This window comes from Lontra canadensis, unplaced genomic scaffold (genome assembly GCF_010015895.1).
Source record: "Lontra canadensis isolate GAN:19392208 unplaced genomic scaffold, GSC_riverotter_1.0 scaffold193, whole genome shotgun sequence".
Taxonomy (NCBI): Eukaryota; Metazoa; Chordata; class Mammalia; order Carnivora; family Mustelidae; genus Lontra; species Lontra canadensis.
Window position 1 is genome coordinate 91,681 of NW_022631187.1, and position 452,041 is coordinate 543,721.

The 452,041-nt window shown below is 40.0% G+C and overlaps 3 protein-coding genes and 1 pseudogene across 9 annotated transcripts; 3 read left to right on the forward strand and 1 right to left on the reverse strand.

The window, feature by feature from the left end:
• Window positions 1–4,347: 4,347 nt before the first annotated feature.
• Window positions 4,348–4,501, forward strand: LOC116861234 (annotated as a pseudogene).
• Window positions 4,502–67,104: 62,603 nt separating this feature from the next.
• SLC7A3 (solute carrier family 7 member 3) lies at window positions 67,105–72,717 on the forward strand. The gene is made up of 12 exons (XM_032847763.1): window positions 67,105–67,250; window positions 68,241–68,640; window positions 69,066–69,224; window positions 69,406–69,583; window positions 69,793–69,905; window positions 70,052–70,274; window positions 70,639–70,778; window positions 70,883–70,985; window positions 71,224–71,384; window positions 71,586–71,752; window positions 72,090–72,198; window positions 72,336–72,717. Exons 2-12 carry the CDS (start codon window positions 68,271–68,273, stop codon window positions 72,464–72,466), a joined length of 1,854 nt encoding a protein of 617 aa, XP_032703654.1. The 5' UTR covers window positions 67,105–67,250; window positions 68,241–68,270; the 3' UTR covers window positions 72,467–72,717.
• Window positions 72,718–82,459: 9,742 nt separating this feature from the next.
• Window positions 82,460–374,671, forward strand: TEX11 (testis expressed 11). Of its 2 annotated transcripts, XM_032847753.1 has the most exons (30): window positions 82,460–82,478; window positions 83,163–83,220; window positions 104,366–104,487; window positions 105,395–105,479; window positions 110,624–110,703; window positions 117,699–117,779; window positions 117,872–117,991; window positions 136,887–136,967; window positions 144,572–144,657; window positions 166,399–166,453; window positions 169,460–169,555; window positions 190,958–191,039; window positions 194,536–194,614; window positions 227,110–227,261; window positions 230,677–230,762; window positions 234,766–234,903; window positions 261,348–261,450; window positions 265,550–265,674; window positions 268,376–268,461; window positions 271,928–271,984; window positions 275,103–275,143; window positions 277,173–277,259; window positions 284,768–284,838; window positions 286,273–286,389; window positions 302,231–302,303; window positions 345,291–345,440; window positions 346,953–347,061; window positions 347,988–348,108; window positions 373,919–374,083; window positions 374,532–374,671. In XM_032847753.1, exons 2-30 carry the CDS (start codon window positions 83,184–83,186, stop codon window positions 374,601–374,603), a joined length of 2,757 nt encoding a protein of 918 aa, XP_032703644.1. In that variant the 5' UTR covers window positions 82,460–82,478; window positions 83,163–83,183; the 3' UTR covers window positions 374,604–374,671. The 2 variants fall into 2 exon arrangements, with proteins under 2 accessions (XP_032703644.1, XP_032703645.1); XM_032847754.1 differs by lacking the exon at window positions 286,273–286,389.
• A 16,185-nt stretch (window positions 374,672–390,856) lies between these two features.
• DLG3 (discs large MAGUK scaffold protein 3) lies at window positions 390,857–445,940 on the reverse strand. Of its 6 annotated transcripts, none has more exons than XM_032847770.1 (20): window positions 445,249–445,940; window positions 441,808–441,858; window positions 441,246–441,370; window positions 440,875–441,044; window positions 440,448–440,584; window positions 439,732–439,876; window positions 438,959–439,118; window positions 437,159–437,315; window positions 436,647–436,749; window positions 416,989–417,103; window positions 402,425–402,601; window positions 402,138–402,213; window positions 401,220–401,319; window positions 397,560–397,601; window positions 396,196–396,246; window positions 395,478–395,579; window positions 394,723–394,895; window positions 394,195–394,304; window positions 393,465–393,556; window positions 390,857–392,019 (listed from the first exon to the last, which is right to left on the reverse strand). In XM_032847770.1, the coding sequence occupies exons 1-20, from the start codon at window positions 445,603–445,605 to the stop codon at window positions 391,913–391,915; spliced, it is 2,550 nt and encodes an 849-aa protein (XP_032703661.1). In that variant the 5' UTR covers window positions 445,606–445,940; the 3' UTR covers window positions 390,857–391,912. The 6 variants fall into 6 exon arrangements, with proteins under 6 accessions (XP_032703661.1, XP_032703660.1, XP_032703662.1 ...); XM_032847769.1 differs by lacking the exon at window positions 401,220–401,319 and adding an exon at window positions 399,304–399,349 and having other exon boundaries at window positions 445,249–445,702; XM_032847771.1 differs by lacking the exons at window positions 397,560–397,601; window positions 401,220–401,319 and adding an exon at window positions 399,304–399,349.
• Between the last annotated feature and the right edge of the window lie 6,101 nt (window positions 445,941–452,041).

Below are 452,041 nucleotides of genomic sequence, written 5' to 3' on the forward strand. Positions count from 1 at the left end.
TCTTATTTTTTTAATTGCCATGAGATGTACATAGCTGAATTTACCATTTTAACTATTTCTCAGTGTACAGTTCAGTGGCATTAATTACATCCACACTGTGGTACAACTATTACCACTATCCATCTCCAGAACTTTTTGTCATCCCAAACTAATACTCTGTACTCATTAAACAGTAATTCCCCTTTCCTCCTTCAGCCCCTGGAAACCTTTTCTACTTTTTATCTCTATGAATTTGATAACTCTAGGTATCTCATATAAGTGGAATCATACAATATCTGTCCTCATGTCTTCACATCTCATCCACATTGTAGCGTATATCAGAATTCACTTACTTCTAAGGCTAGCTGATATTCCATTGTATGTATATGCTGCATTTTGTTTATCCATTCATCTGTTGATGGGCATTGGAATGGTTTCCACATTTTGACTGTTGAGAAGAGGACTGCTGTGAACATAAATGTACAAATATGTGTTCAAGTTCCTGTTTTCAGTTCTTTTGGGTATATACGTGGAAGTGGAATTGCTGGATCAATGTTTAATTTTTTAAAGATTTTATTTATTTATTTGCAGACAGAGATCACAAGTAGGCAGAGAGGCAGACAGAGAGAGGTGGTGGGGAAGCAGGCTCCCTGCTGAGCAGAGAGCCTGATAAAGGGCTCGATCCCAGGACCCTGGGATCATGACCTGAGCCAAAGGCAGAGGCTTTAACCCACTGAGCCACCCATATGCCCCCAATGTTTAATTTTTTATCGTACTGCCATACTGTACCATTTTGTATTCCTACCAGCAATGCTTAAGTGTTCCAATGTCTCCACATCCTCAGTAACACCAGTTATTATCTTTTGCTTTTTTTCAAACAGTAGCCATCCTAATATCCTAATGGGTGTGAAGTAGTATCTCATTGTGGTTCTGATTTGCATTTCCCTAATGATTAGCGATATTCAGCTTGTTTTCACATGCTGGTTGGCCATTTGTGTATCTCTCCTTGGAGAAATGGCTGTTCAATGCCTTTTTAAAAAATAGGTTATTTTTATTGTTGATCTTCTTCACTTTTGAAGGATAAATTTGCTAGATACAGAATTCTAAGTTGGTGATTTTTTTGTTCTTTCAACACTTAAAATGTTTCAGTGCACTCTCTTCTTGCTTGTGTGGGATCTGAAAAGTCTGATGGAATTCCAATTCTTATTCCTCTATCCATAAGGTGTTTTTAACCCTGACTTCTTTAAATCTTTTGTCTTTGTTTTTGATTTTCTGTAATTTGAATATGATTTTCCTGGGTGTAGGTTTTTTTGGTATTTATCCTGATTGGTGTTTTCTGAGCTTCCTAGATCTGTGGTTTGTTATCTGTCATTAATTTTGGAAAATTCTTGGCCATTACTAGTTCAACTATTTCCTCTGTTTCCTTGTCATCTCTTTCCTGTATTCCTATTATGAATATAGTACAACAACAACAAAGAATATATTACAACTTTTGTAATTGTCCCACAATTATTAGATATTATATCTCTTTTTCATTCTTTTTTCTCTTTGTATTCCAGTTTTAGGGATTTCTATTTACATATCTTTGCACTTACCTATTCTTTCTTCTTATGTGTCCAGCCTACTGATGAGCCCATAAAAGGCATTCTTTCTTTCTTTCTTTTTTTTTAATAAATATGTTTATTTATTTGGGACAGGAGGGGCAGAAGGAGAGAGAGAGAGAGAGAGAGAACCTCAAGTAGACTCCCCGCTGGGCGTGGAGCCCATTGTGGGCCTCAGATATCACAACCCTGAGATCATGACCTAAGCTGAAATCAAAAGTCAGACACTTAACCAACTGAGCCACCTAGGTGCCCCATGAACATTCTTCATTTCTGTTGCAGTGTTTTGATTTCTAGCATTTCCTTTTGATTTTGTCTTACAGTTTCCATGTCCCTGCTTACATTACCGCTATGGTACTGTATGTTGTCCAATTTTTCTAATAGAGGCCTTAGCATATAGTTATTTTAAATTACTCTTCCAGTAATTCCACAATCTCAGCTGTATCTTCATCTGGTTCTGATGTTTTTCTGTCTGTTGTTACTTTTGTTTTTGCCATTTAGTATGCCTCCTAATCTCTGGTTGGAAGCTGGATATGATGTCCTGGGTAAAAGGAACTCAGGCAAATTAGCATTTAGTGTGAGAATTTATTTTTATCTGGCTAGGGATTAGGCTGGGTTTACTGTTTACTTTAGCTGTGTCAGAGGTGAAACTGCCACTGGTGCTCTTGTTTTGGCCACCCCTGTTGTCTTTGGATTTCCCTAGAAAATTATTTTTAAATAAGGTCTGAGATATATAGTTCTTTCCATTGTCATCTTGTTATTATACGGGAATCTTATTAATGTGGTGTCTTGGTGTTGGAGAAGGATTCTCTATTCCTGTGGTTAGTTCTCAGTCTTTTAGTGAACCTGTATTCCTGAGCTGTGACCTTTAACAAGTGCTTTCCATTCTACCACATTTCCCAACTTAGGTGAGATAGGAAAACTAGAAGGGGCTGGAGATGGGTATTTCCATTCCTCCAGATTGGCTAGGCTCTGGTCAAATAGATTATCTTTAGTGTAGGGTTTTTTTGTTTTTTTGTTTGTTTGTTTGTTTGTTTGTTTGTTTAAGGAGAACAGAATATTCTGGGCATATTTCAAAATGGTTCCCCTCCACCACCATCATAATTTTGAGGTACTTTTTCTCTAGTCTTCACACTGAGAACTTAGTAGGGCTCATGTAGGTAAAACTCATGAAAGTGTTGGGGCCTCCCTAAGATTGGGCCCTCCCTCTGGATTTTTTTTAACTCTTATGCTTCTCCACACTTGCCAGACTTGCCAGCAGTTGGTCAATTACAGACCAAATTTCCTATTCTAATACTAGCTCCAGGGGTGGGCTTCTATTCTCAAAAGCCATGATTCTCTTGTATTCACCTGTCTCTCTACTTTGGGAGGCAGTCATTTGCCCTGTGACCTCAATTCTCTGATGAACCTAAGAATAGTTGTTGATTTTCAGTTTCTTCAGCATATTTTTGCATGTATGAAGATAAGACTGATGACCTGAGCTCTTTATATTTTGGACCTGATGTTTTTCAAAAATAAGTTTGTTCATGTTTTTTCCTTGTGTTCATTTTTTTTACTGTAGAGAAGATTAGGATGGCATCTAAGATTCTTTCCAATACTAAGATTTTTTTACGTGATAAAAGATTTCAATCAGTAGTTAGTCCTACAGGGTTACACTTTTGCTAAATGCATTCCTGTATCTCAACTGGTTAGATCTACTACACTTTTATTTTCCAAGGTGTGTTGTAATGAAGCTTATATCTCATTTATAGTTAGTTTATTCCTAATGCTTTCCTGCAACCTCTTACAGGTCTGATTTCTTCTTTTCTTTTTATGGTTGCAAAATACACATACCATGAAATTTACCCATTTTAACTGTTTTAAAATGTGCAACTCAGTGGTATTAAGTATATTCATGACATTGTGCAACCATCACCTCTATCTTTGTCATCACTCCGAATGGAAAATCTGTACCCATCAGGCAATTATCCCCCCACCATTTCCCCCTCCCCTCAGCCCTTCGTAACCCCTAATCTGCTTTCTATCTCTGGATTGACCTATTCTAGATAATTCATATAAATGGAATCATACAATACGTGATCTTTTGTCTCTGACTTCTTTCACTTAGATGTTTTCTCTTTTTCCCTCCAGCTTTATAGAGGTGTGATTGGCAAACGTATATACTTAATGTGTACAATGTGATGTTTTGATATATGTATACATGATATTATATACATTGTGAAATGATTACCTTGATGTTTTTAAGGCTCATCCACACTGTGTGGCATGTATTGGTACTTCATTACTTTTTATGACTGGATGATGCTCCTTCATATGGTTACTCCACAATTTGTTTACCCATTCACTCATTGATGGGCATTTGGGTTGTTTCCACCCTTTGGCTATTGTAAATAGTACTGCTATAAACATATATGTTTAAGGATTTGTTTGAACAAATGTTTGTAATTCTTTTGAGTATATATCTAGGAATGGAATTGCTTGGTCATGTAGTAATTCTGTTTAATTTGTTGAGGAATTGCCAAACTATCTTCCACTGATCCCCACAGAAGCTGTACCATTTTGCATTTCTACCAGCAATATGTGAGGATTTGAATTTCTCCATTATCCTCACTAACACTTGTCATTATCTGTTATTTTAGTCATAACCATACTTGTGGTTGTGATTGGCATTTCCCTAATGATTGGTGATGGTTAACATCTTTTCACGTGGTTGTTGGCCATTTGGACATCTTCTTTGGAGAAATGTCTTTTGAAATCTTTGCCCTTTAGCTTTGCACAGTGGCAGTATCGTAGCCAATGAGGTTTATCCGAGGCGCGATTATTGCTAATTGAAATCTTTGCCCTTTTATTTATTTTTTAAAGATTTTATTTATTTTTTTAAAGATTTTATTTATTTGACCGAGAGAGATCACAAGTAGGCAGAGAGGCAAGCAGAGAGAGAGAGAGAGGGAGGAGGAAGCAGGCTCCCTGCCTAGCAGAGAGTCCGATGCGGTACTCGATCCCAGGACCCTGAGATCATGACCTGAGCTGAAGGGGCAGAGGCTTAACCCACTGAGCCACCCAGGCAGCCCAAGATTTTATTTATTTATTTGACAGAGAGAGAGATCACAAGTAGGCAAAGAGGTAGGCAGAGAGAGAGAGGAGGAGGAAGAAGCAGGCTCCCTGCCGAGCAGAGAGCCTGATGTGGGACTCGATCCCAAGACTCCAGGATCATGACCTGAGCCGAAGGCAGAGGCTTAACCCACTGAGCCACCCAGGTGCCCCGAAATCTTTGCCCTTTTAAAAATTGGTTTATATTTTATTATGAAGTTGTAGGAGTTCTTTATATGTTGTATATATGCCCACAACCATATATCAGATATATGATTTGCAAATTTTTTCTTCTATTCAGAGGGTTGTGTTTTTTTTGTTTTGGGTTTTTTTTTAAGATTTTATTTATTTATTTGACAGACAGAGATCACAAGTAGGCAGAGAGGCAGGCAGAGAGAGAGAGAGGAGGAAGCAGGCTCCCTGCAGAGCAGAGAACCCAATGTGGGGCTCAATCCCAGGACCCTGGGATCATGACCTGAGCCAAAGGCAGAGGCTTTAACCCAGTGAGCCACCCAGGCGCCCCCAGAGGGTTGTGTTTTCAATATCTTGATATCTTTTTTAAAATAACAACTTTGGGCGCCTGGGTGGCTCAGTGGGTTAAAACCCCTGTCTTTAGCTCCGGTCATGATCCCAGGGTCCTGGGATTGAGCCCCGCATCAGGCTCTCTGCTCAGCAGGGAGCCTGCTTCCCCTTTCTCTCTCTGCCTGCCTGTCTGCCTATTTGTGATCTCTCTATCTTTCTGTCAAATAAATAAATAAAATCTTTTAAAATAACAACTTTATTGTTACATAAATCACATACTATACAACTTACCCATTTAAGGTATACAATTGACTTTTTAAAAGATTTTATTTATTTATTTGAGAGAGAGAGTGAGCAAGAGAGAGAGAGCTCATGAGAAGGGGCAGAGGGAGAGGGAGAAGCACACTCCCCCACTGAGCAGGGAGCCAGACACAGGGCTTGATTCCAAGCCCTTGGAATCATGACCTGACTTGAAGGCAGATGCTTAACCGACTGAGCCACCCAGGCGCCCTGTACAATTAATTGGTTTCACAGTTCCACAACTATCATCACAATTATTTTTTGAATATTTTTATTATTCCAAAAGAAACCCCTATACCCATTTGCAATGACTCCTCACTGTTCTTTTCTTCTGAAGATTTTACTTGATGTGTTTGTCGTTGACCTTGAGAGCTGCTGAGCTATGTAGTCAGCCTTGAGAGCTTATGGTAAAGTTTCCTGCTCTGTAATATAGAGAATATAGCTTTCCTGGTATAAATGGCTTTAGAGTGTTTAGAAATTATCCCCCTGAAATATTACTTTATAAAAACAATAACCACCTTGAAATTATATTTCTTAAGAGATCCATACCCTCATGAATGCCATCAGAGACCAAATACCTACACCCTAGAGTCATTTTCAGAGAGCCCATTCATTTCAAGTGGATTGTTTTATAGAAGGATTATACTAATTGATTTCTCGTGCTTCTTCCAACCCTGAAATCCCTTCGAGAAAGTAGCAAAAGGAAATGAGGTAGGAAACTCCTTATTTCTAAATTTAGTATTCACTGTTCCTAAGTTGGAGTTACCCACATCTCAGCTTAAAGGGAGATCAGAAAGGAGTCAGTAGGCTGCTTTAGACTGAGCCTTAAAGATGCCATTAACCTTGTGGCATTTCTAAGACCAGGGTTTGATCTCTTATTTTGTAGGTCCAGAAACCTAGTTTTGTCAGTTCATCCAAAGATGATCAGGTTAAGAACTAACTTGAATTCTGTGACCAACAGATCAGAGATACCACTGTATTGCGCGCCTGGGTGGCTCAGTGGGTTAAAAGCCTCTGCCTTCAGCTTGGGTCATGATCTCAGGGTTCTGGCATCGAGGCCCGCATTGGGCTCTCTGCTCGGCAGGGAGCCTGCTTCCCTCTCTCTCTCTCTCTCTGCCTGCCTCTCTGCCTACTTGTGATCTCTGCCTGTCAAACAAATTTAAAAAAAAAGAAATACCACTGTATTAATTTTTTTCTTAAATGTATATAGCATTTTTTAAAAGATTACTTATTTTTATTTTTTTTTATTTTTTATTTTATTTTTTTTTATAATTTTATTTTTTATAAACATATATATATATTTTTTCCCCAGGGGTACAGGTCTGTGAATCTCCACCTTTACACACTTCACAGCACTCACCATAGCACATACCCTACCCAATGTCCATAACCCCCCCCAACCCCCCTCTGCCCAGCAACCCTCAGTTTGTTTTGTGAGATTAAGAGTCACTTATGGTTTGTCTCCCTCCCAATCCCAACTTGTTTCATTTACTCTTCTCCTACCACATTAACCCCCCATGTTGCATCTCCTCTCCCTCATATCAGGGAGATCATATGATAGTTGTCTTTCTCTGATTGACTTATTTCGCTAAGCATGATACCCTCTAGTTCCATCCACGTTGTCGCAAATGGCAAGCTTTCATTTCTTTTGATGGCTGCATAGTATTCCATTGTATATATATACCACAAAAAGATTACTTATTTTTAGAGGAGAGCCTGAGCAAGCATGGGAGGAGGGACATAAGGAGAGAGTCTTAAGCCGACACCGCACAGAGCAGAGTCCAACGTGGGGTTTGATCTCATGACCTGAGCCAAAACCGAGAGTTGGATGCTTTTTTTTTTTTTTCAATTTTTTTATTTTTTAAGATTGTTTATTTGAGAAATAAATTGTTTATTTGAGAGAGAGAGCACCAGCGGGGGTAGGGGTACCTGAGTGTCAGTTAAACGTCCAACTCTTGACCCACCCAGGTGTCCCTGCACTACATTTTCTTTATCCATTCATTCACTGACGAGATACTTGACTTGCTTCCACCTTCTGGCTATGGTGGATAATGCTGCTTTGAAGATGAGTGTACAAATGTCTGTTCAAGTCCCTGCTTTCAGTTTGTTTGGGTACCTACCCAGGAGTAGAATTGCTATTTTGTATTTTTAATTTTATTTTACATTTTGTTTTTCAACTCCTTTTTTTTCTTTAAATGTGTTACTTTTAATTAGAAAAAAAAGTTACTTAAAAAGGAAAGATTAAAATGCTGTATACATTTAGAGCATGTGACTCTTGATCTTGGGGTCCTGAGTTTGAACCCCATGTTAGAGGGTAGAGATTACTTTTAAAAAATGTTAGGAATGGGATGCCTGGAAGGCTCAGACCATTAAGCGTCTGCCTTCAGCTCAGGTCATGATCCCAGGGTCCTGAGATCAAGCCTCACATCAGGCTCCCTGCTCACCCTGCTTCTCCCTCTCCCTCTGTCCCTCCCACCCCCACTCATGCTCTCTCTCTCAAATAAATAGATAACATCTTTTTGAAGAATAAATAAAAAATAAGAAGAGTTAAAATGGTAAACTATATTATATTTTATATTATGTATATTTTACTACAGTAAAAAACCATTCACCTGTACAAACATGATTAAGTTCTAGTGTCATACCACCAAAATAAACAAAACAAACAAACAAAAAAAAGTGATGGGCATAGATAGTACAAGGAGTAGAGTAATAAAAAATATTCTGTGAAAAAAAAAAGTGATGTGCCTAGCTCCACTAATGGGATATGTATGATGTCACATGGTCCACCATACATGTGTTTAGTAATAGTACCTACATCTTAGAGTTGTGTGAATTACATTAAATCATCTGTATCGGGGCGCCTGGGTGGCTTAGTCGTTATGCGTCTGCCTTCGGCTCAGGTCATGATCCCAGGGTCCTGGGATCGAGCCCCACATCGGGCTGCCTGCTCTGCAGGAAGCCTGCTTTTCCCTCTTAACCCACTTAACCCACTGAGCCACCCAGGCACCCCTAATTCATTTTTCTATCCCTGATCTTTAGCATGGTTTCAGGTACAGAGTAAGAAGTCACTGTTCAGGGCGCCTGGGTGGCTCAGTGGGTTAAAGCCTCTGCCTTCGGCTCAGGTCATGATCTCAGGGTCCTGGGATGGAGCAGGGACCCTGCTTCCTTCTCTCTCTCTGCCTGCCTCTCTGCCTACTTGTGATCTCTGTCTGTCAAATAAATAAATAAATAAAACCTTTAAAAAAATAAAAAGAAGTCACTGTTCACTGATGACTAATGACCTCAGTTTTGAACATGTCGAGTTGGAGGTGCTGGCAAGGCACATGGATTCTTGCAGGCAGTTATAAACTTGGTTCTGAAACTCAGAGAGATTGAGGGTAGAAACAAATAGTTGTTCATATAAGTGAGACTGACTACGTCAATGGGTAGGTTTGCTAAAGGAAAGAAAGACAGAATAAGAAGAAATTCAGAATCATCAATCTATGTACTAAGAATGAGGCTCCACCCTAGGCCCACATTCTTAAAATGTGGCCCCTCTCCATTACCTGGTATGCTTATTTAAAATACACAGTCCCAGGGTGCCTGGGTGGCTCAGTCGTTAAGTATCTGCCTTTGGCTCAGGTCATGATCCCAGGACAGTGGGATAGAGCCCCACATCAGGCTACCCACTCAGTGGGAAGCGTGCTTCTCCCTCTCCTTCTCCTCCTGCTTGTGTTCCCTCTCTCTCACTGTTTCTCTCTCTGTCAAATAAACTAGTAAAATCTTTAAAAAATAAATAAAGCTCCCCATGATTTTATGCACATTAATGTTTGAGAGAGCCTGCTTTAGAGAGTGAGTATAGACAGAATACTTTGAGGACTCCATTTTCCTTATTTTCTATGATAAACATGTATCATTTTTATTTTTTTTTTTTGAAGATTTTATTTTTAAGCAATCTCTACACCCAACATGGGGCTCAGACTTACAACCTTGAGATCAAGAGTCTCATGCTCAAGATGCCTGGAGGGCTTAGTTAAGTGTCTGCCTTTGCCTCAGGTCCTTATCCCAGGGTCTGGGATGGAGTCCTGTATTGGGCTTCCTACTCAGTGGGGAGCCTGATTCTCCCTCTGCCTGCCACTCCCCCTGCTTGTGCCCCATCTCTCACTCTCTCTCATTCTGATAAATAAATAAATAAATAAATAAAGTCTTTTATAAAAAAAAATGAAAGAAGAGTCTCATACTCTACTGACTAAGCCAGCCAGGCACCCCCAAAACATGTATCATTTTAAGTGGAAAACATCTTTTTAAAATTTTGGATACTGATGTTTGGTGAACTCTCAGGATCATAGTTCTTATTCCACCATATACCTTCACATTTGCCTTTTTTGTAGTTAGGCATATTTCCCTTCTCCCTTCCCCCATGTCTGCCTAATCTTGTCTCGCCTTCAGAATCAAGTGGCTAAAGGAAGAAAAGCTTAGTGAAGAGACTTAGGGTTTTGTTTTGTTTTATTTTTTTGTTTTATTTTTTATTGTTTTAGTTGTTTTGTTTTATTTATTTATTTTTTTTAATCTACTACTTCTTTGTTGGCACCATTTCCCATCCCTCAAACAATAACTTAAAAAGCAATCACTAACTTTCAATGTAAACCCTTTTATATTAAGTTTCTTGGAAGGTCAGGTCCATACTCCCTACTCATGGGTTGTGGGGGCTGTAGCCATGGGTTTCTCAAGACAAGGAGCCCCTAGAGAGCTGGAAACATTCAACCTTTAGGCACTTATTCCTTTGTCAAGGTGCTCTAACCAAAGATCACAAATAAACCATAAAGGTTGTATTTAGTATGAAGAGAAAAATTGGCATATAAGAGGGCTAGTTCCAGGGACGCCTGGGTGGCTCAGTGGGTTAAAGCCTCTGCCTTCGGCTCAGGGCATGATCTCAGGGTCCTGGGATCGAGCCCTGCATTGGGCTCTCTGCTCAGCGGGGGGAGCCTGCTTCTCTCTCTCTCTCTCTCTCTGCCTGCCTCTCTGCTTGCTTGTGATCTCTGTCAAATAACTAAATAAAATATTAAAAAAAAAAAAGAAGGCTAGCTCCAAGTCTGGCACTTTAAGGAACTGCAGCCTCTTCCCAGTTATCTCTGCCTGTCCAGTCAGTGTTCCTACAGAAGTGGGGCTATCATCAGGGCCAGAGAGTTTAAATGTTTTCTGTGTAAGATTTGTATGGTAAAAGGGTGCCTGGGTGACTCAGTCGGTTGAGCGTCGGCCTTCAGCTCAGGTCAAGATCTCAGGGTCCTGGGATCGAGTCCCACATCAGGCTCCCCACTCAGTGGGATGTCTGCCCCTCCCCCCTGCTTGTGTGCACTCTCTCACTCTTTCTCTCAATTAAATAAATAAAATCTGTTTAAAAAAAGATTTGTATGGTGATGGTCAATCTAGCTCTCTCCTCTCACCTGCATCTTTGTTCCTTACCACCACTAACAATCTTTTACAACTACTGTGCCTTATCTGGAAGTGAAATACCAATTAGAGAGTTCCAAACTTCATCATAGAAATGAAACTACAGCAGAGCAATGTCCACTCTGTTTTCTCAAGTCCAGGGCACTACTTGCTGATCCCAGAGGTAGGCAGAGGCCATAATTCTTGGGTTTATTCCCCAACAGATAGTCAGAAACCAGACAGGGAAGGTGGGCAAGAAGGCTGGATCCACAGAGACTGAAGTGTGGGTGGGCAGAACAATTAACTTAGTGCCAGTTGAAGGCAGCTGGGCCTCACCTTAAACCCTTCCAATCTGTTCTGTTCCTAGCCCTGAAACCTTCATGACTCTGGCCTTTGCATTCTTTTCCAGGTGACCCGAGTGATGTCTAAAAGGAGAGAGGAAGGCTGTAGTAACATGCAAAGCAGATCTGCCTTTAGGGAATGCTTGCTCTCCTTGACTCTAGATTCCAGACTTCAATCTTTTCCATTCAACTTACCTTATGAGTACCTATGTATGCCAGGTATTTTGTGAGACTTTAAGATAAGAAGTTGAGTAAGATTTGGACCCTGTCCGGGAAGGGGTCATAATTTGGTGGGGAACACAGAAATATGAACAAATAATTACCACATTAGAAAGTACAAGTACTAGAATAGAGCTGTTAGAGGGGTGCTATGAGAAAATAATCCTCAAGCCAGAGTCTGATTTTTAGGTCAGATCTGATCTAACTCTGGTCGGGTTCCTGACCCAGTCTGGAGAAGAATGCGCGGAGTCCAAAAGCTCTTAAAACAAAGGCTGTGGATCTGGGATGTGGGGTAGGCTTGCCCACCACCTCCAGAGGTGGTGAAGGGGTGGTGAGCTCAAGGGGTTCAGCAGATGCCTTCCCCTGCTTGCCACAATGTTGCTTCTGGGGGCCCTCGGGAATCTCCTTCAGTTCCCTCTTCTGGCACTAGTGCAGTTGGAAAATCAAATTCAGGCACATCAACAATTTTGGAAGTTTGAGCAAAAACCCATTCGAATTGGGCAGCAACAAACTGGAGGTTTTGGGGGCCTGTGGCTTAAAGCCTAGTTGGCTGTTTGTAATTGATTGTCCTTAGAGTTTGGATTTGGTAACCTTGAGGCCTTTATAGGCTTAGATTTTGGTTTGCTTATATAGGCCACCATTGGCCTTAGAGCTGCATCAGTCTAATGGCCTCCTTATTTAATTAATTTAGCAACATACATATTTAAAGACTTATAAATATATCTGTATTATGCTAAACATGAGTATGTATTGTGGCCTCCAATTCTTATCCCTTACCATATGGCTCATTTTAGCCTCTTGCCTTTGCTTCTCTGTACCCTCCCACTCCTAACAGTGAGAAACCTGGCTCCCACAATCCATCATCTGGTTACTTAATTGCTCAATTCCAGTATGTATGTATAATGGTTTCAGAATTGCTAGCATGTAGCTTCACGGGAAACAACTGGTTTTTGTTTTTTGTTTTTATGATTTCATTTATTTATTTGAGAGAGAGAGAGTGCGAGAGAGCACAAGCAGGGAGATCTGGAGAGGCAGAGGGAGAGGCAGGCTCCCCACCAAGCAGGCAGCCCGATGTGGGGCTCGATCCCAGAACCCTGGGATCATAACCTGAGCGGAAAGCAGAGCCTTAACCCACTGAGCCACCCAGGTGCCCTAGGAAACAACTGTATTGACCAGAATGGAGTGCTTTATATGTAGCTGCTTTTGCCTATAATTTTCCAGACAACCTTCATTTATAAAAGTTACTTAGGTTTGTACCTCTGCCCTTACCTAATTCTGTAAGGTTATTTCATGACATTTGTAATATAGTTAGATTCTTTTTTCACATTCTACATTCTGACCTTGTATCCCTTGATCCTCTAAATGACTTTTTATTTTAATTGCATGAAACTTAATAAGTTTCACTCTTTGTGCTTTAAAGTTCTGGAAGTTTTGAAAACTGTGTAAAGTAGCCACCATTACAGTATCATGGAAAATAGTTTCACTGGACTAAAATATTCCTGGCTTCACCTAGTCAATCCTCTTCCCCAAATTCCTGGAAACCATCGATATTTTTACTGTCAGTTTTGCCTCTTCTAGAATGTCACATAAGTGGAATTTGACAGTATGCAGTCTTTTCAGACTAGCTTCTCACACATAGAAATATATGTTTAAGATTCATGCATACTTTTGCATGGTTTGAAAGCTCATTTCCTCTTATCACCCAATAGCATTCCATTGTTTGGCTATACCACAGTTGGTTTATCCATTCACTTAACTGAAAAAGATCTTGGGGCACCTGGCAGGCTCAGTTGGGAGACTGTGTGACTCTTGATCTCGGAGTTGTGGGTTCAAGCCCCACATTGGGTGTAGAGATTACTAAAAACTAAATAAATAAACTTAAAAAAAATCTTGGTTGCTTCTAGGTTTCAGTGATTATAAATAAAGCTGCTATAAACATTCACATGCAAAAAAAAATTCCTCACAGAAGAAATATTTGAGCTGAATATTTAAGGAAAAGGAGGAGTTTACTATGTAGAACAAGAGAGAACTGCGCGAGGAAGGGCAGAGAGGAAAGAAAGAACATGGCATGTTTGGGGGGCCATCAGAAAGTTCTTTCTCCTTTTTTTTTTTTTTAAGCGATCTCTACACCCAACATGGGATCAAACTCATGACCCTGAGATCAAGAGTTGCATGCTCTACCAACTGAGCCAACCAGGTGCCCCAGAAAGTTCTTTCTAATTGGAATGGTACTTTTATGATTATAGATTAGGAAAGGCTGAATGGGACCAGAGCATAAAAACTCATGGAGTTGGGCTTTATTCTTATAGGACCAATGTTTCCAACTTCACTGAATCATAGTCTACCTTCACCATTTTTCATTTCTTAAATTTAGACAGTAATATCGTAGAAACCTTGAGTTTAATGTTTTCTTATAAAAATTAAAGCAAAAGTATACCCATTAAAATAAAAATATATTTATGTGTGCCAACAGTGGCACACTGTAACTGTTTAGAAAGATAATTCTGAGTACCCTCTGTAAGAGAGATTGAGGAGAGGAGTAAAACAGGGGATTATTTTAAAAGCTATTCAAGTACTGAGAGATGATATTGTCCTGAACTAAAAAAAGCCTTATTGGCAGAGGTGGTAAAGAGGGGAAGGGATTTAGAAAGAGATTTAGGAACTGGAGTAGATAGGATTTATGATTAATTAGAGGAAGATAGGGATATTTATGAACTAAAATCTGGATCTGGTGACTAATTAAGTGGAAGGGTGGAAGATTACAGAAAGGATGGATCTAGAATTACTTTTAGGTCTCTTGTCTTAGGAGTGAATGATGACACCAATTCACTAAAGTAGAGAACAATAGCAAAAGCAAGTTTGAGGGAAAACATTTCCCTCAAAAGTTTTTTTTTAAGATTTTATTATTTATTCAACAGAGAGAGATCACAAGTAGGCAGAGAGGCAGGCAGAGAGAGAGAGAGGAGGAAGCAGGCTCCCCACCAAGGAGAGAGCCCGATGCGGGGCTCGATCCCAGGACCCAGGGATCATGACCTGAGCCGAAGGCAGAGGCTTTAACCCTCTGAGCCACCCAGGTGCCCCCAAAAGTTTTTTTAATTGCAGTTTTCTTTTAAATTACAAATATAGGGACCCCTGGGTGGCTCAGTGGGTTAAGCCTCTGCCTTTGGCTCAGGTCATAATCTCGGGGTCCTGGGATTGAGCCCCACATCAGGCTCCCTGCTCAGTGGGGAGCCTGCTCCCCACCCTCTGCCTACCTCTCTGCCTACTTGTGATCTCTGTTGAATAAATAAATAAAATCTTTAAAAATAAATAAATAAATTACAAATATAGTATGTTCTCACTGTAACAAGTGAAATAATCTGTAAATACAAGAAGGTGGGGCTCCTGGGTTGCTCAGTGTGTTAAGCATCTGCCTTTAGCTCAGGTCGTGATCCCAGGGTCCTGGGATCAAGCCCTGCATCCCTTCCTGCTCAGCAGGGAGTCTGCTTGTCCCTCTCCCTCAGCCCCTCCCCACTCTGCTCATGCTCTCTTGCTCTCTCTCTCTCTCAAATAAATAAAGAATATCTTTTTGAAAATACAAGAAGGTAAATAAAGTTAATAATCTCTTCCTTTTTATATCTCCGTCTCTCCCCCCACCTTGTAACACTGTTTCTTGTTCTCTTTCTCTTTTTGTGTTTTTTGTGGTTACTTGAACATTTTTTAGAGTTCAATCTTGATTTTTTAATATTATTTTTGAACACACTGCTTTGTGTAGTTTTCTTAGTTGTTGATCTATGTATTACAAAGTAAATATGTAATTTATTATAATTACTGGTATCGGTGCTTTACCACTTCAAGTGAAATATAGAGGCCTTATTTACATTCAGATTCCTTTACTTTGCCCGCTTTTAAAATATATACTAAGTATTTCTTCTATATATTGAGCAACCACATCAGATGGTGTTATAATTTTTGCTGTATCAAATATGATTTAAGGAACTCATGAAAAGAATGGTGTACCCCTATTTTTGTGCATTCTGAGCATTGTTCTTTCCTTTCTAAATTTCCAAGCCTTCTTCTTTTATCATTTTCCTGCTCAGAGAACTTCCTTTAGCCATTCTTTAAGGGCAGATTTGCTAGCAACAAATTCTCTCAATTTTCCTTTATTGGAAGGATAGTTTTCCTCAACATACAAGTTGTTGACAAGTTCTTTTTCTTTTTTATTACCCTTTATTTTTTATTTTTAGGTTTACAGAAACAATGAGAAGATAGTACAGAGAGTTCCCATATCCCCAGCTTCCCCTATTGTTAACATATCACATGAGTATAGTATTGTTGTTATGGTTAGTAAAACAATATTGATACCTTATTCAAGTCCATACCTTATTAAGATTTCCTTAGTTTTTACCTACTGCCTTTTATCTGTTCCAGGACTATCTAGGAGGCCACATCATATTTAGTTATTGCATGTCCTTAGGCTCCTCTTGGCTATGACAGTTTCTCAGACTTTTCTTACTTTTGATGACCTTGATAGTTCTGTGGAGAACTGGTCTGCTATTTTGTAGGCTATCTCTCTGTCGGAATTTGATGTATGATTAAACTGGGGTTATAGGTTTTGAGGAAGAAGACCACAGAGGTAAAATACCATTTTCACCACAACATATCAAGGGTACATACTGTCACAATGACTTAACACTTTTTTTTTTAAAGTAAGCTCTACACCCAACAAGGGGCGTGAACTCACAATCCCGAGATCAAGAGTCACATGCTGTACCAACTCAGCCAGCCAGGCGCCCCTGTGACTTAACCACTTTTGATGCTCACCTTGAACACTTGTCTGAGGTGATATTTGTCAGGTTGCTTCACAGTAAAGTTACTCTTTTATTCCCCTTTCCATATTGTACTCTTAGACGTTACTGTGTACACCTAAGCTTAAGGAATAGAGAGTTGCGCTCCATCTCCTTGAGAACAAAGTAGCTACACAAGTTATTTAGAATTTTGCATGGGCGATTTATCTCTTTACCCTGATGCATGTATGTTTGTTTACATGTACTTATCTATCCATCTAATCAGCCAATCAATTATTTGTATCAGCCTAGATTCATGAATATTTATTTGTTAAGATTTTATTTATTTGGGGTGCCTGGGTGGCTCAGTGGGTTAAGGCCTCTGCCTTCTGCTCGGGTCATGATCCCGGAGTCCTGGGATTGAGCTGCGCGTTGGGCTCTCTGTTCGGCGGGGAGCCTGCTTCCTCCTCTCTCTCTCTGCCTGCCTCTCTGCCTACTTGTGATCTCTGTCTGTAAAATGAATAAATAAAATCTTTTTTTAAAAAAAGATTTTATTTATTTGACAGAGAGAGACATAGCCAGAGAGGGAACACAAGCAGGGGGCGGGTGGGAGAGGGAGAGGCATGGAGCCCAATGTGGGACTTGAACCCAGGACCCTGGGATCATGTCCTGAACCGAATGCAGACACCCAACGACTAAGCCACCCAGGCACCCCATCATGAATATTTATTTTATACTGTAGTTTGTAACCCAATACCACGTTACTGTGTTGCTCAAATTGTTCTAGCTTTGGCAACTGGGAGTTCTTTTATTTGGCTCCTCGTCCCCCCTTTTTTTTTAAGGTTTTATTTATTTATTTGACAAAGAGGGAGAGATCACAAGTAGGCAGAGAGGCAGGCAGAGAGAGAGGAGGAAGCAGGCTCCACGCTTAGCAGAGATCCCGATGTAGGGCTCGATCCCAGGACCCTGAGATCATGACCTGAGCTGAAGGCAGAGGCTTAACCCACTGAGCCGCCCAGGTGCCCCTCCTCGTCCCTTTGACATGCGCCTTCCATTGTGTTTTTTTCTTTTTCTTTTGAGCATTTCCTTACTTTCTGGCACTACAAGATGTTCCAAGCTCAAATTGCAGATTTCCTGCCCCAATATACTACTTTTCTGCACTTGAAAATTGTTGTGCAACTTCCTTCTGGTCTGTATGGTTTCGGATGAGAAATCTGCTGTCATTCAAATTGATGTCTTCCTATAAGTAATGCATCTTTTCTCTTTGGCTTACTTCAGGATTTTTTTTCTTTGTCTTTTGTTTTGTTTTCAGAAGTTTAATTATGAGGGGCACCTGGGTGACTCATTCAGTTAAGCGTCTTCCTTCAGCTCGGGTCATGATCTCAGGGTCTTGGGATCGAGCCCCCACATCAGGCTCCCTGCTCAGCGGGAGGCCTGCTTCTCCCTCTCCCACTCCCCCTGCTTGTACTCCCTCTCTCACTGTCTCGCTATCAAATAAATACATAAATAATCTTTTAAAAAAACTGTATATACATATGTGTGTGTATATATATATGAAGAGTATTTGTTGCAGCATTATTGTTAGTGGCAAAAACATTGGGAATAGTCTGTAGGGTCAAAGAGAATGCATTATTAATTTGGGGGAGCTCCTCAGTACTGTGGGTGGAGCTAATCACATTCCTCATTTTATATGACATTACCGTCATTGGTCCATGCAAGCTTCCTCCCTTGCTTGCTTGTATTTTCTTTTTTAGCCCTGAGCCCTCTCTCCCCAACAAGAAACCATTCTTTAATGTGTGTTCTTTTGTTTGTAGTCTTATAAAATGAAATTTGGTTTTATGTGTATGTTATTTTCATTTACATAAATGATATTTTGTCAGGCATCCCAATTTTATTGTTTTTGCTGTTCAGCTTTCTGTCATAAAAGCCACTCCTGTTGCCATATGTATACATCTAAGGCATTACTTCTAACCACTGCATAGTACTCCAAGGTATCTAGCTACTGCATTTTCCCTATCTACTTCTCCAGTGACAGGCAAGCAGACTACCATCAACTTCCCATTAACACAAACAACAATGTGATGAGCATCCTTGTATATGTGCTCTACGGACCTGGGTGGCAATTTCTTTGACATATAATATAAAATATATAAATAAAAAATACATACTTTGTATTTTTAAATTTTTATTATTTATTTTCTATTTGATTTGATTTTTAAAAAGATTTTATTTATTTATTTGGCAGTGAGAGGGAACACAGCAGGGGGAGTGGGAGAGGGAGAAGCAGGCTTCCTGCAGAGCAGGGAGCCCAATACCCGGGGCTCCATCCCAGGACGCTGAGATCGTGACCTGAGCCAACGGCAGATGCTTAATGATTGAGCTGCCCAGGTACCCTGTTGATTTGATTTTGTAAGCAAGCTCTATTTATGCCCAGTGTGGGTCGTGAACTCATGACCCTGAGATCAAAAGTCGCATGCTCTACCAGCTGAGCCAGCCAGGCACCCCTGTATCTTATTTTTTAATAGTTAACGCCAGGGGCGCCTGCGTGGCTCAGTGGGTTAAAGCCTCTGCCTTCGACTCAGGTCATGATCCCAGGGTCCTGGGATGGAGCCCCGTATTGGGCTCTCTGCTCAGCAGGGAGCCTGCTTCCTCCTCTCTCTCTGCCTGCCTCCCTGCCTGCTTGTGATCTCTGTCTGTCAAATAAATAAATAAAATACTTAAAAAATTTTTTAAAAAAAGTTAACGCCAGATTACTTTCCTAAAAGGTTATATAGCAAGTCATACTTGTACCAGTTGTGTGCCTGTTTGCCTTAATCTTCACCTGTCTGTCAAATAAATAAAATCTTAAAAAAAAAAAAAAGAAAAGAGCTGAATAGAACCTCTGCAAATCCAACACTGGAGCAGCAGACAGAAGAGGAGTCAGAAAGAATGTGACAAGGAAAAGTCACAGAGGAAGAGAAACAGCAGAGAGCTATGTCCGAAGCCCAAAGCCCGGGAAGCCAAGGGAGAAGCAATTTTTCAAAGAGGAGAATGGGAGCCCTGGGATCAAAGGCCATAGGGAGATCCTGTGAAGTTAGGACTGAAAAGTATCCATTAGATTTGGCAATTAGGGTGTTCTTTGTCACCTTCGTCAGTACTGTTTATATGGTAAGGGCAGAAACCAGATTGCAGGGGCCAAGTAGAGACTGGGAGGTGAGAAAGCATAGGTATAGTGAAATGTAGATGATCCTTTAAAGGAGTTTGGACCTAAAGGGAAGAAGAAAGGGCAACAGAGGGATTTTAAGGTTTGAGGAGGGCTACATTTGTTTTAAGAAAGAAGAGGCTTGTTCATTTATACAGGCTTAAGAGACTAGGAAGAGAGGTTAAAAAAGAAGTTGAAAGTGGAACTCCTGATTTCCCTGCCAAACTTGCTTCTCCCCAAGGCTTTCCAATCTTAGTAAATGGCCTTACCGCCGCTTAGTTGCTCAACCCCCAAACCTGGATATGACCCTCGAGTCCCCCCTTTCTGTCATTCCATTTTAGGAGCTAGTGGAGACTGTTGGGAGAGTACCTACATTTTTTTTCTTTTTTTAAGGATTTTTTGGTAAGTAATGTCCATACCCAATATGGGGCTCAAACTCCCAACCACAAGATCAAGAGCCATGTGCTCTACTAACTGAGCCAGCCAGGCGCCCTCAGAGAGGGTGTAAATCTACTACTCTAACAACCTCACCTTGCTTGCCGAAGCCTGGCTGGGGCAGGATGTGGGAGCCGTGGAAGTCAGGGTCAGAAAGAGAGTGCGCTTGCTTTTCATTTCCTGACCATGTGCGACAATAATAGTCAATGTTGAGAGCAGAGTAGATGGCAGCTTTAACCAGCTAACAGAACTTCTTTTGACTGTTAAGAACAATACATTGGCTTCAGCGCTGTATTTAGAATTAATGCGGGGTGCCTGGGTGGCTTAGTGGTTAAAGCCTCTGTCTTCGCTTGGGTCATGATCTCAGGGTCCTGGGATCAAGCCCCGCACCGCATTGGGCTCCCTGCTCGGCGGAGAGCCTGCTTCTCTCTCTTCCTTTGCCTGCCACTCTGCTTACTTGTGCTCTCTGTCTGTCAATTAAATAAATAAAATCTTTTTTAAAAAAAGAATTAATGATGAGGAGAATTACCAAGACGGTGCAAATTAGTCTTGTAGCTCCTCTTCGTAATAGGTATTAATTCTGCTCTTCCTTCCAGTTCTCTGGTGAGGAAGAGGATTAGGACCCTGTCTGATCACAATGAAAGGGAAGGACATGGGGTGGTGGCTGAGTGTGAGGAAAATTGGCCTTTGTTTGAAACATCTACTCTGTGTGTTTAAACTCACCACCCTTAAATCTCTACCAGCAAGGATGGTGTCTGAACCCTCAACATCTGGCACCTCGCGGGGGTGCCCAATGAGTGTTTGAATCTAAGCCATTAAACGATCTCATTTAATCCCTGAGATAATTTCAGAGGTCAAGAGCTTTCCTTAGGGACCAGAATACAAAACTTCCAGAACTGGGTAGCTTGCCCAAGTTCAGGCTTAGGGGAATGAACTTGCACCAAAGTCCCCGCAGAGCAGTGCCAATGCTTCGTTCTAGAGGAGGGTCAGTGCTTTGGGGTAAGGAGTAAGGCTATGGCAAAGAGACTGGTTCTTTCTCCTCCCCGATATGCTTTGGAACAGGGATTTTTTAGCCTCGGAACAGATTGGCCGCTGCATAATTCTTTGTTGTGGGGCGGGGGCGCGTTCTGTGCTTCCTGAGGCGTTTGCCAGCATCTCTGGCCTCTACCCACTAGGTGTCAGTAGCATTCCCCTCCCACCCGACTTCCTTGTAACAACCAAAACTGCAATGCCAGGGATTAAAACCACCCCTGCCTGAGAACTTCCAGTGTCTTGGAGGCTCACAGATCCGGGCAGCTGCTGCCCAGGATCCCCTTTATACTCAAAGAGTGACTCTTCCCTCAGTCTTTTCTCCCTACGAAGTCAGCAGTGGGGAACTTGATGTGAGCACTAATGGACAATTCTAAATCCTAGCACTTTTCCCGGGCCCTTCATCCCTCTTCCTTTTGGTTAAAATGTCTTCAGTTTTTCCCTTCCCTGCATCCCCCACCTCCTTCCCTGCACCCCCCCCATCCCCCTACCCCAGCCCTTTCTCCCTTAAAAGGCCAAAGTTGTGTTTTGTATGAGAACAGCACCCCATAGGCACTGTAGCAGCAGTCCCTGGGAGCGTGTTTGAATATTCTGGTGTAATCCAGGCCCTTTCTGCTACCAAACTTTTCTCTAAGCCCTGAGGCTGTTTGGCTCTCTACCCCCCATGGTCTCCTTTGTCATACGGAGATGCCAGTCATATTTGTGGGATTCCATCCATTGTTAAAAAAAATAGTGGTGGAGTCAGATCTATCTGAATCCGAGGCCCATCGTCTCTCCTTTACCCCAGTGTTTTTCAAACTTTAGCATGGATCAGAATCACTTGGAGGTCTGGTTGCCAGATTTAGGAGAAAATAAAGCAAGCAAACAAACAAACAAAAAAAAACCCGAACGACAAAATGCCCAGTTAAATTTGAAGTTGAATACCAGTGTCCCAAATCTTGCAAATATTTACACTAAAAAATTATTCATTGTTTATCAGAAATTCAAATTTAACTGGACCATCTAGTATTTTATCTGGACCTTGCCTACAGGGCTTATTAAGACACAGATTGTTGGGCCCTGCCCTCCAAGAGGTTCTGATTCAGGAGCTCGGGATGGGGCCTGAGAATTTGCACATGCTGGTCTGGGGGACTGGAGGGGTGGGCAACACGTTGACTATCCCAGGCAAATAGGTTGCAAGGTACAAGGTTAAGAGTGTCACCTGTGTGAAGCCTTCTCCCACAGCACCAGAGCAGGAGAGAAGAAAACAAGTAAAACTTAAAGCAGGGTTCAACTTTTTTTTTTCTAAGTCCTGAACCACCTGATCAGAAATCTATGTGTGAGGCTCTATGAATTTGTATTGCTTAATGGTAGCCTGCTACCTATTCAAAGCCATGGATTTGAAGCAATAATACAACGGCAGTCGAAAACTCAGTTTAGGAAGCTGTGCTTACCGTTTATCAAAGCCTAGTGTTAGGCATTGCTCAATTTTGATTAAGTCAAGGAGAATGACTCATTTTCTAAACTGATTCTTGACAAAACGATGCTGTTACCACAGTTCTTTTCTTTTTTACCACAGTTCTTTTAAACGCTTTTCTCTAATCATTGTTTTTGCTAATTCCAAAAGTAATATATGCTCGTTAAATTTTAAACGACCTAAAAAGTTGCAACTTTGAAAGAAAAATTCTCTATAATCCTGGTCCCAAGAGACAAGTGCAGTTTTATTATTTGTTAAGAAAAACTGAATCATTATGAACGCATGGGTTTGAACATTTAATATTTCAGACTCATCTTGTACACCTCCTGACCTAAAACTAGATTCAGCCAATTTACAAAAAAAAAAAAAAGAAAGAAAGAAAGAAATCCCCGATTTCTTTTTAGTGAGAAATGGTATTTCAAGGCCACAATCTGGATGCTAGCCGTGCTCAAAGCTACAGGGCTGGTCATTGTAAACCTTTTAAGAAAAATGCCTCCTGAGTTCGCCCAAATTCCTATAGGGTTTTCCTTAACCTTCATTTTATATCTGAATCTCCTTTCTTTCGTGAAAGAAAAGAAAATCTTGGTTCCCAAAGACATAGGGGATAATAGAATTAGAATATCACAGAATTACTCATTTGCTTTACCCCACTAACATTCACAGCTGTCTCAGAACCACCCTATGAATACCACTACCTCCAGTATGGTTACAAAAACAATTTAAACGTGTTTTTTTGCATATCCTCTCTCCATTTTCCCTCTTTTGCAGAAATTACATACAATACTATTAATTAGAATTTTCATCAAATCTTAATTCTACGTGTGTATGTTATATTTATTTAGAGCTCCCTACCAGTACTTAGGTCAATGTTTTTCTAGTTATTTTGTTTTTTCTGAAGTTTTTTCTCTAGCACATTCCAAGGGAAGTGTTCATGAGCGCAGTCTTTCCTGAATGATTGCATGTTGATAATACTATGTAGCCTCGATTTTAGAAAGTCACTGTATTAGTTTGCTAAGGCTGTCATGACAAAATAGCATAGACTGTGTGAATTAAACCTCAGAAATTCATTTTCTCAGTTCTGGGGGCTAGAAGTCCAAAATCAAAGTGTTGGCAGGTTGGATGTGTTCTGAGGCCTCTCTCCTTGACTTGTAGCTGGGCACTTTCACAGTCTTTTCTGGGTGTCTCCACATCCCTGGTATCTCTCTGTGTGTCCAAGTTTCCTCTTATGGGGACACCAGTCAGATTGGATTATAACTTACCTTAACAGTCTCATTTTAACTTCATCACCTTTTAAAGGTCCTGTCTCCAGTTATGGTCACATTCTGAGTTACCAGGAGTTAGGGCTTCAACATATGCATTTTTAGGGCACACAGTTCAACCCACATCAGTCCGTTTGGCTGGATATAAAAATCTTCGGTTCACATATTTTTTGCGTGTGTATGTTGAATATGTGACTTTATTTTCTTCTGGCATATACCATTGCTGTCAATATATATGATGACTGGCTGTTTTTCTTTCCCTTGTTTTCTTTGCCTGCATAGGTAAGAATTTTTTCTTTCAAGTCCACTAATTCGACTATGGTTTGGTCATTTGGGGTCGATTTTCTCAGTTACACAAATCTCCCCCTTAAATGTTGTGTCAAGTCTTTATTTTTTAAAAAGATTTTATTTTTTTAATTGACAGAGAGAGAGACAACGAGAGAGGGAACACAAGCAGGGGGAGTGGGAAAGGGAGAAGAAGGCTTCCCGCTGAGCAGAGAGTCCGATGTGGGGCTCCATCCCAGGACCCAGGCACCCTTGAAATAACTTTTAATAAAGACTTGACAGGGGTGCCTGGGTGGCTCAGTCAGTTAAGTGTCTGCTTTTGGCTCGGGTCATGGTCCTGGGGTCCTGGGATAGAGCCCCACGTTGGGCTCCCTGCTCAGTGGGAAGTCTGTTTCTCCCTTTCCCACTCCCCCTGCTTGTGTTCCCTCTCTCTGTGTCTCCCAGTCTCTGTCAATTAAATAAATAAAATCTTTAAAAAAATTATTTCAAGAAAATTTTTTTTTGAAAACGATTGTGTTGTTTTTAAGTAATCTCAACACCCAATACAGGGCTCACATTTACAACTCCCAAGATCAAGAGTCACACACTCTACTGACTGAGCCAGCCAGGAACCCCAAGAAAACTTTCTTACAGTCTTTATTATTCGTTCTGTTCTCTTGCTTTGATTTTCTTCTATGTATGTTGGATTTTCTTTAACTGTCTTCTAAATTTATAACTTTTCCTCAAATCTTTGTTATATCTTTTCTTTTTTAAAAATTTCTGGTTTAAAAAATTTCTTCCTTTCATTTTCTGAGTCTCTTAGGGCATCATGTGTTGAGTTTATTTGCTCTCATGTGCCTTCTAGTTTAGAATTCAATTCTGATGTATTCTTTTATTTCCAATTCTTTCCTCAGCTCTAATACCTAACTTTTGAGTTTTTCTAATTCTGATTTTGGTTGTTCTTTTATATCTTGCATCTTTTCCTTAATGTCTTTTTTGTTGTTTTAAAATAGTAGCTTTCACGTTTTGTAGTATAATATTTCTGCCACATTTTCATTGTCAAAGGGTGTTATTATCTTTAATCCCTTCTTTATTATAAAGGTAACCTTTATCTTTTTCTCTTGCTAATTTTTATGTAAAAAGTTTTTAATTTTAGGAGGCTGAATTTAAAGTTAGACTCTTTACCTTCATGGCTTTCGAGCTCCCTCTTCTGTTGCTTTTGTGTAATATTTTTTAAAAAATGATTACCTGGAGCTCTTTGCCTCCCCTACTTCCACCTGGGCCTTTTCTTGCTGCGCTGTCTAGTTTGGATTCTTTTTTTTTTTTTAAGATTTTATTTATTTGTTTGACAGAGAGAGAGAGATCACAAGTAGGCAGAGAGGCAGGCAGAAAGAGAGGGGGAAGCAGGCTCCCTGCTGAGCAGAGAGCCTGATGTGGGGCTCCATCCCAGGACCCTGGGATCATGACCTGAGCCTAAGGCAGACGCTTAATGACTGAGCCACCCAGGTGCCCCTAAATGAAGTTTTTTGAACCACCAGATGGTGTGTATTTGAGCTGTAAACTTGAGCAAGGTCCATCTCATTGTTCAGTTTCTCAAGCACATGGTTCTCTCCTTTGCTCTGTTCAGAGCCTTCCTTTAGTCCTTTAGAGCTGGGGAAGTGTTCTTTAGTGAGGTTACTTTTTAGTTTGCCCTTACTTAAGGTTTAGTCCTTTCAGGATCCAGCTAAAACCCAGGAGTACAGAAGGAGGGTGTTTTTAAAGGCTCTCTACCTTGGTTGGACCTAAGAGTCCATGGATATTTTAGCTGAAATTTACCAGGTTTGTTCAAGGCAAAAGTAGCTTCAATGTACCATGTCTTTATGGGTTCCCTTTTATTTTATGATCAGGGAGCCTGATGTTCGATGCTCGATCCCAGGACCCCAGGATCATGACCGGAGCAGAAGGCAAATGCTCAAGGGGACTGAGCCACCCAGGCGCCCCCCTTTGATTTTATCTTAATAATTCCTTACTATCTTACCAGTTCTTTGATGCTTTTCATAAGGTGCCCTATGTTCTCTGGTCTCTTAAGTGGTTGTCTGTTGAGTGCAGTGGTTCAGATACTTTGTCTACCATATAACCAAGAATGGAAATCTTGCTTCATATTTCTGTAACTGTTTTCTTACATAGTTTTTGTATGTTTTTGCTGGAGTTTCTAATTGCCTTTTTAATTTTCTTTTTAGAAATAGAGATGATCATCTCTCTTTTTAGAAAGATGATTTCTTCAAATCATTAATATTTTCGAGTTTTTTAATCTGTCACTTGGAATAGATATCATTCTCCTTGAAGACATTGTTTCTGTAGAACCCTAAATTTTTTTAAAGGCTTCATTTTTATTTATTTGTATTTATTTGGGAGAGTGAGCAAAAGAGAGAGAGAGAGAGCATGAGTGTGGGGAGGGGCAGAGTGAGAAGCAGTGTCCTCACTGAGCAGGGAGCCTGATACGGGGCTTGATCCCAGAACCCTAGTATCACAACCTGAACTGAAGGCAGACACTTAACCGACTGAGCTACCCGGACACCCCAGAACTCTAAATTCTTATAAATTGAAACGATTGCTTTACAGGCCTACTTCACAGTTGTTATCTTGGAGTACTTTTATCACTGGATTTATGAGTTAAATCTACTATTTCTTGTTGTTGTTTTTTTTTTTCCCCCTTGGGGATTTACCCTAGTTTTATTGGAGTACCTCTTCAGGTAATGTACAAAGAAAAGATGTATGGAGGTATTCTTTTTGAGTCCTTACATGTCTGAAAATATTTTTTTGTACTCCTACTTGATTGGTGATTTGGTTAGGTTTTTTAATTTTTAATTTTTTAAAGATTTTATTTATTGGACAGAGATAGATCACAAGCAGGCAGAGAGGCAGGCAGAGAGAGAGGGGGAAGCAGGCTCCCCACTGAGCAAAGAGTCTGATGTGGGGCTCAATGCAGGGCTCGATCCCAGGACCCTAAGATCATGACCTGAGCCGAAGGCAAAGGCTTAACCCTCTGAGCCACCCAAGTGCCCCTTTGGGTAGGTTTTAAATTGTAGGTTCAGAGTAATTTTCTCTCAGGATTTCAAAGTATTAATCTACCATTTAGTGTTGTTAATGAGAAATCTGAATTGGGGTGCTTGGCTGGCTCAGTGAGTGGTATATGTGACTCTTGATCTTAGGACTATGAGTTCAAGCCCTATGTTGGGGATAGGGTTTACTTAAAAAAAAAGAACTCTGATTTTTTTTTTTTTAATGAGTAACTTATTTTTTTTCTGAAAGCATTTACAATTGTCTATTTTTCTTTTTCTTTTTTTTAAGTAAGATTATTTATTTATTTGACAGAGAGAGATCACAAGTAGGCAGAGAGGCAGGCAGAGAGAGAGAGAGAGGAGGAAGCTGCCCACCCTGCTGAGCACAGAGCCCGATTCGGGACTTGATCCCAGGATCCTGAGATCATGACCTGAGCCAAAGGCAGAGGCTTAACCCACGAGCCACCCAGGCGCCCTGTTTTTCTTTTTTCAAAAGATTTTATTTATTTTGAGAGCGAGAGAAAAAGAGAGAGGAGGGACAGAGGGTGAGGGAGAGGGACAAGCAGACAGAGCTGAGTGCACGTAGAGCCCAATGCAGGGCTCAATCCCAGGATCCCACGATCATGACCCAGGCCAAAATCAAGAGTCTGACACCCAACCAACTGAGCCACCCTGCTGCCCCAATTATCTCTTTTTCTGATAGAGTAAAATGATACACTGTTGACATATGGGTCGTTTTTCCCCTTTGGTCTTAGTAGACCCTTAAAATCTTCTCTTCTTTGAATTATCTCTTTCTTCTGGAGTTAATTCTGCTTGTTTACCTTAGTCTTTCTTTTCATAATGCTGTTTTTCTTTTTTTAAGTTTTATTTTGGTTTTCTTAATCTCTACACCCAATGTGGAGCTTGAACTCGTGACCCCAAGATCAAGAGTTGCATGCTCTTCCAACTGAGCCAGCCAGATGCCCCTTTAATGCTGTTTTTCTTCACATTTTTCTAAAAGATTGTATTTATTTGGGGCGCCTGGGTGGCTCAGTAGGTTGAGCATCTGCCTTCAGCTTCGGTCATGATCTAGGAGTCCTCAGATAGAGTCCCACATTGGGCTCTCTTCTCAGTGGGAAACCTTCTTCTCCCTCTCCTACTCCCCCTGCTTGTGCTCTCTCTCTCTGTCAAAATAAAATAAAATAAAATCTAAAAAAGAAAAAAAATAAAGATTGAATTTATTTGACAGAGAGAGAGAAAAAGCACAAGCAGGGGAAGCAGCAGGCAGAGGGAGAAGCAGGCTCTCTGCTGAGCAGAGAGCCCAACGTGGGGCCTGATTCCAGGACCCTGTCATGACCTGAGTCACCCAGGTGCCCCATTTCTTATAGTCTTTTTATAAATGAAAGAATAGGTCACTGATAAAAGTTCCTCCACTTTATGAATGTAGATCCACCTTCTCACTAGATCACTCTCCGAATGAGGGATTGGACTATATATGTCAGTGTAACCAGCCAGGACTTACGACTAACACCTTCTCTTTTAGACTTGGGTTTGGAAGCTGCCTTTAGACTGAGGTCCCCAAATGCCAGATTAATAAGAGTTTTCACTTGTGGTGCCCAGCTGGCTCAGTTGGTAGAGCATACAACTCATGATCTCCTGAGTTTGAGCCCCATGTTAGGTATAGAGTTTACTTAAAACATAAGTAAGTTTTAAAATTTTTATTTATTTTTTTTTTTAAGTAGGCTCCATGCCTGTGGAGCCCAACACAGGGCTTGAACTCAAGACCCTGAGATCAGGACCTGGGCTGAGATCAAGTGTCAGATGTTTAACTGACTGAGCCACCCAGGCACCCCAAGTTTCATTTTTTTTCTTAAAAAAAGGTTTTATTTATTTATTTGAGAGAGAGAGAGAGAGCATGAGAAGGGGGATTGACAGAGAGAGAGAGGAAGCAGACTCCCTGCTGAGCAGGGAACACAACTTGGGGTTCCATCCCACAACCCTGTGATCATGACCTGAGCTAAGGCAGATGGCTTAACAATTGAGCCACCCAGGCGTGCCCCTCCCCCTTTTCTTAAAGAAGAGTTTTCACTTGCGCTGGGGCACCAATACTTATACTACCCTTCAGTTTTCTCCAGGTGTTTATTCCGTTTCTGTTGAGTTCCTTCTTTTTCTTTTCTTTTTTCTCTTTTCTTTTCCCATTCTTTCTTTCTTTCTTTCTTTCTTTCTTTCTTTCTTTCTTTCTTTCTTTCTTTCTTTCTTTCTTTCTTTCTTCCCTCCTTCCTACCTTTCTTCCTTTCTTTTTTTTTTTCTTTCTTTCTTGTTAGGTGGTAAAGATTAGATTAACTATACTGAGTATGGGTATGATGGGTGGAGGGATCATGGGGAGAAAATGGTGGCATTTGTTTCATAGATAGGCTTTCAGTTCACTCCCAAGCTTTCAGACTCCCTTCTTATTTCAACCTTGAATACTTGCCAGCACTGAAATGGGAGCCTCTCTGGGATTCTGCCAGGCACATTGGCTTATTCCATTCTGTTTCATCAGTTGACACATTTCCAATCTTCCAGAAATTTGCTAAGCCCATTTTTTTCACTGTTAAGGGCTTATTCCTTTATTACCATTTTAATGGGATGTCAAAATGGAGAGAGATAAGCACATATCTTTAGTTAGACATCTTCAATTAGAACTCTCTTATCTATAATGGCTTCATGGTAGACCTTTGTGTGAATGTAATATAGTTTATTAAATGCCCAGTGGGTAGACATTTGGGTTCTTTCCAGTTTTTCACTCTTCAGACAATGCCACAGTGAACATCCTTTGTATATACATCTTTGGGCACTATTTGGGCAACTATTTCTGTAGGATAAATTCATAGAAATAAAATTAATAGATATTGCCAAATTGCACTCTTAAAACATTGACCCACTCCACACTCCAGTTAGCAGTGAATAGGAGTATCTCCTTCCCCACAGCTTCACAACACTGTCATTTTCCATCTTTGCCAACCAGATGGGCAGAAGTCTGCTCTCTCATTGTTTTAATCTGTATTTCTAAAATGTGAGTGAGGTTAAGCATTTTTTCAGATGTGATTTCCTCTGTGAATTGCCTGTTGGTGTCCTTTGCCCATATTGTTTATCTTTTTCCAGTTGATTTGTTGGAGTTCTTTTTATACTATGCATCACAATTTTGACTCTCAGTTTCTATCATTTATAAGCTTGGAATATGCAGAGTCAACAAAATTAAGCAAACTTCATTACCACAGGATTTTTAAAAGCCTTTAATAGGATAATGTCCATTGTGAAGAAGTGAATTTAGAATGCAACATTTCTGAAACCAATCTGGCCACAGAACTATTTTCCGGGAGTATCTTTAGAATTAGTTTTGAGGGACCAGTTTGGGAACTGAACTGCTGTCTTATTTAGTAGTTAAGCTCAATGAAAATGAAGACTATGTCTGTCTTATCCACCTTTGTATATACAACTTCTAGTACCTGGCATGTAGTAAATTTTAAGTAAATATTTATTGAATAAATAAATGAATACATCTGTTAATGCCCAATAAATGAGCAATTTTTTTTTGCTTCTACTCTTTGATATTCTGATAGATACTGCCTAAGATGTACCCTTGTTTCATGCAGCACTAAGAAAGAACAAAATACTGCCAATTAAATTATGATATAATACTATTTTATCTTTTGGAATTTATAATTATTCAGAGTGTTCTTTAACACTTATTTGGAAATGGATTTTTATCATATATTACTCTTGTGCCTACATTATAAAGAACGCTGAAATGAAATAAACTGGATAAGATATTTCTAAAACATCTTCATGTTTGCTTTTATTTATTTTTTTAAAGATATTATTGAGGGGCACCTGGGTGGCTCAGATGGTTGAGCGTCTGCCTTTGACTCAGGTCATGATCTCCAGTTCCTGGATCAAGCCCCAAGTCAGGCTCCCAGCTCAGCAGGGAGTGTGTGTGCTTCTCCCTCTCCGTCTCCCCTTATTTGTACTCTCTTTCTCTCCCTCTCTCAAAGAAACGAATAAATCTTTTTTAAAAATACATAAATAAAGATTTTATTGATTTATTTGAGAGAGAGAAAACATGCCCACAAGCGTGAGCAGGTGGGATGGGGGAGAGAAAGAGAGAGAGAATGAGAATGAGGCAGACTCCCCGGTGAGCATGGAGCCTGCCCCTGGGGCTCAATCTCACACCTTGCGATCATGACCTGAGCTAAAATCGACAGTTGGACACTTAACCCACTAAGCCAGCCAGGCGCCCCTAAAACATCTTCACATTTGGAATTTGGATCTTCTGAATTACTTTTGGCTCAGTCAACATGTTCTGGATTTTCCACATAATATTATTCTCTTTGTCATTAAGAACATTGGTGATGTACAGTGTATGGGGGGGGGGAAGGAAAGCGTTATTGTCCAAGGTTTCTTCCAAGTTGCTCACAACCATTCTGCAATTTTTTAAAAGATTTTTTTTAAGATTATTTATTTATTTGAGAGAGGGAGAGAGAGGGAGAGCAGTGAGGGAGAGGGAGCGGGAGAAGCAGACTCACCACTGAGCAGCGAGCGCAACGTGGGCCTTGATCCCAGGACCCTGGGATCATGACCTGAGCTGAAGGCAGCCGCTTAACCAATGGAGCCCCCCAGGTGCCCCATATGCAATTTTTTATTAGTAACCTTTACACACAATGTGGGGCTCGAACTCAAGACCCTGAGATTAAGAGTGGTGTGCTCTACTAACTGAGCCAGGCCCGTGCCCCGATTCTGCAAATTTTGATGCTGGTGCTTTCTTGATCTTACCAGAAGGTGTCAGACAATGACAGCTGCATCACCAGTGCTGCCTGGGCAACGGCAATTGTGAGATTCCATTAACTGTAAGATGCATCCCAATCTCAGAAAATTTTAAAACCTGAAGACATGTGCATCCTTGCCTCGATGAAATGTGCTATTAGATATTATCATTGTGCCCTTCCTGAATTCTAAATTTCTCTTTAGCTAAATGTATTTTTCTCTTTTCCTTTATAGCCCTGCTTTTCAAAAATGTAGTCATGTTTACTGTCTCCCTTTCTTCCCCTTTCATTCACTCCTTAATGCACTGCATTCTAACCCCCACCGTGGGCCATTTGCAGTCCATATACAGATTCACTAACCAACACGTGAATGTGTATAGTCTATTTGGGATGATAATAATAGTAAGGAACAAATCAGAGCATCTTAGAGCTAGAAGGTTTCCTAATTTTGCCTTCTTTTTACGACAAACCATCACATGTTCGACTATTGTCTGTGGCTCCATTTTCATCAGCCCCTTTCTTAGATTCATTTTATTTACATTCAGTAGTTCTGGCTTCTTCAGCAAGTCCTCCAGCAAGTGGCAGTGTTTCCAGAAAACTTACCATCTTTCTTAAAAAGATTTTAATTATTTATTTATGAGAGAGAGTTGGGGGAGGGGCAGAGGAGAAGAGAGAATCTCAAGGTGACTCCTTGCTGAGCACAGAGCCTCATGTGGGGCTGCATCCCTCAACCGTTGTTACAGGATTTCTTTTCCTTTAGAGCCTGTGGTTTTTGGTCACTCCACTTCAAAGAATGAAGAGGTAGACTAGACGAAGAGTGGTGGGCAGCAAAGCCAAGTTTATTGAGTGATACTAAAGTCTATTGAGGGATAGTACAAAGCTCCCAGAGGGAGGGGACCAGAGAGGGTTGCCGATTTGGCATTTAGATCTAGGGGTTTTTATGGGCCTGGTGTCTGGCTATTTTAATCTGATTAACCCTCCATGCACCTGTTATCCCATCAGGTGTTTGCCATCTACCTATGACATGGGGAAGGGTGGAGGGCTCCTTCCAGGGTGATTTAAAATCCTTTTAAGGGTAGTTTCTTCTTCGGGGGGGTTGTTCCTGCCTACCTTTCTTCCAATTACCCTCCATTACTGAGAGATCATGGTCTGAGCTGAAATCAAGAGTCTGATGCTTGAGCCACCTGGGTGGCTCAGTGAGTTAAGCAGCTGCCTTCGCCTCAGGTCAGGATCAGGTCCTGGGATCCCGCCCTGGGACAGGCTCCCTGCTCAGCAGGGAATCTGCTTCTCCCTCTCCCTCTGCTGCTCCCCCTGCTTGTGCTCTCTCTGTGTCTGTCTCTGTCTAAAAAATAAAATCCATTTAAAAAAAAATTTTATAAAAGGAGAGTCTGATGCTCCAGCAACTGAGCCATCCGGCACCCCTGGAAAGCTTACCATCTTAAGTGTGTTGACCCAAGCCTACACTGTGACTGGCAGTGGCAGTCCTGAGGTGCTGAGACCCGGGTGAAATGCATGATGGCCCCAGGAAAATAGATCAGTAGAACCACAGTGACCTAGTAGGGCTCAGCTTCTGCTCCCACTCCCCATAGATGCTATTTAAAAAACCTTCTCAGGTGGCCTGCTCCATCTTTGTTCTTTCCCTTTCTGAAGATGTTCATGCCTCCCCTTTAGAAAGAAAACTGAAGCTAAATACCAGCTCCTCTACTTCAAAATTGAGTTCTGTTTGTGCTCAGCCTTTCCTGTCTCTCTCCTTCTGTGAAAAGCTAATTCTGCTTCCTGTGCTGGAGCCTCCTAATCTCTACAGGCTCCTGTCGAGGCCAAAATTATTCCTTCTTTGTTCCTATCTCCTCAACCTCTCTATCTCCTTCACAGATTTTTGCTCTCAGCTAGTAAACAAGTTTTAGTACCTCCTTTAAAAAAAAAAATTTGTGTGTGTGAGTTTCCCTTGTTTTTTTGGAGGCCTGTATTTCCCTCCATCCTTCACCCATTTTGCCCAGCTCCCCGTCCCCAGCCATCATGGTCTCTACTGTCTTTCTTCTGAGAAAAAAGTATATACTTCATTAATTCTACATCCAGCCTTAGTTAAATTTGTTTTCTTCCTTTTTTCACAGATAAACTTCATTTAAAATTTTCTATTACTTCCTTTTTGGTTCAAAATTCAAAAGTTATCAAAGGGCATGTCAGGAAAAGTTTCCGTCCCGTTCCTATCCCAGAAGCAACCAGGGTTGTGAGTTTCGTGTTTACCCTTTGGTAGCCCAGCCCTAATCCCTAAGGTGTCCGCTGTATGTAATGAATAAACTTGTCAGCCAGGCATCTGGAATGGCATTAGTTTTTTGCAGTTCTTGGGGGAATTGAGAGTCACATAAACAATTTTCTATAGGGCTTTATTCTGGGAACTCTGGTTGAGAAAAGCTATAGAGATAAACTGCGTATGTAAGCAATTGTGGATATATACGTGTAATTTTTCCTCTTTTTGAGAGAACTGATGCAAAAAAAAAAAAAAGAACTGATGCAATCTCACCACATCTTCATTCACTTAATATGTATTGGAGATCTATCTATTTATCTATCTGTCTTTTTCCCTATCATCTATTAGATATATATATATAGAGAGAGAGAGAACTGTATTTATATACCCCTAAAGAGGTCCCTGGTTAAAAAATTTCACCTCGGGGCGCCTGGGTGGCTCAGTGGGTTAAAGCCTCTGCCTTCGGCTCAGGACATGATCTCAGGGTCCTGGGATCAAGCCCCGCATCGGGCTCTCTGCTCAGCAGGGAGCCTGTTTCCTTCTCTCTCTGCCTGCTTCTCTGCCTACTTGTGATCTCTGTCTTTTAAATAAATAAATAAAATCTTAAAAAAATTTTTTTCACCTCTTTTTTTTCTTTGAGAGAGAGAAAACATGAGCTCTTACTTATGTGCACGAGCTGGGGGAGGGTTAGGGGGAGAGGGAATCTTAAGCAGATTCTGCCGAGTGCAGAGCCCCTACTTGGGGCTCAATCTGATAACCCTGAGAGTAGGGCTCAAGCTCAAATCAGGAGTTGGTAGCCCAATGGACTGAGCCACCTCACCCCTATTTCTTAAATAAAGGCACCCCTCATTCCTATTTTTTAAAAAAGCTTTATTGAGATGTAATTCCCATGCCATACAACTCAGCTACAAATAAATGGTTTTTAGTACAAATAAATGATTTAGTTTAGCTGTAAGCCATCACACCGACCAATTTTAAAATTTTATTTATTTATTTATTTATTTATTTATTTATTTATTTATCAGAGGGAGAGAGAGAGAGCGCAAGCAGGGGGAGCATCAGGCAGAGGAAGAAGCAGGCTCCCAGCCGAGCAAGGAGCCCAATGCAGGACTCGATCCCAGTACCCTGAGATCATGACCTGAGCCCATGGCAGATGCTTAATAGACTGACCCACCAGGTATCTGCACAACGATCAACTTTAGAACATTTTTATTACCTCAGAAAGAAACCCTATACCCATTAGCAGTCCTTCTCCACTTCTTTTCCATCTTCCCAGCCCCTGACAGCCACTGATCTACTTTCCATCTCTACAGATGTACCTATTCAGGATGTTTCATATAAATGGAATCATATGCTATGTGGTCTTTTGTGACTGCCTTCTTTTACTCAGCACACAGTTTTCAAGGTTCGTGTTATGTTATGGCATGTATTAGTACTTCATTTCTTTGTATGGATGAATAATATTTGATTGCCTGAACATACTGCATTTTATCTATCCATTCGTCAGTTGATGGTCATTAGGGTTGGTTCTGGTTTTTGGCTGTTGTTAATAATCCTGCTATCAATATTTTTGTATGTTTGCATTTCTCTTGGGCATGTATCTACCTATAGGTTTGCTTCGTCCTTTAGTGATTCTGAGTTTAACCTTTGGAGGAACTGCCATACAACTTTCTACAAGGGCTACACCATTTTACATTCCCACCAGTAGTATATGAGGATCCCAATGACTCCTCATCTTCACCAATGCCTGTTACTATCTGTGTTTTCTTTCTTTAAAGATCTTATTCTTAGGGTTGCCTGGGTGGCTCAGTTGACTAAGTACCTGACTTTGGCTCCAGTCATGATCTCAGGTCCTAGGATTGAGCCAGTGTCAGGTTCCACACTTAGTGAGGAGTCTGCTTCTCCCTCTCTCCCTGCGCCTCCCCCTGCTCGTGCTCTCTCTCAAATAAATAAATAAAATTGGGTTTTTTTAGGCATGCCTGGGTGGCTCAGTCGTTAGGTGTCGTGGGGTCATGATCCCTGGGGTCCTGAGATCGAGCCCTGTATCAGGCTCCCTGCTTGGCCAGAAGTCTGCTTCTCCCTCTCCTGCTCCCCGTGCTTCTTGCTCTCGCTGTCTCTCTCTCTCTCTCTGTCAAATGAATAAATAAAAATCTTTTATAAAAAATCTTTTTTTAAAGATTTTATTTTTAAGTAATCTCTGTAGCATGGGGCTCAAACTCATAACCCTGAAATCAAGAGTTGCATGCTCTACTGACTGAGCCAGCCAGGCAACCATATTATCTGTCTTTTTGATCATTGCCATCCTAGTATGAAGTGGTAACTTATTATGGTTTTGATTTACATTTTCCTGATGGCTAGTGATATTGAACATCTTTTCATGTTCTTTTTGGCCCTTTGCATATCTTCACTATAGAAATGTTTATTCAGATTCTTTGTGCATTTTTAGACTGGGGTGTCTTACTTTTTTATTGTGGTAAAATATATAAAACCTGAAGTTTACCATTTTAACCATTTTTACATGCTCATTTCTGTGCATTAAGTTTATTCATATTGTTGTGCAACCATCACCACTGTCCATTTTCAGAACTTTTTCATCTTCCCAACCAAAACTCTATACCCATTAAATACTAATTCTCTTTTCTCCTCTCTTCCCAGTCTCTGGCAACTACCAACTATGTTGTCTCAATGCATTTGACTACTCTAGAAACCTCATGTAAGTGAAATCTTGTGATATTTGTCCTTTTGTGACTAACTTATTTCCTTTAGCATAATGACCCAGGATTCATTGATGATGTAGCACATGTCAACATGACCTTCCTTTTTAAGGCTGAATGATATTCCATTGTGTGTATATACCACATTTTGCTTACTCATTTGTTTTTTTGTTGGTGGACACTTGCGTTATTCTAACTTTTGCTTATTGTGAATAATGCTGCTATGAATATCAGTGTACAAATGACTGTTCAAGTCCTTGCTTTCACTTCTTTTGGGTATATACTCAGAAGTACAATTGCTGGATCATTTAGTAATCATATGCTTAATTTTTTAGGAATCACCATACTGTTTTCCACAGTGCCTGAATCATTTTATTTTTTAAAAATTTTTACATTTTTAAAAGATTTTATTTATTTATTTGACAGAGAGAGAGCACAAGCAGGGGGAGCAGCAGAGGGAGATGGAGAAGCAGACTCCCCGTTGAGCAGGGAGCCCAATGTGGGGCTCGATCGCAGGACCCTGGGATCATGACCTGAGCTGAAGGCAGGCACTTAACCGACTGACCCACTCAGGAGCCGCATGGCTGAATCCTTTTACATTCCCACCAGCAACTCACAAGGGTTCTAGTTTCTCCATGTTCTTGTCAACACTTGTTATTTTCTGTTTGTTTTTTTAATAATAGTCATCCTAGTGGATGTGAAGTTGTTATCTTGTTATTACAAGATTGTAAGAGTTCTTTATATATTCTAGATAGAAAGCTTTTCTTAAAAAAAGATTTTATTTATTTATTTGACAGAGAGAGAAATCACAAGTAGGCAGCGAGGCAGGCAGAGAGAGAGGGAGAAGCAGGCTCCCCGCTGAGCAGAGAGCCCGATGCAGGGCTCGATCCCAGGACCTTGAGATCATGACCCGAGCCAAAGGCAGAGGCTTAACCCACTGAGCCACCCAGGAGCCCCAGAAACCTTTTTTTTTTTTAAGATTTTATTTATCTATTTGACAGACAGAGAGAGATATATATCACAAGTAGGCAGAGAGGCAAAGCAGAGAGAGAGCAGAGAGCCTGATGGGGGGCTTGATCCCAGGACCCTGAGATCATGACCTGAGCCACAGGCAGAGGCTTAACCCACTGAGCCACCCAGGCGCCCCTAGATAGAAACCTTTTATCAGATAAATGATTTACAAATATTTTCTCCTAGTCTTGTAACTTTCTTGATGGTGTCGTTTGAAAAACAAAAGTTAATTTTGATGGAGTTTGATTCATCTGTTTTTAATTCTGTTGCTCATGCTTTTGTTGTCACATCTAAGGATACATTGCCAAATCCAAGGTCATGAAAATTTACACCTCTTTTATAATGAGAATTTTATATTTTGTATTTTTATACTTTTTAAAAGTAAATTCGGGGCACTGGGGTAGCTCAGTTTTTAAGCATCTGCCTTAGGCTCAGGTCATGATCCCAGGATCCTGGGATGGAGCCCTGAGTCAGGCTCCCGACTCCGTGGGAAGCCTGCTTCTCCCTCTCCCATTCCCCCTGCTTGTGTTCTCTCTCTCTCAGTATGTCTGTCTGTCTGTCTGTCTGTCTCTCTCTCTGTTAAATAAATAAATAAATAAATAAATCTTTAAAAAATAAAATAAAAGTAAAGTAACTGTCAATATGGGACTTGAACTCACTAGTCTGAGATTAAGAGTCACACGCTGTACTGACTGAGCCAACCACACACCGCAAGAACTTTACATTTTAAGCTCTTACATTTAGGTGTTTGATGGATTTTGAGTTAATTTTTTAAAAATTAAGATAAAAATTTTTAAAAGGAATCTCTACATCCAACCCACAACTTTGAGATCAAGAGTCATGTGCTTGGGAGATGCCTGGGTGGCTCAGATGGTTAAGTGTCTGCCTTCAGTTCAGGTCTTGGGATCGTCCTGCATCAGGCTCCTTGCTCAGCTGCTTCTCCCTCTACCTGCCGCTCCCCCTGCTTGTGCTCTCTCTCTCTGTCAAATAAATAAACAAAATCTTAAAAAAGGAAAGGGAGCAAAACAGCCTTCTTGCTGATATGGGGAAAGTTTTAGTGGTCTGGGTAGAAGATTAAACCAGCCACAATATTCCCTAAGTCAAAGCCTAATCCAGAGCAAGGCACTAACTCTCTTCAGTTCTATGAAGGCTGACAGAGGTGAGGAAGCTGTAGAGGAAAACTCAGGAAGCTAGCAGAGGTGGGTTCATGAGATTTAAGGAAAGAAGCTGTCTCCTAAAATAAAAGCACAAGGAGAGGCAGCAAATGCTGATGTGGAAGCTGCTGCAAGTTCTCCAGAAGATCCTGCTCAGATAATTGATGCAGGTGGCCACACTAAACAACAGATTTTCAGTGGAGGAGAGACAGCCTTCTGTTGGAGGAAGATGCCATCTAGGACTTTCATAGGAAAAGATGAGAAGTCAATGCCTGACTTCAAACTTCAAAGGACAGGCTGACTCTCTTGCTAGAGTTTAAGGCAGATGGTGACTTTAAGTTGAATGGCGATGTTTCTTTGGATCATTCTGGAAATCTTAGGGCCCTTAGGAATTATGCCAAGTTGGGGCACCTGGCTAGTTCAGTCAGTAGAGCACGCAACTCTTGATCTTTGGGGTCATGAATTCCCGCCCCATGTTGGAAGTAGAGTTTACTTTAAAAAAATAAAATAAAATAAAGAATTATGCTAAATTTACTCTGTCTGTGCTCTGTAAATGGAACAACAAAGCCTGGAGGATGGAACATCTGTTTGCAACATGGTTCACTGAATATTTTAAGCCCATTGTTGAGGGCTATTGCTCAGAAGAGACTCTCTTCAAATATTACTGCTCATTAACAACACACCTTATCACCCAAGGGCTCTGATGGAGATGTACAACGAGATTCATGTTTTCATGCCTAGTAACACAACATCCATTCTGCTGCCCAGGGATCAAGGAGTAAGTTTTATTTTTAAGTCTTATTATTTAAGAAATAAATTTTGGAAGGCGCTAACTGCCATAGATAGTGATTCCTCTGATGGATCTGGGCAAAGTAAATAGAAAACTTTCTGAAACGACTCACCATTCTAGATGCCTTTAAGAACATTTGTGATTCATGGGAAGAGGTCAAAATTTTAACACTGAGGGGTGCCTGGCTGGCTCAATCGGTAGAGTATGTGACTCTCCATCTCAGGGTTGTTAGTTCAAGCCCCACATTGGGCGTGGAGCCTAGTTAAAAAAAAAAAATCAGCAGTGATGGGAGTTTGGAAGCAGTTGATTCTAACCCTCCTGGATGACTTGGAGGGATTCCAGACTTAGTGGAGAAGGTAACTGCGAATGTGATGGAAATAGCAAGAGAACTAGATTTAGAAGTAGAGCCTGAAGATGGGACTGAATTGCTGCGATCTCATGATACAACTTTAACGGACGAGGAGTTGCTTCTCACAGATGAGCAAAGGAAGTGGTTTCTGGAGGAGGAATCTTCTCCTGGTGAAGATGCTGTGGTGATTGTGGCAATAACAAAAAGGACTTATAATTTTATGTAAACTTAGTTGATCAAACAGCAGCAGGGTTTGAGAAGATAGATCACAGTTTTGAAATAAGTTCTACTGTTGGTAAAATGTTATCAAACTGCATCATATGCTACAGAAAAATTGTTAGTTAAAGGAAGAGTCCATCAACAGGACAAACTTCATTGTCTTATTTTAAGAAATTGCCAGAGCCACCCCAAATTTCAGCAGCCAGCACCCTAATCAGTCAGTAGCCCTTAATATCGAGGCAAGACCTTCCTCCATGGGATGCCTGGGTGGCTCAGTCGGTTAAGTGTCTACCTTCAGCTCAGGTCATGATCCCGGGGTCCTGGGATTGAGCCCCACATCGGGCTCCCTGCTCAGCAAGGAGCCTGCTTCTCTTGCTACCTGGTGCTCCCCTGCTTGTATTCACTGACTCTCACTCTCTATCTGACAAATAAATAAATAAAAGATTTTTAAAAAGACCTTCCTCCGGTAAAAAAGATTATGATTCACTGCCAACCCAGATGATGTTTAGCATGTTTTAGCAATAAAATGTTCTTTAAGTGGGCCCCACACCAAACATGGGGCTCAGGCTCATGACCCTGCCATCAAGAGTTGCATGCTCTATCCACTGAGCCAGCCATGCACCCCAGCGATAAAATATTTTATTTTTATTTTTTGTAAATATTAGACATAATGCTATTGCACACTCAATAGACTACAGTATAATATAACTTTTATATGAACTCAGAAAATTAACTCATTTGACTCACTTAATGGTGACATTTGCTTTATTGCAGTGGTCTGGAACCCAACCCACATTACCTCCAAGGTATGCCTGTACGAAGTTTTGAAATTGGAAAGGGTAAGTCTTCTAACTTTGTTCTATTTCAAGATTATTTTGACTGTTCTGGGTCCTTTGAATGTCCATATGAACTTTATTTTTTTAAGATTTTAGTTATTTACTTGACAGAGAGTGAGCGAGCACAGGTTGGGGGAGCCAAAGGAGAGGGAGAAGCAGGCTCCCTATGGAGCAGGGAGCCCAATATGGGACTTGATCCCAACCTGAGCTGAAGGCAGATGTTTAGTGACTGAGAGACCCAGACACCACTCCATATGAATTTTAGAATCAGCTTATCAATTTCTGCAAAGAAGACAGCTGGAATTTTGATGGGTATTGCCTTATATCCATAGGTCAGTTTGGAGCTAATTGTCAACCTAATAATGCCACGTCTTCTAATTCATAAACAGGATATCTTTCCATTTTTTAAGGTCTTTAATTTCTTTCAATGATGTTTTATAGTTTCCAGAGTATAAGTTTTGTACTACTTTTGATAAACCTACTCCTAAATATTTTTTGATGCTGTTATAAATAGAATTTTTAAACTTCATTTTTGGCATATTCTGTATAGAAATACAATTGATTTTTATATATTGATTTTGTACCTGCAACCTGGCTTACTAGTTATTGGAACTCACTTATTGGTTCTGTTGGCTTGTAGCGAGATTCTTGGGATTCTGTATGCAAAATCATGTCATCTGTAAATAGAGATCATTTCCTTCTTCCTTTCCAAAAGGGATGCATCTCATTTGTTTCCCTTGCCTAATCATTCTTTCTTTTTTTTTTAAGATTTTATTTATTTATTTGACAGACAGAGATCACAAGTAGGCAGAGGCAGGCAGAGAAACAGGGGGAAGCAGGCTCCCCGCTGAGCAGAGAGCCCCATGCGGGGCTCAATCCCAGGACCCTGGGATCATGACTCGAGCCGAAGGCAGAGGCCTTGACCCACTGAGCCACCCAGGTGCCCCTTGCCTAATCATTCTAACTAGAACTTCCAGTGTTGAATAGAAATGGTGCAAGTAGACATCTTTGTCTTGTTTCTAATTATAGGGTGAAAGCATTCAGTTTTTCACCATTAAATATGATATTAATTGTGGATTTTTTTAATAGTTCTTGAGGACTGCCCCTCCTCCTGTGCTAAATCTCCAAGCTTCTCCTCTGGAGATCTGAATAGGGACAGTAGCCTCTTGGAGTGACATCCCAGCACTGGGAAGGGCCAGTAGCCTCTGGTCTTCTTGGCTTGCCAAGGTGAAACCTCTGCCCTACAAACTAGCTGGGCAAGGGCCTTCAGGTCTCCAGTATTTTGTCCTACGGCACCTGGGTAGAACCTCTGCTTTGTGACTGGGGACTGGGCGGAGGAAGGGAGCCCTCTGGCTCTCCACCTCAATCGCTTGGATTTTAGGCTCTGCTACTGGAGCTAGGAATGGTTGAGAAATGCTGGAGTCCTGTCCCTCTTGGGGAAATACCATAATCCTTGACTGGGACCTGAGAGGAGAGGACGTCCTGTTTTTATGGCCACATCTGTCCAGAATGGAGCTCCGGTGATGCTGAATGAACTAGGGTCAAGCAGGACGTTGGAGGTCTTGGTCATGTGTCAGGCTCTTACTCTTCTAACCGAGATTTAGATTTCCTTGAATAAATTTGTTTTGCATTTTCTCTATGCCCTTAGGACAATTTCCAGAGAGTTTAAATGGTTGTGTGTGTTTTTAAAAAATAATTTTTACCAGTTATGGGTGTTTCATTTGGGAGTGGATGTGCAGAATTCCTCACATTGCCATTTGGAAGTGGAATCTCCTTCATTTTAAAAATAACTACAGCTAAAAAATAATAATAATAATAATAAAACTACAGCTAATTCTTGAATGACATGGGTTTGAACTGCATGGGTCCACTTACCACGCAGATTTGGGGGGATAAATACAGTACAGTACTGTAAATTTATTTTCTCTTTCTTATGATTTTCTCTGTTATTTACATTTTTTGTTTATTTAAGTAATCTCTTCACCCAAAGTGGGACTTGAACTCATGACCCCAAGATCAAGAGTCACACACTCCTCTGACTGAGCCAGCCACGTGTCCCCTTATGTTTCTCAACATTTTCTTTTCTCTAGCTTACTTTATTGTAAGAATACAGTATACAATACATATAGCATGTGTTAATTGACTGTTTATGTTATGCATAAGGCTTCCAGTCAACAGTAGACTATTAGTAGTCTATTAGTAGACTATTAGTAACTATTAGTAGGTAAGTTTTGGGGGAGTCCAAAGTTATATGCAGATTTTTTAAAGTAACCTTTACACCCAACATGGAGCTTGAACTCATGACCTGGAGATCAAGAGTCACATGCTCTACCGACTGAGCCAGCCAGGTACACCGACATGCAGATTTTTGCCTGTGCAAGGGTTGGTATCCCTTCTTCCCACATTGTTCAAGGGTCAACTGTACATTGTACTCCTTTGAAAGGACCAAACTTTATTTAACTCATTCCATACCAATTGGGTTATTTAAAATACTTTACCATTAATATTTAGGTTATTTAAAATACTTAAATAAATAAATAAATAAACTTCAATATAAGTTGCTGTTAAAAATGATACTATAATTAATAACCTCTTGTGTATGTTAGTATATCTATAATACAGATTTCAATTTTTCAGTCAAATAGTATTTATATAAATAGCTTTAATAAAGGTTGCCACATTGCCCTCTCTGAGGGCTTGTGCCAGGAATAGCCAGGGAGTATCTATTTTATACTCTGGCCATAATCAGGTGTTATCAAAATTTTGGGTCTCTTCCAGCCTTATTATGTGACAAATTATTTCATTTATTTTTTTTTATTTTTTTTTAGGGAGAGGGACAGGAGAGAGAGGATCTCAAGCAGACTCCCCACTGAGCACAGGGTCTGACTTGGGGCTCAATGTGGAGCTTGATGCAGGGGCTCAATGCCACAACCATGAGATCATGATGAAAATCAACAGTCAGGCGCTTAACTGATTAAGCCACCCAGGTGCCCCTAAAGATTTTATCTTTTTTTTTAAAAGATTTTATTTATTCATTTGACAGACAGAGATCACAAGTAGGCAGAGAGGCAGGTAGAGAGGTGGTGGGGGAAAGCAGGCTCCCTGCTGAGTAGAGAGCCCAATGTGGGGCTCGATCCCAGAACCCCTAAATCATGACCTGAGCCTAAGGCAGAGGCTTAACCCACTGAGCCATCCAGGTGCCCCTTATTTTATTTTTTTAAGTGATCTCCACTCCAAATGCGGGGTTTGAACTTACAACCTCAAGATCAAGAGTTGTATGCTTTATGAACTGAGCTGGCCAGGTGCCCCAACAAATGTTTTTTAATCTAGTTGTTTGTTTGTTTGTTTTTTTTAGGGAACAAAATGAGGTCAATTTATTTTCTTTTTGAAGCATTAATGACTTTTTTACTCAAGTGATAGAAGAATACAATTATCTTTTTTCCAGTTTTATTGAGATATAACTTGACAGAAATTGCATTTGAAGTGTGTAATGTGACGTTCTGATATGCATAGACATTGTGAAATGATTACTAAAATCAAGCTAATTAACATATTCACCACCTCATTGTTACAATTTTGAAGAATGCACATCAGGGAAAGGATAGTTTCTTCGATAAATGGTGTTGGCAAAACCAGACAGCCACGTGAAGAATAATGGAATCATTATATACAAAATATTCTTTGAACACTTAAATGAAATGATGTATTCCCTGTGGCTTATTGGATCCCATCCAACCTGTTGAGAGCAAGTCTTTCTTGCCCCTCTAGAGTCTTACCTAACATGATAACTCCCAGTTCTATGGCCTTGCCCTCGCCCAAGTCTTGGTGCCCACAACTTCAAGAAGACAGAACCAAACACCCCGCCCCACCAGACCAGGAGCCGCTTGATTTTCTGACGAGGTTGCTGTCCTTGTCAATTAGTGTCCTTCCTTTTTTTTTTTTAAGATTATTTATATATTTATTTGACAGACAGAGATCACAAGTAGGCAGAGAAGCAGGCAGAGAGAGAGAGAGGAGGAAGCAGGCTTCCCACCAAGGAGAGAGCCCAATGTGGGGCTCGATTCCAGGACCCTGGGATCATGACCTGAGCTGAAGGCAGAGGCTTTATTTAACCCACTGAGCCACCCAGGCGCCCCAATTAGTGTCCTTCTTGAAGCAGGTAATCCAACCACTCCCATGTCCCTCTTGTCCTCTTACGAACAGTTGAAGTCAGCAGTTCTCAGTGTGTGGTCCCCTGACTAGCAGCATCACCACCTCCCGGAAGTTTTTGCTCAGAATGCAAATTCCTGGGTCCCCTTTTTGAATATAGTTTTAATATTTTTTTTCTGCCACAAGTGAAGTTCAGAATCTTTTCATATAATTCTGAGGCATATATTTTCTTTTCTGTGCTCTATATCTTTTCCTTTTCTTTTTTTTTTAATTTAATTTTTTTTTATGTGACAGAGAGCAAGATCACAAGTAGGCAGAGAGGCAGGCAGACAGAGAGCGAGAGAGCGAGGGAAGCAGGCTCCGTGCTGAGCAGAGAGACTGATGCGGGGCTTGATCCCAGAACCCTGAGATCATGACCCAAGCCGAAGGCAATGGTTTAACCCATTGTGCCACCCAGGCGCCCATATATCTTTTATTTTAAAATTGGGATGATGCGGGGCACCTGGGTGGCTCAGTGGGTTAAAGCCGCTGCCTTCAGCTCAGGTCATGATCCCAGGGTCCTGGGATCGAGCCCCACATCGGGCTCCCTGCTCAGCAGGGAGCCTACTTCCTCCTCTCTCTCCCTCTCTCTCTCTGCCTACTTGTGATCTCTGTCAAATAAATGAATAAAATCTTTAAAAAAAAAAAATTGGGATGATGGGGGCGCCTGGGTGGCTCAGTCGTTAAGCATCTGCCTTCAGCTCAGGTCACGATCCCAGGGTCCTGGGATCAAGCCCCGCATCAGGCCCTCTGCTCAGTGTGGAGCCTGGTCTGATCTATGATATTTTTGACTTTATGATGATGCAAAAGCGATATACATTACGTAGAAACCATACTTTGAACTTTGATCTTTTCCCACTGATAATATTGCCACTGATAATGCAGTACAATATTCTCTTACGATGCTGGGCAGTGGCAGTGAGCCACGGCTCCTAGTCAGCTGTGCCATCACAAGAGTAAACAACCAATATACTTACAACCATTCTGTACCCATATGACCACCCTGTTTTTCCTTTTAGTATACTGTTCGGTAAGTTACACGAGACAGTCGACACCTTGTTAGGCTTTGTGTTAGATGATTTTGCCCAACTACTAGCTAAGGTAAATGTTCTGAGCATGTTTAAGGTAGGCTAGGCGAAGCTATGATGTCTAGTAGGTTAGGTATGTTAAATGCATTCTTGACTTACAATATGCTTGTTGTGACATAACCCCATCAGAAGTCAAGGAAGAGCTGTATCTTGATTTCAGCTTAGTGGGATTCTAAGCAGAGGACCTAGCTTATCTGTGCTGGTACTCCTGACCCACAGAAACTATGAGATAGGGGTGTCTGGGTGGCTCAGTTCTTAAAGCATCTGCCTTCAGTTCAGGTCATGATCCCAGGGTCCTGGAATCGAGCCCCACATCGGGCTCCCTGCTCAATGGGAAGCCTGCTTTTTCCTCTCCCACTTCCCCTGCTTGGGTTCCCTTTCTTGCTGTCTCTCTCTCTGACAAATAAAATAAATAAAATCTTTAAAAAATGAAAGAAAGAAAGAAAGAAAGAAAGAAAGAAAGAAAGAAAGAAAGAAAGAAAGAGAAAGAAAGAAAGAAAGAAAGAAAGAAACTATGTGATAATAGGAGCACCTGGGTGGCTCAGTTGGATAAGCAACCGACTTCTGATTTCTGCTTAGGTCCTGATCTTAGGGTAGAAGGATCCAGCCTCAAGTCAGACTCTGTGCTGGGTGTGGAGGCTGCTTGGGATTCTCTCTCTCCTTCTCCCCTTGCCCTTCCCCCCAATCTCGTGTGCACACAAGCTCTCTCTCTCTCTCTCTCTCTCTCTCTATATATATATATATATATAAAATAAATAAATGAATAAGTAAGAAACTATAAGATAATAAATGTGATTATTTTGAGCTGATAAATTTGTGGTAATTTGTTACACAGCAATAGAAAACTAATACACTTAAATTGCTGACCCATTTGGAGCTTGTTATCAATGAATGCTTAGAGGTTGGGGCACTGGGATGGCTCAGTCAGTTAAGCATCCAACTGTTGATTTTGGCTCAGGTCACGATCTCAGGGTGGTGAGATCCAGCCCCTAATTGGGTTCCACACTGGATGTGGAGCCTGCTTAAGATTTTCTCCCTCTCTTTCCAAAAAAAAAAGAGTCTCTCTTTCCCTTTTCCTCTGCCCCTTCCCCCCTTAAAAAATGAATACTTATGGATTTTCTTCATGTCATTTTTTTATTTTTTAATTAATCTTTTTAAAAGATTTTCTTTATTTGACAGAGAGAGAGAAAGAGAGGCACAAGTAGGGGGAGCAGCAGGCAGAGGGAGAGGGAGAAGCAGGCTCCCTGCTAAGCAGGGAGCCTGATGAGGGGCTCCATCCCAGGACCCTGGGATCATATCATTTTTTAAAGATTTTACTCATTTATTTGAGAGTGAGAGTGTGCATGAGAGGGGGTAGGGTCAGAGGGAGAAGCAGACTCCTCACTGAGCAAGAAGCCTGATTTGGGACTCGATCCCACATATTTATTACTGTTAAATCCCACCTTTGTGGTTTAGAATCTGTGTTGTAGCATGTAGATCATTTGGTAGATTTCATCTCCTCTTCTGTGGGTTCTTCCTGGATGGTTTTTCCCTGCCCATTTCCCCTAATACGCTGTGGATTGTTCTTTCTTTTGAAATCTAGTAGCCCTTATCATAGTACATTGGAAATATCTGCTCACATGCTCATCTTTTCCACTGGTCTGTGAAGCCTTTGAAGACAGGGACCTTGACTTTTCACATCTTAGTGCAGTGCCTGACATGTAATAGAAGCTTAATAATTCTTTTTGTTGAATGCATAAAATGAAAGAAGAGGCAATCAACAACAAGAAATGCTTTGGAGGACTTAAGTATAAGATGTCTAAGTAACATATTGTAAGGGCCTACTTAGCCAGAGCGAGCCATTTTGTTGTTTATGCAGTAAACTTAGATTGAATCTGCCCCTTCCCCCAAGAGGAAAGCGCTTAGAAACAGAACGGGTGAAATACGGCCAAATAGCCCCTGATAACGGAGTCCAGATACAAGGACGTGTCCAGCCAGGTGGAAACGTCCAATCAAGGGAAAGCGCACGTATTACCTCCCTACCCGCCAAGGACGTGTTCGGCCAGGTGGAGACATCCAATCAGGAAAGCACCTCCCTAACCACCCAAAAATGTGGGCCCTGCCTTTTGGGTGCCAATTCTGACCAGAGTGATAGGCTATTTCAAATAACTGCTATAGGGTGAATTGTAATTCAATTGGCCACCTGTGTGTGATCAGGCTCAACCACCTGGCCTTTGCTCTATAAAAGTTAGTCTGTGAGGCTGGGAGGGGTCGCCTCTTTGCAAGAGATGGCCCTGGCCGGTCAGTTTGATTCTCGATGCTTGGTGTGAAATAAAGTCCTGCTTAACTTTCGCTTTGTGTCAGTCTCGTCCTTTTGTCTATGGATCCTTTCAATATGATTTGAGGTCTCTGAAAAATTCAAGCCCCTTCTAAGATAAGTTCTTTTTTTTTTTAAGATTTTACTTATTTATTTGACAGAGATTACAGTAGGTGGAGAGTCAGGCGGGGGGGGGGAGCAGGCTCCCTGCTGAGCAGAGAGCCCAATGTGGGACTCCATCTCAGGACCCTGAGATCATGACCTGAGCCGAAGGCAGAGGCTTAACCCACTGAGCCACCCAGATGCCCCCTAAGGTAAGTTCTGCTCTAATTTCCTTTTTTAAAAAATATTTATTTTGGGACACCTGGGTGGCTCAGTGGGTTAAAGCCTCTGCCTTCGGCTCAGGTCATGATCTCAGGGTCCTGGGATTGAGCCCCACATCGGGCTCTCTGCTCAGCGGGGAGCCTACTTCCTCCTCTCTCTCTGCCTGCCTCCCTGCCTGCTTGTGATCTCTCTCTCTCTCTCTGTCAAATAAATAAAATCTTTAAAAAATAATAATAAAAATAAAAAATAAAGAATCTTTATTTTTATTCATTTGTTTATGTTATTGCAGAATAATTGACATCCAAAGTTTCAGGTGTACAACATAGTGATTCAATATTTATATATGTTATGAAATGGTCATCACGGTAAGTCTAGTTATCATCTCTCACTATACAAAGTTGCTACAATATTATTGAGTATATTCCCTATGCTGTACATTACATGCCCATGTCTTATTTATTTTATACCTGGAAGATTGTACCTCTTAATCCTCTTTACCTACATTGTCTATCCCCATCCCCCATTCCCTGCCCCTCTGGCAACGATTTAGTTCTTCTATATTTTCAGGGTAGAGTCATGGTCATAGGCCTTCCTATGGCCATTACAGCTTATGGTGGCCCTTTCCCTGACCTTGCTGTACTTGACAGGCACACACAGTTCAAGGCTATGGTTCTGTACCCAGTTACAATGTGTGTGGGCCCTCCCCTGCCAGCACCACCAAGCAATTCTCAGACACCAGCTGGGTGTCCTATAATTCAATGCAATTCTGACACTACCTGGAGAGAGCCTTCGATCCCACAGTTCAGTCCTACAAGGTTGCCCTCCCTGTAATTTGACACATGAATTCCAAGTCTAAGTTGTCACCTGTGCATCTGAACTACCAGCTCTAGACTGGAGGTTCCAATCACCCCCCTCTTTGGGCTTGACTCATTTGCTAGAGTGGCTCACAGAACTCAAAGAAACATTTTGCATTCTAGATTACCAGTTTATCATAAAAGGATATAATTTAGGAATAGCCAGATGGGAAAGACACATAAGGCAAAGTACAGGGAAAGGGCTTGGAGCTTCCAGGGGTACGGAAGGTATTACTCTCCCCAAATCTCCATGTGTTCACTAGTCTTGAAGCACTCTGAACCCTGTCCTTTTGGGTTTTTTATGGGGGCTTCATTACTTAGAATGACTGATAAATCGCTGGCCATTGGTAATTGATTCATCTTCCTCCCCTTCCCTCTCCCAAGAGGTCAGGGGATGGAACTTAAGCTTCCAACCCTTTAATCATGTGGTTAGTTTTCATGGCAACCTGCCCCCATCCTGAGGTGTGGTCGAAAAGTCACTGATTAACATAACGAAAGACACCTTGATCATTCTAATCACTTAGGAAATTCCAAGGGTTTTAAGAGCTCAAAGTCCGAGGTGTGAAGCCCCAACATGTATTTCTTATTATAAATTACAGTATCTCAAAGACCTTTGCAGGAACTAATGGATCCTGGCTGCTGGAGTCTCAAGTGGGATAGGTTAAATATACTACCCAGGGGAGGGAATTGTTGCCGTCTTCTCTTCCTCAGATTTAGACCCGTGTTTATTTCCTACTTTGTGGTAGTGGATCCCCAAGAGTTGGGAACAGAATCAAGAAATGCCATCCTCTGAACACAGCGTATTACTTATGAGACAAGGACATTCTCCAAGTTTTTATCAAGGAAACCTGAATATCTAATCTAAGGAAGAACCCAGATTCATTCTCAGATGGAAAGAAGGGGGGAGGGCTAATCCTCACATCAGGACAGTAACTGATACAAAGAAAACGAATTCACTTAGTTGTATCATAAGCAGTTTGAAGTTACCTGAAAGCTGTGTTCTTTGAGAATAATAGAAATAATAGAATCAAAAGCGAGTCTATGTGAGTGTATCACTAGGCTTGACCTTGAGAGCAGACATAAATTTCTTCAGAGGGCAGTAGAAGAATTAATCCAACTATAATTTTTTTTCCAACTATAATTTTTTTAAAGTAGGCTCCATGACCATCGTGGGGCGTAAACTAAACGACCTTGAGACTAAGAGTCATGTGCTTTACCGAAGGAGCCAACCAGGTGCCCCTCACCTGTTTTTACTTGATGAAAAATATATCTAAGAGAGGGTACCTGGCTGGCTCAGTCGGTAGAGCACGTGACTCTTGGTCTCAGGGTCCTGAGTTTGAGCTCCACGTGGAGTGTAGAGATAACTTAAAAAAAAATCCAAGAATATCCAATTTCCTATTCATTGAAACATTGTTTATAATAGTTAATACGTGAAAACAACATAAATTTACCATAATAGTTATTTTAGAATACTTTAAAAGGATATTACAGGAGATCTTGAAGAATGTTCAATGGCAAATGTAATAGTTTACTAGAACTGCCACAATAAAATAACACAGGCTGGGCGACATAAACAATAGAAATTCAGTTTTTCGTAGTTCTGGAGCCTAGAAGTCCAAAATCAAGATGTTGGCAAGTTTGGTTTCTTCTGAGGCCTCCCTCCTTGGTTTGCAGATGGCTGCCTTCTCACTGTATCCTCACAGTATCTTTTTTCAGTGTTTGCCCATCCCTGATGTACCCGTGTGTCTAAATTTCCTCTTATAAGGACACCAGTCAGATTAGATTTTGGCCCATGCTAATGGCCTCATTTTAACTTCACTTCTTTAAATACTCTGTCTCCAAATACAGTACATTCTGAGGCACTGGGAGTTAGGCTTAAACATACAAATTTTGGAGAAACACAGTTCAGCCCATAAAATAGGAAAATGTTTACAATATGAGTAAAAAAAGCAAGATATAATATTTGATGTGATGCTAATTGTATAAACATATACAGGCAAATCTTGGAAAGAAATACTCAAAAATATTAGGAATGGTTTTCTTAGGGCTTGGGAGTTTTGAATAATTAAAAGTTTTTTCTTCTTTATGCATTTCTATATTTTCCATTTTCTATAATGAACATGTACAGGTATTCTACAATGAGAAAAATGCAGTAAGAATTACATTTAAAATTCACTTCTTCTCCCTTTAATTCTCTGACTAAACCAACATACCTTTAAGAAGACAAGGAGAGATAATTGTGGCAGAATAGTTGGTATCAACTGTTAAATCATAAGTGGCATTCTGTTACAAGTCAGGCGCTAGTGAGGTTGATTATGTTGACTGGATCTTCTTTGAGTGAAATTATTTAAATGACTTGTTTTTATGTGTGAAGTGGGTCAAAAGATAAGAATTTCCAGTTATAAAATGATAAGTCACGAAGATATAATGTATAGCATGGTGCATTAAAAATACCTATTGAAGGACGTCTGGGTGGCTCCATCGTTAGGCATATGCCTTAGGTTCAGGTCGTGATCCCCCGGTCTTTGGATTGAGCCATGTGTCCGGCTCTCTGCTCAACAGGAAGCCCACTTCTCCCTCTCCCACTCCCCCTGCTTGTGTTCCCTCTCTCGCTGTGTGTCTCTCTCTGTGAAATAAATAAAATCTTAAAAAAAAAAAAAAACCTATGGAGGGGCGCCTGAGTGGCTCAGTTGGTTTAACATCTGCCTTCCACTCCGATTTAACTTAAGTGAGCCACCCATGCACCCCTTTGAGAAGCTTTCATGTCAAAACGTGATTAAAAAGTAAATATCTGGGGACGCCTGGGTGGCTCAGTCAGTTAAGCGGCTGCCTTCGGCTCAGGTCATGATCCCAGTGTCCTGGGATCGAGTCCCACCCACATCGGGCTCCCTGCTTGGCAGAAGCCCGCTTCTCCCTCTGCCTCTGCCTGCTACTCTGCCTGCCTGTGCATGCACTCTCTCTCTCTCTGACAAATAAATAAAAGTAAAATCTTAAAAAAAAAAAAGTAAATATCTGGGACACCTGGGTGGCTAGGTCAGTCAAGTGGCTGCCTTTGGCTCAGGCCATGATCCCAGAGCCCTGGGACCCAGTCCTGCATCGGGTTCCTTGCTTGGCGGGGAGCCTGCTTCTCTCTCTCCCTCAGCCTGCCCCTCTGCTTGTTTGTGCTCTCTCTTTCTCTCTCTGTAATAAAATCTTTAAGAAAAGGAAATACCAGTTTTCCGCATAAAGGCTAGGAATTTAGATACTAGGTTCTACGGTTAGATGAGGAACAAAATGATCTCTACATTTGAGAAGGCCTGCCTAGTGGGGGATACAAAAAATCTGAACATGATTATCCTTTAATATAAGAAGTGCTATGTTAGATGTATAGACAGAAGAGCAAGAGATTTGTTCTTTGTACTACCTGAGGAGTAAAAGGAATAGCTTCATTTAAGTGATAGTTATGATGGGACTTTGCAGTAGATGCTAAGGTTTTAAGGAATCAGTATACAATGCCCCCATTTTCCCCTTCATGGTTTCTAGCCAATTGAGAAATAAGCTACAGGAAACAAATGGAGATCAGAATGTTAACATTCTTACTGATAAAGCTGTTGAGTGAACACAGCTTTAGACTGTGGCCAAGTAGGCCTATTAAACACTCTGTCTTATTTTAAAAAAATATATTTTATTTATTTATTTGAGAGAGGAAGAAAGAGAGAGTGAGGGAGAACATAGAGGGAGAAGCAGGCTTCCCTGCTGAGCAGAGAGCCCCACACGGGGCTCCATCCCAGGACCCGAGATCATGACCTGAGCAGAAGGCAGACCTCCAACCAACTGAGCCACCCAGGTGCCCCAAACACTTTCTACCTTGAATTAGAGAGACTCTACCTGGTCAGGCAACCAAGGCTACCCTCAGAGCAAATCAGAACGTACTCTCTCTGCTGGCAGGATGACCTCTAAAGTGGGAAGGCAGCATACCCTGTTCCCTCTCTTAAAGTCATTAGTCATGCTAATCAGTTTTCTTCCTAGAGGAGTAGCTAGGAGGCAGAAAGAGCAAAGAGGCTCACTTTCCTTACCCTTCCCAGTTATGTGAGCCAGTATATTCCCTTTTTTGCTTATAGTGCTTTGGCTTGGATTTCTGTCTTTTTTTAAAATTTCAATTCCAGTATATTTAACATACAGTGTTACATTAATTTCAGGTGTACAACACAGTGAAGGATTTGTGTCTGTTATAACAGAAAAAAAGACCTGCATAATACAGTCTTGAAACATGAGTAGACATTTTTAAGCTAAGAAAGGAGGAGCATTTCAAATAGGAGACAGCATGGGCAAAAGTCTAAAGGTTTGAAATGTTCGCCTGTGGTTAACATAATGCCAGACAAAAGAAAGAACTGAAAATGAAACAAACATCTTATGTGAAACAAAGTTGTAAACATCTATTCGTTATAAAATAATTTAAAAAAATAGAAATAGAAGGACGTCTTCTTTCTTTCTTTTTTCTTTGAAAGATGTTTTCTTAATGTGGTAGAAAGAATCGCAAACTAACAGTTACCATACTTACTCCCTTTTAAATTGCAAATAAAATAAGGATGCCTGTTATTGCCGTTATTATTTAATATTGTCTTGGGTGTTCTGGCCAGTGCCTTAACATTTGAAACAGAAATAAAAGGAATCAATATTTGAAAAGAAGAGACAAAAATATTACTTGTGGATGATGTGGTTGTATGCCTGACTATTCCCCAGGTAAGAAAAATATACAAAAATCAGTAGCAATCTTACATACCATAAATAACCAGTTAGGGAAAAAATGCATGATAGTATTAAATACATGCGTATACAGTATTTTTAAATAAATTCAATGAGAGATATATATGGCCTAAGAAAAACTACAAAGCTTAACTGAGAAATATAATATAGCTTTAATAAAGACATCTTTCATTTCTGGATAGAAAACAAAATATAGGAATATTAGTTCTGGGCACCTGGGTGGCTCAGTCGTTAAGTGTCTGCCTTTGGTCATGGTCTGGAGCCCAACATCTGGCTTGGCGGGGGGCCTGCTTCTCCCTCTCCCACTCCCCTACTTGTGTTCTCTCTCTTGCTGTGTGTCTGTCAAATGAATAAATAAAATCTTTTTTAAAAGAAAAGAATATTAGTTCTATAAGAGCACCTGGCTGGCTCAGGACATAAAGCATATGACTCTTGATCTTGGGGTCGTGAGTTCAAACCCCATGTTGGGCATAGAGTTTACTTTTTTAAAAAAAGGAATATTAGTTCTCTTAAAATGAATTTATGAACTTACTGTGATTCCACTCAGAACCTCAACAAAATTTTTCTGAAACTCAGTATAGTCAGTTCTGCTATGAGCAACATATTTATTTCTAAAAATCACCCGGCTATTGGGGCGCCTGGGTGGCTCAGTGGGGTAAGCCTCTGCCTTCGGCTCAGGTCATGATCTCAGGGTCCTGGGATTGAGCCCCGCATCCCCGCATCGGGCTCTCTGCTCAGCGGTGAGCCTGCTTCCCCCTCTCTCTGCCTGCCTCTCTGCCTACTTGTGATCTCTCTCTCTCTCTCTGTCAAATTAATAAAAATAAAATCTTTAAAAAAATAAAAATAAAAAAAATAAAAATCACCCGGTTATGCAAAATTGTTCAATAAAAGCCACATGACCTATAGGTAAAATGGGATTAGAGGCACAATGCTAAAAATCCGTGTCAGTGACACCAAAATGATAGAAGCCTATAAAAAATGGTATCACAGTTTTACACATGTTAAATGATAAGAAACATATGAATACTATAATAAATATGGCACTTCACCTTGAAAAAGACCTAAAGTGTGCTGGGGGAAGTGAGCATTGAGTGGCTTTAGCTTGTGAATTACTGCGAAATGGCGGAAAAAGAGTTATCTGAAATACACCAGATGTGGATGGGTAACACATGTGGGTAACTGATGGAGATGTCTGCCCATGAATGCGTGTGTTCATTACGTTTATTCCAGCATGGCTTGGTTAATCTGGGTGCAGTTTGCTGCATTCATTTACTGTTTCCAATAGACGAAGTGGCACATAAGCCAAGGCGAAATTCGCATTTTGCTCAAATCGTTGCCTAATATATCAATTGCTTTGGAACAAATTCTCATTTTCAAAAATAAGCATTATGGCAGAAATCACTTAAAATGACTGCTTCACTTTGAGAAATAAACGGCTAAGTACTTTGTGAAAGGAGCATGTCTTTCCTTAACAAATGTTAAAATATGGTAAAGGCCCCATTATTTAAAATGGTGGGCTGGGAAGAGAAACTTAGAAACTACATAAATGTGCATAAATAGGGGAGTGGTTAAATAAATTAAATTCCAAACACTGGAACAGTGGATAGCCATTTAAAAAAGTGAGTGGGACGCACCTGGGTGGCTCCGTGGGTTAACGCCTCCTCCTTTGGCTCTGGTCTTGATCCCAGCATCCTGGGATCGAGCCCCCCATCAGGCTCTCTGCTCCGTGGGGAGCCTGCTTCCTCCTCTCTCTCTGCCTGCCTCTCTGCCTACTTGTGGTCTCTGTCAAATAAATTAAAAAGTGAGTGGGTTGGGGGGAGGTCTATGAGTACGGATCTGGAAATGAGTCCAAAGTATACTTAAAAAAAAAAAAAAGTAAAGAGGGCGCCTGGGTGGTTCAGTTGTTGGGCGTCTGGCTTTGGCTCAGGTCCTGGTGTCAGGGTCCAGGGATGGAGCCCCGCATTGGGCTCTCTGCTCAGCGGGAGGCCTGCTTCTCCCTCTCCCACTCCCCCTCCTTATATTCCCTCTCTCGTTCTCTCTCTCTCTCTGTCAAGTAAATAAACAAAATTTTTAAAAAAGGAAAAAAAGTAAAGAGTGGAATATGTATATTATAATCATATTTGTATTTTTCAAGGATATATATGTTTATATTATGCATATATTTTCTTGTATAAGCACAGAATCTGGAAGAAAGCAAAAGAAACTGTTAACAGTGGGGATATCACACTGGGTGTCAATGGAATTTTACTTTCTTTCTTTTTTTTACATATTCTTTTTTTGTTTAAAGATTTTATTTATTGGGGCACCTGGGTGGCTCAGAGGGTTGAGCCTCTGCCTTCGGTCCAGGTCATGATCTCGGGGTCCTGGGATCAAGCCCCGCATCGGGCTCTCTGCTCAGAGGGGACCCTGCTTCTCCCTCCCGCCTCTGTCTGCCTCTCTACCTACTTGTGATCTCTCTCTGTGTCAAATAAATAAAATCTTAAAAAAAAGATTTTATTTATTTATTTGACAGAGAGATAGAGAGCATAAGTAAGCAGAGCAGCAGGCAGAGGGAGAGGGAGAAGCAGACTCTCTGCTGATCAGGGAGCCAGATGTGCGGTTCGATCCCAGGACCCTGGGATCATGACCTGAGCCGAAGGCAACGGCGTAACCAACTGAGCCACCCAGGTGTCCCTATTTATTCTTTTTTCTAAGGTTTTTATTTATTTATTTGGCACAGAGAAAGAGACAGTGAGAGAGAGAGAGCATAAGCAAGGGGAGAGTCAGGCAGGTAGAGGGAGGGAGAAGCAGGCTCCCCAACAAGTAAGGAGCCTGATGCGGGGCTCGCTCCCAGGACACTGGGATCATCACCTGAGCTGAAGGCAGCCACTTAACCTACTGAGCCACCCACTTTCTCTCTTTCTTATGAACATGTTTTGCTTTTGGCAATATTTATTTTTTATTTCATTTTAAAAAAATGTAATCTCTACACCAAACATGGGGCTCAAACTCATGACCCCTAGAACAAGAGTCCCGTGTTCTACCAAGTGACACAGCCAGACGCCTCTGCTTTTGCAATTTTTTTTTTGATTTTTGAAATATTTTATTTATTTTTTTATTTGTTAGAGAAAGTGAGCGAGCACAAGCAGGGGGAGCGGCAGGCGGAGGGAGGAGCAGGCTCCCTGCTGAGCAAGGAGCCTTATGTGGGATTTGATTCCAGGACCCTGAGATCATGACCTGAACAGATGGTGGACACTTAACCGACTGAGCCACCCAGCGCCCTGTAACTTAAAAAATATTTAATTTAGGGGGACCTGACACACAATCCATATCCGGATTTCCCCAATAGTCCTAATATTGTCCTTTATAGCTGTTTTTTAAAAATTTCAATCCGAGGTGCCTGGGTAGCTGAATACACCCAGGCCTCTTGGCACTATTTTTTAAAAATATTTTATTTATTTTTAAAAGTAATTTCTACATCCAGTGTGGGACTAGAAATTACACCCCTGAGATCAAGAGTCACGTGCTCCAAGAGCGCCTGGGTGGCTCAGTCATTAGGTATCTGCCTTCAGTTCATGTCATGATCCCAGCCAGCATCCTGGGATCGACCCCCACATTGGGCTCCCTACTCTCCCTTCTCCCTCTCCCTCTTCCCCTTCTTGTATTCCCTCTCTCGTTGTCTCTCTCTCTGTGTCAAATAAATAAATAAAATCTTTAAAAAAAAGAGTCATGTGCTCTAGCAACTGAGCCAGCCAAGTGCCCCAGGAAAATGCACTTTATAATGTCATATCTCTCTAGTTTCCTTTTTTTAAAAATATATTTTTAAAAGATTTTATTTATTTATTTGACAGACAGAAATCACAAGTAGGCAGAGAGAGAGAGGGAGGCAGGCTCCCTGCGGAGCAGAGAGCCCAATGTGGGGCTCGATCCCAGGACCCTGGGATCAAGACCTGAGCTGAAAGCAGAGGCTTTAACCCACTGAGCCACCCAGGCGCCCCTAAAGATTTTATTTATTTATTTGATATAGAGCCCTGATGCAGGGCTCTATCCCAAGACCCTGAGACCAGGACCTGAGCTGAAGGCAGAGGCTTAACCCTCTGAGCCACCTAGGTGCCCTTCCTTTTTTTTTTTTTAAGATTTTATTTTTAAGTAATCTCTATACCCAACATGGACCTTGAACTCTCCACCCCAAGATCTAGAGTCACATACGCTTCTAATGGAGCCAGCCAGGTACCCCTCTTTAGTCTCCTTTAATCTAAAAAGCCTCCTTACTTTTTTTTTCTTTTGTCTTCAAGACATTTGCAGAGTTCTGGCTAGTTGTCTTTTGCCTTGTAGAATGTCTCACAATCTGAATTTGCCTGATTATGGCCTCATCACTAGATTCAGATTAAAAAGTTTTGGCAAAAATATGCCATGGATGATATGTACTTCCCATTACATCACACCTAGAGGCCCATAATGCCAGTTTGTTTCACTATTTGTGATGCTAAATTTGATAATTTGGTTAAGGTGGTTCCCCCCAGATCCTTCCGCTGTACAGGTTCTATTATAGGCAGAATTTTGGCCCCCACAACCTCCTGTCCCAGTGAATGTGTTAAATTACATTGCAAAAAGGACTTTGCAATCATAATTAAGTTTACTAATTATTAAAATAGGGAGGTTGTCTTGGATTATCTCAGTGGACCCTTCGTAATCACATGAGCCCTTAAAAGTAGATTTATTTATTCAGATCAGGAGGATTTGATGCATTGTGGCATAGAGATGGAGAAGACCACATGTTAAGGAAATGTGGACTTCAGTCTTACAACTGTATGGAACTAAATTCTGCCAACAACTTGAATGAGCTTGGAAGTGGAGGCTTCCCCAAAGTATCTAAAAAGGAATGCAGAAACTTTGATTTTATCCTTGTGGGACCCTGAGCAAAGAAATGCAATGCCGTGCTGGACTTCTGACTTATATAGTATGGAATAATAAATCTGTGTTGTTTCAAGCCAGTAAATTTGTAGTAATTTGTTACAGCAGAAATAAAAAACTAATACAGGACCTTTCCCTGTGAAATTAGTATGTAATCTGTGGGGTGGTACTTTGAGATCATGTGAATACCCTGTTTCCCAACATTTAATGATCATCGATTAATGATCCTGTCTAAATCAGTTATTAGTTTGATCAGTGAAAAATGGTGATTTTCTAATGCTAGCATTTCTTGTAGATTAAAAAAAAAAAGATTTTCTTTGTATGTTTGACAGAGAGAGAGACAGCGAGAGAGGGAACACAAGCAGGGGGAATGGGAGAGAGAGAAGCTGGCTTCCCACTGAACAGGGAGCCTGATGCGGGGCTCCATCCCAGAACCTTGGGATCATGACCTGAGCTGAAGGCAGACACTTAACTACTGAGCCATCCACCCTCCTTGTAGATTTACTAGCTGGTATTCTTCTACAGAGAAGAGCTCCCCACCCCTGCCTTTTTAAAGTATCTCTATGAACCTATGAAATCTCTTAAAATTCAGTGTATTAGTCAATACTGTTAATATCCTTATAAAATTAGGGTTGACAACTCTGACCATAAAATTTAAAAAATTGAATATATTCACATTCTGTGACTCCACAAGTCCACTACTAGATCTATACCCAACAGGACTGTGTACATGTGTTCAGCAAATAATATATACTAGAACATTCATAGAAGCACTCTCTGTAGTAGCTAAAAACCGTAAGCTAACAAAAGTGAATAAACAAGGTAGAAGGAATGAATTGTGGTATATTCCCATAAAGGAATACTACACAGCTAAGAATTAATGATAGGCAATGATGCACAACAATATGGAGGAACCTCAGGAAGTTAATGTTGAATGAACTTCCTCACTCTGGTAAAGGGTATCTACGGAAAACACATAGCTACCATCATACTTAATGGTGACAAACTGAATACTTTCCCCTTAGGAACAAGACAAGGATGTTTACTCTCACCATTTCTTTTGAACACTGTACTGGACTAGAAGTTTGAGCTAGAGCAATTAGGCAAGGAAAAGAAATAAAAGGCATCCAGATTGGAACAGAAGCAGTAAAATTATCTCTATTTGCCAATGACATGATATTTTATCTTTTTAAAGATTTTATTTATTTATTTGACAGAGAGTCAGTGAGAGAGGGAACACAAGCAAGGGGAGTGGGAGAGGGAGAAGCAGACTCCCCGGGGAGCAGGGAGCCCGACATAGGGCTTGAACCCAGGACCCTGGGATCCTGACCTGAGCTGAAGGCAAACGCTTAATGACTGAGCTACCCAGGCCCCCCGTGATCTTTTATTTTCTAAATTTTTAAATTAATTCATTAATTTGACAGAAAAAGACAGTGAGAGAGGGAATAAAAGCAGAGGGAATGGGAGAGGGAGAAGCAGGGTTCCTTCTGAGCAGGGAGCCCAATGTGGGGCTTGAACCCTGGGATCATGACCTGAGCTGAAGGCAGACACTTAACAACTGAGCCACTGGGGCTCCCTGACATGATCTTTTATATAGAAAGTCCTAAGGAAGGGCGCCTGGTTGGCTCAGTCACTGGAGACCGTGACTCTTGATATCTGGGTTGTGAGTTTGAGCCCCACATCTGAGGTAGAGATTACTTAAAGTTGTGGGTAGATATTACTTAAAATAAATAAATGGTTAAAGTGGCAAAGGTATGTGTACTTTACCCGAATAAAAAAAATAAAAAAAAAAAGAAAGTCCTGAGGCACCTGGGTGGCTCAGTAGTTAAGCCTCTTCCTTCCGCTCAGGTCATGGTCTCAGGGTCATGGGATTGATTCCCACATCCGGCTCTCTGCTCAGTGGGGAGCCTGCTTCCCCCTCTCCTTCTGCCTGCCTCTGCCTACTTGTGATCTCTCTCTCTCTGTCAAATAAATAAATAAATAAATAAATAATCTAAAAAAAAAAAAAGAAGTCCTAAGGAATCCATTTAAAACACTATTAGAAACTAATGAGTGAGTTCAACAAGGTTGCAGGGTACAAAATCAGTATACAAAGATCAATTACATTTATTTCTTTTTTAAAAAGTAATCTCTATGCCCAATCTGTATTCTCTAAGTAATCTCTGTGCTTGAACTCACTACCCTGAGATCAAGAATCACAGGCTTTACTGACTGAGCCAGCCGGGCACCCCTCAATTATATTTCTCTATAAGGTCTATGAACAAACTGAAATTAAGAAAATAATTATACTTGCAGTAACAGCAAAAAGAATAATATGCTTAGGAATAAATTTATCAAAAGTAGTACAAAACTTACAGTCTAAAAACTACAAAGTACTGTAGACAGAAATTAAAGGAGACCTTAAAAAATGGAAACACGGGGCACCTGGGTGGCTCAGTGGGTTAAAGCCTCTGTCTTCGGCTTAGGTCATTCGGCTTAGGTCATGGTCTCAGGGTTCTGGGATCGAGCCCCGCATTGGGCTCTCTGCTCAGCAGGGTCCCTGCTTCCTCCTCTCTCTCTCTGCCTGCCTCTCTGCCTACTTGTGATCTGTCTGTCAAATAAATAAATAAATGAAAATCTTTTTTAAAAAATGGAAACACATGTTCACAGATCAGAAGATTTGATATTGTTAAGATAACAGTATTCCTCAAATTGGTTTATGGATTTAAGGCAATACCTGTCAAAATTCCAGATGTCTTCTTTGCAGAATCAAGCTGATCCTAAATTTCATGTGGAAATTCAAGGGACATAGAAAAGCTAAAACAATGTTGAAAAAGAAGAACAAAGTTAAAGGACTCACATTTCCCACTTTCAGAACTTACTACAAAGCTACTAGTAACCAAGACAGTGTAGTACTGGCATAAATACAGTCATATATGTCATTGGAACAGAATTTAATGTCCATAAGTAAATCCTCACATTTGTGGTCAATTGATTTTTGACAAGGGTGCAAGACAATTCAGTTGGGGGAAAGAAAAGTCTTTCCAATAAATTGTATTGGTACACTTGATATCCACATACAAAAGAATGGATTTGGAACCCGACCTCACACCTTGTACAAACATTAACTCAAAATTGATCAAAGACCTAAATATAAGAAATAAAACCATAAAACTCTGAGCAGGATACAGGTGTAAGTCTTTGTAACCATGGATCAGGCAGTGTTTTGTATTGTTATGTTTTTACATGTGACAGTTAAAGCAGAAGCAATCAAACGAAAAATAAATTGAACTTCATCAAAATGAAAAACGTTTGTGCATTAAAAAACACTATAAAGAAAGTGAAAATATAGCCCATAGAATGGGAAAAAATATTAGCAAGGAGTGCCCGGCTGCTCAGTTGGTGGAGCACTTGACTCTTTTTTTTTTTTTTTAAGATTTTATTTAATTATTTGAGAGAGAGACAGTGAGAGAAAGCATGAGCAAGGAGAAGGTCAGAGAGAGAAGCAGAATCCCCGTGGAGTTGGGAGCCCGATGCGGGACTCGATCCCGGGACTCCAGGATCATGACCTGAGCTGAAGGCAGTCGTCCAACCAACTGAGCTACCCAGGCGTCCCAGCACTTGACTCTTGATCTCAGGGTATGAGTTGAGCCCCACGATGGACATAGAGCTTAATTTAAAAAAAAAAATCATATCTTTTTAAAAGATTTTATCTATGCCCAACATGGGGTTTGAAGTCACAACCCCAAGGCCAAGAGTCACATGCTGCACCCACTGAGCCAGCAAGGTGCCCTACAAATCTTATATCTGATGATAAGGGTCGGGTGTCTAGTGTCTAGACTACATAAAAAATCTTGTGGTGCCTGGGTGGCTCAGTTGTTAAGTATCTGCCTTCAGCTCAGGTCATGATCTCGGGGTCTGTCGCCGCCCCATCGTCACATCAAGCCCCGCATCATTGGGCTTCCTGCTCAGCAGGGAGTCTGCTTCTCTCTCTCCCACTCCCCCTGCTTGTGTTCCCTCTCTCTCTGTCAAATAAATAAATAAAATCTTTTTAAAAAATCTTTAAAACTTAACAATAAAATGACAACCCAATTAAAATTGGCAAAGTATTTGAGTAGATTTTTCTCCAGATAAGATATCCAAATAGCCAATAAGCACATGCAAAGATGCTGAACATCATTAGTCATTAAGGATATGCAAATCAAAACTACAATAAGATATCACTTCACACTTACTAGGTTGGCTCTGATTAAAAAGATGGCTGGGGAGACAAACCATAAGATACAATCTCACAAAACAAACTGAGGGTTGCTGGGGGGAGGGGGGTTGGGAGAGGGTGGTGGGATTATGGACATTGGGGAGGGTATGTGCTATGGTGAGTGCTGTAAAGTGTGTAAACCTGGCGATTCACAGACCTGTACCCCTGGGGCTAATAATACATTATATGTTTATAAAAAAATTTAAAAAATTTAATTAAAAAAAGATGGCTGGGGTGCATGGGCGGCTCAGATGGTTAAGTGTCTGCCTTTGGCTCAGGTCATGATCTCCAGGTCCTGGGATCGAGCCCCATGTTGGGCTCCCCACTCGGCAGGAAGTCTTCTTGTCCCCTCTGCCCCTCGTGCACTCGCGCTCTCTCTCTCCCTCCCTCTGTGTCTCTCCTAAATAAATAAATAAAATCTTAAATAAGTTTTTTAAAAGATGGCTTATAACAAGTGTTGGTGAGAACGTGGAGTAATGAGAACACTCATGTACTGCTTGTGGGAATGTAAAGTGGAAATGTAAATAAAGCCCTTGTAGAAAACAGTCCCTCAGTTCCTCAAAATGTTATATACAGTGTTACCATATGATCCAGCAGTTCCACTCCTAGGTATTTACTCTAAAGAATTTAAAATATGGGAGACTATGGACTCTGAAAAACAACCTGAGGGTTTTGAAGGGGCGGGGTGGGAGGCTGGAGGAGCCAGGGGGTGGGTATTAAGGAGGGCACGTATTGCATGGAGCACTGGATGTGGTGCAAAAACAATGAATACTGTTAACGCTGAAAAGAAATTAAAAAAAAAAAAGAATTTAAAATAGGTCCACAGAAAAACTTGTACACTGGGGCTCCTGGGTGGCTCGTTCAGTTAAGCCTCTGCCTTTGGCTCAGGTCATGATCCCAGAGGTCCTAGGATCGAATCCCACATTGGGCTCCCTGCTCAGTGGTGAGTCTGCTTCTCTCTCTGCTTGCTGCTTCCCTTGCTTGTGTGCTCATGCTCTCGCTCTCGCTCTCTCTCTGACAAATAAATAAAATCTTTTAAAAAGGGGGTGAATTTTATGGTATATGAATTTTATCTCAACAAAAAAGTACATGCTGTACGATTACCTTTATATAGGGCGCAGAAACAGGTTTAAAAAAGTCAATGCTGGGGAGCCTGGGTGGCTCAGTCATTAAAGCCTCTGCCTTCAGCTCAGGTCATGATTCCAAAGTCCTGGGATGGAACCCCACGTTGGCTCTGTGCTCCACAGGAAGCCCGCTTTCCCTCTCCCACTCCCCTTGCTTGTGTTCCTGCCCTGGCTGTCTCTCTTTCTCTGTCAAATAAATAAATAAAATCTTTTTAAAAAGTCTATGCTATTAGAAGTCAGGACAGAGGTTAATTTTGTTAGGGGTCGGGGAGTAGTAACTGGAAGGAAGCAGGAAGGGGATTTCTCTGGGACTGATGTTTTGTTTCTTGATGAGGAGCTGTTATGTGTGTGTTCATTTTGTGAACATTTATTGAACTGTTTATTAATTATAAACAATGAATTTCTATTTTATTTCATTTCATTTGTTAAATGTATTTCATTTATTAAAAATAAAATTTTTATTGTATTAGCAAATAACTTTAAACAATAATAGCTATGCTGTGGAAATTGTGGTAAAGCTGGTTTACTCTAACATGACAGATAGCACTGTAAATTGATTTAAAAAACTTCCTTTGGTGAAGCACTGTAACGAGTATCAAAGTTTATAAATATCTTCATTATCTTTGACTCAATAATCATACTCCTGGGAATGAAGACTAAGAAAGTAATTCTAGTAAACAGAAACGTTGTTGGGTTTTTTTTTTTTTTGAGTCATTGTGTTAATAAAGTTGTTTTGTAGAATAAAAGAAAACTGGAAACAACCTGAATAAATTTGTATTTATTTATTTATTTATTTATGTATTTTTAAAGAGATTTTATTTATTTATGACAGAGAGAGATAGCGAGAGAGGGAACACAAGCAGGGGGAGCTGAGCGGGGAGCCTGATGTAGGACTCTGTCCTGGGATCATGACCTGAGCAGAAGGCAGATGCTTAATGACTGAGCCACCCAGGCATCCCCTGAATAAATGTTTAAATGGTTAAATAATGTTGCCATCAGTGCTATGGAATATTTTTTAAAGATTGATTTATTTGAGGGGTGCCTGGGTGGTCGGTGGTTAGGTGTCTGCCTTGGGCTCAGGCCATGATCCCAGGGTCCTGGGATCAAGCCCTGAGTCCGGCTTCCTGCTCAGCAGGGAGACTGCTTCTCTCTGCTTCTGCCCTGTCTCTCTCAAATAAATAAATAAAATCTTTAAAGAAAAAAAGATTTATTTGAGAGAGAGTGGTTGCGCACGCAAGTGGGGGGAGGGGCAGAGAAAGAAGAGGGGAGAGACTTCTCAAAAAATTTATTTGGGGCGCCTGGGTGGCTCAGTGGGTTAAACCTCTGCCTTCGGCTCCGGTCAGGGTCCTGGGATCAAGCCCTGCATTGGGCTCTCTGCTCAGCGGGGAGCCTGCTTCCCCCATCTCTCTGCCTGTCTCTCTGCTTACTTGTGATCTCTCTGTCTCTCTCTGTTAAATAAATCAATAAAATATTTTAAAAATATTTTATTTATTTATTTGAGAGAGAGAGAGAGAGAGATTGAGCAGGGAGGAGGGGCAGAGGGAGAGGGAGACTGAGTCATCCAGGCGCTCCACTTCTTGTGCATTTCAGTGAGGTACGGTACCTATAGGAGGAGGTGGGCATTGAAGTCCAATAGGTTTATCAGGAAGATGGTCAACAAAATTATTCCGGTGTGAGGTCAGGCACATCGTGCCTCAGCTTACTCATCAGGAAAATGGAATTAAATACACCCCCTCCTCCAAGAATTCAGTATCGTTACAGTTTCGCATTTAACAGTTTAACTAGAAATACACTATGGAGAGACTGAGGCCTAAAAAATCTATTAAGTATCTCGGGTAGCCGAAAATCATGTTTCAATCTCTTGCTGACTGCCGCTGAAATACCCACAGTTGAGGGTGGAACCTCGTGTCGAAAAGCAAGCTAAGGATGACTGAGGGAGAGTGAGTTGGAGACTTCCTGTGCCGTTTCCTCCTCCACTTCTTCCTCCCTCCCCCACTGCCGCCAATCACAAATTCTGACCCTTAAGGCACAAAGGTAGAAAATCCCATGGGGTCTCAGGCTAGGAAGCCTCTCATTGTCCCGCTCTGACTAGAAACTCGGAGAATGGGAAAAGGCCACCCTCTCCTCGCCTGTCCCCTGCTTTCTTGTTCCTTGCCACTCTGGGCTTGCTGTGGCAAGTGGGAAGCCGTCTCCGGCTGCAAGCAATCCTTTTTGCAAAGCCGAGGAATGAGTGAATGAGAGAGAGTGACAGAAAGAGAGACAGAGAGTGTATGTGTGTCTGTTGTGTCTCTGTGGTGGAGGGAGGATTGGGGGTGGGATTCCATGACGTTACCGGCTCCGCCTCCCGGTGTATATAAGGGGGGCGCTTGGCGCGCAACGACCCCAAGCCGCAGCTTTGAAGCCTGAACAACGAAGTCGGTAGCCCCAACCCAACTCGGCTTAACTCAGCCTCACCCAACCCAATCTGAGACTCGCCTCTCCCTGGGCTTGCAACAGCTCTCTGGTAAGCCTCGGGGGCCGACAGGTGTGTCGGAAGGGGACTGCGAGGGTCTGGGCATACCTAGGATTCCCCGGCAACCATAGCGTGCAGTTGCATCAACGCGGCCGTGACCTGTTGCTGGGCGAGACCCCGGCCCCGGGATGGCTCCCGTCTCCACCTCAGCCCCAGACCGTTTCTAGATGAAGCCGGGAGCTGAGTTGGGGGGCGTAGGGTGGAACCCCTCTCTGTTGCAAGCAATTTCGGGCTGCCCTGGGCCCCCTCTCAGGGTGCATCTCCAAATCTTCAGATGTCGAAGCCCCGCCCCACTGTTGATTCTTGCTGGTCAGCCTTGCAGGGGCGGGAGGAAGTGGGGGAACATTTGCTTACTCCCCTGGGCGACAGTAGCACGATTTACCCGGTGTGGGCTTGGTGAGTAGGTGTGAAATTGAGTCGGTGCTCACTTTTTGATCTGCCGGGGAGGTCGGTCTCCCCCCGCCCCGCCCTCCCGGCAGTGTAGGAACCTTGCCTATTAAGTAACCCTTGGGGTAAGCACCGAAAAGGAACGTGGATAGTGGATGTGAGAAGGGGGTTCTGCCTAGATTTATTTGCTGGTTGCTCCTGGGGTGAGTTCTGTTTAATTCTACAGGCCAGGGAATGGACCCAGATTAGGTTCCATGGTTCCTGGGTTAGGGTCAAGAATAAACCCTAATTACCCCGTCAGAGAGAGAAAGAGAGAGACTGATACTGAGCACTCATGAGGTCCCTGGCTTCTGTACCCCAGGGGCCTTTCACAGGTCTTTTGTGCATTTAGTCCTACAAACCTGTGAGTTACTGTTTATTCCTACTTGTTAAGGAAGAGACTGAGGTTAGAGGAAGACACTTGCTTTTGCCCCTTAAATGTCCGCCCCATCCCCCTATCGCTCGTTTGCCGGATGGAGTGGGTATTGTCATGCACTCTCAGAGCTTAGGGATAATGAGCCCCATTGAAGGGCTTTTTGTCTTGTTTTTCACCAGATCTTAGGCTCCTCTGAAATTTCAGCTAGGATGCTGTGGCGGGCCCTTCGCAGAGTGGGTCAAAAGCTGGTACGCAGACGGGCGCTGGAGCCAGGCATGGCTGAGACTCGCCTTGCCCGATGCCTGAGCACCCTGGATTTAGTGGCCCTGGGTGTGGGCAGCACCTTGGGTGCAGGTGTGTATGTCCTGGCTGGTGAGGTGGCCAAAGATAAAGCAGGACCGTCCATTGTGATCTGCTTTTTGGTGGCCGCCCTGTCTTCTGTGTTGGCTGGACTGTGCTATGCGGAGTTTGGTGCCCGAGTCCCCCGTTCTGGTTCTGCATATCTCTACAGTTATGTCACAGTGGGTGAGCTCTGGGCCTTCACCACGGGCTGGAACCTCATCCTGTCCTATGTTATAGGTGAGATGCTGGGGCCGGGAGGGATCCTGTGCACAGCCAATGAAGGGGCGCGATGGTGAAGTGATAAATTAACATTTACAGGACTTCAGTACCCCTAAATGTGTGTGTGTTGGGGGGCCGGCTGGGAAGGTTGAAGGTGTGGAGAGATTGTTCGTTCTCCTTAACCTCTTGTCCTGGGGTCATAAATTGACTGGTTTTGGTTTTTTAAAAAGCAAGGCTAGGGGCGCCTGGCTGGCTCAGTCGGTGAAACATGCTGACTCCTGATCTTCAGGTTGTGAGTTCAAGCCCCACTCTGGGTGTAGAGCCCGCTTAAAAAAAAAAAAAAAAAAAGAATAGATGAAAACAGCAGGGATTATTTGTGTGACTGGTTTCCGGGGAGTGGGGGAGGAAAATTGACCCCATTGTTTTTCCCTCTGCTCCCCCAGGTACAGCCAGTGTGGCCCGGGCCTGGAGCTCGGCGTTTGACAACCTGATTGGGAACCACATCTCTCAGACCCTGCAGGGGAGTATCTCACTGCATGTTCCCCATGTCCTCGCAGAATATCCAGACTTCTTTGCTCTGGGCCTTGTGTTGTTGCTCACTGGTGAGGGAAGACACAGGGAACCGGTGGGGGCAGGGCTAGGAGGGACCAAGCTAGAGACGGGGCTGGTGGAGGGGATAATGGTGAGAAAGAAGATAAGCTGAGTGGGAAAGCTGTGCACGGAAGCGGGAAGCAAAGCTCCGATGGAGGACTTTTCTGAGTCCTGACTGCTTCTTTCCCACAGGATTGCTGGCTCTGGGGGCTAGTGAGTCAGCCCTGGTCACCAAAGTGTTCACAGTGGTGAACCTTTTGGTTCTCGGTTTTGTCATCATCTCGGGCTTCATTAAGGGGGACCTGCACAATTGGAAACTCACAGAAGAGGACTACAGACTGACCATAGCTGGCCTCAATGACACCAATAGGTTAAGTCATTAACTCTCAGGAGCTGCAGGGCTGGGAGCATGAGAGGGAGCCAAGGGGGAAGCCATGCTAAGGGCTTCGGGATTGGGTCGGGGAGGAGGAATGGGAGCTGAGGCCTCCAAGACCTGGCAGAGTAGTTTGGCATCAGAGAAAAGGCACAGAGGAGGCTGAACACACCTTTTACCTTTTCTATCTGTTTCTTGCACTTTAGCTTGGGCCCCCTGGGCTCTGGAGGATTTGTGCCTTTCGGCTTCGAGGGGATTCTCCGAGGAGCAGCTACCTGTTTCTATGCATTTGTTGGTTTCGACTGTATTGCTACCACTGGTAACACAGTCACTCTGGTTCTGTCAGGGGTCAGGGTACAATGTATGCTCCGGTGGCATGCACATTGGCGGCGGGGGGGGGGGGTTGGGGGGTGTAGGGGAGGGGACCTGCTTCCCTGATTCCGAAACTTGTACCCCTTCCTGCAGGCGAGGAAGCCCAGAATCCCCAGCGTTCCATCCCTGTGGGCATCGTGATTTCACTGTTCGTCTGCTTTTTGGCGTATTTTGGGGTCTCTTCGGCACTTACCCTTATGATGCCTTACTACCAGCTTCAACCCGAGAGTCCCCTGCCTGAGGCATTTCTTTATACTGGTTGGGCCCCTGCCCGCTATGTTGTGGCTATTGGATCCCTCTGTGCTCTTTCTACCAGGTCAGTGGAGAACGTTTGTTTTCCTCTGTTGTAGGAGTATTAGGCTTTAGCATTCAGTGCTCGTGAATACCCCTTCAAAGGGCTTTGAGGAGGGGCACCTGGGTAGCTCAGTGGGTTGAGTGTCTGCCTTCGTGTCAGGTCCTGATTCCGGGGTCCTGGGATCGAGCCCCGTGTTGGGCTCCCAGCTCTGCGGGGAGCCTGCTTCTCCCTCTCCCACTTCCCCTGCTTGCGTTCCCTCTCTCTCTGTGTCTCTCTCTGTCAAATAAATAAATTCTTTAAGGAGAAAAAGGGGGCTGTGAGGAGAAGGCTGGGTGGGTACAGAGACCGCGGTGAACTCATGCCACTCTGGCCATTCCTCTCTCAGCCTCTTAGGCTCTATGTTCCCCATGCCTCGGGTGATCTATGCGATGGCAGAGGATGGCCTCCTGTTCCGTGTCCTTGCCAGGGTCCACACGGGCACACACACCCCCATCGTGGCCACTGTGGTCTCTGGTATTATTGCAGGTAAAAAAAAAAAAAGTCTTTGCCCTTCCCCTAGTTGTTTCACCAATTCCCTTAACTCTGCTCTTCCCTTCTCTCATTTCTTGGTTTCTGCCCATCAATTTCAGCATTCATGGCATTCCTCTTTGAACTCACTGATCTTGTGGACCTCATGTCAATTGGGACCCTGCTGGCTTACTCTCTGGTGGCTGTTTGTGTTCTCATCCTCAGGTGAGAGTCTCTGTAAATCGGGATTGGGTTTTTTTGTTCTCGGATTGAGGAACGCTAGCGTTCTATTCCTCCTCCCTCCTCCACCTGCCTTATCCTGACTCTCCTGGAGGGATGTGGACAGCCCAGCCCGCCAAAAAGAGCTTGGACCCTTGATCATGAGGGAGGTTAAGCTGCGTGGGAGAAGATGCTAAAGCAGTTAGGGGTCGTCCTTAATCCTGCCTTCTTACTCCTGCCTCAGGTATCAGCCTGAGCTGAGGAATGATGAAGATGAGGTGGAGTTACAGGAGGAGAAGCTCCCCAAAGCAGAGAAGCTGACCCTGCAGGGACTCTTCTGTCCCCTCAACCCCATCCCCACTCCGCTCTCTGGCCAAGTTGTCTATGTGTGTTCCTCATTGCTTGGTGAGCAATGACATTTTTCTCTAGGGTGGTGGTTTTGAGGTCGCTGCGATGGGGTGGCGGGGGGGGTGTGGTGGAATGTGTGGCATTTGGTGGCTGAGGATGAACTAGAGAGAGCGTGGCCTTCCTTGGAATGGGGTGTCTGATATCTTCACATGCTGGTCTCAAGAGCTGGTTTTGATATTCTTCACCTTTACCCTGAAGCCCTGCTCCTGACGCTTCTTTGCCTGGTATTGGCCCAGTGGCCCATCCCACTGCTTTCTGGAGACCCGGTGTGGACCGCAGTGGTTGTGCTGCTTCTGATGCTCATTACTGGGATCACTGGGGTCATCTGGAGACAGCCGCAGAGTCCCACTCCCCTGCACTTCAAGGTAAATGACTTCTTCCCACCTCCCCACCCATCCCAGAAGAACAGGCTCCAGATGCTTTGGGCTCTAATAAGGTTCGTAAATATTCTTTAATTGGATGAGGAAGGAGAGATACCAGAGAAACCTAGGCGGAGTACTTCTCTCACCCTCCGTAGTTCCTTTCCAGCTCTGTTTCCCCAAACTGTTTATCCTTGGAGTCCTGTAGGAGGTGCAGTGTAGTGGGCGTTGAAATACACAAGATGAGTAGGAACTGGACCCTCCCTTTCTGGGCGAGTAGGTTAGGGATCTCTTTCTAGGTCACCTCATGGGATATACAAAGAAGGTTTTGCTTTGTTCCCAGGTACCTGCTTTGCCTCTCCTCCCACTAGTGAGCATCTTTGTGAATGTTTACCTTATGATGCAGATGACAGCGGGCACCTGGGCCCGATTTGGGGTCTGGATGCTGATTGGTAGGTATCCACTGGGGAAGAGTAGTCCTTTTGGGTGTCCTACCCTGATCCTTTTCCCTCTTGGTCTCATGTAGGGAGACCTGTGAAGCCTTTACGGGTCACTATTTCCCTACCTCACAGCTCCCTTTCCCCACTAGGCTTTGCTATCTACTTCGGCTATGGGATCCAGCACAGCCTGGAGGAGGTTAAGAGTAACCAAGCCCCACTCAAGTCTAGGGCCAAAACTGTAGACCTTGATCTCAGCAGTGCCTGTACACATTCGATCTGATGTCATCACCCCTGAATGCTGTCTGGTCCCCCTGCACAATAATGGTGAGCACCCTTGAGCACACGGGAAGCTAGGGCTCCCGTGGGATGTGGGTGGGGGACCACTAACAGAGCTCTGTATTTATTGTGGAGTGAAGGATGTGTCTTTGCTGTTTCTCCTCTTGGTTTTTAAATTTTTATTTTTAGTGGTCTCCTTTCTGATTGTGTCTGTAGCTGCTTCCTGGCTTTTACAAAATTATTAAAAAGAAACCAGAAAAAGAAACCATGTCTTGTTCTTTGCTTGCTAGAGATGATGTGGGGCCTAACTTTTTGGTGTGGAGAGAGCTTCAGATAAGTGTGCTGCATTTGCTCCAGTCACCGCTAAAGGATCTGTTGTGCCTGTGTGTTTCTTGTTGGCTCAGGGTTGGAGGAGGGTGGCGTGAGCACTTGTCAAGCCTAGTCCCACTTAAAGGAATGATCTTGAGATAGGTTTCCCTCTTGCTATACTAAAGGTTAGCTTCTGAGTAAGTAGAACGGCAATACTTGCCTTTGAGATTTGGGGGTGGACTCTGATCTCCACACTGGCATTGGTCAGGACCTACACTGAGACCATTGTCTTCTGTTCCACCCCTTCTAGTTGGACCGGACCCAGACTCTTGTGACTGCCTGGGTAACAGCAGTTTTGGCTAGGGTATTTGGCCCTGCTGGGAGGAGGGGTGGACAAGAGTGGGGTTTGGTAGAGGACTGTATATACGTGTAGATCCCAATGGCTGTAGAAGTGGTAAGGCAGCAGAGGTCAGAGCTTTGCTCAGACCGAGAATGATTCATTCATCCACCTATTCAACAATGGAGCTCCTGTTAAAATGGTAGGCCCTATGCCGGGCGCTTGGGATACAAATATGAATAAAACCTCTAGTCCCTGCCCTCAAGGAACTCACCATCTAGAGTGGGTGAAGCAGGTACACATGAAATAAATGATGTGACTTGACACCGGGGGAGGTGTGAGTGCTGATTGCTACAGAAACATAAAAGAAGGACATGCTTGACCTGAGTCTTGAATGGGTGTTCCTGAAGTGGACTGAGAGGAGGGCTTGTTTGTTGGTGAGTGGTGTGCACAAAGCCACGAAGTGTGAAGAAGCACATTGTATTTGGAGGCATGGCCTGTAGGTTAGTGCGGTTGGAGGGTAGCCTGTGTGGGGTTGTGAAATAAAGCAGACCGTAGGAACAGTGTGGGTGGCTTTGTATATCCTACCAAGGAATTCAGATGTTCTCTTTGTAAATGGTGCTAGTGTGGAGGGGAGGGGGGGCAGGTAGTGAAGGAGTCTAAGGAAGATGGTTGGGTTTGTTAGTCCCCACAGCAGCAAGGGGGGTGTGCTTCCAAAGAGGCTGGGGGAAGTTAGAGCAGCAGGATAACAGTCACCATTTCACCCTTGTGTGACATCGCTAGTGGTAATTAGGAGGATGTTGCGATCGTTTGGGTAACATATTTTAGGGTTCTTGGTCAGTTGGATGTAGGAGGTAAGAAAGAAGTGGATGGCTTCGATTTCTGCATGAAATTCCTGATTGGGTGATCAGATTATTAGCCAAGATGGCAAAAGAGGAGTAGCATATTGGGGGAAAGATGAAATCAGATCAAGATATGCTAGTTTATAAACATATAAGAATTTAGCTTCATATAGGTCAAGATACATAATCAACAACTGGAACTTGAAGCTAGGCTAGAAGTCCAGGCTAGAGTTTAAGATTTGGGGGCCATCAACTCAGAGCACACATGTATATTTGGGGGAGATTGGCTGGCTCAGTTGGTAGAACATGTGAGTCTTGATCTTGGGGTTGTGATTTCAAGCCCCCCATTGGGCTTAGGGATTATTTAAAAAAAAAAGAAACCTCTAGTATAAGTTATATAATTATCTTTATATACAAAGAGCTCTTTCAAATCAGTAAGATGAGGGGCGCCTGGGTGGCTCAGTGGTTAAGCATCTGCCTTCAGCTCAAGTCATGATCCCAGGGTCCTGGGATTGAGTCCTGCTTTAGGCTCCCTGCTCAGCTTCTTCCTCTCCCACTTCCCCTGCCTGTGTTCCCTCTCTCAGTATCTCTTTCCCTGTCACATAAATAAATAAAATCTTTTAAAAAATCAGTAAGATGAATAAACTGATAGTTGAATCAAGGATATAAATAGTTTGCAGAAAAAAATATGTAACACCAACAAATACTGATACTCAGCCTCACTCATTAAATTCAAGACAAAACAGTTGAAAACTCAGTTCTTAACCTTATAGATCAGCAAAACAAATTTTTGTAAGACTTTATTTTGAAGTAATCTCTGCACCCAGTGTGGGCCTTGAATCCACATCCCTGAGCTGTGTGCTCTACAGAGTGAGCCAGCCAGGTGCCCCCCTCCATAAACCAAAGTTCAGTGATTTGGTATTGGCAAAAGTGAGGGGAAACAGCCTTATGCTTGATGGGGATTACATTGTTGTAACTTTTGTGAGAGTAATTTCATAATACAAGAATTAAAAACATTCCTCTTGATCTGACAATTCCACTTACAAGAATTTTTAAAATTTCACTTCTATAAGGATATTTACTGTGACATTTTAAGACAATAAAACTTGGAAGCTACCGAGTGTACATCAGCAAAGAACTAGTTAAGTTACAATACATTAATTCGGTGGAATATTTACAGAGCCAGTAAAAAAATGACATAGAATTCTATGTGCCAAGGGGTGATTCAGAAAGCTCTTCAAGATAGACTATTAAGTAGGAACAAAACAAAATGGAACAAAAACCCCAAGGTGCAGAACATCTGTGTGACGTCTGTTTATCATAATTTTTTTTTTCTGGAAAAATATATAGGAAACTTAACTTCTGGTTTTTCTTCTGTACTTTTTCAGTTTTCCTAACCAGATAGAAGCATTACTTTTCTCATTCATTTTATAATCATCATAACAGTAAAAAATAACAGTAAAAAATTGGGGGACCTCTAACATTTAAGGGATGAAAGAAGATTCAGCACCAGAGATGAAGAAAGAATGACTGAAGAGACAGGACAGTTATGTGGGAAGTCTAGGGAGGAAAGGACTTTCCAAGAACAGTCAGCGATGCCAAATGCTGCCTAAAGAGCCACGTTAAGTAAGATGAGGACAGAAGAGGGTTTATTGGCTTTGTCAGTAGGTAATTTGATCATTTCATGAGTAGTTTTGGTCAGATGGTAGGAATGGGGGTCCTAAGGCAGTGGGTAGAGTAAATGGAGGGTGAGGAAGCAGGTACAGCGTTTCAAGCCACCAGCCAAAGGGAGTCAAGAGGATTTTGTTTTATAAGATGGGCTGTTCTGGCATTTTCATGCTTAACGAAGATTGTCAGTGGAGAAAGTGAATACATTTTGGTTCTACTGTTGAAATAAATCATTTATGAAGGATGGACTAGTTCTCTGCTTTGGTTTCCTAGTCTTTTTTTTATTCAGTGCGATGTTTCCCATACTTGAATTTTTCTCTATTTGTGTAATTCCTGTAATGTTAAAAAAAACCCAAAACCCTCACTTTTTAAAGCTTAAATACACTTATTTATTTATTTATATTTATATTTTAAAAAATTTTTAAAAAGATTTTATTTATTTATTTGACAGAGATCACAAGTAGGCAGAGAGGCAGGCAGAGAGAGAGGAGGGGAAGCAGGCTCTCCACTGAGCAGAGAGCCCGACAATGATGTGGGGCTGGATCCCAGGATCCTGGGATCATGACCTGAGAGGAAGGCAGAGGCCTTAACCCACTGAGCCACCCAGGTGCCCCCTAATTATTTATTTTTAAAAATTTTATTTATTTATTTGACAGAGATCACAAGTGGGCAGAGAGGCAGGCAGAGAGAGGAGGAAGCAGGTTCCCTGCTGAGCAGAGACTACGCCCCTCCCCCATGCTGGGCTCGATCCCAGTACCCTGGGATTATGACCTGAGCCAAAGGCAGAGGCTTTAAGCCACTGAGCTACCCAGGCGCCCCTACACTTATTTATTTTTAAAGATTTTATTTATTGATTTGAGAGGGGGGAGGGAGGACTTGCAGAAGCCTGAGGGGGGGAAGGGCAGAGAGAGAGAGAGAGAGAGAGAGAGAGAGAAGCAGGCTCCTCGATGAGCAAAGAGCCCGGCCTGGGGCTTGATCCCAGGACCCCAGGATCATGACCTGAGCTGAAGGCAGATGCTTAACCGACTGAGCCACCCAGGCGCCCCTATTTATAAAGTTTTATTGAAGTAATTTGTATATCCAACCTGGGGCTCATGACTCCAAGGTCAAGAGTAGCACAGCACACTGTTCTGACTTGGTCAGTCAGGTGCCCTAATACACTTACTTAAAAGGAAAACATTTGGGGGCGCCTGGGTGGCTCAGTGGGTTAAAGCCTCTGCCTTCGGCTCAGGTCATGATCCTGGGGTCCTGGGATCGAGCCCCCACGACCGGCTCTCTGCTTGGCGGGGGGCTTGCTTCTCTTCCTCTCTCTCTGCATGCCTCTCTGCCTACTTGTGACCTCTGTCTATCAAATAAATTTTTAAAAAATCTTAAAAAAAAGGAAAACATTTTACCACTATCATACATAAAAAGCAAAGTATTTCCCTGAGACACATTAAAATAAATATCCAACTATTCAAAAATGTTTGGCTGTGTACCAAATAATCCTTAAATGCATTTAGCTTTCCATGATTTCTCTGCCACCCCCCACTTCCATCAACCATGGTCTGGAAGCCAACGGTCCTCATGTATAGTCCGAAGGTCAATGGTAGCTTGATGCTACATCAGTGCCTATGTCATTCACCTCGCTTCATCTTATCATGTAGGCATTTTATCATCTCACATCCTCTCCGGAAGAAGGGTGAGTACAGTACAAGATCTTTTGAGAGAGACCACATTCACATTACTCAGGATATTGTTATACTTGTTCATTTCATTACCATTGTTAATCCTTTATTGTGCCGAATTTATAAATAAACTTTATCATAGGTATGTCTGCACAGGAAGAAATAGTATATATCGTGTTCAGTGCTCTCTGTGGTTTCGGGCATTTCCTGGGAGTCTTGGAACATACCCCCTGTGGATAAGAAGGAACTGTTAAATACTGCACTTTGGAAACCCTTAGGCAGTTAGTCAGTAATCTCTTTAGGATGCTGAGCTTATAGAGGGCTTTAGGCATGGTCTAATCTCAAGGAGTCCGGGATAAACTTGGCCCAAATACGTACAAAGACACCAAGCAGGAAATAAGCAAGTGTCCTAAGAGATCTATGCATGAAATCCCATGAAGAACTCAAATCAGGGAGTTCTGGGAAGTCTTCTTGGAGGTGGAGGCTCTTAAACTGAGGCACAAAGGATAGGTAAAATGTGTAATTTCAGCAATGGGTAGAGCATTTCAGGAGGAGGGAACCTTGGGCATAAAGACAAGAAATTGAGAATGGTGTGTCTACAGCCTCAGATGTTGAAGGGATGAAGTGGAAAAATAGGGCAGGAAACATACCTTCCAGTCAGACTCTTTGAAGGTCATTACTTTCAGAGCTTAGTCTAAGGGCAGGGAAGTGTGGATGAGAACGTTCGAACGAGTGAAGGAAAGCGGTTCTGTGATTCGGTTCAATGAATGTACCTCAGCTGCCCAGTCACACCGTTATAATCTAGATCTTGCCAGAATGTACACCTGTGAAACCACGAATTCAAACATCAAGTTCTCTGTCCACAGCTTCCCCAAATTACTTGCTCAAGTAACCCCACAACAATAATTCTTTGACCTCATGAATCCCCTAATTCATTCTCCCCTCCCACATACATTTTTCTCTTATTTTATCGGGTTCTGCCAGTCTTTGCTTGCTCCCTTTCCCACTTAAATTCCTGAATTTATTATCATTATGACTCTTGCAAATACCTTCACCTCCCTAGGCAGTATTCCAGAGTCCTACGTCCTGCCCCCAGAGGAATCCGAACATCGCACCTGTGGGGTTCAGGAGTTTTGGAGGCAATCCTAAACCTGGGCAGCTTAACAACCGTCAGCCTTCACTAGGTCCTCACCACTACCTGGGAACCTTTTTTTTTTTTCCTCTCTCCAATTCCCCTCTCTAAAACAACTGTTTCTTACCTTATTCACATTCTTCAAATCTCTCCCTCCTACTCTCTGCTCTTGACTGCCTCATACTTTAATGAGAAAATACATGCCCATCAGATAAAACTCCCTCATCTTCCTGTGGGTTTTTTCCTTTAATGAAAATAGCTTCTTGGGGTGCCTGGCTGGCTCAGTTGGTAGAACATGCGATTTTTGGGGTGCCTGGGTGGCTCAGTCATTAAGCTCCTGCCTTCAGCTCAGGTTATGATCCCAGGGTCCTGGGATCTAGCATCGGGCTCTCTGCTAGGTGGGGAGCCTGCTTCCCTCTTCCCTGCCTGCCTCTCTGCCCACTTGTGATCTTTGTTTGTCAAATAAATAAATAAAATCTTTTAAAAAAATAGCTATGTAGTTGCTTCAGAACTTTTTCTTGAATGACTCTACCTCACTGAGTTGAATCATTTCCATATTGGTCTGCACTATTACCATAAATTTTATTTACAGGAATTTTAATATCTGGTAGAGCAAGTCCCTCTCCTTTACTCCATTACCCCTTTCGTTTTTAGAATTTTCCTGGCTATAATTGCATATGTTTTCTGAAGGTCTTTTTCTCTCTCTCTCTTTTTTTTTTAACAAGGTGTAATGTATGCTTATTAACCAATTTGCATTCTTGGTTGCTGACTGTCTTTTAACCTACTCAATAAATGAGAGTCTTTTTTTAAAGGATTTATTTATTTATTTGAGAGAGGGGGAGGGCAGAGAGAGAGGAAGAGGATCTCAAGCAGACTCTGCACTGAGAGCAGAGCCTGGTGCGGGGCTGGATCTCATGACCCGGAGATCATGATCTGAGCTGAAACCAAAAGTCAGATGTTCAACAGAATGAGCCCCCCAGGTGCCCCATATTAATGAGAGTTTTCATAAGCTCTCATTAGAGTCCACGCTGTTCATCTGCTGCCTTATATGCTTATCTATTTCACCATCTCTGCATTAATTTGTTAAGGAACAGGAGAATAAAATTTGTAGTTTATGCCGGGGTAAGGGAAGATAATCTACAGCCTGTTGAGTGCCATTTAATGGCGTTTTCTTACTCATTCTTGCATATCCTCCTCAACATGCACCTGCTTCCTTTATTATCTCCTTTCTTCTTCTTTTACTTTTTTCCCTGTCTCTTAATTCTTTCTTACTGGTAACATCTAGGGAGGCTATCTAGACCGAAAACAGAAACATTGGAGAAACCCATACAATGACATAAGGGCTTTCACCCTTTCTGCATATTTTTTATTCACTTTTGTTTGTTTTTTATTTCACCTTTTCTGCGTATTTTTATTTTTTATTCAATGCAGTGGTACCAGTTCCATAGCCCTGAATTTAGAGGCATATTTACAGTCAGTATAATCAAGAGTCATTTGATTCTTGTTTGCCTTATATAATCTTGGATGATATCATATCCATCCTACTACAGACGCTATTTTAAAGTAATCTGTACATTGGGGTGCCTGGGTGGCTCAGTGAGTTATAGCCTCTGCCTTCGGCTCAGGTCATGGTCCCAGGATCCTGGGATCAAGACCCGCCTTGGGCTCTCTCCCTGCCTGCCTCTCTGCCTGCTTGTGATCTCTGTCCGTCAAATAAATAAATAAAATCTAAAGTAATCTGTACACCTAGCGCGGGGCTTGAGCTCATGACCCAAAGACGGGTCTTGCGTGCTCTAGCGACTGAGCTAACCAGGCATTCCAGCTACAGACATTATTAATCGCTAAGATTTCTTTTTTAATTTTTAAAGATTTTATTTATTTATTTGACACAGAGAGAGATCACAAGTAGGCAGAGAGGCAGGCAGAGAGAGAGGGGGAAGCAGGCTCCCTTCTGAGCAGAGAGCCTTATGCGGGGCTCCATCCCAGGACCCTGAGATCATGACCTGAGCTGAAGGCAGAGGCTTAACCCACTGAGCCACCCAGGCGCCCCAATCACTAAGATTTCTAAGATGTATGGGAAAGGACCACCATGGGCTAGAGAGCCAAGGTCTAAGTTTCCTCCTGTTTCCTGTTCATTTATTATTTTTACGAACATACAATGTATTATTTGCCCCAGGGGTACAGGTCTGTGAATCATTAGGCTTACACATTTCACAGCACTCACCATAGCACATACCCTTCCCTGTGTCCATAACCCAACCATCCCTGTTCATTTATGAACAAAAAAGTTCTGGTAGAGCCAGGGGCCTGGGCGGGATGATGGAAGTTGGGAGTGCTTGGTTTGCCAACCAGGAAATTGAGAACAACAATGGAAACTCACGCTTGTTACCAATTACACGCCCGCCAGTGTTCTAGATGCTTTACATATGTTATTCCATTGAATGAGAAGCTTGGAACTACTTTTATTTCCATTTTATAGATGAAAAAATGGAGGCAATGAGATTCTGAGTAGCTAGCACTAGTATATGGTGCATGAGGATTCAGTCAACTATGAGATACTCGACCGCCCTTTTCCACCAGACTTCCTTGTGTATTTTAGCAATCTGGGATTGTAAAATGAATACCAAATTGCAGGATGCAAAAGAAGAGGCGTTAATAGCAGTACTTCCCCTGTTTTGCCTTTCTTCTTCACTGTACTAAGTGCTTTAGATGCAGAAAATTTCAAAGAGGGAAAAGAAATTATTTTTAGAAGCCCCGTCTTTTCCATGACAGGTAATGACCCACTCAGAGACTGTCAGGGCCAGGAGGAAACTCTCTTAATGTTTCCAGAATTGAAACCACAATCTCTTTTCTTCATCTTGCTAGCCAGCTTCATGTCTGGCTTGACTGAGGTGCACAAGCCTCAAAAGAGGGCTATGAGGGGGAGGCTTGTTAATGTTTTGCTTTGGGGTTTTTCCCCAAATCTGGAGGCATCATGCTTTAACACTGTTGTCTCTGAATAGAGATTTCAGTAAAAGGCCAACTCCTTTGTTGAAAGCATCATCCATATATTTAGCTGGTACCAAACATGTTTACTTGTATATTCCATCCCCATCCCTAAAACCATTTGTCTGGAGATGGGTGGGACTGCCGCCCTTACTGGGAACCTGCAGGGGAGTCATTAGACAGTCTCCTTCAGATTCGACAAGGGCTGGGCAGCAGAAACCTTTCTTGGAACTACGGGGTTTTTCATTCCTCTCAACTTCTGATATATATATATTTAAGACTTTATTTATTGGACAGAGAGGAATACACCGAGACAGGGAACACAAACAGGGGGAGTGGGAGAGGGAGAAGCAGGCTCCCCGCCCAGCAGGAAGCCCCATGTGGGGCTCCACCCCAAGACCCCAGGATCATGAGCTCAGCAGAAGGCAGACGCTTAAGGACTGAGCCACCCAGGCGCCCCTCAACTTCTGATATTTCTGACATTTGCCTCTCTTGAATAACCAGTTGGTAGTATTGTTTACTTCCTTCGCTCTACTTCCCCCTCCCCCCTCCTCTCTTCCCCCTTCACCTCTCCCCCCTACTCCCCCCTCCTGTTCTCCCCTCTCCCTCACTCCCCCCTCTCTATTTCCGCTCCCTCCTTCTCTCTTTCCGCTCTCTCCCTCTCTCTTTCCGCTCTCTCCCTCTCACCCTTTTCGATCTCCCCCAAGGCCTCCTCTCTGCTTGCCTGTAACCCTGGCCATCTGCACCCCTCTCAATAACGGTAGTGTACTTTCAGTATTGCCCCATATTTCCTTACTCTCTGTGATTTTAACCCCGACCTTCTAAGCCGCAACCCTAGGATTTAAGGCCTAGACGGCGCCCCGTGCCCTGACGACGACGACGCTTACGCTTACGCCTACGCCGGCATAGAGGGTAAATGCCAATTGGGCGTGGCTTTTGCTGACGTCACTATGGGGGGAGGTGCCTTCTGAGCGTCGAAGGACCCGTAGACAGAGTTTGTGGAGCGGGAACTGTGGCGGTCGTGTTCCCCGCGGAGGTTCGGAATCCTACCTCGGCGGAGGTAGGAAGGGCTAAAGGTGGGTCAGCTACAGGTTCTGAGTGCTTTACAACTAGCAAGAAGATGTGGCCATTTGTTTAATACTTTTTAGAGGGTCTCTGAGGCAGTGGTTTTGAACTGCTGAGTTGCTCTAGCCGACTCAGGTGAAGGAAAATGGGTAAAAGCAGAGGGGGTTTTTTGTTTGTTTTTTGACTTGGATTAAGTATGGGGAGCGGTGTGCGGCCACTGAAAGCGGGAGATAGAAGTTTAGAGGCGAACGACCAAAATGCCGCTGTAACCGGGCCGTTGATGATTGTTGGGGGTGGGGAGCTGAAGGCGCTAGCAGGTCTGCAAGAGTGGGAAAAACAACAGCGAGTGATTGGATACTTTGAACGTATGGGTGCTGACGCGGGGAGATTTTTGAACCAATTAGGAGGAGGCATTGCGTACCAGCCAGACCAATCACAGGGTACCTCGAGCCCTTGTTTCCCTGTTGCGGGGCAGACTATGGTTAAGAAAAGACCGCGTGAAAATTTAGTTCAGGCCCGGTTCTTGGCGTGCGACAGCCAGGCCCTGCCCCTCATTAACTGCTTTTTCTGAGTTTTAAAATTTCTAAAACACTTTTTCCCCTTTGGATAACAAGTAACTGGAAACTTTGTAAAGAGATTTATTGAGAGATCGAAGGATAAAGTACAGAATATTAAAATATTTTCTTATTTCATAGGCCTGAACCAGAGATTTAAAAATGGACCATATTGATTTTCGTTTCATGGATTTTAAAGGTATATAGCTTTACATGGTAGTAAAGAAAATGTTAAGTTGTTTGTTGCCTTATCTGAGATCTAAATGTATTTTGTTTCTGAATTTTATCTCTTTGGACTGTCCATAGGTCCGAATTTTCTCATTTATGTACCAGAAAAACAACACCGATGTTTAAGACTCTGGAACCCTCTTATAAGCTAGTATAAGGAAATAGAATTCACAATTCATCGCTTGTTTTCTGAGAATTTTTATGGCATGCAAAATAACACTGGTTTAATCAATTAGAGATCCACTGCTTTAAAAGTACATTAAAAAAATTACTGCAAGATCCCAAAGTGCCTTGCCATAATTACCAGTGAAAAATAAATTATATCCTGTGTAGTTTTAGACTTAAGTGCATTTTATCGTATCTTAGTTATTTTAAAAACTGGTAATCCATGTATGGTATTTATGGGAAATCTTAATAAACAAAAGCAATTTAATTGACCAGAGCACCAGATTCCTCAACCATGCCAGACGTGGGAGAGTTTATGGTATTTCTTTTTTTCTGGGGACATGATTAGACCTGTAATGCATTCACATTCAAATTCACATAATAATGAAATATGTTATAAGTAGGGTGGCTACAAATATATTAGGTCAGTGTTTTGTTAATGCTTGTCATTTAAAAACTACAACAATGAAGCCTTAAGTTTTTTTGTAATCCTTAAGCTTTTTAAAAAAAACTTTTTATTTTTTTAATTTTGTCTTTGATTTTTACATGGGGCTCCAACTCACAACCCCAAGATCAAAACACATGATCTACTGACTGAGCCAGCTAGGCTCTCCCAAAGCCTTAAGTTTTAATTTAGGACATAGTATCTTTATTTATGTATTTTATTTTATTTTTAGTTTTTAAGTTATCTCTGTACCCATCATGGGACTCAAGCCGTCAACCCTGAGTTCAAGAATTGCATGCTCTGGGGATGCCTGGGTGGCTCAGTAGGTTGAGCTTCTGCCTTCAGCTCGGGTCATGTTCCCAGGGCTGTGGAATCAAGTCTGGCATCGGGCTCCTTGCTCAGCAGGGAGCCTGCTTCTCCCTCTGTCTGAGGCTCCCCGCCCCGCCCCACCCACCCCCTGCTTGTGTGCACTCTCTCTCTGATGAATAAATGGATAAAGTCTTAAAAAAAATTGTATGCTCCACTGACTGAGCCAGCTAGGCACCCAAAGGATATGGTATCTTAAAGATATAAAAATGGAATAGGGATTATGACTTTTGAGTACAGTTGACCCTCAAACAACTAGGGTTTGAACTGCTCAGATCGACTTCTATGCAGATTATTTACAATCTGTTATTGTAAATATTTCTCCTTATGATTTTAACATTTTCTTTTCATTAGCTTACTTTATAATAAGAATACGGTATATAATAAACATAACATGCAGAATATATGTCAATTGACTGTTATTGGTAAGTCTTCTGGTCAGCTGTAGGCTATTAGTAGTTAAGTTTATGGAGAGTTAAATTCGTAGGCTGATTTTTTTTTTAAAGATTTTATTTATTTTTCAGAGAGAGAGAGCAAGAGTGAGCACAGGCAGATAGAATGGCAGGCAGAGGCAGAGGGAGAAGCAGGCTCCCTGCTGAGCAAGGAGCCCGATGTGGGACTCAATCCCAGGACGCTGGGATCATGACCTGAGCCGAAGGCAGCCGCTTAACCAACTGAGCCACCCAGGCGTCCCTCGTAGGCTGATTTTTAAATGTGCAGGAGTCAGTGTCCCTAACTGCTGCCCCCCCTCCATGTTGTTCAAGGTTCAATTGTGTATGGTATTTGAGACCTTGTATTTACATAAATATTTGAAGCACACAGAAAAGTACTGAGAACAAGATAATATATTATCCGTATACCTACTATTAAGTTTTGTTGAATCTTAACAGTTTGCCATATGCTTCAGATAGTTCATTGTTCAGAGAACTACAAGATTACATGTACCAGTTTTTCATCTTTAAAATTTTACCTAAATTTTGTCCTTTTGTGTGATTTTTTTTTCTGCAGCTTATCTTTTTTTTATAAAAAATGATTTTATTTATTTATTTGACAGACAGAGATCACAAGTAGGCAGAGAGGCAGGTAGAGAGAGAGAGGGGGAAGCAGGCTCTCTGTTGAGCAGAGAGCCCAGTATGGGGCTCGATCCCATGACCCTGGGATCATGACCCAAGCCAAAGTTAAAGGCCTTAAATCACTGAGCCACCCAGGCACCCCTGCAGCTTTGCTTTTTTTTTGCTCAGTATTGTGTTTTCCATATTTACCCATATGGATATTTGAGTTCTAAATCATTTGTTTCCACGGCTGATTAGTATTATTACTTCGAATATAAGTCTCTCTCTCTCTCAAATAAATAAAATCTTAAAAAAAATCTCTTTCTCTCTGAAAATAAATAAACCAAATTCTTTTAAAAAGGGGGGATATGTGGGTAGCTCAGTTGGTTAAGCATCTGCCTTCAGCTCAGGTCACAATCCCTGGTGTCCTGGGATAGAGCCCCAGGTCTGGCTCCCTGCTCAGCGGAAAGCCTGTTCTCCCTCTCACTCTGCAGATCCCCCTGCTTGTGCAATCTCTCTCTCCCTTTCTCTCTTAAATAAATAAAATCTTCACTTTGAATATAAATATACCACAATTTATCTAATCTTCTTTGTTGGCTATATGAGTTGTTTCAAATATTTGCTATTACAAACAACACTGTAGTGAACATTTTGTTTCAGAGAATTTAACAGTTTTTCTTTTTCTTGTTTTTTTTTTTTTTTTTTGAGTAATCTCTATGCCCAATGTGGGGCTCAAACTTACAGCCCTAGATCAAGAATCACATGCTCTACAGACCTAGTCAGCCAGGGGCCCCTAACAGGAGTTTCCAAACATTATGGCCACCACCCATGGAAAGGAAATATATTTTACATCACATCTACACAATGTGTCAAAAGTTTAATGAAATAACCCTTATTACATGTAATAAACTAGACATTTTAAAAAAATTTAAATTCAGTTAATTAACATGTACTGTATTATTTGTTTCAGGGGTACAAGTCAGTGATTCATCAGTCTTATATAATACCCAGTGCTCATTACAATACATAACCGCCCCAATGTCCATTACCCAGTTACCCCATTCCCCACCCCCCTCCTCTCCCAACACTATGACATTTTCTATTCTATGCTTTTTCATTAATGGGGCACCTTCTCCCTCTCTCTGCCTACTTGTGATCTCTCTGTCAAATAAATAAAATCTTTAAAAAAAAATGTTGGTTATGACCCACTAAATTTATTTATTTCTTGAGCAGTTGTGGGTGAGGCTCTAGGGCAGTACTGTCTGAAACAGTGCAAACACAAATAATTTTATATTTCTTAGTAGCCACATTAAAAACCTAAATAAATTACATTAAAAAAAATTTGTTTATTTGCCAGAGACAGAGAGATCACAAGTAGGCAGAGAGGCAGGCAGAGAGAGAGGGGGGAAGCAGGCTCCCCGCTGAGCAGAGAGCCCGATGCAGGGCTTGATCCCAGGACCCCAAGATCATGACCTGAGCCGAAGGCAGAGGCTTAACCCACTGAGCCACCCAGGTGCCCCAATTGAATTTTAACAATACAGGTTATAGGGGCACCTGTCTTGCTCAGTCAGAAGAGCATGCGACTCTTGATCTCAGGGTTGTGAGTTTGAGCCCCATGTAGGGTGTAATGATTACTTCAATAAATTAATTAAAAAACCATACAAATTACATAGCTCATTATATCTAGAGTGTTATCATTTCATCATATAATCAATATAAACTTAACGAGATATTTTATGTTCTTTTTTTGTACAAAGTCTTTGAAGTCAGGTATGTACTTTTCTTAAGTTTTTTTTTTTTAAGATTTTATTTATTTATTTAACAGACAGAGATCACAAGTAGGCAGAGAGGCAGGCAGAGAGAGAGAGGAGGAAGCAGGCTCCCCCTGGAGCAGAGAGCCCGATGTGGGGCTCGATCCCAGGACACTGGTATCATGACCTGAGCCGAAGGCAGAGGCTTTAACACACTGAGCCACTCTGGTGTCCCCCCCCTTTTTTTTTAAGATTTTATTTATTTATTTGACAGAGAGAGAGAGAGATCATAAGTAGGCAGAGAGGCAGGCAGAGAGAGGGGGAAGCAGGCTCCTTGCTGAGCAGAGAGCCTGATGTGGGGCTTGATCCCAGGAGTCTGAGATCATGACCTGAGCTGAAGGCAGAGCCTTAATCCTCTGAGCCATCCTGGTGCCCCCAGGTATGTATTTTGTACTTAAAAACATAACTCATTTTGGACTTGCCTCATTTCAAGTTCTCAGTAGTCACATGTGGTTAGTAGCTACCTTGTATAGTGGCAGTGCTGTTCAGGGTATACATTTAGGAGTGGAGCTGGTAGGTCAAAGGCTATGGGCATCTTAACTTTATAAATATTGTCAAATTGCTGTTGAGTAGTTTTAATAATTTGTACTCCCTCTTCCTTTCACTTGTCCCTATATCCTTGCTAAGAAATGGTATTGTCAGACTTAAAAGAATTTGAAAGTATGAAAAGTGTTGTTGTTTTTAATTATCATTTTATTTTGGAATACTTCTAGATTTACAGAAAAAGTACAGAAATAGTGCAGAGTTCCCATATTATCCTCAGCCAGTTTCATTTTCATTTATGTTATCATTTTCCATGAGCATTGTTTGAATTTCCATTTCCCTGATAACTAGTGAAATTGGATGTATTTTCATAGATTTATTAGCCATTTGTGTTTTCTCTTCTGTACGTGTAACCTTTTCAGTCAAGTTTTGTATAAATAAACTACCAGAAAACCATGTGGCAGCTCTAGGTCATTTTCTTCTTAGGGAGAATTGACGTAACATCCATCTTTGTGTTTCAAGACCAAGAAGAAATTCTTCTAAGTTATACCCATTGGGGCTAAATAAGTGTAACTCCTTTTCTGCATGCCAGATTGTCAACTATTTGAAGATATTTATGTCCCCTGGGAAGTCTCTTCTTCAGATTACACATATTTAGTTCGTTCAGTCATTCCTTGTATTTCATGGTTTCTAGTCACATTATCTTGTGTGCTGTCCTCTGAAAATGTTCTATTTTTTCATGTTATTCCTTGAAGCGTGGTATCCATAACAACACAATATTTTAGGTTTTATATGATCAGCACAAAATAATCCTCTTTACATTTAGGAGTGATCATCATTCTCTTAGATACTGATGTAGTTAAGATTGAATTTATTTTTTTCTTTTTTTTGGGGTGAGGCCAATTTGACAGAGACACACAGTGAGAGAGGGAACACAAGCAGGGGGAGTGGGAGAGGGAGAAGCAGGCTTCCCAGCAGAGCAGGGAGCCTGATGTGGGGCTTGATCTCAGGACCCTGGGATCATGACCTGAGCCGAAGTCAGCTGCTTAACAACTGAGCCACCCACATGCCCCTATTTTTATTTTTAAATTTTTATTATTTTTATTTTTTTATAAGATTTTATTTATTTGACAGAGAGAAAGCACAAGCAGGGGGAGCAGCAGACAGAGGGAGAGGGAGAAGCAGGCTCCCTGCTGAGCAGGGAGCCTGATGTGGGGCTCAATTCCAGACCCTGGGATCATGACCTGAGCCAAAGGCAGATGCTTAACTGACTGAAGCACCCAGGTGCCCCAACCCTCAGTCTTTTTAAGTACGTGCGGCTGTTAAGTTATATCTTGCCTGTCATATATTAGTTCAGTTAGTTTTGAAGACTTAAATGCAGGACTATAACTTTTTTTTTAAGTAGGCTCCATGCCCAGTGTGGCGCTTGAACTCATAACCCTGAGATCAAGAGTCACATGTTCTACCGACCGAGCCAGCCAGGTGCCCCTATAATTTTTTTTCTTACATTAATCCCATTATTACAACTAGAGCTTTGATTTTTAGTCCTAATTATTTATCTGTCTTGTTACCTCTCAGGTTCTTCATCCAACTCATTTTTGAAAGATTTTATTTGGGGTGCCTGGGTGGCTCAGCAGGTTGAGCTGCTGCCTTCGGCTCAGGTCATGATCTCAGGGTCCTGGGATCGAGCCCCGCATCGGGCTCTCTGCTCAGTGGGGAGCCTGCTTCTTCCTCTCTCTCTGCCTGCCTCTCTGCCTACTTGTGATCTCTCTCTGTCAAATAAATAAATAAAATCTTTAAAAAAAAAGATTTTATTTGAGAGAGAGAAGGAGAGAACAAGTGAGGGTGGGTGGGGGTTATAGGGGCAGAGAGAGAAAGAGGAACAGACTCCCCACAGAGCAGGGAGCCTGACACAGGGCTTGATCCCAGGACCCTGAGATCATGACCTGAGTCTAAGGCAGACGCTTAACCGACTGAGCCACCCAGGTGCGCCTTCATCCAGTTTATCGACAGAATTGTTAAATGGGACAAGGCCAATAACAGAATGCTATGCCATGAAAAAACCTCATTTCAGATTGATACCAGTCCATCAAGCAACATTTTTTTTTTAAGATTTTATTTATTTACTTGACAGAGAGATCACAAGCAGGCAGAGAGGCAGGCAGAGAGAGAGGAGGAAGCAGGCTCCCCGCTGAGCAGAGAGCCCGACGCGGGGCTCGATCCCAGGACTCCGAGATCATGACCTGAGCCGAAGGCAGCGGCTTAACCCACTGAGCCACCCAGGCGCCCCCAAGCAACATGTTTGTTCAGCCTTACTGATTTGCTCTTGTCTTCAAAGTCTGGCAACTGTCTTATTCTGTACTTAACTTTGTCCCTAGATTTAGAATTTCTGGTTCAACTTTTTGAAGGACTCTTGGGGCTCTTTGTATGTGTACTTCTGTTATGAACTCTCTTGTTCACTTCCCCCTCAGTTTTATCGAGATGTAATTGACATATAACATTGTGTGATTTTTAAGGTATACAGTGTGGTCATTTTATATATGTATGTATATCTAAATGATTACCACAGTAAAGTTAGTTAGCATATTCATCATCTCACATAGGTTAAAGTTTTTCTTGGGGTGGGGAAATGGGTGAAGATTGTCAAAAGGGACCAACCTCCTATTTACCTTTGAGGCTGCCTTTTATTTTTTAAATTTTATTTATTTATTTATTTAAAGAAGATTTTATTCATGTATTTGACAGAGAGAGATCACAAGTAGGCAGAGAGACAGGCAGAGAGAGAGGAAGCAGGTTCCCTGCTGAGCAGAGAGCCTGATGCTGGGCTCGACCCCAGGACCCTGGGATCATGACCCGAGCCGAAGGCAGAGGCTTTAACCCACTGAGCCACCCAGGCACCCCTGAGGCTGCCTTTTAAAAAATTATTTTATTTTATTATTATTTTTAACTTTTTAAAAAAATTTTAAAGATTTTATTCATTTATTTGTCAGAGAACACAAGCAGGGGGAGGGGCTGGCAGAGGGAGAAGTAGGCTCCTGGCCGAAAAGGGAGCTGGATGCGGGACTGGGATCATGACCTGAGCAGAAGGTAGACGCATAACCATCTGAGCCACCCAGGCACCCCCATCTATCTTTCCCTTCCCCAACCCTCCCCTCCCTTCTCTTCTCTTTTCCTCTCTCCTGCCTCCCTCCCTTTCTCCTTTCCTCCCTTAGTAATCGCTACACCCAGTGTGAGTCTTTGAACCCAGGACTCCAAGATTGAGAATCAGATGCTCTTCTGACTGAGCCAGCCAGGCATTCCAAGACTGCTTTCCTGATGTTGAACAAAATCTGATGCCACACTGTGCTTTCCTCCCGACCTACAGCCTCCAGGGATTTCAGCTTTGCAGTACTTTTTCTTTCTTTCCCCTGCCTTCCCTTCCTCCCATCTTCCTTTTCCTTCCTTTTCTTTTCTTTTTTCTCTTTTATTGTTTTTTCTCAGAAATCAGTTAGACTTAGGCATAATTTATGTAGAGTAGAATTTGCACATTTTAAGTGTACAGGTTGATACCATTTTTTGAGCAAATGTGAAACCACATAAATAACATTTCAAAGAATAGAACATTCTTAGAGAATTCTGTCATACCCCTTTGTAGTCAGTCTACCCCCCACTGTCCACTCTAGGCAACCAATGTTCTGATTTCTGTCGCTATAGATTAGTTTATAAATGAAACCATATAGTATGTATTCTTTTTTTTCTGTGCTGTGTTTCACTAAGCATAATTGAGTTTCACCCATATTGTTGTATAGGAGTAGTTAATTTTTTTATTGCTTAATAATATTCCATGGAATAAATATACCATAGTTTATCCATTCATATCTTGATGGACATTTTTGACTATCATGAATAAAGTTGTTATGAATATTCATGTATAAGGTTTTTTAAAGATTTTATTTATTTATTTGACAGACAGATCACAAGTAGGCAGAGAGGCAGGCGGGGGGGCAGGGGTAGCAGGCTCCTTGCTGAGCAGAGAGCCCGATGAGGGGCTGGATCCCAGGACCCTGAGATCATGACCTGAGCTGAATGCAGTGGCTTAACCCACTGAGTCACCAAGGTGCCCCCATGTATAAGGTTTTTAAAATGACTTGGGTTTTCATTTCTCTTGGGGGAAATACCTAGGAGTGGATTTGCAGAGATGTAATGTGTCTTTGTAACCAGGTCAACAGATTGTCTAGAGTATGTCCTTTCTGGAGGACAGATTTTGAAAGATTCAGTTCTTAATTTGAAGGGAATTAAGAGGTATAAACTTCTAGTTATAAAATAAAAAGTCATCGGGATGAAAAGTACAGCATAAAGAATATAGTCAATAATATTGGAATAATGTATGGTGATGGATGGTAACTACACTTATCTTGTTGACTATAGCATAATGCATAGAATTATTGAATAATATGTTGTGCACCTGAAACTAATATAACATATGTCATTTATACCTCAATTAAAAAAAAAAAGTGCCTGGGCTGGGGGCGTTTCCTAAAACCGTCCTGTCTGATTCAGAGAAAGTTCCTCATCTTGGCAAGCACCAGGACCATCCAAAATAGAAAGCAACTTAATATGGAAATAGAAAAAAAATGAGTGTTTAAAGAATAGTGTTTAAAGTATAGTTGTACCAAGATAATTTAGCTCAGGGGCGCCTGGGTGGCTCAGTGGGTTAAAGCCTCTGCCTTCGGCTCAGGTCATGATCCTAGGGTCCTGGGGTCAAGCCCCGCATCAGGCTCTCTGCTCAGCAGGGAGCCTGCTTCCTCCTCTCTCTCTCCCTGCCTCTCTGCCTACTTGTGATCTCTGTCTGTCAAAAAAAAAAAATTTAGCTCAGTTGTCCTTCTCAGCATCAGGATTCTTAAAGAATGCCAACTGTTTATCAAGTTTTAGGACTCCCTTTCTTATGGTTAATTTTTTTTTAAAGGTTTTATGTATTTATTTGAGGGAGGAAGAGAAAGAGCACAAATGGGGGGAGGGGGAGAGGGGAGGAGAGAAGCAGACTTCTTGCTGAGCAGGGAGCCTGCTATAGGGCTTGATCCTAGAACTCTGGGATCATGACCTGAGCCAAAGGCAGATGCTTAACTGCTTGCACCACCCAGGCACCACTCCTATGGTTAATTTGGAGACAGTTCTCCTTTTTCTAGATTTCTAACATCTTTGTGTTTGCTTTTATATATATATATACCCTTATGGTCCATTAAAATATCTAAGTTTATACTTTCTTTTCCTATTAAATTTATGATGACTATTATGTAGATACTAATTTTCTTCAACAGATTTTCAGAAGTCAGTCACAGTATTGTACTCTAGTTCAGCCCTATCTGTTAGACCTATAATGTGAGCTACAAGTGTAATTTATAGGGATGCCCGGGTGGCTTAGCTGGGTAAGTATCCGACTCTTGATCTCAACTCATGTCTTGATCTCAGGGTCGTGAGTTCAAGTCCTGCATTAAACTCCACGCTCAGTTTGGAGCATACTTAAAAAAAAATTTTTTTTTGAGTAGTCACATTTAAAAAGTAAGGAAAAAAAAAGTAAAGAGAGACAGGTGCAATTATTTTCAGTAAAAGTTATAACTTTAATACTATATTTTAGCCCCACATATCTCAAAATATTTCAACATGTAATTAGCATACAAAATTACTGAGTTATTTTACATTCTTTTTTTATACTAAATATTTGAAATCTGATGTGTATTTTACAATTATAGCATATTTCACTTTGGACTAACCACATTTAAAGTGCTCAGTAGCCACATGTGGCTGCCATGTTAGACTGCAGATCTAGACTTAAAAACTTTAGTACTAAACTTAGTCAAGATCATTGACATTCTTTGGATCTCAATGGATTTAATTCATTTGGAAGCTTCCCTGAACTATTTTTTCCCTATTCCTTTAAATACCATAATGGGAATCCTCAGATTAGGAATGGCAGTTATTAGGAAATGTTCCAAGACAGGGCCACATAGTTCAGAGTCATGAGCATAGCTTCTATATGGCCTGTGCAGAAATCTTGTTGGGGTCACCTGGTATGCACATGTTAGGTAGCAATAATAATACAGTTTATGAAGAGGTAGAATAACTAACACAATACAACCTTCTTAGTCTGCCATGTAATGTGTTTCAGGCTCTGTCCCCTACATGCCTGCCTTTCTTAATTAAAATTTTTTTAAAGTAAGGTCTATGTCCAATGTGGGGGCTTGAATTTATGACCCTGAGAACAGGAGTCTCAACTGATTGAGCCAACCTAGCTCTCCTTCCACATGCCTTTCTAATGGTGTTTTCTGTAACCTTCTTTTACCAATTTTTCTAACCATATATAATTATTATTATTATTATTATTTTTTTAAAAGATTTTATTTATTTATTTGACAGACAGAGATCACAAGTAGGCAGAGAGGCAGGCAGAGAGAGAGGGGAAAGCAGGATCCCCGCTGAGCAGAGAGCCCGACGTGGGGCTCGATCCCAGGACCCTGAGACCATGACCTGAGCTGAAGGCAGAGGCTTAAACCACTGAGCCACCCAGGCGCCCCTAACCATATATAATTATTTATGGTTATTTGAACCCATTGTGCTTTTCGGCACCTGTGTATGCATCTCCCTCTGTTTGGTATGTTGTCTCATGATCTCCAACTCATCCTTCAAGAGCCATCTCAAATAGAATGGCACCTTAAGCCTATTCTGCTATTCTTACAACCCAACTCTCAAATGGGCAGCTTCTCAATTCTTTCTTTATATTCATTTGGTATTCATAGCACTTAATACATAATATTGTAAATGTTCCTATTTTAATTTCCTGTAGTAGTGTGATCTACCTACTTGATGGCTTAGATGGCCTCCTTCATCTTTGTATTCCTACCAAGATGCATGGTATCTTCAGGCATTCTCAGTGTTTGTTGACTTAAGTTTTACAAGGAGAAATGTGGACACCAGCCAAAGTAGAAAGAGTGAAGTTGTCTTGTATTTTGTTCATGCTATGCTACTAATAGCTTCTATCTTGGGCAAGTTAATTAACTTCTCTATGCTTTATTTTAATCAGTTGTAAAATTAGAGTGTTTTACTAAATTATTTATTTATTTATTTGAGAGAGAGAGAGAGAGAGAGAGAGAGAGAGCACAGGCAGGGAGAGTGGAAGAAGGAGAAGCAGGCTCCCCCCTCAGCTGGGAGTCCAATGCATGACTCTATCCCAGGACCCCGAGATCATAACCTGAGCCAAAGGCAGTAGCTTAACTGACTGAGCCACCCGGGCGCCCCTGTTTTACTGAAATTTTGAGGTGATTTTTAGCTCTAAGAAATTGGTTGATTGGTAAATGTGTATTCATATATATCTTGTGTGGAAATGACTGTAAAAGCTGCTCAAGGGAGTGAACTATGTCTTGTTTACATTATATCTGTGCCTAGCAAAATAACGTGATCATCATTAAATGTTTGCTTATTTATTTTTAAAGATTTATTTTATAGAGAGACAGCGAGCATGAATGGGGGGTGGGGCCGAAGGAATGAGGGAGAGAATCTTTTTTTTTTTTTTTAAAGATTTTATCTATTTGACAGAGAGAGATCACAAGTAGTCAGAGAGGCAGGCAGAGGGAGAGGAGGAAGCAGGCTCCCTGCTGAGCAGAGAGCCCGATGCGGGGCTCGATCCTAGGACCCTGAGATCACGACCCGAGCCAAAGGCAGAGGCTTAACCCACTGAGCCACCCCGGTGCCCCTGGGGGAGAGAATCTTAAGCAGACTCCCCGCTGAGTGTGGCCTCATCCCAGGACCTGAAATCACAAGTTGGTATCTTAACTGTATGACCCACCGAGACACCCCTCATTAAATATTTATGAATGAATAGATGAAAGAACTTCTGTTCATGTTGCTATCACCAGGGATGACCTTGTATATTTCTTTTCTTTTTTTAAAAGATTTTATTTAGGGGCGCCTGGGTGGCTCAGTGGGTTGAGCCGCTGCCTTCGGCTCAGGTCATGATCTCGGAGTCCTGGGATCGAGCCCCGCATCGGGCTCTCTGCTTGGCAGGGAGCCTGCTTCCTCCTCTCTCTCTGCCTGCCTCTGCCTGCTTGTGATCTCTCTGTCAAATAAATTAAAAAAAAAAATAAAATCTTAAAAAAAAAAAGATTTTATTTATTTGACAGAGAACGGGAGAGTGAGAGAAAGCATAAGCAGGGGGAGCAGCTGAGGGAGAAGGAGAAGCAGGCTCCCTACTGTGCAGGGAGCTCCACACTGGGCTCAATCCTAGGACCCTGGGACCATGACCTAAGCTGAAGGCAGATTGTTAACCTAATGAGCCACCCAGGTGCCCTGACCTTGTATATTTCTGATGGAGATTTAGAAATGTGCATTGATACATTAGCTAAAGCTTTCCTGTGTTATTCCTTCACCATAAAAACAATTCATAGGGAAAAGAGTGGGGTGCCTGGCTGGCTCAGTTGGTTAGGCCTGTGACTCAGGATTTTGGGTTAGGTTGTGATCTCAGGATTGTGGGATCAAACCCTGCATTGCGCTTCATGCCCAGTGTGGGATTCTCTCTCTCCCTCTGCCCCTCCTGACTCTATCTCCCTCTGTAAAAACAAACAAAACCCAAAACCAATTCATGGAATGCCTAATTGTTTATGATGTTTTGTTTATTGATCTTCTAAATAACTAGTATACTCTGTTAGGTTGGAAAGGCTAAAGATATTGTGTGTGGAGGGGCGCCTGGGTGGCTCAGTGGGTTAAGGCCTCTGCCTTTGGCTCAGGTCGTGATCTCAGGGTCCTGGGATCGAGCCCCACATTGGGCTCTCTGCTCAGCGGGGAGTCTGCTTCCCCCTCTCTCCCTGCCTGCCTCTCTGCCTACTTGTGATCTCTGTCTGTCAAATAAATAAATAAAATCTTTAAAAAAAAAGATATGTGTGGAAAATTAGCCATCTTTTGATTTTATTACACTTTTGATCTCTTCTGTGCAAGTTTTATTTTATATATATTGTGTGTAGTTTATAATAGTTTAGAGATAAGAAACCACAAAGATAGTTTAATCAACTTAGACTTCTTTCTTCCTTCAAATATCTCTTTTGGTGAGAGTTGCTTAAATGTACTCAGCCTAGCTAATCCACTTCAGCCTTCCAAATGTGTTGTTACAGTTTGTCAGCTGCATTCCCAGCCTTTCCAAGTGTTGTTTCTGGTCTAATTCAGATGTGAATCTGCTAGGCTAGTGTCTTGGATTAAGTCTTTCTCCAGTGCCTATCACATTGTTAACACTCAGTAAACAGAAATAAATTAATTAAATTGAAGTTAGTTAAACAGAAATAGCCTTTGGTAACTGCGGTAATTAAAACAAACCAGATCTCAGCTGAATAGAACCTTTTCAGTCAAAAACAGTGGGGTCCATATCTTGGCCATTGTAAATAATACTACAGTAAACATAAGGGTGTATATATCCTTTTGAATTGGTGTTTTCATTTTTCTTTGGGTAAATACCCAGTAATAGAATTATTGAATCATATTTTTAGTTTTTTAAGATTTTATTTGTCAGAAAGAGAGAGAGAGCAAGCACACAAGCAGGCAGAGAGGCAAGTAGAGGCTGAGAGAGAAACAAGTTCCCTGCCGAGCAAGGAGCCCATGCGGGACTCAATGCCAGGACCCTGGGATCATGACCTGAGCCGAAGGCAGAGGCTTAACCCACTGAGCCACCCAGGCATCCCTCATATTTTTAGTTTTTTGAGGAACCCCCAGGCTGTTTTCTGCAGTACTTGTGCTGATTTGCATCCCACCAATAGTATATGAGGTTCCTTTTTCTTTCTTTACTTTTTTTAATTAAAAAATTTTAAATTTATTTAATTTTAATTTTAAAATTAATTTTTTAAAAAGATTTTATTTATTTATTTGACAGGCAGAGATTACAAGTAGGCAGAGAGGCAGGCAGAGAGAGAGAGAGAGAGGAGGAAGCAGGCTCCCTGCTGAACAGAGAGCCTGATGCGGGGCTTGATCCCAGGACCCGGGATCATGACCTGAGCCGAAGGCAGAGGCTTTAACCCACTGAGCCACCCAGGCGCCCCTAATTTTAAAATTAATTTATATTTTTAAAATATATGTACCTCTGGCAGAGCACTCCTTTAATATTTATTTATTTATTTGGGGTTGGGGCACATGCAGAGGTAGGGAGAAGAGTGGCAGGCAGAAGCAGGCTCCCTGCAGAGCAAGGAGCCCAATGTGGAACTTGATCCCAGGACCCTAGGATCCTGACTTGAGGTGAAGGCAGACACTTAACAGACTGAGCCATCCAGGCACTCTGAAGGGTTCCTTTGTCTCCAGATCATTGCCAACACTTGTTATTTCTTGCCTTCTTTGATTTTAGCCATTTTGACAGGTGTAATGAATCCACTTCTAGATTAATAGATAAGATGTATACACACACACACATACAGTGTAATAACACAGTCACAGAAAGGATGAGATCGTACCATTTGTGACAACATGCATAGACCTTGATGGTATTATGCTAAGTGAAATAAGTCAGACTGAGAAAGACAAATACTGTATGGTCTCACTCATATGTGGAATCTTAAAAAAAAATAATCACAAATGAATCGACAAGCAAAAAGGAGAATCAGAATCTATAAACACAGGACAATCTGATGGTTGCCAGAGGGGAGGGGTGGAGGGTAATAGGGGAGGGCAAAATAGGTGAAGGGGAATGGAAGATAACTGGCTTTCCGTTATAGCATAAATAAGTCATGGGAATAAAAGGCACAAAATAAGGAATATATATAGTCAATGATACTGTAATATGTTGAGAGGTGGTAGCTATACTTGTGCGTATAGAATGTTTAAAATTGTTGAATTACTGTTGTATGCCTGAAACTAATGTAACATTGTGTGTAAATTACACTGAAATAAAAAAACTTAGAAAAAAATCTTTCACTGAAAAAAACAACAGGGCTCAGCTACGAAGGGGAACAGGGTACAGTGAGAGTGAGAGAGTAATATATACAGATACTTGGTAAAGAAGATGCTTACGGATAGGATTGGATGAGTTGGCAACTTGAGTTTGGTTGTGGGCCTTGTATTTAGAAGAGTGTGAAAGATAAAAAATATCTAATTGCATCCCTAGACAGTGTGCCTTTGGTTGAGAGGACTGAGCTGTGGCTCTTTGGGATATTCTTCCTGCTCATGTAGTTTGACCAGCATCAAGCCAAATTCCTTTTTGGTTAGCGTGATATTGTCCGCTCTTGCTTGCCCATACTCCCAGCCGGTTGCTCTCCAGAACTTTATATAGCTTTATCTCCTGTTGAGCCCAGGCTTCGGTTCGCTCCAGTCACCAAGCCAGTTCTGTCCAGGGCCAAAAAGAGTAGCAGTATTGTGCAGGAGGGAAGAAGTTGGTTTGACGTGAAGTCCTGCTGGCCATCAGATTTGAGATTTAACATGCTAGGGGCAAACTCTAGGTACCTGTTGAGCTTTGGAGCTAGTTGTATCATTTCTGTTTGTCAGGATTTTCACGGAGTTAGCCTATCATGTGTCCTTTTCTAGTTGTCCTCCAGGACCAAGATGCTCAGAAGTACAATACACCACTGTGAATAGTTCTCTCTGAACTGCGTTGCAGGCAGTCCCTCTGACTTCCGCATTACAGCTAGCTGCTTGGATTCTCTCGTACCGTACCCAGTTTGTCATTTGGACCTCCTGGAATATTGTATAAAAATGATGATCTCTCTGACCATAGAAAATATTATTTACAGTGTGATTTTAATCTGTGACTACATCTGTTTGTCTGAGTTTGCCATGCCGTTTGACACTGAATATTTGGCTATGGTCATTCAAACTAGCTTCAGCTGGGATATTTTCTCTTAGCCTGCAATCAGAGTTACAGTGTGTTATGCTGAGCGGTGTTGGCTCTTTTTTTTCTACCTGCTGTTTTTTAGTTGTATCTGTCTTGGCATATCACTTGCTTCAGGCCCTTCCTGACAGAACTAGAATAAGGGAAAGTACAGGATTTCAAATTAGAAAGACTGAGTTCAGATCCTAGTTTGCTATTTTCTCTTCATATCACTAGAAAAGTCACTGCACTTTGTTAAATCTGTTTCTGCATCTTTTAAAATAAAAATGTCTCCCTTGCAGAGTAGATTGATGATTAAATGAGAATACATGTGAAAAAGCTTTGGGACTGTAAAGCACTATGCAAATGTTAATTTTATTGTCATTTTTGTTTTTTTCTCACTAAAGAAGTTGCAGGTAGTCATTGTGACTTGGAGTAGAATCTTGAATTGACCCTGACAGGTCTTTGAGCTACTTTGGCTTTCAGATGACTGGTTGAGCTGATGGAGGCCACAGGGAGAGACTTGGCGGCACTTTCGATAGATTATTTTTCCTTGTAATGGAAGTTCCCTTTCTCAAGGATAGGGAAAATGCTTATTTTCTATTATTCTGTACCTAGAATGTGGTCTACTAAATCAGAATTAATTGGTACTGATTAACATGGCTGTCTGAATAGAGTAACCCCTTCAGGATGAATCTCATTTAAATTAAATTGACTGAAATCATGCTGTAAATCATAGTTTATTTCAGTAGTTAGGAAGATAATTGAATAACTTTCTTTCAAAATGTACAATCTTGCTGGATGTAATCTTAATACAGCATGTCGTCTTCAGATCTCAGGAATAAGCTGTATTTATAGAAGCTCTTTTCTGAGCTTCTCCCAGAAGCAGATCTCTCTTGTTCATAGTATAAGTCCAACCATTTAGCTATGTGATGTCTACTACTTACTCAGTTTTGCTGACTGCATTTTATCCTAAAGCACTGCAGTGCTTTCATTGCCTCAGCTGGTGTCAGTCAAGTTGCTCAACTGATTGACATTGAAAATATGTTTTGAAAGGACCAGAATTATGTTGACAGAGAATGAATTATATAAAACATTAAGAGGACATTCACAAATCAAAATTCATGTCTTTGCCATCTCGTGTATTATGTAACCACAAGTCGTGAGTAGTATTCTAGTAAAGTATATGTATTTTTTTTAAAAGGAACTCAAATTGAAAATTTATATTGGGTTTTTGTTTTCTTTTCAAAAACATTTCAAGAATCTGTTTTTAGGGACACGTGGATGGCCCCGTCTGTTGGGTATCTGCCTTCAGCTTGGGTTATGATCCCAGGGTTCTGGGATCCAGTCCTGAGTCGGGATCCTTGCTTGGTGGGGAGCCTGCTTCTCCCTCTCCCTCTGCCTGCTGCTCCCACTGCTTGTGCTCTCTTTCTCTATCAAATAAATAAATAAAATCTTAAAAAAAAAAAGAATCTTTTTTTAAATACATAAATCTTTTTTTTAAGATTTTATTTATTTATTTGACAGACAGAGATCACACGTAGGCAGAGAGGCAGGCAGAGAGAGAGGAGGAAGCAGGCTCCCCACTGAGTAGAGAGCCCAATGCGGGGCTTGATCCCAGGAACCTGGGATCATGACCTGAGCCGAAGGCAGAGGCTTTAACCCACTGAGCCACCCAGGTGCCCCGTAAAAAAAAAAAAAAAGAATCTTTTTAAATAATACTTGAATTCTTAAAAACAATTTTTGAACTTTCCTAATTCTTTTTTTATTGAGGTATAATTGACGTACACCATTATATTAGTTTAGGTGTGTATCATAATAATTTGGTCACTGTATGTATTGTGAAATGATCACCACAAGAAGTCTAGTTAATATCTGTCACCATGCATAGTTATGTTTTTTCTCGTGATGAGAACTTTTATTTTTTATTATTTTTTATTTTAAAGACTTTTATTTATTTATTTGACAGAGATCACAAGTAGGCAGAGAGGCAGGCAGAGAGAGGAGGAAGCAGGTTCCCCACCAAGCAGAGAGCCCGATGCGGGACTCAATCCCAGAACCCTGGGATCATGACCTGAGAGGAAGGCAGAGGCTTTAACCCACTGAGCCATGCAGGCACCTGTGTGATGAGAACTTTTAAGATTTACTCTTTTAACAACTTTCAAATGTGCAATACAGTATTATTAGTTATTGTTACCATGCTGTACATTACATCTCCATGACTTAATTTACTTTATAACTAGAATTTTTTACCTTTGACTCTGGTCACCCATTTTGCACCCCCCCACACACCTGAAACCACCAGTTTGTTCTCTATATCTATGAGCTTGTTTTTTTTTTTTTTTTTAAGATTTTATTTATTTATTTGAGAGAGCACGAGCAGCGGGAAGAGGCAGAGGGAGAAGCAGGGAGCCCCATGTGGGACTCAGTCTTAGGACCCTGGGATCACGACCTGAGCCAAAGGCAGAAGCTTGACTGAGCCTCCCAGGTGCCCATGAGCTTGGTGCCTTTTTTTTTTTTTTTTAAGATTCCACATATAAGAGAGATTGTATAATATTTGTCTTTCTCTGACTTATTTCACTTAGCAGAATGTCCTTAAGTTCCATCTATCTTGTTACAAATTCCTTCACCTTTATGGCTGAATAATATTCCATTGTGTGTGTGTGTGTGTGTGTGTGTGTGTGTGTGTGTATACCATAATTTATTCATTTGTCTGTAGTTGCCATATTTTGGCTGTTGTAAATAATGCTTCAGTGAATGTGGGGGAGTATATAATTTTTTCAAGTTAGTACTTTCATTTTCTTCAAATAAATACCCAGAAGTGGAATTGCTGGATTATATGGTAGGTCTGTTTTTAATTTTTGAGGAATTCCATACTGTTTTCTGTAGTGGCTGCACTAATTTATGTTCTCACCAACAGTGCACAGGGGTTCCTTTTTGTTCACATCCTTGCCAACACTTGTTATTTCTTGTCTTTTTTTTTTTTTTTAAGTAGGCTCCATGCCCATTGTGGGGCTTGAACTCATGACCCTGAATGAGATCAAGAGTCCCACGCTCTACTGACTGAGCCAGCCAGGTGCCCCTCTTTCTTAGTTTTTTTATTACCCATTCTAACAGATGTGAGGTGCTAATTCATTGTGATTTTGATTTTCATTTCCCTGATTATTTGTGATGTTGAGCATCTTTTCAGGCACTTGTTAACTTTCTGTATGTCTTCTTTGGAAAAATGTCTATTCAGATCCTCTGCCCATTTTTAAATTAGATTGTTTTATTGCTTTTATTTTTTAAAAAAATTTTATTGTATTTTTTGCTTTTGAATTGTATAAGTTTACATATTTTGGATATTACTCCCTTATCAGATATATGATTTGCAGGTATTTGCTCCCATTCTAAACTTCCCTAATTCTGTTACTAGTATTTTGAGAAAGGGCTGTAATATATATGCTCCTCAGCCTAATACTTACCTAATCTTAGAAGAATCAAGATATTTAATATTAGCCTTTCCACAATCTATTTTATTGGGAGTAGGGAAGCTAGAGGTTTTTCTTTCTGTATATATTTCATCACCTGAGATGTACAAAGTATGTATGGTATATTTTCCTTAATACCTCTGCTCATGCAGTGTGTTCTAAAGATTCCATGAGTTGTAAAAAAAAATGTTTGGGTATGTTTGAGCATAATTTGCTTTGTGAAGTCTTTTTTTTTTTTAATTAAGTAATCTCTTTGCCCCACATGGGGTTTGAACTCACAACCCTGAGATGAAGAGTTGCTGCTCCAACTGAGCCATATGGGTATCCCTTGCTTTATGAAGTCTTAATGTGAATCTATTTTCTGATGCTTAACTGACATTTTTTCATTTAGCAGATTATTGCAGCATGTTGAAAGTTATTTCAGGGAGAGGGTGGGTGGGAGGGATGGGGTGGCTGGGTGATGGATATTGGGGACGGTATGTGCTATGGCAAGGAAAAAAATAATTAAAAAATTTCAAAAACATTTTTTCAGAAGGTGCTCTGTACTGCTTAGTATTGTGAATATTAACATTTTTGCTAGTTGATGCTCAACAATATTGTAAGAAATTAGAGACATGTAGAGGTTATGTAGACCTCTGTTACATGAGAGTGGAAAAAATCTCAATTTGATAGTATGAAAGGCATCAATTGTGATTTTATATCATGCTTCATTTTTAAGGAATTCTGTGGCCTTTTAAGATTCAGTTATATGGAGTCTGGAGCTCAGATTGTTTAGAAAATGGTGACATCATTTGTACAGATTCAATAAATGTTAATGTTGTTGCTAATTGGGCATGTCATTTTTTTCTCAGAGTAAGGTCAGACTTCAGAGCCAGCATTGTTAGTTATGTCTGTCTAATGCTTAAAATTATTAATAATAAGTATTTCAGTTTTACAGGGCACATATATGTCTCCTTTCAGAATTTCTACTTTTTTTTAAAGATTTTATTTATTTATTTGTCAGAGAGAGTGAGCAAGCACATAAGCAGGCAGAGTGGCAGGCACAGAGAGAGGGAGAGAGACAAGCAGACTCCCTGCTGAGAAAGGAACCCCATGTGGGCTGCATCCCAGGACCCTGGGATCATGACCTGAGCTGAAGGCAGTGACTTAACCGACTGAGCCACCCAGGTGTCCCCAGAATTTCTACATTTTCTAGTTTTGAAGACGTTGTTAATTTCTATCTTGTAGTTTTAAGGTGACCTGTTTGTGAAGTCAGTACATTTTGCTTTCTGGGAATGAGTGATGATTAAGTTATAAACAAGTGACTCTCATGGAATACAAATTTTATTTGAAAATTGTACTCTACTCTTAGTTACGTGAAGCTTTGTATCTAGTTTGGTTTTACTCTAAGGATAATACAAGTTTCTTCATGCTGTATTCATTTTATCAAAGATCTAGGAACAGATTTCAAAATGATTTGCTACTTTTAGCTAATGGTGATATGGTTCACAGCACTTTTATCATCCATCATTATTTCAGAAATCGTTGAAAACCTGATTTTAAGAGATAATTCACCCAGCATACCTGAGGCAATTGACAGACTATTTTCTGACATAGCAAATATCAACAGGGAGTCTATGGCTGAAATACAGGATGCTCAGGTTGGTACAAAAATAATTTTGTTTATGATAATTTTTTAGAAGATTTTATTTTATTTTTAAAGATTTTATTTATTTGAGAGAGTGAGTGAGAGAGAGAGAGAGCAGTGTGGGGGGCAGAGGGAAAGGAGAAGTAGACTCCCCACTGACCCACTGTACAGGGAGCCTGATGTGGGGCTTGATTGTGGGACTCCAGGATCATGACCTGAGCCGAAGACAGATGATTAAGTGACTGAGCCATCTAGGTGCCCCTGAAAGATTTTATTTTTAAGGAATCTCTACACCCAACATGAGGCTCAAACTCAAAACCCCAGAGAGTAAGAGTTGGATGCTCCACTGATTAAGCCAGCAAGGTGCCCCTGATAAATTTTGATGATTCACTATTAATGTCCTGTATAAGAAAAAAATAGTCTTCATGATTAACCATTATAAATACATAGAAATTTATTTTTGGATTTTCAAGCCTAATGCCTTAATAACAGCTAAAACAATAAATGATACAAAGCAACATAACTAATTGCTCAATTATGTGAAACTTAATGAATATAGAAATTCAAAGAGGAAAAAGATCAACGTAGACTGTAATAGTTGCTGAAGGTTTGTATATGTTCCTGGGGAGACTGAAGTGAATTTGAGTTATGTAAAGGCAAGGGGAGGAGGTTTATTAGGTAAAGCCAGTAGTATGAATAAAACTGTATAGATAGGAATTAACAAGTTGTGTTCATGGGACAGTCAAATAATTACTCTACAGTGGTTATGTTTTGGGGGAAGCAAGGTAGAATGGGACTAGATTACAGAGGGCCTGTAAATGATCCACAGTAGTCACAGGACCATAAAACGTGCAAGAAAAGTATTATCATTGGAGGTGGACAGTATTTTAACTTGCTGAGAAAATGTTTCTCTTACCCAGGTGGAAGAAATGGCAGTAAACCTGTGGAACTGGGCAGTCACCAAGAGAGTAGGTTTGATTATAAGTGAAGAGCAGAAAGCTAAATGTACGTATATATTTTGTGACTCGTGGTATGAGTAGTATTTCTATTATACATTAGTAGTATTTTTAATACACATTAAATTGTTCCTGCACTTTAAATAATATCTTGACTAGTTTGTGGATGGATATTTGTTAAAATAAAACTAAACAAAAAAATGACCCATACGTAGAAGTTTCTTAAGCAAATGTCCTGAATTTTATGATTTTTTTCCCAGAGGTTAGGTCTTGATTAATAAAAGCATTGTTGCAAGAAATAGTCTGGTGGTGAACAACAAAGATGATTAAAGGGTGGGAAAATGAGAACTTGAGGAAATATTAAAGGACATGGATTATCTTCCCTGGAGAAGAGATGATCAGAATCTTCAGGCTTCTGAAGGACTATCAAAGAGTAGTTTCTTTCTCCATTGATAATAGAATGGGAAATGTTGCCATGTGAGGGATTTAGATTTAAAAATCATAAAAGAATAATTTCCTCATGAGATGGGTTGATGAACTTTGGGCTCAGTTACTGAGAAAATTCTAGAAGTTTTTTTCTGCCTGTGAGAGCAAACAAAAAGAATAACAACAATACAAAACCCCTAAAACCAAACTCATCTGCTTGGATGCATTATATGTGGTCCACCGTCTGGCAGAGTTCTAGTGCTTTAGCTAAATGGCCTGTGTAGTGTGCTGACAGTTACCAATTTCCAGCAAAGACAGTGACAGTTAATGCATTTATGGAAAGCATGTTGCCCCATTATAAAGGGTACATCGAGCCAAAATGTGAATCTCTGGACTGCTTGGCTTTGCAAGGACAAATGAATTTTGTCTGTATGCAGCAAGTAGAATTCATTGCTAAGGGTTTATCTTTATGAATATAAACCAAACTGTGTAAAATTTCAGTGTAGGTCTAGGGTAATTAGTGGTTAATATAGTCAATAATATACTTATTTATTAGCCCTTTCCTCTATTAGGATGTTTAGAGATTAGTTCTGCCTCTTTTACTCTCAGATGAATGTTGATACTGCTCCTCAGAGCTTTTGATCCTCTAAGTTATGGGGAGGGAAGAGTTAGAAATTTATCTGTGGGAGAAACTTAGTACACAGTCAAACTGTGTGATACTAAAATCTAAACTCCTATTGCTCTGTATATCAAGGAGTATTGTTCTTAGCTGTTTTTCATTATTTGTCTTATAGTAGAGATTTGGTAGATGGACCTCTCCCAATGTACTGACTCTTTGTATGTAGCAGTTCTTAATTAGACATTTGGATGCTTATTCTGTGTGTAGTAATTTTAAGAAACCGTGGAAAATAGGATGTAGTGTAGGAAGCCTCTGATTTAAGAGTTTTATTCCAAAAATATGTTGATTAGAAGATATTTTGTCTCCTTAACAGAAATTCATTGTCTGTGCCCAGATAATGGTATGTGATGAAAAAGTTATCAGGATTTATAACGTATAGGTTTTTGTTATTGGGAAGAATTAACGGAACACTGACCAGAAACAGGAAAGCCAGAAGTAGAGGAATGACTTGTAAGTTTTAGTTTTAGACCTGTTGGCATTTGAGGTGACAGTAAGTTGGAGATATGAGACTAGAGCTTATGAGAAAGGTAGAGATTTGGTTGGTAATTATTTACATGGAGGTGATTGTCGAAGCCACATGAGTAGCTGAATTCTCTGAGGGAGAAAAAGAGCAGCTATTCTTTTTTTTTTTAAATTTATTTATTTAACAGAGATCACAAGTAGGCAGAGAAGCAGGCAGAGAGAGAGAGGGGGAAGCAGGCTCTGCCGAGCAGAGAGCCCGATGCGGGGCTCCATCTCAGAACGCTGGGATCATGACGTGAGCCGAAGGCAGAGGCTTAACTCACTGAGCCACCCAGGTGCCCCAAGAGCAGCTATTCTTAAATATTGATATAAATAAGAATCACCTGTGGAGTCTTTTATGCTGCAGGTGCTCAGGCCCGCCCATTGGAGGCTTTGATTTATTAGGTTTAAGATAGAACCTGGGCGTGTATATAATTTGAAAACTGTTCTCATGCACACAAAATTTTTAAAGATTTTTTTAAATTTATTTACTTGACAGAGATCACAAGTAGGCGGGGAAGCAGGCTCCCTGCTGAGCAGAGAGCCTGATATGGGGCTGGATCCCAGGACCCTGAGATGATGACCTGAGCTGAAGGCAGAGGCTTAACCCACTGAGCCACCCAGGCGCCCCTGCACACCAAATTTTAAGAACCAAATTTTAAGAGAACACAGTAGTGAGATTTTTACTTTGACTCTGGTTGTTAAGGACTGGGAAGGAAAAAAACAAGGATAGGAGACCAAAAGTAACAGTCAAAATATCCTAGAGGAGACTCACTATCCATTTATTCAGTGTCTACTCCTTATAGGATCGTCATACCATATTATGGCAGGCAGTAAGTGAAAGGGACAAGATAAGACTCCAGAAGAAAAATACCAGGCATACATTATGCTGGAGGATCTGGGAAGGAGTGGATTAACAATAAAAATAAGGAATTCACAGATGCCAGAGGATACAACATTGTGTTGTCTGAAGTCAATTGAGATATCAAGCTTTGGGCACTGATGGAGCAGAGTAAGGCAGATGTAAGGAGTCAGACAGCAAGCACCTAACCAATATGCTTATAATATAGAGGGGCCAAGAACAGACTGGTGAGGAGACTAAGACAAAGCAATAGCAACAAAGAAAGCATCTTTATACCGAAGTAGCATTCTGTCTTGGCCCTAGCTGTCTTTGGCCTGAAGCCTTATTTATGGTAACTGTAAACAGCCAGATCAAGAATATGGGGATGGGAGCAAAGTTCTTAGACTAAGGCATTTCCCATAGTGGGATGCTGGTCAATGCTGAACCAAGATAGTGTGAGGCGAAGGAAGTAGCATTTTTTAGAAAAGATTTTATTTATTTATTTATTTGAGAGAGAGAGCGAGAGCAATAGAGAGTGCACACACATGTGATCAGGGCAGGGGCAGAGGGAGAGGAAAGAGAGAATCCCAAGCAGACTCTATGCTTAGTGCCCCACCTGAGGTGGGGCTCAATCCCACAACCCTGAGATCATGACCTGAGCTGAAACCAAGAATCAGAAGCTTAATGAGCTGAGCCTCCCAGGCACCCTGGAAGTAGTATTTTTTTTAAAAAAGGTTATGGTCATTGTGAAATGTTGCTGTGAAGTCAGGGAAGGTGGTCTTTGGTTGTGTGATTTTAGTGAAGTGGTAAGGATGCAAAACAATGCAGGGGCTTAAGGAGATGAGTGAGTAGCAAGAAAATAGAGGTAGTAGACCATTCAATTTAAGAAGTTTGTCTTTGAAAGAAAGAGAAGTGGGATAAAAGCTTGAAGTACAGTAGGATTAGTTGATGTTTTTGAAGGAAGAGAAACATATGTTTGAAGGTAGAAGGGAAAGAGTAAATTGAGAGGGAGGTACTGAAGCTATCTTTGGAGAAGGAAAATGATTGAGAGATCAGGTTCCTTGAGAATACCAAAGAATAAGTAAAGTTTGGAAAAAAATAAAGGGAACATTTTCAAAACTGGAAGAGCAAGACTGTGCAAATATATGATTAGGAGGTATTTTATTGGGAGTTTTTTCAGAAACAACTTTATTAAAGGATGAATAGGATTTATATTTCATGATGGGTAATGAGAATCTGACTTCAGTTACCCTGTAATTTCATCTGGGCAAATCTCTTTGAATGGAATATTTTTTTAAAAGATTTTATTGATTTATTTGACAGACACAGATTACAAGTAGGCAGAGAGGCAGGCAGAGAGAGAGGGAGAAGCAGGCTCCCTGCTGAGCAGAGAGCCCGATGCGGGGCTCGATCCCAGGACCCTGGGATCATGACCTGAGCCGAAGGCAGAGGCTTTAACCCACTGAGCCACCCAGGCGCCCCTTTGAATGGAATATTAATTGAAAATGGTATTAGTATAGGTTGAATGGCTTCTGAGATCTAATATCAAAGCAACTAGTTCAGTTATTTATGAAGTCATCTTTAAAAATTAGAAATGTTTTATGATAGAAACTCTGAAAATAAAGAGCTCATAGTTATTCAAACTTTCTTATTTTTAGGGGAAATGACCTGTATAATGAAGATAATCTATATTTTCTAAGTTATACTTCAAGAACTTTTACATTATCAACAGAAAATATATTTAAAAAGAGTCACAATTTAGGGGACTAATCAAACTATTCTTTTTTTAAAGATTTTATTGATTTATTTGACAGAGATCACAAGTAGGCAGAGAGAGAGGGGGAAGCAGGCTCCCCGCTGAGCAGAGAGCCTGATGCAGGGCTCAATCCCAGGACCCTGAGATCATGATCTGAGCTGAAGGCAGATGAAGGGTTAACCACTGAGCCATCCAGGTGCCCCTCAAACTATTCTTATGTTCAGAAATTTTGTCAGATGTTGAATAGCTTTTTTTTTTTAAGATTTTATTTATTTATTTGACAGACAGAGATCACAAGTAGTCAGAGAGGCAGGCAGAGAGAGAGAGAAGGAAGCAGGCTCCCTGCTGAGCAGAGATCCTGATGTGGGGCTCTATCCCAGGATCCTGGGATCATGACCTGAGCCGTAGGCAGAGGCTTTAACCCACTGAGCCACCCAGGTGCCCCGAATAGCTTTCTTTTTTTAAAAAGATTTTATTTATTTATTTGTCAGAGAGGAAGAGAGAGTGAGCCCAAGCAGGGGGAGCAGCGGGCAGGAGAAGCAGGCTCCCCGCTGAGTGAGGAGCCTGATGCGGTGCTTGATCCCAGAACCCTGGGATCATGACCTGAGCTGAAGGTAGAGGCTCAACTGACTGAGCTGCCCAGGTTCCCTTGTTGAATAGCTTTCGATTCTAGTGTTACTTAGAATTATTTTGCTGTTAGCATAAAACATACAGAAACATCACATGGAACTAGGTATCTTCAGTGAGTCTTCAGAATTTAAAACCTGCAGAGCTTAAAGTTTGAAAATTAAGTATCTGTCTGACTGAAGCATCAAGCAAATAATTTATTTGATAATTTTCAGCTCATTTACTTTTGATAATTGATTTTTTGAAAAGGACTTCATAGTTATTTTAACAAGACTGGTTTCACTTTACTCCTCCTTTCTTTTTATAAGTGTATAAAACAATGAATGTTTTTGTGTTTATGGGTGTCTGATTACTGTTTTGCAGTACGGCATGTTGCTTGCAAGCTGGTGTGTATGTGTGGAGGCTCAGCTGCTTCAGAAGAAGCTATTCGAAGACAGATTTTGGTAAGTCTTAATTAAATGAGAAAGTGCAGATGCAGTGAAGTAGCCGTTACTTCTATGAGTATGGTTGAAGTTAGTGTGAACTGGAAAGGGGGTTATATCCTTTAGTGTTATCCATGTTCCTTTTATGATAATTGTACCTATTACAATTAAAGGTCTCAGCAGTACTGTCATTATTACGGTGATTCAGTGTACAAAATATTGAACTTAAATTCAGGATTTATGATAAGTAATAAAAAGTAATAGTTCTCTCCTTCATCATTCCCTACTCCTGTCTTGCTCCCTAGAAGCAAGTGTTATTTTTTAGTGGAAAATATTTTTCCCAGTATTCTAAAATAGCATTTATTGAAAAGCTCAAATGTGCACACAGAATAGCTAAGATAGTACAAAAATGGTTTCCCCGTTTACCTATCACTCAGCTAGAGTAATCACCAATTCCTGACCACTCATTTTTTTTCTATATCTCCTCCAACAGCAAACCCCTGATCCCATGGATTATTTTGAAACGAATACAAAACATCATTTTTTTCATAAATATTTCAATATGTTTCTCTAAAAGACAACGTGTCTTTTTAAAAAGATTTTATTTATTTGAGAGAGAAAGAACATGAGCAGGGCAGAGGGAGAGGGAGAAGCAGACTCCCCACTGAGGAGGGAGCCTGATTCTAGGCTTGATCCCAGGATCTCAAGATCATGACCTGAGCCAAAGGCAGACACTTAACCTACTGAGCCATCCAGGTGCATTGACAAGGTGTCTCTTTTTAGTCAAACAAACCCAGTGCCTAGGTTCACACTTGATAAAATTTAACAAAGATTTCCTAAAATCATCAAATATCCAGTCTTCCCCTCCTGCCTTCATGACCCCACACTCTCAGACTCTCACTTTTTCACTTGCTCTTGCCCACTTGTGTGCTTTCTCTTCGCTTCTCCTTCCCTTCCTCCAGTTGGTTCCTTAGAACCAGGATTAAAGAAAGTCCACATCTCCTCTATTTTTTTTTTAGATTTTATTTATTTATTTGACAGACCGAGATCACAAGTAGGCAGAGAGGCAGGCAGAGAGAGAGGAAGGGAAGTAGGCTTCCTGCTGAGATCATGACCTGAGCCGAAGGCAGAGGTTTAACCCACTGAGCCACCCAGGTGCCCCTCCTATTTTGTTAATACAGCTCTTTCAGTCTACATGTTTTCCCCTCCTTTCTTAATCTGTTGAATAGTATTTGTTGATGAAGCAAGGTTGTTTGTTCTACAGAGTTCCCTAAATTCTGGATTCTGATGACTGCATCCTTACAGTATCATTTAATAAAGTCTTTTGTCTCCTGTTTTTCCTGTAAACTGGTAGATAGATGTAGAAACATCTGATTCAGGTTAGTTTTGTGAAGAATAATTCATAGGCAGTATGGCATACTTCCATCTGGCATCTATTTGTCTCTTTTGTTGTGTTAGTGCCCTTTGATGATAGTCCCTAGGTCCATTATTTCTGTAGATATTTGCACATTCTGCTTCTTTATTCCTTCCTTCTTTATTAACTGGGATAAAGGGAAACTTTCCCTCATCAACTATTTGTATACTTTGAAGTATACCTTTGTAAGAAAGGACAGTCTTGACTCTTTCTCCTGCCTTTTTTTTTTTAAAGCAGTCTTCAGAATGAGTTGGTTCTATAACATCCTTAAATGATGATCAGGTAGATTTTTAAAAAAGAGTGTCATTGTGAACTCACATTTGTAATGCATTTCAATCCATTTTAGTTATTATTCTTACTGAAGCACCTATCTTTGGCCAGAAGAAGCCTCTTGAAGTGATTCTGAAGCCTTTTGACACTACTCCAGTAATCTTTAACAGCAAAATTGAAATAATAGTCAAAATTTGATTTCTGATATGACAAGATACCCATTCTCATTTTGTGTAGTTCCTGCCCTAGTCATACCTTGAAAGAGCTCTGTTTCCTTTTAGGATGCTATTCAGAAACCATAATGTGGAAATTATAAGTACTCATTGCTACTGCATTGGTCTTTGTTTCTAGATCTTTTTACTAGACAGAGCTATGAAATACATATGTTTTTGAAAGATAAAATATACAGTGGTTCATAGTTATATATTTTTTAAAGATTTTATTTATTTGACAGAGAGACAGGGAGAGAGGGAACACAGCCAGAGGGAGTGGGAGAGGGAGAAGGAGGTGTCCCACTGAGCAGGGGGCCCAATGTGGGTAGGGCTCGATCCCAGGACCCTAGCATCACGACCTGAGCCAAGGATAGCTGCTTTAAGGACTGAGCTACCCAGTCACCCCCATAGTGATATTTTAAAAGAAATATTTATTTATTTATTTATTTAAGAGAATGAGAGAGTGCCTGTGTGAACTGGGGGCAGGGCAAAGGGGGAGGGAGAGGGGCAAGCAGATTCTGTGCTGTGTGTGGAGCCTAACATGGGGCTGGATTCCATGACCCTGGATCATGACCTGAGCCAAAACCGAGAGTCAGATGCTTAGTTGACTAAGCCATGAAGGTGACCCTCATTGTATTTATTTGACAGAGAGAGACACAGTGAGAGAGGGAACACAAGCAGGGAAAGTGGAGGAGGGAGAAGCAGGCTTTCTGTAGAGCAGAGAATCTGATGCGGGGCTTGATCCCAGGACCCTGGGTTCATGACCTGAGCTGAAGGCAGAGGTTTAAGGACTGACCACCCAGGCGACCCCCTCCTTTTCTTTTAAGACATAGTGTTATTTCTAATTGATAGGATGATAGGATTTTACTTAGCTTCTTGATGTTATATTTGTGTCTCTTTTCCTGGCCCTGACAATCTTGGTGCCTAACAATATTAACATAATGAATAACTGGTTATATCTGAAAAATGTATTTTTATAATTGTTTCATAATACATCAGTATCAATATATTAACTCAGAATGATTTCTAAAAATAGTTCAAGAAATTTTTTTGCACTTCTTTATTCTTTGCATATATCTCACTAGGGTTGTATAGTTAAAGTATCCTTTTATTATTAAAATATATTTTTAAAGATTTTATTTATTTATTTGAGAGAGCATGAGAGAGAGGGGAAGAGAGGATGAGCAGGCAGTGGAGAGGAGTGGACCCTGAGTTCATGACCTGAGCCAAAGGCAGAAGCTTAACCGACTGAGCCACCCACGTGCCCCTTAAAATATTGTTTTATTTTTATTTATTTATTTATTTATTAAAAATATTTTATTTATTTATTTGACAGAGATCACAAGTAGGCAGAGAGGCAGACCGAGGGAGAGGAGGCAGGCTCCCTGCAGGGAGCCTGATGCGGGGCTTGATCCCAGAACCCTGGGATCATGACCTGAGCTGAGGGCAGAGGCTTTAACCCACTGAGCCACCCAGGCGCCCCTTATTTATTTATTTTTAAAAGATTTTATTTTTATTTTTTTGATAGAGATCACAAGTAGGCAGAGAGGTAGGCAGAGAGAGAGAGGGGGAAGCAGGCTCCCCACTGAGCAGAGAAACCCGATGTGGGGCTCAGTCGCAGGACCCTGAGATCATGACCTGAGCCGAAGGCAGAGGCTTTAACCCACTGAGCCACCCAGGTGCCCCTAAAATATTATTTTAAAAATACTTGAAATAATTCCTTTTTCTTTGACGAAGTCATTCACTCGATACATTGTTAGATTTATTTATTTATTTATTTTAAAGATTGTATTTATTTGAGAGAGAAAGCATGACTTGGGGGGAGGGGCAGAGGGAGAGGGAGAAGCAGACTTCTTGCTGAGCAGGGAGCTGGACGTGGGTCTTGATCCCAGGACCCTGAGATCACAACCTGAGCTGAAGGTAGATGCCTAACTGAGTCATCTGTCACCCATGCATCCCAGATTCATTTATTTTTGTTTGCTTTTGATTTTAGGCAATTGCTTTTTTTCCTGCCATTATGATTGAATTTTGTTTTATAATTATATCAAATATTTATTTTATTTATTTTTATTTTTAAGAATATTTTATTTATTTAATCGGCATACAGAGATCACAAGTAGGCAGAGAGGCAGACAGAGAGGGGGAAGCACGCTCCCTGCCACGCAGAGAGCCTGACATGGGGCTCGATCCCAGGACCCTGAGATCATGACCTGAGCTGAAGGCAGAGGCCTTAACCCACTGAGCCCCCCAAGCACCCCTAATTATGTCAAATATTTATATGGTTCCAAAGTAAATTCTACTGAAGGAAGTATATTCGGATAAGTCTACCTTCTATCTGTGTACTCTCCACCCTATTTCTTCACTTCCCCTGTGGATAGCTATTTTGTTTATTGTTTATCCTTTTTTAAAAAAAATAAAGCAAACAGGTATATATACATGTCTTTCACTACCCCAAAAGATCTTAGATAAATGGTAGCATTCCATATATATACTTTTTTCCACCTTTATTTTACCTCATTTAAGGTTATATCCTAGCAATCAATCCGTACCAGTATATAGAGATACTCCTCATTTTTGTTAATATTTTTTTTATTTGTTTGATAGATATCACAAGTAGGCAGAGAGGCACGCAGAGATAGAGGGGGGGACAGACTCCCCGCAGAGCAGAGAGCCCAACGCGGGGCTCGAATCCAGGAACCTGGGACCATGACCTGAGCCGAAGGCAAAGGCTTAACCCACTGAGCAACCCAGTCGCCCCTATTCCTTTTTTTATAGCTACACAGTATTCTTCCAGCTTCCTTCCATGGACATTTGGATGCTGCAGTGAATTGCCTTGTTTATATGTTTTTTTTTTTAATTTTAAAGCTACTAATTATAATTATTTCTGTTTTCACTTCTCATGGTTTCCTCCATATATTTTAATCATACATTCGTTTCACTGTGTTAGTTTGCTAGGGTTGCCATAACAAAATAACACAGACTAGTTGGTTTAAACAGTAGAAATGTATTTTCTCAAAATTATGGAAGCTGAACGTCCAAGGTAGAGGTGTTGGCAGATTTGGTTTCTTCTGAAGCCTCTCTCCTTGACTTGCAGATGGCTGCCTTCTCACTGTGTTTTCATATGGCCTTTTCTCTCTATCCCTGCATCTCTGGTGTCCCTTTGTGTATCCAGATTTCCCTTTATTAGGACACCAGGCAGATTAGGGCCCACTACAGTAGTCTCATTTTAACTTCCATCACCTTGTGAAAGGCCCTCTCTCCAAATACAGTCCCATTATGAGGTACTTGGAGTTAGGGCTTCAACATATGAATTTTGGGGAGACGTAGTTCAGCCAATAATAATAATAATAATAAAAAGAAGATCTTGACATATCAGTTTTATATATGATCTATTTTTTTCCTGCTCTGATAGTTGAAGATTTATCTTTCTATTATCTATTATTCCCCCATTCCCCCTTCAGTTTTTGTTAATTATTTTCTACTATTTTTAATTTATCTGATGGTAACCTTTTTAAACTTTAAATGTAATATATAATATATTAAGATTTTTCTACATCAAAAACTCATGGTTTACTATATGTTGGCTAACTGAACATAATTAGAAAAAACAAAAAACAAAAAACAAAAAAACTAGAAATCCCCTCCAGATTTTTTTCTTTCTCTGTCAATTTTGGAGAGTATATTTTTACTTTCTACCCTATGAGGATATTTGTACTTTCGTGTTCTCTCTACCTTTCCCTCACCTTTAACCTTCCAATTTCTTTTAATTTCTAATATTTGCATTTTTGGCTTTGTTGTTTTCAAAGATAGAAAACTAAAAGGAGCATTTTACTGATTGTGGCAGGTATACAATTCTGTGGATGATGCTAATACTCTTTGTTTCCATCTGTTAATTCTCTCAATTCTGTTTCCTTAGATATTCTTCTGTTTGTTGAGTGTGATGCCCTTTCATCGGGTTGGTTTCCCTCAATTGTTTGGTGATTCTTGCTCATATTTGATTTGAGATTCCTTGATAGTCTGTGAATGCCGTTTCACACTATTTACCATAACCCAAATCAAGTGACTGATCAAGAGGTAGGGCTGAATATTTTGCATTGGCCTGTGTTGTCAGCCACCTGGCACTCTATTTTTCTCTCGCTTAAGTGATTGTACTCACTGTTCCTTCCTGGGGAGGAGGGAAGATACCTCTTGGTGGGGAAAACCTGCTGCCTGATAATACTGTTCACATCCAGGATGTTTTCTACATTTTGCATTTTTGTGCATTTTGTTACATGGGTTTTTGTTTCATCCCATTTGCTGTCTATTTTTCAGAAGTTCCTCATAATTTCAGGTCAAATGAAAATGTCCCTTATTTTCCAGGATGCTTATTGAATAAAAAAAAATACGTATGTATGTTCTCTTATTTCTAGGGAATGAAAAAAAAAAAGATACATCTTCTTAGAGATTGTGTGTATCATTATATATATATGATATAACATACATAATTTCTAGGGATTTAGAGTATATAAAATTTATACCAAAGTTTGTAGTATACTTATATCCTATATGTAAATTTATAGTAAAATGTACAGTGTATTATATATATTTTATACATGCACACATACACACACACACATCATTTCTAGGGCTTTGTAGAAGGGGTTGAGCTGTAGTTCGTGCTCAGTCCTCCCATCTTGATTCAGTTCTTGTTTGCTTCTGTAGCATTTGTGCATATTACATAGCAACTATATATTTAGATGTCTGTCAGTTATAATGCTGTGAGCTTCTTTACCAAGGTGTGTTGAGTTATAGTCTAATGCTTATATAACTTCAAGTATGTGAAGAACTAATTTTTCAGAACTTTCTATTCCTATCTAAATTATCCTAATATTTTCTTTTAATAATTCTTAGAAAATGTGTTTTCAAGTCTATTAATTTTTTATTGCCTTTTTTGAGGCCATTTCTATTAAGTTGTGGAGTTCCGGAACAGAACATAGAACTATAATAAATGCTATTTTTTTCCTGCAGATTACATTATGGAATATGAACAGAGGATTAAATATTTTATCTAATACCCTCTTCAACCAGTTGGGAGGAGTTGTGAATTAAAAAAAAATTATTTTCTAACTTCTTTCTTCCAGATGAATATGAAAACAGGAAAAGGGTGGGTGGATGTTGGAAATGCAGTGTTTGCTGATCAGTTTTTTGAAGCTGCCATGGCTGTAAGTTTACCAGTGATTTTTAGCTGTAGCAATTATTAATAATAGTTGTGGTTACTCTCATCATGACATTGTATTGTGGTTTTATTTTCCAGGGTCTGGAGCAGTTATATGTTAAATTAATGCAGAGAAGCTCCACTGAGGTCCACATGACTTTGCAGAAGATTGCTGTGGAGAGGGACCTTTTCAAAGTGCTTTCTTACCAAGCAGAGGCAGTAGGTATCATGGTCACTACAGCCTTACAGTGGGGCATTTTGTTTATGTAAATGCAAAGTGATATAACTTTTTAGAAGAAAAGGTGTTATTGGCCTTTCATGTAGGATATTATATTTGACATTTTATCTCCATTTTATATCTGAAGGTAACATTACTAATGGTCATTCATATCTGTGTGGGGGTGGTTGAAGTTAGAAAGGCTGATATGTAACTAAACATCATTGTCAATCACTGCATGTAATGTCTGTCATTTCTTTATGGCAGTACCTTCGACTTGAAAGACCTCTCTGTGACTCTCTCCTACATTAACAGTCTGCCTAAAATAATTGCCTGAAAAGAGTCTTCTCATTTGCAGTTGTTCTGAGTTGTTTACTGAGGTTTTCTAAAAGTCTGCTGCTATCACTGTTTAAAATTGTACTTTACCTGTGTCTGGCTTTTGGGTTTTCTCCTTTGTCACCGTGCAGTTAGGTATTCATTTTTAGTTGACAAAATGTAAGCCATGATGAGCTTGCTCTCTGTAAAATTTATGTAACTCTAGAAATGAAAAAGAGACTTTAAAAATCATGTAGTATAATCCTCTTATTTTTTATTTTTTAATATTTTTATTGAGAATCAACTCATATACTACAAAATTCACACATTTAAAATGTACAGTTCAGTGATTTAGTATATTCACAGAATTGTGCAATGTTCAACACATTTAAGCCAGCAGAAGGAAGGAAATAATAAAGATTAGAGAGGAAATAAATGATATAGAAACTAAAAAAAAACCAAAACAGTAGAACTGATAATGAAACCAGGAACTAGTTCTTTGGAAAGATTAATAAAATTGATAACCTGTATCCATACTTTTACCAAAAAGAAACGAGAAAGGACCCAAATAAATGAAATCACAAATGAGACAGGAGAAATAACCAACACAACAGAAATATAAGAAATCATAAGAGAATATTATGAAAAACTATATGCCAACAAATTGGACAACCTAGAAGAAATGAATAAATGCCTAGAAACATAATAAACTACCAAAACTGAAACAGAAAGAAATAGAAAAATGTAACACACTGATAAACCAGTGAAGAAACTGAATCAGTAATTGAAAAACTCCCAAAAAACAAAAAGTCCAGGACCAGATGCCTTCATAGGTGAATTCTACCAAACATTTAGAAGAGTTAATAAGGGTGCCTGGCTGGCTCAGTCCGTGGAACTTGCAGCTCTTGGTCTCACGGTTTTAAGTTTGAACCCCCTATTAGGTGTGGAGTTTACTAATAAATAAAATCTTAAAAAAAAAAAGGTTAAGACTTAACACCTATTCTTCTCAAACTATTCCAAAAAACAGAAGAAGAAGGAAAACTTCCAAATTCATTCTGTGAGGCCGGCATTACCCTGATACCAAAGCCAGATAAAGACTACTAAAAAAAAGAACTTCAGGCCAATATCTCTGATGAACATGGTTGCAAAAATTCTCAACAAAATACTGGCAAACCAAATCCAACAATACATTAAAAAAATAAGTTCTTTATAGATTTTGGATACTAACCCTTTATCAGATAGGTTTTTGCTAATATTTTTTCCCATTCTGTAAGCTACCTTTTTGTTTTGTTGATTGTTTCCTTTGCTGTGTGGAAGCTTTTTATCTTGATAAAGTCTCAGTAGTTCACTTTGGCTTTTGTTTCCTTTGTCTCCAGAGACGTTTCTAGTAAGAATTTGCTACCATCAGTGTCAAGAAGGTTCCTGCCTATGTTCTCTAGGATTTTGATGGTTTCCTGTCTCATGTTTAGGTCGAAAGATCCATTTTGAATTTATTTTGTGTATGGTGTAAGAAAGTGCTCCAGTTTCATTCTCTTGTATGTTGTTGTTCAGTTTTCACAATATTGTTTGTTGATGAGACTGTTTTCCATTGGATGTTCTTTCCTGTTTTGTCAAAGATTAGTTGACCATATAGTTGTGGCTCCATTTGTGGGTTTTCTATTTTTTTATTAACATATAATGTATTATTTGTTTAAGGGGTTTCTATTCTTTTTTTTTAAAGATTTTATTTATTTATTTGATAGACAGAGATCACAAGTAGGCAGAGAGGCAGGCAGAGAGAGGAAGGGAAGCACGCTCCCCTCTGAGCAGAGAGCCCAATGCGGGGCTCGATCCCAGGACCCTGAGATCATGACCTGAGCCGAAGGCAGAGGCTTTAACCTACTGAGCCACCCAGGCGCCCCTCTATTCTTTTTTTTTTAAGATTTTATTTATTTGAGGGGTGCCTGCGTGGCTCATTTGTTAAGCGTCTGCCTTTGGCTCAGGTCATGAACCCAGGGTCCTGGGATCAAGCCCTGCATCAGGCTTCCTGCTCAGTGGGAAACCTGCTTTTCCCTTTCCCACTCCCCCTGCATGTCTTCCCCCCTCCATGTCAAATACATAATAAAATCTTTAAAAATCTTTTAAAAAGATTTTATTTATTTGAGAGAGAGTGAGAGAAGGAGATGGGTGAGGGTCAGAGGGAGTAGTAGACTCCGTGCTGAGTGGGGAGCCTGTCACAGAACTCTAGCCTGTGATCATGACCCAGGCCAAAGGCAGATGCTTAACCAACTGAGCCACTCAGGTATCCTGGGTTTTCCATTCTGTTCCAGTGATCTCTGTGTCTGTTTTTGTGCCAGTACCATACTGTCTTGTTGACTACAGCTTTGTAGGCCAGAATTGTGATGCTTCCAACATTGCTTTTCTTCTTCAGGATTGCTGTGGCTATTTGGGCCTTTTGTGGTTCTGTACAAATTTTAGGATTGTTTGTTCTAGCTCTGGGAAAAATGCTGGTGTTATTTTGGTAGGGATTGCGTTAAATGTGTAGCTTGCTTTGGGTAGTATAGACATTTCAACAATATTTGTTCTTCCAATCCATGAGCGTGGAATGTCTTTCCATTTCTTTGTGTCATCTTCAATTTCTTTCATAAGTGTTCTATAGTTTTCAGAGTACAGATTTTTACATTTATGGTTAGGCTTATTCCTAAGTATCTTATGGTTTTTGGTATAATTGTAAATTGTATCAATTCCTTGATTTCTTTTCCCGTTTCATTCTTGTTATATAGAAATGCAACAGATTTCTGTATGTTGATTTTTATATCCTGTGACTTTGCTGAATTTATGTATTCTAGCAATTTTTTGGTGGATTCTTTTGGGTTTTCTGCAGAGAGTATCATGCCTTCGGCAGATATTTACAATTTGACTTCTTCCTTGCCAATTTGGGTGACTTTTACTTCTTTTTGTTTTCTGATTGCTGAGGCTAAGAGTTCCAGTAGTATGTTAAATAATAATGGTGAGAGTGGACTTCCCTGCCTTGTTCCTGAATGTAGAGGAAAAGCTCTCAGTTTTTCCCCATTGAGGATGATACTAGCTGTGGGTATTTCTTATATGGCCTTTACGGTGTTGAGGTATGTTCCATCTATGCCTACTTTGTTGAGGGTTTTTTATCAAGAATGGATGCTGTATTTTGTCACATGCTTTTTCTGGGTGTATTGAGAGGATCATACGGTTCTTATCCTTTCTTTTATTAATGTGATGTATCATGTTGAGTGATTTGCAAATACTGAACAACCTTTGCAGTCCAGGAATAAATCCCACTTGATTGTGAGTGGCACCCTTTGTCAAAAATCAATTAATCATAAATGTGAGGGTTTATTTCTGGACTTTTAATTGTTTTCTATTGATCTTCATGTCGGTTTTTATGCCATACATACTGTCTTGATTGCAGTAGCTATGTAGCAGATTTTGAAATGAGAAAGTGTGAGTCTTCCAGTTTTGTTATTTTTAATATTATTTTGACTATTATAGGTCTCTTGTGTTTTCGTATGAATTTTAGGATAAGCTTCTCAATTTATGCAGGGAGGCCACCTCTGGGATCTTCATAGGGATAGTGTTGAGTCTGTAGATGATCTTGAGTAGTAGTGCTATCTTAAACTACTATCTTTTCTGATTCATGGGATGCCTTCCCATTTATTTAGGTTTGATTAATTTTTTTTGTTTTTTTAATGGTGAAGAGGAAGTTCAAAGAGTAAGTTAGTTGAAGATCTGAGACCAGAACCAAGATTTTCTGACTTTCTGCCCAGTGCTTCATTCCCTGCAAATTAGATTGACTGTATAAAGGAACCCCCCCCTTTTGGCAATTTTGTCTTCCTTTTAATGTTAATATTTTTGTGGGTTATATTAATGCAACTACTAAAAAACTGATATGAAGTCCAGTAGGTCTTGGTGTTATTGTGTACACTCTTCTACCAATTTGCTCCATGTCCTTGGGCTGTTACTTTACCTCTCTGAGCCTTTAAAATCCAATATTTAAGAGATCAACTGTCTGTGCGCTACATTTTGACAGAGGTACATTTGGTTTGCTAGTAGTTCAAATGAAAAAGATCTGTGTGTATTAATTGTCTACAAGCTCAAGTTTCAATCAATGATGTGATGTAGCTGCAAAAAAGCTAGCACAATCTTAGGCTATATTAATAGATATGTAGTGCAAAGCTATAGGTAGGTGTTTTCAACTAGTTAACATCTTAAATATTGTGATCAGCCTAGGCATCACGCTTTAAAATCATTGTAATAGTCTGGAAGATATATCATGTGAAAAATATTTGAGGGATATAGAGCTATCTGCCTGGGAAAAAAAGAAGACAGTAAGAATTATAGCTCTGTTTGACTGTTCTAAAGACTATCCTATCAAAGAAGAATTAAAGTCCACAGAATAGAACTAAGACCTTTGAGAAAGATAGTTTCAAAGTTTTGGGCTCAATGTAAAGTGTCACCTTTTAACAGTGATAATGATCAAATAATACTATAGCTTTGTTGCAAGATATCTGTTGTCATTGAAATACTGCAAGCAAAGGTGTAAACATCCTAAGAATTATATATATTATAGAAAATATTCCTTCATTAGATAGGAAATTAGATTAGGTACCCTTTTGTCCCTTCCTTTTTTAAAAAAGATTTTATTTATTTATTTGACAGAGAGTTCACAAGTAGGCAGAGAGGCAGGCAGAGGGGGAAGGGGAAGCAGGCTCCCTGCTTGCGGGGCTCAATCCCAGGACCCTGAGATAATGATCTGAGCCGAAGGCAGAGGCTTAACCAGAACCACCCAGGTGCCCCCCCCTTTTGTTCCTTCTTAATACAAAGATTCTATGATTTTAGAAAGTGTTGTAGTATTCTTTGGTGTTATGGGTGTTGATATCTAAAAATCTTCTTTAGCTTACAGAAATTTTTAGTAGTTAAGATCAATAATGAGAATTATATAATTCTTGATTTTGGTGATAATGTCTTCAAAATATGAAATGAAGACTAATTGTTTTTGCTATAAGTAGACTTTCCATTTTGAGGATATTCTCACCTTTGGGGCCTGTGGGTTTTGTTGATGTCTGCTTGGCAAAAGACCATCTTTATGAACTACTGTCAATATTGGTATTTACTAATGAGTTTTGTCTGTACCAGTAGAGTGCTTGAGATATTCTTAGAGATGTATATAGACCTTATCTTTCTCTAGGCATTTCCCATTAAGCGATTAGAGAATTGCTTTATTAATTTATTATTTATTATTCAACAGACAATGAGTATCTTCTACAGATAGAGTAGTATGTTAGGCTTTGTCAGGGAGGAGAATAATCCTATATCATATCCTCAAGGAGATTATGGTTTAGTTGGTGAGATAAATAATGCATATACAAAATAGAATGAAGTATCATAAAGGTTGTACTGATAAATTATCTACACGGAGTGTTCGGTGCTATATAGGAATAGAGTTGAAAAGTCTGATTATTTTTCCCTCCATAAAATGATGAGGTAGTTTGGAAGTTAGGCTATAAATACAATTTTTAAAAATGAGAAAAGGAAAATATAAGTGCCAAATGAATGGCATAGATTGGGCAGGACACAGACTTTCTTTAAGGTAGTCACATGGTGTTGATAACAGTTGTTAAGAATTTACTTTTCCTCAATCTCTCCATCCACCTACAAGGTGATAGATAATCTTCTGTTTACCCTTGTACCACAGATTATCTGCAGTCTTTTAGCATTGTAGAAGTAACTATAGATCTTGTTGTTTTTCCTAATTTCTTATTTTCCTTGTGTATTGGCCATGCCTCTTTTCGCTGTCTGTACCATCTGTAAGTGCAAGGGTCATCTATTGTGCTTCTGCTCTATTCCCTCTTTACTATGGTGAGACCCCTTTGTAGAAGCTGACAGGGCCACATGGATACAGGAAACTTGAGTTTATCCATAAAGACTATGATGGAGGGTATCTTGGAAATGCAAGGCATGTGGAAATATCAATTTCTCTAGTATACTGAGGGCCATGGTTCACTATCTCTCCCTACTAGTTAAAAAAGCAGTAATAAAAAGTTAGTTTTTATATTGTCAGCATCTAGCATGGTACCTGGCACATTAGAGATAATATGTAAACGTATGTTATAGTAATCTCCGCTCCTATTATCCCTCTCTATCTTACTCATTTCCCCCAAAAGAGTAATAGTAGTATATGAGATATGAAAGGTTGAGAGATAACTGGTATATGGAAGTGCTATAAGTGTGTAGGAAAGGGGGCAGAGATTATTGTGGACTGGGTTGGTTAGTAGAGGAAGACACACAAAGGATTTAGGACATGATTTGGATTTTGGAGGAAGGAATAGATTTCGAAAGCTAGTAAAGAGAGCACAACATATTCCAGGCAGAGCAGAGGTTTGAGCATGAGCAAAATCATATAGGCAGAAATTGATAGGTCTTGTTAAAAGAATGTTGAGTGATCAGTTTATTTGAAAGAAACTATTTGTTCAAGGACACAGGAAGGACTGAGTGTAGAGGAGTAATTTGGGCCAAGTTGAGAGGCCCAAATATACCTCTCTGAGAAAATAATTTTGATATTTTCCTAAAGGCAGTGGGGTGGTTGAAAATTTTTGGAAGAGGTAAGATGGCACCAATCAAAGAGTAGCCTTGAAGTAGTGCTTGGGATAAAAGGCATAGCACTGGAATATAGTCTATGACCGTATAATAGCATTATATGGTGACAGATGGCAGCTGCACTTATGAGCATAGCACAGTGTATAGAGAAATCGAATCATTATGTTGTACACCTTGAAACATTGTGTGTCAACTATACTAAAAAAATTTTTTTTAAAGATTTTCTTTATTTATTTGACAGAGATCACGAGTAGACAGAGAGGTAGGCAGAGAGAGAGAGAGAGGGAAGCAGGCTCCCTGCTGAGCAGAGAGCCCGATGTGGGACTTGATCCCAGGACCCTGAGATCATGACCTGAGCCGAAGGCAGTGGCTTAACCCACTGAGCCACCCAGGTGCCCCACTAAAAATTTTTTTAAAATGATAAATAGAATGGAGGCAGAGTGTGAGCATGAGATAATGAGAGTCTTAATTGTAGTTGTAACAATGGGAATGGGAAGGAAGGGGGCAAATATAGGAGATCTAAAGGAAGCAAGCATTTATGCTCAGGACTGAACCACTCAGTCCTTAGAGGCAGGAAAGTGAGGATGGTAAGAAAGCCAAGTCATATCGCAAACATTTACATGTGGGGGAGGGTGTAGTAAAATGTAAAGCAAATGGAAAGGACAGATGACACACCAGAGATGAAGGAGGACTAGAACAGAGTCATGAATGGGAAGAACATTTCATTGAAAAAGGGATGATCAGTAGTGCAGTGCTTCAGAGAATTAAAGGAAGATGAGGTTGGAGAAAAGGCTCTTGGACTTGACATTTAGGATAACAATAGTGGCCACAGAAAGTAATTTTAGTAGAAAGGTAAGAGTGGAGGACAGACTGTAGGAATTTAAGGGTTGAGTGGATAGTGAGGTAATGGAAGAATTTAGTATAGTGATCTGTGAGGGCAAAACTACTTTCATAATAATTCTAAGATGTTATTTGCCTTCTTGTTATGTTGACATTTGTACTGGTGCTGTAAAAGCAATGGTGGGTAAAACTGGGCATTTTAACGTGAATCAAGACAGTGGCACACCTTTTACTAGTCATTTTATTATATTTTTAAAAGATTTTATTTATTTATTTGATAGACACAGTGAGAGAGGGAACACCAGCAGGGGGTGTGGGAGAGGGAGAAGCAGGCTTTCCACTGAGCAGAGAGCCCGATGCGGGGCTCGAGCCCAGGACCCTGGGATCATGACCCAAGCAGAAGGCAGACGCTTAATGACTGAGCCACCCAGGCACCCCTAGTCATTGTATTCTTCATCATTACCCACTTGCAGTGAAAAGAATGCCATTTTTACTTAACATGCCCCTGGTGAAACAATACAAATTATTTATTTTATTTCATTTTGACCCTTGAGTTTTCATATTTTTGTAATGCAAAAGGAAATACCCATAGAACACTTCTACTGCATATTGAAGTGTGGTGGTTGTCTTGAGGAAAGGCCCTTATGTGATTGACTTGTGAGCTGAATTAGCTCCTTCTGTTTTCACATATCACTGTCTTTACTGGAAAAGAGGGACTGGTAGATAAACTTTGTTCATTCAGACTTGGGTATTTATAGACATTTTCAAAATGAATGAAGTTTGAATGTGACTTCAAGGAAAGCAACTGACAGTATTTGTTGCTAGTGATAAAATCTGAGCTGTTAAGCAAATGAGAGTTTTGGAAAACTTGGACCTCCGTCACAATTTTGACGCAGCTTCCACATAAACTTTTCTGATGAAATTGATGATGGTATTAACTAATGTGATTTTAATTTTTTTCAAATTTTATTATTTTATTTTTAAAATATTTTATTTATTTATTTAAGAGACAGAGAGTAAGAGAGCAAGCACGAGCAGGGTGAGGGGCAGAGGGAGAAGCAGACTCCCTGAGGAGCAGGGAGCCTGATGTGGGCCCAGTCCTGGAACTCCAGGATCATGACCTGAACTGAAGGCAGACACTTAACCAACTGAGCCACCTGGGCACCCATAACTAATGTGATTTTTTAAAAAGTTTATTTTAGAGAGAGAGAGGGAGTGTATGGGGGTTGAGGGGGAGAGGGAGAGGGAAAGAGAATCTCAGGTAGGCTCCACACTGAGCACAGAGCCCTGAGCTGAAACTGAGTGAGATGCTTAACCAACTGTGCCACCCAGGCGCCTCTTAACTAATGTGAGGCGTTAATTTTCTGAGTTAATTTTCTTTTTAAAAAGTAGACTCTAGGGGCGCCTGGGTGGCTCAGTGGGTTAAAGCCTCTGCCTTCGGCTCAGGTCATGGTCTCGGGGTCCTCGGATTGAGTCCCACATCGGGCTCTCTGCTCAGCAGGGACCCTGCTTCCTCCTCTCTCTCTCTCTCTGCCTGCCTCTCTGCTTACTTGTGATCTCTCTGTGTCAAATAAATAAAATCTTAAAAAAAAAAGTAGACTCTACACCAAGCGGGTAGCCTGACCTCACACCCCCGAGATCATGACCTGAGCTGAAATCAAGAGTTGGTTGCTTGGGGCACCTGGGTGGCTCAGTGGGTTAAGCCTCTGCCTTTGGCTCAGGTCATGATCTCAGGGTTCTGGGATCCAGCCCCACATGGGGCTCTCTGCTCAGCAAGGGGGCCTGCTTCCCCCTCTCCCTCTGCCTGCCTCTCTGCCTACTTGTGATCTCTGTCAAATAAATAAATAAAATCTTAAAAAAAAAAAAAACTTGGTTGCTTAATTGACAGAGCTACTCAGGTACCCCAGCATCATTTTTTTTAAAAAGTCTCTTCTTTGTTCATTGAATTGTTTTTGCACTTCTATAAAGTCATTTGACCCTAAATGTAAGGATTCATTTCTGGACTTTGTTTTGTTGCATTGATTTTTATGTCCTATGTCACTATGTAAACTCAATTATTATAGTTTTGTAGTAAATTTTGAAATAGGTAAGTGTGAGCCTTGCAACTTTGCTCTTCTTTTTAAAAAATGTTTTTGCCTATTCTGGGTCCCTTAAATTTTCATATGATTTATTTTTATTTTATTTTATTTTTTTTAAAAGATTTTATTTATTTGACAGAGATCACGAGTAGGCGGAGAGGCAGGCAGAGAGAGAGGGGGAAGCATGCTCCCTGTGGAGCAGAGAGTCCAATGTGGGGTCGATCCCAGGACCCCGGGACCATGACCTGAGCCGAAGGCAGAGGCTTAACCCACTGAGCCACCCAGGTGCCCCCATTTTCATATGATTTAAAATCAGGATGTTACTTTTTGTAAAAGCCTGCTAGAATTTTGATAGGAAATGCATTTGAATCTGTAATTCAGTTTAAGGGGCATTGCCATCTTAAGAATATTAAGTCTTCTGATCTGTGAACATGGGATGTCTTTTCATTTTATTTAGGTCTTTAATTTCTTTCAACTGTATTTTATAGTTTTTAGTGTACAAGTATTGCAGTTCTTTTGTTGAACTTACTCCTAAATGTTTTATTTTTTGATGTTAATGTAAATGGAATTAATTTTTTTATTTTTAATTTTTTTAAAGGTTTTTTTTAAAGATTTTATTTATTTATTTAACAGACAGAGATTACAAGTAGGCAGAGAGTCAGGCAGAGAGAGAGAGGAGAAAGCAGGCTCCCTGCAGAGCAGAGAGCCCAACTCGGGGCTCTATCCCAGGACCCTGGGATCATGACCTGAGCCGAAGGCAGAAGCTTTAACCCACTGAGCCACCCAGGTACCCCATTATTTTTAATTCTTAAAGATTTTATTTATTTATTTGAGAGAGAGCACAGAGGGAGAGTGAGAAAGAGAAGCAGACTCCCCACTGAGCAGGGTGCCCGATGTGGGGCTCGATCCAGGACCCTAATTAGATTATGACTTGAGCTGAAGGCAGATACTTAATTGACTGAGCCACCCAGGTGCCCCTAAATGGAATTAATTTTTTAAAAGATTTATTTATTCGAGAGAGAGAGCAATGTGTGCACACGTGCACGAGTGGCGGAGAGGGGCAGAGGTCAAGAATCTTTTTTTTTTAAATATTTTATTTATTTATTTGACAGAAATCACAAGTAGGCAGAGAGAGAGAGGAGGAAGCAGGCTCCCCACCTAGCAGAGATCGTGAAGCGGGGCTCAAACCCAGGACCCTGGGATCATGACCCGAGCTGAAGGCAGAGGCTTTAACCCACTGAGCCACCCAGGCACCCCGAGGTCAAGAATCCTAAACTTGAGAATCTTAAACTGAGCGCACAGCCTAATGTGGGGCTCCATCTCACGACCCTGGTATCGTGGCCTGAGCCGAAACCAAGAGTCAGATGCTCAACCGACTGAGCCATCCACGTGCTCTTTAAATGGAATTAATTTAATTTCTTGATTGCAGTTTTGGTTTACTCATGGTTAGTGGGTAAAAATACAGTAGATTTTTGTATTTTGTACCCTGTAACCTGCCTAAACTTGTTTATTCATTCTAGTAGTTTGTGTTGGTGTGTGTGTGTGTGTGTGTGTGTGTGTGTGTGTATTTCTGCGGATATTCTATATACAAGATCATGTCATCTGAGAATAGGGATAATTTTATTTAGGAATTATATTTAGGAATAAATTAAAGAAGTATAAGACCGTATACTGAAAAATATAAAATACTGTTGAAAGAAATTAAGAAGATCAAAATAAGTGGAAAGTTAGCTTATATTCATGGATTGGAAGACTTAATATTGTTAAGATGACAGTATTGCTTGAAACAGATCTATGAATTTAATTCAGTCCCTATCAAAATTCCAACTGCCTTGTCTTTTGTAGAAATTGATAAATTGATCCTAAAATTAATATATTTATGATACCTGAAATAACTTGAAAAAGAACAAAAAGATCTTATAAAAAATAAAGCTGGGAGACTCATACTTCTTAATTTCAAATCTTTTTTTTTTTTAAGATATTTTTTATTTATTTGACAGAGAGAGAAAGAGAGGTCACAAGTAGGCAGAGAGGCAGGCAGAGAGAGAGGAGGAAGCAGGCTCCCCGCCAAGCAGAGAGCCCGACGCAGGGCTCGATCCAAGGACCCTGGGATCATGACCCGAGCCGAAGGCAGAGGCCTTAACCCACTGAACCACCCAGGTGCCCCCTTAATTTCAAACCTTAAGTATGAAGACAGTGTGGTGTTCGCATAAGGACAAACATACAAATCAAGTGAATAGAATTGAGAGTCCAGAAATAAACCCCTACATTTATGGTCAGATACCTAAAAGAGATGAAAATATAAAGCTCTTAGAAGAAAACATAGGTATAAATCTTTGTAATGATTAGGCAATCATTTCTTAGATATGCTATTTCAAGCCCAAGCAAAGAAAGAAATTGCTAAATTAAACTTCATCAAAATTTAAAACTTTTGTTCATCCAAAGGTACTATGATTAAGTAAAAATCAGCCCACAGAATGGGAGAAAATATTTACCTGTCATGTATCTGAAAATTGTCTAGCATCTAGAATATATAAAGAGCACTTAGAATTTGAATTTAACAATGAAGACAAATAACCTAAATTTAAAATTGGCAGAAGACTTGCATAGACATTTCTCTAGTGAAGATAAACACATGGCCAATAAGCACATGAAAAGATGCTCAACATTATTAGTCACTAGGGAAATGGAAATGAAAACCATAGTGAGATGCTACTTCACACCCATTCAGGTATGTAAAATAACAAAAATGGAAAATAAGAAATTGGTGAGGATATGGAGAAGTTGGAACTCTCATAACTGCTGGTGTGAATGTAAAGTGGTACAACTGCTGGGGAGAGCTGTTTGGAAGGTTTTAAAAAAAATTAAACCCACTTAGTTGTGGTGAATAATCCTTTTCATGTACTTTTGGGTCCTTTGGCTAGTATCTTGGTGAGAATTTTTGCATCCATGTTCATCAGGGATATTGGTCTGTAATTCTCCTTTTTGGTGGGGTCTTTGTCTGGTTTTGGGATCAAGGTGTAATGCTGGCTTATAGCTGCTATATCACTTTCCAGTAGCCAGCTCTGGTAGGCTCCTTCACCCTGCGGTTTATCTTCCGATATTGCCTCAGATTCACTTTTCTGCATCTCCTACCTTGCAGAAAGTGGTCGATTTTCTCTTTGTAGAATTACAGCAAATCTTTTCTTAGATCTCCAGTTGAGTTCACAGGGTATTCAGAATGATTTGATAACTATGTAGCTGAATTCCAGGGACCAGACAAAACTAAGGTCTCCTATTCCTCCCTTATTGAAATTCTAGTTAGTTACCATATGGTAAAATTGATTTTGGGTTTAGAATTTAGTGATTCATCACTAAATAATACCCAGTGCCCATCACACCAAGTGCCTTCCTTAGTACCCATCACCCATTTAGCCCATCCCCAACCCATCTCCCTCTTTTTTTCCCCATTCCCCTATGTTCATCTGTTTTCTTTTTTTCTTTAAAGATTTTATTTATTTGACAGCATAAGCAGGGGGAGCAGTAGGCAGAGGGAGAGGGAGAAGCAGTCTCCCTGCTCTGCATTGATGTGGGGCCTGATCCCATGACCTGAGCTGAAGGCAGACACTTAACTGACTGAACCACCCAGGTGTCCCTGCTTTATTAAGTTCCACTTATGAGTGATATATGGTATTTGTCATTTTCAGACTGACTTATTTTGTTTAACATAATAAATATTTTTTACATTTCAGTTTTAAGTTTAATTAAAAGCAATGAGAACACTGGCAAAAGTTGTCAAAATGAACTTTATAGCTTTTTATTGAACTTAGTAGAAATTGCAACTAGCTATAACCTAGATAAAATCTCTTTGAGTCCTCAATAATTTTTAAGAGTTCTAGGGCTCCTGAGATATACACAAAAGAATCAGAACTATTGGTTTAGGATTGATCCAGAGGTGTGACTGGCAGCATCAGTATCACCTGTGTGTGTTGGGGGGTGATGCCTAGATGGCTCAGTTGGTTAAGTGTCTGACTCTCGGTTTCAGCTCAGGTCGTGATCTCATGGGTTGTGGGATCAAGCCCTGAGTTGGGCTCCACACTTAGCTGGGAGTCTGCTTGAAGATTATCTCCCTCTGCCCCTTTCCGAGTCATGCATATGTGCATGCACTGTCTCTCAAATAAATACATCTTAAAAAAATAAAGGGTCATTTAAAAAATATCACTAGGAACCTTTTAGAAATACAAATTATTGGGTGCCACTCTAGACCCAATGAATCAAATTTTCGAGTAGAGCCCAACAATCTGTTTCAGCAAGCCTTTCATGTAATTCTACTTTATGCTAAAATTTGAGAAGCATTCATATTGCATATTCTGTGAGGATGTTTGACAGTGAGAGGAAAAATTGAGTAGTAGCTACTCAGAGAAGGATGGTCAAAGGAAGGTTATTTTCAAAATAGAATGTATGTAAACATAGGTTGAATATAACAAGCCAGGGAGAAAATGATTGGAGGAGTTGGATAAAGAGGTGTCATATACCAGGAGATGGAAATGAATCTAATCAGTACATATATAGGAGAATAAAGAAGCATTTATCTAGTGCCTGCTGTGTGTATGTGTATGTATACATATATATGTCAATATTATATAAGTCAGTGCTTTGTGCAATAGAGGTAAAAAGATCTGTAACGTTAGTATATAGTACCTCACTTAAAGGAGCTTAAGGTAAATTTTGTGGTAGATATAGATGTGTAAACAGGTGCATTACAACAGGGTAATTGCTTTTTTTTCCCCTCAGGAATTTTCTTTCTTTTTTTTTTAAAATTTTTTCTTTTCAGCGTAACAGTATTCATTGTTTTTGCGCCACACCCAGTGCTCCATGCAATCCGTGCCCTCTTTAATACCCGCCACCTGGTTCCCCCAACCTCCCACTCCTCGACCCTTCAAAACCCTCAGATTGTTTTTCAGAGTCCATAGTCTCTCATGGTTCACCTCCCCTTCCAATTTCCCTCAACTCCCTTCTCCTCTCCATCTCCCCTTGTCCTCCATGCTATTTCTTATGCTCCAGAAATAAGTGAAACCATATGATAATTGACTCTCTCTGCTTGACTTAGTTCACTCAGCATAATCTCTTCCAGTCCCATCCATGTTGCTACAAAAGTTGGGTATTCATCCTTTCTGATGGAGGCATAATACTCCATAGTGTATATGGACCACATCTTCCTTATCCATTCGTCCGTTGAAGGGCATCTTGGTTCTTTCCACAGTTGGTAATTGCTTTAAAGAAATATGAGTGAAGTTCCACAATAAAACAAAATATGAACAAGTAACTCTGCTGTGAAAAGACTGTGAACTTTACTGGTAGGGAAAGGGGCATAAGATAGATATTTTAAATTGCAGAGGAGAATTAGATGTTGGATAAGGGAGCACATGAGTTTTGGTTAAGGTGGAAGGTGAAGTAGTTTGGGTGAGGGGTGCAGTAGGAAGATATGCATATTATAGGAGTACTTGAAGAATGTGAAAAAATGGCTTGAATTTCTGAGTGGGAAATGTCCTTAGGAAATCAACAAAGAAACTCATTTTTACTAAGCATCCGCTACATACTTGACATGGTACTAGGAGCTGTAACATTTTTTTTTAAGATTTATTTATTTATTTATTTGACAGATCACAAGTAGGCAGAGAGGCAGGCAGAGAGAGAGGAGGAAGCAGGCTCCCCGCTGAGCAGGGAGCCCGATGTGGGGCTCGATCCCAGGACCCTGGGATCATGACCCGAGCAGAAGGCAGAGGCTTAACCCACTGAGCCACCCAGGTGCCCCGAGCTGTAACATTTTTGACTGCGGAGCTTAAGTGAGGGTTTACTTGAAGTTAGCATAAGTTTTTAGTGGGTCCATTCAGCACAGTTTATTATTTGATTGATTCTATTGTCATTATCACTTAGTAGCATCACCATATGTGATGGTCAGTCTAGCATTTCATTTCTTGCATAAAAGTAATAACCCAGTGCTGTTAAGCAGGAGTTCAGATCCAGCCTTGGAGCTTTTCTTCTAATGAAGGGGAAAGCTAAGTTCTTGGTTCATGTAATACTTTATAGATCTGCTAGGATATGATTTCAAAGAGGTTTCCTCTCTTTAACAATGAGTACCATATCACAGCAGATAACCTCTTTTATTACAATTCTTGGCACTGGTTGTAGCTTTGACTGCTAAAATTATTCACATTTTTGCATACTGTCTTTTTTTAAAGAGAGGGAGAGAGGAAGAGGGGCAGAGGGAAAGGGAGAGAGAGAATCTTTTTTTATTTATTTTTTAAGATTTTTAAAAAAATTTATTTGACAGATCACAAGTAGGCAGAGAGGCAGAGAGGGAAGCAGGCTCCCTGCTGAGCAGAAAGCCCCATGCGGGACTCGATCCCAGGACCCTGAGTTCATGACCTGAGCTGAAGGCAGCGTCTTAACCCACTGAGCCACCCAGGTGCCCAGGAGAGAGAGAATCTTAAGCAGCCTCCACTCCCAGCATGGAGTCTGACACAGGGCTCCATCTCAGACCCAGAGATCATGACCTGAGCCAAAATCAAAAGTCAGATGCTTAACCAACTGAGCTACCAGGCACCCCTTTTGAATACTGTCTTAAGGTTTACAAAATGCTTTCGTTTCTGTGATCTCATTTGATTCTCACAAGTTCAATCCTATGTGGTAGATAATACTTGTCCTTACTTTACAGTTAAGGAAATTGAGGCTCATAGAGTCTGTGACTTGCCTGACTTTACTGAGCAAAGAAGTGGAATTATCGAATAACTGTATGGTACTCCTGAAACTAATAGAACATTGTATATCAACTGTATTTTGATTGGAAAAAAAAAAAAACAGAAAAACTGGGAATCCAAAGCCCATATTCTTTTTACTACATTAGTATAGGCTGGGCATTATCCCAGATGTAGTGAATCAGAATTTACAAGTGATGGGACCGGGCCATGTGATTTTTGAAGAGCTCCTTTGGTGAGTCTGATGCTCACTTCACCAAAGGTTGCTAGAGCATTACATCATGCTGCCTCTTTAAGACTTCTTGTACCTAAATTCTCTTTTGGGTTTGAAATACTGATTTGTGGTCCAATAAAATGAATAATATTCACAACTAGCTTGAATTATTAGAGATTTTATTTCCACTAAGGTAAAATCTGATTAGTGATGGATAGGTTATGGATTTTTTATAGCATTGTATTGCTTTATATGTTCTAAGAACAGAAAGCGTTCTCTGATATGGGGTTTGTCACTCAGTATTTCTCTCTCTCTCTCTCTCTCTCTCTTTTTTAAGATTTTATTTACTTATTTGACAGACAAAGATCACAAGTAGGCAGAGAGGCAGGCAAGTGGGTGGGGGGAGCAGGCTTCCCGCTGAGCAGGGAGCTTGATGTGGGGCTCCATCCCAGGACCCTGGGATCATGACCGGAGCTGAAGGCAGAGGCTTTAACCAGCCAGGCGGCCCAGCATTTCTCTTTTACGATGATTTCCTCCACCTTGAATAATGAGTCAGTTAGCAAGTATATTCATCAAACATCTCTTTGTATAAATGTGAATATTATTTTGTAAACTCTGTAGATAACTGAAATTTGGCTTATTGAGGCTCTTGTGTTCACAATTTATTTTTCCCTTTAACACAATCTAGCATTCATTTAAGCCTTAGATGAGGGTTTCTACTCAGCAAGATGTCAAGCTTAATATTCAGCAGGTGGGTAGAGGAGAAAAGTAAAGAGAAGCTGGATATCTTACATTCTTCATCTTTTCTTCTCTCTGCTCAATTGTTTTGGTACCCAAAGCACAAGAATATATTTTTAAAAAATTTTAAAAAGATTTTATTTATTTACTTGACACATAGAGTGAGATCCCAGGTAAGCAGAGAGAGAGGGGAAAGCAGGCTCCCCACTGAGCAGAGAGCCCGATGATGTGGGGCTCCATCCCAGAACCCTGAGACCATGATCTGAGCCAAAGGCAGAGGTTTAACCCACTGAGCCACCCAGTCGCACCAAAGCACAAGAATATTTGATGCCCCATAAGGAAGAGAAAAGAACACAGCAAATACAGGAATTTCTTTCTCCTACAAAGTACTTCATCAAATTATTTTCTTGTATATGTCCGTGTTTTTTCTAAAATATGCCTTGTCAGCTAAATTTTTAAATGACTGAAACAAGCCTCTTCTACAAGTGCCTATATGTATTGTGTGAATGATGTTTTCATTCATTTGAAGTTGTTCAATCAGAATGATAGAGCTGACAGGAATCTTAAGAGATAATACAGCACATTGTCCTGATTTTATGGATGAGGAAACTGAAACCGTGAGAGTGTAAGGTTCAAGGTTATATATAATAATTGTTAGAGTAGCTCTTCTGGCTCCAAGATAGGATTGCTCTTAGCTGCCTTTCGTAGCAGATATTCACAGCAGTTCAGACTATGAAGTTATTGTGAACCTGTTTTAGGACAAAAGACTCCTGTTCAACATTTAAAAATCCCTCTGATGCGGAGATAAATACAAGAGTTACCAAGCTGGGGAAGCATCTGTTAGATATGGCATTATATCATAATATAATAACACAAGATTGTACACCAGTTTTGCAATTTCCAGAAAAAAGTTAATGACTCCCATCACTATCAACTCTTGTGTTACCCAAGATTATTATTATTCTTCCTTTTTTTTTTTTGCCTATTTTGTATTTTGAGCTGGCTATTATGTTTAGCTAGACCAACCAGTGTTGCTAAAAAGATTAGAAAACAAATTAAGACTTCTAATTTTTTTTGAAGATTTTATTTATTTATTTGACAGAGAGAGACACAGCGAGTGAGGGAATCCAAGCAGGGGAAGTGGGAGAGGGAGAAGCAGACTTCTCTTGGAGCAGGGAGCCGGATATGGGGCTCAATTCTAGGATGACCTGAGCTGAGGGCAGACACATAACAACTGAGCCGCCCAGGCACCCCAAATTAAGATTTTTTAATGAGAGTTAAAAATATGTTAAAGTTGACTTATAGACAAATAGCTTGTTATTTCATTTTAACCAATTATTGATACATATTTTTTTCACTTTCTCAGGCATGTGCTCAAGGGGATTTTCAAAGAGCATCTACATGTGCACTGCGCTGTAAGGATATGTTGATGAGGTTCCCTAAAATGGTGAGTGAAATATCTGCACTTATTCTCCAAGAGTTTGAAAATATGTTATGTCAAGTTCTAGGTAGAATCATGACTACTTCATGCAATTCTTCAGAGATTATATTTAAGGTCAGGTCCACTCATTTAGCTGATCTTTGAAATAATTTCTTTGTCTTGTACTAGAAAGGGTGTTTAAAAAAGCAAAGGGGTATTTCTTAAAATTAATTTGCTTTCTCTTTTATTGTCAAATCATTTTTCTAACATTTCCTCCATATTTCAAGCTATGTGATGAAAGAATGGAAAAAATGAGTTTATATCTCTGCTGGCAAGGTCAACAGCAGTCAGTCATATCACTGTCATCATGTTTTTCTATATTGGGGGTGTGAGAGAATTGATAGGATAAATAAATCCTACTTCCCAGTCTGGTTCTCATCACAATTCCAGGGTTGATAATATTTGATTTTTCTTAACTACCTTTTATTTCTTTCTTGCTTCACTGCCTGTGTCTACTTTACGCTTTGTTATCACAGAGGGAATTGATAACAAAGATATATTTAGATGTTAGGGTGCATGTTCCTTAGGTCTTCATGCATTATACCTACTTGTGAGATTGGTCTTATTTTTCCCCTAAATTCTGTGTTATAATGTAGAACTTAATTTAGTAAATAGTTATATATTTCTAATTATATGCTAGGTACTCTTCTAGGCTTTATTTATTTATTTTATTACAAAATTTTTTTTTTTTTTTTAATTACAAAATTTTAAAAAATATTTTATTTGAGAGGGAGAAAGAGAGTGAGAGAGAGAGAGAGAGCAGGGGGCAGGGGTAGAGGGAGAATGAGAGAGAGAAGCAGACTCACTGCTGAGCAGGGAATCTTTGATGTGGGACTGGATCCCAGGACCCTGGGATCATGACCTGAGCTGAAGGCAGATGTTAACTGCCTTCAGTTAAAGGCACTTAACTTTGTGCCTTTAACTGAAAGCACACCCAGTCGTCCTCTCTTCTAGGCTTACAAAAATTTTTTTTAAACTTTTTTTTTTATTTTTTAAAGATTTTATTTATTTATTTGAGAGAGAGAGCATGAGTGGAGGGGAGAGGGAGAAGCAGACTCCCCACTTAGCAGGGAGCCCAAAGTGGGGCTTGATCCCAGGACCCTGAGATCATGACAGGTAGACACCCAACCATATGAGCCAGTCAGGTGCCCCTAGGCTTTAAAAATTTTTAAAGCAGGGGCACTTGGCTGGCTCATTCTATGGAGTGTGTGACTCTTGATCTTGAGGTTCTGAGTTCAAACCCCATGTTTGGTGTAGAGATCACTAAAAAAATAAAAAACTCCATAAAATTTTTTAAAAAGTTAAAAAATTTTAAGGATTTTAAGGCAATTTCATATTTAAAAAAATATTAAAAGAGAGATGGCTGGGTGGCTCAGTTGGTTAAGTGTCTGCCTTTGGCTCAGGTCATGATCCCAGGGTTCTGGGATCAAGTCCCATTTCGGGCTCCTTTCTCAGCAGGGAGCTTGCTTCTCCCTCTGCCTGCGCTGCCTGTTCTGCCTGCAGCTCTCCGTGCTTTTGCTCTCTCTCTCTGACAAATAAATAAAATCTTAAAAAAATGTTACAAGAATAGTATGAAGAACTCCCTTTATCCTTTGTACAGAGACCTCATTCAAGTTTCCCAAAACTGTCCTCTATACAAAATGGAATCAGTTTCCATTGTACCTAGTCTCTTTCAGTCTGGAATACTTCTTCACTCTTCTTTGACTTTCATGACTTTGGCAGTTTTGAAGATTACTGACCAGTCATTTTGTAGAGTGCATCTTAGTTTTTTTAATTAAAAAAATTTTTTTGAGATATGATTGACATATTGTGTAAGTTTGAAGTATACAGCGTGTTGGTTTTATACATTTATATATTGCAATATGATTACTATAGTAGTGTTACCTAACACCTTTATTATGTCACATAATCATTGCTTTTGTGTGTGTGTGTGTGTTGAGAACAGTTAAGATCTACTCTCTTAGCAATTTTGAAATTTATAATTGTGTTGTTTACTGTAATTACTGTATTGTGCATTAGATCTCCAAAACTTACTTACATTACATTTACAGGTTTCTACCCTTAAGCAACATCTTTCTAATTCCCCTACCCTTAATTCAAGTTTTTTCAGAGCTTCTTCATGTTTAGAATAAATTATGACTCTGAGACCAGGAAATCACAGAAGTGATTCTGTATTCTCCTCGTGGCTTCCTATTGGGTGGCAGACAGGATTGATTTAGTCTGTTATTGGTGCTCATTTTGATCTCTTGAATAAAATGGTATTTTCCAGGTTTCTTTGCTATAAACACATGTATTTTTTCCCTTGTGTTATTCTTAAGTATTTTGTGGGGTGATACCTTGAAACTAAATGAAGTCCAATTTCACATCCTACTTTCACCATCCATTGATATTTCTTGCCTAAATTCGTACTGTGATGGTTGACAATTGAATGTTTTTCTATCTTTCTACATTTATTAGTTGACATTCTACTATAAAAATTTTTTTATTGTGGGAAAATATATATAATATAAAATTTGTTGTTTTAACCATTTTTAAGCATATAATTCATTGACCTTAACTATATTTGCAGTTTGGTATAACCATCACCACTATCAGTTTCCAAAATTTTTCATCAGTCCAAATAGAAACTCTGTACACATTACACAGTAACTCCTATTACCTCTTCTCCACAGTTCCTAGTGTCCTCTAATCTACTTTCTATCTATGGACTTTCCTGTTCTAGATATTACATATAAGTGGAATCATACAATATTGATCCTTTTTTAAAAAAAAATTTTATTTATTTATTTGACAGACAGGGATCACAAGTAGGCAGAGAGGCAGGCATAGAGAGAGAGGAGAAAGCAGGCTCCCTGCAGAGCAGAGAGCCCAATGCAGGGCTCGATCCCAGGACCCTGGGATCATGACCTGAGCCGAAGTCAGAGGCTTTAACCCACTGAGCCACCCAGGTGCCCTGAACCTTTTTTTTTTTTTTAAAGATTTATTTATTTTAGAGACAGCAAGCAAGCATGGCGAGGGCAGAGGGAAAGGGAGAGAAGCAGACTCCTGCTGAGCACCGAGCCTTACGTGGAGCTCGATCTCATGACCCTAAGATCATGACCTGAACCAAAATCGAAAGTCAGATGCTTAACTGACTGAGCCACCCAGGTGCCCCTTGAACCCTTGTTTTTAATTCTCTTAGATAAATATCTAGGATTGGAATTGGTGGGTCATATGGTAATTCTGTGTTTAACTCTTTGAAGAACCACCAGACTGTTTTCCGTAGCATTTGAACCATTTTACATTTCTGCCAGCAGTGTATGAGGGTTCCAATTTCTCCGTATCCTCACCAACTCTTATTTTACAGATTTTAAAATTATTATAGCCATCCTAGTAGGTGTGCAGTGGTTTCTCATTATGCTTTTGATTTGCATTTCATTAGTTATTAAAACTAATGATATGGAACATCTTTTCATGTGCTTATTGGGCATTTGTATATCTTCTTTAGGGAAGTGTCTATTAATATCCTTTGCCTATTTTTTTCTTTGCATATTTTTAAGTTGGGTTGTCTTTTGGTTGTTCAGTTTTAAGAATTCTTTATACGGTCTAGATATTAAAGCCTTACATGATTTGCAAATATTTTTGCTCATTCTAAGGGTTGTATTTTCACTCTCTTTATAGTGTCCTTTGATGCACTTTAATTTTGATTAAGTCCAGTTTATCTATTTTTTCTTTTGTTGGCCTATGCTTTTGGTGTCATTTAAGAAACTTGCCAAATCCAAGGTTGTGAAGATTTTGGCATTCCTTTGAGAGTTTTACAGCTTTAGCTCTTAACTTCAGGATTTTGATCCATTTAAATTTTTGTGTTTGACTATATTGTTAGGACACGCATGTTTTTATTTTATTTTATTTTTTATGGTTTTTATTTTAAAGGTCAGTGAAATTATTTAGTGTGTTTTTGATGGGCTTAAGTTTTATTTTTTATTTTATTTTTAATTTTTAAAGATTTTTATTTATATATTTAGCAGAGAGATACAGAGCACAAGCAGGCAGAGCAGCTGGCAGAGGGAGAGGGAGAAGCAGGATCTCCACTGAGCAGGGACCCCGATGCAGGGCTCGATCCCAGGACCCTGGGATCATGACCCCAGCCAAAGGCAGCCGCTTAACTGACCTAGCCACCCAGGCACCCCTTGATGGGCTTAAGTTTTAGATAGGGAACCTGAAAATCTAGGGCAGGAAATCTTATAATGAGAGGAAATGGTCGGATAAAGGCTAGAGAAGAGCTAACATAATATTATTTACTTAAAAGGAATTAATGAATTAAATAAACCAAGTGTTTTTTCTGAGACATCCGTTCTGTATGCCAAAACTGGATTAGGAATTACTGTAAGGTGTTAACATGAAGGCAGAAGGGAATGCTGTTCAGAGACAGAGAAATAAAGTGTATGGAAAATTGTGTCTTAGGGCACCAAGAGAAATAACTAATGACCTGTAGTTGATTATTATTGAGTTATCCGAGGATTAAAGAAAGCTGAGTCAGGGAGGGACTGGAAGGTAAATGTCTTAAAGCCATTAAGGAAGAAAGCCAGGCAATTACCATTCACTGTTAAAATACAACAAAATGTAAAAATACATGATCTATAAATGTGTAGAAGAGAACAAAAGCAGAAAGAAAAATAGTTCAGGACTTGGGACTGGAGAAATAATAGCTTTGTTTTTTCTGAGTTTTAAAATCCTGATATACAAAGTAATTTGCAGAAAAGATGACCTTATCTAGCTAATTAAAAATACAAGGCCTCCAGCGAGCCTGGGTGGCTCAGTGGGTTAAGCCTCTGCCTTCGGCTCAGGTCATGATCTCAGGGTCCTGGGATCAAGCCCCACATTGGGCTCTCTGCTGAGTGGGGAGTCTGCTTCCCCCCACCCCAGCCTGCCTCTCTGCCTACTTGTGATCTCTCTCTCTCTCTGTCAAATAAATAAATAAAATCTTAAAAAAAAATACAAGGTCTCCGATTGAACTTGAAACTTAGTGATGAAACTTACTATTAGCAGCAGTATTTGAGTTTTAAAAATCATCCATATACTCTCATGTTGGCGTTATTCAGTTGGAGCTGTCTTTCTGGGCTGGTAGATGTAGCAGTTAGATGGAGGTTCTAGATATCCTGTGGGTTTTGGAGCTTCCATAAGTCCATTTCTGTGTGACCAGTATAACAGCAGACTTACAGGCCTACCTTCTTTGTATTGGTTTTTGCCATTGTGTATTACCTGCAAAATGAGAGTTAGCACTCCATGGAAGGCTGGGAAGATATTTTTATTTTTTATTTTTTGTTTTTGTTAAGATTTTTCTTCTTTCAGATCAAGTGAGAGAGAATGAGGGAGAGAGAGATTGAGAGAGAGTGCAAAGGTTGTGGGGAGGGACAGAGGAAGAGGGAGAAACAGGCTCCCCACTGAGCAGGGAGCCCAACTCTGGGCCTGAGTTGAAGGCAGACACTTAACTGACTGTATAACCCAGATGCCCTGCAAAGATATTTTTAGGGATATTTTTATGAATCTTAGTTCTTCATACCCCGTTAGAAATATGTCATGAGGGCAGGGATTTTTCTCTGTTTTGTTCACTGATTTATCTGTAATGACTGAAATGTGCCTGATAGATAGGAGATGCATAATAAATATTTATTATTGAATGTATAATGATTGCGTGCATAAAGCAGTATTGGTAGTTAAAATATTTTATTTTTGTCATTACATTGAAATACACTGTGGTTCTCTTAAAAGATATTTTAGTATTTTGGGGTCACCTGGGTGGCTCAGTGGGTTAAAGCCTCTGCCTTCAGCTCAGGTCGTGATCCCAGGGTCCTGGGATCGAGCCCCACATCGGGCTCTCTGCTCAGTGACGAGCCTGCTTCCCCTTCTCTCTCTGCGTGCCTCTCTGCCTACTTGTGATTTCTCTCTCTGTCAAATAAATAAAGAAATTAAAAAAAAGTTCCACCTCCTAATACCATCACATTTAGGGGTAGGGTTTAAAAAAAAAGATATTTTAGTATTTTATAGCTTTGTTGTTTTAAGTTTGTTATTATTTTGCATTCTTTTTTTCTCCTAGGAAGTAGCATTTAATGTAAGTACACTTGAACATTTTTTGAGGGCAAAGACAAATCCTGGGGAAACTGAATAAAGACTAATATACATTAGATGTTGGTCGAAAGTTTTATTTCCATTTTCTTCTGTGCAAGTTAGTTACAGGCCTCTCTGCAGCAAGTGGATGTGAGCTGCATTATTCCAGTATAGCTGTATAATTGGTGTGGTCCTGTGTGAACCTATGGGATCTGGGGCATGTAATGAGTTAAGCTTTTTCTGCTAAAATGTCAAGAATGTATTCAAATACTTCTGGATTCTTGCCAGACCCACATTACCAAGGCTATTCTTTATTTTAGATTGAAATATACAGTAGCTCTGAAGTGCTCAGGCATGCATATTGAATTTCTTCTGAATATACTGTAATTCAAAAGGAAACTTTTTTGAAGGAAGACAGGTCTTTACACATTACTTATAAATAACTTGCCTCAGATCTTGGATTCTTAATTGAAGATCTGCTTCTGTAGTCTTACTCAGGTAAAACTTATAAAGGATTCCATTATATGTGTGTAATCAGATTCTGGAAGGATATTTGGATAAGTTATTAGAAATTAAAATTTTTTCTCTTAAGCCATTTCCCAGGATTTGGGCAGATGAAAATTATATAAGATATGGCAATGATGCAGGGACTGAGATGCCGATAATCCATAAAAAGTATTTTCCTGTGGCACCATTCACATATTTGTTCCTACTTTTATTTTAGGGATAATTTATGTAAAGAAAATTTTTCTTGTTAAAGAGTGTTTATTAAACAATTTCTAAATAAGTCCTATGACTAGACTATGAAATGTTGGACACATTTCAGATCTTTGGAATTTTTTAAAGTAGTCTTGATTTTGAAAAAACATCCTCTTTTTTTTTTTTTAAATAATGAATGTTACGGTGCTAGACCATAGTTAATCTTTCTTTTTTAAGATTTTATTTATTTATCTGACAGAGAGAGAGAGATCACAAGTAGGCAGAGAGGCAGGCAGAGAGAGAGAGGAAGGAAGCAGGCTCCCCACGGAGCAGGGAGCCCGATGCGGGGCTGGATCCCAGGACCCTGAGACCATGACCTGAACCGAAGGCAGAGGCTTAATCCACTGAGCCACCCAGGCGCCCCAAAAACATCCTCTTTTATGCTTTTTTCTTTGACTGTACTCACTGATCTAATGCCTCTTATTGGATCTGGAAACCTATAAAGGAGGTTGTCCTTTTGCTGTTCAATGGTTAGGTTTCCCATTTCCTATTACAAAGTACCTTTCAAGTTCTAATAGTAATGTATTACTTTTCCAAATATAACTCTTACCCAAACTGAATATTTTATAGCTCCTTTTTAGATAATTTGGGAGGTTTAAATAAAGAATAGTGGGTTATTTTGATGTAGAAAATAAAGCATGTCTTAAAGACTCTTGAACTGTTTTAGATTTTTTAACGTTAAAAAATCATGAATCTGACTTTTCTTTTTCTTTTTAATATTGCAGACTGGATATCTTCACATTCTCTGTTACAACTTTGGAGTAGAAACCCACAAGCAGAGTAAATATGAAGAAAGTTCTTTCTGGCTTAGGTAATATAAACAAAATTAATGAATGTGAATTTAGGGATATCATCATACGGTTCAGTAAATACTGTGTGATACTTTGTCAGTTTAAACAGTCTCTGACTTCACTGGGCGCCTGGGTGGCTCAGTGGGTTGAAGCCTCTGCCTTCGGCTCGGGTCATGATCCCGGGGTCCTGGAATCGATCCCCACATCGGGCTCTCTGTTCAGCGGGGAGCCTGCTTCCTCCTCTCTCTCCCTGCCTGCCTCTCTGACTACTTGCAATATCTGTCTGTCAAATAAATAAATAAAATCTTTAAAAAACAAAAAACAAAAAAAGTCTCGGACTTCAAAAGCCAATATGCTAAATTTATTTATTCCTTTAACGTGTGTTGTTTATTCTTACATGTTGCCAGTTGATAAGAAAATGTATTCTATCCTTAATGTAACATGAGATGTTCTTTCATTCCTCCTTCATATCTCCATCGCGAATATGAATTTTTCTTTTGCTTTGTTATATATTGCTGTCTGCCAGCCCCAGAGTATATATATGGGTGGGTGGGTGAAGAGTAGGATCAGGATCAGCTAAAATTGTTACTATGAAATGAATTCTGCTATTTTAATATCAGTGAGTATATATTTAGTACTTACTGTATGAACAGTATTAGACTGATATTTGTACTATTATACTGAATGTGGAAATATCAAGGGAATAATGTAAAAATGGAGCAACTAGATGCAAGAACCCTGTCTTTCACTGAGCACTTAGGCACAGTACAGGTTCTGACGCATAGACCATTCGATAATTGCTAGTTAAATGAATTTATGTGAAAAATGTATTTTTCTGGAGATGTCACATAAGGTACTTGGAACATCAGGGGATTATGGAGTAAAATATATCAAATCAACTCACTGAATGTTTTTCCATTCTGTGTATAGGGTTAATTCTGGTTATTTGAAGACACTGTCAGGGTTAGTTTAACTGTTGTGAAAATTACATTTGCCATTAATGAAATAAAAACAAATATGGTCTTTGAGATTATAGTAATCACAGGTATATATATCTCTAATAAAATACTTATGCAAATGACTTTTATGTAAAAGACTTTAAAAAAAGATTTTATATATTTATTTGTCAGAGAGAGAACACAAGCAGAGGGAGCGGCAGAGGGAGAACTAGGCTCCCTGATGAACAAAGGGGCCTAATGTGGGACTCAATCCCAGGACCCTGGGATCATAACCTGAGCTGAAGGGAGACACTTAATAGACTGAGCCACTCAGGCATCCCTGTAAAAGACTTTTTAGAGCCTAAAGATTGATCAAACTCTATATATAAGAACTATGTCTAGCAGAACAGGCTTATACAGTTATGAGTTATACTTAATTTAGAATGTTTCACAGAAGTGGAATATACCTGAAGTTATTATAAAATTGCATTTTAATAAATTGAATTATTTCAAATATAATCAGAGGAGCTGAGTAGTTTAGCTCAGGTTTTATAACAGGTTTCATTTAAATGAACCTTTTTATAAAGTGAATGATAAGTGAGTTTTGTTACAGGATTTGGCAGTATTGGCGGGTACAAAGTTTATGGCATCGGGGCACCTGGGTGGCTCAGTGGGTTAAGCCTCTGCCTTCAGCTCAGGTCATGATCTCAGGGTCCTGGGATCAAGCCCCGCGTTGGACAGTCTGCTCTGCAAGGACCCTGCTTCCTCCTCTCTCTCTCTCTGCCTGCTTGTCTGCCTACTTGTGATCTCTGTCAAATAAATAAATAAAATCTTTAAAACAACAACAACAAAACAATGTTTATGGCATCAGCCTATCAAATAGTATGCCAAGAAGACAGGGATGAGGAAGACAAAACAAAAACGAAAACCCCAAAACATACTGGTGCTATGGATGGCTTCTGGAAGCTTAAAACTGTGGAGGTGAGCTTGAAGTTTATGCCAAGAATGAGTGGGGAGGAAATGCTCTCTAGGAAATGGTCATAAGGATAGGCTGAGACTTAAAGTGGCATATGTATAGGTCATTTTCACATATGCCATGGGTTGTTGACCTCTTATCTGGCATTATCAGTTTTAGAAAACCTTCCAGAAGGAAAATTTGATCGTGACAGGGTGATTGACTTCCATATCATCAGTTAGGTATATTAGACTTTTCCTATATATTTAGTGACTCTATTTTTAGGAATGTCATTTGACCCACAGTCAGACTTTCGTCAAAATCTGTATTATAGGGGCACCTGGGTGGCTCAGTCAGTTGGGCATCTGTCTTCGGTTCTGGTCATGATCCCAGGGTCCTGGGATCGAGCCCTGCATCGGCGGGGAGCCTGCTTCTCCCTCTTCCACTCCCCTTGCTTATGTTCCCTCCCTTGCTGTGTCTGTCTCTGTCAAATAAGTGCATAAAATCTTTTTTTTTAAATTACATTTTATTGTTTTAAAAGAGGCAAAGTAATTATCAGTATTATTAACAGTAGGAATTTTAGCACAATGAATAGTTTTTCTAGTATTAGATCAATTAGTCAAAATTTGAGTCATCTATGATATCAGTGTCATATTGCTAATATTGTGATACCTACTTTTTAGAATTATTGTATAGCTTAAATATGTGATGCATGTGTTGTAGAGTGTTCAATAACTTACATAGGAAACAGAAACTGCTCAGTAAATGGTAGCTGTAGCTGCTATCTCTAGGTGATATGTTTGTTCTTTACTCTAAGTGAACACTAATGTGGCAAGTCCACTAGTTTACTCTAAAATTTATCACAGTGAAATCAAATGTGGATTATTTGTTGACTTAACAGGTATCTATATTATAAAGACAAATGCCCATGTTTTCTGTCTCATACTGCTTATCTTTGGAACAATTTTTTTTTGTTCTTTAATTATCCATGTGTTATAAAGACTATTGGGAGCAGTTGGTGATACAGTAGGAATAAATAGCTGCTAATGAAACACCCTTCTCTGTAACTTTTATACCAGAAGGAGGCAGTGGAGAGAGTACTTTCTACAGGCTGAAGTCTTTTTTGTAAACAGTGACTATCTTAAGGCAGAGGTGATAGGCATTTTGGAAGGTACCCATTCAGTTAGGGAAAAAAACTCCAGTTTTTTATTTTTTACTTTTTTATAAACATATAATGTATTTTTATCCCCAGGGGTACAGGTCTGTGAATCACCAGGTTTACACACTTCACAGCACTCACCATAGCACATACCCTCCCCAGTGTCCATAACTGCACCCCCCCTCTCCTGGCCCCCCTCCCCCCAGCAACCCTCTGTTTGTTTTATGAGATTAAGAGTCACTTATGGTTTGTCTCCCTTCCGATCCTATCTTGTTTCATTTATTCTTCTCCTACCCCCTAACCCCCCACGTTGCATCTCCACTTCCTCATATCAGGGAGATCATATGATAGTTGTCTTTCTCCGATTGACTTACTTCACTAAGCATGATACCCTCTAGTTCCATCCACGTCGTCGCAAATGGCAAGATTTTATTTCTTTTGATGGCTGCATAGTATTCCATTGTATATATATACCAAATCTTCTTTATCCATTCATCTGTTGATAGACATCTAGGTTCTTTCCATAGTTTGGCTATTGTGGACATTGCTGCTATAAACATTCGGGTGCACGTGCCCCTTCGGATCACTAAAAACTCCAGTTTTACACAAATGATAACATATAAAAATTGCTATAGTATATTAGAATTTTGTTGAAATAAGCCTAGAATATAAAAGGGTGGTGTGGGTGTTGTTTATGAAGCTCTTTTCTGTCCCTCAGTTCTTGTTAGCAGATCTCTCTCAGTTCAGGACCTCTCTTAGATTTGTCTCCCCTTGCCTTTTCTTTTGCTAGAAAAGTTCATGAACAGCTGCTGTTCTCCTTGCTTTTTTCTACCACACTCTTTTGATCACATCCCCTTGTTAGAGATGCCATGGATTAAGAGAAGGCTGCTGTAATAATGAATGAAATTGGGACTGCTTTAGCTTACTTTACTGTAGGCATCAAGGTACCTGCCTCAGTGTATTCAATGACAAATTTCGTTAGGACTCTGTTAAATACAAAATTTCAGCCCTTTGGTATCAGAATGCTTGTTTTGGAAATATATTTAAGAAGTTTTTGGTTTAATAAAATGCATTTTGGGGGGCACCTGGCTGGCTCATTTGGAAGAGCGTGTGGCTCTTGATCTCGGGGTCATGGGTTCAACCCCTATGTTGGGTGTAGAGATTAATAGAAAATAAACTAAAAAACCCCACAATTTTGTTCTCTGCTGCTCCTCCCCTTTTTAAATTCTTGCTATGTCGAGCTCCTCTGTCTGCTCTTAGCAGAAGACAAGCATAAATAGATGGGAAGAGATTACTGATATAAACTTTCTTTCTTCCACAGTCTAGGGGCTTTCAGTTACTCTAGTAGCATTTAAATTTACTCTTTATCTTTTAAAGTCCTAATAATTTGGACATACATTATGCCGAATTTGGCTTTTTATAAAAGGTATACAGAAATCACACTGTGACTAATTAGTATTCTAAAAGAAGCACTGTAAGCCAAACAAATAAGCACTGTAAGCCAAACAAATATAAATAATTCTAACTCAAAAGGTTTTGGGGTTACATTGATTTACTGCAGAGATTTTGCAGATTTTTTTCTCCCTGGGAGGAAAATGCCTTAAATGCAAAACCTTAGTCATATTCTTAATCATGGATGATTTTTCTTTCATTTCTAGTAGTTCTGATTCATTCAGTTGTGTTACTTGGAGCTACTGACTGGTACACACTTGAGAGGCTAACTTTTTTTCCCTTTGGTGTAAGAAGACCTATTTTGTAATTGTGGCAAATTAAATTTAGGGGAGAACAGTTAAAATGAAAGGAATATAGCAAAAGTGGATATAGTAAAAAATGTTTTAAAATTTCTCTGCTGCTAAAAGAAGATGTATGTGTTAATTATAAAAATTTTAATGTTACAAAAAGAAATAATGTGGTAAGTAAAAGTCATTTGTAATCCCACATTCATAAATGCTCATTATTAACATTTTACTTTATGTTCTTCTTTATTTTTTTCACAAACAGTTTTTAAAAGGTCTTTTAATATGTTAAATGACAAGGAAGACATGAAAATCATTGTAATGCATTTGGAGGATTTAAGGAATTGAGGCGTTTTTCCAAAATGGACCATAAATAAGGAAAATTAATGGAACGAAAACAAGACAAACACTGTATACACAGGACAATTCCTAACTGGTGATCTCTTGTTAGAGACAGTGAGATAAATGGGAAAACGACAGAAGACATTTGAATTGGACAAAATCATGGAGAATTGAGTAAAACCCTGAAGTTTTACACCTGAAGGTGTTCTGTCAAAAATAATCTAACTGATCTTAATAAATGAAATATAAATGACCTACTTCTTTGACCTACAGGTCGGAGACTGCTTATAGATTCCTGAAGAGTTCTTTGTAGGTTAAATTGAGAATATTTCTCAACTCCTTGTGTGAGAGCTCTGTACTGCCTTTTCCCCTTCGGAATCCAAAGAAAGCATGATTTCTTCAGCATCCTTCTGAGACCATAATTACAGTTTATATTTTCTTTAAAAAAACTTTACAACCTAAACTTAGTGTTGCTAGATTTTTTGGATGTGAATAAATAATTGGGTAGACTGTATGTTAGAGCAGGAGTAATTTTTGAGCTCCTTTTCTAATACTACTTTTAATTTCTCTGAAGTTAATCTAAAACCCGTCTCCGTTGCTAGCTAATGTGAGTTAGGAATAGTTTTTACCCTGCACGTAGTATCCTCAAGTGAAATGTGTCTCTTTCCTGTTTCTATAAAACTTCTTGTATTTCTCATTGAATCAAAAAAGGAGAATTCAGCAAAAATTATACTCCTCTGTTTTCTAAATTCATAGCACTTAGAGTTAGTGAACCAGATTATGAACCAGATTAAACCCAACCATGTGGGGTTTAAAAATAGCTATTATGTTTACGATAGGGACAGTATTTATGAGGTATTTTTATTTATCAATGCTTAGCCTTTACTATGGTTATATAGGAGTATATGTCACCAGAGGTCTTTTTTTTAAGAAGATCTACTTTTTTAAGTAATCCTTACACACAGGTGGGGCTGGAACCTATAACCGTGAGATCAGGAGTTGCATGCTCTACTGATTGAGCCAGCTATGTGCCCCCACCAGAGGTCTTCTAATAAGGAAATAACAAAGGAAATATAAATGTGTATTATGCACAAATAGTAATGATTCACTATATGAGCTCAGCGGAAATTTTTATCAGTTTGAATGGTATGTAATGCTCACCTTTTATTTTCCCCTTGTTCTCAGCCTAAGACCTTGAGAATCTGACAATATTATTTATAGACAGGCAATGTGATCTAAGGAATGATCACAGAGCTAGCAATAGAAAATCTGTTAACTAATCAATTGTGTGACCTTGGGTCACTCACCTAATAACGTGCTACAATGTCTGTCTGAAAAGTGGGTACAATATTATCTGTGTCACAGGCTTGTAATAAAGATGCCATAGGGAACATAATAGGACTTCGAAAATTAAGAGTATTATATAATCATAGACTCTGATAAATTAACTATAAAAATAATAAGACCTTTTAAAAAAATTATTTTATTAACATATAATGTATTATTTGCCCTAGGGGTACAGGTCTGTGAATTGTCAGGCTTACACACTTCACAGCTCTCACCATATCACATACCCTCTGCAGTGTCCATAACCCAACCACCCTCTCCCTACCCCCCTACCCCCTCAGCAACCCTCAGTTTGTTTTATGAGACTAAGAGTCTCTTATGGTTTGTCTCCCTTCCAATCCATCTCATTTCATTTTTTTCCTTCCTTACCCCCCAAGCCCCCCACTCTGCCTCTCAAATTCCTCATATTAGGGAGATCATATGATATTTGTCTTTCTCTGATTGACTTACTTTGCTCAGCATAATACCTTCTAGTTCCATCCCTGTCATGCAAGATCTATTTTAATGGTGAATGGAATGTATTAGCACCATCTTGTGGAAGTAGAATGAATTGTGTGACTGCAGTTTTAACAAGAAGATAATTTACTAAAGCTGACACTTAGAGCTTTAAGATTCTTTAAGATCAAGTTCAGTAATTTAGGAACTGAGTTCTCTGGTGCTCTCTGGTTCTGCTGGAATAGCTTTTCAGAATCCCCATTAAGAGGAGGAGGATATGTAGCCACAATTCTCTAACATACCCATCTTGATTTGGAGAAGTTAGGTATTAATTTTAAGTAGTATGTCTGTGGAAGATTTTGTTTGAAAAAAGTGATTTGCTTGCTTACAGTTTGAAAGTGACTTGCATAGATCAGTTTCATCTTGTATAGTTAGGGAAATGAACATTTAGAGAGATTTATACAATGGCACCTAGTTGGGATCCTGTATCTCCAGTCTTTTAGGAATAGTCTTTCTCCAAAGGTCAGTAATGATGTTCCCTCCTTGATTCCTGATTTTGACTAATATGAGTCTTCTTTCTTCTTTTCTTGGCCAGTCTAGCCAAAGGTTTGTCAGTCTGTTGGGTCTTTTCACAGCATTAAGTTTTGGTTTTATTGGTTTTTCTCTATTGTTTTTCAGTTACTTCATTTAATTCCCCCTGTAATCTTTGTGACTTTTCCCATTCATGCTGGCTTTAGACTTAGTTTGCTCTTTCTTTTCCATTTTCCTAACATGGAAGGTTGAGATCTTACTTCTCTTTTAATATTGTTATAGGTATAAAATTTTCCTTAACTATTGTTTTCTATCCCATAAATTTTGGTATGTTGTATTTTCGTGTTCACTCAGCTCAGGGTATTTTCTAATTTTCTAATTTCGCTTGTGATTTATTTTTTGACCCATGGGTTATTTGGGAGTGTGTTGTTTAATTTACCCATAACTTCTTGATTTCTTTTTTTTTAAAGATTTTATTTATTTATTTGACAGATCTCAAGTAGGCAGAGAGGCAGGTAGAGAGAGAGGACGGGAAGCAGGCTCCCTGCTGAGCAGAGAGATTTATTCTTTGACCCATGGGTTATTTGGGAGTGTGTTTAATTTACCCATAACTTCTTTTAAAGATTTTATTTATTTATTTGATAGAGATCTCAAGTAGGCAGAGAGGCAGGTAGAGAGAGAGGACGGGAAGCAGGCTCCCTGCTGAGCAGAGAGCCGGATGCGGGGCTCGATCCCAGGACCCTGGGACCATGACCTGAGCTGAAGGCAGAGGCTTTAACCCACTGAGCCACCCAGGCGCCCCAACTTCTTGATTTCTAATTTAATTTCATGTCGGTGGAGAGCATACTTTCTATGACTTCACTTCTGTTAAATGTACTGAGGCTTTTTAATATGTTCTGTGCTGAAAAATGATCTATGTGTACTTGAGAAGAGGGTGTAGTCTACTATTATTGGGTAGAATAGGATATAGATGTCTGTTAGGTTAGTGGATATATAGTGCTGTTTAAGTCTTTTGCATCCTCTTTGATGCTCTGCCTCCTTGTCCTGCCTGTTATTGAAAGTGGGGTATTAAAATTCTCAGCTGTCATTATTATGTATCTTTTCATTCAGTTTTGTTCACTTTTGTTGATATATTTCGGGGGCTCTGTTGTTAGCTTTATATATGTTTTTATTATATCTTAGTAATGGGTTCTCTATTTTATCATTTTAAAATATCCCTCTTTAGTAACGTTTTTCATCTTTAAGTCTATTTTGGGGGCATCTGGGTGGCTCAGGCAGTTAAGCATCTGCCTTCGGCTCAGGTCATGATTCCAGGATTCTGGGATCGAGCCCCGCATTGGGCTCCTTGCTCAGCGGAAAGCCTGCTTCTCCCCTGCCTCCTACAACCCCTGCTTGTGCTTACTCTCTCCCTCTCTGTGCCACATAAATTTTAAAAAAATCTTTAAAAAAGTCTATTTTGTCTGATATTAGTGTAGCTACTCTAGTGTTATTATGGTTGCTGTTTACATGGTATGTCTTTTTCCATCCTTTCAGCCTCTTTGGTATGTTTGAATTTAAGTGTGTTTTTTGTCAGGGCGCCTGGGTGGTGCAGTTGGTTAAGCATCCAACTTTTGGTGTCAGCTCATGTCATGATTTCAGGGTTGTGAGGTTGAGCCCTGCCTCGGGCTCCATGCTCCGTGCACAGTCTGCATAATTTCTCTCTCCCTCCTGCTCTGCCCTCCACCCCCGCATGTGAGCTCTCTCTCTCGAATAAGTAAATATTAAAAAAAAATAAAGTGTGTTTCATGTCAACAGCATCTAGCTGGATCTTTTTAAATAATCCAGTTTGAAAATCTCTGATGTTTGATTTTATTGTTAAATCCATTCAGCCTTTTAATGTTGATACTGTTGGATTTATATCTGACATTTTGCTTTTTGTCATGTCATGTCTCATGACTACCTATTCTCTCTTTTCCTCCTTTACTTCTTTCTTTTATCTAAGTGAATATCTTTTGAAAATTAATAAATGTATTTTTTCTTGTGGTGATGAATATATACAACATAAAATTTGCTTTTTTAATTATTTTAAATGTTTGATTCAGGGAGATTAATTACATTCCCAGTGTTCAACCATCATTATGATCAATTTCAAAAATGTTTTTCATCATCTCAAATAGAAATTCTGTAACTTTCTCTTTTTACTTTTTAAAGATTTTATTTATTTATTTGACACAGAGAGATCACAAGTAGGCAGAGAGGAAGGCAGAGAGAGGGGGAAGCAGGCTCCCTGCTGAGCAGAGAGCCCAGTGCAGGGCTTGATCCCAGGACCCTGAGGTGGTGACCTGAGCTGAAGGCAGGCGCTTAACCGACTGAGATACCCAGGCGCCCCTCTGTAACTTTTTCATAAAATTAATTAATTTTTAATTTTTTTCTCACCATAACACATACACTCCCCATTGTCCATCACCCAGCCTCCTCATCCTTCCTTCCTTCCTCCCAAAATTCTGTAACTTTTGAATGCTAACTCCCTATTTCTCCTTCCCCCTTCCCCAGTCCCTGATAATCTCTAATCTCTTTAATACCTGTATGAACAGGTATTAGATTAGATAATTCATGTAAGTGGAATCATATAATATTTGTCCTTTTGTGTCTGGCTTATTTCATTCAGGAGAGTATTTTCAAGGATCATCCATGTTGCAACATGTATGAGAACTTCATTTTTTTTTTTTACCAATAATTTATTTTATTGTGGTAAAATATACAGAACATAAAGTTTACTACCATTTTAACTATTTTTTAAAATATTTTATTTATTTGGTAGAGAGAGGGACATTGAGAGAGGGAATACAAGCAGGGGGAGGGAGAGAGGGAGAATCAGGCCTCCTGCTGAGCAGGGAGCACGATGTGGGGCTCCATCCCAGGACCCTGGCATCATGACCTGAGCCGAAGGCAGACGCTTAACCCACTGAGCCACCCAGGCGCCCCTGCTTAACAGTTTTTAAAATTACATATTCTTTGTGTTATTTTCCTTATGGTTTTTCTAGATCTTAACAATATACATCTTTGGGGCTCTGCTCAGCAGGGAGCCTGCTTCCTCTTCTCTCTCTGCCTGCCTCTATGCCTACTTGTGATCTCTGTCAAATAAATAAATAAAAATCTTTAAAAAAATACATCTTCATTTATTAGAAATTGCTTCATATTTATATTAACTTTCTACTGAGAGAAGTTTTACTTCTATATAACTATTCCCTTTTCTCTTTTTTTGCTATTATAATTATATGTTATGTCTACATGTTTAAAAACTCAATAATACATGGTTATAATTACTGCTTTATATAATCTTATATATTTTAAAGAAGGCTAGGGAAAAAAGGAGAGCATAGTTCATTTATTCTGTAGATTTAAGTTACCATTTGATGTTATTTCCTTACTCTATAACTTTATTTCCACCTACTTCTTTGTGTTATCATGGTAAAAATATATTACATATACAATGTCCCAACAATTAAATTTTATAGATATTTATATAGTTGCTTTTTAAATAAGGAAGGAAATGAGAAGAAATATATAATCATATTGTCTTTTATAATTATCTAAATAATTACTAACACTTTTTCCATATGAATTCACATTAATGTCTAGTGTCATTTGCTTTCAGCCTGAAGAATGTTCTTTTGTATTTCTTGTAAGGCAGATCAGCAAGAAATCTTCTCAGTTTTTGTTTATCTGGGAATGTATTTAGTTAGTCTTCTTTTGAAAAATAAGTTTCTCTAGATACAGGAATCTTAGTTGACAAATTTTTTTCTCTTTAAGCACTTTAAATACGTCATCCCTGCTTTCTGGCACCCATTATCATGTGATGAAGAGTTAGCTGTTAATCTTGTTTCCTTTGAAATGATGAATCTTTTTTCTTTAACTGCTTTCAAGATTTTCTGTTTATCTTTGACTTGCAGTAATTGGAGCATATGTGTCTGGGTATGGATTTGTGTGTGCATGTGATCCTACTTGGAGCCCATTAAGCTTCTTGGATGTGTAGATTATTGTTTTCCCTCAAATTTGGGAAGTTTTCAACCATTATTTCTTTGAATATATTTTCTATTTCTTTCTCTTCTCTCCTTCTGGTACTCTCATGCATATGTTGTTGTGCTGAATGATGTCCGACACGTCTTTGAAGCTCTGTTCTTTTTTCCACTCTTTTTTTCCCCCTGTTTCTCAGATTTGTAAATCGCTATCAATCTCCAAGTTTATATATTCTTATTTTGCCTGTTCAGATCTACTATTGAGCCTCTCTAGTGAATTTGTCACCTCAGTGATTGTACTTTTCAACTTCAGAATTTTCACTTGGTTCTTTTTTATAACTTCTGTGATTTAATTCTTATACTCTTATGCTCTATTTGCATCGTTATTATCAGACCTTCCTTTAATTCTTTAAATATCGTTTCCTTTAGTTATTTAAACATATTTGATAGCTGCTTTTGAAGTATTTTTCTACCAACTGCAACAACTGGGACCTCTCAGAGGCAGTTTCTGTTGCCTTCCTTTTATTCTTTGTAAGTCACACTTTACTTTCTTATTGCATGTGTTACAATATTTTGTTGACAACTAGACATTTTGGATAATATCTTGCAGCAGGTCTAGATACCAGTTTCCCACCTTTATGGAACTTAACTGTTTTTTTAGTTTGGTCATGTATTTATTTGGTTATTTGACTGGACTAATTCTGTGAAGTTTATTTTTCTCACAGTATGTGACCTCCAATGTTTCTGCTCAGGGTTTTTCCCCTTGTTTTTGTCTTTTTATGGCTTTCTAGGCTTCACCTCGCATCCACATAAGCCACTTGTTGGTCAAGGGTTGTGTTTAAGGTCACTTAGCTAGTTAGATATTCACCCTTTCCTGTTGGATGGGTATTTGTCTTAGAGGCTGTTTTCACAGTTTGGTGAATTTATTATTTTAACCCTGTGTTCAGCCAGGGGCCAGTAGCTAATAGGTTCTCTCTCTGATCAGTGCCTGAGAGGGCAGCCTTGGGCATATGCATAGTCTCTCAGACCACCCAAATAAGAGTGCATTTGGTTTTTTAAAACAGACATGTTTTTTAGAGCAGTTTTCGGTTTACAACACAATTGAGAGGAAGGTACAGAAATTTTCCACTCTGCACTTTCATAGCTTCCCCACTAATTAACATTACTCACTAGAATGGTACATTTTTTACTAAGGATGAACTTACACATCGTAATCCCCCAACTCTGTAGTTTACCTCAGGATTCGTTCTTGCTGTTGTGTATTCTACACATTTAGACAAATGTATAATGACATATATCTACCATTATATAGCACTTTAATGTCAGATAGAATAGTTTCACTGGCCTAAAAATACTCTGTGTTCTGCTTCCTCATCTCTCTTTTCCCAAACTCTATCAACCACTGATCTTTTCGGTCTCCGTAGTTTTGCCTTTTCTGGAATGTCATATAGTTGGAATCATACAGTATGTAACCTTTCAGATTGGCTTTTTTCCTTTAGTAATAATGATTTAAGTGTCCTCCTTGTGTTTTCTTTTCTCTATAGCTCATTTATTTATTTATTTTAAAAAGATTTTATTTATTTTTGCAAGAGAGAGAGACCATGAGCCGGTGGGAGTGGGGGAGGAGCAGAGGGAGAAGCAGGCTCCTGTTGAGCAGGGAGCCCAATGTGGGACTCGATCCCAGGACCCTGAGATCATGACCTGAACCAAAGGTAGACGCTCAACTGACTGAGCCACCCAGGAACCCGATAGCTCATTTACTTTTAGTGCTGAATAATATTCTGGATGTACCATAGTTTATTTGTCCGTTTCTATACTGAAGGACATCTTGGTTGCTTCCAAGTTTTGTCAATTATGAATAAAGCTGCTATAAACATCCATGTGCAGATTTTTGTGTAGATGTAAGTTTTCCATTCCTTTTGATAAATACCAAGGAGCGTGATTGCTGGATCATATGGTAAGCGTATATTTAGTTTTATAAGGAACAACCAAACTGTCTTGCAAGGTAGCTGTACAATTTTGTATTCTCACCAGCAATGTATAAGAGCTCTATTACTCCATATTCTCACCACTGTTTTAGACTTAGTGTATTAGACTTGGGCCATTCTGATGGGTATGTATTGGTATTTAATTTTTGTTTTAATTTACATTTCTCTCATGACATATGTGAACATTTTTTCATAGGCCTTTTTGCCATCTGTACATCTTCCTTTGGTGAGGTATTTGTTAAAAACTTTGGACCATGTTTTAATTGGGTTGTTTGTTTTTTTACTGTTGAGTTTTAAGAGATTTTGTTTGTGTATTTTGGATATCAGTCCTTTATCAGATGTGTCTTTTGCAAATGTTTTCTCTGAATCTGTGATTTGTCTTCTAAGTCTCTTAATATTGTCTTTCACAAAGCAGAAGTTCTTATTTTTATTTTTATTTATTAAAGATTCTATTTTTAAGTTATTTCTGCACCCAACATGGGGCTTGAACTTACAACTCTGAGATCAAGAGTTGCATGCTCTACCAACTGAGCCAGCCAGGTATCCTAGAAGTTTTAACTTTTAATGAAATCTAGCTTATCAGTTATTTATTTCATGGATTGTTTCCATGGTGTTGTATCTAAAAAGGCATCACAGGGGCACCTGGGTGGATCACTTGGTAGAGCATGTGACTCTTGATTTTAGGGTGATGAGTTCAAGCCCACATTAGGCATGGAGCCTACTTAAATAAATAAAAAATAAAATAAATGAATAAAAAGGCATCACAATACCCAAGATCATCTAGGTTGTTTTTTTTTAAGATTTTATTTATTTATTTGACAGACAGAGATCACAAGTGGGCAGAGAGGCAGGCAGAGAGAGAGGGAGGAAGCAGGCTCTCCGCTGAGCAGAGAGCCTGATGCAGGGCTCGATCCAGGACCCTGAGATCATGACCTGAGCCGAAGGTAGAGGCTTTAACCCACTTAGCCACCCAGGTGCCCCGATCATCTAGGTTTTATCCTGTGTTATCTTCTAGAAGTTTTATGGTTTTGCACTGTGTTCCATTTTTTTAAAGATTTTATTTATTTATTTGACAGAGAGAGACACAGTGAGAGAGGGAACACAAGCAGGGGGAGTGGGAGTGGAAGAGGGAGAAGCAGGCTTCCTGCTGAGCAAGGAGCCTGATGTGGGGTTCAATCCCAGGACCCTGGGGTCATGACCTGAGCTGAAGGCAGATGCTTAAAGACTGAGCCACCCAGGTGCCCTAGACTAGTTTTTTGTGTGTGTGAGTTTGGGCTGTTTGTATTTTTCAAGTAATTGGTCCATTTAATCTATGTTATCAAATTTGTGGGCATAGAGTTATTTATAGTATTTCTTTATTACCCTTTAAATTTTCATGGTATCTGTTGTGATGTCCCTTCTTTTATTTCTGAAATTAATAGTTTGTGTCCTTTTTTTCTTAGCCTGGCTAGAGGCTTATCAGTTTTATTGATTATTTCAAATACTAGTGGTTGGTTTAATTGATTTTCTCTTTTTTTTTTTAAGATTTACTTCTTTGAGAGAGCATGCATTCATGATCATGGGAGTAGAGGAAAGGGCACAGGGAGGGGGAGAGAAGCAGACTCCCTGCTGAGCATAGAGCCCAACTCAGGCCCATTCTAGGATGCTGAGCACAGAGCCCAACTCAGGCCGATCCCAGGATCCTGAGATAATGACCTGAGCTGAAATAAAGAGTCCACAGCTTAACAAACTGAGCCTCCCAGGCGTCCCTTGATTTTTTTCTGTTGATCTCTTTTGACTTCTTGTTTTAATTTTTTGATTTCTGCTCTAATTTTTCTCATTTTTTTCATTCTGCTTTCTTGGATTTAATTTGCTTGTCTCTTTCTAGTTATTTAAGGTGGAAACTTAGATTATTGATTTTAGATTTTTTTCTTTTCTGATATATTTCAATGACACAAATTTTTGTCTAAGCACTACTTTTGCTGCATCTCACACATTTTGATAAGTTGTGTGTTCATTTTCATTTAGTTCAAGATATTTTTGAACTTATTTTGAGATTTCTCCTTTGATCTATGTGTTATTTATAGAGGAGTATTGTTTGATCTCCACATATTTTGGGATTTTTCAGTTATCTTTCCATTATTTACTTCTATTTAATTCTACTGTGGTCTGAGGGCAGACATTCTGTGATTTCTATACTTCTAAATTTGTTAAAGTGTGTTTTATGGCCTGGAATGTGGTTTGGCTTGGTGAATATTCCATATGAGTTTGAGAAGAATGTGTATTCTGCTGTTGTTGGATGTAGTAGTCTATAGATGTCTTTTATATCCAGTTGTTGAGTTCAGCTATGTTCTTACTGATTTTTTTTTTGCCTTCTCTGTTTCTGAGAGGGAGGGAGTGTTGAAATATCCAACAATGATAGTAGAGTCATCTATTTTTCCTTGCTGTTCTATCAGTTTTTGCCTCATAGGAATTGTTATGTCTTCCTGGAGATTTGACCCTTTTATCATTATGTTATGTTTTTCTTTATCCCTAATATTTTTCTTTACTCTGAATGCTGCTGTCTGAAATTAATATACCTATTCCTGCTTTCTTTGGATAGCATTAGCATGGTATATTTTTCTTCATCTATTTACTTTTAATCTCTGTGTATCTTTATATTTAAAGTGGATTTCTTACGGAATACATACAGTTGGGGTGTATGTGTATAAAGAGGTTTTATTTATTTATTTGACAGAGAGATAGAGCCAGAGAGCACTAGCAGGGGGAGTGGCAGAGGGAGAGGAAGAAGCAGGCTCCCCACTGAGCAAGGAGTCCACCGTGTGGGTCCATCTCGGGTCACTGGGATCATGACCTGAGATGAAGGCAGATGACTTAACTGACTGAGCTACCCAGGCACCCATATTTAAATTCAATTCGTTAACATACAGCATATTATTAGTTTCAGAGGTAGAGTTCAGTGATCCATCAGTCTTATGTAATACCCAGTGCTCATTACATCACGTGCCGTCCTTAATGTCCATCACCCAGTTACCCCATCCCCCTACTCCTCCCTCCAGCAACCCTCAGTATGTTTCTTATGATTAAGAGTCTTACAGTTTGTCTCCCTCTCTGATTTCCTCTTTTTATTTTCCCCTCCCTTCCCTTTTGATCCTGTTTTGTTTCTTAAATTCCACATATGAGTGAGATCATATAATTGTCCTTCTTGATTGACTTATTTTGTTTAGCATAATATCCTCTCTTTCTATCCATATTGTTGCAAGACAGTCTCTGTCTTTTAATTGGTGTATTTAGACCAATTGAAATTCAAGGTGATGATGATATAGTTGGATTAATATCTACTATATTCATTACTGTTTTCTGTTTGTTGCCCTTGTTTTTTTTTTTTCCTGCTGTCTTCCATTCCTTTTCTGACTTTTATGGCTTTATTTACTTTTTTTAAAAGATTTTATTTGTCAGAGAGGGAGAGGACTTTTTGTGGTTTTAGTTGAGTATTTTATGATTCCATTTTCCTTTCCTTTCTTAGCATAGAGGTTATACCTCTCTTTAAAATAGATTTTATTTATTTATTTTTAGAGAGGAGTGGGGAGAGGTGGGGCAGAGGGAGAAGGAGAAAGAAGATCTCCGGTAGACTCCATGCATAGCATGGAGCCCAAGGCTGGGCTTGCTCTCAAGACCTTGAGATCATGATCAAGAGTTGCCAAGATCAAGAGTTGGACGCTTAATGGACTGAGCCACCCTAGGCACCCCTATAATACTTCTAAAAAAGATTTTATTTTAAAGTAATCTCTACACCCAATATGGGGCTGAAACTCAGAGCCCTTAGATTAAGAGTTGCATGGGGGTACTTGGGTGTGTTAGTTAAGCATTGGACTCTTGATTTCAGCTCTCGTCTTGATCTCAGGATTGTGACATCGAGCCCTGAGTTGGTTCCTTGCTCAGTGGGGAGTCTGCTTGAGGTTCTGTCTCTTCCTCTCCCTCTGCCCCTCCCCCTGCTAGCATGCTCTCTCTCAAAATAAATAAATCTTTTTTCCTGAAGATTTTATTTATTTATCTGACAGAGGGAACACAAGCAGAGGGAGTGGGAGAAGGAGAAGCAGACTCCTCGCGGAGCAGGGACTCCCCCCCCCACCCCGCCCCATGTGGGGGCTCGATCCCAGGACCCTGGGATCATGACTTGAGCAGAAGGCACACGCTTAACGACTGAGCCACCCAGGTGCCCCAAAATAAATAAATCTTAAAAACAAAAACTGAGCGAGCTAGGCATCCCACTTTTTTTTTTTTTTTTTTTTACTGTTTTAGTGACTGCCCTGGAGTTTACAGTGTACATTTACAGTTATTCCAAGTCCACTTTCAGATAACACTGTACCACTTTATGGGTAGTGTGAATACTTTGTCAGAATTCTTCAGAATTCCTCCCATGCATTTGTATCATTGCTGTCATTTATTTGTTTTACTTTATTCTATATTTTATATACATAAAATATATAAATAAGCCTGTACAATTGAATGCATTGTTGCTATTATTTCAGATAAATTATTTTCTGTTAGATCAATTAAGAGTAAGAAAAATAAAAGTCATTATTTTACTTTCACTTATTCCTTCTTTGATGCTTCTCCTTAATGTATGTAGAGCCAAATTTCTGACCTATATTCTTTCCCTTCTGTATAAAGAACTTCCGTTAACATTTCTTGCAAGGCCAGTCTTCCAGCAACAAATTCCCTCAGTTTTTGTTTATCTGAGAAAATCTTTATTTTTCCTTTACTTTTGAATGATATTTTCTTAGGGTTCAGAATTCTAGGTTGGTGGTATTTTTCTCTCAACACTTTAAATATTCATGGCTTCTGAGAAGTTGGGTGTAACTCTTATTTTTGTACTTTTATAGATAAGGTGTTTTTTTCCTCTAGCTTGTTTCAGGACTTTATCTTTGTTTTTCTGTAATTTGGTATGTGTAGTTGTAATTTTTTTTTTTGGTATTCATACTGCTTGGTATTCTCTGAAATTCCTGGATTTGTGGTTTGGTATCAGACATTAATTTGTGGGGATTCTGTCATTATTGTTTCAAATATTTCTTGTGTTTCTTTGTTTTTTCTCCTTCTTGTATTCCCATTATACCCACGTTATACCTTTGGTAGGTGTCCCATAATCCTTGGATATTCTGTTCTGTTTTTCTTTTTCAGTCTTTCTTCTCTTTGCTTTCCTGTTTTTCAGGATTCTGCTGCTATATCCTCTACTCATAGATTGTTTCCTCGACCATGTCCAGTTTATTAAAAAGCCCATCAAAGACATTCTTCATGTTATTTACAGTCTTTTTTATTACAAGCATTTCTTTTAGGTTATTTCTTAGGATTTCCATCTCTCTGCTTACATTGCCTGTGTGTCTTATTTTCAATTCCTGAACTGATAATTTTAATATCCTTGCCATGACTGATTCCAGTCCTTGCTCTGTCTCTTCAAATTGTGGTTTTTTTTTGCCTTTTTGTATTCCTTGTAATTTTTTCTTGATAGCCTGACCTGTTGTACTGGGTAAAAGGAACTGCTGTAAATAGGCCTTTAATAATACAGTGGTTAGGTGTTGGGTGGGTACAAGTTCTTTAGTCCTACATTTAGTTCTTAGTTTTTTGGTGAGTGTATGCCTTTGAACTGTGAACTTCACAAGTGTTTCTCAGGTTTTTTCTCCACACTTAGGTGCTATACCATGGGTACAGTAGTCTAGGGTTGAGTATTTCTCTTCCCCAGGTAAATTGGGCTCTGATAATACCCCAGGAGGTAGGCCGTCTTTAACTAGTTTCCCTTGAAGGCAGGCCTTGTTAAGAACAGATTTGTTCCTTATCATTAATTCCTGACAAAGCCCAAGAGGTTTTTCTCTGATATTTACTGTGGGAATCTTGAGCTTTTGGAGATAAATCTGACAATATGGTGGGTATGCCTCGAAGACTATGTTTTCGTAGAGTTTTAAATTTTCAGACTTATTCACAATGAGCCTCCGGCAACCTGTCAACTACACTTCGTAATTCCCTGCCTCCGCACTGGTTCCCTTGGCAGTTTCCGCTGGTGAGTCCCCCCTGTGGTAAGCCACAATTCCTTGTATTTTGCCTGTTCATCTCTCCAAGGAGGGTGGGCAGTGGTTTGCCCTTTGTCCTCTCCTCTCTTATGGATCCAAGGACAGTTGTTGATTTTTTAGTCTTTTCAGCTTTTTACTTGTTAGAATGAAGCATTGACTTCCCAAATTCCTTACGTGTAGAACTGAAAACTGGAAGTCTGATTTGATTTTTAAGCTTGGCTTTCTTACCATTACCTTGGATCAGAGTAGCTACATTTTCAGTGTTTGGTAAGAGGTTCTGCTTAAGCCCTTTGAGTCACTTTGTCTACAGATTCTTAGCTGATGTATCTGTGTGTGCTTTGAGGAATGCTTTCTAGTCTGCTCTGCATCTCTTTCTGATTCCTCCTGGGTGGGTGCAGCCTAGCAAACATGCATAGCCTTCTGTATCTCCAGGGGTGAGTGTGACCTCCCGGATTATTCTTCTTGGCTGCCTCTCCCTGGTTCTATTAAAATTCTTGCTGGTCTGCTATTTTACTTGTTGATACTGTTATCACAGAGTTACCAACCCCCTCTTAATTGCTCACCACCAAGATCTCCCTTGTTTTTCACAATGCCCTTAAGAACTTCTTGCTCCATTCCAAATAAGTCAGTCCTTTCAGGCAGAGACGCCGAGCTCTGTTTTCTTTCCTGCCTATTTCTCCCCTCTGGGGAGACCCATTGTGCCATACTACTGGAGTTGTAGCAAGAGCATGGCTTGCTTCTCTTGGTGTAAGAGTGGTTGTTGGGGGAGATTGGTAGCCTCTGGTCTTCTTAGCATGCCCTCCTAGCATGGAACCTCTGCATAATGAGACAATCTGGGTGAAGATCATCAGGGTCGCAGTATTCTTGACCTGTCACATCCGAGGTAGAGCTTTTACCGTAAGAGTGAGAACTGGGTGGGGAAAGGAAGACCCCAGAATAGCACTTCCACAGCACAGGCCTGGGGAGGATAAGAGAGGCCGGCAGCCTGCCTGCTAGGTGAAACCATAGCCTAAGAGTCTAGGAGCTGGATCAAAAGGAAATTACTGGCTTCTTGACAGCACCCATCTGGAGTAGTTTTCATCACAGGGAGCTGGTGTGGATAGGAGCAGATTGGGACTCAAATGCTACAGAGTCTCACTGTTCTCACTGAGATTTGGTTGTTGTTGTTGTTGTTGTTGTTTTAATAAATGTTTTTCCATTTGCCATATGCCCTTGGGAAAATTTCCAAAGACTTTAACTGGTTGTTTGTTTTAATGATTTTTCCAGGCAAATGGTTGTTTCACTGGGGAGAGTGTCCAAGAGCTCCTTACACCATCATTGCAGAAGTTTCATCCTTATTGGTTATTTTAAAAACTGGAAGTAGGTTTGATATACCAAAGGAGACCTCTGTGAGATAGGGCTTAGAATCACTAGGCCAGTGTTATATCCTTGTTAGTGATCTGGAAACTCATTTGGTAATTCTGAGTCTTTTAGAGTTTTTTAAAAGTAATATTTCAAAGTAATGTCATCAATTTAGTTCTGTTCGCCAAAATTTTATTGACATCTTTTCTTGGAATACCAATTTTATGGTGAATAATCATTGTTTTGCTTTTTAGGTTTTAGGTTTTGAAACCCTAAGGCTCATGTTAATATACTATTTATGGTTATCAGAATGTCCCATGGATAATATGGCTTGCTAATTAAAGCACAGACTGAAAATTAAATTTATCTACTCCCCAACCCCTCACTCTCATTTTCAGTACTAATCTAGGAAATATTAGAAATCACTTAACTGCTAAATTGGTTCATTCAGCTGCAAAATGAAACTAATAGTGCCTCACAAGGGTGTTGTGAAGCTTAATAAATATTGCTAAAGTGTTTGTTTCTGTGAAAACTCCTGTATTTGTTTTATTTTAAAAATACATTTGTATTTCTTAGACTTTAAAATGTGCTCATCGAGTAAGAGCTCATATATACATGTAAACTAGCTTTAAATGCAGAATAAATATATATAGTATATAGTATATTTGTATGCATAAAGCACTATATACTGTATATATCCAAATGGAAAAGAATAATAACATACTGTTGATTTGTTGGCTCTACATCTGGAAGAATTTAGTTTTCTACCATTTGAAAAAATTGCTTTATATAATTGATATTCATGTATTAATTGGCTAATAATCTGTTATAGTGCAAATCAGAAAAGTTGGAATAAAGTATAATTATACCATGTCTTCTTAGTGATACGTAATCTTAAAAACATAATTTGAAATGAATATGTATTCTTTTTCCTTTTTTAATGATAGCCAAAGCTATGATATTGGGAAGATGGATAAGAATTCTGTTGGGCCAGAAATGCTGGTAAGGATCATGTTAAATATTGTAGAAGTAGGTTGAAGAAATGTATTTTATGTTATTGTTATTAAACTATAATAGTCTGTCCCCACTTTGTGAGTAAAATTATTCTTTGGACACATCATTAATAGCTCAGTACATTAGTTTCTATAAAATTGATATACTAGTATAATCTACCATGCAGGTAGATTCTTGTACCCAAGAGTTAATGTATGGAATTTTTGGAACAGTGTTTAGCTATGTAAATTTTAGATTTTATTATTGCATGTTAAAATTTTTAGTTTTTTCCCTAACAACCATATACAGTGTGTGCTTGGTATGGAAGTTCATTTTAATATTTAATCAAGTATGATTAGATGAGGTAAATAAATCTGATGTAAAAGTAATTTAGTATATGTCATAGCAAAATGGAATTTTGTTTGAATAGCCTTTTTTTCTTCTTACCTTTACTGTATCTCTATCAAAATATAACTGAATACCTATATATATATAGCAATGTGTTAGATGGGGAATAACAGAGAAGTGTAAAGCAGGACTTCTACCCTTAAAAAGCTTATGTTTGAAGGATAAAACTAATACAAGTGAATATAATGGAATATTATTGAGCCTTGAAACAGAAGGAAATTCTGGCATATTCTACAGTATAGATGAACCTTGAGGATATTATTCTAAGTGAAATAAACCATTCACAAAAAGACAAATACTGTATGATTCCACTTAAATGAGGTACCTTGAGTAGTCAAATTTATAGAGACATAAGATAAACTGGTGGTTGCAGGAGTTTGGAGGAAGGAGAACATTGGGAGAGCTATTGTTTAATGGGTACAGAGTTTCAAATTTGGAAGATTAGTAAGAGTTCTGGAGATATGTGATGGTAATGGTTGCATAACAGTGTGAATATACTTAATACTACTGAACCATGTACTTAAAATGACTAAGAGAGTCAATTTTATGTGTATTTTAACACAATTAAAAATGATAAAAACATCATTATAGTGTCACATCATGGCATGTTATATGGGAATGAGAATAATAAAAGAGCTACAGTAATTGTAACAATATGGATGTTCTCACATATAATGTTGAGTAAACAAAATGACTTATAAATTAGTGCATACTGTATGACTTTAATAAATATAAATGCCAAAAGCAGGTAGAGCTAATATACATGGTGTTGGAAGACCAGTAATTGGTTACACTTGTTTGGAATAGTGTCTGAAGAGAGTCTTGAGATGAACCTTTTGCTGTTAATGCTCTATTTCTGATACCTGTGTTGTTAACCTGTATGTGTTCACTTTTTGAAAATTCAAAGCTGTGCTCTTGATATTTTTGAGCTTTTTTGTATGTATTGTATACTTCATTTAAAGTTTCGAAAATAGATTTTAAAAATTGGTATAAGTGAAACAATTTGGGAAGAAGAACTGATAAACTGCGTGGTACAGTAAAGGGGAATGTCAAGGTTGGCTAGAGAAGTTGGTAGGTTGGGTAGGTAGGTAGGTAGGTAGAAATAAGTTCCTCCTGGTAGGAAGGCCTTGAAAAGTAGATGGGATCTCTACAGTGAAAACAAAGGGAAAAGGGGATACCAGGCAAGGAATCTAGTTGAGGGGATTTCTAGAGGGAAAGTAAGGATGGAAGACTACAGGAGTTAACTGTGTGATTAAAATGTAATATTCATATTGTGAACTATGGAGAGGTAAGATTATGAAGTTTATAAAGTAGTTTCTCTTTCATGCTAGCAGTACTTTATTGAGGTATAATTTATATACACTAAATTACACAAATCTTAAGTGTACAGCCTGATGAATTTTAATATATCTAGGTAGTCTTGTAACAACCATGTAGATCAAGCTACAGAAATTTCCATGATCCCCAAAAGTTCCCTTGGCCCTTTCTGGTTGATTGCCATTATACCCGCAAGATAAAACCACTATTCTGACTTCTGTGGCTCTAGATTATTTTTAGTTTTTCTTGAACTTTTTATAAATGGAATCATATAGTATCTACTGTTTTGTGTGTGGCTTCTTTTGCTTAACATAATGGTTTTGAGATTCATTCATTTTGTGACATCTTTCTGATTATTTGACCCTTTTACTATTACAAAATAGTTTTTCTCAGAGATGCCATATTTACTGCATTAAAGTCCCCTGAGGAAGTTTCTAAGTTGAGAGTTGTTGCATAATAATAGTAATGATATTAAGTATATTGTATACATCTTATTTGATCATCTTAGTTTTTGAATTAAAAAAAAAAACTCTGATATAGGACACCCTAAGTATCATTTCTCTAGATTTACAGAGCTCTAATATGTTGAGGTTATCTTTGCCTGGTCCTACTGTCATTATATTTAGAGGCATATTTTTCTTTGAAATACAGCTCTTTCTTTCAAAATCCAAATCTGTAGTTAAATGTATCAGTGCTGCCTAGAGTTACTCTCCTTACCAATTTAAACTTGGCTGGAGAAACAGACTTAATTCAGCAATACATATTAATTTTAAAACTTAGCTGACTTGGGAGAAACCTCTATAGGAAAGCATACCTGTTCTTACTAAAATGATGGTATATATATTCTTAGTATAATTGGTTAATCTCAACTAGGCTGTAAAGTCTTTGAGAAAAGAATTATGTCTTTCTATTTATTTTTCTTGTTGGAGGCCTAATGTAATGCTGCCTATACAGTAGGTGGTAAGATGATTAAATTAAATAGTTCTGTTTGTTTTCCTTTATTTGTAGAGTGAGGATAATAAAGAAGTTTAATGCTAAAACACTGTTAGGAAAAAATAATTATATTAACACAGTTGTATTAAATTTAAACTATTATAAAATTCTTAGACAGTATTTGGTATAGGCAGCATAATGATGAGACATATCCCAAGACTGTGTGGTTACCTAAGGAAATGCTATTTCATAAAAATGACAAGTTCGAGAAGATGCCTGTCACTGTGTAAGTGCTAGTCAACTGTTTCACTGCAATTTAACTCTCACCTGAGTGCTTTTTTCTATTTTTAATTATAGGCTAAAGTTCTGCGGTTATTAGCCACTGCTTATTTGGATTGGGATAACAGAGAATATTATGATAAGGCTCTCAGTGCTATAAACCTAGCAAATAAGGTATGAGCGGTTTCTACTTTTGCATATTAATGAATTTTTTTAGAGCTTTGATTCACATTTTGAAATCTAGTTTAGACATTTGCTTTAGTATTCCTGCTTCTTGTACTTAATTATTTGCTCTTCATTTTTTTATGATTTGCAGATCACATTATAATGGAAAATTAGAAGTAAAAAGGAAAATGGTGATATTATTTATACGTAGTAAAAAATAAAGTATAATTAAGTTGCTTTGATTTAGTGGTAATTCATGGAAGATACCAGATAAAACAAAAATGCTTTTCTCACATTAAGAGCCCTACATATTTCTTTTTTTTTTTTTTAGGTGGTTGCCAGAGGGGTGGTAGGTAAGGGGATAGATGAAATAAAGGGGTTCAAGAAGTACAAACTTCCAGTAATAAGTCATGGAGATGAAAAATATAGCATAGAGAATATAGATTGATTTATAATCAGTAAGATTGTAAAAATGTCCTCTGGTGATAGATGATGACTATACTTATTGTGGTGACTCCTGAGTAATGTATAGAATTGTGGAATCACTATGTTGTACATCTAAAACTAATATAACACTGTGTTAATTATACTTCAATAAAACAAACAAACAGAAACATCCTTGGGGTTTCTTTTAAGCCTCAGATTGTTTTGATCTGTTCTACTGCACAGAAAGGAAAAAATGAAACGTACCTCAACAACAGAATTTTTTTTAATTGTCTTTTGCATGAAATGGAAAGGGTTCTCTCAGCTGTTAGATTTTAGGATAAAGAAGTAAATAGTGATAAAATAGACATATAATGGGATTTTGTTTAAAAAGCATTAGCAGGGGGACTTGGGTGGTTCAGTTGGTTAAGTGTCCAACAGTTGATCTCAGCTTAGGTCTTCATCTCAGGGCCCTGAGTTCAAGCTCCACATTGAACTTCACCCTCCGCATTGAACTTCACCCTATGGAGCCTACTTAAAAAAAATCAATCAGTAAACAAATAAATAAATAAACAAACAAAAAACATTAGTGGTTCACTTTCAGCTCATGTTCATACATACATTCACACATATATGCCTCCGCCCTCCTAGACAAAGAATATTGATAGTCAGGGTGATAACCATTTAAAAAGAGATTTAGGAGTGTCTGGCTGGCTCCGTGGGTAGAGCTGTGACTATTGGACTTGAGGTTGTGAGTTTGAGCCCCCCATGTTGGGTATTTATTGGACACACAAGAGACACAGCAAGGGAGGGAACACAAGCAGGACGAGTGGGAGAGGGAGAAGCAGGCCTCCCGCCGAGTAGGGAGACTGATGCAGGGCTCGGTTCCAGGATCCTGAGATTTTGGCCTGAGCCGAAGGCAGACGCTTAATGACTGAGCCACCTAGGTGCCCCCAAAATAATAAATCTTTAAATAAAAAATAAAAAGATTCATTTAGGATCAATGTATTTTACTTATTAATAAGGCAAATAATTATACTGATACTTTTTTTTCAGTTTTAATTTAAATTCCAGTCAGCATACAGTGTAATATTAGTTTCAAGCATATAATACAGTGATTCAGCACTTCTATACAACAGCTGGTGCTCATCACAATTAATACTCCTTAGTCCCTATCACCTATTTAACCCATCTCCCCAGCCACCTCCCCCTTGGTAACCATCAGTTTGTTCTCTATATTTAAGAGTCTCTTTCTTGGTTTCCCCCTCTTTTTACCCTTCTGCTCATTTGTATTCTTTCTTAAATTCCACGTATTAGTGAAATCATATGGTATTTCTCTTTCTGTAACTTAGCATAATACTCTGTAGCTCTATCCACGTCATTATAAATGGCAAGTTTTCATTCTTTTGTATGGCTGAGTAGTACTCCAGTGTGTGTGTGTGTGTGTGTGTGTCTGTGCGTATACCACACTTCTTTATCCATACATCAGTCGATGGACACTTGGTCTATTTCAATATCTGGGGTATGATAAGTAATGCTGTTAAACATAAGGGTGCATATATCCCTTCAAATTAGTATTTTCTATTCTTTGGGTGAATACCCAGTAGTGCAGTTCCTGGATCCTAAGGTAGTTCTAGTTTTAACATTTTGAGAAACTTCCATACTGCTTTCCAGAGTGGCTACACAAGTTTGCATTCCCACCAACAGTGCATGAGGGTTCCCCTTTCTCCACATCCTTGCCAGCACTGGTTGTTTCTTGTGTTGTTGATTTTAGCTTTTCTGATTGGTGTGAGGTGGTATCTCACTGTAGTTTTGATTTACATTTCTGTGATAATGAGTGATGTTGATCATCTTTTCGTGTGTCTGTTGCCGGTCTATATGTCGTCTTTGGAGAAATGTCTGTCCATGTCCTCTGCCCATTTTTTAATTGTATTATTTATTTTATTTTTGGGGTGTTGACTTTTATAAGATACGTCATTTGCAAATATTTTCTCCCATTCTGTAAATTGCTTTTTAGTTCAGTTGATGGTTTCCTTTACTCTATCGAAGCTTTTTATTTTGATGAAGTCCCAATAGTTTATTTTTGCTTTCATTTCCCTTGCCTCAGGAGACATAACTAAAAAGAAGTTGCTGTCGCTAATTCAGAGAGGTTGCTGCCTGTGTCCGTCCTCCTCTAGGATTGTTACGGTTTCTTGTCTCACATTTAGGTCTTTCATCCACTTGAATTTATTTTCGTGTATGGTGTAAAAAAATGGTCCAGTTTCATTCTTTTGCATGTGGATGTCCAGGTTTCCCAACCATTTGTTGAAGAGACGGTCTTTTTTCCATTTGATATTCTTTCCTGCTTTGTTGAAGTTTAATTGACCGTAGAGGTGTAGGTTCATTTCTGTTTTTTTTTTCTTTTTTGTTCTCTTGATCTGTGTATTTATTTTTGTGCCAGTACTGTACAATTTTGATCACTACAGCTTTGTAATATAACTTGAAGTCAAGAATTGTGATGCCTCCTGCTTTTCCTTTCTTTTTCAAGGTTGCTTTGACTATTCTGGGTGTTTTGTGCTCCATACAGTTTTAGGATTGTTTGGTCTAGCTCTGTGAAAAATGCTGTTGGTATTTTGATACGGATGGCATTAAGTGTGTAGGTCGATTTGGGTAGTACAGACATTTGAATAATATTCATCCTTCCAGTTCATGAGGATGGAATGTCTTTCCATTTCTTTTTATTATCATCAATTTCTTCCATCAGTATTTTATAGTTTTCAGCATACAGGTCTTTTACCTCTTTGGTTAGGTTGTTTCCTAGATATTGTTTGGTGTAATTGTAAGGGAGATTGTTTTCATACTTTCTCTTTCTGCGTCCTCATTTTTGGTACATAGTAATGCAACAGATTTCTGTACATTAGTTTTATATCCTGTGACTTTACAGAAATTGTTTATCAGTTCTAGCAATTTTCTGGTGGAGCCATTTGGGTTTTCTCTATGGAGTATCATGTCATCTGCAAATAGTGAAAGTTTGACGTCTTCCTTGCTAATTTGGATGCCTTTTATTTCCTTTTATGGTCTGATTGCTGAGGCTAGGACTTCCAGTACTATGTTAAATAGCGGTGGTGAGACTGGACATTCCTGTCTTGTTCTTGACTATCGAGGGAAAACTCTCAGTTTTTCCCCATTGAGGATGATTTAGCTATGGATTTTTCATACATGGCCTTTATTGTGTTGAGGTATGTTTGCTCTAAACCTACTTTGTTGAGGGTTTTTATTATGAATGGATGTTGTACTTTGTCAGGTGCTTTTTCTGGATTTGTTAAAAAGATCATATGGTTCCTATCCTTTCTTTTATTAATGTGGTGTATCACCTTGATTGATTTGTGAATACTGAATGCCCTTGCAGCCCAGGAATAAATCCCACTTGATCATGGTGGATGACTTTTTTAATGTATTGTTGGATTCAGCATGCTAGTATTTTATTGAGAGTTTTTCATTCATGTTCATCAGATATCTTGGCCTGTAGTCCTCTTTTTTAGTGCAGTCCTTATCTGGTTTTGGAATGGGGATAATGCTGGCCTCATAGAATGAATTTGGAAGTTTTCCTTGTTTTTTTTTTTTTGTTTTTTGGAATAGTTTGAGAAGAATAGGTATTAACTCTTCTTTAAATGTCTGGTAAAATTACCCTGTGAAGCCATCTGGCCCTGGACTTTTGTTTGTTGGATGTTTTTGGATTACTGATTCAGTTGTTTTGCTGGTTATCTATCTGTTCAAGTTTTTGGTTTCTTCTGTTTCAGTTGTGGTTGTTTATATGTTTCTAGGAATTTATCCATTTCTTCCAGGTTGTCGAATTTGTTGGCATATAGCTTTTCATAATGTTCTATTATAATTATTTGTATTTCTGTGGTGTTGGTTATTTCTCCTATGTCATTTGTGATTTCCTTTGTTTGAGTCTTTTCTCTTTTCCTTTTGATAAGTCTGGATAGAGGTTATAAATTTTATTAATTTTTAAAATACTTATTTATTTACGAAAGAGACACAGAGGGTGTGAACATGAGTGAGGGGGGAAGAGCATAGGGAGAGGGAGAAGCTCACTTCCCACTGAGCAGGGAGCCTGACATGGAGCTTGATCCCAGGACTCCAGGATCATGACCTTGGCCAAAGGCAAACACTTAATTGCCTGAGCCACCCAGGCGCCCCAAATTTTATTAATTTTTTTCAGAGAACCAGGTCCTGGTTTCATTGATCTGCTCTGTTGTTTTTTTTTTTTTTTTGGTTTTTTTTTTTTTTTTTAGTTTCTGTATCATTTATTTTTGCTCTAATCTTTATTATTTCCTACCTTTTGCTGGCTTTAGGCTTTGTTATTCTTTCTGTAGTTCTTTAGGTGTAAGGTTAGGTTGTTTTTTGAGAATTTTTTTGATTCTTGAGATCTGTATTGCTATATACTTCCCTCTTTTTTTAATAATTTTTTTTCTTATGTGGATGGTTTAGTCTGGTTTCCATTTTTGATTTGCCTTTTTTTTAAAAAAATGGCTTGTTTGTTTGAGAAAGGCACCATGAGAGAGGGAACACAAATGGGGAGTGTGAGAGGGAGAAGCAGGCCTCGTGCTGAGCACAGAGCCTGACGCAGGGCTCAACCCCAGGACCCTGGGATTATGACTCGAATTGAAGGCAAACACTTAACCAACTGAGCCACCTAGGCGCCCCATACTTCCCTGTTAGAACCACTTTTGCTGCATCCCAAAGCTTTTGTACTGTCCTATTTTCAATCTCCTTTGTTTGTTCTTTGATTTCCTGGTTGACCCATTCATTGTTTAGTGGCGTGTTTTTTAACTTCCATTCATTAGTGGTTTTTCCAAACTTTTTCTTGTGGTTGACTTGTAGTCTCATAGTTTTGCCATCAGTAAAGGTGCATAGCATGATTTTAGTCTTTTTGTATTTGATGAGGCCTATTTCATGACCTAATATGTGATCTATTCTGAGAATGTTGCATGTGCACTTGAAAAGAATGTGTAATCTGCTATTTCAGAATGGAATGTTCTGAATATATCTGTTAAGTCCGTCTGGTCTAGTGCATCATTCAAAGCCCTTCTTGTTGATCTGCTTAGATGATCTGTCCATTGCTGTGAGTGGTGGATTAAAGTCCCTTAAATTTCTGTGTTATTGCCAATGAGTTCCTTTGTGTTTGTGATTAATTGTTTTATATATTTGGGTGCTCCCAAGTTGGGTGCATGAATATTTATAATTGTTAGATCTTCTTGATGGATTGTCCCCTTTATTATTATGTAGTCCCCTTCTTTGTTGTTATAATCTTTGCTTTAAAGTACAGTTTGTCTTACATAAATATTGCTACTCTTTTTTTAAAATATCCATTTGTGTGATAGATGTGTCTTCATCTCCTCACTTTTAATCTGCAGGTGTCTTTAGGTCTAAAATGAGTCTCATATAGGCAGCATGTAGATGGGACTTGTTTTCTTATCCATTGTGACACTTTATATTTTGATTCAAGCATTTAGTCCATTTACATTCACAGTAATTATTGATAGAAATGTATTCAGTACCATTTTATTGCTTTGTTTTATCATTGTTACTGAAGATTTTCCTTGTTCCTTTCTAGCCTTTGTCATTTTTTTAAATCTTTCTTTCCCACTCAAAGAGTCCCCTTTAATATTACTTGCAGGGCTGGTTTAGTGGTCACGAACTCCTTTGGTTTTTGTTTTCTGGAAAACTCTTTTTCCTATTCTGAATGATAGCCTTGCTGGATACAGTGTTCTTTTTTTTTTTTTTTTAAAGATTTATTTATTTATTTGACAGACAGAGATCACAAGTAGGCAGAGAGGCAGGCAGAGGAGGAAGCAGGCTCCCTGCTGAGCAGAGAGCCCCATGTGGGGCTCTCCATCCCAGAACCCTGGGATCATGACCTGAGCCGAAGACCGAGGCTTTAACCCACTGAGCCACCCAGGCGCCTCTGGATACAGTGTTCTTAGCTACACATTTTTCCCATTCAGCATGTTGAATATATCATGCCACTCCCTTCTGGCTTTCCACATTTTTGTTAAGAAATCTCCAGCTAGCCTTATGTTTTTTTTTTTTTCTTGTAAATTAAGGACTTTTTTTGTCTTGCCATTTTTAAGATTTTTTCCTTATCACTGTATTTTTCCAATTTAATTATAATATGTCTTGGTGTTGGCCTGTTTTGTTGATTTGGATGGGAGTCCTCTGTGCCTCCTGGATCTGGGTGTCTCTTTCCCCAGATTCAGGAACGTTTTAACTATTGTTTCTTGAAATAAATTTTCAGCTCCCTTTTCTCTTTCTTCTTCTTCTGGAACTCTTATAATACAAATGATTCATGGAGTCACTGAGTTCCCTTTGTCTATTCTCATGTTGCAGAATTCTTCTTTCTCTCTTTTGTTAAGCTTTATTATTTTCCATTATTTTGTCTTCTAGGTCACTAATTTGTTCCTCTGTTTCTTTTCGCCTGCTGGTCATGAAGCCTGTTTTCAACTCTTCATTTCTGTTTCTTTTTTATTTTTTTATTTCATTTATTTACTTTTTTTTTTTTAATTTAAATCTTAGTTTACCATGCAGTGCAATACTGGTTTCTGGAGTAGATTTCAGTGATTCATCGCTTACATACAACTTTCAGTGCTCATAACAACAAGTGCCCTCTTTATTTTTTATTTTTTTGAAGATTTTATTTATTTATTTATTTGAGAGAGAGAGAGAGAGAGAGACGGAACAAGTAGGGGTGGGCAGCAGAGGGAGAGGGAGAAGCAGGCTCCCTTCTGAGCAGCGAGCCTGACGTTGGGCCCGATCCCAAGACCCCAGGATCATGACCTGAGCTGAAGGCAGATGCTTAACTGACTGAGCCACCCAGACACCCCAGCAAGTGCTCTCTTTAATATACATCATCCTTATTGATTCCCCCCACCTCCCTCCCATCAACCCTCAGTTTGTTCTCTATTGTTAAGAGTCTCTTATGGTTTGTTTCCCTCTCTCCTTCCCCCTCCTTCCCATTCATCTGTTTTGTGTCTTCAATTCAACAAAGGAGTGAGATCATACGGTATTTGTCGTTCTCTGACTGATATGTCACTTAGCATAATATACTCTAACTCCACTGATGTCATTGCAAATGGCAAGATTTCATCCCTTTTGATTGCTGAGTAATATTCTGTTATAGAAATACACACACACATACACACACACACACACACCCGCATCTTTATCCATTCATCAGTCAATGGACATTTGGACTCACTCCGTAATTTGGCTATTGTTGATAATGCTTCTGTAAACATGGGGGTGCATGAACCCCTTTGAATCTGTAGTTCTTTGTCCTTTGGATAAATACCTAGTAGTGCAGTTACTGATTGTAGGGTAGTTCTATTTTTAACTTTTTGAGGAAACTCCATATTATTTTCCAGAGTGGCTGGACCAGTTTGCATTCCCACCAACAGTGTAAGAGGGTTCCCCTGCCTCTGCATGACTGAATCTTTTTTCAAAAAATTATTTATTTATATATTTGTCAGAGAGAGAGAGAGAGAGAGAAAACACAAGGTGGGGAGCGGCAGGCAGAGGTTGAAGCAGGCTCCCTGCCAAATAAGGAGCCCGATGCAGGACTCGATCCCAGGACCCAAGGATCATGACCCAAGTCAAAGGCAGACACCCAGCTGACTGAGCCACCCAGGCATCCTGATTGTTTTTTAACTCTTTCATCACTGTGGTAAGGGTCTTACTGATGTCTTCTTTTCTCAAATCCAGTGAGTATTCTTGTGACTATTGCTTTAAATTCTTCATCAGGCATGTTACTTATAACTTTTCACTTAGTTCTCTGGCCATGGGCTTAAATTGTTCTTTAATTTTGGATAAATTCTTCCATCTTTTTGCATTTTGTCAAAATCTCTGCCTTCTCTGTGTTAGGAAAGCCAGTTATTTCTCCTGCTCCATTTTCATTATGGCCTCTTCTTGCCCTTTAGTTGTAGAGTTTGTTCTGCGAGTTTTAAGGTTGATTTCTCTGGTATTTAGGATAATTTTTTAGTTATCTAATTGTGTTTGTGGGAGGAAATGAGCCTAGGGACCTCCTACTCCACTGCTATCCTCCTCTCTTTAAAACTGACACATTGTAGAATTTTTTCCTAAGAGATTAGAAGCATAAAAATGGATAGTTGATTAAACAGTACTAAATTTCCCAAACAGACCATTTACTTGAATTATAATCATGTGGATGAATTACTTAATGCTGAAAAACTTTTTTAACATTAAATTTTTAAATTTAAAAATATTAATAGAAATAAACACTTTCAAAAATTGCATGCTTTTTATATTTGGTAAGATACTATTTCTCTCCCCCTCTCCCGCCTCCCCAAAAAAACAGGGCAGGAAAACTGAGGAGATTGCATACCAGCTATATGCCTTCTTGCCAGCATGTCTCTTTGTTCACTGACTGCAAAAGTTGTAGTTTTCATAGCAATTATTGCTATTATTCCTGAATTACCATATTTAATAGCCTGGACATACCTAAATTGGGTACATTAGTATTTCAGTGGCACTGTACACTTAAAAAGGTTTTATTTGGGAATAATTTCAAAGTTACAGAAAAGTTACAAGAATAAGAATAGTTCAGAGAATACCTAGATATATGGGATGCTTGGGTAGCGCAATTGGTTACCCTTCTGATCTTGGTTTAGGCTCACATTGTGATCTCAGAATTGAACCCTGCATTGGGCTCAGTGCTTAGCTCAGAGTCTGCTTCAGATTCTTTCCCTCTCCAGCTTCTCCTCACCTGGCAGTTGCTGTCTCTCTCTCTCTCTCAAATAAATCAAATCTTAAAAAAAAAAAAGCCCGTATATACTTTACCCAGATTCACCTGTTATTAATATTTCTGCACTCTTCCCATATTACTGAGGGAATATAACCCATAATATATCCATATTATTGAGGGATTTAATGTATATTATATACCCACAATAATGAGCTTTATAGCGTTTTTTTCTTTTCAGTATAGGATTACTCTAGGATCAGGTATTCTGTTTATTTGTCATGTCTCCTTAGTCTTCTGTACTCAACATTTCCACAACCTTTTTTTTATTTTTGTGTCATTGACATGTTGGAAGAATACGCTAGCTTCCAATCTTGTTTAAACTGAAAGTTCTTCATTTGAGGTTTTTTTTTTTCTTCATTTGAGGTTTATGTTGTGATTAGATTCAGTTTATAATTTTGTGACTGGAGTACGACATATGATGATACTGTGTCCCTTCTCAGGGCATCTCATGTGGAAGCCCATGATGTCCATCTGCTCTTGATTGGTGATGTTAATATTGATCACCTGGGCAAAAGTGTTGCCCAGTTGCTTCATTGTGTATTTTTGTATATATTGTATATTTTTCTCATGGAACTAATAGAGGGTGGGGAGGCTTAAAATTGTTCATATACCCTGTTTCTCATTAAAATTTCCCTTTAGAGCTAGTGCTCTTGCTTAAACTAGTCTTACGATTATTACCAAATGATCATTTAAAAAAAAGATTTTATTTATTTATTTATTTGTCAGAGAGAGAGAGAGAGAGAGAGAGAGAGCGAGCATGAGCGCACAAGCAGGCAGAATGGCAGGTAGAGGCAAAGAGAGAAGCAGGCTCCCTGCCGAGCAAGGAGCCTGATGCGGAACTCAGTCCCAGAATCTTGGGATCATGACCTGAGCTGAAGGCAGCGGCTCAACTGACTGAGCCACCCAGGTGTCCCCCAAATGATCGTTTTTAAGAAATTTTTGTTTTTAAGTAATCTCTACACCCAATGTGAGGCTCGAACTCACAACCCTGGCATCAGGAGTCACATGCTGTACTGACTGAGCCAGCCAGGCACCCTGCCAAATGATCATTTTTCAACTTTTAGCATACCCTCCACGTTTACCAGTTGGCAGTCAGCATTCTACTATAAACATTTATTCAATATTTATTTATTATTTATTTATTTATATTTATTATTTTATTACTTATTGGCTTATTTCACTTATTATCAGTATGGATTTGTATATTCCTATTTTTTCAACTGATTCATAATTATTCTCATTAATTACCAGTTTTGTTGTGATATAATGAACATAAAATAAACTGCCCATATTTAAAGTATAAAATTTGATGACTTTTAACATATGTATATACCTGTGAAACAGTCACCACAAGCAGGATAGTGCATATATATATACCTCACTCCTCAAAGTCTCTTCCTATCCTTTTGTCAACTCTCTCTCCCACTTTTCCTTGAATAACAGCTGATCTGCTTTCTGTCATCATAGATTAGTTTGTATTTTCTAGAGACTTATACAAATGAAATCACAGAGAATATATTCTTGTTTTATATGGCTCTGCTCCCTCAGCATAATTCTGAGATTCATTCATGTTGTGTGTGTGCATGGTTTATTCCCGGATTGTTGAGTAATACCTCATTTCATGGCTATGTGCCGCAGTTGCTCTTTAATCTACTTTGTCTTTATTATTATAGTTGCTTCAGCTTCCATTGAAATGTTAGCATTGTATATCTTGTGTCCTTTTCATGACTCAGGTCTTTGTGTTTAAAGAGCATGTCTTGTATGTCTTGCTTCTTTTGTTGAATCTGACAGTCTCTGTCTTTCAACTGTGGTGTTTAAAATGTTTACATATGATGTGATTATTGATCTGGTTAAGTTTGAGTTTATCATCTTGTTGATTTTCTAATTGTCCAGTTTAGTGGTTTATTCCCTTCTTTCTTCTTTTTCTACCTTCTTTTGGATTATTAGAATATTTTTTCAAAATAGTGAATGAAAGCTGTGTAATTTTTATACCAACCTCCTGAAGAATTTATTTTGGAATATTATGAAAAGATTCTAAGGATTATCTAGAAGAATAAGCAGTGAGACTAGCCAAGGAAATTTTGAAGAGAGTAATTAGAAAGGCCTTGTCATATCACATAATTTGAGTAATTTTTAAGATTCACTTTTATTTCTTTTGTTGGGTTTTTAGTTATAACTCTTTGTTTTGGTATTGTAGTGGCTTCTTTAGTGTTTATACTATATAGCTTATCTTGGTCTACCTTCATATGTCATCATAATATACTTCTTTATCTCCCAGCCTGACCTGTATGCTATTGTTGTGCATTTTACTTTTACATATGATATAACATTTATAATATGTCTTATGATTTTTGTTTTGTCAATTTTCCTTTTAAAGTGATAATAAACAATAAAATCTTACATATTTACACATGTAGTTACCATTTCAAATGATTTTTATTCCTTTGTATATATTGAAATTTCCATCTTATGTTATTTTTCTTCTGTTTGAAGAACATTGTGTTAGGATTCTCCAGAGAAACCATAGGAGATATCTATATTTATGTCTATGTCTGTGTGTGTATCTACATCTATACCTATATAGTTGTATATAGGTATGGATAGAGAGGGTTGGGGGGAGATGATAAGGAATTGTCTCACACCCTTGTGGAGGCTGGTGAGTGTCAAGATCTGCAGGGTGAGTTGGTAAGCTGGAGACTCAAGAGAGCTGATAATGTAGTTCCAGTCTGAGTCCAGAGGCCTGAGAACCAGGAGAGCCAATGATGTAGTTTCAGATCGAAGGCTGGCAAACTTGAAACTCAAGAAGAGCCAGTGTTTTAGTTCTAGTCCAAAGGCAGAATAAAGCCAGTGTCCCGGTTCAAAATCTGTAAGTCAGGAAGAGTTCTCTCTTACTCAGGGAAGGGTCAGCATTTTTTTTCTGTTCAAGCTTTCACCTGATTGGATAAGTCCTACTCACATCATGGAGGTCAATCTTCTTTACTCAGTGTACTGATTTGAATGTTAATATCATCCAGAAACAGAAAGACCCAGGATAATGTTTGACAAAATATTAGGTACCCTGTGACCCAGTCAAGTTGGCACATAAAATTAACCATTTCAGACATCTTTTAACATTTCTTGGAGTGTTGCTATACCGATGAGGACTAATTTCAACATTTATATGCTTAGAAATATCTTCACATTCTTTCTTTTAAAAAAGCTCTATTTTGCAATAGTTACAGATTCATAGGAAGTTACAAAAGTAGTACAAATAATAATAAAATAATAAATAATAAAATAATAAAAGCAATCATGGTTAGGATTCAGAAGAAAATTTTACCATCTCTCCCGCAGATCGCACAAGGTCCTGTGTGTCCTTCCCCAAGTTTCCTCTAATGATTACCTGCTGCATTACTGTAATATAGCAAAACCAGTAAATTGTCATTGGTATAGTGTATGTGTATAGGTCTGTGCCATCTTATCCCATGTGCAGATTCATGTAACTACCATGGCAGTAAGATACAGAACTATTTCATCATTCCAGACATTTCTCTCATGTTACCTTTTAATACACACTCACACATGGCCTCACGTCTAAGCCCTTGCAATCTCTATTTTTCATCTCTGTAATATTATCATTCCAAGAGTATTAAGCAGTTTGTGACCTTTTGCGATTGGCTTTTTTCACTTAGCATAATACCCCTGAAATCCATCCAACTTCCTGTGTATCAATAGTTGGTTTCTTTCATTGCCGAGTAGTGCATGGTATAGATGGAATCAGTTTGTTTAACCATTCACCTGTGAAAGGAGATCTTGGTTGTTTTCAGATTCTGCTATTATAAATAAACTTGTTATGAAAATTTGTGTATAGGTTTTTGTGTGGATATAAGTTTTCATTTTCCTGGGATAAATGCCTGGTGTGTGATTCTGGGATTATTTGGTTTTTAAGAAATTGCCCAACTGTTTTTCAAGAGTGGTTGTATTGGGGCACCTCCTGCTCTTGGTTTTGTCTCAGGTAGTGATCTCAAGGTCATGATATTGAGTCCCACGTTGGGCTCCATGCTCAGTGTCTTCTTGAGATTCTCTCTGCCCTTCACCCCCATGCTCACTCTCTCTTTCTATAGTAAATAAATATGTCTTGAGAAAAAGAGCAGCTGTACCATTTTGCATTTCAACCAATGATCTATGAGAGTTCTAATTTCTCTGCATTTTTCCTAGCATTTGGTATTGTCACTGTTTTTTATATTTTAGCCCTATTAATAGGAATGTGGTGGTTTTAATTCATACTTTCCTAATGACTAATGTTATTGAACACCTTTGTATGTGCTCCTTTTTCGTGAAATGTCTCTTCATATCTCTTGTCCATTTAATAATTGGATTGTTCAATTTTTTACTGTTAAGTTTGAGAGTTCTTTATATATTCATGTTAAGAGTTCTTTGTCACATATCTGGTTTACAAATATCTCCCAGTGTGTAGACTGTCTTTCCAGCTTCTTCATGGTTTGTTTTAAGGCCCAGGATATAGTATATATTGGTAAATATTCTGCGAATACTTTAAATATGTGGGTTCAGCTCTTTTTGGGTGGAGTGTTCTATAAATGTCAGTTAGATTCTCTTGATTGATGATATTGTTGAGTTCTTCTGTATCTTTACTGAGTTTTTATCTAGTTCTATGAATTTTTGAGGCAGAAGTATTGAAGTCTCCAACAATAGTTGTATTTCTATAAGTTGTTACTTCAAATATTTTGCAGCTCTTTTGTTTGGTGCATACATATTTAAAGTTACTATTTCTTCTTGGTGGATTGACCCTTTCCTCATCATATCATGTTCTTCTCAGTTCCTGATAATTTTTTTTTGTGCTACAGTCTACTTTATCTGATGTTAATATAACCATTCCTGCTTTCATATTTTTTAATATTCATATTTTTTATTTGTTTATTTGATAGAGAGAGATCACAAGTAGGCAGAGCGAGAGAGAGGGAAGCAGGCTCCCTGCTGAGCAGAGAGCCTGATGTGGGACTCGATCCCAAGACCCTGAGATCATGACCTGAGCCAAAGGCAGCGGCTTAACCCACTGAGCCACTCAGGCGCCCCTGCTTTCATATTTAAAAATTTTTCATAACATAGAATTTACCAGCTTACCAATTTTAAGTGTATAGTTGAGTGGCATTTAGTATATTTATATTTTGCAACCATCACTACCATCCATCTCTAGAAGTTTTCCTCTTACAAAATGTAAACGTGTATCCATTAAATAATAATTCCCCATTTTCTTTTCCCTCTAGTTCCTGGCAGTCACCATTCTTTCTGTCCCTGAATTTGGCTCTTCTAGATATCTCATATAAATGAAATCAAACACTGTCTTTTTGTGACTGACATATTTCATGTATCAAAATGTCCACAAGTTTCACCTATGTTATAATATGTATCATAATTTATTTCCTTATTAAGGCTGAAATAGTATTCCTTTGTATGTATGTCCCACATTTTGTTTATCCATTTATTCATTGATGAACATGTTGGTTATTTTTACCTTTGGCTATGTGAATAATGCTGCTGTGAATGTGGCTATACACATAGGTGATTGCTTCCCTGCTTTCAGTTGTTTTGGTTGTAAGTGTAGAAGTCTCTAATGAACTTTTGAACATGTGAAATATAGTTATGAAATGCAGGCAAGTTACTTGGAAAGAAGTTGATCCTGCTGTTCCTAGTACTCCTGCTTTCGAAGTATGAATTGTTAGTTTATCTTTAATGAAAGTTAATCTTATTTTTAAAGATTTTATTTATTTGACAGAGATCACAAGTAGGCAGAGAGGCAGGCAGATGGTGGGGGGGAGGCAGGTTCCCTGCTGAGCAGAGAGCCCGAAGTGGGGCTCGATCCCAGGACTCTGGGATCATGACCTGAGCCGAAGACAGAGGCTTTAACCCTCTGAGTCGCCCAGGCACCCCGAAAGTTAATCTTTTAGAATCCTATACAACCTTGACTGATGTCATGGCCCTACAAAGAAACTGTTTGCTTTCGCCGTATGTCCATGAGGTATCACTCTTTTGGCTATTTTTATTTTGATTTTTTGGATTATCAGTTCTTGGACCATATGAGTAGTGTAAATTTGAACTCCATATCTACATGAGGTCAGAGCCTGTTAAAAAATTCTCCAGGCCAAAAGAAAATTTATCTGGGTGAATAAATTTTTTGGCCTCATTTAGAGATTAGGCAGAAGAGAAACAAATTTCATTTACCATTAGATTTTTAAAAATATATATGTATTTTTAAAGATTTTACTTATTTATTTGACAGAGAGAGATTACAAGTAGGCAGAGAGACAAGCAGAAGGGAAGGAGGAAGCAGGCTCCCCGCTGAGCAGAGAGCCCAGTGCAGGCCTCGATTCCAGGACCCTGAGATCATGACCTGAGCTGAAGGCAGAGGCTTAACCCACTGAGCCGCCCAGGCGCCCTACCATTAGATTTTAAAAAAAGATTTTATTTACTTATTTGAGAGAATACGAGTGGGGCGGAGTAGAGGGAAAAGGAGAAGCAGACTCCTTGCTGAGCAGGGAGCCCAATGCAGGGCTTGAACCCAGGACCATGGGATCATGACCTGAGCTGAAGGTGGATGTGTAACTGACTGAGCCACCTAGGTCCCCCATATACCATTAGATTTTTAAAAGAAAAGAAGAATCTTAGGAAACTCACCATTCCCACTCAGTTCACTTCTCCATGTTTTTATGCCTCACTGAAATATTTCTTTTTTTTTTTTACTTTTCAGAGTCCTCAGGTTGTTACTTTGTATATCTTGTTCAGAGTTTTTAGTTATTAGTAGAAGATTTAGGAGCAATGCTCCATTTTGGCTGGAACTGAACTTACAGTAAAAATTTTAAATATCTGTTCTTGGAGGGAAATTAAAATTTGATAGCTTTATGTTGTTTCATGAGGTTATTTTTGTAAATTTATTGGTACAGTGAAATTGAAAAAGTCTTGGATGCTTCAACAAGCCCCCAAAAGCACAAGCAAAAGGGAAAATTAGATAAAATTGGGCTGCATTAAAGTAAAAAGTTTTGCTTCAAATAAAATCATCAAGAGAGTGAAAATATGACCCATGGGATCCTTCCAATAAAATGGGAGAAAAATGTTTGCAAATTATATATTTGATAAGTGTCTATTTTCCAGAATAAATAAAAAAACTCTTACTACTCACTAGTAAGACAAACAGCTAATTAAAAATGAACAACAGATCTGAATAGACATTTCTTCAAAGGAAATATATATACCAATGGCCAATAAGCACATGGAAAGGTACTCAACATCATTAATTATCAGAGTAATGAAAACCAAAAGAACAGTGAGGAATCACTTCACACTAATATTACTATAATTTAAAAAATGGACAAAAACAGTTGTTGGTATGAATGTAGAATAATTACAACCTATGTATACTCCTGTCAGGAATGTAAAATGGCACAGCCACTTTGGAAAACAATTTGGCAGTTCCTCAAAAATTTAAACATTGAGTTACCGTATGATCCAGCAAATCCATTCCTAGTTATATGCTTAAAAGAACTGAAAATGTGTCTGCACAAAAACTTATGTATGAATGTTTCTGGCACCCTTACTTAAAATAGCCAAATGATGGAAACAGCCCAGATGTCTATCAACTGATGAATGGATAAATAATGAATGGTATATCCATATACTAGAATATTATTCAGCTATAAAAATGAACATAGTACTGATACATGCTACAATATTAATGAACCTTGAAAATATGATGCTAATTGAAGGAAATCATCCACAGAAGACACATATCATTTTATTTATATGAAATGTCTAAAATAGGCAAATATATATAGAGACATAAAGTAGAATGGGGGAAATAGAGAATGACTACCGAAGGGTACAGGGTTTCTTTTTGAGGTGATGGAAATGTTCTAAAACTGACTTGTGATTGTGTATATACTAAAAACTGTTGAGTTGTGTGCTTTAAATGAGTGAATTATATGGTATATAAATTATAACTCAGTGAAACCGTTACCCTAACAAAGGTCCTATGATAAATTTTCTTTCCTATGAGATGATATTAGAAGCCAGAATGTGGATAAGGTTCCTAAAGGAGAGAGTATAGAGAGAAAAAGTATTTAGTTTTCTAGGAGCTGAACTTTAGGAATGACTCACAGTAAAGGGCTAGGGGGATAAAAAGAACACATTAAAGAGGTAAAATACCCACCAGATTGGCAAAAACTTAAAAGTCTGGTGTGGAACACTGGGAATTCTCATCTACAACTGATGTCAGTATAAAGTGGTATACCACTTTGGAAGTATGAGTCTTCCTACTTTGTTCTTTATAAAGAATATTTTGGCCATTCTAGAACTCTTGCATTTTCATATGAATTTTGGGGTCATTTTGTCAACTTCTGCAGAGAAGCCCCTGGAAATTTGACAGGGATTGCATTGAATCTATAGATCAATTTGGGGATTATTGTCATCTTAACAATATATTAAGTCCTCAGTCCAGGAACATGGGAGGTATTTCCATTTAGTTAGGTCTCTAATTTCTTTCAACAATGTTCTGTGGTTTTCATTACTCCAATTTTGAAGTAATTCCAATAGTTTATTTTTCTTTTGTTTCCCTTGCTTCAGGGAACCTATCTAGAAAAAAGTTGCTATAACTGATGTCAGAGAGGTTACTACCTGTGCTCTCTTCTAGGATTTTTATAGTTTCCTGTCTCACATTTAAGTCTTTTATCCATTTTGAATTTATTTTTGTGTATGGTGTAAGAAAATGGTCTGGTTTCATTCTTCTGCATGTTTCTGTCCTTTGTTGAGGAGACTCTTTTTCCGATTGGATATTCTTTTCTGCTTTGTTGAAGATCAATTGACCATATATTTGTGGGTTCATTTCTGGGTTTTCTATTCTGTTCCATTGATCTGTGTGTCTATTTTGTGCCAATACCATACTGTTTTGATCACTACAGCTTTATAATATAACTTGAAGTCCTGACTTGTGAGGCCTCCAGCTTTGCTTTTCATTTTCAAGATTGCTTTCGCTATTGAGGGGCTCTTTTGTGTTTTCATATAAGTTTAGGAATATTTGTTCTAGTTCTGTATAAAATACTATTGATGTTTTGTAGGAAATAGGATTTTCTATATACAAGATCATGTTATTTGCAAATAGAGATAATTTTACTTCTTCCTTTGTCTGGTTGCCTTTTATCTCTTTTTCTCCCCTAATTGCCTGGCAAGCATGTCTATTATAATTTTGACTAGAAGTGGCAAGAGCAGACTTCTTTTTCTTATTCCTAATCATGCGGAGAAATCTTTCAGTATTTCGCCATTCAATATGGTATTAGCTGTGAATTTTTCATAGATGCCCTTTATCAAGTTGAGTAAGTGCCTTCTACTCCTCTAGTTTTTTGAGCATTGATACAGCTATTTGAAGATTTTTATTTATTTACTTGAGACAGAACATGAGTGAGCGAGCGGGTAGAAGAGCACGGGGAGGGGAACAAACTCCATGCTCAGCACGGAGTGTGACACAGGGCTTGATCTCTCAACCCTGAGATCAGGGTCGCTTAACTGACTGAGCTACCCAGGCGTCCCATGATACAGCTATTTTGGTTAACAGTTTGACATTACTTGATAAAGTTGAACTTAACCATATCCAACCACCCAGCAACTTCACTTCTAGGTATATACTTTGGAAAAAAAAGTTGTTGCATTTGTATACTAGGAGAATTGTACAGAAGCTGATGCCAGGATTGTTCAAAATAGCAGTTGGGTTGAAAATAACTTTGCTGTTTAAAGTAGAATGGATAGATAAATTTTGATATAGTCATGCAATGGAATACTGTACAATAGTCCTTCTCAGACTTTAGCATGTATAAGGATTAACTAGAGTTCCTATTAAAACACAGTGTTTATTACCTTACTAAACAAGTACTAGAATTTATGTTGAAATGGCAGCTTTTCATAATGCAAATCAATAATAATGATTCTATCCATTTTCTTAAAAATAAAATACACACATACATAGTTTATAGGACCCCACCCATATTTTCTGATTCAGTAGATTTGGGATGAGACCTGCATTTCTGATAAGTTTTCAGTTAATGCTGATCAAGGAATACCTTTTGAGGATCTTGGTATACAATAATGAAAACAAATTCCATATATCAACATAAATGAATCTGAAAATCATGACATTGAATGAAAGAAGCAAGTCCAAGAAGAATTTATATTTTTGTTTAAGTGAAGTCAAATGCAGGCAAAACTAAAGAATATATTGAGTATCTATAAAGAAGAGAAAGGGAATTACTGCACAAAATTCAAGGTTGTGTTTACCTTTGTGGGTAAGATAGGTGTCTGGCTGGCTCAGTGGGTAGAGCTGTGACTATTGGACTTGAGGTTGTGAATTCGGGCCCCTACGTTGGGTATTTGACAGAGATACAGCAAGGGAGGGAACACAAGCAGGGGGAGTGGGAGAGGGAGAAGCAGGCCTCCCGCTAAGTAGGGAGCCTGAGGCAGGGCTCAGTTCTAGGACTCTGGGATCATGACCTGAGCCAAAGGCAGATGGTTAATGACTGAACCACCCAGGTGCCCCCAAATATACAGGAGGCCTATGGTGGTTGTATTCTGTTTCTTTATCTGTGTGATTAGTTCACGGGTGTTTGTTTTATCATTATTCTGTAAACTATACATATGTATTTTATATAATCATGTGTGTGTGTGATAAACTTTGAACTAAAAAAATGGCATACTTATCTTTAAAGCTTGCAGGAGAACTGGACAATAAATAAAAGGCAGGCTGAATGTAGAAAGAGCTTCACAAGAGATGGCTTATTACAGTGGAAAGATTATATCCCTTAGAGTCAGAAAGTTCTGAATTCAAAGTTCGGTTCTACCACTTAGCAACTATGTCACTATGTGTACGTGACTCCAACTGAGCCTCAGCTTTCTCTTCTGCAAAACGGGATTTATGGATAACTTGCCTTGAAAATTTGTTGTATGGATCCTTTTTTCAAATAACTGTTTGGCAAAAAGAAAAAAAAAGTAAGTAGAAATCTAAGGAATAAGAATGAGAAACAATAGTGAGAAAAGTTACAGGAAAGATAAGAATATTAATTATAGGGAGAAAGCTAATAGATTTAACAGGTAATTATGATTTCTAAAAGTATAGTTTCAGGAGACAAGGATAGACCCTATAGTGCAAATGTTTATAGAAGTGAATCCTTGATTATACAATGAAAGCAGAGTGTTTGTCCATTCTCTGGAGTTGTTTGGTAATGAAATCAAAGGGAAAACCAGAATGTCAGCTTGTGTGAGTATAGTAGACTGAAGGAAAACAGATCCCGCCAAGCTCTGGGAGACCTGTACATCTCTGAAAGTAAAAGGGAATTGAGTCCAAGATCTATTCCAACATGTCTGTCAGGAAATGTCGCAATGCAGTAAATTAAAATCTGCAACCTCGGTTTATTATTTGTACTGATGGCATCTATATTTGTGAACCCTTTTAATACCAATGCATACTTTTCCTAACTTTCCATTCTTAAGGCATCTCAAACATGAATTGCTATAATTATTTGCCAAGGTTAGAGCAAATGAGTACAATGTTCGTGTAGAGGCTGAATGACTTTGTAGTGAAAAAGGTTCCCTTCTGTGGGCCTAGACTACCCTTTTAATCCGAGCTAGCTGTTTAAATATGTATCCTGTCAGGCAAAGTGGAACCAGGCAAGAGACCACAGATTGCGTAGAACCATAGGAAAACTATTCAGAGTACATTGTTATTAATAGTAAATATGACTGGCATATCCTTAGGGAAGACAGTACATTTTCATTTCATTCAGCCATATTTCCAAAGGACGTTAGTTGTTACTAAAATCTCAAAAGAAAGCAAATATAATTTGACATGTGGAGTTTTGCTTATCAAGTCAAGAATATGGCCTTACGTTCACAGTTTAAGTATTGACCTTACCATTAAGTGCTTGCCACTCAATCAAATGTTTAAATGTTTTTTCCTTGTGTTATTTAGATTAACTTAAATATAAAAAAATATTCTCAGAGATAAACTGGATTTTATGATCTGATCTTTTATAATTTTGATTTTTTTGGTCATGAGTCATTCTGTTGTGGTTAAATAAAACAGGCAATTACTTGAAAATTGTCTTTTACATTCTACAGTTTTAATGTCACTGTGATTTCTCTATTTAAAATAGGAACATTTGAATCCAGCTGGGCTTTTCTTAAAGATGAAAATCCTCTTGAAGAGTGAAATAGCTAATGAAGAACTCTTTGAAGGTATCATCTCTGTATGAAGAACGCACAATTTTGAAATATCATTTCCAGTTTGTTTAATACAGGATCTTTTTTTTTTTTTCAGCATAACAGTATTCCTTGTTTTTGCATCACACCCAGTGCTCCATGCAATCTGTGCCTTCTCTAATACCCACCACCTGGTTCCCCCAACCTCCCACCCCCCGCCACTTCAAACCCCTCAGATTGTTTTTCAGAGGCCATAGTCTCTCATGGTTCACCTCCCCTTCCAATTTCCCCCAACTCCCTTCTCCTCTCTAACTCCCCTTGTCCTCCATGTTATTTGTTATGCTCCACAAATAAGTGAAACCATATGATAATTGACTCTCTCTTTTATAGTATCCTAACAAGTGTGATTTGATAGTGACTGAGAAAGAAATTGATCACATAGGAAAAGGAGAGGCTTGTCAGCTAGGAAGAAAAAGAGAAGGAAGAGGGACTAGTTGGAGATTTAATAGTAAAAAAAGAGCTGAATAAAAACCATTACGTTTTTGAGTTTTGTTTGTTTGTTTTTTAGTTTAGCAAAAATTACAGCTGCCCTTCCAAAATTGTCTATCACCATGAAAAAAAATTAACTTTGGATGGAAAAAGCCTTTGTAGTGCTGTGCTTTCTATAATTACTTGTATAAACATTGCTATTTGTTTTTCAAAATTCTTCTTTTTAAGATTTATTATTTTAGAAGGTGGGGGAAAGGCAGAGGGAAAGGGAGAGAGAGTCTTAAGTAGACTCCATGCTGAGTGTAGAGCTCAACATGGGGCTTGATCTCACAACCCTGAGATCACAACCTGAGCTGAAACCAATGGTTGGACGCTTAACTGAGTGTACCACTCAGGTGCCCCTTTTTCAGAATTCTTTTTTTTTTTTTAACGATTTTATTTATTTATTTATTTATTTGACAGACAAGAGATCTCAAGTAGGCAGAGAGAGAGGGGGAAGCAGGCTCCCTGCTGAGCAGCGAGCCTGATGTGGGGCTCCATCCCAGGACCCTGGGATCATGACCCGAGCCAAAGGCAGAGGCTTTAACCCACTGAGCCACCCAGGCGCCCCGCCCCCCTTTTTCAGAATGCTTAAGGGTCTAGAATGTATACCTCACGAATAAACATCCTGATATACATGTTTGAGTCATTTGGCAAGTCACTTAATTTTTCTGTGCTTCTGTTTCTTCATCTTTAAAAGAGATATAATAATAATGTCTACCTCATTGTGTTATTTTGAGAATCCCTGAGAAAATGTATATAAGGCATTTAGCAGTATGCCTGGTGCAGAGTTAGTGTGCAAAACCTGTTACCTGTTATTGTAGCTATTAATTATTACTGTTACTACTACAAAAAGTCTGTCTATGCACACTGGCCCCTTAACAATATTTCAATAATGTTTAGCCATAAAAATAAATTCTTTTAATGTGTGTATGCTTTATTTTTTTTCTATATAAAAATGTAGTTGCATTATAGAGCTGCATTTTTTACTATATAAAATTATATTCTAATATAATTAATTATCCCATAAATAATAATAATTTTAATAAATAGGATAATGATCAAATTTGGTAGCTCTAAATTTAGTTCTAATTTAGTACATCTGAAACTTTCTGTGACCTCTAGAGTTTTAGCTAATCACTAGGAGACCTTAGAAGCTGAAGTGTATAGAATATTCTGTATTTCTACATAACAGTATCATCTCAGTATACACAGGCTGAAAAATGTTAGGAACCAGGAAGACAACTCTACTTTTTTTTTCCACTAGGAGAATAAACCAACTAACCATTTAAAGGAATAGGCTTACTCAAACCTATACAATATAGGAAAAGCAAAGGGATTATGAAGTCACCTACTTTAAAATTGATTGATCTTAGATTAGAATTCCCCATTATAATATTTATCAAAATGCAGATAAAAAGAAGAGTTTAAAATGAAACTATTCTTTATGCCCATATTGTTTTTATTTAGTCTCTTGATATTAAGACTAATGAAGTCTCAATGTTAGATTACAATTTAGAAGACTTCCCTGAATCCCAAGTTTTCTATACCTTAAAATATTAAATTATCTTTTACTTTGTTGTATTGAGAGAATGTGTTGAAACTTGCATTTTTATAGTCTGTTCATTTCTTTGCTAGTGGAAGTACTTTACTCTTAGAATGGTCAATCTAACTGCTGGCATTAGAGTTTCACTGGTATTTTTTTTAGTAGAAAAACTGAAAAAAAATATACAAATTTTTTTTATTATGAAAGGATTGCACATACCCATTAAGGAAACTTTTGGAAAATACTAAAAATATACATAGTACTGCCATTTACTGGAATATAAGTTCCCTGACAATAGGTATTTGGTGTTAAGAACCCAGTAGTGGGTTCTTAGCACCAAGCACAGAGACTACACTCATTAGATATTTGGTAAATAAGGAGTCTGAACACAATCACTTCTAGCAGTTTGATCATTTATTTTCATCGCTTTTTCTATTTTGGTTAAATTTGTTTGTTTTATAGAATTTTGACTACATAGTACATGCAGGCTTTATTTTCTGATTTTTCACTTACTAATCTTACAGACATTTTTCATAGTGGTGCATATCATTTTTCTCTGTTCTTTCATACTCAACACTTAATGGTTTTTGTAATAGTTTATCACCTGCCTATAGTGGACACTCAAGAATATGTCTCCTCTTTATTGTTATTGTAATCTACACTGATTTTAATATCTTTGCTTATAAACATTTTCCCTTATTTCAGATGACTTTTCAGAAGTACACTTTTTGTAGTAGAGGGAATGCATAATAATAACAGTAGCTTTCATTTACTGAGTGTTTACTAAGTGCTAGGTGCTTTGCTATGTAATTTACGTTAGTTATCTCATGTAACCCTCTCAACAAACCTAAGAGATTGATGATACATTCCCATTTTACAAATGACAAAACTAAGGCACAGAAGAACTAAGTAACTTTCCTATGGCATATAGGTGGCAAGTGGTTTCAAATATAAGTCTATCTTGACTTGAGGTCCCAAACTTTTTTTTTAAAAGATTTTATTTATTTATTTGAGCGGGAGAGAGAGCACATGAGACGGGAGAAGGTCAGAGGGAGAAGTAGACTCCCCACCGAGCTGGGAGCCTGATGTGGGACTCGATCCCAGGAGTCCAGGATCATGACCTGAGCTGGAGGCAGTTGCTTAACTACCTGAGCCACCCAGGTGCCCAGGGTCCCAAGCTTTTAACCACTGTGTTCTTAGCATACAGTATTGCCAAATTGCTTTTCAAAAAGATTGTACCAAGTTACTTGGCGTCCATAGAAGAGTACATGTTTCACTACATTCTAGCATTGGATGTTATTATTTTATAAAAAGGTTTTTATAAATTATTAGGCAAGGCATGGTCTATGGCAAACATTTAGAAAGTAGATTTTGAACAGAGAAAAATTACTGAAAATAGTTAAGCTTCCTCTGAAATGAAACTGATATGATTATTTCATTTTTTTTTTTCTTTTTTAGCTGTCATGGAAATAATGCATCTTGACATGTCTCTAGACTTTTGTCTGAATGTTGCTAAACTGCTGATGGATCATGAAAGGTACAGTAGAATTGATTTTCTTTTCTCTAAAGACTAACATTTTTTTTAGGTTTCCATTAATATATATTGAATATATCCATTTATATCCATCTGTATTCACAGAGCACTGCATTTGCCATTGTGCTTATCAAATTAGAAGATGGAACTGTTAGCTTAATGATTTAAACAGCCAAGAGTCAAGTTAATTTTAAAATTAACGTTAAAATTTTGAAAAAGAAATAAAAAGTGGAGTAAGGTAGTTGGGGCTGTAAAAAACAGGAGGTTAGGCCTAGGTTAGCCTACAGGACAGTGTCAGGTGGAATGGGAAGGCATGAGCAAGTGCAGTTCTATGAGTAATGTACCTCTCCGGCTCTATCTGTATGGGGCCGTTAACGTCAGAAGGGATCTTAGAATATTTACAGACCTCTGAATGGTTCCCAGACTTCAGTTTTCATCACAATTACTGGGGATTGAGCACTTGAAAAGATGGCTCAACATCATTAGCCATCAGAGAAATGTCAGTCAAAACCACAAGAAACCACTGTGTACCCACTAGGATGGCTATACTCAAAAAGACAGATAATAAAAAATGTTGACAAGGATGTAGAGAAATTGTAACTCTCATACACTAATGCTGGGAATGTAAAATTGTGCAGCTGCTTTGAAAACAGTCTCTTATTCAGTAAGTTAGAGAGTTACCATTTGACCCAACAGTTCCACTCTTGAATTAAATAGGAAATGCATGTCCATAAAACACTTCAATGTGAACGTTCATAGCAACGTTATTCTTAATATTTAAATGTGGAAACATTCAAAATGTCTATCAACTGATGAATAGGTAAACAAAATATGATATAACCATACCATGGAATATTACTTGGCAATAAAGGATGATGTATGGAACTGTTGAATTACTATATTGTACACCTAAGACTAATATAACAGTTTGTTAACTAACTAGTGTTCAAACCTTTAAAATATTAAGAAAAATAAAAAGAAACAGGTACTGATATATGTTATAACATGGATAAACCTTAAAAACATTATGCTAAGTGAAAGGATCCAGTCACAAAGATCATAGATTGTATCAATCCATTTATATACTATCCAGAATAGGTACATTTATACAGATAGGAAGTAGATTAATGCTTGCCTAGGGCTTTGAGACTTGGGGGAAATGGGGAGACACTGCTCATGGGTATGGCATTTCTTTTTGATGTGATGAAAATGTTTTAAATTGATTGGGTGATGGTTGTACAATTGTATGAGTACACTAAAAGCCACTGAATTGTGTACTTTAAATGGATGCATTGTATGGTATGGAAATTATACCTCAATAAAACGGTTATACAAAGTGATCACTAGGGAACTTGTTAAAAATACAGAGATAAGGCCCTGCCTTACTCCCAACAGGCCTAGACCTCTGTTCTTTATTAGTTCTCCAAGTGGTTCTGAGAATCACTATTTTAGGTGAGTTAGTAAACATTTTCTGTAAAGGGCCTTTAGCCTTTGTAAACCATAAATTCTTTGTAACACCTCCTTTACTCTGCTCTTGTGTGAAAGCAGCCATAGAAAATCTGTAAATAAATGGAGCTGGCTGTGTTCCAAAAAGCTTTATTTACAAAAACAGGTGGCTGGTTGGATTTGGCCTGCAAGCTGTAGCTTACCAACCATTGTTGCAGACCAGTCTCCTACCTGACGCATGACTTCTTGGATGAGAAGGCATTCAGCCTCTTCTGGAATATCTATGGAAGAGGGGATTGTAATAATGATAATCATATTTATATATTATTTGAAACTAATACATTAATTATAATAATTATGATTATGTTTCTACAAAGCTACAACACAAAAATTTTTCTTATATACAATTGGTACATGTTTTCCAATAATTTCTAAGGCTGCTAGTTCTGCCGTGTGGTAATATCAAAATCTTTTACTTGACAGTTCTTCCCCATTTCATTCTAACATTGTTCATTAATATTGTCAGTCACTTATAGTTTGTAAGTATGGTAACTGGAAATGAACATAATACTACAGATGTGGTCTAACCAATAGTATCTGCTTTTTATGTTCTAAATGTTCTAAACTGGGGCACCTAGATGGCTCAGTTTGTTAAGCTACTGCCTTCGGTTTGGTTTGTGATCCCAGGGTCCTGGGATTGAGCCCCATACCAGGTTCCCCCTCCCTCTGCCACTCCCCTTGACTGTGCTCTCCTGCTCTCTCTCTGTCAGATAAATAAATAAAAATCTTTAAAAAATAATAAAAAGATAAATGTTCTAAACCTGAACTATCCAATTTTGTAGCAACTAGCCCCATATAACTATTTAAATTTAAATTAACAAAAATTAAACAAAATAAAAAAGTCCTTCAGTCACACTAGATATATCAAGTTTCATTAGCCACATGTGGTAAGTGGCTAGAGCTTACTGAGCAGTGCAGATAGAGAACAATTCCATTATCATAGGAAGTTCAACTGGGCAGCACTGTTCTAGAGCCTATGTTTCTTTCAATGAAACCAATGTTAAGTTTAGCTCTTTCCTCACAGCCACATCACATAGTGAATTTACTGCGCTTAGAAAACTAGATCTTTATAATATCAACTGCTCTTATCTCTGAATTCCATATCCTTTACCTTTATGATTGAATAAGTACCCAGTGGCGATACTAAAAGGAAAATACCTAGTTCTTTCCTACTGTGTGTTTTTCTCATGTATATTTCTTCCTGTGAATATCCTTTACTACTCACACAAAACATTTCACTTCTTGTCACTAAATATGTGGCGGTTTTTCCCACATATTTATTTCCCACATATTCCCACACCAAGCAATTCTCTGTGATACTAGTTGGGTATCCTGCAATTCAACTCAGTTCTGACGCTATCTACCTGGAGATAGCATCAGAACCCACAGTTTAAGGGTTTGGTCTCACAAGACCCTTCCCCATACATCAGAAGTTAGTGGCAAGCCCAGGTTATCACCTATGTTTCTGACCAACTGGACATAGATCAGAGGTTCTAACATCCTCCTCCTCAGGTTCAATTAATTTGTTAGAGTGGCTCACAGAACTCAGGGAAACACTTAACTTTTGTTTACCAGCTTACTGAAGGACTTGTTAAAAGATACAGACGAATAGCTGGGTGAAGAGATACATAACATGAGATCCAGGAGAATTTTTGCACAGGCGCTTCTGTGCATACGGAGTTGGGCTGTGATACCCTCTTGGTGTATATGTGTTTACAGCGTGGAAGCTCTCTGGACTCTGCACTTTTGGGGTTTTATGGAGACTTCCTCACATAAGCATGATCAATTATTAATTCTATTTCTAGTCCTTCTCTCTTCTCTGGAGGATTTGGGGGGAACTGAAAATTCCAAGCTTCTAATCATGGCTTGGTCATTCTGGTGATCAGCCCCCCATCTAGGAGCCATCCAGAGTAATAGAACAAAAGATGCTACTAGAGCTCTTATCACTTAGGAATTTACAGGAGTTTTAGGAGCTCTGTGTCAGGGATAGGGCAAAAAACAAATATTGGAACAAAAGATGCCCCTAGTGTTCTTATCACTTAAGAAATGACAAGGGTTTTAGGTCTCGGTGCTAGGAACCAGGAGCAGAGATCAATATATATTTTGTTATCCCACATATATTTTTTAAGCTTATTAAGTTTCAACCTGATTGTTAGCGCTTATTTTTTTTTCAGTTGTTATAATCCTGTAAATTTAAATTCTATCATGTGGTGTATTTACTCTTCCCAGTCTGTTATCTTCAGATTTTGTAGGCATTCCAACTGTCTTCATCCAATTCACAGTAGCAAGCTTTCTCTTAAAGGACAGGATATTTTAGATTTCTGGACCACACAGTTTCTTTTTTTTTTTCTAATTTTTTTCTTCGGAATTTTGTTTAAACTCTAGTTAATATACAATGTAATATTAGTTTTGTGAGTAGGATTTAATGATTCATCACTTACATACAACACCCAGTGCTGAACAAGTGCCCTCCTTAACACCCGACACCCATTTAGCCCATCCCCTGTCCACCTCCCTCCATCAACCCTGAGTTTGTTCTCTATCATTAAGAGACTATTGGGTTCTGCTTACCTCTCTTTTTTTTCCCCTTCCCACACATTCATCTGTTTTGTTTCTTCAATTCCACATACGAGTGAAATCATGGTATGTGTCCTTCTCTGACTTACTTCACTTGCACATACTCTATAGCTCCATCTACATCCTTGCAAATGGCAAGATTTCATTTTTTTATGGTTGGGTAATAATCCATTACACACGCATGCGTGCGTGCGTGCGTGCACACACACACACGCATCTTCTTTACTCCTCTGCTGATGGACCTTTGGGTTCTTTTCATAATTTAGCTATTCTTGATAATGCTGCTATAAACATTGGGGTACATGTGCTCCTTCGAATCAGTATTTTGTATCCTTGGGTAGATACCTAGTAGTGCAATTGCTGGGTCATAGGGTAGTTCTCTTTTTAACTTTTTGAGGAACCTCCATACTGTTTTCCAGAGTGGCTGCACCAGTTTGCATTCCCACCAACAGTGTAAGATGGTTTCCCTTTCTCTACATCCTCACCAATACCTGTTGTTTCTTATATTGTCAATTTTAGGCATTCAGACCAGTGTGAGGTGGTATTTCATCATGGTTTTGATTTGTATTTCCCTGATGATGAGTTGATGTTGAGAATCTTTTAATCTTTTCATGTGTCCATTAACCATCTGGATGTCTTCTTTGAAAACATGTATCTCTTCGTGTCTTCTGCCTATTTAACTGGATCATTTGTTTTTGGATGTTGAGTTTGATTAGTTCTTTATAGATTTTAGATATCAGATATGTCATTTGCAAATATCTTCTCCCATTCCATAGGCTGCCTTTTAGTTTTATTGATTGTTTTCTTTGCTGTGCAGAAGCCTTTTATCTTGATGAAGTCCCGGTAGTTTATTTTGCTTTTATTTCCTTTGTCTCCAGAGACATGTCTAGTAAGAAGATGCTGCGGTCAAAGTCAAAGAGGTTGCTGCCTGTGTTCTCTTCTAGGATGTTGATGGTTTCCTGTCTCACATTTAGGCCTTTCATCCATTTTGAATTTATTTTTGTGTATGGTGTAAGAAAGTGCTCCAGTTTCATTCTTTTGTATATTGGTGTTCAGTTTTCACAACATTTGTTGATGAGACTGTTTTCCATAATTGGGTATTCTTTCCTGCTTTGTTGAAGATTAGTTGATCATATAGTTGTGGCTTCATTTCTGGGTTTTCTGTTCTGCTGCATTGATCTAAGTGTCTGTTTTTGTGCCAGTGCCGTACTATCCTGATCACTACAGCTTTGTAATATAGCTTGATGTCCGGAATCATGATGCCTCCAGCTTTGTTTTTCTTTATTGTTTGCTTTGGCTATTTGGGGTCTTTGGTGGTTCTGTACAAATTTTAGGATTGTTTGTTCTAGCTCTGGGAAGAATGCTGTTGGTATTTTGATAGGGATTGAATTAAATGCGTAGATTGCTTTGGGTAGTGTAGACATTTGAACAATATTTTTCCAGTCCGTGAGCATGGAATGTCTTTCCATTTCTTTGTGTTGTCTTCAGTGTCTTTCATCAGGATTTTATAATTTTCAGAGTGCAGATCTTTTACCTCATTCTCTAGGTTTATTCCTTTGTATCTTACGGATTTTAGTGCAATTGTAAATGGGATTAATTCCTTGATTTCTCTTTCTGCATCTTCATTATTGGTGTATAGGAATCCCAACAGATTTCTGTATGTTGATTTTAAATCCTACAACCTTGCTGAATTTGTGTATCAGTTCTAGCAATTTTTTTGTAGAGTCTTTCAGGTTTTCTACATAGAGAATCATATCATCTGTGAATAGTGAAAGTTTGATGTCTTCCTTGCTGATTTGGATGCCTTTTATTTCTTTTTATGGTCTGATTGCTGAGGCTGGGACTTCCAGTACTATGTTGAACAACAGTGGTGAGAGTGGACATCTCTGTCTTATTCCTGACTATAGATGAAAAGCTCTCAGCTTTTCTTCATTGAGGATGATATATATGTGTGCTTTTTTTTTCTGGGTGGTCTGTTCTCTTCCTTTGATCTATATGTGCATTTTCATGCCAGTACTATACTGTTTTGATTATTGTACCTTTGTAGTATAGTGTGAAATCCAGGAGCATTTATACCTCCAGCTTCATTCTTCTTTCTCAGGATTGCTTTGGCTATTCAGGGTCATTTGTGGTTCTATACAAATTTTAGGATTCTTGTTCTGTCTACTTCTGTGAAAAATTCCATTGGTATTTTCTTTTTTGTTTTTTTTTTGTTTTTTTGGTTTTTTTGTTTTGTTTTGTTTTGTTTTGTTTTGTTTTTGATGTGAGGGTAATTCTGGCTTCAATAAATAAGTTTCAAAGTGTTCCCTTCTCCAATTTCTTGGAAGACTTTGAGAAGGATTGGCATATATTCTTTAAGGATTTGGTAGAATTTGGGGGTAAAGCCGCCTAATCCTGAACTTTTCTTTGTTGGGAGATTTTTGATTACTGCTTCCATCTCTTTGCTAGTTATAGGTCTGTCAGGTTTTCTATTTCTTAATGATTCAGGCTTTGTAAGTGGTTGTGTTTCTAGGAATTCATGCATTTCTTCTAGGTTATCCAATTTGGTATATAAGTTTTCATGGTAGTCCCTTAAAATTCTTTTCATTTCTTTTTTTTTTTTTAAGATTTTATTTATTTGACACAGAGAGAGAGACAGCAAGAGAGGTAACACAAGCAGGGGGAGTGGCAGAGGGAGAAGCAGGCTCCCCATTGAGCAGGAAGCCCAATGTGGGGCTTGAGCTCAGGACTCTGGGATCATAACCTGAGCCAAAAGGCAGATGCCCAATGACCGAACCACCCAGGTGCCCCTAAAATTACTTTCATTTCTGAAGCATCAGTTGTAATGTCTTTTCTTTCATTCATGATTTTATTCAAGTCTTCCTTTTTTCTTAATCTAGCTAAAGTTTTGTCACTTTTATTTATCTTTTCAGAAAACCAACTCTTAGTTTCATTGTTTTTTTCCTGTTGTTTTTCTAGTCTCTATTTCTTTTATTTCTGCTCTAATCTTATTTTTTCCTTCCTTCTGGTAGTTTTGTGGTTAGTTTGTTCTTCTTTTTCCTATTCCCTTAGTTGTAGAATTAGGTTATTGATTTGAGGTCTTTCTTGTTATTGAACGTAAGCATTTATAGATACAAATTTCTCCCTTAGCATGGTTTTTTCTGTGTCCTGTAAGCCTAGGTAGGTTGTATTTTCATTTTCATTCAGTCTTAAGTTTTTTCTAATTTCCCTTGTGATTTCTTCTTCATTTCATTGTTTAAGCATATTGTTTAATTTCTACAAATTCTAAATATTTTCAGTTTTTCTTCCATTACTGATTTGTAACTTTATCTGTTTGTCATCAGAAAAGATACTCTGCATGATGTCTGTCTTTTAAAATCTATTGAGGGGTGCCTGGTGGCTCAGTCAGTTGGGTTTCTGACTCCTAATTTCAGCTCAGGTCGTGATCTCAGAGTCGCAAGATTGAGCCCTACATTGTGCTCTGCACTGGGCATGGAGCCTACCTAAGATTCTCTCTTTCCCTCTCCCCTCTGCCCTGCTCTTGTCCTCTCTCTGAATGACTGACTGACTGACTGACTGACTAAATAAATAAATAAATAAAATCTCTTCACTCTAAATTTGTGGCCTAACATTTGGTCTGTCCTGGAAAATGTTCCATGTGCACTTGAGAAGAATGTGTATTCTGTTATTGGGTGGACTGTGCTGTATATGTCTCTTGGTTTATTGTGTTGTTAAAGTCCCGTATTTCTTACTTTTGTCCAGTTGTTCTATCCATTTTTGAAAGGAGGTCTTTAAGTCTCCAACTGTTATCGTAGAGCGCTGTTTTACCTTCAGTTCTCTTAAACTGATGGTCTGTTGTTATTGTTATATCTTCTTGCTGTATTGCATTTTTAATTAATGTATAATGTCTTTCTTTGTCTTTTGTAACTTTTTAAATTTAAAGTCAGTTTTGTTACAAACACCCCTGCTCACTTTTGGTTACTATTTGCATGGAATATCTTCGGTCATTTCATTTTCTACCTGTTTGTGTCTTTGACTCTCAAGTGAGTTTTTTCTGGACAGTATGTTGTTGGATTCTATTTATCTATTCTTCCAATCTCTGCCTTGTGATTGGAGTTTCATCCATTTACATTTGAAGAAATTACATATAAGGAGGGACTTCTGTTATTATTATTGCTTGTTTTATATATACCTCATAGTTGGTTTTTTTTTTGTCTCTCATTTCCTGAATACTGCCTTTAAGACTGACAAACTTTGCCCCCAGTTCTACATTCTAAAGAAATTTATCTAATAGCAAAGGGTTTGCAGATCAGTGGACCATGAGCTGGATATGGTCAGAAATGTGTTGCATAGGGATGAATTAATTGCCAACATTTAACAATTTTAAATAAAAATCTGGATTTCTGACTTCTCATGAAAAAAATTGAAAAATCTGGAAGCACTTGGTCAGTAGTCCCATTAAGCAGCAATCATTTGGAGTTAAGTGGCCATTGCCATCTTTAGACATTGGGGCATTTCCAGTTTGACATAGTTCGCACACTTCCTTATTTTCTACCTTATCCTGTGTGTCAGGTTGTCACTTGTCTTTTTTGGTGGTGTTATTCGTAGAGCGGATATAAGAGGAAATTAAATGTTTATGGCACCCACATCTCTTGTAAAAGTGAGAAATGTAAGCTAGACTGAGCGGGCATTTCAAGAAAATAAGAGAAAACAAATTTCTTTGTGATGGAAATAAAAGATTCTGGTGTGTTACATGTATGTAGTGTGTCTTTGTCAACTGAATATAAATTACAAACACATTATAAAGCAAAATAAGGTAGAAACTATGGCTAGGATACAGAAAAGTGATGTCATAAATCTTAACTGAATAAAATAAGCAATCCTGTTATGAAATACAATTTTATAGTTATATATTAAGGAAAAAGATTGCCCAGGAATCAAATACTTTCACAGATGACAGTTTATAAAAGAGTGTCTATTGAGAGAGGCATAAGATGTGTTCTTGAGTTTCAAATGCAAATCTAATCCGAAATGCTGTTGTTTGGCATGTTGAAGATATAGTTGATAATTGGACGGGTTGCTTTAAAAGAGGTTATTCGTTCTTTGTTGTTGTTGTTTCATAGACAGATGTAATACTGCCCAGTAAAGCATATTTATTGATGGTGTCAATGAGAATTTTGATATGACAGAACTTTTGAACAAAGATGCTGTGTTTTACAAGTTTAATGTTGATTGGTCAACATAATTTGTGTGACTACAGAAGATATTTCTGCAACAGTTATTAAAATCTTGATTTGAAATTTAAATACAAGGTTGAAGTATTTTTAAGAGTGTAAGATATCTGTTAATTATATAATTTACCAGGAAGCACTTTGTGCTGTAAAGCTAAACCTCAAACATGTGGATGTGTTAGTAATATATGGATGGATATTCTTCCGTGGCTTTCACAGAGACTGTTGCTTTGTCGGGTAAACTGATGCATAGTGCAGAAGCTTGCCTCTGTTTCTTGGCAGTCAGGGGCGTACTAGACGAGGTGTTGTGAAAGGCTGGGCTGCCCAGGAGGCAGGCTTCTCAGATGGTGCTTAGTGAGCAGATAGTTTATTACGGGGCACTTTCAGGGTCAGTGCCTATGAGGGGGAGAGAAGGAGGCTGGACTAGGTAAAGGGAGAACTTTGGCTACTGTAAAGTTGCAAGGCCTCAGCTTACCTCCCCTCCCTCTGGGAACTCTGAAGCTGGGATGGTCCTTCAGACTTGTTTTTGGTTAGAATAAGATGGCCATGTCTTGTAGCCCAGTGTTGTCCAGTCTTGGATGCCACCTGCCCGGGAAAGGGGGCATAATCTTGGGTGAGATAGCTCTCTTCAGGGTAATGCCTAAAGAGCAACCTGGAAAGAAATACTTCAGTCTTGAAGGGGAGATCTGTATGATGCAGCACAGCATTCATGACAGGGTGCTAAAGAGAGATTTTTTGAACTGTTGAAAGAATTCAACTTGTTCCTGTCATTCACGGGAAATTTTCTGCCTCACCTCAAAGACTTGACCTCTTTGGTGACTATGACAACCCATATAAACACTCTGATCTCTCTCTGCAAATGCATTTATAAGTAATTACACAAATGTAAATTGTAATTCATATGTTCTCAGTGAAGTAATTTCTTTGGGAAACTCATTTGGCAAAGAGTAATCTGACTCACTTCTCTATGCTGAAATTGGCTTCCAGAGATAGAAGTGATTACCTAAACTATGTATTCAAAGATTGAATTCTTAAAATGTTTTCTCATTTCCAGCATTATGATAATGAAAAACTGTTTATTTTGCCTTTCTCAATTAATACTACTAATATGAAGGAAGAACTACAAATTGAACTGTAATGTAATGTGGTATTGAATTCTAATTAGACAACTTGGGAATATCAGATGTAGTTGACATTAATTGTCTTGGTTAGATGCCATTTATTCATTCCACTTTCCAACTGACATCTCTTGATAACAGTACCCAAATTATCATGGAGGCATCTACTTTTTCCCTGTCAGCCCATGTGGATATTGACATACTGGTATAGAAGAGTTTCAGGTTTCTGTTTCCCAATCAACAGAGAAATCAGTTTCGAAAGGAAAATTTGATAAATACTTTTATTTTTAAATTTCAAATTTAAAGTATAGCTTCTATTTTCTTACCTGTTTGTACTCTGTTAACACTGCTTATACCATTGTTCAAGTAATAATAAAGTTTCATTATACATCTGGCAGTTGCTTTTTCTTATAGTCTATTTCACTCATTTATGTTACATCCTTGGCATCTGTAGACAGTATAGGAAGTTGCATTATATGATGGACGATGATAATTTTTAAAGCACAAGCATAAATATATTTTATATGGAGAAGTTTATTTTAACAATACAAGCTAAGGGTGCAGAACATTAAGTGTTAGAAAGTGAATGCAGTTCTGCTATGTACCATAAGCTAATGTAGTACAGACCTAGGCTTCTGATGATGCAGCTTGATGCAGGGATAAAATTTTGAGTACATTGACAAATGGTTGGAAATACTATATCTCTCAAGTGATCTTTTTTTTTTTAATTTCATCTTTTACAGTCCAGCTTCATTAGAAGTCAGTATACAGACATTTCTAGGTTACACATTTACGAGATCCTGGTAATATGAGGTGCTAAAGAAGGGAAGACCATATGCTTCATATGCTTTAAATTGTTGAAAAGCAGTTAGATGGTTTGATATTCTGTTGTTATAAGTCATTTTTCCTGAAATTGTTAGATTATGTCAGTTTACTCTCTGACTTTTATCATTTAAGTAAACTTCTCAAAAGATAAAATAAATTTGGTATGCCTTTTTCTGAACAAATCCTTGCTGTTCTATATTAGTGCTTCTCAGACTCATGCTTAATGTGTATATGATTAGCTCAAGATCTTGTTAAGATATTCTAATTGAGTGGGTCTTGGGTGAAGCTTGACATCTGCATTTCTAATAAGCTTTCCATGTGATGCTGATGCTGTTTGTCTGTGGACCACATATTGAGTAGCAACGTTTGGGAGTCTGTTGCTCTCTTTATAAAAAAAAGGGAGGGTGCCTGGGTGGTTCAGTTGTTAAGTGTCTGCTTTAGGCTCAGGTCATGATCCCAGGATCCTGGGATTGAGCCCCACATTGGTCTCCCTGCTTAGTGGGAAGCCTTCTTCTTCATCTCCCACTCCCCCTGCTTGTGTTCCCTCTTTTGCTGTGTCTCTGTTAAATAAATAAAATCTTTTAAAAAAATCAAAGTTTTCCTTCTTCAGTCTTCATCACCCCCTCAGTTTTCTGTACATAATTTATTAAAGACTTTTATAACTTAAAAGTTCAGGGGTCCTGAACTCTTTAATAACAACTGTCTTCTTTTTTTTTTTTAAGATTTTATTTATTTATTTGACAGACAGAGACCACAAGCAGACAGAGAGGCAGGTAGAGAGAGAGGGGAGGAAGCAGTCTCCCCACCAAGCAGAGAGCCCGATGTGGGGCTCGATCCCAGGATTCTGGGATCACGACCCAAGCCAAAGGCAGAGGCTTTAACCCACTGAGTCACCCAGGCGCCCCTATTACTGTCTTCTTAACTCTTCTCACCTTGAGCTTTAATTCTTTCTTTTCAAAATTTGTATCTTTTATTTTTTCCCTCTATAAACATACCATGACTATAATAAAAATTTTAAAAGAAAAAAGATCATGTCTAATCTTATAATTAAGATATCTTGTTACTGGTAAAATGGCTCAGACCCTTCCTTTTGTACTGCTGAGGTAGGATTAATCAGTTACTGTTCATACCAGTGACAAGAATACAAAATCAAATATTTAAACTAAGAGATTTTGAATTAGAACAAGACTACCAAGATAGAGTCAGAAACCTTGAGATAAAGTGATCTAGGAAAGTCAACACAGTAGATAAAAATATGAACATGATTATGGGAGATCAGATTGACATTGTCAACCTAAAATCAAGAGTATAAAAAAGCAAAATCAGGTTTCTGAAGTCAAGATCAGAATTTCTGGAAGTCAGAATTAGATACAAGGGAAGCACATTGTTTAGGCTCATTTAAAAAAAAAAAAGGAACAGAAAGCCTTGCAGGTTGACCACTTTGTTCCCAACCTTCCTGTTCTATAAGACCTCATGTTGTTTTATTAATGTTTTTGAACTTACTGTTGAATATTACAATAAAATGTTTTAGAGCTCTCTCAATTCTACACATTAAATGAGTTCCAGAAAAGTTCTGTTAGAGAAAATCTGATATAGTAAATAGTATTTTTCAATAGACTTAACATTAAAAAATAAAAATGACTTAACCTAAAAAGTTTTTGGCTCTGAGATATAGTATAGTTATATTTAGGAATGCAGCATATTTTAAATTTATTTTGAGGGGGGGACACATGAGCAGGGGAAGGGGCAGAGGGAGAGAGAGAGAGGGGAAGCAGACTCCTCACTGAGCAGGGAGCCTGACTCAGGGCTTGATCCAAGGATGCTGGGATCATGACCTATGCTGAAGGCAGGCATTTAACACACTGAACCACCCAGACCCCCCAGGAATGCAGCATATTTTTAAAGTCACGTGTGTAAATTTACTCTTGATAATATAATAACAAGTACTTGAGTGGGTTGCAGAAATGGCATACTGAGACGAGTGAGATAATATCCTGAAAATTTAGGGAAAGAGACAGATATAATATTGAAGACCTAATACTCTGAACACTAATTCCTTCCTGGGATAGATCTAAAAGGTTATCACTAGACCTAAGAAGTAAAAGCAAACATCCACTGGCTCCTGGGATTTAATTTAATCATGCTTACATGGATATTCTCATCTAACAGCCACTGTCAAAAGCTGACTGTTCGTAAGAATTATCACCATAGTTCTTTCATCTCCTTTCCCATTTCAGATCAGATATCCATACAACATACTTGTAGGGCATCCATTAGAATTTTTTGTTTTAATAAGAATTGTTAATGTGTTGATTAGAAAAAATAGTTCCGGTCTGTAGGAAAGGAAGTTGGTACAGAATATATACTCAGTTCTTGTATCTTCACTGTATTTGGTTTGGATAGATGTTTATGTGTTTTTACCCCCTGAGGGGGTTGGTTTTAGGGTGTTTGAGATGGGAAGAGGAGTTAAAGGGATTTTTTAAGGTTGACTGCTTCTTGGAGACAAGAGTTCAGTTTTGCTTAGCACATTGGATATATTTAAGTTCATTTTGTCAACAAAAATTGTGTATGGTGCAACATGTTGTTTAGGGTCTGGTTGGAGATAAAAAAATATATAAGAAACAGACATTCCTCTAATGAATTTACAGTCTGTTACAGCAAGTTAAGCATATCTATATGATCGGCCAACTGACAATAAAATGGAGGATATGAGAAATCCATGACATGGTGATAAATCCTATATGAATTTAGAGGAGGGAGCAAAAGATCACCGTGGGCTCTATTGATCAGAGAATGCTAAATGTAGACTTAGAAAATGTAGATCAGCATAGGTGAATGAATAGGAATTCCTGGCAGGAGGATTAGAGTGAGCAAAAATGTGAGCCCAAGGCAGGTTTAGAAACAGTAATTTAGTCCAATTTAGTATCTTACATGTAAAGAGCAGCATATGGAAGGCATAGGAACTTCTTTAAGGGAACTTACAAGTCTTTTTGGAAAGAGTATATGTATAAAGATAACAATATAAAACAGCACATAGAAAATAAGGATAACTGATAAGTTAGTATAGGAATTCAGAAGAAGCCTAGGTTATTAATGGGCTGGGAACATCAGAAAGTGTTCTTTGAAGGGGAGAGTTGAGCTGGGCTTTGAAGACGGGAGAGAATTTAGTAAAGTGTAAAGGAGAATTTAGGAGATTTGTATTAAGTAGATAGGGAGATAAAATATTTGTTCAGAATATGATGATTAATGGATCAGGGAGGCTGTAGCATACATTTTATTTAAAAGCTGTAATGAGATATAAAATTAGGTAAATTGGAGCCATTTCTGAAAATCCCTGAAAATCAAGTTAAAGGACTTCATGTTATAGGCAAATAAGGACCCACTGAAGGTTTTCAAAGAGGGTGGTGACATGCCAATGGAAGCATATGCAAGAAATTGAGAGGGGTGAGATCAGAAGTAGGAAAAACAAATTCATCGCAGGTAGCTTGCATATGAAGTGATAAGAACCTGAGTTAGGTTGATAGTAGTGGGAATGGGTTCTTTCCCACCTGAGTTCTTCCAGTGTATCAGTTATTTTGTCGCACTAAAGATATAGGAATTAAATAATATATAGTCCTTGGTCTCAAGAAGATCACTGTCTAATGAGGAAGGTAGCTCATAATTATGAAATAAGTACAATCAGAATATTTTGGTATCTCCAAAGAAGGCCTCGTAAGTAGATGATTGATTGATTGATTAAAACTGTGATAGAATTACTCTTTTTTAAAAGATTTTATTTATTTGATAGAGACCGTGAGAGAGGGAATATAAGCAGGGGAAATGGGAGAGGGAGCCTGATGTGGGGCTCCATCCCAGGACCCTGGGATCATGACCAGAGTGAAGGTAGATGCTTAATGACTGAGCTGCCCAGGTGCCCCAGTTAGATGATTGATAAAGATAAAATTCTTCTTGCTTACATATTTGGCATTAAAATTATATTGTCTTGAGTTATTGTACTCCCTTTTGCTGTTCTTGCCTTTTTTCAACCATGTTAGTATCTAATTTGCCAGCCCCACACTATCTTCAGAACCTATCTTTTTTTAAACATTTCCACAGTAAAGCCATGAACTACCCAAATAAGTTCTTGCCATAAACTATATGAACTATATGAATCTTACCCTCAGAGATTCCAGTATAGGAAATGGAGGGAAGTGATGAAAACGAAAGAACATGAAAAATAATAGTTGGAGACTTCAGTCACTTTCAGCAAACCAGACAGAAAATCTACAAGGAAACTTTGGGCTTGAACCATATGTTAGACCAAATGGACCCAATAGACATTTATAGAAGAACATTCCATCCAACAGCAGCGGAATACACATTATTCTCAAGTGCACGTGGAATAGTCTCCAGAATAGATAATATCACAAAATAAGTTTTAGCAAATTTGAGAAGACTGAAATCATACCAAGTATCTTTTCCATCCACAATGGTATGAAACTAGAAGTCAGCAAGAAGAGGCAAGCAGAAAAAGCTATAAAATTTTTTTAAAGATTTTATTTATTTATTTGACAGAGATCACAAGTAGGCAGAGAGGCAGACAGGGAAGAGGAGGAAGCAGGCTCCCTGCTGAGCAGAGAGCCCAACGCGGGGCTCGATCCCAGGACCTTGGGATCATGACCTGAGCTGAAGGCAGAGGCTTTAACCCACTAAGCCACCCAGGAGCCCCAGCTATAAATTTTTAACAGGATGTTTAATCAACAACACACTCCAAAACAACCAATGGGTCAAAGCAGAAATCAAAAGGGGAATGAAAAATATCTCAAAACAAATGAAAATGGAAACAACACCTTCAAACCTGTGGGATGCTGCAAACGCAGTTCTGAGAGGGAAGTTTATAGCAACAAATGCACAGATTAAGAAAATAGATCTCAAATAAACAACCTAACTTAATACTTGAAGGAACTAGAAAAAGAAAAGGAAAAGAAAAAGAACTAGAAAAACTAAGCTCAGAGTTGGCAGAAGAAAGGAGGTAACAATCAGAGAGGAAATAAATGAAATAGACACCAGAAAAACAATAGAAAAAATCAATGAAATGAAGAGGTAGTTTTTTCAAAAAGGTAAAATTGATACAACTTTAACTAGACTAAGAAAAGAGGAGAGAAGACTCAAAATCAGAAATGAAAGAGGAGATATTACATCTGACACCATACAAATATAAACGAATATAAGAGAATATTATGAGTAATTATATGCCAACAAATTGGATGAACTAGAAGAAATGGATAACGTCTTAGAAACATACAACCTACCAGAACTGAATTAGGAAGAAATAAAAAATCTGAACAGAACAGTAATGAGTAGGGAGGTTGGATCAGTAATCAAAAACCTCCCAACACAGAAATGCCAGGGATCAGATGGCTTGATTGGTGAGTTTTAGCAAATGTTCAGAGAATTAATGCCAGTCCTTTTCAGACTCTTCCAAAAAACTGAAGAGGAGGGAATATTTCCAAACTCATTTTATGAGGCCAATGTTACCCTGATAACAAAGCCAGATGAGGGCACTGTACTATAGACCAGTACTCCCCCTACCAATTTTTATTTAAATTCTAGTTAGTTAACATGTTTCAGGAGTAGAATTTAGTGATTCATCACTTACATATAACACTCAGTGCTCATCATTAACAAGTGCCCTCCTTGATACCCATCACTCATCTAGACCATTCCCCACCCACCTCCCTCCATCAGCCCTTAGTTTGTTCTCTCTTGTTAAAAGTCTCTTAGGGTTTGCTTCTTTCTTTCTCTCTTTTTTTCCCTTCCCATATGTTCATCTGTTTTGTTTCCTAAATTCCACGTATGAGTGAAATCATACGACATTTGTATAGACCAGTACTCCTGACAAATATAGATGCAAACATTTGCAACAAAATATTAGTAAACCAAAGTCAACAACACATTAAAATGGCTAAACCGCATGACCAAATGGGATTTATCCCGGGGATGCAAGGATGGTTCAATATATGCAAAGCGATAGATGTGATTGATATAGTACACTAATAGAATGAAAGATAAAAATCATGATTTTATGTGAAGGATGGGCAAAATAGGTGAAGGTGATTAAAGTATACAGACTTCTAGTTATAAAATAAGTGAGACACAGGGATACAATGTCTAACATGGAATATAGTTAATAAATATGTAGTATGTGCATGGTATAGTGAAAGATGGTAGCTTGGTTTTGCATGGTGATCACTTTATAATGTGTATAACTGTTGAATCATTATATTATACATCTGAAACTAATATGTTGTATTTAAAATACACACAAGAAAATCATTATTCTCCAAGAGATGCAGAAAAAGTGTTTGATGAATTTAGATCCTTTCATGATACAATACCCTCAAAAAATTGTGTATAGAAGGAACAGACCTGTGTGTCTGAGGAGTAAATAATTTGTGTAATATTCCTGGGACATAGTAAGCATTCAGTAGACTTTTGGCTGTTATTACTTTTGAAGAAATATTGGAACTAATATGTTATCATTTCAAGTTGAGCCATGTGTCTACAGAACAGAATTCATGTTCACCATTTTATGTAAGGTTAGTAGTACTGGCCATGACTGAGATGCTACATTTAGCTTCTTAAGCAGTTTTATAAGCATTGCTTGCTCATTTATTGTGCAGTTGTGAGCTGTGCCTAAGAGTAAATTACAGGATAATTTTACTAACTCTGAGCCATTTACAAGCATTGAAGTGATGATTACTAAAATGCTATTTAGCATGAGCAGTGAGTTTATGTCAGCAAGAGGCAACGTGTGGTGTATTGGAATGAGTCCTTGCTACTAACTGGATGACCTCAGACAAGTCATTTAGCTTCTCAGGGCCTGTAAAAAGCAGAATAATGTCCCCTAAGGTCCATCCATGTCCTAATTCCTGCGATTGTTAATATGTTACTTTACATGAAAAAGGGATTATGCAATGTAATTAAAGCTATTAATCAGTTGAATATAAAATAAGGGTATTATTCTTGATTATCTGGGTGTGCCCAGTATAATCACATGACTCCTTAAAAGCAGAAGAGGTATGCAGAAAGTGAAGTCAGATACATTCAAGGTACAATTACTGTTCAGAGGAATTCTGGTGACCTCTAGGAACTGAGAAGAAATCCCAGTTGAAGGCCAGTAAGGAAATGAGACCTCAGTTCCCACAACCTTACAAAACTGATTTTTGCTGATACCCGAATAAGCTTAGATGGAGATCCTCCTCTAAAGCCCTCAGGTAAGAGCCCAGGCCAGCCAATACCTTGACTTGGTCTTTTGAGACCCTAAGCACAGTTCCCAGGTGAGCCTGCCTAGATTTCTGACCTACGGAATTGTGAAATAATCAATGGGTGTTTTTTTTTTTAAGATTTTATTTATTTATTTTAGAGAGAGAGAGTGTACACTAGTGGGGCAAAAGGTAGAGGGAGAGAAAGAGAGAATCTCAAGCAGACTCTGCACTGAGCATGGACCCATGACCCTGAGATCATGATCTGAGCCAAAATCAAGAGTTGGGTGTTTAACCAACTGAGCCATCCAGGTGCCCCAGTAAATGGGTATTTTAAGCTACTAAATTTGTGAATAATGTGTTAACAGCAACAATAGAAAACCAAAACCTCCAGCACTTCTGTAAATGAGGGGTGGAGGAGGTTTGAAGAAATAAAGTTTAAGGTTCCTTCTAGCTCTAAATCCTATGATTGTGGGATTCTCATTATGCTGCTAGTTGGCGAACTAAAGTGTAACAACCATAAATAGGATGGTCACATAACACACACACACACACACACACACACACACACACACACACACACACGAAATACTTTACCAGATACATATCTTTAAATGTTACATATGGCGATGCTACAGGTTGGGGGACTCTAATGCCAGATCAGCTAGATTGCTGAGTGATTTCAACGGCAAAGCAAATAGTTGCAGCCAAAGCCTGATTCTTCAGGTGTAGCCTAAAATTAGAGTTCAGTGAAAATGTTACTTTCTATGTATAGATTATCTATACCCTTAAATGGAGAATGATTGTTATTATCAAACCAGAAGATTGGGGATGTCTGTATGCCCACTAGCATTATAACAATTTATTGTTCTTAGTCCTTTAAGGATTATCAGTTATATACCCTCTATTTCTAACACATAACACATTCTCAGAATTCATTGTATTTGGCTAACTTATCTTTTTTTTAATGAAACTAACCCCAGGGAGCAGAGATACTGATATTACCTGTAAATGAGTAGTTAGTACATTCCTCAGAAATATAACAGTGTTTTTAGAGCCATCTCCAGGGTTCTCTGGGCAAGGTGATTGTGAGTTCATGATGATAGTTCTAACTGGCCTTCCCATCCACCTCTAGCAATTATGCAAAGGAATGCCCAATTTCCTTTGTTTTCTTATTTTTAAAAAGCAAGCTTTATTGAGGTGTAATTGATGTATAATTCAATACATATACTTAACATAAATGGACAATTCAGTAAGTTTTGACATAAATATGAATGACCGGTACCATACATTCATGTATAGACACACATGATGGATATGTTCACAAGTGTGCATATTCCTATATTTATATGTGTATGTTTATGTATACACATACATATGTGCACAGTTATGAATTCATCATTAAAATCAGGTCAGTGAACCTAGTTAACACCCCCAAATGATTCCTTGTGACCTTTTATAATGCCTCCCCCCGCCCAGCACCTCTTTACCAGGCAACCATTGATCATTCATTGATCACTTATGTTACTATAGATGAGTTTATATTTTCCAGAATTTTATATAAATGGAATCAGATAATTTATTCCTTTTAGTGTGACTTCTTTAACTCACCATAATTATCTGAGAATCATCCATGTTGTTATGTCTATCAGTATTCTTTTCTTTCAGGACATCTGTGTGACTCAGTTGGTTAAACATCTGACTTTGGCTCAGGTCATGACCTCGGGGTCCTGTGATTGGACCCCTGTGTCGGGCTCTGTGTTCAGTGGAGAGTTTGCTTCTCCCTCTCCTTCTGCCCTTCCCTCCGCTTGTGCGCACTCTCTCTCTCAAATAAATAAAATCTTTTTTAAAAAAATAGTTCATTCCTTTCTGTTGCTGAGTAGTAATCTGTTGTATGGATATACTGCGATTTGTTTATCCATTCATTTGTTGATGGACATTTTAGTTATTTCCTGTTTGGGTCTATTACAAATAAAGTTGCTGTGAATATCCACGCACATGTTTTTGTATGGACATATACTTTTTCCTAGTAAATACCTAGAAGTGAAGTGGCTGGTTTGGAAGGTAGGTACATGTTTAACTTTTTAAGAAACTGTCAGGCTGTTTTCAAAAGTAGTTGTAGCAATTTACATTCTTACCAACAATGTATGAAAAGTGCCAGTTCCTTCACATCCTGGCCCACACTTAGAATGTTCAGCCTTTTTAATCTTAGTAGGTGCAGAATGATATCTCATCATGGCTTAAATTTGCATTCTTGTAATAACTAATAACGTTGAACATCTTTTCATATGCTTGTCATTTGTGCATCCTTTTTTGTGAAGTGTCTGTTCAGGTCTTTTGCCAATGTAAAAAATTGGGTTGTTTTCTTAATATTAAGTTAGAGAGTTCTTTACTCTGTAAACAAGATCTATCAGATATGTGATTTCCAAATATTTTCTGCCCGTCTGTGGTTTGGATTTGCATTCTCTTAATACATTTTTTGAAGAACAGAACTTCTTGGGATACCTGGGTGGCTGAGTCGGTTAAGCTTCAGCCTTCAGCTCAGGTCATGAACTCAGGGTCCTGGGATTGAGCCCTGCATTGGGCTCCCTGCTCATCCAGGAGTCTGTTTCTCCCTGTCCTTGTGCCCCTTCCCTGCTTGTGCTCACTCTCTCACTCTCTCATATCTATATATACATACATATAGAAGTTCCTAATTTAGTGAAGTCTAGTTTATAAGTTTTATCTTTTATGGAGGCTTTGGTGTCATAGCAAAGAAATCTTTGCCTAACCTAGGTCACAAATACTTTCTCTTACATTTTCTGTTAGAAGTGCTTTTGCATTTAGGTCTGTGATCCATTTGATTTCATTTTTGTATGTCTGTGCATTCTTGGGATAAACCCACTTGGTTATGATGTATTATACTTTTTATATATTGTTGAATTTGTATATGTACTGCTGAAGCAAACACTATGTATTGTTGAATTCAATTTGGTAAAATTTTGTTTAGAATTTTTGCATGTATATTCATGACAGATATTGAAGTATAAACTCCTTTTCAGTTTTCTGAAAGAGTTTATGTTAAATTGGTATTATTTCTTCCTTAAAGATTTAGTGGATTTAAACAGTGAAACTGTTGGGCCTGGAAGTTTCTTTGGTGGCAGGGTTTTTCACTACGTACTATATACTCATTCTTTCTCAACAGATATAGTGTTATTTATGTTACTGATTTCTTCTTGAGTGAGATTTGGTAATTTGAGAATTTGTTTTATTGATGATGTCAAATGCATTGGCAGAAATTTCTTTATAATATTTCCTTTTTAAACTTTTTAACATTTGTAAAAATCTGTAGTGATATTAACTCTCATTCTTGATATTGGTAATTTGTATCTTCTCATTTTATTTTATTAGTTTGGCTAGAGATTTATCAATTTTACTGATCTTCCAAAAGAAACAGTTATTCATTTCATTGATTGCTGCTTTGAAGTTTATTGTTTCTTTATTGTACTTATTTTAGGTTATATTTACTCTTGTTCCTAGAATTCTTTGAGATAGGTTGCTTGGGTGGCTCAGTGGGTTAAGGGTCTGCCTTAAGCTCAGGTGATGATCCCAGGGTTCTGGGATCGAGCCCCATATCAGGCTCTCTGCTCCACAGGAAGCCTGTTTCCTCCTCTCTCTCTCTCTCTCTGCCTGCCTCTCTGCCTATTTGTGATCTCTGTCAAAAAAAAGAAGAAAAGAAGATGGAAGATGATAGGACTGGTTTGAGACCTTTCTCTTTCTCTCTCTTTCTCTGTCTTTTGGTAAGAATTTACTACTATTAATTTTCCATGAAGTATCACTTTTTAGCAGCATTCCACAAATTTTAAATGTTGTGTTTTCATCTTCATTCAAATCAAAATACATTGAAATTTCCCTCTTGATTTTCTTATTTAGTCGATGGGCCATTTAGAAGTATGTTATTTAGTTTCCAAATATCTGAGCATTTTCCTAAAGATTTTTCTGCTGTTGGTTACTTTTTAAAAATTTTTCTTAATTTAATTCCAGTTAACATATTATTAGTTTCAGAGGTAGAAGTCAGTGATTCATCAGTCTTATATCCAGTGCTCATTACATCACATGCCTTCCTTGATGTCCATCAACCAGTTACTTCATCCCCCAACCACCTTCCCTTCCTATTATTGATTTCTAATTTAATTCCATGTGGCCAAAGAAAATGCTTTGTTTAATTTGAGGTTTTTTTTTTTAAATATACTGAGACTTGTATTATAGCCCAGAATATCATCTCTTTTGGTAAATGTTCAGTGTGCACTTGAGAATAAGATATATTTTGCTGTTGTTGTGTGGATTTTTAAGTATAAGGATAATTGTAGATGCTCTTTATCAAGTTGAGGAAGTGGCCCTTATTCTCATCTTTCTGAGATGATAGTTTTTTAAAATCATGGTGTTGAGTTTTGTGAAATCCTGTTTATGCATTAGTTGATATGATCATGTGATCTTTCTTCTTTAGTCTGCTCTTATGGTGAATTGCAGTGATTATTTTTCAAATATGAAGCAGCTTTAAATTCCTGAAATAAACATCACTTGATAGTGGTGTTACTTCTTTGAATGTATTTATTTTTCCCGTTTGTTAATATTTGTTAAGGTTCTTTGCATCTGAATTTGTGAGGGAAATGGGTCTATAGTTTCTGATTTTGTACTGCCTTTGTCTGAGTTTGTTATCAGGGTAATACTGTCTGGATAAAATGAATTGAGAAGTGTTTGCTCTTCTTTTATGCCTGGAAGATATTGTATAGAATTGGTGTTAATTTTTTTTTAAGTATTTGGTAGAATTATTCAGTGAAACTATTTTGGCCTGGGACTTCTTTTTCAGGAGTTTTAATTTTTTAAAATTTTTTCATAAGTTTTTAAATTACAAATTTAATTTCCTTAGTAGTTGTAGGATTATTCAAATTATGTATTTTATACTGGTGAATTGTATTAGTTTTGTGCTTTTGAGGGTATTGGTCCATTTCATCAAACTTGTTAAATTTATGTGTGTGGAATTGCTCATAGTGTTCTCCTGTCCTTTTGACGTATGCAGGGTCTATAATGATATCCTGTTTCATTCCTGATACTGGTAATTTGAGTCTGGTCTCTATTTCTCAGTCACATGGTTGTCAATTTTTATATATATTTTCATTTTTTAATTTGAGTATAATTGACTACACTGTTATATTAGTTTCAGGTGTACAACAAAGTGATTTGGTATCTTTATACCATTATGCTTTGGTCATCACAAATGTAGTTACCATCTGTCACCATATAACACTATTACAATATCATTGACTTTATTGATGCTATTCCTTTTATTCCTGTGACTTCATTCCATAACTGGAAGCCTGTACCTCCCACTTCCCTTACCCATTTTGCTCATTTACCCGCCTCTTTCCCTTCTGGCAGCCATCAGTTATCTGTATTTAGAGGTCTTACTCTGCTTTTTGTTTGTTTATTCCCTTTATTCTGTTTTTAGATTCCACAGATATGTGGAATCATGTGGTGTTTGTCTTTCTCTGAATTATTTCACTTGGCATAATACTCTCTAGGACCATCTCTGTTGTCACAAATGGCAAGATCTCATTCCTTTTTTATGGCTGCTTAATATTCCATTGTAGGTATATGTACCACAGCTTCTTCATTCATCTATTGATGGACACTTGGGAGGCTTCCATACCTTGGCTATTGTGAAATGTGCTGCAGTCAATGCAGGGGTGCATATATCTTTTGAATTAATGTTTTTTTCCCTTTGGGTCAATATCCACTAGTGGAATTATTGTATTGGATCATATGGTATATCTATTCTTAATTTTTTGAGAAACCTCCATAATGTTTTCCACAGTGGCTGCACCAGTTTACATTCCCATTGGATCATATGGTATATCTATTCTTAATTTTTTTGAGAAACCTCCATAATGTTTTCCACAGTGGCTGCACCAGTTTACATTCCCATCAATAGTGCACAAAGGTTTCTTTTTCTCTCTTTCCTCACTAACACTTTATATCTTCCAATGTGAACCATTTGACAGCTAGCTGTAGGCTGATATCTCACTGTGGTTTTGATTTGCATTTCCCCGATAATAAGTGATGAGCATCTTTTCATGTGTTTGTTGGCCATCTATATGTCTTTTTTGTTATATATTTTTTGAAGAACCAAGTTCAGCTTTTCTATTGATTTTTTTCTATTGTTTTTGAAAATTTTACTGATTTCTCCTCTTTTTTAAAGATTTTATTTAATTGTTTATTTATTTGTCAGAGAGGGAGCATGCGTGCGCACGAGAGAGTGCGTGTGTACAAGCAGGCAGAGTGGCAGGCAGAGGTGGAGAGAGAAGCAGGCTCCCTGCTGAGCAAGGACCCTGATACGGGACTTGATCCCAGGACCCTGGGATCATGACCTGAGCCGAAGGCAGCACTTAACCGACTGAGCCACCCAGGCATCCTGGTTTCTGCTCTTTTTAAAAACATTTTATTTATTTATTTTAGAGAGAGAAAAAGAGAGCATGCACATGAGCAGGAGGAGAGTCAGAGGAGGGAGGGAGAGGGAGAGAATCTCAAGCAGACTCTATGCTGAGCAGGGAACCTGACGTGGGGCTTGATCCCAGGACCCTGGGATCATGACCTGAGCTGAAGGCAGATGCTTAACTGACTGAGCCACACAGGCACCCCTGGTCCTAGTGCCTTTTATTTTTACTTTTATTAATTTACTTTGTAGCCTTTTATTGTAAGGAAACTTAGCCATGATTATTACTAATAAAAAAAGAAGGTAGAAACCTGTACACACACATAGACACACACACAGCTACAAAGCACAAGAAGCAAGACATAATAGAACTAAAAGAAGAAATAAGGAAGTCCACAATTAGAGTAGGAGACTTCAACATTCTCTTTCAAAAATTCATAGAAATAGGAAAAAACCAGCTAAGATACATACTCATCAACTCTCAGACTCTGACATTTACAGTAGACTTCATCAAACAGCAGCAGAATACACAGTCTTTCCAGGTGTCCACAGAATATATGCTGAAATAGACCATATTCTGGGCCAAAAAAACTCCCAAAACCTTAAGAAACTTAAAAGAAGAAAAAACAGAGTGTTTTCTCTGGTAACACAGATCAAATAAAAATCAATATCAGAAAGATCATTGAGTTAAACTGAAAATCAAAATTTGTGGGATGCAGATATAACAGCACTGAGAGGAAAGTTTTTTTTTTTTCTTCTTATCATTAGAAGCTTACATTAGAAAAGAGGAAAAGTTGGGGCACCTGGGTGGCTCAGTTGGTTAAACATCTGCCTTCGGCTCAGGTCTTGATTCTAGGGTCCTGGGATCAAGCCCCACATCAGGTTCCTTGCTCAATAGGGAGGCTGCTTCTCCCTCTCCTGCTCCCCCTGCTTGTGCACCCTCTCTTTGTCAAATAAATCTTTTTTATGAAAGGCACTAGGACCAAAGTCTGAAGGACGGACACCAGGAATAAGCTTCCAAGAGTTCCTTCCCATTAGAGTTGCACAGGACATGCCTAATTCCTCTAGCAGTAACAACATGTGTGAACCGTTGTTTATCAGGGAGCTCATTAGAGACTAAGTCCCTAAGGCTTTAAATGGGGATGCTCACGTAGGTACCCCTCCCTAGCACATACCAGGATTCCAGATACCATTTTGTTTGTGCAGTCTAGACATAGTGAGCCACGCTTATTATTAGTGGAATGTTTTATATCAGTGTAGGGAACTGTTTACCAGCCAAGTGACCAGATGTCAGCCAAAGGCCAGCTTTGCAAGCAGGCCTTTCTTTTTTTTAAGCTTTTATTTAAATTCCAGTTAACATTCAGTGTAATATTAGTTTCAGGTGTACAATTTAGTGTTTCAATACTTCCATATAACATCTGGTGCTCCAAGTATACTCTTTAATCCCCATCACCTGTTTCACCCATCCCCCCCACCTCCCCTCTGCTAACGATTAGTTTGTTCTCTATAAAGAGTCTGTTTCTTGGTTTGCCTCTCTCTCTCATTCCCCCATGCTCGTTTTATTTCTTAAATTACACATGTGAGTGAAATCATACTGTATTTGTGTTTCTGTAACTTATTCCACTTAGTTATAATACTTCGTAGCTCCATCAACAACATTGTAAATGGCAAGATTTCATTCTTTTTGATGGCTAAGTAATATTCGGGGGGCGTGTGTGTTGCCTCTTCTTTATCCATTCATCAGTTGATGGACACTTGGGCAGTTTCCATAATTTGGCTATTGTAGATAATGCTGCTATAAACTTTGAGGTGCATGTATCCCTTTGAATTCATATTTTTGTACTCTTTGGGAAATACCTAGTAGTGCAATTGCTGGATCATAGGGTAGTTCTGTTTTTAACTTTTGAGGAACCTCCATACTGTTTTCGAGAGTGGCTGCACCAGTTTGCATTCCCACCAACAGTGTAAGAGGATTCCCCTCTCTTCATAGCCTCACCAACACCTGTTGTTTCTAGTGCACAAGAAGGCCTTTCTAAGTATAGGCAATCTCAGCCTTGCTGTGTGTACTCTTTGCTGTACCCTGAGTCATTTACTGAGGTATATATTCTTACCTAAACATAAAGGTATAACTGATGTCTATATTTTATAATGGTTATAATTTCTATAAATTAGCATTTCTAAACCTTTGTTAATATGCCTGTTTCAAAATTCTATACATGTGTTTATCTACATTTTTATTCCATTACCTAAATTGCTATTTTCAGCCTCAAAAATCTTGTTTTGCAGTTCTTTTCTTTTATTCTAATATAATTTTAGTATTTTTATCCTTCATCATATCTTTTTCCTCTAGCAGTTGTTTCATCTTTCAATTATATATTGATAAAATACTCTTTTTGCTTTACAGCTAATGGTTTAGTCACGTAGTCTGAAAGAAACAAAGAATGTAAAAGGCCATTGGCTTTCTGGAGAGGTTGTTGAGGGGCCTGTTCCTTTCCTTTAGACCCCTCAGGGTTGAGGGCTCCCGGAAAAAGGTAGAGAGGACATCATGCCTAAGTCACGGATTCCTGAGAGCTCACAGTAGGAGGTGAGGCCTGTGGATAGGGGATGGCTCTGCAGAGAGAAGGGAAAGTCACTGAAAGTGTGGAACTGGTAGAGGCAACAGAGGGAGCCAGGGACAGAGCCTACCTGTACTGAGATGTGAAAGCCCTGAGTGGCCTGGTTGGCTGAGTGAAAGGGCTTAAAGAAATGTGGATGGCCTGAGCCATCCTGTCTGCATCACTCTCTGCAGATGGAAAATTTGTAGATGGTGGCATATTCCTGGCAGCAGTTCATATGACTTTATTAGATCCTAATTGTCAGTATTTATTTTGACCACATCTTTAGCATTTGTACAGAAGTCTTATGGGAGGAAGAGGAATCAATTAAAATGATTTGTAGTTAACTTGAATTAATGAAAACACTTAATAGGGGAGTTAAATCATTTTCCTTTGAATCACATCTATGACCATTGTTACTGTGATCCTGAATATTACTTTCATAGGAAGTCAGTAGGATACAATGGGAAAAACTTGGGATAAACAGACTTGGATTCAAATCTTGAAAGCTATTTTTTTTCTCTTTTATGTGTTTTATGGCCTTTCTGAGCCTCAACTGAGAAATGAGTATGATGTGACACACTTTATGCTGTTCATATAAAAATTTAATAAGATAGTGTAAGGTGCTTAGCATACTACTTAGCATAGAACCTATACCCAGTATTTGTAACCTTTCATTACTTTCTTTTTAAAAAAATTTTATTTATTTGACAGAGAGAGAGAGCACAGGGAGGGGGGCGGAGAGGGAGAAGCAGGCTTAAGCCCGATGTGGGGCTTGATGGCAGGACCCTGGGATCATGATCTGAGTCGAAAGCAGACACTTAACCAACTGAGCCACCCAGGCACCCCCACTTTCATTACTAACTCTCCTTATGTTAGTGTAAGAAGGAAATGATTCCCTCTTTTCTAAGAACAGTATCTTATATCATGCCATTAAATATTCCACATCTGAAATGTTTGAAGAAAATTTGGGCTTTTATTGGGAACAATGATTTTTACAGTTTTTAAGGTATTTTTCTCCAGAATGGATGACAGGAATGGCCAAAGTTGAGAGCTGCAGTTTCCTTTCATATGGATTTCTGTGTAAAAAAGAAATCTATGTTAAATGATTTATATAGTTGTCTTCTGATATTTGGATAGGAGTTTTTTTCTTTTTCCTCTTTCTTTTTAGGTGTGAAGGAGAATACCAGGAGAAAAGGGATAGTAAAGGTTTAAAAATCAAGCAGAACTTGAGACAAAGTCTTCTGATTCAAGATGGGTTGGCAGAGTATCAAATTGGCAAAAACTAAAGTTTCATTATAGTAGGTGATGCTGGTGGAATTGAAATTTTTGTAGGCACCTACTGACATTTCCAGGTTGACTGCTTCTCCAGCACCTACTCTTTTGGAGGACAAATTGACAGGATCAACATTTAAAGTTATTCATATTTAGCAGTTTTACTCCTTGGTATTTATAGGGGGTACTTCACATGTTTACAAGGATATTTGCCAGAACATTGCTTCTAATAGTGAAACATTGAAAGCATCTTGAGTATCATCAACAGAAGAATAGATAAGAAAAGTAAGGTATCGCTATACAATAAAATACTATGTGGGAATTAAAAAAGATAAAGTAAACCTATATGTAATGAACTCTAAGACATGGTATTGAGAAAAAAAGAAGCAACGTTTGCATAACATGTCACTTATATATTTTAAAAACTATGTTTCTATAAGTACAGACATGTATATAAGTGTACCAGGAAAGGACTGAAAAGGATAGCTTAGAAGTGTCTCCGTCCAAGAAAGGGACTGGGACAGGGTAGGGGTCCTTGGAAATGTAAGCTTTATTTTTACTATTTGCATTTTTTAATTTAAAAACTTGTTAAAAGCTTAAAATTCTGATAAAATACACATAACATAAAATTTATCATCTTAACTATTTTTAAGTGTCTAGTTCACTAGTATTAAGCACATTCATATTGTTGTGCGGCCAGTCTCCAGGGCCCTCTTTTCATTTTGCAAAACTGAATCTCTGTGCCCACTGAACAATAACTCCTGAGTCCCCCTTCCCCCCAATCTTTCTTGCATACACTAATCTACTTTCTGTCTCTATGAGTGACTAGTATAGGTATACCATATTAGTGAAATTATACAGTTTTTGTCTTTTTCTGACTGGTGTATTTCACTTAGCATTATGTTCTCAAAGTTCAGCCATTTTGTAGCATGTGTCAGAAATTCCTCCCTTTTAAAAAGCTGGATAATATTCCATTGTATGTATATACTGCATTTCATTTATTCATTCATCCATTAATGGAGACTTAGGCTACTTCCACCTTTTGGCTATTGTGAATAATGCTGTGAACATGGGTGTACAAATATTTCTTTGGGGGCACCTGGGTGGCTCAGTTGTTAAGCTTCTGTCTTTGGCTCAGGTTATGATTCCAGGGTCCTGGGATCAAGCCCTGCATTGGGCTCCCTGCTCAGCAGGAAGCCTACTTCTCCCTCTCCCACTCTCCCTACTTCTGTTACCTCTTTTGATGCGTCTCTCTCTGTCAAATAAATAAATTTTTAAAAGTCTTACAAATATTTCTTTGAGACCCTGTTTCACTTATTTTGGGTTTATACCCAGAAATAGAATTACTGGATCATAAGGTAATTCTGTTTCTAAATTTTTTAAAAAAGATTTTATTTATTTATTTATTTGTTTGACAAAGATGGCAAGTAGGCAGAGAGGCAGGCAGAGAGAAGGAAGCAGGCTCCCCATTGAGCAGAGAGCCCAACATGGGGCTCTATCCCAGGACTCTGGGACTGTGACCTGAGCTGAAGGCAGAGGCTTTAACCCACTGAGCCACCCAGGTGCCCCTGTTTCTAACTTTTTAAATGATTTTATTTATTTATTTGAGAGAAAGAGAGAGAGAGAGAGAGAGAGAGAACATGAGAGGGGAGAAGGTCAGAGAGAGAAGCAAACTCCCCACGAAGCTGGGAGCCCAATATGGGGGATTGTGACCTGAGCTGAAAGCAGAGGCTTAACCACCTGAGTCACTCAGGTGCCCACTGTTTCTAATTTTTTAAAGAAATTGCTGTATTGTTTTCCATAATGGCTATATCATTTTACATTATCCACCAACAGTGCACAAGGTTTCCAATTTTTTCACATCCTTGCCAACACTCGTTTTGTTTGTTTGTTTTGATAGTAGCTGTCCTAATGTGTGTAAGATGGTATTTCATTGTGGTTTTGATTTGCATTTCCTTAATGATTTGTGAAGTTGATTATCTTTTTATGTGATTATTATCATTTGTGTATCTTTTTTGGAGAAATATCTGTTCAAGTTATTTGCCAGTTTTTAAATCAGGTTGTTTGCTTTTTGTTGAGTTTTAGGAGCTCTTTATATATTCTGGATATTAAACCTATATCAGATATGATTTGCAGATATTTTCTCCATATTATTCCATAGATAGCCAATTTCACTCTATTGTATCCTTTAATACACAAAAGTTTTTAAATTTCATGTAGTCCAGTTTATCTATTTTTGTTTTTGTTACCTCTGATTTTGGTATCATATCTAAGAAATTATTACCAAATCCAATGTTATAAATATTTCCCCCTATGTTTTCCTTTTTTATGATTTTATTTATTTGTCAGAGAGAGAGAGGGAGAGAGAGCACAGGCAGGGGGAAAAGCAGGCAGAGGGAGAAACAGGCTTCCAACTGAGTAAGGAGCCTGGTGTGAGACTTGATCCCAGGACTCAGGGATCATGACCTGAGCCAAAGGCAGACGCTTAACTGACCAAGCCACCCAGGCCTCCCTCCCCTATGTTTTCTTCTAAAAATTTTATACTTTAGTTCTTCTGTTTAGGTCATTTAATCCATTTTCAGTTCATTTTTGTATATGGTAAATATAAATGTCCAGTTTCATTCTTTTGCATATGGATATCCATTTGTCCCAACACCGTTTGTTGAATAGACTGTGCTTTCCATACTGAATGGTCTTGACATCCTTGTTGAAAGTCATTTGATTATGTATGTGATTTTATTTCTGAACTCTGTTTTATTCCATTGGTATATATATCTATCTTTATGCCAATACGACACTGTTTTTATTACCTTTGTAGTAAATTTTGAAAACAAGAATTGGTAGTCTTTCAGCTTTGTTTGGAGTCCCTTGTGATTCCGTACGAACCTTAGGGCAGAGTTTTCCATTTCTGCCAAAAATCTCACTGAGATTTTCATAAAGTTTACATTTAATCTTGAGATTGCTTTGGTAGTATTGGCATCATAACAATATTAAGTCTTCCAGTCCATGAACTATTTGCATTTTTAAATAATCAGAATATACTGGTATACCGTTTGTGTAGTCAAGCGTAAATAAATTTTTTAAAAGGAGTTTTTGGCTGAGGGAACTGGTAAGTTTCTTTTTTCTCTTTCAGTTTTGTTGAGATATAATTGTCATTCAACACTATATAAGTTTAAGGTGTCTATCATAATGGCTTAAGGTGGTCAAGAGGTACAGACCTTCAATTTGAAGACAAATACTGGGGATGTAATACACATGACTATAGGTAACACTACTCTACGGTATATTTGAAAGTTACTAAGAGAGTAGATCCTAAAAGTTCTCATCACAAGGGACTAGTAAATTTCTAATGTCAGTACATGTGTCTTTACTGGATCTCATGTTCCAATTTTTATAAATTGGCATCAGTTCTAGAAGCAAAAGGATAAATTAGATATTAGGATAGAGATGATTATCTGACTAAAGATGTTCATGATAAGAAAATGTTCATGAATTGAATTGAAATTGAATTAAATCATTGTTAACAAATAGGCTTATTTAGACATTTGGTGACATTACCTAAGCTCAGATACAGTTTTATCTTGCATGTTTTGCTTATTCTCAAATAAACTTTAGTCCCATTGATCAAAAACCAGTTATTCTATTCATGCCATTTAAAATTGTGTCTCATTGAACAGAGAGGCTGTTGGGTTCTATTTCATGAAGATTATCTGTGAACATTTTAAGTCATCAGAAGATATTGGAAAAGCTCTACTGCTCCACGTTGACATGCTTTTACAAAGAAAGGAAGAACTGCTTGCTAAGGAGAAGATTGAAGAAATCATTTTAGGTCAGTAGGATTTCTGCAGGTTTCATTCTTTTTTTAACTTTTTTAAAAAAGATTTTATTTAGTTGTCAAAGAGAGGAAGAAAGAGTACACTAGCTGGGGGAGCCGCAGGCAGAGGGTGAAGGAGGCTCCCCGCTGAGCAGGGAGCCCGAAGTGGGATTCCATCCCAGGACCCTTAGATCATGACCTGAGCCAAAGACAGACACTTAACTAACTGAGCCAACCAGGCATCCCTTCTGCAGGTTTTAGCAAGGTGTTAATATGCGTGCAATTCTTAGATGTCAGAACAGTGGCAAAATTCTTAGGTCAGTGGATCCCTTTTTCTCGCTTTTTTTCTTCCTAATAACCATTAGCTATAACACCTCATTGATTCAGATTACACAGGCTAGAATGAGAAACAGCAAAAATAGCAAAACATCAGCAAAAACAGAAAACCTCTGAGCTTGAAACTCTTGTATAGTGAAGAATTGTAAGGTTAGAGGCCTAATTTCATGATTTCAGTGTGATCTCAAGTAAGCTGTGTGCCTTCTGGCAAGTTAATAACATCTCTGGATCTTCTTTCTAACTATGAAACAGAGGTTGTGAAATAGATTCCTAGTTTTTAACTTCCTTTTTAGCCCCAGCATCTTTTTTGTCATGCAATCTTATATGAACCCTGTCCCAAATAAAATAGAATTTCTCTTTTAAAGCAGAGATGTAGAACCAAATTTCAGCATTCCCTTAACCTCTAGCTCTCTGTAGAACTCTATACCCTGAAGAACATAGTATGATCCCTTTCTTGGAAAATATGATCCTTTCTTGGAAAATTCTCACCCTAATACATCCTTCTAATTGTACACATATACAGAGATAGAACAGGAGTGATAGTTACTAAATGTTAATACTGGGATTTATACTGAGTGATGACAAAAAGTCACCTAAAAGCAAAAAGCTTTCTTTTATTTTTTTTTCAAGATTTTTAAAATTTATTTATTTGACAGACAGAGATCTCAAGTAAGCAGAAAGGCAGGCAGAGAGAGAGGAAGGGAAACAGGCTCTCTGCTGAGCAGATAGCCCGACGTGGGGCTCAATCCCAGGACCCTGAGATCATGACCTGAGCCGAAGGCAGAGGCTTTAACCCACTGAGCCACCCAGGCGCCCCTCTTTTATTATTTTTTTTAAAGACTTCATATTTTTTTCGGGAGAGAGCGAGAGCAAGAGAGAGGGACAGGAGGAACAGAGGGAGAGAGACAAGCAGACTCCATGCTGAGCATGAGCCTGATATGGGGCTTGATCTCAGGACCTTGAGAACATGACCATAGGCAAAATCAAAGTTGGATGTTCAGCTGATTGAGCTACTCAGGCTCCCCTGCTTTCTTTTATTTTACCAGATTTCTTGAATTTTTCCAAATATATATCATGGTTTTATAAAAATCAGAGAGTTTTTTTTTTTTTTTTTTAAAGATTTTATTTATTCGACAGCAGAGATCACAAGTAGGCAGAGAGGCAGGCAGAGAGAGAGGAGGAAGCAGGCTCCCTGCCGAGCAGAGAGCCCGATGCGGGGCTCGATCCCAGGACCCTGAGACCACGACCTGAGCCGAAGGCAGAGGCTTTAACCCACTGAGCCACCCAGGCGCCCCCAGAGAGATTTTTTTAAAGATTTTATTTATTTATTTGATAGAGATCACAAGTAGGCAGAGATGCAGGCAGGGTGGGAGGGGGGAAGCAGGCTCCCTGCTGAGCAGAGAGCCCAATGCAGGGCTCCATCTCAGAAACCTGAGATCATGACTTGAGCGGAAGGCGGAGGCTTAACGCACTGAGCCACCCGATGCCCTGTGATTGATTTTTTCAAGTGGAAATCTTTTGAGTAGATAATCTCTAAGAGCCTTTGAACTCTAACTTCTGTGAGCCATATTTTATTGATAATGTGCTCCCTACAGACCCTTGCTAGGAATCCAGTTATTTTTAGACCCAATTTTGATAAGTTTGATTGTCTGGTTTTCTACCTCTTAGCATTTTAATGGTAGCATATTAAAAGAGAGAAAAGTTCTATATGGAAATACATAGATAATCTGGCCACAAGGGAGGAGAAAACTACAAATTTTATGAAACAGTTTCAAATATTTTTAAAGATACAATAGTTTGTACTATATAATTGTTCCCAAAGTCATCACTGTGGTATAATAGTACAATAAAATACACGAGTTGTTAGTGTTATTACCTTGAATGGGCAAGCAAAGATTAAATTGTGCTTCAGAAAACCAGAAAGTATGTTTGGAAAAACATAATTTAGGGGCGCCTGGGTGGCTTAGTCGGTTAAGCATCTGACTGTTGATTTCGGCTCAGGTCATGATCTCAGGGTGTGAGATCAAGCCCCCATGTCAGGTTGCATGCTCAGTGGGGACTCTGCTTCTCTTTCTGTCCCTCTCCCTTTGCACCTCCCCTTGCTCATGCTCTATTGCTCTCATTGACATAAATAAATCTTTAAGAAAAGAAAAACCTAATTTATAAAACATAATTTTTAGAAAAATTAAGAACTTTAATGAAATAATTTAGCGTTTTCAAAATAAAAAATGTTTTATTTTTAATGAAAGTTAATTGTCAGCTAACTAGAAAATGTGTTTATCCAGAATGACTAATTTTCCTAAGATTATAGTTAATCAGTTTCACTGTGATACTGAATTATGAACTTATACTCTCAAAGTCATGTAATATTTTAAGTAGGTACATGGAATAGCATTTTACTCTGATGTGAGTAATTTTATCTAAGCCATGGAACAAATTATGTCTCTTGACTGTGCTGGGAGGTCAGAGACTCTTAGTGTTCTTATCAAGACTTTTGTGGAAATCAATAGTGCCAAAGGGTGGAAGAGAAGTGGATATAGAATTCTATTATAGTTTAAACTTTACCTTAATGTGTGCTAATGTATTTGAACCCTGTAAGTGTCTAAACCAGAAACAATCAGACATGAATTACAATTTAAAGTAATAAAGTTACTGCGTAAACATGGTCTTAAAGTATTTTACAAAGGCTTTAAGGTATAATTGGCCTTTCTTGTGAACTTGGTCTGATCTTGTTAGTACATAGTAATATAAACACTTCTTATTAACGATTTTTAGCATTGCTATCTGTTCATTCAGAATAACATTAAAGTACCAGGTGATGATCAAATTTGGAACATGGAAAATACGTCAAAAGGAGACTAAGCTGGGAAACTATCGCAAATTGATAGGTGAATTACTGTGATTCTAGCAAACTCTGATTGTATTATATAATTAGTTTTGCTAGTAAACCTAAAATTGATGATGAAAACCTGTCTGAATGTGATTGTGTTTATAGCCATTACTTAAAGATTATAGGTTCTGAATATAGTTAGTGCTCTTATTTAATGTAATAGATCTTGATTTTTGGTTTTAGAACTTTGGTTTTTATTTTCAGGTCACCAAACAGGAAGACAATTGACAACAGATTTAGTGGGCTGTTTACACAACATTCTGTGGAGAAAAGCTGCCAGAAGTTTTGAGGTTTGGGAAGAATCTATTTTTTCATTCTTTATATTCTTTCTCTACCCTAACAAATAAATGTGTTCACTATAAAAATCATAGAGCATCAAATATTTTAATAATCTGTCTGTTTAGGTACCATCTATGTATTAAATATTCATAGGCATTGAAAATACTTTGATATTGTGGGGATAGATACTTATCATTATACATTTGTGTAAGCCCATAGAATACACTACACCAGGAGTGAACCCTATTGTAAACTCTGGACTTCGGGCGATTAATGCATGTCCATGTAAGTTCATCAGTTGTAGTAAATGTACTACTTTGGTAGAGGATGTTGATAAAGTGGGAGTCATGTGTGAGCACAGGACGCATATAGCCAATCTCTGTACATTCTCCGCAGTTTTGCTGTGAACCTAAAACTGCTCTTAAAAAAGTTGTGCAATTAAAAAATGCCAAAAAGTGGTAATATTTTTTCTCTTTGCAAAACAATCCAAGTTTACTGTAGGAAAAATTGAAACTTGAGATGAGGTTTTTGTTGTTGGTGTTTTAGAAAGTAAAGAATAGGGGCACCTGGCTGGCTCAATTGGTAGAGCATGTGACTCTTGATCTTGGGATCATGAGTTCAAGCCCCATGTTGTGTGTAGAGCTTACCTAAAAAAAAAGAAAGAAAAAAAATAAAGTATAGTTAAGAGCACAGGCAATAATTTCTCAGACATCGGTTCTAGCAGCATTTTTCTAGACATGTCTCTTGAGTCAAGGGAAACAAAAGCAAAAATAAACTATTGGGAGTGCATCAAAATAAAAAGTTTCTGCACAGCAAAGGAAACAGTCCACAAAACTAAAAGGCAACCAATTGAACAGGAGAAGATGTTTGCAAATGGCAGATCCAATAAACGGTTAGTATCTAAAATACATGAAGAACCGATACAACTCAACACCGCCCCCCAAAATAGTCCAGTTAAAAAATGGGCAGAAGACATGAACCTCAAAATCAAGTAAATATCCAGCATTAAGAAAATAATTGTATATTAACTTAATTGAATGTTAAACATTCCTTAAATTGACAACTGTGAAGACTCCGTAGTAATATAGATTAATATTTGCAAAATAAAGTCAAATGGAAAGAATGGAACATGAAACTCTCGTATAAGCTATGATTGCAACTATATACAAATATAAAAGGACAAAGTTAAAATGGAGTGTAGAAAAACGAAAATAGCTGTATTAGCATGGTAAATTATGGATATTTTTTTAAAAATTTTTATTATCATTTTTTAAATCATTTTTATTAACATGTAATGTATTATTTGCCCCAGGGGTACAGGTCTGTGATTCATCAGGTTTACACACTTCACAGTACTCATCATAGCACATACCCTCCCCAGTGTCCATAACCCAACCACCCTACCCTCATCCCCCACATCCCCCAGCAACCCTCAGTTTGTTTTGTGAGATTAAGAGTCTCTTATGTGGGCGCCTGGGTGGCTCAGTGGGTTAAGCTGCTGCCTTCGGCTCAGGTCATGATCTCAGGGTCCTGGGATCGAGTCCCGCATCAGGCTCTCTGCTCAGCAGGGAGCCTGCTTCCCTCTCTCTCTCTCTCTGCCTGCCTCTCCATCTACTTGTGATCTCTGTCTGTCAAATAAATAAATAAAATCTTTAAAAAAAAAAAAAAGAGTCTCTTATGTTTTGTCTCCTTCCTGATCCCATCTTGTTTCATTTTTTCCATCCCTACCCCCCACAACCCCCCGCCTCCTCTCAAATTCCTCATATCAGGGAGATCATGATAATTGTCTTTCTCTGATTGACTTATTTCGCTCAGCATAATACTCTCTAGTTCCATCCACGTTGTTGCAAATGGCAAGATTTCATTTATCATTTTTTAAATTAATTTTTTAGTGTTCAGTTAGCTAGCATATAGTTACATCATAAGATTGTGTCGAAGTGTTCAGTGATTCATTAGTTGCATATTCAATAACTAAAATTGTATTTTGAGTTTTCTAGGGTGGTTCACCACCCCTCAGACTTTTCATCCCACATGTGAAATATCTTTTTTTTAAATTTTATTTATTTATTTTGACAGAGAGAGATCACAAGTAGGCAGAGAGGCAGGCAGAGAGAGAAGGGGAAGCAGGCTCCCTGCGGAGCAGAGAGCCCGATGTGGGGCCTGATCCCAGGACCCTGAGACCATGACCTGAGCTGAAGGCAGAGGCTTTAACCCACTGAGCCACCCAGGCGCCCCGTGAAATATCTTTTTTAAAAAATTTTACTGAGGTATAATTGACACAAGTATAAGTGTACAATGTGATGATTTGATTAGGTATATGTATACGTTGTGAAAGAGTTCTAATCATTGATTTAATTAACATATTCATCACCTTTTTTTTAGTGAGAATACTTAAGTTCTATTCTCTTAGCAAAATTCAGTTATACAGTCTAGTATAACTGTAGTCAGCTATAGCCACTATGTCATACTTTAGATCTTCAGACCTTTTTCATTTTATAACTGAAAATTTGTACCCTTTTACCAACCTCTCCCCATTTCCCCTACCCTTGAGCCCCTCCCAACCACTATTCTCTCGTTTCTAGGGTTTAACTTTTTTTTTTTCCAGATTCTACATGTAAGTGATAACATGAAATATTTGTTTTTCTTTGTCTGGTTTATTTCACCTAGCATACTAATCCTCCAGCTTCATCCCTGTCACAAATGGCAGGATGTCTCTCTTTTTATGGCTGAATAATATTCCATTGTGTACCTATACCATATTTTCTTTGTCCATTCATCAGTAAATGAATACTTAGGTTGTTTCCTTACCTTGGCTATTGTGGATATTGCTGCAGTGAACATGGGAGTAGAGATATCTCTTTTAAATAAGGACATAGGATTGCTGGATCATATGGTAGTCTAATTTAGATTTCTTGAGAAACCTCCATACTGTTTTCTGTGGTAACCCTACTACCATTTTACATTCCCACCAACAGTGTACAGTGTTTCCCTTTTCTCCACATCTTCACTAGCATTTGTTATCTCTTGTCTTTTTGATGACACCAACTCTAATAGTTATGAGATGATATCTCATTGTGGTTTTGATTTGCATTTTCCAGATGATTAGTAGTGTTGAGTACCTTTTCTTCTATCTGTTGACCATTTGTATGTCTTTTTTAAAAGATTTATTTATTTATTTGAGAGAGAGAGCATGAGCAGGGGGAGGGGCAGAGGGAGAGAGGATAGAGAGAATCCTCAAGCAGACTCCCAGCTGAGCATGGAGCCCAGCCTGGGCCTTGATCTCACAACCCTGAGATCATGACCTTGAGCCAAAATCAAGAGTTGAATGCTTGGGGCACCTGGGTGGGTCCGTTGGTTAAGCATCTGCCTTCTGCTCAGGTCATGATCCCAGGGTCCTGGGATCGAGCCCCATATTGGGGGGTCCCTGCTCAGTGGGGAGCCTGCTTCTCTCTCTCCTGCCCCCCCTGCTTGTGCTCGCTCTCTTTCTGTCTAATAAATAAATAAAATCTTAAAAGAAAATCAAATGCTTAACTGACTGAACCATTCAGGTGCCCCTGTATGTCTTCTTTGGAAAAATGTCTATTTGGGCCCTTTCCCCATTTTAAATGTTTTTTCTTTTTCTTCTTCTTTTTCTTTTTCTTTTCTTTCTTTTTTTTTTTTTTTACTATTGAGTTGTAGGAGTTTTTTGTAGATTTTGATTATTAACCCTCTATTGAATATGTGGTTTACAAATATTTTCTTCCATTCCATAGGTTTCCTTTTAACTTTGTTGATGGTTTCTGTGAAATTTCTAATATGGGGAAAGAAGAGAGAATATTGGTTTCCACTTAATCTGTAACTTAATGCTGATCTAGACAGATCATAAGATGAACTTAGAACTCAACTAGAGAGGGTGTTGTATTTTGGTTGCCTAAAAAAAATACAATTTTTTGTTTTTTTCTAGAGGTGACTTGGAAAAATTAAGGTCAAAATAGAGATATCTCTGTAATTGTATTACTTCTTTTCAACTTTTAGGTACAAAATTATGCTGATGCGCTAAACTGGTACTATTATTCTCTGAGATTTTACACTGCTGATCAAACAGATCTGGACTTGGCCAAGCTGCGGAGGAACATGGCTTCCTGTTACCTGCATTTGAAACAACTTGATAAGGTCCTTTCATTTATCTTTTTTCAAAGGCAGGATGTGTTACCTGTAGTGGTGGAGAGATAGATACAGTTTGGTGTGTCTTCTTGGCTACGAGGTTAAGATGTCTGAGAGTTACTTCATATAAGATAAGCTCAAATTGGTATTTTCCTGATTTGTACATGGTAAACATGACCGATTGGGACTTCCCAGAAAGAGAGAATTGGAAAAACCATTAATTCCATTACTTACTGGCTTTTTTGGGCACCCTCTTCTGAAAAGTAATAGATCACTGGAACTTCTGAACAAAGTTGTCTGCTACTAACCATCTGCAGTATTGTCCTTTGAAGCAGACTAAAGTATAAGATACACTTTGATTGGTCAAACATTCATTGTGGAAAAAACTCAGATAAAATGGTCATTCTTTTATGTACTGAGTTACCTGTTGCCTGTCCAACTGCTTTAGAAAATGTTTAGCAACTGATTGTTTTTCAGAATAAAATTCTAGGAGGTGAATGAGATAAAAACTCACTTAAGGATGAAGCCATTCATAAGTCCCAGAGCAATTGGGGCATTTCTTGTTTTGGGTATCATGTAGTATGCACTTAAGTGGGGAATGGTATTGGCTTGTGGAAGGCCAAGTGAGAAGGACAAGTGTGGACCCAGATAAAATGTGAAGGCTTTTATTGGTTTTCAGGTTTTAATGACAAGTTTAGGGTAAAATATATGATTACTGGTTATCATTCCAGACATTTTCTTTTGAGTTTTTGTTTACTTTAAAGGGTTGGCTATTTGACTAAATACTTCAAATTTTCTTTCAATGGAATATTTACCATTTAGTTTGTATAATAAAAATTTATAGTTCTAGAAGAGAAGCTGAAATGTTACTTAGATCATGATATTTCAGCACAGCCTAGCATTTAAGTTTTTCAGAAAGATAGGTGACACTACTGTTTAAAGACCTGAAAAAAAGATTATTGCACAGGTTTCATACTTAATTTATTATATTTCTGCATAGGATGCCATTAACTATTTCAGGAAGATAGTTGCTTACTGCTTACTTAAAGACATAAAGATGGTGATCAGAAAGTTACTGTAACTTTGGTAATTTATGTTGGCCTGGTATTTTGGGAAGGACCTGGAGTTGGAGACAGACATGCCATTTGGATGAATGCATTTTCAGGCCAAGGAAGGGTATCTGTTCTGCTGTCTGTTCAACTAATGGAGATAGAGTACAGCCCAAGACACTGTGATAGTCTCTGAGGTTACGGACATGAGCAAGACATAGTTGCCTTTGACTCATCCAAGCAGCTAGCCTCAGGGTATCCTAATGGGCAGATCTTTAAAGATTTTATTTATTTATTTGAGAGAGAGAGAGAGTGCACACATGAGTGGGGATTGGTTAAGGTCAAAGGGAGAGGGAGAAGCAGACTCCCCATTGAGCAGGGAGCCCAACTTGAGGCTCGATCCCAGGACCCTGAGATCATGACCTGAACCAAAGGTGGATGCTTAACCAGCTGAGCCACCCAGGCATCCCTAGAATATGAGGCTGTATTTAAGAGTGGTGGTCAGGGATAGGGGGCCAGGCTGGGGTGCAGTTACTAGAACTGAAGTGAGTAGATACAGCCTTTCAAGACTTGAAGCAGTGCTGTGTCTTTTTAAGTAGTCTCTATACCCAGTATGGGGTTTGAACTCATGATGCTGAGATCAAGAGTCACATGCTCCACTGACTGGGCAAGCCAGGCACCCTGAAACACAGTGCTGCTGCTGCTTTTTTTTATTAATTATTATTAACATATAATGTGTTATTTGCCCCAGGGGTACAGGTCTGTGAATCATCAGGCTTATACTTTTCATAGCATTCACCATATCACATACCTTCCCCAATGCCCATAACCCAACCACCCTCTCCCTACCCTTTCACCCCCCAGCAACCCTCAGTTTGTTTTATGAGATTAAGAGTCTCTTATGGTTTGTCTCCCTCCTGATCCCATCTTGTTTCATTTTTTCCTTCCCTACCCCCCGAAATCCCCACCCTGCCTCTCAGATTCCTCATATCAGAGAGATCATATGATAATTGTCTTTCTCCATTTGACTTATTTCACTCAGCATAATACCCTCTAGTATTATGGCATATATGTATTTGCATCCACGTCATTGCATATGGCAGGATTTCTTTTGATGGCTGCATAGTATTCCATTGTGTGTGTGTGTGTGTGTGTGTGTGTGTGTGTGTGTACACATACATACATACCACATCTTTATTCATCCATTTATCCATTCATATGTTGATGGACATCTAGGTTATTTCCATAGTTTGGCTATTGCGGACATTGCTGCTATAAATATTTGGTTGCACGTGCCCCCTTGGATCACTACATTTGTATCTTTAGGGTAAATACCCAGTAGTGCGATGGCTGGGTCATAGGGTAGCTCTATTTTCAACTTTTTGAGGAACCTCCATGCTGTTTTCCAGAGTGGCTGCACCAGCTTGCATTGCCACCAACAATGTAGGAGGGTTCCCCTTTCTCCGCGTCCTCTCCAACATCTGTTGTTTCCTGACTTGTTAATTTTAGTCATTCTGAAACAGTGCTTCTTAAGTCTCCTCTAACTAAGGTCAGGTTTGATCTTAGAGCCTAATATAATTTGGAGTTCAAATGGTATCAGTAGTGAGAAGAAGAGGAGAGCAGGAAACCAGGCATGTCCTAAGAGTGTATACACAGTGTATGATTCTATCATTTAAGGCCAGATTGGTGGTGAAGCCCAAAGTTATTCTCAGTAAGCTTGAGGTAACCTTTTTGATTACTGTTAGTGTATTTTTCTCTTTCATCCTTCCTGTCTTGAACTTAGCAGACAATGACTCGGTACCCTCCATATGTACGGAGTACTTTCCTATGCACTAAGAAGGGTGAAAAGAAATTATACAGTCCATTATATTTTACTGTTTTACTATTCCCACCTTCCCTTGTTAATTTTCATTGTCTGCTTTTTTTTCACTCCTTCCCTTGAGCTATTTGAATACTGTTCAGAAAAAATTATGACACCACATTTACTGGATCTGCTTAAATTGCATGGTTTTTCAGCTAGGTAGTCAATAAAACTGACTCTTATTAACTTTCTCTCATACTCCTCACAATGGTGATTCTTCCAAAGTTTGTTTTCCTTAAGCCATCATGCCTTACCCTTCCCGTTAGCAAAAAACTTTATCTTATAGTTTTCTGAATTTGTAGCGACTTACATAAACTGCACCAACTTCTCCTTTCTTAACCCTTCCTTTCTTCTTTTAATCTCTTAGAAGGAACTTTCTCTAGGGACCTTCTTTACAAATCTCAACTCTAACTCTTTAATATTTCTCTCTCAACTGTTTCTTTCCCCATCACTACAATTATTTTGACATCTATTTTATTCAAAATCTCTCCTTCAGTCTTGTCATCCTACTCAAATTACAGTTCTCTCCTTGTCCTTCCTTTCACCAAACTTTTTTTTTTAAAGATTTTTATTTATTTATTTGACAGACAGAGATCACAAGTAGATGGAGAGGCAGATAGAGAGAGAGAGAGAGAGGAGGAAGCAGGCTCCCTGCTGAGCAGAGAGCCCGATGCGGGACTCGATCCCAGGACCCTGAGATCATGACCTGAGCCAAAGGCAGCGGCTTAACCCACTGAGCCACCCAGGCGCCCTCACCAAACTTTTTAAGCTAAAATTACGGCTGATATTTTTTCAGTGCCCACTTATTAAAAAATATGTATTGACTATCTACTATACATTAAGCACTGTCCTAGGCATTGGAATATAGCAGTTTATCATTCTACTAGGAGAGACAGAAAATCAAAAGATGAATATTATGGTATATTACAGAGGTCAGCGAAATTTCTGTGAAGAATCACATAGTAAATATTTTAGGTTTTCTACACCATACAGTCTCTGTTTTAAGTATTCAAGTCTGCCATTGAACTATGAAAACAGCCATAGTCTAATAAAACTTTATTCTAGTTTATATACCTGACTTAGCCCCCTATCAGATTGCAACCTTGAGACAGAAACCATATCTTATCTTTATTTTCCCTGACAGCTGGCATAGAGCCTAATGTTTAGTCATAGAGACTCAATAAACACCTGTCAGTTTCTTGTGATTAAAGGAATTGCCTTTGTTCATGCTGTTTCTTTCCTTGCTACTGTGGATAATTGGAAACTAAAAGTGATGAAGATCTATGTTTGATTATCAGAACTGAAGGAGATTACACTATTTTAGAAATCACTGCATTATTCTCTTCTGTAACTCAGTTCCTTTCCTTTGGCAAGAAGGAAACACATTTTGTTTTATTCTGCTTTGAAATAAAATATTAAATCATAAGTCAGAAGTTAATTTGGGTGGGCTAAAGGAGTTGGAGAATGAATTCATTCCTCTGAACTCTTAGTAGATTATGTTACAGATTCATTAGTTCATACATTTAGCAACATTCCTTTGAGATAACAATGCTAGATATAGGTAATTTCTTTGGTTTATTTTCAAAGTCATATAAATGTAAATTTTTCATTGCCATTATCCATTGAGAGTATCTCCAGTACTTTATATGAGACAATATTAAACTATGTAGTTTCATAGACCTCATCTCTGCCTTTGGGGAGTTTATAGTACCTTAAGTCTGGTATCTTAATTTTATTACATTATTTTTGAGAATTTTTAAGTGTTTGGTTTGTGTAAGTCAGGCTTGTATAGACAGACTTAGTATAGGGGAAATGAGCTTGGGTTCTATGTATAGGAACAATTGATCACAACTTCATATAGTGGGATTTTGCTGTAAATAATAATAAAACCTTAATTTTCATTAAGAGATAATGGATTGTTTTGGTGATAGTCTGTGATAAAGTTAATGGTAATGCACAACTGAGCACTCTTTAACTCAGAGATCTCGTCCTCAGCTTACAACTGCAATTTAGATACATGAAGTGTTGTTAGTACTACTATAGATTGATGAAATAAAGCACGATTTCGAAGCTCACTGTGATGATAAGACTTACAACGGTTACAAGATAAGACTATTTATAGAATATTTATATGACCTAAAGTGAAAACCACCATGTCTCATGTGTTGGTTTTATATTGGTTCTACTCACCATATGGAGTTCTAAAAATCATGTCTTTTCATTGTAGGACTGAAAATGACCTTGTGATCAGAATTAAACTAGTAATGTTCACTAGGTGGCACTGTGGCCTTTGTTTCTATTATAACAGCTTGTCATTGATTTTGTGATGCTTTGACAGGTGTAGCCATTCCCACAATATTTTAGTCAACTAAAAACACCAAATTTTTCACATGTTCTGCTGCTAAGCCACATTTCATCTATTCTGTTCTTGTGCACTTGTTTTGGGGGATCCGAGTATGGGACATTTTATTATTCCCTCTTTGTCTTCATCTTATTCGAATGGGCTCATCATTTCAGCCTATTGAGGTCTCTTCAGATCTGACTCTGCCTTCTAACATATTAGTTACTCTTTTAGCTTCAGGTCATATGTATACTCAATCAGTATTCACAAAGGTCCTTACCTACAGATTCCGATTCTAAATTCATATGATATACGCCACACAATTTGATACTCGATTATATACTTTTATTAATTTGCAATTATGTTGTACATGTAAATCTTCTTTCCACAAAAATATTTTAAGCTTAACTGCAGAAAGGATCATGTATTCTACTTATTCTATAATACCAGGTATAGATTAGGGATTCAGTAAATACTTGTTGACTTAAAACCTCAGTTATGGTATTTTTATGGTATAGCTATATGAAGAATGAGCCACAACTGACTTCATCTCATGTTTACTTAAGTGCTTTCTTTTACATCCATATGGAATATTTCTAAAAGTGTGTGTAGTCACCCTGTATTCTGCCCTGGTTACAGCATACCTACTGTATTGTGTAGGACTAGGGGGCAACACCTTTGAAGGAGGATATTAACAAACTCTTAATATGCCAAGGGGAAGGCACTCAGGATGGTGAGAGCCCTCAAACCATCTTATTTGAAGAATAAAGGAAATATGGATGTTAAATTTGGAAAGTGGAAGATTTAGGAGGAACGTGATAGCTTCCTCCTAATATTTGAATGGCTATCAAGGAGTAAAAGAATTAAATTTATTCCGTGCGTATTTCCATGGGTGAGACTTACAAGGAGTGAGATTTCAGGTCATCATAAGGAAACTCTAATGATTAGACCTTTCCAAAATTGAAATGGATTTTCTTTCCTTTTAAAAAAGATATTTATTTATTTATTTATTTGACAGAGATCACAAGTAGGCAGAGGCAGGCAGAGAGAGAGGAGGAAGCAGGCTCCCTGTGGAGCAGAGAGCCTGGCGCAGGGCTTGATCCCAGGACCCTGGGATCATGACCTGAGCCGAAGGCAGAGGCTTTAACCCACTGAGCCACCCAGGCACCCCTGAAATGGATTTTCTTAAAATATAGTAAATTCCCTCTCCCTGAAGTTATTTAAGCAGAGACTGACTACTTGGTGTGAATGTTATGAAGAACGTTCAAGCATCAGAAGCATTTTTTTTGACTAAGAGAATTTTAAGATATTTTCTCACCATATTGTTCTAAGATATTATAATCTGGTAAAAAATATAATAATCAGATTTTTTGGCATTCATAAATTTATAGGTTATTGAATTATAGAACTAAAGGGACCCTTATAAATCATAATTAATTTATTTTAAAAATCAAATTTATTAAAGTATAATTTACACTAAAAAATCCTCATTTTAAGTGTACAGTTAATTTTGGCAAATATATACCCCAAAATACCCACTACCTCAATCTAGATATAGAATATTTTAATTATCTTAGAAGATTCCCTTGTGTTTCCCCATGTACACTCTCAGCCCCAGGTAGTAACTAATACAGTTTCTATCACTATCGATTACATTTATCTTACCTGGAATTTCATATATATATGTGCTTTTGGGTTTATTTTGTTGTTTTTTTTTTTTTTTTTGGTCTGACTTCTCTTAGTCATCATCATGTTTTAGAAAATCACTTGTGTTCTTGCATATATCAATAGATTGTTCCTATTTATTCCTGAATAGTATTCCATTGTATGGATAGACAGCCATTTGTTTATCCATTCATCTGTTGATGGACATTTTGATTTTTCCAGTTTGAGATTATGAATAATGCTACTCTTGAACATTGAAGGTAGAAGTCTTTGTATGGATATTTGTTTTGTTTTCTCTGGGGAAATGTGTAAAGGTGGAATTGCTGGGTTATGTGGTAACAATATTTCTAAGTTTATAAGAAGTCACCAAACTGTTTCCCAAAGGAGTTGTACCATTTTACATTCCTGCCATCAATCAATGGTGACTGTGTCAGTTTTCATCCACATCCTTGCCAATACACAGTATTTTCAATCCTTTTAATTTCAACAGTCTAGTAGGTGTGTTGTAGATTTATTTTAATAAAGTCAAATTTATTCTATTTTTCTTTTATGGCTTGTTTATGTGTCCTTAGAAATCTTTGCTTGCCCCAATATGGAAGAATTTATCTTCTACGCTTTTTTCCACTTTTTTGATATGTTGTACCGATAGCATTCCCAATGAGCTTGGTTGTACCTTTCTGTGCTTTTTTCTAGACATTTTATAGTTTTAGCTGTTTTTATTTATTTTATTTATTATTAAAGATTTTTAGTTATTTATTTGAGAGAAAGTGGGCCAGCAAGAGAGAGCATGAATGGAGGGAGGGGCAGAGGGAGAAGCAGACTCCCCGCTGAGCAGGAAAGCCTATTTGGGCCTCTGTCCTAGGACCCCGGGATAGTGACCTGAGCTGAAGGCAGCCGTTTAACTGACTGAGCCACCCAGGCACTCCAAGTTTTAGCTGTTTTTAGACTTATAATCCATTTTGAGATAATGCGTGTGTGTCTGTGTGTGTGCGTGGACATATGCATGTGTGAGAGAGAGAAAGGTGAAGGTTCATTTTTCCCCATATAGATACCATGTTATTCTAGTACCAGTATTGAAAGACTGTCCTTACCCAGCTGAGTTGTCTTGGCACCTTTGTCAAATATCTAGTGATGATAAACACTGGGATTTGCTTCTGTACTCCATTCTGTTCTGTTGATTCTTTATATCTGTCCTCATGCCCCACTGTCTTGATTGTTGTAGTAGTATAGTAAGTCTTAAAATCAAGCTAGTTAGTCCTCAGCTTTGTTCTTTTTTTAGAATCTTTTGGCTGCTTTAAGTCCTTTGTATTTTCACATAAATTGTAAAATCAGCTTGTCAATTATACAAAAATGGTGGGATTTTTATTGGGATTGTATTGAATCTTTAGGTCAATCTAAGAAACAATTAACATCTTAACAGAATTATATTCAAATTCATTAACACAGTGTAGCATTCTATTTATGTCTTAATTTCCCTCAGTTTCCAGCATAAAAATCTGCACATATTTTAACTTTATCCCAGAGAATTCATGTTTTTGATGATACTATACATAGTCTTACTTAATTTCAATTTCCAGTAGGTCATTGTTAGCATATAGAAATAAAATTGATTCTTAAAAATTATGGTAAAATATACTATCTTGACCATTTATTTTTAAAGATTTTATTTATTTATTTGAGAGAGAGTGAGTAAGAGAGAGAACACGAGCAGGGGCAGAGGCTGAGGGAAAGGAAGAGGGAGAATCAAACTGCCCTGCTGAGCAGGGAGCCTGAGTCAGGGCTGGATCCAAGGACCCTGGGATCATGACCTGAGCTGAAGGCAGTTGCTTACCCGACTGAGCCACCCAGGCACCCCTTAGCCATTTCGATGTACAGTTCTGTGGCATTAATACATATACACTATTCTGTATCCATCTCCAGAATTCTTTTCATCATGTAAAACTGACACTCGGCCCCTATTAAACAATAACTCCTTGCTCCCCTCAACCCCTACCCCCGGCAACCAGAATTCTATGTTCTGTTTCTATGGCTTTGACTGCTTTAGATATCTCATATAAGTGAAATCATACAACACTTGTTCATTTCTGACTAGCTTATACCACATAACGTAATGTCCTCAAGGTTCATCCATGTTGTAGCATATATCAGAATTCCCTAACTTTTTAAGACTCAGTAATATTGCACTGTATGTATGTTACCACTTTTTGTTTATCCACTATCTGTGGACAGACCATTGGGTTGCTTCCACCTTTTAGCTTTTGTGAATAAAATTGCTATCAATTGGGTATACAAGTATCTGAGTACCTGTGTTCAGTTCCTTTGTGTATATACCTAGGAGCAGAATTGTGGGATTATATGGTAATTCTGCATTTAACATTTTGAGGAACAGCCACTGTTTTACATGATGGCTATGTCATTTTACATTCCTACCAGAAAGCACAAGTGTCCCAGTTTCTCCACATCCCAAGCAATAGTTTTTATTTTCTAGTTTTTTGATAATACCCATACTAATGGGTATGAAATGATTTCTTATATTTTTGATTTGCATTTCCCTAATGAGCACTGATGTTGAGCATCTTTTCATGTGCTTATTAGTCATTTGTATATCTTTGGAGACATTCCAAGTTTTTTTGCCCATTTTTTAGATTGGGTTGTTTATTTTTTAGTTGTTGAGTTGTAGGAGCCCTTTTATATTCTGGATATGGGGACGCCTGGGTGGCTCAGTCCGTTAAGCATCTGCCTTTGGCTCAGGTTATGATCCCAGGGTCCTGGGATCGAGTCCTGCATCAGGTTCCTTGCTCAGCTGGGAGCCTGCTTCTCCCTCTGCCTGCTCTGCCTGCTGCTCCCCCTGCTTGTGCTCTCTCTCTCTCTGACAAATAAAATCTTTAAAAGAAAATATTCTGGATATGAACTTACTATCAGTATATGATTTGCAAATATTTTCTCCCATTTTATGGATTGTCTTTTCCCTTTCTTGATAGTGTCCTTTGAAACACTAACATTTTGGGGGCTCCTGGGTGGCTCAGTGGGTTGCCTTCGGCTCAGGTCATGATCTCAGGGTCCTGGGATTGAGCCCCTCATCCGGCTCTCTGCTCAGCAGGGAGCCTGTTTCCCTCTCACTCTCTGCTGGCCTCTCTGACTACTTGTGATCTCTCTGTCAAATAAATAAATAAAATCTTAAAAAAAAAAAGAAACACTAACATTTTGTAATTTCTATGAAGTCCAAATATCTATTTTTTATTTTGGTGTCTGTGCTTTTGGTGTCATATCCAAGAAATCACCACCAAATTCACCGTCATGATTACCCTTAAGTTTTCTAAAACTTAAAATTGTAGCTTTTCTGGGTAGGTCTTTGATCCCATTTTGAGTTACTTTTTATATAAGGGGTAAGGTAAGGATCTGACTTCATTATTTTACATGTGGATATCTTGTTTTCCCAACATCATTTGTTGAAAAGACTGTCTCCTTCCATTGAATGGTCTTGGCACCCTAGTCAAAAATCATTTGAACATATTTGTGAGGGGTTGTTTCTGTGCTTTGTATTCTAATTCTTTTGTCTGTATGTCTGTCCTTATGCAAGTATCACACTGTTTTGATTACTGTAGCTTTGTACTAAGTTTTGAAATTAGGAGGTGTGAGTCTTCCAAGTTTGTTCTTTTCTTCGACGGTATTTTTTGGCTACTCAGGGTCCCTTGAAATTACATATGAATTTTAGGCTTTTTTTATTAATTTCGGTACAAAACAAAACAAATGGCATTGAGATTTTCATAGGGATGGCATTGATCTCTTTGGTTGTCTTCTTTTTTAAATAATATTTTTCATTCTGGAAAATATATATGATTTTCCATTCTTAACTTTAAAATTTTCCCTCCTTTTAACTTTTAAAAATGTTTCCTATGTTCTTTTCACATTATTGGCTGTATTTATTTACTTTCATATTTCTTTTTGTTAGTCTTAATTTCTGAAATGATTTCTCATTTTTTCTGAGATCTAATACCTCATTTCTGTTTTTTTCTAATTCTGATTTATGCCATTCTTTTATATTTTGTATCATTTTCTTGATGTCTTTTATCTCATTTTGAAATGGTTGGTTATAGTTTTGACCTTTTTAAATTGAAGTATAATTAAGATACAATGTTACATTATCTTCAGGTATATAGCATATTGATTCAACATTTTTAAAAAATATTTTATTTATTTATTTGAGAGAGAGAGAGACAGTGAGAGAGAGTATGAGTGAGGAGAAGGTCAGAGGGAGAAGCAGACTCCCCGTGGAGCTGGGAGCCTGATGCGGGACTCGATTCCGGGACTCCAGGATCATGACCTGAGCTGAAGGCAGTTGCTTAACCAACTGAGCCACCCAGGTGCCCTTGATTCAACATTTTTATAATTATTCAGTACTCACCATGATAAGTGTAGACACCATCTGTTGCCATACAAATTTATTAGAATACTGTTGACCATATTTCCTATGCTGTACTTTTCATCACCATGACTTATTTATTTTATAACTGGAAGTTTGTACCTCTTAATTGAATTTATCTATTTTGTGTATTCCCCCACCTACCTCCTTTGGTAACCACCCGTTTCTTCTCAGTATTTCAGAGTCATTTTGTTTTATAGATTTCACATATAAGTGAAATCATATGGTATTTGTCTTTCTCTGACTGACAGATTTCACTTAGCATAATACCATCTATGTCCATTCATGTTGTTGCAAATGCCAAGATCACATTCTTTTTATGGCTGAGTAGTATTCCACTGTATATATGTATATATACCACTTTATCCATTTATCTCTCACTGGGCATTTTGGTTGCTTCCATATCTTGGCTATTGTAAATAATGCTGTGGTAAATATAAGGGTGCTTATAACTTTTCAAATTAGCATTTTTGTTTTCTTTAGGTAAATACCCAGCAGTGGAACTACCTGATCATATGGTATTACTATTTTTAATTTGATGAAACTCTATACTGTTTTCCACAGTGGCTGTACCAGTTAACATTTCCGCCAACAGTGCATGAGGGTTTCCTTTTCTCCACATCCTTGCCAAAACTTGTTATTTCTTGTCTTTTTAATAGTAGCCATTATAACAGATGTGAGGTAATATCTCATAGTGGTTTTGATTTTCATTTACCTGACAATTAGTGATGTTGAGTTATCTTTTCACCTGTCTGTTGGCCATTTGCGTGTGTTCTTTGGAAAATATCTATCCAGGTTTTCTTTCCATATTTAAAAATTGAATTGTTTGGGGGTACCTGGGTGGCTTAGTTGGCTAAGCCTCTGCCTTCGGGTTCAGGTTATGATCCTGGGATCCTGAGGTTGAGCCCACATCGGGCTCCCTGCTCAGCGGAAACCCCGCCTCTCCCTCTCCCTCTGCTCCCTCGGCTTGTGCTCGGTCTAAATAAAATCTTTAAAAATATATGAAAAATAAAAATTGAATTATATGTTTCTTTGGTGTTGAGTTGTTTAAGTTCTTTATATATTTTATACAACCCTATATCACTGGCAGGTATCTTCATATTCAGTAGGTTGCCTTTTTGTTTTGTTGATGGTTTTCTTTTGCTGTGCAAAAACCTTTTATTTTGGTGTAGTCCCAATAGTTTATTTTTGCTTTTATTTCCCTTGCTTGACCAGACACATCCATAAATATCATTGCTGAGGCTGATTTCTAAGAGATTACTGCTTATGTTCACTTTTAGGAGCTTAATGATTTCAGGTCTCATATTTTGGTCTTCAATCCTTCTTTTTTCTTATTTTTTGAATATAGTGTAAGAAAATGGTCCAGTTTCATTCTTTTTATTTTTTATTTTTTTTAAGATTTTATTTATTTATTTGACAGACAGAGATCACAAGTAGGCAGAGAGGAAGGCAGAGAGAGAGGAGGAAGCAGGCTCCCTGCCAAGCAGAGAGCCCGATGTGAGGCTCAAACCCAAGACCCTGGGATCATGACCTGAGCGGAAGGCAGAGGCTTTAACCCACTTAGCCGCCCAGGTGCCACTCATTCTTTTTATATAGCTATTCAGTTTCATAGCATCATTTATTGAAGAGACTGTTTTTCCCCATTGTATATTCTTGCCTCTTTTGTCATAGATTAATTGAATATGCAGGTATGGATTTCTTTCTGGGTGTTATATTGTTATATTGATCTATTTCTGTGTTTGTGCCAGTACCATACTGTTTTGATTACTATAGTTTTGTGGTATCTCTTCAAATCTAGGATTATGATACCTCTATCTTTGATCTTCATTCTTAAGATTGCTTTGGTCATTTGGGATCTTTTATGATTCCATACAAAATTCCATATAAGGTAATTGGTTCTAGTCCTATGAAAAATGCTACTGGTATTTTAATGATTGTTGACATTGAATTTTAGATTACTTTGGGTAGTATGCACATTTTAATGAAATTAATTTTTCCAATCCATGAGTGTGGTATATATTTCCATTTGTCGTCTTTGATTTCTTTCATCAATGTCATAGATTTTAGACCATAGATCTCTCACCTCCTTCTTAAATTTATTCCTAGGTATTCTCTTCTTTTGGTGCAATCATAAATGGGATTGTTCTCTTTTTTAAAGTTTTTATTTAAATTCCAGTTAACATACAGTGTAACATTAGTTTCACATGTACAATATAGTGATTCAGCACTTCTGTACTACACCCATTGCTCATCACAAGTGCACTCCTTAATTGCCATCACCTGTGTAACCCATCCTCCCACCCATCTCCCCTCTGATAATCCTCAGTTTGCTCTCTACAGTTAAGAGTTGTTTCTTGGTTTGCCTAGCCCTCTCTTTATTTTCACTTTGCTCATTTGTTTTGTTTCTTTTTTTTCTAGAGAGTGAACAGAGGCGTGCACATGCGCGCACACACACACACACAGTGGGAGGGACAGAGGGAAAGGGAGAGAGAGAATCTTAAGAAGACCCTTAAGCAGGGCTCAATCTCATGACACAGGGGTCAATCTTACGACACTGAGATCATGACCTGAGCAGAAACCTGAGAGTTGGTTGCTTAACTGACTGAACCATCCAGGTGCCCCCATCTGTATGTCTTCCTTAGAGAAATGACTGCTTATGACTTCTACCCATTTTTTGCTTGGATGATGTGTTTTTCAGGTGTTGAATTTTATTCTGTTCTTCTGTACATATTTTGGATACTAACCCTTTATCGGATATGTCATATGCAAATATCTTCTCCTATTCCATAGGTTGCCTTTTAGTTTTGTTGATTGTTTCCTTCGCTTTGCAGAAACTTTTTATTTTGATGAAGTCCCAGTAGTTTATTTTGCTTTTGTTTCCCTTGCCTCCAGGGACATATCTAGAAAGAAGTTGCTATGGCCGTTGTCAAAGAGGTTACTGCCTGTGTTCTCCTCTAGGATTTTGATGGTTTCAGGTCTCAGATTAAGGTCTTTCATCCACCTTGAATTTATTTTTGTGTATGGTATAAGAAAGTGCTGCGGTTTGATTCTTCTACATGTCGTTGTCCAGTTTTCCCAGTACCGTTTGTTGAAGAGGCTGTCTTCTGTCCCATTGGATAGTCTTTCATGATTTATCAAAGAATAGTTGACCATATGGTTGTGGGTCCATTTCTGGGTTTTCTATTCTGTTCCATTGATTTAAATGTCTTATTTTTGTGCCAGTGCAATACTGTCCTGATGACTACAGCTTTGTAATATAACCTGAAGTCCGGAATTCTGATGCCTCCAGCTTTGATCTTTTTCCAGGTTGCTTTGGCTATTTGGGGGTCTCTGGTGGTTCCATACAAATTTTAGGATTGTTTGTTCTAGCTCTGGGAAAAATGCTGGTGGTGTTTTGATTTAGGGATTGTATTAAATATATAGGTTGTTTTGCATAGTACAGACATTTTGAACAGTATTTGTTCTTCCAATCTGTGAACATTCCCTATTTCTTTATGTCATCAATTTCTTTCATCACGGTTTTATATTTTTCAGACTACAGATCTTTTACGTCTTTGGTTAAGTTTATTCCTAGGTATCTTACAATTTTTGGTGCAATTATAAATGGGATCGATTCCATAATTTCTCTTTCTTCAGTCTCATTCTTACTGTATAGAATGCAACTGATTTCTGTACGCTGATTTTGTATCCTGTGACTTTACTGAACTTGTGTATCAATTCTAGCAGCTTTTTTAGTGGAGTCTTCCAGGTTTTCTACATAGAGTATCATGCCATCTGCAAGTAGTGAAAGTTTGACTTCTTCCTTGATGATTTAGATGCCTTTTCTTTTTGTTGTTGATTGCTGAGGCTAGGTCTTCCAGGACTATGTTAAATAACAGTGAGAGCGGACAACCCTGTCTTATTCCTAACCGTAGAAGAAAAGCTCTCAATTTTAACCTTTTGAGGATGATTTTCACTGTGGGTTTTCCATATAGCCTTTTTAATGTTGAGGTATGTTCCCCCTAACCTACTTCATTGAACATTTTTGTCATGAATGGATGTTGTATTTTGTGAAATGCTTTTTCTGTATCTATTGAGAGGATCATTTTTTATTATTTCTTTTATTAATGTGGTGTATCACATTGATTGATTTGTGAATACTGAACCCCTGTTGCAGCCCAGAATAAATCCCACTTGATCATGGTGAATGCATTCTTTCAGTGTACTATGGGATTCAGTTTTGTTAGTATCTTATTGAGAATTTCTACACCCATATTCATCAGGGATATTGGCCTCAGTTTTTCTTTTTCAGTGGAGTCTTTATCTGGTTTTGGTATTAGGGTAATACTGGCCTCATAGAATGAATTTGGCAGTTTTCTTTCCTTTTCTGTTTTTTGGAATAGTTTGAGAAGAATAAGTATTAACTCTTCTTTAAATGTTTAGTAAAGTTTGCCTGTGAAGACATCTGGCCCTGGACTTTCTGTTTGTTGGGAGATTTTTGATTATTGAATCAATTTCTTTACTAGTTATATGTCTGCTCAAGTTTTCTATTTCTTCCTATTTCAGTTTTGGTAATTTTATGTTTCTTAAAATTTATCCATTTATTCTAGGTTGTCCAATTTGCTGGCATAGGATTTATCATAACATTTTCATATATTCCTTTGTATTTCTGTGGTTTCAGTTGTTATTTTTTCTCCCTCATTTCTAATTTTATTTTGGTTCTCTCTCTCTTTTTTTTTGTTATGTCTGTCTAAAGGTTTATCAATTTTGTTTACCTGTTCAAAGAACCAGCTCTTGGTTTCAGTGATCTTTTGTATTTTTTTAAGACTCTATTTCATTTATTTCTGCTTTTATCTTCACTACACTACTACTACTGCTTCCTTCTACTAGCTTGGAGCTTGTTTTTTCTTTTTCTTTTTTTTTAAGCTCTTTTAAGTATGTTTATTTGAGATTTTTCTTATTTCTTGAAGCCTGTATTGCTCTAAACTTCCATTTGAGAACTTATTTTGCTGCATTCCAGAGTTAGCACCCTTCTGTTTCCATTTTTGTCTCTGTGTATTTTTTGATTTCCTATTTGATTTCTTGGTTGAGTCATTTGTTGCTTGGTATCATGTCATTTTCCACTTTTACATGTTTTTTCTCTAGATTTCATCTTAATTGATACCTAGTTTCATATTGTTGTGGTTTGAAAAAATGCTTCATATGATTCAATCTTCTTTAATTTTATTAAGACTTTTTTATTGTGCTAACATGCGATCCATCCTGGAGAAAATTCCATGTGCACCTGGGAAGAATGTGTATTCTGCCATCTTTGGATGGAATGTTCTGTATAAATTTGTTAGGACCTTCTGGTCTAATAGATCATTTAAAGCCACTGTTTTCTTACTGATTTTCTGTCTGGATGATCTATTGATTGATGTAAATGTTGTCTTAAAGTCCCCTACTCTTTTGTAATACTGTCGCTTTCTCCCTCTCTATCTCTTAACATTTGCTTTATGTATTTAGGTGCTCCTTTATTTTTGCATATATATTTACAATTGTTACAGTCCCATGTTGGATTGATCCCTTTATTATCATGTAGTGACCTTCTTTGTCTCCTGCTACAGGCTTTGTTTTAAAGTCTGTTTTATCTGATACAAGTATTACTACACCAGCTTTTATTTGCACTTTCGTTTGTGTGGAGTATCTTTTTCCATCCCTTCACTTTCAGTCTTTGTTGAGTTTTTATAGGCAAATACAGATGGGTCTGTATTTTCTTATCCATTCAGTCACCTTATGTCTTTTTTTTTAAGATTTTATTTATTTATTTGACAGCTAGAGATCACAAGTAGGCCAGAGAAGCAGGCAGAAAGAGAGGGAAGCAGGCTCCCTGCTGAGCAGAGAGCCCGATGTGGGGCTCGAAGCCAGGACCCTGAGATAATGACCCGAGCTGAAGGCAGAGGCTTAACCCACTGAGCCACCCAGGTGCCCCACCTTATGTCTTTTGATAGGAGCATTTAGTCTATTTCCATTTAAAGTAATTATTAAAAATATGTATATATTGCCATTTTATTTTTTTTTCTGGCTGTTTTTCTTGTTCCTCTCAGTTCTTTTTCTCTTGCTTTTTTTTTTCCCTCTTTGCTTTAATGGGCTTTTTTAATGTTATGCCTGGATTCCTTTTCTCTATTTTTTGTATCTGTTTTAGGGTTTTGATTTGTGGTTACTACTGGGTTCATATATAACATCTCATATGTATAACAGTCTGTATCAAGTTGATGGTCACTTAACTTCAAACACAGGTTTAATTTTTTAATTATTTTATTAACATGTAATGTATTATTAGCCCCAGGGGTACAGGTCTATGAATCATCAGGCTTACACACTTCACGGCTCTCACCATATCACACACCCTCCTCAGTGTCCATAACCCAACCACCTTCTCCATAACCCCCATCCCCCCAGCAACCCTCAGTTTGTTTGTGAAATTAAGAGTCTCTTATGGTTTGTCTCCCTCCTGATCCCATCTTGTTTCATTTTTTTTCCTTTCCTACCCCCAAGCCCCTGACTCTGCTTTTCAGATTCCTCATATCCGGGAGATCATATGATATTTGTCTTTCTCTGATTGACTTACTTCGCTCAGCATAATACCCTCTAGTTCCATCTACCTCATTGCATAAAGCAAGATTTCATTTCTTTTGATGGCTGCATAGTATTCCATTGTGTGTGTGTGTGTGTGTGTGTGTGTGTACACCATCTTCTTTATCCATTCTTCTGTTGATGGACATCTAGGTTCTTTCCATAGTTTGGCTATTGTGGACATTGCTGCTATAAGTATTCAGGTGCACATGCCCCTTCAGATTGCTACATTTGTATCCTTAGGATAAATACCCAGTAGTGTGATGGCTGGGTCATAGGGTAGCTCTATTTTCAACTTTTTGAGGAACCTCCATGCTGTTTTCCAGAGTGGCTGCACCAGCTTGCATTCCCACCAACAATGTAGGAGGGTTCCCCTTTCTCCGCGTCCTTTCCAACATGTCGTTTCTTGACTTGTTAATTTTAGCCATTCGGCTAGTGTGAGGTGGTATCTCATTGTGGTTTTGATTTGTATTTCCCTGATGTCGAGTGATGTTGAGCACTTTTTCATGTGTCTCTAGGCCACTTGGTTGTCTTCTTTGTAGGAATGTCTGTTCATGTCTTCTGCCCCTTTCTTGATTGGATTATTTGTTCTTTGGGTGTTGAGTTTCATTAGTAATTTATAGATTTTGGATACTAGCTCTTTATCTGATATGTCGCTTGTGAATATCTTCTCCCATTCTGTCAGTTGTCTTTTGGTTTTGTTGACTGTTTCCTTTGCTGTGCAAAAGCTTTTGATCTTGATGAAGTCCCAGTAGTTCATTTTTGCCCTTGCTTCCCTTGTTTCTGGCGATGTTTCTAGGAAGAAGGTGCGGCAGCTGAGGTCAAAGAGGTTGCTGCCTGTGTTCTCCTCAAGGATTTTGATGGATTCCTTTCTCACATTGAGGTCCTTCATCCATTTTGAGTCTATTTTTGTGTGTGGTATAAGGAAATGGTCCATTTTTCTGCATGTGGCTGTCCAGTTTTCCCAACACCATTTGTTGAAGAGACTGTCTTTTTTCCACTGGACATTCTTTCCTGCTTTGTTGAAGGTTAGTTGACCATAGAGTTGAGGGTCTATTTCTGGGCTCTCTATTCTGTTCCACTGATCTATGTGTCTGTTTTTATGCCAGTACCATACTGTTTTGATGATTACAGCTTTGTAATAGAGCTTAAAGTCTGGAATTGTGATGCCACCAACTTTGGTTTTATTTTTCAACATTCCTCTGGCTGTTCAGAGTCTTTTATGGTTCCATATACATTTTAGGATTATTTGTTCTATCTCTTTGAAAAAAATTGGTGATATTTTGATAGGGATTGCATTAAATGTGTAGATTGCTTTAGGTAGCATAGACATTTTCACAATACTTCTTCCAATCCATGAGCATGGAACGTTTTTCCATTTCTTTGTGTCTTCCTCAATTTCTTTCATGAGTACTTTATAGGTTTCTGAGTACAGATTCTTTGCCTGTTTGGTTAGGTTTATTCCTAGGTATCTTATGGTTTTGGGTGCAATTGTAAATGGGATTGACTCCTTAATTTCTATTTTTTCTGTCTTGTTGTTGGTGTATAGAAATGCAAATGATTTCTGTGCATTGATTTTATATCCTGACACTTTACTGAGTATGAATTCTAGCATTTTTGGAGTGGATTCTTTTGGGTTTTCCACATGAAGTATCCTATCATCTGTAAAGAGTGATAGTTTGACTTCTTTGACAATTTGGATGCCTTTAATTTCTTTTTGTTGACGGATTGGTGAGGATAGGACTTCTAGTACTATGTTGAATAGCAGTGGTGATATTGGACATCCCTGCCGTGTTCCTGACCTTAGCGGAAAAGCTCTCAGTTTTTCCCCATTGAGAATGATATTCGCTGTGGGTTTTCATAGATGGCTTTGATGAAATTGAGGTATGTACCCTCTATCCCTGCACTTTGAGGAGTTTTGATCAAGAAAGGATGCTGTACTTTGTCAAAGCTTTTTCAGCATCTATCGAGAATATCATATGGTTCTTGTTCTTTCTTTTATTAATGTATTGTATCACATTGATTGATTTGCAGATGTTGAACCAACCTTGCTGCCCAGGCATAAATCCCACTTGGTCATGGTGAATGATCCTTTTAATGTACTATTATATCCTACTGGCTAGTATTTTGGTGAGAATTTTCATATCTTTGTCCATCAAGGATATTGTCTGTAATTCTCTTTTTTGATGGGGTCTTTGTCTGGTTTTGGGATCAACATAATGCTGGCCTCATAAAATGAGTTTGGAAGTTTTCCTTCCATTTCTATTTTTTGGAACAGTTTCAGGAGAATAGGTATTAATTCTTCTTTAAATGCTTGGTAGAATTCCCCTGGGAAGCCATCTGGCCCTGGGCTCTTGTTTGTTGGGAGATTTTTAATGACTGCTTCAATCTCCTTACTGGTTATGGGTCTGTTCAGGTTTTCTATTTCTCCCTGGTTCAGTTTTGGTAGTTTATACAGTCTCTAGGAATGCATCCATTTCTTCCAGATTGTCAAATTTGCTGGCATATAGTTGCTCATAATATGTTCTTATATTTGTTTGTATTTCTTTGATGTTCGTTGTCAAATGCGGGTTTATTAAATCTTCCTTGTAACTGGTCAGTTCAGATTTTCTCTTTTTTCCTGATTCAGCCTTAGTAGGTTGTATGTTTCAAGGATTTATCCATTTTTCCTAGGTTTTTCAATTTGTTGTTATATAATTGTTCACAGTAACCATTTATAATTATTTGTATCTCTGTGATGTCAGTTTTCATGTCAGTTTTATAAATTTTATATATATATATGTATAATATATATATATAAATTATATATAATTTTATTTATAATTTTCCACTCTTTTATTCTTGGTTAATCTAGGTAAAAGTTTGTCAATTTTCTTTATCTTCCAAAATTCCAACTTCTGTTTTCATTAATTTTTTCTATTGTCTTATTTCTATTTCTATTTCATTTATTTTTGTTCTATTCTTTATTATTTCCCTTCTGCTAAACCTGGGGTTACTTTTTTCTTCTTTTTATAATTCCATGAGTTGTAAAGTTAGATTATTTATTTGAGATCTTCTTTTAATGTAGGTGTTTATTACTATAAACTTTCTGCTTAAGATTGTTTTTGATACATCCCATAATTTTGGATATGTTGTGTTTCCATTTTGTTTTGCCACAAAATACTTTCAGATTCCCTTTTGATTTCCTCTTTGGCCCATTGGTTATTCAGGAATGTGTTTTTCAACCTCCATGCATTTGTGAGTTTTTCATTTTTCCTCCTGTCATATTTTTCTAGTTTTCTACCATTGTGTTTGGAAAAGATATTTGATATGATTTCAGTCTTCTTAAATTTGTTAAGGCTTGTTCTAGGGCCCAACATATGGTCTGTCCTAGAGAATGTTCCATGTGTGCTTCAGAGAAATCTGTATTTTTGTGCTGTTGGATAGAATATTCTATATGTCTTTGTAAGGTCCATTTGGTCTATAATGTTATGCAGGTATGCTATATGTTTTATTTTCTATCTGGATGATCTATGCATTGTGGAAAGTGGGGTTGTTGAATTCCCCTACTGTTTATAATTGCTCCCTTCAGTTTGTTAACATTTGATTGATTGATTGTTTAATTCAAATTTAATTAACATACGGTGTTATATTAGTTTCAGGTATACAGTATAATGATTCAACACTTTTATACATATCTCCCTGCTCATTAAGATAAGTATACTCTTAACCACCTTTATTTCACCTATTGCCGTACCCGTCTTTCCTCTGGCAACCACCAGTTTGTTCATTGTATTTAAGAGTCTTTTTATGTCTGTCTCCTTTTTTGTTGTCTGTTTTGTGTGTTAAATAACACATATGAGTGAAATATTAGTGTTTGTCTTTCTCTGACTGAGTTATTTCACTTAACATTGTATCCTCTAAACCCTCTAGGTCCATCCATATTACTGCAAATGGCAAGAGTTCATTCTTTTTTATGGCTGAGTAATTTCCAGAAAGTGTATATATACCACATCTGCTTCATCCATCTGTCTATCAGTGAAGACTTGGATTGCTTCCATATCTTGGCTATTGTAAATCATGCTGCACTAACACTGTAAATAATGCTGCAATAGACATAGGAGTGTGTAGTATTTTCAAATTAGTGTTTTCCCTTTTTTGGGGGGGTAAATACCCAGTAATGGAAATCATATGGTAGTTTCTAATTATAATTTGAGGGACCTCCATAGTGATTTCCACAGCAGCTCTACCAATTTGCATTATCTCAAACATGCATGAGGGCTCCTTTTTCTCTACATCTTTGTCAAAACTTGTTATTTCTTGTGTATTTAAATTAACCATTCTGACAGGCATGAAGTGGTATCTCACTGTGGTTTTCATGTGCATTTCCTTAATAATTATTGATGTTGAACATCTTTTTGGCAGTATTAGTTTTAAATATTTAGTTGCTCTAATATTCAGTGTATATATATATTTATAATTGTTATAGCCTCTTAGTGCCTTGACCCCTTTATCACTATATATAGTGACCTTCTTTGCCTCTTGTGTCCAATTTTGACTAAAGTCTATTTTATCTGATATAATTATAGCCCCACCTGCTCATTTTTCTTTACCATTTGCATGTAATATCTTTTTCAGTCCCTTTCAGTTTATGCATATCCTTATAGCTAAGTTAGTCTCTAATAGGTAACATACTATTGGAATATTTTTATTAAAAATTATTTAATCCCTCTCTGTTTTTGATTGGAGAATTTTCTCCATTTATATTTAAAGTAATTTTGATAGGTAAGGACTTACTATACCCATTTTGTTAATCGTTTTCTTAGTTTTAAAATTCCTTTGTTCTTTTTTTCCTCTCTTGCTATCTTTTAAAAAAATTTATTCTTGTAGTGGTATGCTTTAATTCCCTTTTATTTATCTTTTATGTATGTACTATGGGTTTTTTCTTTGTGGTTACCATGTGGTTTACATAAAGCATCTTTTAGATATAACAGTCTATTTTAAGCTGTTAACAACTTATGTTCAAACGCATAGAGAAACTCTACACTTTTACTTCTTCTCTTTTCACATTTATGCTATTCATGTCACACTTTACATATTTTTATATTGTACATCTGTTAACAAATTTTTATAGCTATAGTTATTTTTAATATTATTGTTTTTAACTTTTATAGTAGAGGTAAAAGTGATTTACACACTATCATTACAAAATTAGGGTATTCTGAGTTTTATTATATTTTTATAACCTATTGAAGGATATTTTGGTTGCTTCCTAGTTTTCACAATTATGAGTAAAGTTTCTATAATTAGTAATGTGCAGGATTTTTTGTGGACATTAGCTTGCAGCTCCTTTGGGTAAAATGCTAAGAAGGGCAGTTGCTAGATTATATTGTGAGAGTATGTTTAGTTTTATAAGAATCTATGAAACTGTCTTTCAAAATGGCTCTACTCTTATTTTTCTTACTAACAATGAATGAGAATTCGTATTTCTCCACATTCTCACCAGTATTTGGTTTTGTGAATGTTTTAAATTTTAGCTATTTTAATAGTTGTATAGTGGTATTATTTTAATTTGAATCTTTTTGGTGAAATATAATATTGAGCATCTTTATATATGCTTGTTTGCTATCTGTATATCTTTTTTAGAGAGGTAACTGTTTTAGTCTTTCCCCTAATTTATAATTGAGTAGTTTCTTGTCTTATTGTTGAATTCTTTGTGTGTTTTAAACATCAGCTTTTTATCAGATGTGTGTTTTGCAAATGTTTTCTCTCACTCTGCAACTTATGTTTTCATTCTCTAATAAAGACATTTCTAATTTTAATAATGTCTAACTCCTAATTTAATGGATTTTACTTTTTTTTTTTTAAAGATTTTATTTATTTATTTGACAGAGATCACAAGTAGGCAGAGAAGCAGGCAGAGAGAGATAGGAGGAAGCAGACTCTCTGCTGAGCAGAGAGCCCGATGCAGGGCTTGATCCCAAGACCCTGGGATCATGACCTGAGCCGAAGGCAGAGGCTTTAACCCACTGAGCCACCCAGGTGCCCCTGGATTTTACTTTTGGTGGGTTTTTTTTTTTAAGTCATCACCAACCTAAAGGAAATAGATAAATTTCAAAAAACATATAAGTTATCACAACTGAAGCATGAAGAAATAAAAAACTTTAATAGACTCATAACTAGCCAAGAAACTGGATCAGTAATCAAAAATCTCTCAACAAACGAAGTCCAGGGCCCCATGGCTTCATACCAATGTCTCATGTCTATAGCAGCATTATCTACAATGACCAAATTATGGAAAGAGCCCAAATGTCCATTGACTGATGAATGGATAAAGAAATTATGGTGCATATTTGCACATAATGGAATATTACTCAACCATCAAAAGGAATGAAGTCTTGCCATTTGCAACGACATGGATGGAGCTAGATAGTATTATGCTAAGCGAAATAATTCAGTCAGAGAAAGACAAATACCATATAAATTCACTCCTAAGTGAAATTTAAGACAGAAAACAAAGGAGTGTTCAGGGAAATAAAAGAGAGATGAAGGAAGAAACAGACCCTTAACTAACAAAACTGAGAACAAACTGAGGGTTACTGGAGGGGAGGTTGGTTGGGGGGATGGGTTAAATAGGTGATGGGAATTAAGGAGTGCATTTGTCATGATGAGCCCTGTGTGTTGTATGGAACTGTTGAATCACTGTATTATACATGTAAAACTAACATTACACTGTATGTTAACTAGCTGGAATTTAAATAAAAACTGAAAAATAGGGGCGTCTGTGTGGCTCAGTCATTAAGCATCTGCCTTCAGCTCAGGTCAGGATCCCAGGGTCCTGGGATCGAGCCCCACATTGGACTCCCTGCTCTGCAGGAGGCCTGCTTCTCTTCTGATTATGTTCAGTCTCTCACCGTCTGTCTCTCTGTCTCTCTCTGTCAAATAAATAAGTAAAAAAAATCTTTAAAAAGAAAACCTTTAAAAAATAAATAAAAAATAAAAAGTCATTAGCAAACTAGTGGTCACTTCAGTTTGCTCCTATGTTACTTTCTAAGTGTTCTATAGCTGGGGGTTTTATGGTTAGGTGCATGATCCATTTTGTGTTAATTTTGTGGTTGTTTATGGTCTGATTCATATTTTTTTTTTGCATATGGATGTCCATTTGTTTCAACACAGTTTGTTGAAAGAAGTATCCTCTGTTTTTTAAAATTTCTGGTTACCCCCTACTACCAATGTGGAAATTACTTAGTGTTTTAATTCTTTTAGTCGTTGTCTTAAAAAGAATCTTTATTGAACTGTTCATGTTTGTAATATCTGTACTGCACTTTGCCTAATTCATTTTGCCTTATCTTTCAGTTCACTAATTTTCCCTTCTTATGTTTCTAATCTGCAATTGAACCAACCACCATGTTTCCATTTGGATTATTGCATTTTTCATTTCACGTAGTAATTCTTTTTCACATCATCAAAGTCATATTTTATAGTTTCTGTTTCCTGCAAACTTCTCTGATATTCAGGATGTGTAACAATTGATATTCCACAGACAGTAATCAATCGGAATTGGTATCAGCTGGAAATAACCACTGTACCATATCAATATGTAATAGTGTATATCAGCCTACTTACATATACTTCTGAGGGCCTTTTATTTCTTTAAACTTTGAAAACAGTTGTTTTATAGTTTTTTATAATTCTGGTATCTACATTTTAAGAATCTTCCTGTAATTTGTTTCTGCTGATACTCATTTATGTTGTGTGCTTCTTAGTTTGCTTGATTTTGTTTGTTTGTTTGTTTACTACTCCCGATTCTTGAAAAATCATTTTTGGAAATATTTTGAAGCCTAGGATGAAGATTACTTCCCCCAGAGAACATTTACCTTTGCTTCTTCAGATGTTTGGGACCAGCGTCAACTCAATTCATAGCTTGAGGTCTTTTGGCTTCCTGTAGAATGTAATTTGGTGATGTAAATACATGCCTCAGGGATTGGTTCTCCCCACCATATTTTGTTGTGTTCCACTGAAAACCAAAGTAACTTTCTTTGCAGTCCCCTGGTGAGAGGTAGGAGCAGTTTAGTTCTGATAGCCTAAGCATGTGGTCCCTTGGGTCTTGATGTCTGTTTTCCTAACCTAGTGAGATTCATTTAAAACTAAAGCTAACATTTGTCTAGATTTATAAATGCCCACTAGAAAAAAAAAGTGGCTTTAATTCTCTGCTTGTTTCTCTAGAACCTCACTTTTTTCCATTAGATTTTATTATCTTGTAAGTTGCTTTAGAATTGAAAAAGAAAGTTACCTAACATTTTTGTTGTTTTCAGTAGGAGAGTTAGTCTGACATATATAATGCTCCCTATTTCTAGAAGCAGAACTCACTGTTTCTTTAGCATTTTAAGGGAACAGTTCTTTAAAGATTTTACTTAGACTCACGTCTTTTTATGATGCGTATCCTTACCCATTGTGACTATATAATAATAATTTTAGTAAAATATGATAAGGTCTTCCTTATTACTTGTATGAAAGAGAGCCAATATTTCTTTTTTTCAGGCTAAAGAGGCAGTGATAGAAGCTGAACGACGTGATCCTACAAATATTTTCACTCAGTTTTATGTATTCAAGATTGCAGTTTTAGAGGGAAACTCTGGCAGAGGTATGAATGTTATTTATGAATTATATCTAACTGTTAATATAAAGAATAATAATCTTCTTCTACCATAAAGGAAAAAACATTGTTTTCAAGACAATGGAGTTATATATTCTGTATTCTAGCTTGGCTATGTAAAGATGACACAACCATGCAAAAAGCAATTACGAAGTTTACATAGGAATAAAAGAACAGGGTTTGCCTATTGGGGAAGTAAGAACTAGGGAGATGTGGGACAAGAATTGGAGTGAAAGTCTTGTCATGGTATACTTTTTTTTTGTACCTTTTGTCGTTTGAACCTCTTAAAAATTAAGTTTAAAAAGCTGTGGGGTAAGAGGGAATTGATATTGCAAACCCATTTTAGTTAAGAGTTGTCTTAGACAATCGGAGTCTCCAGCTTACTTTAAAATGTTTTCACTTATTTGGCCTTGAAATGGAGTTTCTCTCTACAGAGTTGACAGTGCTGAAATTGCTCACATGAACCTCATCCCATTAGTGCTGTGCCTTTTCCATTAAGTTAAGCATAGTTTCCTAGTCGATGTGTCTGTACACTCCTGGATCTTGACTTGGTTACAGATATACCTGTGCTGTGATATTATTATTCCCATTCAGCTATCAGTGTAGCTGAGAATATCCTGAGGCAGCTGGAGCTCCAGACTGGTTGTCCCTTGTGAAGGGCAGAAGTTAAGAAATGAAGAAGTTTAAATTAATGGATCCAAACAGAATTTAAACTAATCCAGTTGAGCAGCTGTTTATGAATACCTACTATGTGCAATGGACTCTGCTTTGCACTCCATAAAAAAGAAAGATAATTTATTCTTCATTGAAAAACGAATGTTCCACTGGATAGTAAAGTGTTCCTGTATATTAATTAAAGATTAGCAAGTTGGTGTCAGTTCTTTATCAGGGTTTATAGTGTAGTCATGTCCATCATCAATGTTTTCACTGGAGACCTCTGAGAATTTGTTTTATTTGATGCATTATGTTGAAAGATTAAAAAAATTTGAAATTTTTACCAATAGAAATGGCAAAAAAAGATTTCCTATTAAACCTTTTAACATTCTATTAAAATATTTTTTTTTACTTTTTAAACATAGCACCAGTTCAGTCTTTTTATTTTTTCCCCAGTTATTTTTGACTATTTTTAAAGCCATCTTTATTGATAATATATAGAATAAAACTTACTCTTACTAGGGCATGATTCTATGAGGTTTATTTATATTAATAATTCTGTGAGTTTTGACAAATGTGTACTGTCATGTAACCACCATTACAGTCATGATATAGAACAAAACATTACCTCAGGTTCCTTTATTGTCATCCTTCCAACTAGTTTTAATCCTGGAAACAACTGAACTCATTTCTATCTCTATATTTTTGCCATTTCCAAAATGTCATATAAATAGGGTCATATATTATGAAGCTTTTTGAGCCTTTCTTTCACTTATGATAATGCATTCAAAACTCATTCATACCGTTGTGTTTCCATAGTTTGTTCTTTGTTATTGCTGAGTAGTACTCTATAGTATGTATGTACCACAGTTTGTTTATTCATTCACCAGTTGAAGTATATTTGGATGGTTTCTGTTTTGGGCAGCTGTGAATAAATGTGCCATAAATATCTGTTTAAGATTTTGTGTGATAAGATTTAACTTCTCTAGGATAAATATCTAGGAGTTGGATTTTTGGATTGTATGGTAAATACATGTTAGAAACTGCCAAGCTGTTTTCCTAAGTAGCTCTACAATTTTACATTCTGACCAGCTATATATGAGTGCTCCAGGTGATCTGTATCCTCAACAGCAGTTGGAACTGTCCATTTAAAACTATATGCCATACTAATAGTTGGTAGTATTACCCTATTGTGGTTTTAACTAGCATTTCTGTAATGTCTGATATTTGATAACCCATGTATCTTCTTTGACAGTGTTTGTATAAATCTTCTGTCCAGTTTTCTACAGGGAATTTTGTTTACTTTTTTAAAATTCATCTCTATATGTTTTATTCATCTTCTGTCATAGTGGCTGGAACATAGGGAAGAAATATAATTTACGTGCTAAGATAGACGGAACTTCGTTTTCTTATTGAGTTTTGAAAGTTCTGTATGTATTATACATACGAATTATTGAATATGTGTTTTACAAGTTTTTTCTTTTTATTTTCCTATCAGTGTCTCTCATGAGACATTTGACAGTCTAATTTATCTTTTTTCCTCTTTGGTATTATGGGTAAGAAAAGTTTTACCTAATCTAAGGTCACAAAATTTTTTTTCCTGTGTTTTCTTCACGAAATATTATAGGTTTAAATGTATGGCTCGTTCTGTGATCAATTTTGTATATTAATTCTGCTATTTAATTTAAGGTATGAACTGACGTTCATTTTTTTTTTGCACATAGCTATCTAATCATTCCAGCGTCATTTTTTTCAGCATTATTTATTTAAAAACTATTTTTTTCAACTGAATTACCTTTGCACATTTATTGAAAATCAGTTGTCATGTGTGTGGGTCTCTTTCTGGATTCTTCATTCTGTTCAATTGATCTATTAATCTGTCTTTATACCACTTACATACTATCTTAATTAGTTTAGCTGTATAATAAACCTGAAATCATATAGTCAAAGATCATAATTTTATATAACTTGAATCCTTTTAAATATGTTAAGGCTTTTTCTATGGCCCAGAATATTGTCTTTATTTGTAAATGTTCTATATGCACCTGAGAAAAATGTATATTTTATATTTTACTGGCGTTTGAGTGCCCTGTAAATGTTATTCAGGTCAGGTTGATTAATTGCGTAAAGCGTACTACATCCTTGCTAATTTACTACTTGTTCTGTCCATTACTAAGAGAAGGTACTGAAATCTTAGACTGTAATTGTGGATTTGTTAATTTTTCCTTGCAGTTCTTTAAGTTTTTGCTCCTTGTGTTTTGAAATTTTGTTATAAGGTGCATAAACATTTAAGATTGTTATAGTCTTACAATGAATTAATTCCTTTATCATCATGAATTAACCTTGTTATGTAATATTCTTTGCTCTGAAATCCATTTTGTCTGATATTAATATAGCCACTCCAGCTTTCTTTTGATTACCTTTAACATAGTATATATCATCCCATGTGTTTTCTTTTAACTAATCTTGTCTTTATATTTTAAGTGTGTTTCTTGTAGGTAGCATATAACTGAAAGTTGCTTTCTTTCTTTATTTTTTAAAATTTTTTATTTTATTATTTTTTTATTTTTTATAAACATATATTTTTATCCCCAGGGGTACAGGTCTGTGGATCGCCAGGTTTACACACTTCATAAGTTGCTTTCTTTAATTCAGTGTGACTATCTGCCTTTTACTTGGTTCATCTAGACCATTTATCTTTAACATGATTATTGATGTGGTTAGGTTTAAATTTAGCACCTTTTTATTTGTCTTCTGTTTGTCTCATCTCTTCATTGTAACCATTTTTCTTTTTTTCTACTTTCTTTTGGATTGAGTATTTTTTATGATTACATTTATCTCATCTTTTGGCTTATTAACTCTCTTTTTTTTCTTATTTTAATTGTTAACTTAAGTTCTATAGTGCATACATTTAACTTATTGTAGTCTGTCTTTAAGATATATAATGGAACGTAATGCCACCATTCATTTTTAAGTTTCATTCCATTTTAGATTCCCTTTTATGAATGTACCACAATGTATTTAGCCCATCGATTATTGATGGAATTTAGGTTGGTTCTATACTGTACTCTTAAAAAATTGCTGGGTAAACATATTTGTATGTTTTTGTTCACTTTTGCAAGTATATCCATGGGATAAATTCACAGAGGTGAATTGCTCAGTTGGGCATTTTTTTGACATTCAAGTCCTGGTTGACTGCTTAGCAATTTAGATGACTTTCTAAAAATTAACTAATATTTTAAAGATACTAGTACTCTTTGAACACTACATCAAACTAATAATATACTATATGTTGGCTAATTGAACTTAATAAAAGAAAAGATATCGGTGCCCTTAAAATGAGTTCCAAAATCACTGTGGTATAATTAATCATATATAACTATTATCTTTGATAAGAGTATCTCATTTTTTAAATTGTTTCCTTCTTTTTCAGCTTTGCGGGCAATTACCACATTAGAGAAGTTATTAATACCTGAAGTTCCAGAGGAGAATGAGCTACTTCTAGATAGAGAGTCACCTGTCATGCTTCTCAGTTTAGCTGCCCAGTTTGCTCTAGAGGTAATTCTTATGTATTTATCCACAAGATTTTTACCTCTTTTCCATTTTGAGATACAATTAATGGAACTCTTTAGAGGAGTTTGCTACAAAGAAAAGAAACTGGTCAGAAGTTGGTGTAAGAAGTAGGATCAGAGGTTTGTTGGTTTATTTGAGATGGGATGAATGAGAGTGCTTATATGCTGATGGAAATGACCTAGTAAGAGAATAAAAAGTTGACAATGTGTGTGTGAGAGAAAAGAGAATTATTAGAGCAATGTCCTTAAATAGGTAAGAGGTGATGGACACAAGTGTATAAATTCTGGGACTGGCTTTAGGAAAGAAAATGGATAGTTATCTATGATAGCAGTTAAGAAGTTAAGAGTATGTGGTGTGGTTCCTAGTGTATGAATAAATGTGGTAGTGGGAATCTGGAAGGTTTTTTTCCTGACAGCTTCAGTTTTTTCAACAAAGTAGGAAACAAGGTCATCATCAGAAGTGAGAATGGAAGAGGAGATGTTGGGGAGTTTGAGAAGATGGGTAAGGTATAAACTAATAATGCAGGAAAGCAAGAAAGTGAATGACATGCTAGTGTGGGATGCTTGCCCAGTAAGTATTTGATGAAGTTTTAAAATAAATGAAATAATTGTACAGGTTTTTATCCAGCCACTTTTAGCTGCATGGATATAGGCACAAAAGTGAGTAGAAAGCTGGATTTAACCAGGTTCGTGGTTTTTCCAGATGAATACAATGAAGTAAAAGAGTAGTAGTAGGAAAATCAGAAAAAAAAGAAGTGATTATTGTTAATCCCATGGAATTTAAACTGGTCATGGAGGAAGATATCAAAGGGATGAGGGACAGTGAAAAATTCATAGCATGAATGAATTGGAGGTCTAAGTGCAGTTGAAGGATTGCTGGAGTAACAGAAGGGAGTGAATTAGAAAGGTGGTCAGAGAGTGGAATACATGAAACAGAGCAGGGTGCAGGACCAGGGTGAGGAAGTGAGGCACTTAAGGAAGCACCCACTTTCTGAGTCATGCAAGTGCAGAGTTGGTTCTTGTGTGACCCTAAGTGTGAGTGCCTCCTTAAATTTTGTACCTTAAGAGCCTCACTTACACTTAACTTAGGTTAACTAAGGTAACTTAGGTTAACCTAGTCCCAGCCCTGACTACGAGTATGGTAGGTTTGTAACCATTAGTAATGACAGAGTCCAACACAGAGATCAGTGGAACAGAATAGAAAACCCAGAAATACACACATAATTATATGGTCAATTAATTTTCAACAAAGGAGGAGAGAATATGCAATCGGAAAAAGACAGTCTCTTCAGCAAATGGTGCTGGGAAAACTGGACACCTACATGCAAAAGAATGAAACTGAATCACTTTCTTACACCATACACAAAAATAAACTCAAAATGGATTAAAGACCAAAATGTGAGACCTGAACTCATAAAAATCCTAGAAGAGACCACAGGCAGTAATTTCTCTGACATCAACCATAGCAGCAGTTTTCTAGATATGTCTCCTGAGGCAAGGGAAATAATAATAAACTATTGTGACTACATCAAAATAAAGAGCTTCTCCACAGTGAAGGAAATAATCAACAAACATAAAAGACAATGTACTGAATAGAAGAAGATATTTGCAAATGAAATAGCCAATAAAGGGGTAGTATCCAAAATATATAAGGAACCAACACAACTTCAACACCCAAAAAACAAATAATCCAGTTTAAAAATGGGCAGAAGACATGAACAGACGTTTCTTCAAAGAAAACTTAGAGACGGCCAACAAATTCATGAAAAGACAATAGTAATGAAAGGGTATAGTCAATGACAGTGTTAGTGAACAGCTAAGATAGAGTAGAAATCGAGGAACTAAGAGACTAGAATATTAGGAGGATCATCTGTCTATATATTGAAAGTGCCAAAAACTGAGACAGGAGTAGTTTTTTGAGAAAATAACTGTGCAGTAGATAAGTCATCAAGAAATGAGAAGAAATGGCCAGAAAGCTGGTAGATCAGCACAATGAGAAATGATGGGTGAAATAGTCTGATGACAGGAAATTCAAAGCTAGGGATTTGGGGGTTGGGAAAGGGAGAATAATTTTAAAACAGCAATGAAGAGCAAAAATGCTGCCTACTCCATCTCCAGTTCTACGAGTCAAAGGGAAATGAGAGAAAAATCACCACTACTTCAGAGGGCTTCTTTGGAAGCAGTGTCCTTGGTGGGATCTAGATTTCCATTACAGAAAGAATGTGGAGGGAACTTTCAGGGAAGGGGTTGCTCACAGAGAAGATTTTGATGATAATGAACTGGACTTCAGAAAGCATATGTGGAAAGGTTGGGGGAGTTGGGGAGAAATGCAAAAAGGGGTTTATAGAGCTTTATGGGGATTCGGGTACTCGAAATGAAGGTCTGGGGTTCTTTTGGTTACTGCCAATGAACAGGGATAAAGATCACAATAAGATTAGTCTTAGTGGGTTCATGGCAGTGTTGGCCAGTCTAAATATTTATGGTAGGGAGGAGTGGGTTTCTGAGGCCAATATGAACCTGTTCTGTTTTTGTCAGTGAGTTGTTTCTTCATTCTATCATCTTGCTTTGGCTCTTTCGATAATATAAAATGAACAAGTTCAGATTTTTTTCTTGTCCTTAGAGGACAGGAATACAGGTAACATTTTGTAAGTAGCACTTTGAGATGTAATTTATTTGTCCTTCTTTAGAATGGGCAACAAATTGTGGCAGGAAAAGCTTTGGAATATTTAGCTCGATATTCAGAAGACCCGCAACAAGTCCTTACAGCTTTAAAGTAAGTGATTCACATCCTGTAGATGTGAAAGAATTTCCTCTTACTCTTGGTCTATAAACTTTGTCAAAATAGTACTGATGTGATGTGATCAGGCCTACTATACCAACTGTTATTTTAAATTTTTTCCAAGCTTTTTTGAGATATAATTGACAGATAACATATAAATTTAAGGTGTATAACCTGATGACTTGAAACATGCATATATTATGAAATGATTGGCACAACAAAATTAGTTGACGTATTTAGCACCTCATGAAATTACAGTTTCTTTGTGGGTGGTAAGAACATTTAAGATTTAGTCTCTTCCCAGCTTTCAAATATATAATACAATCTTATTAACTATAGTCACCATGCCCTACATTAGATCCCCAACTTATGCATCTTATAATATGAAGTTTGTACGCTTTAACCAACATTTCCCCACTTCTTCCATACCCAGCTCCTAGCAAACACCATTCTACTCTCTTTCTGTGTTTTTCATTTTTTTTTTAAAGATTCAGCACATAAGTGAGATAGTATAGTATTTGTCTTTCTTTGTCTTTTCACTTAGTACAAGGCTCTCAAAGTCCATCCATGTTGTCACAAGGGGCAGGATTTCCTTCTTTTCAGTGGCTAAATAATATTCCTGTGGGGGTGGGGTACCTGGGTGGCTCAGTCAGTTAAGTGTCTGACTCTTGATTTGGGCTCAGGTCATGATCTCAGGGTCATGAGATCGAGACCCACATCAGGCTCTGTGCTGGGTGTGGAGTCTGCTTGAGACTCTCTTCTCTCCCTCTCCCTCTGCTCCTCCCCCCACTCGTTCTCTCTCTCTCAAATAAATAAATTTTAAAAAGATATTCCTTTGTGGGGTGCCTGGGTGGCTCGGTCATTAAGCGGCTGCCTTTGACTCAGGTCATGATCCTGGGGTCCTGAGATCGAGCCTCACATCGGGCTCCCTGCTTGGCGGGAAGCCTGCTTCTCCCTCTCCCACTCCCCTTGCTTCTGTTCCCTCTCTCACTGTGTCTCTGTCAGTCAGTTAAATAAATAAAAATCTTTAAATAGAATTCCTGTGTGTGTGTGTGTGTGTGTGTGTATACATATCACATTTTTCTTTAGCTATTCATCTATCAGTGGATACTTAGGTTGTTTCCATGTCTTGGCTATTGTGAATAATGCTGCAGTGAACATGAGGGTTCAGGTAGCTTTTCAAGATAGTGATTTCTTTCCTTTGGATCTATACCCAAAAGTGGGATTGCTGGATCATATGGTAGTTCTGTTTTTAATTTTTGAGGAACCTCCATACTATTTTCTAGTGGCTGTACCAATTTCTGTTTCTACCAAGGATGTCAGAGGTTTTCCTCTTTGCCAAATCCTCGCCAAAACGTATCTGTCTTTTTGATACTGGCCATTCTAACAGGTGTGAGGTGATGCCTCTTTGTGGTCTTGATTTACATTTCCCTGATGATTAGTGATGTTCACCATCTGAAAAGATGTATTTGTTGACCATGCATGTATTCTTTGGAAAAATATCTATTCAAGTCCTTTGGCCATTTTTAAATCAGATTATTTCTATTTTGTTTTATGTTATTTCTATTTTTTTCTGAGCTGTATATGCTTCTTATTTGTTTTGTATAGTAACCCCTTATCCGACACATGGTTTGTATTTTCTCCTATTCTGTAGGTTGCCTTTTCATTTTGTTTCCTTTGCTATACGGAAGCTTTGTGGTTTGATGCTGTCCCACTTGCCCACTTTTGCTTGTGCTTTGGGTGTCCTGTCCAAAAAGTCATTGTCAAAGAGCTTTTCCCCTATGTTTTCTTTCAGGAGGTTTACTGGTTTCAGGTCTTAAGTGTTTAATCCATTTCAAGTTAATTTTTGTGAGTAGTGAAAGATGGTGGCCCCATTTCATTTTTTTTTGCATGTGAATATCCAGTTTTACCAACAACATTTATTGAAAAGACTGTCTTCCCCCTATTGAATATTCTTGGCTCTCTTCTCAAATATTAGTTTACATGGTCTATACATGGTTTATACATGGGTTTATTTCTGGGCTCTCTATTCTGTTCTTTTTGTGTGCTGGTACCATGCTATTTTGATTCCTATAGCTTTGTGGTATAGTTTGAAACCAGGAAGTGTGATGTCTCCAGCTTTTTTATACTTCTTTCTCAAGGTTGCTTTAGCTATTCAGGGTATTTTGTGTTTCCATATGAATTTTAGGATATTTTTTTCTATTTCTGTGAAAAATGTCTTTGGAAATTTGATAGGGATGCTTAAAGTTAAAAAAAAAAAAAGATATCAGTTGGGAGTGCCAGTCAGTTAAGCATCTGCTTTTGGCTCAGGTCATGATCTCAGCGTCCTGGAATCAAGCTCCTCTTTGGGCTCCCTGCTCAGCAGGGAGTCTGTTGCTCCCTCTCCTTCTGTCCCTCCCCCTGCTCTGCACGGACACATGCACTCTCAAATAATCTTTTAAAAAAAGACACCAGTTGAATTTGATTTTTCCCCCTTTTCTCTTTCTGTGAGGGAAAATGGTTTATCAAAAGGGAACTTTTACATACAGTAGTAAGATAGAGGATGAGGTTAGGGCATGATAGCTTCTAATGTAACTGAGAATATGTCAGTGGCAAAGTCAGAAACCAGAATGGTTCTATAGTGGTTTTCTTATTGGTCAACTACATTTGAAAAGGAATGGAGTCACAGAAATAACTATCAGAGGAGTCTTAAGTTACTTACATTCCTTCAGTCAGATAAGTATCTAAAATCATTCAGGATAGATGGTATTTTAAAGAAGATTTTTAGCATTTAAAACTTTATAAGCTACCTTATTTTGTTAGTTCATCATGCTGTAAGATCCCCTTGAAAGAATAGTCATTTTAGTTTACGTGGTACCCAAAGGCCAGCTCCAGGCTCCTTAAGAAAAACATTAAGATTTGTACTTCAGGGACGCCTGGGTGGCTCAGTTGGTTAAGCAGCTGCCTTCAGCTCAGGTCATGATCCCAGCGTCCTGGGATCGAGTCCCACATCGGGCTCCTTGCTCGTCAGGGAGCCTGCCTGCTTCTCCCTCTGCCTCTGCCTGCCATTCTGTCTGCCTGTGCTTGCTCTCTCTCCCTCTCTCTCTCTGACAAATAAATAAAAAAAATCTTTAAAAAAAAAAAAAAAAAAAAAAAGATTTGTACTTCATACCTGATGTTCTAGCAGGTGATTTGGAGCAGTGATATATAAACAGTGGAAATATTTAAGAATTTGTCATAAACAGAACTTTTGCTTTTAAATGGTTTTCTTAAATTACTCTCCCCAACTTACAAAATTTGCATGTTTTCATTACAATCATTAAAACAATACAAAGATCTATAAGTAAAATAAAATTAGGCTCCTCCTTACCCTCTCTTTTCTCACCTCTGCCTCCTGGGGTAATTAAGATTAATAAGGTGGTAAATACTCTTTCACATGGTTTTTCCTAAGCATCACTTTTTGTATTACTTTATCATACAGGTGTTTGTTTCGTCTAGTTCTCCCAAGAGTTTCTCAGATGCCAGAATCTGAAAGCAAGTAAGTTATTTCAACAGAAATGATTCCATTAGAATAATTATTATTAGAATAATAATAATGATTCCATTAGAATAATTATATGTAACTTCCAATATAAACCTTACGTTGAGAGATGTCCAGTATAGTAAGATCAATATAGGCTCAGGGGCCAGTCTTTCTGGGTTCATATCCTGGCTCTACCTCTTATTAGATGTGTAACCTGGGCTTTTATTTCCCCATCTGTAAAATGAGACTAGAATAGTACCTACCTTATGGGGTTGCTGTGATGACTCAATGAGTAAATACGTGAAAACAGAAGAGTGCCAAGCACTTACTGAGCCCTCAGTAACGTTAGGTATGATTTACTATTGTATTGCATCTATTTCCCCCTTTCTTAACATGAGACATATATAGTTATATATCTTACTTTGCCACAGAAACATATAACCTGGTCAGCTCATTGATTTTGAATCTGTATCAGCTCAGCAGGAGTACTCAAATATCTTTCTGTTCAGAGTTTCTGTGGCAAAAGACATCAAGAACTTAACACTTGGTGGAAGAATTAGGTCACCAATTTCTAATTCACAAAATTCACTACCTCCTAATGATTTGAAAGAAAACTCTATTGCAGGTGTTGATTAGGGATAACTTTCAGAGAAGTAATCGCTCATCTCTGTATTCTCTATTTAGATAGAAACTCTATAATAGTGTATCTCTATTTTGCTTTTGCTTTATATATAATTTGTACCCAGAGGCAATACATTTCTTCAGCTAAATTCTTTGGGAAATAATCTGTGACTAAGATAATATTGGACTGATGAATTAACTTTTTTCATAACACAAATTTTACCCAAGCATTAATTTTGCCTCTTCTTTACAGACTCTATGAATATATTAGAAGGGAATGCAAAAAAACTAAAAAAAGATATTGAAAAATTTTAAATCTCAATAATGGCCAAATATTTGATGATATTAAGACATTAATTTTTAGACATATGATAGTGTGGTTATGTTTTGTAAAAGAATCTTTCTCTCTTTGTGATACATCCTAAAATATTTATGGATGAAATGATAGGAAGTCTGGAATTGGCTTCAAAATAATAGGGAAGGGAAAGGAATGGGTGGAGGTAGAATTGAAACAAGATTGATGATGAGTTTAATAATTACTGAAGCTGGGTAATGGGTATATGAGGATGCACTTGTCTGTTAACATAGAAACATCTTGGAAATTTTCCACAATAAAAAGTTTAAAAATACATTGGTATTGTAATAGCCTTGTATGGTGACTGATGGCATCTACAGTTGTGGTGAGCATGGCATAATGTCTAGACCTGTCCAGTCATGGTGTTGTATACCTGAAACTAGTGTTACATTATGTGTCAACTATACTGCAATTTTCAAAACTTTAAAAAGTCATTTAAAAATTTTAAAAAAGAAAAGAAACTCAGAAACCAAACATAGCTAGTAGATTATAAGATCTCTTTGAGGACTAGAACTATTTGTATTTATATTGTATCTGTGAAACCTAGGACAGTGTCTGACATATAATAGTCACTCAGTTTATTTAAGTAGCTGAGTATCAATCAGTTCTTTACAAGAAGACTTTTAGTACTGGTCTTAAGTGCTTCATATTCCATGTAATTGTGACATATAGTCAAACCTTATTCATTAAAACCAATTTGGAAATGGGGAAAGGAAAGGAATCCTATTTAAATTAATGGTAAACTTAAATTACAGAATAGTTTAAAAATCGATCTTTATTGTTTTATAATAAATATAGTCATAAAGAACATCTGCTAGCAGTGTTTTCAGATAGCAGTCAGCACCTTATTTAACAAAGATTATTAAAAAAAAAAAAGCCCATTCAGTGGAAGAGTCAGAGAAGCAAGTTCCAGTTTCAGTTATTTCACTAACTCCAGTTCATCTTAGACAACAACTTATTTTAACTTACCTAAGCTTTATTTTTTTCATCTGTTAAATAAAAAAGCTAGACTGGGTAATTTTTAAAGTTCCTTTCTCTTCTGAAAAAACTGATGGTTTTCATTTAGCAGTATCTACCTGAGTATTATAACAACTCACGTGCTAAAAATTTTTTTAAGCAGTTTGGCTTTTAAGTAGACTGTATATACATCCCTATCCAGGTCCTCATTCTTATTTTATACTATGTATTTGTGTTAATGGACCTTTACTAGATTATTTTATAGCCACTGAATTAAATAAGTGAGGATGTCAACTTTAGATCAGCTGAAATTCACATCAGTGAAGTTTACTTTACGAAGTTATTTTAAGTAAACCAGACTTCTAATATTTATGTCTGAGAAAGCTGCTACTTTTCCTGAAGCATGGTCTTTATTATGTAATACTAGAACTCCTCATGATAATGCCAGTCTAATAGTATACTCTACTTCCTCTTAACATCCTTAGTTGAGCTTGCCAGTACTTCCATATTCATTCCTTTGTTCAGTAAAGTGACATGTTTTCCTCCATTAAAATTTATATACCCCCTAAAGAAATTTGACAAAGGGTCAAGAGACCTGTGTAGTAGTCCTGGAATTGTCATTAATTACATGATATTAGACACATCATCCTCCATTTCCAGCTCTGTTTCCTCATCTATAAAATGAAGAGTCTGGATTGGATAAGTGGTTTTTAAAATATATTTCAGAACCCTGGAAATTCTGTGGCACTGCCTCAGGGACTTCCAGGAAAATGAGGCTCTAGGCCTCTACCCACCACTGGTTTAAACAGAGTAGCTAAACTTACATCTTTTCTTGTATATTAGATTTTCATTAAAGTTTATTTGAAACAAGGTTTCTAATTCCCTTCTTCAAAAAAGAAAAAGCTTGAAAATCACAAAAATCACTCTCTGCTTTCAAATTCAGTGACCCTTATCAGCCATTGAAATCCTTTGCTCAGAGTAAGAGTAGAAGGGGAAGACAGAAAAAATATGAGAACGCTGGGGAATGAGGAACAGTATCCTGTAGTGAAAAATAGGGTTGAAATGATAGGTTGAAACTTTGAACAATGAAATTCACAATTTTGCATTATCTTTGTGTAGCTCTCTTGGGGTCTCATTTTGGTACTTTTTTGTAGTAAAGCTTTGGAACAGTAGGAAAATACTCTTTTCTTTATTTTTTAGAAAGAAAGAAATGGATAGACTTTTGACTTGCTTGAATACGGGTAAATATCGTCTTGGTTATTTTCAGTCCTTCATCTTCCCTCTGTCCTCTATTCTCCAGGTACATGACTCAGACAGACTTCATGTTTGAGTGAAGCTTCATGCTTTTATTAATGTTTGCCATAGAAGTCTACTTTGTTTTCTTTATTCACAAGCAGAGGAAAGTTTGTCATCACTAACATTCATTTCCAAATGAGATTTCTTCTCTCCTTTCATTCCAATTTATTTCATTTTATTTTACCTTATTTTATTTAAAGATTTTATTTATTTATTTATTTATTTGACAGAGAGATCACAAGCAGACAGAGAGGCAAGCAGAGAAAGGAAGCAGGCTCCCTGCTGAGCAGAGAGCTCCATGCAGGGCTCGGTCCCAGGACCCTGAGATCATGACCTGAGCCAAAGGCAGAGGCTTAACCCACTGAGCCACCCAGGCATCCCATATTCCAATTTATTTTAAAAAGAGAGTTCCTTCTTTCCTTCTGTCCTTTCTGTCTGTCCTTATTGCTACTTGATCCTAACCTAAGAATAGAACAGGTGAAAAAGGATCAAGACAAATAAAAATGCTGTGCACCCTGTTAATTTTCATGCCCTCTGAATCAGATTCAGATAGTTTATTATTTTGAAACTTGTTTATCGAGCTACCCAAGGCTGTGTCATCTCCTCTATCTACTAAAATCTCCTCCCTCTTCACTTTAAGCTAACCTCCTAGCCACATCAATTTCTTTTTTTCAACTCTGTGCTTTCTTAGCCAGTGTCACTTTTGCCTAACAGCTCTTCCTATTTCCACTACCCAAGTACCTACTTCCTTATGTCCAAAACATCTTAGAAACTCTCTTCTCTTTATTCACTAGTTCAATTTTACACCTCAAATACCTTTCACTAAGATGTTAAATGTAACAAAGTGGTTTAGAAACCAAGGCTTTTAGAAACCCAGGGGCGCCTGGGTGGCTCAGTCATTGTGTGCCTTTGGCTCAGGTCAAGATCCTGGGGTCTTGGGATTGAGCCCTGCACCAGGCTCCCTGATCGGCGGGAAGACTGCTTCTCTCTTTCCCACTCCCCCTGCTTGTGTTCCCTCTCTTGCTGTCTCTCTCTGTCAAATAAAATCTTAGAAAAAGGGGCACCTGGGTGGCTCAGTGGGTTAAAGCCTCTGCCTTCAGCTGAGGTCATGATCTCAGGGTCCTGGGATCGAGCCCCGCATTGGGCTCTCCGCTCAGCGGAGAGTCTGCTTCCCCCTCTCTCTCTGCCTGCCTCTCTGCCTACTTGTGATCTCTGTCAAATAAATAAATAAAATCTTTTTAAAAATCTTAGAAAAAGAAACCAAGGTTTTCAAACTTGGCTGTTTGGTATTCTTACCTTTGAGAAGGGTATATGGATATGTAATAAATGTCTTGTGATGACAGCATGTTCTGGTTCTTTGGTGTGCTTGCTGTGGGAGCTCAGTAAGTATTACGGCAGCCTGTCAATACCCTTCCAGTTCTCAATCTTCATTTCAGTCTTTTTTTTAAAAGATTTATTTATTTGACAGAGATCACAAGTGGGCAGAGAGGAAGGCAGAGAGAGGGGGGAAGCAGGCTCCCCACCAAGCAGAGAGCCCAGTGCGGGGCTCGATCCCAGTGCGGGGCTCGATCCCAGGACCCTGGGATCATGACCTGAGCCGAAGGCAGAGGCTTTTAACCCACTGAGCCACCCAGGCACCCCTCCATTTCAGTCTTTTTAATGATTGTTCCTATTCTTTTATTTCCTTATGTGTAAATCCTATTTTTCTGCCTCAGGTGGTGAATGATTAGGTAAAATTTTAAATCTCTCCAAAGATGTGTTTTTCCCCACCAGAGTTTGAGTTAACTGCTTCTTGGAGCTTTGGTAATGCTTTGTGTCATTTTAATTACTTTTGGTATGTACCTATGCATACCCCTAAACAAAAAGAACTTTCTAATTTCAAACTCATGTTTGACTATTTTTAAGGCAGTAGTAATAATTTTGCTAGAGTATAAAATAGAAGACCTCACTATAAAATCTTTCTGTTCAATGCAGCACTCCTGAAACTCTCCCAGTCTTTCAATGGAGAGCCCTCGACTTCAGACTCAAGGGCTAATGAAGCTCATTGGTTTCGAAAAATAGGTAAGAGGATATTCTGTAGCTATGGGAAACTGGGTGGTGGTAGAATCAGACATCGGTGGATTCAAATTACGGGGTTTTTTTTAGAAGATTTTATTTATTTATTTGAGAGAGAGCAAGCAAGCAGGGGGAGGAGGAAAGGGAAAGGGACAAGCAGACTCCCCGCTGCGCATGGGGCCTGATCTCATGACTCTGAGACCACAACATGAGCTGAAACTGAGAGCTAGACACCCAGCCAGCTGAGCCACCCAGATGCCCCAAATTCTGGCTCTTTTATGTGTAGCTATGGTTATAAGGATAACTTCCTTAATCTCAGTTTCATTATTTATTAAAGGGGAACAATTATACATACTTCATAGGGCTAGTAAAGTGTTTTAAATAAAACCATGTGTGTACCTGGGACGTAGTAAGGTACTCAATAAATATTAGTTTTCTTTTTCTCTAGAAATGGGTCTGACAATAAAATGAGGACTTACAACTGCAGGTCCCCAAGGCTATGCTCCTAAATTTGATATAGAGTACCTAACTTATCTCTAAATTTGATTCATCAAAAATAAACTATCTATGGGATGCCTGGCTGGCTTAGTGAGTATAACATGCAACTCTTGATCTCTGAGTCATGAGTTTGAGCCCCATGTTGGCCATAGAGATTACATAAAAAATAAAAACAAAAAGTAAACTACATGCAACAAATAGGATGAATCTCACAAACATTATGTTGAACAAAAGTCAGACATTGATTTCATTTATATGTGATAAAAAAGCAGGCAAAACTAACTTATGATATTAGAACTGAAAATAGTGGTTTCCCTTGAAGGGAGTTGGACTTGAATAGGGGTGGTTGGGTTGCTTCTGAGTTTTTGGTAATGATCAAGGTCTGTGTTGATTTGGATTGGTTACATCATTATATTCACTTTGAAAATTAATCAAGCTAACCAATTATAAGTTGTGTAATTTACTTTATTAGGCTTAATTTCAGTAAAAACACTTAAAAATTGTGGAGGCAGTTGCTTCTTGGCCTTTTGGCTGTGATCAAGTATAAAAATTGTGGAGGCAGTTATTACAGTGATAAGTAATCAGGAGCAATTAAGCAGTAATGTCACAAAGTGGACTGGTTTTTGTGAATCTTTCTTCTGCTTTACGGGGTTTACTTGGACTCTAAGCTAGGAGAAAATGGAATAAACTCAGCAATCTGGCTTCTCAGAAACTTACGCAACTAATTGAAAGTAACACGCATTTAAACTGTAGAAAGGTTTAATGACTTCGATCTTTTGGAATATTGAAAAGTTATTTTCCAGTACTTCTTTTACTGAATTTTAATTTTAATTTTCTAATGTGAAGATTATGCTAAATGTTGCCAGATGGAGACGTCCAGTGCTCTGTGGAAGATGTGAATATAGCAGTTTCTTTCAGCCTTTGATTCTAGGGTACCCTGTTCTTTGCTGAACTCTTTTTCTTTTCAAGTTTTTATTTAAATTTCAGTTAGCTCAGATATAATGTAATATTAGTTTCAGGTGTAGAATTTAGCAATTCATCACTTACATACAACAACGAGTGTTCATCACAAATGCCTTCCTTAATACCCATCACTGTTTAACCTATCCCCCTGCCCACTTCAGCACCAGCAACCCTCAGTTTGTTCTCTATAGTTAGGAATCTCGTTTCTTGGTTTGCCTGTCTTTTTTTCCCCTTGTGTTGATCTGTTTTATTTCTTAAATTCCACATATGAGTGAAATCATATGGTATTTGTCTTTCTCTGACTGGCTTATTTTACTTAGCCTAATACTCTGTAGCTCCATCCATATTGTTGCAAATGGCAAGATTTCATTCTTTTTATGGCTGAGTATATATACCACATCTTTTTTTTAAGATTTTATTTATTTATTTGACAGTCAGAGATCACAAGTAGGCAGAGAGGCAGGCAGAGAGAGAGAGAGAGAGAGAGAGAGAGGGAAGCAGGCTCCCCACCAAGCAGAGAGCCCAGTGTGGGGCTCGTTCCCAGGACCATGGGATCATGACCTGAGCCGAAGGCAGAGGCTTTTACCCACTGAGCCACCCAGACGCCCCTATATACCACATCTTTATCCGTACATCAGTTGATGGACATTTGGGCTGTTTACATAATTTGGCTGTTGTAGAAAAGGCTGCTATAAAAACATCAGGGTGCATGTAGCCTTTTGAATCAGTATTTCTGTATTCTTCAGGTAAATACCTAGTGGTGCAGTTGCTAGATCGTAGGCCAGGTCTGTTTTTAACGTTCTGATGATCTTCTCCATGTTCATGAGAGATATTGGCCTGTAGTACTCATTTTTTAGTAGAGTTTTTGTTTAGTTTTGGAATTGGGGTAATGCTGGCCTTATAGAATGAGTTTGGAAATTCGCCTTCCTTTTCTATTTTTTGGAACAGTTTGAAAAGAATAGGTATTAGCTCTTGTTTAAATATTTGGTAAAATTTCCCTAAGAAGCCATCTGGCCCAGGACTTTTTTTTGTTTGGGAAATTTTTGATTACTGATTCAGTTTCTTTCCTGGTTATCGGTCTGTTCAAATTTTCTATTTCTTCCTGTTTCAGTTTCTGTAATTTATATGTTTTTAGGAATTAATCCATGTTTTTCTAAGTTGTCCAGTTTGTTGGCATATTATTTTTCATAAGATTCTCCTTACAGTTGTTTGTATTTCTGTGGTGTTGATTGTTATTTGCCCTCTCTCATTTGTGGTTTTCTTTATTTGGGTCCTTTATCTTTTCTTTTTGATAAATCTAACTAGAGGTTTATCAATTTTATTGTTTTTTTTTCCCCCAAGAACTAGTACCTGGTTTCATTGCTCTGTTTTTATTTTTGTTTTTAAATATTTATTTATTTATTTGAGAGAGAGCACAGCAGAGGGGAGGGGTAGAGAGAGAGAAGGAATCATGGAATGGCAAGAGGCTTGATCTTAGGACCCTGAGATTATGACCTGAGCCAAAACCAAGAAATGGACACCTAACTGACTGTGCCACCCAGATGCCCCTTCATTTATCTGTTCTACTGGTTTTTTTTTTTTTTAGTTTCCCTATAGTTTATTTCTGCTATAATTTTTATTATTTTCCTTCTTCTAATGGCTTTAGGCTTCATTTGTTGTTCTTTTTCTAGGTAGTTTAGGTTTAAACATAGGTTGTTTATTTGAGATTTCTCTTCTGGAGGTAGGCCTATATTGCTATATACTGCCCTCAGGACCGCTTCTGCTGCATCTCAAAGGTTTTGAACCATTGTGTTTCCATGTATTTTTTTTAATTTCTTCTTTGATTACCTGATTGACCCATTCATTCTTTAGTAGCATGTTGTTTAACCTCCATGTGTTTGTGGCCTTTCCTAGTTTTTTCTTGTGGTTCACTTCAAGTTTTATAGTGTTATAGTCAGAAAATATTCAAGTTATGATCTCAATCTTTTTGTACTTGTTGAGGCCTGATTTGACCTAGTGTGTGATTTCCTCTGGAGACTGTCACATGTGCACTTGAAAAGAATGTGTATTCTGCTGCTTTAGGATGAAATGTTCTGAATATATTTGTTAAGTCCATCTGGTCTAGTGTGTCATTCAAAGCCATTGTTTCCTTGTTGATTTTCTGCTTAGATGGTCTGTCCACTGCTATAAGTGGGGTATTAAAGTCTCTTACTATTATTGTATTATTACCAATGAATTCCTTTATATTTGTTAGTAATTTTTTTATATATTTGGGTGCCCCAATGTTGGTTGCATAACTATTTATAATTGTAAGATCTTCGTTTTTTAATTAAATTTAATTTTTTTTTCAGTGTTCCAAGATTCATTGTTTATGCACCACACCCAGTGCTCCATGCAATACGTGTCCTCCTTAATACCCACCACCAGGCTCACCCATCACCCACCCCTCCCCTCCAAAACCCTCAGTTTGTTTCTCACATCTTCTTGCTGGATTGTCCCCTTTATTATTACATAGGGCCCTTTTTTGTCTGTTGTTATAGTCTTTGTTTTAAAGTCCAGTTTGTCTCATATAAATATCGATACTCTCATTTTTAAAAAATATCCCTTAGTAGGATAGATGTTTCTCCATGCCCTCACTTTCAATCTGCAGGTGTCCTTAGGTCTAAAATGAGTCTCTTGTAGGCAGCATATAGATGGGACTTGTGTTCTTATCCTTTCTGACGCCCTATACCTTTTGACTAGAACATTTAGTCCATTTACATTCACAGAAATTATTGATAGATATGTATTTAGTGCCATTTTATTGCTTGTTTTGTCATTGTTACTGGAGATTTTGCTTGATCCTTTCTAGTCTTTGTCATTTTTTAATTTCTCTTTCCCACTCAAAGAGTACCCTTTAATATTACTTGCAGGGCTGATTTAGTGGTCACAAACTCCTTTAGTTTTTGTTTGTCTGGGAAACTTTTTCTCTCTCCTTCTATTCTGAATGATAGCCTTGCTGGATAGAGTATTCTTGGCTGCAGATTTTTCCCATTCTGCATTTTGAATATATTATGGCACTCCCTTCTGGCTTGCCAAGTTTCTGTGGAGAGATCTGCAGCTAACCTTATGGGTCTTCCCTTGAAAGTTAAGAACTTCTTTTGTCTTGCTGTTTTTAGAAATTTTTTCTTTATCACCACATTTTGCAAATTTAATTACAATGTGTCTTGGTATTGGTCTGCATTTATTGATCTTAATGGGAGTTCTCTGTGTCTCCTGGATTTATATGTCTGTTTTTTCCCTCAGATTAGGGAGGGTCTCAATTATGATTTCCTTGAATAAACCTTCTGTTTCCTTTTCCCTCTCTTCTTCTTTTGGGACTCTTGTGATATGAATGATATTACGTTTGATGGAATCACTGAGTTCCCTAAGTCTGTTCTCGTGATCCATAACTACCCTTTCTGTCTTTTGTGCAGCTTTATTATTTTCTATTATTCTATCTTCTTTATACTTATTTGTTCCTTTGCTTCTTCCATCCTTGTCATCATTACATCCAGTTGGTTTTGAATCTTAATTACTGCATTTTTCATGTCTAATTGTTTTTTTAACTCTTTTATCTCTGCAATAAGGGTCTTCCTGAAGTCTTCCATGCTCTTTTCAAGCCCAGTGTGTATCCTTATGATTGTTGCTTTAAATTCTGCATCAGGCATATGACTTATATCTGTCTCGATTATATCTCTAGCCATGACCTTTTCTTGTTCTTTCTTTTTTTTTTTTTTTCTTGTTCCTTCTTTTGAGATGAATCTCTCCATCTTGGCATTTTGTCTATGTCTCTGCCTTCTTCTGTGTGCCTGTTATGGTTCCTGCTCCTGAGAGTAACGTCTGTATGAAAAAGAGGTCACATAGTGCTCATGGCCTGGGCACTAAGGGAGTGTCTCTTGTATGTGCTGTGTGCACTCGGTTGCTGTGGTTTGACTGCTTTATTCCTCAGGTCATTTGTCTGCAGCGGGCAGTGTTTGGACCTTAGCCAGAGTGTAGGGAGTATTTTTTTGTTTGTATGTTTTTTAAAGATTATTTATTTGACAGAGATCACAAGTAGGCAGAGAGGCAGGCAGAGAGAGAGAAGGAAGCAGGCTCCTTGCTGAGCAGAGAACCCGATGTGGGCCTTGATCCTAGGACCCTGAGATCATGACTTGAGCCGAAGGCAGAGGCTTTTACCCACTGAGCCACCCAGGTACCCCATGTAGGGAGTTTTAATTAGGCAGGCTCTGGTCTGCTTGTTAATGAGACCCGATGCTACTTCTACTAGAACTGAAGAAGCCTTGCAAAACTTTTTGGTCAGTGGTTGAGGTTCATGCAGAGGTTTCTGCTGGCCTTCCAGGGAAGGGGCCTGCTGCACTGGGACTGAGGCACACTTGCCAGAGTAGGGCAGTATCAACAGAGCACAGTGGGGCCAAGACTTGGTATTAGCGGGTTAGGAAGCCAGTGTTGATGCTGTTCTGTTTCCTGAAGTTCGTTTATGCCAAGGAGCATGGGAGGGGAAAAGCACCAGCCAGCTCCATTTTTCCTGGAGTGTGGTTTCCATGCTTGCCGTTCTGAGGGAATCACTCCCAGAAGAGCGAATAATTTCCTCTTGTATATACCAGGCATTTTTCAGATTGCTCTTTTCACACTGTCTCCAGGTTGATTGCCTGCCTGAAGCAGTGCAGTGCACTTTGGGCTCTATCCTAGCCAAGTGTGCTGACCAGTGAAACTCCAAACTTTAGCAACCTGGGTAGCAGGGACCTGCTCTTGTCTTCTGGGGAGAGTCTTGCTCTGTTAGGGGTGATGCAGGTTTGACCCCGAAGGGCAGCTGCCCCAGAGTGCAAGGGTGTGGGATTTGGAGCAGAGCAGGCTAAACAACCAGCATCCTGGTTAGCCGCCCTCAGCATGTATCTCTGCCTATGCTGGGGAGGGGGTGGGGAGGAAATGGCACCTGCTGGCTCGCTTTTTTGTCCCTGGAGAGGCAACTCCTAGAATGACACCTCTCACAGATGTGCTCCAAGAAGAGTGCACAGTCTCTCCCCATGTGCCAGAGACAATCTTCACATTGCCTTGTCTGCCCCCAGGATTACTTGCCTGCCTTCTTTCCAGGAGTGCAGCAGTGCCCTTATGGCTCTATCCCAGCCATGCCCACGGACCTCTAAAAATCCAGTCTTTGAGCCCCACTGGTGGCAAAAACTCACAAAAATCAGCCCCTCTCATTTTCCTAGCCAGTGGCTTTGGGGAAGTGTTCACCTTGTGCATATCCTTGTGTGCTCCACTGTCTCTTGCCTTTCTCCACAACCAGGGCTCCCTCCCCTCCACAGCACCCATGACCCATTTCTCCTTAAAACCACATCTCTGCACGTCCTGTTTTCCTCAGTGTGGACTCTTCTCTCCCTCTGGTTGTGCAGTTTGTTCTGCCAGTGCTCGGGTTGATTTCTTAGGTATTCAGAATCATTTGATTAGTTATTTAACTGTGTTCAAGGGATGAGGCAAGCTGCTATCTTAGCTCCCCACCTCTTTCTTGAATTTTAACATACTTTTATGAATTCCAGTGGTGAGCTCCTTGGTGATCCTTATTTTTTAGAGGGATCAATTCCAACTAAGAATGTATTGTATGAGGGGCGCTTGGGTGGCTCAGTGGGTTAAGGCCTCTGCTTTCGGCTCAGGTCATGGTCCCAGGGTCCTGGGATCGAGCCCTGCATTGGGCTCTCTACTTGGCAGGGAGCCTGCTTCCCTCTCTCTCTCTCTTTCTGCCTGCCTCTCTGCCTACTTGTGATCCTTGTCAAATAAATAAAATCTTTTAAAAAAAATGATGTATTTTATGTTCCCAGTTTTTATTAAAAAAAATCAGCATTACCTCCATTAGTTATTGGCAAGATTCAAAGATTGGAAGTTATAAAAGTCTCTAAATTTACATGAAAAAATTTCTCTAAAAATCTAAAGTTAGCTTTTTTAACCCAAGAAACCCCTCATAAGTATATTAATATTAAAAAATGCAGGTAGTAAAGATTATAGTGGTACAGTTTAAACAGATTTTCATAATCTTATCATTTCATATTAACTTTCAGCTTGGAACTTGGCTGTGCAATGTGGCAAAGACCCAGTGGCAATGAGAGAATTTTTCATCCTCTCTTATAAGGTAAGTCTCTTCTAGTATCTCACGAATGGACCACAACAAAGATAGACCACTGTGGCTATTTTCAAGGGCAAAATATAAAGTGGCATGGACTTTTAATCTAGAAATTTTTAAAATACATGTCTAAACAGTAATGACCTAAGGAGCATTTGTTCCTTATAGGATACAATGTGCAGATATGAAGCAGTTCTCCACATAGCAAAATACTATAAACAACCATCAGAGAGATTAAAGTTTTACCATAAGAGACTTATTTCTTTGCTTTTGAAGGAATTCAGTCTCCCAGAGTCCTATATTAAAATATAACTCTCTTTAGGAAAGGAATACTCTTAAGTTGTCAACCAATAAAACATTAGGAAGGTTTATAAATCTGTAGGAGTATATAATAGGTATCTGGGGAAATGAGGAGGTAAAAATAATACTAAGAATCTTGGGCCTACTTTATAATTTTTCCTAGAGCAGGTTCTCTGTGTAAGGATTTGTAAGCTTACTTTGCAATTATAAGCATTTTTAAATAGTCATTAGTCTCTAAGGTCAAGACTAAATGCCAGAAAGTAAGCAATATTGATGAGAAAATAAAAGGAGAGGGGCTAAGAATGTCTCTCTTACACATTCAGGAGTGTATCATCTGATATGTTGAGATAGATTAAATGTTAAGAGTTTTAGAACTAGAAAGAACTATAGAGATAATCTAGCATAACTCCCTCATTTTATGTATTAGTAACCTGAGACTTAGAGAGATAAGGTGTTTTGAAATGCTGTTAATTCAGTGACAGTGATGATTATGATCACTAAACGTTTTGGGAGATTAAGAAATAGTCTTTGAAAGTTCAGGTATAATTGCCATTTAAATTAGGTGAAATGAATTAGTTTTAGTTTGAACATTTGTGATAGCACTAGTAGGGTTCTATGTAAGAATCCCAGTGGCCTAGAGGTTTATTGTAGTTAAAGCTGGGAGTTTTTCCTAAAGTTAGAGGACAAGGTTTAATGATGAGGTTATGCCTAATAATGCTTGTCAAGATTTGACATTGTGTCTTTCAACCATGACAATATATGTGCTAATTTCAGCTCTGTTCAATACAAAGGGGAAATCTATTTGCCAGGGGAAAAATCACTTAGAAATTACAACATAAAGCAAGAAATAAATCACTAGATAGAAATACAGGGCCAAACGACAGTACCTATCACTGGGAAGATAGGAAAATTGCAAAGAAATGAAGCTTTTTATCTCCAGAAATGTTCTTAAAAACAATGGAAAGTAATATAAAATTAAAACTGTAAATCAGTGTTACAGTCTATATCATTTTTAAGGTGAGATGTGTTTTTCCAGCTGAATTTTTTCATTCAGACAGGATGTTGCTGATTTTCATTCTGATTGTTTCTCTTCACCTGGCAGAATTCACAGTATTCATTGATGTTCTGGTTATTTCTTATCAGCTGTCCCAGTTTTGTCCTTCTGATCAAGTAATTCTGATTGCACAGAAAACATGTTTACTTATGGCAGCTGCAGTTGATCTAGAGCAAGGGAGAAAAGCTTCAACAGCTTTTGAACAGGTAATGTGCTACCTTCAAAGAAAACACAAGAAAGAGTTTAGTGTGCTATTTGGTGTGTTTGCCTTCCCTGATGCAGTTCTTTCTGATTCTCTTTAAAGAACCCTTTCATCCTTTCCAGGAGCATCTTGATTTCAAAGGTTTGTAATGGTTCATTCCTTCCTAAGAAAAGGTCACATTTGGCTTAGCCTCTTCTTTTAAAAAGAATGAGTATCTCTTCTTTTAAAATGCCTCTTCCCATGGACCACTCTTTCCAAATCTGTTTTTAGATATTCTTCATCATCTCCCTGCAATCATATGTGGCCCATAAGAAAGAGGTTTCTCTATTTTTGTTGCTTTTTACACATTCTCTAAGGAAGAATTTTTCTATCTCCACAGCTTCAGTAGCCAGCTCATTATTTACTTGGATTGTTTTTCTTTACTCTAATTGCATTTGCTTTCTTTGACCCACATCCTTAAATATTTTATCAGTAATTCAGTTTTAACAACAAAAAGACAGAATTCCTACCTTTGCCTCAATTCCACTCTTAGCTTTGTAAACCTTACCCCTTTAAGAAAATGCCAACATCGACATCTAAGAAAATTGTCTCCAAGTTGGACCACTAGCATTTTTGGTATGATTTTAAGATCTGGTTCTTTCTGCTTTTTCTCTCTTACCTAGACAAAGAAAACTTCCCAATTTCCCATACTTGCCAGCTTTTCTTTCCAAATGGTATAAAATCCTTCTTGCTGTTTATTTCCTTCCTTCCGTTAATTGCTTCTTTCATATGATTCTTCAGATCTGGAACAAACTGTCACCAGATCTCTGCCAACATATTTCCCTTCCTTTCTGTTCCCTGTTGACTTCAACTCAAAAAACATTTGAGTATTAATTATTCTGCTAGGTAGTGGAGATAAAGAAGACAAAATCCTTAACCTTGAGAAGTAAAGGGACCTCTTTTTAGAAACCTTTCCATTTTAAAAGAATGTGAGAAAAGAATCTTATGTGCCCCAGAGCAAAACCAAAAACAATCATTTTGCTTCTTAAAAAGCATGGGTAAATGCAATTTTATTCTCAATAAGGACTTATGCTTTACTTAAAAAGAGTAATAACTTCCTAATTTTAGCATAATGCTTTTAACCTTTTAAAAGTTTTTCTCGGGGGACGCCTGGGTGGCTCAGTTGGTTGGACGACTGCCTTCGGCTCAGGTCATGATCCCGGAGTCCCGGGATCGAGTCCCGCATTGGGCTCCCAGCTCCACGGGGAGTCTGCTTCTCTCTCTGACCTTCTCCTCGCTCATGCTCTCTCTCACTGTATCTCTCTCAAATAAAATAAAATCTTTAAAAAAAAAAAAAGTTTTTCTCGGTCACTCAGAGTCCGTTGAGCCATGCGACTCTTGATTTCAGCTCAAATCAGGATCTCAGGGTTGTGAGATTGAGCTCTGCCCCACACTGGGCTCAGTGCTCGGCAGGCAGTCTGCTTGAGATTCTCTCTACTGCTTCTCCCTGTCCCTCTGCTCCTCCCTCCATTCGCACACTACATTCTCTCTGGAAAATAAAGAAATCTTTTTTAAAAAAGTTTTTCCCTTAAATTGGTGGTCCTGACTTTGTTAAATTTTGTATCTTAATGAATAGAGATCAAATTGATGTGAGGGAAATTTCACAAACTCTTAAGTACAGTCCTTAATTGTTTTGTTTCCAACAACTGTTTTTTTTTGTGTTCTTTCTCTTGCAAATGTTAATGGTTTCTAAGAACTCTAACCTAGTAACCCTTCTATAATCTTCTTTGCTTTTGAAAGAATATCTGTTTAGGTAATGGAAGATGAATTTCTGCCTTTTACCATCTGAGTCTGGTCCCTGTAAATTAGACGGTGGTGTTCTGCTTGTCTAATGAAGACTTGTTGAATTCTGTTCTATTTATCTGCTCCTTGTTCTCTAAATGCTCATAAATTTGAGTATTTCCAAATAAGTAGATGATGAAGGAATGTAGATGGAATGTATAGTTTTATCAACATTGTCTTTACTCTCCTGAGTATGAGCTTGGGGGAAGTGAGGGATGCTTTAAAAAAAATACAGCAGTTGTGGGGCGCCTGGGTGGCTCAGTGGATTAAAGCCTTTGCCTTCGGCTCAGGTCATGATCTCAGGGTCCTGGGATTGAGCCCCGCATCAGGCTTTCTGCTGAGCAGGGATACTGCTTCCTCCCCTCTCTCTGCCTGTTTCTCTGCCTACTTGTGATCTCCACCTCTTAAATAAATAAATAAAATCTTAAAAAAAAATACAGCAGTTGTAATATACCATTTTGTGTGTGTGTATGTGTGTGTGTGTGTATGTACACACCACATCTTCTTATCCACTTATCTATCAGTGGACAGTTGGGTTGCTTCTGTATCTTGGCTATTATAAAACAATGCTGCAGTAAGCATAAGGATGCATATATCTTTTTGAATTAGTGTTTTTGTTTTCCTTGGTAAATACCCAGTAGTAGCATTACGGGTCATATAGTATTTCTTTACTTAATCTTTTTTTCAACTCTTTACATGTGTGAACAGGCTTATTTATTTCAGGTGAAAATGAAATCTGTACTTAAGTTCAAACCAAAAAGTGAGAACATATTAACTAATGCATGACATATAAGAATCTTACACTGATATGCTTTCAATTTTCCCTTTCCCTTCCATCTTTTGTTATTGTTATTGTACATTTTACTTTTATGTATGTTATAAACTCTCAATATATTGTTCTTAGTTTTGATTAGGCTGTAAATTTACTTTTAGAGCTGTTAAATAGAAGTTAAATGTTCTTTAAATTTATGTACATTTTAAGGGCTGCCTTGAATCATTTCTTTGTTGAGATCCAGATCATTGTTTGATACCCTGTTCCTTTTGCCTCAGGAACTTTAACAGTTTTTGTATTGTCGATCTATTGAATTTCCCCATCTTTTTCTGAAAAAGCATTTTTCCTTTATTTTTCATAGTTTTGCTGTGTGTAGAATTTAGAGCCATCAGTTATTTTTAATTTTAGCACTTTAAAGATGTCACTCCACTGTTGTTGGGCTTGCACAATTGCTGAGGAGTCTGTTAGCCTCATCTTTGTTCTATATACAGATATCTTATGTTTTCCCATTGACTGTCTATAAGATTTTCTCTTTTATCGTTGTTTTGTAGCAGTTCGAATATAGTATATCTAGGTTAAAATTGAAAAAAAAAATCCTTGCCATTCTTTGAGCATTTTTGCAACTATGGTTTGATGTCTTTAATTTTGAAAAATTCTTGACCACTGTCCCTTCAGATGTTTTTTCTGTCCTGTTTATCTCTTTTCCTCCTAGGATTCAAATTACATATATAGTAGACTATATGATATTGTCCCACAGGTCTGGTATGTTGTATTGTTTCTTTTTTTCTCATTTTTCTCAGTGTAAATATCAAATATTAATATGTAAATATTAAACAACATAGTACTGCACAAGCAAGGTGCCAAATAAGAAATCAAACAGCAGGGGCGCCTGGGTGGCTCAGTGGGTTAATGCCTCTTGTCTTCGGCTCGGGTCATGATCCCGGGGTCCTGGGATCAAGCCCCACATCGGGCTCTGCTCAGCAGGGAGCCTGCTTCCCCCCGCCCCGTCTCTGTCTGCCTCTCTGTCTACTTGTGACCTCTCTCTCTCTATCAAGAAATAAAAAAAAACAGAAATCAAACAGCAAATCAAAATATGTCTCAGAACGAATACATAAAAAAGAGGAATGCCTGGGTGACTCAGTCATTGGGCATCTGCCTTCAGCTCTGGTCATGTTAAGCCTCGCATCGGGCTCCCTGTTCCGCAGAAAGCCTGCTTCTCCCTCTCCTATTCTCCCCGCTTGTGTTCCCTCTCTCATTGTATCTCTCTCTGTCAAATAAATAAGTAATCTTTTTAATAAATAAATAGATAAGAAAACACAGTATTCCAGAAACTATGGGATACAGCAAAAGTGGATTTTAGAGAGAAATTTATGCTAAAATTGCTTGTATTAAGAAAAATGTTTCAATAACCAACGTTATACCACAAGGAACTAGAAAAAGAAGAAACTTAGCTAAAGTTTAGTAGAGGAAGGAAATAACAAACAAAAATCAGAAATTAATAAAATAGAGATCAGAATAAATAATAACATAACATTGAAAATAATGACCAGGTTTTCCAAAATAAAATAAAATAAAATTGGCAATGCTTTAACTACATTAACTTAGAAGAAAGACAAGACCCAAAAACCAAAGTGAGAAATGGATAACAATATAACAGATAACCACAGAAATACGTAGGGTGATAACAGATAACTATAAACAATGCTGTCCTAACAAATCAGAAATCTTCTTAGACCAGTAACAAGAAGTGAATGTTGAATTAGGAACAAAAAATCTGACAACACAGAAAAGCCCAAGACTACATGGTTTCCTTGGTGAATTCTGCCAAACATTAAAAATATAATTAGTAACAATCTTTATCAAAATCTTACAAATTATGGAATAGAGGGAACACATTCAGAATCATTCTGTGAAGCCAGTATTACCTTGATACCAATGGAGATACAAGAAAAAAAAGTCCAGTCTGTACAATATGAGTATTACTACTCTGGCTTTCTTTTTTTTTTTTTAATTTAATTTAATTTAAAATTTTTTTCAGTGTTCCAAGATTTCATTGTTTATGCACCATACCCAGTGCTCCATGCAATACGTGCCCTCCTTAATACCCTCTACCAGGCTCACACCACCCCCGACCCCCCCAAAAAACCCTCAATTTGTTTCTCAGAGTCCACAGTCTCTCATGGTTTGTCTCCCCCTCCAATTTCCCCCAGCTCACTTCTCTTCTCCATCTCCCAATGTCTTCCCAGTTATTCCTTATGCTCCATTTGCATGATAAATGGTTCTCCATCCCCTCACTTTCAATCTGCAGGTGTCTTTAGGTCTAAAATGAGTCTCTTATTGGCAACATATAAATGGGTCTTGTTTTTAATCCATTCAGGCTCCCTGTGTCTTTTGATTGGAACATTTAGTCCATTCACGTTCAAAGTAATTCTAGAGAAATATCTATTTAGTGCTATTTTATAATTTGTTTTATCATTGTTCCTGGAGATTTTCTCTGATCCTTTCTTTTCATTTTCACTTGTAGTCTCTCCTTTGCACTGAAAGAGTCCCTACTTTAATATTTCTTGCTGGGCTAATTTAGTGGTCACAGACTACTTTAGTTTTTGTTTGTCTGGGAAACTCTTGCTCTCCTTCTATTCTGAATGATAGCCTTGCTGGATAGAGGATTCTTGGCTACAGATGTTTTCCATTCTGCATGTTGAATATATCATGCCACTTTCTTCTGGTTTGCCAAGTTTCTGTTGAGAAATCTCTAGCTAGCCTTATGGGTTTCCCTTAAGGGCCTCTTTTTTGTCTTGCTGCTTTTAGGATTTTTTTCTTTATCACTGTCTTTTTCCAGTTTAATTACACTATGTCTTGGTGTTGGTCTGCTTTTGTTGATATTGATGGGAGTCCTCTCTGCCTCCTAGATCTCAATGTCTCTTTCCTTCTCCAGATTAGGGGAGTTTTCTGCTATTATTTCCTGAAATAAATTTTCTGCCCACTTTTCTCTTTCTTCTGGGACTCCTATAATATGAATGTTACTACATTTCATGGAGTCATTGAGTTCCCTAAGTCTATTCTCACGTTGCATAATTCTTCTTTGTGTCTTTTGTTCAGCTTCATTATTTTACATTATTTTATCTTCTAGGTCACTAATTCATTCCTCTGCTTCTTCCAGTTTGTTGTTCATTGTGTCAAGCCTGCTTTTGATCTTATTTATTGTACCCTTCATCTCTGATTCTTTTTTAACTCTTTTATCTTTGTGATAAGGTTCTCAGTGGTGTTTTCTATTCTTTTCTCAAGCCCAGTGGGTATCCTTATGATTATTCTTTAAATTCTCTATCAGGGGGCACCTAGGTGGCTCAGTTAGTTAAGCAACTGACTCTTGATATCCTCTCAAGTCATGATCTCAGGGTCATGAGATTGAGTCTCGTGTTGGGCTCTGCGCTTAGCAGGGAGCTTGCTTGAGATTCTCTCTCCCCCCCCCGCATCTACCCCCACTCTCTCGCTTGTTCTCTTTCTCTGTAAAGTGAATGAATGAATGAATGAATAAATTCTTTATCGGGAACATTACTTATATCTGTTTCACTTAGATCTATGGCCATGGCCTTATCTTGATCCTTCATTTGGATAAATTCCTACATCCAGGAATTTTGTCTGAGTCTCTGCTTTCATCTGTGTTAGAAAAGCCAGTTATGTCTCCTGCTTCTGAACGTAATGTCCTTATGAATAAGAGCTCATGTCATGCCCAGGGCATGGTGCTTCAGAGTGTTTCTGGTGTGTGCCGTGTGCACTCTGCTCTTATGTTTTGCCTGCTGTATCCTTCAGGCCAGTCATCTGCAGAGGTTCTCCTAGCCTGTTGTGGGCAGTGTTTGGTCCCTAGCCTGCATGTGCCAAGTTTTAACTAGGTGTGGTGCAGTTTGCTTGTGAAATAAGACCTGATACCAACTCCATCAAGACAGAGGCCCTGTAGAACTCTCTGGTTGGGAGAGATGGTGTGGGCAGGGATTTGTGCTGGTCTTCTAGGGGAGGGGCTCGCCATGCTGGGACTGAAGTAGGCTTGATTGAGAAGGGTAGTCCCACCAGAGCACAGGGGTTGGGGTTTTGTGTAAGCAAGTTAGGCAGCCAGTATCCGGGCTGAGCTGCTTCCCTCAGGTGGTTCTGTGTTTATGCTGGGAGGGCTGGGGGAGGAAATGGCACCAGTCACCTCTTCCTTTCCAGAGAGGCCTGAAGGAATAATCTCCCACTGTATGCCCTAGACATTCTTCAGATCCCTATTTCCATGCTGTCTTACCCCATGTTGTTTGCCTGCCTTCTTTCCAGGAGCAGCATAGTACCCTCAAGTTCCTATCCTAGCCAAGACTGCTGACCCTTAAAACTCCAGGCTGTAAGCCTCACTGGTTGCAAGAACTCCAGAAATTCAGTTCCTCCAAGCCAGTAGCTTTGGGGAAATGTTCTTCTTGTCCATTCCCTTACATGCTCCTCTCTTTCTATCTCTCCTGTCTCTCTGTCTCAGTCTCTCTTTCTCTCTCTCTTGCCCTTCTCAATGACAGCTCCCTCTCCTCTGAAGTACTTGTAATCTGTTTCTCCCTAAAACTGTGTCTCTACACTTCCTACCTTCTTTGATATGGCCTCTTCTCTCCCTTTAGTTGTAGAATTTGTTCTGTCAGTCTTCAGGTTGATTTCTGGGGTATTTAGGATGATTTGATAGTTACCTAGTTGTGTTCATGGGACGAGATGAACCTCATGTCCTCCAGTCTGCCACCATCTTCCTCTCCCACTTCTTCTAGATTTAATTTTTTGAGCAATAAAAAAGAATGAGATCTGATGATTTGTGACAATATGGATGGACCTAGAGTATTATGCTAAGTGAAGTAAGTCAGATAAAGGAAATATAAACCATATGATCTCAGTTATATGTGGAATCTAAAAAGGAAAAGAAAAAAATGGAAAAAACAAGCAAAGCAAACAGACTCTTAAATACAGAGAACAAACTGGTGATTGTCAGAGAGGAAGTGGATGGGGTGATGGGCAAAATAGGAAAAGTGGATTAGGAGATACAAACCACCACTTATAAAATATATAATTTGTGAACATGAAAAGTACAGCACAGGGAATATAGTCATTAACATTTTAATAACATTATATGGTGACTATACTTATTGTGGTGAGCATTGAGGAATGTGTAGAATTGGCCAATGAATATGTTGTGCAAATGAAACTAATGTAGCATTGTATGTCAGTTATACTTCAATAAAAAAATATACAGCAGGGCGCCTCAGTGGCTCAGTCAGTTAAGCATCTGACTCTTGATTTTGGCTTAGGTCATGATCTCAGGGTTAGGGGATCAAGCCCGATGCCCCTACTCTGCATTCATCGGGGAGTCTGCTTAAGGATTCGCTCCCTCTGCCCCTCCCATTACTCTCTCTCTAAAATAAAAGAACAAATCTCGGGAAAAAATATACAGCCATTATAATTTATCGAGGAACTACATCTCCTTCCTAAAATGGGTTGGATAAACTACTGCTGTCTAGCCAAATCAGGCCGGTGGCCTGTGTTTCTGCAGCCTGAGCACTAGGAACTTTTTTTTTTTACATTCGTGGAAAGTTGTGAATGAAAATATATGTGAAAGATAATAAAAAGATAGTAAAAGAAAATATATGTGGGAATGTATGTGAAAGAAAAATACGTGAAAGATAGTTGTGTGGCTGGAAAAGCCTAAAACATTTACTGTTTGGCCTTTTATACAAACGTATCCTGACCCCTATCCTACATTATTTTTTAACAAACATATTGAGGTATAATTAGCATAGCTTATGATTCACCCAGTAAAGTATACAGTTTAATGGTTTTTAGAATATTCAGATTTGTGCAGCTATCGACACAATATAGTTTTTTTGTTTGTTTGTTTGTTTGAAGATTTCATTTATGTACTTCACAGAGATCACAAGTAGGCAGAGAGGCAGGCAGAGAGAGAGAGAGAGGAGGAAGCAGGCTCCCCGCTGAGCAGAGCCCGATGCGGGGCTCGATCCCAGGATCCTGAGATCATGACCCGAGCCGAAGGCAGAGGCCTTAACCTACTGAGCCACCCAGGCGCCCCCACAATATAGTTTTTAAAACATTTCATCACTCTGAAAAGATATCACTTACCTATTAGCAGTCTCTCCCTGTCCCAACCAGCAGCCCTAGGCATCCACTAATCTATTTTGTATCTTTATAGATTTCCTATTGTGGATATTTCATATAAATACTATCATGTGACTTAGTCTTTTCTGACTAACTCCCTATAGGTTCACCATGTTGTAGTTTGGATCAGTACTCCATTCCCACAATGGCTGAATGATATTCCAGTATATGAATATACCACATTTTGTTTTTCCGTTCATCCACTGATGGATATTGAGTTTTAACAATTTTCAGCTGTTACAAATAATGCTATGGTAAACACTCATATAGAAATTTTGTGTGGATATGTGTTTTATTTTCCCTTGAGTATATACCTAGCAGTGGAATTGCTCAGTTTTATGATAACTCTATGCTTAATCTTGTGAGGAACTACCAGAGTATTTTCCAGAGCAGCAAAACCATTTTACATTCCCACCAGCACTAGGCTAAGGTTCTACTTTCTGCACCTCCTTGCCACAACTTGCTGTTTTATCCTTTGGATTATGGCCATGCTAGTAAAGTATGAAGTGCTATGTCATTGTAGTTTTGATTTGCATTTTTCTAATGACTGATGATATCATGACTAATAACAAAAGATAAAAACATCTTTTCATGTACTTATTTGCCCTTTATATATGTTCTTTGGGAAATGTCTATTTAGGGTTTTTTTTTTGCCCATTTTTAGTAGGGTTGTTTGTCTTATTATTGAGTTCTTATAGTTGCTTTATATTTTGATACTAGACTCTTCTCAGATAACAATTTGCAATTATTCTCTTTCGTGATGTGGGTTGTCTTTTCCCTTTCTTACCAGTACCCTCTGAAGCAAAAACATTTTTAATTTTGATGATAACCCATTTTATTTACTTCGTTGTTGTTCCTTGTGCTTCTGGTGTCAGTGTTTAATACTGTTGCCTAATCAAAGATCATTAAGGCTCCTCCCTATGTTTTCTTCTAACAGCTTTATATTTTTACTTGTTACATTCCATTTTGAGTTAATTTTGGTGTATGGCATGAGATGGGGGGGGTCCAACTTCATTTTTTTTCTTGCGTTTAAATATCCAATTGTCCCGGAACCGTTTGTTGAAGACATTTTCCCCATTGAATTATCTTGTCACCCTTGTTGAAAATCAAGTAACCATAAATGAGGAGGATTATTTCTGTTCCATCGATGTCTGTGTCTATTCTTATGGCACAACCACACTGTTTTAATTATTATTATAGCTTTGTAGTTAAGTTTTATAATAGAAATGTATTAGTCTTTCAATTTTGTCCTTCTTTTTTGGCTATCATGAGTCTTTTGAATTTCCATATTCATGTCGGGATCAAGTATTCAATTTCTTTTTTTTTTTTAAAGATTTTATTTATTTATTTGACACAGAGAGAGATCACAAGTAGGCAGAGAGGCAGGCAGAGAGAGAAGGGGAAGCAGGCTCCCTGCTGAGCAGAGAGCCCCATGTGGGGCTCGATCCCAGGACCCTGAGATCATGACCTGAGCTGAAGGCAGAGGCTTTAACCCACTGAGCCACCCAGATGCCCCAAGTTGTCAATTTCTGCAAAGAAGCCAGCTACGCTTTTGATAGGGATTGCAATGAACCTGTAGATCAGTTTAGACAGTACTGTGAGCTTAACAGTATTAAGTCTTATTACCCATAAATATGGGATGTCTTTCCCATTCAGTAGGTTTTCATTTCTTTCAACAATGTTTTGTAGTTTTCAGAGTATTTTTTCTTTCTTTCTTTTTTGTAGTCAAGTAGATTTTCAATTTCTGAGTCAGTTTCGGTAGTTTATGTTTCTGGAAATGTGTCTATTATAATCTAAGTGATCTTATTTTTTGGCTTACAGTTGGTCATAGTTTTCCCTTAGAATCATCTTTTTTATTTCTGTAAGTTTGATAATTAAGCCCCTCTTTCACTCCTGATTATAGTCATTTGTGTCTTTTCCTTTTATTTTCTTGACCAGTTTATACAACATTTTTTCGATTTTATTTTCTTTTTCAAGAACCAACTTTGATTTCTTTTATTTCCGTATTGTGTTTCTGGTCTCTGTTTCATTAATTCCCACTCTAATCTTTATCATTTTCTTCCTTCTGGCTGCTTAAGTTTTAGTTTGCTTTTCTTCCAGTGTCTTAGAGTAGAAGTTTAGCTTAGTGACTTACTTCTTCTTTTTGTAATAACTTTTATAGCTATAAATTTCCCTCTAAGCACTGTATCTTAAGCTGTTTGAAGCACTATAAATTTGGGGACACATTCAGACCCACAGCATTCCTCCTTTGGCCCCTCAAAATTCATGTCCTTCTCATACAAAATACATTCATTCCATCTCAACAGCTCTAAACGTCTTAATTCATTCTAGCATTGACTCAAAAGTCTAAGTCCATAGTTTCTTCTAAATATCATCTAAACCAGATACGAGGTAAGACTGAAGGTACAATTCATCCTGAGGCAAATTGCTCTCCAGCTATGAACATGTGAAATCAAATAAGTTATATGCTTCCAAAATGCAGTGGAGAGACAGGAATAAGATAGATATACCTGTTCAAAAAGGAGAAATAGGGAAAAAAAAAACAAGTTAATGGGTTCAAAGTAAGTCTGAAACCTAGTAGGCCAAGTAATATTAAACACCAAGGCTTGGGAACAATCCTCCTTGGCTTTGTGTCCCACATTCTGGACCCACTGGGGCTGCAGTTGTGTCCCCAAACCTCTAGGCCCCACCCACATGGTTCTGCCAGGTGTAACCCCATGCTACAGCTCTCATAGATTAAGGTTCAGACTGGAATCCCTCACAGTAGCTGTGCAGCCCTGGGATGGAAAGCTCCACTGGGTGTTGCCCCTAATGGTGGTCTCCTGCTATAGCTTCACCCCACAGCGGTTCTTTGAGCTCCAGAGTTTCCTCTGGCATCTTTTGAAATCTAGGTGGAAGCCTTTATGCTCCCCGCTCTTGCACTCTGCCTACCATGAGGACACCAAGCTGATGACTTCCCAGAGTTTGTGACCTATGCCGTCTGGAGGGGCAGGCATAACAGCCTGCTGCACTTGGAGTAGCTGTGCAACATGGCACCAGAATTTGAGAAGGGGAGTCGGGGGGTTCAGTGGCACTGGGGAGCTGTGTCTCCTCCTTTGAAATCATTCTGCCTCTTAGGCCCTTGTACTCTAGGGCCTGTGTTGGGAGGCCTTTTTTAGGGCCAGCCCCAAGAACTCTGAACTGCCTCAGGTCATTCTTCCATTGCTTTGGACAAGAGTTACTAACTTCTGTTTAGATGGCTGACCAATTTCCCCATTGTCTTGGCATGTGAATAGCTCCTGGCTTCTGTTGAGATGGTTGAACCACAGCATTCTCCTTATCAAATTTCAATCATACCCTTAGTGTTCTGTCTTAAACTAGCTTTCTTATTTCTTTCAATTTGATAGGCTGAAAATTTTCCAAATTTTTAAATTGTGCTTCCTTTTTTAAAAAAAGATTTTATTTATTTATTTGAGAGAGCATGTAAGAGAGTGAGCAGCAGTGGAGGTGGGGGGCAAAGAGAGAGGGAGACCAGAATCCCCACCGAGCAGGGAGCCCAATGTGGAGCTCAGTGCGGGGCTCAATCCCAGGACCTGAGCAGAAGGCAGACACTTAATGGATTGAGCCACCCAGGTGCCCCTATGCTTCCTTTGTGATTAGCGTTTTCACCTTTAAATCATTTCTCTCTTCTTACATTTTACTATAAGCATTCAAGAGAAACCAGGCCACTTTTTCAGCACTTTGCTTAGAAATTTTTTTAGCCAAATGTCCAATTTCACTGTTCAAAAGTATTACCTTCTATGAAACACTAGGACATAAACACAATCCCGCCAAACTTTTTGCTATTTTTTTAGCATGGGTGGCTTTCCTCCAATTTCCATTGTTCCTCATTCATCATCGGAATGATCTTCAATGTCCATATTTCTACCAACATTCTCTTCACTGTATTCCCAAACTGTTCTCTAAGAAGATTGATTTCTGTAGCTCTTCTCTTTCTTGGTCCTCATGTAACCAGGGCACAGGGATGCAAGAGCACCTGGCTCTGGGGGTCCCAGACAGACCAGGTTTGGCCATGCGCTGCTGACAAAATCCAGAGGCAGAGAGGGGATTGGTGGTGAAAAAAGAAAGGAATTTATTTCAGTGAGGGCAACAGTGGGAAGATAGCAGACTAGTGTCTCAAAGACAACCGTGGAAGTGCTAAAAATAATTCTAGGTTTATACAGGTAAAACGTGGGGGAAAGGTCAGTAGGTACATGAAGATACAGTCATTGTCTTGGGATCAGTCACATGGGGTCTTGCAGGCTCAGGGCAATCCTTATTGCTTAAGAGGGTAGTTTAGTTCCTATCATGGGATGCTTTGCTCACAGGGTACTTTGCCTGAGTTGAGATAAGCCAAAAAGAAGAAATTCATCAATTAGAAAGTACAGACTGAGGTAAAAAATGGAAATAGCTAAAGTCCTCTTTCAAATACGAGAATTGCTCTTAACCATTCATTCTCAGCAAAGTAGTTTTTTCCTAGCTCATGCCTCTGAACTCTTCCAGCTTCTACCCATTACACAGTTCCAAAACTGCTTCCATTCATTCAGGCGTTTGTTAGAGAAGCACCCCACTCTCAGTGCCAGTTTTCTCTCTTAGCCCGTTTAGGCTGCTATAACTAAACCACCACACACTGGGAAGCTTATAAACAACAGAATTTTATTTCTCACAGTTCTTGAGGATAGAAGTCCAAGATCAAGGTACTAGCAAGGTACTTGTGTTCTCTGGTGAGGGCCTTTTTCCTGGTTCATAGTTTGTGCCTTCTTTCTTTGTCTTCGCATGGTAGGAAGGGCTAAGGATCTCTCTAGAGCCTCTTATAAAGGGCACACATCCCATTCTTGAGGGCTCTACCTCTGTGACTTTAGCATCTCCTAAAAGCCCCACCTACTAATACCTGCACCTTTGAGGTTTAAGATTTCAACATATGAACTGGTTGAGGGGTACACATTCGGACCATAGCATACTGCTTGAGCAGCATCCCATATGTTTTGGTATGTTGTATTTGCTTTCCATTCATCTCAAATTATTTTTAAATTTTCATTGTGATTTTTTTCTTTGACCCATTGTTTATTTAGTAGCCTCTTATTTAATATCCACATATTTGTGAATTTCTCAAACTTTTATTATCTTATTGATTTCTAAACTTACTCCACTAAGGTCAGAGTATGTAGTTTGTGTAATTTCATGTTATTTTAACTTTATTTGAAGTTTGTGTTGCAGCCTAGCATATTGTCTGTCCTGGAGAAAGTGCTGTGTGTGTTTGAGAAGAATTTGTGTGATTCTTGGGTTTTAGCAGGGTTTTAGCAGGGTTATTTTTATAATTTCTGTTTCCTCGATATCCCTGTTAACTTCTGAATGGTCTTTTATTGGTATTAACCCAGATGTTAATCTTGACTAATTACTAGCGTGGTTGCTTTGTGTGTAGGGGGGGAGGGGTGAGTGTGTGTGTGTGTGTGTGCGTGAATGCGCATGTATGTGTTCAAAAATGCTTTTAGGCATTAATTGTTTCACAGTCTGATACACTTAATGTGAGGCCCCTTTGAAAAGTGGTAGGGATCTTAGTTTTTTCTCACCCTGGTTCCCTATGTAAGTTTCTGGCTGGTCTTCTGTTTTTCATGTTGACATCATTGAGCTATTAGCCTCTTTTTAAGTATTCAACTCCAGAATCTCCCTTTTTTTTTGTAGTAGCCTTAGACTCATACTTCCCCAAGCTGTGTTCCAATTAAAGTCAGTCCTCTTAGGCAGAGATACAGAGCTCACTCTTCTAATGAGCTACTGCTTCTCCTGAGAAGTTTTATACCACTGTTTTGGAGCTGGAAGTGGGAACATGGCACCTTGCTCTCAGAGTGACAGTCCAGCTCTGTGAGTAAGGTGCTTGGCAGGAGTCCTAGTCCCTGGCATTCTGAACTTGCCTCTCCCAGTGCAAACTCTGTCCTATAAGCAAGCTGCAGTGAGGGCAATTGAGACCCAATAACTGCAATTTCCCATGCCTGGTTATAGGGTCTGGGTAGAGGAAGAGAGCTCCAGGCCTCTTATTTGTGCTTATTTATAATAGAGTTCTTGCAATACAGATCTGGGGGAGGAGGATGAAAAGTGCTGGCAGCTTGCCCCTTCTGGAAATGTCTAGTCTAGAAGCTGAGAATAGAGGGAGCCCCATCTTCTTGGTCACACCCCCCCCCCCAAAGTAGCACTCACACTGAGCTGGGAGTGGTTGGTGAGCAGATGAGGGTTCAGCTATCATGGGTGTTTACTGTCTTATTGAGACTTAGTAGATTCCTGGAATAGAAGTGTCTCCATTTTCTTTTTACCCTTTGGGCAATTTCCTGAGACTTTACATGTTTGTGTTTTATAATTCATCAGTTACGGTTGTTTTACTGGGGGGAGGGCCCATGGAACTCCTCATACCACCATTCTAGAAGTGCTGCTCTTCTGTCCTAGATTATTAAAATTGATAGTGCTAAAGATTTTCTATTTAATCCTCATTTTCTGGGACATTTAGAAAATTACAAGTAGGGGTGCCTGGGTGGCTCAGTTGGTTAAGTGTCTGCCTTTGGCTCAGGTGATGATCTCAGGGTCCTGGGATTGAGTCCCACATTGGGCTCCCTGCTCAACAGGGAGTCTGCTTCTTCTCCCTCTGTGCTGCCCCCTGCTTGTGCTTGTATTTCTGCAACTAAATAAATAAATAAAATCTTTAAAAAAGAAATACAAATAGGGGCACCTGGGTGGCTCAGTGGGTTAAAGCCTCTGCCTTCAGCTCAGGTCATGATCCCAGGGTCCTGGGATGGAGCCCCGCATTGGGCTCTCTGCTCTGCGGAGAGCCTGCTTCCTCCTTCTCTCTCTGCTTGCCTCTCTGCCTACTTGTGATCTCTGTCTGTCAAATAAATAAATAAAATCTTAAAAAAAAGAAATACAAATAGAGGTTAATATTTGTATATAAATTATAATTGTTCAGCTTAAATGTAATTTTTCTATCATTTTTAACTACTTTTAATGAATATGATACATTATTTTAATTTGCTTTAAGTTTTGTCTGGTTGAGACTAATTTTCTTTGCATTATTGCCAAATAGACCGAGTTACTGAATCGTGCCCTCGAGCAGATCCATAAATGTAGAGAAATCTGGAATCTCCTGAAAGAAACAGGTACAGTGGGAACTGGGAGTTTGGTAATACAGTTATAAAAGGCATTTCCAATCTGAATAACTCAGTCTTTATCACCAGAAATTTGTGCCACTTCAGTATTTGATAACCAGTCAAATGATTGTTTGAAGACTGTATGACTGTACTTTGACTCTCTGACACACTGCTTGGAGTAAGAATATTTTTTACTTTGTTTTTTTTATGGAAGCATAGTATTGAGTATAAAAATAGGATCATTATTGTTCAATATGACATTATTGCCCTTAGGTCACTGGATTTCATGTCTAATTTAATCAAGCTCTAATTCTGAGTAAATGTAGGCTACAGAGCCTTCCAAACCATAATCATATCAGATACTGTTGACTTTTTATTACGAAATAGTCAAAATAGTAATTAACCTTTTAAAGTTATATAGTAACTTGCTACTGTTTCTTCATTAAGGATGGTATTGGCTTTTAGGTGTAGGCATTTTTTTTTATGTTTTGTCCATCTGTTCCTATTTCAGAATTTTAAAGAATCAATATTGAATTACATGCCTTTTCAGCTTCTATAGAGATAACCTTATGGTTTTTCTCTTTTGAAGTATTAACATATTGAAGTGTAAAGTAATAGATTTCCAAAATTAAGTCATCATTGCATTTATGAATAAACCCTACTTGATCATGGTGTGTTATTATAATTATTGATGAATTTGGTTTCCTAAAATTTAGAAGTTATTGGTTTGTTTTTTTCCTTTTGTTTATATGTGATATCTTTGGTGGATTTTGGTATTGAACTGTAGGACTTAGAAGGAAGAACATAAACATAAAATTGAATTCACCTTTCTCAATCTATGATAGCCATTTAAAGGAATAAAGACAAAAAGAAAGGATGGAAAATACCTAAATAACATTTATAGAAGATTTAAAAGAAATATGTACTATAGCCTGAAAATAGAAAATCCATCTTCTATTTATGTGTCCTTTGAACATTTACAAAATTGTTCACAAAGAAAACCTGAATAAATTCCAAGACACAGAAATAAAGCAATGTTATCTATCACAATGCAATAAAACAAGGAATTGATGGAATCAAGACAAAACTCTTGACCTCTTGGACATTTTAAAACACAGAAACTACAGAATACCTAGAAAATAATGATCTTGAAAATACTTTATAACAGAATCTAAAGTGCTAAAGCAGTTCTCAGAGCAAAATTCATAGCTTCAATGACTTATTTGAAAAGTATGTTAGGGGCATCTGGGTGGCTCAGTGTGTTAAAGCCTGTACCTTCGGCTCAGGTCATGATCCCAGGGTCCTGGTATCGAGCCCCGCGTCGGGCTCTCTGCTTGGCAGGGAGCCTGCTTCCTCCCCTCTCTCTGCCTGCCTCTGCCTACTTGTGATCTCTATCAAATAAATAAATAAAATCTTTAAAAAAAAATAAAAAGTATGTCAAAATGCTGTCCACTAAAAAATCAGTTTCTTCATTCTAGGAACATAGCTGGACTATATATATATCTATATATCTACATATCTATCTATATATATGTATATATGTATATGTATATATTTCTTTATATGTATCTCTATGTCATTACAGAATTGAAAATTAAAACACTGTGATACTACTACATATGTATTAGAATCACAAAAATCTAAAACACTGATACCACCAAATGCTGGCAAGTATGTGGAGCAATAGAAAACTCTTAATCATTGCTGGCAGGAACACCTGCCAGTGGTATAGACACTTGGAAGACAATTTAGTATTTGCTTGTAAAACTCTCACTATACATTCCAGCAACTGTACTTTTTGGTATTTACTCAAATAAATTGGAAACTTATGTCCATGCAGAGACCTGCACGTGGGTGTTTATAGAAGCTTTATTCATTGCTTAAACTTGGAATCAGTCAAGATATTCTTCAGTAGGTGAATGGATAAATAATCTGTGGTATGTCTAAACAATGAAATCTTAATCAGAGATAAGAAATGAGATACTAAGCCATGAAAAGTCATGGGAGAATCTTTTTTTAAAGATAGATTTATTTATTTATTTATTTATTTATTTATTTGAGACCGAGAAGGAGAGTGTAGAGGGAGGGGCCGAGGGAGAGAGAATCCTGAAGCAGACTCCCCACTGAGCATGAAGCCCAAAGTGAGGCTGGATCTAGGGCCCCAAAATCATGACCTGAGCAGAAATCAAGAGTCAGCCGCTTAACTCGCTGAGCCACCAAGGCGCACTTGGGGGAATCTTAAATGCATATTATTTTTAAATATATTTCATATATATAATATAAAATTTTATATATATTTATATATGTATATAAATATATTTATATATTATATAAAATTATATATAAATTATATAAAATTTTATATATATTATATAATTTCCTTCATCAATCTGAAAAGGCTACATACCACATGATTCTGACTATATGATATTCCAGAAAAGTCAAAACTGTGGAGAAAATAGAAGGATCACTGGTTGGCAGAGGTTAGTTGGGGAGGAAAGGATGAATAGACAGAACATAGAGGATTTTTAGGGCAGTGAAACTGTTCTGTGATACTACAGCAGTAGATACCTGTCATTATACATTTGTCAAAACCCATAAAACATACATCATCAGGAGTGAACCCTAATATAAGTATGGACTTTGGGTGAAAATGATGTGCAGTTTCATTGATTAGAACAAATATAGCACTATGGCACAGAATGTTCAGTAGTGAGGTATGTTCTTTGAGGGGGAGTGGATTTGGTATATGTGGGAACTTTGGACTCTCCACCCAATTTTGCTGAGAACCTAAAACTGCTTTAAAAGAATGCCTGTTATCGGGAGCCTGGGTGGCTCAGTGGGTTAAGCCGCTGCCTTCGGCTCGGGTCATGATCTCAGGATCCTGGGATCGAGTCCCACATGGGGCTCTCTGCTCAGCGGGGAGCCTGCTTCTCTCTCTCTCTCTCTCTCTCTCTCTCTCTGCCTGCCTCTCTGTCTACTTGTGATATCTCTCCGTCAAATCAATAAATAAAATCTTAAAAAAAAAAAAAAAATTAAAAAAAAAAATAAATAAAAGAATGCCTGTTATCAAAAGGACAAGAGATAAAAGTGCTAAAGAGAATGTGGAGAAAAGAGAACCCTTGTGCACATTGGTGGGAATGTATAATTGATACAGCTACTATGGAAAACAGTTATGGAGGTTCCTCAAAAAATTAAAAACAGAATGATCTAGAAATTTTACTTCTGGGTATATATCCAAAGGAAATGAAATCACTAACTCAAAGAGATACCTGCACCCCCATACTGATTACAACATTATTCACAATTGGCAAGACAAGGAAGTAATCTAAGTGCCCATGAAAAGAGGAGTGGATGGGGGCGCCTGGGTGGCTCAGTCGGTTAAAGCCTCTGCCTTCGGCCCAGGTCATGATCCCAGGGTCCTGGGATCAAGCCCCACATCCAGCTCTCTGCTCAGTGGGAAGCCTGCTTCTCTCTCTCTCTCTTTCTCTGCCTGGCTCTCTGCCTACTTGTGATCTCTGTCTGTCAAATAAATAAATAAAATCTTTAAAAAGAAAAGAGGAGTGGATGAAGAAAATGTGATATATGTGTGCATCAGTATGTACATAGAGTGAAACATTCAGCCTTAGAAAAGAAGGAATTCTATGAATCTGATGGAAGTTGGAGGGGGAGACGAACCATGAGAGACTGTGGACTCTGAAAAACAACCTGAGAGTTTTGAAGGGGTTGGGGGTGGGAGGTTGGGTGAGCCTGGTGGTGGGTATTATGGAGGGCACGTATTGCATGGAGCACTGGGTGTGGTGCATAAACAATGAGTTCTGGTACACTGAAAAGAAATGTAAAAAATAAAATGTAAAAAAAAAAAAAAGAGAAGGAAATCCTGCCACTTACAATGACATGAATGAACCTAGAGGGCATTATGCTAAATAAAATAAGTCGGAGAGGGGCGCCTGGGTGGCTCAGTGGGTTAAGGCCTCTGCTTTTGGCTCAGGTCATGATCCCAGAGTCCTGGGATCGGGCCCGCATCGGGCTCTCTGCTCAGCAGGGAGCCTGCTTTCCTTCCTCTCTCTCTGCCTGCCTCTCTGCCTACTTGTGATTTCTGTCTGTCAAATAAATTAAAAAAAAAAAAAAAAGTCAGAGAACTGTTTTTGAACAATTGTTTTTATTTCATTATTTCAGTTTTCTTCCTTGGGGTCTTTGTATACTTTGGATTTCCTTTGCTTGTCTTCTAACTGTATCATTTTCTCTCTTTTGAAGTTTTAATTTCCATTTTTATTTTTTAAACCCATGTCAAACATTTTATTTAAGTCATTAATTAATAAAGGAACCACTGACATGTTAACAGGTGGTTCAGAGGAGAATTAAAACACACACAAACTGAGGGTTTTAGAGGGGAGGGGTGCCGGGGGGATGGGATGGGCCTGGTGATGGTTATTGAGGGCTCGAATTGCATGGAGCACTGGGTGTTATATGTAAACAATGAATCTCGGACCACTACATCAAAAACTAATGATGTACTATATGCTAAATAGCATAACACAATAAGGGGCGCCTGGGTGGCTCAGTGGGTCAAAGCCTCTGCCTTCGGCTCAGGTCATGATCCCAGGGTCCTGAGATCCAGCCCCCCCCCACCACAGTCGGGCTCTCTGCTCAGCAGGGAGCCTGCTTCCCCACCTCTCTCTGCCTGCCTCTCTGCCAACTTGTGATCTCTGTCTGTCAAATAAATAAAATCTTTTAAAAAAACACAAAAAACATAACAATAAAATTTTTTTTTAAGAGACAAGGACAATTAGGAAGTGAATTTCCAAGTATATGCAGAATTGAATTGTATTTGTGTTCTGTTATCTTTTGCCATTCCAAAGCTAGGATACCAGAGCCACGAAACTCTCTCTACCACATTTCACCTGTAGCACCTCTTTTCTCAAGGTCCCTGAAATTTATTGAGGGTTCCTGACCTCTTGGAAAGTGAACTCCCTACCACATTTATACTGGGACCATATAAAAAAGGTACCAGGATAATTCCCTGAGGGGATTTTGTAGGCATGTGCTCCATAAGGATGAGGTAAGATCAACGTTACACCTTAAGATTACCTTACCATAGGGGCACCTGGGTGGCTCAGTGGTTAAAGCCTCTGCCTTCAGCTCAGGTCATGATCTCAGGGTCCTGGGATCGAGTCCCGCATCGGGCTCTCTGCTCAGCAGGGAGCCTGCCTCCTCCTGTCTCTCTCTGCCTGCCTCCTCCTGTCTCTCTCTGCCTGCCTCTCTGCCTACTTGTGGTCTGTCAAATAAATAAAAAATACCTTTAAAAAAAAAAAAAAAGATTACCTTACCATAGCTCATTAATGGCTGTCATTGGCCATGCCTTGTTTGCACAGTCAATTTGTCCATTTATATTTTGGTTTTTAAAAAAGGACAACGGAATTGATTTTTAGATTTTGATGTTCTGGTATATAAGATTAAATGGAGTAGTGGATCATGAATACATCTATTATTTTTTTAATTTTTTATTTTAATTCCAGGTAGTTTCAGATGTACAATATAGTAATTCAGCAGTTCCATACGTCACTCTGTTTTCATCATGACATGTGCACTCTTTAATCCCCATCACCTATTTAACCCTTCACCCCACTGCCCTCCCCTCTTGTAACCATCAGATTGTTCTCTATAATTGAGTCTGTTTCTTGCTATATCTCTCTTATTTTTCCCTTTTCTTGTGTGTTTTGTTTCTTAAATTCCACATATGAGTGAAATCATATGGTACTTATCTTTCTAATTGTGTTATATAAAGATCTGGAGTATTTAAACGTAAACCTAGTCTCCTGTCAAGTCTCTGTAACCATGATTTTAAAAACCGTAAAAACATACAAACTATTTTTTAAAAGGTGAAAAAAGGACAAATTCTTATACAACCAATGCACATAACTATATTGCTGTGGAAAGTAGGGAGACTTAATAAAAGTTTCTGAATTCAGAAAGAGGGGTAAGATGAGGAGGTGAATGAGAACCATATTATTTTAATATATTTTAATTTTAGTTTACAGAAGCAGTGTCTACTAAATTGTTTTGAGATACGAATAATTTACAAAGAGGATTTTCTCATATATTCAGAAAATAGAACATTAAAACAATGTGAACAATATTCCAAATACATAACCACAATAAAATTTCCTTTATCAATTTTTTTAAAGATTTTATTTATTTGACAGAGATCACAATTAGGCAGAGAGGCAGGCAGAGAGAGAGGAAGAAGCAGGCTCCCCACCAAGCAGAGAGCCCGATGCGGGGCTCGACCCCAGGACCCCAAGATCATGACCCGAGCCGAAGGCAGCGGCTTAACCCGCTGAGCCACCCAGGCACCCCTTCCTTTATCAATTTATTCAGTCCTATGTAGTTGATGTTCTGCTGGATCTTGGGTCAGTAGTCTGCTTTTATAAAACCGTAAGCTTTTAGGTTAGAAGAAAACCTGGAAATCCTCATTAAGTGCACTGGTATGGTTTCAAGGTTGTCTGGTGTCAACTCAAACCGGTAATCAAGATTCTCTTCTGACAGGTCAACAGTTTGAAGAACCTGATACAGTCCTTTTCTGTGGGGCTCTGAGACTGTCTTTCTTTGTTAAATAGACAAACTCTTGCCTGTCACTTAAAGCAGAGTCTTCAGGCAAACATCAGAGTAAAACAAACTGTCTATACATTATAGAGATTTAATAGCTATGGTTAATTTAGTAAGGTAACCAATAATACCAGAGTGGAAGGAAGGTAAAATTCTTTTTTGGGGTACAGTATATAATTAAGTCATAACAGTTTTTAACTGCGGTTATATATGCAAAAAACATAAAATTTGCCATTTTAGCCATTTTATGTGTACAGTTCAGTGGCATTAATTACATTCACAATGTTATGAAACTTCCACTACTACCTATTTCCCAAAACGTTTTCATCACCTCTAACAAACTCTTTACCCATTAAGAAATAACTCTGTATCCCCCCTTTCTCCCAGCCCCTGGGGTAACTTCTCATGGTACTGTCTAGATATAAGTGGAATCATATAATATTTTTCCTTTTGTAACTTGCTTATTTCACTTAGTATAATGTTTTTAAGGTTCACCCACATTGTGATAAATCAGTACTAGCATTCTTTTTTATGCCTGAAAATATTCCATTATATGGATATACCACATTTTATCTATTCATCTGGTGACCAATACTTGGGTGGTTTTCACCTTTGGCTACTGTGAATAATGCTGGTGTGAACATCAGTGCACAAGTATCTGCTTCAGTCCCTGTGTTCAATGTTTTGGGTCTATATCTAGAAGTGGAATTGCTGGGTTATAGGATAATACAATGTTTAACTTTTTGCAGAACTGCCAAACTTCCATAGCAGCCTTACCATTCTCCATTCCCACAGCACTGAATGAGTGTTCTAATTTCTTTACTTCCTTGCCACCACTTTATTATTATGTCTTTTGGATTATAGCCATTCTGTTGAATATGAAGTGCTCATTGTTTTTTTCTTTGTATTTCTTTAATGAGTAATGATGTGGGATGACTTTTCATGTGTTTATTGGCCATTTATATATCTTTTGGAAAACAAACACTTGTCTGCCACATCCTTTGCCCACTTATTTGGGTTGTCTTTTCATTGTTGCCTTGTATTAAACCTAAAAAAGAAAAACCTGAAGTTCTCGCCTCCTCCTGTATCTTCTTTATCCCTGTGTGTTGTCTTTACCTTCACAGTGAACACTTCACTTCTGATATTTCTGGTTACCAAATGTATGGAGGTTTTCCCTCCACAACAAGTAGTTTTCTGTAACATCAGCTGGGTATTCTACAGTTCAACTCAGTTCTGACACTATCTACCCAGAGATAGCCTTAGGTCCCAGTTTATGGGCATAGTCCCACAAGACTGACCCCATCCCCAACCATTTCAGACACCAGTCATAGGCTCAGGTTGGCTTGTGACCAACCAGCTATACATTGGAATTCCCAATAACACTCACCTTGGGTTTGATTAACGTAAGTGATTTTTGCCTATTGATCTTGTACCCTGCCATTTGCCCTTTTTTCTTTCTTATGGATTCATTGGGATCTTCTGTACATATATAGGATCATGTCATCTGTGAACAGTGATAATTTTGCTTCTTCCTTTCTAATGTGGATGCCTTTTATTTCTTTTGTTCTTTGTTTTTCTTTTCCTAATTTCTCTCACTAGAACATCTGCTATGGTGTTGAATAGCAGCAGTGAAAGCAGGCATTCTTTTGTTGTTTCTAATCCTAAGGAGAAAGCCTCAGTCTTTCCCAATTGACAGTGAACCTGTAAGTTTTTGTAAATGTTCTCTATTAGGCAGAGTATTTTCCCATCTATTCCTAGTTTATGAATAGTTATTTTCTTTATCATGAAAAGATTCTGAATTTTTTATTTCATTGATTCAGTTTTTTTTCTACTATTTGTTTCATATTTATCTGTTCTTTATTATTTCCTTCTTTCTGGTAGGTTTGGTTTTAGCTTGCTCTTCTAGTTACTCATGAGACTTAAAGTTAGTTTGTTCCTTTAAATCTTATTTTTTTTGTAAACTTTTTTAAAGATTTTATTTATTTGACAGAGAGATAGAGAGAGCACAAGTAGGCAGAGCAGCAGGCTGTGAACTTGAGAGGGAGAAGCAGACTCTCCACCAAGCAGGGAGCCCGATGCATGGCTCGATCCCAGAACCCTGGGACCATGACCTGAGCTGAAAGCAGATGCTTAACTGACTGAGCCAGCCAGGTGCCCCTAAATCTTATTTTAAATGTAGAGCTTTACAGCTATAGATTTCCCTCTGAATATTGCCTTCCCTGCATCCCCTAAGGTTTGGTATGTTGTGTCTTTGTTATCATTCATTTCTATGTATTTTCTAATTTCTCTTATAATTTTTTTCTTTGGCCTATTGACTACTTAAGAGTATGTTTTTTAATATGCACCTATTTATGAATTTTCCACTTTTACAGATCTCTAGCTTTGTTCTGTTATGGTCAGAGAATATACTTCATATGATTTCAGTCTTATGAAATTTACTGAGACTTGTTTGTAGCTCTGTTCTATACTGCAGAATATTCCATGAGCACTTGAGGAGAATGTGATTTGTGCTGCTGTTGGATGGAGTATTTTCTATATGCCTGTTAGGCCTACTTGATTTATAGTGTTGTTCACATCTTTCTTTGTTAATCCTCTATCTTGATATTCTGTCCATTTCTGAAAAAAAATTATGAGTTATGATTAGTGTTTCTCTTGAAGTTTTACTCTCAAGATAGTAATCTTCAGGAACTGCTCATGAGGTATACAATTTCTGAAAATCTTATGTTAACAGTGTTTTACTTTTAAAAACATAAGGGAGGCTAAGCATCTATTCTGATTTTGCACCTCTTCTCATGCAACTCTTAAACAATAGTAACCCATCAAATGAACCTAATTTTCACATTTCTCTCTTTATGAGGAGAAAGAATTAATTTTTGCGTTTCCCTAGCATCCCTTTTAGAAATCTCAAAGATAGTTTTAGGTTTAAAAGATATCCTGAAAACTTTATAAAAACTTTGTATCTTTTATAATAGGATGTGACTTTTTGGAAAACAAAATCAAGAGTTGTTAGAGATTGTTTGGGTACTTGATTAAGATAGGATTATGGATGCCTCAGAAACAACACTTGATTACCTATCTAAGCAAAATGACATCGAAATATTTTAAAAAGAAGCGTAGGAAGTAACACAGTTTTGAAGAACTTTAGCTCTTTGATAAATGAGGAAACTACTTTGCCGTTAAATGATCAAGAATAAAGACATAATAAACACAACATAAAGATCAAAAAATTATTCTAGTAAAACACAGAATCTGCTATCTAGGCAGATTACATAGAAAATAAAGAATAACCTTTCTTATTGTAAGTGAAGGCATTAATCAGTAAACCAAGCAAGCCCATCAAAATCAAGATAATTTTGCTACATTTAAATACATTACAGAGCTTTATCTCAGACACAGATTTAAACCAGTTCAAATAAAATTTACTTTCCAAATCAGTCCTTCATTTTATGCTCTTTATATTCTGAAACAAACTGACAATCTTTTTAGTGATCTGCCAGGTCAAAACTATTTTCATAATACTAAGACATGCTGCTTACCAGAAGCTATGTGATACGTGATATAGTAATAGATCAAATACAGAAGCATATATGCGAATCTAGCTATTTTTATTAAGTCAGAATAAAGAGTTTTTAGAAATTTTCTACAGTCTTCTCATTGATTTTTTAAATATAATTTTTTTGAAAATTGACATTAGCATTCAATGATTTTGTCTCAAATAAGTTCAGTTAGTGAATATATATAAATTTTCTGTTCTGACTTCTAATATGGCAGTTACTGATAGATAAAACATGCATTTGAAAAGTCTTTGTTGCGGGGGTGCCAGGGTGCCCTCAACTCAGGTCATGATCTTGTTGGGGTCCAGCCATGTGGTGGGCTCCCTGCTCAGCAGGGAGTCTGCTGCTGCTTCTTCCTCTGTCCCTCCCCCCCACCAACTTGTGCACACATGTGCTCTCTCTCTCAAATAAATAAAATCTTTTTTTTTTTTAAGAACTTCTCAAAATCTCTTTGGAAATTCTTAATTTTTTCAGAGTGCAAAGGGGTCATGAGAACAGAAGTTGGAGAATCATTGCTTTAGGAATAAACTGCATTTTCCTTTAAAAACAAAACCACATATTCATTTGTTACTATTGCTCATAATATAATGTCAGCCGCTTATTTTAATTGTTACTTTTAACCAAAATAATTTTTATTTCAGAAAGAAAATTTGCAAGTGTACAGTTGAGAATCATCTCTTATAAGCATTATAACAAATTAGCAGAATTCCTGAGCATACATAGCGTAGCTGTCTGTGGCAACACCTGTCCTATTAAAGAGGAAAAATGAACAAACATATTCAGTAACATGACCCAAAGGTATCACCTCTCCACAGCATATAAAAATAAGAAGCAATAGTATAAGACTTAAATCTATGCTTTGTAATCAATATTTAAGTATTTGATTTTAATTAAAATTTATCTTTTAATCCAGTAATTATTAATTGACTCAATTTAATAGTAGTCCAGCATTTTAAGTTAACTAAATGTCTTGGCAACTATCTTAAACCTAACATACTACAGCACATAGTTACAGCTAAAATTAAGTTTGTCAGAACAGTGATTCAATGTTAGTTGAATAAACTTTATGGTTTTTTTTTAAAGATTTTATTTATTTATTTGACACAGAGAGAGATCACAAGTAGGCAGAGAGGCAGGCAGAGAGAGAGGAGGAAGAAGGCTCCCTGCTGAGTAGAGAGCCTGGTGCAGGGCTCAATCCCAGGACCCTGAGATCATGACCTGAGCTGAAGGCAGAGGCTTTAACCCATTGAGCCACCCAGGCGCCCCCACTTTATGTTTTTTATAATGTTAAGTGTTATATATAAGAACTATATAATATTAATCAATAAACCTGCATACATTTAGGAAAAAGAGACCCAAGTAAAATGAAATGTATGCTTGTTCTATACTATATACAAATAAACCACAAAAAAGACCTAGCTCTTTCTTTTAGACCAAAATTCTTAATCTCACTTGCCAAAGATTTACCTTAACTTTGGAATCTTAAAAAAATGTTTCTGAGTTGACAGAATGTTTTTATAAGAACACTCTGGTTTAGCACATCTAAAATATTAGTTTAATGTTCTTTTTGTGAGAATTTTAAGAATATTTTATGTAAGTGCTTAGTTATGTCTATAAAGCTGAACAGTGCTCCTTTAACAAGAACACTGTGTCACCTAATTTGTGGAGACCAGCCAGAGATGGGAAAACATTTCACACTCACATGAAGTGAGGTCAAGGCCTTTCTTGATTATTGACACATAGACACAGACATAAGGAGCTTATGGATTCAGAGCTACAACTTCATCTACAGATCAAGAGTAAACACAGAAACTCACCAGTGTAGATAGATATTAGAGTGCCATTTTCCCTCCCAGCAGGCGTGAAATAATTGTTTAATCTGAGCTTGAAATGGGCACAGAGAATCACAAAAAAGACTAACAAATTGTCTGTTGTTTCTTACCCAGAAACATTATCCATTAAATCCATTTACTCAGCAAATGGTCAAATCATATTCCCATTCATTGCTGGTACCAGGGTGGGGAATGACATTGGCTATGCACAAACCAGAAAGAAAATGAAACATAAACTCAATAGAAAAAAAAATACTCGTCAAAGTTTTGTTGGCACTTGAAATTAAATCTGGGAGCCAAGAGAAGATGAGTTTAAGTAGTCTGTAAGTTTTACTTTACCAGCAATGCAATTTACCTTGTTTTGTATGCATTAGGCATTTTGGTCAATAATTTTTTAAAGATATAATCATGACTGTCATACAAATATAAAGTGAACATGTGTTAAAGATTTTAACTCATTAATTGGTGAGAGAGCCTGAGGATTTTAGAACCAATTTCAATTTTCATCTCATTTTGCTTTTCTCTTATTTTCTATGTTCTTAACTGCTTATTCAGCAAATATCTCTTCTCTCTTTTGTGGCTTTCAATTTTACCTTTATTTCTCTGATGGTTTTATTTTTTCTTCTCATTTCCTTTTTTATTTTTATAATGGCTCATATTTCATTTTCTTTGTCTACCAGCCATTCTTGAGCTCTCAAATCCCTGCTTTATATTCTTATTTTACAGACATGATTCCTTAATTAATATTTTGAAATTCAGGTTCACATACTTGATCACAATTTTATTCTGCTGTATGACAGTAGGTTTCTGGTAAGAATTCTCCTACCATTCTTTTTCCTATTCCTCTCATTTCATTTTCAAGTAGTATCTTACACGGTTATTTCTTACATCTTTTTTCAAGTTTATTTTGTTGTAGTAACAACACTTAACATGAGATCTGTCCTCTCAACAAAATATTAAGTGTATAGTTTACCATAGGAACCAGGATGTACACCAGATCTCTAGAATGTATTCATCTTGTTTAGCTGTAACTTTTTAAAAATTTTTTTATTTTTTTAATTACTTTTCAGTGTACTAGAATTCATTGTTTATGCACCACACCCCGTGCTCCATGCAATACCTGCCCTCCACAATACCCACCACCAGGCTGACCCAACTTCCCACCCCCAGCACCTTCAAAACCCTCAGATTAAAAAAAAAAACCCTCAGATTGTTTTTCAGAGTCCATAGTCTCTCATGGTTCATCTCCCCCTCCAGTTTCCCTCAACTCCCTTCTCTCCATCTCCCCATGTCCTCCCTGTTATTTCTTATGCTCCACTAATAAGTGAAACCATATGATAATTGACTCTCTCTGCTTGACTTATTTCACTCAGCATAATCTCTTCCAGTCCCGTCCATGTTGCTACAAAAGTTGGGTATTCATCCTTTCTGATGGAGGCATAATACTCCATAGTGTATATGGACCACATCTTCCTTATCCATTTGTCCGTGGAAGGGCATCTTTGTTCTTTCCACAGTTCGGTGACTGTGGCCATTGCTGCTATGAACATTGGGGTACAGATAGCCCTTCTTTTCACAACATCTGTATCTTTGGGGTAAATACCCAGTAGTGCAATTGCAGGGTGATGGGGAAGCTCTATTTTTAATTTCTTAAGGAATCTCCTCACTGTTCTTCAAAGTGGCTGCACCAACTTGCATTCCCACCAACAGTGGAAGAGGGTTCCCCTTTCTCCACATCCTCTCCAACACACATTGTTTCCTGTCTTATTAATTTTGACCATTCTAACTGGTATAAGGTGGTATCTCAATGTGGTTTTAATTTGAATCTCCCTGATGGCTAGTGATGATGAACATTTTTTCATGTATCTGATACCCATTTGTATGTCTTCATTGGAGAAGTGTCTGTTCATGTCTTCTGCCCATTTTTTGACATGATTATCTGTTTTGTGTGTGTGGAGTTTGAGAAGTTCTTTATAGATCCTGGATATCAGCCTTTTGTCTGTACTGGCATTTGCAAATATCTTCTCCCATTCCATGGGTTGCCTCTTTGTTTTGTTGACTGTTTCCTTTGCTGTGCAGAAGGTTTTAATCTTGATGAAGTCCCAAAAGTTCATTTTCGCCTTTGTTTCCTTTGCCTTTGGAGACATATCTTGAAAGAAGTTGCTGTGACTGACATCGAAGAGGTTATTGCCTATGTTCTCCTCTAGGATTCTGATGGATTCCTGTCTCACGTTGAGGTCTTTTATCCATTTTGACTTTATTTTTGTGTATGGTGTAAGAGAATGGTCGAGTTTCATTCTTCTACATATAGCTGTCCAATTTTCCCAGCACCATTTATTGAAGAGACTGTCTTTTTCCCACTGTATATTTTTTCCTGCTTTGTTGAAGATTATATAACCATAGAGTTGAGGGTCCATATCTGGGCTCTCTACTCTGTTCCACTGGTCTATGTGTCTGTTTTTATACCAGTACCATGCTGTCTTGGTGATCACAGCTTTGTAGTAAAGCTTGAAATCAGGCAACGTGATGTCGCTAGTTTTGTTTTTGTTTTTCAACATTTCCTTAGCAATTCGGGGTCTCTTCTGATTCCATACAAATTTTAGGATTATTTGCTCCAGCTCTTTAAAAATTCCGGTGGAATTTTGATCAGAATGGCATTAAAAGTATAGATTGCTCTAGGCAGTATAGACATTTTAACAATGTTTATTCTTCCGATCCAAGAGCATGGAATGGTCTTCCATCATTTTGTGTCTTCTTTGATTTCTTTCATGAGTGTTCTGTAGTTCCTTGAGTACAGATCCTTTACCTCTTTGGTTAGGTTTATTCCCAAGTATCTTATGGTTCTTGGTGCTGTAGTAAATGGAATAGCTTCCCTAATTTCCCTTTCTGTGTTTTCATTATTAGTGTATAAGCAAGCATCTGATTTCTGTACATTGACTTTGTATCCTGCCACATTACTGAATTGCTGTATAAGTTCTAGTAGTTTGTGGGTAGAGTGTTTTGGGTTTTCCCTATAAAGTATCATGTCATCTGTGAAGGAAGAGAGTTTGACTTCTTCATTGCCAATTTGGATATCTTTTATTTCTCTCTGTTTTCTGATTGCTGTTGCTAGGACTTCTGATACTATGTTGAATAAGAGTGGTGAGAGTGGGCATCCTTGTTGTGTTCCTGATCTCAACGGGAATGCTGTGAGCTTTTTCCCATTGAGGATGATATTTGCTGTGTGTTTTTCATAGATAGATTTTCTGAAGTTGAGGAATGTTCCCTCTATCCCTATACTTTGAAGCATTTTAATCAGGAACGGATGCTGGATTGTGTCAAATGCTTTTTCTACATCAATTGAGAGGACCATGTGGTTCTTTTCTCTTATTGATTTGTTCTATCACATTGATTGATTTGTGAATGTTGAACCATCCTTGCAATCCAGGTCACAGTGGATAATCTTTTTAATGTGCTGTTGGATCCTATTTGCTAGGATCTTGTTGAGAATCTTAGCGTCCGTATTCATCAGTGATATTAGTCTGAAATTCTCCTTTTTGGTGGGGTCTTTGCCTGGTTTGGGGATCAGGGTAATGCTGGCTTCATAAGAAGAGTCTGTAAGTTTTCCTTCTGCTTCAATTTTTTGAAACCGCTTCAGGAGAATAGGTGTTATTTCTTCTTTGAAAGATTGGCAGAATTCCCCAGGGAATCCATCAGGTCCTGGGCTCTTGTTTTTTAGGAGGTTTTTGATCACTGCTTCAATTTCATTACTAGATATCGGTCTCTTCAGGTTGTCGATTTCTTCCTGGTTCAATTTTGGAAGTTTATAGTTTTCCAGAAATGCATCCATTTCATCTAGGTTGCTTACCTTATTGGCATATAGCTGTTGATAATAAATTCTGATGATTGTTTCTATTTCCTTGTTGTTAGTTGTGATCTCTCCCTTTTCATTCATAATTTTATGAATTTGGGCCTTCTCTCTTTTCTTTTGGATTAGTTCGGCCAATGGCTTATCAATCTTATTGATTCTTTCAAAAAACCAGCTTCTAGTTTTATTGATGCATTCTACTGTATCTCCAGTTTCTATCTTCTTGATCTCTGCTCTAATCTTTATTATTTCCTTTCTAGTGTGTGGAGTTGGCATAATTTGTTGTTGATTCTCCAGTTCTTTAAGGTGTAGAGACAGCTGGTGTATTCTGGATTTTTCAATTTTTTTTTTGAGGGAGGCTTGGATGGCTATGTATTTCCCCTTTAGGACTGCCTTTGCTGTATCCCATAGGTTTTGGACCAAAGTGTCTTCATTCTCCTTGGTTTCCATGAATTATTTAAGTTCTTTGATTTCTTGGTTAATCCAAGCATTCTTTTTTTTTAAGATTTTTATTTATTTATTTGACAGAGAGAGATCACATGCAGGCAGAGAGGCAGGCAGAGAGAGAGGAGGAAGCAGGCTCCCTGCTGAGCAGAGAGCCCGATGCGGAGCTCGATCCCAGGACCCTGAGACCACGACCTGAGCCGAAGGCAGTGGCTTAACCCACTGAGCCACCCAGGCGCCCCTGCTCCAAGCATTCTTAAGCAAGGTGATCTTTAGCTTCCAGGTGTTTGAGTTCCTTCCAAATGTTTCCATGTGGTTGAGCTCCAGTTTCAAAGCATTATGATCTGAGAATACTCAGGGAATAATCTCAATCTTTTGGTATCAATTGAGCCCTGATTTGTGACCCAGTATGTGGTCTGTTCTGGAGAAGATTCCATGTGCACTCAAGAAGAATGAGTATTCTGTTGTTTGAGGGTAGAATGTTCTATATATATCTCTGCGGTCCATCTGGTCCAATGTGTCATTCAGTGCTCTTGTTTCTTTTTTGATTTTCTGCTTGGATGATCTATTACTGAGAGTGGCATATTAAGATCTCCTACTATTAATGTATTCATATCAGTAGGACTCTTTATCTTGGTTATCAGTTTTCTTATGTAATTGGCTGCTCCCATATTGGGGGCATAAATATTTACAATTGTTAGATCTTCTTGGTGGATAGGCCCTTAAAGAATTATGTAGTGTCCTTCTGTATCTCTGACTACAGTCTTTAGTTTAAAATCTAATTTATCTGATATGAGAATCACTACCCCGGCCTTCTTTTGAGGCCCATTGGCATGAAAGATGTTTCTCCATCCCTTCACTTTCAGTCTGGGTGTATCCTTAGGTTCGAAATGGGTCTCTTGTAGGCAACATATAGATGGGTCCTTTCGTTTTATCCAGTGTGCAACCCTGTGTTGTTTTATGGGTGCATATAAGCCATTCACATTGAGAGTGATTATTGAGAGATACGTTTTTATTGACATCGTGTTACCTGTGAAGTCTTTGTTTCTATAGATTGTCTCCATATATTTCTGTTCAATGATATCCTTAGGATTTTTCCTCCTTTATAGAACCCCCCTTAATATTTCCTGCAGTCTCAGCTTGGTGGTCACATACTCTTTTAAACCTTGTCGGTCTTGGAAGCTCTTTATCTCTCCATCCATTTTGAATGTCAGTCTTGCTGGATAAAGTATTCTTGGCTGCATGTTCTTCTCATTTAGTGCCCTGAATACGTCTTGCCAGCCCTTTCTGGCTTGCCAGGTTTCTGTGGACAGGTCTGACGTTATTCTGATGGGCTTTCCTCTGTACGTAAGGAATTTCTTTGCCCTAGCTGCTTTCAAGAGCTCCTGTCTATAATTATGATTCAACATTTTCACTATCAGGTGTCTTGAGGTCTTTCTAGATTCTATGATCTTGAGGGCACACCTTTCTGCCTCTAGTACACGAACACTGGTTCCATTTGCGAGATTGGGAAAATTTTCATGGAGAATTTGTTCAACTATATCTTCTAGTCTTCTTTCTTTCTCCTTCCTCTCAGGGATTCCAATAATTCTGACGTTGGAATGTTTCATGGCGTCATTTATTTGCCTAATTCTATTTTCGCGGCTTCTGAGCTGTTTGTTCCAGGCTTCTTCCTAATCCTTTTTCTTTGTTTGTCCTCCAGATCACTAATTCTATCTTCTGCCTCAGTTACCCTAGCTTTTAGAGAATTTAGATTAGATTGGAACTCATTGAGAACATTGTGAACATCATCCCTGGTGGCTTTCACTTCTGCACTAATCAATTCCATTTTTTCATCCATGGCTTTCTCCAACCTAGCTATTGCCTGGATAATTGTTAGCCTGAATTCCCTTTCCGACATACTGTCTATGTCCATATCCAATAGCTCTGATGCAGAAGGCCCAGTCTCTGAATTTTTCTTCTGTTGGGCATTCCTCCTCCTAGTCATTATGGTGAGAGGTGCCTGAATGGATGCATAGTTGTATGTATTGACTGTGGTGCAGGCAAGGTGCACCCTGGAACGCTTCTGAGCAATCGAGATTCCCCACCCAAAAGAAAGAAAAAAGAAAAAAAAGAGAGAGAGACAGGAAAAAAAAGATAAAAGAGAAGGCCCAGCCCAAATGGGCCCCAAGGTAAGATTTATGAAGTATACAAACAAAAAAAAACAGACAAAAAGACCGACAAAAGTAGATGACAAGAGAAAGAAAAAATAAATAAAAACAAAAAAAGAACCTCTTCAAAAAGAACCCCAAGTATAAGATTTATATACTACCAGGACAAAAACAAATACACAGAAACACTGGCAGAACAAAAGATGGGAGAGTGGTTATAAATTCTCAGGGTGGGCAAGGAAGGTTATTTTGATTCTTCCTGGAAGTATCTTGATATCTTTGTTAATGGACTCAACTTTCCTAAGATAAAGGGGGATTAAAAACTGGTTTACCTATAGGGGCAGCATTGATTGGGGAAAGGGGATTACCTTGAAGCTTATCTCTATAGGATTACCTTGAAGCTTATCTCTATATGAATATTTTTTAAAAAAGAATAAACTAAACTAAAATTAAATTAATTTTAAAAATTAAAAAATAGAAAAGCAAAAAGAAAAACACAGGTATATGTATCAAAAAGTTCGGTTTAAAAGGTTGTTATGGAATTAGATGTATTGGACATCTCACTGTGATGGTAAATAGTTTAAAAAGTTATATATTAAAAGAAAATGAAAAGAACCAGAAGAGTGGGAACGAATCAAAAATAAAAGTTGTATCTATGAAGTAGTGGTGGTTGGCCTTCTTTTTTTTTTTTTTTTTCTGGTTGGCTTTCTTGGGGAGGGGCCTGCCGTGTGGGTTTTTAGGGAATCTTGCTGGAGTTAAGTCCCCCTGCCCGCATCAAGGGGGTGGGCTCTGAGGAAATCGGTTTTTCAGGCTTTTGTTCTCTGGAGGTTTTTTTGTTTGTTTGTTCATTTGTTTTCTCTCTCCTTGGCGGCTTTTGATGGGTTTTGGAGGTTTAGAGGAAAGCAAACTGCCCCCCAGACCTCCCTCTCAGAGAGAAGTCTCATTCTGTTCCCCTCTTTGTGCTCTAGAGCACAGAAATTCCCCCTTGGCCGCTGGCAGAGTACGTTCCCAGTCAAGGTCTCTGGGGCACAGGAACTCCCACTGGTACCCAAAACCATGGGAAATACTAGCCCCAGCTGTCTGGGCAGCTCCAGACCGCCAGAGAGGTCCCAAGCAGCGATCGCACACTGAGATTTTCACGCTGGCCAAGGCTGGGAGTGCTCAGACTCTCTGGGCATGAGAGGGTACGGGCTGGCGCCTGCACGCACCTCTCTCAGGAGGGTGTGGGGCGCGACTCAGACTCTGGTCACGCAGTGCCCACCCCTGCAGAGTGCAAAAGGCTGTGGTTCGGGCTGGCGAGGCTCCTTCACCCTCATGGGCACCACCACCCAGATGTTCTCAGGAGCGCCGGTGGCTCAGGGACCAAGACCTGGCTTCTTCGCCACACTCTCTCTGGCTCAGCGCCGGGGGTGGCTGTCCTCGGTCAGGTGACTTAAGCCCCATCCCTAACTGCAGATTCCCATAATTACCCCTCACGATCCTTTGCTCTTTTTGAGTGCTTTCAACCAGACTCCAAGTTAATGCTGGTCCCCAAGCACTGGGCACTCTCATACTGGTGTATTACTTTCTAATGGATCGCTCCTGGTGGCTCCCTCCCCCTTTTGTTTGTCTTCCGATATCAGTCCAACACTTCTACTCCGCTTTACCTGCCCACTGGCGTCTTCTGCCCCTGTAGAGATCCAGACGTGTATAATTCTAATCTTAGGCTGATTTCATGCATGATCAGAGTTCTTTTATAGGTAATCAGCTCACTTTGGGGTACAGGTTGAAACGGCACCTCGTCCTACTTCCCTGCCATCTTGTCTTGTCACCCCCTGTTTAGCTGTAACTTTATGCCTATTCACTAACATTTCTTCATCTCTCTTACCCCGAGCTCCTGGCAAACCCCATTCCATGCCTCAGTTCTATGAATTTGACTCTTGTTATCTCATATAAGTGGAATCATACAGTATTTGTCCTTCTCTGACTGGCTTATTTTACGTAATGTTCTCAAGGTTCATCCATGTTGTCACATACTGAAGAATTTTCTTCCTTTTTAAGGCTGAATAGTATTCTGTTACATGTACATACCACATTTTCTTTATCCATTCATCCCTCAATGGATGTTTACATTGTTATCACATCTTAGCTATCTCTTCAAGACCCTGACTTGAATTATTTCGGATAAATGCCAGAAGTGGGATTGCTGGATCATACAGTAGTTCTATTTTTAATTGTTTGAGGAACTTCTCTACTGTTTTCTGTAGTGGCTGTACCATTTTGAATTGCAGCCAGCAATGTACAAGGGTTCCAGTTTCTCCACATCCTCACCAACATTTGTTGTCTTTTTAAAAAATATATATAATAGCCATCCTGACAGGTGTAAGTGATAGCTCATTGTGATTTTTCTTATTTAGATTTTAAGTAATCGCTATACCCAACATGGGGCTTGAACTCTCAACCCCAAGATCAAGAGTCACAGGTTCTACTGATTGAACCAGCCAGGTACCACTCATGGTTTTGATTTGCATTTATGTGATGATTATTGATGTTGAGCATCTTTACATATACCTGTTGGCCATTTGTATGTCTTCATTGGGGAAATAACTATTCATGTCTTTAGCTCATTTTTAAATTGGGTTATTAGTTTTTACTATTTAGTTGTGATAACATCTTTAATCAGGGTACTTTTTTACAATGATTTGGAGGGGATTCATGTGGAAAGGAGACCAGGGCCATGATTCAGCCTTGCAGAAATTAATGCTTATGATGATCTAAGGTTGTTGTGTACGTGATTTTTTTAACCTCTGTGTTTTCCCAGCCAGTGGATATAGGCAGCTGTAGCGCTTCTCATAACACAGAGATTTTTCTCCACTGCCTCACTGATCAGCTATGTACTCTTCAGCCCTTTATCTTCTGCTTCTCACAACCAAACCAAATCCAGACATGTTCCCTCCACCAGCCTATAAACTGTTTTTGTTACTATAGGTAAAAGAAATGCACCTTGGGGTGTGCCCCTCACTTTGGAGTGTTACTCTTTTGCTGGTCTTTTCTGATACTCGATTTTTATCTTTGAAATGCACGTGTGGGGGCCCTGGGTGTCTCAGTGGGTTAAGGCCTCTGCCTTCAGCTCAGGTCATGATCCCAGGGTCCTGGGATCGAGCCCAGCATCAGGCTCTCTGCTCAGCAGGGAGCCTTCTTCCCCCTCTCTCTTTGCCTGCTTCTCTGCCTACTTGTGATCTCTCTCTGTCAAATAAATAAGTAAAATCGTTTAAAAAAATAAAATAAAATGCATGTATGTATGCATATTTATATGCACATACGCTGGACTGTAAGCTCCATGAGGAAATATACTGTCTGTTTTTGCTTGTCTTTGTACATCCAACACCTAGGACATTTACAATACTGGTTCATGCATGAATGAACAGAAGAATATATATGTTATACACACACACATACACACATATTTAAGAATGCATGTATCATATAATGTCTTGGAAGAATAAACACCAAACTCAACACTTGCTACATTTTTTGATGAATATATGGTACTTTGATAAATAAAACAAAAACACACATGACATGATACTCCAATACAGAAAACCTGAAAGACTCCACTGAAAAACTCCTAGAACTGATACACAAATTCAGTAAAGTAACAGAATACAAAATCAACATACAAAAATCTGTTGCATTTCTATATACCAATAATGAAGCAGCAGAAAGAGAAATTAAGGAATCAGTCCCATTTACAATTGCATCAAAAGCAGTAAGATACCTACAACCTAACCAAAGAGGTGAAAGACCTATACTCTGAAAACTGCAAAACACTGATGAAAGAAATTGAAGATGCTCCAAAGAATAGAAAGACATTCCATGATCATGGATTAGAAGAACAAATATTGTTAAAATGTCTGTATTACCAAAGCAATGTACACATTTAATGCATCCCCTATCAAAATACCACCACCATTTTTCCCAGAACTAGAACAAAGAATCCTAAAATCTGTAAATTTGTATGGAACTGTAAAAGACCCTGTCATAGGTAATAGCCAAAGGAACCTTGAAAAAGAAATGCAGAGCTAGAAACAGCACAATTCTGGGCTTTTTTTTTCTTAACCATTCTGGACTTTAAGTTATATTACAAAGTTGTAATGATCAGGACAGTATGGTACTGGCACAAAAATAGACACATAGATTAATGGAACAGAATAGAAAACCCAGAAATGAACCCACGACTATATGGCCAGTTAATCTTCAACAAAGGAGGAAAGAATATCCAACGGAACGAAGACCATCTCTTGGGCGCCTGGGTGGCTCAGTGGGTTAAAGCCTCTGCCTTCAGCTCAGGTCATGATCTCAGGGTCCTGGGATCGAGTCCCACATCGAGCTCTCTGCTCAGCAGGGAGCCTGCTTCCTCCTCTCTCTGCTTTCCTCTCTGCCTACTTGTGATCTGTCTCTGTCAAAGAAATAAATAAAATCTTTAAAAAAAAAAAAGACCATCTCTTAAACAAATGCTATTGGGAAAACTGGACAGCAACATGCAAAATAATGAAACTAGACCAATTTCTTACACTGTTCACAAAAGTAAATTCAAAATGGATTAAAGACCTAAATGTGAGACCTGAAACTATAAAAATCCTAGAAGGGAACACAGGCAATAACCTCTTCAACAGTGGCCATAGCACCTTCTTTCTAGATATGTCTCCTGAGGCAAGGGAAACAAAAGCAAAAATAAACTATTGGGACTTCATCAAAATAAAAAGCTTCTTCAATAGCAAAGGAAACAGTCCACAAAACTAAAAGGCAACCTACAGAATGGGAGAAGATATTTGCAAATTTCATATTTGATAAAGGGTTAGTATCCAAAATCTATAAAGAACTTACCAAGCTCAACACCCAAAAAAACAATCTAATTTTCAAATGAGCAGGAGATAAGAAAAGACCTTTTTCACTATTTTTTTCTTTTTTAGAGAGAAAGAGCATGCACACATGAGCAGGGTAGGTCAGGGGGCAGAAGGAGAGGGAGAGAGAGAATCTTAATCCCATGCCCGGCATAGAGTCCAGTGCGGGTCTCCATCTCTTGACCCTGAGATCGTGACTTGAGCCGATGTCAAGAATTGGGCACTTAAGGGCGCCTGGGGTGGCTCAGTGGGTTAAAGCCTCTGCCTTCGGCTCAGGTCATGGTCCCAGGGTTCTGAGATCAAACCCCACATCGGGCTCTCTGCTCGGCGGGGAGCCTGCTTCCTCCTCTCTCTCTCTGCCTGTTTCTCTGCCTGCTTGTGATCTCTGTCTGTTGAATAAATAAATAAAATCTTTAAAAAAAAAAAAAAGAATTGGGCACTTAATGACTGAGCCACCCAGGTGCTCCTCAAGAGACACTTTTCCAAAGAAGATATACAGATGTCCATCAGGCACATGAGAAGAAAAATACTCAACATCACCCATCATCAGGGAAATATAAATCAAAACCACAATGAGATATCACCTCACACCTGTCAGAATGCCTAAAATCAGCAACACAAGAAACAGCAAAAATTATTGGGACGTTGTTTCAGGTCACTCTATTTATTGATGTAAGTTGTTGGTGAGGATGTGGAGAAAGGGGAACCTTCTTACACTGTTGGTAGGAATGCAAACTGGTGCAGCCTCTCTGGAAAATAATATGGAGGTTCTTCAGACAGTCAAAAATCGAACTACCCTGGGATCCAGCAGTTGCACTACTAGGTATTTACCCAAAGAATACAAAAGTACAAATTCAAAGTGATACATACACCCCAGTGTTTATAGCAGCCTTCTCTACAATAGTTAGATTATGGAGACAGCCCAAGTGTCCAGCAACTGATGAATAGATAAAAAGAAGATGTAGTGTGTTTGTGTATGTGTGTATGTAAGGAATTCATAAAAAGGAGTGAAATCTTGCCATTTGCAGTGATATGGATGGAGCTAGAGAGTATTATGCTAAGTGAAATAATTCAGAGAAAGACAAATACCATATGATTCCACTCGTGTGGAATTTAAAAAAACAAAACAAATGAGCATAGGGGAAAAAAGGAAGAGGGAAACCAAGACACAGATTCTCAACTATAGAAAACAAACTGATGGTTACCAGAGGGGAGGTGGATGGGGGGATGAGGTGTTAGGGATTAAGGAGTGCACTTATGATACACTGGGTGTTGTACTGAAATGTTGAATCACTACATTGTATACCTAAAAGTAAAATTACACAGTATGCTAACTGGTATTTAAATAAAAACTTAAAAAAATAAATGATATAGAATCCCCATATAAAAAACCCATATCTTATTACCTTTGAGACTTATGTGTCAAGTCTTACGTGGTATTGATATTTATGCTCAACCTGTTGATTAAGATTAAATTTCGGGTAATTTTAAGATTAAACTGGAAGTTAGGAACAGAAATTATTGGGAAATTATTTCAGATCATTCTGTTTATTGATGTAATTCCCAAGTTTTAAATGTAAGTCATTTATTTAAAAAAAGAATGAGATGGGGGAAAATACATGTAGAAAAAATGAATCTGAGTTATTAAAGGTTTATATTTCCTAAGACTGGGTATTTCTTATGAAATAATGCCTAAAAGTATGAGTCCAGCTGTGAGTAATGTAAATAAATCATTAAGCTACTGACTGTAAACAGACAAATTAAGGGAAAGCGCAAAGCTGGTGAATCATAAGCTTCTGGGGCAAAATTGGAAAATGCCAACCTTTTAAAAATCTATTCCAAGTCAAAGTTAGTTGAGAACTATATAAACAGTGACTGAAATCTTAGTACTATGGGAATTAGCTTTTAAGGAAGGATTAACCCTGACATGCCATTATATTAGTGACCTAAGGAAAGCAGCTTACCACATTCATTTTATAAAGTCTTAAAGTCTTAAAGACTTAAATGCCAAGGGCTACTAAGTGTTGTGGAAACATAGGGAAATGTGTTGTTGTCTCTGTCCTTAAGAAATTTACAGTAAAGGGGCGCGCCTGGGTGGCTCAGTGGGTTAAAGCCTCTGCTTTCGGCTCAGGTCGCGATCCTAGGGTACTGGGATCAAGCCCCGCATCGGGCTCTCTGCTCAGCAGGGAGCCTGCTTCCTCCTCTCTCTCTCTCTCTGCCTGCCTCTCTGACTACTTGTGATCTCTGTCTGTCAAATAAATAAAATATTTTTTTAAAAATTAAAAAAAATTTACAGTAAAGAAAGGAGGTAAGAACCATAATTCATTCCACATATACAAAGTGATATGAAATAACCAAAGTTTTCTATTACTGAAGTAATAGAAATATAAAGTGTGTGGTACCACAGGGCAAGAAATGATCCATTCTTAAAGGTAATATTTGAACTTAACTCTTGAAGAATGATTGGGATTTAATGGTTAGAAAAGTAAGTAGAAGGCATTAAAAGCTGTAGGAACTGAATAAACAGAGGCCAGTTGTATAAGAGAACATTGTTAGTTTTGAAGTTGTCTCTTATTCAGGGTTTATATAGTGGGAGGTGAAGCTGAGAGTAGTGTGATTTATAATGTGTCCTTTCCAAACAATAAATCAGGCCAGCAGTATTTCCTTAGTTCAAGCTATTTCATCTCTTATCAGGACCACTGTAATAGCTTCCCAACTATCCTCTCTGCTCCCACTTTTGCCCCTGTGTAAATCCAGTAGCCACACAGCAGTCAGAGTATTATAAGTCAGATCATGTCAGTCCTCATGTACTTCCTATTTACTTGGAGTTAAAATTCAAAGTCGTTACCATGATCTATAAGACCATAGATTATCTGGCCCTTGGTTACCACTCTGCCTCTCAACTCACTATACTCTAGTCCTACTATATCAATAATTCTTAGGACTTTCCTACCTCTGGGACTTTGTCTTTGCCATTCCTTTTTCATAGAACACCCTTTTCCTGGATATTCAAATGGCTTGCTCCCCAACATCTACTCAAGTGTCACTCCCCAACTTAGATCTTTCCCGACCACACTCCTTTTAAAATAGCAACTTCCATCACTACCCCCATAACCTATATATTTTTTACAACACTCATCTTTAGTTGATATTATATATTATTATATTCCTACTGATACACCAATATTATATATTATTATATATATTATTTTTCTCCCCAACTAGAATTTGAGTTCTGTGTAAGCAGAAAAGTTATCTGTCATGTTCATTCTTTATCTGTACCTCCTAAAACTACCTGGTACATACTAGAGCTTAATAAGTATTTACTGAATGAAACACTGCTATGGCACCAGAAATTCTTTCATTAAAGAGTCATTCATTTGCATATTAGAGTATTTTGGTCTTTGAGAGTCCTCTATGCAAAAATCATTCAGAAAGCTCACAGTTTAAGTATTATCAGTTTGTACTTTGGGAGAGGGACATTTAGAAAAAATACTTTAATAAAGATTCAACTTGGGATATAGTATAGGGCAGAGAAGGGCAGGTTAGGTGTCTGGGAAAAGAAAAAGGAGATGTAAGGATAAGTAGGGATTATACCAGAGATGACTGCTTATGATTATAAGACACTTCAAACACAAGGAAGGTCACAGATTCTTAATCAGTCTTTCTGGCTCCTTTTTAGGGTTTCTGTTGATGAACTTCACTCTTAGATGTTGCTAAGAATATCCTTGCAATTACACTCTACATAAAATGTCATCAAATGTTAAGGCTAGAAGTAATCTTAGTGATTAGATTTCTCAAAGCTATCTATTTTGTAATATGAGTAAATTTTTTATTTCAAAATCACAAAGATGGAGAAAAGCTTTTAAGTCATTTTTTGAGTCATTGCAAATTTCACTTACCTCCAGTGCTATAATTTTGACCTTGGTATAAAGTATTCTCAAATGTCATCATTGAATGTCTTTAATGGTTATGTCAGAGTAAACCTCACAGGAGCTTTAGAACAAACCCAGTATGAATCCTTACCAACACGAAGGCAGTTCTGCTGACAGAATGAGATTATCTATACTTTTATATATATTTATATATTATGGTCTTCTCAGCCCAGAACTGGAAGGGTCATTCTAATTTATCCAAATGCAGTAGATAAAAGCTATAAGTTACCAAAACTCATGTTGGAATTACCTGTTCACTTGCACACACCAAAATTAGGATTAAATGCTTATTCCTTCATAGACATTCTTTGCTTGGTTCCTCCATTGGCTTAATTAACAGTCAGTCATGGGTTGCTTTTGGCTGAGAAGTTAGTTCTCAATGGATAAGAAATTCTCAGAGGTGATAGTTTTGAGATTAGCCAAAAGTAAAAGCGATTGGAGCTGATCCTCAGGCACATTAAACAAAATGACAACACTTGAGTGGATTTTCTAGTGTACCTTTTGGATCAGGTGCTCGGCCATAGAAACAAAAGAACCTGAATTTAAGATTATTTCTCCAAAAGAAATTAAACAGTTATCTGGAGATACCCAAGTATCTCTGATAGAAGTTGGTCCTAAAAATCTTCAATTTTGTCAGCCTTCATTTGAATTATGTCTCATAGGCAGCATAAGCATACCCTAATAATACAAAAGAAAGCCCTAATGGCGGTGAGTAGGGATTTTGATTACAAAGCTATGGAGTCACTAAAGAAATGTAGCAGGGGTCACAAGTTCAGTAGACACATTTGTTTTACAGTTCCCAGATATTTATGGTGACCTATACTATTCCTTCTCCAAAATGCCTGACCTAATTTGGAATGTCATTCAATAGACATTTTTCCAAAGAGGACATAGAGATTACCTATAGACACGTAAAAAAAATGCTCAACATCACTCATCTTCAGGGAAATACAAATCAAAACCACAATGAAATACCACCTCACACCTGTCAGAATGGCTAAAATTAACAATAGGAAACAACAGATATTGGTGAGGATGTGGAGAAAGGGGGACCCTCTTACACTCCTGGTGGGAATGCAAGCTGGTGCAGCCACTCTGGAAGACAGTATGGAGGGTCCTTTTCCAAAAAGTGAAAAATAGAACTACCCTACAATCCAGCAGTTACACTACTAGGTATTTGCACAAAGGATACAAAAATACAGATTTGAAGGGGTACATGCACCCTGATGTTTATAGCAGCATTTTCAACGGTAGTCAAACTATGGAAGGAACCCAAATGTCCATCGACTGTTGAGTTGATGTGTATATATACAATGGAATATTACCCAGCCATCAGAAAGAATGAACTCTTGCTATTTGCAAAGACATGGATGGAGCTAGAGTATATTATGCTGAGTGAAATAAGTCAGTCAGAGAAAGACAAATACCATATGATTTCACACATATGTGGAATTTAAGAAACAAAACAGATGAACATGTAGGAGGGGGAAAAGAGGGAGGGGGAAACAAACTATAAGAGGCTCAATAATAGAGGACAAACTGAGGGTTGATGAGGGGATATGGGGGGTAATGGGCTACGTGGGTGATGGGTATTAAGAGGGGCACTTATGACGAGCACTGGGTATTGAATGTAAGTGATAAATCACTGAATTCTCCTGAAACCAATGTTATACTGTATGCTAACCAACTAGAATTTAAGTAAAAATTTGAAAAGAAAATGAAAGGAATGTCAGTTAAGTCTCCTTGTACGTGACATATTTCCTTTTGTAGTCTGTGGTTTTCATTTATAAAAGCACAGATATGAATCTGGAAATTTTTCCATAAAATTATCCTGGCACAATAACTCCTGGTCAGAGTAAAGTGTTTATAACAGCTTGCCTACATACATCCATTTTTGATTTCTAGAAGGTTTCCCAAACTTTAAACGTCACATCAGTCCTGAAAAGACCTGTTAACTGGAGAATACACTTTCTTTTCAGGAGCACTTGTAACATTTACCAAAATAGATCATGTGCTGAGTCAAAAAGCAAGTCTCAACAAATTTCAAAGGATTGCATCTTAGAAAGTATGTTCTCTGGAAAAAAAAGTACTCTGAACAATGTAAACTAAAAGTCAACAGCAGAAAGATGATTAGAAAACTCCCACTGGGGCGCCTGGGTGGCTCAGTGGGTTGAGCCTCTGCCTTCGGCTCGGGTCATGATCTCAGGGTCCTGGGATCGAGTCCCGCATCGGGCTCTCTGCTCAGCGGGGAGCCTGCTTCCTTCCACTCTCTCTGCCTGCCTCTCTGCCTGCTTGTGATCTCTCTCTGTCAAATAGATGAATGAAATCTTTAAAAAAAAAAGAAAACTCCCACTGAGCATAAGAAATAACACGGAGGACATGGGGAGATGGAGAGGAGTAGGGAGTTGGGGGAGACAAACCATGAGAGACTATGGACTCTGAAAAACAATCTGAGGGTTTTGAAGGGACGGGAGATGGGAGATTGGGTCAGCCTTGTGGTGGGTATTATGGAGGGCATGTATTGCATGGAGCACTGGGTGTGATGCATAAACAGTGAATTCTGGTACACTGAAAAGAAAAAAAGAAAAAAATTAAAAAAAAAAAACTCCCACTGTTGGAAATCTAAAAAACACTTATATATAACCAATCAAAGAAGAAATCAATGAAAATTATGGAAATATTAAACTTAACAAAAATTTTAAAATATGACATCAAAATTCGTGAGATACAACTAAGCTAGGGGAAAATAAATAGCTTTAAATGCATATATTAGAAAAAATGAAGGGTTGAAAATCAATGATCTTAGCTTCTGGCTCAAGTCTAGGGAAGTAATAGAAAATGAAACCCAAGGAAAGTAGAAGGAAGAACATAACGAAGAAAAGACAGGAAAACTATGAAATAGAAAGCACATATACAAGAGAAAATCGAAAGCCAAAAGTTGATTCTTTGGAAGATTACTACAGTTGGATGCTAAGCTAGATGGAGCAATGAATAAAAAGAAAGGACATAAATTACTAATATCAGTAATTCAAAAGTAGATGTCACTTCAAATCTTTCTGGAGATTTAAATTTAAAAAAACAAAGGACACTGAATAACTTTATGCCAGTAAATTTGAAAATCTTGACAAAATTGACAAGTTATTTGAAAAGTACACCTATGACATTTGGCCCAAAGAGAATCTGAATGTCCTATTTAGCATATTTTAATAATGCTATATTTGTTAAATTTTATCTTAAATATCTTTTCACAAATAAAATGGCTTCACTGGTATGAGTTCTTCAAATGTGTAAGGAAGAAATAATAGCAACTCTGTAAAAATATCTCTTACAGAAAATAGAGGGGGGCACCTGGGTGGCTCGGTGATTAAGCTTCTGCCTTTGGCTCAGGTTGTGATCTCAGGGTCCTGGGATTGAGCCCCACGTCAGGCTCTCTGCTCAGCAAGGAGCCTGCTTCCCCCTCTCTCTCTCTGCCTATTTGTGATCTCTCTCTATTTCAAATAAGTAAAATCTTTAAAAAAAAGGAAAATAGAGAAAGAGCTAACACATTGATTTAATGAGACCAACATGACTCTGATGACAAAATCTGACATTTCAAACAAAAAAATAGAGATTCCTGGGTGACTCAGTTAAGCATCTGCCTTCAGCTCAGGTCATGATCCCAGGGTCCTGGGGTCGAGCCCCACTTCTCCCCCTCCTCCCTGTTCATGCTCTCTTTCTCTATCTCTGTCTTTCTCAAATGGATGACTCAAATCTTAAAAAAAAGAAGAAGAAAGTATAGGTCAAAATATTCAGTGATAGATGCAAAAATCCTAAAATTTTTAGAAAATTAAATCCAGTAATACATAAAAAGGTTAATATATCATAGTCAAGTAGGGTTTACCCCCAACAATTCAACACTTGGGCGCCTGGGTGGCTCAGTGGTTAAGGCCTCTCTGCCTTCGGCTCAGGTCGTGATCCCAGGGTCCTGGGATCGAGCCTCACGTCGGGCTCTCTGCTCGGCAGGGAGCCTGCCTCCTCCTCCTCTCTCTCTCTGCCTGCCTCTCTGCCTACTTGTGATCTGTCAAATAAATAAAAATCTTTAAAAAAAATAATAATAATAATTCAACACTTAAAAAACACACCCCCAGTATGGTTTTCGACACGTCAGTTTTATTTTAAAGTTTTAAAAAGAAATGAATTTGGAGGTGCCTGGGTGGCACAGTTGGTTAAATGTCCAACTCCTGGCTTTGTCTTGGGTTGTGATCTCAGGGTCATGAGATCGAGCCCTGCATTGGGCTCTGAGGTCAGCATGGAGTCTGCTTGAGATTTCTCCTCCTCCCTCTGCCCCTCCCCCACCCCCCCAAATGAATAAATCTTTAAAGAAATGAATTTGGTATGGTTGCTGGGTAAAGGTCAATACACAAAAATTAATTTGTATTTCTCTGTAGTAGCAGGAACTAACTGGAAAAATGAACTTTTAAGATACAATTTTTAACAGCATAAAAACCCATCAAATGTTTAGTATTCTAGTGAAAGATGCAGAAGACCTCTACAATGAAAACTGCAAAACACCAGAACATTGCTGAGAGAAAACTTTAAAGGCCTAGATAAATGAAGATATATACCATATTCATGGACTGGAAAACTCAATTTTGTTAAAATGTCAGTTTTCCCAATTTGAGCTATAGACTCAAGACAATCTCAGTCAAAATCCCAGCTGATTTACTTGTGGAAGTTGACAGGATGGTATTAAAATTTCTATAGAGACGGAAGGATAATTTTGGAAAAGATGAATAGTCTGAGAACATACACCATAAAATAGAGTCCAAAATAGTGTCCAGAAATAGACTCACACATGATCATTTTATGACAAAGGTGCCAGTGCTATTCAGTGGGGAAAGATTGTTTTTAACAATAAATGTCACTGGAACAGTTAGATAGCCATATAAGAAAAAATAAACCTTGACCCTCCCTCCTACCATTCAGAAACATTGCTTTGAGATGGATCAGTAGTGAAAGGTACAACAATAAGATTTCTAAAAAGAAACATAGGAGAGTATCTTCATGACCCTGGAGACACACACAAAAAAATTACCTATAAAAACTATAAAAGGAGGGGGCGCCTGGGTGGCTCAGTGGTTAAATCCTCTGCCTTTGGCTCAGGTCATGATCTCAGGGTCCTGGGATCGAGCCCTGCATTGGGCTCTCTACTAAGTGGGGTGCCTGCTTCCCCCTCTCTCTCTGCCTGCCTCTCTGCCTACTTGTGATCTCTGCCTGTCAAATAAATAAATAAAATCTTAAAAAAAAAAAACAAACTATAAAAGGAGGAGTGCCTGAGTGGCTCAGTGGGTTAAAGCCTCTGCCTTCAGCTCAGGTCATGATCCCAGGGTCCTGGGATTGAGCCCTGCATCGGGCTCTCTGCTCAGCGGGGAGCCTGCTTCCTCCTCTCTCTGCCTGCCTCCCTGCCTACTTGTGATCTCTGTCTGTCTGTCAGATAAATAAAATCTTAAAAAAATATATAAAAGGAAATAGTTATAAAGTGGACTTCATTACAATTGAGAACTTCACTTTGTCAAAAGATAAAATCAAGATGAGAGAAAAACAAGCCATGGACAGGAAGAAGATGTATTAATACATAAGCCTGAGAAATTCCAGAGTATATAAAGAACTCTTAAAACTCAGCGAGAAGGGCACCTATGTGGCTCAGTTGGTTAAGCGACTGCCTTTGGCTCAGGTCATGATCCTGGAGTCCTGGGATCAAGTCCCGAATCAGGCATTCTGCTCAGCAGGGAGTCTACCTCTACCTCTGACCCTCCCCTTCTCGTGCTCTCTCTCTCATTCTCTCTCTCAAATAAATAAAATCTTTAAAAAAAAAACTCAGTGAGAAAAGACAACCCAATTAAAAATGGGCAAGAGAATTAAACAGGGACTTCACAAAAGGAGATAACACAAATGATCAACATCAATATCATTACTCATCAGAGAATTCAAATTAACACAACAATGAGGGATCACTGCACACTCACTGAAATGGCTAAAATTAAGATACCGAGTATTAGTAAGGATGGGAAGCACCTGGAGCTCTGATACATTGAGAGTGGTAATGTAAATTAGTACAACCATTTTGGAAGACCATTTGGCAGTATCTGCTAAAACCAAGCATGTTTGTTACAGCAATGACCCAGCAATCCCCCTTCTAGATACATACTCAGGTGAAATGAGTGTATCTGTTTACCATAGTATGTATGAGAATGTTCAGGATAGCTCTATTCATAAGAGTTAAAGATTTGAAAACTCTAGTGTCATCAGTAGGAGGATGGCTTAAGTAAATTGTGGTATATTCATACAATAGAATACTACAAAAAGGGAATACACTTCTGACTCAGAAAAAATATAGATGAGTATCACAGACATTATCTTGAACAAAAGAAGTCAGGCACAAAGGAATATCACACGGAGAAAAAATTCATTTTGAAAAACAGCTTTATTGAGATATATAATTCATATGCCATATAATTCACACAATAAAGTATATAATTCAGTGGATTTTAGTATATTCAGAGATACAGACAACCACCAACAATCAATTTTAGAACATTTCATCACTTCAGAAAGAAACCCCCATTACATTCCCTAGCCCTGCTTTCCCCCAGGAGCCCTGTGCAACTACTTTGTGTCTCTCTAGATTTGCATATTTTGGACATTTTATATAAATAGAATCATATAGTATGTGGACTTTTGTGACTGATTTCTTTCACTTAATGTAACATGTTCAAGGTTTATCCGTGTTGTGGCATATAGCAGTATTTCATTCTATTTTATGGTCAAATAATATTCCATTGTATGAACTTACCACATTTTAAAAATCCATTCATCAGTTTTCATCTTTTGGCTATTTTGAATAATGCTGCTGTAGATATTTGTGTCTAAGTTTTTGTGTGGACATACTTTTTCATTTCTCTTTGGTAGACCTAGGTCATATGGTAACTGCATTTTAATCATTTGAGGAGCTGCAGGACTGTTTTCCAAAGCGGCTGCACCATTTTATGTTGTCATCAGTAGTACCTGAGGCTCTGATGTCCCCCCACCTCCATCCCGATACTTGTATTATCTGACTTTTTTTCTTTCTAGCCATTCTAGTGAGTACAGAGTGATGTCCCATTGCAGTTTTGATTTCCTAATGAATGACTTTCCGGACAACTAATGATGTTGAGCATCTTTTCATATGTTTATTGGCCATGTGTATATCTTCTTTGGAGAAATGTGTGTTCAGACTCTTTGCCCAATTTTTTTTTAAGATTTTATTTATTTATTTGGCAGAGAGAGATCACAGTAGGCAGAGAGGCAGGCAGAGAGAGAGAGAGGAGGAAGCAGGCTCCCTGCTGAGCAGGGAGCCCGATGCGGGGCTCGATCCCAGGACCCTGGGATCATGACCTGAGCCGAAGGCAGAGGCTTAACCCACTGAGCCACCCAGGCGCCCCTCTTTGCCCAATTTTTAATTGGGTTATTTGTCTTTCTGTTACTAAGTCATACGTCCTTTACATATTTTAGGTACAAGTCCCTGATCAGATTCATTACTTGAAAATATTTTCTCCCATTCTGTGAGTTGTCTTTTCCCTTTCTTGATAGTGTTTTTTGAAGCACAAATTATTAAAAAGATTTTATTTATTTATTGGACAGAGATAGACACAGTAAGAGAGGGCACATAAGCAAGGGGAGTGGGAAAGGAAGAAGCAGGCTTCCTGCCAAGCAGGGAGCCCGATGTGGGGCTCGATCCCAGCTCCCTGGGATCGTGACCTGAGCCAAAGGCAGACGCTTAACGACTGAGCTGCCCAGACACCCCAAAGCACAAATTGTTTAATTTTGATGAAGTAAAATATATTTTTCTTTTGTTGCTTATGCTTTTGGTATCATATGTAAAAATCCACTGCCAGATTCAGAATTATGAACATTTATTCCTATGTTTTCTTCTGAAAAGTTTTATACTTCTAGCTCCTATATTTAGGTCTTTGATCTATTTTGAGTGAATTTTTGTATGTGGTATGAGGTAAGAGTCTGACCTCATTCTTTTCCATGTGGCTATCCAGTCATTTCAGCACCATTAATTTTTTTTTAAATAGTCTTTCCACATTGGATAGTCTTTGCCTACTTGTGGAAAATTAGTTGATCATAAACACATCGTTTTATTTCTGGATTGTCAGTTCTGTCCCATTGATATGCATGTCTGTCCTTATGCCAGTACCACACTGTCTTAATTATCATTGCTTTGTAGTAAGTTTTGAAATCAGGAAGTGTTAGTCCTCCAAATTTGTTCTTTTTTCAAGATCATTTTGGCTATTCTGGGTTCCTTGAATTTCCATATGAATTTTAGGATCGGCCTGACAATTTCTGAAAAAAGAAAAGAGCCAGCTGGGATTCTGATAGGGATTGTGTTGAATCTGTAGATCATTTTTGGGAGTATTGCCATCTTAACAAAGTTAAGTCTTTTAATCTATGAACATGGAATATTTTTCCATTTATTTACATCTTTAATTTTTCGGTGATGTTTTATAATTTTCATTGTACAAATCCGGCACATCTTTTAATTTATTCCTAGGTATTTTATTGTTTCTAATGCTATTGTGAATGGAATTCTTTTCTTAATCTTATTTTCAGTTTGCTCATTGCTATTTTATAGAACTAGAATTGATTTTTTTTGCATTTTTGATTTTTTAGAATTGATTTTTTATATTGATCTTAAACTTGTTTATTTTTTCTAATGGTATTTTACTGAATTCCCTAGGAATCATATTTACAAGATCACATTTTACTATTTATTTTCTGTCCTGATGTCTTTTGTTTATCTTGCTTAATTTCTTTGACTAGAACTTTCAGTGCAATATTGAATAGCAGTGGTGAAAGTGGGCATTCTTTTTTGTTCTATCTTAGAGGGAGAGTCCAGTCTTTCACTAGTAAGTGTGTTGTTAGCTGTGGGTTTTCCAGAGATGCCCTTTATCAGATTGAGGAAGTTCCCTTCTGGTTTGTTAATTGTTTTTATCATGAAAGGATATTGGATTCTGTCAAATGGTTTTCTGCCTCTGGAGAACATCATGTAGTTTTTGTTTCTTATTTTATTGATATGGTATATTGCATTAATTGATTTTCAGTTGTTAAAGCAATCTTGCATTTCTGGGTAGATCCCACTTGGGCATATTGCATAATTATTTTCTTTGCTGCTGAGTTCAATTTACTAGTATTTTGTTGGGAATTTTTGAGTTTATATTCCTAAGAGATATTTGTAATTTTCTTTATTTGTGATATCTTTGGTATCACAGTAATACTGGCCTCATAGAATGAGTCATGAGTGTTCCATCCCCTTCTATTTTTTAAAAGATTTATTTATTTACTGTAGAGAGGGGGAAGTGCACGAGTTGGGGGAGGGGTAGAGGGAGAGAAACTCAAGCAGACTCCGTGTTGAGCATGGAACTGGACATGGGGCCCCATCCCATGACCCTGAGAGCATGACCTGAGCCAAAATTAAGAGTTGGACACTCAACCAACTGAGCCACCCAGGTACCCCCATCCTCTTCTATTTTTATAAAAGAATTTATGAGAATTAGTATTAATTCTTTAATTGTTTGTTACAGTCCAGTGGTGAAGCTGTTTAGTCCTGGCTTTTCTTTTTCTATAGTTTTAAAAACTATTTAAATTGCTGTATTCACTGGGGCACCTCGGTGGCTCAATTAAGAGTCTGCCTTTGACTACTGGGTATTTACCCCAAAGATACAGATGTAGTGAAAAGAAGGGCCATCTGTACCCCAGTGTTCATGCAGCAATGGCCACAGTCGCCAAACTGTGGAAAGAACCAAGATGCCCTTCAATGGATGAATGGATAAGGAAGATGTGGTCCATATACACTATGGAGTATTATGCCTCCATGAGAAAGGATGAATACCCAACTTTTGTAGCAACATGGACGGGACTGGAAGAGATTATGCTGAGTGAAATAAGTCAAGCAGAGAGAGTCAATTATCATACGGTTTTACTTATTTGTGGAGCTTAAGAAATAACAGGGAGGACATGGGGAGATGGAGAGGAGAAGGGAGTTGAGGGAAATTGGAGGGGGAGATGAACCATGAGAGACTATGGACTTTGAAAAACAATCTGAGGGTTTTGAAGGGGCAGGGGGGTGGGAAGTTGGGCCAGCCTGTGGCGGGTATTGTGGAGGGCATGTATTGCATGGAGCACTGGGTGTGGTGCATAAACAATGAATTCTAGTACACTGAAAAGTCATTAAAAAAATAAAAAATTAAAAAAAAAAGAGCCTGCCTTTGGCTCAGGTCATGATCCCAGGGTTCTGGGATCAAGCCCTACATCGGGCTTCCTGCGGGAGAGAGCCTGCTTCTCCCTCTCCCTCTGATACTCCCCCTGCTTATGTGCACTCATGCATTCTCTCTTTCTCCCTCTCAAATAAATAAATAAAAATCTTTTAAAAAATAAATTACTTTATTCACTATAGGTCTGTTTAGATTGTCTATTTCTTCTTGAGTCCGTTTCAGTAGTTTTTCTTTCTAGGAAACTGTCCATTTCATACAGGTTATCTAACTTATTGATGTACAGTTATTCATAGCACTCCTTTGTAATCCTTTTTATTTCTCTGAGGTTGGTAATATTTCTTTTTTCCCTTCTGATTCTAGAAATGAGGCTTCTAGAGACTTAGTCAGTTTGTTGATCTTTTCAAAGAATTAGCTTCTGATTTCATTAATTTTTTCTTTTGTTTTCCTATTCTCGATTCATTTCCACTCCAATCTTTATTATTCTCTATCTTCTACTTGTTTGAGTTATTTTGGTCTTAACTAAGGTAGAAGATTAGATTACTGATGTGAAGTGTTTCTCCTTTCTTAATGTAGGTGCTTATAGATACAAATTTTCCTGTAGGCACTACTGTAACTGTATCCCATTTGTTTTGGTGTATTGCGTCCTCATTTTTATTCATTTCAAAATATTTTCTAATTTCTCTTTTGATTTATTTTTTGACCCACTGGTTGTTTAAAGATACATTTATTTTACGTATATTTGTACATTTCCCAATTTTTTTTTCTGTTATTAATTTTTTTTAAAGATTTTATTTATTTGGGACGCCTGGGTGGCTCAGTTGGTTAAGCAGCTGCCTTCGGCTCAGGTCATGATCCCAGCGTCCTGGGATCGAGTCCCACATCAGGCTCCTTGCTTGGCGGGGAGCCTGCTTCTCCCTCTGCCTCTGCCTGCTTCTCTGTGTGCCTGTGCTCGCTCGCTCGCTCTCCCTCTGTCCCTGACAAATAAATAAAAATCTTTAAAAAAAAAAGATTTTATTTATTTGACACACAGAGATCACAAGCAGGCAGAGAGGCAGGTGGGGGTTGGGGGGAAGCAGGCTCCCCACCGAGCAGAGAGCCCAATGTGGGGCTCGATCCCAGGACCCTGAGATCATGACCTGAGCCGAAGGCAGAGGCGCCCCCTGTTATTAATTTTTAATTTCATATGGTCACAGAACATACTTTGCATTATTTTATACTTTGAAATTTACTGAAGTTTGTTTTATGACCTAGAGCATAGTCTGCACTTGAGAAGAACATATATTCTGCTGCTCTTTGGGAGCGATATTCTATAGATGTCTGTTAGGTCTAGTTGGCTTACAGTATTTTCATTTTTTTTCCTTATTGATTTTCTGTCTAGTTGTTTTACACATAACTCATTTTTTTGAAGTTGAAGAACACCCAACTATCAATAACTGCATTAAATATAAATGGTCTAAATCAGGCACTTTCTTAAAGTTCTAATAGTGAGTATTTTAGGCTAGCAGGTCTTGGACACAACTGCTCAATTCTGCCATTGTCACAGGAGTACATGGACCATATTTAAACAAAGGACATAATTGTGTTCAAATAAAACTTTATTTCGATAACAGTCAGCCTGCCCACAGATTGTAGTTTGCTCACCCCTGGTCTAAACACACTGATTAAACATGAAGAATGTCATACTGGATAAAAAAATCAAGACCCAACTACGTGTTGTCTACCAAAAAAACCCACTTCAATATGGAGACATATATAGGTCAGAAATAAAAGGAATTGAAAAGGGTACACTATACAAACACTAAGAAAAGGAACGCTGGAATGGCTATATTAATAGCTAGCAAAAAGTTGAGAGCAAGCAACATTACTCAGGATAAAGAGAAACATAATGAAAAACTGATCAATTAAAAATGACAACATAACTACTTGAAATCTGTGATGTACCTAACAACAGAGCTTCAAAACACATGAAGTGAAAACTGATAGAAATGGAAGGTTGAATAGGAAAACCCATAACTACAGTTGGAGACTTCAATACTCATTTTTCAGTAGTCAATAGAACCAAGTCAGTAGATACTCAAAAACGATGGAGAAGACATGAACAGCACTCTCAACCAACTTGATCTAATTGACATCTAGAGAATACTCGATCCTACAATGGCAGAATACATTTTCTTTTTTCAAAAGCACACTGAACATTCATCACAGTAGTCCATGTTCTGAACCATAAAACAAACTTCAAAAAATGTAAAAGTATTGAAATCATACAAAGTACTTCTCTGACCATAATGGAATTAAATTATAAAATTATAATAGAGAGCCATCTGTAAAATCTCCAAATATTTGGAAATTAAACAACACACTTTCCAATAATCTAATGGGTTCAAGAACAAGTCATGAAAGGAAATCAGGAATAGTTTGAGTGGAATGAAAATGAAAGCACGTATATAAAAATTGAGAAGATATGGGGGGAGGGATTGGCTGGCTCAGTTCTGGACATTGGGGAAGGTAATGTGCTATGGTGAGTGCTGTGAATTGTGTAAGACTGCTGATTCACAGACCTGTACCCCTGAAGCAAATAATACATTATATGTTAATAGAAATAAATAAAAGTTAAAAAATCAAGAAGATACAGCTAAAGCAGTGTTCAGACAAAAATTGATTGCATTAGATAGAGATCTCAGATAATCTAAGGCTTCACCCTAAGAAACTAGAAAAAAATAGCAAATTAAACCCAATTGAGTGGAACAAAAGAAATAAGAGCAGAAATCAATAAAATTTAAAACAGGTGCCTGGCTGGTTCAGTTGCTCAGTGTGCAACTCTTGATCTTGGGGCTGTGAGTTTGAGCCCCACATTGAGTGTAAAGGTTACTTTAAAATAAATCTTAAAAATAAAAACAAAATACATTAAAGTAAAAACAATGAAATCAAAAGCTATGTTGTTGTTGTTGTTGTTGTTTTGAGAAGATCAGTACAATTGAGAAACCCCTACCCAGGCAGATAGACACAAATTAACAATGTCAAGAATGAAAATAGAGACATCACTATAGATCCTGCAGACATTTAAAAAGATGATTAACAACTGTTATGATCATTATGCCTATGACTTTGACAGCTTTTTATGAGGTGGACAAATTCCTTGAAAGTCACAAACTAACAAAGCTGCTTCAAGGAGAAATAGATAATCTGAATAGTCTTATACCCATTGAATTTATAGTTTAAAATCTTGTAACAGAGAAAACTCCAGTAGGGAATTCTATCAGACATTTGAAGACATAATACCAGCTTTATACAGACCCTTCAAGAAAGAAGAGGGCATACTTCCCGGCTCATTTTATGAGCTCATTTTTACTGATACCAACACCAGACAAAATATAAGAAAGCTATGGACCAATATTCCTCATGAAAATAGCTGCAGAAATCCTCAACAAAATATTAGCAAGTTAAATTTAGTAAAATTTGAAAAGGATAAGAGACCATAACTATGTGAGGTTTGTCCTAGGTTCAACATTGTAGACTCAAATTACCGTATCAACAGTTAAGTGAAAAGATTGAACATCCATTTATGATTTTTTTAAAAACCCTGAGCAAACCAAGAAAAGTAGGGAAGTTTCTCAACCTGATACAGGGCATCTACAAAGATAAAACTACAGCCAATATTAAGTTTAATGACGAAAGGCTGAATGCTTTCCCTCTAAGGGCAGGAACAAGTCAAGGTTGTCTGCTCTCACTTCTGTTCAGCATCTTCCTAGAAGTCTTAGCCAGTGCAATGAGCCAAGCAAAAGAATGGAAAAAAGACAGAATGAAAAAGAAGAAATAAAATGACTTCTATTTGCAGATGACATGATTGTCTACATAGAAAATCCCAATCTACAGAAAAGTTACTATGATTAGTAAATGAATTTGGCAAGTTAATAGAATATAAGGCCAAATATTCAAAAATCTATTATATTTCTGTGTACTAGTAATGACATTCAAGAATAGGCAGTAACAATCAATAGTGATAGAAATCAAAATAGTTGTTAACTCTGCTAAGGTGATATTGACCTGAAAAGGAGCACAAATGTTGGAAGTGTTCTGTATCATGATCTGGGTAGTGGTTACATGGTTTAAACATACATGAAAATTCAACAAGCTGCTTCTTTAAGATTAACGGGTTTTATTCAGTTTATTGTATGTGTGCTATACCTCAAAACATTTTTTAGGGGCGCCTGGGTGGCTCAGTTGGTTAAATGTCTGCCTTTGGCTCCAGTCATGATCCCAGGGTCCTGGGATTGAGCCCCACATTGGGCTCCCTGCTCAGCAGGGAGTCGTCTTCTCCCTTTCGCTCTGCCTCTCCCCCCAGCTTGTGCTCTCTTGCTTACACACAGTCTCTCTCATATAAATAAATAAAATCTTTAAAAAAGAAAAAAAAACTTTTTTAAAAAGTTCAGTCTAACCAGGATGAATGAAAACCATCTCACATCCTGTGGTGTATGCCATCTGATAGAACTTTCTGCCCATGGTGATACCCAAGAAATACTATTTACTGACTAAAGGAAATAATTTGGAAACACTTTTTACTTTGCTTAAAATAAAACCACAGTTAGCTTATACAGCATTCCATCTTTTGGTTAACACAGTCATTAAAGTGAGGCAGATAAACATTGGATCTAGATTAGATAGTAGCTGGACTTTTTCAGGCAATAGGAACATTATGGAACATTATGACAATAATTTCAGGAAATGTAGACAATGCTACTGAATGCATTAGAGGGTGCTCAAAGTTTGGTGAATTGATAATTTATTTAATGATTTAAAATGTAAAAATATATTTAATGATTTAAATTTATAATGTTTTTAATGATATAAAATGTAAAAATGTATCTAATGATTTAAAAATGTAGGGGCGTCTCGGTGGCTCAGTGGGTTAAAGCCTCTGCCTTCGGCTCAGGTCATGATCCCAGGGTCCTGGGATCGAGCCCCGCATCGGGCTCTCTGCTCCGCGGAGGGCCTGCTTCCTCCTCTCTCTCTGCCTGCCTCCCTGCCTGCTTGTGATCTCTCTCTCTGTCAAATGAATAAATAAAATCTTCAAAAAAAAAATGTAGGGAGCCTGGGTGGCTCAGTTGGTTAAGCGACTGCCTTCAGCTCAGGTCATGATCCTGGAGTCCTGGGATCGAGTCCCGCATCAGGCTCCCAGCTCCACGGGGAGTCTGCTTCTCCCTCTGACCTTCTCCTCGCTCATGCTCTCTCTCACTGTCTCTCTCTCTCTCTCAAGTAAATAAATAAAATATAAAAATAAATAAATAAATAAATAAAAATGTAAAATGTCTATATACAGAAGCTAGGACAACCTTCAGTTTGTAAGTAGAATTAATTTTCCTCAACAGAAAAATCTCCCCAGAAGAGAGATTAGAATAGAATAATAAAATATAATCACAGAGGATGTTGCATTTTTGCCTCCCTCTTAGGGGACTTCTCAAGTGATCCATGTGAGACACTGCTTCTGCTGTATGAGTTTGAAGTTAAAGCCAAAATGAATGATCCATTCCTTGACAGCTTCCTGGAATCAGTGTGGGAACTGCCTCATTTGGAAAGTAAAACATTTGAAATAATTGCATGTAAGTGCTATATTTATGTTTTTGGAAGACTGTTAGACATTTAGATTGTACTACTTTTTTTCTTCTCTCTGTCCTTCGTTCTTTACCTTCAGGTGGGATATAATGTTTTCTCATAGCACTTTGTTTCTCCTTCTCTAATGGCATTCTTGAAATGTCATGTATTATAGTCATTAATGCATCTATCTTTTTCTTTATATGAGACTATAAGCTCCTTAGGGTCGTGAAGAATATTTGCTTATATTTGTTGTTCTTAGACACCTGAGTAAAGTGCATTACTTATAATAGGCGTACCTACTCTAGGTGTGGAATTGAATTACATAACTACGCAATGGGGGAGCTTGAACCTTGGAAAGCTGGTTTTACTCAGCTAGATAGAAATGACCATCAGCTGTTTAACTAATCAAAGGTGATACAATCTTAGCAATTTATTAAACTGTACAAAGAGGGGGGTCCTTGGCTGGTTCAGTCAGTAGATCACAAAACTCCGTGTAGAGATTACTTAAAAATAAAGTCTTTTAAAAAATAAAGTGTACAAAGAAATACTGGTAATATTCTTTAATATAATGACCACTCTCAAATTTCTGGTTGGGCTGTAAGTTAAGTAGTATTTGAGGTCCCAGAACCTATATGGGGATATGCTGCAGGAAATGGCCTAATTATTTTTCCTTTTTTCTCCCCCTTCCCTCCTCGGGAGCCTGTGTGGTTAATAAAGGTATTAGGCACAAAGGTCACATTTGCCTTTCCTTATCTCGTAAGACAAAATTCCTAGAGACAAGGAGCAGCTGGTCTATACTTTATGGACATGTAATGGTGACCACTTCTTATATAATGGATCTCCAATTAGAAACCTGGTAAATGCATTTGGAAGTTTTAGGGTTTGTTATCTCTGACACTCACTCTCATGTCAACTGTTTCCTGTTTTAAGTATTAGACTGAAACAGTATATTGTAGTATAATTTTTTTTAATTTTTTATTTCTTTTCAGTGTAACAGTATTCATTGTTTTTGCACCACACCCAGTGCTCCATGCAATACGTGCCCTCCCTAATACCCACCACCTGGTTCCCCCAACCTCCCACCCCCTGCCCCTTCAAAACCCTCAGGTTGTTTTTCAGAGTCCGTTTGATTATTGCCCTTTTACTGATCTGCTTTTTGTTTCCACCTTTGTGTGCCCCTCCTTGACTCTGGCTCATAAGATTATTGCTTTACCTGTATGACTGTGAGCAGGATCACAGAAACAGTAGGTTCTCTGTTGATGTTTGCTAAAGAGAAGATTACCCTGGTGACCCTACCACGTTATTCTACCCAGAATCTATAAGCTGTCTCTGAAAGCCAGCATGGACTCCTGATTTCATAAAATGCAATTTTATGAAAAATAGAGGTTTTTGTCCATTGGTTGGTTGGTTTGTGTTAATCTGTTCCAGGCCAGTTTCATTAGAGAGAGCAAGTTGTAGCCTGGGATGAAAACTGATAGATAAGGTACTCAACAGCCTTTTTTCTTTCCTTCCTATAGCATTAGCAGTGGAAATGCCTGCACACTATCCTTCCATTGCTCTGAAGGCCTTGAAAAGGGCCTTACTGCTTTACAAAAAGAAAGAATCCATTGATGTGTTGAAATACAGGTTAGTAAATATAACTTAACACTAAATCTAGGCTTTTTGATAACCAAAAGATATTAAACTTATGGGTTTGATAACCCATAAGTCATCAGTCATACTCAAACTGTTCCAACTTAAAAGATGATCAGGGGCACTCCTGTAACTCCTGAACTAAAAAGCCCTCAAAACAGCTCCATATTTAGAGTTATAATATAGACCAAGAATTAATTAGCTATGTCAGGGAGTCTGGATTTCTCAAAAGAGGGTAAAAAAAGGGGCAAAATTGCTTCTTTGTGTGAGACTATATATATGATAAAATTACTAAGTACCTTTCAGAGATTAATATAACAACCACCAATGTACCCACCACCCAAATTTAACAAATGTTAACATTTTGCAATATTTGCCCCAGGTGTTTTTTCTAAGCACCTTTCTTTAAGGACTAACCAGTGCTCTGCATCATAATACAAAATATTATTTATTAGAGATTTTGTGTTTTCTCTGCCTAGACGTGGGGAAATGATGTGTGATTTTTCTGTGAAAAACTTTATTACAGTCTTTCTTTTCTGAGACATGAGAGACAGTTCTCCTGGAATTATTCCCAGTTTAAATCCCAATTCCCTTGCCCGTTTCGAGTATGTAATGAGATGCTTTAAAATGTCTATAGATCAAACCAGCTCATAAAATATAATAAACAGCTACAACTCCTTAGTGCAGGAAACTAAAAAAAGGTGAAAGACAACCATAGGCATAATAAAAAGGAGGATTGGTCAGCCCCTTTTATAGCTTCAAAAATCTGTCTTCTGAGGTTGGAGGCCAGATAAAAATGAGGGAAGAACAGAAGTGTTTTGAAGCTCGTAGTCTGGGATGAGATCCAGATTTTACTTATCTTAGCCATGATGCCAGTGATTTATTTCCTTATGGGATGAGTTTTCTCTTTTTGATTTCAGCAAATGTATGCACAACTTGATTAACCTCTTAGTGCCAGATGGGGTGCCAGATTCGGAACTGTGTCCCCTGGAAGAAGTTTGGGGTCATTTTGAAGATGCTCTGAGCGTCATTATCCATACCGTAAGTCAACCAGTGATACTAAGCTATTCTTTAAAATTAGAACTGTCTTCTGTGTTAGAAATGACATAAAATAGTGCTTTCTGATGTGAGTTTTAGGGTAAATAAATTCATATTATAATATACTTACACACTATAAAATTTCCCTGTGTTTATGAACTGTAAAGAGTTAAAAGTAGAAAATTTCTGATACAGCTATACTATGGATTAAATGAAAATAGCAGTACCACCTGGAATTTTTAATTATTTTGTGTTTTCAAAACCTGGTAGAATTGTTACTTCCGCTGTGATGACAGTAAACCTTTGAAAAACCTTATTGTTATTCTTTCCATTTCTTCAAGGCAGGTAATAGAGTAGAAGGAACATGGAGGACCTGTATTTTTGTCCCTTCTCTGCTGTTTTTTTTTTTTTTTCAGCACAGGTTTATTCAGTGATTTTTAAATTAGCTTTATTGAGGTGTAATTTATATACACTTTGTATATGTACCATTTGGTGATTTTAGTAAGTTTGTAGAGTTAATGCAGCTGTCACCACCATCCAGTTTTAGAATATTTCCATTACCCCAAAGTTTCTTCTCACCTGTTTGTGGTTAGTCCCTATTCCCACCTTAAGGCCCAGGCAACCACAGATCTGCTACTCTGCCAATTTTCTCTTTCTGGACATTTCATATGAATGAAACCACGCAGCGTGTGATCTCTTGTGTCTAGCTTCTTTCAGTTTAGCATAATATTTTTGAGGCTCATCCATGTAGCAGGTATCAGTATTTTAATCCTTCCTATGTTATTATATTCTACTGAATGGATATATCACATTTTCTTTATCTACTCACTAGTTGGTAGTCATTTGAGTTGGTTTTACTTTTTAGCTATTACGAATAATACTGCTATGTTATTTGTATACCAGTCTTTGTGGACATATGTTTTCAGTACTCTTGAATATATGAATTTCTGGGTCATTTGGTAATTTTATGTTTAACTTTCTGAGGAGCTACAATCTGTTTTCCAAAGTGGTTGCACTATTTTACATCCCTAACAGCGGTGTATGAGGGTTCTAATTTCCACACTTCCGCATCGACACAATAATGTCTATCTTTTTCATTATAGTCATTTTAGTGAGGGTGTAGTGGTAGCTCATTGTGGTTTTGATTTGTATTTTCTTGATGGCCAATGGTGTTTATAATTTTTTATGTGTTTGTTGACCTTTTCTATGCCTTCTTTGGGAAAATGTCCATTCAGTTATTTTCCCATTTTAAAAATTGGGTTCTTGTTGAGTTGTAGGATTTATTTATATATTCTAGGTACAAATCATTTATCAGATATGCTGTTTATAAATATTTTCCCCCTGTCTCTGGCTTGTCATTTCATTTTCTTAATGACATAACTTAAAAAGCAAAAGTTCTAAGTTTTGATGAAGTCTAAATTTATCAGTTTTCTTTATGGTTCATGTTTTGGTCATGATAAGAAATCTTCGCCTATCTCAAATTTTGAAAGATTTTCCCCAGTGTTTTCTTGTAGAAGTTTTTATGCTTTTATCTCTTACATATAGGTTTATGATCCCGTTTTTAGTTTATTTGCTTATGGTGTAAGGTAGGGTCCTCCTGTGCCATTTGACTTTGGTTTTCTCATTTATAAAATGGAAATAACACCTGCTCTGACTCCCACACTGAGGTTTTACGGATCAATTAAAATAGTAATTTGTCTTGTAAACTTTAACAGCTCATACACATGTAAGGTGGTATTGTTATTATAAGGGAGCTATAAAATATTAAGGTTAAGTGGCTTGCTTAAAGTCTCACAGGAAGTCATTATTTGAGTCCATGTTAATAACTGAGGATCCTGACTCTGCTTTGGGCTCAATTGCCTCTTCATGTAAAAATATGTGCAAACCACAGCAGATGGTGGAACAGTGTAGCAGGGTGACAACCTGGTACAAACCCGCATCGACTTCAAAAACCTAGAATTCTCCTGGAGCTATGTAATTATGGCCTATGTGAATTTAAGTTAAAAAAAATTAGCATTGAACATTTTGGAGATATATATATATATATATATTTTACTTTCTTTTGGGGAGAAGAGAAAGTTCTATTTCTAAGCCATGAGCCTCATCTGGACCTTCAGATGTGTTTGCCATGGTAACTAATACAAACTAAAATTAAATTGTACTGTAAATCCAAATTGATCCATTTCCATAGTCTCTATATAAGGCCTAAACCACTCAGAGCAATTTTTTTACACTTCTATTCTATCTATTACTGTTCCATCCCCCTGGATCTTGGGTTTTCTGTTACAGAGCTCAGTGTTTTTCTACTTTTTTGACAAGTCTCACATCCATTATTGCTCATCCCCTGAAACATGGTGGGATAGTTCACTTTTTTAATGTATAGATTAATTTAATAATCCTGTTGGCTCCTTATATATGTTGCTTTTTCCTCTTTGATTGAATATGTTATGTATCTCCTTTGTTTTAAATGCTTGGGAGAAAATTCAGCCCTTGTTTGACTTTTGTAATGACCAGTCACTCATTATTTATTGAGCAGTTAGTGATTATTGAGCATTACCAAGTGACTCCATACTGTGGTAAAATGGCTGTTGCACAGATATAAAATCTCATGTCTCACAGTATTGTGCTTTACATTTTTCAAAGGATTCTTTTTTTTAAAGATTTTATTTTATTTATTTGACAGAGAGAGAGGGATCACAAGTAGGCAGAGAGGCAGGCAGGGAGAGAGGGGAAACAGGCTCCCTGCTGAGCAGAGAGCCCGATGCGGGGCCGATGCGGGGCACGATCCCAGGACCCTGATATCAGGACCTGAGCCAAAGGCAGAGGCTTAACCCACTGAGCCACCCAGGCGCCCCTAAAGGATTCTTATATCCGTTATTTCATATGATCCCTGCCCCCTCCCCAACATTTCTGTGAAATAGAGTGCTGTACTATTATTCTTGACAAGTCCTTTCAAATGAGGAAATTTTTAAGTTTCAGAAAAGTCAGATTACCCTGTTGGTGGCACTAGTGGTGAGCATAGCTGCCTTCCAAAAAAGTCGAGTTACCACTTTGCCTAAGTTCATATGGCTAATGAATGAGAGTCAGGACTAGAACTCGGGTCATCTGACTGTACTTCCAGAGCTCTTTCCTCCATAACACATATCTTCTTTATCTGCTCTTGCTAGACTTCAGTTCAAAGGAGAGGCTCAACTTGGCATTCAGAAGCTATTGCCAATGAAAAAGCAGGAAGGATGATTTAATATGCTTAAACAGGCAAGCCTATCTTTAAGTTCATATTCTAGATTATTTTAAAGAGGAAATGGATTGCTCTGGTTTATCTTTTCTTTTTTTAAATTATGTTGTATTAGTCACCATACAGTACATCATTAGTTTTTGATGTGGTGTTCCAGGGTTCATTATGTATAATACCCAGGGTTCCATGCAATACGTGCCCTCCTTAATTAAAATTCTATTTTGAAATAATTGTAGATTCACATGCAGTTATAAGAAGTAATACAAGAAATCTTATGTATGTTTTACCCAGTTTTCCCCAATGGTAACATCTTCTATAAAACAATATCACAATCAGGATGTTGACATTATTACAGTCAAGACACAGAACTTTTCTATCACAAGGATACCTCATGTTGCCCTTCTTTAGTTCCCACCCACTTCTTTCCCACTCCAGTCCCTCCTTAATCCATGGCAACAACTAACCTATCATCAATTTCTGTAATTCTGTCATTTCCATAATATTCTGTAGATTGAATCATACAGTATCTAATTTTTGAGATTTGGAATCATATAGTACATAACCTTTTGAGACTGGCCTTTTTTCTGTCATAAGAATTCTCTGGAGATTCATCAAGTTACCAGTTGCTGCATGTATCAATAGGTCATTGTTTTATTGCTCAGTAGTATTCCATGGTATGGATGAACTGGTACCACAGTTCACTTAACCATTCACCTGTTGAAGGACATCTGGGTTGTTTCTAGTGGGGGCTATGACAAATAAAGCTGCTGTAAACATTTGTGTACAGGTTTTTGTGTGAACATGAGTCTTTGTTTCTCTGGGATAGTACCTAAGAAGGCAGTTGCTGGTTCATACAGTAATTGCATGTTTAGATTTTAAAGAAACTGCCAAACTGTTTTCCAGAGCATCTGTAACATTTTACACTCTTGCTCAAAGTGTGTGAATAATCCGGAATCTCCACATCTTTGTCCGTATTCGATGTTATCACTATTGTTTTATTTTAGCCATTCTGATAAGTGTGTCATAATTTAGTGTGGCTTTAACTTGCATTTCCCTAACAGCTAATGATGTTAGATGGACCATCTTGTCACATGCTTATTTGCTGTCTGTATATCCTCTCTGGTGAAATGTCTGCTCGTGCCTTTTGTCCATTTTGTAATTGGATTGTTTTGCTTGTTTACTGTTCCGTTTTGAGAGTTCTTTATAGTATAGATACTAATCTGATACATGGTTTGAAAATATTTTCTCCCAGTCGCAGCTTGTCTTACTCATCAACTTACAAGGTCGTTCACAGAACAAGTTTTGTTTTTGTTTTTTTTTTTTTTTAAAGATTTTATTTATTTATTTGACAGAGAGAGATCACAAGTAGACAGAGAGGCAGGCAGAGAGAGAGAGAGAGAGGGAAGCAGGCCCCCTGCTGAGCAGAGAGCCCGATGCGGGACTCGATCCCAGGACCCTGAGATCACGACCCGAGCCGAAGGCAGCGGCTTAACCCACTGAGCCACCCAGGCGCCCCACAGAACAAGTTTTTAATTTGCCCATTTCATCAACTTCATCTTACTGATCCTACTTTTGGTGTCCAGTCCATTGTAGAACTCCTTGCCTCACTACATCCCCAAGATTTTTTCCTGTTCCCTTGGGGCTTTTTTTTTTTAAGTTTTTATGGTTTTCTGTTTTATATTTAAGTTTATGATACATTTTAAGTTAATTTTTGTATGAGGTATGAGATTTAGGTTACAGCTCATTTTGTCTATGCATGTCTCTTATTCTAGAACCATTTTCTTGACAAGGCTGTCTTTCCTCCATTAAATTGCTTTTGTACTTTTAACAGAAATCAGTTGGGCATAGTCGTGTGAGTCTGTTGCTGGGTTCTCTGTTCTGTTCTCTATGTGTCTATCCCTCTGCCAATATCACACAGTCCTGATTACTGTAACCATGTAGTAAGTCTTTTTTTAAGATTTTATTTATTTATTTGACAGAGATTACAAGTAGGCAGAGAGGCAGGCAGAGAGAGAGAGGAGGAAGCAGGCTTCCCGCTGAGCAGAGAGCCCGATGTGGAGCTCGATCCCAGGACCTTGGGATCATGACCTGAGCCAAAGGCAGAGACTTTAACCCACTGAGCCACCCAGGCGCCCCAATAAGTCTTAAAATCAGGTAGAGTGATTCTACCCACTTTATTCTTCTGCAAAATTGTTTTAGATGTTCTAGTTCCTTTGCCTTTACATATGTATTTTAGAATAATCTTGTCTATGTCTACAAATATTTTTTCTGGGATTTTGATAGCAATTGTGTTGAACAGCATTTGTTTCCTAGGACTGCCAAAACAAATGACCACAAACTGCTTACACAGAAACTTATAACAGAAACTTATAACAGAAATTTATTCTCTCACAGTTCTGGAAGCTAGAAGTCCGAAATTGAGGTGTCGGCAAGGCTCTCTTTGAAGTCTCTAGGGGGAGGATCCTTCTTTGTCTCTTCTCAGCTTCTAGTGGTTGCTGACGTTTGGCATTCCTTGGCTTATAGATTCATCACTGCAATTTCTGTCTCTGTCATCACGTGGAATTCTTCTTACATGTCTCTTGTTTTTCTTCTCTCTTGTTATCTGGACACCAGCCATTACTGGGTTAAGGGTCCATCCTACCCCAGTGTGATCTCATCTTAATTACATCTGCAATGACCCTGTTTCCAAATATGGTCACATTCTGAGGTTCTAGAAAGAACATGAATTTTGAGGGACACTATCCAATCCAGTGCAGTATATATCAAGAATTGACATCTTAAGTTATATCCAAATGAAAAGGAATTGGCATCTTTCTTAAATTGAATCTCCTAATCAATGAACAGAGTATGTCTTTTTATTTAGATTTTTTAATCTCTTTCATTAGCAGTATGTACTTTTCAACATACAAGTCCTATACATGTTTTGTTAGATTTATGCTTAAGTATTTCAGGTTTTTTGAGTGATTGTAAATGATGTCCATGTGTTAATTTCTAATATAGTCGACTGTTAAACAACATGGAACTTAGCGGTACCAGCCATCACACAGTCAAAAATCTATGTATAATGTTTGACTCCTCAAAAACTTAACTATTAATAGCCTACTGTTGATGGGAAGACTTACCAATAACATAGTCAATTAATACATATTTTATATGTTATATGAATTATATACTGTATTCTTAAAGTAAAGAGAGCTAGAGAAACAAAAATGTTATAAGAAAATCGTAAGGAAGAGAAAATGCATTTATAGTTAACTGTACTTAATGTATCCAAAAAAATCTGTGTAAAATATACCTGCACAGTTCAAACCCATGTTGTTCTAGGGTCATCTATGTAAAGAAAAATGGTAGATTTTTATGTTTTTGTCTTTAATCCTGCAACCTTGCTGAACGTATTCATTTCTGGAATTTGGGGGGGAAGGATTCCTTAGGATTTTCTATGTGAGCAGTCATGTCATCTGCAAATAGGGACAGGTTTTTTGTAGTTGATTTGTTGTTTGTTTTGTTTTAGAGTCTTTTTCTTTTTTTAGTCGAATTATAATTAATATACAGTGTTATATTCATTTCAGGTGTACATTACAAAAATTCATTAATTCTATGCATTACTCCGGGCTCATCAAGATAAATCTACTCTTAATCCCTCTTCTCAAATAGGGACAGTTTTATTTCTTCTTTTGCACTATATATACCTTCTCTTTCCTTTTCTTGCCTTATTGTACTGACTAGAACTTTCGGCACTATGTTAAGAGTGGTGAGAGTGGGTGTTCTTAACCTTGTTCACTATCAGAGGGAAAGCAAAAGCACTCAGTCATTCAGTCTTTTGCCATTAAGTATAATGTTAGCTATAGGTTTTTATAGCAGCTCTTTATCAAGCTGAAGAAGCTCCCTAACTCCATGTTTTTCCTGATTCTGTCATGAATGAGTGTTGAATTTTGTCACATGCTTTTCCTGCATCAGTTGGTATAATCATGTGACTTTTCTTGTGTATAATATAGTGAATTACACTGACCAGTTTTCAATGTTGAACCAACCTTGTATCCTTGGAATAAACCCCACATGGTCATGGTGTATAATTCTTTTTATATATTGATTAATTCTATATGCTAGTGTTTTTGTTAAAGATTTTTCATCTGTATTCATGAGAGATAGTGGTCTGTAGTTTTCTTTTTCTTTTCTTTTTTTTTTTAAGATTTTATTTATTTATTTGACAGACAGAGATCACAAGTAGGCAGAGAGAGAGGAGGAAGCAGGCTCCCCACTGAACAGAGCCTGATGCAGGGCTCGATCCCAGGACCCTGAGATTATGACCTGAGCTGAAGGCAGAGGCTTTAACCCACTGAGCCACCCAGGCGCCCCTCTTTTTTTTTTTTTTTGAAGATTTTATGTATTTATTTGACAGAGACACAGTGAGAGAGGGAACACAAGCAGGGGGAGTGGGAGAGGAAGAAGCAGGCTTCCCTCTGAGCAGGGAGCCTGAGCTGGCGCTCGATCCCAGAACCCTGGGATCATGACCTGAGTTGAAGGCAGCCACTTAACAACTGAGCCACCCAGGCACCCCTTCTTTTTGTATATGGTCTTTGTTTTTGGTATCGGGGTAATACTAACTTTATAAAATGAATTCGGATATGTTCCCTTCTCTTCCATATTTTTGGAAAAGATTGTATAGATTTTATGTCAATACTTTTCTGAATGTTTGATAGAATTCTCCAGTGAAACTATCTGGGCCTGGATATTTTTTTCAAGTGTTGTTAAATTATAATTTCACTTTCCTTAATAGTTACAGAGCTGTTCAAATTATCTGTTTTCTCTTGGGTGAGTTGTGATCAGTTGTGTTTTTCGCTGAAGTGAACCATTTCATCTAAGTTATCAAATTTTTGTGTATAGAGTTCTTTTTATTATTCCTTTATTATTCTTTTGATGTGTGCAGGGTTTGTAGTGATATCCACTTATTTCATTTACTGATATCAATAATTTGTCTTCCTTTTTTTTCTGTCATCCTTGCTGGAAGTTAGTAAATTTTATCCATCTTCTCAAAGAACCATCTCCTCCACTGATTTTCTCTATTGTCTTTGTGTTCTCAGTCTTGTTGATTTCTCCTCTAATCTTTATTATTTACTTTGTCTTGCTTACTTTGCATTTAGTTTGCCTTTTTCTAGGATCCTGAGATGGGAACTTAGATTATTAATTTGAGACTTTTTCTCTTTTTCTAAAGTATGCATTTTAGGGCTGTAAATTTCCTTGTCAGTGCTGCTTTACCTGTGCCTACAAATTTCGCTATGTTGTATTTTCACTTTCAGTTATTTCATTGTATTGTTTTATTTCTCTCAAGACTTCCTCTTTGACTCATGAATTACTTAGAAGTAGGTTGTTTAGTTTCTAAGTGTTTATAGATTTTCCTAATATTTTTCTGTTACTGAATTAGAGTACTAATCCACTGTGGTCAGAGAACACAGCTTGTATGATTTCAGTTGTTTGAATTTTTTGAGATTTATTTTATGGACTAGGATATGATTTTAGTATCTATTCCACAGGCACTTTGAAAAAAATTGTATCCTGTTCTTGTTAGGAGGATAAAAAACAACAAGAATGTTTGTTCCATAGATGTTGATTAGATCCCACCGGGTGACGGTGTTGCCAAGTTCTTATATATCTTTGCTGATTTTCAGGCTAGTTTTTCTGTTAGTGTTTAAGCAGGCATGTTGAAGTCTCCAACTATAACTAGAATTATTTGGCTCTCCTTTCACTCCTCTTGGTTTTTCCTTCACATATTTTGTGACCGTGTTGTTGGATGCATACACATTTATGATTGCTATATTTTCTTTATAGAGTGGCCGGCCTCTTTTTATCAGTATATATTGTCTTTCTGTTTATCTGGTGATTTTCTTTGCTCTCAAGTCTACAATCACTAATATTTGCCACTCCTATCTTTTGATTAATGTTTACACGATATACCTGTTTGTATCTTTTTACTTTCATCCTGCCTATAATTGTATATTTGAAGTGAATTTCTTATAGACAGCATATGGGCAGCACATTTTTTAGTCAGCTTCACTAATGTGTCTTTTCGTCAGTATATTTAGATCACAATCCCTTACAGAGTAAGCCTGCCACTTCATTTTTTGGTTTGTTTTGCCCTGTTTTTCATTTTTTTCTCTTTCCTGCCTTCCTGTGGATTACTTGAACATTTTTTAGAATTCCATTTTGCTTCATCTCTAGTGTTATTAACTGTATTTCTTTGTATAGCTTTTTATTGGTTGCTTTAGATACTACAGGGTGTGTGTGTGTGTGTGTGTCTAAAACTTATTACTGTCTACTGCTGTCATCATGTTATCAGTTCAAGTAAAGTATAGGAACTTCACCTTTTGGGGCACCTGGGTGGCTCAGTTGGTTAAGCATCTGTCTTCAGCTCAGGTCATGATCTCAGGTCCTGGGATCCAGCCTTGTGTCAGGCTCCCTACTCAGTGGGGAGTCGGCTTTTCCCTTTCCCTCTGCCCCTACCCTCTGCTCATGTATGATCTCTCTCACACACCCGTGCTCTAAGTAAATAAATAAAATCTTAAAATAAATAGAAACCTTCCCTCTCCTTACCCTCCCCAACTTAAAATTGTCCTAAATTTTCCTGTAAATACATTTAGAACCACATCAGTGTTAATAATTTTTACTTCAACCTTAAACCGTAATTTAGAAAACTCAAAAGGAGAAGGAAAGCTTATTGTTATTTACCTATATAAAAATGCAGGTTTACTATTTTCTTTTTTCCTTTTTGATGTTGCAAGGTTCCTTTCTTTTTTTTTAAGATTTTATTTATTTATTTGACACAGAGAGAGAGATCACAAGTAGGCAGAGCAGCAGGCAGAGAGAGGGGGGGGGAAGCAGGCTCCCCACCGAGCAGAGAACCCAATGTGGGGCTCGATCCCAGGACCTTGAGAACATGACCTGAGCCTAAGTCAGAGGCTCAACCCGCTGAGCCACCCAGACGCCCCTCAAGGTTCCTTTCTTACCATTTTTTTTCTGTTTGGAGAGCTTCCTTTAGCCATTCTTTTACGTAGGATCCATGCCCAACATGGGGCTTGAACTCATGACTGTGAGATTGAGAGTCACATGCTCTACTGACTGATCCAGCCAGGCACCCTACCTTTAGCCCTTTTTTTAGAGATCTGTTGACGATTAATTCTCATAGTTTCTCTTTATCTGATAATGTCTCTCTCTGTCATTCCCAAAAGATGTTTTTGTTGGTTATAGGATTCCAAGTTGATGATCCTTTTCTTTCAGTATTTCAAAAATACTGTGTCACCTCTCTGGCCTGCAGGGCTTCTGGTGAGAAATGTGCTAATGTTGAACTTGTTTTCTTCCTGTAAGTAGTGTTGTTTTTCTTTGGCTGCCTTCAATATTTGTTTTTGTCTTTTTAGTTTTCAGAAGTTGGACTATGATGTCTCTTGAGTGGATTTCTTTGGTTAGTTTGGGATTTACTCAGCTTTGTGAATCTGTAGGTTTATGTCTTTTGCCAAATTTGGTAAGTTTTCACACATAATTTCTTCGAGTACTTTTTTCAGTTCCAACCTCTTTGTCCTCTCTTTCCAGGACTCAGATGACAGGAAGGTTAAAATCTTTGTCATTGTCCCATGAGTCCCTGGTGGCTTTATTCTCTTTATTTTTTGTCTATTTCCCTCTGTTGTTCAGATTGAGTAATTTCTGTTGTTCTTTAAGTTCTCTGATCTTTCCTCTGCCACCTCCATTCTGCTGTTGAATCAATTCATGAAAGGGTTTTTTTTTCCTTTTTTTGATTTGTTAGTTGTTTATCAAGAGAAACTAATCCATAACCCAATATTCATGTTTCACAGTTCGGGAACACAGTTCAGTGACAAACTTCAGTGGAACTCAACCCAAAGTAATTCTTTACATTCCAAAACCACTTTGCACTCTGAAAGATACCACCCATCTTCATCTCCTCAAAATCTCTCATGGAATCATAATTTCTGTAGAAATCTGCATATGCCTTCTTTCTTGGTTCCACCACAGCAAACTTACAGGAAGCTGCAGGCCCCAGGGATACAGCAAATGCTCTGACAGTGTGAAATCACAGAAGCTTGGCCAGAAGGCCTCACATCTGAGGGTTCGTTAAAGTGCTGAAAGTCATGGTAGTTATTCTCCTCATCACCAGCCTTAAAACCAGCATCTTTCCTGATACTCATGGAGGTTTTTATTTCAGCTGGTATATTTTTCAGTTCTAAAATTTCTGTATGTTCTTTATATCTTCTGTGTTTTTGCTGAGACTTTCTATTTTTTTCTGTGAAGTATATACATTATGGAAGCATTTTTATGATGGGTTTTTTAAAGTTTTTATTTAAATTCCCATTAGTTAACATACAGTGTAATGTTAGTTTTAGGTGTGTAGTTGAGTCATTCAGCACTGCAGTACAACACCTGGTGCTCATCACAGGTGCCCTCCTTAATCCCCATCACCTATGTATTTTGTGTGAAAACTTAACAAATTCCAGTCCCTTACCCACCTCTCCTCTGGTAACCAGCAGTTTGTTCTCTGTAGTTAAGAGGCTCTTTCCTGGTTTGCCTCTCTCTTTTCCCCCCTATGATCATCTGTTTTGTTTCTTAAATTCCATATATCAGTGAAATCATTTGGTATTTGTCTTTTTCTGACTGACTTATTTCGCTTAGCATAATGCACTCTAGTTCCATCCCCATCATTGCAAATGGCAGGATTCCATTCTTTTTGATGGCTTAGTAATATTCCATTGTGTATGTATAGTATATATATATGTCTATATGTCTGTATGTATCTACATATATATGTATACATATATATGTAGATATATATACACACACATACATACATACAACCTCTTCTTTATCCATTCTTTAGTCAACATTTGGGCTTTTTCCATAACTTGGCTGTTGTAGATAATGTAGCTATAGACATCAGTGTGCATAGATCCCTTCAAATTAGTATTTTGTACTCTTTGGGTAAATACTTAGTAGTGCAGTTGTTGGATCATAGGGTAGTTCTCTCTTTTTTTTAAGATTTTGTTTATTTATTTATTTGACAGAAAGAGATCACAAGTAGGCAGAGAGAGAGAGAGGGAGAGGGAAGCAGGCTCCCTGCTGAGCAGAGAGCCCGATGCAGGACTCAATCCCAGGACCCTGAGATCATGACCTGAGCCGAAGGCAGCAGCTTAACACACTGAGCCACCCAGGCGCCCGGGTAGTTCTCTTTTTAACTTTTTGAGGAACCTCCATACTGTTTTCCAGAGTGGCTGCACCAGTTTTGCATTCCCACCAACACTGTAGAAGGGTTCCTTTTCTCTACATCCTCACCAATACCTGTTGTCTCTTGTGTTGTTGATTTTAGCCATTCTGACAAGTGTGAGGCGGTATATCATTGTAGTTTTGATTTGTAGTTCCCTGATGATGAGTGATATTGAGCATCTTTCCATGTGTCTGTTGGCCATCTGTATGTCTTTGGGAAAATGTTGGGTCTTCTCATTTTTTAATTGGATTATTTGTGCTTTGGATTTATGGGTATGTCATATGCAAATATCTTCTCCCATTCCACAGGTTGCCTTTTAATTTTGTTGATTGTTTCCTTCACTGTGCTATGATGGTTACTTTAAAATCTTTGTCAGATATTGTGACATTTCTATCATCTTGGTGTTGGCATCAGTTGATTGTTTTTCTTTCTTTCAGTCTGAGTTCTTTCTAGTTCTTGGTTTGAGGAGTGATTTCTTACTGAAACCTGGACATTTCCATATTATGTTTATGAGACTCTGGATCTCATTTGAACCTTCTATTTTGGGTGTATTTCTCTGACACTGCTATGCCAGGGAGGAGAGTTTGGTCTTATTATTTCCAGGTGGAAATGGACGCTCAGGTTCCCCACTTGGCCACCACTGATACTCAAGGGGGAGGATTCCTTGTTATTACTGGGTGGAGATGGCGCCCCACATGGCCTCCACTAACTCTGTGGTTGGGGTGGTCTCATTATCTGCTGGGTGATGGTTAAAGTCCTGCCTCTTCACAAGTGTTTGCAGACTTTGTTCCTCCTTCGTTCCACCTTCTCTGGGGGTGGAAGTCTAGGTTCCACTGATACTTCAGGGGGTAAGAGAATGCCTCATTTCCAGCCATTGGGTATTAAAGTCTTGTCTCCCTGTCATTCTCTGATACCATGCAGGCAGTGGTTGGGGTGCCTCATTACACCCTACAAGGATAGAAATTTAGGCTCCCCACTCGGCTTTTGCTGGGGTGGGTGGGGATGGGACCACAGTTTTTTCCTGTGATGTTCAGCTCTAATGGAATAGTTAACACCTAAAGTTTTTCTGTCTTGCATTGCTGCCCTTTTCGTGGTATTTTGTCAAGAGAGAACAGACTTTTCTTGGGGCTTTTGTTTGTCTATGCCTGTTGGCATCTCTTGCACCAACTCTCAGATATATGAAGCAATTGAAACCCTAGGGAACTCAACCAGTATATCATTCCTTGGCCCCAGTTTTCCTAGCCAGTCTTTCTTCATCTCTACCTTTTGGAGTCTTCTTATATTTGTTTTATGAATAATGTCTTTTTGGAGTCTTCTGGTTATTTTATGAGTAATGTCTAGGGTTTTTGTTGTATTTTGTAGAAGGAATAGGAATAGGTACATCTACTCCATCTCATAGAAGCGGTGGTTCCCTGGTTCATTTTTATGATCATACAAAAGCATAGGTAATAGAGGAAAATCTCTATACCCAAATAAAAGCGACAAACCAAATCTCACAGATGACTTCTGAGTCACAAAGAGTCACCAAGGCATGTTGCATAACCATCAGGAAGCCCAGAAGGAAGCAGCCTCATTTCCTTTACAAAGGAAGCTAAGGTGATTCAGACTATTGAGCTATACTTTCCAGGAGTTTGGCCCTCAGAGTATAGTCCACAGACCAGTAGCATTAGCATCGCTTGGGAGCTTGTGAGAAGTGTAGAATCTCAGGCCCCATCCCAGACCAACTGAATCAGAATCTGCATTTCACCAATATCCCCAAGTGACTTGTATGCATGTGAAATTTAAGAAACACTGCTTGCCCGTTTGTCCGTATCATCTTCCCTTTCATGTTTAGTATTGACAGAATTACTACTTCTGCCAGTCTTACAACAGTTTATAAACAAGACTTAGGATCTGAAGGAAATGAAAGGTTTAAATCTTCATTCATTGACTGATAGAATTTGGAACTGAAACGAATGAGCTTTAAGATTAACCTATATCAGGGGCGCCTGGGTGGCTCAGTGGGTTAAGCCGCTGCCTTCGGCTCAGGTCATGATCTCAGAGTCCTGGGATTGAGCCCTGCGTCGGGCTCTCTGCTCAGCAGGGAGCCTGCTTCCCCCTCTCTCTCTCTCTCTCTCTCTCTCTCTCTGCCTGCCTCTCTGTCTACTTGTGATCGCTCTCTGTCAAATAAATAAAATCTTAAAAAAAAGATTAACCTATTTCAGTTTTATTATTTTGTAAACTGGGGCCTTGAAAGGTTAAATATCTTACACGAGCTCATGCAACTATGCAAGAGCAGAGCTCAGAGTTGAACCTGGAGCACTTTTCACAGCACAGTGGTCCTGGGGTTTTTCCTTCATCAAATTTTTCTTCTTCCAAGCTTCACATCTTGTTGTAGCGGAAATTGAGGTTAATGCAAAGATATCTTTGATCCAAGCTTAGATAGCGTGTCTCTTCTGGATTTCTGTATTAGTTTCCTAAGTGGTCTCTAACTCTTTCTTCTCTTCTCCAGTTCTGCCTGTTCATCCTTATTAAATATATCTCCCTAAAACACAGACTTTGCTACATCACTCCTTTTTCCCCAAGTCTCCTCCGCCCCTCACCCAAAGTCTGTAATAGCTCTGTGTTTTCTAAATCCTTACCCTCACTCTCAGGGTTATCTATACTTCATCCAAACTCCCCAAAAAGATAGTGTTTCCCCCGACAGAATTGTAGGCAATATTCTCCTTATTATCAGTCTTCACCTCTTCTCCCTTCTTCCTCTTAGAACAAAGCAGGATCTTCCCTCAAGACAACATGTCCCTCTTTCATCATTTTTGTGGAGGGCTTATCTTCTCCACTGCCTTTTTCTCGGCAGAAGAAGGAACTAAATTACCTGAATCCTTGCTTCCTGTTATCACTTTGTGCTTTTTACACACTGTCTTCCTGCTGCTTTTCGTCACTTAAAATCTGTGTCTTCTGTTTCTTATCAGTGTTGTCATGAACTAGCATTTTCTGAGCCCAATTTTTCCTTCCTTGGTAACTTAAGTTTATTATCCTAAATGACTTTGGCCTCCATGTTATCAATCCATCCACTTCATGGTGGTAGCAGGGGGGCGGGGGTTGGTTTTGTTTTTTTTTCACCACACTGGTCTTTGCTCTTCTTTAGCCACTGTCTGTACCCCCATATAAGCTCCATTTCCGAGATTGTCATCTCAAAAGGTTTTTTCTAATTACTATAATCTCTCTTACTTCCCACGTCCATTCTTTGCTCTCATTTGGACTTCAAATAGCTCAGCTCTTCCCATACTCTTATAGTCCATTCTAACTACATTCCTTTTTTCCTCTTCTTTTTTCCTTTTCTTTTCTTTTCTTTTTACTTTTTTTGCTAATGCCTGCTGTTTCATTTTTTTTCCTAACCTTGTGACCCACTGCCATCAGTTCTTCTCCTGATATTAATCAGCAGAATCACTAGAGAAAAGCACAGAGAGCTGAGTGTTATGTAAGACTGATGAATCACAGATCTGTACCCCTGAGGCAAATAATACATTATATGTTAATTATGAAAAAAACAAAAATAAATTCTAAAAAAAACACAGAACTGTCCAGTTCTCAAAACTGTCCACGGATTCATGTTAAGGACATTAAGTATGAGTTTCCCCATGGCCCATGTGTCAACCATAACATTCTGCCATTGTACTTATTTACTCATCTTAACCTTTTTCTCAAAAGAAGAAATATTCCTGCAGTCTTAGACATGTGAGTTTAAACTTCCTATAACCCTTGAAGCACTTTACCAGTACTCCATTATTTTTAATCTCGGTCTTTCTGCAGATCTTCCCTTTCTGCTCTAAAAATGTCACAGGTCTCCAACAAATGGAATATGTACCATGTTCCTGGACATGGTGATGGAATGGGAATAGGACTTGAGAAGGCTTAATAGGACTCAGTTTCTCTAAATTCAATCAAAATAAAAATCTCAATAGTATTTCTCTCTTTTTTTTTAAAGGATTTTATTTATTTATTTGTCAGACAGAGAGAGAGTGAGCAAAAGCAGGGAGAGGGGCAGGCAGAGGGAGAAGCAGGCTCCCCGTTGAGCAAAGAGACTCAGTCCCAGGATCCCAGGATCATGACCTGAGCCGAAGGCAGATGCGTGATTGACTGAGCCATCCAGGTGTCCCTCAATAGGACTTTTTTTTTTTTTAATTTGACAGAGGGAGAGATCACAAGTAGACAGAGAAGTAGGCGGGGGCAGGGTGGGGGAAGCAGGCCCCCTGCTGAGCAGAGAGCCCCATACGGGGCTCGATCGCAGGACCCTGAGATCATGACCTGAGCCGAAGCCAGAGGCTTAACCCACTGAGCCACCCAGGCGCCCCTCAATAGGATTTCTTAACAGGATTTTTTAAAAAGATTTTATTTATTTATTTGACAGACATCACAAGTAAGCAGAGAGGCAGGCAAGGGCGGGGGGTGGGAAGCAGGCTCCCGGCTGAGCAGAGAGCCCGATGCAGGGCTCGATCCCAGGACCCTGAGATCATGACCTGAGCTGAAGGCAGAGGCTTTAACCCACTGAGCCACCCAGGCGCCCCTCTGAATAGGATCTTTTGAATGAAATGTGATGATGCTAAAATTCTTACCCCAAAGAAAATAAGCAAAAGGTAGATTTGTCTGAAAAAATATAAGAACTATAATGTATTATTAATTTTGAAAGCATGATATTAAACAAAAACACAAATAATAATAGAAGAGGATAAAGCCCAGAAAAAGACCCACATATATATGAGAACGTGGTATGCAATGAAGGAAGATCACCAAGAAAAAGATGGTCTATTTAAAAAATGACTTAAGGACAATTTAAAAAGTAAAGCCAAATCCTTACCTTTAAACTGAGAGGCACTATAACACAGTGGTTGAACACAGACTTAGGAGCCAGACTGCCTGCTTAAAATCTGGCCACGCCCTTTATTAGCTGTATGACCTTGGTCACATCACCTCACTCTCTCTGCCTATGTCTCCTCATCTACAAAATAAGAATAGTGCCTGTTTTACAATATTACTAGTAATACTAAATAATCAATATGTGTAAAGTATTTAGAGAGCTGTCTAGCACATAATGAGAAGTGTATAAGTGGTAAGTATTCATACTGTTTTTTACTTCATACCGTGCAGAAAATAAGACCAAAAGCAGGAATATCCAGATGGATTAAAAACTAAACATGAGGGGCACCTGGGTGTCTCTGTTAGTTAGGATGCTGACTCTTGGTTTTGGCTCAGGTCGTGATCTCAGGGTCCTAGGATTGAGCCCTAGGTCTGGCTCTGCACTCAGTGGGGAGTCTGCTTGAGGATTTGCTCTCTGCCCCTCCCCTGGCTCGTGCTTTCTCTCTCTCTCTTCCTTCCTCTCAAATCAATAAATAAATCTTAAAAAAAAAAACTATGGGGCACCTGGGTGGCTTAGTCCTCTGACTCTTGATTTCAGCTCAGGTCATGGCCTCAGGGTCCTAGGATAGAGCCCCACATCTGCTTGGGATGCTCTCTTTCTCCCTCTCCCCAGCCCTTCCCCCCCATTCACATGTACTCTCTCTTTCTCTCTCTCTAAAATGAATAATTCTTTAAAAATTAAAATTTAAAAAATTAAAGAACTAAACAAAATCAAAGATAGGAAGGTATTAGGAGAAAATATAGGAAAATCATTTTTTAATTATGGGATGGAGAGGACCAATCCAGAAGCTGGTGCAGGAAAAAAAAATAAATTCAGTTACCTAAATTTTTTTAAAAGACTTTATTTATTTATTTATTTGAAAGAGAGAGAGAGAGAGCACAAGCACAAGCAGGGGGAACGACAGAGGGAAAGGGAGAAGCAGGGTCCCCGCTGAGCAGGGAACCTGATGTGGGACTCAATCCTAGGACCCTGGGATCATGATCTGAGCTGAAGGCAGACACTTAACAACTGAGCCACCGAGGTGCCCCTCAGTTACATAAATTAATAAATGACCCAAGATACCACAGAAAGCTTTTAAATATGCCGTAGACTTAAATGATAAAATATTTGTATCATTTTTATTTATTTTTTAATTTAAGTTGATACACAATGTTATATTATTTCCAGGTGTACAACTTAGTGATTTGACAAGTTTTATACATTATCCTGTGTTCAGCACAAGTGTAGCTACCATCTGTCCCATTACATCACTATTACAGTATCACTGACTGTAATCCTTATGCTGCACCTTTTATTCCCATGACTGATCCATTCCATAACTGGAAGCCTGTATCCCTTTCTCCCCTTCATCCATTTTGCCCAACCCTGCCTCTCTCCGCTTTGGCAACCATCAGTTAGCTCTCTGTATGTATGTATGTATGTATGTATGTATTTTTAAAGTTTTTTATTTATTTGACAGAGATCACAAGTAGGCAGAGAGGCAGGCGGGGTGGGGGGGAAGCAGGCTCCCTGCAAGCTTGCCGCAGGCAAGGGCTGGGGTGGGAAGCAGGCTCCCCGTCGAGCAGAGAGCCCGGTGCGGGGCTCGATCCCAGGACCCTAGGATCACAACCCAAGCTGAAGGCAGAGGCTTTGACCCAAGCTGAAGGCAGAGGCTTTAACCCACTGAGCCACCCAGGTGCCCCTAGTTCTCTGTATTTATAAGTCTGGTTCTGCTTTTTTGTTTGTTTATTCATTTGTTTGGGTTTTTTTAAAGGTTCCACTTAGGAGTATAATCATATGGTACTTGTCTTTCTCAGTCTGACTTATTTCACTTAGCATAATACCTTCCAGGTCCATCCATTCATGTTGTCTCAAATGGCACAAACTCATCCTTTTTTATAGCTGTGTAATATTTGTGTGTGTGTGTGTGTGTGTGTGTGTCCATTTGTCTGTCAATGGACACATAGGTTGTTTCCATATCTTGGCTATAATGTTGCAGTAAACATAGGGGTGCATATATCTTTTTGAATTAGTGTGTACATTTTTGTGTACATTTTTGTATTATTTTGGATATTAACACCTTACCAAATAGTTCATTCGCAAGCTTCTTCTCCTATCACTTTGTCTTTTTATTTTGTTGATGGTTTCCTTTGCTGTGCAAAAGCTTTTTGTTTAAATGCAGTCCCAATAGTTTATTTTTGCTTTTGTTTCCCTGACCTTGGGAAACATCGAAAACTGTTGATATGGCTGGTGTCAGAGAAAGTACTGCCTGTGCGCTCTTCTAGGATTTTTATGGTTTCGGGTCTCACATTTAGGTCTTTCATCCATTTTGAGTTTGGTTTTGCGTATGGTGTTAGAAAGTGGTCCAGTTTCATTCTTTTGCATGTGGCTCTCCAGTTTTCCTGGCACTGTTTATTAAAAATACTGTCTTTTCCCCTATTTAATATTCTTACCTCCTTTGTCATAGATTGATTGACTATATAATTGTGGGTTTATTTCTGGGGTCTCTATTCTGCTCCATTCATCTATGTGTCCATTTTTAAATTAAAAATCCATAAGAAAAAAATTGCCAACACCAGAAAAAAATGAGCAAAAGCAATGGCTTTTTTTTTGTAGGTAAGTAAGCTACAAAAGAAGACATGCAGTTGGCTAAGAAACACATGCAGAAGCTGTTCAACCACAGAATTAACCAAGGAAATCTATATAAACAAAAATATATTTCTTTATTAACATTGGGTGAAAATGGAGAGATTTTCCACTAAATTAGAGAGTGTACTTGGGAAAATACTAAAAATATAGACGGTAACCAGTCAAAGGCTGGTGAGTGCCCCTGGCTTCTACTCTTATCTGTGCCACAAACATACTGTGTGGCCCTGAGAAGATGGCACTGAATCTCTTGGCCTCAGTTTCCTTATCAATAAAAGGAGGTTTCTAGAGACTTCCACCTCTGTAATGGCGGTATGAGAATCTGACTGGGCATTTTCCACAGCCATACTGGTGAAAGTTATAGAAAAATCAACTGGGGGCACCTGGGCGGCTCAGTTGGTTAAGCGTCCGACTCTTGGTTTCAGGTCAGGTCCTGATCTCAGGGTGGTGAGCTTGAGCCCTGCATCAGGCTCCTCACTCAGCAGGAAGTCTGCTTGAGGATCCTTTCCCTCTGTCCCTCCCCACACCGGCATGCATGCTCTTGCGCTCTCTCTTTCTCAAATAAAAATAAATAAATCTACAGGTGCCTGGTGGCTCAGTTGGTTAAGCATCTGCCTTTGGCTCAGGTCATGATTTCCAGGTCCTGGGAGAGAGCCCCACATCAGGCTCCCTGCTCAGCGGGAAGTCTGCTTTTCCCTCTGCCACTCCCCTACTCCTGTGTGCTTGCGCTTGCTCTCTCTCTCTCTCTCTCTCTCTCTCTCCCCCCTCAAATAAATAAAAAAAAATCTTTAAAAACAAATCTTTTAAAAGAAGGAAAAGAAAAAAAACTGAAGTCTTTAGAAATTATTTTAAGAACATACAGAAAACAAAAAAAGGATCTATTCAAGAAAATCTACTAAATGTTGGTAAGAACCTTAAGTGCCTATGCTACTTAAGCCATGACCCACTCACTCCCTGCCCCACCTCCAGCTCAGCATGATGGAAACTCCACTCCAGGAAAGTGTGGCCAAGGAGAAAATGTTCCCATTCCCCTCAGCCTCCCAATCAAAGGATATGATGTCCCACAAAGAACCGCAGGGTGTCAGCACTTATTATCGACCTTCAGTGCCAAGCTACAGAAGCTAAATTTTTGGCAAGTATGGCCAAAAGAGTGAGGCCTCCCTTCCTTTTCCCATCCCCCACTTATTGGGCAAAGGATCTACTTCAGGCAAGTCACCACTGGGACCCTTGCCCCAGCTAATTCTTAGGGCAGAGGTTCCCCACCCAAAGAAGCCAGCCAAGAGCACTGAGACTACCACTTTACCCAATACCCTACTCTAAAAGCAGGTGTATCACTTGGAAGAAAGGGGTTCACTGCCCCCCCAAAACTCTGGAGCAGGGACCTAGAGATTTTTTCCCCCGGGGTAAGGGCAGTCTGTAAGAACAGAGGCTGTGTCCTAAGAAGCAACATAAGAAGCTTCACATGTGAAGGAAACAGACTTCGCCATAAAATGAAATCAGTTACTGACGCATACTACAACATGGACGGATCTTCAAAGCATTATGCTAAGTGAAAGATACCAGTTATAAGGACTACGTACTGTATGACTCCATTTATCTGAAATGTCCAGGGTAGGCCAGTCTGTTAGAGCAAGGAATTAGATTAGTGGTTGCCAAGGGTCGTGGGGGGAGTTTGGGGGGAATTGGGGAGTGACTACCATGCACAGGGTTCCATTTAAAGGGGATAAAAATGTTCTAAATTGTGGCAATGATTGCAGAACTCTGTGAATATACCAAAAACCATTGAATTGTATACTTTAAATAGGTAAATTGTATGATACTTGAATTATATCTCAATTAAAACTAATGTGCACAATAATCACTTCAGGAACCCTGAGGGAGAACCTAAAGAGACAGTCATCGCATTTCAGAACACCTTGTTTTGTTAGATATGTATGACTGCTGCATTTATTAAGATGGTGAGGACAGAAAAAACTGGCTTCAATTATGAGCCCCAGAAAGTCCTAAGAGCGAACACCTCCGTTTGCCATCATTGACTTGTATTTCACCTAGGCCAGTCTATGGCACTTTGGGGTGAGTAGCTGCGCTGATGCATTACTTTATTGAAGCGTAAGATTCTCCTGAGCAATGCCGGGCATGAGGGCAGCTAATACAAAGGAAAATAAAACTCCTTTGCTGTTTCCTAACTCACTGAATGGTACTGTCGTTCTTCTTGTTGCCCAAGCCAGACGTCTAGGAATCACCCCCCATTTCTAGCATATCACCAAGTCCTGTCAGCTCTGCCTCCTAAATATCTCAGACTCATTCACGTCTTCCCATCCTCTAACCAACCTTGTTCAAGTTACCGTCTTTGCCTCAGCTACTGTAGGAAACATTTAGCTGGTCTCCTTGCATCTCTCGCTTTCTTTTCCATCAAGTAAACAGAATGATGTTTTTACCTTGCTTAATCTTCCTCTGTAGTTTCCCACTGCTCTTAAGGACCAAACTTCTGAATGTGGCCTACAAGGTCCCAGCTCCCTGTCTGTCCTCATCTTGTACCGCTCTTTCCCTCACTCTCTGCCCTGTTAGCCACACTGTACTCAGCAGCACCACGAGTTACCAACTGCTAACAAATCTAGTGGCCTCTGTCTTTACCCTGGCCTTCATTATTAGCCACTGCCTCCTCACTGGAATTTTTTCCTTTGTCCTTTATTTTCACACCGTTCCTCTGCATTGTCGTTTCACTCTTCCACCTAACTGTGAACATTTCCATGATTGTCTGCTCTTTTCTTCTCTGCATTCTATAACTCTGTCCTTCAAGTGAATTGATACACTTCAAGTATTACCTAAGTTCCAATCCATACCTGCAACAGCCTACCAGTCTCCCAAAGGTACCTCAGGCCCGACATGATTAAAAGAGAACTTATCATTATCTTGATCCTTTATCCCCAGAAGCATCTTCCAGTTTCTTCTTTCAATTGTATCAGCATTCTCTCAGCCACTTAAACTATGTACTTTTGAGCCATTTTCAATTGATGTTTCTTTCATCTCCCGTATCAAAGCAGTTCCCAGGTTTTATGGATTCTTCCTCCAGAATGTTTCTTAGATCCTTCCACTGCCGCCATGTTAGTTCCTGCCCTCACCACTTCATCCGTAGACTTTTAACAATTCCATTTGAACAAGTCTCGCTGTTTTCTCACACTCACGTCCGTTCTAGACACCACTGGACTTTCACTCTTAGACTCTAATTTCATCATTATCCATTCCCTTCTCAGAAACTTTCAGTCTTACCTCATTACCGGCAGAATAAATTCCCAAATCTGTGGCTGCTGATGCAAAACGCTTTACGTTCCAGGCCAGTGTTTCACGAACTACATTCCACAAGATGTCAGTAAATGGTCTCCGTACCCTGTATTAAGCACAGTCACATGATTTCTTTTCTGTAAAACTTCCTGAAATGCATAATGAACTAATGTGATGGTTTTTATTGACCTTCTGTTTTTCGTGACACTACTGTTCTGAGGAAAAGCTTTTAGGATGTACGTACTTAGGTGGCCCTAGCCCACATTTCTCGTCCTGTTTCCCACTAATTTCCCTACATAAATTGTCCGCTTAGGCCAAACAAGGGTTAGTCCCCCTGAGACGTGTACGGCCTCAAGCAAGTCCCGGTCTTTATTTGTTCCGTTCTGCCCACATGGAATCCCTTCTCTTTCTCTGTAGGTCTACATTATAATTTTTTTGAGACATAATTCATGTATTATAAAACTCACAGTGTTCAAGTATCCAGTTCAGTGGGTTTGGGTATATATTGTGCAGGCAGCGTCAGTGTCTGATTCTGTAACATTTCCGTCACTCTGAAGAGCCCTTGTCACCACCAGCCGCCCTTCCCCATTCTTCCCCACCGCAGCCCCTGACAGCCGCGCATGTGCTTTCTGTGCATTTGCCTGTTGTGGCGCTTTCAGATCATCTCTGTATGTCTAGCTCCTTCTCCTCTGCCCTAAGGCCAGGTTTGTTTGTTCAGTCATTTGACTGTGTTCAGTTACAGTCGCAACCCTGTCAGACACCGTGCCAGGCTGTGACTTTATGAAGGTAGATACCGTGCTGACTTCAAGGAAGTCCCGGTGTCGTAGGGGAGACGGACAACACGGTGTCAGAAAGCGCTGCTATAGTGCTGCGCGCAGAGGGCCATGGGAGCAGAGGGCCGTGGGGCTCAGGCAGTGGCTCATGGAGGAGGAGCCTTGGACTGGGTGTTGACTCATTCGTTCGTGCGTGCATCCGTCAAACATCTGTCGCGCCCCTCTGATGTGCCAGGCGTGGTGTGCGACTCTGAAGACACCAAGGTGAGCAAGAAAACTGCCCTACACCTCCCAGAACTCAGCTGTGTCTGGCGGAGGAGATGAACACAGAAACGGTACCAAAGCAAGATGATAGAGGTATTAGAGGGGTGTAAAGCTTGCTATGGAAGCAGAGAGAAAGGAGCACCTGACTCTGCTTGTGAATTTGAAGAAAGAAGAGAGAGGCGTTTACTGAATGGACAGGGACAGGGTGGCATTTCAAGCAGAGACGAGACCTTCTCTGACTGCGCCTGTCTAATGCTTGTTTGGTTTTTCTTTTTTTTAACTGAACAGAGCACCTAAGGCCCGTGTCGCTCTGACTAGTCCTTACTCGCATACCTTGTGTAGTCCTCTCTGTACATGGATGCCTTGTCTCCCCAAAGGCACTATGTGTCCTTTAGGATAAGAGCTTTGTTTTATCCCTCTTAGCAACCCCATTCTCAGAGTGTTTTTTGCTTGGTGCTTTCTATAGACCCAAACGAGTGAAAGAATTTCAGCTGAGACATCACGGACACCCCCAAGAAACTGCAGCCCAAGTCTTCTGTCACATTTCCCCCTTCGGGGCCTGTTGTGTAGACGCAGGGCTTTAACCTGAATTGAGCACGTGAATGCTCCCTTTGGGGTCCATCTCCTATACAAGAACTTGGAAAGTAGCTCCTCAGACTAATCCTTTTCATTATTGCAAAATCTCGCGATCAGCCTCATTAAAGACTACCCTTTATGAAGGGACTGTCTTAGAAATGGCCCCTTTTGTTCATAGCTAGGTACGTGTTATCAGCACAAAAGATTGTTTTTTTTTTATTACAGTTGGTTGACTTTAAATAAAACAGATTACCCTCCAAAATAAAGCAAAAACTGAGATTGTCCAAAGAAGGAATTTTGTCTCAAGATTGTGAAATCCTGCCCAAGTCTCCAGCCCACTGGCTTGCCCTACAGATCTCAGACTCAAGATTGCAACATCATCTCTTACCTGAACATACAGCCTGCTGGCCTACCCTACAGACTTCCAACTTGCCAGCCCCCACAATTGTGGGAGCCAGTTTCTTAAAATAAATCTCTCTATATATGCAAAACCTAAAGATGAATATAATTTCTATTCTAAATACACACTGATGATTCAGGTCAAGGAAATGAACAGATTCAATAAAACTGCTTCTTGACAAGCTTCTCTGAGAATTGGAGATAATAGACTGAGGTCAGCACCAAGGGGAGCCCCCAACAAAATACAGGGTTTTTCTCCTGCGTCAGGGAGACCAAGACTCAGTCCAAGTGGGCCTTGGTGCTTTTTCAGTTTACATGTCACTTTATGAGGCCTTGCTGTGGAGCATTCTAGAGCTGACAAACCTTCAAGATGCTCTCCTACTCCCAAGGAGCTTGGGATTGTTCATGGAGGCTGTGGCTCTTTCCTTGGTGTTAGCAGCGCACCCACTGTTTGTTTAATAATAACGAGGCTTGGTGCTGATACTGTTCTTGGATTTCAGGAAGGCTACCCAGAAGCAGAGGTTCTCTGGCTGATGATCAAGTCCTGGAACACCGGCATATATATGTATGGCAGGAGAAAGTATGTATCTGCAGAAAAATGGTGTGGCCTAGCCTTGCGTTTTCTGGACCACCTTGGCTCCCTCAAGAGAAGCTACGAAACTCAGGTGAGGAGGGAGAGGGCTAGGGCTGGATAGGTGAGGATGGTGAACTTGGTGTCAGTGGGGAGCCTAGGGAAAGCAAGTGGAATCTAAGAAGAATGCCAGGATAGAACTCTGGAAGGGTGCATCACTGTCCGTGCCAGTGCAAGTAGGGAAGGATGCCCACTGGGCCAACAGTGACGGTTTCTGGAGTTGTTTTCTCCAGGGGGTTGTCCGGGTTGCAGACTTCTAGGCCACTAGCTAACCAGGAGAGGCTTGGTGGGGGGAAAAAAGTCTTGCTACCAAATAAGAACAAAGGATATTTTATGTTTTAAGCACCTTCTCCCTTACAACAGCTGACTGTCCCAAGTGAACGGACCTCATGCAATGGGGTCCCGCTTCCCCCTAAGAGTCTGGGAAGCTGTGCCACATCTCCCTGTGTCTCGGGAAATCTACCTGCTGTTCTCTTCCCCAGGTGAATACTCTGTATAGTGAGCTTGTGGAAGCCCTGGATCGAAAAAAGGGCTCACTTTTTAATGAAGAGTGAGAAGTGCTGGGACAAGGAATCTGAGCGGGCAGGCTGCCAGCAACCTGAAGATGTTTGGCCCTGAGATGTTGAGCGTTTAAGTTCCTGCGAACTTTCTGCTAAGTTTTTGTTTCTGTTTTCTCAGGTCCTATTTTCATGTTGTTAGATGACATTTTCTAAAATAAAAGCATTTTGACTTTTACTGCAGTGACCAGCTCATTTCTGGGGAACAAATAAATTTTCCAAGGTACTGAGGATGTTATGTATTGAAATAGTCCCACATGAGAGCAGGATGAGTCATGCCCCATGTGAACAGAAGATGTTCATCCGAGTCTGACACAAGGTGCATCTCATTCCTGAAGGTCTCAAATTCGCACCACCTGAAGATGAACAGAGAACCATGGACTCTGCATCAGAAGGACCTTAGTCATTACCGGGCCCAGAATTGATCAGACTCATAAATCCGCTTGATGAGAATGGGTAGTCCCGTCTCTATCAGAGCATCTCTGTCCTATGACCCAGAACTCCCGAAATAGCTCAATCCCCCTTTTTTGCTAATTGGTAAAAAGCTCTTCCTCATACTGAACAGAAATTTGTCTTCCTGTAGCAGAGAAAGTCTGCTTTCTCTGTCCCAGATGCCCTTTGGAGAACTGAAGACAGATGTCAAGCACCTCCCTATCCTCCTGGCTTTTTCTTCTGGTCTCACATTCCCAGACCCCCTCAGCACGGTTCCTCATCTGATCCAGGCCCCTCACCTTCCGGGAACCAAATCCCACGTTCCAGTGAGGTCTGACCCACACAAGAGTTCAACAGCCTCATTCTGGCTAGACTTGCATTAGTGCAAGTAAGTGCAGGATCACATTGGCTTTTCCCCCCCAGTTGATTTGTATTAACAGTGTTTAACTTTTGATTTTGAAATCATTTTCATACTTACCGAAAAGATGCAGATAAGCACATAGAACTGCCATCCACCCTTCACCCAGCTTCCCTGTATGTCGACATTTTACCACATTGCTTTATCATTCTCTTTGTGTTTCTTTCTAAACCATTTGAGATTAATTGGTAGACATCTTGCTCCATGATCCCTTCATACGTCAGTGTGTATTTCTTAAAAACAAGGATACTCTTCTACAGGACCCCAGCTGAAATCAACAATGATGTGATTCCACTGTCTAACCCACAGGACCCCATTCAAATTTCCCCGATTGTCCTAATAAAGCCCTTCCTAAGTTCAGGAGCATAAGTTGCAGTTAGTTGTCATGTCTCTTTCATCTCCTACAAACGGAAATAATTTCTCATCCTTTCTCTTGTGACCTTGACATTTTTTTTAAGAGTACAGGCTAATTACTTTGTAGCATGAACCTCAGCTCCAGTCTGTTCGATGTTTCCCAATGATTAGATTCAGTGTAAGCATTTTTGGAAGGTCTGCAACAAGATTGATATGTTCTTCTTGGTACATTGTACCAACAGTCACACAATGTCAATTTGTCCCATTACTGGTTAAGGTTAAGATGGCGTGTCCCAGATACCCAGTAATTAATAAGTAATTGTGAAGTACATCGTGGAAGATAATTGGATTTTCTGTTCCTCATTAAACTTCTACTTCCTAGTTTTAGCATCCAATGATGAGTCTTGCCTGAATCCATTTTTACCATAATGGTTGCTAAATGTTGATTTTTTGCATTTCCTTTTTTTAAAAAAGATTTTATTTGACAGAGACAGCGAGAGAGGGAACACAAGCGGGGGAGTGGGAGAAGGAGAATCAGGCTCCCTGCTCTGCATGCGGGGGTCGATCCCAGGACCCTGGGATCATGACCTGAGCCGAAGGCAGACGCATAAGCGACTGAGCCACCCAGGCACCCGATTTTTAAATTTCCATCATTCTCACTTCATTTATTAGTTGGTGTTTTTTAGGTGGAATATTTTCTTCTCCCCCACTTACTCATATGTTTTAAATGTTTTAACACAGACTGATGGATTTCTATTTTATCCAGTGAGTTATAATCCACTTTATTTATTTATTTATTTATTAGAAACTATTTCTGGGGGCACCTGGGTAGCTCAGTTAAGTGTCTGCCTTTGGCTCAGGTCATGATCCCAGGGCCCTGAGATTAAGCCCTGCATTGGTCTCCCTGCTTAGCAGGAGAGTCTGCTTCTCCCTTTCCCTCTGGCCTACTTGTGCTCTGTCTCTCAAATAAATAAATAAAATATTTTTAAAAAAAAAAGAAACTATTTTCCGTCAACTTTATTTCCATTTGATTTGCCTTTGTGTACGAGCAACTTAAGACCACTCGGTGGAATGGGTTCCTACCCAGTCAGTGGCCTGAGCAGTGGGAGTTGCGGACCAGTCCTCAGCAGGGAACTACTGACTAGGCACAGAGAGGGTGTCTGTGACTTCACGTTGAGTAGCAGTGAACTCAGAAGCTGGACTCTTCCATTCACCCTGAAAGTCCTCCTGGGTCACAGCCTTTTCAGCGGCGGCCCACTCTTCCTTTTCAATTTCTCCAGGATCTCTGTAGAGGTAGAGATCAGGCATGACGTCCCATGGGTGTCCATAGGAGATGGTGCCACGCATGTGCAGAACTTCTAGATCGTCACTTTGCTGCTCAAAGCTGACTCCTCTGTCCTTGTGACACGTCCCATCTTCTGAACACTTCCTTACTTTGTCACCCAGTCAGATGTTCCTGCCTGGCTCATGCTGTATTTTCCCTTCCCCAGCACTGAAATCAGTAATTTCTCCAAGGATCCCTGGTTCCTTTTCATTGAGCATGGTAGCTAGTGCCCACGTTCTGGGGCACTCATTACTGGGGCACCATGTTTCTAGGTCCTCTCAGTGGATAGAGCTAGGAAATAGTATCCAGAGACCTTTTTTCTTTTTTTAAAGTGATCTGTACACCCAGTGTGGGGCTGGAACTCATGACTTTGAGATCAAGAGTTGCATACTCTACCTACTGAGCCAGCCAGGCACGCCCCAGAGCTAGGAAATAAATGTGTGTCTGTGTGTATACATCTACACATACAGGTGCAGATCTATAGATATACAGATATAGATACAATTGACCCTGGACAGAGGGTGACAATCCCTACCCAGTCAAAGCCCCACATAAAATTCTCTGACTTCTCAACTTCACTACTAACAGCGTACTGTTGACTGGAAGGCTTGCCAACAACAGTCAGTTTACACGTATCTTGTGTGTCTATTATATACTCTATTCGTACAGTAAAGTGAGCTAGAGAAAAGAAAAAAGGAAATCATAAAAAAATAATAAAAAGCCTATCTATGTACATACATAAAACAAAGTTCATACTGAGTGCCGTTCGGGTAAGCAGCTGACTCTTGGTTTTGGCTCAGGTCATGACCTCAGGGTCATGGGAATCTGCTTCAGATTCTCTCTCCCTCTGCCCCTCCCACTCGTGCTCTCTCTCTTTCTTTCTAAAATCAATAAATCAATCTTAAAAAAAAAGTTCATCTGATAAATCCATTGTCAATCCAACACCAGAGAATTTGTTCTAGCCTTCTTGCCCTTCCATATCTGCAACCCTTCCATATCTCCAACCCTGAGAAACCTGGCTCCCGTGAGCCCCAAATATCCACTCATTTGCTCAAGCTCTCTGTTCGAGAATGCTTCTCGCAACTATGTGGCTGTCTCCTCAGTCCTAACCCCACCAGCCTGACCATGAGAGCTGCCCCTTTGACCGGCCCTGGAAAACACACCAACCAAGCCATCGGCTGAGCCCACCCACCTGACTAGCAAGCATGTTGAGTCCCCAGCTAAGTCCCTGCCAAGGGGAAGGGCAAGGGACCACAGCCGGCATGTAAGCAGGCATTTCATACTGTTGGCTTACTTGACTTACTGTTTACCCTCCCCAGCCTTAGCTTATTCGTCCCGAGCTTTGAGAAGTCAGCCCAAGTGTCACTTCCTCTGAGAAACCTTCCCCTGACTGGGCTGGGTTCCTTTGTCATATGCTCTACTGGCACTCGATTTTATTCATCACAGTTTGTCAATATATATTTGCTCGCGGACCAAAATTGATTACTAGCTGTCTCTTCCAATAGTCTTTAAGTTCCGGAAGGGCAGCCAGTGCCCTGGTTTTCCTCACCGTTGTATGTCCCCCGTGTCTAGCACAGTACCTGGCACTTTCAGTAGATAGTTGTTGAAAGAATGAATGAAAACTCCTTTTGTCCTGTACTTCCCTGCCATTAGTTAGTGTCTCAGCTTGTACTTCCAAGTTTTCCCATCTGAGTGCTTTCGTCTCTATGAAATTGTTCTTGCCGGTTGTTCTTTTTGGGTGGAGTCTGTATTATGTTGTTACTCCCCTCAGACCTACTTTATGTGCATATTTGGTCAGCATGCCATCTAATATCTTTCTTTAAGAAGATTTTATTTATTTTTTTGGTCAGAGAGCACAGGCAGAGGGAGAAACGGGCTCCCCGCTGAGCAGGGAGCCCAATACGGGGCTCGATCCTGGGAGCCTGAGATGGTGACCTGAGCCTAAGGCAGATGCTTAACCGACTGAGCCACCCAGGCATCCCCTGTCTTGAGCTATTCTTAAGTAAAGGGCTTTCTAAAGCCATTGTGATCACTAGCTCCCTTCTAGGTGTCATGCAAGCCATCCCTTGCCGTAACATATTCTAGAAATGTGCCTGATTTGCATGATTAAGATTAAACCTACCAGTCTAAAGTTTGTGCGGCCTCCCATCTTCTCTTTATATTTTATTTTTATTTTTTCCCCATCTCCCCTTTAAAGAGGAGCATGTGTCCTTCTCTAGGCTTCCAGCATTTTTCTTATTCCCCAAAGATTACAAACACCAGTGCAGTGATCTCATTTACACGTTATCCCTCTCAACATCCTGAAACATAATTTGTCTGGGGCCAAGAGACTCAAAATCATTTAAAGCACCTTGCTGTTTTCTTAGAACTTCTAAAGTTACTCTGAGGGTTTCCTTTTAGCAATGTCTGCTTGACCCTTTCCAGGCTAATGGGCAGAGTTTGTGTGGCGGGCAGACCAAAGCGGAGTGGGAGTTCAAGAGGTCGTCTTTATCTTTGTTGTCTGTTGTCCAGTTCATGTTTAAGCTCATACCCTGCGGCACTATTGGAATTCTATTTTGCATGTGCTTATAATTTTAAAAACTAATTTTAGTTAAAACGTACTATCTGCCCCAACTTGCAGACTTCGAGGCCTCCTTCCTTTGCTTCCTAATGCAAACAAAAGTGAAAACAGCCTCTTTTTCTTATTCCTAGAGTTATCTCATTTGGGGCCAGGCCCTCCTGAGAGGATTTTGGCAGTTCTGTGTTACTGTTTCATATTCAGCGTCGGTCAGATGCCCTGCTTTTTCTGCCTTTGTCATGTCTCATCATCAAAGGATTCTCTGTGCATTTACATCAATTTCTTTAGATACCTTTCCTTTTATTTCTTCATTAAAATACCTCACCGTTACACGGTCAGAATTTAGTTTCTAAGGTCTTTCACCCTTTTGGAAGGATGGCCAAACAGAAAGTCCCAGAAAACGAAGTAGTCATGCATACCTACTCAGTGCTTAGCCCTTCATGTATGCTATCTCATCTAATTGTCATAGCAAGCCCAGGAAGTCAGCAGGGGCTTTCTATCATGGTGCCTTCCTCCTGTCTTTTCTTCTTTCTCCCTCCTTCCCTTGTCATCTCTGTAGAAAACTGAAGCCCAGAGAGTTTAAGTGACTTAAGCAAGGTCACACAGCTGGAAGAATGCAGAAGCGTGATTTAAAGCTAGATTTATTGGACTCCTGCTTTTGCTTCACCCTCATGCTACCTTTCTTTTCTCCGAGCCTTCTGAAGTCTGCCTTCCTGAGTTCTAGGGCAAAATGCCTTACTGTGTCCAGCCTTACGCTCTCACAAATTTTCCACTTCGCCAATCGGCCCTTCCATTACTGGTTCGAATTAGGACCTGAAGAACAAACGATCCCTCTTGTTGGGTTCTTTACTTTCTGAGGGGTAATATTGTCAGCAAGACAAGTAAACAACTTCTAAATGTTCTGCCATGAGGCAAATGAAACTAAGGACAACTCTGGACAGAGTCGTCATTGCTGCTAGACCTTGCCCTGGGCCATTTTTTGTGATCTGCACCGAGAGTACGTCATCCACTTCCCTCATCCTGCAGGCGGATGTGGGATGTACTTACACTGTAGTCCACCTGTTCTTTTCTCCTGTTAATGTCACTGAAACTTGGTAGCAGGCTCTGTCCTCGTGCTTGTGGATTTCTCTACAGATAGGACTACATGACCTCCCATTCTCAAGGCCATCCTTCTTTTCTTCTTTTTAAGATTTATTTAGTTGAGAGAGAGAGAGAGAGAGAGAGCAGGGGAGGGGGAGGGAGAGAAAATCCCAAGCCAACTCCCTGCTGAACGTGGAGCCCGACGCAGGGCTTGATCCCATGACCTGAGATCACAACTTGAGCCAAAACCAAGAGTCGGACGCTCACCTGACTGAGCCACCCAGGCACCCCAAGGCCATCTTTCTTCCTAAGACTATGTTCTTCCTGATGCCACATTCCAGTTGTAAGTTTCATTCCTCCAAGTCTTAATGAGTTAAAATTTCAGGTTTACTTCATAATGTTAGGTTGAACCATATGAAGTTGCCATTTGTATAGGCCCACGGTGGTAGAATATGGGCAATTTCATATGGTTCAACCCAACATATGTGCCGTGCATTGATGCAGAAACACCGTAAGCCATAAGTTCGACTTATGGTTCTTTTTGCAAATGCATTATTCTGTGACCGAATGGCCACCTCTTACAGTAGTCTTCTTGTCATATCTGATAGCATCCATAGTAATTGATTTTATAATATTATCAGGGCATTTTTCTGTTTTCCCCTCCATTTTCAATTTCAAGTTCTCTTTATCAGATCAGCAAGGCCCTGGGTGAACAGACTTTTTTTGTTCAGTTATTGTAGAGAACTCCGTTCGTAGCCAAGAGCCCAGCACTCTAGTATTTTAAACAATGGTCTGGACAAGTCCTATTCTAAAATTCCATCTCAGGGCACCTGGGTGGCTCAGTGGGTTAAGCCTCTGCCTTTGGCTCAGGTCATGATCTCAGGGTCCTGGGATCGAGTCCCGCATCGGGCTCTCTGCTCAGCAGGGAGCCTGCTTCCCTCTCTCTCTCTGCCTGCCTCTCTGTCTACTTGTGATCTCTCTCTGTCAAATAAATAAATAAAATCTTTAAAAAAAATAAAAAAAATAAAATAAAATAAAATTCCATCTCTACAGGCAGCCATTTCATCTTCCACATATTCTTTTCTTTTCCAAAGTACCAGTTTCCTTTTGTAAGAAGAAAAAACCACACATGGCCCCCACGTCCTTGAATTTTCTGCACACAACCTCATAGTCCTTGGATATGATTTCCATGTCTCCTTTGGGAGAACTCCTCCTCACCCCTACACGGGGGACACCTGATCGATTAAAAGATGGAGGAAGGTGAGGGATGCCTGGCTGGCTCAGTTGGTAGAACATGCAACGTTTGATGTCGGGGTAGAGAGTTCAAGCCTTGTGTTGGGTGTAGAGATTACTTAAAAATAAAATATTTTTAAAATAAGAGACAGAGGCAGGTGGAAATCAGAAGCATTTGTTTGATGTGATTGCTTTCCCACAGCTCTCTGCTACACTGCAATGAGAATACACAAAGAAAATATTCAGATATGTCTGCATTCTTCTGGCCCCTCCATGGTGTCAGTTGGGAAGTCACCAGCAATTCATTTGTCTGTTTGTTCGTTCATTCAGGCGGTCTTCCATTCATTCATCTGTCCACCCAAACAATGAGTACTTGTGGTCTAGACCCAGATCTTGCCCCCGATGAGCTTATAGTCCAACAAAGGAAGAGGTTAGGATTGCATTTACTGTATTAGAGTGATTACAATGTTAAAGCTAGAAAGTGAGGGGAGAGCACTGAGATTCCAAAGGAGGGGATGAGAAAGTGCTTAGTGGAGAAGGCTGAACTTGACTTAAAAGATATGTAAAATTTGAATGAGGGGAAGGGTATTCCTGGCCAAATATATGTGTATATAGGACAGTGTGGCAAAATTTGCACGCAGCGTTTCCATCCAAGGAACAGTTGAATGGTTCTGTTTATTTGCAGCATAGAGTGCTTAAAGGGGAAACGTGGGGGAAAGCTTAACAAGGTAGGTGGGAGACAGATTAGGGAGGATCTCAAATGTCTGGGCAAGGGTTTTGGACTCTATTCTGTAAGCCACTGAAGGAATCTGAGCTGGGGAGTGGTAGGGTGAGACAGGCTCTAGTAATATTAATTTAGGCAACAGTCTGCACATTGGATTGGAGAGGGAAGAGTCTAGAGGAAGGAAGGCTGATGTGGAAGACATTGTCATTTCCCTACTTCAGCGTTTTGTAAAGCCCCATGTTTTCATTAATGGCACTTATCAGTTTATAAGTATCTAGGTATTTGTGTGATTATTTGTTTAATGTCTGTCTCTTCGACAGGCAGCAGTATAAGGCCAGAGACTTGCCTGTTTTGGTCACTACTATATCCCCTGGTCCTGACACAGAGCATTGTTTGTTGAATGAATGAAAATAATGAAGAATTGGGGTGCCTGGGTGGCTCAGTTGTTAAGCATCTGCCTTTGGCTCAGGTCATGATCCCAAGGTCCTGGGATCGAGCCCACAATGGCCCTGTTCGGGGCGGGGTGGGGGAGCCTGCTTCTCTCTCTGCCTGCTGCTCCCCGTGCTCGTGCTCTCGCTCTCTCTGTGTCAAATAAAATCTTTAAAAAAAAAAAAGAAAAGAAAAGAACGAAGAATTGAAGTGGAACCATAGCTGTGAAAACAGTGATGGTGAATGTGAGGACTACCAGAGACTCATAATCTGAGATGATGCCCAGGTTTCACTTGTGGGCAGGAGACTGTTTTAACAGATGTCAAATAGGGCAGATGGGCTGATGAGTATGCGGCCCGTGAAGGTAGGAAATCTGGTTGCTTGGCGGCCGGACCAACCTTTGAGAACTCGGTTTCCATGGAGTGCTGAGGGCCAAAGCCGGACTGCGGAAACAAAGCGAGATGGGCGCTGGTACCTGTAGGCGAGGCAGCGTAGCTCGGCAGCACACACCCTGGAACCAAATGGCCTGGGTTCAAACCCTTGCTCTTCCCCTTCCTAGCTCTGTACGACCTTGGCCCAATCGCTTACCCTCTCCATGCGCCAGTTTCTTCATCTGTAAAATGCCTCTAACAATAGTCGTTGAGCTGTTGTAAAGAGTAGATGAGCAAATAAACATGCAAAACTCCTAGAGGGATGCCTGGTGCGGAATCAGTCCTTTCGAATGTTTGCAATTATTCGACTCTTGCCCTCCAGTACGGTTCTTTGTTTCCCTGCACCCGCTAAATCTTGACACCCTTTCGTCGTCCTCTTCTGCTCTGGGAGAGCTGTGCTTACCACCTCCTGGAAGTGTTTCCTTCGTGGGCTCCAGGGGGGCTCAGTGAGTTAAGTGTCTGCCTTCGGCTCAAGTCATGATCCCAGGGTCCTGGGATGGAGCCCTGCATCCCCGGGCTCCCTGCTCAGCTCAGCCCGGAGTGTGCTTCAAAAGAAAGGTTTCCTGCCTCTTCTGGGGCAGCTCCAGTGATGGTGGTTCTTAACTTCCTTTTTGTTTTCCATTCTTCGGCTCTTCCTAGTCTTGACTGTGGTTTTTATTCCCCTCTACCTTCCCTATTGTTTGTCATCTCTTCTCCAGAATCATCCAATTCACTTCCCGTGGGGTGGACCATAGTAGTCCATTGTCTCCTTCTTTGACATTCCTCTACTTAACAGCAGGGAGGTTTTCCCTGTTGTTGACCATTTTAGGATCTTTGAACTTTACCTCCTGATCTTTCTTTTCTTTCTTTATCTCTTTCTCTTTCTTTCTCTCTCCCTTTCTCTGTTTCTCTCTTCCTTTCTCCCTGCCTCCCTTTCTCTTTCTTTCCTTCCTTTCGTCCTTCTGTCTTTCTTTCTTTCAGTCTTTCCTTCCTTCCTTCCTCCCTTCCCTCCTTCCTGCTTGCTTGCTTGCTTTCTCTCTCCCTTTCTTTCTTCCTTTCTTTCCTTCTCTCACTCTCTCTTTCCTCCATGCCTCTCTCTCTCCCTTTCTTTCTTTCTTTCTTTCTTTCTTTCTTTGTCTATCTGTCTTTCCCTTTCCCACCCTACCTCCAGCTGCCTAGTAATTTCTCAACCTCTCTGATAAGCCAGAAGAACAAGGTTGTTCACAAACCTTTTTACTTCCTCAAGAAAAGTTGAAAGTTGAAAAGCTTGCATTTAGTGAAACGAGCACAAAGCCCCCGAACTGCTCCAACTGCAAGACAGAGATGGTAGGTCCTGGCCGGCAGGTCACTGGGACAGTGTCCATACGTCCCAGTTGGAGTTCTCGCACTCTCGCGTACAGCCGTCCCCCACACCTCCCTCACACTCCTCTCAAGTAGCTGTCACTCGGAAATCCTGCCAGGTACTGCTATCTGCCACTGTTAGGGCACCTGAACCCTCCTCACGAGGGCACCGAGTGGCCCGTCTGGCATGTCCACGCTCCTCTTTCCCTAGCACCATTTCTGTGTCCAGCTGTATGTAATCAGAATCTGCACCCTGTTCTGTGACAGCATTCCCCATTTTTTAAAAAGCTGTCCTGGAATCCTACCCCTCTTCCCAGCTGGGAAAGGGACATTTCCTCTGTCCTAGTCCATGCATCTCTTCTGGATCCTTTGCTGTCTCATGGCCGGCACCTGGCTCCTGTCTGTGTGTGATGTTCAGTTGTGCAAAAACCTAATGTGCTCACGTGCCATGCTCTTTGGCAGCTGTATTCAGACCTCCAGCCTTTGCATCACTGTCCCTTTGGGTTTTTTTGAACCGAAAATTTGCAAAAGGCACGAACTTTCTTTTTGTGGATTCATGGTGCACGTCCTTTAGAATTCTCTTTTATCATCACTGATAGGAGAGGCCCTAGAGCTCATCTGCGCAACTTCCTCATGTTTTAGATTAAGATAGTGAGGTCCAGAAAGAGGAAGTCATGCCACAATCATTTATTGAGCATCTGGCGCGTATTAGCTGCAGCGAAGAATATGAAGATACCAGATGCAACCCCAGCCTTCCAGAAGCGTTTTGTCTAGCTGGAGAAGACATAATGGGTGGCTAGCTACCACGAAAGGAAGAACAGGGCAAGTTCCGTAGAACCTGCTAGAGTGGCACAAAAGACAGCAAGGGGAAAGCTCTTCTGGAGTGACCAGTGACATCCTCATGGAAAATGGCATTTGAACTGCAGCCTGAAGGATTTCATAGATGTGGGGACTGGGCACACTCCAGACAAAAAGCCCAACTCACTGGTAAAAAGGCTACTATTCTAGGCTGGTTGGTAGAGAAACTTCAGGCTGAGCAGATTAGGGCCAGTGGAGGGTGGTAAATCCTTCCTTCTACCACATCCCACACCTGCTCCTCCACCGCTTTGATCCTACTGATCTTAAAAGTCTCAACCTGAACGTCACCTCCTCCAGGAAGTCTTCCTGGGGCACCTTCTCTTAAGCGGGTCCTCTCATTACATCATCTGTTGCTGCATCCCATGTATGGCCTTCGTGACATTTAGTGTGATGTGTAATTATATGCTTAAGTCACTGACTTGTGTGTTGCCCTCCCCCAACTATACTAAAAGGTCCTTGAGAGCAGGGACTATCTTCTTTGACTTGTCATTGTATTTTTAGCATCATGCAGGGCACCTGTCACTGGGTGCTCACCAGGTTGTGTCTCTGGCTATTGAGAGAGTAGGGGTAGTGATGAAAACAAAGGACCAAACTGAACGAATACGGTAAAGAATCAGCGCATTTTGGTAAGAGGTTGGAGAAAGAAAATTCATACTCACCACAGGTTTGGGCCTGGTCAAGTCTCTTCCCTCCGAGGCAGAGCCAAAGACCGGTGCGTTCCTTGTGCCTTTCGCTGCGTACCTGCTACACAATGGGTGTTGTGCTGTGAGCTGTGGGAATGCATGTGACTAAGTCACAGTTTGTTGCCTTCACAGAGGAGTTAAGGACAGGAAGACAAAAAGAGATAAGTGCAGTAAAATGTCCCAAGTGCGGCAGAGTGCGAGGAGGCAAAGCTGCTGTAGCTGGACAGCCCGTGCTTGACTCAGTCCTACGGGTTCCCAGCTGTGTGGCCTCCTTGGGCCTCTGTTTCCTCTTCTGGAAGAGGAGAGAACATGCGCATCATAGGGCAGTTTGGGGGGCACTAAGTGAAGGAAGTACAAAATGAAGGTCAGCTGTTACGAAGACGAAAGGTCTGGTACAGGGTCTCCCAGCACCAAGGAAGGGACACTCAAGTTGACCTAAAGGGTGGGAGGGAAAAGGAGGTGTTTCCTGAAAGGCAGCATAGGAGAGGAACTCCCTATCATCTATCTATCTATCTATCATCCTCCATCTATCTATCTATCTATCTATCTATCTCTGAGAGAGAAAGACGGAGAGAGAGAGAACACAAGGAGGGGGAGTGGAGGAGGGAGAAGCAGGCTTCCTGCCCAGCAGGGAGCGGAGGCAGGACTCGACCCCAGGACCCAGGGATCACGACCTGAGCCGAAGGCAGATGCTTCACTGACTGAGCCACCCAGGCGCCCTAGGAGGGGAACTCTTGAACTGAGTCTTAAAAATATTAAGAGGAGTCTTCTGGGCAAGCAAGACAGGGAGGCAGCGATGGGCAGAAAAAGAAGTGTGAGACTGGTGTTCAGGGCTGGAGCAGAGGGATGTGGGGAACGGTGAGGCAGGGGAGAAGGGCCGGGGCCTGGTGGCAGAAGGGCCGTGCTAAGGGGCTTGGACTTTTCTCTGTGGGTAGCAGGGCCCCATGGGAGGTGGAGAGCATCAGTGGCCGGTTCAGTGGGCTCCGTGGAGGACGACTGTGGGGACGGCAAGGCCCGTCAGGACAACATCCTCTGGCACCTGCCCTTCACAGCAAGTAGGCGGGTCCGAATCCTTGTTCTCAGGCCACCCACTTCCTGGTCCTTCAAAGGACACCGGGCGCTTCCAGTCAGCGTGCCCGCGCAGGGGCAGGGACAGGACCCGAGAGTTCATTTGTTCGCCCGTGGGTATCACACCGTGACCGTGGGCTCAGCTCCACAGGGAGGGTGCAGTCGGGGCTTCGCTGGGGAGGAACCGAGCGTGCAGGAGCCTCAGTGCGGCTCTTCCTTGTAAAGTGATGGGGGAGAGGCCTTTCCACGTGTGCAATTTGACCTTCGGGAAGTTACCTGTACGGCAACAGAATGTCCTAGAGGGGCCAGGGCAGACAGGGTCAAAGGATTAATGGGACTGAGGCCATGAAATACTGGGTGGGAATGGGCCTGAACAGCAGAGTTTGTGAATGCTGACACTGGATGGCTCCTGCCAGGGCCCAGAGAGCTTGGTGCGCTTCTCCCCAGCTTCGACCCTCGTTTTGGACCCACTCATCTCGTTTCTACAAGGGTTTCTCACACCTTGGGCTTTCAGGGGGTGGCACCAGGCAAGTGCTGTCCCTGTGGAAACAGCTCCATGGCATTTCTGCTTGAACCCGGTGTCCCTTCAGTCCCATCCTTTCTTGCTTGACCCCTGATCTCCGGGCTCTCCCCAGTCCTGCTGTCCGGCTCCCCACTTCCCTCTGCATCCCTATCAGCTTCGTCCCAGAGCATGACTTCCCCACGTTTTGTACGAAAGCTTTTGGCTTCATTTAGGTCATTTCTAGTGGCTCTTTTGCCTCAAGAGAAGGTTGGGCATTTGTATCTGGACAAATCTTTTTTTTTTTTAAGATTTTATTTATCTGACAGGGACAGACACAGTGAGAGGGAACACAAGCAGGGGGAGCGGGAGAGGGAGAAGCAGGCTCCCCAGCAGGGAGCCCGATGCGGGGCTCGGTCCCAGGACCCCAGGACCATGCCCTGAGCTGAAGGCAGACGCTTAATGACTGAGCCACCTGGGCACCCCTGGACGAATCTTTTTTGTTGTCGTCAGTATTGCCCAAGGAAGGGTTTCAAGTAAGGCTTGTCAGAGATGGAGAAAGTCAGACAGGGCTTGCTGGGTTGTCAGCAGCAGCAGAACCGGGGAGAGATCCCGGCACTGACTCCCGGGGGAGATGGGGCTCTAGCCATCTGGTCAGAGCAGAGCTTGGCGGAGGGGGCGGCGAGTCTACCTTGGGTGTTTCTGAGCTGCTCAGTGTCTCCCCCCTGGGGCCGAATTTTCTTCAGCTGAGCCTCCCCTAGGAGGAAGAGCAGCTGTCGACAGACTGAGCCTCAACAGGGTGGGGTGACAGGCCTGGCTCTTTGTTCCCTCTGCACTTGGCTGCTGGAGTCCCTTAAGCCCTCAAGGAGCATATTGGGGACTCCTTTTTGTTGGGCTGCCTTCTTGCAAATGAGAGAACATGTCAAAGGAAGCGCCCTGCGAACTGTAAAGTGCCACAAACTGGAGAGGAGTCTTCTCCCTCCTGTGGCTTGGCCGCATACGTCACGGCTTCTGACGAATGGTCGCTCTTGACCGCAGTCACAGACGTGGCTCACCGGGCTTTTTTCCGCAGAAGTTGCCGTGCCGTCAGCCAGGTTGCGCGTGCCTGCTCTGGAGCTCCTCTCTTCAGGGGGCCTGCCACCCGCTCTGCCAGCTGGGTCCTACCCTGGGCCCATCTCCACCCTCGTTTTCCCCTGAGCTCTCAATGGTTTCTAGAAATGCTGGGAGCCAGTAGGCCAGCTTTTTCTTGCTGTATTTGTCACTCAGGGCCCCGCTGCTAGCTTGGCCCCTGCTTTCTTCTCAACAAACATCTTTGCCGTGGCAGGTGTCTCCCATCTTGTGTACCTTTTGGGGAAATGTCAGCATTTTGCCACGGAGAACATGGACACGCCTCACACCCGGTTGGTGCTGTGAGGCAGTGTTTGTGGGCCGCAGTGGAAGCCCAAGCATATAGCTTTCACGAAGGACCCAGCACAACCACAGTGGTCTGGAAGCATTCAGAACACCTGACTCAGTCTGTGGATGGTCACCAAGTAGAGTCTTGTGAAGATTTTACTTATTTTTGAGAAAGCACGTGGGTGAGGGCAAGTGGATGGGTGAGGAGAGGGGGAAGAAGCAGAGGGGCAAAGGGACAAGCAGACTGTGCTGACCGTGGAGCCCAACGCAGGACCCGACCTCGTGACCGTGAGATCACGACCTGAGCCGAAATCAACAGTCGGATATTTCACCAACTGAGCCACCCAGGCGACCCTGAGCAGAGTCTTTTGGACCTCCAAGGTTGGAGACCTTCCCACGGCTCTGCGCCCACCTCCCTTCTCGACCCCATGAAGAAGGTCTCTGAGCCACACACAGTTCATTGCAACTATCGTTTATTAAAAAATATATGTCTCCTTGGAAGGAACACTGGTAAACCAACTAGTGTCATGCTTACTTTGAATCTCGATCTCCTTCCCTCGGAGGGGCAGCGGGTTGAGCATCACTCAGAGTACATCACTTAACATCTGAGAAATGACACCCCCCACTCACCCCCTCCTCACCAGAGTCGCGATTGGCCATCACATCATCCCTCTTTGCCTTCAATCCAGTGTACTGCCCAGGTAAAGCTGCTGCCCTTTCTTTCCCCTCATTCTGGGCCCCACGCTGTATAGTTAGCCTCATTGTGCTAGTAGGAGAACTGCTAACAGATTTCCTAAGTTTGGCTGGTAGCACTCTGAGCGTCTTGGACGTGGCATCGTTCACACCAGTCACAACGCCGCGGGCTGGGAAACCGTGGACTCAAGCCCAGGGCCAGGCATATCCACGCTCTTCTCCTGTGTCGTGCCCAGCGTGGGGCAAGGGAGGCGTGGGGGGGCCGCAAAAGAGCCTGGTGGGGGTGGGGCCTGAGCCACACCCACACCCCCCCCACGCTCCTGGTCAGAGAAAAACCAACTGGTCTCACCAGCAAGGGACTCTTAGCTCTGCAGGTGACGCGGACGGCCTGAGTCTACTCCCTTCTCGAAGCCACAGTAAGCTACCAGCTGTTGGTGTGGGCGCTGGGGGAGGGCGTATAGAGCAGCTGCAGAAAAAACCCAAATCCAACTTCTCATCACATGGCTGGCCAGGCCCACGGCACTCCCACCGTCCCAGCACCGAGCTGGCAAGGGACTCCCTGTCCCCGTTGGTGGGGCCCCACAGAGGGGCCTCAGGGGAAGCGGGCACATCCCGGGCTGCGAGTGAGGGCCCCTGCCTCCCCTCCGCGGAAAGGCTGGCGGCACCGGGCGTACCCACGGTCACAAGGCCCGGCTCCTCCACAATGTCATGAGCCTTTCAAACCCTTGTCAAATTGGAGTCTACGCATTCACTTAAATAGTAAAAGTAAAATTTGGAATAATGAAAAGGCTGACACGGTAGCACAACATGGTTTTGGTTTAACAGCAGCTTAAAAATGAACAAAAAGGAAACCTCTCATGCAGACACATCAGGTGGCAGGAAACAATAGGCAATGTCATCGGGAGCACTGTTGGCCATTCTCTCGCTTTCCGTCCCCCTGGACCGACTGTGCCTCCCGGGCGGCAGGCGGCAGCTGCCTCAGGGTCCCTTCTCCCACCTTCTCACCCCCCAGAGCCGAGGCCCACCGGCTGACCCATCCTAGAGAAAACCTCAGCTTTCGAGAGAATGACCAGAAACAAGTGCCCTTGGTACAGTAATTACTACCACTTTCAATCCCTCCCCAACCAGTTGGGATAGAAGATGCCATCTGATTGGAATATGAAAATTAAAGCATTTCTCTAATAACACAGTACCATTGATGAAGTCTCCATAGATTTTCTAGTCCAAATGTGTGTGAATATATATATATTATATGAGAGTGTATAATATATATATATAATAATTTCTATATATTTTATATAAATTACATATATATATCTATATATAAATAAGATACTTTCTGTCGCCATACGTTGCACCGTTCAGCGCTGCGTGAAAGCAGCGGGAGAGGCAGAAATGCCCGGGAGCCTCTCGGCACGCGGCACACGGAGCTTGCTTCACAAGCCGTGCAGCTGTCCGGAGCCTGGCTTTCCAGCAGTCCTCCTCTCGTCTCTTCGCTTCTGCTTGGTTTTTATGAAAACAATGACTCTGATGGATTTGCTCCTGTGCTAGCGCTTGGGAAAGGTCCATGCAGGAATGGGCAGAGTCACGTGATGAGTGAGATGGCATCATCCCCCAAAATAAACTAAAACCAAATGAAAATTTAAAAAAACAAAACAGGACTAGAAAACTCAATTTTGGGGACATATCTAAAAAAGGGGACAAGAACAGTAGTCATTTGTTCTCCTGGTGGGGACAGGAATGAAGAGGGAGGAGGGAAGAGGGACTTGATGTCTTCTGTTCACAAGAGAGTGCTTGGTGGGGATTCTTCAGAGTTTCTCAGGGGATGGGACCCAAATGTAGTGCCCAGACTGGTCCTCGATGATTTGTTTGATCTTGTTATAAATCTCTTCCAGTGAGTCACCCTGTACAATGGCTAAAGTAGAGGGGAAAAGAGAATTCTTACTGTGCTCCACAGCACCGTCAACCCGGCAGTCTAGCCTGCCCTGGCAGCCCCCAGCCCCAGCTCCACCTGGCAGAGACCCCGCACGGCCTAGGGCCACGACGGAAGACGGCAGGTGCTCTAAGCCCAGGGCTCAGTGTCATCTTGCCGAGACAGTAAGACTAAGTGGCAACGAACGAGAAAACGGATTGTTCAGAAAATGTTTACTGAGCACCCATTAGATTTCAGACCTCACGGCTCATGTCGCTCTTGGCAGCCGTGAGGTCAACAGCTGGTCATTGTAAACAGGCTCGGTAGAAGATTTGGAAAATCCCAGTTATCCGAAGAAAGAACCGAAAGAAACAGTTTCTAGCGAGAGGCAGAGCTCCTGGGGCCATCGCATCCACTCTATGTCAGAGGTTGGTCAGGAAAACTAGGACAGAGACGTAACAGTAAAGGGAGCTCCAAAACCCAAGGTCTGAGAGCACGGCTCTGCACCCTCTCCCTGCTTTACCTGCAACCTGCACAGAAATGTCACTGTGCTTTATCTTTTTTTTTTTTCCGTTTTTTTTCTTTAAACTCTAGTTAGTTAACCTGTAAGGGGATATTGGTTTCAGGAGTAGAACTGAGTGATTCATCACTTACATAAAACAACCAGTGCTCATCCCAACAAGTGCCCCCCTCATGCCCATCCCCTGTCCAGCCCCACCCCCCATCTCTCTCCCTGTGATTGTAAAGGCAAGCAACATATTGCAGGGCGCCTGGGTGGCTCAGTGGGTTAAGCATCTGCCTTCAGCTCAGGTCATGATCCCAGGGTCCTGGGATTGAGTCCTATGTCGGATCCCTGCTCTGCAGGGAGTCTGCTTCTCCCTGTGCCCCTCCCCAACTTGTTCTTGCAATCTCTCTCTTTCTCACTCTCTCTCTCTCAAATAAATAAATAAAATCTTTTAAAAAAATAAGAGAAAAAAAAGGTAATCAACATATTACAGAGAAACCGTAACAACCTTTTAGGAACGGACCTCAAACAGATGGCCATACGCACACACACACACACTGACAGATAACTTGAACATCCCCCCGAAGAATCATCATCATCAACCACCATAGATTTGGCACCTAAAACACGCAAAACCGAGGACTACACTGTGGGGAGGAGTTGGGAGGGAGAGAAGCAAAGTAACACAGGGAGCCTCTGATCTGGTAGGGACCTGAAGACAAGATGAACAAAATGATCCACGGAAGCAGCTGGTGGTGTGGTTGAGACTACAAACTGGCTAAACTCCTCTAGCTGGATGGAAGGAACTTGAGTGTTTTGCAAAGGCCTGACCTGCAAAGCATCCAGACACTCTGGACGGTGCCAGGTACCTAAGCCTTTTGGAGACACTTACAGGTGTCAGGCTGTTCCTGTGTTACCGGAGCCAGGCAGCAGGGCTTCTTACCTGTGAAGTATTCTCCAAACTCCTGCTCCAGTTTCATGGCTTTATCAAAGATCTTATTTGCTTGTTCGTATGTCTGCCGTCGGTTCATCTCCCTGACAAAGACAGAGAAGAAAAATGGTATCAAATTGGATTCTATGTGTGCATTTGTTTTGTTTTTGAGAGACAGTGCACAAACTGGGGGTGGGAGGGGCCAGGGGAAGAGGGAGAGAGAATCTTTTGTTCTAAAGATTTATTGATCTATTTTAGAGAGCACAAAGGCAGGGGGAAGGCCAGACAGAGACTCTCCAGCAGACTCCCCGCTAAGCACGGAACCCGAAGTGGGGCTCGAGGTTGGGCTCGAAGTGGGCCTCGATCTCATGACCCTGGGACCGCAACCTGAGCTGAAACCAAGCGTAGGACGCTCAACCGATGGAGCCACCCAGGCAGCCTCTGGATGCTACGTTTTGATTACCACAAAGGACTGCTCCCAGGCTCCCTGAAAATCCGCTCAGCTGCCCTCTGAGAGCAGCAGTGGCCCACGGCTCAACATCTTCCCCAAACCTGGCAGATTTAAAAGCACGACCGGAATACAGGTTCGGGCACTCACATCAGAAGGAGCCCTCAGAGTGGATGCAGACCTGCCTTAGAGCTTCCATGGCGTCCTACCCCTGCCCAACAAATCAGTTTATTTTCTTGTTCCTTTCCAGGGCCCTCTCCTAGCTGGGAGAGTCTGAAACTCGCAAATACTCACATAAGTGCTTCAATGGACTTGGGCTTGATGAAAATGGCAATGGGGTAAAGTTGTGCTTGCTGCAGCCTCTTGATAGCATTGCCGGAAACATCTAAGATGCAGTGCTTGCCCTGAAAAGGCAAAGACTTGTTATCAGCCCACCCGGTCCCTGTCTACCCAGCCCCAAGCACTTACCCAGTGGCAACACAAACATCTGCCTGGCGGGGGCGGGCACCCAGGGCCACCCAGAGAGGCCTAGAAGATTCTACCACTGAGGCACCCAGGCCCCACATTTTGCTCCGCCTAGGCCTTTTCTGGCTAGGCCTATCTGCAGAGGGGTCACCAGTCACATCGGTGATACGCTGGGGAGAGCTGCATGAAGGAGATACAGCTATCTCCATCCAGGGGCTGAGAACACGCAGAGCCAGTGTGCTGCGTGGTTGTGGGCCCCGTGCGGGAAGGAGCCGAACCCTAACGGAATGCGAGCGGGAACATTTCAGTTTTTCCTTTGAGGGTTATATTTAGCAAGGCCATCTCTTCTCTTCTTACCCTCTCTGCAACTGCCCGCACTGACTGGATGCTGGTCCCATAGAGATTATCGTTAAATTGGCCTGCTTCAATGAACTTGTTGTCCTGAATATCCTTCTCCATCTGTTCTCGGGAGACCACAAAGTGGTAGTCTTGTCCATCCACCTCATTATCACGCCGAGGCCGAGTGGTATCTGGAGGAAGAAAAGAAATGCTCTGTGGCCCAAGGACAATGACCTGCTCCAGGCCAAAAGAGATGACCCGTTCCTCTCTCATGTGGGCCTCAGGGCCACTCCAATATTTTCCAAGTGAGTGGGCAGATGGGCGGGGGGAGAGTAGCTGGAAAGAAGCGTGTCTTGCCTACTTCTCTTGTAACCAGCAGGGCTCACACACAGGGAGCTATTTGCTTTAGTTTAAACTCAACCAGAAAGGTACGGTTTCCTGGGTCAAAAGCTGGCAGAAGATGCCAAATGAGGCATGGGAGCCAGCGAACGTAACAAGCTGTCCATGGGGCCATGCCAACGCCACTTGGACCAGGCACCCCATTCGCCCAATCCTTCCTGACCATCACTACTCAAAACTTCTCTCCAAGGGAGGAAGCAGGCCAGCCTCATGGCTTAGGCCTCCCAGCCCCACCAGCCTTGTGGGAAAATCTTCCAGAGCAGCAGACCCTGTTCCCAGAGAATCCGAGCACCTGGCCCCAGAGCCTTTCCATAAACATCCGAGTAATCATTCCCGGCGCACTCACACCTCCCTTCCAAAACTGGGGCTCTTACGTGGTACACAGGAGCCAAATTTATGCGGGAACTCCGAGATCAGGTCATCGTTGACTCTGTCCTTCATCGGGCCCAGGATGATCACAGGCCTTGCATAGTGAACTGGAGAAAGAGAGCATGGAGGTCATGAGCAAGGCCTCCCACCTGACGGCCTCTTCCATCTCCACGCCTGCCTAGAACACCGAGGCTCTGGAGCCGCCACTCAGACAGGGCAGAGTGTCCGTGGCTAGTCCCTGGCTTTTAACTACAAAGACATCAAAGAGCCTTTAATTTGAAAATATCTCAGTCCAAGGCAAGTCTGAAATCAGAAGCATCTCCCCTTCCAACAGATTCAGGAGCAATCTCTGTACGGGCACCAGCAGCTAAGCAAGGTTTTTTCCTGAGAACCCACTACAGGGAGGGACTGGGACCTTTCTTTTGGCAACAGTCACACCCGCTGAGACGGACCCTTTGCCCTCTTTGTCAACCCGTCCTCTGCTCTGGGAGGCACCCTGGCAGAAAAAAGGTATGGTGAGGGGTACACACTGGGTTTCCTTTCCCCTTTTCTATAACACAAGGAAGACATGGGCAAGAAGGAGCTGCCGGGGGTCCGCACATGAGGCGAGCCCCGCCCTCCTGCTCCCGAGTGCCCTTCCCTGTGCTGACACAGCCCACCACTGCACTGGGCCCTGTGGTCACGAAACCAGCTCCAAGGCAAGACTCTCAGAAGGGGACTTACTTTCTTGCCGTGTCACTGGCTCATAGGACAAAATCGCATCCTCTTGTCCTTCTGCAACAAAAAAGGGAGACACGTTAGCACTTTGTAATTGGCTTCCCTGCGTCCTGGACCCCCTACAGCATTCACCTCACCCCCACCTCTGCCAGAAAACAGCTTTGTCAGGTGGTACTTGCTACCACATGCCTTGTGGGCCTGTCTGCTACCCATCAGCAAGAGAGCACAGGAAGCCCTTCACCATCCCTGGGATGGGAGTCAGGAGTCCTCTCATTCAGCAAAACATAGCTGACCAAAGGGACGTGACCCAGAAGCCATGAAGCCTCCACCGAAAACCACCCCCATTTCTCAAGAACTGTTCTTGTAGTCAGTAGTCAACTGTGCTCAATTACGCTCTTGTTCTGGTAAGAACCACAGGGAGGCTTCAACTGGATGATAAATGCTGCCCATGTCCCCTAATCTGCAGGCAGGGGAATCAGGGCACTAATGAAGGCTAACTTTGCTCTTTTAAGGGTCTGTCTATCCCCCTTGCACTGATGAAATACCCAGATCAGTGGCTCAAGGCTGGGCTAAGGTCCCGAGGCCCCTCAAAGAGCAATGCCAAGCCCCGCTTTCTCCTTATGGTAGAACTCCATACACCCTAGTGATGATGAACTTTTCCTAAAATAGTCACCAAGCCACTTGGTTCTGGGTGTCTGGGTGCCACAGGGCTGATGGCAGTGCAGGGAAAGGCAGCAATATTTGCATCAAGCCCCAGGATCCTCGTTCACAGGCTTCCTCTGAGCCTAAGACTCGTGGGCAGACTGTACAAGACCTCTAGCCACAGCTCCTGAGAGGCCACTGGTCCCAAAGTTCGTGGGGTTCCACCTGTGGCTTCTCTGGCTTGGTCACGGGATCTCAGAAGGAAAACTGGGCAGCTACCAGGTTGCTTAACCCAGCAAAAGGACAAAGACACCGAGCCTTGACCCGGGAGGTCCTAGAGACCCGCAAAGGCAACTCAGGACAACATCCCACAGGAGCCATTTGTCTTTTGGTCTCTAAGCAAATCTATAAAACTGGCAGCGTTTATAGCCCAGGAGGCCCCACGGCAGGGATTTACTCACTGGCACCTCACCCTTCCCAGGGCCCCTGGGACGGCTTTAGGTCGGGTCCTGGCCAGAAGTGCAGGCCTTATACTCTCCTTTAATTCATGGCCTAAATCCCACCCCATCAGGACAGAGTGGCCACAGCATTTCCAGGATCTCAAAGTGTACGTGGCTAAACGAAGCACTAGCCTCTGAACAGAAATGGCAGCCATGCAATGCTGGAATGAGGATGGCTGGGACACATGGTAGAGCTACACAACATGGGGGAGAATGACACACACTTACTGGAACTGCTTTCGCTGTCACTGGTGTTGGATGTCACTCCCTCTGCAAGCCAACAAGAAAAAGACTCTGATTCAGAACACACCACTGAGAGGTCACACGCGGCACAAAACTCAAATCCTCCAGGAGGCAAGACACTGAACTGCCAAGCAAGCCAGGCCACAGGAGGCCTGCCACATCCGGGCTACCAACTGGGAGGCAGAGCGCCAATCCTGAGCCCCTGGCCACGTCATACTTGTCCCCAGAGCCCTCTCGGTCCGCCAAGTCCCTCCCGATACACTACAAGCCTTCCATTCTTCAGCAGCATCCTCTTCATCTGAATCAAAAGAACTGACCTGGAGTGTTTCCAAATCCTATCTCAAAATGCATCTCCCAAGGCTAATGACAGGAAAGGAAAGGCAGCAACAGCAGCAAAGAGAAGTCCCCTCCCCCAGACAGAGCCCCTGAAGGACAGAGTTGTGTGGTGCTCCAGAACTAAGAGGCTAAGCACAGGGAGGCTGAGCTGTCACCGGGGACTGAGGCTCTGACCGTTTGGTGGGACCAACAGCCCTCCTGCCACCACTATCATCTAGCCTCCTCCTCCTCCTTCCTAGCTTGGCCTCAGTGGTGAGAGAGGATGCACCTTCATCCACAATCAGAGACCACAGAGACCAGAAACACGGAATGCTGGGAGGCCAAGACAATCGTCCAGTCTCAGACCGCTGGGACACTCCGCATCTGAGTGTGGGCATGGCCACCATGCTCAAAGGAGACACAAGGTGCAATATGGCCCAAAAAAAGGCCACTGCTCCCAAGAGGACAGGCAAATGAAAATGAAACATGAACACAACAAACAATGGACAGAGACACTGCTTGTTTCAGCCAAGATGACACTGTTCCAGACTGTGATATGCTGTGGCCCCGTAGGAAGGACTGGATGAGTCGCCATCCCAGGCGAGTTCCTGAACAATCCCCTGAGGAAGCTCCTTTCCCTTTATGCCTTTATTATTTATTGAAGGAGAGTATATGCTCACAGAACCTGCCCGGCACAGCCACGTATACATGCCCCTCCATGCAGAGGGGCTGCTAAGGTGCCGTCCTCTTGGCCCCTTCATTTTCCACTCTAGAATTATTTTCTAGAGAGGACAGGTCAGAGTTTGCCTGAGCTAAGGCACTAGATATATATGTACATATAGTCCATAGGTGCCGCTGAGACCCCCCACCAGCTCGGCGCCTTAGAGATGCTCCATGGAAAGCCAGCCCACAGCTGTTTCCTGAGGCCCGTGGGCCTGCTGGGATGTCCCAGATGCGTGATGGGTAAAGGGCTTCACAGTACTCTTGTCCCTAGTTAGAGAGACCAAAACAGCTCATTCTTAAGCCCAGTTCTTTAGTGCTGTGTCACTAGGAGAAGCAGCCAACCAGTACCCCTCACCTCAACAATAGGCTAGAGATGAGCTGAGTGGTCACCCCTGGAGAAGTACTTCTTGCCCACCTCATTTCTAAGGTGGGGGGCCAAGATGGCTCCCCACCCCTTCAAGGTACAAAAGGAAAACACAGACGTGAATGATAGGCTTTTATTAGGGTACCAGGGATCCAGACAAAAGTGTGACATTCAGAGCCACTTATTCCTTCTCCTGCTATGGTGTCAGAGTGCTGACAACATTGTCCTCCCCTCACCCTTTGCCCTCACCCACGTTCCCTACACCCCCAACCCCAGCATGTCCACTCATGCCAGAAATATAGTTAGTGGTGTGTAAGTTTGACTTACTCAGGTTCTTTGCTCCATAATAATCGTCACTTAACCCAGGGAAGTCCTGATTTCACAGACAGCAAGGACAAAGAGAGAGGGAAAGAGGGAGGGAGGGAGGGAGGGAGGGAGGGAGGGAGGAAAAGAATTGGGACAAAAGAGGAAATAGAGAAAAAAGACAAGGGGAAGGAAGAATACAGAGCCAGGTAAGCATTAGTGACAGAAGTATGAAATACTATGAAGACCTATAATTATAGTGAGGTTAAGAATTTTGCTATAGAAAGAACACCCCAGAACAGATAAGATACGGGTACTTCATACTGCCAAACTTGCTGCCATAGGGCCTTGGAGCAGACTACATTTCTGAGGTGGTCTACAGTCTACAGCCCAACAGGACAGAACAGGTAGACTGTTCCATCTGTTCCAAGGCTCAGAGTACCTGCTTTGGCTGAATTTGTACTTACAAAGCCCAGGTCTCTGCTCTGTCCATGTAATCGCCATTTCCCTTGGAGGGTGCACCAAAGACCAGGCAGAATTATCATCATCCCAAGGAGCTTTTGCCTAATAGTGACTCACTCTGTCCAGAGCCTTCAGGGAAAGCTTCGTGCAGTGTTAGGTATGGCCTTCAAAGCTGGCCTGGGTTGGGCAGACCACAGGGCATGAGCTCACCTTCTGAAGAATAAGCACTAGGTGGTTTCAACTCTCACCCAACAGGCAGCCCCTGTCCCTCAGCTGGGCCGCCCAACGGCAAACCCTCCCCAGGCTAGATAGAGCACAGAGGTTTGGAGGCTGACCTGGTGAACTGCGCTGACCTCCCTTCAGACCGTCTCCCACTGCTCACAAGCAGAACCCACAGCAGCTTGTGCTTCTACTGAGCTACCCAGGATTATGGCCCATCACCCCCATCTGCATGAAGGCACCCTTGGATCGACTAGCTACCACTCTAGATAGTGATGACCTACGTAGACCATGACCATACATCAGGCTCGCCTAGACAAAGTCCCCCGCCAGTCCCAACAGCCTAAGACCCCAAGGCCCCTCCTTACAAGGCGGCAGAGGAAAGGCTTACAATTCAGCAGGATGATTAATATATGAGAAGTGTCGCACCAACTTGACCTGGTGTTTAAGGTAAGGGCCAGAACAGTTAATTTCTGAGGCATATGGTAAAATACGAACATTTCTCAGGATCCACAACATTGGTTCTGAAAAGTCAGCTTATGGCCTTTCCTACCATTTGCTGTTTTGCAATAAATCTTTCTTTAGACAATGTTGAGTAATCCCCCTTCCACATCAATTCCTTTAGGCAGAAAGGATTTTATTTTGAAGGCTGGCTCTGTATCTGGGATGACAGTGAGTCTGCTGGAGCCGGGAGGACATCCTGGGTGCCTATGCACATGCATGTAATTCAGGAAGCAGGTCCGACTCTAGGTGTCCAGGGAAGAAAAGGCTCTTCTCTTAACACAGATGAGTAAAGTTAAGGGAAAGAAAACACAGGAGGAAGAAGCCAGGAGAGCAACACTGAGTCCCTAGACCTGGTTGTCTTGAAAAACCATTCTTCTAAAACTGCTACTGGGGCTGAGAACTGATGATGACCCCAGCAGAGCTTCGTCTGGCACCCCCAACGCCAGTGCCAGGGATGCCCTGGTAGCCAGCCTTGGAACCAGTTGGTCCTTAGAGCCTCCAACATTCTTTCGGAGTGAGCAGCTGGATGAGAGAGACCCGCTGTCTCCCTGTGCAGGCCAATCTCTACACTGACTCTGTAAATAAACAAGGACGCACGTGCACACACACACGCACCCACTCACACATGGACAGACGCGCGCGCGCGCACACACACACACACACACTTTCCCCATCTTCTCAGAAGGGGAGGTGCAACTGAGGAAGAGAGGGCAGGGCTGTGGACAGTCTGCTCTCTGTACCCTGCTGCTACTTACGTTCCTGTATGCTGCTCTCCTGGGCCATGTTTTCTTTGCTCTTGTAAAATGGAAACTTTCGAGAGAGGCGGAAACTCTTTTTACGTTTCGTTTTGATCGACTGTGAAAGAACATGAAGATGGAGGGGAAGGACAGAAGAAAAAAAAAAACAGAACAATGGATTTTAAAGCATGCAAGAAAAACTAAAATGGAGACAATGGTGAGCTAAATAAAGACCATCTCTCACAAATGGAATCTATGAGATTAAATGAAAGTTGATGTAAGAGGAAAATCATGTTTACAGGAAAATGTTGTAGGGATGTTAGAGGTTTCTACCTAATCCAGACTCACAGCATTCACTGGCACTTTCTAAAGGACAAAGGTCATTGGAGCCTCCTGGACACATGCCCTAAGGTGCCACTGATACTCACAGAGTGATCTACTCTGTGTCTCTCTTCCCTCTAGCGCTCCAGAAGTTCTTTGGCCTGCAAAGCTCATAGAAGAAAAGGGGTGAATGACTGAGCCCTCATGCCTCACTGGTCTGAAGGGAGGTGGTCGGAGCTCTGAGGCCAGCCTTCCTCGCTGGGTAACAAGGCCAGGTTCTGCTCAGAGTCCCCACAGCTCTGACAGGGTCTGCAGCTAGGGAGATACCCACAGATGGCTTCAGGTACCCGGAACAAGTCAGCCTTTCCAGACAGTCCAATTCCAACACATCTTCAAGAGCCAGTAACCCAGGGGGAAGGAGTACAGACTGGACACAGAGTTTCAGTGCCCTCTCTCTGCTTTCTGAAAAGCAGCCAGTGTTCTGATAGGACAGAGTCAGCCCCCTGAAAAAGAGATATTCTGTTGTGCTCCCCAGTTCTCTTAGCCAGCAGACAGACTCCAAGCTTCTTACTCCTCTTCACATATTGGCTGACTTCCTTGGGGATCCCCACTTACCCTGTTAGACTCAATCATCCCCGTCCTGGCATGGAACTTCACGGTTTTCAATCGAGCTCTTTCTTTCTTTTCCACCCTGTTTTGGAGTCAGAAAGGAGTCCTGTTACTCACCACCAGTGCATAGTCTCACCAGCCACCTTTTGGCTCCCTGAGTCATAACTATGTCTTCAGCACCAACTCCACCGAAAAGGAATTGCTCTCAAGCAAGCAACTTACAGTCTAATAGATACAGAAGAAAGCAATACCAGGAAGAGGGCAAGGAAGGCCTCAGGATCATGACCACTCACCTCTTCTTACTGGGGATCACACCGATTTGCTCGCTCTCTCCATGCGGGGTCACCAGTCTCGCCTGCCACCACTCATCATCAGACGCATTAATGACGTGCAGAATGTCACCATAAGAGAAGCTGAGCCCCTGGCTTGGCAGGCAGCTGTCCCGAGTTCGATCATAATCAAACAGGGCCCTGAAACACACAGGGAAAGATGAAGTCATCATCCTAACCCTAAATGCCAGGAGCCTGGCACTCTGGAAAGGATGGGAGGAAGGCCAACCCAAAGAGTCAGAAGCCTCAGAGCAGACCAGAGGGAATTCTCCAGGAGACTGTATCCTTCCTTCAGTCTTGATGTTACAGATATGTGCCTCTTCTCAAAGAAACATCCCACTTTCCCAAAAAGGGGAATAAGAGAAAATCTTTCATGAGTCCCAATGCCTCTAAGCTTCTATCTAGGTACAAGGTAGACATCCGAAGTAGAACACTCAACAGTCCTCCCCCACACCCACATCCCAGGGAAACAAGTTAGCTCTACCAAAGGGCTTCCTCAGTTTACAAACATATCTTCAAAAAGTAGTTGAAGGCAGGGCATAAAAATATGAACTACAGTCTCAAACAATGAATGGTAAATGCTGCAGAGACCAAAAAGAGAAAAGGACCCTGTGTGCAGGGACAACGAAGGAAAAAGCTAAGGCTGACATTCACCCACACAATGATAAAGTTGAAAGGATGCTTTAAAGAAGGCTCTGAGTTTAATCTCTCATCTTACATGGGGGGAGAGGAAGGTTCAGGGAGGAAGAGTAATGGGACCCAGATCACACACCTTACCTAACCTAGGACAGTGGCCAGGTCCTCTGACCAGCCATGCAGAATAGAGTGATAAAGAAGGTGGGAAAAGGCAGGAAGGGAACTATAACATACAGGCTTGAGAAAAAGGAGGGAGGGGCCCAGCTTGGCTGTAGCTGCGAGTCCTAGGAAAGGAGCTTGGAAATAAAGGTCTGGGGCAAATTTTGGAAGGCCTTTAATATACCTGATCCAGTAGCCCCTGAAGATTTGAGAGTAGGGAAGCGACACATCAAAAGAGCCTTAGGAACATTAATCCACCCTCATATACAATGGGATGATCATGGGGAGTGGGATGGGGTGGATTCGAAGGCAAATTTAAAGCAAAAGTACAAGCTCAAATCCTTCAGGATCCATCGCTGACTCTGGCTCTGGTGAAGCTGGCACTTCACACCAGAGCTCCCTGCTTCAGGGAAGAAACTCACCTGCATGAAAGTGTCTACTGTCCTCATCCACCGGATCTCTGCTCAGAGTCACTGCGAATGGGTGATTTCAGCGAGAAGTTTGTGTTTTTCTACTCGCCATCGAGGCTCTCTTTTTTACATTCTCTGTTAATACCTTTGTACACACAGCTCAGTGCATTTCCCAGAACTAGTTCCAAGATTTAGGCTTCTACCTGCAGTTCAGTGGTCTGTGGCTGGGCTGGAAGCTGCAGAGTAAAACCCACTATTTCCCCACATGCAGGCCCAAATGAAATACAGAAGGCAGTAAAAGTGTGCAGAGTGAAATTTCCACCTACTTTCTAAATTTCTTAAAACAGGAGTCTTAAGAAATCAGTATCAAATTATTTGAAAATCCAAATACCCAAACTCTGACATAAAGCCCTTTATCTCCCTCAATTTATACACTCGAAGCAGTAAGGAGGGAGGCTGGGCCAGCAGATCAAGGAGACACTCTGCCTAAGAGGTTTTTTCCTGGCTCCATGTCACAGGATCACATCTGAATGCATCTGCCCCGCATTCGAAACGGAGTTTCCTAAAGCAAGGAAGGCATTCTGTAGAATGTTCCTACAAAGACGTGCACGGTGAAGACCTTATTCCAAGTGACAATGAGAAACACTCAATGTCATTCTGGGCTTCAAAGATTAAAACAAATGTAGTAAGGAAAAGAACAGAACTTAGATTAAGCACAAATTAGTTTGGGGAGGGAAGAAGGAAGATGTGAAAATGAATTAGGAGATTAGGATGAGGCTGTAAACACTGGAAGGGAGAGCTTACTGGTGATAATCCAGGGACAGATTCTAGCACTTCACAGAAACATGTCTGACCTTTGCCAACAGCAGTAAGAAGCTGTAGCACATATGATCAAGTTGATATAAACACGTCTTCTGGATGTCAGGAAGCCAATTATTGGTCATTTTTTAAACATCTGAGATTGAAATGAAACTAACATGCTAGGTCACTTCCAAGAGGAATTTCATATCCCTTACTGTACTAAGACACATGTGCCATGAACTAAGTAAGGATGAGGTGAGTGTGGGTTGCAGTCACTGGGAAGTCGGCAGCCAACACCACACACCGGCAGCGGCGCCGTCTGCCTTGCCTTTACCCACAGGCACAGGGACCTTTTACAACTTTTCTTTCAAAAATACAAGTCAACATAAAAACAAACTGCTTTCAAATTTTTGTGCTGTTTTTCTTTTCTAACACATTTTGAAATCACTGCTTCTTCTTGCTATTTGTTGATTACTTTTTATTTTTACATTTTAGACATTAGATACTGGTTTTCTTTATTTCTTTTTCTTTTCTTTATTTATTTGAGAGAGAGAGTGAGAGAGATCACAGAGGGAGAAGGGGAAACAGACTCTCCACCGAGCAGGGAGCCCGATGCGGGACTTGATCCCAGGACCCCGAGATCATGACCTGAGCCGAAGGCAGATGCTTAATCCACTGACCCACCCAGGTGCTCCAAGATATTGGTTTTCAATAGCACTCACCTATCCTTTTGCCCCTGTCCTCCCAATTTAGTTATATCACATTTTGGGGGGATAAACGATATTTAATTTTACATTATTATATAAGCACTGTCCATAGATGACTACCCTTCCTTTCCCATAAGGTTTTTCTATGGCTTCTTTCCTGCCAGAAATACTTTATTTTATTTATTTATTTATTTATTTATTTTAAGATTTTATTTATTTGACAGAGATCACAAGTAGGCCGAGAGGCAGGCAGAGAGGCGGGGGGGAAGCAGGCTCCCTGCTCAGCAGAGAGCCCGATGCGGGGCTCGATCCCAGGACCCCGGGATCATGACCCGAGCCGAAGGCAGAGGCTTTAACCCACTGAGCCACCCAGGCGCCCCAAATACTTTATTTTTTATCTGATTATTTTTCTACGTCCCTATTATTTTGTAGTTTGTCTAACCCAGAGGTCTATTTAGATTTACTTTTTTCTTTTTAAAAATCTTTATTTGACAGAGAGACACAGTGAGAGAGGGAACACAAGCCAGGGGAGAGGGAGAGGGAGAAGGAAGCTTCCCGCCGAGCAGGGAGCCCAATGAAGGGCTCCATCCCAGGACCCTGGGATCATGACCCAAGCCAAAGGCAGACGCTTAACTGACTGAGCCACCCAGGTGCTCCAGATTCACTGTTTCTTTCTATTACAGCCAAAATATTTGAAAGCAGTTTCCTTTGTAGAGCCAGAAAAGAGGAGAATAGGAAAAGGATTAATTTTTTTGGCATATGTTACTCTAGTATTTGAAATTTTATACTATTCCTATGCATTAAATTTCATTAAAAATTAAATTAATATAAGCTCATTATGGATTATTTGAAAAACGTGAAGTCTAAAACCAGAAAAATCACATTTAATATAACTCAGAACAGTTCTTCATATTGTTGGGATACTATATAACATTGTGTAATAAGTACACAGAAAACAGATTTCACTGAGATGGAGACATGGTGTATATGTACAATTTGGCAACCTTAGTTGTCACTTGAAATTATATCATTAATATTTCCCATATCATTGACTACTCATCAAAATTAATATTCTTAGAAGATGATATAATATCCTTAAGAATGCTTAAGGATATTCATTAATTAAACAAGTATTTTTGAGTATCTAATATGCTCAGGCACTCTTCTGGGTGTTTAAGGGGGACAAAAAAGGAAAGAAGTACCTGGCTTGAGTCATTTACTTCTGGTAAGGAACATGTTTGGCTCTAAGTTCTCCGGCTAACAAGGCCAAAAAAGGGCTGTTTCCCAATATAAAGTGGTCCCCAAGTTTATCTGGATTTTGTTTGATGGATTTGTGTGGGTGGATGAGGAACACTGAAAAACCAAATAAAGCTTGTTTTTAAACTATGATTTTGTTAAAGACATAGTCACACATTTGAATTTGAAATGAAAGAAATGAATTTGAGATTCTGAACCATAACGTCGTTCTCAGTTGAGAATGTAAAATGAATGAACAAGAATTTCCTTTTCTATCAGTCAGAACTACAAATGGAAAAAGAGCTTTGCAGGACATCAGAGCCTCAGAAGTCTCTAAGTTTACTTCCTGCTCTAGCATTTCACGAGTTCAAGTCGTTCCTAGGTCTTCTCTACCAGGTTAAACATACCCAATTCCCTCCCCAGTCCTGCCACTGTCATGATGGTGATTTCTTTTCCAAACCCACAATGTGGATTTTCTTTAAATCCATTTTCTCTCTTTGGCTGCCAAAATTTTATTTGACTACAAGCTAGAAAACATCCTCAGAGATGACAGAGAGCAGGCCCAGAGGTGCACAGGGCCTCATCTAGAGTTGTGTGATGGGTGACTCTCACACTGGGACTCTTAAATCTCAAAAATTTCACGAGGTCTAAGTCACAGTCACATTACAACCTCCCCCTAGAAAGCTAACTCCCACTTGGCTATGTCTTAAAAAATACCTTTCTTCTATTATTTAAACATTCACTTTGTCTACACTGTGTTCGATAGGTGGGAGACACAGAAGCAAGGTTAAATCTTGGCCTTGGAGTGTGCTGGCCAAGTATGTGGTAGTGAGAGGCAGGAAGGCGAGATAAGCCAAGGCCTAAAAGCATTCAGAGAGAGCATAGGTCACACCTAACTGGGGGAAGCTATGAGGGAGGGGTTGACTTTTGAACTGGGCCTCAGTGAAGGTTCAGGATTTCAAGAGAAACATGGGGAGACGCCCTTCTGGATAGAAAGAACAGCATAAGCAAAGGCTTGGAGGCAAGCAACCCAGGGTGTATCGTGGGGTCAGCAGCACCCAATTTGGCTGTAGTGCGAGGCGCTTGGTCTGCAGTCCAGCTAAGGAGTTTGGCATTCACGTGGTAGGCCTTGTGAGACCGACTTCGTCTTTTTTATCGTTACCAGCCTAAACTTTCATGTGGAAGGTACAATTAAAAGAGAACAAGGGGTGCCTGGCTGGCTCAGATGGTAGAGCACATGACTCTTCATCTCAGGGTTGTGAGTTCAAACCCCACATTGGGCATAGGGTGAAAGAAAGGAAGAAAGGGGGAGAGAGAGAGAGAGAGGGAGGGAGAGAGAGTGAAAGAGAGGGAAGGAGGAAGAAGGAAGGAAGAAATTAAAAGAGAACAGGCTGAATAGTAAACTGAAACCACCTTTCAAATGATGTATATTTCATGTAATCAAAAAAAGTATATAAATTAGACCTTAATGAATTTGAGGGGCACCTGGGTGGCGCAGTTAGTTAAGCGTCCAACTCTCGATTTTGGCTCAAGTCATGATCTCAGGGTCATGAGATCAAGCCCCACTTGGGCTCCGTGCCCAGTGTGGAATCTGCTTCAGTTTCTCTCTCCCTCTGCCCCTCACCATCCCGTCTCTCTCTCTCTCTCTCTCTCTCAAATAAATAAGTAAATGAGGCTTTAATAATTTTTTTAAAACTTTAACTTTGAAAAAGTATCGACCACCTATGTGAGATCTTTAAAAGAAACATGCTGAACTGTGGCCATCTAGCAGTGACGATCTCTCTTAGGAACAGCCTGGAACCTAAAAGTGACAGGGACTGGCTCCTTGCTACAAATGCCTCAAGCTGGAACTGGTAAGAGGATGAAGGTGCACCTTTCTCCACAACATGGATATATCCTCCTATCCACCTTTTATCCTTAGGGCACTAGAGAAAATCAAGGCAGATACCATACCACCCCCCCCCTTTTATTTAATTTTATTTTTTCAGTGTTCCAAGATTCATTGTTTATGCACCACACCCAGTGCTCCATGCAATCCGTGCCCTCCTTAATGCTCACCCATCCCCCACCCCCTCCCCTCTAAAACCTTCAATTTGTTTCTCAGAGTCCACAGTCTCTCATGGTTGGTCTCCCCCTCCAATTTCCCCCAATTCACTTTTCCTTTCCTTCCCCTAATGTCCTCCATGTTATTCGTTATGCTCCCCAAGTAAGTGAAACCATATGATAAATTGACTTTCTCTGCTTGACTTATTTCACTCAGCATAATCTCCTCCAGTCCAGTCCATGTTGATACAAAAGTTGGGTGTTCATCCTTTCTGATGGAGGCATAATACGCCATTGTATACATGGTCCATTCATCTGTTGAAGGGCATCTTGGTTCTTCCCACAGTTTGGCTATTGTGGGCATACCATCCCTTTTAAATCCCTTTTAAATCAGACTGAACCACTGTCCTGAAAATGAAATCCTATACATGGAAGGCCCAGATGATATAGCAACAAAACTTTTCAACCTCTGACTTAAAAAAAGTGAGCAGAAAAAAAGAAAGCCAATACCTGTCTCCAGACACCTGAAACCACATTTAACCGCTCTGGTACCTTGGTCCCACCCCATGTATGTGAGTTTATTGACAAGAAGGTGTGTTGGGAAACTAGAAGCCTCAGAAACCCCTTATTCGTTCTGCGTCTAGATAAAAAGAACTTCATGAAAGCCTCTGAGTTGACAACTGGTCAGTTCAGAGGGAAACACTATGTCAGGAGAGAACAAAGCTATGGAAATATTACCATCTACAGCCTAAGATCACAGTAAGTGGTCTACATAAAAGATTTTTCTTCAACCCTGAATATGTTCCTCCTTGGTTATGGCCACGTGCCTCTGTGAAGCAAGGGAAAGCCAGATCTTGGGTTTTCTTGCAACTTCTTTTTTTTTTTTTTAAAGATTTTATTTATTTATTTATTTGACAGAGAGAGAGAGAGAGAGAGAGAGAGGGAGAGAGCACAAGTAGACAGAGAGGCAGGCAGAGAGAGGGGGAAGCAGGCTCACTGCCGAGCAGAGAACCCGATGTGGGGCTCGATCCCAGGACCCCGAGACCACGACCCGAGCCGAAGGCAGAGGCTTAACCCACTGAGCCACCCAGGTGCCCCTTCTTGCAACTTCTTAAACATTACGGCCAGGCCAGAAAAACAGCAACCTCTCTTGAAGCAGGACAAAGACTGGCCCAGAGGAAATGTGGCATGTAAAAACAAAGTGAAAGTGGGCAACGAAGCTGCCTTCTGGAGCCAAGTCACACCAGCAGGAAAAGCAGATGCTCACTTCCCAGGGTCTGCAGGTTGGGGTTCCCGAGCTAGGCTTCAGCATGGCAGCTTGAAATGCCACTGCCTATCTTCCTAAGGAAAAAGCACTGCCAAAGGTCTTGAAAGATATGTTGTGTAAGTGGTGACCTTTCAAACAGTATCCCCTAAGAGCTGCATGCACCTGCCCACATAATACACGTGCCCTGGGGGACTTTGCCTAATCTTCCCGTCAGCTGGGACCTCACTGCCCCACCGGAACGCAGGAAGATAATCAGCTCCAAGTAAACAGATTACCAGGCCAAAGTCTCTGCAGTTCAGATCCTAAATTGTGCAAAAGATCCAGAGAAATCAGAAGAACCTGGCACAGCCACCTCAGCGTCTTGGTGAACAGGAATGCAAAGAAAATGGCTACTACCAAGGAAACTGGTCAGGCAGGTTTCTCCAAGCAAAATAAACAAGAGCACTTCAGCCTCAAAGACCAGTGGCTACTCCTGCTGTGCTCACCTAATAGCTCGCCTACCCCTCTGCCCTACCCCTCTGCCTGTGGTGGCTCTGTATGGCCTGGGGAGGTGGGGATGGGGGCGCTCTGTCGGACCCCTCTCACCTGCATCAGCTCCCCCGAGTCCCACCCTTCTCTGTGACCCTGCCCACTCCAAATTTCTTTCTTCCAAATTCATACTATGTATACTATGAATACATACTAGTATGTATTCATCCTAAAGCAATGGCCTTTCTTAATGTTTTCAATTTAAGGTTATTTAACTCTTGCAGTCTTAAAATCTTAAAGTCCAAAAATCTTGCAGTACATCATCAAAGGGAATCCTTTTGCAGACCAAGGCAGTGTCTGATGCTCACGAATGGTGGAGGAGATCAGGCTAGGAGAGTGGGGTACAAAACACCCTCCCAGTTACTCTCCAGGTGCTGTGCCTTTCCCTCCCATGCCATCTGGGGTATAAGACACTGCTTTCTTCCTCTGGACAGTGGTACAGGCTGAATGGTTGTGTTCCACCAAAGCTCATACCTCGAGGCCCTAACCTTCCAGGTGATGATATTTGGAGATGGACTGGGAGGTAATTAGGTTCACATAACATCTTGAGGGAGATAGTTCCCCTACGAGAAGAGGAAGAAACAAGGAGAATCTCTCTCCCTCTCTCTCTCTCTCCTTGCATGCACCCAGGAAAGGTCAGGTGAGGACATAGCAAGAAGGTGGCCATCTACAAGCCAGGAAAGTTGCACGAGGGGTGTTGCTCACTAGAACCTGAATCTACTGGACTTCCAAGTGTCCAAAACTGTGAGAAATAAACATCTGTTGTTTAAGCCACCCAGTCTATGGTACTTTGTTATAGCAGCCTGAGCTTCAAAATGTACCAGATAAAAGGCACATATTATTTGAAAATTGAGCAGCCCCTCTCTTGGCTGGTCCATGTGAAGCATGCACTGAGAGTCATAAAGCAACAGTCACTCATCAGCTCTTGACCTTACTGAGAGAGCTAAAATTGCTAGCAGCTTCCACAAAGCAACCTAAAAGCCCAAACTTGAGTACTCAGGTTGATACAAGATGGATCATCTCAAGAGGCACGAGTGCCCCTGATAGCAAGTCAGGTCTTTGTGGCTCTGTGCAGAAGGGAACATGGAGAACAAGGAAGGACACTGTTGTCTTTAGTCTACTTCAAAGTCTCAGGCCTTAAAGGTCAGTTATGACGTTAGACGGGCAGTCAAGGACCAACTGCCCCGCAGTGTATGAACATTTGGGGTCACAACACCTGTTGGGTCAGCTGAGGAGATTATAAGCACAGGTCCAGGAATGCTCTTTGGAGAATGTGCTCTAGCAACAGGCAGTTCAAGAACCACTGACATAGGAAAAATCTGCCCCACCCTCTGGTAGCCCGGAACACACAGAAATTGCTATTGCTTTTTAAGATGTGTATTATTAATCACCCCCAAATTCTGTCAGACAGTGAAGCCTGCCAGAATCACCTCACTGGCATTTTAATCCATTACTGAAACTCATTAATGAACAAGACAAAGTCAGGCTCTCCTAAGCACCATGCTGGGCTATAAGCACAGGACAGTTGCACAATTAATGTCTGCTTAATGATGAGATGGAGCCTTTTCTGGCCCTCTTTGATGATCAAGCCAATCTTTTTTTATTAAGATTTTATTTACTTTTTTGACAGAGAGAAACACAGTAAGAGAGGGAATAGAAGGAGGGGGAGTGGCAGAGGGAGAAAGCAGGCTCCCTGCTAAGCAGGGAGCCCCCATGTGGGGCTTGATCCCAGGACTCTCAGATCCTGACCTGAGCTGAAGGCAGACCCTAACCAGCTGAGTCACCTAGGTGCCCCCAAGCCAATATTTCTGACACAGTTTCCGGAATGGAGACTACAGATGCCCGACATGATTTCCTTCCTCGAGTAGGAAGCAGACCGGAATGGTAGATGGCCAGCCAGGAGGCCGGAACTCCCCAAAGGTCTGCCTGATGTTGTCCTGTGGCTATGAAGAATGTACCCAGCCTGACCAGAAGAGACTTGTAAACATTCATTCTACAAATATATTCTCAGGCCTCTTGGCAGCCTTTGGAGAACAAGGTCATTCGTTCATTCATTCAAGAAACAGACAAAAAAAAAAAAAGAACAAGTTTAGAACTTGGAGGGTCCATGGAACTCTCACCTACCCTGTGTCTTTTCATACTCCCTTCACATCAGAATGACCTGAATTAAACACCCCAACCACCCTGATCCTGAGCAAGAGGCTCAAGAGAGGCCTACTTCTGTGAACTTTTCCAGTGTGGAGGGCAAATTCACTAGCAGAGCAAAAGCCGTAGTGTGGGCAGAAAGATGGGCTCCGCTCATCCTGCGTATTGAAGGATCTACACCATTGAAGAGATGAGGCTACTGTGGTGAAGGCTGGGAAAGGCCTTTCCATTAAGTCACTAGTGCTCTTAAAACCAAGTCACATTCTCCGAACACTGCAATCTTTCCTTCTTTCCCGTTCCTGGCTCCCCTGCTCTGCAAACCCCATCTCCTCTCTCCTGTTAGTACAGCTGCAGCTCCCTAGGGCTCCAACTGCTATAGGCTCTGTGACACTATCAGAGAGTGCTGCTTGCTTGGCAACCCATGCACACCAGAGAATAACAGACACTTGGGAGAAGGGAAGGGAGAAGAAACATATCAGAGGGGAAACAACAGCTAAAAGAATCAGAGGTGAAACCCTAACCGAAAAGGTCTCTTTTCACTCAAACCACCTGCTGCGCAGTGTCTTCTGCATAGCTGGCAAGCTGTCGAAGAGCAGGACCCACATCCGCTGCTTCCTTGAATCTACCTCCACCACCATGCCCCGAGTCTCCGCCCTGTGCTCTCCTGATTTCCACATAATAGGAGCTGCCGTAAGTGTCATGTTAGCTTGTTCAAGGGAAACAGAAATAAATAGCTACTGTGACAAACAACTGGTTATTCCTAAGTGTTCTGATTGTTAAAAAAAAAAAAAAAAGAAGAATACATTTCCCCAAACCCACTGACTCCAAAGTGATAAAAGAGGATCCTGGGGATCTGTATTTTGTCTAGTGTGCCGGCTGATTCCTATCCGCAAGTTTGGGAAATGCTGAACCACCCACGCTCCATGGTCAGAACAACCAGGTTGAAATTCCAGTTTTGGAACTTCTTGGCCGTCTAACTGGAGTCTCTGTTTTCTCATCTGTAAAATGAGAATAATGTCTACTTTGCAGCATTATTTAAAGGACTTTAACCGGGGTACCTGGGTGGCTCAGTGGGTTAAAGCCTCTGCCTTCAGCTCAGGTCACGATCCCGGGGTCCTAGGATCGAGCCCCGCATCAGGCTCTCTGCTCAGTGGGGAGCCTGCTTCCCCCTCTCTCTGCCTGCCTCTCTGCCTACTTGTGATCTCTGTCAAATAAATAAATAAAATATTTTTTAAAAGGCTATAAAGAAAATAAAGGACTTTAACTACAATTTAAAGAGGGTCACAAAGCCCCTAATGCATAGATGTTCCCTGTTTGTTTCCCTTTATCCTGAAGACATCAAAGAACTACTGAAAACTTCTGATTAGATTATGTCCAGATTGTTGCTTTAGCTTCAAGCCCCTTTTAAAACATCCAGGCAAATGGCAAATGGGTGCCTGGCCTCTCCTGAAACACCTCCAGTAACAGAAGATCAAATTTACTACCTCCGGAAGCAGTCCATTCCATTTTCAGACAGTCTTAATCATCAGCTCTTTTTTTCCTTCTGTGGAGCTCAGATCTGCCTTGGGTGACAGAACAAATCTAATCCCTTTTCCACATGATAGGGTGATGCAATTAACTTCGATAAGGAAATTGAGGAGCAGCAGGTGTGGGGGGGTTCAATTTTGAACACACTGCTTATTTGAGGCACTGGGAGTGCAGCTTCATGCACATGTTCAGCAAGTAGTTGATATGCGGGTCTGGGGTTCACTAAAGAGATCAGGGATGTCATTTATACAACAGGATCGCCATCTGTGAAAATAAATGACACTGCTATTTTGGGGGGCAGAGCTAATGAAAGATATCGAGGAATAGTTAGCAAGGTAGGAAGAGAGCCTTTAAGGAAGCAAGCGGGGAATTCATGGGAACAAATGTGGTGAAGAGGTCAGACCAATGGCAGAGAATCAGTGAACCAGTCACTGAGTTTGATGACTAAGAGGTCACCGTGGGTCCCTGACAGCGCTGGGCTTCTGTTCCTCCAGAGCCTTCCGGAGTTGCTTGGAACCATACCACCATGGTGAAAAGCAGACACATACTTCCTTTCTTACTGAAAGAGAGGTGATTTGAAGACATAGCAGGAGAAAGTACAGATGACTCCACATTTCCCCAAGCTGGATTGAAGATGGGCTTCTCCAAATAGGGCTCCCAGGCTCCTATCTTTTGGTGAAATGCTGCCTAGTACAATCCGTCCTGGGTATGAGCCACAGTAAAGAGCTCTCTTCTCCTGTGTTTAATACTGCGTTTGCCCAACTTACTGACTGCTGATTTTGCACACAATACATTAACATCTTAGGGAACTAGGGTTTCCTGGCACATAATTTGGCACATGTGGTGAACAGAAGAGAGACAATAGTTTAAGGGACTGTTGGTATCAAGGGAAGTTTTTTCTCTCTTCTTTTAAGAAGGAAGAAACTTGAATATGTTTACATATGCTAGCGAAAAGGAACCAAGTGCAGAATGAAAGAACGCCGAACAGGCACAAGAGGGAACAGAGCAAGCCAGGCTCTGGTAGGGGTTAGCTTAGCAAAAGACCGCAGCTCACTGCTTCAGCCTCATAAAACACTTCCCTTGACTAAGTCTAGTGATCACAAATGTTCGTTATTTGAAAGCGTACTTATTTTCCTCAGAGGACACCACAGTTATCTAGATAAGGTTAAGAGCAAATTATATAAACCATATAAACGGATTCCCTAGAAACAGAGCACAGTGTTCACCCTCCTCCCTGGAGTCAGATGCCATGTATCCCTTTCCCCAGGGCTAGGGAAGAGGGTGTTCCAGGTCTTCTAGGTCTTCGAGGTCAGGAGCTAATGCCCCACTTCCCCTACCCAGGCAGGGAGAGCTCTAGCACAGGATAGGTGGAGAGAGGAAATCTAAAAATAAAGCTCTCCGAAGAAACTGTCTTGCCTAAAGAGCAGCTTCCCACGCACCCTGGAGTGCCACATCTGCGGGGGCTGGCAGCATGGGAACGGAACAATCCTGACCAAGTCACTTAAGTATTACCCTTTTGCTGGGGGCAATAGTACGTTGCTGCTTCCCCCATCAGTGGCCGGCCCAGTGTCTAGGCTACAGAGCCAGAGCAAGGCCATAGTGATGGAAAACAGGAAACCGAAAAGATCACCAGTGACTAGTACAGCCTTCCTCCAGCTCTCCCCGCTTCATAGCAGTAGATGAGCAGGGCAGAAGTTAAGAAAGTGGCTATCAGGGGCGCCTGGGTGGCTCAGTGGCTTGAACCTCTGCCTTTGGCTCGGGTCATGATCTCAGGGTCCTGGGATGGAGTCCCACATCAGATTTCCTGCTCGGTGGGGAGCCTTCTTGTCTCTCTCTCTCTCTCTGCTACTTATGACCTGTCTGTCAAATAAATAAATAAAATCTTAAAAAAAAAAGACAGCTCTTTTGAACAAAGAGTCAAGCTGAGTGTTCATTTTTTTAAAAAAAGAACCATGAAGGGTTCTAGTGGGCTTCTTGGGCTCCCTGGGCTCGGCTCCCTGTAGTTGGGCCAGGGACTACCCACTGAGGGAAAAGAAAATCAAGAACTGGGAGCCCAGCTGCACTTAGCATGTATACTCACTGGCTATCCTCAAGTCCAACCACCAAGACAGAGCAGCTATTCCACTGCCAGGCAGTTAGCAAATGTGGCCTTCCCTCCTAACCCCCCAGCAGGTATCAGAGGCCACTAGAGAAAGTTCAACCCAAGAGTTTAACACCTCTGGCTCAGGGGAGTAATCCCAGCACCTCTTACTCTAAGAATTTTAACCTTGGAGAGATACAGTGTATGTGCACCACACTGGAGTTTCGCCAAGAAGCTAGGGCAGGAAGAAAACTACCCCTACTTCTACAAGGAGGCCAGAGTGTTCACTTAGCAGTCCAACTCCCCAAGAGGTTTGTACTTTGACCTGCCAAAGTATTAAAATGTGCTTCAGGGGTCAAAAGCTCAAGCTTGCTCAGTATCTCAGAATAGCTTTCGGCAGCAAGAGAGTCAATGCTATATATCCGTTCCCTCCACCCACCCTTCCTGGGGCCCATACACCATCCCATCCCAAGTTCCATGATTCAGATACAGCAGACCTGCACAGCAGGGAGGAAAAAAACACCGTTTGAAAAAAAAAATCCCAGAAACAGCAACCTGTCAGTTCTTTGGTCTCTTCCAAGAGACCCTGTACCAGAACTCAGTGATAGTTGATAAGCTCAGATACAAATGCTGATGTCTACTATGCATATGTGGAGGGGGGAATGCCAAGTTTTCTCCTCAAATCACAGATTGCCGGCAAAGTACTCTGAACATCTGAGTGCTGTCTGAATGCTGACTAGCAACAATCACCCAGCAGTCTTTTACAATTAGAGCAAACTGAAATTTTCTCGTACTGAGTCATTCATGAGCAAAGAGGAAGAAGCCAGCTCACTCGCAGAAAGGAGAGCCACTGACCATAAAGTACCCAACCTGAGCATTCAGTACTGGGAGCGCACACTCCCTAGCCCTCTAGTTCAACAGGAAGAGCTGGGTCGGCATAGAGCTCTCCTCACGTGGCCTGAGGCCTGCTGCTCAGAAGTGTGACTTACCTGACATACAAAGACCTCTTCTCACTTGTTCGGAGGGACCCAGAACCAGAGCTCATGCTGCTGTTCATCATTTGTTCTCGCAAGTCATGTATCTTCGATTCAAAGCGACTGTACTCTGTCAGGGAGACAAGGGAACAGACAGGAGAAGAATGAACCCAAGGAGCTGCACCAAGCCTGCGTGCCAGTGCCTGAAGAGCCAGAAGGACACTGGGCTTCAAAGCAGCCAGAGGCACAGAGTCAATCTTTGCTTTGATAAGCAGAGTCCCTCCTCCAAGCAGAGACAGACAGACGTCTTTCCACTCACCGACCAAGAGAAGGAAGAAACACACCTGAAAAAGGAGTAACATTTGGACATATCAAATGGAAAAAAGCTTTTTATCTGCCTTGAAATCTCACTGATCCTTAAAAGAAACAACTGGAAAGAGGTTCCAGCTCAGCCTTCATAAATCTTTAGAGCAGGCAACTAAGGCCCAAGGAGAGCAGATGGGGAAGGAGACTTTCCCAAAAAAGTGGATTGCAGAGAACAGATGGCCCTGAGACACTGGGCGGAGGGGCTGGAAAAGACCTGAGGCCATTATATCATGGTTAGGCAACGAAGACGATTTGTTTCTAGATGACTTTTTTTTTTTTTTTTGAGGGGGAGATTGGAACCCAGTACACAAAGGTAAAAACAAACAAACCTCAGAATCAGATGAGAAGATGACAAAGCTCTCCTGGGTTATTTCCCTTTTAATAAACAGGGCCTTTGGCTTCAGTAACAAACAGAAATTCTCCCAAACTGAGAACTCTGCTGTCACCTTTCTCCTCCAAAATCATCTAGTCCGTGGGGTTGTAAGTCCATATGCCCAGCTTTATACCGCACTACCACCACCATCACAACAGCCCTGAAACAGCCTTATCACTCTGGAAAGGCAACTACACATTTACACCCAACTGAAAACCTGATAGAGGAAAATTAATCCTAGCTGCACAATTATTATAAAAGGCTTTTAAAAAAAAATAAGGATGCTTTGCTGTGACATTCTCCTAGCACATTTAAAAACTCACATTTATTCTCCTCACAACAATTTTTAAGGTCTGTAATTGCTGCATAAAATGGGATATATCTAAAGCACAGGCTGTGGAAATGGGAGAAAACAGGCATACCTCATTATGACAAGATTTCAAAGGAAGACAAAATTTATAGTAGGGGTTGAAGGTTGTGGAACTGTTTTGAAAAAAACAAACATTTCCAGTGAAAAAGAATTCCACAAAAGCATTTTCATGCACCACAGAGGGCTGGCAAGAAGCATCCCCATCTAGTCTGTATGACTCTACAGGCAGAAAACAAAACACCTGTTCCAACACCTGACACTCCCCTTCCCTCAGCAAAGCAACCTGACCTTCAGCTGGGTATAAAGGGAAATGTTAAAAAGCCTTAAGGGGAGGATGGAGTTTTAACTCACAAAAATATCCTCAACAAAGTTTATTTTTTCTTCACTCTGGTACCAATGAAGCCAACTGGTTAAATTTGTGTGTTCTTTCATTCATCACACACTGGTGTTATGGTGATTTGTCCTCATTACCTACTCCCGGCCCTGAAATCCTGCAGGAAGCAGTTAAGTCACTGACTCACGCATTAAGTGTTGGGGGAAAACGACAGCAGCTGGACAGAGTCCCCGTTCTGAGGGTTACAAGGCAACACATCAATATCAATGAGGCATCACGATCTAAACGTAGAGGGTGGTGACGGGTCTGTCATAGAAGCCCTGGATGGCCCAAGGGTGCAGCAGCACGGCTGTCTACCTCTCTGCCTGCCCAGGGAAATGACCCTACTCCAGGGCTCAGCCCTCCACCCCAGGCCTCTTGTTGGCTCCTTTCTGGTCTTCCTCCTCACTCACGTGCTAGGAGGAGAAGTCGGTGACACAAAGAGATTTCTGACCAGGCAACCCTTTCTTTCGTTCTTTTTTTTTTTTTAAGATTTTATTTATTTATTTGACACAGAGAGATCACAAGTAGGCAGAGAAAGAGGAGGAAGCAGACTCCCTGCCGAGCAGAGAGCCCGATTTGGGGCTCGATCCCCTGGGATCATGACCTGAGCCGAAGGCAGAGGCTTTAACCCACTGAGCCACCCAGACGCCCCCAGGCAGCCCTTTCTTGGGGAAGATAAAGTAGAAGGCAGAAACATGCATTGAACCCAGAAAAAAAATATACCACATCTATCCCTAAGCCATTTCCCCCCTCTTGCAACGTGTTTATGTATTCCCTTCTTTGGAATTGACTTGCCCGCTGAACTCCAACTTAGCAGCAGGTCATGGCAGTTGCTTAGTAACTAAGTTTCTTAAAAAATCCTTTAAAAAACAACCACCAAACCACTATTTCCTCAAAGCTCCTAATCCAAGGTTGATAATGCTGGGCCAGAGGGCCCACTTAAAATAGACTACAGAAAGAGAACAAGGCTGTTGCTTTAAGGAATCCACTTTCTGCTATCTATGTGCTGCTAGCTTTCAGGTCTATTAAATGGTGTTTTATTCATTTTTTTCCCATTCAGATGATCCCCTTAGAGTGCCAGCTGCTCATCAGTCTCTGGCTTTTATTTGTAGAATTATCCAATGTCCACTAGGCACAGAGTAGCCTCTGAATAAATGACTGCTGGGTAAATGAGGAGGAAATTAGAAAACTGTGCCCAAGTTGATGGTTCTGTTCTCAAACTAATAAACCTAATGGTTTATTTAACTGATGGCTGCCAGCTTCACTGAGGGCTTGGGAAGGTAGCTGAGAAGTATTACCATTTACTTTTTTTTCTTTTTAATTTTTTAAATTTATTTTCAGCGTAACAGTATTCATTGTTTTTGCACCACACCCAATGCTCCATGCAATCCGTGCCCTCTCCAATACCCACCACCTGGTTCCCCCAACCTCCCACCCCCCGCCCCTTCAAAACCCTCAGATTGTTTTTCAGAGTCCATAGTCTCTCCTGGTTCACCTCCCCTTCCAATTTCCCTCAACTCCCTTCTCCTCTCTAACTCCCCTTGTCCTCCATGCTATTTGTTATGCTCTTACCATTTACTTTTTTATTCCCAAAGCTAACTGTTGGGAGTAATTGGGGTATACGATTTTTAAACACCCTTTTGTGATGTTAATAATCCACAGTGGGCATCTGATTAACAGACTTTGTTTATAACAAAGAAAAATAATAAATCTAACAAAAAATACTTAGAATAGTCTTAAGATAGACAGTACCTCATCTTAATACTAGAAGCATCATTTTCCAAGGACAGAAACTTCACTTAAAAAGCATCTGAATTCTAAGACCTCATGGTCCTCCTCCCCTTCCACTTATAACTAAGGAAACCATCGCTGGAAGGTATCGCCGAGGCTGGTCACTGCCTAGTCACTGCCCACCAGACCAGCCTCTAACCCAAAGGGTGCGCTTCAAATAGGCTACTTTAAAGAAACAACACTTATTACCTAACTCTCAAGTCTACTAAACTATGTTTTATTCATTTTTTCCCATTCAGATGAACCCAACCATTTGTGACCCACAAAGATATCCACATTGAGTCATTGCTCCCTGGTTCCCTTTGCTAATCAAGGAGAGAGAAATTAGGGGGGTGGGGGCACAATCAGACGTCATTACCTGAAACAGGGTTCCTCACTGACCACCTGGGGTACCTCTCAAAGAGCAGGATTTTGGATCCAACCCCAGACACACTGACTCAGAATCTATTGAGCAGGCCCAGGAATCTGCATTTTTAATCAAGCATCAAGGTGATTCTGATGTCCAATAAGGTTTAGAAACTGCTGGTCTTGACTTACAAAATTGAGTTTTGTTTTATTAGCTCAGGGAAAAGGTAAGGAAAGTATCCTGCAGCGTGTATCAAAAGGAAGATAGGGCCAGAGGTCTGGAAAACTCTCGAAAAAAAAAAATTGCTAATACAGTTACAAAGCCTGCAAGAAAGGAAAGCGCTAGAGGCTTCTGTCCAACATGCCTGCAAAGAAAGCTGATGAATTCACATTTTTTTAAATGAGAGTAGCATATGATTTTTAAAAATCTTTAACTTTTTCCTTTAGATATTCACGTATCACTTCCCCTATCCCATTAACCAAAGGTAACCAGTTAATATTTCTAGCATGTATCCTTCCAGACTTACTTCCATGTATATATTGTTTATATACATATACCCATGACTCACACAGAGTCACATAAATCTACTTTTTTCATCCTCTGATAGGTCATGAAAATCCATGTCAGTACACAGAGATCTATCTCATTCTTTTTGATAGCCGCATAGTATTTCATACTATGGACAGACCATAATTTATTCAGCCATATCCCAACTGATGTACTTTTAAATTGTTTATAATTTTTAATATTACCACCAATGTTGCACTGCATATTTGTAATGAACACTTCTATAGAATAGATTTCCCAAAGTAAAACTGCAGGGTCAAATTATATGCACACAAAAACATTTGATTGGCACTACCAAATTGAACCCCAACCTTCTGAAACCTTTATGACTGGAGGTTGAGGACAAATTGCTATTCTAAAGCTTCCAGCAGCTTTTCCATTTCTGAAGAAGTAGAGGCAGAATTTACCTTTGAGGACAGATTGATCTTTTGTTTTGGGAAAAAACACTTCAATGAACCTTTTGGTTTTGCAAAAGTAAGGCAAAACTATAATCTGGAATAGACAAAGACAAAGAGGAACCTCAAATATTCCCTCTGCATAATCCCAGAAAAGGTTAGCCTCCTGTGGGTGGAGTTGCTGGTTCAAAGGACTTGTCCTACCACCTATATGATGCTGTATAGACACTCTGGAAATATCTACCTCTAGACTTGACCACTCTGCCTCCCCCTACTTGATGACCTCCCTGTTACTATAAACAAAACCCCCTTTCCTCTGCACAAAACTAGTGTTTCCTCAAGTTTTGCTGGTATTTGTTCCTAAATGCTTCCTCAATCCACCGCTTTCTTTCTAACTTCATTGTTGTTGCCTTAGTGATTTTTTGCCTCTTCACTTTCTCTTGACTATCCTGAGTGATGGAAAGAAGTTACTGAAAGATTTTAAGTAAAGGAATGACTTAATCCAGGTGTGTGTGTGTGTGTGTGTGTGTGTGTGTGTGTGTGTGTGTATCATGTGGGCTACTGAGGGGAGATAAAATGTGGTTGGTGCCTCACATGTAGTTTTAAGTTTAGCAGCAGAGGACCATGCTTCCTCTTTTTGTCTAGCCCCTACAGCCCACAGTATAAGTAGCTCCCGCTTTTACATCAGTCAAACCAGCCACCCCTCAGCCTCTGCTCAAATATGTCCAATGTTGGGAAACTCTCTATTCCTTCATAATTTTTTTAAACATTTTTAAAATTTATTTGACAGACAGAGATCACAAGTAGGTAGAGAGGCAGGCAGAGAGAGAGGAAGGAAAGCAGGCTCCCTGCCGAGCAAGAGAGCCCGACGCGGGGCTCGATCCCAGGATCCTGGGATCATGACCTGAGCTGAAAGCAGAGGCTTTAACCCACTGAGCCACACAGACGCCCCTATTCCTTCATTATTTAGTCTAATAAATAGACAACACTATTCAAGAGAAAATTCCTGGTTTAAGGGCCATCTCTTTTGCCAGCTGGTCCTAATTTTGGTGTTTAAAACAACATATAAAACATGATGGAGGGACGCCTGGGTGGCTCAGTTGGTTGGACGACTGCCTTCGGCTCAGGTCATGATCCCGGAGTCCCGGGATCGAGTCCCACATCGGGCTCCCAGCTCTATGGGGAGTCTGCTTCTCCCTCTGACTTTCTCCTCGCTCATGCTCTCTCTCACTGTCTCTCTCTCAAATAAATAAATAAAATCTTAAAAAAAAAAAGAAAGAAAAAAAAAACATGATGGATCTCTTCTTCATAACAGTATGAAGGAACAGTTTAAAGAAGGCCAAAGAACTGGGAAAGTCTGGAGCAGGTTCCAAGAATACTGAATAAGTCTGAATAGAAGGTAGAGTGTGGACAGGGGAAGGCAGCGGTGATGGAAGGTTAGGGACCAGATTGTAAGAGTTTGAGATAAGCCTTTCTTGTTAGGCTAGGGGAACCACTGTTAAATGTTTAAATAGGGACGTGATACAATCAGAACTAGGTTTTGGGGGAAAATTGTTCTGGGAATGTAATATAGAATGGAGGACTGAGAGAAAGATAACAGAGACCAAGAACCTCTTCTACTGGTAGAGACAATGACTTAAAGGCCTGACACAGCAGGGGGGCAACTGAAAATACAAAAAAAGGGACAAGAATCAAGAAATATGTTGGAAACAGAAGAGATAAAATTTGACATCTGATTGGATGAAGGGATCAAAAGCAACTTATGAGTTTTTTCTGAGAGACCAGGAAAAAGTGGGATAATATCAGCCAAAACAGAGAATAGTCATCATGTCCTCAAAATAAGCTATCCCTTCTCCAGGCTAAATATTGTTACTTTCTTAAGTATTCTTCACCTAACATGGTTTCCAAACCCTGTACTACTTCTCCCTTTTAAAATCTCGTGCCCAGAATTTGTGGTGATATCATTTCCTTTACAAAATTATAAGCTCCTTGATGTGGTTTTTTTTTTCCTTCTCGAAGTTTGGCAATCAGCACCTTGTTGAGTCAACAAACTTTTATTGAATGTGTTAATTCATGATAAAGATCTGACAGGACAAACCTGGACTCTAATTCTCAAGTTCTGGCTCCTCAGGAACTAATTAAGAAAAAATACAAAACTTTCCCTTTCCACCCACCCCAAAATACTAAAAACTGACCAACAAAACCACAAACCATATATGCAAAACACTGACATGTCAGAGGTTTCAGGATCTACCTAAGAGCCTAATAAAGCATCAACGAGGACTGAAACTACGATGTTCACTAATATGAACTGGACACACATCCAAGCCTCCAAATCCATCTCCCCGCTTATAAGACTTTGCTCTCAAATCCCTCTCCCATTCCCCTTGCTTGTGTTCCCTCTCTCACTGTCTCTCTCTCTCTCTCTCTCTGTCAAATAAATAAATAAATAATCTTTAAAAAAAAGATTTTATTTATTTATTTGACAGACAAAGATCATAAGTAGGCAGAGAGGCAGGCAGAGAGAGAGAGGAAGGGAAGCAGGCTTCCCGCTGAGCAGAGAGCCCGATGCGGGGCTTGATCCCAGGACCCTGAGATCATGACCTGAGCTGAAGGCAGAGGCTTAACCCATTGAGCCACCCAGGCGCCCCAATAAATAAATAATCTTAAAAAAAAAAAAGATCTCTGTGGGTGTGGAGGTAAGTATATGAATAGCCAAACAGCATGTTTCTAGGAATCACAAACTGGTCTCTAGAAAAATAATATGAAGTTTATTACTTGCATTAGTTTTTAATTATGGGGCCTATTATTTAAAGAATCTAAGACCTCTAAAACTAGACAGTTCCTCAGGTCCCTTCTAATTTTGACATAATTATGATTTTATGACCAAATCAATGAGGCCCACAAGGAATCAAACCTAGGACTAGTCTAATTTTAATTTTTAAATATGAGCCACAAGGGGAAAATCTTCACATCTGCAAATAATCCTAAATTCTCTGGGTCAAAAAATAATATCAAATCAATGGGTAGAAATTGCAAAAAAAAAAAAAATTCTTAAGGCTATGTGAGAGGGCAGAAAAGTGGCAAACAGGCCTCAATATGAGCAAATATTGCTTGAAGAAAAGTAATTTCAGCTCTACTTTTAGAACAATGGGCCCAGAACTATGACTAACCCAGAACAGAAACCTCAGTGTCATTGTTCTGGTCCATGCGTTGCCGCAATGTGCTTCCTCAGCCATATACACACACACATAGCCGGGGTTCTGGATAGCATCCTGACACTGGAAATAAAACAGAAAACAAGACATGCCAGATCAGCATGCCATAAAAGATTCCAGTTTATACCTATTGACTGGATGTTTCTGTCCCCCAAAGAGCTTACCGAGGTTGCAAGAAGAGCTACTGAGCAAAAGTGCTATAGTATATAAAGGTTTCATGACATTCAGCCACCTGGTCTGAAATGCGTAGAGTGATAAACACTTTGATTTCACATCAGGCAAAGAAAAAGTTATTCACAGGACCTTACCATTGGTCCTTCTCACTTATCCCAGATGATCCAAGAGATCAGGGTAAAAACCTCAACTACGACCTTTTCTGTTTCAAAGGAACTTCATGTAGCACATTCAAATGCGGGATTACGGGCGCCTGGGTGGCTCAGTGGGTTAGAGCCTCTGCCTTGGGCTCTCTGCTTGGCGGGGAGCCTGCTTCCTCCTCTCTCTCTCTGCCTGCCTCTCTGCGTGCTTGTGATCTGTCAAGTAAATAGATAAAATCTTTAGGGACGCCTGGGTGGCTCAGTTGGTTAAGCAGCTGCCTTCGGCTCAGGTCATGATCCCAACGTCTGGGATCGAGTCCCACATCGGGCTCCTTGCTCGGCAGGGAGCCTGCTTCTCCCTCTGCCTCTGCCTGCTATTCTGTCTGCCTGTGCTTGCTCTCTCTCCCTCTCTCTCTGACAAATAAATAAATAAAATCTTAAAAAAAAAATAGATAAAATCTTTAAAAACAACAACAACAAACAAACAAACAAACAAACAAAAATGTCGGATTAACAAAACCTTTAGCTCCTTCAATCCATAAGCCAAACTGTATACAAGAAGCACCCCAAGACAAAACAGCTCATCCAGAAAACATGAGAATGAAGACAAAATATACCTTTCCCTGCTCTCAAGGCAGCGGGCAATCTTGTTCCTAACAATCTCTTCCACTTAACAGAGATGCTGCAACACAGTGATTGAAATACAACATTTTACAACTAAGCTTTCTAACTTGAGTTAATGTAACTGATTTCTACTTTTTACCAGGTTGACTGAGAGTCTAGAGCAAAATGTTCTTCACAGTAGTCCCTCTGACAGGATCACAAATCTACTGACAATCTTTACTGGGGTTTTGACTGAATCTTTTGAGTCAAGTTTCTGTAGGAGGAACCCAGAAAATGACACCTAGAGAAAGATTCTTCCTGTTACTGTGGTCATCTGTGGTCATTTTTCAGTAATGGATAATCCCAGAGTAAAATATCATAGAACAGAATAAGATACCAAAATCCAAATTGTGTGCGTGTGTGTCTGTGTGTGTAATAAAGGTGACACTTCAAAACAGTAGGGAAGGGGTGCCTGGGTGGCTCAGTGGGTTAAAGCCTCTGCCTTCAGCTCAGGTCATGATCCCAGGGTCCTAGGATCAAGCCCCACACCGGGCTCTCTGCTCAGCAGGGAGCCTGATTTCCTCTCTCTCTCTGCCTGCCTCTCTGCCTACTTGTGATCTCTCTCTCTGTCAAATAAATAAATAAATTCTTCAAAAAAATAAAAAAAGTGAATTCCAGGCAGGTTAAAGTTTCAAGTGTGAAAACAAAAATCATTAAATAACTAGGGGTGCCTGGGTGGCTCAGTGGGTTAAGCCTCTGCCTTTGGCTTCGGTCATGATCTCAGGGTCCTGGGATCAAGCCCCGCATCAGGCTCTCTGCTCAGCGGGGAGCCTGCTTCCCCCTCTCTTCTCTCTGCCTGCCTCTGCCTACTTGTGATCTCTGCCTGTCAAATAAATGAATAAAATCTTTTAAAAATATTAAATAACTAGAATAAAACAAAAGTGAACATTTACTTGTTAAAGGCGCAAAAGAGAACACTGACAGACTTGACTACATAAAAACATAAAATATCTGTACGTCAAAATAAAGTAAAAACACAAACTACAAACTGGGAAAAATCTTTGTAATACACGTGACAAAGAATTAATATTCTAACTACCTTTAAGCTTTTACACATCAATAAGAACTTATGAACATACCTCAATAGGGAAATGGAGAAAAGGTATGAACAGGCAATTCACACACGCACAAAATGACAGTGAACATATACATGCACACACACATGCATGTTCAACTGTTATTAAAAAAATAAATAAAAATTAAAATGAGTCAAATAACACTTTTTACCTGTCAAATTTATAGAGATTAAAAAACATAATGCTCCATGTTTAGCAAGATCTCAAACTACACACCCTCTATACTGTGGAGGTGGAGACCAATTTGGCAAAATACATCAGGTCTTAAACATGTTCATACCCTTTGGGCCAATAATTCCATACCAAGGAATTCGTTCTGAAGAAGCAATATCAGATTCACAAAAAAAGCCTCATACAAGGATATCCATCAGTGTTATTTATAAGATAAAAAACTGGAAATAACCTAACGTCCACCAAAAAAGGGAACAGTCACATGAATTATAGCATACACATGATGAAATATTATTTAACTACTAGAAACCATTTTAGTTTGATATTCATGACATACAGCAAGTTAAAAGAAAGGATACAAAACTCTTTAAATCGATGATTCTAGTCTTGAAAGAGATACATACATATAACATGATATATAAAAGTTTGGAAGGAAATAACACCCAACACATACATACACATACAGACACAAACTGGTTATTTCTGGAGGTAGTTTTACAGATCTGATTTTTTTTTTTACTTTGTGTTTCTCTGTATTTTCCAATTTGTTATAAATCTAAATATAATACAAAAATAAATATAATTTGAAGAGAGGGGGAGGCAGACTGAATAGGACAGGCCCTAGAACAAAGCCAGGACATACACATCCACTACAAACTCCCCTCCACACTGCTCCTGGCTCATCCATCGTTTTCCTTTGGGATTGATCATTCAATCAGTTGCAGACAAATACCCTTAGACATATTATTACTATTATCACCTCACCATTTTATCCAAGAGTGGACCAAAGGCAGAGGGAGAAGCAGGCTTCCCCATGGATCAGGGAGCCCAATGGAGGGCTCGATCCGGATTCCAGGACACAAGGATCACACCTGAGCCAAAGGCAGTTGCTTAACCAACTGAGCCACCCAGGTGCCCCTAAATAAATCTTTAAAAAAATAAATCTAGTCTGGAATTTAAGCCAAGGTTTGCGAAATTCTTCCTCCTTTGTGAAAATCGAAAGAGCATGTATATAAACCAGACCCTTAATGTATACATTTATACAAAATATATTAGTTTTCTTCTTTGGGTCTATTCAAATTTTTATCACTTAATTTCATTAGTGGAAAAATCCCCAAATCTCTAGGGCCTTTGTTTTTTTTTTTTTTTAAAGATAGCCAATGATATCTTGATTCAGTGAAAAGTAAACAAAGGTCCATTTCAAGAGAATGAAAGCCTTATCACAGGAAAGAAGAGGGGAACACAAGACCCTTATTAAAGCAAGACAGTTATTAGCTCAAGATTTTGTGATTCAATAATAGTCTAGGTACAAATAGAACTGTAAATTGAATTTTCGACTCAATTCCATTTATCTGACACAAAATTTGAGGTAGAAGAAACATTAGAGATCATTTTGCACACTCCCCTCATTTTACAGATCAGAAACTGAGGCCCAAAGAGATTGATTAGTATAAGATCACTCAGCTAACTTAAAGATAAAGTGGGAATTAGGACACCCGGGTGGGCTCAAGTGGTTAAGCACCCAGCTCTTGATTTCAGCTCAGGTCATTATCTCAGGGTTGTGAGATCGAGCCCCACATCAGGCTCCATGCTTAGGGAAGATCCCCCCTTCTGCACCCCCCCAAAAGATAAAGAACTAGAATCCAGGGCCTTGGCTCCTCCTCCAAGATGATTCCCATAGGATTAATGACTTAACATTTATACACATACACACACACATACACTACACACACACACACACAAACACACACACACACACACATTATTTTTATATATATTCCTAACGTAGGTAAGCAAAAACGGTACTTGTTCAGTGACGGTGACAGGCCCAAATTATTCAACTTCTCCTATTTCTTTTTAAAAGAATAAAAAACAATTTCCCTATTATAGAATATAAGGCTAAAACTTCAAACAAATCAACTGTAAATAACAGGGTCAAGATTTCAACAAGCAATACACTGAATTAAAAGGAAATCTCAAAGAGCTATAACTAAGTAAGTAATTCATTCTCATTCCTATATATTATTATAGTCATTCTATCCTATCAGGAAAACTGATGTTTTATAAGATTTTGTCTCAAACCGTCTAACAAGGAAAAGAAAGGACCTGCCTGGCTAGGTGCAGAATGCTTTGCCAACTGTAGCTACCATGTCCCTGGGCTACATGGAAGACAGAAAACCCCAGCACAAACCATCTGTATATAAAGTTCAGCCCAGTAGGCAAAACTGGAAATAAAGCTAATATTTTTTTCTCTTCTAAGTTTCTCTCCTAAGTTTATAAACTTTAGGGCTGGCCTAAAAGGGTCACTTTGGGAAAAAGTTTGGCAGTTCCTCCAAAATGTTAAATGTTAAATTACCTTATGACCCAGCAATTCCATTTCTAGGGATGTGTGTGTATGTACGTAATCTCCAAGAAAGTTGAAAACAGGACCACACAAAAACTCGTCTATGAATGTTCACAGGAGTATTTGTAATAGTCAAAAGGCAGAAACTCAAATGTTCATAAGGTGATGAGTACATAAACAAAATGTAACAAAGCCATGGGGTGGAATATTATTCACCCATAAAAAAGGAATGAAGTACTGATACATGCTACAACATGGATGAACTTAGAGAGCATTATGCTAAATGAAAGGCAGCAGATACAAAAGACTACAATATGGTATGATTCTATTTATATGAACCGGCCAAAAAACATAACTTTATAGAAACAGAAAGTAGATTAGTGGTTGCCTAGGACTAGGGGAGGGTAGAAGTTGGAGGAAATGGGGAGTGACTGCTAATGAGACAGGCTCCTTTCAGGGCTGAGGAAAATGTTCTAAACTTAATTGTGGTGTCAGTTGTACCACTCTGAACATTCTAAAACACAGTGAACTATATGCTTTAAATGAATGAACTGTTGGGTATGTGAATAAGCTGTGGTTTTTTTTCTGTTTTTGGGGGGGGGGTTGGGCCCTATCACTTTTATCAGCATTCCTAACTAAAATTATCTACACCCAAGCATTCAGCCCCTCCAGCACTCAGCGATAAGAGTGAAAGGTAGTCCCTTATCCTCCAGTTCCCTTCTATCACCTGATTAATAACATAGTTGGCCTGCTCTGGTCTCCAGTCAATTTAGAAAAGAAATAGGGTGAGAATCGAATCAGGGGCTGGAGCAAAACAAAAATGAATGGTAAACAAAAAGCACATGAAAAGATGCTCAATGTCACACCAGCTGCTGGGGGAATGCAAATGAAAACCCCAAAATATTTCAGACTCACCAGGATGGCTAGAATCAAAAAGACTGACACTAATAAGGGTTGGTGAGGATGTAGAGAAAGTGGAACCCTCACTGCTGGTGAGAATGTGAGGTTGGTGTAGTTGCGATGGAAGACAGCCTAGCCATCCCTCCAAAGGTTAAACACAGAGCTGCCATATGAGGCAGTAAGTATACATACCCAGAAGAAATGTAAACACATGTCCATGCAAAAATTTGCATATGGATGCTCATAGAGCATTATCCACAATTGACTCAAAGTGGAAACAACCCAATATCCGTCAACTGTTGAATGGATAAACAAAATATGTTGTATGTATATAATAGAATATTATTCAGTCAGAAAAATAAATGAAGGCCTGGTACATGCTACAACACGCAGGAACCTTGAAAACACTATGTTAAGTGAAAGTAGCCAATCTCAGGAGACCATACAGTATATGAATCCAGTTATATGAAATGTCCAGAATAGGTAAATCCATAAGAGACAGGAAGTAGATTAGTGGTTGCCTAGTATTCAGGGGGATGGGAAGTTTGGGCAGGGGGGTGATTATACCTAAAGGGTACAGATTTCTTTCTGGGTTGGTGAAAATGTTGTAAAATTGATTGTGGTGATGGCTGCACAACTCTGTGAACATTCTAAGCACTACTGAATTGTACTCTTAAGTGAGCAAACTATAAGGTCATTAAAAAATGAATGATAAATACTCCATTTCACTTGAAGAAATGAGAAATGCCTACTTACTGAATTAATATTCTTTTTTTTTTTTAAAATATTTTATTTATTTATTTATTTATTTGACAGAGGTCATAAGTAGGCAGAGAGGCAGGCAGAGAGCGGGGGAAGCAGGCTCCCTGCTGAGCAGACAGCCCAATGTGGGGCTTGATCCCAGGACCCTGAGATCATGACCTGAGCCGAAGGCAGAGGCTTAACCCACTGAGCCATCCAGGCGCCCCTGAATAAATATTCTTAAGCCTGCACACATTTGCTATTATAGTCAAAGCAAAGCAGCTCCCCTCTCTTCCTTCTCCCTGAGTTCCCCCACAATATCATTCTATAGTAGTCTTCCAAAGCCAACTTTCTTTTTGTAGGAATCTGTAGGTCTCCCTCAGGCTTCCAGCAGCCCCTCTACTCCCTGGCTACTTCCTCCTTCGGTACAGGAGTTTGGGGGCCATCAAGACTAAAAAACTGACATTTGGCAGTTGGTTTTACCCCACTTGTTAACAGCTTCTAGCACTCAGAGTCTAGATGTATCTGCATTGGAAGAGGGGCCTCACAGCTTCTCTGCTGTGATGGGAGGTAGTTGTGTCCTAGAGGCAAAAGCCCTGGACCTGAAGTTCTCAGGAAATCTGACTTTGAACTTTGACTTTGCTCTTTACTGGCTGTGGGGCCTTGAGCAAGTCACATACCCTCTCTGACCCTCACCTTCCTCATCTGTAAAATGGGGATGATACCACCTATCCTACAGGGATATTCTGAAGATTGATGCTCACAAAACCATCTGGAACATAGAGTTAATAATTCAATAGAACAAACCATGGGACAGGCTCTAGTCTACGTGGTGGGGACACGAGCATGAATACAAAACGAGCTGCCTTTAAACTGTTCAGTGCAGAAATGCTGTTAACAGCACTTCATTTTCTGCCTTCCCTATATCAGTTTTCTTTTAGGATAGCAAAAGGAACTTCAGGAGTTGAATTCTTTGCCTTGATTAACCTTCACCTCTGTGCTCTCAAGAGAGATCATGCTGATATGGTAACAGCTATGGTTACATCTTCAATTCTCCAACAGAGGAGATGGGACGGTTAATAAATGTTATGGGAATGATGTTACTTTTATGCTTTCCAGTTATTATCATCACTGATCCTTAATTCTTTCAGGTCTCATCCAAAGGCATTTCCATGGGGAAAGTGTGCTTATTCAGCACTTTGAAATAAGTATGGAAAACAGATTCTCTCTCATTCCCTTCACCCCAGCCTGTCTGGATTTACATGCCAGGTGAAAATTTCTGGTCATAAATGAGCAATTCCCAGTTTAGCTATGTAGTGACCAATTTCTGGCTTACCTCCTGATTTGGGGCTCAGGTTTTACTCTAAAAACAAAAGGGCTTTCCAGAAAAATACTAGCTCAGCTTATAAACAGAGGCTGAAACAAAGTAACTAGGGGGGAAAATGTAGGAGATACTTTCTAAATTAAAATGTTATAATGTGACGCCCATACTTCCCTTGGTGGAGCAATTTCACAAATCAAAGAAAAATATTTTTCATTTTAGAATAGACTGGGAGAGAGCCTTTGCCAAGAGCCAGTTGTTTAAATTTTCAATTTGAATTTTAAGCAGGATTATACATGCCCAAGAACATCATGCTATTTTTAGCTAATAGGTAGGATTGCTGTGTCCACAACAGTTTGGAGCAATCAAGAGTGAAACTATTACATAGCATCTCTCACTGTGGTACCTTACCATTTAGCACTTCTATTTCTATTTTAATATTTTCCAAAGCTTCATTGTAAAAATACTTGTGCTAGGCACAATACAAAGTTCAAATAGACAGACATGGTTTTTAATCTTCATTATGTGTTTAACCCACACTGAATAAACCAGATATATGAAAGAATCCCAAGGTTAAAGCATTCCCATCAAGCTGCCATCCAGCCCCTAAGTGCTCAGGGGAGATACACTAGGAAGCAACTGTCCTACACTTAACACACTTCCAATGCTTAAACCCTCTCTATGTATTAAAAGGGTGTCAAATCAATAAATAAAATCTTTAAAAGGGGAGGGGTAATGAAACTGTTCTAAAATTGACTGTGACTCTGGATATACAACTTTGTGGATACACTAAAAATCAATGAATTGTACACCTAAATGGGCTCATTGTATGGTAAATGAATTATATCTCAATTAAGCCATTAAAAAAAGAAAAAATTGGGGCGCCTGGGTGGCTCAGTGGGTTAAGCCGCTGCCTTCGGCTCAGGTCATGATCTCAGGGTCCTGGGATCGAGTCCCGCATCGGGCTCTCTGCTCAGCAGGGAGCCTGCTTCCCTCTCTCTCTCTCTCTCTGCCTGCCTCTCCGTCTACTTGTGATCTCTCTCTGTCAAATAAATAAATAAAATCTTTAAAAAAAAAAAAAAGAAAAAATTATTCTTACTCTGATCATTCTAATTAGTCAAAGCTATTTTTTAAGCTCTCATGCTAAATGGTACCTAGCCAAAGACTGCACTGGCTTGGCAATGGAGCTCAGTGGCCACTCTGGCCACTAATCTACCCCTGCCCATACATCTTTCTTTCCCTAGTCTCTCTTATTTCCCCAGTTCCTTTCCTGTTGTTGTTCTTCCACTCCAAGTAGGTCTTGGGTCTCTCAGGTATTCCCAAGTACGGTTTTTCCCCACTGGTGGACTTCAGACCTAAACCAATTGCTGATACCCCCCTCCCCGCCCCCACAGAGCAACTTTCCCTTCATGGCCTTAGGCAAGTCACGTCCTTGCTCTCCTGTCGCTGTTCCGGTTTGCACAAAGACCGGTTGGAGTACGAAAACCTTTCCAGATCCCACATTCTATGTGAAAATAACACAAATAATGAACACTTATGTGGTCCATAACATGCAGTCTCTGCCATTTTGGCCAGCAGACATATATTTGGATTATTCATTTTGTAAATGGCCATGTAATACAATTTTCCCAAGAACAGCATTTAATATATTCATAAAATGGTCAACATGGGGTCCTTATTTTTAAAAGCTATCATCACTTTATCAAAGAAAATTCAGAGCCCAACACCGAATGCTTGGTAGTCCCTCTAAACCTGTCTCTGAGGGGCCATTTTTGAAAGGAACAACAACAAAAAAAGCTTTTTGCATGTTGGGGCCCTGCTGGATTTACCAAAGCAAAGAAAGAAGAAAGACTGGAGTGGCAGAGCCTTACCAACAGTGGTTCAACTAAATCCTAAGAGAGGCTTTGTTCAGCCAGTGGTAGAGAGACCTGACATAAGACAGCACCTCAACATACATTATAAACTCTCAGAAATATGCTCAGAGAGCAATACATGTTGGCAGCAATGAATCCCTTTATCCTGGACAACTTGCAGCCTTTTAGGTGAACCAGATATATTCTCCCAATAAAACTCACAGAAATATGAAGTCACCAGTTTCCAACATCCTACCACCAGATAAATTCACAGTATTGTTTCCACATGCCCAACATCACAGAGCAAAACCGAAAGAAACACATCAATTTCTCCGACACACACACACACACACACCCAAATATGCAAGAGAAATCATTTTCTTTGCAGAACCGACCGTTGTCTAAGTTGTGGGCATGACATAATAAATACTGGTTGCTAATAAAAATCAGATGGATAGCTCTCCACTGAGAAGCAAAGAGCACACGCAGAAATAAAAAACAAACAAACAAACAAAAAAACAACAACAACCAGCCAATAACCCTAAGGTGTCTTTCTTGTCCTTAACTGAACACCAAAACATGGAGAGAAAATGGACTGAAAGTGTCCATTTGCATCCCTCTTTCCCTTGACCCGGGACCAACAAGTCCTCCTGTTAGTTACCTTCCCACACTTCTGCCCCATCACAGAAGCCTAGAAAAGAAGGTGGCAGGCCCCTCTCTTCTTCCCCTTCAGGCCCTCCCTAAAGGCACTGAACAAGTTGCGGGGGTGGGGGGCGTGGAAAGGACAAAGGTAGGCGCTTTAGATCCCTCACAGCTCGGCGAAGGGGCTCCCGGCCTCTCCTCATCACGGAACCAGAGCACCTGCCGGGTACAGGTCCCTTCCTCCACCTTAGTGACCGGCCCCCGGGGCCTAGGTGTCCAAGGAGTCCGGCACTGCGGCCCCAAGGGACAAAGGCCGGGCTTACAAAGAGGAGGGGGAGGCCACACGAGTCGGGAGCGGTCTGAAAACCCTCACAAACAAAAGCGGGGATGGGGGTGGGGTCCCGAGACTACCAAGCCAGCCTCGGGGGTTCCCCGAGGTAGCCAGGTTTGGCGGACCAATGCGTGTGGGGGAGGAGGACGGTTAGAAAATTCCTCTGAGGACAGGGATTAGGGAGCTGCGGGGACACAGCGGCCAGCGGGCAGGAGGCCGAGGAGAGGGCAGAGGTCCTGGGGCGAAAAGGGGCCCGGTTCGTGAGTGGGAAGAGGTGATGGCAAAGAGGGGGAGACCACCCAGGGCCCCGTGGCGGGAGAGCCGGCGCTCAGCCCCGGGCGGCGCTCTCCTGGGGCCGAGAGGGGCTCTCAGGAGGGACGCTCAGCAGGGGCTCCCAAGCAGCGCAGCGCACGGGGCTGGGGGCGTGAGGCGAAGGGATTCCGGGGAGAGCGCAGAGGAGTTGGGGACGCAGTGTTGGAAAAGAGAGAGTTTGAGAACAGAACCGTAGAGAGGCCAGGGGGGACTGCGAGGGGGCCTGACCCTCGTCCGCCCCACCTCACCTGGCGCCGGGTTGGAGTCCAGGTCTAGTGCCGAGAAAGCGCCAGCTCCGGCCAGCCCCTCCGTCCCGCGCGGGAGACCACGGACACAAAGCGGGGCGCGCGGGAGGAGGGGAGGAGGGAGGGGGAGGGGAGGAGGGAGGAGGAGACGCCTGAGGCGCGCGACGCGGGGGGGGGGGGGGGGGGGGGGCGCCCGCCGCCCTCCGCCTGGGTCACGGGGCGGGGCGTGCGGCTGGAGGCCGCGCTCGGCCCGCCAATGGCCACCCCGCCGGCGGTCTGACTGGGGCGCGCCATCCAGCAGCTCACCTCGGCACCTGGGCCTTGGCCGGCCCCAGCCAATCAAACGCCTTCATTTGCATACCCAGCCCCGCCCTTTCGCCCCAGCCAGGGGCCCGCTTCCAGAGAACACAAAGAAGGCCCCCTGTAGGGGGAGGGGGTCCATTCCCGGCTGCCCGTCCCGACAGCCTAGCATCACCTTTCCAGTGCGTTTATGGATCTTTCAGTCACCCTGATTAAAGGAAGGAAGTGGGGGTCATGGGGTTTGGATCCAGATAGAGATCCTATTTTTCTTCCCTGTGGTCCTTCTACCCGAGAGTTACTCTTCTCCCGTTCCACCGCACACATTTGCGTCTTTTCGCCTCGGAGCCCTGTGTCTCCCCTCTCTTCCCCCTTGCCTTTTTCCAGTCGCCCCAATCTGTGTGCTTCCTTCCCTAGGTTGCTGCCCACTACTGGCCTTCTGCTGCGTTGCAGCCTTGATAGGCAGGCTTTGAGCACAGCCTCAGATAGATGCTCCAAAGCTCCCCAAACCTACCCCTGTCCAGAAGGAAAACAAGACAGGAAGAGGTTACTGCGCTAGGGTGGAAGAGACCTGATCAAGTAGCTTTGGTACCTATGAGGGCAAAAAGCCGCCCCTTTGGACTAAATTCCCCAAATCCTTGTCCAACCTTCCATCTCCTACCTTCAGGTCTGTACTGGGCCACAATGGTGACGGACTGGCCAGCCCGTTTCAGAGCAGCCGCAGCCTGCTCGTGAGTTGCATTCCTCAGGTTCACACCATTCACCTGTCCAAAGAGAGGAGCTATGAGCCATTCCCACAACAAGAAAGGCAGTCCTCTGTCATAGCAGTTAGGAGAGGGAGATGGGTAGTCCATCCCTAAGCCTACTCAGATGCGTTTCTCAATATCCTATCCTTGCCCATGAAGAATATGCCATCTTTAGTGTAATAATTATCTTTGTGGGGCTCAAATGCCAACCAGGGTTGAGATCCAACACACATTCACTTCCTCCTCAAGGGTAAGTCTGTGCTCAGTCCCTGGCACGCCCTAAGGTCATCTATAAAGAGAATATCAGTTTTCTCCAGCTCAGCCTTCCCCCATCTCAAGAAGCATTTTTTGGAGAAAGCAAGATCTCCCCTCCTCCCTTTTAGATTGGCATGGCTCCCATCCTCCCACCTCTCCTTTTTCTTCTCACCGATAAGATCCGGTCTCCCCTGCGCAGCTCCCCACTCAGGTCAGCTGGGCCTCCTGCCAGGATGAAGGAGACAAAAATGCCTTCTCCATCCTCTCCTCCTACGATGTTGAAGCCCAGGCCTGTGGAGCCCTTGTGCAGGATGATCTTGCGGGGCTCTCTGGTGGGAAAGAAGCAGAAAGATAAGGACAAGGTGGATGTAAACTGTTGTCCCTGTGAGGGCCAGCCTAGAACAAGGCCCATACTGCCGTAGAATGACGTAGGTTCCTTTACGTATGATACCCTGTTGCTTCCTTTCTCTCCCGAAACCTGCTTGGCTGCTATTTTCTGCCAGGTGCCAAGTTTCAGTTCCTCTTCCCTCCCTTCTTCCTGACGGCTTGGAGTTGGCTTCCCAGTGGACAGTCCCCTACTCTCTCGGTTCAACACAACCCTACCCTGTCTGGAGAATATTACCTCAGAGCCCATTCCCTCATCCTCTTTCTTCCCAGATTCTCCTATCCTACCACCAGCGTGATGGACCTGGGCCACAACAAGGGGAACCAGTTAGGGGCGCTGGAAACCAGCCTGGGGTTGATCGCACTCATCATCCGCAAAATGTACCTACTTGCTTTAAACATGCTCCTCCACGGTCTGGAAATTCCACCCGCCAACTGTGAGTCCTCCTACCTTCCCCAAGGACAGATTTGGTCACCCACTACTACTATGTGCCCTTGCCAGATGATGTGGGAGACAGGTATAGAAACCCCAGGTCCCCAGAAGGAGCCGAGGAGCCCGACAGAAGAGAGTTAACACATGAAAACTCCCAACTGCCACTAACCATGTTATGTCTAAGGCATCCCTCTGGAAATGATCAGTGTCATCAAGAGAGAGCTACAGCCGCTTGTGCCTGCGTAGCCTTAAAACCCGACCCTCAGCACACTTTTCCCGGCCCACTGCCTTCACTTGAAAGCATCTTTCATCAGAAGAGCCCCAGGTCCAAGATTCCTCCTTTGTTGCTCCCAGTGTTGGGTGCAAGACTCCCTCCCTGAGCCTCAGATGCTCTCGCTCAAATCCCTGCTCTCCTCCTACCTGGCATCCCCTCCAGGCCGCAGGGAGCGGAGCGGCCAGGCCCACCTCTGCGAAGCCCTCCTCCAGGCCGAGGCCGAGGCCGTGCCCAAGCCCAGGGCCAAGCCGGAGCCTGAGAGCTTGCGTGCCCTCTCCATGGTTCCTCCAGCTCTCCCTGCCCGTCCCCCACCCCGTCCGCCTACCCTTCCGGCTCCACTGCAGACTCCCAGGCCCCACCCCGCAGCAAACCTGTCCCCCGGAACCCTGGCCGGCCGGACCAGTTCCACGGCCCGCCACCGCCACCGCCGCCAGAGTGGGGCGGGGCCGTCCCCGGGGAGGCCACGGGGCCCGCCAGCCCCCCAGCGTCCCGCCAACCCCACCGTCTCAACTGCTCTTTTCTCGCTCCGTCCCTTGTAGCTGGGTGCCCTACGGCAGTGACTGTCTCGGGGAAGGAAACCCCCACAGCTTCCACCTCCTCAGCCCCCCAAGCGCTCCACCCCTCTCCCCCTTAACTCGGTACTTTCGGATCGGGGCCACACGCTTGGCACGCCCCCTGACGGTGGAACTTGTCCCTGCAGCTCCTTCTGGCCCTCTCTCGGGCCCTTAGGGCCCGAGAGAGGGCCTACCCCAAAGAGAAGTGATGAGGGCCTTCTCCTCTTCTGGGCCATACTACAAGGAGACCCGTGGCTAGCCAGAAACGGATTCCTATCCTCTTCATCCCTAAGTAGGCTAAAGGGGTGGCGGCGGGGAGGGGGTTACCTGGTGAAGTCCTCCTCAGCCAGCATGTGCCTAGGGATTGGAGAGTAACGGGCAGGGGGAACCTGAGGAGGAGCAGGGTAGCTGACCTTACTCTCCACAGCCCCAAGGTAACCCAGGCTGGAATTATGGCTTATGTGGTTGTCAGCCAAGGCAGTAAAAGCTGGAATCAAGAAAAGGAGGGACAAGTTCAGAGACCACTCTTTGTAGGTCCCTACCTCACCCCCATCAAGGACCGTGCCCCACACCCCACCCGAGATACAAAAGCCACGGAGGGATGCTGATTCCTCAGGCCTCTCCTCCCCTCTCCCCACCCCCTCACCCCCACCCCTGGGTTCCTCCTCCACAGTCCCTTTCTGAATCCTGGGCTCACTCCTGTGAGTCTTAGAAAGAGCTAAAGTCAAGCAGTCTACAAAGAAAGGCATGACTAGAGGTGTGACTAATAATAATCCCTCACATCTCTATAGCCTAATACGGCTTTCCAAGGGCTTTCTTGTCCATGATCTCATTTGATCCTTGCAGCAGTTCTATGAGGAAGGCAGCCCATATATCATTAGCTCCTTTTTGCCGAAGAGAAAACTGAAGACAGGGAAAAGGGACTCGTCCAAGGGCACCCAGCTACAAGGGACAGAGCGAGGATCTGGACTCAGTTCTCCTGAGCACTATTGCTCTCTGTCTCTCTCTCTCCCTCTCTGAACACGGAGTTTGAATTCCTTCCCCTCCAGAAACCAGGGTGCTGGGGCTTCAGGCTGGGAACAAGGGGGATGGGTACGTACTGCTGGCGTAGTCAGGGGGTGCATACATGTCGTTGAGGTGGAGGCTGCCCGGCTTGGCCACCTTTAGGTAGACCATATCAGACGTGTTCTTCAGTGAAGCCACGGCTTCCTCGTGCCTCACATCCTGCAGATTGGTGTTGTTCACCTAGAAGATGAAAGGCCTTAGGACTGGCACTTGGGAGAAGGGAGGGCCTCTCCGGGGAGCTTCCGCGAAATTCAACGGTGCTCTGTCTAACGGAGGCCCCATACAGTGCTGTGAGAAGCGGACAAGCACTGAGAGAGCAGTAGAGCTGGTATGGGAGCCCCGGCCATGAAAAGAACTAGGGCCTTGGTATCTGAGCGTGTGCAACTCAGACGATGATGCTCTTTTTTATCTATTTATTTATTCTTAAAGATTTTATTTATTTATTTGACAGAGAGAGACACAGCAAGAGGGAACAAAAGCAGGGGGAGGGGCAGAGGCAGAGGGAGAAGCAGGCTTCCCACTGGAGCAAAGAGCCCGAAGTGGGCCTCAATCCCAAGACCCCAGGACATGATCTGAACCAAAGGCAGAAGCTAACCGACTGAGCCACCCAGGCATCCCATCAGATGATGATGCTCTTGAAACCTCCCCCACAATGCTGGCCCCTGAATGAGGTTCAGGTGGAGTGAGAGGCTACTAGAACCCCACCTCCACACCCACCCTATCATGTGGGCCTCCCCAAAGGCTGTCTCACCGCCAGCAGCCGGTCCCCGATCTGTAGGCGTCCGTCCTTCTGAGCAGCACCCCCCTCAATGATCTTGGTGATATAGATGCTGTTGTCTCCTGGGATGTGCTGGTTGCCAATCCCCCCAGCAATGCTGAAACCCAGGCCTGGGGAGGGGCAGTGAAGGGAGTTGGAGAGGACCACAAGGAGAAATTAGAGTGCACAGTCAATGCCAGACCCCACTCACCACCAGAGCCAACCCACTGGTTCAGGGGGAGCTCCCCTCCCTGTACCGTCCCCCCCTGCCCTGGGGGAACCCAGACACTAGGCTGCTATCCTGAGGTCAGTAAGGGAAAGTGAGATGGGAGGTCAAGCAAGGAGTAAGGCTGTCTCCTTCTATGTCCTACAGAGCCACCCAGAGTCTCTGGCCAGAGCACAGGTATGTAGAGGGCTGCACCTTTGGGCCCTTTGAGCAGGTTGACCTCCATGATGGTCTCAGGTGGGGGCTGTCTCCTCCGCACCACCAAGCGCACCACGGGGCCGGCCTCCTTCAGTGCCTCCACGGCCCGGCTGTGCACCACCTCCGACACGTCCACCTCATTCACCCTCAGCACACAGTCATTCACCCTGAGGAGGAAGCCCGAGAAGCATGACACCCCACCACTGCCTCTCCACTCCCTCTCCCACCTCTCCTTCCTTCCCTCCCTGCCGCCCCTCCCCTGCCCCCTCTGAGAGCTAACCAAAGGGTCATCGCATGCCGGGCAGCCCTCTTCCACTCATGTTCATCCTGCCCCTGCCACCCCCAGCCCTGCTTTCGAGCCACCTCACCCCAGCCTCCCGTCCATGGCGGCAGCTCCACCAGGAATGATCTTGGTGATAAAGATGCCGGGGTCATCGGGGACATGCGGGTTGTCAATGCCCCCTGCAATGCTGAAGCCCAGGCCCGAATTGCCCTGCAGAAGGGGACAGAGGGGCATGGTCCGCTCACTCAGAGGGCAAGAGGGACGGTTCTGGATCTCCCCCGCTTCCCCTCACCCCCCAGAAGTAGGTTCTCCAGTCCTCAGAAGGCACCCCAACCCCTGGCAGGCCAATATACAGCTTCTCAGCCTGTGGCAACCTTTCTGGCCCAGAGGCCCCAGCCAAGCGCCCCCCTCCCCAGCTCCCCAGGCCTCAGTGAGCAAGGTCAATTAATATTTGTGAGCTGGTTGATTGATTGATGCAGTACGTGGCCTCCCAGGGCCACTGTTTCCTCCCTCCCCCCAACCTCCTGTCCTCTCAATGCAGGTGCCTCCCACCAATAAATCTTGAGACTGAGGTACACACAGGGCGCTTCCCTTTCCTGGTCTGAACCCTCCCCTCCCCTTTCATCCTGACCCGCTGGCAGACTTACCCGCTCAAGTACTATTTCCTCATACTTGAACATGCCATCGCTGCCGTTCACCTAGGGGGAGACACGGGCAGTTCCCTAAGCGCTTCCCGAACCACCCCCCCACACCCATCTGCCTTCCTGGTCAACCTGCTCTTCCGCCACCACCCGAAGAGTAGGAGCCCGAATTGACCCCAGGATGCCTCTTGTCCACAGATGGGGACAGGCTGACCCTGAGGAGGCCACACCCCTCCCTCGCTTCCAGCCATTTCCGCCCTGAACCCATTTAGCCCAGATCAATTGTCTGGGACCAGCCAGCTAGTGTTGCACTCACTGAGAGGCTGGGCCCCAGGGCCTTGGAGTTCACTTAGGAGGGGTGCAGCGCAAGCCTAAGGGGGTTGGTGGAAATGGAACACAGTGGGCAAACCATGCCACACCTAGCATCCATGGGGGCACACCCAGTGGCCTCGATGGGGACCTCTTCCCCTTCTGATCCATAGCTCTTCCTGACTCAGGGATCACAGACTCCCACCATGTCAGGACCGGTAGGACAGCAGACACCATCTCGTCCAACCTCCCTCATGTGACGGATGGTGTGACACCGGGGCCCAGGGAGGACACAGGTTGTACCTCAGAGCGCACTGGCATTTAGTGGCAGAGCCAGGGTCAAAACCTGGATCTCCAGGTGCTCTTTTGATTAAATAAAGCTGCCAAGGCCACTGATGTTTTGGCCACTCACGCCCTTCCCCAGCAGAACTCGTGAGAAAAGGAAAGGATCACCCTTCTGAATACCCCCAGGAACCCTCATTCTATATCTCCTCTGTGTCCCCAGGAACCTGATTCTTCAAATGGGTGGAAGGAGTCAAAGTCCGAATCCATTTTCTGCCAAGGGCCTTTGATACCTAACCCTTTGTGTTTCCCGGCAGAAAAAGCCAGGGTAGGAGCTGGGTGGGAGTCAGAGGCAAAGCTGGGGGTGGGATGGGAGCAGAGTGGACAAGGTTCCCCAGAGGAGGGAGAAGCTGATAACCCACAGAGGGACCGGCAGTGGAGCCCCTGGCCTTCAGTATACAGCAGCCATGGGAGGGGAGGCAAGGGAAGGGGATGGAAGCAAGCTTTGTTCTGACCAACCCCCAGAGCTGGTCTCCCAGACAAGACATACTTGTGGCTATTGTCAAGTGAAAATGTGACTGTGGCAGACGAGTAGTACCTGCTCCCCGGCTCCCACTCTCATCCCCGAGAATGGAGGGACTCCCTTGCCTCTCTCCCCAGGTATCCCGGTACCTCCTCCTCCATCTGTCTCTGGCTGCATTGCCCCTTTCCCGACCCCTGGCGTACTCCTCTGAAGGGAGCTGCAAACCTAAGATGGGGGCTCCTTCTCATGCTTCCCCTTCCATTGTAGCTTTGGCTTGGAGGGGAGGTGGCTGGGGGGGCGTAGGTGGGTGGTGGGCAGGCTGGCGAGTCATGCCTCCACCTTTTCAGGGCCTGACCACGGGGCTTTATGCCCTGAAGCCCTGGGAGTTGGGAGGAGGACCCCAGCTGCAGCCCCACTCTGGTCCCTGATCCCACAGGGGAAGAACCGATAGCTTTTCAGAGCCCCGAAACTAAAACAGCTGCCTGAAGTAACATGCAACAGACATGCAGGCAAAAGGACACCCATGCAGCGCTCATATGCCTCTGGTGTACCATGTGTGCCCACATGTGATAAGTCATGCTTCAAGGCCAGCTCCAGCTTTGGCGAGCATCAGAGGCTCCAGCCTCCCACTGCCCTGCTTGGGGACCCGGCTCCCAGGGCCGGGGGCCATCTGGGGCTCAGCCCTGGCAAAGAAACCTTGGCCAACTGGCCCAGTCTTGGGACTGGCACCTGTCTGCAGGTTGAGCAGGATAAGCGTGAGTGAGTGTTTTTGCAAGGGTAGGGCCCCAGGATACAAGGGAAAAGGAAAGAGGGGGATTCACTGGAGAGGGCAAGGAGCCAAGGAAAGGGCCACAGGAAGCAGTGAGCACGGACAGACAGGAGGCCAGAACTGAGGACTCCTCTCCCTTAGGAGGTCCCCACCTTTGCTTCTGAGTGAGAGCACATTCTATCCCCAGAGGAGGACAGAGGTGGCCAGAATGGTCACCAGCTTGGGGCAGGCAGCACCTGCCCTCGACAGCGAAACCTCCTTCTCCTCTCTCCCTAACCTGGGGGCTGCAGAGCCAAATAAGCAGACAGGCCCTCCGCTGTGCATGCCAAGGATCTGGCTCTGCCGGCCCAGCCTCCATTTTGCTGCTTCTCCCACAGATGCTCCTTCCATTTTCTAAGCTGGCAGCTTAGACTGGGAATGGAAGCCGGAGTTGTGCCCAGCACCCAGGGGTTCCTGAGCTCTGCCAAGTCAGGGCTCGGGGGCCAAGTTCTTTCACATCTGGAGGTACTCAAGGGTGCCATGCCCTGCTGGGGCCAGTCCTGCACCAGGGCACCTGTCCCTTCCTTGCTTGCCTCCAGGCACCATGCCTGCTCTAGAGCAAAGAGGCTTGCTTCAGTCCCCCCACCCTTTACGTTTCTCCCCCCAACCCCAGCACACACACACTTCAGAGCTGCTGGGACAAAAGAGTCCGTCCTTCTCAGCAGCCTCTCAGCCTTGCTTGGGACGTGTCTCTTGCCTCCTCCCCCTCCCCTCCCTTGCCTGTCAAGCGCCTCTCACCAGGGACACCACACACACACACACACACACACACACGCGTGCGCGTGCCCGCGCGCGCGTGCACAGGCACACACATGCACACACTTGAGCCACACGCTCTCACACAGATACACGCAGCCCCCCACACAGGCAAACACAGCTATCCCTGCAGCATCGCCTACAGAGACACCTCCACGTTCAGAGAGACATCCCCACATGTCCATGTGCACACAAAGGGCCTGGGACGGAAAGGGACTCATGGCATGGAGGGATGAAGCTCAGGCAGCCGGACACATGGGCCCCCTCGACATAGATTCACAGGAGCTCCAGTGCCTCCCTCCACACACCTTAACATACATACACACATACACACATATGTCCCCCCTACGCAGAGCACCGTGCCCCCTCCTCCCCTCCTGTGGAGACATACACCATACACAGCCCCCGCAGAACCTCCCGCCCCCTGCCAGACACAGAGACGCTGCTAAACCCCCACACGGAGACAAACCCAGTCCCCCCACAGGAAAATGTGCCCCTCCGCCATACCTTCACCTCCTGACACACACAGCTCCTCCCAATCCCCCCCAAATGGAGACCCCCAAACAGACACACACAGAGAAGCATACATTTCCAACCGTCTCTCCTGGTCCAGGTGAAACCCTAGGGCTCAGTTTCCCCCAGCTCGAAGCCTCCAGGAACCCCTGCTGCACCCCCCAGGCCTCCAGGCCCCCACTCTTCAGCCCCCCTGGATTGCCCCACCATCTCCCTACCACCGCCTCCCCCCACCCCCACCACTGCTGGTCCATACCTGCTCATACCAGTCCCGGTTGGTACAGGTGCACTCGGGCCACCAGCTGGGGCCACTGCCGTTGAGTTTGGGGGTGCTCTTGCCCGGGACTGGCTTAGGGGGCACTGGCCCCACATCCCGGCCGGTGGGGATGAGCTTGGCCTTAGTGCGGGGGGTGGGGGTAGCCCCAGCCTGGGAGGGCAGGGTCTGCGAGCTGTAGCCCCCATAGCCCGCGCTGGCTCCGTTGCCCCCACCTGGCCCATAGGGGTCCGGCACCTGCCAGTCCCCATAGCCAGGAGGCTCCAGGCGCCGCAGGGCAGCCAGGCGGGTCACCTCATAGCACTCGGGGCACTTACAGCAGTGCTGGTGCTTGTGCATGGCACTGCCCCCCGCCGCCCGGACCCCCCAGCCCACGCTGGTTTCCACACCGCCGCCGCCGCCAGGCTCCCGGGCACACTCACACTGCTCGGACCAGGAAGGAGGGGGCACCCGTGGGGGTGCTCGGGCGGAACGGGGCCTGGGGCCGGGCGGGCGTCCCGGGGCTTCTGCCCCCACGCTGCCCCGCACCCACGGCTCCCCCTCCAGCACTGGCGGCTCCGTGTCGCCCGTCGTGGCTCCTGGGCCGAGGCCCAGCGGCAAAGAAGAAGCGGGAGCCTGGGCAGAGGCTGGGAGCTGAGAGGACCGCTCCTGCACTGGTCCCCAGGATGGATCTGAGTGGAGTCAAGAGCATCTCTCCCTGGCTCCCTTCTCAGTTGATTCCAGCCAATCAGCGTGCAGAGTCAAGCAGCGGCAGCGGCAGCGGCAGGAATGCTAAACAGCGGCTCCTTAAAGGAACAGAGCCAGTGGCGACCCCAGGCTCAGCCCCAGCTCCCCAGATATCTGGGATGCCGCCGACCCTAAAACAGGGATGGGGAATTTGGGCCATGGGTGAGCTCAGCCCCCGATTTAGTGCCCTCCATATTTCCGATTTCAGCCCGTCCTCTGCCCACTCCACCCCACCCCACTTCCAAGAGGGAGTTGCAGGGAGATGCTCAATGGGTCCCTGGGCTTGCTCTGAGCTGGGGCTAGCAGAAGTAAAGACTTGAAACAGCAGAACGGACCGAAGGGACGTTGGAGCAGGGCGGGGAAGGTGATCTTTCTTAACAGGGGACCGAGGAAGAGGGCGGCATATGTGGCTACTCTCCTGTCAGTGCCTCCTCCTCGGGACTATTGTTCTCTCAACCTCCAGGCCTGAAATGACCGCAATCTCACACTTGACCTGCTTCCATCACTAGTGAGGAACTCAACCCTAGAACAGGAGGAAAGGAGAGCTCTAAGCTCTCGTCCCTGGCCCACAGGCTCCTGTCTCCTTCGCCCTACTCCTACATGGTTATGATGGGAGAAAGAGCTTCAGGGTGCCAAGAGGAAAGAGAGTCCAGGGCGGAAGGAAAGGTAAGAAGAGATCTGAAGTGACAGAAACTATTCCAGGGGACCTGGAGAAGAACTTGGGAATATTTGTCCAAGGACATCTCCTTAACCTCCCCCGCTCAGCCTGTTGGGGGCCGGAGGCAGGATGACATGCAGGGAAGACTACCTTTTTTGCTGTTCTTGTTTTGTCCTTAGTTACCAGTTATCGAGCCTTTACAAAGTCTTAAGTGCTTTACTCGCCAACAAAACCCCTACCAAGATGCTACTATGCTTATCTTAATTTTACCAATCAGGAAATTGAGGCTCAGAGATATTAATACAGCGGGAAGTGACCAAATTAGGACGCAGACTCTGGCTTTTTGATTCAAACATCCATGCTCTAAACCATCCTGGTACAACAGGTCTATTCCAAGTTCTCCTGTAGAACATAGATCTCAGTTCAATTCAACAAACATTCGTTGCACACTTACTCTAGGCGAGACCTCGACCTAGGTCCTAGGGATACAGAAATTCATTCCTGATTCAACAAACATTCATCTAACACTTGCTATGTGCAGACACTGTTCTAGGATTTGGGGATCTAGCAACACACAGAACAACGTTATATCAGGTTGAAAGAAGTATAGAAACCTCACCTCCCTTTAAATATCTGCACAGGTTTCCATTTGTAGTATAGTATTGTATGGCATTGTGGGGAAAGAAAGAAAAGTCGATCAGAGAAGAGGGTGTTGGGAACGCCGGGGGAAGACACCACGTTGCGACCATCTCTCTTCAAGTTTTTTACCTCTACATTTTAATACGAAAATTTTCAAGTATACGGATAATTGAAAAAAAGTTACAGGGAACAAATGCCACCTGGATGGTCATTAACATTTTGCTACACTTGCTTTTATCCTGTGTCTCTCCTCCACGTGTTCTCTCCAGCTTTTCTTAAAAATGAAAATTCACAAACATACAGAAATGTTGACAGACTAGTACAATAAACATTTATATATCTTTCTGATAGACTCAGCAACTGGTATTGTCTTGTTATATTTGCTCTATTGATCTATTATGGAGCTGCATTGTTTTCTGAACCATTCAAGTGTAAGTGACAGATTTCATCACACTTCTCCCCTAATACTTCAGCATACGTCTTGTATTCTTCTACACGACCATGATATTATTTTGACATCTAAGAAAATTAACAATAATTTCATATCATCCAAGAGCATCAAATGTCTCATCCATATTCAAATTTCTCCAAATTTCCCTTTTATGGTTTTAACATCAGAATCTAATCAAGGCTTCCCCATTGCCTTTGTGTCTTTAAACATTTTAAATCTAGAATAGCCCCGTTCTTAAAAAATGAAACAAAACAACTTTTCATTTTGAAATAAGTACAGATTTACAAGGAAGTTGCACAGAACAGAGAGGGCCCATGTACCCCTCACAAAGTTTCCCTCAATGATTACATCTTACATAATTATAGTATAATATAAAAACTGGGAAATTGACATAGGTATGATGTGGGTATAATTCTTTTTTTAAAAATTATTTTTAAAATATTTATTTATTTATTTATTTGACAGAGATCACAAGTAGGCAGAGAGGCAGGCAGAGAAAGAGAGGGGGAATCAGGCTCCCTGCTGAGCAGAGAGCCTGATGTGGGGCTTGATCCCAGTACCCTGAGATCATGACCCAAGAAGAAGGCAGAGGTTTAACCCACTGAGCCACCCAGGCACCCCATGATGTGGCTATAATTCTGTGCCATTTTACCATAAGTGGAGATTCCTGTAACAACTGCTGCAACAAAGATACAGAATTATTTGGTCACCACAGAGATCTACCTGTCAACATTTTATCAGGTTGAGGGAAGTATAGAAGGCTCACCTCCCTTTAAATACCTTTACCATGTCCCACTTACAGTATAGTATTGTATGGTTGTATTAAATATTTCCTCCACATATATTGAGCTCCACATCAGACAATGTTATATTTATTGCTTCGTATCAAACATAATTCAGACACCTTAAGAGAAGGAAAGTCTATTATACGTACTTCCATTTTTACTCATTCAATTCTTTCTTCTTTTCTGATGTCCCAAGATTTCTTCTTTTATCATTTTCATTCTGTTTTTGGGAACTGCCTTTAACCATATTTTTAGGGTGGGTCTGCTGGTGATGTAGTCTCTTAGCTTCCCTTTTTCTGAGGGTGTCTTGACTTCCCCCTCATTTCCAATGAAATGGAATATATACTTACTAGATAAAGCATTTGGGGTTGGCAGTTCTTTTCTTTCAACACTTGAAATGTGTTGTGCCACTTTCTTCTGGCCTTCATAGTTTCTGATGAGAAATCTACCCACATTTGAATTGTTTTTTCTCTGTAAGTAAGTTGTTGTTTCTTTCTTGCTTTTTTCAAGATTTTCTTTGCCTTGCTTCCAAAATTTCGGTTATGATGTATCTGGGCATGGGTTTCTTTGAGTTTATCCCATTTGGGTTTTGTTCATCTCCTTGAATTAGTAGGTTTTATCTTTTGCCAAATTTGGGATATTTTCAGCCATTATTTCTTGACGGCTTTTTCAGCCTCACCTTTCTTTTCTCATTCTGGGACTCTGATGATGCAAATGTTAAGTCTTAGAGGATAGTCACCACATGTCTCTGAGGCACTGTACATTTTTTTAGAAAATTCTGTTCTCCTCTTGTTGTTCACATTGGGTAATTTTTAAGATTTTACTTATTTATTTGACACAGAGAGAGAGATCACAAGTAGGCAGAGAGAGAGAGAGAGAGAAGCAGGCTCCCTGCTGAGCAGAGAGACTGATGCGGGGCTTGATCCCAGGACCCTGGGATCATGACCTGAGCCGAAGGCAGAGGCTTAACCCACTGAGCCACCCAGGCGCACCCAGATTGGATAATTTTTTAAAAAAGTCTTATTTATTTATCTGAGAGAGAGAGAGAGAGAGAGAAAGAAAATGAGAGCTTGGGGGGAGGGTCAGAAGAAGAGAGAGAGAATCTCAAGCAGACTCCCCATTGAGCACAGAGCCCACCGTGGGGCTTGATCTCTTGACCTCAAGATTATGACTTGAGTTGAAATCAAGAATCAGACTCTTAACTGACTGAGCCACCCAGGCACCCCAGATTGGGTAATTTTTAAGGTTCTATTTTCAAGTTCACTGATTCTTTCCTCTGTCCTCTCCATCCTGTTGATAAGCCCATCCACTGATTTTTTTAGTTTGGTTATTATATTCTTTGATTCTAAAATTTCTTTAGATACTTGATTGTCTCTCCTACTTCTTTGCCAAGACTTTTTAAAAAAAAAGATTTTATTTATTTATTTATTTATTTGACAGACAGAGATCACAAGTAGGCAGAGAGGCAGGCAGAGAGAGAGGTGGGGGGGAATCAGGCTCCCTGCTGAGCAGAGAGCCTGATGCAGGGCTCGATCCCAGGACCCTGGGATCATGACCTGAGCTGAAGGCAGAGGCTTTAACCCACTAAGCCACCCAGGGGCCCCATCTTTTAAAAAAAAATTTGTGTCAACCTTGTTTGTAATTGCTCACTGAAGCATTTTTTAAAGAGATTTTATTTATTTATTTGACAGAGATACACCAAGAGAGGGAACACAAGCAGGGGGAGTGGGAGAGGGAGAAGCAGGCTTCCTTCTGAGCAGGGAGCCCAATTCGGGGCTTGATCCCAGGACCCTGGGATCATGACCTGAGCTGAAGGCAGACGCTTAACAACTGAGCCACCCAGGTGCCCTGAATCATTTTTTTATGTTGGCCGCTTTAGAATCCTTGTCAGATCATTGAAAGCTCTCTGTCATGTTGGTGTTCCCACCTGTGGATTATTTCTCATTCAAGTTGAGGGTGTCCTGGTTCCTGGTATGATGAGTGATTTTTTTTTTTTTAGTACATCCTACACATTTTTGAATATTATATTATGAGACTCTGGATCTTATTTAATTCTTATCTCTGGTAGGCTTCTTCTGACACTGTTGCCATCAGTGGAAGGGGCCACTGCCTAGTTACTCTCAGGTAGGCACAGAAGTTCAAGTTCCCCCAGTGGTGTCAGCCGATACCTGAGGCAGAGGATCCTCCCTGCTGCTGGGCAGGGGTGGGAGTTCCAGCTCCCCACTAGACCTCCACTGACACCTCTTTGGCTAGGAGGCGTTGAAGTGTCTCTTTCCTGGTCCCCAGGGGGCCTCCATTGACTATGGGTGGGTGGTACAGGTAGGGGCAAAGATGGTAGAACAGTAGACTGGGAAGGGAGGAAAGGGAGAGCAGCAGCAGAAGTCCTGAGTCTCCACTAGGTCTCCTCTGACATTCTGATATCATTCGGCAGGGAGAGGAAGCCATGTTACCATGTGGGGATGGAAGTCCAGGCTCCTATTCAGCCTTTTCTGACACCACCCCAGAGAGTGTTGGGGTAGTCTAGTAAGAGTAGAGGTCTGGGTTTCTACTTGGCCTTTACTGGCATGGGTGGGGCTATGGTTCTTTTCTGTGATGTTTGGTTACAGTAGAGTGGTTTTTGTTTAAGAGTTTTCTGCCTGAGGACACCTGGGTAGCTCAGTGGGTTAAGCCTCTGTCTTCAGCTCAGGTCCTGATCTCAGGGTCCTGGGATCGAGCCCTGTGTCAGGCTCTCTGCTCAGCGGGAAGCCTGCTCCCCGCTCTCTCTTTGCCTGGTCTTCTGGCTAGAGAGAGCAGGGATTTATTGAGGCTTTCTTTGGTCTGTGCCCATTGGCAGGTCCAGGCTGCTGGCTTCTCCAGCACCAGCCTGGGATATATGAAGCAACGAGAAAGCCTAGGGAACTGAATACCTTGAGTTCAGGTTGCTGGGGTACCTAATAAGTCAGGTCTTTCCTCCTTCTTTCAGTCTTCTTACATTTGTTTTATATTTAATGTCCAGGATTTTAGCTCTAGTTAGCAGGAGGAATAGGGAGAAGTTTATCTACTCATACTGGGTCCAGAACTAGAAGTCTGTTACTTTTTTTTTTTTTTAATTAATGACATTGATGTTCTGAGGCGTACAAGTCAGTTGTTTTGCAGACTCTCCTACCTTCTGGATTTCTTTTTTTTTTTCCCCTCTCACGGTGTCATTTATTTCATTCCTTTATACGCTATTTTTACTGGAAATTGGAAATTGGAATAGAGGCCATCTTAAATAGTTGGTCAGGGTAGACCTCAGTGAGAAGGTGACATTTGAGCAAAGACTTGAGGGAGGTGAGGAGATGAGCCATACCGAAGGGTATACCTAGTTAGGGAACAGCCAGTGCAAAGGTCCTGGGGAAGGAGTACCCCTGGCTTTTTCAAAGAACAGCAAGGAGGACCAAGTGGCCAGAGCAGAATGAGGGAGGGGAAGAATACCAGGAGATGAGATCAGAGATTTTGTAGGGAATAAGATTGTATAGGGCCTGTAGACCATTATAA

What these genes read in the sequence shown, in the direction of transcription:
- SLC7A3 (XM_032847763.1), top strand. Translation starts at nt 68,271, where the DNA reads ATGCTGTGGCGGGCCCTTCGCAGAGTGGGTCAAAAGCTGGTACGCAGA. An exon ending in CCTTGTGTTGTTGCTCACTG is followed by an intron (nt 69,225 to 69,405) that starts GTGAGGGAAGAC and finishes TCTTTCCCACAG; the next exon opens with GATTGCTGGCTCTGGGGGCT. An exon ending in CTCTGTGCTCTTTCTACCAG is followed by an intron (nt 70,275 to 70,638) that starts GTCAGTGGAGAA and finishes TTCCTCTCTCAG; the next exon opens with CCTCTTAGGCTCTATGTTCC.
- DLG3 (XM_032847770.1), bottom strand. Translation starts at nt 445,605, where the DNA reads ATGCACAAGCACCAGCACTGCTGTAAGTGCCCCGAGTGCTATGAGGTG. An exon ending in AGGAAATAGTACTTGAGCGG is followed by an intron (nt 441,371 to 441,807) that starts GTAAGTCTGCCA and finishes CCCCTTCTGCAG; the next exon opens with GGCAATTCGGGCCTGGGCTT. An exon ending in GGAGAGCAGCATACAGGAAC is followed by an intron (nt 397,602 to 401,219) that starts GTAAGTAGCAGC and finishes GTTGGCTTGCAG; the next exon opens with AGGGAGTGACATCCAACACC.
- TEX11 (XM_032847753.1), top strand. Translation starts at nt 83,184, where the DNA reads ATGGACCATATTGATTTTCGTTTCATGGATTTTAAAG. An exon ending in AGAGGGAAACTCTGGCAGAG is followed by an intron (nt 261,451 to 265,549) that starts GTATGAATGTTA and finishes CTTCTTTTTCAG; the next exon opens with CTTTGCGGGCAATTACCACA. An exon ending in ATTGATGTGTTGAAATACAG is followed by an intron (nt 347,062 to 347,987) that starts GTTAGTAAATAT and finishes TTTTGATTTCAG; the next exon opens with CAAATGTATGCACAACTTGA.